Source organism: Acanthopagrus latus, chromosome 5, assembly GCF_904848185.1.
Source record: "Acanthopagrus latus isolate v.2019 chromosome 5, fAcaLat1.1, whole genome shotgun sequence".
In the NCBI taxonomy this organism is placed as follows: Eukaryota; Metazoa; Chordata; class Actinopteri; order Spariformes; family Sparidae; genus Acanthopagrus; species Acanthopagrus latus.
In genome coordinates this window covers 13,658,972-14,158,309 of record NC_051043.1, presented here as the reverse complement: position 1 = coordinate 14,158,309, position 499,338 = coordinate 13,658,972, and the positions used below count along the sequence as shown (strand labels likewise).

General features: G+C 40.8%; 21 protein-coding genes, 2 long non-coding RNA genes and 1 other non-coding gene across 37 annotated transcripts in view; 12 read left to right on the top strand and 12 right to left on the bottom strand.

Annotated features, from left to right (window-relative positions):
• Positions 1-658, top strand: part of slc2a8 (solute carrier family 2 member 8) — a 10,483-nt gene extending 9,825 nt beyond the window's left edge. Inside the window, exon 10 of the mRNA XM_037097487.1 lies at positions 1-658. This exon is cut by the window's left edge and continues 1,377 nt beyond it. The gene's annotated coding sequence lies outside the window, so the exon portion shown is untranslated.
• A 986-nt stretch (positions 659-1,644) lies between these two features.
• LOC119019159 lies at positions 1,645-2,604 on the bottom strand. The gene is made up of 2 exons (XR_005074950.1): positions 2,332-2,604; positions 1,645-1,844 (listed from the first exon to the last, which is right to left on the bottom strand). It is a non-coding gene; the product is annotated as an uncharacterized LOC119019159 (long non-coding RNA).
• LOC119019156 (protein HIRA) lies at positions 1,802-20,273 on the top strand. 2 transcript variants are annotated; one of them, XM_037097482.1, is made up of 25 exons: positions 1,802-2,038; positions 3,998-4,060; positions 4,172-4,282; positions 5,712-5,802; positions 6,024-6,118; positions 6,284-6,379; positions 6,720-6,880; positions 7,056-7,223; positions 7,317-7,430; positions 7,789-7,859; positions 8,762-8,867; positions 9,525-9,746; positions 10,257-10,342; positions 11,373-11,573; positions 11,721-11,864; positions 11,961-12,180; positions 13,425-13,535; positions 14,059-14,207; positions 14,364-14,525; positions 14,814-14,872; positions 15,264-15,369; positions 16,000-16,122; positions 16,211-16,374; positions 16,482-16,570; positions 17,711-20,273. In XM_037097482.1, the coding sequence occupies exons 1-25, from the start codon at positions 2,002-2,004 to the stop codon at positions 17,825-17,827; spliced, it is 3,066 nt and encodes a 1,021-aa protein (XP_036953377.1). In that variant the 5' UTR covers positions 1,802-2,001; the 3' UTR covers positions 17,828-20,273. The 2 variants fall into 2 exon arrangements, with proteins under 2 accessions (XP_036953377.1, XP_036953378.1); XM_037097483.1 differs by having other exon boundaries at positions 1,803-2,038; positions 11,964-12,180.
• Positions 20,274-21,946: 1,673 nt separating this feature from the next.
• Positions 21,947-33,009, top strand: LOC119019911 (interleukin-6 receptor subunit beta). 4 transcript variants are annotated; one of them, XM_037098882.1, is made up of 15 exons: positions 21,947-22,187; positions 22,757-22,861; positions 23,808-23,913; positions 24,133-24,263; positions 24,399-24,529; positions 24,964-25,132; positions 25,289-25,371; positions 25,991-26,213; positions 27,015-27,215; positions 27,743-27,841; positions 28,430-28,570; positions 28,752-28,907; positions 29,664-29,784; positions 30,012-30,093; positions 30,681-33,009. In XM_037098882.1, exons 1-15 carry the CDS (start codon positions 22,115-22,117, stop codon positions 31,251-31,253), a joined length of 2,394 nt encoding a protein of 797 aa, XP_036954777.1. In that variant the 5' UTR covers positions 21,947-22,114; the 3' UTR covers positions 31,254-33,009. The 4 variants fall into 4 exon arrangements, with proteins under 4 accessions (XP_036954777.1, XP_036954778.1, XP_036954776.1 ...); XM_037098883.1 differs by having other exon boundaries at positions 24,130-24,263; positions 28,758-28,907; XM_037098881.1 differs by having other exon boundaries at positions 24,130-24,263.
• nudt12 (nudix (nucleoside diphosphate linked moiety X)-type motif 12) lies at positions 32,572-38,413 on the bottom strand. Of its 2 annotated transcripts, none has more exons than XM_037098885.1 (8): positions 38,346-38,413; positions 36,397-36,611; positions 35,625-35,928; positions 35,232-35,508; positions 34,952-35,119; positions 34,551-34,664; positions 34,270-34,469; positions 32,572-33,473 (listed from the first exon to the last, which is right to left on the bottom strand). In XM_037098885.1, the coding sequence occupies exons 2-8, from the start codon at positions 36,600-36,602 to the stop codon at positions 33,363-33,365; spliced, it is 1,380 nt and encodes a 459-aa protein (XP_036954780.1). In that variant the 5' UTR covers positions 36,603-36,611; positions 38,346-38,413; the 3' UTR covers positions 32,572-33,362. The 2 variants fall into 2 exon arrangements, with proteins under 2 accessions (XP_036954780.1, XP_036954781.1); XM_037098886.1 differs by lacking the exon at positions 38,346-38,413 and adding an exon at positions 37,424-37,537.
• Positions 38,414-38,879: 466 nt separating this feature from the next.
• LOC119020171 (solute carrier family 12 member 2-like) lies at positions 38,880-55,168 on the bottom strand. Its single transcript, XM_037099338.1, has 26 exons — positions 54,221-55,168; positions 52,067-52,189; positions 51,784-51,859; positions 51,277-51,372; positions 50,745-50,884; positions 50,537-50,647; positions 49,395-49,503; positions 49,156-49,283; positions 48,431-48,515; positions 47,853-48,001; positions 44,988-45,095; positions 44,732-44,855; positions 44,543-44,644; positions 44,114-44,269; positions 43,820-43,919; positions 43,218-43,329; positions 42,943-43,083; positions 42,656-42,762; positions 42,311-42,390; positions 42,089-42,229; positions 41,760-41,873; positions 41,146-41,257; positions 40,923-41,009; positions 40,584-40,719; positions 40,412-40,479; positions 38,880-39,540 (listed from the first exon to the last, which is right to left on the bottom strand). Exons 1-26 carry the CDS (start codon positions 54,692-54,694, stop codon positions 39,405-39,407), a joined length of 3,315 nt encoding a protein of 1,104 aa, XP_036955233.1. The 5' UTR covers positions 54,695-55,168; the 3' UTR covers positions 38,880-39,404.
• A 5,034-nt stretch (positions 55,169-60,202) lies between these two features.
• On the bottom strand, positions 60,203-74,025 carry LOC119018884 (GRAM domain-containing protein 2B). Of its 3 annotated transcripts, none has more exons than XM_037096889.1 (14): positions 73,761-74,025; positions 68,997-69,113; positions 68,365-68,452; positions 67,875-67,944; positions 67,492-67,595; positions 66,173-66,268; positions 65,801-65,872; positions 65,296-65,385; positions 64,547-64,658; positions 63,874-64,020; positions 63,436-63,511; positions 63,231-63,335; positions 62,613-62,694; positions 60,203-61,301 (listed from the first exon to the last, which is right to left on the bottom strand). In XM_037096889.1, the coding sequence occupies exons 1-14, from the start codon at positions 73,859-73,861 to the stop codon at positions 61,260-61,262; spliced, it is 1,302 nt and encodes a 433-aa protein (XP_036952784.1). In that variant the 5' UTR covers positions 73,862-74,025; the 3' UTR covers positions 60,203-61,259. The 3 variants fall into 3 exon arrangements, with proteins under 3 accessions (XP_036952784.1, XP_036952785.1, XP_036952786.1); XM_037096890.1 differs by lacking the exon at positions 73,761-74,025 and adding an exon at positions 69,988-70,201; XM_037096891.1 differs by lacking the exon at positions 65,296-65,385.
• Positions 74,026-76,018: 1,993 nt separating this feature from the next.
• Positions 76,019-124,528, top strand: znf608 (zinc finger protein 608). Of its 2 annotated transcripts, XM_037099463.1 has the most exons (9): positions 76,019-78,252; positions 99,468-99,738; positions 109,947-110,034; positions 113,509-115,975; positions 117,009-117,486; positions 118,158-118,327; positions 120,524-120,671; positions 121,303-121,359; positions 122,895-124,528. In XM_037099463.1, the coding sequence occupies exons 1-9, from the start codon at positions 77,281-77,283 to the stop codon at positions 122,912-122,914; spliced, it is 4,671 nt and encodes a 1,556-aa protein (XP_036955358.1). In that variant the 5' UTR covers positions 76,019-77,280; the 3' UTR covers positions 122,915-124,528. The 2 variants fall into 2 exon arrangements, with proteins under 2 accessions (XP_036955358.1, XP_036955359.1); XM_037099464.1 differs by lacking the exons at positions 121,303-121,359; positions 122,895-124,528 and adding an exon at positions 121,069-121,290.
• Positions 124,529-127,501: 2,973 nt separating this feature from the next.
• On the top strand, positions 127,502-155,178 carry LOC119019983 (centrosomal protein of 120 kDa). 2 transcript variants are annotated; one of them, XM_037099002.1, is made up of 20 exons: positions 127,502-127,728; positions 128,805-128,961; positions 129,604-129,718; positions 129,918-130,062; positions 131,418-131,566; positions 132,658-132,855; positions 132,937-133,149; positions 133,316-133,550; positions 133,649-133,835; positions 134,396-134,545; positions 134,864-135,046; positions 135,128-135,224; positions 135,893-136,078; positions 136,560-136,649; positions 136,837-136,929; positions 137,518-137,712; positions 137,795-137,917; positions 138,325-138,423; positions 152,471-152,616; positions 152,817-155,178. In XM_037099002.1, exons 1-20 carry the CDS (start codon positions 127,680-127,682, stop codon positions 153,034-153,036), a joined length of 3,030 nt encoding a protein of 1,009 aa, XP_036954897.1. In that variant the 5' UTR covers positions 127,502-127,679; the 3' UTR covers positions 153,037-155,178. The 2 variants fall into 2 exon arrangements, with proteins under 2 accessions (XP_036954897.1, XP_036954896.1); XM_037099001.1 differs by having other exon boundaries at positions 133,646-133,835.
• Positions 155,179-155,735: 557 nt separating this feature from the next.
• On the bottom strand, positions 155,736-265,154 carry prdm6 (PR domain containing 6). Its single transcript, XM_037097627.1, has 13 exons — positions 265,021-265,154; positions 263,921-264,074; positions 250,221-250,963; positions 238,848-238,996; positions 238,297-238,455; positions 221,839-221,966; positions 189,247-189,371; positions 180,338-180,719; positions 169,772-169,948; positions 162,748-164,520; positions 158,798-158,878; positions 156,779-156,876; positions 155,736-156,454 (listed from the first exon to the last, which is right to left on the bottom strand). The coding sequence occupies exons 2-10, from the start codon at positions 263,971-263,973 to the stop codon at positions 164,406-164,408; spliced, it is 2,031 nt and encodes a 676-aa protein (XP_036953522.1). The 5' UTR covers positions 263,974-264,074; positions 265,021-265,154; the 3' UTR covers positions 155,736-156,454; positions 156,779-156,876; positions 158,798-158,878; positions 162,748-164,405.
• Positions 169,813-177,126, top strand: LOC119019231. The gene is made up of 3 exons (XR_005074962.1): positions 169,813-169,964; positions 173,011-173,088; positions 174,856-177,126. It is a non-coding gene; the product is annotated as an uncharacterized LOC119019231 (long non-coding RNA).
• LOC119019227 (outer spore wall assembly protein SHE10-like) lies at positions 196,092-211,069 on the top strand. The gene is made up of 2 exons (XM_037097626.1): positions 196,092-198,302; positions 210,375-211,069. Exon 1 carries the CDS (start codon positions 196,109-196,111, stop codon positions 198,290-198,292), a length of 2,184 nt encoding a protein of 727 aa, XP_036953521.1. The 5' UTR covers positions 196,092-196,108; the 3' UTR covers positions 198,293-198,302; positions 210,375-211,069.
• Positions 202,906-211,069, top strand: LOC119019226 (GTPase IMAP family member 8-like). The gene is made up of 3 exons (XM_037097625.1): positions 202,906-203,100; positions 205,456-205,578; positions 207,546-211,069. Exons 2-3 carry the CDS (start codon positions 205,539-205,541, stop codon positions 210,362-210,364), a joined length of 2,859 nt encoding a protein of 952 aa, XP_036953520.1. The 5' UTR covers positions 202,906-203,100; positions 205,456-205,538; the 3' UTR covers positions 210,365-211,069.
• On the top strand, positions 216,529-218,731 carry LOC119019229 (GTPase IMAP family member 7-like). Its single transcript, XM_037097628.1, has one exon. The coding sequence runs from the start codon at positions 216,625-216,627 to the stop codon at positions 218,179-218,181; it is 1,557 nt and encodes a 518-aa protein (XP_036953523.1). The 5' UTR covers positions 216,529-216,624; the 3' UTR covers positions 218,182-218,731.
• Positions 261,323-267,442, top strand: LOC119019230 (peptidyl-prolyl cis-trans isomerase C). The gene is made up of 6 exons (XM_037097629.1): positions 261,323-261,571; positions 262,606-262,719; positions 263,197-263,290; positions 263,651-263,718; positions 263,924-264,040; positions 265,047-267,442. The coding sequence occupies exons 1-6, from the start codon at positions 261,467-261,469 to the stop codon at positions 265,173-265,175; spliced, it is 627 nt and encodes a 208-aa protein (XP_036953524.1). The 5' UTR covers positions 261,323-261,466; the 3' UTR covers positions 265,176-267,442.
• Positions 267,443-320,398: 52,956 nt separating this feature from the next.
• On the bottom strand, positions 320,399-343,834 carry snx2 (sorting nexin 2). Of its 2 annotated transcripts, XM_037097480.1 has the most exons (16): positions 343,537-343,834; positions 337,266-337,365; positions 336,745-336,905; positions 336,425-336,491; positions 335,432-335,475; positions 333,994-334,135; positions 333,731-333,809; positions 332,749-332,824; positions 330,329-330,442; positions 329,846-329,939; positions 329,491-329,696; positions 328,970-329,113; positions 325,125-325,136; positions 324,104-324,184; positions 323,819-323,890; positions 320,399-323,147 (listed from the first exon to the last, which is right to left on the bottom strand). In XM_037097480.1, exons 1-16 carry the CDS (start codon positions 343,633-343,635, stop codon positions 323,097-323,099), a joined length of 1,542 nt encoding a protein of 513 aa, XP_036953375.1. In that variant the 5' UTR covers positions 343,636-343,834; the 3' UTR covers positions 320,399-323,096. The 2 variants fall into 2 exon arrangements, with proteins under 2 accessions (XP_036953375.1, XP_036953376.1); XM_037097481.1 differs by lacking the exon at positions 325,125-325,136 and having other exon boundaries at positions 343,537-343,830.
• A 155-nt stretch (positions 343,835-343,989) lies between these two features.
• rnf214 (ring finger protein 214) lies at positions 343,990-348,855 on the top strand. Of its 2 annotated transcripts, none has more exons than XM_037097477.1 (7): positions 343,990-344,033; positions 345,081-345,202; positions 346,341-346,570; positions 346,655-346,788; positions 347,246-347,474; positions 347,569-347,778; positions 347,897-348,855. In XM_037097477.1, the coding sequence occupies exons 1-7, from the start codon at positions 344,005-344,007 to the stop codon at positions 348,710-348,712; spliced, it is 1,770 nt and encodes a 589-aa protein (XP_036953372.1). In that variant the 5' UTR covers positions 343,990-344,004; the 3' UTR covers positions 348,713-348,855. The 2 variants fall into 2 exon arrangements, with proteins under 2 accessions (XP_036953372.1, XP_036953373.1); XM_037097478.1 differs by lacking the exon at positions 343,990-344,033 and adding an exon at positions 344,768-344,913.
• Positions 348,856-357,706: 8,851 nt separating this feature from the next.
• On the bottom strand, positions 357,707-376,870 carry LOC119019644 (synuclein, alpha interacting protein). Its single transcript, XM_037098428.1, has 12 exons — positions 376,732-376,870; positions 370,847-370,933; positions 370,198-370,270; positions 369,385-369,950; positions 368,876-369,044; positions 368,505-368,782; positions 368,142-368,321; positions 367,154-367,267; positions 365,910-366,035; positions 364,820-364,989; positions 364,463-364,552; positions 357,707-362,930 (listed from the first exon to the last, which is right to left on the bottom strand). Exons 2-12 carry the CDS (start codon positions 370,901-370,903, stop codon positions 361,928-361,930), a joined length of 2,826 nt encoding a protein of 941 aa, XP_036954323.1. The 5' UTR covers positions 370,904-370,933; positions 376,732-376,870; the 3' UTR covers positions 357,707-361,927.
• Positions 376,871-378,543: 1,673 nt separating this feature from the next.
• trnaa-ugc lies at positions 378,544-378,615 on the top strand. The gene has a single exon. It is a non-coding gene; the product is annotated as a tRNA-Ala (tRNA).
• Positions 378,616-379,796: 1,181 nt separating this feature from the next.
• LOC119019235 (scavenger receptor cysteine-rich type 1 protein M130-like) lies at positions 379,797-395,106 on the bottom strand. The gene is made up of 15 exons (XM_037097638.1): positions 395,040-395,106; positions 393,749-393,781; positions 392,991-393,275; positions 392,542-392,856; positions 392,182-392,466; positions 390,105-390,419; positions 389,745-390,029; positions 386,709-387,023; positions 386,349-386,633; positions 383,917-384,231; positions 383,557-383,841; positions 380,901-381,224; positions 380,409-380,491; positions 380,108-380,280; positions 379,797-380,015 (listed from the first exon to the last, which is right to left on the bottom strand). Exons 1-14 carry the CDS (start codon positions 395,080-395,082, stop codon positions 380,113-380,115), a joined length of 3,336 nt encoding a protein of 1,111 aa, XP_036953533.1. The 5' UTR covers positions 395,083-395,106; the 3' UTR covers positions 379,797-380,015; positions 380,108-380,112.
• A 2,661-nt stretch (positions 395,107-397,767) lies between these two features.
• On the bottom strand, positions 397,768-402,335 carry LOC119019237 (protein-lysine 6-oxidase). 2 transcript variants are annotated; one of them, XM_037097643.1, is made up of 8 exons: positions 402,297-402,309; positions 401,696-402,212; positions 400,191-400,299; positions 399,534-399,665; positions 399,296-399,452; positions 399,011-399,106; positions 398,749-398,864; positions 397,768-398,237 (listed from the first exon to the last, which is right to left on the bottom strand). In XM_037097643.1, exons 2-8 carry the CDS (start codon positions 402,192-402,194, stop codon positions 398,231-398,233), a joined length of 1,116 nt encoding a protein of 371 aa, XP_036953538.1. In that variant the 5' UTR covers positions 402,195-402,212; positions 402,297-402,309; the 3' UTR covers positions 397,768-398,230. The 2 variants fall into 2 exon arrangements, with proteins under 2 accessions (XP_036953538.1, XP_036953537.1); XM_037097642.1 differs by having other exon boundaries at positions 401,696-402,335.
• A 12,594-nt stretch (positions 402,336-414,929) lies between these two features.
• On the bottom strand, positions 414,930-439,279 carry ddr2l (discoidin domain receptor family, member 2, like). 2 transcript variants are annotated; one of them, XM_037097640.1, is made up of 19 exons: positions 438,898-439,279; positions 426,168-426,266; positions 425,450-425,552; positions 425,142-425,217; positions 424,346-424,498; positions 423,477-423,624; positions 422,233-422,338; positions 421,960-422,152; positions 421,621-421,867; positions 421,431-421,520; positions 421,198-421,337; positions 420,140-420,251; positions 419,835-419,951; positions 418,451-418,695; positions 418,052-418,179; positions 417,489-417,686; positions 417,066-417,300; positions 415,568-415,717; positions 414,930-415,064 (listed from the first exon to the last, which is right to left on the bottom strand). In XM_037097640.1, the coding sequence occupies exons 2-19, from the start codon at positions 426,226-426,228 to the stop codon at positions 414,930-414,932; spliced, it is 2,637 nt and encodes an 878-aa protein (XP_036953535.1). In that variant the 5' UTR covers positions 426,229-426,266; positions 438,898-439,279. The 2 variants fall into 2 exon arrangements, with proteins under 2 accessions (XP_036953535.1, XP_036953536.1); XM_037097641.1 differs by having other exon boundaries at positions 421,960-422,149; positions 438,898-439,277.
• Positions 439,280-456,001: 16,722 nt separating this feature from the next.
• On the bottom strand, positions 456,002-457,224 carry ier3 (immediate early response 3). The gene has a single exon (XM_037096862.1). The coding sequence runs from the start codon at positions 457,123-457,125 to the stop codon at positions 456,538-456,540; it is 588 nt and encodes a 195-aa protein (XP_036952757.1). The 5' UTR covers positions 457,126-457,224; the 3' UTR covers positions 456,002-456,537.
• Positions 457,225-488,532: 31,308 nt separating this feature from the next.
• LOC119020103 (RING finger protein 223) lies at positions 488,533-493,600 on the bottom strand. Its single transcript, XM_037099211.1, has 3 exons — positions 493,299-493,600; positions 491,157-492,069; positions 488,533-490,586 (listed from the first exon to the last, which is right to left on the bottom strand). Exons 2-3 carry the CDS (start codon positions 491,906-491,908, stop codon positions 490,361-490,363), a joined length of 978 nt encoding a protein of 325 aa, XP_036955106.1. The 5' UTR covers positions 491,909-492,069; positions 493,299-493,600; the 3' UTR covers positions 488,533-490,360.
• Between the last annotated feature and the right edge of the window lie 5,738 nt (positions 493,601-499,338).

Sequence of the window (499,338 nt, the reverse complement as noted above, 5' to 3'; positions counted from 1 at the left end):
CAAAGTCGTGTTTAGTTACTTTACTAGTTAAGAATAATATCTGGTGTCCTGGTGTTCCTCCTTGAACTCTAAATGTCTCTGAAAGAATTATGAAGGTTTTTTGTACTGATGTTTTGGGAAGTGAGTCTGCTGTTTACAATGACTGTGCTGACTGTTAATCTGACTGTGCGGTTTGTATCGTTTGAGAAATGAAGTGAAACTTAAACCGATTCCATGATGCAAAACTTGTTTAACATTTATCATAAAAAGAAACTGGCAACTGTAAATTCTCATAAAGAAATAAGTGTTTTTGTAAGTTTTTTTCAATAATTTTCTCTTGGGATGCTCTAAATGAAATGTTGAACATATTCCACATGACTTATATACAGTTGGGATTGGGATGATATTTGATTTCAGACTGATTTTTTTTTTTTTTTTTTTTTTTACAGTTTATAATGATTTTACATTTTTCTCTTTTAAAGATAATTCTTCTCTATATGAATAAAGACCTGTTTTGGTGTTGGTTTGCTATGAGCTCAGTGAAGGTATGAAATAAATAAATTATTCCACTCTATAAACCATTTCTCTACTGGCTGTATGTTTGCATAGAGTGTATAATTATACACTCAATTTTTAGTTTTAACAGGATCAAATGAAGCTTTTTGTCACAGTGTGATTATCCCAGTGTGATTGAGTTTTGTGTTCTTCAGTAATGATTTAAGGATCATCAGCTTTATGGAGTTATGAATTCCAGCCTCCGTTTTTCAAATGTTAATATGTGATTATGGACAAGGCAGAAAGTCATGCAGATACTGAATTCTGGCAGGATGATATGTTTATCTAAACTGAATGTATTTCTAAATGAAATTATTTGTAAACAATTCAACTTCAATTCCAGGCATTCAATGTTTGTTTTTTTATGGTGCCATAAAAAACACAATTGGTTGAGAATATATTGAAATGACAAATCACAAAATATTTCTGAGGCTGAGAATAAAAAGTGTTCATCTGTAAGAAGAAACATTTGATTTTATTCATTGAAAACTAAGTTACCATATCTCAAGGGCTGCGATAGAATGCATAATGTATTTTTGTTAATATGACACAGGTTCCTAGCAGGCATTTGAAACATTTTTTTTTGTTACAATTTAAGTATTAAAAATTAAATGGGCTGTATTTTATTTTATTTATCAATCTTTTTATGAATTCAACCTCTCATAAATCACAGTTTTATTTGGTATTCATTTGAACATGTACCTGTTTCTGCAACTGAACAAAGAAAACAATGTTTTCAAAATACTTTGGTCTCCCAAAATATTGCGACACATTTTATTTGACTTTTGATTCATTTTCGTGCACACACATATATGCACCAGCACCCATATCCCAATATCACTAACTAATTCTGAATAGTGTATTCTGGTCAGTACAGGATAAAACAAAAATGAAAACCACGAAAAATTAGTATACATGTCAATGAAGTCAACATGAAACATTCTATACTTTGTGGGTGACTGTTTAAATTCAGAGTTTGCGCACTGAAACTTATACGGCTTTTCAAAATAAAATCCGCATCAGTAAAAGTTTAAACCGATGTGAGAGACTTGACTTTGTTTTGTCTCAGTTTTGAAAGATTTAAGTAGAAAATAAAACATAATTCATTAAAACATTTTTCTTAGTATTTTATTTGACTATATCTTCAAAAGTATACAAAGTTCATCCCCCCACCGGAACTATTGTGACAACTGCACTCCACGCTTTTCCGGTCCGCGGTCAAAACTAACGGAAACACTTCCTGAACTGCCTGGTGTCACCTCGCCTGTCGTCCGGGGGCCGCCTGTCTGCCGCTGAGACTGGGGATGCTGCTGCAGAGATGGAGTTGAATCACAAAAACAACAAAGTGTCGGTCGGAGTTTGAGACAAAGGGAGGGGGTTAGCGTTAGTTCTCCAACTGAACTGATCGCCGGATGGATTATTTGTTCGAAATAAGATAGAAGGAAATTTAAAAAATCAGGTCGAAAAATGAAGCTGCTGAAGCCGAGCTGGGTGAGCCACAACGGTAAGCTTGTGCAGGAATCTGTTGGACCAAGTTGGGCTTTTGTTGTCGGAGGGGGGTGAATTGATAAGGAGGCATGATGGTGGTGGTCGACACTTGAGTGACTTGTTCGTGACTTGATAGTCAGTCACACACCAGACTTAATTCAACAGTTGAACACATACAGCGTGTGTTTTTGTCATTATCAGTATCTCTCCTCACTGTTCCAAATGTATTAATGTTTGCTAACCGTAGCTAGCTAGCTAGCTTGTTAGCCCCCCGGCTAGCTTAGATTCCCTGACGCTAGCTGACTTTACCTGCCAATTGACCCATGTCGAAGTTGCTGTCTCAAAGTGACTTCTTGTTTCATGTTTTTGAGGTCCCAAACGGCATTTTGGTAGAGACAACTTATTTTAATGACAGTGAACACGTTCAATATGGAGCTAAAAGAAAGTATGTGTTGGTGAAATGTCCAAGCTGTCAGTTTGGAAAGTTAACCGTTGGGGAGATGGCCTGAATTTAGGGTGCAGCTAACGCCTGTTGTCATTACAGTTGGGTAATTGACAAGATAAGTCGTTTAGTCTGCGAAGCATCTTGGAATTTTGCAAATGTCTATCACAACGTGCCAGAAAACCAAAGTAGCAAGGGATATGTTCACAGGCATGTTTACCTGAACTAACGGTGGCAAGGTTTAGAGTCATCTGAGTCAAAGACGGACAGAGAGTCCAGCAGAGGTTTGGTGTTTCTTGTTGTAATGCTTTTAGTGCTTATGTTTTTTGACGCTCAAAATAATCATGAACCAAGTGTTATCTTCCAGTCTGCCCAAGTGAAAATGTGTTATTCAAACATGTAGGAAACTAGTAGACATATAACATTGTTGTTGATGGACGGTAAAAGACAAAAAATGAAAACCGAAATAACAAATGCACTATGTAATTTTAGAGAAGAAATTTTAATTAATCAGAAGAGAAGGTCTTCATTGACTGTCTTTTTTAAATGACTCAATAAGCCAAATAAACAAACCCTTTGTTTTCAATAAACCAACTGACCTTAAAGGAGAGTACAATTCATACTGTGTTACTTGGACCCTGCCACCTTTCTAGCTTCAAACAGTGCTCTGACAACCTCATCCCTCTCAGAACAGCTTGTTTATACATTTATGGAAAAAAACATATTTCTGAGTTTGTAATACAACCTCATCAAATATTGTAAATGTTAAAATACTGAGTTTTGATTTATTTGCCAAAATAACCTAATGCCCCTTAAAGTAATGAGACATGCTTATAACAGTTTTCTAAGCCTCCAGAGTGACATCTTCAGAAGTGTTTTGTGTTTAGAAGTGTTTTTACCAAAATTCAAAGATATTCAGATTATGATGATAAAAAACAAAAATGTAAAAAATCCTCACATTTTAGGAGCTGGAATCAATATGTTTTTGCTTGTTAAATCAACTACTAATTTTATGCACTGAAAACATGTGGAGAGACACACAAGCAAACATCAAGGGGTACTTCTATAAGTAAATAAAAGTTATATAAAAGCTGGTTTGATTTTTTGTTTTTGTTTCTTAATATCACTGAATTCAGCTGCATACAGACAGAGTCAAGGGGATGAAATATTTTATTTTAATGATCCCAGAGGATTTCATCAGGTCCTATACAGAAAAATCCTAGAATTAATGTTGAACTAATCTACAAACACAGCCAACACTTTGAGGTCACTGGCATGCTCTGACTTGGCTGTGGAAAATCACAGAAAGGTTAAGGAATTTTCCATCAGGTCAAGAGTCTGAAGCCTGACGTAGAAACACTAAGGTCACTGTGACTTTCCTGCATTGTATTAATGTGTGTCCCATGTCATGTTTTTACCATGAACAACAATGTTATTCCTTCCATTCTCAGTTATTATTCATTATCTATCTACAACATCAATCTACAGTTTGATTCGAAAAACATGATTAAATGTTTCTCATGTGTTTCACAGGCAAACCCATATTTTCAGTTGACATCCACCCTGATGGGACAAAATTTGCAACTGGTGGCCAAGGTAAGACCCGTACCATTGTTTACATCCTCCTTAGGGTTTTTTTGCGGGGGTTTATTGAAATACTGTGCATTTTCCTTAAATGTTGTACTTGAATTGGGCTTTTGATTTCAGGAGAGGACTCTGGCAAGGTGATGATATGGAACATGGCACCAGTACTCAGAGAGGAGGATGAGAAGAATGAGAATATTCCCAAAATGCTTTGCCAGATGGACAATCACCTAGGTAACCAGCCTCATCTGTAGTCATTTTAATGTTGATTCATATAAGTGTGTTGAATCCAGGAATGTTTGGTTAAATTGTATATTTTTTGGTGAATGTAACCACGTAGGCAACTGTTCCATCAGCAGTACTGGCGGTCTGGAGAGTTATTTCCTCTCACGCGAGCACAGACCGTACAAGCTAGTTGGCTGTATTTTTTTAAGTGCGTTCAACTGCAGCTTATTGGACGAGGCACAAGAAATGGTCTGGTATGTTTTGGCTCTTAGTTAGACTTCACATCAGGTGTGGCATGTGAGTAGCATATAGCACTACTGAAGTATCCATGTGTCCAATCTTCACTGGGTCCGACCCCTGTTATGGCATTACTCTTTATAACCAGAAGTTGCAGACTGGTTGATATCAGAAAATGAATGGAACATCCATGAGATGCATGCAAGAAGAAAACAGCATTATTTTATTGATGAATCATTTAATTTCTGCTCCCCACAGTAGCTCTATATGCCTGCAAAGAGAGCTCATTGTGGGGGCCTTAATATTTTTTACATTTACAATATTTATGTTTATGGTTATTTTTCCCATAACTATAAACAAGCTGTTTCTCTGAGGAAAATGAGGTCCCTGGAACAGTGTTTGAAGCTAGAAAGGTGGCAGGGTTTGCCAAGTAAAACAGTTTGAAAATGTGTTAAGGTCAGTTTTTCTATTCAGTTTATTCAGCCATGAAACCATTTTTTTTTAATATTATTATTCAGTCCGCTCAGTCATGACAAAGAGGCGAGTTTGTGGAGCTTAAAAATCACTTGGAAGGCTGCCGGTGTTTATTGAGACAAGCTTTTAAAAAATAACATGTTATATTTCTTATTTTCATCCTCCTGTTGACATCACTAGTCCCTGGTACTGACTGATTCTGTCCTTCCAAATATGACAGCCAACTCATGATGTTTCCTTAGGTTTCAAATCCTGCTTAAATCACACTTGACTTCTTTTTTTCAGTGAACAATGTGGCAGATACATACTGCTTCTCTATTTTCTATAAATCCTGCTCCTGCATATGCATCAGTGTTTGTACTTCTTCTGTGAATAGTAACAGGAGTTAAAGGTCGGAGAAGTCAGATTCTGATGAAATAGTCACTGGTTTGAATCTTTTTCCTCATTTATATTCCCCACTGGCGACGGCCGCTGTGCACATAATAGTGCTCCCTAGACAAACAGATTAAAATAACCTCCTCTGTCCTACACTACCTCTGACGAAAAACACAAGCTGCTGCAGTGTGAAAGGACTGAGTAACCGTGCCAGCAGTCATTTTAATAATAAAAACATTTTGCACTGCAGGTACCATTAATGCCCACTATATCTGACAGCCTTATCAGCACAAAGCCATGCAAGGTGTATTTATAAGAAGAGTCAGCAGGCCTGTTTGTCTTTTTTCTGCAGCATGTGTGAACTGTGTGCGTTGGTCCAACAATGGGCTGTACCTGGCATCAGGAGGAGATGACAAGCTGGTCATGGTGTGGAAGAGAGCTGCGTATGTACACACAAATACACACACACACGATGTGCAAGTACACGTGATGGTTTTTTTAGAAGGTGAAACTACATTTTTAAGCCAACTTCTTGATTATTTTCAACCACAGAATGTGTTCTAAATTTAATTGAAATGTTCGAGGTTTGTGCTGTTTGTGTGTTCAACAGTCACAGCTGGTGATTGTTTGTTTGACTTTGACCACGTGTGTGTTTTCTCTGTAGGTTCATTGGTCCGAGCACAGTGTTCGGGTCAAGCAGTAAGCTGGCCAATGTGGAGCAGTGGAGGTGTGTCACTATCCTGAGGAACCACACAGGAGGTAGGACATACACAGAGAACGTATTGGACCAAATTAATAAGACAAGGACTGAGTCATAGACAGAAACACTCCATAGCAGTTCTAGGCGACAGAAACTGCAGTGGGAACCTTTAACTAGTGAAACATCTCTAAAGCTGTGTGTATGTGTGTGTGTTACATTTGTAGATGTGATGGACGTGGCGTGGTCTCCTCATGATGTGTGGCTGGCCTCCTGCAGCGTGGACAACACTATCGTCATCTGGAATGCTCGCAAATTTCCTGGTAGGAGAAACACAAGTCAGAGCGTCCCCTGCCTGTAGCACCACAGCTGGAAAATAGATAGATGGATGGGTTGCTGAATGGAAGTTTGAATAATTCCAAACTTGCCGTTTCCAGAACTAAAAATGAAATGAAATGTGTTATTTGCAATAATTATCATTTTGCACAGTTCTACTTGACCTTGTGTCATTTCATTAACCAGAAGCAGAATTTAAAAGATACTTTGCAGAAGTGCTACATTATTAAAGGAATAGTTAAACATTTGATGAGATCAACTTTATTTATTATATTTGCCTCTTGTCAACTCGTCATCCATGTCTTTGTCTTCTTTGTGTCTCACCAGAAATGGTGACGTGTCTGCGAGGACACACTGGGCTGGTCAAAGGTCTAACGTGGGATCCAGTGGGGAAGTACATCGCCTCCCAGGCCGATGATCACAGCCTCAAAGTGTGGAGGACAGTGGACTGGCAGATGGAGGCTAACATCACAAAACCGTTCAGCGAGGTACAAAATTGCTGTCAGCTGTGTGAAGATGCTTTGGAGACATCTGGATTGGTTATGTGTTTTAGCTTTTTCTTTTATAGGTCACATCTGTTCCTGCACCTGCCAGTTCTGTCACATGCACTGTTTCACCAATAAAGGTTTTATTCATTTTCTTTCTTCTCTCCCTGCTTCTTAGTGTGGCGGGACGACCCACGTCCTCCGTCTGTCTTGGTCTCCTGACGGTCAGTACCTGGTATCAGCCCATGCCATGAACAACTCTGGTCCCACCGCTCAGATCGTGGAGAGAGACGGCTGGAAGACTAATATGGACTTTGTAGGCCACCGTAAAGCTGTCACTGTGGTGGTGAGGAAGTTTTAACCACACGTTCAGTCTTTAAATGAACCCTTCACCCAAAATGTGTCTGTGTACTGATGGATCTGGTTTATTTCTCTGTAGAAATTCAACCCAAAGATTTTTAAGAAGAAACAGAAGAACGGCAGCTCTCCAAAACCCAGCTGTCCATATTGCTGCTGCGCTGTTGGCAGCAAAGACCGATCGCTCTCCGTCTGGGTCAGTTCTCACTTTGACAGTGAATCGAAAATAGTGAAATATATGAGTTAGTACCAGTGATGCAGGTTCCTGAGTGAAGTTTCAGATTTCCCACTTCACTTTATTTGTGTGTGGTGTTTGCATTTGATCCTTCTGTTGACTGAGAGCAGCTGCCTCAGAGATAATCCATCTCAGTAAATACAACGATTGCCTCATTGTCTTTACCTCATTTTTGTTAAATATTTGTGGAGACAAAATAAAAAACATTGCCTTAAAATAAATGCTCAGTAGAAAAGTTTCTAACCCCATTTTCATAAATGTTTAGTGAGGATAAACATATGAGGTCTTGAGAATACTAACATCTGTTTCCTCTCCTCAGCTGACCTCTCTGAAACGCCCTCTGGTGGTCATCCATGATCTGTTTGATAAATCAATCATGGACATTTCATGGTAAGTTTTTGAGTGTGATGCTTGCCACACAAGTACATTTGGCCATGTTCAGACTGTCAGCACCACATCTGATTTTTGGCATATCCTGATGGAAGTCTGGACAGCAAATAAACACATGAAATTTGTATATTTACAAATTGAATCCAAACCAGATTTGAGGATGGTTTGACATGCGATTCAAAGTGGATTCCTACAAAAGTGTTTGGGTCCGGTTGCTCATTGCAGATTTCAGAGTGTCTTTTGTGTCATTTGCAACGCAACACACAACAACAACGTCCAAGCACATCAGCAGCAGAACAGAATCCATGCGGTCACTAACAGAGCGGGTCAACATTCTTTGGACAGTCAGACTGAAATTAATTGTCTGCTCCACAGCTTGATGGTGTGATTGTTTGAAGAGTGAGTTAATGGATGAATGATTTCGTATGCTTCCCTGTTGGAAGCATACATAGTGACTGATGCCTACACCATTACCATAGCAACCTATGCAGATAGGCTGATGATGTCTGGACCCAAGAATACGATATGATCAGTTGCTAATGAATGTGTAGATGGTATGTCTAAGAGTCTGATTTGACAAACAAATCTCTGATTTGCCTGCAGTCTGAACTTAGCCTTAGTGTCTCTCTCCCCTAGCTTGCTGACCTGTCACAAAGTCAAACACTGAGGTGACATCACCCACATAAAGTTGACCTTAGAGATTCATAGAAAGTTTTACCAATATAACCATTTTCATGGTGTAATTAAATCAGAATAGAAAGACATCTGCCTGACCCTGGTATCCTGTCTGCCAGAATTATAAATGTTTATTTTTTATAATAAAAATCTTTGGAAAAATGCCTTTTGGCTTCATTTTTCATTCACTCTGTACACATCACTGTACACTCTGCTGTCTTTGTCAGGACCCTGACAGGTCTGGGGATGTTGGTGTGTTCGATGGACGGCACTGTGGCCTACCTGGACTTCTCTCTGGATGAACTGGGAGACCCGCTGAATGAGGAGGAGAAGGTAAGACGCACCTCATGAAATCCCTTTATGTTCTGATCCTCTGACTGTGTGTTTGTTTGCAGCACAACAGAAAATTATTATTTACCCCATGAAGCAAAACAAATGACTGCCAAACTAAAATCAGATTATGTTTGCACTCTTGTTTTAGCAACATTAATCTCAAAACTTTCTCCTCTTACACTATAACCCAACCAGTATGGTATGTGTCAACTTTGCCACATTGGTTAAAATGAATGTTCTTCCAGAAAAAGTCAGTTTGACTTCTAAGAGCTTGGTGTTGCCTAAATGACTCTTGTCTTTGAGGAGAACTTCATTGCATTTTGCTAGTTATCAGAACAAACCATGAGACACCAACATTAGACAAATATTCAGCTTATTTATCTAGTTAGGAGTTTATTTTGCTTTAAAGCTGAGAAAAGAACAAGCAAAGTCTGGATTAAGACTTGAAACCAGCTCTTTTTTAATTGTTCTCGACTGATATGGCCACTAATGAGAAAATGCAAGACAACACTGCTGGATGTCAAGTATAAGGTATAAGGTTTTTTTTGGTACCTCAGACTTTGCTTTCTTTCTGTTTGGACGTGTTCCTTTCTTCCATCACTCCTTTATGAGCTCTATGAACCCAAATGAAACTTCTCCTCTCTGTCCGTCGTACAGAACAGCATCCATCAGAACATCTACGGTAAGAGTCTGGCTATAACCAGCACCGAGGCTCAGCTGTCCACCACCATCATCGAGAACCCCGAGATGCTCAAATATCAGCAGGAGCGACAGAACTCGGCCCAGGCCAACTCTGGACCGGGCAGTGCTGGGCCCGAATCCTCAGCCCCAAAACTCAACAGTGTGATGAACGGAGAGTCTCTGGAGGATATCAGGAAGGTGGGAGACTGAAATACGACATCCAACACGCAGCACAAAGTGTTGAACAGCTGTTGTTTAGGTTCAGGATAAATATTGAGTTGTGATGGATAATGAATAATGATAATGCATAATGAATCTGCATTTTGTCAATCAGTGTGTGTGTATGTGGGAAATTTTGTTTTTAAATGCACATATTTGCATTTTAAAATCAGTTAATGTGCTCAGACAAAAAAAAATACAGACTGACTGTTCTGGCTTAAAAGTTTAAAACAATTATAGCAAGTCGTACAACTTAGTTTTAGAATCTACATAGATACATATTGAAATTTAAACTGTTGATTGATATGTTGACAATAGCAACTTACAATATATGTTCTAAATGGAATTGATTTGAAAATTAGTTTTAGAACTACAAGTCAACATAGGAGAGCAAATGATGCATAGCAGCTTGGAAACAGCTCAAAAATGACGTTTTCTACTTTTTCAGAGCTTAAATTTCTTGGCTGTTTTTATTTTGTCATCTTGCAGAACCTTCTGAAGAAGCAGGTGGAGACGAGAACCGCAGATGGCAGAAGACGAATCACGCCACTCTGTATCGCTCAGCTGGACACTGGGTAAGAAAACATGGAATAGTCTGATTTTCACTGGCGGACAGATTCATTGCCTTCATTTACAAGATAACTGACAGCAAAGAAAGCTTACAAACTAGGTTCAGGTTACAAAGGTAGAGCTTTGAATATTGTTCATTTTTTCTAAAATCAAAGTGCATTTGTTTGTGTGGAAACAAGACAGTAAGTAACAACATAGATTAGTATAATACTGATATAAAAGATTGATTAGTTTATTTTAACTTAAATAATCTTAGGTATTCCCTGTAAAGAAAAGATAAGTTGTTTTATCCCTCATGCAGCTTGTTTTTTCAGGCAGAACGAGGTTGTCATTTAATTCAGTGTTACAGTATTAATTGTTGTTGCATAATAATCCTTTGTGCCGTTGACTGAAATTTGTTTGAAAGGGAAAGAATACACTTACACAAAACGTAAAATCCCACAAGAGAGACCTAGCCGCACCACTAAAAACAGATAAAAAGTCAAACCTCTCCACTGGAAAAAGGCAACAGTATAACAGGTCCGATATTCCCTCAATGACAATTAGACCAGATCCAAAATGTGGCCTCAACAGATAGAGAGAGAACACCAGCAGTGGCAGCAGCATGATGCACCACCAATTAGTGAGCAGCTGAGGTGGAAAGCAGCAGCAATACATCATTTTCCCTGGACCTAACAGTTCACTTTGATTCAAAAAACACATTTTCCTCTTGATGATGATGATGACGATGATGATGATGATTATGATGATGCACGACATAATCAGAGCTGACACAGATTGGATCTACTGCAGTATTGGACATTTTGACACACAGACCCCAAGACTGGATCCTACCGGATTCGATTAGACTCAAAATTATTTTGATCTCTGCCAGACTTGGGTTGCACAGTGAGTCTCTGCTAGTTACTGTGAGGATTGGTGAAGACCTGTGGTTGAGACACACTGACCCCCAGCTCATTAGTAGCTTTAGAATTAAGAGCAGCACAAGTATAATTGTAGAAACATTAACAGATCACTGTCTGTCTTTCTCTGCAGGGATTTCTCGCCAGCTCTGTTCAACAGTGCTCCCATCCTGCCCTCTGGCTCCTCCATGTCCAACCAGCTCTCCTCTCAGCTCAGCTCTGACTCCAGCCCTGGACCGGCCTCTTCTCTGGGGCTCAGACCCACCCACGACCCTATGCTCACCTCGCCTCCACCCAACAGCGCCGTCAAGGGCCTGGAGGACAACAAGGATGGGTACTAGCTGATATCAAGCTTATAATTATCTATTATACCCTCACTGTTTTCTTTTTCTATGATTTTCTATGTCATTCTGTCTGTGCATTTTTACCTCTCCTCAGTCTCTCCCTGTCTTTCTTATCATCTGGTGTCCTTATGTTTCAGTGTGAAACCGTGTCTACTGCTCACATCAGCCTCCAAAATCGAACCAATGAAAGCTTTGGACTCTAGGTTCACAGAGAGGTCAAAGGCTACACCAGGGGTCACAGCCGCCATCTCCTCCATTGCTGGACTCATGCCTCTGGACAGGTGATTGACTCAGTATAAGTGAAGTTGTTAAGGAGTCTGAGGTGAACCCTAAAAGAGAACAAACTGTCCATAAAACCAACTTCTCTGTTGGTCCAGCAGGCCAAAAGACGGCATCTCTGCCCTGAAAGATGTAAAATCGAAAGAAGACACAAGTAGCGACAGCGAAGACAAGATGGCTGCCATCAACAAAAACCTGTCCTTTAGCAAGCGGAAACCCGATCTGCTGATGGACGGAGGAGAGGTGGTGGAGAAGAGGAAGAAGGGACGGCCCAGGAAAGACAAGATGGCTGCTCCCATTGCCCAACCCTTCACTCAGGTAAACAAATGGAGGGAAAAGATGAATAGAGGTCCTAATGATATATTATTAGGGGTGTCACGATTCTTCAAATTGTCAATTTGATTAGATTTTCGATTTTAAGGTCACAATTCGATTTGATTCTCAAACTTTTTTCTTTTACCACAGATGGCTATTCCATTTTTAGATTAGTCTCATTAAGGATTGTTGGATTATACCATGTCAATTTATTTTTTTATTTTTTTATTCTTATTGTAGTTTATTTTATTCTTATCATGGTGTCATGAGGGACATAATCTTCATTATTCGTTTGCAGTGTACCACATTAAGGCATCGTGTGTCAAATTTAAATAATTCATTAACAGTGTTAATGTAACATTAACTTGTTTCACCAGTCAATTGGAAACTAACTGTAAACAAAAGAATAGAAGTCACAGACGGTACCTGCCACTTAGTGACTCCTTTGTTCCTGCAGTGTGCTCTCTACACAGCAGATGTTATTCAAGTTTACAACAAAAAATCAAATATGTCACAGCCAAAATAGACTACTGTGATTAAAATGAATGGGAAGATCAAAGTCGACTGTTGTAGATACTGTATACAAAATGTATTTCATGCAGCCAAAACTCTGAGAGGAATCGATACAGTGACAGGGTTGCAAAAAGTGGGTTCCTTTTATTGCTGGGCTGACTGAGCAATTATACCTTTAGATGTTGACACAATTTCTTAGTGATGATCTGGACCACCGCCAAAATGTCAAGATGTTCTTTGCTTCATTCCCTCTTTCCTTAAAATCATGTAACTTCCAATAATCATTTCAATGTTTGTGTGTGTGTGCTGTTTTCTCATTGTTCACCGTGTGTGTGTGTGTGTGTGTGTGTGTGTGTGTGTTTTGGCACAGGGGTGCCATGGCTAAATCCTTGTTTTCCACCTTTGATTTCGAAGGTTGAGATAATTGGAAATCAATATCTGACTCACAATCAAAGAACGTGACACCCCTACATCTATTGAAAAACAGATATTATTATTATTATTTTTATTATTGTTATTATTAACTGTGTACGTAAAGAAAAGTCAGTCAAAGCCTTTTAACAGTTGAATAGATTTTAAATATATCTGGTTTAAAACATTGTGTGTTCGGTTGTGTTTTAAACAGCATTTAAGACATTGACTTTAAATTAAATGGCTGTATTAGTTGTATTAAAAAGGTGTAGAAAAGCTCCATTGATGCAGAAAGTGATAAAAGTCCATCTTCTTCCTGTCAGATAACTCCTCCAGCAGAGCGGGAGCCCAGCAGGGTAGCAGCTCCTCCTGCTGCTGCTGTAGCTGCTCTCAAGCTACCAACACCAAGTATAAAGAAGGCCTTCAGTCTGCAGGTAACACACTCTAAGAGAATATTAGATTTAAAAAACATTATACATTATATATCATACATTATATCTTGGAGCCAAATATGCTTTAGACAGTCTCTGTGATCTCCTTTCCGCAAATATTGTGTCCTGTCCTTTGAGTTATTCAGTTTGCAAATATGATACGCCATCAATATTGCACAGCAGTTTGATTAATAATGTTTTTAATACACTATTCTGCTTTTTATCCCCCCCTGTTGGTGTACAACAGAAAATGAAAAAGAGAGCCAAATGTAACCGATTCCTTTCATGATAGTTCTTCATTGTCTCGTTCTACACATAATTGCAGAGGTTCATATCTAGTTTCCCAGGTCTCACTGATACTTTTATGTTCCTGCCTAGTCTCTCCTGCTCAGTGCTTTCAAACTAAGGAGAGTAACACAGATCATACAGTGATTTCATTTTGGCCTTATTATTGTTATAATATCATTTAGGACAAAACTGTTTTCTTACATACATGATAAGCTATAAATAGAAAATGTGTGTGTAGGTTAGCATGGAGCCGTCAGTGTTCCTGGAGGTGGAGAACGAGGTGACGGTGGTTGCAGGTTCAAGGCTCAGCCAGCTGCGATGCTCCAGAGACGGACGAGACTGGAACACACTGCTGCCCAGCTCAGTGGTCACTGCTGCAGGGAGCAGGTAGGAGGATCTGCTGGCATCTCCTGTGCTGTGACTAAAATTGATGGAGCTTGTCCTAATGCTCAGTTACACTTTTTTTTTTTCATATTATACATTTATATTAATAAACAGATCACAAACACTAAATCACTTCCTCCTGATCTTCCTCCCGCTCAGTGACGTCCTCGCCGTCGCCTGTCAGGACAGGATGTTGTCTGTTTTCTCTTCCTGTGGGAGGCGACTCCTTCCGGCCATCCAGCTGGCCACACCTGTGTCAGCTCTGCACTGCTCCGCCCACTTCGTCATGGTTCTGACTGCTGGAGCAACGCTGTCCGTATGGTCAGTGGTCATATATTCTGTTGTCATGTGAAATGTCATGTGGTGGATTTTGTTAGACTTGATCTGTAGTAAATAGCGAGGTTTCCAGTGTTGCTGATCGTGTTAGATATTTTATAAAAATAGTGGTATAAATGCAGATGCATTATTTATTTATTTATGCTGATATATTGTTCAGGGTGTTACATATTTGTTTTCTTCTGTACTGGTTGATAGAAAAAAAACAGTCAAGGGTTTTCACACCGAGCTATACAAAGACAATAATGACTTATCTTATCTGTCTGTGTGCAGGGACGTTCAGAAACAGAAGGCTCTGGTGAAGAACGAGTCTCTGCTTACAATTTTATCTGGTGAGACACTGCAGCATGATCCAGCACATAACTCCCTCTGAAGTGATGTATTGTTGTGTTTTCATGTCTGTTCAACATGCATCACATACACTTTATTTTTTATTTTGATAAGAGCTGTAAGTAGTTTTATTTTTTAACTCTGCACAGGACCAGGTTAGCTGATTTCCTTCGCTTTCATTCTATATGCTAAGCTCCATCTCAATCCATTCCTAAAATGTTAAATTATCCTTTTAAAAGTACTTTAACACATCATAATGCATAAAAGAGCTTAGTTGAAGGCCAAGATACTATTTGTTTTGAATCACACTATATTGATGCAGGTAGCTATTTTAGTAGGTTTAGTAGGTCTCATGTAATTTTCCCTAAAAATTCATTTTATTTGTGTCTGTAGGTGCTGACATCACAGTGTCTCAGTCTCTGCTGACTCAGCAGGGCGTTCCAGTCATTGGACTGTCCAATGGGAAGTCTTATTGTTTCAGCTCGTCACTGGAGACATGGTGAGTTTGGGTGTCATGGTTTGATGTTACTTCCAGTTTTAAGGTCACGATTCGATTCCTTTTCTCGATTCAATCTTTTTTTCAGCACTGACAGTTATGCCTTTGTCAGACTACTGAGTATTGATTCTTGAAGATTAACAGATCATTGGTTTTATGCCCTAAACTGTCATTTACATTTTCAAATGTTTCAAAATTGATTGGGCTTTTGTTTTTCATAATTTAAACTGAATGCTCATTTCACTGATGATGAGTTTGGTTGAAGTATTCTAATACCATTAAAGGTGCACTATGTGTCCAAAAGTTAATATTCACAATATTGATGAGGTAATAATACAAACTCGGAATGGTTATTTGATGTATTTCCATATAAATGCGCTGTTCTCGAGGGGGATGATTCAAATGTAAACACAGTAGAACAGAATGAAAATGTGTTTTCCTTTGATGAAAGTTTGTTTAGTCAGTCATGAAAAGGAATTAATGAGGATTTTTCTTTTCTCCTAAAATTTCTTCCCCAAAACTACACAGTGCACCTTGAAGTATTACATTGATTAATACTACAGTGGATGTGTGATTAAAATACACACCACTAAACAATTTCCAGTATAAACAGTTATACTGTTTCTTTCTCAGGACTCTGATAGCAGATAATGGAGACTCTCTAGTCCAGTGTGCTGACTTCAGGAGCTGCCTACCTACCCACGATGCACCTGTGTCTTCAGGACCACTTGCTGTCATGCAGGGCCGAAACCTCAAGTACGACAGTAATATTTAATTATCTTACCACCAGCGTGTGTTACTGCAGATAAAGAGGGAGATTAAATAATGTCTTTGGTTCCTGCAGTGCTGGTCGGCTGGCATCCCGCCTCTCGTCCACCCCCCATCACCTGCAGCAGAGCATGACACTGGCCTTCCTGGAGAACCAGCAGGCGGCTGCTCTGACTCTGCAGTCGGCGCAGGAGTATCGCTACTGGCTGCTCATCTACGCACGTTTCCTTGTCAACGAAGGTAACAAACTCTCTAATGACTTCACCTTTTCTTCAGATAGATGGGAGAAAAAAATGATGTTAGTAGCTTGTTGCTTAGACTTAAGCGCGTGTGTGTGTTTCCTCCAGGCTCAGAGTATCGCCTCAGAGAACTGTGTAAAGAGCTGCTGGGTCCCGTCCACAAATCAGCAGCTACAGCCTGGGAGCCCACCACTCTGGTACGACGATCAACTCTCTGCTTGTTGAATTAGTTTCATCTTCACTTCAACCTTTTCTAAATGTTTTCACAATTTTTGCCTTCCAAACTTAAAAGTCAATGACCTCTTCATGCTCCTGTCAAAAGCTGCTTCCTCTCCGATGACCATAATCTCACTTTGGTCCACAGTGATTACTGCTACCAAAGTTAATGGTTATCCTTGGTTAAACCTCATGTCCTTATGCTCATGCAGTTATCTGACAACTGATATATATTTGTTTATGTCTCTAATCAGGGGGACAGCAAGCTCTTTTTTGGGGCCCGACCTGCATCCTTTTAATTAGCTATCTGTTGAGTATGAGTAGTTGTATTGTCTAAAATATTGATTGAATATGAATATGACACACAAAAATAAGATACCAGTCTGTCACCCCTAATTCTCTCAAGTGACTTGAGGTCCTGATTGAGAGGTTTATCAGCTGCAGTTATTGAATGACATGAGTGTCATCAACTTGTTGATCTAGAGAAGAGGTAACGCTCTGTAGGAACCAAAAAACAGTCTACTCAGTTTTATACTGCAGTTTTACAGAGTGCAGTTTCCTCCCTCATGAAAGTCTTAGTCTTCTATACCTACCTGCTCAGTGATAGGATGGGAGGGATGTCACCAGCCAATAACCGGTGCATCCTTAATTTTTACACACTTGAGTTTTCACTTGCATACAATGTGCAGCAAAATGATTAGTGTTAATAACTGATCAATTATATTGTCTATAAAACAGAAAATAGTGGCAGAGAATATCACAAGTTCCCAAATACCTACATGACCTATTTTTCCGTGTTCCTTTTCCTTTCCTTCCTTATTTTGTCTGACAACAGTCCAAACCTGAGAGAGCTTTAATTTACAGTGAAGTAAATCAGATAAACACCGTCAGAGAGGCTGAAAGCAATTATTTAGCACTGTGCTTATCTTCATTCTTAACACCTGCTGCAAGAAATGCTGACTCATATTAGGCCATCTTCATCTCTGTCTCTGCCATTATTTTCAAATGTGTTAAATCTCACTTGTTTGTACTATGTAGTCCTGTTTTGTTTTGTTTTGCAAATGAGTGAGCCAAAGCTAGCTCTGGCAGCTAACTGTTGTCATTGTTTCCGGTGTTTTCAGGGGCTACGTAAGCGGGAGTTGCTGCGGGAGGTTTTGCCCGTCATTGGAGAAAACCTTCGATTCCAGAGACTGTTCACCGAATACCAGGACCAGCTGGAGCTGCTGCGCAACAAATAACACACGCTGCTACACACACACAGACTGGCACAGACACATACTTGGATTCATCATGAAACCAGTCAGATTCGTCCCGGCTCGGTCCGGGTGAACTCTGACTGTTTTCCTCATCTTGGGAAGCTGGAAATGCTGTTCTGGCTGGAGAAACACATCCTGGGTGTTTTGTAAGAACTTAAATAACAGCCGGTCCACAGCTTTTCAAGTGTTTGGATTTTTCAGTGCTGTCACTCACTGGGGAGAAGTGGGTGCTTAAATCTTTTTTTAATCACGATTTCAGTTTGAACTCTCGTCTTTTGTCTTTTTTTCCTGCTAAACGTGTTTTTTCTAACCTATGCACCTCTCTCCTGCACTCCTAATCATGAACTTTATAAGATTAACTTAAGAGAGGCAGTGATGGAAAGGTTGCAAGTTTTATTCTTGCCACGTGCAGCATCATCAGCTGTGTGTCCTGTTGAATTGCATGTGTTTCCCTCCTCAGAGAGAAAGAAGAGGTGAGACACTTATAAAAGAAAAATATAAATCAGAGAGGATGTAAAGGAGCAATATGCTTGTACCAAAGTGATGCCTTCACACGTAGAAATAACCACAAGCCTAAATCTGCAAGGTGAAGGAGATGTAGGGCGTCCAGACAAAGGTTCAACCAGGTTTTTAAAGGCTCATGATGATATTTCTTAACTGAATCTGCCAGCGGGAGAAGTTTTGACAATGTTGGTCTTTAAAAGTGACAACGCTAATACCAAAATGTGAGGTCGCAGTGGAAAAAATGAATACATTTAGATCATCACTGGAAATGTAATTTATGTACTTAAAGTACAGGGATGGACCTCTGGGAAATGGAGTCAGAAGGGATCTGCGAAAAAAAGGAGTTTTGTCACTTTACAGCTGATTCTAACCCCCCGGAGACGTTCACAGGCAAGTTGAAGAGCACTTAAAGCAGGTCAGACGTGAGAACATAAAGAGAAGCACAGCAGCCACATTTGTATTTTGACTGAATGCAAACAAAGGGAAGTCATGAACACAATGTCAAAATAATAAAGTAACAATTAAGTTAGATTATCAGGTTGTAGCTACACGAGTCAAGATGTGTGGATAAGCCGCATCTTGATCCTCAACTACTGACGACATCGATACAAGCCGTCGATCATAGACATCATCTTGAAATCATGTCACTAATTGTTCAACACAGTGAATATGTTTTTTTTTACTGTAATTTCATCAGCACCTCTAAAATCAAGATAATCAAATATTTTGAAGCTGTTCTGTCAACCACGGATTTATCGTGTGCTTACAAAATCTGTGATGTGTTGGATGAAGGATTTTAGTACCAAACTCAGTCTTCAGGCAGGTCTCATCCTCTCTCATGACATCTCAGATTATATTATATTTACTGAAAACCTTTAGCGTAGTCTCCGGCCTGTCTGCAAGAAAACACCCAAAAGTGCAAGAAGACAATTCTTTTCATTTTACTTTTCATTTCATCTTCTGACCTGCAGGTTTTTGAACTTTTTACCACCGTAACATCCAAATAGATAAAGTGTAAATATCAGTAGCTGCTCAAGAAATAACGTGCTGATGTCATCCTTCCTGGGCTCCAGTGTCTTGTACTTTGTATTTTCAAATCTCCAAGGTATATCAGTAAATAATTATGTGTGTCAAACGGGCCTCCAAGTAATCAAGACAAAAGGTTTTCTCTTCACAAACACTATCAACTTCGCTCACAACATCCGGTGCAGCTTTTTTACTCAATAAGTCCAACAGTAATAGTTTCTCAATCACACAGGTGATTCTTGGTTTGTCTTACTGTTCTTGAAATCATGTGAACATTTAATCAGACCGGGCAGAGGTCAGAGAGGCCCAGTGGAGACATGTTATATATATTATTTGGTCTGTTTCACTTCTTGTGTCTTTTGTAAATAACCAGAGTCTCTTTGCTGAAAAGTACATTTATCGCCGCAAAACCACTGCAAAGACATCTGTTCTTCTGGACTGAGACGGGAAAAGTACTTTTTTTGTGTGTGTGTCTGACATCCATAAACTTGACATTTTAACAGGTTTCAAAGGTTGTGAAACCCAACAACACCTCAATTTCAAGAGAAAAGTACTTGTGTTTAGCCTTTTTGTCTATAGCAGCAGTAATGCACTCCTCTGCCAATTCAGTGTGTGTATATAAATGGAGAGCATGAGCTTTGGAAGCTTGTTTACTGCTGTAATTCACTGCACAGTGTGAATAGCAGCACTGAGGCAGAATGAATCCTTTCTTTACTAATCTGTACAGCATTTCTTTCTTTTTTTTGTTTGTTCTTTTGCTGTTAGTCATTTTTAAATGTTTGTACAAGGCAAAAGTTTTGTTTCCATTTTCTATAAGAAAAAGAAAAAAATGAGCGGAGACAAGCTGAAATTTTGCTTTTGGAGAAAGAAAGTGAAAAATAAACAAATGAGGAACCATTGGGTTTTGGTAATTTCCTGCCTGGTATTTCTTCATGCTGCATTTTTGTGACATTGCAGTTTGTGGTTTAAAGCCTTCATCAAGAGAAAATTATCAAAGAAGAACAATTAATGCTTCATGCTCTTTCTAGTAAGTGTTAGTAAATATGTAGTAAGGCCCTTGTAAACTGCCTATTAACATTAATAGGACTACTTCCACAATAATATCATAAATGTTTTGTTAGTTATAAGACATTTATAAACATAACAATCTTAACAGTTTATAGCCAGCTCAAAAACATTGAGTTTGTTATTATTGTTTAACGAATGTTTGTTTACAACATTACTTATTTTTATTATGTGACATTACAGGGGTGGCGGACGAGCCAAATTTTTGACTGTGGTACTTCTGACCTTACAAGCCAGGTTTGAAGAGGATTGTTCAAGGCAAGGAATGCCAGAAGTCCCACTAAGCAACATGCTTAAAGAGAAAAAACACTATTGTAAATTGTTATATTTTTGTTTGTGGACTTGATTGAACTGAGAGTTTGTGTGAGACAGTGCACACAATCTTCATTATTGAAAATGAGCCTGTGGTCTTAGTACTGTAGGAGTCCATGTCTGTCATTATCATTTTGGTGTGTGACATTTACAGTAAATCTGGCTGAGCAGAGGTATCTGCTCAGCTGTGTGTGTGTGTGTGTGTGTGTGTGTGTGTGTGTGTGTGTGTGTGTGTGTGTGTTAAAAAATGTGGCTCTTAGTCCCTGACTGGTTGGCCAACCCTGACCTAGTAACACTTACTATAAGGACCTTAAAGGTGCAGTATGAAAGAATTGGCATCTTATCAAATTCATACTCAAAACAAAAATGGGGCAGCATATGACTGCTAACTGCTGCTTACTGTAGCTACCTTTAGCCAGTTAGCTCAGTTAGCCATGCAGCTAGCGGTCTGGAATCAAATGTCTGGGGGACTGTTGTTATATGGTTTACAGGACGTCATATGGCTAGCACTGGGGCTTTGGACCAAGACAGGCTGGGACTAGCTGATTAGCACGCTAACTTCAGATTGACGTCATAATGTTATAACTATTATTTCTTTACATTCTGTTAATAATTTTTGTTACTTTAATGTTTTCTAGCAAAGTTCCTACATGTTGCACCTTCAATGTAAAACATTTCAGAAGAACAGTTGACCTAGCAATCAGACGTGATGTTACTTGTGCACCTCAAAGATGATCTTTGTGTTGCAAAAATCACATTGTATAAAAGGGGAACTAAATATGATATAGTGTTGATAACCACAAGAGTGACACTGTGAGGCTCCTTACTAGAGCTCTGCAGAAGACTTGAGCCTGCTCCATACCTGTGTTTGTATGAAGTTATTCTGCTTGTTAGATTCACACACTGATCACAGTGTTGAATATCATCTTGCCACACATGCTTGAATGGACAGAGATGACTAGCACAGTCCAATAGAGAAATGCCAACATTTCCAAGCTATGTCCTGAGGGTAGGACCATGTTTCTGAATCAGAAGCGTCTGTCCACTGTATGGCATCAGGCTCAAGCAGGTTCATTTTGTGACAAGCCGTGTAAAAGGAAATTAAAACTGAACACCCACTTGATGTGTTGATGGGTGTTACTTAGACGGATGAAGCAATTTCCTGATTCAGTGTGCAGGGAGTTCACGCTGAGAGTTTCCTCGGTATGAACGCATCAGAGATAATTCTCTAGATTTTCTCTGTAGAGGTTTTTAAAAGTGTCTTGTTGATGTAGATGGCAAAAGGGTGGGTGTGGGAAATGGATGGATGTTTTTGGATGTTCAGACTGATCTTATGAGCATATTGTCATTTTCACCAGTAAGATGGACATCCTGTCTCCTAAACTGCACATAGCTACCTGGACAGTGATGAACCTCCTCTGTGTGTTTTCGCATGGTGAGTTGGACTAAACTCTATCTTCTTAAAGCTACATATTGCATTTTGTTGTTTTTAATTATTATTTTAAAAACTGCACTATGTAGTTGAGGAAGAAGAAGAGAAAGAGTTTATGTCTAAACAAACTTAACAACCGAACTCTTCATTTTCATGACTGAGTAAAAAATAATAAGTAATAATGTTTTACTTTGTTAATATGTGGTGGACCCTGCCACCTTTCTAGCTTCAAACAGTGTTCCAGGGACCTTATTTTTCTCTTGGGACCGTTTGTTTATATATAATATGTATATATAGATATATAGATATATATAATATATATTTATGTATAATCCATAATTCAGTATGTCATTACATCAAAACTGTAATGTAATTCTTATATTCTGTTTATAATTATTGTCAGTTTTTGCATATTTGGACCTTTAATGTTTGAGGTCCTATCTCTTATGGCTGTCCCTTGTCACAGGATTAATGGCAACCAAGTGTTTCTCCCTTCTAAGATATGTTTGAATTTAATTTGTTCTGGTGTCATTCACTGACTGTCACTCTTATTTTCTGTGTTTGAGTTTCAGAGGTGACGGTGAGGCAGTCTGATCTGAAGCCTTGTGAAATGGACAAGCGAGTGTGTGTCACTGACGTGAGAGACTGTGGCCCTCGACGTCCTTCATCTACACCAAGTGAGAACACACGTGCACAGCAGTCGAATATCTTGATTCTTGGTTGTTCACATTGTTTTTGTTTATATCTTGTTTTTCACAGTTTCCTCCGCTAGACCTGGGTTCGAACCTTACCAAAAAAAGTTGTTGCATGATTAGTAGATGATTTGTTTCACATTCTTTAACAGGTAACGTGTCATGAATTCCACTGAACTCATAGATTCGAGAATATTAGAGATCCATGACAAAAGTTATAGAACAGCGGGATTCAGAGAAAAAGTTGCAATAACAAATCCATGGCACTCCTTTAGCATCATGAACGGTACCATGGATTTGTCAAAATACAGATCAGTTAGGCTACTGATATTTCACAGCTGTTGTCGGGCCATAGATTCAGAAATAACAAGTTCATTAGGATAAACACTACAAACAGGAAACGAGCCATTAGGCGGGAAACGCACCGGGAAGGGGGAGGACCTAATGAAGGTGATGCAGTGCAGGTGTGGAGGGGAAGAACTCAGGTAACAGGGCTGGGCTCATTAAACAGATACACGACAGGTGTGGAGGGTAAACCAGGCTGGAGAGGAGCGCAAGAGAAAAAACACACATACAATGAACAAAATGACAAGAGTATGATATTTTCCTCCTGCTCTGTATCCATGTGATGAATTATGTACATTTTAAAGGCCATAATCATATTGAATCAAGTTTGTCACCCACAACATCTGAAATGTTGTGGATGAGTTTGCACAGGGATAATAGGTCACCTTTGTTTTTGTTTCATTATTGCAGTACATTAAAAAAAAAAAAAAAAAAAAAAAAAAAAAAAATATATATATATATATTACATACAACTTTGATGAATCATGGTGTCAAAAATGTAACGTCATACAAGAGTACTGAGTTTAAAAGAAAACTTGTGAATGCCTTGTGTTGTTAAAACTGAACCCCCTTTGTTTTCCTGCAGGGCCCATGAACATGTCCTGCTTCTACCACATGTCACCCAGCTCCATGACGTGTGAGTGGACTGAAGAGTCAAACACAGAGTCAGAAGTCTCGCTCACCTTCAAACGGTAAACACTGGCGGCTTATAACTGAATTAATTGTTATAGTTATACTGTGGCTGTTGGTTCTGTGTATGGAGCCATATGTTCTATACTCGAGCTTTAACTAAATGTTCATATTTCATCTTCAGTAAAAACATAGACAAGCCATCCCCTGTTGCTTTTTTCATGGAGTGAAAACTGTAAAGATTTAGTGACTTTGCTTTTGTAAAAAACATTCTCTAGCAGGAATAGAATCTCATCATGTCAAAGAATCTTCAACCCGGCAGCTCAACTCAACGTCATCGCCAGGGTAAAAGACTACTTGACAAGCAGAGACATCTGGTCTCAACCTCATACTGTTGTTCTTCGTAATGCGAGTAAGCGGCCCTGACATGTGATCACTATCACTAACCAATAAAGAGTGCTGTCAATTTTCTACCTCTGCTATTCCCAATGTGGAATGTATAACAAAGTATTTAAAAAAGTGGTTAAATTCTCTTTTGTTTCCTCAGTCAGACCCTCTAAGCCTGTATTAACTGTACTTGGCTCCACTGCCGACTCTGTTGATGTGTCTTGGATAAGCAGAAGTGAAGGCAGCTGTCGACTTCGCCACAGAGTTAACCACACTCACACATGGACCCAGGCTAGTATCATACAAACACTGTTGTTGATTCTTCAGAATATTTTACAGTCTTACATTACCTGGAGGATTGCCCTGTCCTGTGCAACTCTATAACCAATGAGGTTGTACCTCATGCTCCAAGCATGTTAATTTTAAATTTTTTCACATTTTTGTGCCATAGGCTAAATTAAACTTAAACTCACAGGCATCAGCTAGTCCCCAGATGTAATAAGTCCCCACAATGTGAATGTGTGATCGTGTCTTAGTCCCCACAATGCTATTAATACAAGAACATACAAATTAACATATCGAAAAAACACATGTCTTAAGTCACCTTTTCCCACTTCTCTGAACCGTTTAACAGTTCAGTCACAGAGCGAAGTTATAAAAGTGTGGCTAAATTTCATGTTAACATGTTAATGAATGTGAATATGAATGTTTTCTTATTTTTCCAGGTTCCAGATTCTGTACCTGCACATCAACATCAAATACTGACTTACCGGATCAAAGATCTCCTGCCCTTCACCGTCTACAGAGCAGCTGTGGCCTGCAGACAGGAGTCCAGCATCCGGAGCGAATGGAGCAGTTGGAGCCCTGACATCACTGCAGAGACGCTAGACAGAGGTAATGGTTAACTTTCAAATGGAGATGAAATTATAGGCTGCGGAGTGAATTTACAAGAACATTTTTAAATATTCAAATTCTTTAAAAGCATGTCTGACACTACAATAGAGTAAACCATTGACATTAAAGTTTACATTTTGTGCTCTATTTTGCCAGTCCCCTCCAGGCCACCAGAGGTGTGTTACAGAGTGGAGAAAACCAACACTGGTGGATCTCTCCACCTTCATCTCATGTGGAAGGTACACTGGACATGCTTGTATAAAATTCTTTCTCTCTCTCTCTCTCTCTCTCTCTCTCTCTCTGTCTCTCTGTCTTTCTTTGTCTCTCTCTCTCTCTCTTATTGCGAAAAGTGTACTGTCATTGAAATATGTCAAAGTATTTCCTGAGAAACAGAAACAGAATTGTCTTAATAACTCAACAGTTTTTCCTTTATGTCTTGTCCCATATAGCAGTCCAGGAAATTACCCTTAAATCCAGCCCAGTGTCAGAATCAAAGGTGCTTCATATTCTTGGCATCAGTGTCAATTTCAAACTAAAACAAGAATGAAAACTAAATACAGTGAATATTTTAAAACAAAAATAAAAATTTACATTTTTCGTCAAATTTAAACTAAATGATAGTATGAAAGACGGACAACACAACGGATGTTTGATTGAATACAAAGTCTGAAGGACCTGCAAATAGCCAGTTTTTGGAAGATGGTTCAGCTCTTTTTACCTAGCCTTACATCTTACTCACACAAGACTTTTGTGTCTAAAGACTGAAGCTGAATTAAAATATGGTGCTAGTCTAAAACGTCAAACTTATGTCTCCAAATGAAAGAAAACTGATTGTGTTAATGTCCTGTCTCCCTGCAGGACCTTGAAAACCGCGATGCTGGAGATCATATCCTCGGATACCAGGTGAGCTACAAGCCAGCAAGCGAGCAGAAGCTGCAGGACAGTTTTGTTCAAAATGTCACAGGGGTGACGGCACTCCTGGTGGTGGAGGAGGGTAACTGCAGTGTCACAGTTAAAGCCTTAAACACAGCTGGCTACGGACCTGCCACACATCTCAGCATTGACACTCAAAGACAGAACGGTGAGTGGGACTCTGATTATGACATGTAATTAATCATTTTCATGATAGTGTTGTGGTGATGAGTTGAGGTGCACCAAGAAGCAAGAGGATTTCCAAGTTGCTGGCCTCTGTTGGTCACTTTTGGGGCCATTGAACAGACATACTATACAGAAATCAGTGATCGGGGACACAACCTCTGTAATCAATTGGACAAGTCATACCTAAACAACTCTTTAGTTGGAAATGTGTCCCCACACAGTGCTATTTGTTAACTTTCCTGACTTCTTTCATGATGTTCAACTTTTAAACTGATCACTGTCACATTTAAAGCTTGTGCTCTCCATGTGCATTATCCTGTGTGTGTATGTATGTGTGTTTGTGATTTTGTGATTGTGTCTTCTCAAGCACAGAAGGAAGTGACAGTGAGAGAAGTGACCTGATGTTAAGATAAGGATTATTGCGAAAGACAGCACTTCTCCATAGTCTTTAACTTGTAAAAACATCAACAGAAATTCAACGGCTGAATGGCGCTTTTTTCACACGATGAGAGATTTGGCATGAGATGGCATTGGATAACAGGCTGCTGCTGCCTAACCGAATGATTATACTGCTTAATATTGACATTGGCAAAGGCTCTTAGTCCCTGTGACTCTGCAAAATGATGAGCATATTGAGATAAGGAGTATCTACAAAACAAGAGATTTGAAGATTGGCAGCAAATAATGTCTTGTTGGTGTGCTGGTGTTCAGCCTGATTGTGTTGACAAAGACACAGGTCACTTTGTCTCTTTTAATCACTCAGAGTTGTTGTTGTTTTCTTCAGCTCTCCCCTCGGTCAGGAAATTGTGGGTTTCCAGCTCGTTCCCTGCCATGAACGACCTTTTGGTCCAATGGGAGAGCCCCACAGCTCCTCCCTCTGTCCCGTCCGTCAGTCATTTTGCTGTTGAGTGGTGCCCCAAGCCTCGCCCGTCCTCCTGCCGCTTGACTACAGTGGATAGCGTCCTCACCTCCACTGTTATACAAGGTGTGACAAACAACACCCCATTTGTTTATTTATTCAATTTGTTTGTCCATTTGGAGAAATATCCAACTACACCAGAAAATAAATGTGTCTTAAATTTAGGTTATGCATGTTTTTAAACAAAACAACAAATTACCAAGCCTTTTTTTAAATAAATAAAAAATGAAACCATGCATCTGTGAGCAATATTGTTGTTTTGAATCTTTTTTATCAAATAAATTAACAATAACAAAAAACAGTGTTCTCCTTTAACTGCATGGATTCTATATACATCTCAAAATAGAATGCCTGATTGTGCACATCAAATGAAAGAGTATATGGTTTCCTCTGATTTCCTCTGTAATCTAACACCACTGAGATAACGATCTGCTGCAGGAAAGGCATGTGAGGGTTTTCTTGTCATGACCGTTTGCTAAACTGCTGTAAGAAGCAAAACACTTCATGCAGCTGCTTATGTGACCAGATAAGTTAGACAGGCCTGGTTCCCTCAGTCAACAGGTTTACTGGCAGTGTATGTTGTTTCTTTGCAGATGTTGACCCTGATGAGTCTTACCTGATCAGTGTGTTCCCTGTCTACAACCAGCAGTGTGGATCTCCTCAGTCACTGCCTGCCAGTCTGCAGCAGGGAGGTAAATAGGAGACATGAACCACATCATGATTGCATGTGGGCAGAATCGGTGAAATTGTCTCCACCTTTTTTAAACAAGGTAGTAAAACATAAAAGGACTGGGCTCAAGAGTCAACAGTCTGCTGGATGAATATGGCTTGCCGAGGATTCTTGGTGTCAGCAAAATGTTCCTTATGCTAAGATTGTGAATGTACATTTTGATCACATGACATTTGCTCTTTGAGTGATGAAACTAGAGAGAAAACATTTAAAAGAATTTCTAAAAGATGTTGTTTCCAAGCACACAGATAAAACTAGGGATAGACCAGTTGTCAGCCTGACTGATTATTGGAGTAGATATTCAGCATTTTTCCAATTATCGGTATCTGTATTTTTTGTGTCCGACTGTGGATAAGAGAATTTACTTTAAAAATGCACTACTTCAGCTTTAAACAGCCCTTTTGGGATTAGACTCAGAGCTTAGATTATATTTACTGGGGCGTGATTAAAATGAATTTAGACTGTTATGTGTTAATAATGGGTACCACCACATGCTGTAGTTTATTATGCACATAATTTGATTTACAATAGATTTGGGGTGTTTTCACAGCTCTGATGGAGGTGGTCAACATGAAGGTGGTGGGCATGACCAAAACGACAGTGACAGTCGCGTGGGCATGGCAAAATAATTCTGGACCAGTCAGAGTGAACAGATACAGAGTGATGCTGAGGAAAGACTCAGAAAGACAAAGTAAGTTCTCAAATCTGTGAAATCCCACTAAAGTTTCTTGATATTCTTGATTTTTTGTCATATAAAGGTAATAACAGTGACGATAATGATAATAATGACAAATGCATATGTGTATACATTTTCCTCACTGCTGGACCTTCACTATCTGACTGTGAATCTTTTTTTTAACGTCCGTCTGTAGACACAGAGGATGTTCTCTCCTTTCCGCCTCTGTTTTTGTGGCCCGACCAAATGCACAACCACACTTTCCTCAACCTGAACCCCAGCACTGAGTATTCTCTTCTCCTAATGGCTGATAATGTTTCCAGAATCATCATCCCTGTGAGAAAATACTTTAGTGAGTATAACTGGGTCCTCTAAAGAATATTCTCTCTAGTCTTAATCAACAAGCAAGGTTGTCATTTATAATCCCAGTTGGGAAACCACTGTAATATGGGATGTCTGAGAAGTTAGTTTTGTTTGGTTTTGGCTTTGTTTTCTTGCTTTCTGATAGCTTTTTGTTTCTAAGGTGGAGTCATGAAAATGAAAATTATGTCTGGCATCTAGCATCACAAACAAAAAACGCAGCATGTCTATCTATCTTGTGACAACTAGAATTTTAGTGGAAATCATGCAAAAATCGGCTTTTCAACAGTGTAAAGAAATGGCAGTTTTGTGTTACAGAGATATCTACAGAAGTTAGCATGCTAAGTAGCTAGCCGCACCATCCCTGTCCAGTGCTCTTGTGATAGCAGTGTGAACACTAAAACTCCCCTTGCCGCCAAGCTTCCCATTAAAACCACTAGCTGCATGGCAAACTGAGCTAAGTAACTAAGGGCAGCTACATTTAACAGCAGTAAGAGGTTACTTTGGTGATACGCTAGCTCGTATTTTGAGTATATATTTGACAGTTGGACAATTTTTGTATACTTCCCCTTTTAAGAAAATGCATGAAAATTGTCAAAACACAGCTGTAAGGGCTGTAAGTTCCAAGTCTATCACTGATTCACTATGTCTACAATGTGATTTCAAGTAGAGAATAAAGAAGCATTTTCACCCAGTGATCCATTTGATCATGGATTTAAAATAAATCCTAAATGTGAATGTTTTTCAGTTTCAGATGAGGTCATGGGAGGCAGCAGAGGAGTGACTGTGGCAACAGTCGTGGCCACAGTCACTCCTCTGCTGCTGCTGGCCATTACTGTGTTCATCATCTCCATCCTGTCCAGGACTGTGTGAGTAAACACACGTATGACCACATTTGATGGCTCCAATATATAACGAATGCTTCTACTGTTTTTTGTAGTAACTGGTAATTGGTTGGATCCTGTGGGATACAGCAGCCATTAATTTACCACATATTAAGTACTATGTTGTCTCTGTCATTTGGTTTGCTGTTTAAATAACTTGTAAAAGATAGAATAATATAGAAAAAATCTTCTGTCAAACCATTACTTCGTAGGTACAAGTCGTACTTCTTCCCACCCATCTCCAGCCCATGGGGCAGTACAACGGGCCAGTGGCTGATGGATCCAAACCACCAGGTGATTTCTTTTTTACAGGAGGGTTTGGTTTGCTTAACACTGGGGTATCATTGTCGTTTGGCTCTTGTATTTACAGCTCAAGTATTCTGCTAGATTTACAGCCCAATAACACTACTAGGGCACATAACAGTCATGTTTCCCTGTGCAGTTTTGCTCCTTTGAGAATTTTTTTTCTGGAAAATAGACAGATTCACAAAGAACACTTTACAAAAAAGTGCTTGTAAAGGAAAAATCATCAAAACGAGGTCATTTTATAAATGTATCAACTCTAAATAGTCTAATCTGAATGGCAGATGTACAAATTGGATTATTGCATAGGCCATTTTGACTGCATGAACTTTAAGTCATTATAAAATGTATTGAACTCACTTTTTCATTAATTTAGAATTGTGAATCATGCACTTCTCTACAAACCCTTTCAAAAATGGCTTATTTTTAAAGCTGTATCGTTTGGTAAATCAGATGAAGAAAAATCAACTGCCAAGCAAAATATAGCATCTTTGCAAACTTTGAGATCTAAACTCTTCTTTGCATTTATTAAAGAGTTTGTCCACATTGAAATCCATCCAATTGTTCCCTTTTAACAGAAAACATTAGTGAAAAACATCCTGAACATAGAGGACTTCCAGCTGACGGATCAAAGTGTCGTCATGGTTGGTCCAAAATCTCAGCACTCAGACGAGGACGAACATGAAGACACCTCACTGCTGTCGATCAGTCATCTCATCAGCAAGCTGGCTACCCTCCAACTGGGCACAGAGTACATTTCTGTTCCTCCCGTAGCCACAGAGCACCAACTGGTTTCTGTCCAGTCCTGTCATCCTGACTACGCAGTGCAATGTCAAGCAGCAGACATTCCTCTGCTGCATCAGGCACAGGAAGCTAACCGCTGCTTTCTTCAGAAAGAGGAAGAGAGCCAACAGGACAACTTTTCTGAGACATCACGTCAGAAAAAAACTGCTGTAAAACTATGTTTTTGTGAATTCACGGCTGATGCAAACAGTTACAGTGTTTATCAGAAGGCCTGTGAGGCAGAGTACATGATCAACTCTTCCTTTCTCTGGAAAAGGGATGTTGAAACAGTGAGTGGACAGACGGACTATATGATCTGTGAGACTGACTACAAAGCAAATTGTTGCTTTACGGTGGATGATGGATAGAAGTTACAACCACCAGCTAACTTTAACTCTGGGTCAATAACACAGATGGAAAAATAAGAGTAAATGTGGTGGTGACTCCTGGTGGCTGTAATGTCCATTACACAGCAGAAAACAAAGATCACACTTGGTGACACTTGCAGAAAAACACTTCGTCGCTGTATGTTGGCCATTTTCGGGAAACATGGATGAAGGATTAGCGGGTGTTCAGACTGAAATCAGCAATGCAAGCCCTTCAGTGGTGGGGTAGTGGTTTGAAATACTGACACAACTGCATAATGTCATAAAGTACTATTTTATCTTTTGTCATGTTGTGAACAGAAATACATCTTCTGAATGAACTTGCATGAATCTGACCAATGGTTGTGCCAAGTGTGTAGAGCTTGGCATTATGGTCATTGCCATCTTGTTTTGTTTTTCTGGAGCCAGAAGTGACTATATTTGGATGAGAGGATGGAGCTATCGGTAATATTTTTGATTATATTCAACCGAGAACTCAAGACGCGCCGTTGTTGAGACTTGTCATTCACAAGGTAGCCAAGCCAAACACACAACCTGCCTTGTTGTCTGTTTTTCTCTAAATGAGATCACAAGTTACTAAATGAACATCATGTTGTGTTGAAGAAGATCTGAAACTACCAATTGAAACCATAAACTCATGATGAAACTGTTTACTGAGGTAACAAATCAAGTGACAAGTACGGCCATTTTCTCATAAGCTTATATGCAATCATTGTATATTGAATCCCCCCCCCCACTGGTCATTAGAAATAAAGCAGGTTTAGGGCTGTTAGTGTGTCAACTTAGACTCTGAAAGCTTTTTCAGACCACATAGGGAAAGGAAAACATTGTGTGCGAAATGGGACATTACAGTCTGCACTAGAATGTCACCACAATATTAATTTCCTCATCTGGTATTCTTTTACTCACCAAGGATCAAGGAGCAAAATTACAAAACTACACTAACAGGCTAATAAATGCCATGTTAACATCTATTGCCAGTGTCACACTGGTTATTTTTTCCATGAAATATTTAGCATTTTACCACATAACTGTTTGCATATTTGCATGGTTATATAATTTGAATGCTAGCTTAACAGAATGGCAGTCTAAACATGTAAAATGCTACCATAGTGTAGTTGTCTGGCCACTTCTGTAGCATTCATTCTATCCCCTCACATACTGTATTTTAGCTGCTGACTATCAAACATAAGGCCAAAAATGCAAAATAGTAGTAGTAGTAGTATCTAATGGTTAGCATGTTTATGCTGTAACCATGCATAGATTTAAAACAGTAACATGTTGGACACAGACAATCAGAATTGGTTAGCTTTTTATTATTTCCAGTTCATTTACATTTAGATCAAATTTGCCCATCAATTATTAGTGTCAGTGATCGGCCATTTTGCTGTGTCAACCTTGACCTCTTATAACATTGTGCAGGAGAATATCAGGGGAGAATCAACATTTTTCAGATCAATCAATCAATAAATCAATAATCTGAGCTTTTGAATATGTACATTTTTAAATTGAATGTACATACTTAGACATTAAAATTTGTAATTAGTTTTTAATTATTTGTATTCAAATCGTGTTTCAACATTTTGTCTGTTTCATTATGCTTTTAAGTATTTGTGGTGTTTATGATTTATCCAACTGTGTGTGTCTGTGTGGCTGCTCCATCTGGCTCACTGTACTGTTTCTGAATTAAATCTGTGTCTGGCACAGCTGCGTGACCCAAATAAAGGTGAAAGCTGTCCGCATTTGTCTGGTATTTTACCTAACGCAGCACCTTCACCATTTCCTTATGACCTGTGAACTGGTGCCTTTTATTTGATCCACTGTCATACTGCACATGTGCGGTTTCATGCCTGAGATGTGACTTGACACAGAGGAGTGTACTCTGTCTGTACCCTACTTCCTTGCTTTTGTATAGGTGAAAAGGCTGTATCTCTCTACATGCAGGCAGTGCATGTAAATGATATGGAGTCAGTCAACAGTAACTACAAACATATTACAGCACTGTGGCATGCAAATCCTGAAGAATCTGGTGACTCCCTCAACTAACAGCTGGTTTGCCATCTGACCCTCTGCAGGTCTGCCTGAGCTGGCTTAGAGGTTAGAGTTCATGCCGATCCAGTGTTTGATCAGCTGGTGGGCGATGGTCTGTCGGGGGGGGAACGTAAAGGCTGGATGCGGTCCTTTGAGTAATGACTCAATCACCTAAACAAAAAAACAAAAACAAAGAAATGACAACAAAAAAAATAAAAGTTGGATTTTTGTTTTTAAAGAACACCAATGAGACTGTGACCCCACTAAAAACTAGCACATAAAAATCTCCACACCCACACAATCTCATTTTTCATTCTCTGTTAAGCAGGCTAACATTGTGCTTTTTCAAAAGCTCAGTTTTTCCTCATCCAAACGTAAACATGAGTGTTTTTATAAAGCTCCATGTTCAGGTGTGAAAATCAGAAGAATGCGAATAATGAATGTTTCCATCAAGTGGCTTGAAGTGAATAAACCTGGCTACCCACTGTGAAGTTTTGGGTTTATACAGGCTACAGTAGAGGCTATGTTACCAATGGCAGTAATAAACAGAGTAGGAGGTGGAGTGGTTTCTAACTGGAAGCAAAACCTAAAACAAAAACAATAACCCTAAAGAGAAGAAATGGAAGCATCCAGGAAGACGAGGCAATTGGAAACAGCTTATAGTAGTCATGTGAGTTTTACGTTCATTACATAAGAAGTGAATAAGAAATCTTTTTTGCAAAACTGAAGATGTAGCAAAATACGCAGAAACATGTTAATGAACCACAGCTATAGATTACAACTCAACCATCTCCATGACAACCTGAGCCAACACCTTCCACTGATGAAGGCCATGAGATATGGCTGAAAGCTTGTGCTGTGAAATTTTCAAAGTCAGTCATGATCCTTCTAATCCAAACCATTATTCTAGCAGTTAAAAGTAGCAGTATTGGTCATCATTGGTAGTTGTGCTGTTTTACGTTTGTACCTGTTGCCGCTGGAACCACCGGGCTTCCTCAATCTCGTTCTCATCCACTTTGATGTCGGTCGATATCGCGACAGCAAGGCAACCAATCATGAGGTTGGACGGCATCGGCCAGGGCTGACAGGAGACGTACTGAACAGGACCAACCTTCACACCGCTCTCCTCCTCCACCTCCCTCCTCACCGCATCCTCCAGCGTCTCCCCTGTGGGGACACAAAGGGGGAGAAGAGGTCACTTTCTTCTTTTTCCATATTTTCATCACAGTGTGGAGAGACGTTAGTTACCTGGCTCTACGAATCCAGCCAGGCACGAGAACATGCGAGCTGGAAAGATCTTCTTCCTTCCCAGTAAACACTGGTTTCCATCAGGATGGATCACTAACATGATGACCACTGGGTCTAAACACACAAAGGATAGCAGGAGAAGGTTATTTATTACCACAGACTTTAATGACTTTCAGTCACAACCGTTTCAGCAGCTGTTTCATTCTCCTTGTTGAAGTTGACCTAATGACCTTTCTTAAATTACATATTGTACATTCTGTACCTATACTATATTATTCTTATGAGGAAGATTTCCTTTCAAGAGCACTTAAGATGGTTTTAAGATTTAGGGCTGAAACATGGGGTTTTTTTTTTAGCATTTAGCCAGGGCAGTTAGGTGAGGTGGGAGTGCAGCGTCATACCGACTCGTGGATAGCAGGTGTTGTGAACCCCCTTCAGACTCCTGCAATCGGAGTTCAGGCAGCTCCTCTTGTATCCTCCCTCCTCCAGCTGGGTGCTGCTGCCGCAGGTCGGGCAGAAGCTGTAGCGGCTGTGCCAGGCCAACACCGATCGAGCCTGAGCAACAACTCCTGCGGGGTGAAGAGAGGGAACACTTAGCTGACTTTAGAATATCCAATTAAATATGGGAGACATGAAAAAATCTGTTATTTCAGTCAAGAAAAATCAATGTATACTCCTCACCAGCCTCTTCCTCACTGAACGTCAGCAGGTCTCTGTTAGGTGTCTTTGGAAAGGAGCAGTTCTTTTCTCTGCAGCGTTTAAGAAGTTCAGCAGCATCTTCATCTGTGCTGATGGCAAACCAAACAGGGGGCTCCTGGACACCCTCCTCCATCTGAGAGGAGGAGGAAGAGGAGGGTCTCTCTCTCTTCTCCACTCCCAGGAAGACAAGCACAGTCGTGGGTTTCTGGAGAAGGTCCTTCATCGCCTCGTATCTGAACCGACACAGCTTGGTCTCAACCTGTCCGAGTTGGAATCACAACCGTTAGATAACAATGTTACTGTTGGCTGCAGGACGGCAACACCTCTAACCCCTGAAATCAAAAACATCAGCAACATTTGCATTCAAATGCCTACCCCTGTATTTTCGTCCACCTGGGAGCTGCTGACCATGGGGCTGAGGTTGGAGAACAGGAGGTAGACAGTATCTGGGTGGTTCTGTTTGGCCTCCAACCAAAGCTTGTCTGTCCTCTTCCCGCTCAGCCGGTCCAGCGTCTCTCTGCTGAAGTAGTTCTCGTGCTGGTGGAGGTCAGAGTCGGGCAGGACTCGTTGGCAGCCGTCGTCTGTGCGGCCCAGCAGGTTACAGATGTGTCTGTGGCCCCAGAACTTGGCGATATCGTAGGCGGTCTGTGATGAACTATTCACTGAGAACTTGTCACAGCTTGAAGATTGAAAACAGAGATTAGAGACGTGCTGAGTCAATCTATCCAAGGGTATAACAAGTGATTGCCTGCTTTTTATTTATACACTCTTACTTTAAACTAGCAAATAAGTGTTTACCAATAATATTGGTCAAACCAAAGATTTAGATATGTGGCCTGAAAAAACTTTTTTAATTGTGCAATAACCCTAAAAAATGCGTAGTTTTAATGAGAAAGAAAAAAACACCATACAACCACATAAATAAACTGTAAAATAAAGTGATATGTTGGTACAAACAGCTTTTTGAAGTCAAGAGCTTTCTTCGGAGTTCTTCTGCCCCCCCAAAAAATCTACAAATGCAACTTTAAAGTAAAAAAACAAAAACAAAAGCCTCTTCTTTTCACTGACACAAAACATTTTCTTGTCATCTTTAGACTTAAAATTACATTTTCAATATGCAGAATTTTTTCATCTCAGCTCTCTGTACCCATGCGACAGCAGCACCTCCACCACATTGTAGTGTCCGTTGCGAGCAGCGAGCATCAGCGCCGTCCAGCCGCTGTCTCCCTTCCGGTTGATGAGCGACGGGGTGTTGGACAGCAGCGTGGACACCTGGGTCAGGTCTCCTCTGGCAGCCGCATCCAGAAACCTCTCCACCACCTCCCCCATGGCGCTCAGATGGAGGCTCGTCATTCTGGCTGCCTGGATAGCAAAAAATGAAGGTCGTATAAATGTTTAATCAGGATTCACGAGCAAAACGGGAGGAAAAGTATGATTAGGAAGGAGCATTTTCATATGATACAAGAGTTCCAATACGTTTGTGGGAATTATATTCAGACTTTTTTTGGGGGGGGGGGGGTTAAGTTTGACCACATGACCACAGTGGAGGAATTTAACTAAATACATCTACTCATTAGCTGCACTTGAGTAGAGCTTTGAGGTACTTATAACTTACTAAAGTATATCCATTTCATGCAAATATATACTTCTACTGCACAACATTTTGGAGGGAAAATACTGTTCCTTGTACTCCACTAAATTTGTCTAACAGCTTTAGTTACTGGTAACTTCAGCTTACAGTTTTCAATACCCTGAAATGAATGTTCCACATAAGCTGAAGGAAGAAGTCTTCCTTCATGGGTCAAGCAAAAGTCTCCTAATTCACAAGCAAAATACATTAATTTTTTTTTTTTATTATAGGAGTGTTTTCACAGCATGGAATTAGTACTTTATCGGGGTAGACTGATTATAGATCCTGGACGATTATTGGGGCCAACATTCAGCATTTTCCAATTATCGGAATCTGTGATTTTTCTGTCAGACTGCAGCTAAAATAAACTTTTTTTTAAAAAATGTGCTGCATTGGCTATGATGCAGAATCCTCTCAGAAAATGTCCCGCCAGCAACACAACCTCATCGGTCCCACGTCACAATTAATGGCCTGTAAACACTAAATAATATCAATCTGCAAAGTAACGAGTAACAAAACACAAATAAATGTATAGAGGAAGTACCTCAGAATTGAACTTGAGTAAATTCCATCACCGGTTGTTTGACATCTTGCCACAAGGAGTTTAATTTGAATGAATATCGGTTCCAATCATTGGCTTTCGGTCTGCTTGATTTCTAGTAATCCTGAAAAAAGCAATATCAGTTGACCCCTAGTACTTTTACTCAGGTACTGACTATTTCTAAAATCCTGGCTATGGACATGAATGCAGTGATTTTTTATTTATTTTTTTAATTTATTTATTTTTTATTTGAGAAGTCGAGTGTGTGTACTTCTAAAATCTATCTGAACACACCTTTGTTTGATTAACCACTGACGACATAATTCCTGCCATACAGCCACTGACTCTTTCAAACTCTTAAGGAACACATCTGCCCGTCAAGTCAAACCTGACCAACTCTTACTATCCTCTTATTTATGACTAATTACACACTTTGTTAGCTGCCTATAGCTGTATTCTCCCGTCGGTGGGAGGGTCCCGAATTCTTCTGACTGGCGCACACTGCTGTCAGTCAGTCTTGGGTAAACTTGTGATTTCTCACTGTTACAAAACGCAGCTTAGCTTTAAACACGTTGTTGTAAAATACGTGTGCTTTGGTTTAAACATCACCACAGCGAGTTACTGAAGTCGTACAGCTTTACGGTGTCATTCTCCACTGTAGCGTAATGTACTACTGTACTGTGTACTATTATGTGTACTGTACACACGGCAGGTGAAGCAGGTTAACTGTTATGTATGTAACGTTATGTATGTATCTGTCAGTGACTGACACCAGCGTGTATCAGCTGACATTAAACTGACTTGTAAAGAGGTTTCAACTCTCCTGCAGCAGCTCTCTGCTCACAACTACGTCACATTTTATTCGTAATTAAGATTACATCTCAACATTTGACAGTTTCAAGTAGAAATGTTACAAAAGCCTCACCTTTCCTTCTGCTCCGAGCGGCTTCCTTCTTCTTCTTCTTCTTCTTCTTTTAGATTTGATTGGCGGCTGGCATCCAGTTTATAGGTGCATTGCCGCCACCTACCGAACTGGAGTGTGGTACATTAGGTGACAGAGAAAAACAAAACAAAAACCCCTTAAACTCTTTCCATTAACCCTGTTTCCCTCAAGTACTTACTCACATACCTCCTAATGCTTTCTGATCTTTGCAATATGTTCACTACTGTACAGTTTAATTTTCCTCCTTGCAGCTCTCTCTCTTCTCTCTCAAATCCCTTGCATTCCATAAGAACATGCTGCACAGATTCAGGTTGGTGTATATGTGTATATATATATATATATATATATATATATATATATATATATATATATATATATATATATATATATATAACCAACCTGAATCTGTCTCTCCAGTTTGATACCACTTTATCTCAAACGTTTTGTGATCCAGAGAATCTAAAATGATTCACAGTAAAAATGAACAAACTAGAAACAGAGAGAAACGTTGTTTAGTTAATGTTTTTAATAAAATAATGTACAAAATAATGTTACCACATATACAGTGTCTTGCTGCCGATAAACCCATTGGAAAAAAAAAAACACTATTTCATAATCACACAGCACTTGAATACCAACAAACTTACTGAAATCCTGATTTTATCATTCTGAATAAATACATTGGATGAAATGAGTTAATGTTCACTGTAGTTACTCTCATTCACATGTAACACACGGGAGCCATAGAACATACAGCCTGTTATCGTAGAATCTAAAACAAAAGGGCCATGTAAATGTTGACTGGGTTGATTAATTTGTTAACGAGAATTGACAGAAATGTACTAAAATTATGACAAATGGAAACACAAAATTAGACTTAAACACTTTTTCTTTTCACAGCAGGAGAGTTTCAGGTCTGTGACTCTAAACTTTGAAGCATGATGATGTTTGTGTTGTTGTGCAGCTGTAGGCAGAGTAATACTGTAGTAAATGGAGATGGGTACCAACACACGCCATGCACTGTGTGTGTGTGTGTGCGTGTTAGGAGTAGAAGGTGAGAACACTCTGGTGGTTTCCTCGGACCAGCAGCAGAGGCGGGACGTCTTTGGTCAGAGTTTCCAGCCAGCACATGTAGAGGGCGCTGGACACCGTGCCCTTCCTGGCCAAAGGCATACTCCTACAGACAGACGGACAGAAGCTTTGTGAGGACAGTGAGGAGGGACTGAGAATCACAGCTGCAGTTTATTCATTATTATTCATCCTGTATTTTAGAAACGTGGATATACCACTGGAAGGACTCAGATTCAGATCCACTATGTTTATATTTTACATTTCACAGAGAAATATATACTTATGATAAATAGATACTTTTCAGTATACTACATTTCTCTGACAGCTTTAGTGACCTGTTACCTTTCAGATTAAAAACATATTAAGTTCTTATTAATTTAATGCTTTTGAAAAATTAAACTAGAATATTTTATACAAGTACAGCTGAATATTCATTAACAGACAATGAAAAATGAGCAACTATGTTAACACTTTACAATACCCATGATGCAATTATCCTGAAATAATATTAAATTAAAAAAAAAAAAAATAACAGCCTCAAATCATTTTTGATGACGCAGTGTCTTGCATTAGGATGAGTGGTGTCTAAGTCACAGCCACACAGCGTTACACTCAAGATACACGTTTTCAACACACAACATTGTTCTAACCTGATGAATTCTGTTTGCAGTTAAGGCCTAAATTGTCTCTGATTTATATTTATGAGAGTGGTATTGCTCTCAGAAACTGTGGGAGGCGCAAAATCGCACAAAATTCCAGTTTCTACAAAATGTTGCCTTCAGGTTACTGAAACTGTATTTAAAAGTTATTTTCATGAACCTGGACCTGCTGGACCATCGATTGTACTGATTGTAAAGCCAACTGAGGCAATATGATTGTGATTTTGGGCTGTATAAATAAGATGGATTTGATAATGAGATGAAGATGAACTCTGACACTGATGATGAAGAAGAGAAACAGAAATGATAAGTTCTTACATGACGATGAGTTTTGCTGCGTTGGAGTGTTCCTTCAGCAGCTCGTTCAGTCGGATCTGACGGTTGGTCTGAAAGTCACGTATACAGTGTGTTCAAATTAACTTGTTCTTGTTAAACAGCTTTAAAGCTTCACTGGTCAGAGTTGATTTGTGTGCCGTGTGTGTGGGTGGACCTTGGCCTTGTAGAGCTCCAGCTCGTTGTCCGTGATCCTCCAGGGTTCTTGAGCCTTCAGCCTCTCTGCAACTTCCTGCTCCATGTCGTCTTCCTTCAGCCTGTACGGCTCGATCAGCTCCTTAAAAGTCAGCTTACTGCGAAACCACACAATATATTTTAAAAGCCATCAAAACCATCTTTTTCTTTTCACTTGCTATGTTTTTCTAAATGTTCAACGTTGATGTGTTCATTTGATATGGCTCATTTACAATATCATGTCGACGCACTGATTAAAGATAAATCACGATACAGTTCACAAAGCTTTGGGAATGGAGGCAGACTCCATCAGAAGTCGTACTTGTGTTTCTTGGGTTTGGTGTTGATGTCTCCGAGGACGTGGATGTCAGAGAAGTCGATCCTGAACCTGCTGAGCAGCGTGGCCATCCTAACGGGACACACAGACCAGAGTGAAAACGCGGTGTGCAGCGCTATGCAAGTTAGTTCAGATAAAGAACAGAATCAGTGTTTTGTTTTTTTTTTACTGAGGCTTCTTGATGAAGAAATCAGATTTGTGGACTCACGCTCGGCGGTCGTGGTCGATGCGGTTGATCTTCCCGCCAATGAAGACGCGGATCCTGCAGTCGCCCCACTTGCTCCTGTTGGTCAGCAGGAAGGGAATCAGCAGAGTCAGACCTGCAGACACAAACACACACTTTACTGAGGGAAGTTAATAGTTTGAATCCTTCTTCTGTTTTTGTTGGTGTAGCCTGCTGTCCTCACACCCTGCATATCTCAAAATCAAACATGTACTGAACAGTAACTACGTACATGAAGTCAAGTACTGTATAAAGTATATACTATACACATTATAAACAAGAATGGCGGTCAGTAGAGTGCATACCTCCGACGGGGCAAACATACTGGATAGCAAAATTGTTAGGGCCCAGATCTGGCCCACAGCAGTTACGTTATACAGCCCACATACCATGTGGAATAGATTGGATGAGGGTGTCTGGTAACATTTTGCTATCTTGCGCCCCTTATATGTAGGCAATTCAAAATAATACAAGGAGAAATCCTAGATTTCCTGAAAGCTGTCAGCCTGATGAAGTATTCATTTTTAAGCTGGTCCACAGAGTCGAACTCTGGTGCGCAGCAAGTCTCTGTCTTCACTGTGATAGACGGAGAAACCGACCTCCATCATCAAACAGCCACCAGACGTCGATGGTTCCTTTGCCCTGTTTCTTCTTAAACTGCTGGCTGGTCTCCAACAGACGCTGGTCAGTCAGACTCAGAGGAGACTTGGTCTCTGTAGCAGATGATATAACACGACATGATATGACACAAGGTGAGGTCAAAGACACATGTTGACATCCAGAAATGCACTTGATCCCTGATTTCCCCTGAGTCAGATAAGAAGGTGGACTTCTCTCCAGGACAGAAACAGATCAAAGTCCAAATCTGCCTGACACAGTCAGCTTTATTGTGCCCATGCTGGCCTGTCTCTCAATGACTGAACTTTACCTCTCACAATGAGCGGGCTGCTCTGGTTGCTGGTGGTCTTGGAAGGACAAGAATCAGAGTCCGAGTCTTTCGGCAGAATAACAGAAACCACCACCTCCTTGCTGCCAATGGGTGGCTTCTCGTGAGAGGACAGCAGCTCATCTATGGGGACAAACAAGGATATGGATACGGTCCGCGGGACAGATGGATAGAAAGCAGATGAACAGGAAAAGACAGGGTTACCTTGTCCCTGGATGTGAGAGATGTCCAGTCCATCCTGCAGTCGAAGGATCACCACTCCAAACTGCAGGTCAAAGGCGTCGCTGGAAAAAACAGATCAGACCAATGAACTCAGACTTCACTGTCCTTAACCAGAACTCTGCTGTTCAATTTTAAAGTTTTGTTCTCCTTTACTTTACACTTAATGCACTTCTTGATATCTTTGTGTGCTGTTGTTTGACACGTAAAAACAAATGAACAGGCGAGGATAATTGTATGTACATGTAGACCTTTTACTTAATAAGGTATAAGTCACATTTTCAAATTATTACACAATAAGCTCTTTTTAGAAGACGCATCAATCCTTACTGTATAGTGTTGATGTAAATCTCCACGTCTCTCATGTCTCCATCACTCCAGTTGTTCTTGAAACCCATGACCAACGTGTTTGGCTTCAGACGACCCAAGCCAACAGCCTGAACATCAGAGAACAGAGATGTAGCAAACCTCTGACAATGTATCTGTAGCTCAGTTATTTGAGACATTAACGAGGGAGGTTTGGTATAAAATAAAGTCAGAGGGGGGTGGTTAGACAAGTAGATGTTAACAAGACATTCAAAATGATAATAGGGTTAGGGTTAGGTGGGTGTTTGTACCTGCAGGAGGAACTGTGTCCCGTGCCTCAGGTTGTCAGAGAAAACAGTGGTGTAAAAGGCCTTGATGCGTTTTTTATTGAGCCAGCGTTGACAGCGGGCGTGATCGTGCGACAACTCCTTAAAGTTCGGCCGTCGGGTCACCTGAACAGAGGAGAGACAAAGGACAAGCTCCAGATGATTGTGATCTCAGAAAGAAAGTCTGCAATCGAAATACTACGGTGATCTGATTGATGGTCAAAGTGTGATGTTTTGTAAAGCAGTCTGTCTGTACGCACTGTCCTGATGTGACCGCAGACCATGAGGCCGACGTTCTTGGTGAAAGAATGAACCAGTTGAAGCAGAGCGGGACGAGAGTTTGGATATCCAGTCAGCACCAAACACTGGGGCCTGTAAACATAGAATCCCAAAAGTTAGTCACATCCATTCCTGTAGAATGAGGTAAAACTAGCCTACACTGTCTATCCACCACGTATCCAAAGTAAATCGAAAGCTGCTCTTAAACTATTTTGAGTACAAAATGTTAAACTATGACGACAATTTGAATCATATTCGACACTTTTAATGAGTGACTTTTAATGCCTGAATACATTTTTGCTAACAGAGACCTGGATCAACAAGACAATATTTGTCGAGATGTTACTGACACCTGACAGAGTGATTGTATCTTGAAGAGCTTCTCAATTGAAACACAAGCGTCTTCTTTTGCAGATTTTGCAATGACATGTCCACTTGAACTCAGCAGTTATGTATGTGGTATTTTTTATAATAAACAGTTGTCGGATTTAAGAGGGATTTTGAACATAAAACTGCTGTATTTTAGCTTTGTTTCTGATGGAAACCTCAAAATCAAAAGCCCAGATCTAATCCTCGAGCTGACCTGAAGTTCTTAATGTGGTCCTCGACTCCAGTGAGGTTCAGACAGTGAGTCAGAGCCTGGTTGTAGATCAGAGCCTGAGTGGACGAACCCCAGTTCACATCTACAAGAAACAGAGCAGTGAAATGAGACAATGGGGTTAAGAGTCTATAAAGTGGAACAAACACAACAGCGGTGTTGTTTTGTATTGACTTCAACAGTGAAGTCAGTAACAAAGTTGGAAACTGACTGAACTCAGTCATCAGTTTTCATGTTAGCAGAAGGAAACGATCAAATGTGAGATCGTCGTGTTCTCACCGGGTTTCTTGTAGCTGACGTAGATGTAGAGAGCGAGGACGATGAGCAGAGTGACCAGAGCTGCCCACCAGTTGATGACAAACATCACCACGCAGCACAGGATCGCCCCAGCAAGAGACACCCACATGTTGTAGTACTTGAAGCTGGGGCGCCACCCTGTGGTGAGAGACGAGGATGAGACGAACAGAGCCATGCTAGCAGTACAACAACTAGTGTTATACAAAATGATTACAAACCCTTTGTTTAGTAGAAACAACATTTAAGGTAACATTTTTACCTTGTTTTGTTTAGACTTTTTTCTTTTTTCTTTTTTTTTTTTTACATATACACTGTCACCTGAAACCACATTTCTTTTCACCACTGGACTTATCCTTATCTCAAATACATGTCATCATACTCTGTCATCAGAGTTCAGTTCGCAGACTTTACCTGGAGAGTTGGCCAGCGAGGCGTGGAAGACGGAGAAGTTGATGAGAGCATACGAGGCCAGGAAGAAGTTGGAGATGATGGGGGCGATGATGTTCAACTCGGCTAACAGACAGCAAGAGGGAGGGTCAGTAATCAAGAAAAGCGGGAAAAGGTCTGTGCTCGGATGGAGAACGACATGCGTCAGCTTACCAATGAGGATGAAGGCGAGGCCGATGCAGAAGGTCAGGACGTAACCACGCAGAGGCTCATTGTTCTTCCCATAACCCTTCGCAAACACACCCAGCCCTGGATAGATGTTGTCCTTACACAGAGCCTGGAATCACACCAGCTTTTATTCCTTCAGTCATTTTATATTATATCATATGCCTAAGTTTGTTAAGGCATATAATATCAATCAATGAGGATCTTTCAAATGATACAAAACAAAATGTGTGTGATTTCTGACCTGGAAGACTTTGGGTGCACTGACCAGCGAGGCCAGAGCTGAGGACAGAGTGGCTGAAAAGATCCCTGCAGAGATCAGAGGACCGAAGCCCGACACCAGACTCATCACCTGGACAACACACACACACGCACGCATGCACACGCACACGCACACACACACACACACACACACACACACACACACACACACACACACACACACACACACACACACACACACACCTTTAGGTTCACACTGACCAAGTACAATACATTCAGGTAAGACTATTAGCTGAATTGTGTTGTGCCAACTAAGACATTATGTGATTTTGGTTGTGTGTGTAGGTGTGAAGGTCATTTTGATGCACGGCAGCAGGTCGAGCAGCTCAGCCTTATGTAGCCACACAAATATCTTATCAAGGATGCAGGAACAAAAACATCAAGTTCAAGTCTACCAAAATTCTGTTTGTTTCCTGGTACATTCAGAAATTGTGTGCAGTTAATAGTGTTGTTTTCTAATCCTATTCAAGATAAGCTGTGGCTTTATCAGAGTGGGACGGCAGTTGTCAGATTTTCAAAGTCATTGTGTCTGCAGCAGGTTTGACTCAGTCCACTGAGCTACGATGATCTTTGGAGTGAAAAACTGCCCAGTGAAGAAACTTAAGACACAATTGAATAAAAATCAAAAACAAAGCATGAAGTCTTGTTTGTTCCAAAACAAGCTGAACATGAAAATCATCGCCTAAATAATATCTGTACTGCTGAATGAATGGAAGGACGGAACATTATCAATACCTACCGACATTATGTGACTTCTGTCAGCATGTAAGAGGATGAGAAACACACAGAGGCGTTTATTCACGCCTGCTCTGCCGTTTGGACAGATTGTAGTGACAAACACGTTCTAGTGCGAAACATTAAACAAACAATCATAATAAATGATAAAGAACAAGTGATTCTGTCTTAAGCAACAGACCAGACTGTGCACCATGTCAGCGATATCAGTGTCAGTAAGCTGTGTGTGTGTGTGTGTGTGTGTGCGTGTGTGTGTGTGTGTGTGTGTGTGTGTGTAGGTGGATATTGTCAATGCTCTCATTCAGCTCTGGCTCCAACCAGCGAGAACCTTGTGACTCAAAACAACAGTCACTATTATCATGGCTGCACTTTGTTTGGGAACAGCTCCGTCACACACACACACGCGTGCAGGCAGGCACAAATACACACAGACACACACAGACACACACCACACATACTGTACACACACGCGTGCACAGTGCAGGCTTCTATGACCACATGCAGAGAGACAGGATCACAGCAGCAGTCTGATGCGATTCACATTTGTGTTAAACGACCACAATGGAATGTGAGGTTGTTTCTGGGCTTAACTCTTTCGTCACTTTTCCATTTTTGTCTTTGACGCAGAAATACACAGCCAGTTAGAAGATGTGCAGTATTTTGGCAAAATGAAATATCCTTTGACAGTAAGGAAAATATGTTTGGTCCCACAAAGTAACTTTCAAAAATAACTTTCAAAAGGAACGTCGAAAGCGTGAAAGAATGACACAAAACATTCTTAATACTGCCTAAACAGCATAAATAGCTAACACACACACACACACATAGCCGCCAAACATTGTCTATGTGAATTTACATTGAGTGACGGGCAATGCAGCACAAGCTACCTTCACACCTCTACAGAAGATGCTGTTTATGTAAACTGACCAAATTTGTTAACCCGGGGGGGCGAATGTGATGAAATTCCAGTTCTTCTGAACTTTTGTTGACGTTGGGGAAACAAGACGGCGTCGTGTCATGACACTGCTTCGTAGCCAACGTGTGGGCTTCCTTAGAAAACAATAGCTGTGGGTGTTTTGATGCACGTCACAGTCTGTCCGCGTGTTGGCCTTTATGTAACACAAATTCCTGAACTTGTCTGAGTTCTTGAAAGCATTAGTTAAATACACATTGCTTATAACTTATAATTTTGCAAATTGTTCTGCTGAAAGTGTCAAGATCCATATCGACGGCTATTAGGGAATCCTGATGGCTTCGTAGTGAAGACACAAACCTTGTGTTGAAATATAAACCACAGTTAATTTACTGTTAACTCTCTCCTGTCCACTACGAAAGGAAAGGCAAAAATACCTCCAAAATACTGCTACCTGTCATTTTACATCAATCTGTTGTAGTATTTATTTTAAAAAATATTCAATCATGTCAGTATTGTGCAAGCAAACTTGGGATGTTAGTCCTTGGCATTGCAGATTTCTTTAGCAATGCTGACAGGCCATTGGTTCCACAAAGTCAATTAGTTCAGGAAGTCAGAACATCATTTTTAAGATTAAAAGACACGTCCGGTTTAGTAAAAGTAATTTGGAGAAGAACTGAGGGCCAAGTTTTAATTTACTCCCAAGTCTGTCACATGAACTCAAATTTGTGACCAAATCCAACTCCTTAGATCATATTGACCTAATCTGAAAACACTGAGTTACTGTCAAGTAACTTATAGGGGATCAATTTCAAATGTGTTTAATATAATTGTTGTTGGGTAACTGTTGCAGCAAGGCCGTTGATACGAAAATAGTTTGATTCAATTATTGCACAACCTGGAGAAATGACTTACTGGATTAAAGCACCCATCATGCCCTTGGTTGTATACTAAGACCATGGTGGGCTGTTTGGGTATGACATTGACATTTGCTCTGGCATCAGTGTCAATCTAAATCAATCATATCTTTTTGCTCAATAAATGACTTAAAGGGACAATTTACCCCAAATTAGAAACTACATTTAGTTTTGAGATTTGGACTTTTTTTTTTTTGTTGTTGTTGTTTTTGGAAAATTCATCCCTGAGCTGAGTGTGCGTGATCGTGAGCTGCAGTGTTACCTGGAAGTTGTTCATCAGCCCGAACTGACAGCCGCCCTCCTTGCAGATAGAGAAATCATAACCCAGCGTGCAGGCGGCGTCGGTACAGTTCACTGTGTCGCTCACAGTGTCATTGTGGTCCCCTGTGGCATCCCTGACGACGCAGGAGCCTGCAGGAGGAGAGAAGCAACGCAAACACTTATTTGACTGAGACAGTCAGTGACAAGGTTCCCTCCTCTACTTCTACCTGTTTGAGAATTTGGCATGCTTTTACACCTGGCATTAACATGCATTTTCTCAATTCCATTTATAATGAAAATAGTATATGAATATATATATATATATATATATATATATATATATATATATATATATATATATATATATATATATATATATATATATATATATATATATATAATATTTTATATATTTATATATAAAATAGGATCAAAGACAGCCAAAACAGTAAAAGTGTCTTCTAATCTATCTTTTTAATATGATGATATTTAGCTCCAACAGCATTCATTAAAGGTGTCAGACAAAATATAATCATACAATTCCCTGCAAGTTGGTGTTAAACTCATGTGAAACATTACCGGCAGAGATGGCAACAAACACATAGGTGATTCCTGTGATGAGGATGGCCAGTAGAGTGCCTTTAGGGATCGCTGACTGGGGGTCCTAAACATGGGAACAGAATGAGATTCAGGTTTATTGCCTGCTCAACTCAAAGAGGAAATTTACCTCACGTGGTATAAACTGAAGCTAAAAGCATTGTTCTTCCGGTTATAGTCATAATAATTTGTTTTGAACATTTATATAAACAGATGCAACACAATGTGCCTTGCAACATATATAAAAAATAAAGAATATGTACAAAGTTTTAAGTGAAGTGCTCAACTCTGCAGAAAGACTGTTCCAGAGTCAGGGGTGGTGAGAACCAAAAGCAGCATCACTTTAGACTTCAGTCTAGTGGCGAGTAGCAGTGATCTGTTAGGAACCTTAACTGTAGACTACAAATTTGACCAGATGTTGTCCAGCGCAAGGCTATCAAAGGCAATAAAAAGGCATCAATTGTCTCATCATCAGATGAAGCACAGATATAGAGTTGTGTGTCATCTGCATATTGATGGAAACAGATGCCATGTTTGCAGGCAATAGGACCTAACTAACCAAAGTCCATAACTATGGAAGAGCGCCCAATCCAAAGTTTGCTGAAACCTTTGTATTTCTGCACATCTGAGTTCATCCAACACAATTCACTACTGAATACCACTATAGCAAAATGATAATATTAGAATGTGTAAAATGTGAAACGCACAGTGAGGTCTCCAGAGATGTTAGCTCCAGCCAGGATCCCAGTAGCTGCTGGGAAAAAGATGGCAAACACTGAGAAGAACGTCTCATCATCTCTGAAGTCTGGACCCAGGTTCTCTATGAAAATGGCAGCTGGAAGGCAAAAGAGCAGACAAAAATATAGGCAAGACTACGAAATACTGCAAATGTTATGTGACAGACACCTTTGAAGTTTGGTCAAACGGCGAGAGAGCACAGACTGACTGTTGTATCCGAAGAATCCTTTAGGTTCTTTGCTTTCTGTTGGCATGAAGCTTCCTATGAAGTAGTTAGCGATGGCTGCCAGCAGGATCACCAGGAGGACAATCTGAGCCTAAGGGACAGGGACAAAGTAAGAAATATGGAAGGGGGTTTAAATTACACTAGCAATGCAAACAATCTGATGCCATCTTAGTTCAGCCGTTGACACGCATTTGTTTGGTAATTATGGCTTAAAGCCCGATTCCAGTATATTTTTTTGTCATTTTCTAACAATCTAAAAATTTTTTGACAATACCTCAATCATCCTCCAAGCTTGTGCAGGTGCCCTAAGAAGATGATTTAATAAGCTGTAGAAACATTGGCAGTCCTTAAATGTGAGCCATATTGGCTCAAGAGTACATGGTGTTAAAAGAGTGGAGTGGTTCCGTTAAGTAATGGGGCAGTGCATGGCAAGTGTGTGGTGAGAAATAGTGACAGTGGCTGCAGTCAGAGCAGAGGGGAAGCTTAGCAGTGATGTCGTCTAACGGTGGCAGACAATATACAGTTCAGGATACATACATTTGCCCATGAATAATCTCTCCAGCTCCTTGATACCCAAGAAGAACTTATATTAAAGTGACAGTAATCACTCCATGCTGATATTGTTGATCTCTCTAGAACAGGAGTCTGATTATAATGGTAATGGATTAGGTCTGACTATAAACCACACAACATTCTTGACTTGAAGAAGAATGTTAATTGTTTAACATTGTTTAGGCTGATGAGGACATCATTAGTTTTATAGGCATTTGGTCACAAACCAAAGAACTGACTAATTAAAATTTGGACTCGGTGATGGTGCTACACGGAAGGTTTGAAGTGATTTCCTGACAATCCATACAATAGCTGTCATGATTTTTCAGTTAAAACAACTTATGGGAACCTTATGGTGATGTTAGACAAAAGTCCGGTTATCACCAACATAACTAGGATTCATCCTCTGGGGACCATGAGTGCATGTGCATGTAGCAGCTGTTAGCAACTGCAATGTTACCTGCATGACCTCAACAACTTTCTATGAGCATGATTTGTCAGTATGTTAGATATCAGCAGAGGATTCTTGATTGTCCACTGTTTTCAGCGACAATGCAGATTCACATTCCTACCTTGGCTTCCCACTCCATCCCAGCCACAGAGATTCCCAGCAGCAGGATGATGGTCAGAGTCCCGACGATACGAATGTCATTTAGCTCATCAGTCATCAGAGCATCAACATCCTGCGACAAACAACCACAGATGGAACAAGAATCAGTGCTCAGTGCTCAGTAGACAGACAGATGTATGTTTGAATGGTTATACCAAAGTATTTCTCACATTAAGCATCTCGACGACTGTCTCCGCGAAGCCTACGACATACATGGCCACAGCCACGGCGTTGGCAAATGCAAAGATGAGACCGATAGAGCCTCCGAACTCCGGCCCCAGGCTCCTGGAGATCAAGTAGTAAGCTCCTCCTGGATAGCAAGAATACACAGTATTAATTATTGTTTCACCACTTACTACTGGTTTGCTTTTGGCATTGAGTTTATTTCTCAGGAACACCGAGTAGAAGGGCTGTAATCTGCTTTAATCTGAAATAAACTGGAAAAGAAATGACTGTCTCACTGGAATCATAGGCACAACTTTTCTCAGAACTGTTTTATTGAGCCTTGGTGCAACGGGAGCAATCATTGTTACGTCACATATGAGGTTCCCAATAGGACAATTGTGACTATTGCACTTGAACAACTAAATTTCACTGAGGTCAGCTGTTAAGATATCTGTATTTCAAGAAAAGGGTGATATACTAACATAACATAAAATAACAAATTTCAAAACAAAGGCTTCTGTGGAGTTGCTGTCTCACCTCCTCGTACGAAGCCATTGGTTGTTATAGCAGAGGTGGACAGACCAGTGATGGTGGTCACCACAGTGGCCATCAGAATGATCGCAATGGTCAGTCCTACAACATGGAACAGAAAGAAAGGAACAAAAACAAACAGTTACAGAGATAAACACAAACTGTACTCTAATACCAGGGATTAGTGGATTTGTTGCAGACTATTTTAGCAGTGGATTGATCCACATTTGGTGCATTTTCGAATGCTGAACGACCCAGAATTGTTTTTGGACAAAAGTGGAGCGCTATGGCATGGAGGAATAAGACTTTTCAGGCTTTAATAAAAACACAATACTTGTTAGCATATAATAAAGTGATTGTTTGTTTGAGTATGCATGCAAGTACTCTGACATGTAATTGATTTATTTACTGAGAAAAGCTTCTCTCTGATTGGTTGGTCCCCTAGCAGAGAGCCCCCTCAAGGAGACTGAGCTCACATTTCTCTGACATCAAACTTGATTTATTTGTACCAACCAATTCCAGCCTGTCCGACAATCCAGGACATTCTGATGAAGAGCATCACACCCCAGATATTCAGCATACAGCGGATCTGCCACACACAAACACACACACAAACACACATGGTTAATCTTGTGAGGACTGGCATGTATCAGCAGATGGTAGGTGAGTCCCATAAAAAATAGAATGTGATCCTCTCTCCGATTAAGAACATTTATCTGATCCAATCATCACATCGCATTAAACATCACATGGAACATGAGTGCTGCTTTAACTTCTCTCTCCCTGTAACACTAACCAAGACTCCTTTGACCCAACCAAACTTGACAGTTCCTCCTTTGCCCTCCTTTGCCGCCAACGCTGCTGCCTCCTCAGCTGCTGAGGGCTCGTCTCCATTGGCCAGACCGTCCTCAAATGGCTCCTGACAACCATCAGACAAAGATATGGACAGGTGAAATACAAAATGAACGTAACAGAGCGAAACAAAGAGTTGAATCATTTTGTTGATCAATGGAAAATCAGCATGACGTAGTTTGAACGTCAATTTCGTTTCATTGAAAGTCACAAAGATATGTTGGTGTTGAAGGATGCATTTATCATTGTGACTTCATTATAAACCCTGTTAGATATAATATACATTTTTTAATGAATACTTTTTGTATTTTTTCATGATGGCTCTGTTAGCTCATGATGAGTGTTTGAAATTTTTACACTTTTTGTTTGAATCTGCTCACATCCATTTTAGGTGAACGGTGGAGACTGGATGCTCTTTTTATATACAATCCCCAAATGTTTCAACATGATCATGGACACATTATGCTTATTTGGGAGAGAGGTGCTCCCATTGGTGCGGTGGATCTTTTACATTCACAAGATCATACATAAAAACTGAAGGAAAGGAAAAAAGTAAAGTTTAAGTTGTGGTGTTAAGCAAATTTCAGCATTGGAGAGGCTGAAACTGAAGGTCTATTGAAAGAAGGTGATGGACAAAAAAGAGATGATGGAGACATTTCCCTTCAACTCAGACCACCTGAACTCCCGACAACAACCCTGATAATTAATGGGTTTAACAAAAGACTCACACCTCAACTTAACTGAAGTGGTTGAAGTGTCCCTATACCCATGTAAATGTGTTGGACTGTATGAAATGTGTGCAACATTGCTGTTATCTGACAATTCATTTTCTTGGTTGTGCTGAAAATGTCAGTCTGCACATTGTATTATTTCACCTTCGAAATTATTGTAACGAGAGCTCAAATGTCATCCAGCGTCCTGCTGTCAGAATAGTTGAACTGTCCACTATCAGTGTACAATGTACGTCTATGTTACAGCTACCTAGTTGTATGAGAGGAGTGGGAGCGTGGCAGGGGATGCCTGTAGGGTCATGAGAGGCAGCATTGTGTGTGTGTGTGTGTGTGTGTGTGTGTGTGTGTGTGTGTGTGTGTGTGTGTGTGTGTGTGTGTGTGTGTGTGTGTGTGTGTGTGTGTCGGGGTCATGCCTCCAGTGATGTCACTGAGCCCACTCAGGGTCTGTTCAGGATTTTTTGTCTGCTTACTGAGATAAACTGACTGTGTGTCAGGTGGACGAGGAGGAAAGCAAACTACATGCCACATTTCAAACCTCACCTATGGTGACGTCAGGAAAACAGGAAGTTATGCTGCTGGTTGATTCTTTAAATGTGGGTTCATTAGATCACAAATGAAAAATGAGGAAATCAGTAGAATTTTAAGGACAAAATACTACATCCCTCTCACAAGTATATTTCTGACTGTGTTTGAATTCTGCTCTGTGACATTTTCAAACTTAAAGGGTCACTATGTAGTTTTAGGGAATAACGATTAATCAAAAGACAAAGATCTTCATCGACCTGTTTTTTTTTATGCCTAAAAAAACTGTATTTGTTTAGATGACTGAATAAACTTAATAAACAAGATGACCTTAAAGGATGACACAATTTCATCATGTGTTCATTTGTTTATATGTGGCGGACCCTGCAACCTTTCTAGCTTCAAACAGTGTTCTGCAGACCTTATTTTCCTCTGAGAACAGCAAGTTTGTATTTGTATCATTGCCTCATTAATATTGTCTCATCAATTTTGTAAATAATAAATGTATTCTCCCAAACTAGATAGTGCCCCTTTAACCACAAAACAAATAGTTTACCTCTTCATAGGAACTCATGTTACATATAATATATGTTACATATAATATTAATATATAATAATATATATTTAAATGTGTTTACATACATTTTGTTGATTGAACTCACCAATACTCACTCTAATAATAAAACTCAAGTTAACTTTTGAAAGCAGGACTGTTCCCACTCTTTCTTTCTTGTGAGACTCTAATACCCATAATATTCCAATAGTGTTGCTTTTCCTGTGACATCTGAAGTTATTTAAAGTGAAGAACATAAAGAAAACAGTGTTTGCTTTTTTTTGTCGTTTACTTTGTCGAGTTCATCGTGCAGCTCCGACAGGGACGGTCTGCTCAGCTTCTCCCCGAAAGGCGCAGCAGTCTGCCGGTAGAAGTCGATGTTGGGCACAGCGTCTATGGTGTTGTGTCCGAAGGTCCTCATGTAGTAGGTGTTGGAGTGGGAGTCAGAGATGTGCGTGTGTCCCGTGCCTGTTGAATGCAGGCTGACCGAGTCGCTCCTCGCCGTGTCCGGCTCGTGGGACACATCGGGAGGGAGTCCGATGTCCATCGCGCTGCCCAGCGCGCCCGGATCCATGAACCCCACCACCCTGAACCGCCCTTTGGAGTCTTCAGGTGGCTTGGATCCATCGGTGGAGGCCGGGGCAGGTGCAGGAGCCGGAGCCGGGACTGGTGCGGGGGCTGCGGGTGATCCTTCGGTCACTACATCCACCTGGAAGCGGCTCTGAGAGGAGTCGCCGCTCCTCAAGGACGGCTTCTGTCCAGACATATCCGCCCGGATGGACGATAAAACCCGTCCAAAGAGTCACGAATGCGCAGAGAGACAAACTGCTACCGTGAAATAAACACCTGCTCCAAAACCACGAGGAGGTCCAGGCAGCAGCGCCGCAGCATTTAGTACCAAGCAGTCAGAGCGGGAGACACAACCGCAGAGACACAGAGAAAGGAGTACAAAAACCCACCGGAGTCCAGATTTAACATTTAGATGCAAAAGTTACACACAAACAGTCATTTACTCCTCTGCTGTCCTACTGCAAACTCTGGCTACTGTACGTCCCAGGATGCACTCGAAAGACCTGCGCGTAATGTGCGTAAAGGACACCAGCCCTCTCCCTAACACACTCTTTCTCTCTTTCCGTCTGTCTATCTTTGTCGTTCTCCCTCTCCATCCGTCCATCCATCCACGAGTTGGCGAGCGTATCGCCCCTCAGATGGTGACTCAAACGGTTTATTGTCATCCTTCTTTTTCGCTCCCTCCTCCTCTCTCTCTTTGGACTCTCGAGACATCCCAGCATGTCGGGAACGCGGCGGAGAGGAGCAGGAAGGAGAAGTAATGATGGATCGGTGTCCATTACGCACCAAACTTTGGCACGCGTCCTGGCGCATCTATGTCGCGAGAAAGGGAGAGGAAGGAGACAGAGAGGACGCGTGAAACGACGAGAGAGTGACAGAGATTTAACTCCATAAAGTTTACTGGAACAGAGTATACTGACTGACAGCAGAACTGTCCTGGGACCAAAAATAATTCAGAAAGCTGCAGAAATATCACAAAACACTAACTCCTGCCATAAACCATCAGCAAAATTAAACCCAAAGTCTTGGGTGCGTGTGTGTGTGTGTGTGTGTGTGTGTGTGTGTGTGTGTGTGTGTGTGTGTGTGTATGGTGGCATAAAACAAAGAGATTTGTCATCGCTGCTGGTAACACACTGAGACATTCACACAGAGGCCTAGACTCGCACGCATGGCAAAGTGTGTGTGTGTGCGTGTGTGTCATTAGCATAAGGAACAACAGCTGCTTTCTTTGTCAAAGCGCTTGATGCTGAAGCCAAACACTGGACAATAAATGCAGGGACAGAATGACAGGAACCAGTTTAACTTAAAAGTGGGGATTGTTTCCATCGGTGTCACTGGATTACAGTTATATTACTGGGATACTTAAAACAAAGATGAATCCTAAGTGTGCCACTTGAGTAATTACGAACTTCAGTAGTTTTAAGTAGTTATTTGGTGAATTTTGAATACAAATGTGTATTTATTCAAAGGGGTAATATCTAGTTTTGAAGAAATTCAAACTCAGAATTGTAATATTTACAATATTAATGAGGTTATAACTTTCCATCACTGTTCTCAGAGGGAAAATAAGCTCCCCAGAACACTGTTTGAAGCTAGAAAGGTGGCAGAGTCCACTACAGAGTAACACAGCATGAAACTTTGGCGTCATTTAAGGTCAGTTTATTCAGTTTAGTCAGTTATAAAAAACAAAGAAAGTTTGTCGAGGCAGGAAAAAAAAATAACAGTAAAAGAAGATCCTTTTCTTTTGATCAAAATGTCTTCCCTAAAACTACACAGTGCACCTTAAACACATTTGTATTTAAATGATTAGCTTAAACAAACACACAATCATAAATAATACAGTAATTCAATTCAAACAAAATAATTAAAAATGCTTTTAAATGGTTATTTTTCATAACATGCTTCTTCTGGCACACTTAGGTGACATGGACATACAATTCAACACAATTTCAATTGAGTCAATCATTTTATAATATTTTTTCTCCAGTTTCCAATGTGTTTTTTGAACACACTAGGAGGACATTCTTAACTTCGCTTGGCTGCAGCAAATTAGTTAGGTACTCATGTCTCTGTTAAGACTAAAGCAAGAACACCGAAGCAGCTCTTGGGACCATTAAGTTGTCGATCAGATTCTGCAGTGACACAAGATTTCACACTTGATCCTCTGATACAACAGGTGCTCTGTCTGTGGTGCTGAAGCCCCTGTGATGGGTTACATTGGTAGACACCACTCCCTGTGGTGAACATGAGAACTACAGGACCAAATTGTGAGCGTTTTGCCTTGTTTTTGAGATACTGTAAGCAAAAAGGACTATATCAGCTAATGATAAGTTACTAGAGAACCAGCGGGGACATGATACATGCAAACATAATTAGGTAAGTATTTATCTGGAAATCATAGAGATTAACTATGAACTATCTGCTGAGTGGCAACAAGTAGTGACAGCTCATTATTTACTAATTACTTGATAATCAGTTACCCCGTCCCGCCCACACACACACACACAGAATATGATGTGAATATAATGACTAAAATATCTTTGACAATACTGCTGTTTCTGATTTGTTACTGAGAAATTGATAGTGAACTCCTGCTTCTTGTCATAAACACAAAGTGACGAGGGACTTCTTAGTAACTACTCGGTATGGTGTAACACGTCAAGGTTAACAAAATGTGTAAATAATGATGAAGTTATTAGTAATTACAGAGTGTATCTGGTAACTACTCAGTGTTATGTTCCACTAAATAAAGATGCATAAAAAGAGTAACTAATGATTAAGTACTTATGACTTGTCATTCATTTATGCCCCTCAGCAGCTGGTTTTTATAGTTTATGAGGAACAACTCATGCAAAGTGTTTATAATTAATGGGAGTAATTCATCTTTTGCAAATGGATATAAGGACCAAATTCTTACCTTTACTGTATCTGCATAAGCAAAATTAAATGCACAACAATGATGAAAACCTCAGGAAGGTGTATTAGTATTTGTGTGATATGTATTCATGGTTGGTAGAGCTGCCTGGTTGTCACCACAGAGCTGTTGTACCTGGTGAGAAGTGGAGAGAAAAAAAAATGTTAATTTTATTCATGACTGATTTGATATCACAACATTCAATAAGTCATCAGAAAAGTTGATTAAAGCAATGCAAACTTGATTTTTCTAGCATTCTGCGTTCAGGTTATGTCAGGAAATAAACAACCTGAAGGCAGAATGCACAAAAAATCAAGTTTGCAGTTTACATTCCTTTAAATAACTTTTAACGACACCATCAATCGGTCAGCTGCGTCACCTGGAGAAGTGGGAGGAGTGATGAGCGGTCAGACCTGTCTGATGGAGAAGAGCAGAAGAAGAAGAAGGAGAAGAGGAGGAGGAGGATGATGATGAAGAGGTGGAGCAGTGGGTGGTATCCTGATTGTGGCAGAGACGCTCCCGACCACAAAAACACAGAGACTCCTCAAGAGGAACCACAGGGATCCCTGCCAGAGCTGCGTTCTGACACACACAAACACACACACACACACACACACACACACACACACACACACACACACACACACACACACACACAAAATGAATCAGTTTTCAGTTTTCAGTGAGGTGTGTTTGTTTCCCTCCCCTGGCATCTACCTTCTTCAGGATCCTCTGGTTCTTCATGTCCTGTTTCCACGGCATCACATACAGTTTGGGGATCATGGGGTGTCGTGCTGAAAACGTTGGAATGTGGGAGCTGGATCGCCTCGAGGTCAATATCAGACTGAAGTTAGACAAGGTCACACAATGTTGGCTTCTTTACGTCCATCACTTGAAGCCTCTTGAAAACTCTTATTGTGTCCTTAAGTAAATTTCAGATTTCTTGGATGTCAGATTTTGTTTCTTAGCTGCAAATGTTTCACTGTTGTACTGGTGGTGAGGTAGCCAAAAAATAAAGCACATTGGAAAACAGCTATGAGGATGTGCGTATTGAGATTGCACTGCTGTGTTATAGTAATCAACCATTTTGTATTTAGCTAAAGGTCAAATTTTCATTTTTTCCTCTGTTGAGCCACTGAAGTCTCCAGGTTTAAGAAAATCAGTAAACAGATAAAAACAACAAACCGCTGAGTTGTTTAAACTGGAATCAAAATGTTCACACCACATGAATAAATGTTTAATGTGGTTTGGCAGTTCACTTCTAAGTGTAAAAATCAGAGTATTACTCACTCATGTTGGTGTGAGCTCCCTGCAACAGCTGCCATGTTTGTTGACTGTCAGGGTCGCCTTAGAAACCTCCCAGTGCATGGTGGGTAGTGGGTAGGATTACAAGAAGACACTTTGGGAATCAGCAAGTGAAGTGGAACTGACTGGGGTCTCATTTTGTTCTTCTTTTAATTTTCTTAGATTGGCTGTTTCATTGTCTTCTTCAAACTCTCAGCAACAAATCAACTTCTTGAGGGGCTATTCACTTACTACACGTCTTTTGTGTTGCATTTCAGTACATGTGTACAACAAAAAATGGAGCATATAAGTTGAAGTTGAAGTGCCTTCTAATGCGATGTGAAGCACTATGGAGGTGAACAGATTCAAAGACAGGGTCACCTCTTACATCTGCAGCTTTAGTGTCATGTTAATGTTAGAGCTCATTTCTGTAACAGCTACAACCAAAATCTGTCTTGTTGACATTTATTATGTCATATAACAAATGTCATATAACAATTTTCATGTGACATAAATCAACAAATCTAATGAAAAATAATGTTAAATAAGCAGTTACAACAAAACACAGCAAAGAACAAATAGTCAGCTCAGCTGCACATCTAAAGCAAGAGAGCCAAGTCCTTAAAGCTAGCTAGAGATAGCCACTGCTAGCCTTGACTCCCTAACTGTTATAGGAATTTGTAATATGTCAATTTTGGTTAATTTACATCTTTGCACTTTAATTTGTTATCCCACATCAGTGAGGTCGAAGATAAATCCAACAGATAAAGAGAGCAAAGTTAGTCTTGCTTAAAAAGCTTAGCAACTGTCAGATCAGTTTATGACTCTAGTTTGTTGTGATTGAGCCTCTTGTTTTGTGTTTGTTGATATCAGTTCTCTGTTTTTCCAAACCTTTATGTCAGTTCATTTTTTTCTCTACTTCAACTTCAGTAAAAAGGAGTAAAGCTCCTGCCTTTGTGGGGCGGGGTTTAATTTTTCCACAAGGTAGCAAAGTATTGACCCAGCCTATGCTGCTGTTGATTGGCTAGTACTCACTTCCTTCATTGATCAGCTTGGTTATGCTTAGATATGAGAAGTAAGATCGGTTAAGGTAAAAAGATCAGGCCAATCAGGTCATGCCATTAACTCCCTAGCCTGAATTTGTTCCCCAAATTGCACCTCTGTTTGAGAATGAAAATATGTATGATGTAATATTTTTCATAAAAGTGATTAAAAGAGTCTTTGGGGAATAAAAATATCCTACCATCCTATGGAAACCAAGAGCTTTAAAATGAACTTATGGGCTTCTCAAACATCATGGGTTAATTATGGTTTGATCTATTGACCTGAATCAATTCTTACATCATAGGCACAAACTGGGGCTAAGTAACTCCCATATGACCTACATAGCATAAAGTAAATGGTTGTAACTGTTACACAGCAATAAGTAAAATATAACCTGGGGTGGCAGCATTTCAACACAGAATGTGGCAAACATCTAACAAAGAGGAAAAAAAAGCAGAGATATAACAGCAAAAATAAAACTTTATTTTAAAATAGAACTCTATTCCCCAACAGAGGAAGTCATTGCATTTTTGTGAAGACCTTGTAATTATAATTTCTAATATTTACACATCACAGTCATCAGAATGTCTGTAACAGTCAGTCGTACAAGTCTCAGCTGGATAGTTAGTTAATCAGAAGTAGCTTTGTGAAGTTAACACATGGGACAGCTGCATGTCAAGTAGATGCATCAGTACATACAGTTAATTTAACCATCGGGAACAAAAAACAGTGTGTCATTTTTAAAGCCACTATGTGAGATCACCGGGTTGTTAAGTCCCTGCAGTGGGAAAAAGGCCCCACTCCTTTATGCATTTCTGGTCCACATTGGAAATGACAGTACGTAAAACTCTTCGGCAGCACGATGTAAACATGAGGAAAACCCACTCAAGGGGTGTGCGTCAACACTATCAGTAAAAGCAACTCCAGCCAAGTCCCTGTGGGCTGAAGTCCAGCAGTGGTTTTCAGGCCAAAATGTCATCATGTAAACACATTTCTGTGTTTGCTATTTCAGTTGACCGAGAACATCAGCGCTGAGAACTTAACCTTAACCTAAAAAACATCTAATCTTTCACTGCTTTATACGTAAATGCAGCAGCTGTAGTATTGTAATATTCACAACATTAGATTTAAAATTCTACCAGGATGTTTAAATCCTGTTCCGCTGATGAAACGTTAATCACAGGTTGGTTTGTAATTACAGCTGATAGAGCCACTCTTGTCTATACTGACCTCCAGTTGTTTAACTCTCACCTCGCTGTGATGTAGAACTCTATCGTGTCAGAACACAGTGACCTCGCTGTTGGGTGTGGTTACAGGTGAGATTTTCCAGAGTGAAACACTGCTCTTTAATCTCGCGTTAAGTTTCTTTCAACAGTATTTACTGCATCATCATTTCCCAGGTTTTCATGCCAGTCCAATACGTCTCAATATTGTCCGGTTCTAACATCCACTATAATAAACTATATATTTACAGCTTATTTACAGAACTTCCCAGATAATATACTGGTTTCCAGCACGTTCAGCTAGCTTCGTCCAGCAGTCTCTGCAGGTTCTTCTGTACCTGGAACAACAGACAGTGTGTGTTGTAATGCACATGTTGTATTCTAATTGTTTAATCTGAACATAAACAAAAGTTATATAATATAATATAATATAATATAATATAATATAATATAATATAATATAATATAATATAATATAATATAATATAATATAATATAATATAATAATAATTTCAGGGCTGTTAGCTGCTGCAACAGATTTGTTTTGCTGTGATCATAGGTTAATTTAGCTCAATATCTTGAGAAAACCGGAGGCTAACTTCTAAAGATTCATGATGCTAATCATGGACATTCTCGACTTCTGTCATACTTTCTGTTCATGTTCATAGAGAAGATATATATACGTGTTAATTAGTGAGATTCAGGTATGTTGGTAAGTGAATTGTTCTAACTTTGCTTCCAGCCATCATGCTAAGCTAAGCTAACCACACCCTGACACAGACACAGGATTGATATCAATCTTATCATCCTCATTAAATGTTGAACTTTTCCTTAAGTTTCCTGTTCATGGTGACATAAAGTGTCATTTTCTTAAGCTTTCTGTGTTCATTGTTTGCTTCGTCTTACACTTGATTAGCTAACTTGAGCTCCATCCTCCCTGTTGTTATTTGTCTCGGCCCCCTGAGGTTTTATTTCTCCCCAGCTGCTTGTTTTTCTATCAAGCTCCTATTTTTCATATAGAAAATAACACATTTGCAACCAGATCCAGTGAAAACAGCCTCAATTACAATCTGATGCACTTTTGACTCTTGATACATTTTTGCTGATGAGACTGTCGCCTGCTGCTCTGTGTCGGGATAAGAATGTCAGCCTGAAATGTTAATGTTACCCAGACGCACCAAGCAAAGACTGATGGATGAGAGACAAGATCTTCTTACAGATGACGTCCACACCACTCTATGAACAGATCACTGACTATAAATGTTTGATTAATGGCAACAAGCCTCTGGTTACACTTCGCTCTCTGGAAACTGGCGAGGTGAAAAACATCCCTAACACAAGTTTACCTGCTGTCTGCTTTGCAATAATTGAGATTATGAAGTTGAAAAAAAAGAGCCCTTTTTCTTGACCGTTTGATCATATGAATAATGTGATTTTGTCAGCGGAACACTGGATGGGAATTGTCAATTGGCTGAAAAGACTATTTGTTCAAGAAATCCCGAAAAAAAAAAAAAAAGCCCTGGCAGCTGTTTGTTTTTCAAAATGTCACTGATAAACCACCAAGGTTTCTTGGAATTTAGGGATGTAATGGGTAGAAATTTTTCTTGTGTCTTAAATGTAACATGGAAGTCACAGACAGACAGACTGACCTTCTCCAGCTTCATCAGGTTGATAGTCAGCAGTTCAGAGAAAAGCTCTGTGTTCACATCACTCCCCTGCAGGAAGTCACTGCTGGGAAAATCAAACAACAGAGGACAAAGTTTGAATATCTCAAGAAAAGACAGACATGTCTGTAAACAACCTGGATCAAAATAATGTAGATCATAGTCATGTAATCTTGTATTTTGCAGTCCCTATCATCCACGTTATATCTACTGTTCCTCAAAGTACCACTTCCCTAGAAAACATCAGAGCTGTGTGACCTTGGAGATTAAACACAAAGTGTGTGGCCGTACTGTGAGCATTAATACATCTATCTCTAATAACTAGTAGATTCATGTAGAGAGCTGAAGAGAAAGCAGAATTTCACAGATTCTCTCCCTGACAAAAGAAAACTACATTCAAATTCCCGCTGACGTTTGAGATCTCACAAATAACAACTGAATTCAGCCTCGGAACAGAGCTGTCCTTACTGTGGCTCGCTTCACATGCCGAGAAAAAGATAGTCATTTTCTTAAAAAAGTATAAAACCTTGAATAATGATGTTTATCGAGCTCTTTCACATTGTTTTTGAGCGTTTTTCCGCTGAACAAGCTGAGTGAACTTACTCCTGGTGGGTTAACTCGCTGATGGAGCCGAGTGTCGTCAGTCTCTGCTCCAATGAGACGATCTTAAAGGCCAGGTAACAGGAGGACAGGACCAGGACACACACCCTGAGAAAATGACAAAATGAATGAATGGGTGGATGGATGGATGGATGAATGAATGAATGAATGAATGAATGAATGAATGAATGAATGGCTGTAAACTCACAGAAACATGTAGACAAACAGCACAGTGTTGAGAGAAAATGGTTTCACAGTTCTGCTGTCGGTCACCAACTCTGAGCCTGGAAACAGATTAAATAATCAGTTTGTTAAACTGACATACATCCATCTATTGATTTAAGGTTAAAATGAACTTTCCTTGTCTTTTTTGACTTGTGAAACACATATAATATACAAATAGTGACATCAAGTCCATTTAGGCAGGAAAATTAATAAAGTAATAAACTACGAACATGACATGTGACCTGCACTGTAAGATCAGGATATATGGGACAGTTTGGAGTGTTTCCGGATTAAAATAAACTTCTTTGGTCTGTGGTCTGTAGTTTGCAGGTTAAATCTGGAGGGTTACAGACTTGATCAAAACCTCTCAGCTCCTTCAGACTGTCTCTCGCTAACACAGCAGACCGGACCGTATCCGTACCAGTGTGGTGTGTGTCGTGCTGCTTGTTGTCCGAGCTCTGCTGGCTCTGATGCTGGTTCTTCACTTTGTGCTGATGGTCCGCATGTTCAAGAGGAGCTGAGCTGTCTGTTTGCTTCACCACATCCAGAAACGGAGGAACAGGGAACTCTGCAGGATGGAGGAGGCAATAAGTGGGAATGGGAAGAATCTGAGCCCTTTTCAATCTGACTTTGAGCAGATATGTTTGATTCTGCTGAAATGTCCTTGAGCGAGACACTTGTTTTACTATTGCCATCTAGTGGCGCCCTGAGTTTGGCTCGGCCCTGGGAAACCAACAAGGGAACTACAAGTGGCAGGTTGTAAATGAACTCCAGTGGAGATTAAGACACATCTTTCCCCCCCTTGCTGTGGTTTGTGTCCAGCTGCTTCACTTCCTCTACACTTGTTTTCTCTTGAGCTTCTCTCAGGCAGTGTAATGAATAGTCCTCCATACCTAGCTGACCATGTCCCTGTTTCCACTAATGAAATTCCAACTGCTTAACATTTTCAGATTTGTTAATTTAGTAAAAGCTGATTGGAGTTTTGAGATGCGCTTGAAACGCTTGAGATAAATCTCATGAGCTGTATCCGAAAAAATATGAACCATTGGTAATTATTATTAGCTACTCTGGTGATGATTGGTTGGTCATGATACCTGCAATCTTCTCGTAGTCCTGGGTCTGGGAGTCAGAGCTGCTGCTCTCCTCCATCTCCTGCCTCCTCTGCCTCACTGCTCCATCAAGATCGCCGAAATCACCTGGAAAACTCTTCACAGACGCACAGACATCATGTCACTTTTTTTGATTGACTGCCTAAAATCCAGTTTTTACATCCTGTTACATGTTTGTTAGGTGTAAGGATAAGCTTATAAAAACAAAATCACAAGTCAGAAGCATGTGTGAAGTTCAATGATGATGCAGTCTCATGTTTGAAAAGTCTGGGCTGATGCCAAATGAGACAACCTTCAAAAGGGATTTTTTTTTTTTTTGGGTGCATAAAACAGAATACAAAAGCTTAAATGAAAGTATAACAATTCACACATATTATCAGTTTGTAAACTTTTAGAAAGCTACCACTTTTTGCCTCATCTGTGTTATCTGCCAGCTGAACTGGTTCTTTCTGCACATATTTTAGTATTTTAACATACATTTCTCCAACTTCTGCTCCCACAAGGCTTTGCCATTGATATATCTCATGAGTTTGGGTAAAAAAAACCCCAAAAAAACCTATATACAATACATCAGGTTGACTGGGAGGATGTCCAAACTTACTTATTTTGTTATACAGGCAATACAAAAATTGATGTGACTGGCTGAGGTGTGCATATTATCAGTAGTACATCCATCATGTGACACAGTGTTGTGTTGTTTAAGGGATTTTGGGGAGGTTGTTTTTCTGACCTACCAGAGGAAAACGAGGCGGCAGAGGTGACCTCTGACCTCTGAAGCTGTTATCTGCTGAGGAGGGGATTGGACTGCTGCATGGACTTTTCTCCTGTACGCCAACATACCACATACAGCTAAGATACAGCACATTTCACAGCTCGAAACGTTTTCAGAGCTTTAATCTAGAGATAGCCGGCTATTGTGAACAGTGCCTCCAAGTTTCTGCTTTTGTAAGAACCCTCATTAATAATTAGTCCACATATGTTGACATAATGGCAACACAATATTGTTTAATAAAGATTTGAAACTTTGAGTTTTAACAACCTTAATGCTACAAAAATAACATTTCTGGATTTAAGGGGTTACAACCCATAGCCTAAAAACATATTAACATTATTCAACATCATTGTCACGTATCCCTGACTTAAGTTGGCCACGTTTGATTAAAGACAAATGAAATTTGCATTCAGGTTTTCTATTGGTTTTCATGTGTATCCAAAAAAAAAAAGAAAACTCTGTCCTACCTCCAGATGAAGACAGACGGACATCAAGATCTTGTAGGTGTTGTCTCTGGACAGGAACGACACGAACATGTACTGCAACACAAAACACAACTGTCTCACTGTCAAGTTTACAGGTTGTTTTGGTGTGTGCCAAATATTTGGAGCTGATAGGGTTTACTGGGTGCTAGGGCTCTAAAGTGACTCAGGAACTGACTATAGTTGTACAAAGATGAGCCCTCGCATGTTTGTCATGTTATTATGTTGGACGAAACAGCTCTGAACCAAATCATTCAGGTGATGGCTTTGATTTTAAAGGAGGAAATGCTGACAGTGTATAGAGCCAAGTAGCCATGTGTGAGCTATGAAATTGTGATGAAGCAGAGTCCTTCTCACCCTGTCGTTTGCGGTGGCGATCACCAGAGCATTTGGCACCAGGATGGCAGTTTTGGTCTTCTTGATGTGAGTGACGGACATCACCGGGATGGCAATCTGGGATGAACGACAAACCACCAGAATGATATAAAATTGATTTCTCAGAGCCAAAGTAAAATGAATTCAAACTGATGGCACTGGCATCAGAGAAGCCTGATATCCGAGAAGACTTCCGGACACAGCAGCTCACCCCACCTCAAAACGTCACTGACTTTTGACCTTGCTCTGTGGAACTTCTGCGTTGTGCTGCAAGTTAGCGGACTCCGTGCCTGACCTGATGTTAGCTACTGTTGCTCTCTGTTTGCGGAGCAGAGAGAGGCACTGAGACAAGGCACGTGAGAACTTGCATAAAATTACATCCTTCAGAGTGTCACGGTAAATCTGACCTGAGTCCTTCACAAAGAAACCACAGTCCAGCGGCTGCGACTACGTAACAAATCATCCACAGGCCTGTATCAGCAACCGAGGGAGACGGGGAAGGTCTCATTTTTCATGTCATGTTAATAAAACGCTCACATATGGCCAATAAAAAAGTGATAAGTACGTGTAAATTGCACAAAATTGTTGTAGAGAGCCCTTTAAAAGAATGACCCTGCTGCCTGAGTAGAAAACAGAGTACAGTACAGTCTATGTGTCATTTTCTTTAGTCATCATTAGACATGAGTTGATGCATGACTCCTCCTAGGACACTAAAGCATCAGCATGTTAGTGTTAAGCATGGAAAATAAAGCAGCTTGACAGTTTGTTCCACAAGTAAGCAGTAGGTCCATAATCTGCTGGCAAATTACTCTTAAGATATTTATCAAAGAACATCACAGAAGGTTTTTTCTTTTCTGTAAAGTCTGATATCCTTGGTCCTACAGTCCCTGAAGGGAGAACAAGATCCCTCACTGATAAGGAGTTAAAAAAAATGTCTTGTACGTTTTTCACCTCACTGACCTCCTCTGTGTCATGTTTACATGTCCTTGAGTGACGAGTAGATGATCTACAAAATGTGTTCTGATAGAAAAAAATGGTGTGTCTTGTCATCTGTGCTCTCCGCTGACAGTTTTCCTTTAATAATTCAGGCCAACATCTCTCGTCAAATCAAACCTGCCGCTGTCAGCGCATCACTATTCACCACAAAGCTGCGATAACACTCAGCCCTCGCACATCATCAGAAAACGCATTCAATCTGTTGCACTGAAGCCTGTGTTCCATCCTGTGTTCAACAGAGATGTCGCAGCTCGATACTCCCAGCGACACACACTAAAAGTACACCATGCCCCACTTTGCGATACCTTTGTGTCTTTGCCAAACACCTTGGAGTGGAAGCAGATCCAGTGGTCAGATACGAACATTCGGCCCTGGTAGAGGATGTCTTTCTGCAGAGCGCAGGTGTAACCTGACAAACAGGTAAAGAGCATCAGGTTGCTGAGGGAAAACTGCAAAACACTTCTTTTTTGAAAGTGTTAGGGGAAAAAAACAGAAAAGACAAACACGGCATTGGGATCCAAGAAAGATCGTGTTATGTTTTATTCATAGTGAACCTGCAGCCATGTGTGTCCTGTTTTAAGACTTCAGAAAACGTGAACGTGTTTAACGTATCAGATGCACAACTATTATCTAGTCCCTCATTCAGTATTTAAGGTGGTGAGGATAGTTGTGATCATTAAAGACTTACTCTGTCTGAGCTGCTCCTCTTTGCTGATTTCCTTAAATATTTTATGGTACTGGCAGTTGCTCTTAGAAAGCTGAAACACAGCACGCAGACACACAGACACACACACGCACGGTCACACTGACTGCTCAGTGATGCTTGTATATGCATGGAAAACCCACTGAAACACACAATGTGACTATTGATTATAATTGAGAAGCTGTAAAAGTGACTCAGACTTGACAAAGGTTGAGGTTTTGAATGTCCCATTTCTTTTTACGTTTTGGAAGGGTTTTGAATGTTTTCACATATATATCATTGACATCAAATCTGTCACGTCACTATCAGTTACTGTGAAATAAAGGCTCAATTGATGACTGGTACAAAAGGCCAGTCAGCAGAAATAACATCTGATACCATTCAGCTGGAAAAACAGCTGCCTGATCGACCTCAAGCTGTAATGTTTATAGGTGTAATAAAATACATATCGGAGTTTACTTTATTGAATGCTCACCTGGCTGTAGTGAGACTTCTTCCTCTCTAACTTGGGGTCTGATTCTGTCTGGACCTGTGTCAGCAGGGAGTTGTCAAAGGTCTTTGATCTGCAGGCAGAAAAATCAATAAACTTTACAACACAACTAATATAACATCAAACTGATTACACCTTACATGACAGCATATACACACACATCTGCCGTTACAAGGCTGTATAAGTAGACGTGACAACCAGGGCTAGCTGGTTAGCATGCTAACTTCAGTAGAAATCTCTGCATCACGGCAAGTAGACGTCTTTGTCATTACATCAACACTGTTGTTTCTTCACAATCTGCTGAAATGCAATTCATGTTTTGAATGTTTGAAATGAAAAATGTGGCCATAGCGCTACTTTAAATCTCTGCATTTAGTTCTGAAATAAAGGACCAGTCGTTGTCCAGTCAGCTTTTATTTTTTTAGAGATTGTTTTGCCCCTTTGGCAGACGATGTAGCGTCACGAACATGAGGCTTGTAGGAAATACAATACAATTTAAACATCATCACATTGTGCAGTCCACATATATTGTACTTCATAACAATACATTCAAGCAGAAAAAATGTGTCAATTGCCGTTTTAAGAAAATGTAAAAAGCAGGTAACACTGTAGTTTACCTGACTAATGCTGGTTTCCTCCTGCCTGATTGCTCCTGTTGCTCTGGATCGGCCTGCAGAGACTCACTGACCATCCTCTCATATCTCAGACGCTCCTCCATGTTTTCTAGGTCTGAACTGCAGAGCAGAAAGAAAACAGTCAGACATGAGGCAGAATTATTCAAAATATGTGTTTTAGCTGAAACAGAAATAGTGAGTGATTGGAGAAGGGATGCACAGTGCATGGAGGGAAACATCAGGATCCATAGCATCTTAATTATCACTGAGGTAAGTGAACCGTTGCAGCAGGAATGTATTTAATTAAGGTTTAGTGTGGGTTTAAATCCACTTAATTATTTCAGAAAAATAAGAGTGATAACTAAACTGAATATTGCTAACAACATGGTGTTTTACAGTAACATTAACCATCTGTGACTGTACAGAGACATACAGTTATGATAAATATAGATATTAGAGTCTGACTCACAATTAATCTTTGACACAGATACATATACAGATATATGAGGCCAACATAAGAATCAGCTGATGTTTTTTTCACCTGAACATATACTTGGATGAAAAGAATAGCAGGTTTTTTAAGTCATGACCAAAACATGTATTGAGTCAAAACTTCCTTACTCAAAATAATCTTTTCTCTGCTCTCTGGAGGACAGACTATTTAAGGGGGACTCCACTTCTTTATGACCTTAAATATATCTCTGAATAATAAATGTCGAAGATATGTTTAAGGTCAACAGACTGTACACAAAGATAAGGACTAATATTATCTTTTTTAATCAAATGGCCTGTAGGCTGAACTAGCAGTTGGGGTCGTTGTAACAACCAGGTATTTCCATTATTAACTGGAACTCGTTCTTTCAGCACTGACAATCATATCATAACATCTACGAACAGTACTATTACTACCATTACAACAACAACTCATGCCATCAGCATATTGCTTTAAATGTAAAACACTCCTCTTTGAGTTGGTTTACAGTCAAAAACTCACTGATAATCCCTGTCCCCATGCTTTGCAGTTCCTCTGTTTCCCTTCCTGGCATCTTCCTGCGAGGTCTGCTGGTTCACACATTGTTCTATCATCATGTTAAGCAAGTTTTTACTGGCAAAAATACTTGTCTGTCTCTCTGTTTTCCGCCACCAGAACTGAGAGGCAGGGTGAGCTGACCCTGCAGCCTGATCCTCTGTTACTTCACCTGCCTGTGGGAGTGTCTGCTGGGCCTCCTGGTCTTGCGTGTCACAGCCAATCAGATGGCAGGACAGGGTGCAGTGTGTTTCTGTGTGTGTAAGGCTGTGCGTGTGTGTATGAACATTTAAACCTTTGATCAGTGACACAGCTTTGTTTGGAGAGTTTCATTTTGCTCTCTTTGACGTTCCAGTACACTTTAAATTCGTGTCTTATTCATTCCTGTTCTACTCACATAAAACCTTGGCAGGTAGAAAGAAGTTAACACGATGTTTTCCCATGTGGCCCATTCTAGCTCAGGTTACATGGGAACAAAACTTTCTTCTCCTTTTTTTTTCTTCTGTTTTTACCTCTTGTGGCTGCACAAACAGGTTGTAATCTGATCAGCTTCCTTTTGCTCATACAAGCTGTATCATTTATTTCATTATATACATTCCGTTCAGTGAACTAACTTAGCATGAAACTGTGAGTTTTTGTTGTCAACAGGCAAGCAGAGCAGTCAGTGCCACATGCCTCCTGGTGGTTGTTGGTGATGGTGATTGCTGATTACAGTGAAATGAAATGAAAATCCTCACAAGAGCCGTCATTATTCACTCTGGAGCAAAGAGGCCAAATAACACACACACACACTGAAAAGAATGAGAATAATGCCCCCAAGCTATGCAGAATTGAATTCTCCCCGCAGATATTTAGTTCCTGTGTAAATGAAGCTTGAATACGGATATATGATCCATCTAGTATACTGCTCCTGTGTGTGTGTGTGTGTTTGTGTGTCTGTAATCTGAGCTGACTGATATCGGCTCTGGGCCACTGGGCCACAATGACAGACAACAAACATCTTATGAAGTTCCTCGATCAGTTTTTGTGTGTCATTCTTTTGTCTTCTCTCTCTCTATTTCAGCATTCCCAGAATCAACCAGTTTATGTTGCGTGCACAAGCACAAGCACCCACCCACACACACACACACACACACACACACACACACACACGCACGCACACCCACCCACCCACACACACACACACACACTACTGGTCCTGCACGCTTTATTTGGCATTATGGCCATCACCATATTATTTTTACGAACCAGAAGTGACAATATTTGGTTGCAAGGGTGGAGCTGGGGAGCATACTGATAGAACCTGTGGTTGCAACTTGTCAATTATAAGATAGCCATGCACTTTAACATACCCTTCTTTACGGTCTAGTTCAGTCTAACGGGATCATAATTTACGAAATGAACATCATGCTCAATTTAAGAAGACTTGAAACAGATAATTGAGACCATAAACTCATTTGGAATCTGAGGTACTAAATGAAATGAGAAGTAGGGTCATTTTCTCATAAGCTTACATACAATCTGACTTAATTTTGAAACCTGTGGGGATGCCCCCTGCTGGTCATTAGAGATAATCAGTTCAGCTTAAGATTCACTTCTCAGCCTATGGCGCGCCGTTTATATTCTATAAAGTCAACGGTTTTAAATGTGGAGCCACAGACAGATAGTTGTTAACATAGCTTAGCATAAAGACTGAGAGCACAGTTGGACAAAGTGAAAAAATACACCTACTGTACCAACACGTCTATAGCTCACTGACTAACAGTCTTTTGTATCTTTAACAGATTGTAAAAACCCAGAGAACAGTGACTGTCTGTCATCATGGTGAGGTTCATTTTAAGATGAATGTTTGCGATTGTCTAACAAAAATCTAATTCTAACGTCAACCTTTAGACCAAGACTGAACCCTTGAACCATCCTTTAAAGAAGTGGGTGAGAGAAATCAGTGTTATTGGCTGCCAGATTTGTTCCAGTATTTGTTGTGTTCTTGTGTCAATTTCCCTCATGACTGACACACACACACACACACACACACACACACACACACACACACACACACACACACACACACACACACACACTAGCACACATGCACTTTGAAATACAAACAGGGTTGATCTGTTTGCCAAATCTTTTTCCCATCAGTCGTCCGTGGTTGTATTTTCAACATTGCTGATTCATCTTTTTTCTCATTTCCTACAATACTTTGTGATGAGTACTGTAGTGTCGTTCTATATGTATTGCAGGTATTGTCACTGTGTTCTTTATATGTTTCTTTATTTCTTATCTATTTCAAATAAATGATGTATTACACATTTCTTTGAAATACAATAAGTTCTATTTAATGCTACAACAGGCAGTGCCAGACAATTACTTTCAACCTGCTCTGGAAAATGTGAAATGTCATGCATTTTAGTTGCTTGGACTCATTCCATTTAAGATGTTGTGACATGAATGATCATTCCTGCAGACTGAGTCTTCTGCACACATGTTGTGGTGTGTAAACAGAGACCAGATGCCCTTTGAAACACAAACACAAACTGTATGAACTGCAGCTCGGGATGTAAATAAAGATTTAGGCTCTATTTTAACCATTTCCAAAAGATTCTTCCCCAATGTTGGAAACAGAAATTCAGTCCAGAAATGTGGAGTGTTTGTGTGTGAAACAGAGAGTGCATATCTATATAAGCTGGGAGGTGGGGGAATCAAGAACATTTTTTATCTACAAAATGGGAGCCTGAGGGGAAAAAGTTTGGGAACCACTGTCCTATAAATTATGAATGTGTCTCTTTAATGGCAGCAGAACAGGCAGCAGGAGCTGCAAGAGAGGCTCAGGTCAAACTGGGTTTACTAGACACTTTTGAGGCTGACTCACTCTAGAAGAAGTGTAATCTGTAGGATGACAGATAGATATATGTGTGAAAAAAATGTCCTCAAGGGATGTCACATGTGTCTGTGTCCGCTGGGTCTGAAGACTTAGAGTTTGAAAATGAATAAAATCTGGGGCTGTGAATGAAGTCAGCTCACCTTACCTCTGTAGCTCGCTCATCATCTCTGCTGCAGGCTCTGGGTGATGTTAGCCACTACTAGCATAGCATACCCCAATCGCTGACCCAAACTGTTGCACTGTTGGTTATGTAGGCGCCATATTTTGTCTAGAAAAATGCATGTGATGAAATCCCCGTTCCCATCAAATTTGCTCTTGTTCTTAAACCGGATTTGTTAAAGATTCTGGTGTTAACAAGCGGACTGGCCAGTGTTTCCACTGGTGTTGAGCCGAACCATTTTACTACCCTGGTTTTCACTTCAGGGCAAGTAAAACATATTTTTTGGTGGTTCAAGCTGGGAGCCAACCTGGTTCTGACCAGTTACATACAGGTGCTCGAAATGGCGAACAGGAACTGGACCGGTTCCATGTTGTTGGCGAAAGGGTGAAAGAGACAATATCTCTGGTTTCTGCTGCATCAATTTTAGTGCATTTCTGTGGCGTCCAAGGCTACAAACAACACATTCAACACTCAGATTCACCCTACTGTTTCTATTCAAAGAGAACAAATGCTGTTGGGAATAGATTTCTAGGCATCAATTCTGGGGCCAATCTCACTTTTTCAATGTTTGAATGACTCTAACTAAAGACAACAGTTCCAGTGAGGGAAACACTGACCCACTGAACATCAAAGCTAGAGATTCAGTTTGTAAGAGTTTTTGCAGATAACAATTTGATCAAAAGCTTATCTTACCGGTGATAATGATGTCCAGCTGTGTTGAACGCGTTACAGTGAGATTTGGACATTGTGTTCTTCCTTTTCAATTGCAACGAGTTGTCTGCGCTGTAGGTCATTGCAGCGGCAGGATCAATGGCTGACACCTTGGATAGCTTCTCTGAAGCGTATCTGCACAGTTCACTGCGACATGTGGTGGATTGCGATTTGAATGAATCCACCTTCTACCTCACTGATTTTCCAGTCTGTCCATGTTGCGTTGCTTGGGACTATTTACCCTGTACTTGTACCTCACTTTTTTCTCCCCACTATATACTGGTGAAGTAAAAAGTGACACGCCTCCAAAACCCCAGCAATATAAACACGATATTACTGTGTGTGACTGTGTACAGTGGCTGTGTTTGCTTGGTCTGATGACATTACAGTGTCCAACAGCCATTCACTGTAGACATTTCACTCTTCCTCCTGCTGCCCCAAATCTCTTATCAGTGGCTCTGGTCAATGACAGACGAGTTCGGTGTGTGTTTGCACTTTCACGGCGAGACATTTTGTTACATTTTAGAAGGGGCTGCACGGATACGTGTCATATGAACATTTGCACAATATGTGTCGTATCGCCTTAACATTACACGTATGTGAGCTGACATTCCGAACAAGAGGAGGAAGGAATGGCGGTAACAGACAAGAGGAGATGTTCCAACATCCCTAAGCATGAAACCACTGGATGCTTTTAACAAGACGTAGGGACATTTTACAGCCATAACTGAGCTAAAACAGGTACGTATCACATGCTGCACACCATATTGACATCTGTGCAAAAATGTGCCATCTCACGTTACGTGTTATATAACCTGACTTCACATCAGTCAGAGTTGACGTTATGGAGTTGACGTTAACGGAGAAACTGATGACAAGGCTTTCAAATTGGTGACTGCAGTTAGAGACTGCTTTTTGAAATTTGTAAACAGGAAATCTGTAAACAGGGTATCTTTAATAAGCCAATGTTTTTTTTCTGCCTTAACCTAACCAGAGACTGAGCCCAGCCTTGTGACAAGAGAGAAATAGAAAATGACCTAAAGCTGCAACACAAAGAAACATAAAGCCGTAACTTATCGAGATTTTGCTGAAACATACTTAGCTTACATTGATTCTAGTGGTTTCATTTGCCTAAACCTAACAAGACCATAAGCACAACGTTACATTATCTCAACATGAAATTAGGAAAAGAAACCAGATATTACTTCATAAAGACATAAAGTTTTAATGTCTGTGTGAAAGATGTAAATTGCCACATTATTTTCTGCCTTTGACAGAGTTATGTGTCCTTCGGGAGAGAATATAAACAAGGTCCAAGCCAAAAAAGGTTCTGAGTATTGGCACAAAATACCAGCTCCCAGACTTAAAATATTGATATATCCGCCTCTGCCTTCACAGACTCACAATGGATTTCATTTCCATCCTGTCAAGAGCGTCTCTAAAACCAAAACCTTCCAATAAATTCTGCATCTAATTCTTTGAACAACAACTTTCCTCACAGTAACACTGCTCACAGCTAAATACTTACCATCTAATTTCATTTTAATTTGCCCAGTGTCTCCGGGATGATTAAAGGATTCTGTCATCAAATGTCTTTACACACTCCTGTGGGCTGCTGTTGTATTTATTGCATTACTCTAAATTGTCATTCGTCTACATTTACTCCCCTTGTCCCTTTAAGAGACTCTGATAATGAGTTTCCGTCTGTGTTGACTGTTAGGGTTTGCAAAACATTATTTCTCCACTGCAGCCACACGGCCACAGAGAGAGACTTTGAATATTTCTTCATTACACCAACAGCAGGAAGCTAATGTGAAAATAATCATTTAAACACGTTCTATTCATTCCTTTTTGTTCCGCCTTTTTATTCTTTAATCGGTCCGTCTGAGGTGGTTTCTAGTTTTCTACACTGTGAAGATTGGAGCACATGAATCCTTTAAAACGAATCCTGGTATATAAAACATTATGTCTTCTAAAAAGGATGTTAAGAAAAGATATGTCATGTAAAGAAAACTGACCTTTTCATTCAGCTGAGCTTTCTCTAGTGAATTACTGTAACCTTCAGTAGGCTGTTGTTGTATAATTGTATTATTTATATGGACGTGTGTGTATATGTCTGTTTATTTTCATCTCCTCTGATTCTCAGTTTTTTCTTTTATGATCCTAAATTAATAAAACATATATATAATCTTATATATGTTATTAACATTTACATTCTGTATTCTGTATATAGTCTTTTCTTTATTACCAATATTATCATTATTTTATTGTGTATTTTTCTATTTTGTCTTTGGTCCTGCTATTCATTTCTTAAAATCTATCACTACACTGCTGCTGTGGCAGGTGACGGATAAGTAAAGTTAAACTGATCTTATCTTTGAACTGCTTTTGTACTAAATAATGTTATACAGATCGAATTTTACATGCAAACTCATCTTTTGAGTCATACCAATAATTATTTTGCTCTTTACAACTATTCAAAGCTGACATGAAATAATTTACACAAAGTGTAAATAAAGTTTGTTGACCTTGTTGATCATGTATCTGACTGTTATTTATCTGCTTTGAAGAACTTAGCACTTTTAATTGTTATATTATAGGCATTTTTTACTTCTGACAATCCAAATTTGTAAATATACACTTTGCTTGTGTTGTTTGACAGTAAATTAAAAAAGAGAGTATGTTTAAGTTGTTGTTTAGCAATAGAAGAAAAAATAACATGCCTTGAGCAGGACAGTATTCTGTATATTAGAGTTTATCTGACTAATATCTTTTATCTTTCCACTGGAGACGACTACTGTCTACTGTCTACTGTCCCACTAACAGGTACACAGGTGTTACAGTGGCCCCTGTCACCAATCAGTGAAATTTTAAAGATCCAGGCAGGAGCAGCTGATGAGATGCATCAGGCCTTTAAATCTGGTGGGCATCATCAGCTACACCTGAGCTGATGTTTAAACAATAGAGGAGAGGCCGCAGCGCCCCCCTGTGGCCCCTCAGTGTCCCCTCCTGAGAAAGGAATCACATTCTTCTTTCTTGCAAAATACAGTCAAGACATTATTCAGGGTGAAAGAAAACAAAACACTGTTTTCACTCCGCAGAGTATTATACATGCAGAGAAACACGTTATGTTATATTAGACTAAACGTGCCAATTTTGCAATGTCTCTGTGATATGATATGATTTTTTTTGTATAGGCTAGTTTATTTTTAGTGTTTCATTTAAATAATTAACATAATGGTGTATGAGTTACTTTTTTTTTTTTTTCTACAAATGGGACGTGTGGGCTACATAATATGATACCTACAAACATCTGTCTGAAACTCCCCGCTGTCATTCAGCCTGGTGTAGTTTGTGATGGAGCAGGCCTGCTCCAGCAGCCTATAACAGACCTGCATGTGTCCACCTATAGCTCGGTGCTGTGTGCCCACTGCGGCGGGCTGACAATGACTTGAATGCTGATTATTGTGAAGATCGACAAAGGACACGAGGAAAGGAGGAGATGAACCGCTTCCTGAGAGCTGGGGAGAATGGAGGGCTGCTGACGGACTGCAGGGAGCTGTCACCCAACCACACCGCCTCCTCCTCCTCCACCACCTCCACCTCTTCCTCCTCCTCCTCCACCGCCTCCTCCATCTCCATCACCTCCTCCTCCTCCTCCTCCTCCTCCTCCAGCGCCGCTGGCTCAGCCGACAGACACGCGGCCCTGCCCTCGCTCCAGACGCGGGGACCTGTCGGCGGTGGCGGCGGCAGCGGCGGGTCGGAGCCGAGGAGATCCGCGCTGAAACGCAGCCGAGCCGGCCGGGAGGGACGAGACGAACCGGAGGCGGCGGATCGCGCAGCGGCTGCCGCGGCTGCGGTGCGCGGCGGCGGCGAGTTGTGCGTCGGGCTCGGTAAGCAGCAGCAGCAGCAGCAGCAGAGTAGGGAGGCTCAAGGACGCAGCGTCGGTGGAGACGGTCTGGAGATGATTTCAGCGGTCAGCAGAGACGCGGACGGCTGCGGCAACAACAACGGCGTCTCCGAAGTGACCACGGCCTCTCCTGCGAGCTGCGCCAAAGGAAAGGAGGAGAGGAAGGGGAAGAATGTGATCCGGGGCTGGAAGAGGGAGAGGGACAGGGAGAGGGACAGGGAGAGGGACGCCGCCGCTCCTCCCGCTCCTCCGGTCCGGACGAGGAAGGAGAAGCCCGCCGATGGCTCGTCTCCTCCTCCCTCCGTCTTCCTCCCGTCGTCCGCCCTGCCCGAGCATCATCTGTGCCGCGACGGCCCCGGACACTGCCACTGCGCCGCGCCGGACTCCAGGATCACGGGAGATACCAGCAACGTAAACAATAACAATAATTGTGGGAGTAGCGGCGGCGGCGCTGCCAACAAAACCGCGCTGGAGTGTGGAGTTAAGAGCGGCGGCGGCGCTATTGTTGTCAGGCGGCAGCATGACGACACGCCGGCGGCCAAGAAACACAGGGGAGCCGAGAAGGTAAGCGGCTTTTTATTGTCTGGAGGCCAATAATAATAATATAATAATTAAAAAAAAAACACAGTGACATAAAACAACCCCCCGAAAAAACAACACAAACAAACTACTGCTTCACACCTGCAGCTGCTTCACCCTCCAGTGTGGTTCTGTCACGGAAACATTAAAAAGGGAAAAAAAGAAGAAGAGGGAAATGAAATATTTTTGGTATTCAGAGCACACACACAGGGAGCCAGATGCAGGTGTGAAGGCCACAAAGAAGCCCGTGCAGCAGCAGACACACAGCAGGGATGTTTAAATGGATGGATGGAGGGATGGAGGGATGGATGACCGCCTGCCTGCCACATGATATCTGTTTCCTATTGTTGTTGTCCAGCTGGTGTCATTGTTCCCAGTCTCACTGTCTGTCTGCTGATATTTTGCCATGCTGATGTACAGAGATGAGATTTTTTATTTTATGTGTGTGTGTGTGTGTGTGTGTGTGTGTGTGTGTGTGTGTGTGTGTCTTTTTTTTCTTTTGGAGGGGAGATGAAGAGAAGAGCAGGAGGAGGAGGAGGAGGAGGAGGAGGAGGAGGAGGGAGGCAGCAGTAGCAGCAGCAGTGTGTCCTCCATCTCCATCCTCCTCTTCTTCCTTTTGGTACCATTTAATCCAGTCCTCCTTGTTTTTTTGCTGGTGACTATTTACACATTGCAGTCACTCAACAAAGGTGAGAGGGGGATGAGAGCAAACCTCTTTCTTCATCCTGTTAAAAAAAAAAAAAAAAAAAAAAAAAAAGAAGAAGAAGAAGAGAAAATGTTGTGGCATATTCACAGGCTTTGTTTGCTCAACACCCATTGTGTCAAAATGAATCAGGTGCTGGAGCCAAAATCTTTGCGAGTAAGACATAAATACAGCGGGGCTGACAGGTTGGACCGCTGAGCTGTAGCGAGCCGCTCCGAGGTCCATTTTCTAGTCGTTTAAGTGCAGAACAGGGGATGTGGCCAATTGTGAAATTATTTTTTTTTTTGGGGGGGGGGGGCTTAAATAAGTTATCCGCAGGAGAGACAAAGATGGAGGAAGATGGAGGGATGGGTGGAGAGGTGAAGTGGGGGAAAGAGATGTTTGATAGAGAGGGAGGAATTGGACGTGACAGCAGAGGACACGGGCTGAAAGAGTCTGACAGACACAGGAGGGGGAAAAAAAAGAAGCAGGCAGATGGAGGATGTCTAGAAGGAGTTCTCTCTTTTTTTTTCTTTTTTCTTTTTTTCGGGTGGATGCAGGATTAGACGAGGCAGGAAAAGCCGAAGCGTCCTCCCTGCTGCTGGCAGATGCTGCTGACAGGAGGAACGCTGGCCTGCCCCGGCTGCTTTGTTTATTTGTTGATCTGAAGGATTCCCATTCGGCGGCGAAACACACACTCCCACACACACACACATATACTCACCCTGAGCTCTTCGGTGACTGTAATTCATTCCCTGTCAGCAGTAATCTGGGCTCCACTGTGGAGTTTTAGAGTCCCGTGATGGTTGTAGTGGAGCTCCGGAAGCTTTTACACCCTCTAAAACAATAACAAACTGAGATTTATTTTGACATTCAAATGTATTTGAAGGATTTAAAGATGAGTGCCTGAACGTTTGGCACGCACAGTGTTGACAGTGGGATGCGTACCTGCATCTGTAGCGCTGGTTTTAAACCTGACTATTCAGACATCTTCGTTTTTTTTCCATTGTGCATTGAAAAAAACGTCAAGACCTTGGACTTTTCATAAATTACTGTGGTCTCCTTTTTCCTGCATAACATGGAGGAGACCATCAGCAAGAAGATTGGCTATTTCTACACATCTATTATATTATTCTTGATGCCCTTCACTGGGTCAGATTCCATGAATTAAAAAAAAATATTTGCAATAGAGTGCTGAGTGAATAAATAGACTCCTTTTCACGACAGACATTTTGACTTGTCAAAGCAGGAAAACCTCAGGGGAAATTTGTAACATTAGCGAAGGCTGCACTGCGTTTGACTGAGCTAGTTCCTATTCATGTACTCTCATTGACTGGAACATTATACAGATTGGATCCAATGATAATGTTGTTTGGCACACCAGTGCTTCTCCGTTCTTTGACAAGTTAGAATGTCTGCCATTAAAAGGGTCCACTGAGGGGCCTCACAACCTGAGGTGCAGCACATCGCCGGTTTTATGACAGAAATGGCTAGATCTTTTTTGCATGTGAGTGACATATTACGACTTTTGCAACAAAACCACTCGGTGAGGTTGAGGCAAAGATCGTACTTTGTTTTAGAGTAACTTTGTTCAGTCACGTCTCTTGCATAACTTACATTACGTAATGCTCACACGTCGACTCACTATACTTATGTAACGTAACTTAAAAACAAAGTCTTGACTCCTGGTCAAACATGGAACCCAAACTGCAGTGTCTGGGGGTACAGTGTAGTGTATGACCCATCCAGACACCCTGACTCCCCTCTGACTTTGCTCTTTCTCACTCTGGAGCCCTGCTGCACCGGAGGGCCGCTTGAAGAAGTGAGGTCCACTGACCAGGCTGCTGTATTTGACGCCTTGGGAGTGCGAACGGGCTGTTAGATTTCAAGATATCTTGAATAGGACAGACCATCTTCCCCAGATGAATACTAGCAGAAATCTTTTTATTCAGACACATAAAACAGACCTACAGTTACATCAGCTCCCTGGCAGGAGTGCCTTGTGCTCATATGAGTAATAATCTTTGTCTGTCAGGGTGATGTTGTTATGGCATGGTTAAACATCGTTCGGAGGATGTCTGCTGGATGTTTGGCTTGGCAAATGAAATCATCAGAGCTTGCGAATGAGTACGTAGCATGAAACTGAGCGGATGAAATGCTGAGCGGCGCCTCGGGCTGGTACGTTTGCTTCTGCTGCCGTGCATCATTAGAAGTCTTAGACGGCTTATTTGCAAGTGCTGATTACTTCATTTGCTAATTGAAAACGTGATAAAATGTGATTTTGTGATAGCCACCATTTATAATCTTAAGATTTAGCTCAGCACACCAGTTTCTTTTGTTTTGAGCTGGGTGGTTGAGTCGGACAAATTGTCCTTTGGACCAGGAGTCAGTGTTGGTGTCTTTTATCCATGACCGGCATCAACAAACTGTGAAAAGCACTGACAAACATCCAGTTTTGCTTGGCGGCTTGTTGGACCAAAACGCTCCAGTATCAAAAAGAAGAAGCATTAAATTCATGATAAATACAATTAAACATAATAAATAACAAGACAAAGACACTGATGATGGACCTCAAATGGGCTCTGTGGAACTTCCGTGTTGTGTTGGAAGGCAGTCGTTAGTTTAAGTCAGCGAACTCTGGTTCTAAACTAATGTTAGCTCTCTGCATCCTTTGGACTGTCGTGGTGAATCTGACCTGAGTCAAGTAATCCAAAGGCTTGTATGGGCGACTGACAGAGACGGGGATGGTCTTTGTTTGCACAGCACGTTACAATCCGCTCACATACGGCCAATAAAGAGTGAATAATACACGTAAATCACTATAAATTGTTACACAGAGCCCCTTTAATGTATTGCATCCCGTTCCTAACGTTGTTAGTTTCACCAAAAAGAGCAAAGGTTTGCAGAGGTTTGTTGTGAACAGGAGAGGCTGAAATTATACTTGCTTTGCCTTTTAAGTGAACTGGGTGATCGGTGATTGACAGTTCTCCCCTCCGCCCCAGACATTAACACATGGATCCTTCCTTAAACCTGATTGGTTGAACGCACCGCTCGCTACGCTGTCATCATGGTCTTTGCTTGTGAATTTAAAGCAGCTAAAAGTACGACGGCCCCGAAAACATCACATTTCTTTCTCATTCCTTAAATCCAATCCAGACCCCAGTCCACCTGCTCAGACACGTTCATATCGGCACCCATCTTCCCTCCGCGCTGTAGTTCGGCTCTTTCCAAATACTGTAAATATCTCATTTCGCACCTCAGTGTGACGCCGGATGTGCTTGATTATTCCTGAATCAAACACTTTAATTGCTGTTTCCATTTTTATGGTTTTAATGCTGTCGAAAGATTGAACTGAATCAACTCAAAATCTCGAGAAGACTGTGAGATTTTATGATGCATTTAATTTAAATTGAATCAGAATTGGATTAAGTAGTTACACCCCTGCTGACGGGAACAACTGTGGCAATACTGACTGGAATAGCTGCAGAAAGCCTAGATATATGAATTCACGAGGCTTAGAAATGACATTCTGTTTAAAGAAGATTACTACTCATAACCATATATTAAAGATGATATATTATATTAGAGAAGGCAGAGATCCTTTCTGTGCTTGGTTTAAACCCGATACCTTACAGTGTGTCTACACAGGAGGCGTTTAAGCCCCATCCTTTCAGTCTGTCTCATGTGCGTCTGATGGAGCGGATCCACTTCTATTATAATCGATACTGCTGTCTATAGAGGCTGTGTCATGGCTCACGTTTCACTTGTGCCAAACACACATGAACCCAAAGTGTGTTATTACGTGTCGAGTCTAGTTTTCTTCCATTTCACATGCATAATTGTGGAAATTGTGTGGTGGTGGCAGATTGTGGTTGACATAATACTTTGCTTAAACCGACTGTATGAAAGACTCACTGTACTATTGTAGGGGCTTGTTAGAGCCGTGTGACCATACAGTTGTTCTTTGAGCTTATCAGCATGCTGTTAACCTAAATACTTACTTTTCCCTTGTGACATGCCACGCCCCTTTTGAGTGAAAACAGCCCCTCTAACTTGACTGGCGGTAAATGCAAATTCAATTTAATAGCATAAGATAAGAATACCTTATGGACTTTTAGCGATTAGAATCCCAAATCTGATGGCCAGACGGGCAAGCAGTGTCACGTTGTATTTGATCTGCGATCGGCGACATTATGGAGAAATGGTTGTTGAAAGTCTTTTCAGTCCCAGCCTCCATCAAAGTGGATGATCCTGGAACACACATCCACCTTATTGAATATCCAGGTAATTTTGCTGTCATCTATCATCTTTTCTGCCATTAGGACACTTTATTTTGCTGTTTTATAATCTGTCCAATGCGACTTGATTGTAAAATGATTATATCGCTGAGGCGAAGCAGAGCCACTGTCTCTGTTTTGACAGCCGTTTGTGCTTAATAACACGGCCGTTTACTATGAGCTGAGACAAGGTCAAAACAGGTCGGTTTTAGCTGCACTTCCAATGTTTCTATATGCCGATTACAAGGTTCATTATTCGCAGGTAGGTCAGCTCAGTTTATGTGTCTTGTTAACATTAAAAGACCCTCTCTGCCTGGTGGTCCGTGGTGTGGACTCTTCTGGTTAACTGAACTCTATTCTAAACGCTGGTGTTTTATGGTCACAGTACAAACTGTAGTTACAATTAAAATGTTTTGCATGTTTAAGATCTTAGTTTATTGTGTTAGCATGCTAACATTTGCTAATAAGCTCTGGACACAAAGTACAGCAGATGGAAATGTTATTTGTTTTAAAGGCATATATACCAAAAATGGACTTGTTACTTTTAAGGATACCAATCAAATTACACTTGTACCCTTGGTTACCAATTCACAATAAATTGAACATTGCCGAATGTACCTCACAGTGAAGCCAGCGCTGGGCTTGTTAATGCAGATTAAACCCCTTTATGAATCTGGTCGGAGAGGTTGTCGGTGGAGATAACTGAACATTTTCCACTGGCTTGATTTTTATAGCATTAGCCAAAACTCAGCTCTTGGCTGTGCCCAAGATTTCTTACCAACATGCAGTTCAGTACACTAAAAAAGTATGCAAGACTTTCTTTCACTGTGTCTGAAACCTTTGTATTATACCAAAAGGATCTGAACTGTATGTCAGTTATTTACTGGTAAACTATGTTATGCAAGCACCGTAATAGTGGCGACAACATAACAACATAACAGACAATGCTGGTGCCACTGCTTGTACCCTGGATATGGCTGAAGAGACACTGCAGCAGTTTGTTATACCGATATTGGCATCATATGTTTTACAACTGATATTACATTTTTGTTATAACATGGAGAGTAAAGTACTAAAAAAAGATACCCAACCCTCAAAGTATATGTCAAATTAAGATTTTAACTTAATGATGTCGCCGGATGAAAAATCAGAGGGGTTATCGTCTGGGAACCATGAATGTCTGAATCAACATTTTTGGCAATCCATTCTGCAGTTGCTGAGATATTTCAGTCTGGAAGAAATTGGAGGACTGACAGACCAAAATAGCCATTTCTGGAGCCGTTCTGCTGTCATGGCCAAAACTACACACATAAAGCATCACATGTAAAAAAAAAAAAAAAAAAAAAAAAATCCTAAAAAAAATGGCTGAAATAATCAAGCTCCCATTTAAAATCAAATCCAGCTGTGTTGACAGAAATAAAAGTGGTTCTGCTGCTGCCGAAGCTCCCGCTGTCATCTGCATGACAATAAGATGCACTTGAGTTTGTCTGTGAATGACAGCGGCTGCTCTGCTCTCACTTTCTGTCTGTCAGTGTGGATCCCTGCAGGCTGGATCAAGCTGAGACAACAAACACACTCTGCTCCTGTTGGATTTTATTGGTTTATCTTGAATTCTGCAGTTTTATGTTAACAGTCCTGTCGATGTCCGGTTATTCCTCATGACGGGGTTTTATTTTCTTGTATGGTGACATCACATCCTGTTTACTGTAACCACGGGGCTGAGATGCGAAGCCGCCGTCCCATTTCCAGGTGTGCTTTAACAGGTTTGCAGAAGCTCGGTTTCCAATGGCGACGTTGACAGTGTTTGGTTTATTCGGGGAGAGTTGTGATCAGGGTGTGATGTTGCATGTAAACAGCTGATCCCGAGAGAGCGAGCAGGCAGGCATCAGGATGGAGGGCGATCTGGGGAGGTGCCTTCAAGGAAACACACAAGAAGGCTTGTGAATATAAAGTGTCACAGCAGCAGTCCAGATGTTGTGATTCATCTCACCAGAATCTCACAGTTAAATCAGATTCATCACAGAGGAAATGTTCTTTAATTTTGTATATTCAGCCTAACTACTATTATTGCATGGACCAATAAATCTGGATTTGAGTGAATGAAGCCAAATGCAGTACAGGTCATTATAAAGCTATGAGGCTATATAATATTATTTATGCCCCCACTTTGTCCAATGGAAAAAAACAAAAACAATACAGGAACACTGTTAAATATGTTTTATTGGTGTGATACTATTGCAAATTGTTCTCGTTTTCACTAGCAAAGCTAAGAAAAAAAAAAAAATTCTGTGACTGACAACTGGGTCCTGGATACCATTTTACTAATCAGGACCTATGTCAGTAGTGTAAAGTAGCTATATAGACTTACTCAAGGACTGTAGCCGATGAAAAAGTTTAGTGTGTTGAATATAGGTGGATTTATTGACAGGTAGTTTATAGTTGCCCAAAACTAAGGATTGTTCAGATCTTTCAAAAGGATACTAAACTAACTGTAACCGTAATAACCGAGTCACAATAGAACCAATGTGCTTTATCTGATCAAACTGTTAAATTCAGTGGTAAAAAAAAAAAAAAAACTTATAGTGATTATATCCAAAAGGGCACATTTGTGTTTGTGCCTAATGGAGACAAACCATTGTGTCTTCTTTGTAACGAGGTGGTGGCACTGCCAAAGGCAAACAGTTTGCAGCAGCGCTTTGACACCAGACAGGGAGCCAAGATTGCTAACGTTAACCACCAAGGAAAGCAACAATTACAGGCAGCCTGCGCCCCCGACACAATACGTTCGCAAGTGTTAACAGCAAAAAGGTGACGAGGCTTGTGTTGAGAGAACTGGTTTGCACATGTTTTGATGATAACTTTACAGTTGTGTTATTGGGATAAATGACATGATAAATCGGCTCTAATGTAAGGATGGATACAAGATAAAGACTTTATTAATGTGACTGCTTTACCTTCAGATGGAGCCTTATTAGAATGTTTTCAGGTGCTACTTTCAACACGGATTTTAATTTTGTCACCTCGAGTATTTTGCTCTGAAACCATCAGCCTGTAAATGATGCAACTGTAGAGCAGCTGTGCAGGTTTAATGCACCTCGCTCATGTTCACATCATTACACTTGCGATGTGTTAATGATGCTAAAGAGAAAAAAAGAAATGTCTTAATGATGCCTCTCAACTCAACATATATTATTACAGTGTGACAAAAGCAAAAATGTTGTGAAAAGAAAATGGGTTTTGTGTGCTTCACACATTCTTTATTTTAATGTCATTAAATGTTATTAGCACCAACTTTTATGTTTATTAGTAGTTGTGTTATTTTATCAACTTCTACTGACAGGAGTTAAATAGAGGACCATACTATTTATTTAGCACATTATCATCAGACAAAGGTCACCGGTGCTCAGCAGGATTCAAACCCACGTCGCATCCAACCTGCACCTGAGGCTGATAATCATCGGCACTTTGATGTTGTTTTCAAAGAATATTGGCTGAAGCGAGCCGCAGTCAGACAGCTCGGCCAGACAGTTATCTGAGAGCCAGACAGTCGGATGTCTTTTCCAAAAACACTGAACACGTTTTTTTCTAAAGACACAAAATGTCTGACGCATAACTCGGGATGTTGAATTCCAAACACGGACAAACCACCGGGGATCTGACTCACGTCCCCTGAGCTGTCGCATCTGACATGTGCGGAGACTTAGAAACATTTACAGCTGTTAAACTGTGAGTCATGTCCGCAATTTTTTTTTTTTTTTTTTTTTTACAGGGAGTGAGAATTGATTTTAAAGGGTCTGTACCTCTCTGAGCAAAAGACAATGACAAATCTCTACATCCAGAGGGGTCAGACTTGACAAAAGCTGGGTTTAGACAGACAACACTGAAAGAAAAATGGTAGCTGCCATTCATTGCAGGGTTAGCGTGTACGGCCACTTTTTGCTGCATTTCAATGTGTTGTCATCCAATCAGAAAGCTTTCAAGTAGGGGCTTCCTGTGTACAGAGGCTTTGTTCTCGCTGCAGCGGCCCCGGGTTCGATTCCCGGTCTGGGACCCTTTGCTGCGTGTCACTCCCCCTCTCTCTCAACCTGTTTCCTGTCATTTCTCAAACTGTTCTGTCAATAAAGCCAAAAAATGAGAGAAAGCTTCCAAGTAGAATACTTGATGATGTGGCGCTTACAGTGATGTGATATTTACAGTGTTATACCAACAATCATTATCTGATTCTTTGCTACAATACATTTACAACCTTAAACTTACAATATAGTCAGTCGGAAGACATTGCTTCTGTATCCAACATTTTATGATGGGTATTTCATCAGATGTGCAGAAGCAGCATCAGATTACACACTGCAGTGAGAGGCATCTTTTTGCAGTCCGACTCACAAATGGGCAGAGAGGTGTGCTCAGGGTCACGCTCATCCATTATTCACTGTTTTCCATCCTTGAAGACACATTTCTGATGTTTGAGTTCGTTGGGAAATGCGTTTTGTTCCCCTTCATTTTGTTCTTCATGCTGGAGAGGAAAATCATCAATTTAAAGCTTAGTAAAAAATGAGGCTTTAATTTCTGTGCCACAGTACAGAGGGAGGCTGGTGAGAGAGTTTCGCTTTGGTCTCTTCTGTCGTCTCCACTCGGCTGTGATTGGCAGGAGATTATTGGTTGAAAACATGGAAATCAGACAGGAAGAGGGCAAAAAGTAGCCCCCCTGGTGAATTTGAGAGAAAAATCTGAAGCTTCAGAAGTTTTTCAAAATGAGTGGGTGACCTTGAAAGTCCTTTCTTTCTTTAACACCTAGCTTCATCAGTATGCCTTGGCACATCTCACCATCCCGAGGAAAACTTTTTGATGGAGATATGCAGGTGTAAAAGAAAGTGATTGTTATTCTTCTAGTCCTGAACAAATTCAGGTTTTACCCACAATACATGGTGATTTTTATTCACACAACCTTTGGAGTTGGTGAGAATGTCTGGTGTCAAGGTGATCGTGACAAACCCAACCCAGTTGTACGTTCCGGCAAAGCAATAGATAAGTTACAACTTACAACAATTCTTATGGTTCAATTTAAAAAAATGTTTCTCTTGTCACAACATCGCTCTGCACGTTCTGGTTAGATGTATGCACAGAAACCACTTGGTTAGGGTTGGGGAAACATCACGTTTTGGCTTCAGAATATCTTTTTTAGTTGCCTCCACAAACACGCTGGAAAGTGTCCTGAGGTCTCCTAGAAATATCCAGTGGTGTCATATTAACAGATGTTGGAACACTGTTTTCCCTCGTCAAATCTATCCAGTTGAAAGTTGAATTCATTTTCCTCTGGAAAGTTTCCTCTGTCCTGTCGAGTTTATTACTACAGCTTTTAGTTTTGCCGCTCAAATGTGCCACAGTATTTGTTACAGTGACAAAGCTGGTTGCATAGAAAAGTTTAAGATACTAGAAAGCTGCTAATTTTAGCAGAATGAATGCACCTTTTAATCCTGGGTACATCTGTATATTTGAATAATGCAACCTTTAAATAACAGGAAGAAAAAAAAACTGAGTTACTAGAAAAGGTTCACAACACAATCCAGTTCCACAATAAGTCTATGATCGATCATCAGCATCATCAGAGCAAGGCGATAGAGACTAAAATGCCAATATTTGCTCAATACATTTACACTTTTTATTACTGTAACTCCAGAGATATGTTGTGTCATTTCCATTTGACTTGATAATTAAACAGAAGCTTATATACAAGAGAGGAGGAACAAGTGTGAACGGCTCTATTGACAGTAATTTTTTTTTTTTTTCCATCATTCCCTACTCGAGGCCTAGAAGTGTGTTTTCAGAGCATTACAACAGCTCATGTGGAGGCTGCTGGCCTGAGAGTCCATTAGGTATCAAAGTATCAATGCCAACCAGTGTGAAAGGGCTTCATGGTACGACGGTACGCCCACGTGCTCCGCTCTGCAGGCTGGCAGGTTTTTTATCTGCATTCATTCAGCGCAGCCTCCTCTGCTGAAGGAAACACTGAGATAAAGGAAATATATCATAATATTACCGCCCAGTTTCCGTCATTACCCTCGAAGAATCAGCCCGTATCTTCTTCTTTCTTGCCTTTCATATTTTATTTAACTGCAGATTTCCTGACATAGTGTTCCTCTTTACACACAGGGGGGCTGTAGCTCTTCTGCTCGGGGAGCGAGAGTCTCATCTAAAATCCGACTGAGGATTCTTTCATCTGGATCAATCAGTACAGTGGAAAATGAATATGGATTGAATTATTGGGAAAATTTAGTCCAAGTTGAAATAAGTTTTTTCAAAGTTTTACATTGTAAAATAGCTGTAGAGGATTTTGTGTGTACATTTTTTTTGTCTCCGGTTTCTTTGGATTCTCTTCTCATCCCTGTCTGTTAAGGGTGTAGTTTCACCACATGAAGTGCGAAACGTTGAAATATTGTATCCCTGCCCACTTTATCCAATCAGGACAGAGAGCTCCATGTAGACGTGGTCCTGTGGTCCTGATTTGCATCTGTGTCTTGCGATTGTCGATGCTCGTTCATGTGGTGACGTAGAGAAGAGGGAGGGGACTGCTAACTGCAAAACAGGAAGTTAGCTAAAACAATGACGCCTACAGCAGCTTTGAATAGTTTCTAAGTCAACATTGCACTGAAGTATTAATTATCAACATTTCGTAATATTTTATTGAATGGGTATTGCTAGATAAAGTTATCTGGGAGGCATGATGTTTCCTCCAGAATGATTTTGCTTTTGCAAATTAGTTGTGTGTAAACATAATTTATTAGAAACAGGGTTAGCCGTCCACATCTGGGAGCTAATGGTCACATCTGGGGTTATGGCGTTATTGGAATATTTTTTAAAAGATTATAGGCTGCAGGCATTTGCTATACTTCCTTGTACCGTTGTAGCACTTCTTTGGCAGGTTGTGGGCCCGTCAGCTCTGCCATCTTGAAGGTTTTAAGATTTCCCCACAGTAACCTGATTGAGTCTCTTGTATATTAGAACGGTCTCTGGCATTACATCAGCCGCCAGATTGAAAGCCTGTGATGTCTGTCTCAGTTCAGACGCTTTATAATTATATCATCATGAAAGCACTGCTTGCAAACACTGCAACTCTGGGAGATTAATTTATGCGGAATTGGGCTAACATGATTATTGTTAATAGCTGATTGTGCAGCGGTGGTGTTGTCGAAGGGAAGAAAAGCGGTTGTTAGTTTTCCAATGTTTTGCAGCAGCAGGAGTTATTATGGCAGTGAGTAATGTCATGCCATTAGAGCTTGTCATTCAGTCGGAAGGTAAGTGGTGTCTGTGAGTGTGCGTGTGTTTGTGTGTGTGTGTGTGTGTGTGCGTGTGTGCGTGCGTGTGTGTGTGTGTGTGTGTGTGTTTTTGTGTGCGCATGAGGGGAGGGAGTGAAAAGAGAGAGCAGAGAGATGAGAGAGGCTGGAGACAGATAATGGGAAAAAAAAGATGGCTACCATTCGCAAAAAAAAACAACAAAAAAAACACACACAAAAAAACACACAAACACACACTCCGTAAAAACCACGGATTGTCGGCACATTCACACCACACACCACACACACACACACACACACACACACACACACACACACACACACACACACACACACACACAATGCCTCCTCTTTCAGCAGCCTGACAATAAAGACAGGGATGATTTCTGTCTGGGAAAAAAAAAAAAAAAAAAACTGTCAGTGTGGCTGCTCACTGGGGGATTTAATAGGAGAGGAGGAGGAAGGGGAGAGGAGGAGGACATGAGGACAACAAGGGGGGAAAGGGAAGGGGAGGACAGGGAAGAAAAAAGGGAGGAAAATGATGAAGACGGTAAAGGAATGGAGAGAGGACGTGGAAGAGGAAGGGAGGACGAGAAATAAGAAATGAGAAAGAAATGAAGAGTGCATTGAAGGGGGTGACAAGGAAAGGGCGATGAGAGGCAAGATGGGGAAAAGGTGGGGTAGGGAGAGCAGGAGAGGCAAAATAAGGACAAGAGGTAAAGACAAGAAACAGGAAGAAGAGGAGAGGAGGAAATAGAAGGTGAGCGTGAGGCAACAAACACAGAAGGAGAGAAGGGGAGAGAGAGAGCGAGAGAGAGAGAATGGAAGCAGGGATGGTAGGAAAGAGAAGAGGAGATAAACGCAGTTCAGGCAGCATTTCCTCTTCAAACGTGTCGACAAAATTCAGTTTCACAGCTTCTACAAACACTCCATCATTAACAGCACCGGATGAGGGGGTGGATAGATGGACGGACGGATGAATAAATGAAAAGATGGACAGATAATTGGATCGGTGGATTGAGTAAAATTCCTTTTTTTTTTAACACATACAACACGATCCTTCTGTAGTCTGATGCGCGTGAAAACGCGATTGAAGATTTTTTTTTTCAAAATAAGCGAAAAAAAAGCCCAGAGATAAGGAATGTCTCTTTGTTTAATTATAGATTTTAGAGGCAGAATTAATGGAAAAACTCAGCTGGCTCCCCTGACGCCTCCCCACCCACCCCCCTCCCCTCTCCTGATTAATTTGGGTAAATCCAGCTCTGTATGCGAGTTGGTACAGCTGTTTGTGTCTCAGCCTCAACACAAAGCTGCAGCCCGTCGGAGAAAACATTGAAGTCGAGGCTGCCTTAGCTCAAACTGTGGCAGATCTGTTTTTCTCTTGACCGATGCCTCCTCTGACGTTTTGATGCTGAAGTGAATTTAGGGCCGGAAATCGAAAAAGGTGCTTATGGTAAATGTTATCAGCTGAAGCAATACATTCGTCAGAACGTGTGCTCGATCGATCCCACTGCTCTCTCTCCAACACCAGCGCTGCCGAAGACGCGTACCTCGATGTCATCAGCGTTGAGTAAGGCGATTCTTAGATTTCTTTTTTGTCTCCGCCTCCGGATGTGCAGCCGCTCAAGAATGAAACGTGTTTCCTACCTTGATGTCATTGCATGTTATTCAAACTAGCTATTTCAACAGGGTAAAGGGCGCCCCGAAATATGGGTGCAGAGAGTTTTATGGGCGATGAAAAATGTTATGGTATTCTGAGTAGAACCAACACAAAAGTCTCCTTCATCTCCTTCCACCTGAGGATGTCTAGACCGAGAGGATTCACTGTTTTCTTGACGAAAATGTGACAGAAATGTTCACACAACCACTGGAAATGGTAGAAACTCAGGACTGATAGCAGATGTTTTATTTTTTGTTGTTTTTTGTTGCTCCTTTTATTTGGCTGGTTGGCCTGTCGAATTTGATGTCAGCGTGTTGCATGGATGATAAGGAACTGTGACGTATCATCAAGCCTCATTTAAAGCTGACTGACTAGTGAGAGTGGTACAAGGTTGGATGCTCGTAAGTGTTTTTTCATGTGTTTCGTGAAACTTTACAGCAGCGCAAGCTCAGACAGGGGGGTTCTCTTCCATGATATTGGCCTGTATGTGCGTTTGTGTTGCTGCTTAGTCGAAATGTACGTATCAGACACAAAGGAAACAGTAAAGCTATGTGTGGGGGAGGAAATGGTCAAGACGCAGGAGTTGATCTGCTTGTCAGCATCCAAGGGCAGCTTCTTGTCTCTATCAAGAGAATGAGTTTTGCTGAAATGACTGCCAGCTGTCACTGGTAGATTTTATTCGCTTTAGCTAGCTAATAAAAGCCTCTTGGCTGATAGAAAGCACAAGTGAATTTGAAACTTTTAGATGTCTGCTTCAGAAGGTATTTGTAATAAGAACTCAGCCTTCGAATGAAATTGGCCATTGTCCACCGGACGACAGCCACGGCCTCCTGATGTCCCGACGGGAAGACGGGCGAGACAGAATGTTGCATGGCAAGAGGTTTTGTCTTCATAATTGCTAATCTGGCACTGTGGCCATAATAACAGAAAATAAACGGGTTATGTAGTCACAGTGTTTGCTTCATGCTTCATGTTCAAGGATTGTTGACCAGATGATGGTAAGCTGAGATGCCACAGCTCCACAAAAGACATAAATCTGGTTATTTGACCACAAGGGCTTGTGGGTAAATCAGGCATGTTTGTAATAAAAGCAGGACAGAGATAAGTGAGCAGTGTCTCTGGAGAGCAGAGATCACACCTACAAGGTTGACACTGGAAGAGAATATTTGTGGATTTCAAGTCATCCTGGGTAACAATACAAAGCAGAGCCTCTAACTATCGGCTAACACTTAATGTTACTGTCCTGTTTTTCTAACGTCACTTGTGACACCATTCAAGATCTTGATTGATATTCTGAACCTTTGCCTCGGAGGTAGCGCTAAATCCAGGTAGCTACTGTGGGTAATGAGCAAATAAGCCAGGTTAATTTAGAATAATTTCGTGATCTTTGGATAACAGTGTGTTTTCCATCTGGTTATAGTTTTATCACCTTGTGGTCATGACAGAACAATCTGCCTTTCTCAGTATATTGGCATGAACGTCTTACTCTCATGAAAAACAAAAGGAAGATTTGTTAAGGGATAACGATGTTTGCTTTTCAGACATTACTGCATCGATGCTGTGAGAAAATTACTGTTTGTTTTCTTAAGATGTTGCCCATTATAACAATATAATTTGTTATCCAAAGAAAATATGATTCTTAACTATCTGTAATGAGCTATTATCGTGAGACAACAGAGAGAAATATTGCAGCTTTTCTGCTGTTTCTTCGTATTACTGTTATCTTGCGGAGTGCCTTTCTTATTTTGTTTTCGGAGCATCACATCTGTGATTTTTTTTTCCAGCTAGAAATATGAAATGCTAAAACATCTCGTCTTTGGTGATTCTCTAACTGACTCTGTGAGAAAGGATGGGGGTGGATTTTGTCTCAAAGCAAGTGAGGAAGACAGACTCAGTGTTTGTGCACGGCTCCAGGGTCCATGCATATTTTAGTGTTATTTGGGTCTTTGTGTACTTCGTTCTCCTGTGTGGTTTAGTTAAAGCAGTAATACTCGATTTTCTCTATTCTTCAGAAGTGCTCACAAAACCAGATATTGGAGACTCGGGGAAGGAATACAACAGCTGAAATCGATGATCGCAGAAGCTCGAGGCGGGAATGGTGATGCAGAGTTTTAATCAGCATCCGTTCCTGAGAGGAGAGAACGATGAGCTGAGAAAAAGACACAGCCAGTTGCGCACGGATTCACCAGATGGAGTTCTCATAATCAAACAACAAAGTCAATCGTTGCGAAATTACTCAAGAGCATTTTACGGTCTGGTTGAAGTCAGTCATTCATGCCCCCCTCCAATATTTATTTTTTAATCACTTCGGTAATCATCAACCAACCCAGTGTCAATCTAAACAGTATAACAGACCCTCCGGTCAACTGTACCACCGCCTGCCTTCTGTTTTCAAGTTAACTAAAATAACTTGAAGATAACTAAAAATACTACATCCACTGCTGTTTTCAAAATCAAAGCACCAAACTTACTTGGTTAGGTTTGGAAAAGATCATGGTTCTACTGAAAAAACTAGTTTGTCCTGAAAGTCTTTTGAATAATCTACCAGCCGTTTCCGACCTCCTCCTGATTCAGACTTTCTGGCACTTTAAATGGTGTTCGTACACTGTTCTTGTCATTCTCGCCCCCTGCTGGTGCTGTACCCTCATACACACATGTACTTTCTAGTGGATTAGTGGGTCCATTACACTTTTTTGAGAGCCTCATGAGGTCGGAGAACATTTCACTTTGTCAAGTGCTTTGTTTAATTACCAGAACCTCAGCAGCTTCTTCCCTTCTTCCATGCTAGGCTAAATTACCCAAGTTGATATATAGCTTTATTTGTCATCAGTTCATCAAACTACCAGACTGAAAACATTAGATTGTCATTGCATGCTAACATTAGCATTAAGCTTAAAGCATCACTTAAGTACATGACTTGCTAGCGTGGCAGTCAAGTCTGGTGCAACACAAATCAGTAGTTTCACTTAATGTTGCATCATTTGACATCGTTAGGCCTGTTTCTTTAATGCTGAAGCTCCCCGCAGTTCTATTTACTTGCTGTAATTTTTCTGTGCATATTGTAGGATTTTTTTAATTAAGAAACGGCGTGAGAAAGGATGATTTGTTTGAAGCATTAAACACACGGGGGAGTCTGCTTGTGTTTTTTTTATTGTTGTTTTGCTGTGTGACTCCGCGTCCTGGCTGACTATAGCCGCTGTGTAAATTGCCATGAAGCGTTGTTGTTCTGGGCGTCTGAGGGAGAGAAAAGGCGTTAGCGGCAGAACAGAAATCACTGGGGATCGTGATTCTTCTTTTATAGTTAATTTGCTTTGTGATTTGGTAGAAGAAGTCCTGGGTGGTCTTCGTCAGCAGCTGTGTGGGAGTTAACAGACGCTTTCACGAAGCACGGGGGGATCATCTCTCTTCTGTTTTATGACTATTTTGCGCAATAAATTTGCATTGTTTATCAAGGTTTTAACATTGATGCGTCGAAACAAAGCCCCTCATAATACCTGGAGTAGAGACACTGTCATCTCGGGACACAGAAGAATAGAAAACTAAACCCTGAATCTTGAAGTGTTGGTGAGTTCCCTCTCCCACGCTGGTACCAGACGAGGGAAAAGTGATTGTTTCACAAGTCGTAAGCAAATGCTTGCAACTTTATAGGGACACAGGGAAGGACCACAGCAAATATTTTCACATGAACGTTCATTTTTATTTGTTCCCTTAATTTAACTGACACTAACTGAGACTCTCGCACGTTGCATTGACAAACAGCAGTACAGCAGATCAATAAGATAATCACTGAGAAAATGTCAGTGAAACATTAATGAAAGAATCTTGTCCCGATCAATTTTATCTCGCTCCGATTTTGTTGATAGCCTGTCCACGCTGCTGGAGATGCACTTGTGACTTTGGCCTCTGTAGAAGGAGAGCAGCAGATTGATTTTTTTTTTTAAAGAAAAGAGCAGTGCACCTTGGAGTCTTACTGAGAAGTGAGAAAAAAGAAGTCGTCATTTGAGATAGACCTGTGCGAGTAAGTGATTGATCTTCATAATAACACAACAGAAGCACAACTCCTTTATATGGGACACCAAACGCCGCAAAAAGAGCACTGTGCTGGACTTGACAAAGCGCTGCTGTTTTCTGGAGTATTTAGAGATTCGGCTCTGTGAGAAAACGTTTTTTTTTTTTTCTTCTTCTTCTTTTCATTTTTTTTCAAACTGGGAAATCACTCAAGAATATTGTACAGTGAGTTATCTGTCAAGCCTGTAATCTTTATTGAGTCATAACGGCGAGAGAAATCCTTCATCGCTGATTGCTGCTGCTCTCTCAGCAGAATTATTTCCCAGAGCTGTTGTAATTGGGACCATAATAAGTGGTGAAGATAAGAGTAAGGCTCTTATAGGCACCAATGACTTACTATTTCATTACGTGTAACCATGGTGATGACAGCGGTTAAGATCACTCACGCACTTTGAAAAATGAAAAATGATATTCTTGGTTTTATGAAACAGACACCAGAAACAGTAGAAACATGATGGGACACAGGTCTCTCTGTGTATCTGCTAGAGGTCTTCACGGACTTCAGTTTGGATCGGATCTAATTATCTTCGGTTGTGTTCTGACAGGATCTGACTGCCTGTGGTTCCCTTTTGGAAGACTTCTACCTCAAGTGTACAAGAAAGCCAATCATCGATCACTGAAGTGTGTGTACGGCTTCAAATCCTATCAGCGATAATGTCTACTACACATGACAAGACAAGATGAAAAAACAAAAAAGCAAAGTGTTTTTAATAAGATGGTGAGAGGACACACAGTCATTTGAAAGATAACATGTCTTTCCCTAATTACATCCCTGAAAATGACCAAAGTTTGATGTATCAGTTTATTTATATTAACAAAAGAACCCAACATCACTCGAGTAACGTTGTCTCTGTACCTACCAACACCTCATATAACACAGATCATTTTTAAATACAATCGTTTTTTGTTTGGAGGTAGCTCTGCTTCAGTTTTTAGAAACTTAATATTCTCCTGCAGCTTCCTTCGCCCACTGCGGCGGTCCAATTGTTTGGCTTTCAAAAACAAGAAAAACTGTGTAAACGTGGACCAGACTGGAATCGTTTGTCTAAGTCAGGCTTTTCGTAGCCTCCGGGACATTTTGCAGCTCTTTAAAAAGTTTGATTGTGTTGTTGCCTACTGCTTATAAAATACCAGACAGTCACTGTAAGAGTTTAAGCAGCTTGCAGATTGTCTTCGGGATGTTTTGGCAGTGAGTCAAATGTTTATTTGGATCAGAAATATGGCTTTAAAGTTGCACTGTGTTACCTATAAAAGGAGAAATGACACATTTTCCTCACTCAAATGAGAGCTCAACAGAATGCACTGCGGCTCTGTTGCACTGTTGCACACATTCTAATGTGGGAATTTGCTGATGCAGCCTTACCTCGTCTGTTATGAGCATGGCTAATGTTAGGGAACACATGGATGTAAATATACTGGAGACTAATGACCCTTAATCAGTCAGGTCACTGCCAAATACATGCGTTGTTAAGTTATAACATTCATCATGGACAGAGGGAGCATTTAAAATGTGTTCTTGGAGATCTCCTGTAGAGTGTTTCACAGAGTAGGTGCCATTTCCTGTATTCTGGTTCTGTTTAACAGGTGGATTGACACTTTTATCTGGATAAACTAGCATGAGAAAGATTATGAGTACCGGTACAGTTTTATCACAGATTTGAATATATTAAAAAGCTTAAAGTACAGAAATATATTTCATGGCTAATTTTATAATAGCTTCATGGCCCTGGCCCCCTGATATATAAACTAGCAAAAGATTTAGAATCCAACACATCGAGCCAAAAGAAAATTAATTAAACATGTAAATTGATGCGACGATTATCTAGTCAGTGTTGGTGCTTTTGCCGCTCTTTATTGAATGAATTTCATAACCCGGCACAATTATCAGGGGCCCAGTTTTATCAACTAATGTAATGGTGGCACTGCAGTAACCACTGGAAGATTTAGAGATGATAAAAAAGATTAAAAGCTAGAGCTCACCTCTGCTTTATACCCCTCACCCCGTTCTGTTTATATAACTTGTTCACGCAGCCCTTTCTCTCTTTCCCTTTCAGTCTTGTTTGCCATCATACTCTCTTATCTTCCAACCTCATACACCCTCACAGTGCCCCGTAACTGTAACCAAAGACAGAGAATTCCTTAAAAATCACACAGGCTGACTTCAAAGATTTATTCCAGTATTTGTCCTAGAAAACTTATTTTGTTTACTGCATGAACAAACCTCTATGGGTCATATTTTGCCAAAAGAGATTCGGGAAGCTCGGACTCTAACAAAAAAAGCTGCTGAATGAGATGAGTTTGTTTTTGAAAAGCTGTCTGCCCCTCCCTAATAATCAGTCTGCTTTTTCCAAAAAGAGCTGGCGGGTAAACTGCTCAGTGAAAAACTGACAAAGGACAAAAAAGTGAGAATGACACTCAGGTTGTTGTTTGCTCTTTATAGTCTTGTTAACGTTTCAGATGACAAAAACAATCTGCATATCGCTGAACCTCTTTTGGAGACGCTGAACCTCACATGAGACTTCAACAGCGCGCAAAATCTAATTTGTCATGTCAAGAGAGAAACCGTTATTGTTGCTATAGTCACACTGGATGAGCTCCAGTAATGTTGCCTTATTATACTGTTGCCTTATTATACTGTTGCAGATTTTTTGCCAAGTCGTTCTGTGCAGAAGTGGCAGCTAATTATAATGTGTAGCTCCTGTATATAAGTGTTGTAAGAAAACAGTTTCTCATCCCAGAAACTCGAGCGAGGGTGAAGTTTTCTGCCTCATATAGATGAATTTTAATCGACAGGGTGAAAAAAGAGGTTGTTCTCAGTCTGGATGTAGTTGAGAGATGATTAGCTGCCACTCAATATTAGGAAGTTGGTAAGTGCACACTGCGGATAGAATAATGAATGGTGTGACATTTGGAGAAAATGCCTCCTCTTCTAAAGTGTCCTTCCATTATGCAGCGTTCAAATAATCAGATGCCAGTCAGACTCAGAAATATTAGAACTACATTAATGATCTTTTTACTTCTGTATTTTTCTACCTTTTCTATATATCTCTCCTCTTCCCTTTTCTCTGGAGGTATGAATTTCATTCAGTCTGATGAAATATAGCTGAATGTGCTGAAAGATTGATATGGAGAATAAAGTCAAATTGAAGTGAAGTCACATATTACTATGGGTGACTGTTTCTTTCTCTGATTTCTAATGAATCCTCTTCTTTTCCCTCCAGGTGGACCCCATGTTCACGGTGCCAGCTCCCCCTGCTCCAGGCCACCCCGGGGCACCCGGGTCCTCTCTGCCCTTGGCCCCTACCTTCTCCCCCCCAGCCCTGCCCACCTCTAACCCCAAGCAGCTGGTGGTGAGGACGAGGTCTATAGGCACCAACACCCAGGATGGAGGCGTCTCAGGGGCACTGGAGGGCGACTCGGCCTGTCTGGGACCCTGCCAGCCCGGGACCAGCGTCAATCTGGAGGGCATCGTCTGGCATGAGACTGAGGAAGGTGAGGCGTGTTGTGTTATACTGTTGAACTCTACGAGCGCAGCTTTAAAGTGTTGGTTGTGCCAAATGATATGAGTAAGCTATATTTTCTATGGTATCAGCAATACTTAAAGATTTCTGCAGGCCCTCAATACAGTGAAGGGAATTAACGTTTTTCTTTCATGGATATTCTTATTAGAATTACAGTTTAAACATATTGCTGTGGAGTACTTCAGATGTCTTTTTTTAAAGTTTTAATATGACAAGCAAACCCTGCCTGTCCCCCACTGTCACTTGTCACTGAAAAACATACATTCTAAGAGTGTTTATCCATCCTCAAAACAGTCACTGGCTTCCATCCATTCAGTTGCTTTGGTAAAATAACTTTGCAAAAGTTGTGATCACAGTAAATTCATTCCGATGAAGCCTTGAAATGTTAAGCCCAATGGTGACTGAATCTGCCACGCTTGGTTGCCAAACTGACTCAACTTCAGGCCAATTTTCGGTGCCGACATTGGCCCAAAAACCGGCCCAACTGCTTTAAGAGGATCGTGTCTTCAGTCCAAATCAGCCAAAATCCACAACTGCAGTCTGCAACAGGCACGCCTTGGCTGACTACCCTCATCTTCGATTTTTCAAAAAATCCTTTTAATGGCAGATATCTGACAAAAATGATGCTCACTGTGAAGAATGAAAGTGGATTTTAAGGAGAATCTTTAAGTTTTCCTATCTTTTTATTGCGTTTTTTATTTTGTTATTTTTTTGGTGTTTTATAACTTTGTTATTAAAGGTTTCATGTACATACAGTTGAAGGGCTCAGTGGACCAATGACCCCCATCTAGCCACAAAAACTGAAATTTGAAAACGTAACAGTGCCAGCTGCTGAGATCGCTTTGTAATTTGTAACCAATGGCCAAAAGAATGCAACAGTACTGTTAATGTCCTTAAAACTGTCAGTGCGGTGATTCAGTTTCACCTTGTGTGTGCTCTAGTTTGTTCACTGTTGAATAAGCCGCGATACAAACATAGTGAAAGTAATGAAAAGTAGCTGAACACGAGCGTCTGAGTGCCTCCAGAGACGCAGTGTGTGATCTGTGATGTGACGATGTGGAAAGTCTCATGAGTCAAACGTGGGTAAATAAAATACTTTTGTCTCGCCTGAGTGAAAGCCAAGATGGTGGAAATGCATGAGCAGCTTTCCTGATCCGTAAGCTCCACTTGACTTTGACAAAAGGCTTTTTTTTTTTTTTTTGCCTTGACGTGTCGAAAAGCTCAGACTGACTTCCCCTTCAGTGCGCTCTGTCAGGCACGGCGCTTTTTAAATTTCCATTGTTTTCACATTTGAGGATGAGTGGTCGTCCTGCCCATTCAAGCCATGACTCTGAACAGACTGAGACGCTGACAATCACAACAGATGAAACTATTTTTTACCCAAAAGCACTTGAGCCAAGAGGTGTGAAAATTCAGCAAGCAAATGCTTTGTTTTGGTCCTCCCCATTAAAACTAAAGACAGCCTTGTTTGCAGGAGAGGCTGTAATTGGAGAATCTTTATTTAGAAGCTGTGGAGGGACAACATCCAAAATATAAGACAGCTCCGGGTAAACAATCTGTCTCTGGAATCAAAGCTGAGTAAATGTTTCTATCTCCTCGGAAGTGGCTCTTCAGGTTGACTGGATTGTTTTGAGTTTCCAAAGTGAGGTTGACTGTCCTCTGTTAGCAGAACAGCAGCGCCAGTTGTCAGACGGAATAACTTCAACTGCTGCTGCTTTTCTTTAACGCCTGAAACTCTTAATCAGAAGATGGAGTTGGTGCAGTGAATCCTTCTCCAGCGGTTCTTTGGCTCCTAGCTGACGACTTTGACTCGAGTTGATGAAGGGAGAGGTTTTGCTCTTTTGTTTTCAGGTGACCTGTTGAGCATCCTTTTGTGGACATTCAAGTAATGACTCCTGAGGAAGTTCTGCGCAACATTACAGTATTCCTACACCTCTGCGGTCAGGATCTGGTGCTGTTGGTGTCGGCAATCTGACAGATTTAGATTGTGATAGAATGTAGCTCTTCTTTGGGTAGCGTTGTAAATAACGCGATGGGAGTTACAGCTAGCAATGAGCAGCTAGTGCCAAAAAAGAGCCATCATTTAAGTTGCAACATGTAAAATATGAGTTTAAGATGTTCTAAAGCACATTTATGTATTGTATTTCAAAGACATTATTTCTATATAGAAGTCTAAGCACCCTGTAAATCACTGTGGTACTGTATTCCCTTTCCTCAAAGTGACCTCTGACCTCTGTGTTATGGATGGTCTATTTATAGTAAATCACTGGTGAAGATTTTGAGGCGGTGCTGTCGGTGAAGTCACAGAGTTTTGTTTCTGATTTTCAAAAACTGATGCAGTTTTGACGAGCGTTGTCACTCGTCAAGGTGAAGTGGAGACACCTTTAATTTGTAAAACAGCTGCTCTCATTCTGTATCCCTCTTAATGTAGTTGACTGCATTTCATAAGTGTTTTAAAGACCCTGTCAAGTATTTATGTTGTCACCGTTGTTGTCGATGTGTATTTTACAAAGAGAAATTTCACTATAATACTCAATATCTTGTGTACTTTTGATTTGCCTGAGTGACAGTCAATAATACATCCTCTCCTTCAGTCTCTGAAGTGAGTGAAAAGCAGACAGAGGATACAACGTCTCTTGCAACTTCTCTTGTTGGTTTTCTGTTCACAGTGACCTATTCTCTCTCCCTAAACTGAACCAAGTAGTTACTGAATTTGAGCCTTATTGCCAAACATTAGCCATTATGCTCCTTTCATGTATTTTGTTACTGGAGGACAAAAATAGTATTATATCTCCTTTCAGTTGAGCCTTTACAGGCAGCCATTTGATTTCAGTATTACCTCATTGTAGAGAAAATGTAGATGTAGAAAGCTGAATTTTCCTTCAAAGTTTTGCCCCTGAAAAGATTCTTCCAGTTTCGCCAAATAAAATTGGGCGTCTTTACAGCTAGTGTGGGTTTGTAAAACATATGCCATGAGGAAAAGTAGATGGTTTGTATCTTCATCATTCCAGGCGCTTTGTCCTTTCCAGACAAATAACTAAACTGTAGTTTATTTTTAAACACGGGCTGGATATCCTCATGAATAAAGTTTTGGCGCCGGGCTACATACGATCACGAGTCCAACACAAGAAGAAATGAAGAACCAGAAACCCGTCCAACACTACAAAATGATACCATGGGAGTACCGGGCGGTGGATCAGACAATCCGATGATTCACCCGCCGATTTCAACGCCACTGCACTTTGATAGGCCGTTAACGAGGACAGTGCTCAGCACTGCGGCTTCTCAGCGGAGGTGTAATACCTTACTGCAGGCTGCTAATGAATAAATCCCATCTCTTGGTGCCCATCTCACTCTGCCAGCCTCAGGGCCTCTGAAGTGGAGTGTTGAGTTTGGCGGAGAGGCGTTTGTTTCCCAGCCCAGTATTAATTAACTGGAGCTACTCTCTCTGCTCGGGCAAAACTAAAACAGGAGAAGAAGGAGAAAAAACAAACACAACCCTCGGGAATATATCCGAAACCAGAGAGTGCTCCTAAACAGGCCGGAGAGTTGGAGAGGAGGAAACACAGACAGTAAATAATACATCTTCTGCTTCAGACTATGAAGTGAGTGAAAATCAGACAGTGGGTAAAACTTCTCCAGACAGGCCACAGATGCAGCCAGTGCAATGAAAACATGGGAATGAAACTGTGTTACAGTGTTTTATTGCAGACTTAAATATTTTAACCTGATTTAAACAAGTTTTACAACCCCCCCCCCCCCCCAAATATTCAAGAAAAACACCAATTATGAGAAACCAGAGTGCTTAACCTCCTCCACTGCTGCTCAATTCTCCAATTTCAATTATTTAAAAAACTGTGGTGCAGAGCAATTCGTCAGTCATCAGGAAATGGGAATGATTCACAGCATTCGCACTGCATATCTACAGGAAATTAATTTTCGAGATGTAATAATTTTGACATTTTTTCAACACAGACAACCAAACAGGGACAGTCATCAGGTTTAGCACCTGGAAAATGTATTTTTTATTTACACATTTCTCTGTTTGAAAAGCAGTTAATGAAATGACAAATTACAGCCTGTATTCCCCCATCATTGCCTTTAATCCCGACTTCAAATGATTTGGGGTTAAGAGAGTGGAAGGCTGCTGGCTTTGGAAAAATATCAATATAAAAAAAAAAATCACAAAAACACAGTTGCATTACTGCCCACATATCAATATATTTATTATGTAATCTTTTTTAATGATATTGCTTATTGTACGAGAGACAAACGAGCAGAAGGTCATGAGAAAATTGTGTAAATGTTCATAAACACTTGAATATGGGTTCCCTTGAAAAAATCTCTGCCCTCATGCCAAAGACGAGATTCTGGGGACGACCTATGAACTTTCTGCCGAAATTCACTCGAACGCGTTCCCATGTTTGTGAAATTTTCTGCTAAGAGACAAACAAACAAGCAGCGCCGAACACATCGGCTCCTCGGCGGGGGGAATAAATGAAACAGAAAACATCAAAGCATCATCGTTCCAGGTCTGCGTGGGCAAACTACAAGCAGCAGCTTCAGTGGAGTGAGACAGAGTAACAGGATACACAAGATAAACCTGGACTTATACATGTACTGTCGGCACAAATGCAGATATACACTGGATTATGATATCGAACATCCAAACATACGGTGCGTGTTCGGTTGAATATAGGGTGAATCTGAAGAACACGGAGAAAGATGGAGGGATGAGGGAGGGATAAAGATGATAAAATGGTTTCAGTGTGAACAGGCTGATTGGTGGGTAGATGGATGGGAGAGGAATAGGGAGAGACAAGTGGGGAGACAGAGGCAACAGAGGTCTATATTTCTAAACCAGGAGGGCGACGGAGAGATGGAGAGGAATGTAAAGATGGAGGCAGATAGAAAGGATGAAGAGGGATGACTGCAATAGACAATGTCAGAGTCAAAGAGGGAGCGAGAGAGAGAAAGAGAAAGAGAACGAGAGAACAACGGGGACAGTCAGAGACAAAAGAGAGTTTTATTTTTTTCCTTCTTGTGTTGTTCGTCTTGAGGAGTAATCCCTGCTGCTCTGGGGACTATTGCTCAGGAAGGCGGAGGGATAACCGAAGCCCCCTCCTCGTGATGGCGGAGGGATACGAGGGGGAAGATGCCAGTTGCATGTTAATTAGGCAGAATACTAATTGGAAAGACGGAAAGGCAAAGAAGGAGAAAACGAGACCACCATTTCAGCTTCAGACCCCCCCCCTTCCTCCCCCTCTCTGCAGGAGACCTGAGTCTGATGAGCGCTAATCAGATGGTGATTGGCTCGACTCTTAGCGGAGCTCCGCAGACTGTCTGACTTCAAGATGCTCTTTCTGCCTGTCTGTCCGACTGCCTGTCTGACTCGATGCCAGAGATAAATTGATTACAAGCATTGTAAATAATGACTGTTGAAATCAGTCGCTGATTTGTGTTATTTGCTCTTAAAGTGCAATTACCATTATTTATTCACTTTCTGATGGAGAGTTAGATGTAAAGATCGACTCTACTCTCATATCCTTGTGGGAAAAATAAGGCTACAGCCAACAGCCTATTAGCATAGCTTAGCATAAAGGGGGAAACAGCTAGCCTGGCTTTGAACAAAGGTAACAGGCAGCGTTTTTAAAGGTCACAAATTAACAAGTTACACGTCATTAGTTATATCTTTACCCTCCAAAAAGTATAAACATACGAATTAACGGTTTTATGGGAGCTTGCCGGCTTTGAGCAGTTGCCAGGCAACCAGTGCAGACCGCTCGCAGCTTCGTCTCGATGATTCCCTCATAGGTCTGTGGTACCCCCCGATCCAATCCCCTCCATTTATGACTCCTTTCTCAAGCACATAACCACCTTATTCATAAAGACAGGAGGAGTAAACATGCTCTATAGCCACTCTGTAGCTGTCGTACCCATAATGCTCGTCAGAGTCCATTTTCTGTTAACATGTAAAGGAAATGATGTCAGTTTGCCAAAAAGATTACTGTGGTATGAACATCAACAGTTATCATCCCTGAACACTTGCTCTTTTACAGTATTTAAAAGGTGCAATATGTAAGAATTCGGCACCACTCAAATTCATGCTCATGGCATCAGAGTCACTGTGGTTCAGGGGTAGAGCCAGCGTCTTGTTATTGGAAGGTCGCTGGTTTGATTTCCCTGGTCTGCATTTCAAGGTGGTCAAGGCTAAGGTGTCCTTGGGCAAGATACTGAATCCCAAACTGCTCCTGATGTGCTGGTCGGCACCTTGCATGGCAGCCACCGCCATCAGAGTTTGAATGCATGTATGAATTACTGTAAGCTGATTTGGACAAAAGTGTCTGCTAATTGTCCCAAATGAATGCAAATATGAAACCATGATCTTTCTGTCTCTCTTTCTTTTATTTCTTTCTTTTTTAATTTCTTTCAGCCAGACTACCCAGTCTGGAAAAAACATTATCTACTCACAGTGAGAACAGAATCATTAAAAGTATTCGTATTATTTATTTATTTTTATTCTGGCAACACTTGCTTGGGGTTGCTTAAGGCAAAGATCATGATCTCAGTTTAACAAAGAAAAAGTCTGCAGTGACTTGAGACAAGACACCACGATCTTTTTCTAACCTTTACTGAAATGCTTTTGTTGCCTGAGCCTTACCACAGATGGACGTACAGCCACCGCCACTCTGTGTCTTCGCTCGAAAAACGTTTTCCCCCTCACAAAATCCATTCACTGATAGTGATTGGACAATGTAATCTGGAAAACACTAACTCACGGGAGCCGTGGTGGTGTAGATTTGCCTTGAATGTCCCGAGATCGTAGCTCAAAGCAGCAGCAGAAAATAGGAGTGTGAAAATACTGGCAGAGCAGAGGGGAAGATGGACTTAAATAGTCAAACAAATTGAAACAGTCTGCTGGATTGGTAATGCAATGCGGCATCCATTTGTGACATCTATTTCTTTGATTTGAGCCACAGAACGGGCTGTTGAGTTCAGAAAATTCAGAGCAAAATTAGAAAGGCACTCAAAGACATTCCGTTTACATTTTTTCATGAAAATAATTTAAATGCTAGGCGCAGTAGGTGAAGCGACAGAAGAGGCAGAATAGGTAAGCGAGGCAGGAAGGAAAAGAGAGAACATTTTCTTCTTCACAGTGATAACAAACAAACCCTGAAGTCACTAGTACTCAAATTCAGGGACAGTAGGTTCCAGCTTATCGCATCCATTTTAAAAGTGTTTCTTTTTATGCAGACTATAAACCAAGAATCAGGCAGGCACTTTTTAACAAAGTTTTGAAATTACAAACAGGGTTTGAAGGATTTTGAATGTCATACGAGTTGTGAAGAGCGTTGTATTGGCATGAACACCCACATCCGTGACAGTGAGATGAAAACCGATGAACTATCGAGTGTTTTGGCATCTTCCCACGAAGAGACGCGAGTCACGCTGGCTAAAAATAGAAATGCTGTCACATTTCAAGGCCGGTGAGGCTTCAGGGGACTTGTGAGTGGAGAGGAAAACCTCCACTGCTGGCTTCAGACCCCGAGCTGGGACGAAGTGCGCGCATTACTGAATCACAGCACGGTCACTAAAATGAACTCCAAAAAACAAGATGCAAAACCAATACATATCTAATGCAATATGAAAAGAAGGACTATGATTTATAAATTGACCTATTTGATTCATGGCATCCTTCACCAGGGGAACGAACCGCAAAGATCATCTGTAATATGCGACAGGACCACTTAAAAAAATCTGGATCTAGTGAATCTGAATGTTTTATTTGATATTGTATTAAGCTTGATTGAAATTAAGTGCCATTCTAGTTTTTTTTTTAGGTTTGTACTGTTGATGCTGGCTTATTTAGCTTTGCTCTGCTTTTTGCTTCCCTTTTGTTGCCTGCCTTTGTTTTACATTTATAATGGGCTACAGCGTCAGATCACTAAAGCTAGCTTTTCATTTTTCTACCTTTGTGTTTTGCATTTGGGTCCTTTTTGTAAACACAGTAACAGTCACAGGGCACGTCGTTCTGCATTGAGTGCTCTGACTTCTCAAGCTTTAAGTACATTTTCCTGACTGTACCTACATACTTTAAAAAATACTAAAATAACATTTTCAGTGCAAGACTTTTACTTGTCACAATAATATTACAGTGTGGTATCAGTGCTTTTACTTAGATTTTATTATTATTATAAGGCTTAGTTGCATGATCCAAACTGTTTCGGGTACCACCTTAGCTGACTGAACTTAAATTAATTTTGAAGAGCATCAAGACTAACTACATGACATTCCCCAGACCGAATGGTTGCGGTTGATCCCCAGTGAATTTCTGTATTTTGTCTTCAAGCTTTGTGGGTGTTGTTTACTACCTTTGCCTGTGTCAGTTTGTCTGTTTTTTGGTTTGTCAGCCGGATTAAAAAAAAAACTACTGAATGAATTTTGATGAAACTTGGGTTGAGTCTCGTCCCAGTATAGACCCCGTTAGCTTTTGGTGTGGATCCAGGATTTTTTTCCACACTTTCTTCGATGAATGAAAGCATTCAGGCGAATCTACAGCAGGTGGTGAAATTAGATCAGAGAGGGACCAAACAGACCTGAAAACAGCGAGATCCAAACCTGAACAGACCCTGAAGACATGGGACTCAATCCCAAACACACTGAGTGTGTCCACAAACACACTGGTTATACTGGTTTTGATAGTATTCAGCATTTGATGTTTGGCAATTGGACACGAAAACCCTGATTTTGTATCTTTCTATGTGTTACTAAGATTCTGATTTCTGATCAGTTGTTGGTGTGGGTGTGTTTTCTGACTCCTCAGCATCCAGCCACTGTCATTTCAGTACATCAGTAGTTGAGAATTAAGGATGAGCCAGTTTCTGATGTCGCAATAACATACAGGGTTTCATGCTGTTCATTATTCAATCCCAACTGTCGACTCAGTTTTAGTGCCACTTGTGCAGATGGCAGACATCGAGCTAAAACCTAGACAAGATATTTAAATGTTGCAGCATCCCAGTTTCCCATGAAAAATGTCCCCTTAAGTTTACACATATATCATCATGGCTTCAATGAATGAAGTCATACAGAATATAAATGTCAGGTTGTCGTATGTCGAAAATACATTTTATCAAACCACAAAGCCACTTTAGTGCAGATTTTAGTGCCTTGTGATGAAAAGCAAAAATCTCCCTGATCACCATCCACCTCTTGTTAAAGTGAGCGCCACACTTGGCAGCGTTTCCCGGCTCACATTTGTCTGCGAGAGTGTTTTGTGACGGTGGCGGCCATCAGACTTAATTGAAGAGCAAGAAGTCGTGTGTTGCAGTCAAACCTCATTTTAATGCTGTAATGCATCCAAAATTTGATTTGCTTGGCTTTGCCGCTGGCGCATCACAAAAACAGAGGTTAATGGTTTTCAAATGTCAGTCCGAGAGAGAAAGAAGAAAAGGAAGAGGGAGACATTTATTTCAGACGGCTGAAGGGTCGTCAATCCTTAGATTAGAGCTCACACGTCAAGGACTGAGTTTTCCTTCCTTTACCAAAAACCTGACAGGAACGGAAGACTGTGTTTTCCTCCTCAGATGCTGCCAACTAATATCAGTTTGAGGACAACACAGGCTGCAACTAACAATCTGAACCATTTTGAAGACTATTTCAGCCTGTTAAAACTGTGAACTCCGTCCTTCAGGTGGCCACAGTTCTTTCTGTCTGAACCGTTAACTGCCTCCGTCGTCTGAGCATCAGACTGATATTCTTTTTCTTCTAAGGTGCTTCTTTGATTTTTGCACATTTGTCTTTCACGAGTGTTTCATTAGTTCCTTCATTAGACAGAAATGAGAACAAAGCCACGAGAATGTCTGCAGAGGTAAAACGGGAGGTGATACATGCAAGAAAGGAAGTGCTGCTCTAAAAGTAAAAAAAAAAAAAGGCAAACGAAGGCTGGAAAGCTCTTTTCAGAGAGGCAGATGTGATATACCACACCTGTTTCATCGTTGAGTCTTTGTTTTTATTATATTGATATAAAACAGCATTTTTAATTGTGCTTGTATGCAACTGTTAGTGTCAATTTTATCTTTGAAGGCTGTTCCAATCCAACACAAACCGACCATCGTATCTGTGAATCCTAAACCCTGTGTTACTGACCGCTCTGTCTCTGTGCTGTGTCACTGACAGGTGTACTGGTGGTGAACGTGACGTGGAGGAAGAGAACCTACGTGGGAACTCTGTTAGACTGCACCAAACACGACTGGGCTCCTCCAAGGTAATACTACACTCTAAAAAGCCGTTTTCATGTCCTTACTCTACACCAAAGAAGACAAATTATATTATAAAACATATTAGATGTTTTGTCGCATTCCCAAATATCCACAAATGTCTCTCAGCTCACTGCTGAGACTTAAGATGAGAAGTGTTTAGATGAGCTATAAATAAAATGGTGAGCTTGGAGGTTCGGTTGTAAAAATCACAGTGTACTTTTATGTCATAATGTGTGACTTTTGAAAGACAACATTCTCCCCCTAACTTATACAAAGTGGACTTCAAAAGCAAGACAATGCACAGTTTGTCACCTCAATGGGCTTTTGCTGCTGAAATGGTTCTAAGTCTGGTATGACTTATGGTGGCTAACTTTAAACATGTTTTGCTGTATTTTTTGCAACAGTGGCAGGCATTCATCTCTATTTAAATTCCATACTATCCAAGCAAAGGGGCAAATCAAACAGTTGCGTTTGCTGGAAAAACTGTTTTGCATCCCAGCTTCGGGTGGGGTTCGACATCAGTGAACTTTGACCGGCAAAGTTGCAGCCACAACCAATAACAAAGACGTGTGTGTTTGACCCTTATAATGAACTACAAATCAGAAAACGGGCTGCAACGGCCAATGTTTTGGGCCTTTCTGTGTAGCCAGCAGATATCTGGATACCAGATAAGCAGGTCCTCTTCTGTGTGGCCGTCACTATTCACCATCAAATTAGAAACCTGAGACAGAAGAATGGAGTGAGAGATTCCATTTTGGGGAATCTCTATAAAGAAATTGGGGCTCTTTTAGCTGCGTGCTACCAAAGTCTGCTCACACATGGTTAGTCAGTACCATTCAGGCTAAAAACAGAAATCAGACCGTCTCTGATACCAACATCTTGTCCATTGCCCCCTCTCTTTAACGAGATTGCTGAGTCAGCACACTGATGAGATGACTCTTTGTTGCTTGAGCATTTTTGACCACCCCCCCATGCATGTTTCATGGAAAACTGTAGTCTTTCATGTAAAACATTTCTCCAGTCGTCTGAGTTCTTTAAACATTAATTTATGAAGATGGGTTTGTCAATGGACTCGTGTGGTTGTAGCTCCAAAATTGCTGTTAGCATTGTTAGCTGTTTCTCCGTGTTGGGTACAAATTAATGTCATGTTGGTCGCAAACAAAATATTGTTAATCGCTAACCATGCTTCTGACTTATGTTTCAGAGTCACTTTAAAGCCAGCTAATCTTAATTGGAAACAAATGGTCATGGTAAAATATTTATGCAGAAACTACTGGTTCCCATTTGGTGGCATTGTGACATTGATCAATCATTTGTTGCCATTTGCAGCCACTGACTGTTGATTTGAATCCTACAAACAGGACACCATTTTGCTCAAGTTTGATGGTGACTGGCTCCTCACATTGCCCCAGGGCAACAAAGGATTACAAAAATAGGACACTGTTCTATTTTTTTGGCCACAAGCGACAAACTAGATGACGAGTTGATGCTTTACAGTGTTTTCAGATGTCTGTGTGCACAACAACTGTCTTTATATAAAATGATATCTGAAATCAATTCTTATTCTAATTGTTAACACATATTAAGGGGAAGCCTCAAATAATCTCTGCTTGGTGTATTTCCCTCTTTGATCTGTCATGTGTAATGATTTTATTGTTATTCTTATTGGCTTTTATTAGCTGCTGATGGTTGATTTGATTAACTGAAAAGAGCACTTATTTTTTTTCAAGTGCTTTAATGCTGCTAAAATGATTACAAAAAGGATAAATTGGCTCTGGGGCTGTCAGCTGTTGTTCTTATGATGAGCTTTAACAAAAACACTCTCCACAGTGCATCCCAACTGTTTTACAAATGGAGAGTGGTTTTTGTAATTGCTGAGTGGTAAATGTGACAGTCCCTCCTCGCAGGGCTGAAACCTCTCAATTATTGCTCCGGTATGTAAATTGTTGTTGTCATGGCAATTACAGCTTAATCTCAGAAACCAGGGACTAAATTGCTTTTTTTATTTGGACTCTTGTCACTGCGGACGTCTGTGACTGAATGCTGTTTTATTATATTCAGTTCAGTGGGAGAAAATGCTTTCTTTTCAATGATTCATCATCTGTCTTTGAATGAACCTGTAAACGAACAATAAAAGATGCAATGATTAAATTAAAAGCTCAAAATGTAACAAACAAGTCTGAGATTTTTTGAAATAAAACCAACTAGGTGCGTCACCTTGAAGGAAAATACATCAAATTTCAGTTAGACAGGCAGCTTCGGTGACACATCAGGGACACACTGATGTAAAAAAGCAATTACAAACATCATAGGCAATGTGAGATATCATCGTTTTAAAATCACAGAGGGGGACAAGAAAGTCTCGTCTCAACGTGCTTTGCAGTCTTTTTCATTAATAAGGTGATTAACACCCAAAACAGTCTTTCCAAGGTCAGAATTTATTCATTGAGTATTTAACACCAACCAGTCCTGTGGACATGGTGTCATAATTAATGCATTAACAGGCTAGCAAAAACGCAAGATCCGTGGTTCCAGAAAATAAAGCCGTAACGTGCAGCTAAAGATGAAGCAATGCATTTTTCCATCCAAGCAGACAGGTTTTTGATATAAATAACAACATGTGAGTGCGGAAAATCTCCACTGTTAAGATGCAAGGCAGTCTAGTAAACAGCATCAAAAGACTTCAAAGTAGAAGGTACGTTATGTGAATACAAAATGCCTCGAAATCAAATACAGAGATAACTGTGGATTGTACAGGTTTTTTATGTTATCGAAAGAGAAGCAGGCTTTGTACAGAAAAAAATCAATTTTGTATCCTTGACGTTTTGGTAAAGTGGTCCACATGAGCCCTGAATGATAATCTGTTATCTTGCAAGGTTTTTCTCTGATGGCACAAGAGTTCAATTTGGGTGAAGATATGAACCTGCTCCTCCTCGGGTTAAAACCTTTCAAGAACAGCAGAATCAACAAAAACAGCTCAGTGGCTTGATGTGTTTTTCAGTTTATGATTTAGGACATGAATTCAACAACTACTACACCACACAATACAATGTAAAATGATACAGTGTAAAATTATGTAAAACAGAAATATGAAATATGATGTGATTCATCAAAATGCAATGCAGAAAGTCTCATATATTGTAAATCTTTGATGCAGTAAGGTAACAAAATTAGTATTTGAAGGTCCACTTTGATGTACAGTACATTTTGATATATATCAACCAGCCAAACTACATTAGAAGTTGCTATGAATGTTGTTCTGTAAGTTTCTTTCTTCCTGAACTGCAGCGATGTTATATTAATAGAAAAGTCACTTCATTTCGCATCAGGTGTGAAGCATACTCTGGCACAGTACAAAACAATCAAAGCTAAAGTGAAAACACTCACTGTCTCATATCTGAAGTGTTTCCAGACTGCAAGTATATGATTATTAAGAGGAGTTTTCTTCTAAATCCACTTGTTTCTCCCTCTCCATTAAGGTTTTGTGAGTCACCCTCCAGTGATCCTGAGTTGCCAGGTGGGCGTGGCCGGGGAAAACGGATGCGAATGGCCATGGCTGAGCGGCCCTGCATTGAGCCGACACCTGCTGCCAAAGTCAGGGGTTTATCACAGCACAGGAGCCGTGGAGGAGGTGTGGCTGGAACCACTGCACCCATCCACAGCAAGGGACGGAGAGGAAGCCTGAACCTCATCAACAGCAACTGCCGAGCACCGCCTTCTTTCTTCACTGTTGAGGAGGTGAAACCTGCAAACAGTACGTCCTCTCTCTCGTCTGGGAAGCGAAAGAACAAACCGCCAGCTGACCTGGACCTCAGCCTGGTCTCCTCTGATGACATCAAAAACGGGAATGGGAAGAGGATCCGAGCCAAATCCCGCAGCGCCCCATCCACACCGCAAGGCAAATCTGATCCATCGTTCATGGACCCCGGAGGAGGTTGTGCCTCCTCACCACCTCCCCCACCCATCCTCATTGACTGCCCACACCCCAACTGCACTAAACGCTACAAGCACATCAATGGCCTGCGCTACCACCAGACCCATGCACACCTCGAGGTTGAGGAGCAGAGGAAGCCTGAGCTCGAGCCCATGAAGGATGCAGAGAGTGAGGAACGAATATCAGACTGTGAGGACACCATCAGCAACATGACATATGACCTCTCAGAGACTAACAGCACTAATACCAACAGCTCCTCAAAGAAACCTGCTCCTCTATATAAGGTGACCACGGTGGGGTCGCCTAAGAACAGAAGGTTACTCCTCAGCACTGACCACACACCCACTGCTAACTCCAAGACCAGAAGAACCTCACTGCTGAAAGATGGGCTCATTGATGACCTTAGCAATCTGCCCATCATATCCAACATGACCGTGGTTCTGGAGAACTGCATGGTACCAGACAGAAACTCCACGGTAGAGATGCCCAAGCTGGAAGCAGAGGGTTTGATTGACAAAAAGGGAGGCGCATGTGACAAAGGCAAGAAGGCCAACGGGAAAGTTGAGAAGCTATCCAAGTCACGAACCAATCGGCCGATTGCTCCGGCCCCTGCCCCACCCAAGCTGATCGCCATACCCAACACAGCGTATCCAACAGGCACAGCAGATACTGCCACCTCACAGCAGCCCACACCAATGGCAGCTGTAGGACTCACCAGTAAAAACCTTCCTCTGAAACCCATCAAACCAAAGCTGAGTATCGTTGTGGAACCGAGCCTTGTCAAAGCCACCTTGGTTAATTGCAGCAAAGAGACCAGAAAGAAAGAGAAACGGAGGCTGAAGGACAAACATAGCAAAGATGCACCGACCAGGACGCCTAACGGGGACAGCAGTGGACTCAAAATGGAAGATGGTGGTGGTGGTGGTTCTAAAATGGGTGTTAAGGAAATTTCTGGGAGCCTTCTGAAGGAGCACCTTAGTAAGCAAGATGTGATGAATGGGCTTACGGAAAGCCAGGAGAGTAGGATGGCCAGTATCCGAGCTGAGGCTGATAAGGTCTACACCTTCACTGACAACGCCCCCAGTCCCTCAATTGGTGGTTCATCGCGGCTTGACCCTAGTGGCGGTTGCCTGGCAGCAGCAGACAGCAACAGCAAAAACAACAGCCCCGCCTACTCTGACATCTCAGATGCCGGGGACGATGGGGGATCTTCTGAATGTCGCTCAGATGGAATCAGATCCAAGTCTAGCTCCTCAACCTCATCAGAGGTGAGCTGTAACAGCAACCATGGTAACCCTGGTAAAACCCCACCCACAGCATCTGCCCCTTCATCAAAAGACCCCCAGTCTCCATACTACCACAGCTACGAGCCCTACTATCTGCAAGGTTACATGCAATCGGACAGGCAAAACAACAGCAGCGTTGCTTTCCACAAAAGCTCTGCTCTTGATGGCAAAGGGAAAGAAAGAAAGGAAGAAGTAAAGGAGGATGACAAAGGCTCCTCCCATGAGTTCTTAGATTCAAAGAAAGGCGATGGGCCACCTCAATCTCAGCTTCAGCTGGCTATGAGTCAGACCCAGACTGCTTTGGCCCAGTCATTGTACTATGGCCAGTACTCCAGAGGACTGTACATGGACCAGAAACTGTTACTGGCTTCCAAATGTTGCGACCAGACGCACAGTGCCAAGCAGAGGGGCGAGAGGGGACAGGGGGTGAGAGACAGTGAGGAAGACAAACATATTGTCGGGGCTTCAGTCGGTGGACCCATGCTAAGTAAAGGTCCAGATGGTACTAAAGGTTGCTGTCCCAAACCCATCCTGTCCTACGTGGAGATGAGTGAGAGGGGAGAAAGGGGACTGGGCGTAAAGGCTGTGCACGGTGGCATGGTGGACCAGCACCAGGTCTCGATGAAAGACTGCGATGACATCAAGTCACCGTCCTCTTCCTCTTCTTCATCACTCCACAACCCAAACAGTCAGACAGATCTGGACTCAAATGTTTCCTTTTCCAGTGTAAGTTTCTCCCTCTGTCTATAATCTGCCGCCGCCGCTGATGGTGTTGTTGGTGTGCATTAATGACTGTTGTTGAGTGTCACAAAGAGATTAATCACACATTGTGTACAGCCAAACCAATAGGTGCTAATAACAAAGACCATGTGGCTTCTGTGGTGCTGTAGCTCTTCGTTGGCATAATACTGAAATTATTTTGGTATAAATCAAAATCATGTAGTTTGATTTGATGGATGCAGATGTTTTTAATGATAAGGGTAAGAATTAATGGGGTAAATGAATAATTCACTTTAGCTGTAAATGTACAAACGAACACATAAAGAAACAAAAGAAAACATTTCTGATACACAAGTGTTTGTTTTGATATGAGCTGCTTTTTCAGAAAGCTTGTACAGATCTTTAACCATGTCATCTCATGATGCAGTTAACTGCGTACTCTAGCCATGCTGGGTTATGTAAAAAGGGTGTATGATCTGAATGAAAGCTCTGTTTGGGTGGCTAGGTTGATTTTTCCCTCTAGTTTGGCCAAAATTCTGCAGTTGATCATGTGTGAGACATGTCTTGATTCGTGTCATTGAGAGGGATGCCACACTCGCCACATCCCACCTGTGAATGGCCGCCTGCTGTTGAAACGTCGTCATCCTTCATCAACATCACACCCAGAGCCAGTGATAGATGGTCTGTCTATGGTTCTGTTCACTCAACTACACAGTGTTTCCTCTATAGTCATTCAGCAGCGGTGGGCCACCGCAGCAAGAAATTCTCCAACCCTGCTAAAAAGAAAATGAAAGTCATAAATTATCCTTCTTTTCCTGCCAAAAAACACAAAAGAGACAAAATGCTTCAGGGTTAACATTAAGACCTATGAAATAGGTATTTCGTTTTAGCTCTATAACTGGCCAGATAAACAAAAACTGGGACAAAGACGTGGACCGAAGTTGAACTGACCCCAAAATGACTCCCACCCACCACTGTTAACAAAGACTTATAGGGGAAACACTGCATCTAGCACCAACACTTGTCCCCATCGATCTAGCCCTCAGACGGCCCGGCCTGGGCTCACTGCCTGGTTCACAGCAAATACTCAGAGCTACAGAGTCAACATGGCGAGGAGGCCGAGGAGGGTGAGGCAGACAGGGGAAAAGAATGGGCAACTACCGTGGAGCCTGCCGGGGCCAAGATGTCTTCAGGAGGAGGAGGTGTGGGAGAAAGAGGAGGAGGTGTGGGCGGAGATGCCAAAAAAGCCAGGCACCATGGATCCCACGACCTGCTGCCGAGCATCGATGCAGAGGAGTCAGACAGGCTGGATGGGCTAGATGATCAAGGCCAGGAGTCAATGGGAGGGTTGGCTGAGGAGTCCCAGAGTGCCCGGGCGGCGGTGTCTCCTCCCATGACCCCCCAGCAGCCCTACATCCAGTATCAGCACTCCTCTTACCCGCCATACCTAGCAATGTGTGAGAGCAGCGGAGGCTCCTATAGGGGGGTGTCCCCAACCCTGGTCCACAATTACCCAGGTAAGAGTCTGACTGAAACCATACCTTTCAACTGCCTTTCCTGCTAATAGTTCCCCTGCTCTGCCTTTAATTGGCATACCATGATATTCTTACTCAAACTAATCACTCCTCATGCATAAATCTCCCCAACCCAACTGATGAAGATAACCAACCAAAGGCAGAGTAGGGCATGTCTTAGCAAGCAATGCATTGGGATCCATGACTGTACGATACAGCTACAGTCAAAAGCCAGTTAGCATAGTTTTGCACAAAGACTGGCAATAGCTGAACTGATGTTACTAATCATTGATTTTTGTTCAAATCAACAAACAATAAGCTATAACATCCTAATTAGTAAGTTTTAGATTTGCTGGAAGGTGGATTTTGAATTGGCAGGATGAGTCGACCACCAACCTGATTCTTTAAGCCTTGTGGACAGGTGTAGGTTTCTTTGTAATCACCGTCAGTAGTTGACCCAACACCTGAAGGGCTGAATGTTGGGGAGCTGAAGATTAAGAGATTAACGCAGCTGAGATGTCGGTTGATGTTAAAGCACTGAAAGAAGTCAAAAGTCAAAAGCAGTCAATTCAGAAAAGGCCTCAAAAAGTAAGTTTCATTTTGTATGCCTAAAGTCATTGTGCATGTGTATTTATGTTTTCTTTGGCTGCTTTGTATCTGTTTGTGGCCACCAGGTTTCCACTACCCTCTGTACGGTAAGACGGCGGGCAGGGAGGAGTCGGAGGTGACTCCGCCCAGCAGAGGAGGAGTGGTGAGCAGCAAGCAGAGCAGCGGCGACTCCTCATCCTCAGCCATGGAGCTGCTGCAGCAGCAGAGCCATCAGTACCATGGAAAATCACCTGCTGTGAGACATCACTCACTTCACTGCCACATCCACCCTTCAGCTCACAGCGTCACACATCTTTGTAACACAGCACAGATCTGATGTCTCCTGATCAGATATCCCTGCTTGTAAATCTTATAGACTTAATGCTTGACACGTAACTGATGCAATTTCTCTCAATCATTTCTATTATAAATGATTTATTTGGTATAGAGCATACATCTCATACACTGCAAATTAATAATTAGAAGAGCTGGGAGGTGTTTCAGTACTTATTAGTCCAATTATAACCAAGAAGGCTTAACATCCCCAACATTTTATAAGACAGACCACATTGTGTTTAAGCTGTTAGAGTTCTGCTTCATTGTTTTTGTGGCCGTGGCTCAGGAGGTGGAGCAGGTCATCTGCTGATCACAGCATTGGCATTTCAATTCTGTCCGCAAGTCAAATGTCCTTGGGCAAGACATTTTCACTTTCATGTTGCTCTCCAGCCAATGTGGATGCACAAGCCAATACATTCCTAATTGCCAGTCCCAAGCCTGGATGTACGGGGGGGCTTACATCAGGAAGGGCATCCGGCGTCAAAAGCTTATCCCAAATCAAATATGCGGATCGTACAAATCAGATTTCCACACAGGGTCAGGCAGGATTCAGGCTGCAAGCAAAATGGAAACAGATGAGTGAAAAAGAAGGGTAGTTCTTTTTTAGGCAGTTATTGGTTTCAATTAATTTACTTAATACTTAATGAACTTAAAAGTTGTTTGAGATACATATTGAAACACTTTCTATACTTATTTCTTTTCAACGTCACAGTATGTTCTCAAGAGGCCTCTACTACATACATAGTCAAGATGTGTTTCTGTTTTCTGGCTTCAACAACCCCAACAATTACTGTCATGCCAAGCGGTCACACAGGCTATCAACCTGGTCATCAACCTGGGATTTCCAGAGAAGAATATTGTATATGAGAAAGCCACAATATGAGTCAAATGGTAGAAGACATATAATCCAGGCTAAAAACACAGTTGCAGCTGCCAAATGCAGGCAAGAGATTAATGACAGTGTAAATGCATGAATATTATTGCAGAAGCAACCACTCTGGCATCAAACAGAGCAAATTAAAATAAAAGATAAAAAAATATGACTGATAAGTAACACAGCTTTAGTCCTTCTATCAGTCTCTGTTATTGGGTGAAATTGCTATACATAAGTGCAATTAAAAGGATTTGACACCGCTTGCAGCCAAGAGGAGAAATGTAAGGAAGACAAGACAAGGGGGGGGGCACCCTACAGCTCTAACAACATGCACACCAAGCTTCACTGAATCTCATACAAATGAAAATGCCATTTTCCAGAAGATGGATCGGTCAGAAGGTGGTGCTTTTATATGAGATGATCTGTTATCTCAAACATTTTCTCCTCCTGAGCACGTTAGGTGTGCAGTATAAGTTCCCATGGCGATGTACCCTGGTAGGTGAACCCTGAAGTTAACCACAAATCCTGCTTCGTAGTGCAGGCCCCAAGTGTAGTAGTGCAGTACAAACAATACACTCACACACACTTGTCTGTGATACCACGCAGTGCTATGGTTGCAGGCATGGCAATTGCTGAGACCGAGTACCAATATCTCCTCTTCAACTTGAGTTTCATTGTGTGGCCGTCTGAAATAAAATATGTGAATATATTTTAAAAAAAAAAAGATTTTTATCATGATCCTTTAAGTTGTTCTGGGACTTAATACCAAAGTGTTGTCTCTGCTCTGGCTTGTACAGATTTGCATTCTGCTGGGGAACATTTGCAGTCACTTTGGCTACCAGAGCCAGAAAACACAAATTTAGGCAATAAGGATGACATCCAGACATCTTAATGGAACAAACATAATAAAACCACCACTTAAACTGACATAAGAAGATGCGAAGACAGCTGTTAAGAGCCAGCTTCCTCATGAAAGAAAAACATCTCGAGTTGGAAGCTGTAAAGCAAATTTAAAGTTTCAGTACTCACTTTAGGGTATCATCTTTTGCAGTATCACATGGACAGAAGTGGAACCACAGCTCATAAACAGTCCTCAGTGGTTCTTGCTATTTAGTAATAAAAATATGCACAAACCTACAACACGATGCTACCTCTTAAAATATCATCAAGTGAATGTCCTTTGTGGGGTCAGAGACTGTTTGGTAAAAAGTGTATATCCAGATGTGTGTTTTTTTTCTATAGCCTGGCGAGAAGGGTTCCCCTGAGGGAGAGAGAGAGACAGAGCGAGAGAGGAACCACGTGTCCTTCGCCCGACACCTCCACACACACCATCACACACACCTGGGTATGAGCTACAACCTGATGGCAGGGCAGTATGACATCTACCAAGGTACGACTACACACCAAGCCCAAAATGTATCAACCTGAAGCCGACTGACATCAACCATGAGTGATTGACCGTTTCAGCTCTGTAGATTCAGTTTGAGAAATTTAAATCTATAAAAAGAAACATCTATTATTATTTATCTATTATCTCTTTATATATTTTGTTAGCAAAGCTTAAAATTTGTTAAGTAACCAGGCAGGTGCTAATGATGTCAAATACACATAGTGTTGAAAAAGCTACAATATTTCCCTTTAAGATGTAGTTGAGTAATATATAGTAGCACAAAGTATATAGTACAAGTAGTATATATAGTATAAGTTCTTAGAAATTGTTCTTGTTATTCTTTTACTTTGTGCTACTGGTTCTCCTCTTTGAGAGTGTGTTTTTTTTCCATCTACAGTGAAAAAAACACATCCCTCAGCTTTTCATGAAGACCATTGAAATCAAAATGATCTGCCCAAGGCAGGCAAGGCTTCAGCTTTTTGTCAGCTTGCAGTTACAGTTCATCTGCTACTATCAATGTTTAGTTCAGGGTTGAATGAATGGCAGTTTTCAGGGCAATTTTCTGCTGCAATGTGATGTTTCACGGCTGATTTCTCACTCTCTCACTCTCTCACTGCTCTCTGATACATAGGGTTGAGCTCCAGGTCGCTGGTCTCCAGTCAGCAGGTGTCGGGACACTCCTCTACTGGTAAGTTTGTCTGTGCTAGCAATATTAAAGTTGTTATGTTAGGATAGTTTAGAGATTTAATCAGTGTGGTAAGTAGTGGTACTGTTCACACTGATTAATTTATCCCATGCTCCTGCCTGTTCTGGTCATGGTAATTTGAATATCTTGATTTCTGTTGTTATTCTTAATTTCTTCAGCTGTTAGAAACATACAATAAAGTGCATTCTTTAATGTCTCAGCTATTTTTTTAAAAAAAGACAGTAAATGCAGCTTTGTCATTTCATTTAAACATTCTACAAAGAATATTTAACTGGTTATGAAACTCAGATTGATCTCAGTCTCAGATTGATGCTGATGCCTTTATCATAGTTATTCTTAATGCCTGTCAGCAGTTTGGTTTCTGAAATTTCACATTATTTTTTTTATAGCATAGTGCTGTGGATGAGTTGACGGGTCTCACGGTCTGAGAAAAGAACCTTCTGTATAGTCTGGTGATATGGCAGCGAATACTTCTATGTCAATGGTGTCGATGGTGCTCGTACCGTTTTTATCCATAGGGCCTGCAGAATGCAATTCCTCAACTAAAGGCATTTCACTTACAGACTGCTAAAGTGGCGAGTGTCACCTTGTTGTGGTTTCTTGTTAATCTTTTACATGATTCGTGAGTTTTAGTGCAGAATATCTTTGTCAGCTCAGCTGTGCCTCAGTGCGGATTGCGGATTCAGAGATTTACCACCAAGCTCAACTATTATGAAGTGAACTGGCTCCTTTTTTCTTGCATAAAATACAAACTGGGAGCAGAAGAAGCTGGAGAACAGTCGCGTCTTGTGGTTCAATAAATCAGATATCTAAGCCCTCTCTACTGGGAGTAACAGCTCACCTCATCATCGACTCTCTGAGTCTCATGTCTTGTTGCCTAAATTGTCATCCAGCAGATAATCATCCACTTTGTAGTGTTTTCCATATATTTGTATCAGCCATGTATCACTGCATTTGGGTGAAAGTGTGAAATAATGCAGAGGGAACCTGCCAGGCAGTTAAACAGCATAATATGATGATTACCTCACTGGTGCAAAGACTGTAGTTATCTATAAATGGTAATTGCTGTGAAATAGAGGAGATTAACATGAGTGATGCTGACAGTGGGAACACACAGCAGCAGAGAGATGAAGTAGAATAGCTGCAGTTTCCAACAGAAGCCAGAAGCAGCAACATTTTTAAATGTTCACGCCTGATATCTGAAGATCACTCGTCAATTATTTTCTGATGTTTTTCTCTCACTATCACAGCTTAACTATGTTGTTATAGTTATATTAATGAATACATGGACTTGTTTTTGTTATCATTGTCTACCTGGGGAAAATAGCTGCTCTGTGGTCTGGTGGTACGGCAGCAGATACTTTTCTACTCACTTTATCTGAGGGCTCAAAGGCGCAGTGTGTAAGGACATCTAGTGGTCTTCTGTCTTTTGTTAGATTTCCTAAGCGATCAAAACCAATTGTCTGACCACAGTGTGTTTGACTGAAAGCCTACGTTTTGTCCTCTTGTCTCCACAGAGAGCGACGGGAAGAAGTAGGACCATGTGACCACGTCTCACATGAGGAACGGCAGATTTATCAGACATCAATTCCATGGTGTTGAATAAGCTTCGCCTCGCTGAGAGGCAGAGAACACAAAATTAAAAAAAACCTCTTTCATTTCTTACTAATGACAGCCACCTGTTTTATAACACGTCAACAAAGAGCAAACAGAGGGACAGAGAGCGGGATCGAGGACCTTTCTGAGGGAGGAACTATCTGTATAAAAAACCCAGATCACTGACTTTTGGAGCTTTCAGTTTTGCAGGATTTTGACAGAAGCGGGCGGCATGTATAAAAGGAAACAACTCAGCGCGCCGTGCACTCAGCCCAGCCGCAGCTTTATGAAATGCACATTTATCGTAGTGTATTATGACGATGATATGACTGAATGTACTGATGACGACTCACGTTATCCCAATAGTGTTGATGGTTTTTTTAAACTCCTGTTGGGAAGCAGCATTAGGAAGCTAAAAAATCTATTATTATCCTTATTATTCTCATTATGATTATTGAAGTTGTCCTCCTCCCTCCATAGTGCTGACGCTACATTTGTATTACTAACCTGTACTTGAGCGTAACCATGTTGATTGTATTGTCTTTATGTGAGAGTAAACCTTCACATCGACCTGCCCAGTGCCATGTAGGAACCCAGTGGTGTATATATTCTGTACAGATTCATGGCAGAGCACTAACATGCTTTATCGTACTCTATGTTGATCTCCATCAGCCATGCAGGGGAGCAGCGGGCAGAGTGGGAAAAACCAGCAGGAACAGAGCTGCTGTTTCTTTATTAACTGACTCAAGTTCATGTGCAGCAGTTTGTCCTTCGATGTAGTTTAGGTTGCACATTTCCAATTTGGTTAGAGCTGATGGTATGTGTGTCATTTAGAGAATGTTAGCCTCAGTTTGTGCCTCTAGAGCTTCTGGAGACTGTTCTCCCAAACATATTGATTCTATACGATCTACTGGCATGCTACTGCTACAGTGCTGGAAGCTGCTGTTTCTTTCCTGCCTGCTACCAGCAGTCCGTGATGGAGCAGTTGGCAAAACCGTCTCATCATGAGGTCCAATCTATAGCTGATCTGAAGCTTTCAGTTGTTTCACACCATCTTCCTCAGCAGATTATCCAGTTGGCATGGAATTGTGGATATTCAAATTTTCATCACTTCATGATTGCATCACAGTTGAAAGTTGATTTTTTGCAGTCTGTCTACAATTTCATGGCAGCTGAGTAATTGTATGATATGTTTGAAAGCTCCAAAATAGCTACTAAATGGACCGTATGGTCAGATTGTCATGCCAAATGAAAACAAAGTTTCCTAACATTAGCTAGTAGCTTATTTTCGACCAATCCTGACCTAGTTTTTGTGCCTAAACCTAACTATACCTTAACTATTGTGCTAACCATGATAACAGTCATCACTATACAGATGTACAAGCTGCTGTTTCTGTCAGCTTTGGTAGGCTACACAATTCAAATTTAGACCATTCCTTCTTTCTTGGTCCCAAACAAATATGGTAACGTACTGTCTATGTTTAGTTCAAGGAAGAAAGACTTACATTGTGTCAAAATTCAGTGTACACAAGAAAAAAAAACATAAAATAAAAGACTATTCAAGGATTTTTGAATATGACTACAACAACTGCAAGTAAACATGCTTCAATCAAAAGTACAACCTGGGGCTATAGAATAAATTGTTGTTAATGATGCTGGTGAGTGCGTGCTAAGCTAAAGGCGTTCTTTTTAAGACACACGTGCCAGTTCTACTTTGAGTCACAGCATTCTTAAGGGCAATTCCAGTTCACTGTGTATATGAATTTTTGCTCATTTTTTTCATACATTATTAACACTACAGTCGCCACTATACTCAAACTAAATGGAATTTGGTGTTTTGCTCAGGTACAATAGTGAATGTGTGACCAAAAAGAAGCATAATCTTTTGTCAATCAAAATTTTCATGCTTGCCATAGGATGTTAGACCTGTTTTTGTAGATTTATGTCTTCTAAGGAACTTACAAGTTGTATATCAAAGCATTTGCTTGCAGCGCCATATTAAACAGCAGTTTGAGAACATGCTAAATTCAGTTTAGCTTTGAGTATAGTGTAACTCAAGCTCTAGACTCAGCTGTACAAGGATTGAGTCATAAAATCAGTCAAGAAGATGTTTATTTCAGAATATTTATTTTGAATAATAACCAAGGGTTAAATAAAAATAGAATTAAACAAGATGACAGTCGGAAATCCAATACAGCGATGGAAAACAACATGGTGATGCAGGAATTCAGTAAATCACACTGGAATTGTCTGTTGAATAAGATGCCCACATTTTGAGGGATGCACCCTTGTGAGGGGTCCCACAATCCTTTGCTCTGCCCCTGCTCCCATGCCTCCTACAAGCTAACTAGCTCACCGCAGAGCCTCTGATAGACATATTTGTCAGCTTTAACAAATGGTGCCAAACCACTGCCACATCTCTACCGCAAAGACGTGTCAGCAACAGGTGTTGAACAGATTCTGGTGCATCATCCATCACACATCCAAGAGAACAATGTTGGGTCATGTCATGGTGGGTGTCTGTGATTGATACTGTATGTTTCCATTTCTGTCTTTTTCTCCCACTGAAACTCTGAAGCGCCTCCATCTGGCATTAACATAATTGTAGTATCCTGCTGATATTAGCACAAAACACAACATGTTCCACACAAACATGCCAAATTCATCTACTGCCAGTTGAATAGGGTAAGCAGTTTCTCTTAAGTTGCATAAATAGAGCTTTCTGTTGCATGATTAGAGAAATAACAGCTAAATAGTGAGCGGGATCATTGAGCAAAATCATAGGCTGTGTTCGAAGTCACTCCCTTGTTCACTCATTGACTTCTCTCTAATGGACACTCGCTTGTGATCGCAAGGTTGTTGGTTTAAGGCCCAGACAGATGACTAATAACGACTGGATAAAGTGAAAGGCAGCGCTTTTCCCACTGAGGGGCCCTCGAGCCACAAGGCTACGCCAGTGGAGCTGCTCAGTGGCCGCAGATCAGACTGTGGTTGTACTGAGCAGCTTCCGGGTGTGAATGTGTAACTGTGTGAATGTGATCAGACAGGCTCCGGAAAAAGAGAGTATCACTCCCTTTTGCACCATTATTGACAGCTGTTGAGACCCACATCTGTAATTTTCTCATTTATAGAGTGTACACTACTTTTTTGTTCCATAGTGTAATTTCTGATGGTACTATGTAGTGTACACATTAACACGCTCAGACTAGTAGATGGACTGATTTCGAACACAGGCTCAATGTTAACATTAGCCTCTGCTAGCTGCTGTACAAATCTGATAGAATAGCTAACCAGATTAATTTCACAGTCAGCTGATACTGTAGTTAGCTAGGTTGCTAACATTGTATGCTCAACCCAAACTAGCTGCCAGAAGGTGCACTCCATCAATTTAGACCATAGTGATTTCATCTTGTGTCATACTGACCTTAATTTAGAGCAGTGGTACCCAATGGTAAAACCATTTGGATTCGCCTGGTAGTCATAATTATGAGCTGTCAGGAATCCTGTTTGATATATACCTTTTGGCCAAAAGAGTAAGGAAAGTATTGATAAAAGTGGTGTCTTATTGTCTGCAAACCTTCAAAATACAGTTGGGTAGTAACACTAATGCAATGGATTCAGCTAATTCAGATGAGTCTTATGAAAATGAACTCTTACAAAATGTGACACAATAACTTAGGCTTGATTGTATTTTTAGGCTGTCATTGCAACATTGAGATCAAGCCAAAAATGATTAATGTTTACAAGTTCTTCCCATTCTGACAAAATAGCATGATGCAGTGTAATCCAATGTTCACATCACTTGGGGTGGAACTATTATTACTAAGTCAGAGAACTTCCAATGGCCCAACCTTGTCTATCAGTGGCTCCGCCTCACCTACACAACACCTTACCTGCATAGTATCAGTGATCATTCTATTACTTGAATATAGTGCTATGAACTCTGTTTACAAAATGCTGTCATCTTTTGGGAGACACAGTGTTGTCTTATAAAGGCTGCTTGGTATGTTCAGTTCATTCACCCGGTGTATCCAGTTAATAACACACTGAAATCGTATAAACATGAAACCTGCTGTTGCTTTTTTATACTGTATATGCCTTAATTCATATGTTTGGCAATCATGATTAAAGGATGTTTATATAAATTATTTTGTCTGTGCACTTTCCTCGTTATGACTGATGCCAAATACTGAAATGTTTGGCTTTTGCTACTGTACTTTAACCATCTTTCGTGTACAGTAAGAATAATATTCCTATATCGTTCCATTATGGAATTAATCATTTTTATTGACAGTGAACCAAAGGAGGAGTTTCTTAATTTATACATGTACATTTATGCATGTGCATGTTCAGGACATGGACCGTAGTGTATTTTATCATCCTATCAGGAATGGGCCATGTCGTATTCAAATTAAATTAAATTAAATCAAATAAACACGGCTCCTGCTGTTCCACCACCTCCCACCGGCAGAGGGCGCTGAGCTTTTAGAGTCTCCGTCATCACTTCCGCTTTTAAAACAAAATGGGTGGCGCCAAAGCTTGACAACAAAGCTGCTGCAACGGACAGCAACGTCAAACAAAATCTCGGCTGTGTGTTTACATTTCATTTTTATTTTTACAACTAAATTATGCGTTGAATAAACGTGGTGAAAGGAGTTTCCTTTTTAGAAAATAATTAGTTGAGACATTTCCAGTCAGATGTCATCATGGCTTCGAAGACGGACCAACTTCTCATCGTTGTGTCCATCCTGGAAGGTAAGTTAAGTTAAGCAGTTAAAGAAGGCGGATTATTACCCGTCTAACAGCACACCGTTAGCTTCTGAAGTAAACTATACTATTGCGTTACCAATATGACTCGAAAGTGAATGTTTTAACAGTTAACTGCAGGTACATGAGTGTCATTTGTAACGTATTAACACAGTTGTCTAATAAGCAACCTGTTGCTGCTGGTCATGCTAGGTCGGGCAGTTAAAACCACCCTGAGGTGGAATTAACTGTTGTCTGTCACAGGAAGACGTCCAGAGTCTTTATCTATTTCTGTCACAAAGAACACATACTCGAAGAGCACAGAGAAAGCTTTTGGAAGGTGCTATAGCTTACGTTAGTACAAGCAAGATCTGGCAATGGAACAGTTTCTTTCATTTGATAATGAAGCCACTTCACTACATGTGTACGGTATTTATTAAGCTAAACTGAGTTTAGCTTACTCTGTGCACTCATTTCATTTTAATGACATTTTAGCTCTGCTGATTCATTTGGTTCTTGGTTTTAGTTTAGATCTTAGCAATATTGTGTACATCAGTATTGTTAGACAGTTCGAATTTTGTGATACTGTAATAAAATGTATTGCTTTTCTCATCTTAAAGACAGTGTTATAATACAGTGATATTATCTAATTGTGCTCAGCTGTCATATCTGAGTGATATTTAGTTGTGTCAGTATTAATGTCAAACTCAGTTGGGAAATTATTTTTGAAACAGGCTCAGAGAAACAACAAAAACTTTGAGAATAGTGGTGCTCAGTGGAAAGGTATAGTAGACATTTACTAGATATACTGTACTTATTCAGTGTAAGTAGTCAGTTTGGCTTTCGCAAATTGAAAGTTGGTTGACCACCAGATTTATTACATACATATTGCTTACTCATTGAATGCAATTTGTAGGACTCCATACAGATATATGATTAAGTGGCTACTAGACAAAACAAATCTAGCACACACCTCCAAAACCTTTCTGTGTATGACTCATGACTGGTGGTCATTTATCTGCTTTGAGCCTGTCAGTAAAAAAATGTGTTCACCTGTTTTTTTAACCTGGCCTTCCTGTCTTCAGGTCGTCACTTCCCCAAGAGTCCCCAGCTGAGTCTGGTGGTTCAGGCAAGCTTTGACGGTGAGCAGCTGGCCACAGACCCAGTACAGCACAGAGATCAGCCACAGTTCAACACCGAGCTGGCCTGGGAGCTCGACCGCAGGACGCTGCACCAGCACAGGTCTGCAGCTCTTACATGTAGCCATCCCTATATGAATTTTTCGACAGTAACAACATAGGAATGAGAATTTCAGTGATGTTTGTGACAGTGCAGCTGTGTTGTTTACATGTCGATAAATTTGTATTTTATTTGTCAGATTTCCCATTAGATTTGGGTAGTGGCTGATTGTAGGGCTGGAACAAGCAATAATTTTCATAATTAGTTAATCTGATGTATTTATTCTCGATTAATTCATTATTCTACAAAACATCGATCAGCAAAGTAAAATACCCATCACAAACATCTCTGAGCCCAAGGAGACTTCATCAGATGTTTGTATTTGTCCAAACAATCACAAACATATGAAAACCAGAATATATCTATCTTACAGTCATGTGGAAAAAGCAGAAATGTCTCATATTTGAGAATCTTGAACAGTCAAGTATTTATGCTTTTATTTATGCTTAAAAAATTATCTGAATGATTAATATATAATCACTGATGAATTTTCTGTCATTCAACTCATCGATTATCAGCTAATTGTTGCAGCTCAGAATCCCACAAGGAATCTACTGTATTAATATTTTATGGCACCTTGTCTTTGTCTCTCCATCTCTTAAAATGTAACTTAACCGTATAATATTGCTGACTCTGTCCTCCCAGACTGCAGAGAACTCCCATCAAGCTTCAGTGTTTTGCTGTTGACTCTGTGAGTAAGAGGAAAGAGAATGTTGGTTATATCGTCCTGGACCTTCGATCTGTACAAGAAGTCAAACAGGTGAACCTCTTCCTTAAGTAATCACCGCAATCTGCCACCATGATACTACTATTAACTTATTTTCTGTCTGACTGGCTGACATGTTGCAGTCATTGAGATTAGCTTTATAATTACTGAAGTCAAGCTTTTGATCTCTGTAACCTGTAAAAACATAGTTTTTGTCCTGTTTGAATGATTTAAAGATGATTTTTGTTTTCAGGAGCCTCGATGGTATCCGCTGTTGAGCAGTAAATACACCAAACAGAGACCAGCACTCCTCCTGAGCATGGGGCTGGAGAATGACACCAAACCCTCTGAACCCTCTCCCGATAGGTTCAAAGCCAGAAAGGCCCCACCACGACAAGGTCAGCTGGTTCATCCATACTCCTTGCTTTGCGCTGTTTCTTGTATGTTACTTGTGCATGCAAAATAATCAGTTGCTATAATTTTAAGATTTTTTTCCTGAAGTCTCTGATACATGGCAGGAGTTTTATAATGTAGAGCAGAAGGTTCAAACTAGGACATCCAGGGACAAGAAAGAACATAAATGAGCAGCCTTTGAGCGAGGCACTGAGCCTCAGCTGTTCAGGGGTTGTATGATTGTGAATCGGTGTGATCCGGGAAAGTCAGTTATGGTCAGCAGTAATGTGTCTAGGCATGGGACAATATAATCATGTCATCTCAATATTATCATGTCCTGCATAATTGCAATTCTTATTGTACTGCATCACATATAGAACAGCCACCCTTTTTTCTTGGTGAAAAACATCAAAAAGAAGTTAATCTGTATGAGTAATTGATGCTTTACTGCTAAAGTGTCTAATCTATTAATCAATTAAGTTGATAAGTTTTGTTAATGTCCCACACTGTAGCATACAGAATGTGTTTTATATCAAAAACTGTGTGTACTCTGCTGTCTATGCCCCCTGTTAGAGTTAAAACCCTCAAAAATATCTGACATGTCAGACTTTTTCACTCCCTGCCGGTCTGCACTGCTACAGCTGTTACCCACCTGATTAAACATTTATGATGCTCATCATTTTTTCCAGTATAGACACAGGTTCACTTCAAGTTCAGCTCTAGTTGTTGTGCACAATCTGATAAGTACAACTGACAGTCTTATGATTGATTCAGGATCTTGATATCAATGTTAGAGAGCTTAAAAACTGATGATAAATCAGTAGATATTAATTACACCAACAGAAATACTCATTGAAATCAGCTTTGATAAGGGATCCTTACATTTGGTTGTTTAAGAATTGTAACCATGAAGTCAAAGAATGGCACATTTTACATTTGAAATATAAACCTGTCACTGCGCTCTTGTGGACAGTCTGTGTAGCTGAGACACTGTTTTAAAGCTCTGTCAAAAGTATCTTTTAGTTTCACTTAAACTTCTTCAATACTTACTAGATGACCTAGTCAAACCTCCGTCATAAGTTAAAACATATTGACCATGCTGAAGTGTTGCTCAAGCTCTGGGAAAAAGAACAATCGCTTTTCAATGTTTTAAAAGTTTGGACATTAATATTGGTTGTATTAGAGTTTGGTAAAATTAACGAAAAAGTTCGTTAGAAAAAGCGAGGTTTTCGGGGTTGACCTCCCCTGCTTGCCATGTTAGTTCTATTTGCATTAAATCTTTGTAGCTGTAAAAATGTACTGTCTGTTCTCCCTCTCTCTCTTTTTTAAACTCCTGTTTCCTGGTGCTCTTCTATTAAAGGTTCTCCTGCAGTGACTGACCTGCTCCCAGACAACCTGGAGGCCGTACTGATCTCAGAAAAGGGTTACCATCAAGTCGGACCCGCCGATCACTGCTGTGACATGTTCGTCCTGTCCGTCACTGTGGCCTTTGCTACCAAACTAGAACAGGTGATGACAGTGCTTGGCCTCTAACTTTCAGCCTGACCTGTTACTAGGCAGTGAAGTGTTTCTTCAGATAATGTCAGATAATTGCCACATCCAGAAATTAGACGATAGAGAAACTAATCTATTCTTGACTGGTAAATTGCTCACTTGTTCTCACTGGGACTATCATTGTTACGTTTTCCTCATTTTACACATAAAATAAACTCTGCTGACAACATCAGGCCTGTTGTTTAGGGCTGTTTTTATATGTAAAAACAAGACTAACTGAAGCTTAACAAAGAATAAAAAAATAAGACTAGTTCTGAGATGTTTTGAGATTCACAGATTAATGATAGTGTGACAGTGGAAGAACATTTAGGTGGTACCTACTGTTACAACATTATTGCCTAAACTCAACATGGACCGCCTGTGCCCTAGAGTGTCATAAGAAGACACTTAAGACACAGACTTCTTTCATTGCTACCAGATTAAACCAATTTCTCCTGTCACACCAACATGTTCTTTCTCATGGCAGATAGAATTGGAATAGAGGGAGAGAATAGAGTGTGCAGTGTTCAATAGAAAGGCCATAATTTTATAATGTGATCTGTAAAAGTAATCCTGTAAAGTCATCCATTTTATTGTTGTCCATTGGTTTATTTGACAGGCTAAACTGTTAATTTCAACATGTTCCATGAAAATCTAAATGAAAATCCACTTTTGTTGCTGTGAATGTATTGATATGGAATCTTCTCAGTTTTGATCAGACAACTCAAAAGATAAATCCAGATTTAATTAGAATAACCAAAGAATTACTTGGAAATTGTGATTGCCATTTTATCATTTTTAATCGATCATGCAGTCGTTGTGTTGAAAATGCAGCTGAGAAAAGTGCAACTTCTGTCCGCAGTTTTCATTATTTAACTTTCATAAAACCCAGAAAAAATAGTAATATAAATGTTAAATTGGTTACATAAAGCACATTTATCAGCACTTCCTGTTTTTGCTGGATGAGTCGAGAAAACCTCACATCTTGAGTCAGAATACCAATTAAGTTAACTGTTAGAACCAACAAATCAGCCAAATGTGTGATTTTCTATTATTTTTCCCCACAGTTGATCCCCAGCACTATGAAACTGTCAGCGGAGGGATCAGAGTTCTTCTTCTACTACTCTTTGCTGGGTAACGACATCACCAGCGAGCCTTTCCACAATCTGCTGAGCCCCGACTTTGAGCCAGAGCGCGCCTCTGTCCGCATCCGCAGCAGCAAACAGATCCTCCAGACCTTCCTGTCTCAGTCGCCAAGTTTACAGGTGAAAGTGATGAACACCTTATTCTGTTATCTGTTACTGCCTGTCCGTGTCTCACATTAATTTCTTGTGTGGTCTTTACAGATTCACCTGTGTTGTGGGAATCACTCTCTGGGAAGCACAGATGTTTCTCTCGCAGCTCTGTCAGCTGTTTCTATGGATCTGGAGAACAAGGCAGCAACAGTGGAGGGAGCATTTGTACTGCAACCTCCTAAACGCAACAAACAGACGCTGCCGGCTCTGCCCGCCGACCTACAGCCGACTGTAGGAGTGGCTGTTACCCTGAGGAAAGAGGAGGTCATACACTATGATGTTAACTTTTTACTCAGAACATGTATTTAAAGTGTTAAGTGTTAATTTGTCTGGTAGTTTACTTCTGTGTTTCCTATTCATTTTGCTCATTGTCATGACAAAACTCAAGTAAACTTAACATTTTTATTATTTTCTTCTGTCCTTTCTGCAGTCTTTAGGTACTAAAGAAGGATATGGAGCTCAGGCACAATTCTACCCTCCTCTTCCTACCCCTCCCTCTATTCCTCCGGTTGAACAGAGACCTCGAAGCTCCTCTCCAGTCCGAAAGCCTCCTGACTCTTCTCCTCCTGGGCCTCCTCTTCCTCCTCCCTCCTCTCATACAGAGAGCGAAGCAGAGAGTCTGCTGGAGGAGCTTCAACGTGGTACAGAGCAGGCAGGACTGGCAGGTGAGGCTGGAAATGCCACAAGTCATTTTGAAACAAGAGGTCAGAACTCAGACAACAGAGAGGAGCAACACTGACATTTTTTTTTGTATGTCTAGCAGCAGATTTGGAGGTTCCTGTGCAGCAGCCAGGTCTAACTGAAGCTACAGTAGAGGGTGGAGCGTCATCTGTCAGTGTCTCCGCTCCCAAAGTGTCCATCCCCTCCTCTGCCCATCACTTTTGCTTCTCTCTGGACCTCCGCAGCCTGGGAGGCCTCAGGCTGACACACTCCATTGCTGCTACACTTAGGTGAGCAACTTCATTTGTGTTTCGTCGAAGTAAAACTACAAGCAGTAACCGAATGTTTAATTAAAAAAAAAAGAAGAAAATTGAAGCCTAGAAATAATTTAGTCAAAGTTTGTCACATATATTTATCATGAAAAATCTGAATATTTTCTTCAATAGCTTTCAGGTCATGTGACCAATTGACTCAAAGTTGATGCTGAAATGTCTTTGTGTACTGGTTAAATCAGACATCTCTTTTAATTGGATTATTAGAGGTTTTTCAATTTAATTTGTCTTTGAAATGGGGGGCCAGTGCTTCAGTTTGTTGGCAATTCTGTGACTGCCAAGCACAAAGAGCCAAAAATCTTGGTCCGATTGCTTTAAGAGGCACATGTATGTGACCAGCATACAATTTCCCACAAGCTCATGTTTACATGATGTAGATGGAGTGAACATTGTGGAAAGGGGAGCCAAGTTGAAGACATGGTTTTCATAATACTTTGGAACTCTTCTCTATTCTGCTGCTGCCAGAGTTCACAACAATTATATCATTCATTCATGGTTGGTTGTTTGTTGTACTTCAGGTATGCGTATCAGTTCTTTGGCAGTCCAGCTCCCATCATGACCAACCCTCCAGTGGAGCTGCAGAGGAACATGGAGGTGTCTCTGCCTCAGTCTTACTGCGCCTTCGACTTTGCTGCTCTGCCACAACAACTACAGGACACCTTCTCTAGGTAGGAGCACACAAGCACAGAAAAATCAGTCAATGCAGATCATTCTCTTCTGATTAAAATGTCATCCCCAAAACTACACAGTTCTCTGTAAGGGTGGACACTAAAGCTATATTTTAAACCATTCAAACTGATTTGTGATGCTTTCATGATAATATCCTCTTTATTTTCTGCAAACTCACTTTCATCCAACAGGTGGTGCAAAAGGACTTTGTGTTGACACTGTTTTTGTCTCTGAATATTCAGTCCATGTGCAGGTTTTCATCCCTGCATTTTAATGCTGTGCGTTTGAACTCCATTGTGTTTATCTGTCTGTCGTAGAGTTCCTCTGGTGGTGGAGATTTGGCACAGAGACTCCACCAGCAAAGACCAGCTGGTAGGACGAGCCTCCATCCAGCTGTCTCATCTGCTAAGTGCCGAAAGAAGCAGATTAGTGGCATCAACAGGGGAGCAGAGCTGGAGACAGACTCACCAGGACCGGATCTCTGTGGTCAGAACACACCGGTAGGAAACATCACTGACTGGCGGACTGATCACATGGTGCTTGTAAAAAAAACGTTCAACAACTGTGTTTTCATCCGGCAGCCCGAGCGAAAAGGTGGCAGAGTTGAGCTATGTGGCAACACTGGAGGACCTGGGACTGGTTAAAGCTAGAGAAGTCATTGTCTCTGACTCTTCACAGGTGAGGCAGCTGGATGTGTCTTTGTGATAAAGAACTTTAAATGTTTTGGGCTCTTTATGAGGAGGGCACATGTGCTAATGCTAATTTGATGAATACATTTAATTAAATTTATTATTTAGCTTGTTATTTTATATCACCCATCTTAAGTATATTTAAAGAGACGAGAGACTTTTTGAAAAAAGTAAAGTGGTTGGTATTTATATTGTGTTTGTGCTGATACAGTACTGAAATAACTCTTCAACTCAGACTAACATTTCATCTGATCTATACATGAATATTAAATATATATATATAATATTAAAGGTTTATTTTTAGATTTATTTCAACTCCCCGTTAACCTTACTTATTATTTCTGCACTACTATATTTGTTGATATGTGGTTGTCTGGGTTTTATTATCTTTTATTTAACATTGTTATTTTTACTTTCATTTTTTATCTATTCAGTGCACTATGTACATCACTTTGGTCAGTGTGAACTGTTATAAATGTACTTTTATAAATACATTTTACTTACTGTTTTCCACCAAAAATCACATTCTCTGTAATTCGAGATTGGTCAGTATTAGATTCTACAAGTGTACTTAATAAAGTAGCCACTGATTGTGCAGACGTCTATAGAAAAATTACTATTAATGTTTTCCCTGTTTTTATCGTCACACACCATTAGAACGAACCTGTCGTCCCTGCACCGCTGCCCTCCCACCCTGCAGCACACAGACCTGCTGCACCAAGCCTGAACCCCACCCCGCTGGGCCCCACGGCTCCAACCGCCCCCAGAGAGACCTTGGAGTATCGCACGGCCCTGGAGCTGGAGATGTGGAAGGAGGAGCAGGAGGATCTGTTTGATGATCAGGTAAAGACAGGACAAAAAATTATTGTGAAAAATTAAGTGAATAATCAGACTGAATACAAAAAAATATATGATTAATGATAATGATTAAGTCATTCAGTGTAGTATGTACATGTAATATTACAGATATACAATGATGTAACTTTTTAAAAAAAACTTTATGAACTGTTAGACATGCCAATAGATTTTTTTAAACTTCTAAAACGGCACAAAATGCATTTCAGATGTAATGGGTATTTAATAGATATATTTCATAAACATCAGTCATTTCTTATGTAAAATATGATCTTACAACATTTATACAGAATGTATTTTTCATTTTGGAAAGCAGAAACTTTCACACATTGATTATTAACTGAAGTTTAATTTAACTTCACATAAACAGGTGTTTAACTATATCTGCACCCTTCATTTTTACTGTTCATGTTCTGCTCGATTAGATATAAACACAAATACCAGTATTAAAATACCCTTTTTGCTTCAGTTGAGGAAGAAGGAGCTGAGCCACATGCAGGCTCTTGCAGAGGAGTGGAAGAAGAGAGATCGAGAGAGAGAAGCTCTTGTCAAGAAGAAGGTGGAGTCCACAGCTTATTGCACAGACACACACAATGAATATTATTACATGATATACTGTATAGTGCAAAATGTAATATTCATACAGATTCATGGGACACTTGAATCTGAAAGCAATGAGTGGAAAAGCTTTTAAATAATGATTGCTAATGTTTTTCTTTTATCCCCAAATCTCTGCCTGCTTGTAGGAGGTGGAGTATAACGTGTTGGAGGAGCAGCTCCAGAAGACTTTGTCTGCTCTGGAGAAAAGAGAGAAACAGCTGGCTGAGGCCGAGCTAGAGGTCAGCAGACTCACCTCTGACACTGACATGATACACAGTGTTTATTAACGAATGTCATTCATACCGATCATTGGACAGTGTGTTCGTTAAATCTTACAGTTCAGTGGGACCTCAACACTTGATAAAGCCAAAGTGAAAATCCCAGCTGTGACATCTGTAGTAGTTGAATATTTATAACCACTAAATGTCTTGTTAATGTAATGTTTGATGCTAAAGTTAAGGGATTGATTTTAATTTTGACCCAAACGATATAAGAAATTTTCCCCTCCCCTCTATCTATAAAATGAAGGGCTGCATCTAATGACAATTTTTAATATTGACTAATCTGCTGATTATTTTCTGGATCAAGCTGTTTGTCATCTCTAAATATTTGAAAGAAAAATAAAGTCTGAAAAATCTAAATGTCCCATATTGGATTTCTGAAACTTAAATGTGTGTATTGAATATACATTCCCATAGATGTTTAAATCGGGACAATTTTATCAAACTACAACCAACTTTTCTGTACAAAATGCAGCCCAGTCAGCAAGTGCTTTAAATGTGTTATCCAGTGATTCTTTGTGACAGTGACTTTTTATGTGCATTCAGACTCAAAGACTGCAGAGAGAGCTGCGAGCAGAGCACGATCTGACCCAGAAGGAGCTGCGGACAGAACATGATCTGACCCAGAGGGAGCTGCAGGAGAGCAGCAGGAGGCTGCAGCAGGAGTGTGACCACCGGGTGGCGCTTGAGAGAGACAAAGTCCGACTGATGGAAGAGGAGAGAGCCCGGCTGCTGCAGCAGGTACAGAGAGGATTCCTGTTTGGTTAAACGCGAGTTTACATTAAGATTCTAACTTTCTCGTTTTAAATTTTCTGTTGTCCAGATTGTGGATGGGGAGTCTCGGTACAAGCAGTTAGAGAAAGAGTTCCAGCTCTACAGAGAACAACAGAACATCAGACCTGAGTTCAGACTGCAGTCAGAGATCAACCTACTAACTCTAGAGAAGGTAATCTACTGGTTTTACGCGACATTACTAAGAACGTTATTAGTACTTATTACATTGGACACCTAACTTGTGATCATAGTTACTGTAATATAGTTGAAGTGAGTATACCGTATACAGCCTTATTCAAAATCTTATTCGAGTAAAAATACAAGTAGGAGTCATTATTAGCATCAAAATGTCCTGAAAGTACCAAAGATAAAAGTAGTTATTATGCAGAATGGTTTATGTGCAATAAATTCTCCAAAATATGGATGACGTTGTTTTCAACACAATAATGCTGATTGTTCTAATCATTTTAGTCTAACTCAGTGCATAGATGATTACAAGCTCATAATCCCTTTGTCAGTCCAAAGATGCAGATCTCTTCTGATACTTCTGTCTATTCTGTCTATTCTATGATTATTAAGGTGGAGCTGGAGAGGAAGCTGGAGTCCACCACCAAGTCCAAGCTGCACTACAAGCAGCAGTGGGGGCGCACCTTAAAAGAGCTGGCCAGGTTCAAACAGGTACTGTTCACCTAAAGGGAGAGACATGCACGTAATGTCATTACTGTTTTGGTTGAAAACAATTGGTGAAGATTCAGAGATTGAAAATTAGTGTTTTATGAAGTTGTGTTTTTACAGCTTTTAAAATATCACAACTTAAAATGGCCTCTTCTTCACCCAGAATAAGTGGATCCAAGGACGCAATAGTTATCATGTTAAGCAGTATTGTTTTAGCCAATGGAAATTGTAAATTAGTTTTCAAAAACTAAACTGAATTTTTTTTCGATCAATCATCCAAAGAACCTCATTAAAACGAGACATCAGAATATCAGAGCCAATGCTGAAGCAACTAACTCTAATTTTTTCAAAAATATTCAGCTGTCAAATACAGAAAACAAAGAAAAGCAGCAAATATTTAAGAAGCTTGAACTAGTGAATTTGATCTGGTTATGAAAAAGGTTCAGACAACTTCACCTCAAGACAAGAAAACAAAGAAAACATAATAAAAAAACAAGATGTTTAAGACGAACTGTACCCCCGAATTAACAACATTATGGAAAGCCGAGCTCAGGCCTGACAGCAGTCATATTTCACAGCAGATAATTGTAGTTTTTCTGTGTTGGGACGTCTGGTGGTTTCGATGCAGGTTTTTAATCTGCTGCTGGAGACGAGCTGACAGTGTTAGGACATTTAACAGCTCTGTTTAAAGACAGAGTGAACAGAGGAAACTGAACTCAGCCCGGCCGTCATCCAACAGCTGACATCACACCGTGGCTGTGGGAGCGTCTTCAAATACACCAGTACACAAGTACCCTCACTGTATGTGATTGATGCGTGTAAGGGAAATGGAGGATGTGCAGACTTTTTTCTTCTTTCTTTAAGCATCAAATACACACTCGAAATTGTCCCCACATACAGTGATATTAGCAGCAAAGTTGTCATTGTGATGAGCAGTACCTTTCAGACTATTAAGTCTTTTGATGTTACAGTTAATGTTAAATTTGAGTTTAATTTCTGCATATATGCAATGCAATGCAGCATACTTGTTGCTGTAAATGTAGCTGATATTGTTAAATGGGCATATGCTATGATATGATACGCTCACAGGCCCCGGTATGGAATTAAAACAAAATAGTATCGTGGCAGACTTTGTGATATCGGCAGATATGGTGTCGTTGTCCAAAGACTCGATATAATATTGTTTCATTATGAAGCTTGCGATTTACATCCCTAGTACTCAGCAGGAAAATGATTGGAAATACTTTTTGTACATTATCCAACATGTCATTGTTCTCATCGATTGACATACACACACATACAGATAAACCTGTTCACTAGTGGAAAGCTTTTATATGAATAAGTTGGGAAAATGCGAAAATTGACGGTTAACATTTGCAGCACAGGACCGCATCGTTGTCCACTGCTGTGAAACACAGTGGACTGACTCAGGCCTATGGAAAAACCTCTCTGTGTGTGCGTTTGTTTTCTTATCGGTGCGTATCAGGCAACATATGGGACTTAAAGAGTGTGTGTGACTAAAGCCCCACTTAATGGTGTGTGTGTGTATATGTACACGTGTGTGTGAAAGAAGGAAAGAGAGAGAAAGAGAGGTGTGTTTTTACACCAGAGCCAAATATTTAGCTGAGATGAAGTAGACAATGAAATGTGTGAGAGCCATCAGTTCTGAACAGCACTCTCTCACACACTCATGCACACGCACACATGCACAGCACTAAGTGGGGCTTTAGTCAGCCTAAGACTAATGTAAACAGACACACACACACATAGACCTTATCTGACAAACTAATAACTGTTACTGACACTAACCAGCTGGAAAACTAGACGGACATTCTTCCTCTTTGTCTCTTTCTCTGTCTCCCTTTTCTTTCTGCATAATTAACTTCCCCTCATTCTGTTTTTTCTTTTACATTCCTCCTCTATCTCCCCCTCCAGTCACTTCTCTTATCTCCCTTTTTCTTTCAGTTTTCTTGATTGACATTTACTTTCTTTCTTCCTTTTAGTTTTTTATTGCTTTCCCTTCATCTAACTTTTCTTTCTTCCCTGTGTTTACCTTCCCTTATTCCCATCTTTTTCCTCTCTCTCTCTCTCTCTCTCTCTGTCTGTCTCTCTCTCTCTCTCTCTCTGTCTGTCTGTCTCTCTCTCTCTGTCTGTCTCTCTCTCTCTCCTTCTCACCCCTCCCATCCTTTCGTCCTCCCCTCTCTAAGTGCCACATCATTGTAAAGAAAACACAGTGTGATTTATGCAGCTCTAAGGGGTTCGGCGCTGAGTGTCACCCCCCGCCTATTAATCATCCCTGGGATTGTGTTGAGCAATAAGCTAGCCAGCCGCTAACTATTCAGATGTCACACTCTCGCTTTTTATAAAATATCAGGCCTGTGTTTACATGACCATCCGTCTTGGCGCTCTGCGGTTTTTAAAGCCGGCGCTTGTTTGGTTTTTCTCGGCCTCTCCTCGCCTATTTATTCTCTCCTCTCAGCGCCTCGCATGGCGTGCTGTTTAGCTCAAGTCGGATCATAAAAATTCTTGTCCAAGGAATAATGTGCTTTTCAACCCAGGAGGTGCGGGCGGCTGGAGAGGCAGAGCGAGAATTAATATCCAGACAGCACTGTGGTATTAGATCAGAGAGTTAGCTTCAGTCTTTTTATATTCAAAATATTGGGACAAGGAGCTTAAGTTGGTCTTTTCAAAGCAAAAATATTGGGACAAAGAGATTAAAGTTCTGAGGCGAGGAGCTAAATTTGGTGTTTTTAAAGCCCATGTGGAAGGTCAGGCAACTAAATTTGGCATTTTAAAAGCCAGTTTGGGAGAGACAACTAAACTTGGTCATTTTTATAGGCCATGAAGAAAGAAACAGTAATGCTGAAATATTAACATCTACAGTATAAATCTTGACCCAACAGTAACATCAGCCATTGGTACATGAGTCCAGTTTACCAGACCAGAAACCCCTGACATGACCTGAATCACCATTCAGCCCACACATGTCTATCCGTTGAGTATTATAGGGCATGGAAATGAAATGAGATCTGTGTCTTTCTGGATTGCTGCAAATCAGCCTGACACCTTAAATTAAAGTGTTAATGTTACAAATAATAGTTCATGATGATCACCTGGTCAGACCTCCATGATGACGTTTGTTTCAGTCAGTTTTTCAGCCTTTAGGTCAGTTCACAGAATTGTGTTGCAACTGTCCATTGGTGCCTTTTTTAATCAGTCAATGAGTCAGGATTTAAGACTTACCAAGTATAAACATATTTTTTTCTTTTATGATGGTTAAAGTTTTAATGGAATAAGCCAGACTTCTCTTATATCTTGATCAATGAATATGCTTGTTTCTGATAGGCTGACCATCTAATGCAGTTACGCAGTTGGTGGAGGAGATTGACTTCACTTTATGGTGTTTGTATTATAAGAAAACCTCTGTTTGTTTTCGCCATGAAATTGAAACAAATTGGTTAAATCAGTCTGCAGATGTTAAAAGAATTGCAAAAAATGTCCATTATTATTTTCCTTATAACTTGTTTTCTGTGACTAACTGTCATGTTGGTACTAATAACAAAAAAATGCGAAAGCCCCTCTTCAGAGTCTATGTTTTTCTGTTCTGGGCTACTGTACTGTAGTAACATGGCGGACTCTGCCAAAAACCTGGTAACAAAAACCCAACTAACGATTAATGTTACATCTCAATAAAGACAAACTTGAATTAAAGCTGCAAGCGGCGATGAATGGGCCCTCGCAGTCCACTCGCGTCGGGTGTGCCACGTATATGTATTCAGGGCAAGACCCTCTACATGTTTGAGCAGTTTGGAGTATATGGCAAATTGTGTGTGGAAGTTATACTGAGTTGATGGTTTTATGGTGAAGCATCAAAATGGAGCATGCCACCAGGTGTAACGTAGGTGAACATTTTTGACAAGTTTTGTCGACAAATGCTACTTGCAATGTTTGGCGCAAATCAGTGGGGAAGTCGTCACGTGGAGATATCCACCACTTTGTGTGTTGAGCAAAATGTACAGGACGTTGTTATTTAATAACTTGAGTATTGTTTGGAATATCAAAATTCTTGTCAGGAGAGTCCACAGATGCTGTGTGCAAAAGTTTGGCGCAAATCAGTGAAATCGCCTGGGAGGAGTACGGAAAAGTACGTTTGCGACGTTTCGCGGATTTGCGAAAAAAATGGTAGGCGGAAATGAGTATGGCCTATATGACGAGATTCAGCACAATTCAGTGAACGTGTGGATATAAGGTTTTTGAATGTGCAACAAAGTATATGTGAATTACAAGCCAAAAAGCACTTTCCTTGATTATAGTGCCACCTAGTGGTGGAAATTGGGGACAACAATAGATTATGAAATTTTGTGACATATATTCCAAGTTTGGTGAGTTTTTGGGCATTTTCAGGCAGTGAAAAATGCGATCATTCGGATGAAAAAGTGGTCATTTGAAAAACAATAGGGACCTCGCAGGTCAAGACCTGCTTGGGCCCTAATAAAAACACTGAGGAGTTTTGATGTTTTGTAAGGCAGTTGTGGTTAATGAGGTTGTATTGTACAGAATTAAATACAGGGGAAAAGAGAGCACTGGCTTTGGATCTAAATCAGGAAATATCAGATGGAAGCGGAAATAAACAAGTCAAAACAAACATTCAGTGTCAGATTCTGGTTTCTTATGGTTTTCTAGACTCGGCGACATAGGAACAGAAACATTTCACTATGATTTCAGTGGGTTCGATACCCAACCTTGCTGATCAGTGGGCCTGTCTGCACCACTTCACCTTCATCATATCTTGGTTTCAGTCAGGCAGAGCACCCACGCTGTCAAAGTTTGGGGGTCAGTTCCCTCTGGGGCCGTCTGGACTAAAACTGTCCTCTCTCATGATGCTGTGAGTCTGTTTGTATAAAACTGTCTGTCAAACAGCAGATGTAACATGTCGTCTGAGAGAAGTTCAGTATTACTGGTCTCAGTGGAGACTCCCAGATGGTTCCCACTGGCCATTCCTGGAATATTATGGAGCTCTAGTATAAGGGGTGTGTTTCAGACAGGGAGGTCAGGGAGGTCAATGCATTTTCTGGAGCAAATGCAGGATTTCATGGAATATCGCACTTAACATGAATAGAACAATTTTGCAGAGCTTTTTCAATGGTCATGGTTTTCAGAACGCAAAAACCTTTACATATTCTTACACAAAACATTGATTGGAGGATGCATTTTTCAATTTTAAACTACTCTTGAATGGCTGTTTGTGCTCAGACAGCATTTAGCATTTGAGATCGGCACCAAAAATTCCTTGAAACTCAGATGTTGCATTGCCTCTAAACATGTCAAACAATATCGAGTTATAATCAAAGAATAACTAATGAATATAACGGAGGGTTCTGTGGCTTTAAGCTTTATATATAGAGGTGTTTCGAACAGACCAGCAGCCTCTATCACAGACAAACAGACCACATTCTTAAACTCTGCTCCTGTGTGCTTTATCTCTCGCTTATCGCTCCAAAAACCCAACAGAGCAGCCTGAAAATACTGATCTTAACCTTTCCAGACACTGCATCCATACGATTAGTGCAGAAATGATACTGTTGCAGAGTTGTTTAACCCTGTGTGGGGCAAATCTAATCTTCCCAGAGCTGCATGCAGGGATTGGATGAGACGGGTTACTTCTAACATTATTTAGGTCACCGGGTACAGTACCTTTTTTTTTTTTTTTTTTTAATTTTTTTTTTACATGAACTTTAAGTTTAAGGCTTTGTTTACCTAAACTCGGCATTGGCAAGAATGTTAAACAGCAAATGACAGCATTCACAAAAAACGCTTGTAGTATTGAGCTAAATCTTACAGTCAGTTAATCGTCATATAAAAGCTCTATGCATGATCTTTTTGCGCTGTCATCCAAGATGCTTTTTCAGTTCTGAAGTGAACAAGTTCAAATTATTTTTAACGTTTTTTGTTTTCTGTTTTCTGTTTTTTTTTTCTTTCTTTTTGTATCATTGTAATCTGAAAATGTGTGGGTTTTAAATCTTTGGTTGGTCAAAATAGAACATATGAAGGCATCCCTTTAAATACCTTGACACAAATAATAATAAACAAGTGGCTGGCACAAGGATAATTTGGACATCGAACCAGTCCCTTAACTTTCTTTTTTCCTCCGAGTTATTTTAAAATTTTTTGCTTGACTCAAAATCAGAGCAGAGCTAAACTGCCCTTGAACCCTCTCAGATGTGAGGCCACCTCAGCTTCAGTCTGTTAGCTCTTTACAGAAAGCAGACATCTTATATTTCTTCATATTTTTCTGTGGTTTCAGCTGTTGCAGAAACACACTCATTTGTCTCTAATGGGAGTCCCAGTCGTCCTCTTTGTGTTTTATCCATCACATCCCCAAAAAACTCCCCCTGAACTCCCACAGGTGGCGAGCTGCTCAGAAAACTACATCTGAGCTGAGAAAAGTGTGTCCACATGTGAGCGATGGGATGAAAGTGTTTGTGTGAGACGTCCTCCCACTGCTGCTCCAACTGTTGACCTCTGAAAGTAGAGGCTCGTAATGGAGGGAAGACGGAGGGGAACCTCAGGGAGGAGAAGTCATTCTCTGGTCAGGCCCCCCTTCCCCTGACTGTCTCAAACCTCAAACCTTGCCTGGACTTCCTCTCAGAGCTCTCAGTCCCTCGGCAGCTCACAGCTTGTCTTGTTTACCATTCAGTGTTCAGTTTGAACTGGTGGACGTCATGTTCCGCTGCCTCTGTCTTGAGCTGCATGATACAGATATCATGTTTCTCCTGTGATCTCATGTATGTTGACAGCTTTCTCTACATTTTTTTTTTTATCTCTGCTCTTTTAAAAATATTTAAACAAGCACAGAACCTTCTTTCATGTGCTGTACAGGGCAGCTGTGATGAGGACATTATCCAATGAATGATTGTCAGCCAGCTTCATCATGATCCATGTTCATGTGGACTTAACTTGGCTGCTCCTGTCATACTGGGACTAACTCATAACCCATGACCTATGGACGAAATAACCAAGATAATAAGTTTGATAACTTGATTTTGCTTTGCAAGTTTATCCCAGTGGCCCCTTCGGTACCCATTTTATAGTAAGCATAACAGTCTGCATGTTACACCCGCAAACGTAATAACTGCCCACAAACGTAATAAACCACAAACGAAATACAAATCTGCAGCTTTGAATGTAATAATCCCGCAAATGTAATAAATTTCCCACAAACGTAACAAAATTTGCCTACTGCAAACGTAATACTGAATTTCCTGCAAATGTAATAACTATTACATTTGCAGGAAATTATTACATATGTGGGAAAGTGAAAATCTGTAAATGTAATAACTTCCCACAAATGTAATATGAGACAAAATAATGATCTTTGTGGTTGTTGTTGTTTATTTGTTTACTTATAAACCTGCCAATAGTGACTGAATGTTGACAAGCAACCCGCAGGTCAGGTGGGGCAGGTCAGAAAGTGACAGAGCAGTGTTCTAAGTTATTAATAACACACACACACACACACACACACACACACACACACACACACACACACACACACACACACACACACACACACACACACACAGGTCATGCTCATAATTTTAAGGGCTATGGCTAGCACTGCTGCCTCACAGCTAGAAGATCCCCGGTTCGCGTCCCGGTTAGGACGCCTGGGATCTTTCTGTGTGGAGTTTGCATGTTCTCCCTGTGCAGCGTAGGTTTTCACCGGGTACTCCGGCTTCCTCCCACAATCCAAAAACATACTGAGGTTAATTGATTATTCTAAATTGTCCGTAGGTGTGAATGAGAGTGTGCCTGGTTGTTTGTCTCTATGTGTAGCCCTGTGATAGACTGGCGACCTGTCCAGGGTGTCCCCTGCCTTCGCCCTAAGTCAGCTGGGATACGATCCAGCCCCCCCGCGACCCTGCAGAGGATTAAGCGGCGTACATATAATGTACAGATAATGGATGGATGGATGGATATCAAAAGCCAAAAACTTGAATAGATAGTCCATTCTTTGAAGTAGGCCTAATGAAAACATTTGTCAAGATTTAAGACTGGTCCATGTTCTTTTTGATAGTAACATGGACCAAGACTGTCTGAACACTGACAATTAAAGTCTTGCAAATAAATAATGACTGTAACTTAAATTAATCTACCATTGTGAATGCAGGAAAGTGAGCAGGCTCTAGGGGTGATTGCACTGTTCTTTTAAGGAGAAGTACTTTTGGTCAAGCAACTTTTTCCTATCGAGCGACAAATTCTTGGAACTCCACACCAAGTGCCTGATCTACCCACTATTGCTTCATTTTCTAAGCATCTTAAACTTTGGAAAATCAAACCTGTTGCCACTAATTGTGATCATTTTTAACTTGTCCACTGCTGCTGATTTGTTGTGTGTTATCATCTATTGTATATTATAATGTTTAATTTTTACATGTCCACATAGTTGGGTACTCACAAATTATAACTGTTAATGAATTATTGTAGTATGTAATAAGTCTGCAATTCTATCATCTTTTATTCTTAGGCAGTAGAGCAATGTGCAATTCAACAAGCACTTTATATTTCTGTTCTAGTTCTCTCTGTATTATAAAATTACCATTGTTGGTATTTAATTATTGTAAAATGTATTGAGAATTGTGCAATTAAAATAGCACTTTATATCTAGTGTGCAGTTGGGCAAGTTGCAATATAATACGCATTAAACACGTAACTTTGCATGAAAAAAATGCTACATCGACACGTTTGACAATCTAGCGGACTCAATTTTTAAGGTAGCGCAAAACCAGTGGTATTATATGAATCTTGAGATTTCAACGAATCCATTGACACCAAATACATCATGCTTGCTGACCGGGAAAGGAGTGAAAAGTTGTTGCTGTTTTACCGCGAAGTGACTACAGACCTTTATTTAAGCTGGCATGTGGTGCAGCTAATTATGTTGGAGTATCATGCTACATAAGAGGAAAAAAATACAAGAGGGACACTTTTGACAATATCGCGGACTGAGCTTTAAAACTACTGCGAAACCATCATATATCTTGAGATTTCAATGAATTCATCGATACAAAATACATCATGCTGACTTACCAGGAAAGGGGTGAAAAGTTCTGCCAAAGTTGTAGCCTGTCAGTGCGTCTTCTTTGTTCTGATTGGCAGAGTGGTGGTGCATACCCATTCATTCATTTATTTGCAGCAACAAATCATCAACAATTACATCACACTTAATTGAAAGGCCGTTTATATAAAATAATGTAACATAATGTAACATTGGGAATTTTTCTGTTACTTACGGTAGCCTACATGGCAATTCTCACTTTCCTGCATTCACAATGGTAGATTAATTTAAGTGACAGTCATTATTTATTTGCAAGACTTTAATTGTCAGTGTTCAGACAGTCTTGGTCCATGTTACTATCAAAAAGAACATGGACCAGTCTTAAATCTTGACAAATGTTTTCATTAGGCCTACTTCAAAGAATGGACTATCTATTCAAGTTTTTGGCTTTTGATATCCATCCATCCATCCATTATCTGTACATTATATGTACGCCGCTTAATCCTCTGCAGGGTCGCGGGGGGGCTGGAGCGTATCCCAGCTGACTTAGGGCGAAGGCAGGGGACACCCTGGACAGGTCGCCAGTCTATCACAGGGCTACACATAGAGACAAACAACCAGGCACACTCTCATTCACACCTACGGACAATTTAGAATAATCAATTAACCTCAGTATGTTTTTGGATTGTGGGAGGAAGCCGGAGTACCCGGTGAAAACCTACGCTGCACAGGGAGAACATGCAAACTCCACACAGAAAGATCCCAGGCGTCCTAACCGGGACGCGAACCGGGGATCTTCTAGCTGTGAGGCAGCAGTGCTAGCCACTGGGCCACTGTGCAGCCCCGGCCTTTGATATGCAGACATTAAATGGTTCAAACATTGGCTCTCATAAGCCACCAGCATAGGCTTGTAGCCATAGCCCTTAAAATTATGAGCATGACCTGTGTGTGTGTGTGTGTGTGTGTGTGTGTGTGTGTGTGTGTGTTATTAATAACTTAGAACACTGCTCTGTCACTTTCTGACCTGCCCCACCTGACCTGCGGGTTGCTTGTCAACATTCAGTCACTATTGGCAGGTTTATAAGTAAACAAATAAACAACAACAACCACAAAGATCATTATTTTGTCTCATATTACATTTGTGGGAAGTTATTACATTTACAGATTTTCACTTTCCCACATATGTAATAATTTCCTGCAAAAGTAATAGTTATTACATTTGCAGGAAATTCAGTATTACGTTTGCAGTAGGCAAATTTTGTTACGTTTGTGAGAAATTTATTACATTTGCGGGATTATTACATTCAAAGCTGCAGATTTGTATTACGTTTGTGGTTTATTACGTTTGTGGGCAGTTATTACGTTTGCGGGTGTAACACTGCATCCGTATTGAAGGCCCTGAACTTTTTTCCAGTTGTCCGCTGCATTTCCAAAGCTAAGCTGACTCAAAGGGTTAACAGGAGTCTCACTGTACATTTGTTATAAGTTGTATAAGTTATACTGTAGAGAATTGGAAAGACGCTGACCATGTATTTGAGGAGAACACAACTCTCCTGGATTTCTTACAGGAGGGAATCGGTAGCGGTTTCCTGATTTATTTATAAATGTATATGTAGAAATATATGAATAAATCATTTATTCTGATAAATAAAATCAGGAAACCGATATAGGACTGTACATCAACAAGCTAGACAGCTTTTTTTAAGTAATTCACTGCAGGATATTCAAGATTATACTGATCTCTAAAATCCACCACAATCGTCCGCTTATGTTTTGTATGGTCCCATCCAACTGTAGTACATATTTGAATCAATTTTCATTGGTCTATCTTGATAAACAGTTGGTGGCGCTAACTGCCTACTTGATGCCATTAAACCATGACAGAGGAAGCAACAAGATGGCTTGATTATGTAAGAGTCAATGAAAAAAAACACGAAAAACTATGTAAACAACCGAGTGGAAATATGATGTTGTTTGCTTCGTGTGTAAATATGAGGAAAGATAGATTCAGTGTTTATGTCTCTTCAACAAAAACTTTCGTAGAAATGTAAGTCACATGCTGTACGTCATTGTGTATGTCCGAAGTTTCTTTCCATTGCACCTTGTCACAATTCTTTTTTTTATCAGTACACTGATGTTTCCACTGCACCCAAGTGTAAATACATTATCAGATATATCAAGGTTTTTTTTTTTTTAATCTTGGTGTTAACATTCAGATTTAGAAAGGTGGATGGAAAGTCACCAGCTTTTTCTTCTCTCCGTTAGGGGCTGTTGGATCGGGTCTTATTATTCTCAGGTCTGTTTCATTTGGTCTGCTTTCTTCCACCCTGAAATGCAACATTTGATCCTTTTTTTTACTGTTATTTTACACCAAAGATGACAATCTCTTGTTGAGTTTGCACATTTTCGTTCTCTGCTGCTCACCATGATGGTGTCAGCTGTAGCTGCTGGGAGACCTGTGACGTAGTTGTACAATGTTTGCCGCAGGGTACTGAGTTTTACTACCTTTTTCTCTTTCACCCCTTCTTCCTCCTCTCCCCCCCGTCAAGGCCTCAGTATCACCTCGTCCTCTAATTGTTTCAGGACTCAGTCTCAGATTGTCCTTGGCAGCGGGCACCAGTGAAAATGTTTAGTGTGTTTGTTTTTCTAGTAATTAGCCTGAAAACGGCCTGTAATACAGACTGCTAATGGTCCACAGAGAGCTGAGCCTGTGTCAACACACTGTGTGTGTGCTTGTGTGCGTGTGTGTGTCTGTGTGTGTGTGTGTCTGTGTGTGTGTGTGTGTCTGTGTGTGTGTGTCTGTGTGTGTGAGAGAGAGAGAGAGATTGTGAGTGATGTGTTCATGAGAGACTGTGTGTGTTTTCATGTGTGTCTGTGAATGTGTGTCTTTCTGTTGGGAGGTGAGGTGATCAGGCGTGTGAAAATGGAAGCTTTCTGTGAGTGCGAATGTGTGTAAGTCGGGCAGCAATGTGAAAATGTTAGTTTTCCCATCCAGAATCAGCCGGCCGGTCGTTCTGCTCTATATCACCAAGACACACAGACAGATCCCAGCTTTTCAAATCACCTTCCCACTGCCTGCCGTCTGCTGGCTGGTATGTTTTCCATCGCTGTCCTGTTAACAAATCAGCTGAAGGCTGTTATTCAGTCAGTGCGTTCATCTAACACAGGATATTTAAGAATAATCAGAGAGAGATCCCTACATGTGTGTATGCTCTGCGAAAGGTGTTTTGACAGAAAAAAGGTTGGGGAGGATTTTTGCTGTTCAAAGACATCAAGAGTGATCAATCTGTCTTTCTATAAACGATCTAGCATGTCACTTTCTAGACCAACATCTAGCAGTCCCAATCAGTGACAGTACTTGATTTCATAAATAGTGTAATCACTTTTATCAGGAGCTGTAGACTTTCACAGCTGAGAAGCAGATTGTTCTGTCAGTTTGGGAAACTGTTATATGTTTGTATGATTCTACAATGATTAGTGGATTAATCACTTCAAGGAAAATGTGTCTGCAATCATTGAATCAGGTCACTTTTGCCTTCAGATTTCTCGAATTTTTGCTTTTCTTGGTAAATTGAATATATTTGAGTTTTGGACTGTTGCTCGCAAATAATACGTTACTTAATGATGTCATCTTGGGTTGTGGGATACTGTGATAGGCATTTTTGTATGGTTTCTCATGTCTTTTACACCAAAGGAATAAGAGCTGTCCACACCAAGAACTACAGCTGTAATGGTGCCAAGTATGCTGTGTGAACCATTTGTGTCAGCTTAGGAAAATGAATATTGATGACCTGGTACTGCTGTACGTTACACAGGAAAACAAAATGAAAACCAGAATATGGGTTCCCAAAATTATTCAAAGATGAGAGGTGAATCCCAATACTCTGTTAAAAGAGTTGTTCTCTCTTGAATGTTAACACCAGTCAACACCAGTTAATCTGTTGATCGTCAAGGAACATCATTAAGGAAAAAGTGAAGTTTGAAACCTCATAAGCGTCTCAGACCGTTTGGTGTAATGTCTTGGGTGAAAATAAGTTTAATAAGTTACGATACCCTGTAAATTCAGATGGATTTTGATTGGCTTTCAGTGTTTCTATCATTCATCAAATCACTCTGAAACTTCTCAATTACATCATTGTCATATCAGTTGTTGTGTGGACTCTCTCTAACAGTCAGAGGATGTATAATTTTCACAGTATTGTTTATTGTCCAGCTTGGATGGAGTAATAAGCACCTAGACATGAACTAAATGAGCCATACAAAGAATTCACAAAGTTTTCCTCAGAACATTGACAGAAGTCACTGAATTTCGATCATATGTTAACTTTAAGACTTTCCCAGCAGGTTGCTGGATGTAAACCTTTAAATTGTATCCAGTTTGATTTATATAGGATTAGTGTTTTTGTTTTCCCTCCTCAGACTGTTTCCTTGATTTATGAACGTCCAGCTGTAAGCCAGTAGACAGAGGCCAGATTGGTATTATGGGTAATTTTAGGAAATCTGGCTGATCTGAGCTGGAGGCTGGAGCAGCTGAGAGAAATACGACTTAAAGACATTTTTATGAAGTTTTCTTTCTGTTCTCATCGTGTTGGTGTTGGTCTTCGTGTGAATTCTTCAAGTCCTGCAGCATTTTTCTCAGGAAAGTTTTATGAAAATGTGAAACCAGACAAATTTATCACCAACCTCCACTCTGTGTAATGAGCAAAAACAGCTTTTTGGCATGGAAATGCACACATTTCAGCACCAGGGTCAGAGGTTTATTATTAAGTATTCTCTGTTCAGATTTGATCTGCAGGCCAGTGCAGCACGTCAAGACTCGAGTCAGGTCCAAGCTGTGGAATCCAAACAAGTTTAGAATCGTTGTGACGGTCCCAAAGTGACTGCGAGACAGCAAATTAAAATCTTGAAGTGTCACACAAGAACATCTGTAATGATCACTAAACTGTAAATTAGTCTGATCGTAACATCTTTAATTTACATGTATGCTTGCAGCGGGAGCAGGAAAATGCCATGACGCGTCTGAAGAAGCAGCAGGCGGAGCTTGAGGCCATGCGGCTGCGTTACCTAGCAACAGAGCAGAAGGAGATGGTCCAGCAGGACAGACAGGAGCTGGACGACATCAGGAACGAGCTCAACAGGTGATGATGATGTTGATGTCAGATCAAGTTTTCCCATAATGTTTACAGCTGAATTGATTTGTCAATTGATCAATAATTCTATCAAAAATAATATATATAAAAATCTGCCACCTTTTGGATGATACATTTTTTGATTATTGTATCTGTTTTTAAAGAATATGTTTCAGATAATTATGGAAACTTTTGACATTTTGTCTCAGATTAAAACAACAGGAGGAGGACAGGTTAGGCCCCACCCCGTCTCTCAGTGGCCCCGCCCCCCCTCACAGCGTGAATGAGAGCGCTGACGAACATCTGGCCCGTCTGTTAGAAGAGAGAGACACTCTGCTGAGGACTGGAGTTTACACCCACGACGACCGAATCATCGCTGAGCTCAACAGACAGATACAGGACGCCATGAGGGACAGAGGGAATCTCTGACAGCTGCTGGAACCGACCAATCAGAGACAGTCATACCTGAGACTGTGGGTAAACCAGCTGCACTCAGCAGACCTGTGAAGTGGTTAACAGGTTTGTTTCAGATTATCGTTCATCCACTCAGGCTGCATTTACACAAAAATGCCCAGTGCCAAGTTTTTATACAAGTTTGCATCTTCAGTGAAAAGTCACATCTGCACAATTTTCAGATTTTACACATGAACGTGGCTTAAAACATGTAACTTTAACTCATGTTAGCTAAATGTAAGCATGGACAGCACCATATTCACCAGACAAGTCATTGCCTTAAATTCAAGACACAATAAGTTCTCAAATGACTTCAGGTGGCCTGACACACAGGCCATGTCTGAGTATGAAATGCAGCCCCTGAGACTTTGTGTTTTATCAGCTCCGGTGAGTTTCTGTGAATGCTTAATGGAATACTTCAATCAGTCTGATGTCTGTGTTGGGTACATAGCTGAAGTCAGGTTAGCGTAGCTTAGCACAAGACCAGAATCGTGGTTGAGCTTTAGAGGTGTTGGTAGGTGTGTTTTTCATCATTTTCCCTCTGCTTAAAGTCCAGTCCAGAGAACTGGGGACAGAACTGTACAGATCTAAATGTTTAAAACTTTTCCAGTGTTAGAGTTCTGACTGCTGTTTGTTTATAGATTTCTATATTTATGTTTGAATGCTGAAGTAGTTTTTCGGATGCCATTTTGTTTCTTCTCCTCTCTTCGCTCAGCAAATCAGATGCTCATGTGTTTTGTATTAGTGTTGTTTTACGTTTGTGTTCCGTCATATGTTAATAACCCTCCGCCAACCTTTTTAACAACAACATAAATATTTTTAATACAAGACTCACATGCGACATGTTTGTTTGAAGTGTCAGGTGGTTGCATTCGGTCCTCCTGTCCTGTACTGTTCACCCTGAAATGAATCTTTTTTATTGTGACTCCAACTTCAGACTGTGAAACACTTTTGTACAAACCTAAAAAAGTTTGTTGCAAAATTCACCCAGTAGGAAGAGGAGCAATAATTTCAGCACACATGAACATGTCAGTTTTGTATTTAGGTGGAATGGAAAATGTGAACCTTTCCTTTAAAGGATCATACCACACTTTTTTGCATGTCAGAACCTTAAAGCTGCAAACTGCTGGATATTTTTATGATTACCAAACACTTTTTACCATGACCTTTAAGATTTTCTGTTTTTCAGGCAGAAGACAACTTCAGTTAATTTTGTGTGAGCACTCTCACCGGAGCTAAAGAATTAGTCAATTTATTAATTTGACGATTGTGAGAACATTAATCAACGATTGGTCGAAGCTTCTCCAATGTAAATGTTTCTCTGGTTTCTTTAACTTCTATAACAAATAACTGAAGAATTTAAGTTTTTGGGCTAAAGTCAGACAAAACAGTCTTACTGACATTTTAGAAGCCAAATGATTAATAAAGAAAGTAATTGGCAGATGAACCCACATTTGAATTAGTTTTCCAGGCAGCAGAAAACAAATAACTTTCACAAACAAGTCTAAAATAGACTAAATATTGACAGAATTATCTGAATTATTAGCTGAATTATCTCTTATGAGGAAGAAAAGAAATGACAATAGTGGTAATTAAACTGATATTTTATTTAATTTTTAAAATTACCCAAATCAATTTAAAATCATTACATGATCAAGAGATAATTAGCAGTTAAAAAATTGCAAAACCAGCGGTCTTTTCCTCTTTATATGATTGAGCATTAAAGGATTTCAGTTTGAAGCATTACTGAACCTGGAGTGACAGAACAGGAAATCAAATGTCTCCAGTCTTGGTGTGTTCATGTGTACAGTCTGTGGTGTATTTTTATTCTGATGAGAGGTTTTCATCTGACAGCAGGTGGCGCTGCAGCCTCAGAAAAACTCCTTTGACCTGTTACATTAATTTATTTTATTTCACCAGAGTCGAATCTGATTTATGTGTTTGTCTGCAATAAATTATTTTAAGATAAAATCTGTTGTGTAAATGTGTGTTTTGACTTTTTAATAAATAATTTTTAGTTTTATGATGTATTTCTGCTTTATTGAGGTGATTAAAGAGCAGAGAGCCACTGGAGAGATGTTGACACCGACTAACAAATAAAGATCAGTTATTTTCTAATACGTTGTTTTTTTTTTTCCTTTTCTTTCATTTCAACATTTTGTTCATACTGGCCTATTTTCACTCATTGTATTTATCAGTAAATACACACATCTGAGGTGAGTAAATATTGAACTAAATTGCTGCTTCAACAGATTAGAGAAGAAATTTTGTAGTTTTTTTTTTTCAGACCAATAATACTTAATTACTTACAATAATAATAATTTGCTGACTTTAAACAGACTTTTCACTAAACGCTGAATATTAACTTATTTAAATCAAAGCACAAAAAAAATAAATAAATAAAATCATTGAGAATCTTGACAATGTTTTTTCTTAGCAACATTAAATACCATCTCTGCTTTAGGCAGCCCCACTGATCTGATTGGTTAATGTGTTTTTTTTTTTGTTTTTTTTTTAAAAAGACTAAAAGTAATGAATGCATGTTAATGTGAAATGTCTAATGTTTGACACACTTATATCCACTTTTGAAATGTTGATGTCACTCAATGGGGGAGTAGTTGTATACGTTGTTGGTATATACTAACAAATCTTAAAGACAAACACATTTTTTTCACCTTTCTAAATGTCAAACCTATTTAGCCTTTTTGCTGATTCTGTATGTTATTATTAATTATTATATCGTTACTTAAAATACTTTGATTTAAAAATACTTAATTAAAATAAGACAAATATTACCATCCACATGTACTTAAAATATCATATGTAAACATACCCATTTAGTAGGACGTCCCCAGCAATTTTATTGTATATTATGACAACTGATGCCTGATCTTATTTTAAGTACTCTTTATTTTATTTTATGACAATGCTGAATTTTACAAGCTGATCATGTACATTTTTTTTACCTGTAGTTGTATGTAGTGGTTTGATGGATAAAGTACTGCAAGTACTTCAGATTGCACTCAAGTACAGTACTTGATTACATTCCAAAACTGCATATATGTTAAAAAAAGAAGGGAAAAAAATACAAAAAAAAGCAAAATGTGTGTAGTAAATAAAATATAACAAAAAAAAAAACAAAAAACTGCATGGATGGATGAGAGATTTTAAAAATAAAAGCACATCAAACAAAATGAAACACTAAACTTTGACTGAAAGTTGTGAGAGACGTGAGAGAACAGCGAGACCAGAACCAGCTGGAGGACGACCGCAGACAGACGACACGTGTTATCACATGCAGAGCAACATGTTAACGCACACGCTGCTGCATCTGTGTGTGTTGACATGTGGGCCCTCTGTGCTGACGGTGAACAGATGTTCCCAAGTCATCCATCTACTGAGCAGAGGAGGAGGAGGAGGGCGAAGAGGAGGGGAAGATAACGAGAAGAGAGACAGAAGGAGAAATGTGATGTTGGGGTTTAGCGTGAAATCCTCCTCGAATATCTTATCAACTGTGTGTGTTCTTATCTGGAATTCCTGCTTGTAAAACTTGTTGCGACTGATAACTGACTGAATCCTGCACACACACACACACACACACACACACACTTTAACACTCACTCAGTATTGCGTACAGAACAGGTTGGATTCATCAATTCAAGATTTCTGAAATAAATCTTTTCAAGAGAAGGTTTAAACCAAATCAAGCCAACCTTACCTCAAGATGCATTCAGCAGCAGTCGCTCTGGACCTTTTGATCCTATCAAATGATCTTCTGCTGTCAGGGAACTACACGTGTTCAAATCCACTTCTTTCCTGGAAAATCAGTTTTGATCAGTACAAACTGAAACCTGCTATGTCTTACACAACTGTTTTATTGACAAACATATTTAACTGAGAGAACGTTAAACCTCTTTGAATATAACAGGGAGATCAAATGTGTTCTGTTCTGTTTCTGTTCTCTTCAGAAATTCATCAGAATTCAGGACAGAAAAAAACAAAAACAAAACAACCTTCAGCGTGAACGTGGAGGAGCTGTGAATCAGAGCTGTTTGATCTGTCGTCGGTGCCGCGGGTTAAATAAAGTTCAGTTCAAATCTGTGCTGCCTTTCCTCACTGTTGATACAGTAAACACATAATCTGCGGGGCCGTCGCCATTTCCCACAATTCCTCTGTGAAACTCATCAGGCTGCTGAGAGCTTCACACCAACATTTCGTACATGGGAACACATGCTGTACATACATCTGTCACACAAACACAGTGACGGTGGAAAGTTCTCCGTTTTTTTTCTTTTTAAATTGATTTATACTTTGTGACGCATAAAAGTGAAAACACAGACGGTGTGACAGTGTTTGTTGTTCTTATATCATCACAGAAGAGAATCATACAGGAAAGAAATACTCAGATCTTTTACTTGGGTAAAAGTACACAAAGTAAAAGTACTCTGTTACAAGTAAAAGTGCTGCGCGTATCTGAGAGGTAAAGTACAGAAATATTATCAGTTAAATTTATAAAAGTATCAAATGCAAAATTATCTATTTTGTAATATTTTCTGTCATTGTGAGTGATTACTTGACTGATCAAATTATTACCATTGTGGAGGCAGACATGTAATAAATGTATTTATTTATTTATTATGTATTTAACTTGTGGCCAGGAGAGCAAGCGGACATATTTTCTCACAGAGAAACTTTCCCACTTTCCTCCTCCAATATGTTTCCAATTAAAAGTGAAAAAAAAAACAAAAAAAAACTACACAGCTTCATGTCTAATTGGTTTTGAAACTGCGACCTCTCGACTGCCTAATATTTTCTCCCCTGACAGGAAATTCCTCCAAAGGCAAACCATTACACTCATTACACACACACACACACACACACACACACACACACACACACACACACACACACACACACACACACACACACACACACACACACACACACACACACACAGCCAAGGCACTTCACTGATTGACTTCACCTGACTGAGACAGTTATTGTTAACAACCTATTTATCTCCATCATCTTCTTCTTCTCTTGTAGCTGCCACAGATGATCAGAACACTCTGACCTCCCAGCAGCCAGTTAAAGGATTTTCTTTATTTGTTTCTAATTCCACTCATTATTCATATTCCAGTCAGAAATATTGTATTTACTTTAATCTGATATCTACTAAAGTTAGTCAAGTTACATCCATTAAGTTAGTTTGGTTAAGTCTAGAACTTTAATATACAACAGGTTTTATGTTCAATATGAGAAAAATATGACAAGGAGCAGATTATCCTTTCGTTTGAAGCTGTAAACTAAGAGTAAGGAAATAGTAATGATTTTTGTTATTTCAGTATCTAAAGCTGCTATAATGGATATTCTTTGTTAAAGCAACATTATGTGCAAATTGAAGTTTTGATGCAATTTAGAGCAAAACCACTGTTGTAAATACAATCTTAGGTCTGTAACCGTTTGTCAGATGTAACGTAGGTGCTTAATACAAACAAAAGTCATCATATCATAACAATGTCATGTGTTAAAAAACTTTGAACGTTGAAGTAAACAAGAGAGAAACAAGAAAAAAAGGTCAGCTGTTTCTTAGTGAAAAAGTTTCAGAGTACCTGCTCGGCACCAAACAGAGAGTAGCTGGTGAACAAAGTGGAGCGTTCAGCAGCTCAAGAGACAGATTTTTTCCCCTTAAGAGCTGGTAGAGACCAAAACGGAGCTGTGAAAAAACTGGACTTACATTCACCAGGCCGACACAAACAGATGGAACGATGTTAAGTCCAGTCCAGGCGATGTGAAAGGTGATGATCGATGGTTGTTTCTGCTCCAAGTAGAATAAAAGTGAAAAAAAAAAAAAAAAATCAAACAAATACTGAAGATTTAATTGTATTCAATTCGGCTGATGTCCACACTTTAAAAAGGATGTACTGTTATGGTACTTTGGATTCAATGATACGCTGTCCTAACACTTAACAATTTACTGATGCTTTTTCACAATAGGATCATTTTTAAGGAGGTCAAACATTTTTGTAATCTGATTTTACATCCCTGCAGATGTCAAGGCCGTTGTCTACAACTATTATCAGCAGTTATTATCTTTTCCTCCCCACTTCAACCTGGTTTCCAAGTGACCAATTATTGTAATAACATAATGAGCTGTTACTAATGCATCTGCTTTTTGCTGTGTTTCCTTGCTATAAAATCTGGACCTGTCTTTCACGATGTGAATGTTTTATATTTAGGTTTCGAACAAGCCATTCCTGAGGTTTTCCTCCCGCTCCGCGCACATTTCTTTGATGTCTTTTTTCACTTCAACTTGTTCAAATAAATAAAACTCAAACTCAAAACAGTTTAAAACCCTTTTTCCTCCTCAGCCTCGTTTCTCAGTCAGCAGTTTCTCTCGGTTTGTTTTTCTTCTTTCGCACTAACCGCTTCTAATTAAAACTACCACTTCCATAATCTCATTACATGTAACCTAATCTGGACTCATTCAGACATTTACCAAGAAAAAAAAAAAGTAAAAGAAAAGGACACGAAACTTTTGGTCGTGTGATCATTTGCCCTGCCTCGGGCTTCGGATCCGGTTCCCACGGTGAAAAAACAGCTGTGATTGATGTTTGAAAGCTCTGACTCTGTTTGTTTTGGTGAATTTGTCGAATCCTCGCAGGAATAATCTCTGAAATCAGACTGGAAAGTGGAAAGTCCAGTTTGTGTTTGCAGAGTGACAGAGCTGAGGTCAAGGCGGTGGTGTGTGTGTGTGTGTGTGTGTGTGTTACAGATTATTAGCAGTAAGTTGAGGCAGCTGTTGATCGGCCACTAAACCTCCTGTGTGGCAATTCATATCGCTGCTGGGGCTCGAAACACATGGAAGTGATAACCTCAGGTGATCTGTGAGGGACAGGACAGAAGACACACCCCTTTTCTAGATGCCCCAATCACAGCCAAGCAAAAGCAACAACATAAACAAGCTCTCTTAAAGAAACTATCGTTGAAAAACTACAGAAAAATGACAGTTGCGCACAAACTTTAGAACAACAGAATCACAGAGAGCACCACTGATAAGAATCAAAACTGGACTTCAGCTTTATTTCCTGTGGAACAATGTCGTTTTGGTTTTTGATCTCATTTTGTCATTCATTTAAAAAAAATGGGGGGTGGGGGGGAGTCAGAGAAAATCATGCAAACAAGATCGAGTCAAACTGGATTCATAGAGTCTTCTGTTTGGCACGACAGTCATATTACAGAGGAAATGATTATCATCATCAGATGAGCTGAGCAAGTTTCAGTTTCTGTCCAGAAGAGGCTGATTTCATCGCAAGAAGATTTTCCAACCAGTAATACAATTATGGTTTTTTTAGAGACCTTTACTTCATGACGGGACACAAAGTTTAAGGTTCACTTTTCAGAATAGACAACATTAAGTTCATATACTCAGGCAAAGATTTTAAGTAAGCTTTTTAATACCTCAGTCAGTCTTCTTGTGCAGGGATTGCCTACATTTCCCAGAAAGACTTTGAACATCTCTGGAGAGAAAAGGCGTGAAGCTGCATCCTTTAAACATAACTGAGGCTGAAATTTAAAATGTTTCCTGCTGTCAAACTCCACAAACTCAACATGTCACCATCAGGTCGTCAGTAAGTAAAGGGTGTGTTTTTATTTTCACTAAATGGCAGCTGAAGGACTTTCTGTCAAGTTTTCTCTCAGTTTGCTCTCGAGGTCCGTCCTCTGTACCCTGACAGGTATGAACAGACAGTGAATTTGCTCAGGCCTCTGGCTCATATTCACATTTGTGTTCTTGTCATTGTTTCACCTCAGTCCCAATGATCCGTCATATAAAAACCCATAGTTGCTATTTTTCTATATACAGCATCGAATCAATCTGCATTCTGAACAAAGCGATGTCTCGCTCTGGATCACAACGGTTCCACTTTTAGTTACACAAGCACATCCATAAGAGATTGATGAGAATGTGTCACACCGCTCGGACATCAGGATTCATTATCACACCACGGACTTGATGAGAGGTTTAATCTAAAGGCAGAGACAAACCATCCAAAACACAGGAACATGTTTGAGAGTCCTTACACAACAATTCCATGGCTATGTCTCAAACACATATAAAGTCAACTGGCGACACATGAACTGTTTTTTAAAATAATTTTGAATTGTCTAATTTGGGTGAATGAAGTAATAGTTTTTCATTAGTTACTTTGATAATGGGGGACACCAAACAGGTGGTGATTACTAAATATTTTCTCATGTGAATGGCATTGGTACCTTCAAATTTCATCTGCCAAACATTACAGCAGAAAAAAAAAAGAAATACTTTGCGCATCTATTTCATGAGCCAGGTGTGCAGGAGCAGGAAGGGTGGACTTCCAGTATGAGACCATCGTTGTGCAAAACCTTTGGTGTAGTAGGTGTAATACTCGAAAAGTCGCATTTGCATTTTTGCAAGTTAGCTGGTGTGCTTGAGTTCATGCACACTTATAGAACTGCTTATAGTTTTATAAACAGTCCAACGAACAACAAAACAAGCAGCTTCTGAAGTGACCCGACTGAGTTAATGAGGGACCACTCACAGGCTGGAGGACCCTGCGCAGGCAGCCAATCACAAATGTCGAAAACAAACACTACAGAGAAAATAGGAAAAAGAAAAATCGTACTGACTGGTCTGGGGTGTGTTGGGTGCTGATAGGGACCCAAAAGTGGGCAAAGAGATGCAAACTGCTATTAAATCTAAATCTAAATCCAGCAGCCCTATATGATCCAGATTTTGTACTTATTTGATTTTGGCTAACATTTGGTACTTTGGAACGCAGCCGAGTTTGCCAGCACTCGACCGCAACTGGCCTGAATTTAATCTTCTTCTGTTCAACATGACCCCTAAATGTGACATGTTAAAAATGAAGGTTAGAATCAATTACAGCTTGCACATGTTTAAGTTATCATAACCAGCAGGAGGAGATGTGATCAGAGTTTCCATGTCTGCTGTTTGTATTTATAATATAGAAATCAGGACGGCTGGATTCTTGACCTCTACTCTGTGACGACGACTGAACGTGCAACTCAGCAACTCTTACAGACATCCGTGTGATAAAAGTGAAGGTGTTTCCTGCGGTCAAACATCCCTCTGAGTTTTCGTTTGGTCTGCAGATTTACATCCACCATGTTCAACACTCTGTTGGTCTTTGGGAAATTTCAGATTTTAGATGATTATTATTATTATTATTATTATTATTATTATTATTATTATTATTATTATTATTATTATTATTATTATTAAAGCTTTTCAACTGTCAGGCACAAAAACCTATTTGGTGTTCATGTAATAACTGTGCTTTCACTCCCCCCCCCCCCCCCACTCATTTTAATACAAAGTGTATCGTAAAGACACAAGACTATTTACACATTTGAGATTGCTTGTGAATGGATTTAGACTTGCATTGCGTAACAAATATACTCTATGAGACGAAATTTATGGCGCGAGAGATGAAAAGTATATTGAAAACCAGAAACATTTGCTCTTTGTGGATAATATTTGTGCCCTCAGATGATCAGATGTCACCTTTATATTCATCTGATTGTTATAAAAACTGAACAGATGGAACACAGCGTAAGAAATGTTTAAACCCTGAAAATACCAAGATGAGAAAAAAACGTGATGTGTCGACTTCATGTTTAACACACCTCTGTATGAGCTGCGGGGTTATTTCTATAAGAAATCATGTCCATAATCTCTTCAGTATTTCCCTTCTTTGTCCGCCATCTTTTCGTCTGCCAACATCGGAGCTGCAAAAATTAAATTATCAACAATTCAAAACAAAAGTGCCTGAAGCATGATATGAGCAAGAAGATAAATATAATTTGTTTCTTTTGTCCTTTGTTTTTCCTTTTCTTTTGTCATTTTTTTTTGTTTTTACAATACATACTCCTTGTCATTTTATTATGTTCATTTAATGATGTAAAACTCGAGCGTCGTCCTCAGGCGCTCGTGTTGATGCTCATTGTGCATTCTCTGTTGTCTGTTTGCTTTGGTTGCGCCCTCCTTTGGCATCGCTGTTGCAAAAAGGAAAAAAAAAAAAAAAGGAAACCGAGAAGTAAAGCTACAGACAGAACATCAGTCTGAATTTTTTGGTATTTCATTGTTTTTGTCCCGGTTTCAGGAAAGAGTTTTCTTTGGAGGGAAACCGAACAGGATTCCCAAAAGTCTCCAATAAATATCCTCGTCCAAAAAGAGTTTGTTTGCCCGACCCCTTCCTCACAAAGTTCTTCTTCTCTGCTGGGGAAAAAAAGAGCATCTTTGGTTTGGTTGAATCAGGATTCACTCCAGCAGGATGAATGTGGCTTTAATGTCAGAAGTCAGTCAGTCAAACAGTCAGACCGCGGTCACAGTAAAGCAGCTAAATCTGAAAACAGCCTTAAACAACAATTTTCAGGTTGTTTTTTGAACAATCTCCCTCCACACTAAATCGCCGGGACAACAAAATGGTAAAAACAATCCTCTGTACTACCACAGAAGAAGTTAAAGCTATTCTGCAGGTGATTATGTGTCTGTGGACTCATCATTGTCAGTGTGATGGCGTCACAACTGTGCCAGACGGCCTCATGAAAGGTGTGTAGTTGAGATCAAAATGACGGCGAGTGCTACGTGTAATAATGAAATAACAACTACTGAGCAGCTGGAACACGAACAAGTATATTAAAGTGATTTGATTCTGGCTCTTGAAAGCTGCCTGATTACTTGATGCTTGAGACAATTAAATTACTATTCCCTGATCACGAGGTCCAATGACAGTAACTCGACAGACTTCTGTTGTGCTGGTCCAAAGGCTCAGCTTGCGTCCTCGCGAACTCCAAAACAATGCACGTTACTAGGCATGACTTTTTGGTATCCTTTGTGAAGTTAATATCCACCATCATCCGCCGTCTGTAAGTTGTGAATTAATTAGTGATATCTGTGTCTACTGATCGAGGGCCTGTGAGCTCTGAAGTTTTACTATAGAGTCGTTTCATGCCAACTCACAAAATCCAGATTTTTTTCCCAGGTCAAATCATGATTTAAAAAAGCAAAAAAAAAAAGAAAAAAACATTCAGACTGATGGATGGTTGATGCTTGAGCAGCACTTACAGCAGCGTACAGCTTTTGATATAAACTCTCAGTAAAACATACAAGATTGAGCAGCATTTTCAGATTCCTCCCATCTGGATTTCTTTAGTTTTTCGAAATCTTCAAATATCAAAAATGGATGGAGGAGGGTGAAAAAAATGGAGGGAGTGAGATGCATTTTCAAATTTAAGCTGCCTTAATGTGGCTGTGGTGTCAGTTGGTAAACAGTCAGGGGGGGTTAATCCACCTCGATGGACTCGGTGCTCTCGTTTATCGGTTTACACTCGTTGGGGAGTCGCTGATGGCGGCTGAGCTGCGTCGCTTGCGTGAAGCTGCGGTCACAACGCTCGCACCTGTCACACACACAGAGAAAGAGAAAACACAGGAAACAGATAAGAGACAGTGATACGAGTCTGACACCAATAGAAGGTCAGAAAACACAACACTGTTATGGAGAAAGAGGACTTTAAAAGCACAGATGCACAGACACAACCCTCAGATCTGTCCACACACACACACACACACACACACACAGACACACACACACACCTCCCTGTTAACTCTAATATCCAGTGACAGTATAAAGTGTGTGTGAGGCCCAGTGGAGCAGAAAGCTGTAATTGTTGCCCTGATCTTTACAACCTGACCGACAAATTACACACACACACACACACACACACACACACACACACACACACAACCACATGCACACACACAAACTCTACCTGTCAATAATCTATCTAGTGGGCTGGGGAGGGTTTTCCCATCTCACAATCTCAAACACACACACACACACGCAAGAACAGACATGTCCGTGCCTGATAAAGCAGGGTCACTGTCACTTTCAATAGAAAGAGAGAAGAGAGGGAGCTTTTAGTCTGAGCTGGAGGGGGGTTATGGGGCAGTTAAATGTATATAAATGTGAGCGTGTGCTGGACGGAGGGTGTGCGTGTGTGTATGTGTGTGTGTGTGTGTGTGTGTGTGTGTGGAGGGGCTCTTCAAAGAGAAAGCTGTGTTGAGGTATTGGACTTAGCAGCCCTGAAACAAGACTAACATGCTGTTGGATAGATAGGAGGAGGGGGAGGGAGGGGAGTGTTAGATAAGGAAGAAGAGACATTTCTGTGTATTGAAGCTCGGCCCAGTGTGGACTGAACAATGGCGAGCAGAAGCTCTTTAATGCAAGCTTTTTACTCATTTAATCTCACAAACATAATGTCAGCTGTCAGCGTTCTGTAGGAAATGGACATGTCAACTTTTGTGTGAAGAAGCAGGTTTGACAGTTGAGACGTGATTTAGTTTTTACTTTCATTCTAAATACCAATTTGAAGTTTAAATTTGTCCAGCCAGAAAACTGAACATCTCACCTAATGCAACAATACAGCACTTTTAGGTGTTTGTAGTGTTATTTGGACAACAGTTACATAGGCTGTGTCATTCTATAGCTACATACACACAATACTTTGTTGTTCACTTTGGGGCATTATATTGCAGTGCATGAAAATTGTTGACAGTGATGACATACAATGGTTTACTTTAAAATCCTTAAAAATGTGTATATATATATATATATATATATATACACGTCCATGCAGCTCTATATGTTGTGTATGTGGATCATCTTCCGATGCCAAGAAGGGGTTGATAATACATTTCAACAACAATATCTTGGTTTTATATATTGGAGGGCACAGAAAAAAGAGACACTTAAAACAGATTTTTAAAACATTTGCTCCACAAACTTTTGGCTTTGCGAAAATCAGGATGACAGAAACTAATGATACAAATGAATGTTATTAAACATTTATGAACACATCTGATAAAATTGCTTGGTGTGTTTTTCAGCAGGCTGAGTATTGCTGCTTATAGTGAGTATATTTAAACGTGTGCACGAGGCATCTCGTAAACAGTGGTAATCATTACGGAAACACTTTTAGCAGGACGATCTTCCATTTGACTCCGTTTCATTTTGTGAATTTTCTTACAGCGCGAGAAAAACAAAACAGACCCCTGACTGAACTGGACTGCTCTGCCCAAAAGGTGCTCCACCTCGTCTGTAAATCTACAAAACCACAACAGCTACTGACATCAAAGCTCCTCTGAAGCGTCTCTGTCACAGCAACTAATCCACCAGGACAGACACGAGGACGGTTCTCCTGCGGAACAAAGAGCCGAGCTGAAACAAGGCCGCTGCAGTCCGCTGGCTATCGACCAGCCGGTGTCTCTCACAGGCCGCTTCCTTCTTCTCTCAGCGGGGAAAAATAACTTTGAGCACTCTGTCCTGACAACATGACAGAGGCAGCTTTAATCACTTTCCCTCAAGGATCAGTGAAGTCTCTCTTATCTTAATCTTTGTAATAAAAGGGGACAGAATGGGAAGTAAACAAGTACAGAGTGTGTTCAGTCACAGAGTGACAGCGCTGATGTTGAGGACATGTAGAAGAAGTTTCTGTTAGAATTTACTGTCTTCAGGAAGCGCCTCTGACAAACTCTGATCATATCTTACTACTTAATTCTACCCAGACTCTGATACTTGTAAGAGTGTATGTGATGAAACAGCAACTCATTCAATTTCCTTTGAGTGCATATTTTTGCTATTTAGATATCAGTTAAGTGAAATTGCTGCTTGCAGTGCTGGACCTAGTGAGAATCGACTCCCAACTCTGTGGCCACATACGACCTCTTTGAGCTGACAGTGTCTCAGGCGCTCAAGAAACTTTCAAATACAGCCTTCTTCTGAACCCAGTGTACATCACCCACTGGAATGAAACAGCAACAGATGGTGACAACATCTGAGCAGCTAAAGAGGGAGGGAGATTAATTTGTACCTTTGGATTCAAATGGATCTGGATCATCTAGATGGACAATCGTGAGGCTGTTTTGAAGCATTTTTGTATAAGGCACCCCATCTTGGAATACTTTACAAGACAAACTGAATTTGGACACCCTGCAGTCTTTCATGTCTCTCGGTGCTAATCAGGTGGACACAAACACTCCAATGAGATTCTTATGTTGCTCTATGTCTGCTGGATGTAGCCGTAGGGACTTGTTCGCGGGTTGTTAGCTCTTAAAGTATGTCTTCTTAAGATGATGATAAACAGTGATCAGCCTCAACACTGAAAGGATTTACTGAAGCTCCGACCCTGGTCTAGGTATAGACACAGTGCCTCTGGGGGTGTCTGGCACCATGGTATTAGCGGCACATTGGGTTGCATGGTGAGAGCATCTGTGGCTTGACAGTGTTTCCTGCAGGTAGGACACCGCAATCAGGGAGTGGTGTTGCCACGAGGCATGATATTGTGTTGGGGATCAGTCAGCCAACAAAGGACTGACATTTCACTTTCCTCTCCGACGCTGAGGTTAAGTAGAGCAGGAAGCCAAAAGTTTAAATTGTTGCAGTTTAAAGCAGTCTTGAACAAGCATGCAAGACAAAGTGCTTTAGGACAGCAGAGAAAACAGCAGCAGCAGTTTGACAGGCTCCACAGTCCAGCGACTATCAGTGCTGAAAAGCTGCCGACCACACAGAATCCCTGCCTCCGTCTCCTCAGCGGGAAAATAAAGTTGAGCGTTTTCCTCCTGACAAAGTGACAGTGGCAGCTTTAATCTATTTGCTGCACCGTCCAAAAGGAGATAACTCCCCGAGGCCATCGATCCGCTAAAGATTTCTGACGCCCGTCCGTGATTGTCTTTGTCCCGCTCTGCCTCCACCGAGACTCTGAAGTGCTGATGAAAAGGTTCGGGGTTTCCTCCGATTGCTTATTAAGAAAGCTGATTTGCTTTAACCGGATTTCTCGCCGGGCGCTTGTCGTTTCACTTTTTACATCGTGATCTCTTGTTCCTCCTCTCTCTTCCTCTCTCTCCTTTTCTCACTCATTCTTCTCGCCCTTTCCCCACGTCAATGACCAGTTCGGATTTCTCTGATTGCTTATTAAGAACATTAATTTGTTTCCCCCTAGCTTTCCCCTGACACTCGCCCTCTAGATTTCCCACAACTCAAATCGCTTATTTCGCTCTCTTCTCTTTCTTTAATATCTCTTACACTTTTGCCCTTTCCCCTCTGTCACCCCCCTACCCCCAACCTGAGTGCTGACCTCTGTGTCCACTGGGGGAATCTTTATTGTCCTCTGCTGCTGACAAGATGACAGCATGACAACAGCAGCTCCCAGAAACCCCTAATTGCAGTGTGGCCTGCCCTCTAATTACATCAGTCTTCACCGAGTAAAAAATGGAAATGAGCAGTCTCAGTGTGCAGAGATGTGTTACCAGGCCGCTAACTGCTGTGATCGAGCACCTTCTGTATTTACACTGAATGATATGCGGCGAAGCGCTCCTCCACAGCAGTTTACAACGAGCAAAACACAAGAACAAGCAGAGATTCTCCTCAGCGGCCAACATCACAGGAAGTTGTTCCTTATTCGTAAGGAAAACAAAGGTCAAAGGTCACAGCTGCCACGACAGCAGATGTAACAAAATATTCACACGTTACCAGAGGGATCATGAATAATGGAAGAGAGCTATAACAATTAATAAGGGCCAAGAAACCTCCCACCCCCCTTCCAAAAGCAAACTGGAACTATAATAACAAACAGAGGATATCAGATTTGTATTTAGTGCAAGACAAACAGGACTCACAACACGAGTACACTAGAAGTACTGAGGAAGAAAAAACTCAGAAAAAACCCTAAAAAACAAACAATCTTTTCAGCAGAAATGAAATTTGATGTGTGAAGGTAAGTTTTTTTTTTATTTCAAATTTTGTTTCTGTGTGCGGAAATGAGAACAAATTAAAACATTTTTCTTTCTTTGTAGGGCTAATTATTTAAATGTTTCTTTCTGTTATATAATCATTTTGATGAGGACATGGGGAAGTTGGCACGTCAGCCTCTTGTGGTCAACATGAATATTACAAAAAAAAAAACAACACTTAAATACAGCCTTAAAAAGAAAAAAAAAGTATCTTCTTTTTTATTAATGTTTTCACTGTTGCACACTAAAAAAAATCTTCATGAGAAAATTTAGTTTTCTCTTGAAAAAGAAATCACTTTAATTCACACATGAACATTTTCACGATGCAAGTCTTTTCATTAGTGCATGAAAAGATTGATTAGGGTTAACAAAAAAATGAAAAGCAATTCAATTTATCGTAATATACAGAACTTGCAATATAAATTCAAATTTTTAAATACTGTTTTTTCCATTATAACTACGTCTTCACGCTGCCTGTGACCCTTTGAATTGATCAGTCTGAGCTTTATCTGTTAATGTGGGAGTGATGCTGCATCTATCCGGCAGTAGAACCAAACTCAACAAGAACCCAAGAGCTTTTTTTTTTTTGTTGTTGGATAAAAAAATAAAATTCTGTTCTATGGTGTAGTTTACGGTGATGCTGTGTTGAATTTGGATGAATCAAATTGAATTTGGTTGTTTTCCTTCAAAAGGTGTTGCTAAGGTGTTGCCGGCAGGTGACAGCTCGGGTGTTGTAGCAATGAGAGTGTCAGCAGGTGGTTAAGAGGATGTCAGTAGGTGTTAGCTGGGTGTCGTACGTGAGTGAATCTAGCCAGGTGGGAGGGAGCAGAAGGGTGGGTGGGGGTACTCACTGTTACTTACTTGAACGGCTTCTCCCCGGTGTGCGTGCGAATGTGGTTGTTGAGTGTTGTGGCGCCAGCGAACGCACGGCCGCAGTATCCACATTTGAAGGGTCGGTCGCTCGAGTGTGTCACCACGTGGTTCCTCAAATCTGATGGCTGAGAAAAGGACTGGGAGCAGTGGCCGCACTGGTATGGTCTGAAGGGGGAGACAGGTGAGAATGTAAAGTGGGTGTGTGTGTGTGTGTGTGCAGGTTTATGCTCTTTCCAGGTCATGTGGTGGAGAGTTAAGTGTTGTGATCAAGGTTTTGGTGGAAGCCTCTTGAAGATGCTTCTGCTTTATTTTGTCCAGAAGTGCTTTGGTACAATTGTGCTACCAGGTTAACTGCACTTATTGTTATTGTATACTGTATTTCTGTTAGTGACAATAAAAAAAGGATTGTGGTCATCTTTTCCTGGAAGACTTAGCTAATGACGAGACACCTTTTCTGATAATCTGTGCACCATCAGGTCACTGAAGAAAATCTCTCTGTATCATAGCTTATAGTCTCTGACACATGACTGCACTATTGACGGTCTTATTCACACTTGGTATTATCATGTGGTAATGGCACGGTACAATGGTGCGACAAGAACATCTTGAGGAAAAAATATTATTTATTCATTCCCTGAATGCTGTAGTGATGAAACTTAATACATTTTCTTTACATTATCCTAAATTCTGTTGTTATCTATAATCATAGTATTATTCTCAGACTGCTGTTGCTCCGTTTCTCTGACTTTTTTCTGACCACTTTCATCAAGTTTTGCTCTTTTTTAAGTTGAAAATGCTCGTTGTTGTGCAGATTTTGAGGGAACTTGTGATTTAGTGCTGTATAAGTTTGTCTTCACAGACAAATATGAGATGCAAATGATTACATGAACACACAACATGCAAACATACACAGACAGAAGATGTGTGTCTGCAAACCAACACAGCTAATCACACAAATCAAACCTGTAAAACACACAGTGGGAGACAAACTTGCATGAAGACGCAGAAATATATAGAGAGGGATGAGGCATGTAACCATAATGTAAGGTCTGGAAATACAGATAGCCAACACACACACACACACACACACACACACACACACAGGGCAGCGGAGTTGGACACTGCTCCTGTAACCATGGCAGCATGACCCTCATCAACAATGCAGGCCGAGATCATGACTGGACCATCTATCACCGTGTGTGTCTGTGCTTCTGTGTGTGTGTGCAGTTAGAGAGTGAGATAGAGACAGTAACAGAACAAGAAAAGAAGATAAAGATAGATATAAAGAGATTGTGTGTGCTTTGTGTGTGTGTGTGTGTGTGTTGGGCCCGAATGTGAGCTCACAGTGATTCAGACTGGCAAAAAAAAAAAAAAAAAGGACACAAACAATAGCTGTGTGTCTGCTAATAGTGTCCTGCTTCCATACAGCAGCAGCAGATCTAATCTTACACTGTTTCTATTTATTTAGCCGAACACACAGTCTCCTGCTTCTATTATCTGGTTATTTTGTTTCAACTTACAGGACACTTCAGTGTGATCACACTCTTTGCTCATGTCTTGCAAACCCTCGCCGTTTTCCATCATTTTCCCCCGCCTCTAAACCTATTTACAGATATAAAAAGGGAGAAATCTAGGGTACATACTTTTTGTGCTGAGCTCAAATGTTTAGAGATTATTCTATTGTTTGCTATGACCACTTTCCAAAGTGAGCCTTTAGAGTAGGATGAGGACCATAAAGGTGGGTCCTTTAAAGGTCCAGGAAGCCAGTCTAAACACGGCTCTAATTCAAAGATGAGACAGTCCAGAGGTGAGCCTTATAGAAACCAAAACTGATGGTATGGGAGAAGTTCTCATAAGACATCTTCCCCAGATAGGAAGATCTGACAACAGTACACATGCAGTTAAATGCACAAATAAGTAGATGTAAAAAATAAATGATTACATAAATAAGAAAACCAAGACTACTTCTTAAAAATGTCATTTTTGTGGATTGCCATCATCATCGTCATCTCTATACTTTCCCTTATTTTAATACAGTTAAAGGTGCACTATGTAGTTTTGGGAAATCAGGAGCGATCTTCTTAGACTGTTTTGTTATGCCTAAACAAATTAAATTAACAAACTCTCTGCCACCTTTCTGGCTTCAAACATTGTTTTCGGGACTTCATTTTTCTATGAGAACAGCTTGTTTATTCAGTGATGGCATAAATCTCTGTTTTCTGGTTTTGTTTTAGTACATTGCACACATTTCAAAGAAAAAGACTGAGTTAATGAGTTTCATTCGACAAAAAATATTTCAGTTCCTAATATTACTTCTTTGTCCCAGAAGGATAAAGATTAATCCTTTGGCAGACAAAATAAAATAGTTGTTCATAATGTTTTATTCCCCTTTTTCCTATTTTTCTTCTGTATTTATACCACATGTGTTTTTCCCCATTGAAGCATTCAAACCTTACCGTCCTGCTGTGCACAGCTCTAATCATTTTATTCCACATGGCGTCGGTAGGAAGGTCTTTCTCTCTATATTACCTAAAGGGCATGTGCATCCCTCAGAGACACGCTGTATATGCACACAAACTGCACCTTGTTTATCAGCGTGCATCGCTGTGCTCTGTATTACCATGTTAGTTAAAATGTCTCTGCGGTGATGCAGCCAGGACGCAGTCACCGTGTGCTGCCTGTCGTCAGAAAATGAAGTGATTCTTATTCTGAAACCAATAAGACAAAACTCTGACATCAGTTCCTTACAAATAGGTAAACACCCCAGAACTAGAATGAAACAAATAGACCAACATCCTCACAGCTCCAATAAATCACAAACACCTACTGTACCCTGTGAGGATGCGGAGAGGACACACACACACACACACACACACACACTCACACACACACACACACACACACACACACACACACACGCCTGCATGCGCACGCACACACGGACACACTCACTGAGGAAAGTAATAAGAGTAAAATAGTGTAATATAAAATCGAAAAATTCTCACTTGCAGTTTTCCACATAAAAGGCGTCTCGCCGTGGGGGTCGCTTCATTTATCAGCCGGCTGGTCTATAAGTTCACGCCTCAGTGGGCCGCACCACTATTTATTAGGTGGGTTTTCTATGAAGAGCTGCATTGATTGTGAATAGTTTAAGTTGATGAATGTGTGGATATTATTTATTAAGGCAGCAGGCCGGGAGATTAATGCCCGGTTATTGTTTATTACAGTGGAGAGAGAAGGAGGAGGAGGAGGAGGAGGTGAAGCATAAACACCTCCATCGCACGCACACACGGACACACACACAGGTATGTATATCGGCAGCCAAATATTTGCACACACAAGCACATGCAAATATGTGAATGAGTCAAATCTGCACAATCACGCGCATGCATGAATTACCACACACACGGTCATTTGTACAGGAGCTCGACTTGAGCCTCACGTGTTCTGAACCGAGGACTGATTCACCGAACTTAGACCCAATTTCAAGGTTTAGTCCTATTTTCAAATGCAAAACAACAGATGTTACAACTTGAGGATTTAAAGGCCCTCTCCGCTTTGTATGAAACTGAGCAGCATCTCTCTCGGTGCCTGTTAGCCTCACAGTTATTCAGTCTGACGGTGTTACAGTCTGTTGACAGCACAGACAGCCACATATGCTCAGAGTCAACACAGCGATAGGCTTACAAAAACACAAACTAGATGCTCCGATCTGGTTCACAGATAAGCTAATAATACTTGGTTTGGACCGCCGATGAGAGTCGAATCGGCTGCGATGTTGTTCCCACTTTGCCTTGCCTCCCCGTGCGTGTGTGTGTGTGTGTGATCTATAAAATTAGTCTTTTTCAACACGTCTGTGAAATTCAGTTTGGGACAATAAACCTTGTGTCGCCTTTCAACGCAACATGTGGTAACAACAACAGAGCCAGTGTCAACGTGTCGCCGTGTCCGCACCTTTAACACACGAGCTGCTGAAAGAGGCGGGCTGTGTGTGTGTGTGTGTGTGTGTGTGTGTGTGTGTGTGTGTGAGAGAGAGTCGGACTGCATGCCAACCAGCTCCTCACTGCTCCAATTATTAAGACTACATGGGAATGAAGTTTCTTGGCACTCCTTTTCATTTCATCAGAGGGAGGTCAGAGGGCAAGAGTGGGGACAGCAGGGGGTGTAATCGTTGCAGAGTCTGAAACGGCGGCCCGCTGAGTGAAGGAGAGTAAGCTCCTGAAAAATACTCCACCAGGACGTCTGTGTCCAAATACTATAAAACGAAAAAGATAGGGCGGATAATTTTCACGTGACTTCATAATCAAATCCCCCTTCGAAGCTGAAGTTTATGTGGTGTCTATCTTAGCCCTCCAGCCACTGTCACTGTCGCCTGTTACCTTTCCTTTTTGTCGACCATTTTGAAACCTAACCTTTATGTTATGTATTTAACCACAATCACGACATTGCATCGAAGAAAATCTCTGTAGGAAAAAGGGACAAATCTCCAAGATGCTGCGATTTCAGTTATCTCACACAAATTGACCTGTTGGATTAACTTTGCAGAAACAACAGTCATTATCTCGATACTCGATACTCGATACTCGATACTCTCGATGCTCTCAATACTCGTGAAGTGATTTGACTTGTCTTGCCTTGTTTCAAGACACCGATATGTGTTTCTAGCTAAGGCTGACGCTGTTTTTTCTTTTAATCAACAGAACCGATACAGAAACCCCCCCAAAAAACAAGCATTATCTATGGCTGACATATCTTATATCAACCACAACCATGTAAAACCATAAAATACATTTTTCCTCTGTGGCTGTTTGGCTCTGTGATGAAATATGCAAGATCTCACTGAGATGAAGCTGAAACAGAAATTATAGGTCGAATGAAACATAGAAAAACAGAAACCAAAACCTCAGAGCATCACTGAATAACAGTGATGAACATCATAGACAAGCACATTGTCACATGGAGGTAAAAATGATTCTTATCAAGAAAACATTTTGAGCTTTCAAGTTGAATTCAGGCCTCTGTGATCAAGTGAATCTGTGTGTGTGTGTGTGTGTGTGTGTGTGTGTTTGCAGCAGGCAGTGATGCAAAGTGAAGTGTGTTGATTGACCCGTATGGAGTCGGCCTAATCCATATGGAGTTATATCTGCGCTGTGAGGACGACTCCTCTGTCCGCCTCGTATGAAGACATCATCCCCCCCGAGACCAGCAGCTATAAATCACTGCTCCCGCCTCGTCAATACACAATCGATGGCTCTCTGAACACACATGCATACACACACACACACACACACACACACACACACACACACACACACACGCTACGTATGTGAGTAGACATGCGCACGTCCGAGCACAAATGAAATCACTGGTAAACCCCCCATACAAACACATGAAAGCTCCTCCGGCTACTTCTCACTGTGTTGCTTCCACCACCATCCATCTCTCGTTCTGTTTCTCTTCGACTGTATTGACTGTCCTCTCATCATCCAGTTGAACTCGTCAAATCAGCCGAGAACAAAAAGCAAGCGAACAGCCGATACAGTGTCATCGCAGACAGCGCTGTGTTTTGCCTTCCGTGTAAACATTTTCATCAATTGGTGTATGCCAAGGAACACGGTACACTTTCAATCTGACTACTGCTCATCTTTGTTTTCTCGTTGCATCCACTGAGAGTGCATTGGGACCAGCTGGATTCAAGCTCTGCAGAGTTTGGTACTTTAGTCCGGCGTAATTTAACAAGAGTCCTGTGGCACCAAGTGAAGGAGCTGGGGTGCATTTCTCAGACTTCTAACAGCTGTAATCAGACCCAGCTGCAGTAAATTCAAACAAAAGACAACGGATGACATCTGATAGCCAGCGAGAAGCCGGTTTCTCATGTTTTAAAAATCAAGTGCCACAACATTCAAACTAAATAAATAGATTGAATAAAAGAAGAAAAAAAAAATCAAATCAAACAAAATCCACTGTGTTTAACAAAAGCAAGATAAAACACAAAAAAGTTATATTTACATGGCTACAGACCACCGTTGTTAAAATCCACTCGTATGCCGACACAGATGAGGTTTTTATCATAGTGGCAAACATGACGGATACAAATAGACTTTGAATGAATTTCTACAAGCCCGTCCATCACAGTGATGGATCATTATTAGGCACTCCTGCGGCTACACGCTGAAAAAAAGAATAAAGTAATTTCTCAACACATCTGTGTGTCCAGCAGGGACAACACACATCTGTGTTAGTGTTTAATGCAAATATGTCCTCACTGTTGGGTGATAAATCTCCTAAATGTCAACTGTTTAGCAACATAGAGAAACAGCCCTGTTTTAGCCTGACATGCAAACATTTTGAGTTAATTGTGTTATTGTGAATTTTCTCGGCTCACGGAGCCTTGAAGATTTGTGTTTTACTAAGCTCCACGTGAACACAGCTCCATCAGACGCTCCTGATACCTTCGATTACCTACAGTGCTCCTCTTACCTCAAAACTACCAGTGAGTTAAGTGGTTAACCAAGCAGAGAGAAACTCAACTAAAATCATTTAACAGTCCCTGAGAAAGACAAGTAGATGTCATTCACACTCCTTCTCTAGATTTGATGCGCTCTGTTAACGTGACAAACTTTTGCTCAATAAGTGACTTAATACATTTTCTGTCACTTAGAAGTCACTTTTTTTTTATGTACGTGACATCTATTATTTTATCAAATGGCAAAAAATGACTCTTTTCTTACAAGGAGCCAAACTGTACATTTGTGAATTAAGCTAAAAATAAAATACAAATAGCAGATCATCAGAGTGGATCACTGAGGGCTAACTGTCAAACTATGACTGTAGAGATACAATGATGAAAGTCAACGATGGTGTCATTACTGCTTTATCTGCACCAATAAACAGAATTCCACCACAGACTAAAAGTGATATTTTAATCGCAGTGGGGAATTAGAGTTGAATAGTTGTTAGAGAGTTTACTGTAAATGTTACTTTGCAGGTTATCCAGTCCTGAGTCTCAAAGGTTTAAGTGGGAAATGCTGATCTCAACGGTAAATGCACTAAAAATTGTTGGTTTTCTGAAGGATCCTCATGTCCGCAACATTTTTTGCTGTGATCGTGTTGTGTTTGTTGTGATTTTGTCATTGTGTTGAAAATGCACTTCATTTTTGATCCCAAATGTAACTTTTAATTGGGTCACTTTCTGTCAGACTCTGCTGTTATTTCATCACTAAAGCAGGGGCCCTCCTGTAGAATATTTTACTTTTACTGTTTCAAATAATGTTGCATTTCTCCCTGCCGGAAACCACTGTTCTGTCATCCTGCTGTACATGTTATTTGCATGCTACACTATGTAATCAAGGTCTTAATAGTCAATACAAATGTGCAAAATCTGCATCTGAATCAAAATCTCTTATTATTCTGTATGTTCTCCGTCTAAAAGCAACACTGAACATTACTTTTGAGACAGCTGAGTCATCGTGACGTGAAATTATTACCATGAAAAATGAAGGTTCATTGGGGAAAACCTCTTTCCTTGCCAATTATCTCAGCTCAGGGTTCTTCAAATTTTCCAGTGATGGAGTTAAAAATTAAACGTACCCCATTACTCATGTAGGATTACTGTCGCTCCTACCTGAGAAACAGAGAAAGTTACATGTTTAATGTATCACTGGAAAAAAACAAAAAAAAACACAGAGCCATGTGCTGAGGCCAAATCACTGACAAGGCATTGCTTGATGGTAAAAACACATGACAAAATGAACATTTAATTCCTATATAAAGCCAAGTCTGCGCTGATACACACTTTCAATCGGCTGTAAACTGTCCATCCTTTGATATACAAGTGTGATTATTTCCATATACACAACATGCTTGATTCATAAACAACATCAGCCACCAGAATGAGACCTGAATTGCGAGCAGTGGAGATCAAAGTGCTTAGCAGAAATAGCTCATTTTCAGAAAAGCACTAATGACTCTTCTAAACACCAGTGCCGTAAACACATCAGTCATAAATGCAGTTATTAATTTCATTCATTGCTGCGGTTTACACCGCGTTGCTTTTGTAGTACGCATGTCAGACCTGTAAGTAGAAACGCAGCACATTTCTGTTATGATTTTTTTTTCCTGATTCATCACTCATCGCTATCACCAAACTTAAACAGTATCCTGCATCCCCGACACCAGCTTGAAACTGAATCGAAAGCCCTTCCAAGGCCTCATTGACATAAACACACTGCTACTCTGATGATGGATTTTGTTGAAATGACACACAGGGGGAAAAAATGACACGGAAGACGAAAAAGTTCAGAAAATGAAACACTCAGCAGAAAAAAAACAAACCTGAAAGAGATTGAGCTGAGAGGAGTTGTGTGCCTTTTTTTTTAAAGCTGATATAAAGAGCTATCAGTCTTGAGCTCCAAATGTTCACATCAAGTAAAGATCAATAAATATGTATGAAGGGAGGGGGGGGGGGGGGGCGCGCAAAGAAATCAGGAAGGGAAAGAGAGAAAAGTAAACGGTGGAAACACCACACTCCCTGTACTGGTTTAATGTTGGACTGAAACCTTCATCTTCAATGATAATACAGATAAGATAATAAAAAAAATCAAATATAAAGGGTGGGTTAGTATAGTTTAAATGTTCATTGGTTTGGGTGTTCAACCACCTCAAAGACCCCTAAAGCCTCCTTAAAGGAGTAGTTCGGGTCTTTTGATATGGGGGTTGTATGAGGTACTACTAAAGGACTTCTGAAGTACAAGCTCCTCTCAATTTCCATCAAATTCACCTAAATTACCTGTAGAACTTCCTCAGTTACTGCCTGCGTCCTAATGGTGCACCCGAATGATCACAAAAACCACCTCAATGACTCCTCGGTGACTGGCACAACCTCCTAAAGAACGACTAGAACTCTACACAGGACTCCACGTCCCTCTCCAATGACCAGGAGAACATCCTGAACCACCACTAGGACCACCTATCGTACTCCTCAAGGAGAACACCTTATCATTTTAGATGACCTTAGGACCCTCTCAAGGGCCACCGGAACCACCTACAGCACCTCTAGGACCTCCTAATTCTGTTGCTTCTTTACAGGTGACACAAACTAAAATACAAAGAGTCTGAGATAAAGGAGCTTCTGACAGCTTCTGGTTTAGTGTCATGGGAGCCGTGGTTGTTGAATGCTTGCAAAACAATTGTGGGATGTGCCTCTTAAACAGGGTAATGAAGGAGATCCACATTGGGACCATACCAGGGCTGTAACCTAAACAATTAAAATCCGATGCTCTGAGTGACAATGTGAGGTTTGAATCGGAGGATCCTCGACTGATTATTTGAACCATCAACATTTAGATGGAAGCCCTACGAAATACGCGGGGGCAGGACTTCAGGGAGCGATGCCGGGATGGGCATACTGGTCTAAGTCCAGTCCACATGACATGAGGTACAGTGGGGCCTTGGAGCTCCAGGACTCAGGTCTGTTTGGCTTGTTCAGCTGAATTTTATCTACTCCTCCGTCCCATAAAACCTTCCTATTGACAGGCAGCTCCACATCGACCCTCCCTCCCTCCTCCATATCCAGCCCACATTTTTCTTCCCTATGAGTATTAGTTTATTGAATAAGTGGCATCTGTTTTCCTGGCCCCGTCACCGTAAGGCGAGGTATTTCTCACTGACGCACAGCACTGATTTATACGCCGCTCTGACTCTCCCCGCAAAAAATAAAGCTAAGCAAAAAATTTCCAATACATCCTCCGTCCACCCAACACACACACACACACACACACACACACACACACACACCACACGTCTCCTCTTCTTCCCTCCCTCCTCCGTCCATGCTGTATATAATTAAGTTGGCAGATGTTATACACACTCGAACACTTTTACACTCTCTTCACTCTTGTGCACAAACTCCCACTTTCTGTCACACACAAACGGCGTTATGAGTAGACGACCATGGTGATAAGTTGCAACTGAATGTCAGGTTCGCCGGCCTCTGCTGGAAAACTGAAACAACAGGTTTTAAAAACTCGACTGCTGTGTCACGCTCATTGTGATAATGTTTAATCCCAGTAAGCTTCCCTGGCTTTTGTCACAAGAAACAAACAGGTGTTGATGGCGTGTGAGTATTAATTTTTTTAATTAATGTGGATTGATCAGAAATGCTATATATTAATATATTTATCATTTATGAGAAAAACTATTCACAGAGCAGCCTCAGACTTGAGCTTCAGATGAAAGTTTTTGATCATGACAGGAATGAATTTCAGTCAGCTATCGTATGAAGATTTTTCAACACATTTTACTTGAATGACACTCAAACGCGTAAAAAGTTCCTTATCTGTACCGGATTCTCATTTCAGCCCAGTACTTGCTCAGTCTGGTTGTATGTACACGTTTCTACACAGTAAAAATCTTGATGTGATCATTATTTTGAAGCTCAAAAAATAGATGAATTGTTCATCAAATAGCTTGACCACCATGGTTTGGTACCCAAAACTGTGTGGGGCCCAAAAGTCAAATATAATGTATTATATTGAGATTTGAATGCTCTCTTACCTGTCTGGATTCTGCGGACAGACGTGCATCTGCAGCAGGATCCTCTGGGTGAAGGTTTTGAAGCACTGGCCACACTTCCACAGGTGCCAGTCGCTGAAATCACTGCTCAGCTGGCTGGTGGAGGTCGGGCTCGCCAGGACCCGCTGGTTCTTTGACCCCAAATGGCCGAAACTGGAGTCCGACTGAACATTAACCCCGACCTTGTCTAACAGGGAGAAACTCTTAGGGCAGGGGGAGTGGGGGAAGACCATGGAGCGCATGAGGGCAATAGAGGGGGTGGAAGATGAGGAAGATGATGAGGAGGAGGGTTTGCCATTCTTGCTGAAGGACTGTAGGGACTCCTGCCTGGTCATGGCTTCCACCACCGTGCCTGGGACATTTACTGAAGACAGAAAACAAAAAGAAGCAATGAGCTGTGTCATTTGAGTTTAGAGGATGCAAATAAAAAGTTTGACCAGCCAGAAGACAAAATAGGGCTGCAAGATTGATCAAGATAATCCAAATAAGGCAAACTGCCATATCCAATTCCCAAGAAGCTCCATTTGTTTTGATTCAATAAACGTTACATGTACAATTAAGTACTTCACCATTATTCAGTACCATTTATGGCGTTGCCAACAAGTATTCTTCTCCAGATTAAATAAAACTTGGTTTTAATAGTGTGTTTCACTGAAAATGCGAACTATGATGCCAAATTGTGAATCATATCGCAATATCTGTCAGAAATAATTGTAACAGGATTTTTTGACCATACCGTGCAGCCTTAAGACAACATTTTGCCTGTGTGCTGTGTTTGATGAATAAAAGTAATTCAGACTTTTTTTTTACGTGATGGAAACAAAAAAACAGCCACAGTGTCCTAAAAGGGGCCAGATCCGGCTGGCTAGCCCAGGGCAAACTGCGGCTCCTGGTTCCAGTGAATGGAATTATGGGTTCAGTTTGGCTGTTTGGAGTCTGTTCGTTAGTACAGTTACAGTGACATACAGCTCCTCTCTCCAACCACAGAAATGATTCTTGAACTACGACTCAGGACCCGAACTGGGCCACCAGCCTGTTTCTCATGGGTTACCACATGATGGCCCAACGAGCCTTCACTTAACTGGATAAACTGATTAGAACATTTATTGTAACGACTATCACTAATGATAATACAACTGTTAGTGATGCTACGTATCCTAACTCCCTCTGCACTTGTTCTGCAACAACAACAACAACAACAACAACAATAACAATAATAATAATAATAATAATAATAATAATAATAATAATAATAATAATAATAATAATAATAATAATAATAATGGTCTGACTTCTTGTGACTTGCAGTGATACAACAAGTACAACTACAAGTCAAGCGAGTGCCACTTTTACAAAGCCACAAATCTACTGCTGTTACCACTTCACTATAACTGGTACTGTTCCTACCATTACCACAACCAATATTAGAACTAGCAGAATATCAAGATTATTTTTTAAAATCTAAACTATCTGTTTAAGTTAAACCCAATTTTTATTTTGTTTTCATTATTGTTTCAATTATTGTGCGTTCATCCTTTATGTAAAGTATTCTATGTTGAGCTCAAAATCGTATGTATTCTTTGAGATAATTATTTTATTTCCCTGTTAATTCAGTTTTCAGAAGTGCTTTTTTACAAAGCAATACGACACAGAAGTCAGCATGATAAATGCATTAAGCAGATGAGATGAGCAGATATGGGATGCACAAGTGTTGCTGGTGAATAAAACTGGGGAGTAAAATAACATTAACAGAAAATAAAAACATTACATAGAAGTGTGTAAATTAGATTTGGGCTGAACCAGCTGATGCCAGCTGTCCTCACTTGACCCGGCGTTCAGCTGTGCTCGCTGCTGTGCGGTCTGACCAGCAGACAGATCTGGACTTCATAATCCGTCATTATGTTTGAAATGGCATCAAGAGTGCCTGTCTTACTTTAACTCACTGAAGAAGGTTCCACTTTTCAATCTGTAAAACTGGTTTGTTTGGAAAAACCTGGCATGTGGACTGGTGGGAAATCAAACATCAAACATGGACGCAGATGGGCTCTCTTCGAGGGCGTAGTCAAATGACTTATTTGGTCATTTAGGTAGCAATGTTTTTGGGGGTCAATTGTAACTTTTCTTCCTTCCATTTTCTTTCTTGTTATTAATTCTTCCACTTTTGTACCTTTTGGGACCATTTTCCATCTCTGTCACCCAAACTGTTCTCATTTTCTTATGTTTAAAAGCACACTCTACATTAATCCAAGAAGAACTGGTTGTCTTTTGTTTGCTCTAACACTCCCATGCTGCACCTCTGCAGTCAGGTCATCACCATTTTCCATCCGTCATCAGCTCACCTCTGCCATCAGGCCACCAGGCTCCATTGATCCTCTAATAACCTTATGAGGAGATAATTACACCATCTGTAAGTTGCCCGACGGCACTATTGATGCCTGCGTTACGCGCCGCTCGCCAACACTTAATTCATTTCGCAACAAACATCTCATATACAAAAAATGCACGTCGATACGGTTTGGGCTGCGCATGAAATGCATCATCAAAATGGGAGAATTATGCAGATGCCGTTTGCAACATTGCAGAGTCTGTGTTTTCTTTCTTTGTAAGGGGGTGCACTCTCGTCCACAGGGATCTGACGTGAATACAAACTGAGCACAGGCTCCAGTCTTGATGATGGAGCGGAGTGCAAAGTTTTAAATGTAACTTTTCAAGCCTGAAGGAAGCATATGCTTAAATACTGAGGAGAAGTGGGGAGGATTATCGCCCCGATCAGTCTTTCAGTTTCAGCCTGTTTTCAACACACTTCCTCCTCCTTTACTATGGCATACTGAGAACCACATGATGACCCCTCCCAGCCTCAATTTTGAGTTTGTATCCGTTTCTCTTTGTCATGCAGTTTGATGCTATGTGCATTTTGCATCAGCAGAAGGTCTAACCAGCTACTCATTTCATTTATGTTCTGGAGCATTTGTTGAGGGCTATTTCAGCGTCAGGTAAATCTAGATTTGGTGCACTTGAGAGGTCAGTGAAAATAAACTGCTGTCAATGTGCACGGTGATGACAACACATGTCAAAGAGCTGCAGAGTGGCTCACGGGTCTGTTCTTAATGGGGACAGACACAGAACTTGTTAGCAGGATTGCTGGTTTGGCTCTGCACGTGGGACAGCCTCATCGTTTACAGTTATACTTTAGTTAAGTATTGTTATATTGACATCGATAAAATGAAACTAAATGGGATAAAGTTTGACTCTACAGATTCTGTTTGTGGCTGCGCTCCCTCTAAGTGTCTCTCTGTCTTCCTCTCCTTACTGGTATAAAGTACTGTTTATATTATGTTGCCAAAGCGCTGTTAAAAATCAATAATGATAAGTTACCACAGATAATAAAGTCTCATGAAATCAATGGAGGCAATTATAATGATGGTAATAATAATATGTCAAATAAAGAAGAGATGTGCGTATGAAGTACAGTCTCGCTGCTTCACGTAAGCTCACTTCTCCTCCCACCTCTCCTCTATCTGTCCTTCGCACTTTCCATTGAGTCCTTTCCTCTCCTCTTTTCTTCTCTCTTCTTCTTACTTCTCTCTCACTCGCATCGTTTTCTCCTTTCGTGCTCTTCCTCCCCTCCACTTTATCTTACGTTCCTATAGAAACACTACTTATTGTACTACTCTGCTTTACCGCTGCTGCTACAGGAGAAGAAACACGTAATTAGAAGTAAAGAGAAGAAGAGACAAAAAATGGCAGAGTAAACAAAGGGAAAGAAAAGAAAAGGGAATGGAGAAGAGGAGGGGAAGGATGAGGACAAGAAGAGGAGGGATGTGAGGAGAAGAAAGACAGTGAGGAGTCCCCCTGAAGTGATTTTTTCCTCTTCTGTCAGCTCACATGTTGATGTTGTTAGGCGGCGGCCGGGCTGCGCAGCGTCAAGCCGACAGGCTGTGATTGGATGGAACGTGAATGAGTAAACAACCACAGGGTGTGTATGCTTTGACAGTGTGTGCATGTGAATGTGTGTGTGTGCGTGTTTTCATTTGTTGTGCGCGGGAGTGTGGTTTGGCTCTAATGTGTTCTTTGTTCGTCTTTAATGTGTGTTCATGTTCTCTACTAAGTCTGTTAATGGTTTGCTCGTGTATGTAAGTAAGTGTATAAGGGGTGTGTGTGCCTACTGCTGTTTGTTGTGTGTGTGCATTAGTGTCAAATAGTCTGACCTATTTTTTCATCAAATTTCTGTCTGAATCTAGCTACAATCATTTCCTCTTAATTCATTCAGACTTGAATGAACCTCCTTAGTTTCACCTTTTCTGTGTCTAAATCAGAACAAGGGAAATTGCAATAAGATTTGGTCCAATCATCTATTAAAGTTATAGCTGCAAGATGTAAACTTGTCCTAAATTTTTTCTTTCTGTTTTTAGAAGATTATCTTGATCTATAGTTTAATATCAAGGCATTCTCACATGGGATTACAAGACACCACCGTAATGCTGAAGGTATGTCATCTTCCCGTTTTACAAATATCAGCAAAAGAGAGAGAAAACATGAATTGTAATTCAAATAACAAAATGCTGTATCACCAAAAATAGAAAATAAAATAAAAAACACATTTGTCCACCCATCCACGCAATTTGCAGATTTAATTATTTGATTTGTCTTGGTAAATAAAGTTATTTCTAAACCCATGTCATTTAGATCAACAGAATTAAAAGCCCCGATGTTTCTTTCCCCCCAACAAAATCTCTAAATGTCACCAATAACAGCTCAAAGAGTTGCCTTTGTCTGTAAATCAGTGATTATAAGTAACATTGTTTGACCCTGTGACCCATGTCAGTACTCACTGCCAGGATGTTGATCATCTTCATTGTGCAAACAAAGTTGCCTGGTACGTCGCAATTCATACTGCGAATAGACAAACCAGTTGCGTCATTTTTCCTCCTGCAGCTTCAGATTTGTGACTATGTGGCTGCTGATTAAAATCTCTCAACTTTTACTGATTATAAACAGTCTGCTTCAGCTGCCTGAGTGCTGTTTGGCATGACACTGAACCACAGAGTGACCCAGTGGAGCTACATATTGACCATTATATCTACTGTATATGCAACCTTTTTCATATTTTACCTCTTGTATTTTAAATCGATACATGTCTTACATGTTAATGTGCGACTGTGCTCGACAGGCTCAGGCGTGATGTGTTTAATCCATTGCACTGAATCTAGTTCAAATTGAAATTTGAAAATTTCATACTACAATATTTAACTGGTTTCTCCTCAGTCTTTCAATTTCTCTCTCGGATGATGAGGCAAAGTCATTTTCTCACACACCCCTAATCCAACAATTATTTTTTTTGATCTTGTTTTTAATTGTCACAAAATAGTTTTACCTTCATGAAGCAGGTTTCAGAGTAGCATAATTAATTGACAGACTGTATAATCCATTTCCTTCACTCACATTTTGCATTTTGCAGCACCCACAAAGGGAGACACTCTATATACAGAGCTACAGTGAGCTGTGGCTGTGCTGGACAGTTCCCAGTCTGAATATGCTTCGTCGGCGCCTTCTGTACTAATAAAGGTCAAAATTTGAAATTTCCTGCTCCACTATGGGCACAAAGTCACAGTCCTGCTGTCTCCAGCGCAGAGTTTCGACATCGCACTCGTCCTTTGCGGGCACAATCAGCAGATAACAATGCCATGGAAAACCCAAATGCATTTAGTAGCAAAATGTCTTTAATTTAGAGCAGAGCTGCTGTCTTTCAGTTTGTACAAAAGAAGCGTAATCTAATTTCACTTCATTTGGATGTGAACAAACTTTTTTTTCACCGCAGGGCGGAACAAAAGCAAAGTCTCTGTCTTCCCTCTGCCACTGGTGTAGGTACCCAAAGTATCTGTGCGTCTGAATCTGTGCTTGTGGGACGAGATGGACGGAGACTGTTTACGTCTAGATAACCAACAATTTACTTCTAAAAATGACCAAGGACGTTTTGTCACTTTAAAGTCTTTGAGTTTCGGTAAGCTGAAGAACAGGACTTTAGTTTTGTCATCCATGTCAAACTGGTAGATCCCCGGATTCCTGATGCTGGTATGTTACACTCCCGTAGCATACCTATCACTATCTGGGAGAGGGACTGAGCTACCACACTCAGTCAGTCATAACGACACTGTGGCAGAGAGGTGTGTGTATCAGTGTATGCCATGCTGAAACCTGCAGCCTACTTGAGTTTTACCTCTCAACCAAGAGGCAACGGAACACGTTGCAAAACTTCATAGCTTTGGAGGACTACGGCACCTCATATTAGCTCCACTTGAACTTCATAATCAACTTTTTTGCTGCATCTAAACAGCTGAGGTTGATTGAATTGGGACGTTACTTTTAAATCAGGTCATGAACTGAAGTGGCGATCCAGACCTGTTAATGGAATGAGATGGAAGGTCAGAAGATCACTGCAGTTGTTTGGATTCATCCTCCCGGGGCCACGAATTGTCTTAATTAGATTTTGCGTCACTAAATTCGGTGATTGTCCAAATATTTGACTTTGATGTAACATGCTGCACAGATCAACAGACATGACCGTTGCTTCAGCTGCATAGCTAAGGCTGTTAAAAATGTTCTTTTCTTGTTTAAATTAGAAGAAAAAGGCTTTGTTAGGAACGCACTGGCAAAGCAGATGCTCATAAACATAGTAAAACTGTACAAATGTGTGTTTGTGTGTGTTTGTGTGCAGGAGCTGCCACAGTCCTGTCACAATGAACAATGTCATGTAAAAGAGTCGTTCCATCTGTAAAACAAACCAGTTTGTGGCCAAACGTCTCTAATTTGCAATCAGCACGATCTCATTTAACTGCGACTTTGTGAAAGACGAGCCCCTAATTCAATTCATTTCAATTTGGATTCCAAAGATTAAAACTCCTTCTTCATGTTTTGTTTTTTGCTCCATGATTGTGTAAGCCCCCCCCCCCCCCAAAAAAAAGAGCCAAAGTTTGTTGTTTTTCCCCCCCGTAGGGAGTTGGTCTGTCAAATCCACAGAAAAAACAGTTTGAATGGAAACGATATAAACAGGCTGACTGAGCAGAAAACTGGAGGATATGTAAACAAAAATAAATTAGTGACAGAGAAAGAGAGAGAGGATGGACAGAGAGAGGACAGAGAGGGGAGGACGGAGAGAGGAGGACACAGAAGGGACGAGACAAAGGCCAGGAGAGACAGAAGAGGAGAAAATGACCGATTTGAAGTGGGAGAGAGGAAATCTTCACCGGTAATCAACCATCCCAGTTTGTCAGAGACATTTGAACCAGCTGAAACTGAGAAAACATCAGCCCTGACAAGACTTTCATCAAAAGCCCTGCCTTTGAGTGTCACGTTTATCCTTAGCGAGGGCAAATACTAATGCTAACGATAGTTAAAGACATACACTTTACGGATAAATATTCAGATTTAGGTCTGATCAGTGGGAAAAGTGAGCAACAGAATCAAACTCGTATGGGTCACAACAAGGTTACTAGGTACTAGTTACTACTTGATTTAAATACGTTTTCAATCACACTGTTAGACTATGGCATCAGCAGGTCATTGGTTTTATGTCACGACAACCTGTCATTAGACATTTTAGGTGTATTTTACAACAGCTTGAGTTCATCCCTGTGGCTTATTACAGGTTAGACTGAGGTAAGTTGATAATATTCTCCAAAAATAAACACTTCTGAGTTAAACAAAAAATACTGCTTCTCCTCTTTGTATGCAGGCTACTAAGCTAACTGTAATGTCTTCGAATTGTTGTTCTTTGTTTTCTTTGGATACACACAATTGATCGACCAATTTTCAATTTAGAATTAAAAAGAACCATTTACTGAGAGGAAAACATGCTGTAAAGCGCAGTGAATGATTCCATATAAAGATTTGGGTTGGTGCTTCACTCTATGCCACAACGAAAAACAACCCATCTCTTTTCGCAGAACTGTTCATGAAACCTTTACTGTAGAAAAAACATAAACTGCTCTTTTCAGTCATTGTTTGAACAGTTTGGACAGGAGCCTTTCTTCATCTATCGCCAGAAAAGTAATACTTTTAATTCAAAATGAGTCATTTGATTTTGCGACATAGCCTGAATAATGTCAGACCAAACGAGAACCAGGTGGACTCGCGAATTAAAACATGAATGTCGCCAAACTGGAGTTAAGATGTTTTCATGAATCTGCAAAAATTAGTTGACATGGACCTGGATAAAAGATGGAGGTTCACAAATGTGATCTTGTCTGTTTGCAGTACACAAGGATGGAAAGTATCAATGGAAAATGCAGCTGGTGCGTCAAGGACAACAGGAAACATAGGGAGAGGGGCAGTGCCACGACAGCGGGCCACATTTTAGCAAACAAAAGACTTCTTCCAGTCTTGTTTTGACTGGCTCATGTGGTCAGACAAATAAATCGGAGAGGAAGCAAGTTTGGTAAAAAAAAAAAAAAAAGCAACAAAAAAAACCTGCGTTGTTTTTGCGGCGGGCCAAATGTTTTCCTAGAGTTTAAGAGTTTAAATACTGTCAGAAATAAAGTTAGAGTGACATCCAAAGAAAACTGCACTTTTGTCCTGCAGACAGACTGATTGCAGGGCCGAACATTGGCTTATGTTTCGGAGCTTTTAGGTGTTGCACTCACGTTAACATCTGAAACACTGAACAGATGACTTCAGCAGCGCTCGGTGTTTTGTTTTACCACGAGGCAACTGAGGTAACCTGAGGGTGACCAGATGGTTTGTTGTGTGACCAGAAAAATGAGGATTTGCCCTGGAGAAGCCATTTTTTTAACTGATCGAATATACAGGTAGATGTCCACCATAGAGGAGGAAAGGAAAGAGAGAAAGAACAAGAACAAGGAAGGAAGGAAGGAAGGAAGGAAGTGTTCTCTCACGGTTTTCGTCCTGAGCGATGCACTGCAGCGGGATGCCAAAGAAGGAAGTGTAGGAGTCGTTGTACCAGACCAGCAGCTCTGTTCCTCTGGGGATGTCCATACAGGCTCTGTAGAAGATACAGGACCTGCAATAACACACAGACACATTTCATTTGAAAACTGAAATACTGTTAATATATCATGGATATTTGATCGATGTCCAGGATCCTTAAAATCCAGAAAGTCCAAAGAAAACAAAATATTCTGAAGTCAGTTTAGAAGTGTTGAACAAACTGGCTGTCCGACACTATCGTCATCTTTGCGCTCTGCGTCTGACGGGGCAGAATCAGACCACCGACCAGCAGAACTGCAGACGGGATGCTGTGAGTTTTCAGTGACTCTGTCCAGGTCTGATTTTGGAACTGCCTCCCATCTGATAAGAGCTTGATTTCACATCTAACTGAGCCCAAATGATTTATGGGAAATATCTGGTGTCTCTCACTCTCCTCAGACCAGCTAATGACCGTCAAGTCCGCAGCCAGTGAGCTGACGGTTCCTGGGTCACAGCGCCGCTAAAACAACACCTCATCCACCCAAAAACATCATTCTAACAACATGAGCAACCGCATTTTCATATCCAGCCCAGACTATTTATAAAAAAAAGGAAAAAAAATTCCCACATGTTATTTTCTCCCACCGGTGTGGCAGGCCGTCAGACCGTAGCTGAGAGGTCACAGGTTCAGCTCCGGCACGACTCCCGTGTTTTCCTGCCAAAGTGCCTTCGAGCCAGAAAATGAATTACTCTTCGCAAACAGCTCGAGACAACCACTTAAACTGAAAAGAAATCATACTCTAATCCAAACCATAACTGCTTGTTAATGTCCAGATAATCCAAAGCACATTGAGTCTCCTCATGTGAGAAATGTTCGACTGATGAAGTTTGACTTCACTTCACTAAAACGCCTTTTGATGCCATCAGAAGCCTCATTTAACAATCAAACTGCAACTGGTAAAATACATCCAAAGCCAGAGTTTAACATCAAATATTAACCTGATCAATCAAGATATACACAAACACAAACAACCATGCTGGCCGCTTTTAGCATTTTAGCCACAACCTAAAAATCAAGTTGTATTCACGGTCCTGCTGACAATTTTCAAAGTCAGCCATTTATTTGCAGATAGATTTTCAGATTAGGTTATATTTCTGCAGATAGATAATCCATCATAGTCAGAATTTAGACAACTTTATTTTTCCTGTCAAAGTTTCTCTCGAGGGAAGAGGGAAGAATAAACAGTAAGAGAGAGAATTGGGGGAGGACAAATAACTAAAGGAGAAAAGACAAATACACAGAAACATTAAAGAAGACAAAAAGAGAAAGCCAAAGTGGGAGGAGGAGGAGGAGGTAGAGGTGGAGTGGGACGGGAAATGTCAGCATTGTGACATGATGGTTATCTAATGACGTACAGACACACCAAGTTAAAATATACTGATGAAGGAAATGAAAGAAAGATCAAGAAGAAAGTAAAAGAGGAAAACAGAGGTTGAGACATACAGATGGACTGAGAGGGAGAAGGGCACTATACATGACTTTCTGGAGGAGAATATCTAACAGTAGTCGCCGACAAGGAGAGGGAAAAGTAACAGAAACATGCCTCAGCCCGTCACAGTTTTGTTTGGTTGTTAGTCAGGATTATGGGTGTGCCGGTGCACCAGTTTTGACGTCTATGGAGGTTAAATACAATGACAGTGAAATAACATCAGGATTTTCCCTTACTGAAGCTATGCGGAGGACAGATGAGTCACTTTGTCTTCATGTGCCACTGAGCAGCTTTCAGAGAAATATGTCCAGGTATAACAACCTCCTTGGCTGAACTCAAATAGAGGTAGCATATCACCAGAGTAGCTTACTGCTGCCAGCTATGTGCCGATTATGACAGCAGCTACTACTTAGCTTGCTAGCTCAGTTAGCCATGTAACTAGCCAGTGGGTTGTTTTTGACTCCAATAGCACAGGACCATTTGACCCCTGGGAAAAAGAGTTTTTCCCACCAGGTGCTAACTGGTTTGCATGCTAATTTTAGAGGATAATCTACAACACGCACAATATGTAACATATGTCACAAAGATTAGCAAATTTAAACATACTGTTTTATTTATGTTTTACAAAGTTTTTCAACTTTTTGGGAATCTGTGTTGAAAAATGCTTTTTGCAACGAAGGGTGTATAGAATCCAAGGCAAACAGGGTGTGATGTAATGTTATGTTTCAGCGCTAAAAAGCAGGATTTCACATTCTCACACAATTGTGGAGTTGTGCTTTTTCAACAGTGATTGAGAGTACTGATAAAGATCAGAAACGTTTGGGGCGAGCATTAGTTCAGCCCAGTCGAACTGAGCCCGTTGAAGACCTGTGTGTATGTGTTTTATTAAACCTTTCCACACCAGGGGAGGGGTGGGGTGGTGCTGGACCCGTGTGAAAACACAGCCAGGAGGGACCAGGCTGTAAATCAAACATACCCAATAACCTCCCAGGATAAAAAGAGAGCGTGGGGTCCGCAAACATGCATCAGCTTGTATGCATTTAAAACAAATGAATGTGTTTAATACATACATGGCGCTACATTCAGGCGGGGCTGTGTTATAAATCAAACACATCCAACAGGCTCTCAGGTATGAAAAATAAAGACCCCCGCTGCCTTACAGCCTTGCGGCAAGTTTAAAATCCTTCCTCTGGCAGATCAGTGGGACACGGTATCGTCGGCCCTCTGATCTCCCCATTCTTTGTTTTCTTGCAAAGCAAAAATAGCTTTATTATCAGCTTTTAAATAACAGCATACAAACAGTGTGAGGTTATAAATCAAACAACTCACATACTTCACAAGGTGAGATAATGTGTCTACATGTTTATAAAAACAAAAAACCTTTCTGACAAAGTGTAACAAAGTCAATTTTAGTGTGGCCTGGCCATAGTCAGGGGTCATTTTGTGGAGTTTGTAGAGCCAGTGTAAAAAAAAAAAAAGTTTTACAGGCAATTAGACCATCCTCTAACAAGTCGGAGCTACAGAACCCAGGAGCAGCAAGTGATTTAAACTTTTTCACAAAGCTTTCAAAAGAGGAAGGAACACATCTGAAAGACCTCCAGTCCAGTTTCTCTGCTCTCCTGTGTTACAAACTCTTTCTCCAACTTAGCATTTTGGGCATAATCAAAACACTGGATATGGCCAAAGACTAATTTCTAACCAAGAGGAGAAGGGAATAAACCCGAATGCAGCTTAGTTACAGGGATGACGGAGTTTGAATAACTGTCACTTCTTTAGATGGAAAACTTGCTCTCTTGATGTCATTATCTGTCCTGATATGATAAAGGAAGCTGAAGTCCAGAAATCCAGTTCCTTCTTGTTGTTAAAGTCAGACTTATCCGCTGCATTTAAACTGAAGAGGAAATGACCTGAACGTCTTAGCAATGGGCTGTCTTTAAAATCATTTTCAAAAACATCCATCAAGCAGGAAACAGGATTCTGTTCCGATAACTCTTCTGCTGACGCATCCCGGTACGGACGAGTTTTACCAGTTTTTCCGAGCCTTGATGAGAAATCACATGAACTCACATACCATCTCAGATGAATATACAGGTTGGATTTGATTCCAATGGGAGGCTCTCGAGTTCATAGCAGGATACTGTTTCTGTCTCTGCAGGAGTCAAATTTCTCAGCTGAAAACGTAGCACAACAACAGGTGTTACCCAGCTGTTTTTCAAATTCAGAGCTTTTACTTTGTTCGTTTGAAGGTGTTCATGCGTAAACATATTAGAGATGAAGTTTTAGGCAAGATTGCTTCATTTCCACTTATCTGACCTCTGGTAACCCCATAGCAGCTGTGTGAAAGGTAGTCGATTTAATGAGCCATCTATCATCCAATTAACACAATTTGTGTTAAAGGTAAATACAAACAGAGTGTAGTCATTTGTAAATGAACTGCGCTAGCTGCTTTTTGGGAATCAAGGGTGTATAACTAGCTTCAACTGAACCCAGTGCCAGTGTTATTTGTTGTTGTCATACCTGTGCAATGACATCAATCAATGTATTTCTCGCCATTGTTTTTTCTTCTTTGCAGGCCCCACCCACTCATACTTATCATACCTACCTCTGTTAATAAGACAGATAGTTGAGCAGTCTTAGTTGAGTTGACATCCTTTCAGAGCTGGCTCTTGAATAATGCACTTTGTAACGTAGAGATGCAGTAAGATTAACATCTGGTGAGTAGATCAAACAGATAATAAATGCAACAAAGGAACTATGAGAAGTGCTTTCTTTCTTCATTTTGTAAAGTGGACTTTATATTTGATAATTAAAAACAAAAAATTGTTCTGTTTATAATTCAGTTATTTGTTTTGACTATGTTTACTGAAACAGTTATTTATGCCTGTATCCAAAGTCGAAAATATGTTATACCAAAGTTAATGTCGCATAATTAAAGGGCTTTATTTTACCTTGCCTAAAATTACCTTACGTATATATATGTGTGTGTGTGTGTGTGTGTGTGTGTGTGTGTGTGTGTGTGTGTGTGTATGTATGTATGTATATGTATATAAGGTAAGTATTCAGATGTGTTAAACTTAAACTGCTTGATTTCAACTCTGTGTAATATAAACTGTTAGTCCAATATACTTCTCATGTATAACCTAACCTATATAACCTGTATACCTTAAAACTACTACAATAGCCCACTACTTTTGGAATATGCTAACTGGGACAATCCTGGGACTAGGATGTTCCATTAATTCAGTGATTTCCTTCATCAGTGTCACCCCGCCTGTGGTGCTAAGATTATGAAAAATAATGAATAATTATGGATCATATACATTTAAAGAGCATTTGTGCCTTTGTGTTCACTTAAGTTTTTATTTTTTGCATGAGGCATTTGGGGGGCCACATGAAACCTTCAGGCATCCCCGCTTGAATTGAGGTATTTATTTGCCTTTGGTTTAAGTGTAGTTACTTGTTCCTTGTTTCTTGCAACTCAACAGGCACAAACCTCATCTTCATAACTTTTCAAAAACAAGATGGCGACATCAATATCCGGTAAGCCCAGCAATAATTCATATCATAGATATGGTCGGTCATTGGGGAGGAACACCTTACAAGAACAGAAATTAGGTTATTAACAAACAAAACATCTGTGTGTGTGCCAAACAGTATTTGGTTTGTAATGCTAAAAAGTGGGGAGAAATTTGACATAATGTCAATCTGACTTTGTGGCTTTCAATGAACTGAACATTATTCTGGGTTTTGAAGACTCCCCTGTATTACAAGATGTATATTTCTGCATTTAAACAATGTAGGCTAAATGTAGGCTGAATATATATATATATATATATATATATATATATATATATATATATATATATATATAGTAAATAGCAGAGCTGTACATCAACAGAACAGTTTTGTGGCCTGTGTTGCAAAAGGCTGTAAAAGCATCAAGTCCATTGTTGTTTGAGACTACTCATATTCTGAGTTTAAAAGTTATTTTTCTTGGCCTTTCAAACTAATATATTACTTGAAAAAATATTATCATTTATGCATATACACTGTAGAATGGACAGAGAGAGAAAGACTTCGTTGAGATATAAAAAACCTCAAATATGAAAAAAAGATTGAGTCATTTCTGAGCTGCATTTCTATGAACACATCTGTTGTCTCACTGTCTCATGATAGACTACAACCATCCAGTAGAATATTGTTGAGCAGGGATTACTTCACACACAAACAAGCACACAAACACTCAGCTCACAAAACAAATGCCTTTGTCTCACATATTCAGTGCTGCTCTGAATTACATGTCTGCTTCAGCCAATTCTTTCAAACAGATTTTTGCACAATATGGAACCAAAAGAACCAATCAAGAAAATGGTCAGTGTAGTAAGGTTCATTTTGAATAGTCCTCTATCAGTAGGAAACTCAGCAGTGGGATCAGCTCTCTGAAAGAATTAGCCTTTGTCATAGAAACCTGATCTGTTTTTCTTCTCTTAACAGTGCCTGTTCATTATCTAGACAGAACATGATGCCATAATACTACATACATTCAGCAATAATTATTTTCAGCAGTGACACAATATTGTGTTACATGATATTATGATATATTTGAAACAAGGGAAACTCATAGTGTTGTAATTAAAGAATTACAATCAATTCAGCTGCTCCACAGAGCAAACCCCATCCAGACACCTTTTTTCGGGAAACAAGCTTTGATAAACCCAGTCAGTGACAATGAGTCCAGATTTCGGATGTATCCAAAATGTATCCAAGCCAAACTATTGCATAATCTCAAGCATAACAGATAAAAAGATTTTTTTCTTATTTGAGACAAATAGCACAGTATCATCTGCATGTAAAGAAATCATGACATATTCAAACTTGTGAAAGTCGCTCAATCAACCAATTTTGGAGAGAGGGAGGAACCTTGGTGGGTTAATAGTACTCTTTACATTACAGGAAAAAAATCCTTTAAAGATGAGTTAAAGAAAGATCGAATTTTGAAAATATCTAATGATTTTGTTCTTACTTTTTTACAGCATCTGAACTCAGAGTTGTGATGTTTGGAAAGAATCAAAACGAAAAGACGACCCTAAGTAACTTAATCACTGGAAAAAAAGATAGTTCTCTTCACAAAATGTCCACACAGTGTGTGCATAACCGCTGCGATTGGAGGAAAAAACCCTTGACAGTAGTGAAAACAGCAGATGTCTTTGCTATGCATGAAGGTAGAGTGAGACATGAGATGAAGAAATGCGTCGCTCAGTGCCACCCAGGACCAAATGTCCTGTTGCTGTTAGTGAAGCCATCTGATTTCACTGAGAGGGACAGACAAAAATTCAAGTTTATGGTGAGCCTTTTTGGACAAGATGCTTTGAAACACTCAATGCTCATCTTAACACAAAATGATAGGGGAGAGAATTCCTCAGTGAAGCAACTTGCCCAAGACTGTGGACAAAGGCAGCAACGAATCTACTTGGATGAAAACCATTTTCCTGACCATGATCTTCAAGAATTAATTAAAAGAATGGAAGCAATAGTGAGTGAAAACAGGGGACAACATTTAAACTTTACTGAAGAGACTGATCCTGTGGTAGCACTTGAACATCCGCAACCTCCTCTAAACTCTGTACTGTCTGGGAGACATGGAGCCTGGAAGAATTCTGCAGCTAATTCTCCTCTAATCAAGGAACTCTCTGTGGAAAAGGACGGAGCAGTGGGAGGTAGAAGCTTCACAAAAGACGTATATCCTAAGACTCCAGCAGTTACAAGACATGCCTCTTTTTTAGATGCAGAGCATTCTGGACATCAGGTTCCAAAAACGATGCAGAGAAGAGCTTCTGTCAGGAGGATGCAGAGTAGAGAGTCTCCAAAGATGGGGCAGAGGCAAGATTTTTCACCATTGATGCCGAGTACAAAGTTCTCCAACATGGAGCAGAGTAGAGAATGTCTCAGGATGGTGCTGATAGGGAAGACTGGTTGTGGAAAGAGTGCCACTGCTAACACCATTTTGGGCAGAGAATGTTTCACTTCTAAAGTCTGTCAAGAGTCAGTGACCAGGCATTGCCAAAAAGAAAAGGGAGAAATTGACGGGCGATCTATCACCGTAGTTGACACCCCTGGCTTGTCTGACACAACTCTGTCCAATGATGAAGTTCTAAAGGAGCTTGTGAAATGCATCAACATGTTGGCTCCTGGACCCCATGTGTTCTTATTAGTGCTGCAGATTGGCCGCTTTACACAGGAGGAAAAAGACACTGTGGAGCTTATCAAGGAGACTTTCGGTAAGAAATCACAAGACTTCATCATTATTATTTTCACCAGAGGAGATGATCTTATAAAACAAACAATACAGAGTTACATAGGGGAAACAAAGGGCGACATTCACCGACTAACAACTGAATGTGGAGGAAGATACCAGGTCTTCAACAACAAAGATCAGGAGAATCGTTCTCAAGTCAGCGAGCTGTTGACGAAGATTGAGTCAATGGTGAAGAAAAATGGTGGAAGCTACTACACCTCAGAAATGTTCAGAGAGGCGGAGGCAGCAGTACAAAAACAAACAAAGAAGATCATGGAGGAGAAAGAACCAAAGATACAGATGGAGCAGAGGCAGCTTGAGCAAAAATATCAAGAAGAAATGCAAAAGAAGAAAGACAGAATGGCGGAAGTAATAAGTACATTTGATGGTGATGAGGGAGCCAAAACAGTTGAAGAAAAGGTGGCAAGCATAGAGAAGCAGCAGGAAATGACAAAGAGAGAAACAGAAAACAGAAAAGAGGAGGACAGAAAGAAGAAAAGGCAGGAGGAAATTAAACGACATGAGTGGGACTGTAAACTTGAATCTCTGGAAAAAGAACTTAAATGTGGAAGAGAAAGAAAGGCAAACGCTTACAGGATATTAATACAGAGTAGAGAAAACATGAGAAGAGAACGCGAGGCTTGGGAGCAGGAAAGAAGGGAATGGTGGGAAGAACGATATCGAGAAGAGGAACTGAGACGAGAGGAGGAGCAAACAAGACTGAAAAAGCTCAGAGAAGCTTATGACCAGGAACTGGAAATATATGAAAACAAAAGAAAAGAAGATACCAGACACAAAAAAGAGCAGGAGGAAAGAGAACTGAAAGTAGTAGAAGAAATCTACAAAAGGAAACTGGAGGAATTAAGAAGGAAACATGAAGAAGAGGCCAGAAAGGAAGCCGAGGAATGTTCTGAGTTCAGACACATATATAGCAACGATATTTCAGCTGAGGTGGAAAAGTACGAAAAGGAAATAGAGACTCTAAAGCAAGTGACACAAAAACACAAGGAACAGGTGATAGAACGGCTGTGCAGAACCAAAGCCTACCAGAAAGACTTTCATAAATTAAAGAAAAGACAAGAAAAAGAAATGAATGAGCTGAAATTGAGAAACTATGACAACAGAGTAAATCTGAGTGAAGACATGAATGAGCTGAAGACACAACATGAGCTGGAAATAGATCACTGGATACAGGAAAATGTGGGAAAAGCTAATTGTCCAATTCTATGAGATATTTCATTTATGGTACAGTTTCAGCTGTACTCGCTGAACTCGCTGGTCATTTCCTGCCTGGACTACTGCAGCTCCCTCTTGGCTGGACTCCTAGCCTCCTCGACTCATCCATTGCAGCATATCCAGAATGCTGCAGCACGCCGCCTTCAGATCTTCCCAAATTCTCCCATGTGACACCCTCCTCCATGACTTCCCCTGCCTTTGTATCGTGGCCCGCATCCGATTCAAGACGATGGTGCTGGCCTTCAAGGCTGTCAATGGAACTGCACCTGTCTACCTCCAAACACTGGTCAGACAACACGCCCCAGCAAGAGCACTTCGCTCATCTACGTCAACTGGCGGACTGGTACTACCATCGCTGAGAGGAAACAAAGCCTGCTCAGCAAAGTCACAACCATTCTCTGTTTTGGCACCTCAGTGGTGAAACAAGCTCCCGACCAGTGTCAGGACAGCGGAATTACTCTCCATCTTCCGCAAAAGACTCAAGACTCAAGACTCAAGACTCAAGACTCAAGCATTGTTGTGTTTAATGAGAAGTTTTATTTTCGGTACAGTTTCAGCTGTAAAACTGTAAAATACTGTTTTGATTTTCTTTTGTAAATATCTGTGAACAGCTACATTTATCATGTTATTCGTAGAGCTTGAGTTTCATTGATTAAAATAGCTGAAAGTGAGCTGAATGTTTTGCATTTTCATCAGAGTTGCAACTAACTAGCAGTCACCTGCACAGTGCCATCTAGATTTTATTTTCCTTTTTTTCACTCAATCGCTCCCATAGCCACAGTGGGATCAATGAAGTTTATCCTACCTAAGCTGTAAACTTCAGTGTGTTTGTGTAACAGACAGCAGCACTCTATAATTTCAACTAAAATGACTCAGTTTGCTCAAGCCACACAAAATCTTTCAACTGTTTTTGTTTTATAAGTTTATTTTGTCATTTACTAAATAACTTGCATATGTAACATAAAGTAAAGTTTCAGGCACTGCAAATATCTTCAGTCTCTCTCATTCTTTAGTTCAGTTGTAATTACAGGAGGTTAATACTGTATGTGTCATTCATCATCACATACTTACTCATTTAGAATGTTTCCCCTTCACACAGTTGTTCTTGTTTTCTTGTAAACATACTTGGTTATTTATAAAATGTGTGATTAAAGTGTGAGTTGTTACATTCTGGTGTGAGTTTTTTTTTTTTTTATCACATAGAGCTGATGCATGCAAATCGATAAGCATGATTAATTTGACAGAACAGTCTCTACAGTGATGGACAAAAGACAAGGACTGTATTTAACAGAAATCTTTAAAAATGTTATTTTTGGTCCCATATTATACTGTTTTTTTTTTAATCAATTCCCCACAGCTGTCAGAGGTCCAGCAACACTGTATTCGATATGCATTGCCCCAAACCCATCCGTGGTCCTGAATTTCAGTGCACCTGCACCTTGAAATGCAAATGATCTGTCAACGCCTACTTGGAGAGTCTTGTCTGCTACACGTCCCTCTCGGGGAGACGATGCCTTTATGCTAGCTTTAGCATGCGCTAATGTTATCGTGGATGTGTATCGCGATGGCTCTCGGAGATGCTTTTGTTCAACCTTACTAGTTTGACCCAGAATCGGACCCAGAAGGAGAGGCTCCTGAAGAAGTACAGACTCTACGGTGGCAGCGGGATGTTTCAGAATGGTTAGTGTGTCTGAATAATGTTAGTTTGTTCGTATGTGTTGTTACATTTACTACCATGTAGCTAATGGCTGACAGCTAGTGAAAGCTGTGTTTGTCTCCAACACAGTCTCTAAACTCTTGGACACTGTTCGCATCATCTCTGTCTCCAGTCTCCACATTTCCAGACTTTTTACTGTGACAACCAAGCTTCATTCTAATATTATTAGGGGCCAAGCCTGAGGGGCCAAGGGAACGCGTACGCAAGCATACGACCGTGCAAGGGAGAGCGGTGCAATTTGGAGGGTTGGTACAGACTCCTGTAAATATCTCAGACACAAAAAGCTACATATATCCACCAGCAGGGGGCACTATAACCTAGGTCAACGCTATAACTCCCACACCGTATGTCGCACATTGAAAAACCTTGTATCCCCAGATTCCCTGAATGGAGCTGAATCACTTTGCAATGGCCACGCCCACTTCCACCTAGAAAGTTTTTTTTCCACTAAATCGCAAAAACTGGAAAACCTACTTTTTCGAACTCCTCCTTGGGACTCTGTCTGATCTGTGTGAAACTTGGCACGTAGAGTCTTCAGTTGGACCTGATCTAAAGTTATCAAAAGAATTGCAAATTATTAATGAACAAATATCTGTAGCTAGCTATAAAAATGTAAACTGTTTGATATCTCGGTCAAACTAAATGCTATAAACACCAAATTTGAGTTCCTTGGCTGCCATGACACTGGGGAGAGATGAGCTGAATTTGGTGAATTTTGGCCTCTGGGGGTGCTAAAAGGATGGGAAGTTTATATCTCTTGAACGGCTACACCGATTTTTAAGAAATTTGGTCGGTATGATATAGGGCCAATCCTGAGGCCATATCTTGACGGTGGTCATTACAGCAAATACCACGGCTAAGACGTTGACCTGTGTCCTCACTTTTGCCCCAAGCCCGTCATGCTTCCATGAGGTCTGTGGTGTGCGGGGTCTGAGTCGCGTGGGGGGGGCTTGGCCCCCGTTTATAACTGCTTGCAGGTCTAGTTAACATTAAACTCGCTTCAAACGCCATTGCATAGCAGACCAAACTGGAGATAACTAGTTAGCCAATTTCCAGCTGACTTCACCATACTCGTAGGCAACTGTAAATACTATCAAAATGTGGCGACACTTACCTGTGGCTGAGGTGCAGTTGCTGGGTCCTGTATGGTTGGGACTGATCCTTTTACAAGGATCAGTGATGAGGCAAAGCCAGCTTTGTACTGACCCTTGTTACTGAAGCAGTCTGATGTGAACTGGTTAGCACACACAGACAAACTTGCACGAACCGTAGCCGGTATGTTGTCATTAAAAAAGGAAACGTGACCACTGTCTCTTCTGTTGTTCTGTAGCTGGGACAGAATATATGCACTTATGTTGATATTTACAATCAAAAACAGAGCAATTTGTGTGTCTAGCTCTGAGCATTGACATTGTGAAACACTGCTAGCTTACCGCCGGACACACTTAACGTCACCTAAGGGATGAATGCCCCCTTTCGGATATCTCCTATCACCGTGCAGAGGTGCCGGCCAATGAACATCTCTCCTTTCATTGCATAAAGAAAGGAACAGCCTGTAGGAGCGCCATTTTACCAGTGGGTGGGCTGCAGAGACCATGCAGAAATCATTTGTTTTCCTCATTCTGGGAGTTTGCAGGCTCAGGGAGGACCGGTTTATATATGTAGAGACCAGAGAAAATGTGTTTTTCTTAATATGGGACCTTTAAAATTAAAAGGTGACTGACTTTTCTGACAGATCACTACCAGCAGCACCAGTGTTGGCAGCTCATGTTTTCAGTTAATGTGTTTGTTTCATCATGTGCCTGCCTGCCTGATTTTGTCACCACAATAGCTTGCAGGATGCAGTCATGAAACTCTATAGGTGTGCAGGTGAGATCAAAATGAAGCTTGAGTTCAAATAGAAAGGAAGTTGCAAGATGTAAATTGGAACTGATGATGGTGGGTTATGAATGTCTCAGGATCTGAATTCAGAACTCAGAATTCTGCTGCTAATCACACAGACAATGAAAAACCTTCTGGAGGAAAGTTCTGTGGTCAGATTGACATATATGTAGTTGTTTGGCCACAATGACCAGCAATATGTTTGGGGGCGATAAGGTGAGGCCTTTCACCCCAAGAACACCATCATTGTCAATCATGATGGTGGTGCAGTCGGGTGTTTCTAACAATGATCCCAAACACACATCAAAAGTGGTAAAGGAATGGCTCAATCAGGAAGAAACTGTGTTGAAGAAACAAGACCATGCCACAAAGCTCACAAATGTTGTTGAACTTCACCATTTCTGTAAAAAAGGACTGGTTAACAACTCAGCCGGAGGACTACAAGAAGCATTGCAGATTTGGTCATTTTTTCAGAAGGGTTAGGGTTAGGGTTCAGATTTCAGGCAAATTTCATGAATGTTTCTTGTGACAATGCAGTATGTGTTCCACTCATTCTATAGCTTTACAAGTGTATGCAAACTTTTGACCATCACTGCATATCCTTCTACTTCAGGGGTCTGTGCTCTCTGGAGAGGCTCTGTCCAAATCCCTAGAACAAAAGCTTTTTTTTTCTTTTTGTATCAAAATATAGCGCACACATACCTAAATAGGTTAATGCTATGAATAATATACCCATCAAAAAAAGTATGCCCTTAGGGCTAGGCAATATGTAAATCAATTACTAAAATATTTTTGATAAAATACCTCAACCCTAAATCCAGGAAAAGACAGTGCTTATGCTTGCAAAATTCATATCAAGTTAATCACACAAGTTCCTTAGACTTGTTATTTCCTTTTTGCACCATTTTGGTTTCATAACAGGAAATGTATGTAGGTGTTGTGTGGTTTTAGCTTGACAACAGGAAACTGATGTCTACTTATGATAACATCATTATTATGCTTGATTCCCTATGAGAAGGACACAGATGTTTACTAAACTCAGTGTCTTTGCAAATAAAAAACTAATTTGAACACACAGGCTGCAGACTCTGCATTTTTCTGGGCAATCATTTTCCACAACATAAATTGGCATCACAACAGGATAGGATAGTCTGCTGCTGCGACTGGCCCTGGGTAAAACTGTGGCTGGCCAGGCATTTAAAAGGTAAGAGAAATGGTTATTATTGTGCCTTTAGCTAAAATCGATGCTGTACTTACTGTATTTCTCAAACCTATATATAATAACTAATGTTGAATCTACAATGCAAATGTTAAAACTAGAGAAGCATAAAAATTATATCAAAATATAATGCTAAATATACTTTGAACATTTCAATATAGTGCAGAGCAGCAAATATAAAGGTTGGGATTTGGTGTGTGTGTGTGTGTGTGTGTGTGTGTGTGTGTGTGTGTGTGTGTGTGTGTGTGTGTGTGCGTGCGTGCGTGTGTGTGTGTGTGTGTGTGTGTTGGGGGAAAACTGAATGACAGAGAGGATAGAAAGGCGACTCTGAAAAGGTCTAAAAACTCCAAATCAACAGTCGAGAAAAATAGCAAATTGGAATAGAAATAAGCAACACAACACATTGATTAAACAAGCTAAAAGATAGAGAATGCATTAATAAAGGAACAATTAAAATGAGAGAATAACCCTAAACCAACAAACATGAATAATAATCACTAGCAATAAACTATAAATAAAAAAAAAACTGGTGAAAGACACCAAGGTGATTTTAGCCACCTTGAAAGAAGGCACACCTAATAAAAAGAAAAATTAAATCTGTTTAAGTGTATGCTTTGTTTTGGCATTTTTTGCGCTTTACATTGCTGTCGGACAGACCTTTCTATTGGCACTACACTCCCTCACGCATACAATGTCCACATTCTTATGCACAAGAACAGCTATGCCTGCCACGCACTGCGTTACAAAACTGTCTGATGGCAAAGTAAAGCACCGAAAATGTCATGACATAGCATACACTTGAACAGATTCTTTATTTTTTTTATTTTTAGGTGTGTCTTCTTTTAAGGTGGCTAAAATAATCTTGCTGTCCTTAATCAGCTTTTCTGAATCATAGTTTATTACTGATAAACTATTATATATATATATATATATAAATATATTATATATTATATATTATATATTATATATTATATATTATATTATATATTATATATATTATATATATTATATATTATATTATTATTATATATATTATTATATATATATTATATATATATATAAAATATAGTGTATACATAACTTATATACTGTATATCATTTTAGTTGTGTCTTCTTTTAGGTGACTAAAATACATCTTGCTGTCGGTGCCATTTAGCAGCACATTGTTCTACTTCAATGTCAGTGCTATACATAGCTTCTAGGGATAAGTACCTCATATAACCCCAACTCAAAAGATCTAAACTATCTGACAAACTCCTGATAATGGATTTTGAGTAAAGACAAACACTTAAGACTGGAGCAATGCCTGAGTTTTTGGAGAAACCATACTATTCTTGATCAAAATATTCTAGTTTATTACTGAGATGTTCTTTAATTGTGTTGCACTAGTCTGTGCAGCTGACGTGCTGTTAACAAGGCATATAATTTATACAGTCAGATATTGGCCTACATGCCAGGACTGCAACCTGCTGGGTAAAAATGACATATTGTTTTATACAAAGAAATGAATTACATTATGTATTACATATGTTGAATTTAGAAGAGTAGACAAATTAAAATGTTTTAATCCACAGCATTCAACAAAGTTTCCCTTGACTCAAAAATTCACCGAACTCCGGGGCTGATTTGTCACAATCTTGAATTATTGACACACAAGAGCAACAGGTCAGAAATTTCAACCAAAGGAAGAAATAAAGAATACATTAAAAATGTCAGTTGCAAAGGCAAAATCAGATCCTTTAATACCCAGATAATATATGTTGATATAGATCCCATTTTAATACAAGGTGTGAATGCTGTTAGGTTTTCAAACCTGTGTATTGCCCAGCCCAGCAAAAGAGAAAGTGAAAGGTAGGCTCTGTGACGCAGTAAGAATTTCACTTGGTGAGTACACTGAACAGATAAACAAGAGCAAACAGAAAAATAAATAAACATAAAATCATAAAAGCTTGACTTTGACCACCACAAAAATGAGTGAAGTGAGTGTTCTGTCATAGAATCTGCCCATTCTATAATTATAGATAATTATAGTCCAAATGCTAAGTGTAAGAAGATTTTTTTTATTTATTTATTTTTTATTTCAAATTGCAAATATTCAGCAATTCTGAATCGATTCATAGAATTCAGTAAGTTTATTTATTCTATCAGTCGTGTGTTTCACAAAGAGAAAGAGAAAGATTGTCTCTATGGTGAAGTAAGAATATCCTCTGGTGACTACCCTCAACAGATAAACAAGGGCAAGCAAAACCAAAACAAAGACACAAACAAATACAAAAAAAGACATTTTATGAAATAATTAAGAGCTTATTTAAACCTTTACTTTTTTTTGGTAATTCTCAGGTGTGTGACACCATACCAGGCCAGGTAATGTTGTTGGAGTAACAAAACAACTGTGTATTGCTGACTCACACAGTAAATGCACGATGACAGCCCTGCACCGCAAGAAAACTGCAACAACCTCAGGTAAGTGCAGCATGTCAGACATCAAATTGTGGTTGTTTATATATTAAATATCTTAGAAAATGTACCTTTACTTCAGAAAATACGTGGGATTGTTGCATCAGCTGTGTTTTTTAATGGTCACATGGTTGCATTTTTGTTACCGCACTTTGATTTGTTGTACATGTGGTCATGGAGAATATGTGTACCAAGTTCCATTTCTTAAAGGCAAAAGATTTGCAAGAGAGTCATCATGTGTTGCTACTGTATTGCCCCCTAGGAATAGAATTGACATCACATTTTGCATTGCATTCATGCAAACTGAAACCTACTTTAAAGCATTAAGGTGGCATTTTATTATTGGCCAAGAGGTGGCGCTGCTACCGTGCATTGATATGTTGCTCACATACACAAAAAAAACTTGTACGCCAAGTTTCATTTTCTTAAAGGCAACAGATTCTCAGATACATCATGTTATATTGTTTCTGCTACACTCCATGGTGGCAGACTTGTACAACATTTTACATACTTGTGCAATGTGACTCTACGTCCCTTAATTGGTTTAAGTAAGCATGGTTGAATTACAGCCTGTAACATGCCACACCCTTTACATCGATTTAAAGAAATAGTTAAAAACACAAACAAACAAACAAACAAACAAACAAAAAAAAAATAGAGAAAAGTGAAACCGGACACAGAATTTGGGAAAGAATCTCTGTCTCAGTCTCATTTGTCTCAGTCTTTGTACTGAGGTCTTCGTACCCTGGTCACTGCTTGTAACCTACCTGGTTACTTTCATCTCTGACAGAAGAATGATAAACTGTACACTGGTGTAAAGAGTCTGTAACTGCATACACAAAGTACTGCCAAACTGTACTTGGCTGAAGTTGTCAAATTAAAACAGCAGTTAAACACTTCATGTTACTCTGGAAAGAAACTCTCAGTCCTGCTGTATTTAGCTCCACTGTAAGCTGTTAGCTATCATGCTGCGTGGCTCAAAACAACCGCCATCGTTTCATTCCCCCACTCAGGGATGACAGAAACTATACTCATTAAGAACAGACAATCCCAAATGATAAACTTAACTGACTACTTCTGATTATGCTGACTACAACAAAGTGTGTCCTCTAATGCTGTTACCATAGTTCACTCTCTCTCCACAGCAGTCTAGTTACAATCACAGGCCTAATGTTACAGAAAATTTGTCCCAGCTACCAGTCCATCTGTCCCCCTAATAATCCTCTACATACAGTGGTGCTCATAAGTTTACATACCCTGGCAAAATTTGCTTTGGTGAAGCCAACAATCATCAAACATTGTGTTTTCTCTTTTTAAATTTTAAAACTACCCATATGACCCTGATCAAAAGTTTACATAGCCTAGTTCTTAAAACTGAGTATTGCATAGAATATCAGTTGTGGATGAGGCACTTTGTTTTCTCAGATGGTAAATCTGCCCATTCTTCTTGGCAGAAAGCCTCCAGTTCATGTACATTACTGGGCTGTCTTGAATGAACTGTATGTATGAGATCTCTCCAAAGTGGCTTTATGATATTGAGGCCAGGAGACTGAGATGGCCACTCCAGAACCCTCACGTTTTTCTGCTATAGCCAATGACAGGTCAACTTGGCCTTGTGTTATGGATCATTGTCATGTTGGAACGCCCAAGTAAGTCCCATGCGCAGCTTCCGGGCGGATGAGTGCAAATTTTCCTCCAGTATTTTCTGATAACGATAACGATGTTTTTCTAATTTGAGTAAAATAGCACAGTATCGTCTGCATGTTAATACATATAATTCCAATCCAATCCAATTTCACACACCTTATCATGAAATTTTCGAACTTGGAAAAGTTGCTCTAACAACTAGTTAGTGAGGGGGAGGAACCTTGGTGGGTTAATTGTACTTTTTACATTAAAAGAAAAAACCTGTCTATAAGAAATGATCTCCTCGTCTGAAAATGTCTAATGCTTTTGTTCTTATTGTTTTACAGCATCTGAACTCAGAGTTGTGATCTTTGGAAAGAGTCAAAATGAACAGACGACACTGAGTGACTTCATTGCTGGTAAAAGAGATTGGAGGAAAAAACCCTTGACAGTAGTGAAAACAGCAAATGTCTTTGCTATGCATGAAGGTAGAGTGAGACATGAGATGAAGATGTGCGTCGCTCAGTGCCACCCAGGACCAAATGTCCTGTTGCTGTTAGTGAAGCCGTCTGATTTCACTGAGAGGGACAGACAAAAATTCAAGTTTATGGTGAGCCTTTTTGGACAAGATGCTCTGAAACACTCAATGCTCATCTTAACACAAAACGACAGGGGAGAGAATTCCTCAGTTATGCAACTTGCCCAAGACTGTGGACAGAGGCAGCAAAGAATCTACTTGGATGAAAACCATTTTCCTGACCATGATTTTCAAGAATTTATTCAAAAAATGGAAACAATAGTGAGTGAAAACAGGGGACAACATTTAAACTTTACTGAAGAGACTGATCCCGTGGTAGCACTTGAACGTCCGCAACCTCCTCTGAACTTGGTGCTGTGTGGGAGACATGGAGCCTGGAAGAATTCTGCAGCTAATTCTCTTCTTGGAGAAAGAAGATTTGGTTCACCTGCTGACACACCAGACTGTGATAAAAGTGAAGCACAGGTGTGTGGACAGCGGGTTTCACTGGTGAAGCTGCCAGCCTTGTATGGAAAACCTACAGAGGAAGCTATGAAGGAATCAGTCAAGTGTATCTCTCTATTTGATCCTGAGGGAGTCAATGCCTTTGTCCTGGTCCTACCTTTAGATCCCCCAAGTGAGGAAGACAAGAAAGAGTTAGAGACCATCCAGAACATTTTCAGCTCTAGAGTTGATGCTTTCACCATGATTCTTTTTACTGCAAACGCATATCCTAACTTTGCTGTGGTTGTGAGGTTTCTGCAGGAAAACAGAGACTTCCAGCAGCTCGTTCAGAGCTGTGGTGGACGGCATGTCGTGTTCAACATCAAGGACAAGCAGCAAGTCTCTGAGGTTTTACATACTGTTGAAAAGATGGGAACTGTGGGATGCAGAAGCTTCACAAAAGACATGTTTCCCAAGACTCTAGTAGTTACAAGACATGCCTCTATTTTAAACGCAGAAAGTTCTAATTATCACAGTCAACAGTTTCCAAAGACATTGCAGAGACAAGATTCTGTCATGATGATGCAGAGTAGCGAGTCCTCAAGCATAGAGCAGAGTAGAGAATGTCTCAGGATGGTGCTGATAGGGAAGACTGGTTGTGGAAAGAGTGCCACTGGAAACACCATTATGGGAAGAGAATGTTTCACTTCTAAAGTCTGTCAAAAGTCAGTGACCAGGCATTGCCAAAAAGAAGAAGGAGAGATTGATGGCCGGCCTGTTGTTGTGGTTGACTCCCCTGGCTTGTTCGACACAAATCTGTCAAGCAAACAAGTTCAACAGGAGCTTGTGAAATGCATCAACATGTTGGCTCCTGGACCCCATGTGTTCTTATTAGTGCTGCAGATTGGCCGCTTTACACAGGAGGAAAAAGTCACTGTGGAACTTATCAAGAAGTATTTTGGCAAGAAGTCAGAAGACTTCATCATTATTATTTTCACCAGAGGAGATGATCTTAAAAACCAAACAATACAGAGTTACATAGGGGAAGACACTGAGGGCTTTGTCCAAAAACTGACAACTGAATGTGGAGGAAGATACCAGGTCTTCAACAACAACGATCAGGAGAATCGTTCTCAAGTCGGCGAGCTGTTGACGAAGATTGAGTCAATGGTGAAGAAAAATGGTGGAAGCTACTACACCTCAGAAATGTTCAGAGAGGCGGAGGCAGCAGTACAAAAACAGAAAAAGAAGATCATGGAGGAGAAGAAACCAAAGATACAGATGGAGCAGAGGCAGCTTGAACAAAAACATCAAGAAGAAATGCAAAAGAAGAAAGACAGAATAGCAGAACTAATAACTGAAATTGATTGTGATGAGGGAGCCAAAACAGTTGAAGAAAAGGAGGCAAGCATAGAGAAGGAGCAGGAAATGAGAGAAATAGAAAACCGAAAAGAGGAGGAAAGAAAGAAGAAAAGGCAGGAGGAAATTAAACGACAAGAGTGGGAACATAACCTTGAATCTTTGGACAAAGAAATAAAACGTGGAACGGTAAAAAAGGCAACTGCTAACAGGATATTAATACAGAGTAGAGAAAACATGAAAAGAGAACGCGAGGCTTGGGAGCAGGAAAGAAGGGAATGGTGGGAAAAACGATATCAAGAAGAGGAACTGAGACGAGCAGAGGAGCAAACAAGACTGAAAAAGCTTAGAGAAGCTTATGACCAGGAACTGGAAATATACGAAAACAAAAGAAAAGAAGATGCCAGACTCAGAAAAGAGCAGGAGGAAAGAGAACTGAAAGAAGTAGAAGAAAGCCACAAAAGGAAACTGGAGGAATTAAGAAGGAAACATGAAGAAGAGGCCAGAAAGGAAGCCGAGGAATGTTCTGAGTTCAGACACACAGATATCAACAATGTTTCAGCCGACATGGAAAAGTACGAAAAGGAAATAGAGACTCTGAAGCAAGGGACACAAAAACAAAAGGAACAGGTGATAGAACGGCTGTGTAGAAGCAAAGCCTACCAGAAAGACTTTCATAAATTAAAGAAAAGACAAGAAAAAGAAATGAATGAGCTGAAATTGAGACACTTTGACAACAGAGTAAATCTGGGCGAAGACATGAATGAGCTAAAGAAACAACATGAGCTGGAAATAGATCACTGGATACAGGAAAATGTGGGAAAAGCTAATTGTCCAATTCTATGAGATATTTCATTCATGGTACAGTTTCAGCTGTAACATATGTTTTGGCATCCATAGTCGGCCATTATTGAGTTATTCAGCCACCATTTCTTTATCTAACCAATGTCAAACAAAGGTAACAATAAGATAATATGTATAGTCTTAAGTGCAACTGTCTGAACAGATACACTTGTCTATGTAGTGGGTGCATTTTACCACGTCATTTCTTATATAGGAACATGTGATAAAAGCCATAGATGACACTTATTGATACACTGATGCATTTAATGAGAAGTTTTATTTTTAGTACAGTTTCAGCTGTAAAACTGTAGAATAGTGTTTTGCTTTGTTTTTGTACATATCTGTGAACAGCTACATTTATCATGTTATTTGTAGAACTGAGGTTTAATTGATTATAATGGCAAATTAAGTTGAACTTCTTGCATTTTCATCAGAGCTGCAACTAACCAACTAGCAGCCACCTGCACAGTGCCATCTAGATTTTATTTTCCTTTTTTTCACTCAATCACTCCCACAGCGACAGTGGGATCAATGAAGTTTGTAAATATTTTTTATATTTTTCATTCTTTAGTTCAGTTATGCTTATGATTTCAGGAGGTTAATACTGTATATGTCATTCATCATCACATTTTATGCAAACCAGGGGGCCTTAATTCCTTGTAAACATAAACATTTCTAAAATGTGTGATTAAAGTGCTTGAGCTGTTACATTCTGGGATTTTTTTTCCCTCATAGAGCTGATGCATGATTTTTCTGCCTGATTTTGTCACCACGCTAGCATGCAAGATGTAGTCATGAAACTGAAACAGGTGAGATCAAAATGAAGCCAGAGTTAAAAGCTGGGTGTGACCTAAGTAGAGAGCCAAAAGTCATAAGGGGTGAAGACACACCAGTGTGTACCTAAATGTAGGATTTACTCAGGAGCTATTGGGTTGGAATGCACTAGATGGATAAACATGGGTATGCGTAATTGGTAATATGACAACATCATTTTCTAATTGATGATTGACGTTTTAAAGGATATTCAACATTTTATCAAATGACATAAAGAGGAATGAATAGTGATAAATACATGTGGCAAATTTCAGCTAATATCTTACGGTGAATGAAAGAATAGGTGTTAACGTGTGAATTGTTTGAATTTCTGTTTGTTCTGTCTCTGTTTGTGAAAGGTGCCATAGCTGCAGTTAGTTCTTAAGAACTTCTTATCAGTGTACCGTGTCAAACTTCATCATACTGGTTCATCTACTTATGTGTGGGCTGAAGTACATAAACATCCCACAGTGGTAAGGTTAAACTTGTTTCCTAAGGGCTCAAAATTCCCCATATCTCAATCCAATCAAACATGTGTGACTTGCCAGAGCTAGTATTGATGTGCACCATGTACTGTATTTGTGAGAGGGTGGCTAACGGAGCTAAAATGACTGAAAGTTTCTGTTCAGAAGAACACAAAGTGTTCAACAGTCAACTGCAGTCTGATGTGACAGAACAACAGGTTTACAGTAAATACTGACTGAAGTACTGGGGACTGTTTACATTCACATCAAGGCGGTGGTTGAAAAAAAAGTTAGCCTGGCACCTTGGTCTCAGTCTGAAGAATGTGCAGTCATGGGTCAGTCAGTCAGAGTTGTCAGACCAGTCACTCCAGTGCCCTGCATCCAAACCCAATAAAAAGGCTAAGTCCCTTGCAATAGAGTACTTTCATTCACGAGCTCTGAGGAAGGAGGAAAGACACAACAGGATTTCAACTGGTGAGTACTCAAAGTCAATTAAAAAAATGTCAAAAAATACAGAATAGAATCAATATTTATAGTATTAAAGGGCTTGATTGATAAACTGTATAAACCGGCAATAGGCAGGTGGTGCCCCAGCTGTTTAACATTTTTAAGGGTTGAGGCTCAGTGATCATGTTTGACCACATTGTAGTTACTGATGTATGCTCACTATACTTAAGGCGTTCTGAATTCTGAGAATGAAATGAGTATTAAAATAAAGCCATTTAAACTTATGTTTTAAAAGATTATACTTAAAATATGCTTGTATGGTTTATCATAACTTGTACTTTTGGCAACCAAAATAATAAACAAAATGTATATTATAAAATAATGCTACACATCAATTAAATTATAATTTAGTATACTTTCTACATCAATGCCCTTGCCAGGTCACAAAAAAAAAAAAATAAAAAAAAATAAAAAAAAACAGCCCATACATTCGAGCACCTGGCATAAAGAAAGAAAAACTAGTATTTCTATTGAATTGGTGCAACAAATGTATTTACACAAGGACTGTTTTTTTGCTTGATGAGCCATAACCAGGGGTTAAACACATTTGAATATTTGATGTGATATTTATGTATTTCACTGTCAATGACAACTGTTCAACAATGCAATATTGAAGAGCTTCTAAAAATGTGCAATTAAATAATTGTTCAACTTAAGCACATTTATCAAAACAGACCATGATACGAATAAATTGCAAAGACAGGGTTTATTCCCTGTTTATAAATATACATCCACATAACGTAATATGACCAACTATACAATATAAATATAGCACGGCTGTACGTCAATTTAAAAGGTAGCAGATACAGGGCGAGTTACAGATAAACATGTCTTCCGCCTACATCCGGTCACTGTCGCACAACAGATTACAGCTATCAAGGAGAATAGCCATGCACTATCCCACCACCTCACACACAATCAAGCACACATACACTTATCCAGCACAAACAAATTGATCTGTCTCACATATAGTCATCAAGGCAAAGCTGTGTGGCATGTTTGATTTTTGCATAGAACCTGCAACATATAGGCCTACATATGTCCCACTGTAGACCAATTAACAGACTGATTAAAGTAAAGTCACAGAGCTGTGTCTCCCTCAGTGTGGCAGGTTAACTTGTTATTGACTGAGGCAGGGCTGTTTGGAGTCTAACAGAGGAGAGACACACATCAACATGGTTTTAATGAAAGAGTACCATAGTTATAGGCAGATTGTTAGCAATATATGATTGCCTAAAAAGTGTTCCAATGTTTGACTGATATGCTCAAGTTCTACAAATGCTTGAAAGTTAAAATGGTTAAGAAATGTACTTCGATTACCTGACCTGCAGAGGATTGGCAGAAACTTACCGCAAATTAAGATGCAACAAACAGAAACCAGTTGAAGTCTCCTGGAAATGTATTAAAGAAATTATCAGCTATTTATGAACTACTTGATTGTTGAAGAATATTTTTACGAAGTGATATTGGGGTTATTTTTGGGGTAATTTGAGAATTTTTTTTAAATACAATACTTAGTAATTACAACCTACTTAACCTATACAATTAAGTATGGCCAAAACCCTTTGCTTAGTCTGAGCAAACCAAAACTTACAAGGCTGAGAAGCATCCAAGTAGGGATGTCCACAGTGAAAAACCTTGAACAGGTTTAATTGCTTTATATGTGAGTATATAAGTTAATTTATATAGACAGACAGAAAGGCAAAAAATGTAAGTTAAAATATGCTTCCAGGCATAGTAGAGGGCGAGGAATTTAAAGAGGTAGTTCAATACCTTGCGGGGATATGTAATGCCAACAGCAGCCGCTGTGACTAAACACAAACACCTTTGCAAATAAGAATGATGAGCCAGAACTCAAGCTAGCCAGGGTACACAAGCTGATGATGGCTCTGACAAGCGATTGCTGGACAGCTCTTCCAAATGAGAGTTAACTTCACAGTCACCAGTAACCTTATTAGTGCCGACTGGGAGATGCAGTCCAGTGTGCTCCCTTCTCTAGTACTGCATAGCAACAAAACAAAGTGTGGAAATAGGTCCGGCAATAAGAGGCTAGTGTGCTACTCACTCAGTGTCTGTCCAACTGGCTCATGTCAGACAACCTCGCAGAGAAGCTAATAATACTGGAGATGATTACTTAACGGAGCAACAGACTGAAAGGATAGTGCTTTTAGTGTCATTTTTGGGTTTTCTATTCTTCAAGTTTCACAAATGTTATGAGTCCTATTACATAATTTAGGGAAAAGACATATGGTAACTTAAAAGTTTATGCCAAAAATAATTATGTTAAAAAAAACAAAAACAAAACTGGGATTGTTTGTGGAAAATAATTAATGCTAACTTACTTGAGTTTCTGTCATTGTGTTTCAGTCTTATTATACTCCTGTTTCTCCCCTTAGACCCCACAGACACAAACAGTTTCTCCAGCAGTACCCTGAGGCCTTTCCACCAAACTGATAATATGGCAAGATCAGTGAGTGCAGTGCATGGTGAGTTTAGTGGGTATTCAGACCAAACACAGACTGCAAGTCTTGCATTACAGATCCTAACTAACTAACTAACTAACTAACCAGCACCCCTCGTCCCAACCTCCCCTACGGTGGCTGGTAAAAACACACAAAAAATGGGAAATGTCCTCTTTAGAACCAGTGTTTTCTGGTGATGAGAACTGAGTTCTTGCCTACACATTCAAAGCCTTACATAGTAAGGCACCTGTGTATATTTCTGATTTGCCCCATCCTTATATCACCAGTAGATTACTGACCAGGGCTTACTACCTAACTATAAATTAGAACTCTCATATACATAGTATAATGTTTTACACTGTTAACAGTGTAATTGTAGCAGAAACACATAAAAGATCAACTTAACTGGTGATGATAATGATGTTTTTGTTTGTCTACAGCATCTGAAGTCAGGATTGTGATGCTTGGAAAGAGTCAAAAAGAAATGACAGCACTAAGTACCTTCATCACTGGGAAAAAGGAGGTTCCTTTTTTTAAAACATCCAAGCTATCTGTTGCCTGTGGAGAGTGGAAGAAAAGGCACATAAAAGTAGCGAAACCCCCAGACATCTTCAGTCTGCCTGTGGAAAAAGTAAGACACACAATGAAGACGTGTGTTGCTAGTTGCCTTCCTGGACCAAATATTCTACTGCTGTTAGTGAAGCCTTCTGATTTCACTGAAGAGGACAGACAGACACTGAAGGTCTTCTTGAAGATGTTTGGTGATGATGCTTGTCAATACTCAATGGTCATCCTTACACAACATGACAATATAAAGGAGAGAAATTCTGCAGTGGATCAAATCATCCGAGACTGCAGACAAAGGCAGTACAGACTAAACCTTGATAAAAAATATTGTCTGACTGATGATGATCGGCGATCACTAATAGAAAAGATGGAACACGTTCTAAGTGACAACAAAGGAAGATATCTGACCTGTACTGAAGGGGCTGATTCCATGACTGCATCTGAATGTGCAAAATCAAAACCTCTTCTCAACTTAGTTTTGTGTGGGAGCTTTGGAGTTGGGAAGACATCAGCATCTAATGCCATTCTGGGAGAGAGAAAGTTTGATGCACCTATCAACTCATCAGTGTGTGTTAAAAATCAGGGAGAGGTGTGTGGACGTCAGGTTTCCCTGGTGGAGCTGCCTGCCTTGTATGGAAAACCTCAGGAGGTAGTGATGGAGGAATCTCTCAAGAGTATCTCCCTCTGTGATCCTGAGGGAGTCCATGCCTTCATCCTGGTCCTACCTGTGGATCCTCCCACTGATAAAGACATGAAAGAGTTAGAGACCATCGAGAACACATTCAGCTCACAAGTTAATGACTTGACCATGATTCTGTTCACTGTGCAGTCAGATCCTGACTCTGCAGATGTTGTTAACTATGTAGAAAGCAACCAAGACATCCAGAAGCTCTGTCAAAGATGTGGTGGCCGATATGTTGTCTTCAACATCAAGGACAAGCAGCAAGTCTCTGAGGTTTTACATACTGTGGAAAAGATGAGAGCTGAGGGATGCAGAAGCTTCACAAAAGATATGTTTCCCAAACCTCCAGCAGATACGAGACACGTCTCTCTGTTAAAAGCAAAAGGTTCTAAATATCACATTCAAGAGTTTCCAACAGTGGGACAGAGAAGACAGTCTTTCATGATGATACAGAGTAGAGAATCTCCCAGGCAGGTGCAGAGTAAAGACTCTCCCAAGCAGGTGCAGAGAAGAGAATCTCCAAAACAGGTGCAGAGTAAAGACTCTCCCAAGCAGGTGCAGAGAAGAGAATCTCCCTGGCAGGTGCAGAGTAGAGAATCTCCAAAACAGGTGCAGAGTAAAGACTCTCCCAAGCAGGTGCAGAGAAGAGAATCTCCCTGGCAGGTGCAGAGTAGAGAATCTCAAAAACAGGTGCAGAGTAAAGACTCTCCAAGGCAGGTGCAAGGAAGAGAATCTCCCTGGCAGGTGCAGAGTAGAGAATGTCTCAGGATGGTGCTGATTGGGAAGACTGGCAGCGGGAAGAGTGCCACTGCAAACACTATTTTGGGCAAAGAATGCTTCAGCTCAGAAGCCAGCAGTAAGTCAGTGACCAGGCATTGCAAAAAGCAACAGGGAGAGATTGATGGCCGGCCTTTTGCTGTGGTTGACACCCCCGGCTTGTTCGACACAACTCTGACCAATGATGAAGTTCAACAGGAGCTTGTGAAATGCATCAACATGTTGGCTCCTGGACCCCATGTGTTCTTATTAGTGCTGCAGATCGGACGCTTTACACAAGAGGAAAAAGACACTGTGGAACTTATCAAGACGTTTTTTGGCACGAAATCAGAAGACTTCATTATTATTATATTCACCAGAGGAGATGATCTAAAAAATCTAACAATTGAACAATACATAGAAAAAGACACTGAGGACTACATCAACAAACTGACAACTGAATGTGGAGGAAGATACCAGGTCTTCAACAACAACGATCAGGAGAATCGTTCTCAAGTCAGCCAGCTGTTGACGAAGATTGAGTCAATGGTGAAGAAAAATGGTGGAAGCTACTACACCTCAGAAATGTTCAGAGAGGCGGAGGCAGCAATACAAAAGGAAATGGAGAGAATATGGAATGAGACGGAAGAAAAGATACAGAAACAGAGGGTGGACCTTGAAAGAAAACATGCAGCAAAAGTGCAAGAGAAGAAGCAAAAGATTGAACAAGAAAGAGCAGAGACAGACAAAGCACTCAAGGAAAAGGAGGAACGCATTAATAAAGAGCAGGAGAAAAGGACCAGGGCAGTGGTAAAAAGAGCAATAGAGCAAAGGGAGAGTAGAAGGCAAGAAGAAATTCAGCGACAGCAATGGGAGCAAAAAATTTCAATTTTTCAGAATAAATCTGGATCAGAAAAAAAGAGGAATGCTGACAGAAAGCCGATTCAAAGTAGAGATGAAAGACAAAGAGAACAAGAGGCTTGGGAGAGACAACAAAAAGAATGGTGGGAGAAAAGACATCAAGAAAATCTACAGAGACAAGAGGAGGAGCAAGCACGACTGGAAAAGCTCAGAGAAGAATACAGGCAAGAAAAAGAGGAATACGAACAAAGGAGAAAAGAGGAAGATCGAATGAGAAGGTTGCAGGAGCAAAAAGAATGGAAAGAATTGCAAGAACATTTTCAGAAGAAAGGGGAGGAAATGAGGAAGAAAGCTGAAGAGGAGGCCAGAAAACAAGCTGAAGAATTCAATGAGTTTAAACAGAGATACACCACTGACTTTGCAGGTCTGGTAGAAAAACATAACAAGGAAATTGAGGTCATGAAGCAAAAGCAACAAAAAAACAATGACTTCATGATACAGAAACTGTGCATGAACAGAGCCTATCAAAAAGATTATGATACGCTAAAAAAGAAACAAGAAGTAGAAATAAATTACCTCAAACAGAAAATTTCAACACAAAACAAAGAAATCAATGAACTCAAGACAACACATGAAGAAGAAATAAATGACTGGATACAGGAACATATGAAGAAAGCCACAGAACACAAGTCCTGTTGCATTTTATGAGATACTTTCTCACAACAGCAAGGTTTTCATTTGAACACTGGTAGATTTTTGTATTTACATAACCTGCCTTGTAAGTTTATCTTCAAAATCTTCTGAGAAAAATACTTTAATAGGCAGTGCTAGAACAGTTGCATGAGCTCATAGTTGATGATGAAACGAATTATACATTTCATTCTAGCTTTAGGAGGGGCCACAGTATGAAATGTAGATATAAGTAAGGGACCCACTGCGCGTCGGACGGTTGCCTCTACAAAGTTCATTAATTCCTGATTATGGACACCTCGAAGGGCATTATGCCGCTTATACCATGATCACTTGCCAAAGAAAAGAACCATTAATCCATTAATTTATATTTTCATGCATTTTAGTTTTCACAAGCCAAACCTTAATTTCCCTGGTAACACCTGAGGGTTTGACTAATACCTGGAACAATCATTACCCTCCCATAAGGTTCTTGTGCAACGGAAACGTTGTTCACTCCTCCAGTAAATAGGATGGACCTTAGATACGACTTGGCAACCGGAGATATTCTAGTCCACTCAGTGATGAGCCAGAAAGCAAACGCGATGCTAGCAAGATTCAAAGTCAATAACATTGTGTACGGTTGACAAACAGTAAATATAATTTGACAGTATGTTTAACAACAAGACTAACTAGCTAACCAGTCATGTCATTGTCCCCAAATCAATATCAAGATTTTCACGAACAAATGATCGGATTTCAGATTTTTTAATTATTACGCCAGGTAGCGCATTAATGTAGAATGGTGAACAGACAATTTGACTGGAACTACTTGTTAGTTGTCCTTTCATCAGGGATTAATGGACACAATGCAGCCAATCAGAATCGACTATTCCCCCTGACCATGGTGTGTATCCATTCTGATACTTATACACTTAACTGCTGAATCTGACAAAGAAGATGACAAGTTCCCTCCAGACAGACTTAAATAATTGGCTTGGTTGGTTGGCCGCTCCACTTGGTGGATTGGAAGGTACAACTCTCAACTGGTTCAACACGTACCTCACTGGCAGAAGACATTTTCTTAACCTCTGCACCTATTACTTTGGAAAACATGATAACCTTTTTGATATTCTGCAGGGTCATTTCTTGGCCCTTAATGGTTTTATGTGTATATGTTTCAACTTTGTAAAATGACTGGTGATCATTATGTGAATTAACATTCTTAGGCTGATGACACTCGTGTTCACCTGTAGTGCCAGATGACTCGGATGCACTGAATACTACTATAGACTGCCTTTCCAGTATAGAACTGGAAATTTCTCACTAAAATTAAATGAAAACAAAACAGAAATGTTCATAATTAGTACAAGTGAACAGAGACAAAAAAAGTCTGGCACTACAGAACAAAACTGAAGATGTCAATTCACACATAAGAAAGGTCACAAAACTTGTGTTTGTCGCCAAATGTGGTGGGAGTTGGACCACATGCTACACTGGAAGATGCAAAAATGAGGACACATGCTAAAAAAGTAAACTGAAAACATAAAATGGACACAGATGAACTTCAAGTCATCTTGTCTCAATGTTAAAGTCAAGCCTCAAGTCATCACAACAATGACTTTAGTCAACTTGAGCCCGCATCTCTGTTTGGGAAACACTCCCACCACATCTTAGACAAGCAACTTTGTTTAAAGGAACAGCTCAAGAGTTATATAATGATCTATCTTTTAATTAAATGTGTCTTTTTTAACATTACTGTTTTTATTTGATATTTCTTATTATATACACATTTTATGCTTAATCTTGATTTATATATTTTACCACTACCAACGTGTTGTTTATTACCCATATTATTCTATTTCATGTATTTTGATTTTATTTTGTTTTCGTAAAGAGCTCGGAATTGACAATGTATACCGTCAATATTCTACTTTATGTGTTTTGACAATTCTTTTCTTCCACAAAGCTCTTTGAACTGCACCTTATGTTTGAAAGGTGCTATAAAAATACAGTTTATTATCACAGTTTACTATCACTATTACTAATCACTCAAATTTTATCAACTGTATCAGGTTGTCTAATCAATGTCTAACAAATACAGTTGCTACTATGTTTGTGTGTTTCTGTGTTTCTTTGACATTTTATTTTAGAAGTTCAAATGTATCTATATACAATAAAGAACATTAAAGAAATATCCTCACATTTTTTCCCTTGTATGTGAAATAAGAAAGGAACAAGATGAAATAGAGCTGAAAGATCTACAAAATGCCCTTAACGAAAATCTGGCAGTAATCCAGTGAACATTTTGGCCAAACAAATGAATGAATCAAAAAAAAAAAAATACACAAAGGCCTTTATTAGCTGTAACGGAGAGGCATGATGTGGAAATTGAGGACCTGAAGCAGGGGCAACAAAAATACAATGACTTGATCAGTCAGCAACTGTGCAAACACAAACCATATAAGAGAGACTATGACAAACTGAAGAAGCAACAAGAAGAGGAGATGAACGGTCTCCAAACATGGACAATCTGAATGAAGAAATCGATACCCTAATGACAATACACGAGGAACAAATACCCAACTGGATACAAGAATATGTGAAGAAAGCCAGAAAAAAGAACTGTTTTATGTTATGAGGTGTTGGCCTCTTATTTATGTGTGTAAGTTTACATAAATGGGCACTAAATTCAAAATGTCAAACATTTACTGGTTCCAGCATCTTAAATGTAAAGATGCTTCTTGTTATTTGTGATAATAGATTTAGAGTCTTTGGGTTTTGGACTGTTGGTTGAACAAAAGAAGCTGAAGAAGAAAAAAAGAATTTGAAAATGTGAGTTTTGGCTCTGGGAGACTGTGATGATCTAATCTATGAAAACAATCTGCAAACGTATTCATGATGGAAATACTCGTTAGTTCATCTCAGCTGCTCAGTTCTTCCCGCAGTCATTCTTCATTGTATTTACTGATTAGTTCCTTTCTCTAATTGGACGTCCATTAGATGAAACAAAGTTATATCATGTCATTTAACTGTTCCAGGCTTTTGGCCAAATGTGTTTGGATGAGCTGTCATATAATCTCAGATCAGAGATATATAAATTATTAAGCCATAACTACGTGTCTATGCTTTGGCTGCAAAACTGTTAGGTTGTTCATTTTTAACACATAACCTGAATATCTGTGCACATTATAACATATATCTTACAACACATATTAACTGCATCTACAAAACCTTTATAAAGGAATGTATTTTTTTTCTTTTACATTAATACAGTTAGTTACATAATTCAACAGTATTCCCTATTTCACATGGCAATATGGTTTTCTTTTTTGTTCTTCAGTGATGCTTATAATTACAGAAAGCTGATTCTGTGTATTTTTTCATTTATTTTATTTCATGAAATATTTTTTAAATTTGCTATTTCACCATTTCACCATCTTGAAATGTATTATCTTGTTTCCTTACCTATGAAAATAAACTATACACAATTGATTCATTGTTTTACCTCTAAAAGCCTCATCCTCCTCTCAGTCAGCTGTGAGTGTGCGTGTGAGAGCATATTATGCAGTAATATGCAGTGCTTCCAGGGTATTTTCGGAATTACAGGATGACCTGTCACTCCTGATATACAGTACACGTATATTTACACACTGCTGTTATAAAAGTGGGCACTTTTAAATGACTTGCTCTTACCTGTACTGCACGACCATCATGTTCTGCTCCCCACAGTGTCTGGCACAGCGGATATACCTCATCCAGCTGGACTTACTGGGATCATTACCATCAATAAAGTGCTGTAATGTCCCCTCTGCGTCGTAGATCTGCAACACACAAATATACAGAGTCAGAACTGAAAGCAGCATAAAGACATGTGCATTACGATAAATTAACACTGACATGTCACAGTAGTATGGCACTTGACTTAACACAAAACTCATTATTGAAATAGTTGCAGATTAATTTTCTTCCAATAGACTAATGGAATAATCAACCAATGTTTCAGTTCTAGTCTACATGAAAAATAAAAAAACAAAACTGGATACCTTCTATAAACCGCTCAGGTTTCATCTCTCAAGGCATTTAAGAAATGTACATCATCAACTTTCTGCCAACTGTCCATGGAAGTCAGTAAACTTCTAACATTACACATGATATACTTTAAATTTTAGTTCATCCTAAATTGGCAACAACAGCTTCTTGCAGCTTAAGTTGTGTATCACTATGTTCAAACAATAAGAGATCCTATCTGATTGAATCCCTGTCTGATTCACCTGCTCAATGCAAGGCTTGTGCACCATGACTCACTAGGTGTATCTATCAGGACAGTCTGGCACCTCAGAAAATAAGGTAACAGTGACACAGATAGGCCCTTCAGGACATAACATCAAGTCAGTTAATATAACCGTCAAACTGTACTGTCCTTAAATGTTCAATTTTTTTATTATTATTGTTGTCTTATATACAGACTTACAGGTCATTTACTATAGTTTTTCTATAACAGATGGACTTCTACTAAAACAGCCTGATGTTACCAAGCAGTCTGTTTGAAATGGATGCTGATGAGCACTTAGCATGCAAGTCCAAATTAATTTTAAAGGTGTGTCCTTTACAGAGGTCGTATTATGATATTTTTCAGGTTCATACTTTTATTTGGGGGTAGAACAGTAAAACAAGTTTATATGCTTTAACTTTCACAGCCACAGCAGTAGCAAACTGTATGTCTGCTGACTCTGAATGGAGTGTATATATTTTATAATGAATATATAAAATTATGTATTTATGTAATGCTTGTTACATAGTGACTCACATAAGATACAGAAGTAAAGGCTCAACTCCAACCCGTGAACCTGCATTTCAGGCAGTGCAGAAGCCGTGTTTTCTGTGGGAGAGGGTAACTCCCTTTGGGACGGACTTTGGGCTTTTTCACTTTGCAGACCTTTGATATGCACAAAAATGCTACAAGCATAATATTACCTCTTTAATTTTTATATTTATTTTTCTAGTGACTTTTCATAGCAAAAGGGACAACAGATTTAAACTATCAACCCAGGCCAACTTTGACTTCTTTCTAGTTCTGTTTTTTTCTCTTAATCTTAAATTATTGTCACATCAAATAAAGTAATACATTCAAAGAATTCACTGTCACATTTTCCACACAGTTTAAGATAGAAAACTGGGGCAAAGATTTTTAAAGGACAGCGATATAGTGCCAATAAAAAGTAACGGAAGGTTTCAGAGAAATGTTACTTTTCAAGAGAGAATGGAGAAGAAAGAATATTTTTATGTCATGGAGCTGAAAATATACAACTTTATGTAAAAAAGATCATTTGTTCAAGGGTATTTATACCCATGGATTAGTTTAAGTGATCAACTGTAAAACTGTAGGTAGTATGGGCATACTTATGGGAAAGCAAAGTCAAAAATCTGTACATTTTAAGAGATCGATCACATAATTGTGTGATCATGTTTCGGGCTGAGGTCAGAGTTTTCTAAAGATGAACATTTGTCACAGAAAATGACTACAATTCATGCACTTGAAGCTTAAACAAAAAGAAATAACTCCAGTTGATTTGAAATGTTTGAAGTAAGCCTTGGCAACAAATCATTAGCCTCTTATCCGCAGTCAGGCTGAAGCTGTGATTATTACTCGCCTGCTGGGTGTTAAACGTTATACAAACCTGATTTACACCTGCTTAAAAGCCTTGCTGCGCCGTCTGCCAGCGTCTCAGCCATAAAAATAAGGTCTGAGGTCTAAAAATACGTTTTCAGAGTGACAGTGGAAGAGCATATAAAACAAGGAGCACGAAAATGAAGCATTACCTGAACACGAAAAGAAAGAAGCTTTTTTTTTTTTGACTGCTCTTGCAGTAACTTGCACTAGAACAGTGCTACCTGTCCATCCAATGCAAAATATCTCGACAGCACCGACTGGACAGCAATAATATTCTTCTGCAGATATTCATGGTCCTCAGAGGATGAATCATAATAATTCCTTGAGCAGGACATAAGTTTCACTTGAACACATGTAATATTAAAATTGAATGGTCAGCAATCAATTTCCCAAAGAATAAATCTTTTTTCTTTTCACCCCGTCCCCTCCAAGATAACTTGTGGAACATGTGAAACGGCCACTGGAGGAAGACACAAAAGTAAAAGCAGAGCTTAGAAAAAGAAACATAGGGGATCACATATAGACGTACATCTCTCAGATTCAAGGGGAATTACTTTGATTTACCATCAGACTTCTAACACTACTGAAAATGGATCCTACATTGACCACAATGCAACTCTTTCGCTTTTTCGTAGTAATAATTAGTAATAACTAATTGCGGGCACTCTACCATAAATTTTGTAGTCCCAATCACAAGCTGAGATTAGCTTGATGACGTCTCTTCCTTGAGCCTGACAAGACAAAGATCCTCCAGTGACACAGAAGACATCAAAAAACTGTTCTAACTGGCTGAGAACGACTCCTCCTGACCAGTGAATGTAAAAGTTCAGCAAAAAACATAATTTTTTGAGAGATACTTTAATAGTAAATTAACTTTTTTGAGTAGTAAATACAGTTATTGTAATACAGTAAAATCTGTTTTGGTACCAGCAGGTTTTTTGCTCTATCTGGAGTAAATTTAGTAAGGCAGACTATTGGTGGTCTGTGATATAAAGACTTGAACATGGATGGCGAGTGCAAAATCAACACAAAAATAAAAACAATTAAAACAGAGTAAATAAATCAACAGAAGAATTCACAGCTACAACGAGCAGTTAAAATGAGTCGATCTCCCTCAGCCTCTCTGTGTGTTCATTATTAATCCATCCCTCCATCCATCCGTGGTGATGCAGTGTGACTGTATTGAGGAGGCGTTGAGCGCGTTTATAAGGTGATGACCTGAGCCGATAGCCGGCCTCTCTGCTGTCCATACAGCCAACAAACAATCAATGCTGTAAATGACTGCGAGAATCAAAGGAAACAGCCTCATTTATTATTCCCTGCAAGTAAGCACTTTAATGTCTGTCGCTGTCTGTCTGTCTGTCTGTCTGTCATTGTCTGACTCTTCTTCCTTTATCTGAATTGTGTGCGTATCACATATTACATATTTTTCAGAGTAAGTAGATCTAAAAGACTTCACAGTTTGAGTAGATTTTAAAACTTCTGCTTCTCACATGTCTGTCCTCTTCAGGGAGGGAGAAAAACACAGGGCTGTTGGGAAATGTGGTCTTACTCTGGAAACACATGTCGACTAATTCTGTTGAACTTGCTGCCCCATGTTTACAGTAATTCTACCAATAATGCAGTGATAAAAAGTCTTACATGGGGGTGGGGTTCTCTTGTAGTTTGTGAGGGAAAATTTGAGAACTTGCGAGTGAGGACATTTAATCAGAGCTTTCTCTAAATGATGTTTTGAAAGAAAGCGTTGGTTTTAGGTTGGCTGAGGTCGGAGTTAAGTTTAGATTCATTTTAGGGGGAATGCAAAATGTTGCAGAGGGTCCTCATAAGTATAGCAGTACCAACATGTGTGTGGTGTGTTATGTTCCCTGCAGCCTGTAATGAAACTCTGCTGTTGTTTAAAGCTTTTGTTACTCGCAGCCATTTGTCACTGACGTCTGTTTAAACAAATCACAGTACGTTTAACAGCCTCCTGCGTCTTCCTGCTCCACTTTACTCTGAAGTGCCGGCGGGGTTTTTTTTGTTTTTTGTTTTTTTTTTCCCTAAAAAAGCAGAGTGGGAGCACCCAAAGGTGGCCTGGCACAGTTAAAAGCAATAGCATGCCAGGTTTTGTGGGGCAGTTGTTAAAAGCTGCCTGCTAGTTTTAGATAATTCAAGTCGTCGTTCTAATCTAAAGTGCTGTAGACATGTTACTTAGTTGAAATGGTGTGTCAGTATTATGTTCAGTCTACTGCAATCTGCCCAATTAGGAGTCTGATCTTAAGAGACACCTACAATATATATACATATAAAAGTTAATTTCCAAAGAAACTTTAAACTAGTAGGTTAAAGTCAATATAAACTTCAACTTCAACTTCAACTTCAAAGTTAATAAACAGTTGTATGATAGTACGTTAAAGTTATGGCTAGCATTTCCTGACCACTAGAGGGCAGTAAGTCAACTCGGGGAAGTAGACACAGAGGCGTTAAGGCCTATTGTTTTTAAGATATTGAAGATTCTTTCTTTCTTCAACCTAGTGCAGGACTTTCTGTGGTCAGGGTCTGGCAACAGAATCACTAAGGTAAACATCAGTGGAAGACTGTGGTTTAGACTAAATACTCATCAAGTAAACAGTTCCTGTTTCCTGCTTCATAGCATTCTTTTTAATATTTAGACCATCCTCTCTCGCTCATCTTTACAAAAGAGCTTGGATTGTGTGAACACAACCATAAAAGTCCTAACTCATAACCATCAATTCTAGGCTTTGTTTCATGTCCACATTCATACAACGAGCCTAGCCAAAAAATCACGGGACAATCTTTATGAAGACAAGTTATTTGCTCTCAATCACTCATTGATTAGGTGTAACATTTTTTTTTAAATGAACTTTTTTCCATTTATTGAAATATTAGAAAATTCTGCTTTTAAAGGGTCACAAGAAAGGGAGATTTCCATGTTTTTTTTGTTATCATAAAGCAGGTCAAGGTGCCGTTGAAATAGAACAATAAAAATAAAGTATCAAAAAACATGACCCCCATTCAGAAATCTTCACAACTGTCACACAATCTTTTACAACTTTGCAGCCACTGCCCTCAGCCAAGACCCCACACACAGCCGTTGTTACAAACATGGTGGACGCGGCCTACTCAGGCATGTAAGAACTGACCTATCAGAGCAGACTGTACTCGTTGGCAGCGGGGCCTTGAAGAAGCAGGCACTAAAATGTAGGGTTTAGTTAGAAGGTTAATAGAGGAGCTGCACTAATAATTACATAAATTCTGTGATTTTTGAACATTGATAAACATTTTGTAGTGGACACCCAAAGTTAAATGATGTACCTGGCAATTAGCATGATATAGGACCTTTAAATCATCTTGTAATTAATTTCTTTGCATTATATTAATCATCACCACAGGGGCTATATGAATATTCATCACTATTTTTCAGAAATGATTTAAAAATGCGTATTTAATGTAAACACATATTTTAATGGTCAGATCTTAAACATGTTAGTTTAACTATCTAAATCACAAATTAGTGTTTTTCAATTTTCTTTTATTTGCAGTCTTGATTTTGAGGTTTCAATTCAGTGAGGTTATATTCCTATAACCTGTGATATTATTTTGAATGTATTAACTATGATAAAATGTTGTATCACATGTTCATGAATAGAACCACCTGTGTGTGACCCTCTGCTGACTCTACAGTCAAACCTCTGAAGCTGCAGTGAACTGGAGGCTCTCAGACCAGCAGCTGGTTTCTAGCTTGATGCTGTTCTGTCAAAGACATTTTGGCTGCCTTTGTTTATCGAATCCATCGCTACAGAATTCCATCTGCAAGACAAACGGCCAAATATAACATGTTGTTTAGTTCAACAGCTAGAAAATGATGCAAACACTGCCAGGCTGTCGGCTTCAGTTCACAACTCCGGCTGTCATTTTTCCATCTGAGCACAACAATCGTGACAAAACTTGATTTTTTTGGTTACAACTATGGTTTCTTAAAGCGCAATAAATTATCCTTGTTTGACCCTCAGTTTGTCCGGGACAGATGACCCTTTCAGCGCCGCGTTGCTTTATATTCACACTCTGAGACCACACATCATACGAGCTGCTGCTGCTGCTGGGGGAGCTGAGGGCTCACGGCTTTGTTCGAAGGAACTTCAGACTTAAGTAATGTTTCTTTTTTAAGATTAATCTGCACTACTGCTGCAATTTACAAAATACAAAGTAATCTGCCAGTTGTTTTCTAAATGAATTGTAATTGTAAAATGTAAAGAAATGATTTGTGAAAAATCACAATTCCTGGAGCCAAGTGTGATATTCAATTTACACTGATGTAAAACTGAACTAAAGTTTTTGTTATTGTTGTAATTGTTAAAAATAAATGATTTAGGTGAATTTTTGAATAGCTGCCAGTTGTTTTCTGTCGACTGCTTGTTTCTGATCCAGTCTCAACCAATCTAAATTTCATTTTGAGCGGATCTTTTTCGATTCCCTTTAAATTGCACAAACTCTGCCAAAAATACAAATTGTGTCATTTCGGGCAATAAATAACATGATGCACAAGACATTTTTGGGTCACAGAGAAGTGTCAAAAACATGGTGCTTGTAAATTTATCCTACGCATCATTTGAACATCATTAATCATGAAAAGTGAATTTTATTTACATTTTAAGAAACTATAAAGGGACAGTAAGGGGATCGTTAAATATACTTATTCAAGATGCCCTTACATACTTTCCCTTTAATTGGAAACAAGCAACATGCAGCTGGAATCAGACTGCAGATGCTGCAGCTATTGAGAATAAGCTTTAATCACTCTATGGCCTCCGTGTTTTTAAGCGCTGAAGATTTGAATTCTTATAATTAACTACAAGTCTAATGAGGAAGTCACTTAATAACAGAATTTAATTTTTTACTTTGAGCTTTTTAGCGAAACTGATGTTGAAGACGCAGAGAGATGGAGAGTCTAATCTGTCCATCTCTGCCTCTTTAGATTTACAAGAACCAGAAGAGTGGATGCAAGAGGAGAGGATTAACTCACACAAGCACAGACCAAGCACATACACACACGCACACACGCACGCACACACACACACACACACGCACACACACACACACACGCACGCACGCGCGCGCACACACACACACACACACACTATAGTGATGGACTGTGTGTTTTTAAGAGGGTGGATTACAGCTCACTCTTTCAGTCATTGATCTCGGCTGTCCGTGTTTCACTTACAGCTCTGTCACTGTCCACACACACACACACACACACACACACACACACACACACACACACACACACACACACACACACACAATGAGGCTATCCACAAAACACAGATGTTCTTATAGTAACATTGTATACTGAAATCAAAAGTGAGTATTGTGAGTCAAAGGGGTACTCAGATACAATATCTAAAAATGTGTAAATATTAAAAAAAAAAGTCAAACAAAGTACACACAGCGCTTATCCTTGTTGCCTGGTCCCTTCAGACGTAGCTAAAAAATGTATTCTTTCTTTATAAAATACAGTAAATGTGAACCTTATGTGAAACAAACAAGAGATTACATAAAGTTTTATGCAAATTGATCTCTTCAGCTTTCCTCCAAACTGTCTCATTTCTCTCCCTGATCAGTCTCTGCTCATAACATTTCCACAAGAAAAAGAGGATAAACATGAAATAAAATAAAATTGGCATCAAGCTTTTAACAAACAGCAATTCTATGAACAAACATATTTTAACGTACACAAAAGGGAAAAGATGGTTTACTGCTTGATACACTGCCTTGACAGAAAAATAAAAAATGTCTTCAGTCTCCCTTGCAGAATAATCCTTTCATTCTCTCTGTGGGCTCAAAATGTTCCAAATTCTATTTTCAAGAAAATATGAGTAAACAGACTGGTTCCATTTTTCCATCTAGCTGTTTACTTTGTACTTACGTTGGACACGAGCAACAAACAGAGCCACGTTTCAGGCCCGCAGAGCGGTGTGTTTGATATTTAAAGGAACACATTTTGGCAAATGCACCAATGTTTTGATATGGGAAGTTTTGTACTGAACACACACTTTATTTCTGAGCGGTGGCTGTTGGTGAGCGATCTGCACAACTTCAACCAACGGCTGAAGAAAGTGTGGTGTGTGTGTGTGTGAGAGAGAGAGAGAGAGACAGAAAGTGTGTCGTAAATTTACTGACAGTGTTTTGACCTTTTGACCTTATTACAGAGTAAATCTTCTCCTTGTCTAGACCGAGAAGACACTACGGAGATACCCTGTGTGTGTGTGCGTGCGTGTGTGTTTGTGTGTGTGTGCGTGCGTGTATGTGTGTGTGTGCGTGTCACCAGACAGGAATGTGGTTCACTTATCAGCTAAAAACACTTAACTGCAGCTCTGAGGCAACACTGGCATGTAAATGGCTGCTTCGCCATCAGAGGACGATGTGTGTCTGATGGGTGTGTGTGTTAAACGTGTTTATCGCCGGCTGTGTGACGTTCGTGCGTGTCAGCGAGTCACTAATGCAGCTGTGAGTTATCATGTCTGAAGGTGTTACGACACACTTACGACACTCTCACTTAAGGACGCGCACACACACAGAGACAGACACACGCAGGAGTGCATCTGAAGCATTTTAACATCCAAACATTTCAGATCCGCCGTCAGCAGAGTTCAGCAGGTCGTTCTGAGCTTTCTCAAGAGGTTTTCTTTTTTTTTCAGTTTGGTAGCTGTCAAGTGATATCTGCAGTCAAGATTACTTGTTTTCAAATGTGAAGATTTTAGAGGAGACTCCAAAAAAAATCCCCAAAGACTTATTGCTTGGAAAAAAAAATCCTGAGAACAAGTAATAAGCAGATTAATGTTTATCTGGGACGTTCTTGTAACAATGTGGTCACTGTTAGCTATCAGCTCTATGTCAAAGCTCACCACACCACTCCAGCCAAATGTCAAGTCACCGTAACCGTTTGACTGTGTGTTGTAGTTTCACCATTTCTCTCGTCAGAGCAGGAGATGTTGGGACGCTCGGTAATCAATCAGCTGTATCTGCAGACAAGAACATCAGCACCAGAAAAAGCCCGGCTGTCAGTCTTCTTCTTCTTCTCTACAAAACACATCGTCCTGTTCTTCTTTCTTTTTCAGTCCAAATCCTGTAAAACTGTTCCTGAGAGCCAATCAATGCTCGCACACTTGTGTTCTACAGCTAATCAATGAAACTCCACTAATTCTATTGTTATCTGCCTCTTCATCGGCCCCATCCTCCTCCTCCTCCTCCTTATCTTACCATGTCTCCTCCTAACTCCCCCCTCCCCTACTCCTTCCTCCTTCACCTCTTCCTCCTTTTTTCTAATCTCAGTGTGTCCCATCTTCCCTCTGCAGGTGGTGGACAGAATAGTGTCTTCTGTGGAAAATTCTGAGGAAATCATTAGGAAATTGTGCTGTATTTCCCACTAATAATATGTTCATTATGCTGTTTTAATGTCTTCTCCATGCTGCCAGAGATACTGTTCTAACTGATGAATATTGCATCCTTGTGATCTACAAATACTACCCAAAGGTGGCTAAAACTTCAAAATTGTGTCACTGGTCCTCCAGAATGCACTGCTATTGCAATATTTCCTCCGGTTCGTTTGATAAAGTGTACAGTGGCCAGCTGTTTTGGGAAGTTATTGAACCTTTTTCAAAAAGGAGTCTATGAGTTGTTTTAAAAAAAATAGATTTTTGTCTTCTGAACCAATGGGTTTTGAGATGAGGGGCCACAGACCAGTAATCAGAAAGTAAGGCCAGATGGACTAACACATTGTTGGTTTCGGTCTCTTCATGGGAGTTGTTGTGAAAAAACATAGGTTAAAATCAGCCTTGTCTCTAAACAAACTCAGAATCAGCAGGACAAGTGCTTTAAACTGCGGAACTACAAAATGCACACCTAATTACAGACACATAGCACACATTTGCAATAGCTAACTCTCTAAAATGTGAATTTCAAATCTCTTTCAGCCATCCTCTTATGCTGTATGCACAATGCAAATCTCAAACTTAATCTTGTTTTCATTTTAATCTTTAACTTCTGTCTCAACATCCTAACGGAGAGAAATGCCTCTGCTCATACATACTCTCCAATCCATCGGATTCATAGCCGTTCATGGCCGACTTGGCAGGTCAGATGGAAAAAGAAAATAAGGTTAAATAAAAGCAAAATTAAGACGGATTGCTTCTCATTCATCTCGTCTTTGACACGCTGCTATTCAGTCTTTCAGATCTTTGCACTTTCCTCAAACACAACCTATCATTGAGGAGTCCATTTTTCAGCAGTAAGCCTCATAAACCCTACTGCCATTGCTGCCATCACTGCCGTCGCCGCCGGCATCATACCCAAGAGCAACAGTCTGGGCCTCCACACATCCAACGAGACCATCTGAAGCTGTGTTTTCAGTGAGCAGCGAGACGACCCATAAATCAGAGGGGTAATAATCGTTCAGAGAAATGGATAATATTTGGATAACCGACCCTGATTCACCTCAGCGTCAACAGCAGCCGGTCTGAAGGCAGAGCTGCTGCTTTCTCACACAACAAGGAGGAGCAGCGAGGAGCAGCAGAGCGTCACACACTAACACACTGAGGTAACACCACCCACAGGACTGACGCACCACCACCCACAAGACTGCTGTTAGGGCTGGACGATAAAACCATCCCAATAGGGGATCCACTGAAATTTATGTCAATAACAATCATAAGCTTTGGACATTTTTTTTACTCGATATGGATAAACCAAACAAACTATCACACAGAAGAAATAGATGCGACAACAGCCGGTCAGTCTGGTGCCTCTGTGCTCTCTGTGCCGCTGCCTGTTTGCACAAGGGCGGGGCTGTGCTCACACACACACAGTCAACAGCAGTGCAGCTTCAGAGCCGAGCCCACAGAGGAGCCCGATGAAACTGACTTCAGGATATATTTTAAGAGAGTCAACAAGGACAATGCTTATTACCCGTAAGTGCAACAAAAGGCAGACAGTGAGCAATTTGTACTATCTGTCTTCAATACTTCAGCTGTAATTGGCTCCGCCCTCTAAATACACACCTGGTTTGTTGGCAGACTCATTCAAAGGGTGTGATGCTAAAATGCTGAAAGTGAACTTGTATTTTCCTCTAAAGGTGAGGAAGTTGTTTTCAAAAAGTGACACAATGTCAACTAGAATGACATTCAGTAGAGTGCATACCTCAACCAAAGCCCAACATTAACCTATATTTCAATCTAACCTTATCCGATATCAACTTAAACTTATTTAAATCTTATTCAAATCTATTAGATCCAGATTTTTATTAGGATCCACATCAAGCTGTACTCACTCATAGACACCAGCAACCTAAATACGGCTGTTTTTCCATTAAGATGCATTACTCCCTGAGGAATTTACGAAAAGGTTGAAAAACACCTGATCTCGCAATGTTAAAGAACAGGAGAAAGGATATCTGTATCCATCCCTTTATCTGGATCAGTACCAAAAGTTAACTAGGTTTGTTCTGGGCTGAAACCCATTCGAGCTTTGCGGAAATCTGTTGAGTATGTTTTTAAAAACCTGCCAACAAACCAACCCACCACCAAACGAACACGGGTAAAAACATAGCTACTTTTTGAACGTCTGCTTGGTCAAGTGTATCAGAAACTTATGAGGACAAACATCCAAAGATGTTTCAAGGGTGTGACACGAAGAGAGCATGTAACGTTTGTACTGTAGCTCATCGCAGCGTGTGAAGCCCCTACAGCCATCGACACAGGAGAGGAAACAACCAGCGACTGTGTGTCAAAACACACTGATCAAACATGCTGCTGCATGCTATGAGGAGCCTACACACATGCATACACACACACACACACACACACACACACACACACACACACACACACACACACACACACACACACACACACACTCTGTGTTATTCTAACATGAAGGTCCTGATGGAAAACCCCAGTCTTTGTTCTCGAACCCCTGCGGTTACCATGCCTACAGGGTGATGTCACACAGAGAGGAGAAATGAACTGAGTTAACCTGACTCAGAGAGTGGGTTTAACCAAACAGGGCAGGGATGAGAGGTGGTTTATCGTGGCCACAGTCTGACCTTGACATGACCCTCACGTGATCTCCTGGGAGCCAAAATCATTTTTTAAACGCCCCAGAACAGGGTCTCCAGTTTGCTTTCTAGTCCATCTCGGTCTGAGGTTGGGTCCAACTATAGTTCTGATCGGTGCATAGTTTTGTTTGGACATGACAGGAGCTGAGAGGACGCTGACTGATGACGCGATCAACACAAGACACTCCCACAACGACTCAAATGACTAAAGTGAATGTGTCGTCAACATGCCAGAGATTAGTTTAGCAGGAATGTTGCATTTTGGAGCGGAGGCAGCCATGACGGCCCTGACAACGATCAGCGGTTATGGTCATGCGCGGTTGGGATCTTAAACCCACACAGAGCACCAGGACCGCCCACCAAATGACTATAATCTTCCACTTTGTGACAGCGGGTCCATCCAGTTACCCTAGACTGTGTTTTTCATGATGTTACTTGAAAAAATCGAACACTACAGTGTGGCTCCTGAATCTTGTCACATTAACAGCTCTGTATCGCTGTATCCATGAGCCTGTGAGTTCAGAAAACACTGTTTTGCTGCATCAGTGTGGTCGTCACTGCTTTCATTCAAAAATTCCATCGATAAAAAAACTCAAACGCCTCGCTGAAATCCAAACAAGAAACCGAAAACGTGTAATTTGACATAAAACCATTAGCGATTATGTAATCAACCGATGATGTCAATGGCGATCAGACCCTTTTAATAAAACCCAGAATACAGACAGTTATATAAACATTAAGTAATGACATCAGTCAAGAAAACATTACAGAGCCTTTACTGGACGCTGTGACCACAAACCACTGAAAACACAAAGTCAATGGGAATACTGTAGGGAATACAGTGGGAATACGATGATGGACAGACGGACAATGGACAGACCAACAGGCGAGCGAAGACGGGCAACAGTTAATCACTTACAAAAAACAGACTGAGAAAATAGATTTCTCTTTTTCAAGACATAATAAGCCAAGGTACCAACATGTGTCTTGGAATTTTCTGAATCCTCACGTGTCCCATCAACATCCCACACTAACACAATATCGCCCCTCAAACTGTGCAGCTCAAGTTTTCCTTGCTTTGCTGCTCTTAAGTTATGATGTTGGGGGCTGTTTTCACTGACTCTTGCGCTGACAGCTCGTCCGGTCTCAGATCTGTCCAAAAGAAAACCCCCGTAAAAACCCCAGAGGACGAGGTCAGAGCTGTGACTTCAGGACGTCTCTCGTGTTTTCACTGCACATTCTTTTCAATCAGGACGGGCCTCGAGGTTCGGACGGGGAGGTCAGGGGTTCGCGGAAAAAATGAGAATCTGTCCTCCGTTCCATCAAGTAGGATCAGATGAAAGTGGGAATATTTATTATGACTCAGTTAGTGAATTCGTCAGAGGTTGTGGTGTTCTACTGGAGTACAGTATTTCCATCATGCTGGCTGATGTTGTGTTTGAGATGATTTTGTGTTGTGCCGTAACCAATTGTCAAGTGGTAAGTGAGCATCTTCAATGTCATTTTCCAGTGAACACAGCAGGTGCAGTGGCAATTGCTGGGAGCACTTAACAAAGAAATTTAAGAATTTTCAATAACCTGTTCTCCACACCCGTTTGGTAATCACATGAATCAAGCACAGTGGACTGGAGAATATCCGAGCAACCTGATGTACCTGGATGGAGTCGCAGGGCGCACGCAACATGCTGTTTGGGCGGCCATGTTCTCCCCTTTACTTTCCTTCCCTTTTCTTTTATTCTTTCTTCAACTGATCTGAGAGTATAAAAATGTTCTTTAACTTTGGATACCTGAGCATATTTCCCTGTGAATTCTTGTTGTATTTAAGTGGAAAATTTGACATAAGCTCCAAAGATATTTAGTGCGCGCTGATATAAAACAGGATAAAGCAGCGACTCATCTCTACCACTGCCCATCAGACCACGTACATGGGGTTCAAAATTAAACAAATAAATAAATACTGATGTTAAAGTAATGTTTGTGTTCAGATCTTCATGTACCACAGTACAGAAACAGTACATGATAAACCTCCATGTCCAGTAGTTAAAGAATTATCCCTCCATAAACTCAGACTCAAACACTGAGCTTTGCCTCGGAGGAGATCAATTTGTCCAGCCGTAAAATACTGCAGCACCAGAAAATCCTCCACTGTTCCACTCAGACGTAACGGCAAGTGTCTTAATTAAAACTGGCCCTTCCTGGACACCATAGACAACATGACACAAGCTCTCTGATTGGCTATAGGACAAATATCTCTTCCTGTTTGGGGGGGCATCAATAAGCGAGTTTAACAACCAGTGAGTTTTAATAGGATCTGTGTGTAAAGCTTCTTCATCAATAGGCCTAATGACCGGTTTTAGCCCGGCAGCCGATAATCTGCCGATGGTTAGAGCCGGGTTATCAGATCAGCTTTACTCCAGGGCAGACGGTTTCAATGGCTGGTTTGGGAACCCAGAGGGGGTCCCAGCTCGACTACACTGGGTCCAAATACTACAAATAATATAAAATACATTAATGTGGGTGATTTACTTTTGAAAAACTACAGAAAACAGAAAAGTTAATTTTCTTTCTCTTTGTTATTCTGCGATTTTTACAGGATATCCATTTATTATTAGCATTTAGTAAGTATTTTTTAAGTTTTCAAACTCATAATCGTACATAGATTTTATTGTATATTGCATACTCTTCGAAAGAAAAATCTGTGTTAACAACAAGAAAATTGGTCAAGTTTCCTGAGCTACATGAAGTTTTAATCAGAGTTATCTTGAAGGAACATGGCAGGTCTTGAAATGACAGTGTTTAAATTGTTAATTAAATTTGAATGGCTGATTCACTTTATCATTTAAACATCAAACTTAAATATGCGCCTCAAAAAAAAAAAAAAAGAAAAGAAAAAACAACGATTCTCAAATACTAGCTAACTTCTGTCTGACAGAGACTTTGACAGTTGAAAATGATTGACGCTTATATAAGAAGCTGTCTGATCTGCACTGGAGAGCTATGTCAGGTAAAAGAATTAAAAACAGATTATCTGTGAATTCCGACTGTCTGTGAACGCAACTCTTTCATGTTCTCTGTTTGAAGCACAAATCCTGTCATGAAGAGCTCCTTGCTCCTGCGTGTGGTGTCTTGCACGCCCCACCCCAACCCCCCCTAACCTCTGACCTCTGCAGCCCCCCTCCACCCACCCTAACACATCACCGGCCCCTTCCCCTCCTGATGGCTCGCTGCGGTCAACAGCAGAGAGACTGATGTCCGGTCAACCGACGTCTGACTGACCGTTACCAGCGCGGCCACAGGGGACTAATCTATCTCTCTGTCCCCCAGCATCCTTCACCCTCCACCACCACCACCGCCACCACCTCTCTCTCTCTCTTTCTCTAATGCTAATGCAGCTGTTTATAACTGCCACATTGACTTTCTCCTGCCACTGTATGTAAATACAATCTGCTCTGATCAATAGACTGAGAGGTGACATGACACTGACCACAAGCACACACACACACACACGTTAACATAAACATGTACTATGTGCAACCAGAATCACGGAGCACAGCCGGTGCAGGGTTTCCTGCTGGTGATCAAGTTAAATCTAAAGGAAATTATAAAGGCATTCAGTGCCTTTATAATGTGACAGGACAGCTGGAGAGTATGACAGGAAGGGGGGGAGCAACATAATGGACAACATGCAGTAAAACACAGCGGGTCAGAAACCAAGTGAGCCATCAGAGCACCCCCAGTTAAAGTATGACAGAAGAACCAGTCGAGACAATATGGCCTGGAATCTTTATCATCATATGCTTTTTGTTTCTGTATTCCCAGAAGCATGTAACACTAATTTCTGATGAAATTATTGAGGGGTCTAGATTTACAACCTAATATTGAGAAATGGGTGGATGTATTAACCAATTAAAAAAAAGGTGTAAAATGTCTCCTGATAGACTGCAATCACATACACATGAATTGCATGCAAGCACTGAGTCTTGTTTGCTATATTTAATACTGAATTCAGTGCTTTTCAATACTTTTCAAGACCTGCAGTAATGACGCCACAAAATCAGCATCTCTACTTACTCGAGAGTTGAAAAAGGTAAAAAGAAGTGTTGAATGTAATGGTGGCAAAAGTACCGTAAATAAATAAATAGCAAGTTTGCTTGTTACTGTTTGAAAAGGTTAAAACTTTGTAGGAAAAAACAGTACAAATAAATGCTAATATTTATTTAAATAAACGTAATTTAATAGTTTCACAAAGTAAACAAACAAAGTCCTGCAGGGATTCAACTCATCCTACAAATGACCAATGCCGTGAGGATGCGTTAATTTGCGCACCACAGCACCCAAAGGTCTGCACTCTTCACACCCGTCTTACCTCCCACAAGTGTCTCGTGTTTCTCATGGTTCCAGAATGCAGCTTGTCCACCAGCAGAGGGACTCCCTGAAACGGGCCGATCCAGGTTCCTTGAGGGATCCTCTGCGCTGCACAGATCCCATAACCCAGACCAGGAACTGTACTGGTGCACAGACACACCTGCACACGCAACACAACACAGAGCAGAGGTTTTGATCTGTACAGTTTATGTCCATGCACTTGGCAGCTATACAGGACAGCAAAGTCAATATATGAACAGGATATAAGGTGAAGTGCATTTTGTATGGATTATAAAATATTGAATTAATTGTCAAAAAGGGGGTTTTGCAGTTGCTTAAAAACAATCAATGAAAAAAAAAAATAAGATAATGACAAAACAACTGCTGTGATTAATACAATAGTTTTGGTGAAAACATAACATTTCATTATTCACACTGTGAATATATACATGAAAAATGCACCACATAAATAAATAACAATAATAAAACCTCATAGAAACATTGTAAAATAGTCAGGCAGCCAAATGAACAGAGTCAGTCAGGAAGTCTCACCTCTCTGGGCAGGTCTCTGAGCCAATCGGGGACATCCGGCAGGGTGACAGGTGCTGCCGTGCTGCTGGTGCCGACGAGTCGCCGGAGAGAGTGAAGAGGGCCGTGCATCGGACACTCACCATTCCTGTTGTCGGCACACATGTCACAACCTACAGACAGACAGCGAGATCGGAAAGTTTACCTTTTACACTTCTATGAAACAATATATTTGTGCAGCATATGAGTTCAAAACATATATATATATATATATATATATATAATTTTTTTTTTTTTTTTTTGTTTATTTATTTATTTTTTTTCTGAAAATAGTATGCTATTTTGAATCCATAGAATGTTTTTAAAAATTGACATTCAGTGTGATTTTTCTGTTCTGTTTAAGGCCAATAGTTGTGGTAGGCCAGTGTTTTATTTAAATAACATTCTTTTGACATGTCTGCCTTTAATGCAGAAATTCCTTTGAATCAAGATAATCTGAAATAAAGAAAGTAGCATTGATCCTTAACTTTTGACATTTTTGAGACTTTACAGGACCTCCAGATGCCTGCAAATATATTAAAATGGCCATGAAATTGCAATGTAATTAAAATGATGAATGATATTAACACTGTTTGTTTGCCTTCTTTGGAGCTCTGCGTCCTGATCTGCAGCTCAGTATGGTGACGTGAACCCATTTTTTGTTTAATTTTTTTGGTGGTGCTTACAGATGATAGCGAGATTTAAATTATTATTTAAATCTTTACTGGACCAACATGTTGTTTGGTTGCATAAAATACCTTTTTCACAAAGTAAAAAATTGCATCTGAAGAGTAGAAAAAGAAGAAGAAGAGCATGTTTGAAACCGTCCTAAAGAAGAGGACAAAAAGAGGTGAAAAAAAAAGCTGCTCTCCACTTACTGTTTTTCCAGGTTAAATGTGGCGAGCAGCATATTGCTGGGAATTAGTGAGTGTCAACATTTACTCAGAGATGCAATTTGACAGTAATGGATGTTAATTGACTGTCGCAACATAATGAGAGATTATTATCTGGACATAAAACTCCCACAGAGCCACACAGAGCAGAGAGGCTGAGAGGAACAGGATGTTAATGTTGTTTCTTTTCTGTTTTCCCCCAAATTAAATATCCGCCATTTGAGAGAGTGACGGCTACTTTTACACCGTGATGGATAGAACTAAATTAAACCACATTAAACCGCATTATGGTCATTTATAAACCACAGAATGTAACACAGGTTCACGGTCGAGCAAATGGGAAAAATTCGACAGGCGGAATTCTCCTCAGTCCTGTTAAAGTGAAATAAACAAAAATGTCATTTTAATTTCGGTTCAGACTCAGACAACTCCTGGAAGCTGCTCACACTACTTCAACTATGGTCCTGAACTATGACAACACTGGGTTCAGTGGGTCCTGTAAGTCACCCTGTGGCACTTCCTGACCTGACAGTTGTGTTAAGAAAGGAAACTGGTCTAGATATTAATACTAAACCAACAATGTGAATTCTTGTTCAAAGGTTGAATTCAAAGGTAACTAAATACATTCACTCTAGTTCAGCACTTAAAGGGGCACTGCGTAGATTTGGAGAAGTCAAGACTTCATATGAGCAAATCAAAACAGGATGAAACTATGTTGTCCTCTAAGGTCAGTTTGTTTATTCAGTTTATTCAGTATGAAAACAAATACAGTTTATTTAGTTAAGTAATCAATACAGATATTTCTCATCTCCATAGCACCCCTTTAATATATATTTGTGAAATTTGTATGTTTTTTTCCCAAACTACTTTCTCATTCTAAATAATGTTCTCCTCATATACATCGTCAGTCATTTCTCTCACTGCTTTGGTTACCACTTGCTTTACAAATCAAGATTTCTACATATAAACTACACAAAGGGTTTATAAGATATCACAATGAAACCCAACAGTGTATAGAAGTACAGCTGAAAAGAGTAGGTGATTGATAAACTCAGTCGTTCAAAAGCAAATCTGCAATTGAACATTTGTGATCGTTTCATTTTTCATGTAAAAGATTTCTTTTTTTACTTTTTATCAGATCAATTAATGAAGAAAATAATGAGCAGATTAATGAAGCTAACCAATATTTGCAATCCTACAGTAAAATCCAATTAACAGTAAAATCCTGCTTTTACATTTTTACATTCATACATTCAACTTAACAATACAATATATTAGTACAACAATCACACAGTATTTCTTTCTGCAGGGTATTTTTACTTGTAATTCTTTAAGTACATTTCATATTTCAATGTTTTTACTTAAGTATTCTAGGCAGGATTTTCACTTGTGGTATTAGTACCTTTATTTGAGTAGATGATCTAAATAAATCCCTCATCACTGAAAAGTTACAATAACTGACTCTTTGCTAAAAGGATCTTGTCAGGGAGGACGTGGACATTTCTCTTACACAGAAAGTTCTCACTCTGCGTTCTCCACATTAATCAAGTCTGCATTAAAACCAACAGAGAGAACTCCTCCTGCTGTGCAGAACGGTGTCGGCTGCAGATGAGCTGTAATCGTCCGTCCACAGCGACGCGCTCAGATTATTTTCACAGCGCTCAGGCTTCACTGGAGAGTTCACAGTGCAGAGAGACGGAGGGGATGGTGAGATTCGAACTGTTGACGGTGACGTGAAAACTCAACCGGGGAGCCGCTGGTCTGCTGCTCAGTTAAGCTACGCGAGGTTTGATTCATGTGTTTGCAGCTCAGGACAGCAGTGAAGCTCCGAGCTGATCCACATTCACACAAACTGTGGAACCGATACACTTCATACTGCAGCTGCTACCAACTCCAACACATAAACACACAGGAGGCTCATATTTATGTTTTTCTTATTCTTTGATCAAATAGTTCCTGATTTAAACCACAATTTTGCAAAACTTAGAAGATTTTATTTAGAAAAGTTTTTTTTTTTTTGCACAGCTGCTTGTGTTTAGACAACATCAGACACGGGAGAACTTTAGACTCGAGGAAAAATTTTGTGGAAAAACATCTTTTTTGATATATTACACAAACACTGCTGAAAAAACTGAACTCAAGTAGATACAAATAAATATTACCAAGGAACATAATCGTAATTCTACTACTCAGACAGTGCTCTGCCACTTCTCTGCAGTTCAGTCACTACTACGCCGATCCAATAACATGCACTTTATTTTTCATATGATTTTGCAGATACACTAAAGAAATATAATCCATGTGTTTCGTATGTTGCACACAATATATTTTGCTTGAATCTAAAATACTTCTAAATTTATAAGCAATGTGCAGAAATTTCAGTTTCAATCCACATACATTTCAAGGAACTTACTTGATCAATCATTTTTTATTTCATTTATTTATTTATTTATTCATTTTTGTTTTAATCAAACAAACTAAATAAACAAACTGACCTTTGTTTCACTTTGTTTATATATAGTGGACCCCATCACCTTTCTAGCTTCAGACAGTGTTCTGAGGAACTTATTTTCCTCAGAGAACAGCTTATTTATTCAGTTATGGAAAAATGAAATATTTCTGGGTTTGTATTATGACTTCATTAATATCATTTGAAGTTTCAATTTCTTCTCCATAACTACATAATGCCCCTTTTAAGCTAATAAAAACTGATAATTCACACGTGAAATAGCATAAAAACCTCAAATGCCCGTATGTGACATTCATCATGTGGATGTGTGATAAATTTGCTTGTGCTTCTTGCAATGTTAAAAACTACTGAGCTGACTGCTAATACGTACAACACTCACATGGTTAAAGAATAACACGCTGTAGTAAAAGTGCCGTCTTTTACTCCCTAAACCTATCTTCTCGTCCCCCTCTCCGTTCTTCTCTTCCTCTCTTTCAGACTGATGAACTGGCTGTGAACTTGTTATGGCGTGCTCTCCTCGCCGCCCATCATTCAAACTCAGTATTCTGTTACATCCATCGCCAGTGTTTAGACAGCTCCGCTCTGCCTCTGATCTCTGTGCGCCGGACTCCGTTTCCAGTGAAAACGTCTGCGGTCACTTCGCACAAAATTAGGATTAATTTGGAACTGTCCTCATAAAAAAAGTTGACTTAGACATTTTTATCTCCTAAAAACACACCTGGATCGTCTGCCTCATAAACATATCAGTAACTTTAATTTTCATGTACTGGGACTTTGAGGCCCCACTTTCCATTTCCACATTTGAACGTATCTGACTCTAATCCAGAGCGATTAACTGCAAGAGTAAAATGCGGCTTGTGTCATTTCCTGACTTGCCGCCATCACATGCACCAAACAGTGAGAAGGTCGAAGCTCCGTAATGAACTCCTAGACTTCTCAACAAAACCATCACACTTCATGAGGACTATCGATGTTAATAGCTGCATTTGTTTCCAACACAGCTGCGAGTCCAGATGAGGACGGACCACACAGCGAGGCTGCACTCCTACTCTGCAAACCCACACTGAAGGAAAAAAAACCTCTACAGAGAATTTTAGCCTCTTTCAGCTGCAGGTTTTGGTTTCATGTTCAGTCTCGGCATATCCAACGAGCTCTCTTAACCCACTTTAAGCTACCTGCTCAGCACCAGACAACAGACGGACACAGTTAGACACAAGCTGCTGAGCAAAGTGGAGCATTTAGCAGCTCAAGAGACATTTTTCTCAGGAGGTGGAGGAGACCAAAACAGAGCTAAAAGAAGGGTCATTGTTGGACTTGCATTCATCAGGTGGACAGAAACGCAACTCCAATGGGAGATCATATTTCAATTTTATGTGTTTGTTGTTTTTCCCCCAGGTAGAAGGAAATGACTAAATGCAACTTGCAATGTCTAATTACCTCAAAACGAGCACTTCATCATAAAATATTTCTTGATTTACAGTCTGAAGCTTGGTTAGCTAACATTAGCCAGATGTAAAACTCGGCTTGAGCTTCTTGGAGCAGTATTTTGATGAAAAGGCTGCACGAGTTGAAAAAATGATCATATAAATTTGTCAGCTGTTTGAGATTTAGCTTAAAGGTGTAATGTGCCATCATGGATTTGTGCACTAATTCAATTATTTGTCTCATTATGATGATGCAGGTTTATTTTTCAAGCATTTCCTAGACCATCCAAAACTGGCATTTCTGTTTTAAGATAAATCAGAATCAGAATCAGAGATCAAGTAGGTTTTCACAGACAAGTGAACTTGCCTCTGTGTTTTGGTGCATAATGGTCAACTGAAGGTTGATTGACTAAAGACTGTTAAAGTTGTAGTTTGTAGTTTTTGTAGTTAGTTGTAGTGGAACTACATTTTAGTCAGAAGAGAAAAGACTCAACGTTATTCTTTGTTTATATCTGAAGAACCATTTTTAGTATTCACCTTTCTAGCTTCAGACAGTGTTCTGCAGACCTTAATATAGTCTGAGGACAGCTTGTTTATGCAAATGAATTGATATCAAATATATATGTCTGAGTTTGTGTTATTAACATGTCTGATTTTGAAACACTTTTCCAAAACAACATGGTGCTCCTTTAAAGACATAATGTGTAAGATTTCATTAAAAAATAGATACAAATGGTGAGTTGCGTGCTTACATAATCACAACAAAGTTCAAACCCACAGAAAACACAAGCTGATGCCAACTAACAGTGTGTTTCATTTGGTCGCCTGCCACTTAATCTTCCGAAAGAGAGTGAGTTAAGAAATCGGTGAACGAGACTAAAAGTAATATGAATCGAACTTGAACACGTTACCTCGTCTGAACATTTCTGCCTGAATCATGTAGATAGATTTTTTTTTTAGAACAGCAATAATGTTTAATGTTTAATTCTTAATGATGTTTAATAATGAAGACAACTACTCTCATGTCCCCATGCTAATTAAAACATTTTGTATTGTTGCGAATAAGAGACATGTGGCAGAAATTACATCTGGAGCATTTAACAGTACGAATAATAAGTGGAATCATATGTGCAACATGTGAAAACTTACATACAGGATACTCTGACAGCAGATAATATCCATTGCAGCCACCCTAGGAAGGTTCATTTGCCCAAAGCAATCAGTGTTTCGTATTCATTCGATTTGTTCCTTTGTCAGTCGACATGGGAGTGTTAGTGGTAGATAGGAGCAGTTAATGTCTGTCATGTTGGTTGCAGAAATATGGTAGTAAAAAGAGACATTATTAATCTGACGTAAAACAGCCTATGTAGCTGCGTGGATCACATTAACACTGGTCGCCATCTTTCTGGCTGTGGCAGAGGAAGATGACGTCCCTATTCTTAATCCTGCCTACAAAGATCTGCTTGAGAGCGGCAGGCATTTGCTGCAGTTTGTTTTACCCTCAAACTTCGGACTGAACAGGAAAACAACTCGTTCTGTCTATCAGCCCTGTGTCGCTGGTAAAAATGGAGTAAATTAAGAGAAAATGGTGATATAAACTCACGATACAGGGCAGGAGTCCCAGAGCATGCAGGATTCATAGATATTTACAGTTCTGGACTGTTGTCAGCGGCCCAATGTGTCTCTGCCTGTATGAAGAGTGATGAGCAGGGATTAATGTGGGACAGCCGTATGAACATGTCAAACATGGTCTCATTATCCCACATTAAACATGGACGTTTATGAGACGCACAGCGGCTGGAAACTAACAAACAGAGCTCTCTCTCCTCTTCTGTGTGTGTGTGTGTCTGGGTTCAGCCAACTTTATTAAATTACAATAAAACTGCCAGCTGACATTTGTTCCAGATATAATTTGTAAGAATTGATCCGCGTTTTTTTGGATCCAAGAGCACAATACATCCCAGCTGTCACATAGCTTCCACTCATATGTTTTGTTTTATAAGAACAGAATAAAATTTTGATTTGATATCAAAGTCCAGGAGATTTACATTTCTCCCCCGTTGCTGCTCAGTGACAGCAGATCTGATACTGGTCGGGAAATATATACGTCTCTGATCGAGTCTGAGCATTTTATTCCATTACAACCCATAACAGTGGATGCCAGTATGAACTGATTTAAACTTAATGTGTTTAACTTTTGAGAAAAATGACATTGATGCACTTTTATATTTCTGATGATACAAAGATATTAAACCAGCAGCTATGGAATATTATGATGGTATTTTTCTTTCTTTCAGGTTACTTTATTTAAGCTAGATTGCTGCTTGTGTCCACTATGTATCTCTATTTCAAGCCTCAGTTTCAGTTATTTTCATAGGCCTAGAAAATATTTGTGTAAATGTGTCAGAATTGACCAAAACCACATGACCGGTTGATGTTATCAGTCCTAAATTATTAGACAGCTCTTAAAATACACAGATTAAAATGAGACAATAACTAAACGCTGTTGTGTTCAACGCTGTTGCTCACTTCATCCAGCAACCAACACATTTTCAGCCACCAACCGAACTCTTTTCTTAGTATTCAAAGGATCTCTTTCACATGCAAACCTACAAGTTAGAGTTGAATTAACACAAGCAATACTACAGTATATAAGTGATGTGTGAGAGGGGCAAAGGTAAAAATGTCATCCAGTTGCATTGTGGGAAATGTAGGCTGCAGTGTTAAAGTCTATCACACACTACTCACCCAAGTTTATGGAGGTGAAAAATTATGTTAAAGTAAAATGACACCTTTTTTTAAAAAAATCTCCATAATATACACTTTATTTACTCTTTCATTTAACTGTTTGATTTAAATGATTCTCGTTACATTACGGTCCACAATGTTGTTTTGAAGCCGTCTCCAGCCCACAAGTCACCTGCATTGTATTTATGCAGTCTGAAGGCAAAAATTTGAATAAAATGGTGCAATTCTGCAGCAGAACAATAATGTTTGGATCTATATTCATCACATAAAATAGTCAAACTTTGAGATGTTTATTCCGAAAACAAAACAAAACAAAACAAAACAAAAAAAACCCTGGATTAATTATCACTTTAAAAACTGTCATGTGTTCCTGCAGCATTTAAATTCATCCTCAGGTCAATTATCTGCCCAAATTTGCAGGACAGTGAGTGAGCTCCACGTCACAATCTTTAATGAGACCGAGCCTAATATATACCTAAATGCGCGTGCATTTCTACTATTATTATCATTAATATTATTATTGAAATTATTAGTATTATTATTACTAATATTGTGTTGTCTTGTTATCATTATTATTGGTGTAATTAATAATCGAGGTCGACGGTGACACATGAGGGAGTGTGTGTGTGTGTGTGTGTGTGTGTGTGTGTGTGTGTGTTAGACTGCTTTATCTACACCCCCACCCACCTACACACACACACACACACACACACACACCCCAGAGACCTCAATACGGCCGTGTTGGGATGATAAATAGCGGGCCGGTGGCCGGTGGATCGATCCCCCTCCCCTCTCTCTCTCTCTCTCTCTCTCTCTCTCTCTCTCTCTCTCTCTCTCTCTCTCTCCCTCTCTCCCTCTCCACAAACACAAAACTATATACGGCAATTAATTCCTGCTTGTCCCTCCATCCCTCATCGGCCCTGCCGGCGCGTATCGACGCAGATTACTGCTGATGGTCCGTTTTATCACCGCGGAATATACAGCGAGGAGCGCCGCTCATACACACACACACACATGCACACGCACGCACGCATGCACGCACGCACACGTATCTACATACATACATACATATATAATCTCAGTGATGTTTAGGATCACTGCCATAACGCTTGAAACCAAAAACAGCGACGGTCACTTTATGAAAGTTGCGATGTCAGTTCGCGAAGCCCCGACCTTATATTAAAGTGTTATTATAGGAATATAACGGGAACATTATACACCGGTGACGGAACCGAAGCAGGACTAAAACACGACATTTAACAAACAGCAGGGACGGTGCGACGCAGTCAACCTGTAGGCCCAAATCTTTATGAACTATCACACGAATATAAAGACACTGCTGGCCTGTTTAAACCGCACTGAATTAAACAAATCCGAACAACGAAATTTAAGTTTAAAACAACCATTAAAGAAACAGAAATATTGCACAGAGAGCCACAGATATCAATGAGTTATCATAAATGTGCTATCACATCTATATTACAGGTTAATAAAAAGGACTGTTACGCACACACTGAACTGAGAATTTACTTCAGAAATACGCGAATATTTAAAACAAATCCAACTTAGAAAATAACCACAATTTATACCGATGATGCCCGAAAGAACGTTTTAAATATTAGATCAATCAGAACTCGTAAAATAGCAGCTGCACTCGATCCTAATGAGTACATAAGCCTCTGAGATCTCCTTTTCAGACAAAAAAAACAAACAAACTGTATTCATCATTTTATTATACCGATGCTCTGTGGAAGATAGAGCATAGACAGCGCTGCAATATAAATACATATCATCGGAGAAAAAATAAGGGGAAAAAGCGAATGAAATATATGAAAAAGTCAGAAATATTACAGGGATTGTCTCCGGAGGGGTCCTCTTTCTCTGATTATCCGCTTTGAACGGCCCACACTGACAGACACGAGACTTCACTTTGAGCGCCACGTGCTCAGCGGGACGCCGGTGTTAGTGGTGTCCTGACACCGAACACGCGGGCCGCTGCGCCCCTGCTCCGTGTGTGTGAGGGGACTTCGTTTGTGCGTAACGGGACACTCCGACGACACGGATCAAACGCACCTCTGCGCCCGATCGAGGAGATTTTGAACAAGACAGCGGTGTGCTCGTATGTGTGTGTGTGTGTGTGTGTGTGTGTGTGTGTGTGTGTGTGTGTGTGTGTGTGTGTGTGTGTGTGTGACTTTCACGCATGACGGTGCCCTGTCGATATCTGTCCACACACCCCACGGACACGTAGACACGCGCGCACGCGGACTGAGACATAAAAGTAATTAGTAAAAGAGTAAAAGTAAAAGGAATGAATTTGGTGAATTTATCTAAAATATAAAAAGTGTTTTTTACGATGTCGCTGCAGGTTTAGATATGGAAAATAAGGTGAAAATAATGCACAAGTTTAAGTTTATTTAAGTAGACGACGAGGAGGAGAGGATGAAAGAAGACAGGAGGACAAACACTCCGGTGTGTTTAACCGCCTCTGACGGGCCGTTTGATGTGTTTAACCGTCCTGAATTGGGGAAAACGCTCCTTAATGCAACGAATATGTAATTAATCGATCGCTTTGATTGGAAAGTAAGAGAGATTAATCATAAGTGGGAGAAAAAAGAAGGCAGACAGGTGCAAACCAGGATGCCTTTTTTCTATAAAAATCTGAATGAGGTCTGGTTAATATTAACTCTGAGCTGCAGGCCTGCTGCTGCGCTGTCGGAGGGTTTGGACCCCGGCCAGGCTGCTGACCTCTGACCTCTGACCCTCCAACACCGAACCCTCCCGCAGCCCCTACTGTCCACAGCAGCTGTCAAGCACACACTGTAACAACTGAAAAACATAAATCTACTTCCAAGAAAAATTGGTTTCATGAATAAAACCCTCAGAATAATCTCCAGCTGCTTATAAACTAAATTCTGATTACTAAATAAATCACAAATTGCGAATTTCAAAGTGCTTAGTACATCTTAAAGTGTTGGACATTTTCTGAACATTTTGATTTAACGTGGGAACAATGTATGTAAATTATTCATTTGTGTTTTACTTTATTTTACATCACTGATTTAAAGTCATTTTTAAAGACATTTTGAAAAGCACCAATAAAACTCACTGAAATACATATTGATTAATACCAACTAACTGAAATAAATATTGATTAGTATCAACTAACTGTATTTAAACATATTTAAAAATGCTAAACAAATGAATGAACACTTCTTTTTTTTTAGTTTGTGAGAATATATCAAACAAACACTCTGGAAAAAAATTAGGATTAGGATCTTGTAATATGATAAACGGTTAGAAGAGTTGAATAAAGCACTGAAGTAACTATTTAGCACTGAACACAGAGCAGAGGGATTAAAGAAATATCATGGAACTATGCAGCAGCAACAGTCAAATTATTGGCAAGTTACGACTGAGTGTCAGAACATTACACTCACCACCGAAATATACAACATAGTCACGTCTGAACGCTGCAGACACTCTGAATTTATACAGAATTATAGGAGTATTACAAAATGATTTTGGAGATTTAAACTGCAAAAAGGTCAAAATCAGGATAAAGTGCAAGTATTATATTGCACTAATGGGGTATGTGTAAACACACATGGGGCGTCCGGGCGGCCTGGTGGTGCAGATGACTGAAATACCTGCAGCTGCAGGAGTCCTTGTCATCCTCATTTTCCTCCCTTTCCCTGTCACCTCTCCACTTTCCAATTTCAAATAACGTGGCAAAACACACTCCAAGTGAACTCCAGTGGCAGTGACAAGTCTGTGTATAAGTGTGTGTAGCTGTGTGAGTGTGTGTGTGTGTGTGTGTACATACGGTTGTTGACCTCCCCGGTGTGGTTGCTCAGAGGGATGATCTCCATCCTCTGCTGTCCGTACAGGTAGTAGTCCAGCTCCTCCGACGTCAGCTTGAACCGGCCCGTCACACCTTTGCCGCCGTCCTCCAGCCCTCCGCCGATGCTGCTCTTCACGCTGGACGACACCACGCCGACCCCCCCACAGCTCTGCTCTTTCGCCTGATGGAGAAGCCCCATCGCTGGGTTGTGACCCTGCTGGTTCTCCGGGGGGGCCACCACCACCATGTCTCCCCCTCCTCCTCCTCCTCCTGGTCCTCCTCCTCCTCCTCCTCCAGGTCCTCCAGGCCCAGCACATACTGGGGCCAACGCCTGCCCGAAGAGTGCTATCTGCTGGGGGACAGGCAGCTGGGAGATCCCTGCCGAGGTGGTGATGGAGATGGACGAGGACGGGGTGAGAGCTGCTGCTGCTGCTGCTGCTGCTGCCGCCGCCGCCGCTGCTGAAGAAGATGCTGAAGAGGAGGATGTGGAAGAAGAAGAGGAGGTGCAGTGTGTGGAGGCCAGGAGGTGGCTGTGCAGCCGGGATGGGCGCAGGCTGTCCATGGGGATGGAGAGGCGGTCAGGTGGAGGCGGCGGTGGGGCCAGGGGAGTCTTAAGCTGCGCCTGAGGGAAGAGCTGCTGCCAGTGCTGCAGGTAGGACGGGTCCACCTTCAGGAAGGCCGAGCCGCTCGGGTCGCCCGGCTTCAGCATGGCTGCCCGCAGGCCGCTGGGTGGAGAGATCAGAGAGGGTGAGGCGTCAACCATCAACGTCGAAACACACACAGAGGTCAGAGCAGAGTGTACGGGAGACACAGAGGGTCAAATCTGTTCACTTGATTTCTGTTACAGGGAGTTAAACCTAAACACAAGATAAATCAACCTGTCACCTGTCAATCTGTTCTTTTTTTTCCATTAAGGTGTTTCCACTGAAGAAAGTTTTTTGTTGCTTTACCCTGAATCCCTGGTTTGTCTGTGTTTAAATTTACCTGAACACACACGGGACGTTTAACCTCCTCCAGCTAGTAAAGTCCACATTTTCCTCGATCTGATGATGTTACTTCAAATGTTCAATTTTTTTTTCAATTTTGGATTACATAAAAATCTAAATCTTTATGAATGATTTAAAACATGTCCAACTCTTAAATACATTCAAATGAAGGCGTAGAGTGGAGCTAAAAACAAAAAAATGTTCAACACTGAATATACACCAAAGCCCCAAAATAAAGCACATCCAGTTTTTAAAATCTTCATATTTAAAGTGGTAATTTGTCTTTTGGCCTGATTATTATCTTTTTTTTTTTAATCTTGTTGAATTTACATTTTACACATTAAACTGGGTCTGACTGCACCTGGTTTCCCCCGTCAGTCAGCTTGACTTCATATTTCAGGCTTCAAACTGGGCTTTCAATGTACATCTGCTTTACCAAATAAATACAAATAAGAGAGTGCGACGCTCATCAGCTGGCACTGAGCTCATGTTTCAGGTATTTTAAGATGATCCTTATCAGTTTATTCAGCTTTACTGTTTCAGTCTGCAGGATTTCACTGTTGTTTCATGAGAAAATACAGATGTTATTCTGCAAAACAAAAGTTGAACACCGACTTCTCAGCGTCCTTCTGTTAAAAAGAAATATTCAGATAGTTTGAGGATTTGATCAACGTGCTGTAAAAGATGAGTTTAACATCGACACAGGTTGCTTTTCTTCTGGATGAATTCATTCCGCAGTGAACCTGATTATGTCTTTAAAAGTACTAGATAAGGTACATTTTCAAGAATTTAAGGTATGGGAGTCCCAAACTCCAGCCATTAATGGAATATATTTTCAGAAAGCGTAACATCTCGTGCGTTTTCAGCCTCATCATCCGAAAACTTAAACTTACAAGAGTCTATTTAAAAACCTCGATGCGGTTTTATTCTGTTTTTCTTCGTCATCCTTTTAAAAAAGAGCAGTAAAGTCAACAAAAAGAGTGGTTATGCACTATTTCTCAGACAATAAATGTGTATAAAGTGTACAGCCAATAAAACATTCAGTGTAAACTGACTTCAGCCTGGCTGACCCTCCGCTTCAGCCCTGCTCTGCTCCGCTGTCTCGGTCACGGATGGATGTTTCAGCGCGGATTTTTACGCACGCCAAGCACAAAAAAACCCCGCGCCGAATAAAGGCAATAAAAACTGCCCGCGAACACTCAGGCACACTTCAGCTTAGTTTACGATGTAAACCAGGCGGTGAGTAAAAGTTTCATCAGAATTAACAGATAGGTCCGGTTAAGTCCAGCAAGATCGGCGGTCCGGCGAACTGTCCGTGGCCGACCAGAGGCAGCGGTCCGCCCGTAGAGACTCTTGGACGCTCCGCTGTGTCCTCCCAGAGTTTCCTGGGATGTTGCTTTCTTTCTTTGTTTTCTTTTCGTTTTTTTTTTCTTTTGTTAATGTGGAAGTTGAGGCTTACTGCTGTCAGAGTGTGTTACGCGGCTCCTTGTCGCTGATTTCCGGACAGCGGTGGAAGGTTTGTCCCTCCTCCAGGCTGCGGTGAACCATCGAGGGGAGTCAGGACAGTCCGCTGCGTCCTGCGCGTCTCCGGAGCCAAAACTACCGGAGTGGTTGCAGCGCGAGCCTCTCTCTCTCTCTCTCTCTCTCTCTCTCTCTCTCTCTCTCTCTCTCTCTCACTGCTCTCACCCCTCCCCTCTCTCTCTCCGTTATCTCCCGTTGTCTCTCTTTAATTCACGCGTATTATTCCTCCCTGTTTCTTTCTTCACACTCTCACACTTTCCTTTCTGCTCTGCTCTCTTTTCTCCATCCTCATCCCAAAACTCTCTCTCTCTCTCTCTCTCTCTCTCTCTCTCTCTCTCTCTCTCTCTCTCTCTCTCTCTCTCTCTCTCTCTCTCTCTCTCTCTCCATCACTCTCTTCTGGTTCTCCAGATTCAGCTAAGCTCAATTCAAATTATCTTTATTGACACTAATATGCACATATGGTTCAGAGCAACAGGCTCCATGCAAATCTGTGTGTGTCTGTCTGTCTGTCTGACTGTTGACTCATCTGCTGTTAGTTGCAAGTGAACACTGGGTCTGTCACTGTTATCTTTAGGTTTAGGCTCTAGTAAATATTTTTATTTTATTTTGAAAGTCTTTTTTTATGTATATATCACAGTAAAAACAATTCCTGCTCATATGAGACATAAACAAACTCTGAAATTGTGTTTGTAAAATGCACTGTACACTCAGTCTCCTTCGTAACGCCCTGATCGTAGCCTATTGCACGATTGTTTAGACTTTTGAGCTGGTCAACTCGTCAATCGAGACGTGGCAGATTATGTGTTGGAACCCCGACCAATCAGAGCTTGTGGACTTTCACAACCTGTAAGGAGGTGATGGGTAGGGTAGGTGAGGAATCACCACGGTATCGGCCTATTTTATGTTGTTGTATTGGTGTTGTTCCTCGAACATTGGGGACATTTTCAAACTGTAAAACCATATAGATCAAAAATGTTTAATGGAAAGAGTCACAACTGACATGTTTGTAGTTGGAGGTGTCCTGTCAACAGCTTAACATGTTTCTTTTATATTGATGGTCTATACAGAAAATGCCTTTTGGGCTGATGGGGATGTTTAAGCTGCAGTACCATGAGTGACCACCGGGCAAAATTGGAAGCAAAGCTGAGCAGCGCCCTCTTATCCAGGTCTATTATACTTTCATGGTGAAAAAGACTCCAGACTACTTAGTTAGCTACTGTAACGGTCAGTTCACAAGAATGATGTATAATACACCCATGATTAGCCACTTCATTTGCTTTGCTGTAAATAGGACAAGATAGCACAATTTATTGTCCCATCAACTCCTGTCAAAGCTGTAGGTTGACCATATCTCTATGGAGTAGTTTTTAAAATGTGTATTATCTGAGAGGCTCTATGAAACAATTTGTAGCAATTTTAATATATTGATATCAGTTTTTTATTGGCCATATGTGAGCGGATTATAACATGACGTGAAAAATTAGACATCTTCGTTTCCTTTACAAGCCTGTTTAATGCTGCTGGATCATGGATTTCTTTGTGACGGACTTTCGATGACAGGCCAGATCTTTGTTGTCAGTCCAAAGGATTTGACTTTACGCACATTCTCGAGCGCCATGTTTGGGTGCCAGTGTCTGCTTAGCTAAAAGGGAGCGACCATAGCTAACATAAGTTTAGAAATGGACTACACTAATTTAAACTTTTGACAGAGCCCCTTTAATCCTTCAGTTTTTCACATTCATTGTCCAAATCAACACATTTGGAGATGCATGTTGTACTGGACAGGAGCGGTATAAGAAATTGTAATCCAAAAAGTAACTTTCATACAAATGAATTGGAGTAAAAAGTAAAACACTTGTTCCAAGATGTAGTGGTGTAGGAATATAAAGGTAACAGACAATGGAAATATGGAAGTGAAATAAGTCTGTACCCAAGTACAGTTATTGAGTAACTGTACTTAGTTAATTTCCACCACTGTTCCAATGAAATGAAAAGATTTAGACATCTGTAACTTGCAGTAGTTGTGTTAGAGTAGAGTGGGTGTCAGCAGGAGTCTCTTCTTCTCTCTATTCATTCATCTTCCGAACACGTTTTGTCGGCGCTGCAGCTAACATTATCATGAAAACATAATAATTAGTGCTGGTCTTGTAGGTGGTCGTCCTACTGTCAGCTCACCTCAGTTTCTTTATCACCCTCTCACTTTAGTTCAGTGTGTGTGTGTGTGTGTGTGTGTGTGGTGTGTGCAGATAAGACAGATTACAACCAAGCTCATTGTGTTATGGGTCTGCCTTGTTATCCACGACCTCGAACTTTCCCACCCGTCTACAACTCATGCACGCACACACACGCACGCACGCACACACACGCACCCAAGCTCTTACAGACACATACACACACACACAAGGCATGTAAGGCATACAGTACATGTACATATATCAGTCATTGTAAGCTGTGGATAAGAACATCAGCTAGTATGCCTGAAAACATAAATGCATGTGTGTGTGTGTGTGTGTGTGTGTGCGTGTGTGTGTGTGTGCGTGTGTTGTTATGACTGGCGTTGCCCTGACAGGGCCCATTTGTCATCCTCGGGACCTCTGGTGGATTGATAACGAACAAAAACACAAACATAAGCGTCTGAAAATGAACTCTTGTCGGCTTAAAGCGACTTTTTCAGCGCAGAGGAATGTGGAGCAACAACAGGCCATCTGATTGGCTGAAGAACAAGTTCAGGGTCGACGGTAGCCATTGGGGAGTCACAGGGTTGGGAGTTCGAATCCCACCTTCTCCAGTTGGTAACTCATATTTTTTTCACCTAAAAGACTGTGAATTAGTTTAATGTTACTTTAAAATTTACTGTGAAGACATTTAAAAGGTATTTCCCACTTGCACTACATACTAGGCTGTTATATTTTTTGCCTACATTGTATATGTATATTGGGGTTTTTTTCTGCATATGCATCTATAACTTTACATCTTCCTTATATATTTTTCATGTCTTATGTCCATCCTTTAGTGTGACGTTGGAGCACGTGGAGTGAGCTAAAACTGCATATCATTGTGCAATCCTGTACTGTGCAACAACAGTAAAACAGAACTATGAAACAGTTTTTGACATTAAAGGAAGTGGAATGGGCCCTCGGTCCACTTATACGTCTTTAGTTCCTTTTTTAGCAAATTTTATGGTCCTCATAGCTGGTAGACATTCCTTCGTCGCTCTGGCATCACAAGACCTCACATCCAATCACTTCGCACTAGACGTCTGCATGGCTATAATCATATATGGTGAAAACAATATTAAAGACACTAGCTGACTGATTATAAATATTCTGACTCCGGCAGTTTATCACATGTTGAGGACAACCTGCATCTAAACTTTCAACCCAATTAGGAGACTTGAAATTGTTCTTGTTCACTGTCATGTTTGTTTGTTTGTTTGTTTTACTTTCTTTGATGAATTTAGACATTTCTATTATTGTGGAGAAAAAATGGGCAGCTGCATCGTATAGGATGACACATGACGGTGCTGTGCTTTCTGCAAATCTCTGCAAACTGTCAAGTGTCCCTGATTAACTTCAGTCTTTGATTTGGGCCATTAAACATCAAATTCTTTAGAAATCCTTGGAGTCTCAGAGAGTAAATATATTGATCATAAACTAACAGTCTCTCTGATTTTGACACATTAAGAAATGCATTCTTGATTATTCAGTCAGGACAAAGTGTTGGACCAACCATTCACTCACTGCCATTCCTAGAGCCATGTCTGTAGTACAGAACAGCTAAAATAATGGATGTGTTCCTTCACGCTGCTCTTGCACTCATGACAGTTACTGAATCTGTACATTAAATGAATGTTTCGGTCCCTGCTGACCATCTCTAGAGAATGACTTCTCAGTTAAAATGACAAGAATCAGAGGGTATTTTTCTGGGATGTACTGTATTCTAGCCTATACAACATATAGAGCTAAGAAATAAAAGAAGTAATCAGTTCATATGGTCTCAACAACAAAGACAGAAGCCAAGAAAGAACTGAAATTAAAGATAAAAGTTTCAATTAAAAAGTCAAATGTTCAAATATCCTCAAAAGGAAAGACTGCTTCTTCTTCTTTTATTTATCTATTTATTTATTTTTAGGGTATATAGGAACTCATTCAATTTCTAATTTGCAAAGCATTTATTTTACAATCTTTAAACATGTGATGCAGTTAAAGATAAGATGTCCTGGGATTGTACGTAGACGAGATCAGTGAACAGAGGTCATGAAGCATGAAAAAAATCATTCTGTCATCACCAGAAATTGAATACAGAAAGACGTCCATCTTCAAATGTGAATCGTTCGTGTTTGAGTCAAATGAATGATTTCAGACAACATTTTAACTTCCTCTTTACAAAAAGATACAAAAAAAGACTAGAGGAATAGAAAAGGGTTAAAGAATAAGTTCAAGTTTTTTTTATATTGACTTTGACCCACATTTGCTATTTATACAGAGGGTGAAACGTCTTCCTACTTGCATCGATGAGTGAATTTAAAATAAAATATTTAGCATTCGCTCAACAAATTCACATATTTGTATGACGTAAAATAAAATGAGACACTGATTGACTGTATTTTCATGTGGAGGTAGATTTTGATTAAACTGGTCTCATTTTTTATATTTAAAGTATTTACACACAATTCAAACAAGCAGGGGGAACAACCTTATGTAAATAGGTGGCTGAAAAATGGAATTAATTTGCTTTTTCTCACATACATCGCCTTAACTCCCCACAAATCTACAGCTTTGGTCTCTGCTGTTTGTTGCTGTTTTTTTTAACCGCTTTTTAAGTATTTGTATTTATGAGCCAGCTTGTTTTAAATGCACATAAACAATTATTTTCCCACCTCACCATCATCATAATAAGTCCATAATTACAGTTCTTCCCCGCATCGTGGCTGGGGATCCTCTGTTTGAGACTGAAAAGCATACAGAAAGGAAAGAAAAAAGGGGAAAAAAAGGCGAGCAGGAGGAGAATTAGGTGTTTTCATCCATTGATTAATGGCTTTCTAAAGCAAAGCACATCGGAGGAGCCGGCCGATCAATAAATTAACTGCCCAAATTCATCATTTTCTACAACAAAAGCTAATTATTTAGACGGCTGCAGGAAAAGAAAAAACACAATATTAACAAGAGTTCATTTAGCAAAGCAGTGTATTCCTGCATGTGAGACCACTGCAGAGCTGCTGTTTACGCTCACAAGAGCTTCATATTCAACATAAAGAGAAAGTTAAAATGAGATTATTAACACGATAAAGGCAGATGTTGATTGAAACTCAGCTGTGCAGGTTTGACTATTTATCTATGTTAGTGGCTCTAAAAATGTCCCGGGTTAGTGGGCACGTTACTTCACATTGAAATAGTCCCGCAACCATTGGACAGATTGTCGTGAAATTTTGATTCACACACACTCTTCATAAAGTTTCTCTCGCCGGGCCTAAGTACATCCTCACAGAGCTGCTAGCATGGTGGCAGACTAGACTGTGGCTCAGCTCACAGTTTTCTGTTCTAGCAATAACCAAGCCCAACCAAAACTCGACAGACGTTCTGTTGTTTTTTACATTCAAACCCGACTCACGACCGACGTTCATATAAGCTGAAGCATTACGTGACCCTGGTTACAGCTCGACTGTTTACCCTGGTTACTGACATTTACAGTGCAGATGTTCTACACGTATATATAACATTTCAAAAATCTATACATGTATTTTATATCTATGGTTACACAGCACTCAATACAGAACTGGAGCTACATCCGAGCAGAAACTGCTGCTGTCAACAAGTAACCCAAACCCAGACGTCATGTCTATTGTTTTGGCCAGTGATTTTATAAATGTTGGTCATGTATCTGTGCTCCGCTGCAGACTATTAAGTGCAACACAAAGTGGTCGTGTCGGAAGCGTTCTGTCATTTGATGCTGATGGTGCACAGACACACAGCAAAGCAGTGACGACGCAGCTGCCAAGAGGTGACGTTCCTTGGATGATCTCGTGCTTCACAATTTTTACGTCCGACATCGAAGCAGGAAGCGCTTTGTCCTTTTGTTGTGTCCGATCACAAACACCAGTTTCCTCGAGCCATGCGGCACGTGTCAAAAAGACATCATCACGGAAGTCTTACTCTATAGATCTGAATATTCTTTTTGATTTAAATAGCTGTTAAAACAGTGACGGCGCCTTTAAAAGGAAAATTGAAGGTTTAAAGGGTTCATTTCCACTATGTGCTAAATGAGGCCATGCTGGTTTAAGTCCATGAGGGGTTAGTTAGCACATAACTGATGGTAATTCAATTAAAAGCGTTGGCATGTCCCCTGTTAATTCACACACACACACACACACACACACACACACACACACACACACACACACACACACACACACACACACACACACAAATACATGCACAGCCCCCATATAACCTTGGTGTGTGAGCCTCTTGTATATATATATATATATATATATATATATATATATATATATATATATATATATATATATATAAACATACAGGTTTAAAGCAGTGTCACTTTCATTTACATAGCAGCATGTTGTTGCGGTCCTGCTTTGACATTCAATTAAAACGTTTACATTTCTGCTTAATTAATTCAGCGGATGGCGGGAAGAAAAGACGAATGGACGGGCCGCTTTGACAGGAGACCGATAACTGTGTGCGTGTGTGTGTATGTGTGTGTGTGTGTCCCGGCCGTGGCTTTAAGGTCACGGCGGGCTGACTATTATAATTCATCTCTATAGACATGTATTCAGCAGGGACTTATATTCTCTTTTTCAGCTTTATTTCCTGCAGCTGAAGCCGAGCCGAGCTGAGCTGAGGTGTTTTTAATGCAGTAAAGGGTTTTAAATGTGTAACACCCGTCTGTACGGACTTCATTATCCCTCCGTTTGTTGTTAAAAACTAACTGCTGCAGCTGATTATTGATCTGTGCATGCTGGAAAATGCATTTGTTTGTCAATCAGGACTAAGGAAAGATCCTTTTCCTGTTATTGAATATAGGACCAAAGCTGACATTTGTGATTTTAAATAATAGTTAGATATACAAATATATAAAACCTCCTAAGATATTACCTCAGTAATATTGTTAATATTAAAATTCTTCTCCAAAACTACAAAGAGCCCCTTTAATTCTAAAGGTAATTCCCTTAAAATTTCCTGGAAAGAAAAGTTGTTATCTGAAAATAGGGACAATACTACAATCAGAAAAAGTTTTGTTAGCAGTTGTTGACTTTCAAAGAAATCCAAAAATATAAAACCTGCACAAAATGTGACAACACAATCTAATATAATTAACTTATTGCTTGAATGAGCAATATATAAGAAAAATAAGAATGTTGACAATTTGAAATAATCTGTTTATCGAGTTGCAGAAATTTCTACTTCAGTTAGCGTGCTAACCTGTTAGCCCTGGCCCGTCCTGTCTGCTAAAACCACTCTGAGCTCCCAGTCCGGACCGCTAACTGTAGCTGCTGTTAGCTGATTAGCTAAGTTAGATGCTCAAGCAGACAGGGGGCACTGCTATTGATGCTTATGCAGATGCAGCTTGGCAAACACTTAATAATATATAAAACTATATATTCATTTAAACTGTTAAAACCTTTTTTTTTTTTTTTTTTTTAATCCAGCCCACTTTTAGCTTCAGCATCTTTTCATGGTAATAATAAAAGCTGCATGTTGTGCTTACTTCCTCTCTCTGCCAGTACCTGCTCCTCCAGGTGTTCTGCGGGCTGACAGGTGTGACATTCTGCTGGTTACTACAAATGATCAAACACACAGATGTTAGCGCTGCAACCAGCACAGGGTGTTAAAGGTCGACACAAACACCACCGGTAACCTTTATTTATCCAGAGCTGGTTTGACTTAGGCTGGAGACAAATCTGTTGTCCAGCAGGAACGTTTCTTATTTGGTCTCATGAGCCCCTCATACTTAGCATGAAACTCTTCGGAGGGTCTCAATCCATCCTTTTGTTTTGAGCACAAAGCCTCTGATATACAGGACACATCATTTACATGTTAAATATTCAAAGTTAATGAGATGTTTACTTTATTGGCTCTTCTCGTGCAGCCGTTTTTTTGTTCTTATTCTTTTCCTCTTCTCCCCCCTTGTTCTTTACTTCTCATCATCTCCGCTATGGAGGTTGTGTTTTCACCGGTGTCTATTTGTTTTTTTATTGGTTTGTGAGCAGGCTAACACAACACAGGAGTTGTTGAATCTTGGCGGAGGTACACACTCTATAGACTGCCATCCTAGTCTTTTTCTTTATTGCCCTTTTCATTCTCTCCTCTCCTGTCTTACCTTCTTACCATCCTACCTTCTGTTGTCTCCTTATTTCCTCTCCTTCCTCCTTGTCTCCTCCCCTATACTTATACTATTATCTACTTCTTACTTATCCTTTCTTTCTTTGATGTTACCCCTCCTCTTTCCCTCTTTTCCTCTCCTCTCCTTCTCTTCATCTTCCACTTCCTCTTCTCTACCTCTCCTGTCCTGTCATCGGTGGGCGGGGCTCTGACCCAGGTCCCGCCCATAGGGGGAGTGGTCTGCAGATGCAGCAGACTTGAGAGCGCTGTTTCCCGGCCAGCCTCCCAGCTGTGACTAGCTGTGATTTCTTCTTCTTCCTCTCCCCCCTCGCCGTATTTACTCCCAGCAGAGGCCTGCCGTCGCTCTTTCCGGGTGAAGATGGAGCTCCGGACGATCCTCCACGCTCTCCTCCTCCTCTCAGCCTCCTGTCTGCAGTCGGTGTACGGCGCGGCTCCACGTAGGGGACCGAAAGTCACCGAGAAGGTGGGTGATGAGATTTTGCCGCATTTATTTGCATGAATCCAAAACTGCGTCCCTTCTCTCCCATCGGCTTCTTGTGTGTGTGCGCGCGGACCGTAGATAATAACGGGCGCGCAGGACGGACACGCACGCGTGCGCACACAGAGAGTGAGCGGGACTGGACCGGAACATGGAAACAAGCACTTATCTTACTGAAGAATACACACACACACACACACACACACACACACACACACACACACACACACACACAGCTGTACACGTGTCCATCCAGATTAGACTTAATGCGCAGTGCAGTTTGCCTGCGGGCCCTGACCTCCATTCTCTATTAATGTAATGTACTATCCAGTCTTCACTGCCTCTTATGTTTAATTCATCACGTAGTTGATATGAAATTATATCCAGTGATTCAGCAGCAGCCTCAAGTCGTGTGTAATGAAACTCCAGTATGTCAACACCTGCTTTTATTGTGAAAAGGTGTAACTTAAAGGGGCACTATGTCGTTTTGGAGAAGAAATTTACACTCAGAATTTGAATTGTTACTATATTAATGATAAAAGTTATATGATAATACAAATCAGAAATGTTTATTTTTCCATGCCTGAATAAACAAGCTGTTCTCAGCAGAAAATAAGGTCCCCAGAACACTGTTTATAGCTAGAAATGTGGCAGGGTCCGCCAAATATAAACAAAGTAAAACAGTATGAAATTGTGTTGTTCTTTAAGGTCAGTTTGTCTGTTGAGTAATGAAGATCTCTCTCTTCTGAGTTAAATTCTTCCCCAAAACAAAGTGCTCGAAGGTTGAGTGCTTGAAACTGTAACTGCATTACTTTCACGAAAAATTGCTCCCTGACTAAAGAGTTGATAATCGAAGAGATGATAAAAAAAAAACATTACAAACAACACTACAAATTCGACATTTCTCTATATATATGTGAAGGAGTTTAAGTAGAAAAAACACTCAAAGGTTTTTGTCACCTCACACCTCTGACTGATTGACAGCCTCGCTCTCTCTCTCTCTCTCTTTCTGTGCCCAGGTGTTTTTTGACATCACAGTGGCGGGTCACGAGGTCGGGCGGATCGTCATCGGCCTTTTTGGGGAGGTCGTCCCGCTCACTGTCAGTAACTTTGTTTCCCTGGCAACCGGAGAGGTAGGCTGATGCTGTATACAAACACACCATCACCTCCAACAGCATGTAGCTCTGACGGCTGCCTCAAATCTCCCATCTCATTTATTTTATTTATATAAACTCCTTAACTCTGTAATTTATTGGGATATATAATATAATAGTTGAAAGTACTCTTTATCATTCTCAAAAAACTGAGTATTTATAAGGAAAGTTTACCCTAAATTTAACAATAAGACCTTCATATCTTTAGCCAGTGTTGTAGATGAGGTGTCATTTTATAAATGAAATATATCAAAATGAAATTGTATGTTTGACAGTTAAATTCAATGCATGATTATTACATTTATTCATTCACCGTATGCGGTCGACATTAATTTCTGCCAGAAAACAATCTCAATCTCAATCAATCAATCAATCAATCTCCTGTGTGCTCAGATATTCTGCTTGTCATCTAATTACAGTAAGTAAATACAGTAAGTGACCTGTGTGTCTCTGCAGAAAGGTTACGGCTACAAAGGGACAAAGTTCCACAGAGTCATCAAGGACTTCATGATCCAGGGAGGAGACTTCACAGTTGGAGATGGAACCGGAGGTGGGAATGAGACCCAACACGAAACTGCTAACAGCCTTTCTGCAGGCTTGTGAAGTAAATTCAGAGAGTGAAAAGCAAACTCCTCCTGCAAATCCACTTCTCTAAATCCCCCTCAATGTGTTCCAAAACCTCTTTTTTTCTACCTAAATACTCCTACATGCACACCTTCTGTTAATCACGCAGAGCTGTCAAGTGCAAAAGTCTGTGTTCAAAGGCCGTGCAGATCAGTTTTTACTTCACTCACACACCGAAGAGAGAATGTTTAGAAAGAAACTTAGAGATGTAAAAAAGCTTTGTATGACTTTCACAGGTTTTTTCACCACATTCATGGAAGTGACCACATTCCTTTTTTCTATGCAGGTCACAGCATCTATGGAACAACTTTTGCAGATGAGAACTTCAAACTGAAGCATTTAGGAGCAGGCTGGGTAAGCAAACACATGTCTGTATCTCCGTTTTTTGGCATAACACTCAGTGCAAAGGAATATGTGGAATGTGTGGAATGTTTTTTAGACTTCGCTTTAACTTTTTGGATGATCAGCTCGTTGACCAAATACCTTTGTATAAAAGCAGACAAAATTGGTGATGACACGGTGCATGAAATGGAGAATCGTGTGTGTGTGTTCATACCAGGTGAGTATGGCGAACGCTGGTCCTGACACCAATGGATCACAGTTCTTCATCCTGGCTACCAGAGCACCGTGGCTGGATGGGAAGCACGTGGTATTTGGCAAAGTCCTGGACGGGATGGTGGGTGGAACCTCAGACGCTTTCCATAAATCTGCTGCATGAATATATATCCTTGTTAAAGTTTGTTGCTACATGTGGTTTGATTTTGACCGTGGATTCATAGGACATAAATTATCGCACAAACAAACCCAACAGTTTATGTATTCAATCCAAACTACTGAGAAGAAAAAGGTATCCACATGAGGTCTGTCTGCTTCATTGTTCTGAAAGCAGTCCAGGAAGGGAAAGGTTAGGATGGAGGAGATAAATTAAGAGTTTATAAAAAATTTGGATACAAGATTTACTTGCATCATGAAGATTTTAGTCGGTTTCAAATTATAAATTTGAGTGACAATTTACATCTGAAAGCTCCACATTTTTTTTTTTTTCATCCAACATTTATTTCATCGCCATTCATTAACTACAGCCTTTTTGAAGTCTAATGGTGCATTCCAGTCAAACTCCGAGATCAGTATGTCCTAGCTGGAATATCCAACCACCGGCCTCTAAGCAATACAAGTGCATGACGCCTGGAAAGTTAATAAACAAAATATTCCATTCACTCAGCTAATACAAATACTGTTGTCTATAAATATGCCCATAACTGCCAGTAAAATAATAGAAAGAAACATTGTTTTCTTAGAATGCTGAACTTCCGACCTGCTGAGCATCCATCGATGACTAAAACAAATAGTTAGTTGAAAAATGGAGGTTTAACAGGAGGAAATATTCAAGCAGCCTGAAAGAAGAATTTTGGATTTTATATTCATTTAAACTTGTTAGTGATGTTGATCCTAAAGTTAAAGAGGAGCAAAACAAAGATTTTAAAGTGCATTCGATTAAAGTGTTTATACACAACAGGACATTGTACAAGGAGGATAACTCACTCAGGACCGTGCAGCTCTGGAGAGATAAACAGTGCTGCTTGTTACAAATAATCTCCTATAATAAACCTGCTGATAAGATGTGAATCTTGTCCTTCTGTACTGAGCGTATCTAACCTGTTTCTGTCCGTCTCCTCTGGCAGGCTGTGGTTCACACCATCGAGCTTCAGGACACCAACGACAGGAACCTGCCGTACACCGAGTGTGTGATCGTCAACAGCGGCAGGATCCCCGTCAAAGAGCCCTTCGTGGTGGAGGTGGAGGGCTGGTAAATGCCTCTGTTAGGAGCAAAGACAGGATGTGATTATTATGTGTTGGTGATCAATCAGAAGTCCAGTTTGCAGCCAAATTCACTTTCTCATATTATAACTTTTGCATGTTAACATGCTGACACTAACATGCCTGAAACTAGGGCTGGCTATTGTTTATAATTGATTTATAATGGGGCTGAAACAATATTTATATTTATTTGCCTTTATTTAAACTCACCGAGGATGATAGTGGTATTGATTTTACTATTGTTACAAAATCTTTATAATTTTGAATTTTAAGGAATATAAGCACTTTTTTTTCTTTTCTATAAAACATAAAAGTTTTATAGAAACATTTTGTCTTCACATAAGTCAAGTTGTACAACAACGTTGCCCGGAGTACAATACAGATGAAAAATTATGATTTCAGTCAGGAAACATTTGATCAAAGTGTAAACAAAAGTAATAATCTCAACAGGCATTCAAGGTCATCTTTAAATATTTTAATGTTTTCAGTAGTCAGTGCTGTAGACACCATTTGGTTGGTAAGAAACCCTACTGAGGTTCAATAACCAGCTTTATGAGCAAGCCAGCATGGAAATGAATCATTGTATCCTGAAAGTTAACATGTTCACAAGCTATGTTAGCATACCATTAGTTGTAAAATGACAGATAATGCTAACAAACACTAGTCAGCAACAGTCCTTCGACATCGAACAAGTGAACTTGACTTCTGATCGATTTCTGCTGCATGGAGATGAGAAAAACATCAAGAAAACAAAAGAAAAAGGGAAGAGAGGAAATATTTTTATTAAGTCATTAACAGATCATATCACCCAGTGATACAATTGCCTGTGAGGGGAGGGAAGATTTTTTATCATCTTTCTGAAAAATGACTCTGTGGCATATTTGAAACATCCACTTTAACAGTCACATTGTGTAATTCATCACAGATAGTAACGGGACACAGATGTGTCGCCATTTCATACTATTCTCTATGCTTAGGTGAAAACCTAATATCTCCAAAATGACCACTTTTGCAGCACTGAAATGTTTAAAACTAATTTCAGTAATGAAGAAACTTAACAGTCTGGACTCACAAACATAGAACTTTGTTGGTGCCGCTGTCACAAAGACAACTTTTATGGTATTAGCAACTACCAACAACAAAGGATAAACACACAAGTTTATCCACTCAGTAATCAACATGATTTTCTTGGGAGACTTCAAGCCCAGTGGCAGACATATGTGCAAAGGGAAAACAAAGTTTATATGAAACCAAGGAATATGAATTACTTATAAGGTAATACGATAAAGCAAAGGTTGATTCTTTGATCCATTTACGTGGTGTTGATTTGTGACATACTCCTTGTAGAAGTACCTCCTCTATACATAATAAAACTACCAAAACTACGGAGATATTAGGTTTCCAGCTCACAGTGACATTGTATTCACAGAGGCGTGGTGTCAGTTTGATATCCTGTGTTCAGTATTTATCAGGTTCACTGTGGTTCATGCTAACGGTTTTATACGTTAGCATAGTTGCATATTTAGTGGATGGTGCCGGTTAGCATCATTATAGCTTAACAATGAACTGTGACTCTAACATGACATATATCATGGAAACTTGCACTTGAACAACGATGTAGCTCCTCATTCAATCTCTTATTGCCAAATCATTCCTTATTTGCCAAATGTGCTCGCACTTTCTATGCATCAAATCAGTACTCCAGGATCTGTTCATAGACATATGCAAAAAAAAAACTGCGCAGCAAGTGTCATATGCCATTTTAGCACTTTCTAATGATTTGTTATCACTCCATCTCGGAAAATGAAAATTTGTGTTCACATCCTGATTACACCAAGTATAAGTATATTTTCCCTCTGATGCATTATGCAAAAACTACAGCACAAATTGCACAGGAGGAAAATGTTCTGTTAATAGTGTTGCTGCCCTCTCAACAATGATATCAAATGTTGTGCTTTATGTTGGGAGGTGTGTCGTTGCTGACTGTCATCGGGTCAGTGAACTCACCTGACTGTTAATATTTAATCTTTTGTCGCTGTTCTTTTAAATGTTGTGATTTCAGTCAACCCCAAACTGTCACGGTAGCATTATAGTTATAACTGATATTCCTCACTGAAGTCGATGCAGCGTTCAGAACCTCTTTAGTAGCAAACATATCAGAAGTTCTGTTTTCATGATTTGTAAAACAACAGCGGAACAAGAAGAGTGCCAACAAGTGTATTTTCTACAATAAACAATATGCTGTTGCTAAACAATCTCAGACAGTGTGCAGTTATTTTGGTTTCCTTGGATACGTCTCTGGCCTATTTCTTTTTTTTCCATCATCTACCAGTTGCTCAGTGCAACCCTCAGGTGATCCCTGTCAAATCAGCCAATGGCCACACCGTGTTACAGATAGATTAACCTAGATTTTATCCTGTCCTCTCGGTCTCCATAGTAATGCAGTTTAATGAGCGATTTCTGCAGCACATGATTTACAACCTTGATTCCAAAAAAAGTTTTTTAAAAAAGTACAATGTAATATGATACAAGGACAAGATATTCATGTTCAAACGTTACTTACAATCTTCTGTTGCTGTCATAAATCTCAAACTTAGCCTATTGCAAGCCTTTGGCCTTGTTTCACCTCATGAGAAGGACTGTTTATTTAGCAGGTTCTGATCAACTTGCTGGTCTGTCTCTCGGGGACCCAAAGCTTGATATAATGATTTTCAAACAGTGTGATCGCTTTGGGTAAGCCGGATTGTGCTTTGGATACAACTGATCGATTTCCATACACTGCCCCTCTAGAAACTACAAGCCTAACCATGATTTGGGACAAGAGATGGCCTTCTTTGCTTGAAATAACAGTTTCGCCTCTAAACTTTCATTCACTTTCTTAAACCACAGTATAAATGTGTATACATACGTATGGGTAGGTGACAATTTGAACTCCCCCCGTTCTCCCACATGTGTTTGAGTCTCCTTTTGTGTGAGTGTATTCAGGCAAACAGAGCAAAACAACTTTTTATTCTGTCTTCATGCTACCACCAACTAAACTGGACCTATTTGGCATCATAGTCAACATCTGGTAAGGAGTGCGAGAGGGGCAGAGTAAGTAAAACCTCTGTTCTATTCTATTCTATTCCCTGAGATCTCTGCACTCACCTACGTATACTGTGGTTAATACAGCTACATGTGTCTTTGTGGTATGAAAGAGTGATTTAATTGTGACTCATTAAGGCAACCTGAAATGGGATAGCAATCGCAACCAGGATACTACAGCAGGTGAACCACTTGTTGTGCAAAAGCTTTGTTTTTGGGTTGAGACAAATGGCCGCCCAGTGAAGATGTAGGGCCAAAACGGAGGGATAGATACCATACGCATCTCTAAATTCTACCAGCTTTAAGGTGAATATAGAATTTAATATATATGATTCACAATATTAAGCATAAAGTTAAGTTGTAGTCTAAGTGCAGCCACAAAGCATCCATTACTCACATTTAATGAGCTGTAAACAAGAACGTGAAGTGTATCTATGTCTGTAAAACACGAGAACAGAAGCTCTTCCTCCAAAAAATTTCCAGTGAAGATCAGAACCACAACCAAGCCGTGACTAAACCCCAGATGTGAAACCCGTCTGAAAACTCTTTTCATGCTCCGTTTCACAACTCGAACTTTGTCCTGAATAATGCAGAGACCCTCTTCCATCCCTCATTTGAACCAGCTGCGGGTCTGCAGGCCGCTGTTTGAGAAGCGCCGGCGTTAAACGGTGTAATTATCGTCGGTAAAAGGTGAAGCTGCAGAGGAAGGCCGAGAGCTGACAGCTGATCTCTCAGCGCTGACACAAAACTGCTGCTAATGAGAACTACAGCGGGTGATTTGTTTTCCCCTGTTCTACAACACACACACATACACACACACACACACAGATACAAACAGATAAACAGATACACTCACATGCGCACACACACACACACACACACACACACACACACACACACACACACACACACACACACAGGGGAGGAAAACATCTCTAAACACAAAGGTCAGAGCAGAGCAGAAATCTCTGGAGGAAGACAGGAAGTCGACAGAAAAAAAGTGAAATATATCACCGTTGTCCGCTCGACGCGCTTGCTCCTGTGAAAAGTCAGATCTCCACAAATTAAGAAAATAATCCGGATTTTTGCTTCCGAGTCCTGTTTCTTTCACAACAGCTACAGCAGGCCGAGGCTCTGGAGGAGTTTCAGAGTGGCCGTTTTGTAGTCCATCTCTGTCTTATCCGAGAAAAATGTTTGGGTGGACCATGGATTTTATGTTGATTTTGAATCTTTGAATTCCGGTCATTTTTTCTTAGCAACCCAGCAACCATCTTGCGGAAGCTAACGTGAATCCTCATAAATAAGGACAGACAGAGATGGTGGAGGGAGAATCAGAGACAGGAGAGATGCATGCAGCAAAATAATTGTGCTGGTCCATGCAGGTTTTTAAAGTGTCTGCCAACATTCAATATTATCCAAGCCAACAATACTAATTAATCAACACATAATCATTTAAATAAATCTACTGATGATGACAAAAATGCAGTTTTCATGTGTAAAATTATGTTTGTGTTGAATCAATAGTTTTCATTTTGTCTTTAAACAAACAGAACAAGTTTCAAAATGTTGTTAAAGAATGAACACTTCAGTGAGAGACAAAGAGGAATAACAAACAACTGATACAAACATTTCCTCATGCTATTATACTTCTAAGTGTTTGTTTTTGTGTTTTGTGTTGATATTTCACTGTGTTTCTTGTTTAATATTTCAAACGAATGTTGCAAAGTGAGTTTTCCTTCAAAGGTAAATAGAGTGAAGTGAAGCCATGAAGTGAAGAGCTCTTCACATTCTTTACAAGTGATATTGCAAACATGATGGAGTCTGGAGGAGAAACACAAGCGATGTCTTCAGTGATTCCTGATGAGAAGCTGAGGCACATCAGACTGAGCAGCACATGGTACATATAATTGGATATTTCAGAAGAGAAATTCAAACCTAGAATTTTAATCTTTACAATATTAATGAGGTAATGATACAACTGAACTGAGTAAACAAGCTGTTCTCAGAGGTAAATAAGGTCCCAGAACACAGTTTGAAGCTAGTGAGGTGGCGGGGTCAGCCACATATAAACAAAGATAAAAATATGTTGTCCTTTAAGGTCAGTTTGTTCATTCAGTCGTGAAAACAAAGAGTTTGTTTATTTAGTTTGTTTTTTTCATAAACAAAACCATATCTTTCCCCTCTGATTACAATTTCTTCCCCCAAACTACCAAGGTTACCTTAAAGATACACTTGAAACATCCAAACAAATCCATTCATTAAGTTGAAAAAGTGACATATATGTTGTCTGAAAAGCATTTAAATGAACACAAGGAAGATCCAAACTACATTACAATGTAATTGCCTCACCAAATAAATATAAATATACACATCATTTTTATCCTACAACTGATAGCGTTTAAAGCATGATGACACAAACTCTGAGAAGGAAATGTCATTTTCTAACCCTCTCTACAGCTTGAAAGCTCTCAGCTGAGGCTATATTTTCTGCCGCTTGTTTCGTTTTTTTTTCCACGGGACCACCTGGTGCGATGGACACGCAGACGGACAAACCACCACCTTAAACATCCACCACCTCTCCTCAGCACACTGCGGAGAAACCCCTCTCTGTTTGTCAGCCGATATAACAAGACTGTCTGAACCCGGCAAACCAGCAGAGAGCCCGAAGACGGAGGGCAGAGAGGGGTTCCGGGGGCCGAAAAGAGAGGAATAGAAAGCGATAGAGAGACACAGAGAGAAAGAGACAGAGAGGAGGAGGAGAGAGAGAGAGTGGTGGTAGGTTTTTAAATGGTCCGGAGGGATGCGTGTCGAGGAGGAGGAGGAGAAAGGGAGGCTCCCACAGCGACTGCTAGTTGTTATATTGGGGATCTGTTAGTGGATCAATGAAAAAAGAAAGAAAGAAAGAAAGAGAAAGAGGGAGAGAGAGAGGCTGTGTGGAAGGATGACAGGCCTCATTACCACCAAACCTCAGACAGTGATGCTTCTGTGTGTGTGTGTGTGTGTCTTACATGTACACTGTGTGTATTCCCATGCCAGCAGAAGCCTATTTACATGCATGAGTGTGTGTGCTCGTAAGATTGTCTATCCTTTCTCTCTTTCTGTATAACTCTGTGTGTGGTTGTGTGTGTGTGTGTGTGTGTGTGTGTGTGTGTGTGCCTGCTCCCTGCAGGCCTCTGTAAGAGAAGGATGATGGGACAGAGTTGTTTAAAGGTCAGCGGCAAACACATGATCAGACAGAGAGAGCAGCCCTGAGAACTAACAGCTAACCTGAGCACACAACCGCAAACTAAACTGACCACAACACAACTGACACACGACTCTTAGGCCACATTCAGTCTGATATTAATGGAGAATTCTGCTGTTTTGCTGCTGGGGTTGTGAGTAATTGTAACAATGTATGCACCATCATAAGAGACACGGTGCGAACATGCCGATGTTTCACAGGTAGAATGTTCACCATCTTTGTTTCACGTGTTAGCATGCTTACCTTTGCTAATCCAGCCATTAGCATGGCTAAAACTTTGTCACCGACTGTCATATGCACAATTTTTCAACAAAATATACAGCTCCAAGTTCCTCTTGCACTGTAAATGTGACCCCCAAGTGTCTTCTCAGGCTTCAGGTCTGCCAAAGTGTAAGTCTCAGAGTGGGACATAGTGCCGCACTAACTGAACATAGTCATTTTCAGATGTTCGTATTGGATGGCGCCTGGAAGGTTGAAAATCAATCCAAGAACTCTGGAAGGAAAACGGTCTCCAGTAAAACAATCTGCTGCAGTTTGAACTCAGATCTTTCAGCCTTTTGAAGCTGTTCTCCTTTCTGTAAAGCATACCTCAGCTCTGTGACTTTACATCAAGAGGTTTCTCAGAGCTATTTTGAGGAAAGTCGAGTCACAGTCCTGATGAGTAAAGTTCAACTGAAGCGTCAAATCTTTCAGGTCAAAGTGCTGATCATTAAAAAGCCATGAATGTTTTTTTTTAAAAATATAGCCAAGTTATTTTGTTGCAGAATCATGATAATTAAATATTCAATTAAATATCAAGATGTGAAAATGGCAATGACTGAGCACCTTCTTCCTCCTCAGGAAGAGGTGGTATTGGAAGGTGCCAAATCAGGGGAATGGGGCTGATGTTACACAAGTTCAAATCGGCATCCCTGGATGGCAGCCATCACTACTATGGACTTGGGCCATGTCTCAGAGGTACTGATTTACAATTTTTAATTACCTGAAGCAGAAATACAGCAAAAGTCATTTTAACTCTTTTAAATGAGTTGAAATGCACGTGCATGGACCAAGGGCAGCACACTTGTAACACATCATTTATCACCCACCCACCCCTTGTAAAGCTAAAAGCTTGTTAGTTTCTTCTCTACCAAACTTGGTCTAGCAGAAGAAATAAGTGCAACAGTTTTCTTTGTCTTTTCCTGCTATTAACTATTAAACATTCCACATACAACCATTAAAAGTGAGACCACAAGATGCAAGTATTTCAGTGATCCTAACCCAAATGGAAAGATGGGACACATCGCCTTTCAAACCTCCATCGTGCAACTCCAATGTGCCCATCAAACCACTTACATTCAGATTTAGTTGGCACCTATGTCATTTTTGCTAGTAGGCCAGAGGGCCTAAGGTTTACTACATCAGCCTGTTGCCACAAAAGCTCCAGATTTGTTTTGCACGGGGTTAGCCAAGAGAATAAAAATGTTTTGGTTTGGTGACGTATTTTCCTGTCACACCCTTGTCCAGGGTGCAGCGGGACACATTAGCATTTGCGTGTCCAGACCACCTCGGCAAGACTGAATTGAGTGATCGGATCACAATGTGTGTCCGTGATCCAACTGGCTAAAATGCATTTTGAAAGGAAGTGTAAACATAGTCCACAATCCAAAACCTAGTTCTAGCATCAATTAAGTAACTGAACTTAGAGTGGAGTTGGATGTAGCTACAGCAGTGACACCATCCCAGTGGCTGTGGATGTGAAACAGCTCTAAAAGATCTCTCCTCTCTTCTCCTCTCCTCTCCCCTCCCCTGACCGCCGTCACCATGTCGGCCATATTGACCCGATGGTGACGACGGGGAGTCTCGCGTTTCTCTCCAGCGACAATTATCACCTTCTTCTCCTTCCTTCCCTCCACCTCATCCTTCCTATCCTCTCTGTGTGCAATTAGAGAGAGGAATAATCATATTGACAGGGCTGACAGGTCAGGGCAGGAGAGCGGGAACATGAATAGTCACATGTGTCAAAGGAAGAGTGTCGGGGGGTGGGGGGGGGGGTCGGATATATCAGTGTGTCTTATTGTAGCTTTGATATTATGACAATGACACGCAGTCAATTCATGCTGTGAATCGCTGAGGCCACCAGGTCCAATAAATGCCCAGGAATTAGTCTGCTGACATTTCTACACAGACATATTGACATCTAACACAGTAGAACAGTACAGACGGAGACTCCGAGTAACTATACTGAATCATATATCGACAGACATGGAGACATTATACTGTATTTATATCATGGCTGTGGAAGATACTCATGCATGATTGGCAGGCAGGTGTCCAGTTCACAGATGAGCCCAAGGGAGTTTAGTGTAGCTTAGCGTAAGGACTGGAAGCAGGGGCAAGTTTGTAAAAAATAAAGACATCATGGACTATATCTGCACTACGTTATCTTGAAGCCTTTGGTTGTTTAGTCAGCTGCAAGACGAAATAAGTGACAAGGAGCTAGAAAACAAGTTAGTAAAGTGATTTGTCTGTTGAGTTGCTTAAATGACTGATGTTTCTGTTCTCCAGTGGTCCTATGAATTATGACTCTTGACTGTCAGTGGGTGGTCTGGATTGGGTGGCTGGATGGTTCAACAAAGCGTTGGACACTGTCCGCTGTCCGTATCCCCATATTCCTCCCCCGACCAACAGTCACACAGACACATGAAAAATCATAGTTTACTCAGAGCAAGAAAGATCTATTCAGCGAAACTCAATACAAACATGTAAAAACAAACATTGTGCAGATCGTCTTCCTCTCTCACCGGACTGAAAGGCTGTTGATCAGCAGTGTGCTGAGGCAGAGAGAGGTGACAAACAATTTCAAGCATTTTGAATAAAAAAAAGCAAAGATAACTGAAGCAAATTGTCGTTTTTTATGATTGCCTACCTGGAAACAAATCAGCCAATCACGTTGCTGCACGGGCGCAAGTGCACAGTTGAGATTCACAACAGTTGGAAATGATCTGGTGCAGCAGCAGACGGACTCCCAACAAGCAAAGTGGATGAAGATATCACGCTAAAGCACAGGATTAACAGGAAAGGTGCAGTTATTCAAACATTAGAAATTAAACTCTTACTTATTTTAAGTGCTCTGACGGGTTGACACATCATGGCATTCTGTCTTGAGATGTAGGCTAAATTGAGTTTTGAAGGCATTTTAAACCTCATTTTGGAGGCAATTTTTTTTTTTTTTTAACTTTTTGAGCCATTTTTTATCAGATCTGACTGGTGAATCCACACATGAAGTTTTCTATGTCTGGGTGACTGCTGAAAGTGAAGTTAGGGCTGTCTCACCATTCGGTTAGAAAGGGGTCTGGTCTCCTCAGCCACAAATAACTGCCAAGATAGCTGCTGCGAAGCGAGACTTGCCAACAAGGACTTCAGTATCTTCTCCACATACACATCTACATATACATATCTCTGTTGCTTTAGCATTTAAAGAATAAAGGATCATTTTCTAGATGTGTTGCAATGCAATTTTGAGTTCAATGAACAATTTTAACAAGTTTTTCTGTTAAAAGCTCTACCAGCTGTCATTGCATTACAAACTTTTAACATTTCTTTTATTACAGTGTTTCTCACATTTGGGTTCATTACAGTAAAACAAATTTCTTCTTAAATATATGCATTAATCCTCCAGCACATGTTCCTCTATTTACACTTGTTTCTTTTTTTTTTTATATATATATATATTCTTGCATTGAACCCAGATTCCCCTTGCTGTACGCATTTCACCAATTGTCCAGTAATGTTTCTCCCATCTGTATGCATCCCTGCATTAAAAGTCTAATTTCAACTCCACGCGCAAACACATATTAAAGGCCATTTTCCGCCTCTGTTTCTGTTTTAACTAAATGCATTTCACCATTAGAGGCTAATTTTCTGACCACCTCTCTCCCATCTATATGCATTGGTGCGCTGAAGCCTAATTTTTCTACTTTCTCTGCGCCTCCTCTCCTCTCGGGCTCCATCAGTCCGGAGGAGCCGTCCGGGGAAATCGTTAGCGCTCCTTCTCTTTAAATTGGGGAGGTGGACGGCAGGTGAACATCGCATTGATCGCCCTCTCAAGGCCTCTTTCTCTCCTCTCCCCTTCATCCCTCTCTCTCCTTCTCTCTCTCTCGCATCCCTCACCACCAATTGTCTGGCCTTTACTCCCCCCTCCTCCCTCCCTCACATCACCGCCAATTGCCGGCCATTTTTCCCCCTCTATCTCTTCCTTCTTCTTTTCTCCGGATGCTAGCGGAGGTCACAAATTTACAAGAGGGAGTGGAGTGGTGGGGGGGTGTTGCTGTCTATCTGTCTAACAACCACCATCAGGGGGCGGAAAACAGAGATATGGGGGCGGGGGGGCGGGGGGGGTTGCACAAGGGCTGGGGCAGCAGGGGGTTATGGGACAGGGATGGTGGGTGGCGTGGGAGGGGGGTCGGAGTAAACATAGTGATGATTTCCCCTGAGTTTCGTTCATCCGGACCGATGAGGAGGAAGAGAGACACAGAGAGAAAAGGGGGAGAGAGAGAGAGAGAGAGAGCAGCTGCTGTCCTGTCACCGCAACCATAACCACGGTGACACCTCCTCCTCCTTCTCCTCTTCCTCCTCCTCCTCACAACCAGAGAGAAAAGGGAGAGGGATGTTGCGAGAAAATCGAAATGCTGACACACACACACACACACACACACACACACACAAAACACCCTCGGCGGGCCCCTCGGACACCTCTCATCGTCCAATTAGAGTCCTAGCTTAGAGGAGAGAGATTCTTGTCTTGGTCATTATTTTTTCAAAAGTACCTATTTGTTTTAGTTTTTCAGAGTTTTTTTACTTTTCCAGTTTTGCCCTAATGGCTGTGTGAAATGTTCTTTCATTTATCAACTTACTTGCTTATGACTTTTTAAATGGTCCTCAAAACAAAGCAAAGGCGAGGACTCTTGCAGTCACACTGGCAGCTCTGTGAGTGTCATACTCATTGTACAGAAAACCAAACTGAAGACACACCAAAGTGCTGGATAAATTCAAACCTGATGAGACCTGATGATAACTCTGGATAAAAATCCATCGAAGTGTTTTGTACTTTGAAATGAAGAAAAAAAAAATAATGAACTTATCAAGGCAGTCTGTCCAACAGTTGGACACTAGTTGGATTCAGTAGGATTTATACTTTGGGGATCATTGAAGTCCATACAAAAGACTCCAGCAGCTTATTTGTTGACCATTCTCAGATCACATGGAAGCCACAAACAACAGTTACGTTTTTATCATCTCTTACTTCAAACTCATCATCGGTGACTGAACGATGTTCAAGCACTGCTTGACAGAGACGGATGGAATGATATTAACAAGCCGGCGCCCTTAACTTCAACACACATCATAGCATTGCGTGATCACCCAGGTGTTGTTTTCACGTTGCAGCCGAGCCAAGCCAGAAGTGATAAATAACCCTGACTACTGCAGAGTGGCATCACAGTGCTGCCAAGCAACGGTCAAATCTCTAGCTCTTGAAGCTAACGTTTGCCAGAATACAACTGTTGACAAAAACTTAAAAACTCACCTCCAGTTGCTGCAGGGGAATAGAAAAGTCCCCCTCTCTGATTTTTTTTTCTCCCACTGCAGTGAATACTTAGCAAGTGGTTGCAGCATGCTAATCTCCATTTTGTTTATGTCTGCTTCCCCATGAGCTCACATGAGAAGCATAAGGCGGTGCATTGCTCTGTCTGGGACTATAACCTGTAGAGTGCCATTTTTTTAAAATGTTGTAGTGTGTGCATGTTCAAGACGAGTTAAGTTTGTTTGTGTCCTCAGCAACACAGCTGCCAAGTTTGAAGCAGATTAGATGAACGGTTCTCAAGATATATGAACAACCAACAGACAGGCACACAGATAGAGATTCCTGCTATTCAAAAAAAAAAAATCACTTAAAAATCTATTTTCTAAACTGTCTTTGGGCCTACATGTTTCTGGATCCATTGCTGGGATAACCCTGATGATTTCAAATGACGCCATCAGAGTTATGTTCACAGATTTGACCAAACTATTCCACAAGAAGAACCTTTTTGACAAGTAAGCTGATCTTAATGTGTAGTCACTGGATTGCTCCTTAGTTGTAGCAATAGTTGTAGCAGCAGTGAAGCTACACTGTCCCATCAAATGCAGGAAGAATAATAACTGCAGAGGCAGAAGAGTCAGTAATGGTTAAATTCATCAAAGTTATACCCCCGCCCTTACAGTAGTTACAGTAGTAATACCGATAGACATAAAAGGCATAAAGTAGCAATGATAGTAAATCAATGAAAGCATCATCTGTGGAAACAAACTAGCAGCCATAGTAGTATTAATAGTAGTAGTTACAGTTACAGTGTGTTAATCACATCAGTAGTTTCAGTTGTTAGTATCTATAGAAACTGTAAGAATGATTTTTAGTTAACTCTCCATTTTCTTTTCTCTTCGCTGTGCTCTCTTTATTCTCCCTCTCCTCCTCATCTGTCCTTTTTTCTCCCCCTTCTCTCTCCATCTCCCCCCCTTCTCTCTCTCTCTCTCTCTCTCTCTCCCTCTCTCTCTCTCTCTACTCTCCCTCTGAAACTAATTAGCAGTGAAGGCCAGAGCAGAGGGAGGAGCGAGGGAGGGAGACATGAAGAACGAGAGGAGAGGCTGAGAAGCCAGAGGAGGTGAGAAGGAGAAAAAAAGATACTAAAAGTGGAGAAAAGATCCATATTAGATGGTTAACCCTGCACTGTAAACAGCTACAGCAGAGAATAGGAACATTTTTCTATTTGTTCTTTGCTGGGTATTCATCCTGACAGCTACTCAGGTACTACTCGAACTTCATTCCGAGAAGAATTTCAGGAGCATTTCTGGACGTCTGTAACTTGTCAATCTAAAGGAACAGTTGCACTTCTTTCTTTTTTGCCTTTTTTTCCCTAACAAATAAAATAATATGTGTTTTCTATTTCTACGAATGTTGTTGACATTACTCTCTTTGTTTTGTAGGATATAGTGGCATGGAGAGGTGGGAGTTCATATTACAACCAAATGAATACCCCTCCACTCACTCTCCATTTCTAAGTCGCCATTAAAAAAGCAAAAGGCCCCCAGTAAGAGCCAGTGGTTTATCCATTAGTTTTTCTGTCAGCAAACAGCTGATCACTGTATGATCTTTTACAGTACGCAAAACAAGAAAAAAATAAATAGCAGGATGCTGAATACAAAATTAGGTTGAGAAAATGGATGCTAATAGTTTTATCGGTATAGTTTTCTCTCATGCTTGGCCATTTTTCTCCACATTCCAGCTAACAAGGAGTCTGGGAAACTTGTACATTTAAATTGTTATGTTACTGTTATGCCTCATGCTTCTGTTTAAGACATCACCTGCACACTATTTTCGAAACTTTTTTTTAACCTTTGCCGGGCTTGTGTCTGACAGGCAGCATGGTAAAGAGCAGTGTGGCCAAGATCCTTGGCCTCAGCTGGAAACTGAACTGGGAACACTGTGATAGCATGCAGCCGGTCAGCAGCAGGTCAGTCCTGTAGCATCCAGCTACAATAGAGTTGTGCACTATGAATGTTCTCTCTCACAGCTCAGTGCATAATCAGTGTAGTTGCATGTGTAGGCCAAAGTCTCAAAAAATTTGATTTGAAATACAAAATATTCCTCAGGTGGCCGTAACTGTAACACCGTGTTCACAGGCACAGATTGAGCCTAAAATCTATCATGTAATCTGATTGTGATATGTCACATATGAAGCAGAAATGTAAAATGCCTGCATTTCTATCTGGCAACTGGGCTGCACAGGAAAAAGGCTCTGAGTTTGAATCTTTGGGCTGGATGGAACTAACCCCCTGGCCTTTAGTCAGCACTTTATTTTGGCTTCATTCTTTTACCCTCTTGGAAAAAAGCCCTGCTTTTCTGCTACTTTAACATTACTGATGTTTAGAAATTACTGAGTGTGAATGAAAGAGAACATTTTGGGTGTGACATTTTCAGGGATGAATATCTGATGGTTTGTGAAACACAGTTTAAACACAGTAGAGAACCTAGAACCTCGACCTTATTGGGTCTAGAGAGAGAAAGTTTCATAAAGCTCCAAGTTACGGGGAGTTAGGATCCTTCGGTGGATAGTGTATTGAGTTGAGGTTCTGACAACCTGCCCACGGCCGGACAGTTGCCGAACAGATCCAGTGCGACGCTGACGCAGGACGGAAGACGCTGACGTGCTGCTTCAATGAGATAGATGTCTGTCTACTACTACAGACTAATCAAACGGGTGGACTAGATTTTTCTGCTATTAACATGGCAGAAAAACGATAAAAAGACTCAAGTTTTAATAAGTGGAACTGAACCTTTAACATCCTGGTGTTGATTAGAACCACTAACTCCCAGATGGATTGATTTTCTAGAATTTTTTTGATTGAACTCTTCATGTTGTCTCAGCTGTTTGTATCAGAGACGACACACGCTTGTTAAAACTGAAACCACCTACAGAGAGAGACAAGGGTTTTTTTAAGATGATGGAGCTCCCTCTCTCTCTCTCTCTCTCTCTCTTGCTCTCTCTCTCTCTCTCCCTCCCTCCCTCCCTCCTTCTCTCTCTCACAGTGGGATGGATGGATTTTTCGTCCTCCTCCATCTTTCTTATTGTTTTCACACACCAGTAGGACGAGATGCTCCACTGAATGGCCTTAACACCCCGCGGACACTTCGGTATGGGTGTGTGTGTGTGTGTGTGTGTGTGTGTGTGTGTGTGTGTGTGTGTGTGTGTGTGTGTGTGTGTGTGTGATCTTTACTTACAGCAGGAGGTCTGAAGATCAAACACACACACACACACACGCACACACACACACACACACACACACACACACACACACACAGACACGCACTTTAATGTACTCCACTTGATTGGCATGATTGTTAAACAGAGCATTGTGAACACACACACACACACACACACACACACACAGTGATAAATGCAGCGCTGGCAGCAGATCAATGCTGCCAAACTTTGGTTGAACAAACAGCGATCCATAAAGAGGACTAACACTCGTTTTTCTATCACTCCGTCTCTCTCTGTTTTTGTCTCTTTTAATAGTCACATTGTTGTCTTTCACTAACTCCATCCCTCAACACTTTCTACTTTTATTTCCAAACCTCCACCTCTTTTTTCTGACCTTTTATTGTTTTGGTTTGTTTTTTTTTAACGTTTTTATTTAAATTTCATTTAAAATGTTCTACAATCCCAATATCTATCCACTGCCGCTTCCGTCTATTTCTTTTCCTTTAACCCCACCTCTCTCATCTTTCTCCCTCTCTCCTCAAACTCTTATTCTCTTTTTTTTCAGTTCTTTCATGTCTGCTCTCCTTCTCTTTAAACTCTTCTGCCCGTCGCCTTTTTCTTGGGCCTGTCTCATCGTGTCTTCCAATGCTTACATCTCTTTCTTTAAACGGTTTCATTCCTCCTCCATTTGCACATCCATCCATCTCTTTTGTTCTTCAAACCAACTCCCTCCATTCTTTCCCCTCATTCTCTATTTTCTGCTTTGATGACTCTGTCTACCCTTGGAGTTGAAACCAGTGTGATGGAGCTTCAAAGGAGGCATGTTTGTCTTATCCTACACCTCCATCCTTCCATCTGTCCGCCCGTCCCACGGTCTTCTTCTCTTCCCTCGCTCATTTCTGGATATTTCTCACACAAGAAAAGGGATCACTCCTCTTCTGTCCCGCTTCTTTCTTCTCACCACTTCCCTTTTTCTTCATCTCTCTTTCTTCCACCTACTCCTTTCCTCTTTTCATCTTCCTCCCCCTCTTATTTTCTCCCACTTGTCACGCTCCCTTATATTCTTTCGTTCTGCCGTCATCTTTCTCTTTTCTTTTCCTCATCCCATCTTCCTCCCTGTTTTTCTTCTTTTTTTATCCTCATTTTTCTCCCATCCTTCTTTCCTCCTATCTTTTATCCTTTCCACTTTCCAGTCTCCTTCCACATTTCTCTTCTCCTCGCTGCCTCCCTGTTCTCATCCTTCTTTGCTTCTCTTCTTTCACTTCTGTGTCATCATGTCCTCATCCTTCCCTTTTGAGGTTTCTATCTTTCCCCTCCTCCTCTCCTGCCACTTTTTTGTCCTTCCTTCCTCTCATCGCTTCCTGTCCAATCATGGACATGGATCTCCTTTCTTTCTTTTCTTTTCTCTACTTTTTCTGTTCCTCCTCATCTTCCCTCTCTCTCCCCCTTTTCTCTTCTTCTCCTCCTTAATTTTCATTCCTCTCCTTTCTGGCTTTTTCTTCCATGTATTTTTTTTTTCTTTTCCTCAAAATGTTCTCCCTCCTCTTTTATTCTTCTCTCAACTTTTACTTCTCCTCCTTCCCCTGATTACCTCCTCCTCCTTTTCTTGACTCTTCCACTCATCTTCTTTTCCTCCCATTTTTCTTTCCGTCTTCTTCTCCCCTAATTTCTTCCCTCCCTTGGTTTCTCTTTCATCTCCCTCTCCCTTCCTCCTCCTCCCTCCCTCCCTCCCTCCCTCAGTCCGTCAGATATTGTTTAAAAAGCGGAGCTGCAGTTTGATGGTTAAAACGCTGGCAAATCGATACCTTCACACATGACAGAACGCCGGCGGACGACAGGACGCGGGGCGAGCGAGGCAGCAATGAATAGCGAGAGGGAGCGAGGGAGGAGGAGGGGAAAAAATAACAAGCTGACAACAAGGAGGCCCTTATTTCCACAAGCTGAGATGGATGGATAGCAGGGGGACGAGTGTGCGTGTTTCTATCTTTTCATCCTCCACCCTTTCCTCCCTCTCTTTTCAGTCTATTACTTCTTATCTTTTTTTTTTATTTTTGTTTCCCTCGTGTCACTCCCTTCCTTCTTCCTCTATGACCACCCATCTCTCACATTCTTTGCCTCCTCTTCATCACTGGTTTTGTCCCAATTGTCAGTTTGTACACCTCATATTTTAAGCCATGTCATGGTTCATGATTTTCACTCTGGACTCATCATGAATTAAAAACAAACAAACAAATAACTTAAAGAATACATTTTTTTTTCACCAGACAAATGTTTATGTAACATGTCAGCAGTCTAGGTTGTATTGACAAATTAATCACATAAATTAATCTAGGAACTCACAAAACAGCAACAGTTTTCAGTTTTGATCTTTTATGGTTTTTCTACCATAAAATGGTGTGTTATATGTTACAGCAACAGTGACTTGACCGATGTTGTGAGAGGATTCAGGCACTGAAAGACCAAAATTTAGCAGCTCTGGAGTTTGTACTCCAGCACCATTTAGGGAAACCGTGAACCAAATCGGTGCCAGCATTGTCTGAGGAAATATTTTCGTTCTGTGTTTATATACTGTAAAATGACTACTGACTATAGCTGGAGGGGAATAACCCTATATCAGTTCATGAACCCAGATTCTCTGGGCAAGAGTTCGGTGAGAGACTGACCTGAATTCAAGATGTTGCTCGCCATATCTGCGGTATAGAGAAGTAATCTGGCTGTTTGGGTGATTTGGGTAAAAACCCTTCCTTGAATAATGCAAATTGACAAGGATGATCAAACTTGTCAAACTTGCATGAGTAGTGCAAGGTAAAAACTCCCTTAAGCAGCCACCAGGGCTAATGGAAATCTGGACTGTTCAGAGATGAAGTAACAGATTAAAGTTTTATTCACGTTACATTTATCGTTGTTCTCCAGCTTCCTCACTATTTGTTACAGCGACAGGGGACCAAATAAAACAAAACAGTTCCCTTGATAACTTGTAGATTTCTCTGGATTTAACATTGTCGAAAATATTTGGAGTAATGTAAGTACACAGCTCAACAAAATATATAATAAAGGTTCATTTATTTTTAGACATTTTTGATGCAGAAATGTTATATACTATATCGTAAATATATAGATAAGTATACGTGTATAGATGTATAAATGCAAAGACAGGTATAACAATATCAGGGTGAAAGTAAGATAAAGAGCAAGAATATAAAAATTCACGTGAGGGGGGAAAGAAAAAGGAGTAGGAAAGAAGGAAAGAAAGGGTATGACGCTCTGATAGAGAACGGAGAAACAAATTGAGAAAGAGGAGAAGCCGTGGTGGAGGAAGAGACGGAGAGATGTAAAATAGAAAAAGGGAACGAGAGAGCGAGAAAGCTGATTAACCCTTTCTCCAGCCATTTGACAAATGAACAAAATCAACTGGGGCCACACCGCATCTATCACTGCTGATACACGCTCACACACACACACATACACACACACAAGCTCACAGGGGGGCCCAGAAATAACTAGTTTCTGCTAATAAACCCAACTAGCATGCCAGGACACATTACTCTGTCATAGGCCACACACACACGCATCCATCTTCTGTGGAGAGAGAGAGAGCGAGGGGGGGTGCGGGCGATCGAGCTTCACTACACAGGCAGGAGTGATGGGGACATTTGTTAGGGATGCGGCCCATTCAATAGCAGTCATAGACCACCGCCGTCACTTTAAAGCCTCATCCATCTCCACCACTCTGCCTTAATTTTTCAAAAAAAAAAAAAAAAAGCCTTTGTGAGGAAATATGACTTCCTGTTTTTATCGTTTCATCATTTGTAAAAAGGCTCGCCAGCAGCCAGCTGACTGGATGTTTCTCTGTATAAATCATAACGGCCACGAGGCGTCGATAACCCGCCGACATCGCAGAGTGGATCTGTACGGAGCGGGGAGGCCGATCACAGGTCAGGACTGGATGTGAAGAACAAATCCATCCTCCTTGTTAGCTGAAAGCAACTTCACTGCTGCTCTGATCCCAAACGTATATTCAATGTTCAGACCCAAAACAGTTCATACTGAATCAGAGTCACATATCACATATGTACAAACTCAGTATCCTCTTCTGCATCTCTTCTGCAGACTTACTTTTATCAAATTGCTTTATCTTAATTCAGTGTTTTATTACCATAATGGTTACTGTAACTATTTTTGTTCTTTTTATAATTATTTTAGTGTTTAAACTGTATTTTACATTTTACTTTTAACTTTTAATTTACTATTTTACTTTTAGATCAATTCACTTGCATTAACTGTTTTTATTGTAAAGCACTCTGTGACTTGTTTTTGAAAGGTACTACATATATAAAGTTATTAGTTGTTATGCAAGATTATTAAGTAAATAATAATAATGTAAACAGTTGTATGGTTTTTCAGTCAAAGTACAGAAGACAGCAAATTCAAGTCAAAGTAATATCCATATTCATTCTGTAGAGTTGTTTTTTATTGATAGTGGCGAAGTCCACCATTCCCACGCTGGATTGCACGAGATTCACAGGAAAGTACCGTGTTAGCAAATGTTTAACAATAAAGGAAATGCAACACATTTTTTAAACTTCAAACTTTTAAAGCGGAGCTGAAATTAAGATGACATCCACGGTCACATTGTAAACCAAAGAACAATACAAGCTAAAAAACAAAAATCAAATTCTTTATATTTTCATATCAAACCAGGTGTTGAGTGTGCTTATATCAGCTTGTATAACCAATAATATCATTTACTGTAAGTGGTGAGCATTTGGCACAGAGCGCAGACTTCATGCCAGAAAGATGCAGCTGGATCAGCTTGATTTCTGATTATTGTACAACAACACATTCATACATTGGTTTGGGTGAAACTGAATATTCCACCCAGATTTCATCAGGAAAATGCCTGAAGCCCAGGTCAATTTCCTGATGAAGAGATAGCTTTGCCTGTTGCTAAAGTAGCCGGGCTATGCCGTGTCAGGCCCAAACATGCACACCAAGACAAACTGCGGCCAGCTTGACGACAGTGTATCCGAGGTGGTTTAACATCAGCTGCTGTTAGACAGTATACCACTTGCTCGTTTAGTCATGCAACTAACGTTAGCACTCCTACTAGCTGACAAGGCATGGCGCGCCAGGAGCTAAACCCAACAAGAAAATTACTTTGGTACTTTATTCACTCTCTTGTCGAACTGACAGCCGGTGGGCTCAGGTGCTGTGTTTGGTCCAGCTTGAGTTTGACCAGCCCTTTGAACACTTGTCACTCTGCCTTCCTTGTTCTCAAGTGTTTTGGTGTGAAACACTGAATGTAAACAGGACTGCTAATTTGCAAGTAAACTTCATTGGCGAGCTTTAAAAGTTCATCCAGAAATAAAGATTCACTCATTATCTACTCACCCTTATGTGGGGAGTTTTGTTGTTCAGATAACATTTCTGGAGCTTGGAAACACCCTAAAGAATCATCAGTACAAACCCTTCCTGTGAAAGACAGAAAGATTCACTGATTGGTATAAAAATGTCAGGGTTCACACAAAACCAGGGAACGATCAGGTTAGCAGATTTTGATGCGCTATGGGAGAAAATATTTAACCTGCAGACGGGTTTGGCTTTTTTGTTGGTGGTCTGACCCTGACAATCACTTCTAAATAAAAACAAGTCCGGTCCTACAGCTTCTCTGGGGTTCAGAGGGTTTTGGTGGTTTTTCTGTTGGTTTGTGTAACAAGCTCTCGGACACATCCATCACTGCTCACAGTCACAGCACGACTAACGTTAGCAATCTGCGGCTAACACGCACTCACACCACAAGGTCAATTAGCTTGACCCGGCTAATTACCCAACCAGTCACCTGACACACACACACGCACACTTGAACATGTAGTAACAAATCATCTGTACAGGCTCACACAATTTAACAAGCACAAAGACATACATGCACACACACACACACACACAGAGGTCCATTAGCAGTACGTATGTTGGTCCAAATGAAGACCAATGGCCAGGCAGCTTTAATCTGCTGCTTTCAATGAGGAAACAGAGGAAATAAAACAAGACTAAATGATGATACAACTCTCCTTCAACTGGACTGTGTGTGTGTGTGTGTGTATGTGCGTGTGTGTCCTCGGGAAAAACACTGAGCAATGATGCTGACATTCAGTTTTGTGTTAATGACGCTAAAAGAGCCCAGATGGTATCAAGGGGAAGATTTTTCTGATAAACCATGCGAGAAATTTGATAATTCACCCTTGAATTGTCTCATGATTTAATACTGCTTGCTCTTGATTTTCTAAATCATGCCCTCATATAACAAAATAGCCTCTGTGGGTGGGTTACTTTCAGGTCAGCAGGCGTTTCAGCACTGAAGTTTCCTTAAATGACTGACTTCATTACCCTCAGTAACTTTATTTATATAGTATCTTTCAAGAGCAAAACATCACAGAGCGCTTTTACAGACACTAGAGCATAAATCTCAACCAACACCGAACAGTCCCCTTCAATTCAATCAAATCTATTTTCCACTCTGGATTTTATCTGGATCCACATCAAACTGTAGTCATGTGCAGCCACCTAAATACTTCAATTTTTTTTCATCCATTCATTATTCCCTGAAAATTTAACATAAATATATCAAGTGACCGAGACCCATCCTCCATCCAAGTTTCATGGAAAACAGCTCAGTAGTTTTTGTGTAAACCTGCTGAAACACCAACAAACCAAGCCCCAGTCCAAAGAGAGACAGTTTCTAGGTTTAGGAGTCGTGCCCTCAAGAACAGATTAGCGGACCATAGAGACCAGCTAGTAATAAAGCGCTGCAGAGAATCCCTGATACGTAGTTGCCGACTATGCAGAGCTCTGTGAGTAATCAAAACAACGCTGGACGGGATTCCGAATTTGTTTGGACCCAGAGAAGAGAAATCAAAATGAGTGTTGCATGCAGCCTTCTACTATGAAGCAAGCTCAACATACCCAAGAAATCCTACAATAAACTTCTGCAAATCAAACATCATGACCCTTCTTTGCACATCTGAAGTCAAGATTGGAAAATGTCAGGATGTATTTTGTGGAAGTGTGTCTGTTTTGTTGTGCTGTGGCCAAAGTAAGGATTGACGCTTTGTTTAACTGGAGGACAGAGACTAACCAAGAACTCAAAACATCATTAGAGATAAAGAGCTACACAGCATATTTTGTCTTTCACATCTCCATATTTCATCTTCAAGCCACCTGAGCACTGCCAAATTATTTTTTATAGTTTTTATAACATGTCATGTCATTGTCCATAGCTGCCTATCCCTTTCCAAGGGGTCACGGGGTGTTGTTGCTGGAGCCAATCCCAGCCTTGTCTCAGGGCGAGGGCAGGGTACTCCCTGGACAAGTCGCCAGCTCATCGCAGGGCCCTCACTGATGAGCAATGTGGGGTTCAGTATCTCGCTCAAGGACAATTCGACATGCAGCTCAGCCCTGCCCGGAGCTGGGATTTGATTTAACCAGCGACCTTCCAATCTCTAGTCGACCTGCTCTACCCGCTGAGCTACAGCCGCCCCTAGTTTTTATAACATGAGACTGGAAATTGTTTTTTTTTTTTTAAAAGTAAATTAAAGAGCAGTTCCCTGCAATGCAAAGTTAGATACAGTATAGCAGGCTGAGTAAAACCCAAATAATATAATACATGTTGATCCAAAATATTCGCAAGAGCATTTTTTACACACACACACACACACACACACACACACACACACACACACACACACACACACACACACACAATTCCCAGAAAGTGAAGGGAGTCCAGAGAAAGAGGAAGGGAATTATTTTTCTTTATTAAGTGAGCTGCTTTCCTTCGGGACGACAAACACAACACACATTAATCTAACCTGCTACTGCTGCATCTGTGTGTGTGTGTGTGTATGTGTGTGTGTGTACGACGGAGTCTCAGGAGTTTCGGCTGCTTTAGACACGGTGTATTGGCTCTCTGCTCAGCCCAAAGACTAATTACTCAGAGTGACGTGGCTACACACACACAAACACACAAACACACACACACACACACACACACACACACACACACAAACCCACACACACACACCTCAGCTACTCAACAGGTGTGTCAGACAGTGAAGTGTGGGAACATTACAGCTGAGAAAAGTAGGCAGGAATTAATTAAAGCGGGGACTGTGTGTGTGTTTTCAGTACGCGTACATGGTGGCACGTAATTGTGAGTTTAATCTTTGTGATTTTGTAGTCCAGCAGAGGGCGCGCTTAAAATTCATCATTAACCTCAGCGAGCTGAATCTGTGCCCCTAACGTCGCCCTGCTTTCATGGAGGATTTGTTGGTATAGCAAAACACTAAAGTGCCTATTTGACTATATTTTGGGTGTAACCCAATGCTAATAGAGTTAACGTATATGTTAGCGGTGGTGTCCCGCAGCCCTTTCGCTAAGAGCTCAGTGTGACAGCGTCTTTTTAGTTGTTATTCCCTTTCCTTTCCTTCACTGATCTGCTTTGCATTTTCTGTTACTATCTCAAAATAAAGGTCAGTGCCAAAGGGTTTCTTTTGTTTGCCTCTGAAGAACAAGTGAGAGCTGCTACTGACAGACTCTCATCCAGCCAGTTAATGTGTAGATTCAAAAATCCACTTAATTTTTTACTTTTTCATTCCAAATACTTAAGTCTACGCTGCTCTCCTCCCACCTATAAACGGTTCCTGATCAGAGCAGTCAGGCGTGACTTGGTATTTATTCCTCCAGCTCAACAACATCTCTTTCCTCCAGATCTCTCCGGTGCACAGCAGCTCTGTCCCTCCACTCCACCGGTTCCGTTCCATTGTCTTTCTGCTTATCCGTGAGGGTCGCGGGATGTTGCCACTTTTTTCCTCCTAAGGGGTTGCGGGGCTTACTGGGGCCAAATCCAGTTCACTCGATGGGTGTAGGCCAGGGTACACCCTGGACAAGTCGCCAGCTCATCACAGCACTCCACCGGTTTACTCCACAAAACATTAATTAAAGCCACATTCTAATATCTAACTTGGTGAATTAATGGGTTTATTTCAACCAAACCAGAGTTATAGATGGGAAAGACCATCCAAGATTTTGTTTTGTGAGTTTTGTTTTTTTATGCTAAGTTAAGTAGCTGAAGTGAATAGTGTTAAATTACCCTTTAACAGTCATGATTGGCTAAAACAAAAGTAAATATAGTTGTCTGTTATTCCTATTCCTATTATTGTGTGAGTACTTCATTGTATCGTTTTGCTGTGTGAGATATTTGATCGTGTTTTATCAGTGTGTGTTTACTTGTGTGTGCACTCTTGTGCACGAGAGTGTGTGTTGAACAAAGAGCTGTTGGCTTCAGTGACCCGGAATATCAATACTGGCCGAACATGTGGTTAATACTGCTGATCGATACACACACATGCACGCGTGCGCACACACACACACACACACACGCACAGACACACACACACACTTCCTCTTTTGTCCACATCTGTTCTCTCTGTTGAGTTCAGTCGGCCTTTCTCTTAATTTTTCTCTTCATCCCTTTGTTCACTCTCTACATCCCTTATTCCAATTATCACCCTTCATTTCTGTTTGTATCCCTTCTTTTCTTATTCTTCCCTCATTTTTTTTTTTACTTTCTCTCTCTATTTCATTGTTGTTGTTTTTTTCCCACTTTCATTTTCATTTTTCTCTCAGGCACCTCTCTTTAGTTGTTGCAAAAAAAAAAAATAATAAAAAGCAACTTTCAGCCCTGAAAGACTGGCATACACCCACTTTGTGTTTGTGTGTCCTGTATTACAGGGCCCTGCTCTCCAAAACTAGAGAAAGAGAAAGGGAAAAAAAAAGAAAAATACTTTTAAAAGTAGGAACGGCGAGAGAACAAAACAAGACTGGGTAGAAAGAGGGAAAGGTGAAATGAATAAAAGAGAGGAACAGAACAAGAGAGAAGAAGTTGGAGAAAATGAACCACAGCAGATAAAGTGGAGGGAACAAGACACACACACCTCTGCATGCACACTCACACACACACAAACACACACACACACGGGGCCAGCCAAAACCGTGTGAAACTGTGATGGATTTCAGTTATTAGCCAATCAGAAAGATGGATGGCGCTGCGCTCTGTCCAATCAACATCATCATCTAGATCCAGTTAGCAGATAGCGCCTCGCTGCTAATCAACTTATTAAAGTTCCTGATAATATCGCCGCAGAATAATCTCACACATGCACACACACACTGACTGAAGAGTCGATAAAATCACTTGAGGCGAGGCCGAGCGCGGAGGTAAGTAGTGACGCTGGAGGTCATTAATATTATTTAACACCTGCAGGCACGAACACTAATGAAGAAGAAAAACTGGACCGCCCACTTCCTGCTGCCTCGTCCTCCAGCTGCAGGGAGGGAAAGAGTGTGTGTTCAGATTTTTATTTTACTCCCTCACTCTGTGTGTGTGTCTGAGTGCGTTGCAGAAAAAGTAGATCATTAAAAGCAGCTTCAATGGAGAATTATTGTGTATTGTATTTATTTCACTGGAGAGTTTCAGTGTCTTGCAGTCAATCAGTTTCATCACCATGTTGAAAAAATGCCACCAAACTGACAAAATCGGAGCGATATTAGAGTCTCTGATGGAGCAAGCAATGGTTCAAAGATGATTTGGATTCATCTACGATTGATGTGAGGACCAACGTCATATGTTGTTGTGCAATTAGATCAGGTGACAAAAAGGCCGTCAGAAGGACATATATACCGATCGAGATGATTTAATTTTACTAAACAAGCTGGCTGGAGGATGGCGCCTGTTTAAAAATCTACTTCATAACTTTATTTAGTGATGTGGATGGAACTGGGTCATGTTTTATGGAGAAATGATTTGCTAGTTTTCCCTCTGCTGTCCTCCGGCTGCTGTGCCTGGATCAGCTCTGAACAGATAGCTTTACTCGTTGCTATAGTAACTGCTAACAAATGTGCGGCATCTAACAGAGGGCCGGTAAAAGTACTAAGGTGATTTATGGAGTTTATTGGTAGTCAGTTACCAGTAGCTTTGGGGCAGCTATGGCTCAAGGGTAGAGCCAGCTTCTTCTTATCGGAAGGTCGCTGGTTCAGTTGCCCTGGTATGCATGTCGAAGCGTCCTTGGGCAAGATATGAAATCCCAAACTGCTCCAGATGTGCTGCTTGGCACCTTGCATGGTAGCCACTGCCATCATTGTATGAATGTATGTATGAATTGCTGTAAGTCACTTTGGATGAAAGCGTCTGCTAAATGCCCTTAATGTAAATGTAAATGTAGCATTGCTGCTAAATGTTGTTAGCTGCCGTTAGCTCAGTAAGCAGACCCTGCTGACTGCCAGGAGCCAAACCTGGTGAGAAAGCCACCTCAGAATTGTACTCACTACGTCAAATTTACCTCAGTCTTCTCGGAGGATGTTCTGTTCTGTGCCAGTCCCGCCATGTTAACTGGGAGATGGCTGTCTGGTGTGAGTCAGCGCCCGCAACTCGGTGGTAAGTGGGGGTGGGAGTGTGACATACATTCCATGACCAGGTAGGAGAGCAAGCTTAATAAAATACGAAAGGACAACCAAAGCCAGCAGGTTTATTTCTTTGATGAACATGAATGTCAGGACCAAATTTCGTGGCAAACAATTCATGGACCTCTTAACCACTTTTTCTCTCAATATCAATGTTGTTGCCATTTTTTGCAATGGAGCAAACTTGTAGTATTGTGTGCTTCAGCTGTTTGCATTGGTTGTTTCTTGTATTCATTTCTTTTTTTTCTTTTTTTGTACTCTGTATATTGTATTCATTTCAAAGGAAAGTTTCACTGGCATTACATGTCCAATGTTTAACATGAGAGATTGTGTTTTCCTAGCACCGTTTTCATAGAGAATGTTTGCACTGTGTCTTATTTAGTCAATATTGATTTTGGTCGATGGTTTTTATGAGCCAAATCGTAATATCATCACTTTTAGACTTTAGACACACTTTCAATACATGGATCAAGTGATCAGAGGGTTTGCAATAATATTTAGGCCATGTAGGTGAACATAAACATAAACATAAATAATAGCTATGTAGGTTTGTCATTCACATATTGGTGAATTGTTGTGTCTGGTATTAACAGAATGTAATTCGGAGATGTTTCAGTTCACTATCTAAATAATGTTAATAGTTTATTGATTTATGGAGAGTTTTAATGTCTTGCACAAATAATTGTTGCGGAGGAGTTTCATCATTAGCCATGTGAAAAACAGAGAGTACCTTAAAGAGTAGTTGCACCGGAGGGGTCAGGGGTCGGAGGTCAGCCCGGGATCTCGTTTCATTCGACAGGGATAGATAGAAGAGACACTGCAGGGATCAAACCTGCAACCTTCCAGTTATGGAGCCACCTGAAGCACAGACAACAGCTCTCTTATTAAAAGCATATAGTGTATACTTTAGGTGAAAATTCAGATTACCCCAACACTGTCAATGATCTGTAACCTGGACAGATCAGCTGCACTTGAAGGTAAACAGGAAAAAGGAAAAAACAGCTTTTCTGCTCATTAAAGCAACCTCTAATTGAGTATCAATTACAGTTCAATGTGCTCCTGTTTGCTGCTTCTTCTGCTGGACATCCCAGCTGCAGGATGGGACGTTTGATCTGCCTAAGTGTTTTTCAAAGTCTGGATCGAACCTTGAAAGCTGACTGCAGGCAGAAAGGAGCCCTGGAAGTGTTTCTAGAGTGGTAGTAAACAGAGGTATGTGATGCAAATTATATGAGCACATACTGGCAAACCCAGGGCCCCAATCTACGTACGTCACCCAACCAATCCAAGATGAAGTGATGTGCATCGTCTTTGTTCAGCCTGATCTTTTGTGTCTGGCTGTTTTGGCTCTTCAAACACAAGTGCAGGACTGATTACATGAACCTGGATTGATTTATTCTGATTACTGTGCGTATTTGTCATGACCTAGAGGCCATATAAGTAGAGAGAGGAAACCACGATCATCCATCTCACAGAAATGCAAAACAGGACAAAAGAAACGGCCAAATTCTTAACAACAGCAGCTTTTAATGAGGATAATGCCGAGTTTAAAGGCCTATTTGCAACCAAAGGTAATTTGACAATGAGGCTGGCAGAAAGTTACTGACAGACTGGGTGCATAAGTGATCTGTAAATATTAATGTGTAATGTTTTGCAATCATAATAGTGTGATATTTGGACATTTGAAATAACCATTATATGTTTCAGTGCTGGTGACCAAGGCAAGATAAGGGATCAGGTTAAAGGGCACTACATAGTTTTGGAGAAGGAATTCAATCAAATTCTGATTGAACAGTGTGCACATACAAACACACACAGCATGTGGTCCAACTTGTGATGCAGAGGTTGTTGGTGTTTGAGCCGGGTTGGTGTTAAGGATATAAAGCTTAGGAGTGACGGCAGACTGACACTGACAGCCATCACAATGGGAAAATGACTGTCACATTACTGTCAGATACCTTAACCTGCCTCTGTGTGTGTGTGTGTGTGCGTGTGTGTGTGTGTGTGTGGGTGTCAGGCAGTGATGTGGGGGGGGTCAGGGTCATGGTGTGACCCCAGCGTTGGATCGATAGTGGGGCCATCAGAGCTGACAGATGGCAAACCTGAGCCTGACTCCAACAGAGAATTTCTACTACATCCTGCCACTGACAGTCAGCGAACGCACCGTTACGCCCCACCCACCTCCTGCACGGTACCTGTCGGACTGATGATCAGAGTGAGCAGGGAGTCATCAGCGACTGAGATTTATCCAGATGGTCTCAGAGTTCTGTTGCTCTTTCACCGAGTGCCAGGAGAGATTTTAAGTTGGTGAGAATTTTGTTTTGTTTTGTTTTTTTTTGTTTTTTTTTTTTTATGTGCTAAGAGGCTAAGCTAGTTGGTATAATACTATCAGTTGTCACCTCACCATCAATTCCTCTGCCTGATTGTGGAAAAGTTTTTTTTTTTTTTTTTCAGTCTGGGCCTAAGCTGTTTCAAAAGACATCTGAAGACAAATACAAGCAGAACCAACACTTCACACGGAGATATACAGCCCCTGACCAACACACACACGCACACAAAAAAAGGATGGAGTGTGCTGTGGTTGATATGTGAGGCTCATTAACACCATTGTCTCTATAAGGAATGGTGGATCCAACAACAACAACAGCAATAACGACAGCTACATCCATCCTGTGTGAGGATTTACACGCTCTCTGTTTGGACCTCTGCCTTATTTTTAACTTTTGCCCAGCTGCACAGCCTGCCAGCAGTTTAGCCTCCTAAACAAATGCTACTTTTTTGGTTGTTGGTATCTATTGAAAATGTTCCTGTCTGCATTGTTCAATTGTCCATATCATTCCCTGTGTGAGAGCACACGGCAAAAGACATGTAACCCTTTAAATAATGAGAGAACTATCTGAATGTGGATGTTTCTTGTATCTTGATAAGTAGGAGACAATAAGTATAATTAAGTATTTTTACTTACTGGGGTAGAGCGTTACTTGTACCTATCTTAAAGATGCACTATGTAACACAAACAAAGACAGAGTGTTTGATACAGACTGCGGGCCAGTTTAGTCCTAATTCTCTCCAATTGGAGAAGAAATCTGGTCACATTAGGTACCGCTGTTCCTCCTTGATCACCTGGTAATGTAAAGGGTTTACCGATCAAGTTTTAAACCTCCTGAACATGAAATCTAGATGTAGTTTGTACATTTATGTGATATCATTACTGAAAAACAGGTGGTTATCTTGAGTTTTCGTGGGGTGACACTAAAAAGAGCCAATTGCCAATTACAAGTCCAACTGTTCAAAAATGATGATCCCAAAAAAGTCACAGCATCTCTTTAAATATGACCCTTCAATTTTACTCCCACTCGACTACATTTTGTTGACATTAGTACAGTTTGTATTACTTATCCAACATGAATTAACATAGAAATATAAATCAGCTAATAAATGTAGACACATTATTATTGATTAAGCTACTCAACAGTCAGCCTGTTGTAATCAGAAAAAAAACACCCAGACGGCTCAACTGTGAAAACAGCTTATTACGACCCATATTTACATTCGTTGTTAGGCGGCAACCTCTAGTGGTTCTCGTAATAATTACGGGTGCAAAAGAGGAAATGAGAAGTGTAAAGAGTGAAAAGTCTGTGTGGGGAAGAGGTCGTGGATGGGTGGTCAGTTTAAACAAGCACAGGGCTTTCATTTGCGGGACCGCGCGTCCAGTGTGAAACGAAAAGTCAATTTAATAACATTGTTTTGGTACATCATATTAATATATCTTAATTTGTTTGTGTGCCCTCTGTACAATTGTAACTGAAGTTATTTTAACCCAAACCATGTTTTCTTGAACCCAGCCTAGTACTTTTCTTGTCTAAACCTAATCAAGTAACAAGTGTATGATTCAGGTCCTGTATCCCTTTTGCTGGTACGCTGCACGGTCATGTTCTTTTGGTGATAATGTACGTTGTTACAAAAGTTGCTGGCAATCTATTTAGTTTCAGTTGATGAACATTAAGTATATTTTGATGCTTTTGTACTCTTACTGAAGTTAACTTTTTATACATGACTGTATCCTGAAACAGAGTAATTCTACTCCAACACAGCAAGACTGTGTGGATTTGGATTTAATTCTCCTTTATTTCCCGTTGGGTTTGAGGGTCTGAGAGATATGGCTCTAGAAGTCATTATTTCTATCTGTGGTAACTATCCGAGTTAATATTTGAGCTCTGGCAACATGGTGACATCACTTAAGAGAAGTCTTATCTGAACCAATTTATTTGGAGGTCAAAGTGAAAGTGAGTGTAGCTTATGTGTTGGTAGTAATCCCACGCTGCAGAGGATAAATGTGAGCACAACTACAGGAAGCACAGCAGGCCGAAGTGGAAGCAGGAAGTGAACCATAAGCTGTGATGAATGTTTTAAGCGAACAGTTAAGGACCTAATTTTACTGTTCATCTCAGTTTTCTGAGATTTGTTTAAAACGGTCTGCTTTTTAGTGCTGTCACTGCATTTCCAGTGCTCAACTATCAACCTGGTGAGCATTATAGTATTATTATAGACAAAAATGATGAACAAAACTAATGAATCAGAATTGAGTTTGAACTTATTCGACGTAAAGTACATTTTGTCTGTTCGAGTACAGACACAAACATGACAACAGCCCCATTTTATTCAGTCAGTTACTCACAGAATAAACATTAATTAGCGACAGTCAATACATGATCTGCCAATACTTTTTTTTTATTACCTTAAAACAGAGCATTGAAGCTACTGCTGCTGAACACTGTGCACCTCCTGCATAGACCACTGTGTTTTGATTCGTAAAATCACTGACTTAAAAACCAAACTCTCTTTGTCCATAAAACAGCCAGTGGATTACAGAACAGACAGTAATGGTAATTCAATACATCGACCCACACTAGTATCCAACCATCAAACCTTCCTATCCACACAGTTAGAGCAGTGTGTGCTGGATGTCTCCCACCGGCTCCAGACCAGTCTAATGATAACCCTCGACATGCTCCACTGAGAGGTCAGGGGCCAGAGGTCAACATCACAAACAGGAGGAGGTGAGCGTATGTGTAAGTGTGGGCATTGGGGGAGAAGCAGCAAAGAAGTGGACATTGAAATAAAAGTAACTTCAAGCTGCAATATGTAAGAATTGGCGTCCTGCCAAATTCTTACTCAAAACAAAGAGGGGGCAGCACATCACCACAGTATCATTCCTAAATGCTACTAGCTTTAGCTACAATTAGCTACTTAGCTCAGTTAGCTGTGTCCTGTTGTCACATCAGCACGTTTTGGCTATGAGATATATCACTGCACATATTTAAGCCCAAGCATTTAATATCATATTATGAGATCATTTAACATTGAACTGTGGTTTAAGTGGTGAAGTTCACAGTCTGTCCTCACAGTGAGTCACGTGTAAACATGATGGAAATGCCGGTGGCTAAGAACTGAAAAATTGATAACACACAGGACTCATATGTCACTCATTAGAGCGCATACCTCTGCCAAGGCCCAGCAGTCCCGCTTTAATTCAATCAAGCCTAATCCAATATTTAATAAAACATATTTCAATCCACTAGAACCTGATTTGTATTTGAAGCCACGTCAAATTGTACTCACTCATAGATACCACTTTTTTTTAAAATTTATTTTATTTATTTTTTTCATCATGGTCCGGCGCTTTATTTCGAGACGCTAACGAAGATATTGAAAAACACCTTCTCTTACAATGTTAAAAAATATGAGAAAAGTGTTACGCAGTCATGTGTTCAAAGGATTAATTATGTTAAAATATTTGGATAATGTGCAAATTATTCTTGTTCTATTGCTGCTCACTAAAGATGTCCCCAAAATAAAGAGAACCAAAACTCCTACAGACTTTCATTTGAAATCTTCAACATTTCTTCCTTCTCTCACAGAATAATCTGTTTCTCCTCTCTTCAACTCCCTTGTCTCGCACCCTCATAAAAAATACTCCCTCCGTCTCCTCCATCTTTCCTCCCGCCCAGACTTTGCCGGCTCTAAAAATAATTCTGGGTTTCTGGCCTCCCCCTCTGCTCCTCCTCCATCCTTAACCTCGTCCTGGTCTGCAGCTGATCTTCCTCGGCCGGACCCTCAGGTACCGGGCTAACCGGACGCCGAGGCCGAGGCATGCATCACTGTCAGGCTAAATGTAGAATCAGCATTTCTGAGCCCGCCAAACCCCCGGCCGGGCCTAACCCTTACCTGGTCAGTCCAGGGGAGACGCTGCAGCCCCTGAAGGCTCCGCAGCGCCCCAGTATTGATTTCTTTCTTTTACGGCAGAAACAAAGAGACTTTCTCTGTTACATGATATATCATAATCACATCATTTGTAGCTTTGAGTCCGCAGATGTACGGGAAGCAGGCCAGTGTTAGAGAGAGAGACCTAGATAAAGAGGTTTGTCCTGTCTGGAGGTAAAAAAAAAAAAAAAACTAATTGCAGCGTCTGAATTCCTGCTCCATTTCTTTGAGAGTATATTATAGTCTTGATGTTTAAAATCGAGTTTCTTCCTCAGCTTCTGTCAAATGTAAAGTACAAACTTATTTGTGTGCAAGATATGTATTGTATTTTGAGAGAAAAATAATACTGGATATTGACTTGCTTCCTGTTTATTACACTTTGGTTTGTTTGTTTTTTAAATATGACATCAATGGTCAGACAGAAAGAGTGCATACCTCCGCCAAGGCCAAAAGGTCCTCGTTAGCCATGTATCATTTATCTAGGATCAGCATCAACTTGTACTCACTCAAAGACATCAGCCACGCAAATACTCCAGATTTTTTTCTCAGGATTCATGCTCTATTACCTGAGAAATCAACAGAAAATTAATTGAGTAGTAGTTTTTGCGCAGTCCTGTTGACAACCAACCAACAGACTGGGGTGAAAATATAACCTCTTTGGTGGAGGTAATGAACACACATTATCAACAGTGTGTGAAGAAAAAAAAGTTTAAGTCAGAGATGTCTATGTCTTGTGTTGTAGAGTTACAATATCTACTGAGGTTAGCATGCTAACCAGCAACTATCTGGAGCTAGCTGGTTAGCATGCTAACCAGCTAGCTCCAGTCCTAAACCAACTTGTACCTGCAACCGCAACTATCTAGAGCTAGCTGGTTAGCATGCTAACCAGCTAGCTCCAGTCCTAAACCAACTTGTACCTGCAAGAGATCATATTCTGATATGTCAGCTGGCAAATGGAAAAACAGCAATTTCACTCCTAAGTCTGATAAGTAAACCAGTAAACTATCTGCCATTTCTTCTCGTCCCCAGGGTCATAGTCCTCATCAGTAAATCACCTCTGTAACTGAATGGGCTGTGTGGTGGTGGGAGGCCAGTTGATTGAGCCCACATAATGTAAGCAGAAAAATTCAGTTTCATTCTCTACCTCAGATATTTTAAGTTGCCAAATGTTTTGGGTGTTTTAAGCCCTTTTGAAACTCTAAATTGACTTTTTGGACAAAGGCCAGCTGCACAACAACTTGTGAACACAGATGTGCTGGTTTGTTACGTTAACTGCTCAGAGACAAAATACACAAAATTCTATACAGAATCTTAAACTTCACCCTGAAAAGCATACCAGGAGAAACTCTCTCTCTCTCTCTCTCTCTCTCTCTCTCTCTCTCTCTCTCACACACACACACACACACACACACACACACACACACACACACACACACACACACACACACACAGCTGTGGTTGGGATGTCTTTTGGCCGGTGTGTCATGCTCAGGAATATGATGGATGGTTTCCAAACAAAAACCGAGTTTGAGGAGCGAGCAGCAGAGAGACTACCAGCAGATGATGGATGGATCGGTCAGCTGCATCGTCTCGCTACAGCACACAGTGCTCGCAACACAACACATCATACCACCCAAAAAATTAGAAAAAATTCAAGAGTTTTGGCAGGAAATACGCACACCCTCCTCACCCACCCACACTTAGATGACAAAATTACCTCACATGGACTTTATAAAATACACAAACTCTGAGTCCTGTGCAAGGTGTGTTTACTGTACAGCAGCAAGCGTGAAAATTTAATTTCCGTTCGGGGGACAGAATCTAAAAAAAACCCAAAGAAAGCACTAAAGCTGAGCTTTAACATCAGTGTTTGCAGTGAAATATATGAACTCCGGAGGGAGTCAGACCTCCTGCTGCTCTGCAAACTGAGGTTTAATGGAGGCTGAGAGGTTTTTACTGCCGCTGCAGTGCAGTCTGAGAGACATGGTGAGGGTTTGGTTTCTTAGAAAAATATTAATTTTAGTTGAAGGTACAGTGATTTTACACATAGTTACAATTTTACATTTATCAGTTAGAAATTATATTAGACATCTGAGCATAAAAGTTCATTAAAACATCTAAACTCAAGGTCCCCCTGCTGGCTTTCGTCATAAAAACTGAGCAAACTACATCGGCTGATGGCCTAAAGACAAAATAAAAATAAAATAAAAATAACTGTGAAGAAAATGATACATGTAGAAACTCGATATACATTTTAAATGGTTAAAAGAGTAATAAATTCACTCCCAGGTGACTTTATTTTAAGCATAAGCAAATAATTAAATAACTGATGTAATCAAGTAATCGCCCTGTGTCAAGAAAAATACAAGCATAACTAATACAACCACTATGACTAACACATAAGTAACTGAACATCTGAGTGGACAGGACACATTTTCCTTCATGTATCACATAAATCAGATATAGAGCTGGAATCCGACGGTAAGTTAACCTGACGAAAGCCTCGTTGTAATGACATGATCCTTCATTGATCTCTGCAGGGAAACCCTTCTGTTCTCTCCCCTCCCCCACAGAGGTCATGGTCATGGCTTCAGCTTTTGGTGTTTACTCAAAAACAAAAGAAAAAGAGAAGAAAAAAGAGGCTCTTGCATCTCACAACTGATGTCACTCATAACTGTTTGTAGGGCCGTCAGCAACAGGAATATGTGTGTTGCATCTAAACCTAATTGACTCCAAGTTGATTCAGTTTCACTCTTAGATCTGCCTTAGAGGACCACAAGAACCCAACCAGAATCACAGATCTGTTACACTTGTATGTTTCATACAAAGACCCTATGTTGAATACTAACATTTCTTGACTTTTTTTTTTTTTTTACCTCAAAATAACAGTGTCAAGATCAAGTGTCCTATAACAGAGTGAATGGTGTCTCTGTCTCAGCTCCCTATGACTTGTTCCTGCTCTACGTAACTTCGGTGAGAGAGTCAGATCACAGCGTTGCATATATGTTTACTTCAACATTAAAGTTTTCAACATATAACATTGTTATGACGTGATGCATTTTGTTTGTAGTTGGCTCCTACATTACATCTGACAGATTGCTACAGACATGGGATCAGTATTTACGATAGTGGCGTTGCACTTGGAAACTGTTGGAGGTGCCAAATCACAGGAAATGCAAAATTCTACATAATCTGGCTTTAATTTTATTTGGTTGGAAAATGGCTAACTTGGGGTGGATAAATTCTTTCCAAGAAGGCAAAAAATGTGACCATAGCAATAAAAAGTTAAAGTGTTAAGTGACTTTTTTGTTTACTTGTTTTGTTTTTTTCAACAACGTAAGCAATAATTATATTTCTACTATTTGATTACTATTTTCAACAACAAATCTACACTATGTCAGGTGCTGAAATAATCATTATTGAATCTTATGACAATTGTCACATCAACTTATACAAAGAAAATGCCTTTTCTTTCTTTTTTTTTTTTTTTTTTAGGTTAATAGGGTTGTGAAAAACATTAAGAGTCCTTTGCTTCTATGCCAAAGTGAGTGTGTGTGCGCCAAAATCAGAAATATCATTAGCAACACAGCCCAAAGCCAGCTGAACTCTGGGTAATTCCTGTCACAGAGCATCGGGGGAAAACACATTTGGTTGTTGAACAGAGCGACTCCGACTCACTTCATATAATCAATACGAGCAGATCCCAGAGCGCGGCTCCCTCAGTGGCTCCAGCATTTACATTTTGATTCAGGTCCTCCATGAGAAGAGGAGGAGGAGGGAGTCATCAGAAAAAAAGGTTAACTCTGCGGCCTTTTAACTCTCCTCCTCCTCCTCCGCCTCCTCCTCCATCCTGTCCTTCCTCCACAGGCTGGTCCTGGAGATGAAGGAGGGTTTGATCCTCCTTGCAGCCCGGCGGTGGCTGCGGGAAGCGTATCGAGATGCCACAGAGCATCAGAGCCAGTTTGCCAGCACCTTCTCCGACAAGTCTGAAGCACTTCTCCTGATCTACGGCCCGTTGATGGCTTGTCAATATATGGATCAACACCCCCTCCTCACTCTAATTCAGTGAAAAAATCTAGTTTTCCATTAGTCTCTGCCCCGCCAACGTTACCCCGAGCTTCTCCACCTGTAATTATTAAAGGCAGATTCCCTGAAAGCAATCAGCCTGCCGCCATTTGTATCTTTGAAATCTTAATAAGCCGAAGGCAGAGAGGGGAGGTGAGGGGGAGGATGATGGGGGAGATAAGTAGTAAGAGGAGGTGCAAGTGGACAGAATGAGAGGAGAGGAGAGGAGAGGAGAGGAGAGGAGAGGAGAGGAGAGGAGAGGAGAGGAGAGGAGAGGAGGCAAGGAAATAAGAAAAACAAAAGCATGATTTAGGGTGAAAGCAAGGAGGAAACAAGGTAAAAACAGAGGAGGGGAGGTGGTGAGGAGAGAGCATAAGTGGAGGGGGAGGAAGAGCTGATAACAGAGGAAAGGGAAAGAATAAAAAGGGGTGATGGGACGCGAAAGACAAAAGGAGGTGAGGCTGAAGAAGAAAAGATGAGAAAAGAGAGAAGGATGATTAGGAAGGACAGAAGCTGATGAGAGGAGATGGCAGGTGAAGAGGTCAAAAAAAAGTAAAGAAAGGATAAGAGGAAAAGAGGAGGAATGAGATGTTGTGAGGTGAGAGGAGAAAAGGTGAGAAAAAAAGGATGATCGAGGTAGGGAGATGAGAGGAGAAGAGCTTATAACAAGAAAGGAAAGAGAGAGAGGGAAAGAATGGGGAAGAGGAGATGAGGAAAGATGTAAAACATCTAGAAAGGAAAGAAAAAATATAGGGGAGATGAGAGGTGAGTATTAGATGATGAGATACTAAAGGGAAGGAGGAAAGGAGGAAGACTGAAGGGCCTCCAAAGAGATTAAGGAAAAGGAGAGGAGACAGGAAAAGTAATGATGAGAGGAAAGGAGGAGTGAGTAAAGAGGGTGAGAAGATGAGAAGTAGAAAGAAGAAGAGAGGAAAGGGTTAGAAAGGACATGACAGGTAACTTTAAATCTGTTAAGTCTGGAGAAGCAGTATGGACACACACTGATTTGAATTCAGACATATCAGGTTCAAATTTCCAAGCAGCCTCAGCTTATGGAGTTCCACCTGAAAACTCCCTCTACTCTGATTTATATGCTTAATATATAGAGCTTAACCCTAAAGCCACTTGTCTTTACCATGAACACCTGAGCATTAAATACAGATGTTTTTTTCAGGCTCACCAGGCATCTCAAACAGATGCTTAAGGGTACTTTCTACATCTGGTTTTAAACTCACTCCAATTTTGAAACCAATCCAGAGCAATATAACGCATTTAGTGCAACTGCTCCACCCGACATATAGACCAGCAATCCCCAAGAGGGGATGGAGGTCAGGCTTTCACCCAGGAGACCAGGGTTCGCGTCTCATGTGAAATCAAATGTCGGTATTGTTCCTACACCTAGCCAAGTGGTCTAGTGCCTCATCCTACTGCAATGTAAACTGATCCACGTGTTCCTATGACTTTCTGGCAGGAAGGCTTTTCATGTTGCACACAGACACTAAAGGTACATTATGGGACAGATATCCGAAGACCTGAAGTGGCTCCTTTCAAAAGTAAACCATCACTGGTTCATCTACGGGTTCCTGATACATGTCTTTACCTGTCCCTCAGACTGAGGCCAAACACCCTGCAAAGGAAGCTCATTTTGGCAGCCTGTATCAGCTATTTAATTCCTACAGTCACTAAAGTGTTTGAACGTAGAACTCTCAACCAGGCATGTCGTTAGACCTGGGCATTTGGGGCTATAGCCCCAGATGTTTTGGGAATAACCCCAGATCTCTGTACCTTAAAAAAAAAAAAAAAAAAAAAAATCAAATATAATTGTCTAATGATGAAAATAGCCCCAGAGGTTTTTATGTATCTTATTAAAGGCTATGATATCTTTAACGTAAACATCAGTCAGTCACTCTCAACCAAAAAGGGGCAATAGACCTTTTTCAAGTATTTAAATGGTTAACTTACCGCAGAACTAGAACTTACTGATTCTCATCCCAGCTGCTTCTGACTCATTTTTTTACCACCTCAGAGTGTGCCAGAGTTCAGAATCTGATGAAACAAACAGAGCAATATCATCCACAAACAGAAGAGATGCAACTCTGAAGCCACTGTACCAGACATTCCGGTATCCAGCTGCATATGGCCATGAAAATGAACTGGTGACAAAGAGGGGGGTCACGTGAAATTTGATGGAAGCATTGTGCAGGACAGTAACAGTAGCTGGGTGGCATATTTCTCATACTTCACTTCAAACAACTTTAAAAGTGGGCCAAGAGGAGGAAAGTACACCAAGCAAAACGTCCTCCCAGCATCCTATTTCCTCTGCCAGGTACAGTGTTCCTCCCTGAGAGTTTTATTTCCAGGAGGGATAAGGGGAAGGTAAGGTGTCATGTAACTGTGATATGTGTCTGAGTGCAGGCAAAGGGGGTCAGATAGAGGAGTTTCTGGACCACTGTTTCCAAAAGTTTCTGGTTGGATTTTAAGTTTGTTCTCAATATACAGATGTTTGAAAAGATCTAATTAACTATTTTCATCATCCTCTCAGAATCTCTCCAGAGAAATACAATTTTCTTAAAGATAAACAATGATTCCTCACACTTAATGACTGAATGATTGATTGCCAGTAACTCCCAAGACAACATATTACTGTCCCAACAACAATATGAAAACTGATACATTCAATAATTGGAGCGACAAGTGAACCAGACTGGACCTTTACCTTTACTGTCTAGTGAGTACACATCATAAAAAAGAACTCACTTTTGTCTTCCTTTGGGACTTGAGCAGCAGTCTCCTGAACAAACATCCTGTGCTTGTGCTGTACTTCGTCTTTCCTATGCAACATCAGATGATTTCCTCCTTTGCTCTGCTCATAATAAGTACAGCCACTAGAGGTCGCCACCTAACAATAAACGTAAATATGGATGATCGCTACTTGCACAAAAACCTATACAGCTGTTCATTTGGTGAGGTCTGGCTGATGTATTACTCACCAAAAGCTTAAATGTGTCCTCTTTTTTGGTGGATTTGTGGTCAAGATTGCCTCTCCATGTCGAGCGACTATATGAGTTTCCGGAATTCATGCCCTGAATGTTTCCACCTGAAATATATTAACACAGAAAAAACAGAAAAAGCAGACAAAAATGAAGAGGCTCTCGTACAAGAGGAGGGCCTCATGATTGACTGAAATGTGGTCGGTAATATGCGGTGGAACCGATTACAGCGCTATTAGGAAGACAGTAAACTTCCGCAGTTGTTACACTGGTCCAGAGGATGTACTGGACCTGTGTAAAAAATACTTCAGCCTCAACCTCAACATCAAGGGAGAGAGCAATTTAAAGAGTACAATGGTACCAGTGAAATATAAAACTTGAGCTAGGTCTTGGAGCACTTAAATGTCATGAAATCAAATATCCAGCGGGAGCATCTGAGGTGAGTTACTATGTCTCCTACCAGGACTATGAGGTCTTCTTTACTCGCTTTTTCCTCTTTTGCTCTTTTTACTTTTTTCCTAATTTGTGTTTCTCAGTTTTATCCCCCAGCAGACAGAGCTGAACTTTAGCTGTTTCACATTCTCATTCTGTCAGGATCGACTGACCAAACTTTCCAGAAAAGGTCTTTCACTTTCATCGTGTCTTTTGCCTCCGACTCTCCCTCTTTTCTCGGCGGAAAATTCTGACAAAGCACAGCCACTGTCAGTCCCAGCAGCACCAAACGTAAACGTGGCTGTCGAACATTCAAATCCCTTGTTGCAAATCTGCCCAACAATAACACCAGACAAGAACGCTGATATTGGACGAGTCAGATTATGTTCAGTGATGCAATGATGATCTAATGTTTTTACAGTTCTCGCTTTCTACAATATCTGCACATGGTGAGTATGGTTTGGTTTACATCCCCAGCCACTGCCCCAACCACCCGTATCCTTACGTTCTCCCTCATTATACAAACTCCCTGCATTGATATTTAATGTTGGCACTGGATCTATATCATGACCTGCAGATTTGTCCAAAAAAAGACCCATCTTTAAAGATTCTCTAAACCACATCTTATTTTGTTAATTTCTAAAGTTTAAATGCAAGACACGGGATGTCTCCTAGTGACAACTCCATTCCGGTTGTGACATCATTGATCATGCAGGTGCATTCAAGAGCTAAAATGAGATTTAAGATGGGCACAAAGAAACTTTTCCCCCTTAGCAGATGAAATAAAAATAAAACAAACACACACATTTTTGACTGAAAGGGTACTTTAAAGGGAATTATATTTTGGTGTGTAAATGAATTATACTTACCAAAAGTTTTCTAATTCATCCAGTAGAGTGGGCAGCTGCGACACGGCTGCAGTGGTTGCAGTGCAATCCTTGGGGGCAACTCCAACTGTCACAGTTACACTAAAAGTGCTTGTTTTTGCCACTCATAGGCGGAGGTTGTCATTATAAGTGTCTGACATGACAGCGATAGATCTTTTCATTAAAAAGTAAGATCTTTTTGTAATAACAAATAAAAGTCTCGCTCTGAAATGTCCCGAGAGGTGTGATCCTAAATTGACAAAGTTAAGTTACATATTATTGACTGATTCAGTTTCAGTAAAGAAAATCAACTGGATGATCACAAGATAAACACATTTTAAAAATACACACTCACGCTGGGTTGAGTGGCGTGGTTTGCCACTGACATGGAGACAATGAGCGGACACGATCCACTGTGGCGACCCATAATGAGGAGCAGCCAAAAGCAGAGCAAGATATTTAGCTCCGGTTCTAGTTTAATAGCATCACAGTTCTCACCTCAACAGTCAGCAATCAGAGAACGTATTCCTTTTTTTTCTGACTCTGCTGCTTCTCCATCTAGAAAGAAATGAACTTTACCAAGTGTCCTTTCACATCCTCATCTTGTCAAGACGGAGAGAGAAAACTTTGATGGAAAAGGTCTCTCCTTCTCTCTGTCGGCCTTCTGAGAAACGAGGCCTTCACCCCATTTATTGCTGAGCTGCGGCGTTTTCGAGCGCAGGGCCCTGACAGGAAAAGTGTCAGGCCAGTTTCTGACGTGAATTTGCATCCCTCGATGACGGGTGACAGCACTGAAAGGCCAGGAGAAAACCGGCGCATCGATCGGCTTGTGGAAACTATTCAAAGAAACAGATGAGCTGAAGGAGCAGAGAGGTTCTCATACCTCCCCTCCATCCCTCCATCCCTGCAAACCGCCACTTGCTTTAAAGAACAGAACTTCATTAAATTGTGCCACTCGGTGTTTGTATCACCGCGCGGAGGGGGGGTGGCGTGTGTGGGGGTTTGTTGAAGGATCAGAGCTTCGCCACAGAAGAGCTATTAACTCTGCTCCGCCATCAGTGCTGTTCTCCTGCATACGAAAGCAGCAGGTTGTCACGGTACATTCCCACGACGACACGACACCGGGAACACTGCCAGGTATTGAGGGAGTATACACACACACACACACACACACACACAGATGTATACATACAGTCAACAGCACATATGCATTATACGCACGAATACAAAACAAATACAGTAAAAAGCAAAGGCTTATACACGTTTGTATCTCTTACCTAAGGAAATACCACAGTATAAATGCAAGGTCGAATTGGAGCTCATTATTTTAGTTTAGTCTATAAATGTGTCATATTTTAGAGGCTAATCAGATGTTTTGTGTGTAAATTTTTGATCTTCAAAGCAATGTTGTAACTTAAGCTTCAAATACATTAGTGGTGTTAAAAGCACAATATATCCCCCTGAAACGCCACGGGGTAAAGCATACAATGGAAACTATATATATGCATGCTGATTAAAAATAAAATACATGAAAAAAAGACAAACAGTACTGAAGCGCACATATTTACACAGGCTGAAAACACACCCTGTCCAGTTTTTGTCCATGGTTTTGTCTGAATTGAAATAAACTGACAAGAAAAATTAGAAGGCATTGTTTTCAGGGATTTATTTGAAGGGTGTTTTTTTAATCTTATACTTGTATACTCTGCCACATATTTTACCTCAGAGTTGTCCTCCTATAAATTCACATGAAAGTAAGAGTCTAATGTATTGATTTAAATATTATATATTCATTTTCAGGTCAATTTTTTCAAGACCATGTAACATCTCGTCTTGCATCTTGCAGGCAGACAGGTGGGTGGTGAAGGTCGATTAACTAATCATTGACTGTAAAAACATTTTGATAATAAAGAAATCATTAAATTCATCTTTTTCATCATTTTTGGACTAATATTTTCAATATTAATCATGGTTACTAAAAAATATCATAAGAATTTATCAAATATTATTTGTAGTTGGAGCCCTTGCACACACACACACACACAAAAGTCCAGCTCACACATGTATCCAGTAAACAAAAATACATACAAATACACATACTAATGCAAACACACAAATCTACACTACCACAAGAAAAAAATTGTATTTCTCTGTAAATACTTTTAGATTTTCTTTGATGTGGTTATCTGACCGCTTAAGCTGCACAATTGCAGCTCATAAAATGGTTGTTCACACACACAGGGACACACACACACACACACACACACACGGACACAGAAGCCTGGTTGGTCTGACAGAGCCAGCTGTGCTCTCTCACTCTTCAATTAATTCTCTCTGCTGCTTTGACCTTTTCCTCCGACAGAAACAAAGAAACTGGAGGCTGCACTGCTTCACAAGTACACACACACACACACACACACACACACACACACACACACAAAGATGCAGAAACCCATTCACTCAAAAAAAAACAAAAAAAAACAAAAAAAAGAGAGTGCACACACGCTGTAAAACACCCACAAAACATAAACCGTGATTTCTAACATATTTGTTCATCAGGTTTGAGAATGATGTGTGTGTTTAGGTTAGTGGTTAACAACCTGCACGTATTTATTTCTTTGTATGTCTCTGAACATGCAGTTTGGTCTGTAGGCAGACATTTTTTGAAGAGGTCACAAGAATGATTGTTGTCGACAGTTGGTGTGTTGGTTTGGTCCAGAGTAAGACATCTCTGCATTTAGCTGAATCTTTGTTATGAAATGTCTTGCCCACATCCGTGCTGCCCGAAGAATGAATCCCTCAGATTTTACATTTGTAGGTCTACTAAATATAGAAAAATAAAGAACATGTGTAACAGTAAGAAAATATTTCAGATGGAGTCAGAAAATGCGTTGAAACACCTGCACACCACAGCTGGTTGTGGTTAATGATGTTGTTTCATTGAAATTATAAAGTTACTCATGTGGACTGTTGAAGAGATCCTGACCTGTAGTTTAAGGTTTACATCATAACAGCTGAATCTTATCTTTTAAATGGTGGTAGTCACAAGTAAGAGGAACCATTAAAATGTAATCAGCTGATTCCTTGCTTCATGTGAACTAATCAGCTAAATCTGTTTTTATAATGTGACTTCATTGGGGAGGTTTGTAAAAAGAAAAGTTGATTAAATAAATAAAAATTTAAAAAAAAATTGAAAACCCTGTCTTTTTTTTCCATGTGCAGCTTAACAGCAGATCTCGAGCTGAGGAGATTTGTGTTTTTGCTTGAGAAAACGGCCCAATTTGTCCTTAAGTCAGGTTGGAGTTTGTTACCTTCCAGGCTCACTGCCAGGTACAGCAACACATCAGGTTCTGCCTGTTAGATATAAAAAAGTATTCTCACTTTTATTGATCTCTGATTCCAAAGATGCCACTTAAAATTCAGAGTAAAAAACAATATTTTCAATGGCCAAACTACGTCAAGACACAGACTCTCAAAAACAAAGCCAGACATCTGTCTGCTCATTCATCCATCCGCACATTATTTGTCATCAATCAGTTATTAATTATGTGTCATTTCTAACCTCCAGTTAATGTGTTTAGCCCCGCATCAAAACAGAGGACTCCTGGGTTGTGTTGTCAAAATTATCTAGTCTAGTCTACCTGTCACAATCTTTAAAACTAAGACTGTAGAAACCAGCAAGAGCAAACAACATTTTAAAGGTATCCAACCGTGGAAAAAAAATTCCCAGCCCCATCCTTCAGAGCCACTCCTCCAAACACTTGACTACACCGACACCTCCTAGCCCTGCGGCTCTCAGTGGCCAGCTGGGAGAAGTGTATGTGGCTAGCTTGCTGCTTAGCTGTCTTAGCTTTTTAGTCTAATAAACACAGAGATTAACAACTATATTAAATGCCACAATCCCACGAACACAAGCCAAATGAACCGCTTATAAAATCAAAATGTATATTTAAAAAGAATCTAGAATAATTTACCAACTGAACGAACTGTGAGGAGCAGCTACACCGGGGCTGTGTTGCCATCTAGCGGTTTCAACATGCGCTGCGTAGTACAACGCTTCAAGATGTACGATTGTGCGATGCTCCGTTAGGATCGTGTGTGTGGTTACACGTATACGTACACGTACACAATAGACCAAAGACGACTGCACGTTATGTTAATACAGTATCAGCACATCCTGAGTTAAAGGGTCAATATGTTGTGTTCTCCTGCAGCACTTCTGTTCCCACTGAGGATCAACCTCCCACTCAGCACACCTTTAAAATTGTTCAGACTTAAACGATCTGTTTTTGTTGAGACTGTGACTTGACTTAAATTAACATTTCAAACACTGTGCTTTGTTTCCCGGATTTGCTGACAGGCAAATTAGAACTAAACTAGCCAAAGCTCATGGGAATCTCAAATATAGGAAGCCAAAGTGTTATCCTCATAGTGGCACTAGTTAAAAAATCAAGAGATCACCAAATTTATTTGGATGAATATTCTAGGGACGATGACTGTCCATAAAAAAACATAGAGACAATCCAACTAACACTTTAAGAAATATTTCCAAATGGACTAAAATGGACTGTCTGATATATTAATAAACAATCTGTGATATAATATATTGTAATGTAATAAAGTATGATTTTACTAACATACTTTATTACTTAATTGTCTTAAAAAGTATACTTTCATGTCATTGTGGTATCATCAGAAATAATGTATATATATATATATATATATATATATATATATATATATATATATATATATATATATATATATATATATATATATATACACACACATTATATGTATGTATATATATCTCCATAAAAAGCCACAGAAAACTTGCACATCATTTTTAAGAGTGCATCGTCTCAGCGAGTCAGTCAGCAGCTGTGCGGCGCTGTCACACTTCATCAAAGCTCCATCACCAATGATAATGTGACCTGGCCGACTCAGCACCGCCACTCCCTGCTGCCCAGAATATTGGCAAGTGTCAGATAGCCAATAGATTTATGTATGCAAATCAGCCCGATCGATACTGTCTGCCACGGCCCGAGATCTACAACCACACCACATCGCCTGGAATATTTCCTGTCAAATAAAATCCAGTGGCAAAGCAGAGGGAGGGGGAAAAAAAAACTTAATATGAAAGGAAAAATGATTTGGAGGAGGAGGAGAGGAAAAGTGAAGATATGATGAAGAAGGTTTGCTGTCAATGAGACGGCAGAAGGCCAATCATCAGAGAGAATAAATCAGTGCAGGGTTGTCATTGGAGGAGGGAATAGCGGTGAGAAACCAAGAGACACGAGAGGAGGTTTTACTCCGTCACAATCTACGTTAACTTGATACGTGTTCAATTATTTTTTTCTTTCACAAAATCAGTTTTTCATATTACAGAAGTGAGATCAGGTGTCTCAAGGTGCCAGACAACAACAATGACTGGATTCATAATATATATTTTTACACTGGAAGTAGAGAACGTTTTCTCACATTTGACACAAATCTTCCTAAATATGAATGTGACAGTGTTTTCATACAATGTTTTATTGTGTCGTACTGTTTCATGATATTTTCTATTTTTATGAATCAAAAATGTAGTCTTTTGGGTTTAGGTCAGATATAGGTTGAAGAAATTAGATATGTATGGAGGTGTATCTGACTGGAAGTGTCTGGCACTCTTTGCATGTTGAGGCTCAATATTAGAAAATATGCAAAATATTCCCTTTACAAAATAACTTTCTTTTATTTTGCTTGTCAAACTGTTATGTTTTAATGTTTTGTATGTCAAATGAGAGTGAAAATGCTGATATTATAACTATTGTAATTGTTATATAATATTCTAGACAATGTAATATTATATAGTAAGTATATATATAATATATATAGTATATAATAAGTCTATTTAAAGAACAATCTGTATTATAATTGATAAATAATATATCCTATAGTATAATTTTCAATTATTCCCTTCCGATGTATGATGTTATAACAAAACAATCTTGACAGACATTTAGAAATAAAAATTACAATCATTTTAAGATAACATCTCCAGTGTTGATTTAAATAGAACCACTCCTCCATCATCTTGTCCACTATCCAGGAAAAGGCCAAACTAAGCACAAGGAGAAGGGTCGGGTGGAGGAGAAGGGGCATGTTGGTCGCCTGTCGGCGTGGCTACAGCCGCCATGTCACCGCCTCCCCCGTGGGAACCGCCCGTCAAACGGAAAGGTTGTGCCACATCTGCATAATCATTACCACGGCGACAGAAAGTCATTCTGGGAAACAATCAATGTTGTTTTAAGGGATCTTAAAAAAACAAAAAGACAGAAAAAAAGGGTTGAAGTGTCTTAAAGAAGATCTAGTGTCTCGGCCAGACGAACGGCAGCGCTGGCAGTTTTAAGTGCAGAGGGCCTCTGAGGTTTTTAAAGACAAACACTTCGAACCTGTTTTTCAGTAAAACCCAAAGAGTGAATCAGTGGAGATCTCTGCCAACACACTGAGGAAATACTGCAGATGTTCAGATACCATTGTTGTGCCTGTTTTAGGCAACAATATCCATTCAGTGACAGTTAAAGATATCATGTTTTCAAAATTAATTATCAAGCTGCAAGTCTCCAAATGACATTCAGGAAAATACAAAATTCCTCTCATTATCACATGGTGTCATGTATTTGTTTTAATCAATCTTCTGGCAGCGATATCCTCAGCCTAGCCTTCACTTGATTTAAATGACCCAACATGTTAAAAAATAACCTTTAGCACAGGCGACACAACTAATCCAGCTTTCAGGCAAATGTTTGTGTCTTATGCTAACTGGTGACGCAGCTAAACATTGCTCTGTGTTCAGGCAGAAAGTGAAGTGATTTTGTGTTTCCTCACCTCTCGTCTGACCCAGTGGATGCAGACTGTTTGGGCTGTACAAGCCTGCCGTAGAGTAATGTAGCAATGACGTATATATTTTCAACCCGGTGGTCAGCAACTTCCTGGTTCCTGCAACAAAAACCCTCTGAAATTTTTTTAACTGGATTTCTGTAAATAAGCTGTAAATAAACTGTGTGACAAATGTCGAGATTCAGTTCCAGTCGGTCAGTTTGGCAGGAAGAATCGTTCATATCGTTTGTTCGTTCGTTCATTTGTTCATTCATTCACATTTCCGGTACAAGGTTGTTTAGCAGCGAATCAGTGAAACAGTTCTCAGCTCCTCATTCTCAAACAATCATGCTAACGGTCAACGTAACACTGTAGTTCGAGGCAAACACATAGCTGCAACTTCATGATTATGTGTACTTTTAGACAACACAATAGTGAATAATGTGTATATTCACCTTGACATTAATTGACATGTATTGAAGTTAAGCCAAGGGTGACTGACTGACTGAATGAGAATGGTGAGCTATGAACAAAATGAAATGTTTTCTTTTCATGGAAACGGTTGCTATGATTTCCGGTTTCTCATTGGTTAAAATTCGACGACAGTGTCCTAGGCTTAGCGTACGATTGGCTGGCTCTCAGTCCTCCTCACCACTCTGATAACTAAGCAGTGAACAACACAGCGACTAGTCTGTGAGAACGAAAGAACGAACAAGAGAGAAGTGAAACGTTGATGATGACGATGATGATGATGATGATGATGATGATGATGATGATGATAAGAAGCAAAGAAATGAATAGGAAACAGGAAGGAAAGGACAAAGAGACAAAGAAAAGGAGGTGAAAATAGAATGAGACATGAGGAGAGACAAAAGAAGACAAAAAGTGTAATAAGGAATGAGAGGTGGAGATGGATAAAGAAAAACAGGAGGGGTAAGAAGAGGAGGAGGAAGGGAGAGAAAAAGAAAGAGGAAGCAGAGGAGAAAAACAACAGATTTGTGACAAGGGAGGGGAGTTGAAAGAAGAGCAGAGGAGAGGAGTGAGAAGGAGACAAGAGGTAAAGGATGGTGATGAAGGAGCAAAGGAAACGAGTTAAAAGAAAGAGGAGAGGAGGAGGAGAGAGGAGAGGAGAGGAGAGAGAGGGTCCTCCTCTATCAGCAGATAAGGGGCAGAAATGGATGAATCCTATTGGCCGGTGAGCCTCTTCCAGCCTCTTATCTCCTCGCCTTTGTGAACTCAGGACACATTTCATAGAAATTTGCGAAATCAGGAAAGCCGGGTATCGTGTCATCTATCACTGGGCGACACCGGCCCATACATCCTCCCCGCTTCACAATAAAAGCCACAATTGACACTTTTTCTTTTTTTTTTTTTAGGTTTCTTAACAATTATTTGCTGCAGCAGCTACAAAAGCAGCTTTGGGTTTTCCCGTTTGTTGCTTTCAAGGTCAAACAAACTTGGGTTGGATTTAAAAGTTCCAGCCGGCTTTAGAGAGCCACGGAAGTTGTTCAAAAATCACCTGCAGCTGTCTGTAATGACACGCGCACGTTTTGACTTGGATTGCCTCTGATGCATCAAAAGGACAAAAGGAAGGTGTGGGAACAAGGGCGGAAAAACGTTCCCAAAACGAGTCCTGGCAATGGTCCTGAAGCAGCGCACTGCCAAACCATTTACATTTTACACACACAGATCAGAGACAGAAAAGCATTCATTTGCGCGGAAACATTACGTCAAGGGGAGAGCCGAGAGAAAGGTGAGTGGGAGGATAACTGGAGGTTCGCGGACCTTGGTCACATCCTCTTGCACTCTCACATCCTAGTCAGTTGTATTACCTATGTCTATGTTCTCGAGTGTTTTTTCTGCAGCTTGCTGTTTCAAGTAACGCTCCATAATGTCAAACACTCCATCCGCGAGTTACTGACGATGAGTTCTGGTTATTGCGATGATGAGTGGATGCCGTGCTAGTGGGGCTACCATGTTTGCTTCTGTGACGCTGTGCGTTGACAGTATTTTGTGCATCATTGGTTTTGACTGCAATACTCGGCCTCTCTAGTTTTCACTCTGATACTACTTTCTTTAGTTTCTCTGCCTGATGTGCGCCCGAATCTGTAAATCATAAATGGGGCCAGTTTGCAGGACCGGACTTTTCATTTCCCACTCGGGAGTGATGTAGTGGGCGGTCACTGTTAAGTGGCTCTCGGAAGCCATAAAGCTCCTTCCATCCGCCAAGTGGTGCTGTAGTAGATAATTCCTGAACAACTGCAGCTTTCGCTTGTTAATACAGGGCAGGCACAACGGACCGACTACATGCACACAGTACGTGAAGGCGTGTCGTAGTGGAGCTCCAGCACTTTGACTGTATACCTCAATCCTATATTTACTATAACAGAGTGTGATCACATTGCTTCTCTAGCACTGGATCTGAAGCTAAGTCCATTTTCCGCCTTGATCCACTTATCAACGCATTCGGGAGACGAATCATGACATAAACGACTTTGCATGTCTCCGCAGGTAAACCTGACTTCAGTTGAACGCTGTTGGCACACAGTTTTTGGCCAGTCCACTAATCTTTGTCCATTTTCTCCATTACTAACTGGGAAACCCTAATACCCCCAATGACAAAAAACAGTACATGAGGTCAGCTAACTGGGCTAAGCCAACTAGCATGTTATAGCTGATAGACAACAAGTGCTGGACTTTCAAAACTTTACAGATGGCAGAGTTTCACCAGTTTTCTTGCGGTTCTAAACTTGCTGCTCTGCACCTGCGAGATGAAGACGTAAAGTGACAATTTTTACAGTAACAGTTTGCTGAAGAGAGTAAGTAGACAGAGCTCAAGTCAACCTGTAAGTCTCTTTTTTTTTAATAAATAAGGCATTTCAATAGTAAATTATACAATAGAAAATTGGTAGTATGTGGCTCCAGGACTGAGAGTGAGCAGCAGTGCCACAGAGGGTCAGTGTGGTGGCATCCAAAGCCTGATATACCTTATCGCTCTGTGCCACAGAGCTGCATTGTTGTCCGAAAACTATTAAAAACACGTCAGTGGCCTACACCTATGTACACTGGTACCTCCTCTCTCTCTGTCTCTCACACACATGCACACATTGTAGTTTATGTTGATTAAATCCCCACTACACCGTCCTGCTGCCCCAGATACTCACCAGAGCACCAGATGTAGATTAATCCACGGCAGAAAATACCCTTCAACAAATGCATTATTTCCTCCTGTATTCTAAAAATCACTGTGTTCAGCTTTCACAGAAAAATAGTTGCACCTTTTTTACAAAAAATAGTGCACGCGTGTGCTTTGAGATTTACATTGTCAGGAGGAGGATAACTTAAGTATTATCTGTTAAAATTGTATTGAAGATACAGGAAACAGTCACTGCCATTATTTGAATTAAGCTATTTTCCACATTCTGTTTGTTTGCTTTTTTCTCGTAGTAGTTTCTTCTAAGCAGCAGGCAATTTTAGAGGGACGCCATCCCCTTTCTGAACCTGCTGTACCCGAGCCGAGAGGATCGGTGGCATCTGCTCACCTGAAGCGAATAAGCGAGCGATTTTAGGGGAGACATAATTACAGATACTGATTTTACTAGGGTTAAAGTTTGAGCCATCTCTCCTTTTAAAAAAATACCAAATCACAGACTGCAAGTCCACATCAATTTGACACACTTAGGTGAAAAACATTTGAAGTATTCATTCTTGGTCTGACTGCATTTAATTCAGTGTACAAATGAGCACTGACGTGACATGTTGCATGTTCCCACCAGCTTATCTACTTGTGAGGGTTTCGTGTGTGTGTGTGTGTGTGTGTGTGTAACCAGTGAAGTTTGAATTAAGTCTTGTCCGGCCTCTCAGATGTGTGCACGTGTGTGTGTGTGTGTGTGTGTGTGGCAGCCCTGTGCATGACAAACTGGTCCAATTTCAGGCGTGTCGCGGCAGCCGGCTGATATTTGTCTCACTGGCGTTGTTGTTGTTGTTGTTAGGGCCCTTCCTTCCTCATCCTCCTCTTTTTTAGTTTCCCCTCAGATTTGAATCGGTATGGGGGGCCGCGGTCTGTTCCCCCTCTGACAGCACAGAAATAATTACAGTACGGCCTTCCCCCCTCGCTGGCTGTTATATTAGCCCTCTTATCAGGCTGCTGAGGGGGGTAGTTGATCAACTAAGGTCACTGTATCCTGACCACAGCACAACAGCTACACCGCCATTTGGAGATATGATAAATAAAAGCCGGGGGTTACGCCGCAACAACACTGTTATCTGCTACCGACTGCTTTTTGTTTCATTCGCCTCTCTCCCTGCACCTCGTCTGTGCTTGTGTCTCCGGAGAGAGGAGGAGAAAGTTAAAGCAGCCGATGGAGAGAATATGGAAACCTGAGTGCAGCTTGGTAGACTTGGTGCAAACGATGAGCTGGAATAATAAATACCTCCGAGTGATTTTGAAGCTTAAAGCTCACGTGTTGGTGTTCTATTTATTTACCGACCACGCAGCTATACCGCGAGAAGGCTAGGAGGAGGTGGGGTGGCTGGCTGTGGTTGTAAATGCAGCTACATTATTCTAAAAACCGGGTCGGAGACAGCCGGGCTGGTGTAAGCCGAGATAATAGATGCACCTACATTATCCTGAAGTGGCGGGGAAATTGAGGGGTTAGGAGGGTGAGCAGAACAGATGTGCTTACATTATTCTAAAGCCAGATTGATAGCGACCGGGGTCGAGCCAGAGCGCGTGGAAATAAATACGTCTACATTATTCTGGAGTCATGTGAGAGCGAGAGGTTAGAGTGAGCGAGGAAAACAGATGCAGATACATTATTCTGGAGTCAGAGTGAAAATCTTAGAGGTGGAGGTGAGGCTGGAAAAAGTGGATGCACCATTACTCTTCAGTTTAAGTGATAGTGTGGGGTTAAGGACGCAGGTTTACCTACATTATTCTCAAGCTGAAAGAGACAGGGACACCGCAGCCACTGTGTGAGCTGTTTAATATAAAATGGTCTGTGTGTTTTGAAAGGGAAAAGACGAGGGGAGAATTTATAGGAGAGGGCACTGAGACCAGAGGGTGAATGGTAGCCTCATGCACACCCAGAGCTGTCACATTTTATTTAGAATTCATCTGAAAAAATCAAGTATTTGATTTTGATAGCCAAATGGTCTCCAAATTCACCAAAATAAGGAGATAAACCTCAACAGACCGTTTAATCAGACCATCATAATCATTTACGAAATGTATAGCCTGTCTTCATCAGAGGAAACAACCGTATAGGTCGGAAATAAAAGCAGCATAAACAAAATGTATTTACGTTTGTTGTTAGGTGGCGACCTCTAGTGGCTGTAGTGATTATTCCAGCTGCAAAGGAGGAAGTGAGGAGAAGTGGTATAACGAGTGAAAAGTCCTCACAGGGAGGAGGTCCGGGATGGATAGTCAGGTTAAACAAGAACAGGACTTTCATACCTTCTTCTTACCATCTTTTTCCATAATATCAATGTAAATTATCATTCATTTGTATTATTATTATTCTATTACTTTAAAAAAAAAAAAAAAAACTGCTTGGACTTGGGTCCTTGGGCAATGTCTACAAAAACGGGGGCTACGATCTCTCTCACACACACACACACACACACACACACACACACACACTAAATATTGCTCTGGCGTCTCTTAATGAAGTCAGATGTGAATTTGTTCATCTTCCACAGAAACCTGCAGCTAGGATATGACAGCTAGTCGATTCTGTGACAGCCACAATGCAAAGTAACGCACAGCCCACTTTCTGACAGCACTCTGCCTATATGCTCACTATGTGTGTGTGTGTGTATGTGTGTATGTGTGTGTGTGTGTGTGTGTGTGTGTGGTTTATGCAGAGCTGAAGTGAAGCCTCCTGACAGTCTGGGAGAATCTTGTTCGGTCTCAGCACTCTGATTATCACTTTGAGGTTCTGACAGACCGACTTGTTGGACAGAATAATGCAGCTGGATGCGACACACACGTCTCACACGGCACACAGAAGATTAAAGTGATGGAGGACAGGTGTCAGGACAGGTACGCAGCTAAGGATGGGCTACCTAGAGGTGAAACTGATTTTCTGCAATTACAGACGTGTAACAAGATCCAAGAGTGAACAATTGTTGGTAATGTTCGGTTTTGACATTACGGAGGTCAAACCGCTCAACAAGCGCCTCTGAGCAGCAGTGAGCGTTTAATACGAGCGGAGCCTCTGCAACGACACAAGTACCAAATATCAACTTGTTTTTATCTTGTGCACAGGACAAAGATTTGTGTCCACCAGAAGTATTTCAACAGCTTTTTCAACACTAATCATCTCATCAGATAACTTGTTTTGTATTTGATCTACAAAAATACGTGAATAATATCTGGTACCATGAGTTTTAATTTCAAGAATCTTGGAAAGAACATTTAAAGTGCTATCCACTGAGAACTGACAACAATTAATGTAAAATAACAATTGGACAGGATTCTTGACTGTAACTTGCTTAAATAATGAGTACGACACTGAAAGCAGATAATGTGTGATAATCATAATAGCTATGTTTGATATAGAATCTCATGAGACACATACTTAAAGGTGCACTATGTCCTGCTGGGGAGGAACCGTTAATCAAAAGATAAAGATATTTACTGAATCGTTTTTTTTTTTTTCTTTTTTCTGACTAACTAAATAAACAAGCTCTTCCTTGTCATGACTGAATAAACACACTTGCAGGACAACACAGTTGTCTATATGTGGTGGACCCTGCCATCTTTCTAGCTTCAAACACCTTATTTTGTCCTGTGAACAGCTTGTTTACTCAGTTATGGAAATTTGGTATTCTCCAAATCTACATAGTGCCACTTTAAAAAGTAATTACAAGTAACTGAAATTATAATACACATCTCTGAAGACCAGGTGTTAAATTCAAGTAGTAATAGTAATAATAATTGGAGTAATGATAATATTTATTTCAGATTATTTTTAGGCTTGCCTTTCAGATTAAACGTTTTAAAAATATGTTTTTCTTAATCTGAAGTAATCCTCTGCCTACATTTTTACCAGAAATTGAGTTAAAGTGACTGTGACCCCTGTTTGAAATAAAATTAAAACCCAGTTCAGCCATGGATGAGATACATTCCTTTATTGTAATTAAAGTTCTCAAACATCTGCTCTGCTGCGCTGCAGGAATGTCACATCAAAACCAAAAGAGTTTAAAAAATCTGCTCAGATAAAGCATTTCATCATCTGTGAAAATGGAAAAAAAAAAAATTAAATCAACCAAAATTGTCAACAATTGCACATCATTAAGCGCCAAACAAATGTAGTATAGAACATGGAATAAAATACAAAAGGTAGCAATCAACACAGTGTAATATGATTTAAGACTGATGAGTAGACGGCTTTAGGGCTAAAAAAAAGAAGATTCCAATTTTAATTTCCACTTTAACAAAAGATGAAAAATGTACGATTTGTAGCTTGTCTGATTCAAGATTCAAGAATTTGTTTTCTTTAATAATAAAGTGTGCTTTAAATTCAACAAAATAAAATCAAGAAAACTCTGTAGAATTTGCAGTTAAATATTTATGACTGCAGCCCTCACACTGATCAACAAGAAGAGAAACAGCCGGTAAAAGTAACCCTCACAGTCTGAAGCTGCTCTCTGGACGGACACACACTCTATCACCTGACGCTCACTTCCTCCACACCTGAAACTGCTCCCACACTCCTGACATTTTGGCTTCAGTCGGTTCCCGTCAACAGGAGATTCTTCAACTGCAAAACAGTCTGTTAGCACTGCAAACTGCCAAAATCTGAAAATGCTAAATATGCTAACATGCTGTTTGAATTCTTCATTTCCTGCTAAAGTTAATAAGCCAAAATTCAAGACATCAAATTTTCCTCTTTGAGGACTGCGGATAGAAGGAAGAATAACACTGAGGTTCTGTTCGCACCGCTTGACTGAGTTCTGGAAGCTGCTCTCTTCTGCTGACATAAAAGTGGTTCTAATATCAGACATGTTGCAGTTTACGTTTTCACATTTTGACCGCTTTTAACATATTTACAATACCTCCACAAAGGAAAGTTTTACATTCAGGATCATGTACATTAAAGTGAAAATGGGGATGGTGTGTTTGTTGAAGCTCTACATCTTAGGTTACATGACAAACAGAGTTTAATCGTATTAACTTTGGGTGTTTGTCAAGCTCTTTCAGTCAGAAGAGAGCTCTTCAAATCATAGAGGTGTGTGTCTTCTAGGTCTGGAAATGTTCATCATACAGCAGCAGTGAAAAGAACCATGAAGTGAGATTCTTCGTTATCCACTCTGTTGTCTCAAAGAGGGCAGAAACAAAAAAGAAAAAATGTTGCCTTCACTCACGATCATACAGCAACAAATATATTGGCTTTTGTTTTGAAAGGCGCGAGGAAACGGTGGAGGCGTTGAACAGGTGACAGGAAGAACAAGACACAAAATAGCAAAGGATGCAGTGAGTCGTCCTTTACCACTGACTCTGGATCAGTTTCACAGCTCACGTTCCAAACTCCAAAATTAAACCACACATATTCTGGCCAAAAAAGGGTTTGTTTTGGGAGATTTTAGTGCAGAAGAGTTCCCATTTTTACCTGCCACTCAGTTAGCATAACAACTGATAGTGCTCGATAAAGGGGGGAAAAAAAAAAATCATCTGATGAAATGTTGTTTACTGATCGTATTCAACAGCTAATAATCCTGCATCGAAAAACAGTTGAAAACTTGTTTTATTTCATTGGAAAAAGTCAAATGTTTCACAGCTGCATTAGAAGAGAAGTCCACAACAATTCCCAGAGAACCCTGCAGCAAGACATATCCAACAAACGTCCAATCAGAAAACACCAGATTCTGTTGCCAGGCGGGAAATGGTAGGGTGAAGTAAAGAGGTTTAGAATTTTCTGAATATGCAACAACTTGACAGCTTTTCTGACCTGTCTATAGAAACTGCCACAGAGGCTCATGGGTAATTAGGGTAGTATTAATAGTATTTAGGGACAATGTATGGAAACTTCAGTCAAGAGGTCAAGAATTAATAATATTTTCTTCATATGTCAAAATGGCTATAATGTAAAGTAACGTAAGCATTACGCTTAAATTTTAATTTGATCATTCAAAACTTTTCATTGTTTTCTCTCTAATTTTTATGGTGGGAATGTACTTCCACACATCCAAAAACCAAACTGGATTTCTGCCATTGTTGAGGATCACCAGGGTTTATCCTTGAAACTAGCTCAAATGCAAGTTTGCAGATTCACCCATCACCTCGTGTATGGTAAGGAAATAAATTAGTGAGGTGCCCCAGTTGTAAAACTTGACACCATATTAGTGGAGAGCCATCACATGGGTCATAGCTCATGATGCGTTCATGTCATATGGGATAATGAGCATGTGGTTTAAAAATAACACTCAGACTTCAGATTCTATTAAAAAAAAAAAAAAAAAAAATCCCACATGAGAGCTCAGATTTGGAGCAAACTGGTGTGAAAATCTGTAAATTCAACTGTGAAAGCAACAATCAGGAGAAGAAAAAGGTTCTGACAGAACATGAACGCAACACTGACTTCAGAAGAAAGGAAAAAGATGACTAAAAAAGATGGAGAGCTGTTTCATCTTTTTTTTTTCTTTTTTTTTTTTTTAATGCAGGAAAGTTACTCCGAACTGATGCGTGCCTCCCTTCTCTTCGTCACTCTGAGCATAAACAGGAGGATGAGGGTGAGGCGGGAGGACAGGTGCATTATGGGTAGAGTAGTTTGACCGGAACCAGTCAGGACTGTCTGTTGTGTATGTGTGGTTTCTATGAGATGGCCTTGGCTTCAGGTAAGAAGGCCTCCCAGTATTTTATCAGCTGTAGTAGAAAAAGAAAAAAAGACTCACTTTTCATTTGCTTGGCATACATTTTTTTAGTTTAAAGTTTTATATATAAACAAGCAAACACATAACGTGAATATGCACTGAACGTAGGGAAATATGTGGTTGGCTTATTAAAATGTAATTAATGTAGTAAATCAAATAGAATTTTTTTTCATGTTTGAAAATGTACAGTAACTGTCAAAATCAAAATTCCATTGACAATTTTTGTTTCAGTGTACTCTTATAATATAATAATATCATAATAGCATGCCATAATACAAATACAGTAAAATACAAATTAGAAGAATCATCTAGTGATGACCACAGGACTGTGGAAATATATCTCTCAGGTTGCTCACAAATTAAAACAAACACAGTACGCATTATGCCCTGTGTGTTATTTTGTATTATATACGAATAATTTATATGCTAATTTCATCTGAAAATTGAAAAAAATATGATTATTTTAATTATGAAAATGTATATTTTCATCTGATTTACATTTTTATTTTGGCATAAATCACATTTTTTGTGATTTTTGTGATTTGATTTTACAATAGTTTACATTAAATTATTCACTAATAATAATAATAATAATAATAATAATAATAATAATAATAATAATAATAACAATAATAACAATAATAATAATGTATTTGACTTTACCTGCTGTTGTGTCTGAACCAGTGACTCCAGATATTTGATAATGATCGTTTTAAAGTCCTTCACTCTCTCTTTCTGTTAAAAAAAAACAAAAGCGGAACAAAGGATGAATGCCCAACACATCGTTTCTTAATATACAGAGAATTTAAAGCTTTATCTCACATTAACAGAATAACTTTTATCTATCCACCCTTCTTATTCCCCTCTCTGTCTGTCCTTCCACCCATCCAGCCACCAACCCATCCATCCATTCATCTATCCATACATCTGTCCGTCAAATATTCTCACCTCAAACCTGCTGACTTCCTTGCGAATAGTTTTGGAGATTTGTTCAAAGTCTCTCTCGCCCTGCTGGACCTTCCCCTCCAGCTGCAAAACGCACACACGCACATACACACACACACACACACACACACACACACACACACACACACACACACACACATACACGAAAAGGTAGAAAACATTTATGATTTTGTTTACATCTGCATTTTGCTTTCCCACTTCAGGCGAGGAACCTTGGTAGCCCATTTGGATGAATTGAGGAATAAATTCTCAGCCTCCGATTTTTACAGATGTTGGACTTTTAAGTATCAGTTTAGCCAAATGGCAGCAACAGTGAAAAACACAAACTGTCCACAGTGTATGACTCTACTGATGACTGCCCGACTGATAGTGGATTTTCAAGGCTGATAACATTTTTTACAGCAGCGGTAAAAAGACTGTTGAAAATCTATTACATAGTTTGAAAGAACTGCTTTGACTTCTACCTATTTCCATGTCTGTCTGAACAGTGTCGATACGTGTGGTTTAGATGAAGTTTGTTAACTGAAGTTATTGTTACTTACTGAACTAACACATTAACCACTGGTTAAATGAGCTTTTAAAAGACTGAAATAATGATGGAATTGAATTAGATTAATTCACTGGTTATATGAGGTTTTCATGAATACAGACTAAAGAACTCTGCTCTATGAGCCACGTGGATGCAAATCAACACTTTGTTGAACTAGGTGATCTAAGCTGTCACATGAAAGGGTTTGTCTTCAGTTTCAAGCTGAAATTTGGGACCTAGAATGAAGACTTTAGCGCTTATGGTCAGAAAAACACATTCAGAATGTAGTTCCAAAAGGCAGATTTTGAGAGGATCCGACCTACTCTGACAAACCAATTCATGTGACCGTTTGACAGCAGGACAAACAAAAAAACAAACAAAAAACAATGGTGTGAAGCAGGCAGTCAAGCAGGTGGAGACAGAGCTGCAGACAGACAGACAGACACACAGACAGACAGACGGGGCAGGTCCTACCTCCTCAATCTCCTGGTTGCAGGAAGGCATGGCAGGGAAAATGCAACAAAATTTAAGAGGCAGGAAAAAATGTTCAGAGCTTCCAAAATCATAGAGGAAGATCCGGAGACATGAGCAAACAAAATCACCAACCAAAAGGAAAAAGTCCTCCCTGAGACACTCCAATACTGAAGATGAGACAAGCTGGTTTAAACCTGAGATAAAGTATTTTGATTTGTAAAGCCACAGGAGCTGAAAACAAAAAAACCTTTTGTGATAGAAATTGAAAAAGTGAAAAACTGTCAGACTGTAAAGTGGAAGAAGACAGTCTCACCTCCACCTCTCACGGGTTCTAAATATTAAGATCCTGTCAGACTGTGGTTAGCCTAGCTTAGCATAAAGACATGAAGCACTTAATTCAGCTCTGTTAGGATATTTTTTCTTTAACACAAGAACAAAAAACCTGAGCATTACAGTCCCAACTTCAGGAGTCAGACAGCAGCAGGTTTAGAGCAGCAGTGTAACTCCAGCTGTTGTTTCTGTTTGGTGCCCACAGGGGGCAGTGTGGTTTAATAATTTGACAGTCCCTACACACACCACTGTGCTGTCCTCACTGAGTTGTACAAGTCTCATCTGCTTTGTGCAGAACTATTTTTTTAAAGCTAATTATGACATTTGAATTTGCTGACTGCATATAACACTAAGAAAACTGAAGTCCTGCATCCAAATTTCACATGAGTTAAAAGGACAAAAGTATTGTAATAAAACTATATTTAAAGTTAAACTACACATGATGCAGAATGGCACATTTCATGATAATATATCTAATTTATTATTATATTTTAATTATTAATGAATAAATGTGTGCTGTGTAACTTGTGAATGGATTGAAATGGAAAATATTTGGTGGAATAGATGTATGAAATAGAACATAAACTGTACTTAAGTACACTGCTTGAGTAAATGTTACGCTCGACCAATACAGAGGATCATATTTTTTTCTGGCTGAAGCTCATTTATAAAAAAGCAAGGAAACGACAGAGGAAATAAAATAGAATATACATGTTTATGTACATGCAAGACTATATTTACAGTATATGTATGTGTGAATACTTGTTAAAAATGAATCTTATTAGAAAATGTATTCAATGTTCGCACCTTTGGTTTACATTTTTTTTCTAAATAACTTAGCGCGGACGATGACTCAAACATTTTTTGTTGTTATGAGGAGGATAACAGAAATGTTTGTCTGACAAAAGAAAAGGAAAGTTACATGACACCAACGTCAGCGAGGCAGCAGGAAATAAGTGAAACAATTTTAGCAGGAGGATGTTCCAAGATTTTACTCCCACAATTTTCAACAAAAAGAATCCTCTGTAGTTGAAGCGTTCATGTGCACAGAGTCGCTCTTTTCCTCCAAGATCATTGACTGTAAATGTATTTACGGTGTGAGGCGGTCTGATCTCTGGCATTAATCTGTTGTCTGCAGCAGCTGTTCACCAGGTTTTCCAGCAGCAGCGGCAGCAACGTGAAGTAAAACTCTTTTCTCTTTTTTTGACTTCAGAAAAAGCTGCTGTGTGTTTTCTGTTGGCTGTTGTCAAGGCGTGAACCAAAAACCCGACTCCTGACAGGCGGCAAAACTCATGTCGGCTCCAAATAAATGTTGGTTGTAACTCTACTGCGATCTGTCCTCGTCTGCAGCTTCTGACAGCCTCCCCCACCTCCCCTAAAACTCACCCGTCCTCCTCCCAGTACCCCACATCTGACAGCTACTCTGCTCTAATACCAGACCCCCAACCACGCCAACTGTGTGTGTGTGTGTGTGTGTGTGTGTGTTGTATCCTGACAGAGAGGATTTGTGTGGTGACAGCTTCAACAGATCCTCTAATAAAGTACTTTTCTGCTCTCTCCTGCTCTTGTTTGTCGTACTGACTTCATGTGTAGCCTGCAGACTGAGAGAAAAGATTTATACGCCAAAGGAAAAAAAAAAAAAGACAGAGAAACTTTTCACATGACTGAACTGTGGAGGTGCGTTTGTTTTAGCTGACTGGACACACCAACAGCCTCAGAGAGAGGAGAGTTATTTCTGGGGGCAATGTTTTACCCGATGAAGTGAAGAAGTAGATTTTGAACCATATTGGTCTATAAACATATATATTATCATACTCATTATATTGTTTACATTCACAAGTGAACTTATTATTTCACAAGAGTCCAAGGACTGAAAAATAACGTTCTTCATTACACGTCAAAGGAAAAACTTGAAACATCAAGATTTAAAGGGGCACCACATAGTTACTGAGAAAAAAATTAAACTCTGAAATGTAGTATTTACAATTTAATTAGGTAATAATTTCAAACAAAAATGTATCTTTTCCATAACTGAATAAACAAGCTGTTCTCAGAGGAAAATAAGGTCCCCAGAACAGAAAAGCTAGAAAAATGTCAGGGTCCGCCAAATGGAAACAAATTTAACCAGTCTGAAACTGTGTTGTCCCCAAAACTACAAAGTGCACCTTTAACGTGGGTGTGCGATACATTTGGGTGCTCACCCTCCAGACACGATAATTCTGCTGGAGAGATTTTTCTGTCAGCGTAATGAGTGTAACACCAATTTGACCTCTCTTTTAGTTCTGCTTTTGGCAAAACGATTCCCCAGGAAAATATCTGGCTTTTTAACCGCTAAACGCTTCACTATTACAACTCTTACACCAAGAGTAGCATTTATGTGGAGGTTCTTTAAACATGGGTAAACACGTTAAAAACAGGCATTTGACTCCCTTCCCACTGCCAGGAGACAAGTCTGTTTTTCTTTACAAATGCGCTGGAAAAACAGAGCAGTAGAAAGCAACGGATCCTAAGTTTCATCGCTTTATGTCCGGAAGCTTTGGAGACGGATGGAAAAGTATTAACAAGCCAGAGGAGCTTAAATTCACTGTGCACCATGACATGGCGTCTGACAAGGGGCGGAGAGTAGCGTGTAGACCCGGGTGTTGTATTTCCATCACAGCCAATCAGAATCAGGTATGAGCAGTGAAAGTCAATCAGAGTAGAGAATTTGTAGGTCAGACATTCATTCATCTGATAATTCTCTGCAGGCTCATCACTTCCAGAGACACCTTTCACACTGTCAAATTATTTTTCATTGTCGTTAAAGGCATCATTATTTGTAAAATAAATTCCCATTATAAACACTGGAAATAGACACATTTAAGCTGTATTTAGTCTGTAAATTAACAGTTGAGCGTGAATTCTGCACTTATTGTATCCTGAACTCTTCTTAAATCTTAACTTGAAGGGTCTTAAATTACAGCCTTTGCGACAGACTGTTATGTTGTTGTCGGTCTCTCTCTATGTATCGTTTTAAACACTGTACTTAACATGTGGTCACCGTGGTCTTGAGGTGAATGAATTGAATTTCTACCTGTTGCTTGCACTGTGTGTTGTATGTCTGTGTTCTGAAAATCTTAATTGGCATCATTCAATCCAACATTTCCATGTTTATTATACTTCTATCATGAACGTTACAGTTTTTATTTATTTTTTTCAGTGTGACTCTCATTTTTAAAAGTAACATGTTGTCATCATGTATACATGTTATGTATGTATGTATGTATTATTATGCCTGTCTGTGGCAGGTTATTTGGCTGCTTAGGTTTTGAAAATGAGTTTAAAATCTGATATAAATAAGACTGAACCAAAGACTTTGATGACTGCTCTGGTCTATGTTCATCCATTTATCTTTCTATCCCTCCCTCCCTCCTTGCCTCCGTCAGTCAGTCAGTCAGTCAGTCAGTCAGTCAGTCAGTCAGTCAGTCAGTCAGTCAGTCAGTCAGTCAGTCAGTCAGTCAGTCCGTCCGTCTCACCTCTTTGATCTCGTCTTTGGCCTGCTGCAGTTTGTCTGGTTTGTTGGTGAACTGCAGTTTGGCTTCAGCTTCTCGTTTCTTCTGCAGGAGCATCTGACTGTCCTGCCACTTCTGCCACGTCTTCATACGGTGGTCAAACACACCCTGCGCACAAACATACACACAACTGTTAAACACAAACCTCTGCAGGGGTTGTTAATAGTACAAACAAGCAAACGTCACAGAGGACTCTGAGTACCAGGATTGAAGAACACTAAAAACTGAATTCTACTCTAATTCTCTCTACCCTGTCACATCCCGTCTCCTTCCTACCTGGTTGCAGGTGTTTTGTGTCCAGCAGCTCAGGCTGCAGGTTGTATCAGTAATTCAGAGGAACACAGTCATAGTTATTACTGGTTTTAACTTCACTGTACCAAATAAAACCTAATTAATTCTACAGAGGGAGTCAGAGTCTAACAACACCAGGTTAAAGGCTCAGTACTAGGCTCAGAAGCAGAATCTACCAGCTGACCCGGTTGTACCTTGACGGCGGTGATGAGGCGGACGTAGTCGCCCAGCAGCTCGGAGAAGAGGTAGAAGTCTGCGTTGGCCTGGTCCTGGTGCAGCTGGTCGATCTTCTCCTCCACTTCGGCCAGCTGGGACAGAGCTCGGGACAGAGCCGTGTGGTCCTCGCTGTTCCCCAACATGGCCGCCGACTTGGCGAACTGCGCCGTGTTCACCGACAGCTCTGGAGAGGAGACGACAGGAGGAATTCAAGAGTCTGCTGCTAAAAAAAGGGGGTTGTAGCTCAAGTCACAGCTTGTGTTGAGCAACACATTCACAGACAATTACAACGGTACAGTGAAAACATCTACCTCAGAATGGAAGCCATCATACCTTTCCTGTGACAGACCAGAGACTCCACACTAGCGTGAAGTTTTCTCAGCTGAACATCCAGATTCTCAAAATGTTGCTGCTTCTCCTCAAACCACTGAGAAACACACACACACACACACACACACACAAACACAGAGGTATCAGAAGGGCTGTCAAATAATACGTAACCTTTTAACTGTTTCTTATTATTTCTAAGTTCATATTTCTCTTCTTGTTTCCTCTTCTATCTTCTCTACATCCTTATTTTCCTTTCTCCTTTCCTTCTTTTCTTACAAAGCCAGCTCTTGGCAGTGGCAGCATTTCCACTTCCTTAGTTATCATTTCCTTTCCACATTCTTACTCTGTGCCCATATTTCCCTTCAATCCTTCGGTATGAACGAGACCTTCTCTTTTCTCCTCTTCCCCCTCTTTTTCTTCCATGTATCCTTACTCTCAACCCCTTCATCTTCCCTTCACCCTCCTCTCTAACCCTCCCTCACTCACGGCGTCTGACTCGTTCATCTTTATGGTCATCTTGTTGACGGCGTCTGCAGCCTTGTTGACCATCCGGAGAAGTCCGGCGCTGCTCAGAGCCTGAGTGCTGACCGCCCGCGGCAACTGGACAACAAACAAACAAACAAACAAACAAACAAACAAACAGGATGAGTGATTAAAATGGGGAGCACACAGGCTTTGATATCCATTTTTTTAATTCTCTTTTTTATCTATAATATTCTTTCTTCTTTCATCTACTACTAACTGTTTTTTTTCTTCTTTTGATTTCATGTAAATTCATTTTCATAGTTTCCCTGCTCTTTAAATGTTTAATGTCACATCCTCATTATTGTTTTTGATTGGAAGTTTCTTTCTTTCGTCTCTCATTTGTTTGATCCATTTTTTTTTATCTCTTGGTTTTTTGTTCCTTTTTCTCTGTACTCGTTTCTTTGGGTTATTCCATCCCTTCGTTTCTGCCTATTTTGCTCTTAGTTTATCTCGTTTCGAATCTTAAATTTGCTTAAATTTTCACTTTCTTTTGTTGTCGGTTGTGTTCAGTTTCTCTTGCTTCTTTCTCTATTGTGCTGCATCTTTCCTTCCATCCCTAACGCCATCACAGCTGTGGCCTTTTCTCTCCCCACCTCTGATTGTAATGTCTCCCACGTTTTTGCTCCAATCAGATTTAATGTGGCCGCTTTATGTGCCAAGCAACTTTAACAGCCGCAAAAAACGACTCAGAACCCATCTTGTCACTCTGGAAACGCCTGGACGTCCATCTGAAAATAGGCTCATTTTTCTTCATTTTGGAAAAGTTTACTTTTCCCCGGACATACAGGGTTTTCCTCTGACGCCGGAGCAGATTTACCCCCCCGCCCCAATCTCATTTAACAGGAGCGGCAGCAGTCAGGGGACAGCTCGGTCCCCGGGGCCCTCACTGACGGTGGGACGAGGGTAAATGTGTGGAGGCGGGGGTTAAAAATAGCTTTCAATTGCAGCCTGGTCCCACCCCTGGCCCCCCTCCTCTGGTTGTGTTTCATTAAGCGGGCCGGACGGACCGACACGCTCGGTCAAGCGTCCGAGTGATTCATCTGTTAAATCGGTGACACGAGGCCATTTATTCTGGACTCAACAACTGCCGGCTCCTTTCCCAACATAATCCCACCAACGGTTAGGTGGGTGGCAGAGAAGGGTGATGAGGAGGAGGAGGAGGAGGAGGAGGAGAGGGCAGAGAGGGAAGAGAGGGGAGTTTGAACCAACAAGACGAAATGTTACAGAGGATTTAGTCGGAGTGGACAATAAAGCGAGGAAACAGAAAACGCCGCAGGCTCTTAAACCCTGGGGCAGTTTTTAGAGGCTTGGCTCGCAGGCATAGACCCGCTGGTTTGACCTTGTCGGGACATTTTTTGCTGCTTGTTGAGAAAAGAAGTGAAGAGATCAGAAAACTCAGGCAGAGTCTGAGGCGGTGGAGGGTTTTCTGCTTCTCTTAGGGATCAGTTATTTGTTTTTTGTCCCATTTGAGGCTGGGGCAATAACTGGTTATCAGTTATTGATCAGTTATTTGGCCAGTCAGTCTGTATGTCCAATACTTTGGTCCAGAGTGAGACATCTCAACACTACTGGTCAGATCACCAGGACATTATTGTGGTTATTAATGGTCCCCAGAGGACAGATCATTTTTGACACCCTGACCTTTCCACTAGTGCCACCCTGTGTCTTCAGTGAGTGGATCAGAACTGTGTTAAAAAAAATCTTTAAAGAGGCTACAACCTCTGACAAAAACCCTGCAAATATGTCCACTTATTTTTTATCTGTCTGCATAATGTAGAGATGGGTCATATACTTTGTGGCATTTCACAATTCAAATTGATTTTTTTCCCCCAAGCAAACAGCAGTAAAACTCAAACATGACTGAAGCAGTTGTGCATGAAAAATAAAATAACTGCACCACTAAGGAGCATATATCCCCCAACCCTAAAATGATGATGCTGGTTAGTAAACCTTAATTATAGCATCCATATATTTACAAATAGCTGCTCTCACTGTAAACTGCATTTCATAAACTATGCCACCTTTTGTTTGTAGTGTGAAAACATGTTCTTGTTGAGGTTACAAAGCTGAACTGCACTTTGCAGGTTTTCTTGATTTTCTGTGGTGAAGCACTGATGAAGATGAAGTTTCTAACTGGCCATGCAGACTGTAGTCACTTTTAAAGGCTGACTGGACTTTTAAAGTTTCTCATTGGCATTAAACAGGCACCCAGCTGTAAGAACTGCTCCTGAAACTAAATCACTCCTGTAGCAAGAAACAAGGAAGCACAGAGATCTGACTGTCTGTTAATAACAGGTTTGTTGAGGTTTGCTGTGTCCTGCTTGAACACATGATCAGATACATTCGTGTTCTTCGAGTAGAATGTGTAATTTTTCTTTTACCTCTGAGCTCTCTAGAAACTGCAGGACGTCAGGATCCTTCAGCAGGATGGGATGCTTCACTGTTCTCATCAGATACCTGAAACACAACAAAAACACTGATCAAAAATGGTGTCAGAAGTAACCTTCCTCAGAACTCAGAGGTTCTCAGCTCTAATTAGAGAATCCAACATTTTGTTGTCTTCTTAAACACACAGTACAATTGGAAAATAAAGCGTGTGGTGCAAAACCAAAATCAAGTCCAATCAGAAAAGATACAACTTTTTTTCAGGAATTGAAAGTTATCTGATATTTAACATTAATGAAAAGTTAAGGTTGAAAAAGAAAAAATAAAAGTGTGTGTGTGTGTGTGTGTGTGTGTGTGTGTGTGTGTGTGTGTGTATGTATGTGGGTGGGTGTGTGTCCATCAGCGTGGAGTTCTGCAGCTCTGAGCTCCATCAGCTGTCACTTGCTGACCTTCCTGTCAATCAAACACCATTAGTAAAGGGCAGCAGAATGTCAGCCCCGCCCACCTCTCCCCCACCTTCTCAGTATTCAACGCACACTCCTCCCCACATACACACGCAGATACATGAGCATGTGTTGTGATAATGATGTATCTAATATTTGTGCTTTGACCTTTTGGCCTGTAAAGTTCTTGTCAAGTTGGTCTTAACCATGACGCACAGATACACATGCATACATTGTGAGAGCACTTAAAAAAAAGAGCTTTTCAATATCTGAGAAATATTCTCAGACGTCAGAATGTCCTTGAATGCACCACAGAGGATGGATTTGAGAACTGCTCCTGCTCACAGTTATATCACTGTGACTAATGACATAACAGTGACAAAATAAATACATAAATACAAGGTAACTTCATGCTGATTGTGCTGGATTATTTGTCTGCACTAAACTGATGTAAAACACATGGGCTGGCTGGAAGGAGATCAATCTAAAACATGCTTGATTTGTTAAAATACAGACGAGTTTCTTTTTATCGTACCTCTCCAGTGCCGACCTCCTCTTCTCCACAAACTCGTTGGATGACTGGTCCTCTTTCCCCACCTTCACCTTGGTCATCCCTGCAGACGAGGAGAAGCTCATTAACAACCAGTACGAGGAGGACAGTCATGACTAACCATAACACAAGCATCTGTACAACATGTCATCACTGAGCCTACAGAGCAAATTCCAATTAGACTGTATCAACTCTGAGCATCATTTTCACATTCATGTTGTGAAGCGTGCGACTGTGATTTTACTTACCCACAATGCTTTTCTCTGGTGCTGGGGGGACGATATAGCCTATGTGCAGGTACTTCGAGGCCAGTTTACTGTGCAGACCCAGGAAATCACTGAAACGCCTTTTTACTGAAAACTCATCAGTCTTAAACAGAGACAAGGAGGTCTGGGAGAGAGAGATCGAAAGTGATACAGAGGGAGACATAAGAGAGCAGTAAATAAAACTGAGGTCATGGTCAGGTTTTGTATGAAGAGTAACAATGTCTGAATGTTCACACTGATGCTTGGGATCCTTAGGATGAAGTGTGAAGGATCCCAAGGATGTACGCAGAATTTATTTCTGACATCAATACAGACTGACCTTAATAATGCAGTACATGAGAATTAATTTGCAGATCATATTGTGCATTATTAATCTGAATCTGCAAGGTGACTACTAACCAACACTGTAAAGGAAATGTAGTGAAGTAGCAAGTACTATATGTCCCTCTGAAATGTAGTGGAGCAGAGGTAGAAAGTTGACAAAGTGTACAGTACAGTACTTAAGTAAATGTACCAAGTTGCTTTCCACCAGTCATTGTCTTCATCCCCAGTAGTTGTTCACATGCATGCTAATTGTAGGTGGCCTGCTGACTCTGGCTGTGCTTTGTGCTCTTCAGTTCTATTTTTATGTTGTTATTTATTCTTTCCTTGAATACAGCAGATGACACACAAGAAGGTATTAACAGAGTAGAGATGAATAAGTTGAATCATTTACTTAAAGGCAGCTGAATGCTAACAATAGCTAGCAAACCTTTGTTAGTATTCAACTCAGACCACAGCTCACTTGAATTGTGTCTGAAGGTGAAGAGCTGAGCCTGATGAAACGAAAGAGAGTCCTAAAAACAGCCGCTGTACTATTCTGATTTAGCTAAACACCGCTTTTTCTCTGGCGTCATTCTCAGGAGAGCTTGACCTGCTTTATTTAAGAACATTTAGAGTGTGTAGTTAACATTACAATCTAATGTGCCAGTTTTTTTTTGTTATTAACCGTGAAATGTTATGGTACAAGTTTTGATTTTCTTGCTTTAGTTTGACAGCCATGATGAATAGGATTGTTATCCACCTTACTCCTCGATCCCATGATACCTTGCACAAATTATGGGTGTGGCTTTTGTTGCATCCTGTCCATTAACCAGAGCCAGCGTTTTCTATGGTAACAGAACACTATTCCTTTTTCTTCAAGTGTCTGATACAGGGGAGCATTCATTCGCGAAGATCTAGGTTGCCAACTTTGGCGAGTGAATACTACTAACACCGTTATTATTGCTCAGCCCACTAAAGTGATGCCTCTAGAGCCGTCTGTGTGTGAGTTATTATGATACTTAGACATCACCCATAATCATCTCCCCACAGACTTTCAGCGAATGTCAGTAACGTCATGTGAGAGACACGAAAGTATACAGTTTGACATAAATCTCACCTTGGTTGTCACTTTGTAGGCCATGTACGCATTCATCCCATCACCTGGAACACACGCACACCACCAGCGTCATCATTACTGTACACCAAGCAGTAAAGTACACACTCATTATCATGTGTGTTTCTTCACTATTTTAACAGCATTCATACTCTTAACAGACTAATAATAGATAAACTCGTGCTTCAAACAGGAGCACACTCTGCTCGGATATCAAACTGGTTCAGCTGGTTAAATGTGTTTTCTTGCAGCAAATCCGCAGGTGTTTAAACAGTTTTGCTTACCGTCTTTGTGACCTTATCATGATTACATTAAGGGAGTGTCGAGTAAGCTGAGTAAAGAGTTACATGACCTACTGATTACAGTATGAAAGTCCAGTCCAGTTACCTCATATAATTACGGCTAATAACTCTCAGGTCAGACTTCATATTTCAAGCTCCAGGCCACTAAATAATCAGTGTTGTTCGACCTTGTCCAAAACTTTGCACTGTGGTCTGTAATGACGCATTTGAGCCTGCAGGGGGCGTTGGCAGGGCTGCAGTGCTTGCCTGTTGTTACATCAGTAAACCATTAGTACTGTAATAAAGTGTGATGACTAACAGTATGACTGAGCAGACCGCTGGCCTCTGTCACTGCCTGCTCTGCATTTTACTTCATCCCTTTCAGTTTCTGCTGATGGCAGCTTTGACGGAGAAAAGCTGATGTAAAATATCACCTCCAACATGCCTATTATATTCAGGGAGAGAGGACAAGAAGAGAAGGGGGGCTAATGGGTAACGTAGTCTTAGTTTTGGAGAATTAGAGGCACTGACTTGCTGGGAAATTATGAATATTCTGAAATTCAAGAAACTGCTTGTCGTTCTCGCTTGCTGCTGTAAACTATGAACTTCACTGGTATCAGTGGGATTTCTCTGATCGTAATTAATCTGAAATGGACCTCTCATCGTTACAGAATAATTCTAGGACTACAGGGGTGTGAAATCAGCGTCAACTCACCAACTTTCTCAGGGTCAGACACTGCTATGTGTATGTCGAATGAATCGCCGCCTTCCTCCTCCTCAATCTACAGAAAACAGGAATAAAACACTTCTAGAAAGGGTCTCTGCATGTTTTTTTTTCCACTTCCTCAGGATTACAGGCATCAGATACACAAGAAGGTGAAATATTTAAGGATGGCTTGAGATAAAATAAACTTTTAAAACAGAAGAACAAGGTGCCAGGGTAGAAGAACAAAATGAGCAAAATCTAAAACAACCAACATATTAAAAGATCAAACATAGATGTGTAGATATAACTTGGTGTGTGAGCGCAGTCACCTCGTCAAAAGAGGAGTGTGTGAACATGTCGTCGTGGGCGAGGCCGATGCGAGGGGTGATGACGGAGGTGGGAGGGGTGATGGGGGTGATGGCAGGTGACGGGCCGTCAGACAGTAGGACGTCTCGCTCTGGACTGTCCAATGAAACCTCCTCTGTGGCCTCTTTGACGGGACAAACAGAGAGAAAACACAGTGAGTGTGTTTGTGTGTGTGTGTGATACGGCTGATGTACTTCTGTTGATCTAGGGTTAATAAACAGATGTGATGCAGCTTTTCCTGCTACTCTTTCCCTCACAATTTGCACTGGGATGTAAACATTAGTTGTTGTGTCCGAGGCAGTTCTATAAATAGTTTTCTAATTAATAAAAAAAATAGGGTTACAATAACAATGCACAGCCAGCCCACCCACTCCCTGTTAAGCCCCCCCCATTCCAAGAATAGATACGGCTGTGGTGTGTGTGCGTGTGTGCGTGTGTGCGTGTGTGTGCGTGTGTGTGTGTGTGTGTGTGTGTATGTGTGTACCTGCGAACAGATCTTCTGGATCATCATCAAACAAGGAATCCTGCTTGGGTCCATTTGAGTTTGTGCTGATGTCTTCAGCAGGTAGACTGGCTGGTCCTGACTGCACACACAGACACACACACACACACAGTATCGAGAGTTAATTAAACACAAAACTTAATCGTCAATAGATTCCCCGCACTATTAGTTAGAATTAAACATTCAACAGTAGCTGAACATGCACATTGTTGTTCAATTATTGTGCTCATAGCGACCGAGCTGCATTATTACACCGTCCCAGAAAAACTATCCTAACTTTCAGTCTTTTACAGCAGCGGGGGAGCAAAGTGGAGGCAGAGAAGTGGCCACATCTGTACAGTAGCTGTGCAGACTCAACATATTCCACTGAAGAAGAAGGAAAATGCTTCTAGCAGCTTGTGTCATCCATCCTGCTGAACCGCAGGACTTCCTGCCTGCCAGTGAGGAAACAGCCAGCTGCTCCACCGACACTGGAGGTAAAACTGATCGATCAGCAGCATGTGACATCGCAACTCCTTCCAGGGAAGCAGACGCACACTCTCAGATCAGTAATGAGTGACTAACACTACATTAATGACATCAGAGGGAGTTACGTTTAATACTGAATTAGCAGCAGATTAAGTTTGAGCAGCTGTGTGAAACCAGCAACCATGAAGCACAGAGAGTCTGTGGGTTAAATCATACAGAGACTTCGTGTCTGAGTGATTAAAGGTGCTAAATACAACATGTTCGCCCTGATAGGACCTGTGGAGGGCACAATGGATGATGTGCCTTTCCAGAAATACTGGCCACAAATCCATCAATTTACTGATCACATTCATGCTTTAGTACTGGAAATTATGTAGAACATTGGCATTGTATTTGAATGGAAAGGGTGATGCACTGAGCAGCCAGCTGAAATATGCAACTGCTGCTACAGCACAGAACTAACAGATTAAAATATGTTGCCCGATTTGAGATATACGGAGAAAATTATTAGCAGTGGTAAATACACATTTCTTTAATTTAATGACAATCCCATAGGGCTGGGTAATATATTGATATTGAGCAGTTTTTGTGATAAGCAACTATATATCATCTTAGATTTTGGAGATCTTCATATTGCATCAGTGTTGTCTTTTCCTGGTTTTAAAAGTTGCACAATAAAAGTTGAATAACATTGCTGTAAAGGCCTCACTGCTCAGCCCTACAACCACATACATGGAGGATAAAATATGTGTAAATATCCAGGGCTGTAAAATCATGTTGCATTGTGTTATGAACCTCTGTTCGCTGTGTTTTCAGTAAGATTCAAGTCTCAGTTACTCAAACTGGACTTTCCCTGTCACCTCTCATGTGGCAACATGCCCTTATTGGCACAGCCACTTGTGTTTATTAACGCAGTGACACCGGACAGATTAAATGTCAACCCTGATGCAGGAACAGCTGAGAACCAAACATTTTATAACTCCTGCGATAACTTCTGCTGAGGTTCCCTTCAGCAAGGCACTAAACTTCCAGTTGGGATAGATAAATAAAAAAATTAAAAAAAACAAGAGAAAAGAACTAAAACAGAACGGACCCGACACTCTTAGAACAACTTAAGGAACTCATTCAGTAGAAGTTGACAGTTGGTGGATCATGTGCAGAGTGTCGCAACTTTATATTACACACATGCACACACACTTTATGGACCGGAGAGCTTTTACGAACGTTTTTTGCGAGTTACGACATCAAAGAACTGAATTTTAAATTGATTGTAAATGCTTGTGATGACTCACTGAAGGCTGACTGAAGCTCTTCACATCAGACCCTTCTGAGTTTGGTGCACTTACAATGTGGAAATGTAAATAGTCAACAATCAATATGAAAAAAAAAAAAAAAACATTTGTTAACAGCGGCATCACTTCAAATGCACAAAGAGAGTTTTGGGGTTAAATTAGCCCTCAGGTGGAGCCTCTGCACCTGAACTTTTTAGTGGGTTTTAGCAGCCAGCAGGTGGAAAACTGATTTAACCCTACACCTGCGGCTTCAAAAGCATACTCAAAGCCCTGTTGAGGAAGAGAGCGCTGGAGAGATTTTAGCTGAGTGGATAGAAAGAGCAGAGGATGGAGGAGGACAGTGTGGAGGAAGAGAAGAGGAAATGAGTGATGATTACAAGGAGCTTCCTACCACCTTACTCAGCAGACACACACAGAGGTCAAAGGAAATACCACACACACACACACACACACACACGCACACACACACACAGTCAGCTGGGCCTCCATTCAGTAACGTTCAAACCTCTAGCTGATCTAGATTCACCAAGAGTGGATCAATAAATACTCTGAACACATCATAGCTCTATTATCAACATTTAGGACACGCCGATTCTTTTAAATATCACATGACGAGCACTGTGAATGTTTTCCAGACCACTTAACATCAAACTGGGAAAAGCTTCAATAACCAATGAGTTCTGACTAAGAGTTCAACCAACCAGCCGCTCAGGACAGAGTCCAGGTCGGAAGTCAGACGGACACTGTTGTACCTGGAGCTGCTGGCATAGGCTGAACAATCCACAGGAAATGTGTGTGTGGGGAGGGAACATGAGGACACTACAGAGGAAGTTCATGTCAAAAAAAAAAAAAAAGGTGCACATGTAGTCGGGGCACCCTGGTGGCCAATTTGAATCACAAATCCTCACTTCCAGATCTAATTTATATCAGTCATGATGAACTAAAACTTGGAAAGATCTGTCAGTTCGGCAGCAGCACACACTCGAGCCTCCAAAGTGATCCTACCTCTCTGAAACAACTTCAGAGAGCTTATTTACTTGAAAGAAGAGCAGAGAATGATAATGAAGGCTTTCTCTGTGGAAAACATGTTTTCGTTCTTCCACCAGCTGGATTCGGTAAGGGCTTAGATACACCAAATTAACAATGAAGAGCTACCAACAACAAGGCTGACTGTTGACCTCATGTTACCTCAGCCACAAAGCTGCACTTGAACACACCACAAACTATAGCTGACAGCCAACTAGCTTGTATAGATATAGATATATATATATATATAGAAATGTTTTTTCACACCTCTCTTGCTAGTGTGCATGATAAACCACCAACTGAGTCTGCACTGGTCACAGCATAGACTCAGTTGACAGACAGAGATTCAGCCTCATATTCCTGCAAACTGAGACATTACAGGAGGAAACAGAAGGAGTCAGCGGTTGTTAAGCACGCCACTTAACCTCAGTCCACCTTAACATCCTTCATCTGTTTATTGGTCCTTGTGAAGCAGTGTGTTGGCCATGAATACACACCCAGTGTCATTCAGCTGCTCACAGGGGAAGTGGATGACTGACACACACACGCACGCACGCACACACACACACACACACACACACACACACACACACACAGGTCATTGACGAGTGCTGTTGTGACACTCAAGGAAGACAATCATCACCAGGAATGAAATCCATAGTGCTGACTTGACAAAAAGAGAAAACCAGCCCTGTGTGTGAGTGTGTGTGTGTGTGTGTGTGTGTGTGTGTGTGTGTGTGTGTGTGTGTGTGTGTGTGTGTGTGTGTGTGTGTGTGTGTGTGCGTGCCTGTGTGGGAGCCTGGCAAGCTTGTTTCTCACCTGAAGTTACGACATACTCAGAAAAAGAAAGTTTTCAAATAAGAAACTGTTTCAAACTGATGATCAAAGATATTTCAGCAGACAGAAGCCTCCGTCCTGTTTCGCTCTGTCTGCCTACTAAATTTTGTAAAGGGTCAGTTCACCTAAATGAAAGACAGCAAAGAACAAGTAAAAACATTTTACAGAAATGGATTCAAGCAAAAGCTGTTGCAGGAGAGTGACAATGAAGGAATGGTTCTCAACTGCTCTCACATCAGGGTCCACGTTTCAGACCAAAACTATCCCTGCATTAAAGAGTGCTGCACTGATGGATTAGGGTTCGTTCACATATGTTGCAACATGCACCAATGAGACAATGACCGTCCCGTTTGTGCAACTTAGAACCTTAATCACATGGCAAAACACTGCACAGATGTTTACAAGGCTATGAGACAGGATTTTAATGCTCTGGAAAGTTATAATTATTATTTCATATACATCCCCCTTCTACGTGATTGTCACGTAAACAGACAAAATAAGTATTTATCACTAGTGGTATCTAGCCATGCATAATATTTCTGGTTTAGATGCCACAATATTTATATCTGTAATTTGGTAAGCTGACACATACACACACACACATAGCACATAAACCCTGTGGCTGAGGTATTTTTCTGCAACTGTTCATTCGTATTCGGAAGCCAGACATAAATATGTTGGTAAAGGAGATTGACAACGTTTGAAATGACAAAGCCATCAAAGCTCAACTGAAAACAGTGTTTAACAAGGAAGCGTTGATATAAAGCAGAAACTGCTCAGGGGGTCCAAAGTCCTACTTCAGCCCTACAACTAGCATGGTTAGCTCATGAAAGCTAGCATGAGTGAAAATTAAAAATGACTGCAGTAGATATCACAACAGTTAAAAAATATACTGCACATGGTGCTCACACAGGGAAAATATTCAGTAACACCAATGATTTTTTCCACAAAAAAGTGGAACAGCATTTATGACAGTTTTTTGGTATTAAATCAATCAAATTCTGAACTGAAAAAGCCTCCCCTTTCATTTACCATTTGTAAACCAAAGCTGAACCACCATTTATATAATAGGTACACCTAAACATTTGGCACGGCATGTTAGAAGACACTTAGGAGATCAGAGTTAGAGAAGTAGTGTTATAACTTCATGGCTGGCAGCAGCAACAGGGATGCCCATGTACAAATATGTGACTGTGACACAGGAAGCCATGGCTCGCTTCTCATCTCCTTACAGAAGCCACTGTTCATTTCCTTTCAGCTATGAGGCAGAGTAGAAAGCGCTGACATCGGTCATTCGTGGGACAATCAGACGGATATTTTTCTGGAGGGAACTGACAAACTTGCTGTCAAATGTGACATCCGATCGAATCCGTGACAACACTTTCTAAATTTGATGGATTTCACTGCAATCCACAACTACAATTTCTATAAGGTCTTATCTGCATTTAGTAACTCTCAGTAAAATACATCTGGAAAGATATATATTTTTTTTTTAATTCAGCATTCCTCACACTGTTATTCACTATTACACTACATGCACACACAGAGGAAAGTAACAATCTGACCAGCATACTGCTTGTTGTTCGGCTCTCATCTGTATGTAACCGGTCTGCTACGGTGATAGATAAACAACAGGTGTTTTTCTGCCCTTGTCAAAGCAATGATGTAATTCATCTCTATTTTTGCATTACTAATTTCCTTTCTCTCTTTCTTTTTCCGCCTTCTCGTCGTAACTCGCGTTAGACTGGACTTCCCCATGTCTGTCCTGAATGTCCAGTAATATTGTCTTCCTGAGTTTGCCTTCACTTGTTTGTCAAAGTACTTTGTAAATGTACACTTTCAAACAGAAAGTTTATTATTTATCATTATAATGAAACATAGCGCTACAGTGCCAAGGACTCATCCTGCACTGACTACAGGCTGTAACTCAAATCCATTACAGCAAGCCTGCAAGGAGATCTACCTTTGTGAAGCGTCAGTGTTCGGTTTTATAAATGTGGGTAATTCAGCTCCATGGAAACTTATGACGCTGTAGGTCACTTTGTCGTTCAGTGAGTACATGATGGAATATAACTGTACTGCACTATTTTTGACCACCTTGTGTTATTGTGAGTATTTTCACTTGTAACAGTTTTAGAGTTGTCCTCACAACGGGCTTTAAATGAAACACAACACAACAAACAAGAAACTTTCATCCGCTGATCTGCACTTTCTGTCGTTCCACCGTGTTTTCCAGCCCGTCCTGAATGCATCACCCACACCTGTGTGACTGTCACCTGACGGCGAGCAAACACACCTATCTGGCGTCGCTGTCTGCGCAAGTATGACCCTCCTCGGCTCCTGTAACTGTCGCCTTGAAGGCCATCGATAGTGTTGTTATATGGAGCGTTTTCAGCGTCTCAGCGGCTCCTCTGCTCACTGATGACAGTGCACGGATGAATAAACTGGAGCTCCCACACGCACCAAACCCCATTCAAAAATCATCCGTTTTAAAGCCCTTATCCCTGCCTGCTCCCCCTTTCTCTAAGTTTCCATCTCCTGTCAGATAGAAGCATCACGCCCTGCCTTGCCTTGCCTGCCTGCCACAGCTCCCCTCGGCCTCCCTTTATCACCTCCTCCCTCTTCCTCACCTCCTGTGTGGCGGCCGGCTCCGGGAACAGGTCCTCCCCGTCCTCCAGCTCCTGGAAGTCGGTGCTCTCCGGTGGAGGGTCCCTGGCTGTGTCCGCCATGTTCGCGTCGTTCCCTGCGGTTGATGGTGATAGCAGCTAACAGCTAGCTAACAGACACACACATACACACCGACAAACAGAGAAAACAGTCGATTGACAGGGCGAGGGAGGGAGAGGAGGAGCGGGGAGTCAGGAGGTATTCCCAGCGCCGTCATGTGACTTACTGGACTGACTCCTGATGGGAGCCAGGGAGGAGGGGAAAAACGAAGAGGTCTCACTCTGTCGCTCTTTCGTGGTGGCGCTAGTTTGACTTATTCTAAAAACAGAAAAAAGATGACTGTCTCAACTTCTTTGTTTGGGAAATAACAAATCCACAAATCCATTAACGATCCCAACTTCAAAATGTTTCTCACTTGATGTGGACGACTAATGTTCATCCCTGGACCACATGTAATCAAGTACTGTATGACTATTTCAGTATTTTCATTTTAAGCTCTTCATTCATTTCAGAAGGAAATATTGTACTTTGTACTCCAATACATTTACTTGACAGCTAGAGTTACTAGTTACTTCATCGTGGTGTTAGGACCAAAACAGGTGATTAACTAATGTGTTTATTTATTATTTTTAAATGTTGTGTGCATTGTGTTAAATCAAACTTCAAAATGCACATCAAAGAGCCACTATTGCACCACTGGCTTATATTGTATGCAGGTGAAAGTAGTTCAGAGTCCGTTCAAAGTTCATTTGGCCTCAGGGTTTATTTTTTGCAAAAAGCAAGCTAGCAAACAAAGAATAAAGGAGTCCTGCATACCTCTCATGCTCCGGTATAAAATAAAAAATAAAACAGATAAAAAACAAAAAATAATATATGCCCATCCAGGTGCATCATGGTCCTGCATCTATCACCCCACAATGTTATCCAAATTCACAGAATAATAAAAAATAAAATAAAATAAAATAATAAGTAGACAAAGCTAAACAAGAAAATAATTAAACTAAGGAAATAACCAGCAAAATATATGCTATCATCATATTGAAATAAGCATACCATACTAAATTAAAACATCTAGAATGATTCAACATAGAATATAATTATAATGTCTTTTACTTGTGCAGTTATCCGTAGCTGAAATTTTCTTGAGTACTTAGATGTTTCCTATACTCGATAATGTTCAATAAAGTTTTTGATTACAAAAAAAGTTGCCCTAGACGATCTTTGTGCCGTTTCGGCGTTTCAGACGGACTCAATTTTTGTGACACACAATCTCTTCCGTGTAGTAAGCGAATCACAGCTGGCGGCAACTGTAAACTGGAGTTTATTATAGCTAACTAAACGTAGGTACACTTTTATCTAAAATTGCGATTTTAATGCTGACAGAGTCACTGCTGTCGTACCAGCGAGCTGTTTATCTGACACGCTGTGTGCTGACAGCTCGGACCGGTGTTCACACAACCCAGCCTAGCATGGTTTAGTTTCTTGTTTATGTTTGCACTTCCGTTAGCATGGACGCTAGCGGGGGAACAGCGAGCATCATGGCCTCAGAGGACGAGCACGGTGTCCAGTATGTAACCCAGGAGGAGGAAGAGGACCTGGAGCTGGCGCTAGCAAACATGACGGTGGAAGGTAACTGTGACGTGAACATGATGTCAGGGTTTGAAAACAGCGGATTTAAACAATACATCTGGTATGAGATCAAATCAGCCACGGAAGGAAGTTTGAGAGCTTTATTTTTCTGATTTTTGTATTATTACCCCATTAACATTGTAACTCACAAATATGAGTTTATTTTTCCTCTCCAACTAAATAGTGCCCCTGTAAATGTAAATAAGTAGCAGAAACAAAGCTAATAGTTACTCTACTTAAGTTGAATTGAACTTGGTGTATTTACATTTATGCAAAGTTAGAAATAATATAAAGTTGGCTTTATTATAACCAGTTACTGCTTATCTGCTTGTTTGTAAGTGCATTGATAAAAAAAAACAATAATCTAACATAGAGATATAATCAAAAATCAAAAATATGGAAAATAAATGCCCATGCTCACATCATACAAGGTCACTTAAAAATTCATGAAGTGCCATTATCCCAGGTAGTCAGTGGTTAAAACTAGGGGTCTACTGATATGGCTTCGTCAGGGGCGATACTGATTACCAGAAATCAAGGAAACTGAAAACTGACATGTCCTTTGCAACATTGGGCTACCACCTTCCTTGTGTTAGCAGGTGAGTCTGTGATGCTGCACTGTGACAGCAGACCCTCGTGTACAGCCAGCTGAAGTGCGTGAGATGCAGCACACGCTTGGTGCCTCCATATCATCTATTGTTTTTTTGTTTTGTTTTGTTTTTTCATATTCCTCATGTAAAATGACGTGGACCTGTTGCTTGTCTATTTCACACACGTTCAGCATCTAACAGGAAAATCACAGATACTTCTAATTAGAAAATGCTGAATATCAGTTGCAATAATAACCCAGGGCTGATTATCTGACTACCTATAGATCAAACAACATTTCCATTGTCTGCACCATCATGGAGGCATGAAAGATCAAATGATTTCTCCCGCCAGAGGGGGGGGGGGAACATACCTTGTGGGAGACAGTGTGTGACGAATCAGACAATAACATCATCATCTTGGTAACAAATTGAATTATGTGATGAATCCTGTTCTTGTCTCCAATCAGCCTTGGCAACATTATAATGTTTTCTTATTTAGTTCCCTCTTACTTCCTGGTTTTGTTTACTTTCCTTCTTCCCTTACCCAGACCTGCTGTGGAGGGTGCAGGCCGTGCAGACGGACAACATGACAGAAGAGTCGGGCATCAACACGGTCCCGGATTGGGAGAGAGAGCTGGCGGCCATGTTTGAGTACAGCTCCAGCCTGACAGAGCAGTACGACAGTCTGACAAGGAAGCAGGAGGATAAGGAGGTGGCGCACGAAAAAGACAAGCAACAACTGCAGAAGAAGAAGGAGGAGGCAACCCTCCAGCACAAGGTGAGACACACAAACTCTCTTTTAAATGTGCTGTGGTCCTAAACAGAGGTGTTTATCATTATCAAACTGTGTCTGTGTTTTCAGGCTCTTATGGGGAGACTGGAGTCTCTGCAAGATAAATTGCGGCTGAACAGCTCCAAGGCTACCAGGAAGAACTTCTTAGCCAAGAAACAGGAGATGACCTCAGAGAAGAACAGAGCGGAAGAGGACAAGAACAGGTAAAACAGGTGTTCTTATATTATCTTTTGAAGTTCAGCTGTGATTCTTCTGTAACCTTTAAAATATTTGGCTGCCGTTGTCCCAAAACTGTCAACAGTGGGGTTGACTGCAATTGAAACCAGCGTATATTTAGAACAAGTCATATTTACAGCCAGTATGAAGTCAGATAATTGTTCTGGATCAGCTGAAGAATAAATATATATCCACACCATTTCCACGAAATAGATCAAGCAACAAGTCTGTAAGCTAACATCACCTCTGTGTACTTGGCATTTTCTCACCTTCCCTTCACCTGTTGATCAATGAATTGATCATCCAATCATTGCAGCTATAAAAGTAAGTACACAAGTTTAGTGAGGGATTAAAGTAGAGAGAGGGAAGATAAAAATGCAAAATCTATAAACAAAAAACAGTCCACACCCTCACGGTTCTCCTCGTCTTTCCTCCTCCCTCCAGGCTGGCCAAGGAGCTGGAGGAGACTGAGGGGAAGCTAACGGCTCTCACGGAGGAGCAGAGCGAGGAGCAGCGGCGGTGGCAGGAGGAGCTGGACGAGCTGAGGCAGGAGATGGAGCGAGTGAGGAAGGAGGCGCAGGAGGCTGAGCTGGTGGCCTTACAGGATGAGATCGCCGCCGTGGAAAAGCAGAGGGACGTCGCCATGGCTCACATCGAGGCCTGGCTGAGAGAGGTACAGACATCAGAACAACAGGTCGTGGTTCAGTGACTGCAACCATGAGAATATAGATGGAAAAACTAAAGACATGTGTGATTACCTGTCCCAGGTGGAGCAGTACCTCAACGCCCTCAGGGTGGAGTTTCCGCAGCAGTACCATCAGGAGAGGCAGAAGTGGGAGAAGAAGGAAGGTGTGGTCCGGAAGAGCCAGGCTGAGCTCCAGAGCCGTTTCCAGGAGGTTCTGCAGCAGCTTCATCAAGGTCGTGAGTTACAGTCTCTCCCCAGGATCAATGTGCCGACTCTGCCGCAGGTCCCCATGGTAAGACCCCAAAAATATTGAATTTTAAAGCTTGAGGGAACCTCTTTGGAAGGAATGTCATGAATTTACTTGTTTAACTTCAGGTCATCTTTAACTATAAGCCTGTTTTCTCCCGCAGGCTGACCTGAGATTCGATCAGATCATGCAGTCTCTGGCCCCTCCTCGGTTCACGCACCCTCCTCCTGCACACCCAGGGAACCGACCCATCCATCCCCCGAGACACCCACACCTGATGTACCAGCAACAGTTCAATCCACAGTTCCGTCACCGCTACCACCACCCACCACCCCGCCGCTATTTGCCACCCCACCTCCCACCTGAGCACACACCTCCGTACGCACAGACTGTCCATGCGCCTCAACCTCAATTCCAGCCCCACGTCAGAGCTCCACTGAGGGTTACTCCACCTCCCAGTCTCTCCCCGTCCCCTCCTGTTCAGCCCATCCACCCTGTAGTTCCATCTCCGCCTCCCCCCGGCGCTGCTGCCACCACATCCGCCCCTGCCGGCAAACTGGACAAGGTTCTGGAGAAGCTCGGGGCTCGGTACCCACAATGCAACAGGGCTCAACTGATGTCGCTGCTCCAGCAGGTGAAGAGCTCGCGTGGCACCCTCGCAGGCATGTCCATGGAGGAAGTCATCGAGCAGGTCGGCTTCAAGCTGGCACAGAGCGAGAGGTCGGCCCCGGGGCCCATCAGCCGCCCCGTGCCCCCTGGCCCCATCCAGCGGCCAACGCCTCCCCCGCAGAGAGCGGCAGCAGCAGCAGGTGGAGGGCACACTTTCGGGGCCCGTAAACTCTGCCTGATGTGCCAGAACCATGTGGATCCAGAGAGCCGCCACCCACTGAGCTGCTCCCACACCATCCACAAAGACTGCATCAGAACGTGGCTGCAGTCCAGCAAGAACAACTCCTGTCCCTTCTGCCCGGCGAAGTGACGGAGAAGTTTCAGCCACGACTCTGTGCCATTCCAAAAGTTTCTTCCTCATGTTAAGCAATGAATGTCTTAGTTCGCAACAGATGTGGTTTTGCGATATTTTGTAAAATACAACCTGAAATAAAGGTCACTGAAGAAAAGTAATGCAGTTATTAAGGCTGGTGAATAAAACAAATGCACATATTAATCGTGTTATAGCAATTAAAGGCTAATGCTATCAAGAAGCTAGTTTAAACCAGGTAACATGTTAGTCAGGGCTAGATCTGGTTGGAAAACAAATTTGAAGATTAACAGTAAATATCAGGAAACAGGAGACTTCTTGGAAAATGTCATGCATTATACGTGTAAAACCAAATTTTACAACTAAGCAGACATCTTTAAAGTAAAACTCTCACCAAAATGCAACCTAGGCCTAGCCTTTTTTGTGAATGTGTTATGTGTCAAACCTTTGTGTAAAAGCATAATTACGACTAAAGAGACTCATACATTCACAAGAAAAGCCTAGGTTGCATTTTGGTTTCACTTTAATAAAAGACTGAAATAAAAAAAACAGTTTCTCTCTTATGAGCTAAATTAAGTCTGTAGCTGCTCACCCTTGCACGTAGAGTACAAAGTATACTTCACTATAAATACATACACACTAGTGTCACACCTCCAAACATTCAGACATCGAGCTCTGCCCATAAACACTGAAAGAAACAACCTATTGCCTTTTAAAGGTTCCCTCGCCAAGACAAACACACTCTCACATCCTCTCTCCCTGCGGACATCCCAGTCAGCCTTAATGGGAGCGCTGGGCGGTTGATGGGCGAGGTTAAAGGAGCCGTCGCTTCCCAATAAATATCAGAACACACACAGTGCGGAGAGCTGAAAATGTGTCTATCCACAGTTCAGTGTGTGTGTGTGTGTGTGTGCGTGAAATAATGGCAGTGTTTGTGGGCTGCTTCCTGTTTACTGCCTGAATGTCCATCTCTCCTCTAACAAACTCTCTCCCTCTCTCTCTCAGATTTAAAGGTTAGTCTCTCAGCCAGCTCTGACCGATTTTACAGGCAGCAGTGCCAATAAAAGCTGCTCGTCTCCCAGTAAAGCTGCTGTAATGAATGTAGAGCGCTGCAGAAAATAAAGACAAAACACTGCTGAGGGTGGAGGGGTTGTTGAATCAGAGAGGCTGTGAGGCTCTGCAGGAGGATTCAGTCTGGAGAGAGAGAGAGAGAGAGAGAGAAAGAGGGAGAGGATGGGTTTTCTCTCTAAGTGTAAAGCCTCAGGTCTCAATTTTGGGTTCGCTCAGATGATTAAATGGAGGGACTGGCATCAAGGCATAATTCCAGTGTTTTGCTATAAACTTAAAGCAGCTACAAGGTCATTTAATTCTGTTGATTCTGGCGCCCCCTGTGGACAAATGGCTTAACTTCCCTGCTATACATGGATCTTCCATGTTGTGGGGCCCATGTTGCATGCAAATTAGAGACTTCCACCATCCGAGTTAACTAACATCTGGCTAGTGTCCAGCTAACTTAAATACATATAAAATACGATTTAATTTAGCAGCTCTTCTAGACTCTCCATATTTTCCAAATTAGGATAGGGAAACGGGGCTTTTCACAGAGGGTTGTGGCACTCAAAAGAATCGGTTTCAAAGCTAGCCGCTCTTTCTAGGGGCTTTGTCCAGACTAGTAGCTCGATGCAACGAGTGTTTACAGAGCTAGCACAGGAAGTTTGGAATGGACGTGCCAGGGCTAGCTGTTTAGCATGCTTTGTAACAATGCATTAACATCATAAGGTCAAAATTGTGATTCCTTCAGATTGTTGATAATTTAATTTTTGCATATTTTCAACTGAAATTCTCCCATAGTGCCACTGCAAGCCTGTGACTTTAAATGCTAGCAATTTCCAGGCAGGCTGAGGTGTTAGTAGTTAGCCCACCAGCTACAGTAGTTAACAGCTGTGGGTAGGAACTGTGTGTCCCAATAAAGCTCCTAGTTCCCCATTTGCTGAACCACTGTCTGGTGTGATCACATGCCCTCAGAAGTGTTGGTGGGCTAGACATATTTCTAAGAAATGTAATACAGACTTTAAAAGTGTTTAAATCTAGTCTAATAGTTCCTGCGTTGATGTTGCTGTGTGACATTTTAAAATCCGCCATCAAAGAATAATAAAAAAAAAAAAACTTTGTGTCATGTTCAACACAACCAAACTGTCGAACATGTTGAACTATTACGTTACTGTGCAGTGAGCGCACGGGTACGGAAGCTGCTTTTACCTTTTACTACACTGCACTACAATTGACTGACCTTTAATGTGAGGTATTGACATAATAAGAGAAGTGAAAATAAGACCAATAGACTCCTCCTTCCTGTCTATTGAAAAGCTCTTTAATACCATTTAAACTGTACGTCCTAAATGATCTGATGTGTAAACTGCAGTTTGCAGTTGTACCTCCAGAGGTTCCTGTTAAAGATGGTCTGTATCGGTTTAAAACTACTTTTATCTCCTCTGCAGGCTCACTGTAGTGTCTTTTTTGTTTTGTTTTGTTTTGTTTTTTTTGTGGCTGCTGTTATAGATCCAGCAGGGAGCGTCTCCAGGGTTCGGGGTATTAGTGATGGTCTGCTGTGTCTCCAGTGGATCCTGTGACAGCTCTAATGTCGGTGTGATTTACAGACCGCTGGACAAACAAGCATCATTACCGCAGCCTGTAAACGTGGGCCTGACTGAGCGCTCCCAAAGTGGGGTCTGGGGACCCTCAGGGGCCCCTAAGAGGCTCCCGAGGGACCCCTCAGCGAAATGAGAGAGTTTTATTTGACTATTATTTCATTCAGGAGGAGATAACAGACTGAGGGAGAATGAGCGATCAGAGGTTTGAGTCGCCGCTGTCGTCTCTTCACGAAATCCTCTCGACTGCCAAACTTTTATGACACCAGGATCTGTGCTGTGATGCAGCGTGTCTAGTTAAAGGGTGAGTTCACCCTAAAACACTTTTGTAAGAAACCAGGGCCCATCTTTACTGCAAATTGATTAGTTCCTATCAGGTATTTTTTTTTAGCATAATTGTTTAATGTTTAAATTTACGACAAAAAGTTTGGATAAGTGTCAAATAGCTTTACATTCCACCATAAATTGCTTTTATGGAGTGTTTGGTTGTGTCTCTCATGCAGTGAACAATAAAATAAATTACCTGGTATCCCTACCCACTTTATCCAATCAGGACAGAGAGCTCCATAAAGAGGCGGTCCTAGAGGAGGGATGAGGCAGCTAACTGCAAAATGGACAGGAAGTTAGCTAAAATGACGTTTGAAGTTTTATGTATCAAGTTGTTTTTCCTCGATCCTCTTGCAGCAAACCTGCATGATTCTTTCTTTTGAGATACACAAAAATCTTTCAAAAAGGAGATCTCTATCTAAAACACATTGATGTTGAAGAAGTTTATGTCTTTAGGATTAAATTCTGAATAGAGATGACTTTTTTCATCAGCAGTCAACCTCAGGCTTTGACACTGAGACATCAGACATAGGTTCTTGCGACCTCTTGTGACCCATTTTCATAACAGTCTACTAATTTCAGCAGTTAGAAAGTTGGAAAATCAAGTGAATTTATTTTTTTTTTTGTTTGCTTTATTTGTTTTCAGTATGTGGAAAAATAAAAAGGAAATTTAGAACAGCTCATTCAGTCGTAGCATTTTCATGTGATGTGCTGTCAGATAAAACACCATATTTTTTAAGGTGCACTTGTTTTGTAAAAGAAAATCAAAACCAGAACGATAATATTTACTGTATTAATAAGGTCATACTAGAAACTCTAGCTTCTTAGAAGTGTTGCTTGTTTGTTTGTTTGTTTGTTTGTTTGTTTGTTTGTTTGTTTGTTTGCTTGTTTATTCAGTCCGCATTTGTCCAGTCAGGACATTTAATATGTTGATAGCTGTTGGATAATTAATAAATAAGAACATCTCACACACATCTTTTAAATTAAATACAGATTATTCACTGTTCGTGTTAAATTTAACTAGTTTAAAATGAGTCAAACTTAAACTTAATGATGTCAGAATACCAGCATCAGTGCACCGACACTGTTGAAATACTACCTGATAGTTATTGTGTGTTTTCTACACAAAACTCTCTGGTTGTCGGACTCAAAACTGTGTCTTGGTTCAGTCAGTGTCCCCTGAAGTTCTGTGTTGTTATTTCAGGTCTGTATGAGACAGAGAGAGAGAGAAAAGCAGCAGTTTATTAAAGACTGTGTCTTCAGAAAAAACCTCCTGCCTCCACAGAAACAGCCACTTTTAAGAAATTAGGCTGGAAAAAAAAAATCAATCATCTCTTTGAGTTTTAACGCTCGTGTATTTCTGACATTTTACAGAACATCATCAACAAGCGGCCCTGTCTCCGGGGTCATACTCCGTTTCTGCACTTACAAGGAAACTGAGCCCACTGTCAATTACAGAGGCAAATTAAAATAAGACACCAGTTTACTGCAGGTTATTCATGATGTGTGCTCTCAGTGTGTTTGTCCTCCGGGGACAAACAGTCTGAAGGCCAAACAAACACTTTAACAAGGTACCGCTGCTGTTTTCATGCTCAGAATCAACAAAATCGACTGCGTGACAGAGGAGTTAAATGCCAAACGGCTGCTAAAGAGCAGAACTGCTGCTGCTGCTGCTGCTGCTGGAGGCCCAGTTGTTTCTGCAGAAGCAGGTTAACAAACTGCAATGCTGCCCCCCGCTGACCCCACAGGGGAACTACAGACATCCCCAGATGTCTTTTATCTTACATCACTGGGATTTGTTTTATCTACTTTCTTCTGGTCCAGTAGACGTCTTACCTCGATCTGATTTTACAGTTGATTTTAATTTGCATCCCTGCGTGAAGCTCTTAGAAACCTGGGTAACGGGTAGTATATTATTATCGTAGAAGTTAATTTAAATATACCAGGGTGATCATTAGCAAAAAACTAATATGAATGAAAGAAAGAAAAGAGTTTGGTGAGTAAACATATATGACTGAAAAGTGAAAAAAGAGAATTTGAAGTGGCTGGTTCACACGATGAGAAAGAAGACAAAGGTTGTGAAAGTGGATATTAAAGTTCTAAAATGAAATGCATATTTATGTCTATAAACATTCAGTTTGTGAAAAGGTGAAAAACACAAACACACACACACACACACAATAGGCATATATATATATTTAACCAACAATATATTGATTTTACAGTCAAATATATATATATAGCACACTATAGAAAAAATGACAGTGAAGGGTTTGTATCTCATGTTCTCAGCTTGTCTTTGAACTCAGGTGTATTTCTGAGGTGGCCAACTGAATCTTTCACCTTTCCCCAGCTGACACGTTACTGGCAGTGTGTGTACTCCCAGTGTATGAAATAGAAACATTTGTTAACATTTTAATAAGGTACTGTAACCAGCAAATAAATCAAACTTTGATTTCAAAACTTTCTGAACATTTGTATGCAGTGAAGTTTCATGAGAAATGCTTGTAAATCTCAATTATATGTGCTGATGGTTAAACTAAAGAATGGCACAAGTAGAAACGCAGAGGATGGGTTAACTGTCACGTTGATGATGAACAGTTTTTTTGTTTTTTTTTTCTGTCTGCGAGTTCACAGAGCTGCATCAGCTTTAAGCATCAGTGTGATCAAATGACTAACAGATGTTAGTTTTCAGCTCTGAGTCCTCTGAGTATTGACGTTATCTGTTCAGCTGCCAATATCACGGCTGAATTATAAATAGTGTGTTCATAATGTAAACACTGAACTCTACTAACAGGCTGAACTGTCAGATTACAACTGGACAAAACACACAATCAAATACAGCAAAAACCTGTCACTCAGCTGTGCTGTCACTTTCTTCACACAATCATCAGTTGAGATGGTTTCTGAAATAGGAAACACAAACACAGTAAAAGCCACCAAATATAAACGCGAACAAACTTTTAAAGACGTGTAATCCAAATATAATCAGAAAAGGTGTAATAAATGGGAATTATCCTTTCAAGCAACTTGAGTTGGCAGCTCAGGTCGTATGCCCACCCGAAGCATCAGTACTGGACGATCTGGGAGTGAGAGTCAGCACCATCGGTCTCATTCCCGGATGTTCTAGGGCCGTCATGTTCAGATCCGCGCTGAAACTTCACCACAAATTCATGGTGGACGTGCGTTACATTAAAGCTGGAACATGCTTCTTCAGGCCAGTGGCGTGCGCACTTTTTGAAGGGCAGGGGCGAAAATACAGCGCGTAGAGACTGAAGAGGGCACTTTAGCATGCGTTTTGAGCTCCCAAGAGGGCAGTTGATCATGTTTTAACCAGCCAAGGGGGCAGTTTAGTGTGTTTTGCCAACCAAGAGGGCACTTTAGCATGCATTTTGGCTCCCAAGAGGGCACTTTGTTGACCGCCATGTTTCTACAGCAGTCTGTGACGAACGAACCAAACACTGGTTCCACAGTTCTCACATTTGGAGCGCCCACCTTGTGGGGTTACAGGAGGGGTGTTCAGTTGGCTGTGATCCGAATCTCAGGTTCACACGACACGTTGTTGAGATTGAATAGTTGTGTGTTGAGCTCCTCTCATCTATCATTACCCAGAATACCCTTCTCTGTATGGACGTGTGAAGACTTCAGTGTGGATCTTCTCAGGAGGATAATTCAAGCCTCAGCCTGGCAAAGTATCAGTCAGTAAAGGATTTTAAAAAAGCAAAAGTACTCCATCTGGACTATCAAATTTTGGCTCTACCAGCTGATTTCAGCTGGATCGAGTTTTTAAAGATATCTGCACAGACTGCACTCCAATCTTAGCTTTTGGCTCATGTGGAACTCCGCTGTTGATCCGTGACCTTACAGTGTTTTATGAAAGGTCAGTAGGACTCACACTGTGTGATGCCAACAGGTTTGCGTCCTTGGCAGAGAGGAGACAGTTGACGAATGAAGGATGCTGAGGAGATGTTCGGGTGTTTGAAGTTTTGGGTCATGATGAAGAACATCGGAGGGCGAGTTTGGCTCTCTGTAGGGAAACAAGCCAAAAGACTTGTTTCTCAAAGCGTGAGCGAGCTGTTGTCGTCTCGCTGAGGCCAAAATGCAAATGCTGAGTTTGATCTGCATGTAAATGATGCCTCGTGTCGGTCTGAAGGCCTCCGTGGAAGACGAATGGTGTTTATCAGCCGCTCTAGTTGACCAGGACGCCGTCTAATTACTTTTTTTTCTTAAAGGTTGTATTTATTAGTATCCATCATCGCTGTTGTTACATCAATTAATGCTGTTGACGGGCTGAGGAATTGTCACCCTCATCCCCCGCCGCCCCACCCTCACCTCCTCGCCCCCCCTCCATCCTTCACAGGCAGAAGAACCTCCTCTCCTCTCCTTGGCATTAAAGGCCTGTCATCCCAGCATGCCGCGGGGCCCCCGGCCCCAGCCCAGCGGTGTCAATTAAATTTGATTGACTGAGTAAAAGAAGCACACAAATAAGCCAAAACAACAGACACAAAAATCTATACATGACTCCTCCATCCCCACCACCACCCCTCCACCCTGGCTGTCAAATCAAGCGCTTGTCTCGTCCGTTTTCATGGCGTGTGCCGCGGACGTCCGCCGCAAGACAACCGTTGGTGTGAGTGTGTGTGCATCAGCACCGGGCAAACGCACCGCTCGTCCCACCTGCCCCGCTCGCCTCACCAGCCCCTTTAAACCCCCCCAACACACACACACCAAACACCCCCTGCATCCACACAGAGCGAACCAATTAGTGGCTCTGGAGCCTCGTCCACGCTGCAGAGCAGAGGCCCCTGGGTATCGACTCAAACTGTTGTCCAATAAATGAGGTCTAATTTATCAGTTTAACTTCACCCCCCCACCGCACCCCACCCCTCTGAAAGAGAAGACTGAAAGAGGAAGAGAGAGGGGGGGAAAGAAAACAAATAGCTCTTGTTTTTCGTTACATGAACTGGCGAGGAGAGTTTGGAAAATCCTGATAAATCCCGCGTTCTTCACATTTCATGTCCTCGTATCTCCCTGTGTTGTTTTGCTAATTGTGAGCTGGCGAGCTCATGTTTCATATTCGCGGCCATGATTGAGGGACACTATTAGAGCAAACCCCATTAGGCTCCGTGGGGAAGCAGCCGACCCTGCGTGGGAACCATCAAAGGCCAATTTGCTTCCCAAACACCATAAATCCTGCCCCGTTAAGTGACTGTTTTTGATGCCGCTGAGGCGCACGGAAATAAATATACGCTCCGTTATGTATTGTCCATTAAATTACCAGCGAGCACAATTCACACACGACATCCATCTCGATCAGAGGTGGTCAAAAGTGGGGTCCAGGGACCTGCAGAGGGCCTCAGTGTTGCGGGAGGTCTCAGTGAAAGTAAAGACAACTTCAGTCATTGCTGAAAGAAGCTGAAGTTTGAGAAACTTGGCTTTTAACGTCATTAGTCATTAATCAAGTATCTCATATCCGATGTTTTTTTACTTGATGGATCAGTTCTAGAATTTAACTCGAATCTGAGGAGAACATAAACCAACACTGAAACCACTTGTTTTTTTTTTTATGTTCCAAGAAGAAGAAGAAGTCACAACAAGACAATGCAGTCGACCTGCAATGGTTACAAAACATGGTGGATATATGGCATTTCTGTCTGTTTCCATACTTAAAGTGGGCTGGTATTTGAGTTATACGCTAAATAGGAACTTTTACATTTTAATCTTGCAAGTACCATGACTTTTTCACACCTACAGGCACTTCTCACAGGTTGCCGGTACAAACAGAACTTCAATTTGAAAGGTCCAATCATTTGAAACATTTGAAACAGACAGGACTAAATGGTTTAACAATGGCGTAGAAGGTTTAAGAGCCACAGCACTTGATGGTGCTCTTATGATTTAATTTAAACAACAAAAGGTAAAGTAGACAAGCGTGTGAAATTAAAAATCTTGATTGCAAGGCGCTTATTCAAAAGCTTCAGTTAAAAGAAAAAAAAAAAAGCAACCCAAAATAACAATGTTTGCTCAAGATAACATTTTATTTCAGTTTGTTTTCACAACAGCGTCAATAACAGGACAGAGGAGCAGCCGTCTGTCTCCACACACGCTGGTTAGTGTAAAAAAAAGAAAAGAAAAAAGAATTCAGATCAGGCATCTGCTCCAACATTCACAAATATTGCGTCTCTTTTGATTTTTGATTTTGCATTGAGAGTAAACATTGGAGTCGACGCAGCAACACTGTCAATCTGAAGAGTTCATTAAAAATACAACAAACAGGTCAAAGAGGTTCAGTTCAGTTCGTCTCGTCCGTAAAATGACGCCATGTTAACAATGCAAAGCTCCTTCACCTCGTCCCAAAGGAGCAGGTATGTTGAAGACACTTCAAATAAAATAAACTGCATTTCAAACACTGTTTTGGCAGCGAGCGAATGTTTGAGACAATGGAGACCGGTAAACTCCAGCAAACAAGAGTTGGGAAAAACTCTAAACCTCTTGGTTACTTTATTTTACGAGTCTGTAGTTTCCCCTAAATTAGGAACAAATTATATAGTTATTTCCAGGAAACTTTCGATGAGGGATAATGAGAAGTCAACAGACCTGTAAAATAAAGTAAGGCTAACTCTGGCTACTTGTTTGCTGCTCCCACACAGTGAAATTACACATTTTCCAAAGTGCTTATTGGAACAGCTGGGATTTGAGCTGATACCAGGTGATACCAACCCCCTACATTAGCTGGGTGTGCCGTACAGACGGAAGACAAAACAACCATGCCACTATGTTTTCTTTTCACTTTGAATTATTCAAAAGTATCAGTGGTTAAAGGAATAGTTCAAGGAATTGTGTCAGATTCATCTCCGTGCATCTAATTAAGAAACGACCTATATGGCCAAACATGTAGACAACTCTATCAACTACGACTGTGTATCTCTGACACTTTTTTGTCATGGCTAACCGTACGACCTCTATGATCACACTGTGAGAGTTGATCGATCAGTTACAGCACAGGTGCTCGCAGTGAACTGAAGCAAACACAATCGTGTTCATCAGCAGTTCCAGTAGTTTTACATCAGCAAGACAGACCTGTCCCCCATAGTGCTGAAAATGAGAAGGAAGAATGACTAGAGTGCCACTCTACTTTAAAGAATAACCAAGAAGGACAGAGATATGGAATGGTTGAAGATCATAATCTTTTCTGCAGAGTCCAGTTTTATTTCCACCAGAGCACAGACTGAAGACTCTGTAGCCACAACAATGAAATACTAGTTTACTAATAATATCCAAAAAAAGCTCATTATAGTTTATAACAGATCTGTTGACAGCAGCCATGTTTGGGAATCTGCTATTATTTATGCCAGAAACCCATCTGATAAAACCTTTATCACCAACATGAATACTTTTATCAAATAGTGTAGACTGGATGCAAAGAGATGAAACTGTTAATTACCTTCTCATCTGACCGATTTGTTGAAGACATTAAAACTCAGATGCCACTGCTTAAAAAAAAGACTTAAGACCCACAACAGCCAAGGAGTGTATAAACCTGAAGAAGGTAAACTGCAAAAAAAGGACTTTGTAAACCAAAAAGTAAACTGTACAATCTGAATCTCACTCATCCAAACTACAGGAATGTCAACAGACTAATGTGCAACAATGATCAGTTTGGATTAGAAAAGTCTGTATCAGAACTAAACACAACATCTGTATTAATGTAGACATGCATCAAAAACATGACAAATGTGATCTAGTTTCACCCAAAACTGCAAATTAGAGAGCCAAGGCTGGAAACTGTGTTGGACGCTGCTCACACGGCAAGCAGGGGGATGTTTGCTTTGTTAGTCGCAAGGTTAAAAGGAGTACCTGGACATTTTGTCTGATTTACCTCTAGTCTAGTTTCGAGTTTGATTGTGTAAAATAGATTATTTGGTCATCGTATGCCAACGCTTAGGGTTTGCGACTGGCCTGACTCTAAGTGTCAGTATTTGAAGTATCTAAACTGTGTGTTTTTTTTGTTTTTTTTAGGATAACAGTCAGCCAATCTTACAATGTGGACATATGGTGACAACCTCTGGCTAGATTTCCACAAAATTACATGTGGATATTCAGGACGGATGATTCGTAGTAAAAATTGGTGAACCCCTTGACCTTCTCTCTAGCACCACCCTCGGGACAAAATATTACATTTTCATTACCAATACCAGGGGGGAAAATGAAAGCATTGAAGAGATTTTAGACAAGATGTATGTTTCTAACCAGGCTCCCTAACCCTGGACAATTGTGAGGTGTCATGAACACTGTAGCCACTTGGGGGTGCTAGTGAGCCTTTAATGTCTGTACTCGCCACCAAAGATTCATGAAATTACTGATGCCAACAGGTTTTGAATTGTAGGGGAGAAAGGATCAAGCAACTGTTGAAACTTACTAGTTGATTGAACTAAATCTATAAAGCAGAATTTCCAGACCCAAAATGAAAAATGACGGTAAGTGTTTTTCAGGTCTGGTCCTGGTGGCCCCCCTTCCCCGCATGTTTGAGATGTTTCCATGCCACAACAATGTGCTACAGTTTTAGCATGGTAAAAGTAGGAGGTGGAGACAGATTAATGAAGTGTCTTAGGGGAGTTCATCTGTAATAAATACCATGAGTCACAGCAAACAGACATAAAGAAAATGTTTTGGCTGTTGATTTTGCTGTATTTCAATGGTTACGTTAATTCAGACAACTACTTATTGCCACACTGAAATTTGAATATTGTATAAGAGCACCAGAAAGCAGCCTTGATCTTCTAGTTTCAAGCTTTGAAACAGTGTGTCGAAGCTGTATAAAATCTCTGGAATTAAAAGTTTCAACAGCTGTTTCAACTTCTTTAAAGTTCATATCATAGCCTGCTCGTCAGCCGCTGTAGAAGGTGCATCCTCTAACCTCCTCGTCTCAAACACATCACACAACTAAAAGTCTACTTCATGCCAAAAAATACTGCATAGATAATAACCTTGGAAATACAAACAAAAATGTGTGGAATATGATGAAAACAAAAATTAAATACTACTATATATATACAGTGGTTTTAAAACTATTTGTGCTGGTGCACGTTAACCACGTGCGTGATTTTAACCACGTTTAAAACGTTTCAAATCATATAACTGTGTGCATAAACATAAATACTAATAATCATCTTTAGTGTAGTTCAGGGTACAGTAACAGAGTGGCAAAGGAACATAAATCTCAATCTCCAGTTAGAAAGATTAAGTTTTGACACTTGTTTGTTTTGATTCGTTTAGCAGACAAATGAACTCTGGGATGGTTCTGTCAAACAAAATCAAACCAAAATGTGACAAAACTAAAAATACATGAAAAGTGGTATTATGGTGATGTGAGGTCCCTGCAGGATGGCAGTTGCTACACAAACAAACTTCCTTTGGGTCTGTCAGTAAAAACATTTGCTTCAGTTTCATCAAACACAGGTTCTTCTCCTCTCAAATACATTTAAGCAGACAGACACAGAGATGAGACAGGTTCTGCTTTTGTCTTTCAGTCCTTCAACTGTATAAAACCATCAAAAGTCAAACATGTGAGGCAAAGAACATGAGAATCATTATCCTGAAAACTATAAAACATTTAGTATAACTCACAAAGAATAGATGTGTGATAAAATACTGTTGTTATCATTGGAACTGGTCCACTCACTGGATAAACAAGAATCTCTTTTTTGAGCGCGAAAGTTATACTTTTGACAAAATAATCACAGCCAACTCCAAAGTTTACTTTTAAATGACATACTCGATGACAAAGAAGCAAACTCCATCCACTGATGAAAAGGATGAATTACTGTGTAAAAGCCAAGCCAAAAGCTAATAAATGGACCAATGGACACCATAGTGTTCTAAAACACTGGGACGTTTATTTTTCTGAGTAATTTAGTATAAAAACAGGTATGTTTGTGGTGATAATCTGCTCTATGGATTATCAGTAAAAGAGTTAAATGTTATAACTTCTGTCTCTGTGCAATCTAAAACTCCTCTTTAACCATTTTACCTTTAAACACACACAGTCTCTTGTATTAAAACGGGGCAAACTGGCAGGATAGCTGGTCATAAAGACCCTGTCCAATGAGAAACAAAAAACTATTCCATATAACGTTACTCAGATCAGTGGCTATAAATTTCTCATGTTCTCTGCCTCTTGCTATTTGCTCTTTGTAGTGGTTCATTATGTGCTCTCTGCCCTTCAGTAGGCACTAGTTGGTTAAACGTTACTGGTTTTGCTCTTGCCTCTGGCTCCTCCTCCTGGGCTGGCTTTACTATCGGACTTCTTGCCAGTTGAATTCTGACAGTTGGACAGTTTAACAGCAGAGCCCGACTGACCACCACTGTTGTTGTTGTGGTTTGTGTTTCCACTCAGTGTCTCCATGATGGAGCGGAACGCCCCAAATGGCCTCTTGCTTTCAGAGCTTCCTGTTGGAGTCCTCTCCTTCCCTTGATGCCCCTTGGCCTGTTCTGCCTCCTGATTGGTGCTCTTGTGGACCTGCTCGTCGAAGGTGACCCTCAGTTTGAGGTTCTGAGATGTCTTCCTGCGAGACGAGGGTGACTTCAGTGCACTCTTGGGACTAGTTGCAACTTTCTGGCCATTAGCGGCATCATTGGAGTCGGTGGAAGCATCCGGTGTTTTACCGTCTACGGCATCGGGGTCGCTGGAGGTGGGGGAGGGGTTGTAACCAACGCTGTCTACAGACTTTGACCCGCTGAGAGAAAATGCCAGCTTCCTCTCAACAGTGGAGGAAGAGGAGGAAGAGGGGAGGTGCTTCCTCATTATCACATTAAGGTGGTTTGACACTGGCTCCTCCTCTGTGATTGGCAGGTGGGACGGCCTCTCAGGCCGAAGCGTGTTTGAGGTCGAGGGTACTTGATTTTTACCTTCCTCTGGTGGATAACCATCTGAATCCGATTCACTCAGAGAGCGCTGCATGATCTGTTTGAGTCTTGCTAGTTTGAGCTCTCTCCTCTCCATCAGTCCCACCCTGCGGGCCCCAGAGGCTCCTGCACCACAGGCGCCCTCCCTGCTCAGGCTACCTGCCGGAGGCAGCCTCTCTCTGGGACACAGGGTGTCCGACATGTCCTTCCCCAGCAGCTGCCGCAGCACAGAGTCTGGTCCCACCCCTCCCTGGCGAACCAGCCATTGACCATCACCCGGAGTCCCCTCGGCTGTCAGCATCATCTCAGGCCATGCCTCCACTGAAGGCTGATGGGAGCTGGAGTCCAGAGAGACAGAATGCATTCTTCAACAAGAGACCAACACCCTCACAGATGCTACTCCTACTGCTACAGTACATTGGTAATACTGATCTTATCTACAGTTCAAACTGTTCCAAAGTAATTATTATTGAATAATCATTTATTACTACAACAAAATAATCCCACCATACTTCTTGGCCCACTTTTTTTTCCACCTGATACAAGGCCACAATGGAGCACAACCTGCCAGCTGGTTCAGGTGCTGTATTCAAGTTGTCTCTTTTGCGCTGCTCTCCTGAAATCTTCTATAAACGCTGCGATCACTTCACTCTTACTGCTGCTGCCATAGCCACTGCTCATATCTGATGCTCTGAGCACAGCTTCTTCTTAGTGGAGTTACCATACCATCATCATTCAACTAACTCTGTATTCCTGGGTGGTGACAACTATCTCTGCGGTCACTATGTTGTTTACCTGAACTGACATTCTGGATTCTCCAAATGCTCAGTTTGATTAAAATTTTGATTCCATGGTCAGGGTTCGATTCGATTTTCGATTTTATTCAGGTTGCTGTGCCATTTTTAGACTAGACTTTTATACAATATAATATCTGACCTTTGTTTGCAATGTAATACACTACATTGCAGACCTGCCAGTCTTAAAGAATGTTTATGAGTACACGCCCCCAGCCAATATGTTTTGCATCATTAACTATGTATCAAATAGCCTGTCACAGCTGGACTTCCTGTTTTGATGTTATTGTCATTTTTAATGTTCATAAATTCAATTAGGCAAAAATAAGCCCAACTGTAAACAACCTGAACCTAGCCCAACCTAAATGCTGTTCTGTAATTATTTATTTATCTTGTGTTAATCAGCATCTAGCCTGTCTAAAATCTTCTAGATTTCAAGACATTTCACCACTTTTCTTTGCCTTTCTTCACCTTTTTTTGAGGCGGGTTCGCAATGGCACGCAAGCCTACAGTTTTGTCTGCAGCAGTAATGGATTCGGGGGAACGTTCTGATTAGCCTACTATTTGCAACACACACACAATGATCGATGACCAGAAACTTTGACGAGTGGTTAACAACACCGTCGAGTAAACTCAGTGTCTTAATTTTACCTTTTCAATGTTGTTTGCATTGGCAGTGACAGCAAGCGGCCGAAGAGGGATCAGTTATCCGGCCAGCCTGGCTTTTTTGTTGACAACACGAGCGTTGTCAACATAACTCACTGGAAACCCAAAATACTTCCACACCAACGACTTCAGTGATAGAGGAGGGGTTCAAGTTCTGTTGATGGGTTTTCTGCATCTGCAGTTGCCATGCTATTGTTTGACTGGCTGTAGCTAAGTTAGAGGAGGCTGACTCACAGCACTTCATCACGAGTGTGGTTTTTTTTGCTTGGCAAGCCGACCGGACGTGACATGGGGGCATGGCAGCACTGATGATTCCATTTTTTAATTCGAGGTTTGAGATTGTGACTTAATTTCGGTCGATTTTGATATAAAATCGAAATCATGACACCCTTATTGTGTGTGTGTGCTACCTGGGGGATCTGGAAGGTGTCCCCTCAGCTTTGTTGGGGTCCATCAGTCTCTGCAGTTGCTGCTGTAGAGTGATCCTGTCTGCAGCTTGTCTGCTCGACAAATAACACACACACACACACACACACACACACACACACACACACACACACACACAGCATGATTAACACTGAGACCCCTCAACCTGTATGCTCCATGTCATGTTCAGTGTAAACAACCTCTGGTACCACTGAGCTGTTGGATAACTTTGAACTCAGTTTTGACAAATAATATGTGCTCCCAAAATGTTAGCTACAAAACTGAGAAACCACAAAAAGCTATCAAACTTCAACATTTACAGTTAAAATATTGTAACTTACTCATTGAGCTGTTTGGTGAGTTTAACAACCTGTGAGGCCAACGACATGCAGGTTTCCACGACAACCAGGTATCGCGCGCAGGTTGTGTGTCCCTGCCGCTCAGCACTCTGGGATGGCCGCTCCCCCTGCTGGTTCTGGACGGTCACGTTAGAGCCGTACTCCACCAGAGTCTAGGGAGAGAGACACAGAGACTCAAACCATTACGTTCTGAGGCCTGGCTCTTTTTTCCAGATATGCTGATGTCAGGATTTAAATCAGAATATTATCATTTCCAGTAGCAGATATATTATCAGTGCTTTGGTCTAGGTAAATAATCTCGCCGCTGTAAGGATCAACCTGGACTGGCTGAGAAAAAGCAGCCATTTTATCTAAAACAGATCATCAACTTAATCAGTATTTTGATTGTCGGCCCGGCTCGCCAACAGGAAGCAGACAAGATTGATAACATCCACCTCTCCTTCAGCAGGGTGTGCCACCTTCCAGGGATAAAAAAACACTCAGCCTCCTCAGTAGGAAATTGAGCTTCATACTGTAAAACATATGTTATAACAAATCAGTGTTTTGTCATGCTAAGTAGGAGCAGTGTAACAGAAACAGGATGTTCCTGAAAAACACATGACGTTTGGATTGTCACACCAGCCTGGAGAAATACATGGTTTTAGAATACCAAAAACTAGGCTTTAATGTTGACTTTTACATTGTTAAATATTCAAATAACAATATTAGGCTTGGCTTTAAATAATTTTCTGTATCACAGCTACATCATCATTTGCGGGGCTCTATTAGTGCTCAAATAGTTAAAAAACTCAGGTGGCTGGAGTTCAGAACAGATTTCTTCACGTAACTTTTATTCTTCACCTTTCTGAGTACTTTTAATGGACTGTGATTTAAAATTACAAGACTGCTCGAGAATAAATGTGCTTCATTTTCCCATGAGGCCCTGCTTCCAGTCTGCTGACATACAGTGCTACCGAGGTATCAGCAAACGTTGAAGGGATGACGGAGGGGATGTCAAATGAAACAGACCGAAATACCAGCCACAGATGGCTGAGAGACAACAAAAGAATAGTTACTTTCCAGCAGTACACACCTGTATACAGGTCAGGTGTCCATACTGAGCTGCTACGTGGACAGCAGTGTTTCCATTCTGGTCGACTTCATCGAGAGAGATTGCCTGTTCCTGCATGAACTGAAGCAGCCACAACAAGACTTTCTCCTGGAGAGACAGACAGAGAGAGGGAGATGTTTTACCAAACCACCCACACACACCCCTTACATATTAGACACTATGAAAACACAACATGAGAACATGTAATGTAATAAAAGTCTTTATCACTGACAGATGAGCTTCTCTAAACTGAGAAGACAAGCATACCCCTTAAAACAAATCATTCTCTTTACATTAACATAATACAGTATTGACAGTTTAGGACCTGTTTGGACTTTACCGTCACACTTGCCTTATACACAATTTAGTTGCTAAATGATAAAACTGTAGAAATTAGCAAATACAGTTAAAGGTTGTGCTGAGGATGCTTCATTATTGTTTCTGTAATTAAAGACTTCCACCCTGTCTGGTATCTTTGTAAGACCACTCGCTGTGCTTGAACGTTCATGGTTGAGTTAATTTTTTTTATGGCCTGATGGGAGAAAATGATCCCTTGTTGCCCAGAGGGGTAAAGAAGAAACCTCAAGACTGACTTGACTGGACAATTTATGTGTTATCATCCTACATCATTGTTGCATGGATCCACAAAAAAAAAAGTATTTCTGATGAGAGATAGCAAGTCATTAGCAAGTTATGTGTTCATCTTTTCTGGTTTCACCAAGTGTTCAGTGTTTAAGAGATTTATTACTTAAAGAAATGGGACCATAATACAATATAACTTGTAGTTCCCTTTAACTTTCTGATATCTTGATATAAATCAAATTGTCATGGTTACAACATAGTCTTGAATAAGCACAGGCTAAAGACACACCAGCACAACTGCCTCGCACCAAACAGGCATATGTAGCAGAGCTCCTTTTGACCAAACTAAACAGGTTCGGTGTGAATGGTACCCACAGATTGGGACTGTTAGAGTCAGAGCTGTCTCCACTACTAGATAAACAGACGTCTGCTTTGCTAGCATTTCAAACTAGGAAACATCTTTCCATCATCTTCTAGTCTAACAAGGGTCGATATTAGATGATTGAGAATAGCGATGCGAAGAGATGTTTTTACTGTTTGATGCCCTGACTTGAGACAAGAAGTTGATAAAAACTGACACTAAATAATGGGATAATACCACATTTCATTTGCTGTCATTTTAGGTCTTTGTGTGTGTGTGTTACCTGTCCATAACGGGCAGCGTAATGGATCAGACTGGGATGTTCTCTGGTGCAGCTCAGCTCAGCGATGGCCTCCGTCTCACTCACCATCCACCTCACACACTCCAGATGACCGTTCTGTGACAAAACACACACACACACACACACACACACACACACACGCACACGCACACGCACACAGACACACACACACAGACACACACACAGAGTTAACCTTTTTCAGTAAGAACCAGGTGGTTGGAAAGCCGTCATCCCATTAATCTGAGTGAGTAAATCAGACGTCTGTTGATACAAAGCCAGTCAGGACTCAGCTGCCCAGCTTGTCTCTAGATAACATGCTTCCTGTCTGGCGGACAACCAAGAGCCTGGTTTCCACTGCAGGGCAGACAAAACAAAAGCTACTCAGTATGTATGGTGTTCACTTTCCTCAGCCTCATTCCTGAGGCTCATTTTGAACACCCTGCCGCTGCCAACAGAGCTGATGCAAAAGTTTACATCATTTTATCAAAAGCCTCAATCTGAATACTTTATGACCTCACTGACCAGCTGCCAACAGCCAATCAAATGTCTGATGGTCCTTGGTACAGATAACAGATGTATTATTTTTTTTTCTTGAGGACTAATATTTACAGCAGCAGAGGCAAAATGGAGGAAATCAAGCAGATTTTTAAAAGATTTTAAGCTGTGCTATTACAAAGGAAAAGTGCATAGATGATCACTGAAGCTGAGAAGTAGGGCAGCAACTATTTTCTACAAAAAGTCTTGCACTTGCTCATTTAAAACGAGACAATGGCTGCTTGATGTTTCTTCTATTTACAAGTATTCATAATAGATTACTCGAATAACAAAATGTTTTTAGTCCACACTGACAGCTTTCCACAAAGTTTCAGGAAGCACATAAACTTTAAAGTTTAAACTTTCTTAAAAATTTAAGAATTCAGTCACACACACACACACACACACACACACACACACACACACACACACACACCTTGACTCCCAGACCAGCAGGGGTGAGCTGTTGGTTGTTGCGTTCATTGAGGCTGTCTTCTCCCATCAGAGAGGTGAGATGTTGCAGACAGTCGGCATGACCCTGACAGGCCGAGATGTGCAGCAGGTTGTTCCCATCCTCATCTCTGATCAGCTCAAGGTTATCTGCAGCCAGGTGAGGCTACAGGAGGAGGTAGATAAGGAGGGGAAGAGTCAAGAAGCAAAAGAAGGAGGTGAGGAGAAGGAAGATACAAAGGATAAAGGGGAAAAGAAGAAGCATTAAGAGGAGGAGAAAGAAGTGGTGGATATAACAACAAATGTGGTTTGCAAATGTCCCTGAATGGTCAGGATTTCTCCCACTCACCAGCAAAGAGATCTGTCCCTCTCTGACGATGTTGATGATGTTCTGGTTTTTCTTGGTCTCCTCATCCACCTCTCCTCCTGCTCCTCCACCTCCAAATCCCCTTGACGCACTGCTGCCACCACCTCCTCCTCCTGATCCGGGAGCCCAGGACTTGGAGGCATCCTGCCTGCTTACACTACACCCTGGCATGGGGAACATCAGCACTGGGCCACTTGGAGGCTCCACGCCTGGCCTCTGAGTCTGGGAGTCTGGGTAGACCCGCGCAGACAGCAGCTTGTCTAGAATTCATCATTCCAACAATGACAGTTGTTTAGTCCACCAAGAAAAGGTCAAACAATTAAGAGGAAATTTGACAATATATGTAGGGGTACCTGCATCAGAGAAAGAGGAGAGAGAGGAGGAGCAGCTGAGGAGTCCGGAGGAGAGCAACTCTGACTGGTAGCCTCCTCCAGCTGGGGAGCGGTGGAGGTGGTGGAGGTCCGGATCCATGGACTTGGACTTCCTCAGGTCTGACCACTTCACCGGAGACAGGACACAATACTGCAGGAGACACATGAATTACAACAAACCAATTCAACAACATTCTATTTGATTATTTTATCATTAATACAGCTTATATCTATTACTGTTAAAGACATTAACTTGTGTACTTGATTTCATTAGTGTCATAAATAAATATGATTAAATGTTATAATGTAATGTAATACCTAAAATTTGCTAAAATATGACCTTTACTTTAAACTACAGGTTAAACAATTTACACGGGATGATTTCCACCTCATAATTCTATTAGGCCACCAACAGATTCACAAATATTATTGAAAAATATTACTGTTGTTGTACTATTGTTTATGAAGTTGTACAGTTTATCAGTGTGTACCGGAGTCTGTGAGCTGCTGCTGCCCAGGCTCAGAGGCTCGTTGTGGGGTAGAGCGGAGCTCTTTAGTCCTCCTCCCCGGTTCCTCTCCAGGGTGCCTCCGCCCAGGTTACTTCCTGTCACTGAGCGCTTGTCGTGCGGGACACGGGGCAGCGTGGACATCTGCTGACTGGACTTGATATAAGGCACGTCCAGAATCTCGTCCATGTCCAGATCGTAGTGCTCCAGCTCCCCGAACAGAACCTGGGGGTTGTTCCCTCCAACGACACCAACGCCACTACCCAGGCTCTTGCCCTTCCCTCCCGACCCGTCAGAGGATGTGGAGGGCTGAGTCGGTTTTTCAGTGCTGGGGTCATCCTTACTGCCCTCCCCCGGTTCCCCCAGCCCCAGCCCCTGACCCTGACCCTGGACTTTACCATCAGAGTCGGAGTCGGTGGTCTCTGGTTGGTGTTTGAGAGGGGAGACTCTCTTCACTGGCCGGAATTTACTGTGGACCTCAGCGAGCCCCGTTGGTTTGATTCCCCCGCCACTGTGGGAGGAAACGCCACGACTCCAGTTGATGGCTGGAGCTGCAGGAGGAGGAGACACAAGGAGATCAGTTGAGTTATTTGGTAAATGAAACTTGTTGAAGTTTACATGTATAAAAAGTAGGGAAGGATATCCAATTCTGTTTATATTATTCTGGTATAACTATGCATACCAACCAAACAAATTTGCACTGAGAGTGGACTCAGTAGAGGCGTCTCTGTAACACAGTTTTAGTTCCAACGAGAGTAAGAATTCCTACTCATCTATATGTCTATAACACTTAGTTACCTGGTCTCTCTTCTGCCTGGCCATCACTCCTCCTGGACAACTCTGGTATACTCTTCAGAGACGTCACGGAATACTGCATGATAAGAAACAAAGACACAAGGAATGAATGAGAAGTGTACACAGCAGTTCAGCAGCTGTGCAAAGCAGTTATATTTAGATATTAGTTAATTGCTGCAGCAGTTATGTTGCTGTAAGTACAGACAGATTGTGACATGAAGTAGTTCACTAGCTGTAGCTCACAGCTGTGCAATTAAATACTCAAACAGTTGCCGGTTTTATACACAGAGCTCAAACTGTTGCAGTCTCCGTGAATCTTACATGAAGGTGGTTGTAATGTGAAATTTATGTTCATTCTGTTTTAGAAAAACGTTGATCAAAATGAATCATATTGTGTTATACAGAGAAGTTTTCCTCACATATAGTCTGTCCTTGTTGATTTAAACAGGGTCAAATAAACATTAGAATTGTAACCATTATCACCGTCATGCAGAAGGGGTTTATTGCAGAACAACTGCACTGTAGTAGTTTTAAAGGGCCTTCTGTATAAACTGGAAACAGAACATATATGCGTTAGTTGTGTCAGTTAGGGAGGTGTAGTTGGCTGTTGTGGAGCAGCAAGCAGTTGCTGGCTTGTTTAAATTATACTGACCACTGAATCATCAGAGAAGTCGATCTCATCCAGGTCCAGGTATTCAGGAGCCTCCATTTTCACACCACATCATCAGCCACCAACCAGCTACAGATAGAAACACATGCCATACAATAGAATCAAACATTACGTAGCACTTTTTAAAATTGTGGGACGAACAACTGTTGAACCCAGGAGAAAATCAGTCATCACAGATCCTTTGGTGACCAATGAATCACTAAAATTAAATCACACAATTCCACTCTTTGTTCGCAGCTTCTATGTGGCAGCATGGTATCAATCAATATGATAAAGAAAAACACTTTTGGTTTTAAATGTTGCAGTGATATAATCAGTGGGAATAAAAGACAGGAAATGTCTGCAGGAAACCAAGAACAGTCCTGTTGAAAACTTCTGTGTTCTGTGTTTTCATTCATTTTCTAAGCGAGATGACAAACTGCTGCTCAGTGAATAAAGTGGATACTATGGAAATAACAAATCTAAATTCTATTTTAAGGGGGATTTGCACTCTTACTAACTAACAAAGGCCGCATGTGAGATGTGTCATTTGAAGAAATTCAAATCCCTTCCTGCCCAGTAATACTGTGGTTTAAAATGGTTTTAAGCCCAAACCGTCAACCGCACCAAATGCCTGAGCTGTTGTGATCAAAGGCGACAAACAGCGGGATAATCGGGACTAATCAGAAAGCAGCATGACTTGCAGCATGCACAAAGATTTCAAACCCGCAGCAAGAGAGCAACAACCGACCCTGCTGAAGGACACTTAACTCTGAAACAAAAATGTCACATAACACTGAGGGAATAACTGAGTAGTGGGTTTATAGTTTTTCAGGGGAACTGCAACAAAAAAAAAATCGCTATTCTTCAAAAATGAAACTTAATGGATTCATAGCAACTGTGGCTGTTTATGGTGTGTGTTGATGTTATAAAAAAAATTTTAAAAAAAGATATGTTTTTAAAAATCTCATTTAACCTTAGCGGTATCAGCTTGGCTGGTATTACTATTGAGTTAAGAGGACAAAGGATCCATTAAAAAAAAAACATCTAGATGTTTCTGCGAGTTGCATGCAAGTATTGGAGATGCTGACTGCGAAGTTGTATGCCTTCCCTTGAATATAACGGAACACAATGGCACTCGGTTTGTGGTGCTCAAGGTGCCAAATAAATGCATCACTACAATGCAAATACTCAGAAGCATGACCAGGCTACTCAAGATAATCCACAGACGTTGTTGTGAGCAGTTTCATGTGGTAACTCTTTCATTTCTGTCAAATCCTATCTACCAATTGTATGATGATGCAGAAGGAATTATGCATTTACTCACACAGGAGAGGCTTCATGTCAGCACCAGATGCTAAAATGAAAGGTCTCCTGCTGGGCTGATCGCTTATATATTTTAGATTGCTAGCCTCTTTCTGGATTATCTTGAGGGAGTGAGTGAGTCATGATTTCTGGAAAGAAACATTGAGTTTTCCAAATTTATTTTTTGGCACTTTGAGCATCACAAGCTAGCTGCCATCTAGTTCCGTCATATTCAAGAGATCTCTGCAACTCACACCATAAAAAAATCTAGATTAATAAATAGCACAACAGGTAAGAGGAAAAATATGCATTTTTATTTTTTCATTTTGGGAGAATGTCTATTTAATCTGCAACAATTTAACATAATTGCTTTCGTTATTTTAATCAAGCAAAAATTATTCTCACATGTAAGGTTTTGCTACTTTTCTTGGATGCAATTACAAACAGATCATCTTCGGGTTTTGAACAATTAGCCAGACAAAACAAATGATTTGGTAATTGTGTAAGCGCTACGAAGATCACAAGAACCTGTTCTAACTGCAACCGCTGCTGACTACAGTCCGGACAGATCGCTCACGTCATCAGGTGGCGTACCTACAACAAGATCCAGATGTGCTGAGGGTGATTTTTTTTTTTTTTTTTTAGTTACTGTTCTGTCCTTTTCTCTGGAACACACTGCATGTTGACCTGAGATCTGTCACAATCAAAACCACATGCAAAAGCAAAAGCATTACTACCTATAGTAAAATCCTTTTCTCTGTTGCACTAGGTGCAGAGCAACACTGCTATGTTATTGAAGGTCCTTGCTAAAAGCACAAATGTTCCCATGAATAATCAATCAAAAACGATCATGTTATTTAAACAGTGTCAAGAAGTGATTAAAATATCACTTGGTTTTGGCCAGAAGTGTAGGTGGTTGTATTTCAGACTGTACTGTAGGATGTTTCTGTTGTTTTCCAAAACCTCCTGTACATTAAATACATTCACTGGGGTTTCTTTATGGTTTGAAATAAATAAACTTCCATTCAAGGTCACCGGATGTTCTAAAAGCAGCAAACTTGTGGAGCTTTCATGTACGAGCTGAGTTGTTTTCAGACCGTGTGGGAGTGACCGCAGAACTAAACTGGTCAAAATAAAACCTCTGATTGCAGCTTTGAGAAACAGTCAAGCCTAACATCCTTGATAACAACAGTTTAGGCCTGAAACCCAACATCAAAAATAAGACAGAATCAAGAAAAGAAGGAGGACGTCGTCTGCTTTCTCTGTTTATGTGAACAGCTGACGAGCCCAAATCCTTCCAGGCAGCGAGACACAAAAACAATGAAGAGAGATGAAAAGTTGTTTTGGAGCAAAGTCAAGAAACAGGGACGGGAGTTTATTCAGGAGGAATCTGAAGGAGATTCAATTACTCTTTCGACACGGTCAAAGTGGATACATGTTTCTTCACGTTTCCCTCGGAGAAACTGCTGGTCGAGCCCTGTCAACAAAACCAAAAATCCACCTATCCACAACTCTCGGCCTGTCTGACTCACATGTTGTATCAACAGCACAACTACAACCCTAAAAAGGAATTATTGTGGTTGCAGCTTTCGGGAGCTATTTGTTGGCCAACAACAGCTGGGTGTAGTGACTGTACCAACATGTCATAACTCCTGAACTCACATTGGGGTTGCCAGGTTTTGTTTTCGTTGTCGTCTTAGCTCTGACCCGAGCTGACAGGATGGCCTACTGACTACCCTGTTAGCTAACAAGATTAAACCAGTGAATCAGACACACCCTGGACACACTGAAATTAAAACTCATATTGGTTTGTTATCAGTTTCTGAGTCAGGTGTATAACAAACCTAATCTCCACAACAATCAGTTGCTTTAAAGGAAAAAAGTCAGTCATTATCATCTACTCATACTCAGCTACTCATCTCCTGAAGCTCCGAGATCCCAGGTTGATTTGAGAAAACACCCTCAAAGCGAGGTCAAGTTCATGTACCAACTTCAGACGTGGTGCTTTGGGCTTTGCTGTGACAGTGAAGATTTAAGTTTAAAAAACAGGGTATACAGCGTCTTTGCAAATTAATCTGGAATCTCTGGGTTTCTGGAGACTTGGATTGGAGGGTTGGAGAAGCTGTATCAAGCTATTTTTTATATTTTGTTCCTTTGTTGTTTTACAATTTAAAACAATTCACCATCTACTGTAGTTGTTAAGGAGAAAGCTGCAAGGATGTATAGCTGTGAAGCTTCAGAAAGTGATATGGACTGATCCTTCGCTTCACTTAAAGTCTGTGGATCATCTGGAGAAAAAGGGAATGTTTCTGGAAAAGAGATGTTGATGTTGATTTATTTTTTTATTTTTTTTAAAAAGCTGTGAGCTGCACAAACTTTCCATTCACCTCCACAGCACTCTGGGGAAGACAAGAATCTCAGAGACTAATATCTGCTAACAATATAAATGCATTTCACTTAAGTGTCTGGTCAGCTTATTCACTGGTTCGCACTATTATGCTTTCTCAACCCCATGTGAGAGGTTAACAGCCCTGTCATTCTTTTTTTCTTTTTTACAATAATGATGCTTCCACTAAGTGAATTACAGTAAATTGCACTCGCCGTCTCCAGACTAATAACAGTGTGATGCTGTTTAAGACAGTCAGGTCTCAATAAAGCTGTGATTTAAGAATGTGTGTTCACACTGTTACAGTTAAAAGTAACCATCAAATTGATGCACAAGATAAATACTCTGGATCAAGTGCTGACTCAAACATGAATATGTTAACCCTCTCTGACTCATATTCTGACCTTTCTCTATAAACTCATTTTCACCATTAGCCAGTTAGACGGTGCAACTCAGACTGCATGGAGACCTGGTTACAGGCATTAAGACCAGCAGACTGGACGGTGGCGAGGGCAAATCTCATTAGTGTTGGTCACTCAGGGGTTACACAGTGCTGTGGGTTCACTCGCTGATTTCCCTGTCAGTTGGTGTTCTTTTAAATAATCAACATTTCCAAGTAAATCTGGCATTAAGAACTGAGTGGAAATGCCAAGTTTCTTTTGCAGCAGCACGGAGAGACCTTATGTTTGGCGAACTGTGCGTTGAACATCAGCTTGATTACTTAACACTTGATAAGGGTTGCTGCTGTACTGAATTCTACCACATTTGTGTTATTATAAGGAATATGTCTGGATCAACATACCCTGAGCTCCGCTTGATCATTGCTCTCCTCTGTTTTACTATCTCCTTCTATCTGTATTTCTGTCGAATGTGATGCCTCTTCGTTCTAATGTTTTCTGATTTACTGCTAATTATCGTGTGTGGCCTGCCCTCTTCCAGGTCACAACAGTGGAGGGGAGGTTGTGTGGCTCGGGTGCCACTTGGCGATTCCTCCGCCCACTCAGTTGTCTCCTGAATCCGCACACTTTGCATATATTAACTTGTGAAGCTGGAATCGAGGGTTTAAGGACAGATGATGTTGTTCTCTGTACAGACTGTAAAAGCCACGGAGGCACTGTGATTGGAACTCAGCCAAGTCAAATAAAACTGATTTGACTTGAATATGTCAAGCTCATAACAATAACAATTATGATGTTTTTATAGTGTAATACTGTGCACTGTCAACTAGTGAAATTTTGTTCTTGATCTAATGCTGTTGCAACCCAGCACTTGACTGGACATACACTAAGGCTATTTTAGTGTTTCACATATCTGAATTAGCATTTTTGAAAATATTTACGGTCCCCAAAGTGAATGTGACACATTTCATCTTAACTTTGATTGCATATCCATGCAGACGCATATATGCACCGATATCCCTGACTAACTTTGAGTAGTGTACAGGAAAAATATTCTTACATGTATCGTGACAGTCCTCCTGATTTCAAACAGATAACCACGCTCTTCCTTTGTATTCAGACAAACTGCTTTAAGATGACTCACTGAGCAAACAGTGACACTTTGAATAATCACTTTCAACTTATTTTATATATAATCAGCCTACATATCAGCCTATTTCCTCCAAGTCAGTGTCTCAAGGTGTTATTTTGCTGAAAATCCACTTATAACTTCTGTTGTAATGACACAAATGAGAGAAAAGGTTATAACTTGTGATGGAGCACTTACAGAAAAACACCCACATGCTAATGAAAGTAAAATAAAATTACATTTGACACCAGCATGTGTGATTCTTGCGTCATTTACCTGTCATTATAAAGCATACTTCTAGTAAAAAATAGATTATAATAGATAAGAAAAAGAGGCAAACAGGCTCACAGCAGCTGAAAAGCTGCGCAATTTCGGTTTTGCACATAAAAACAGTGAATGTGAATGAGTTCAAATGTGTTTTTTTCCTCCCCTTTCCTCTGACAGCTGATTTAATCCGCTGATACCTGCTCGTGTAGCAGCAGGAGGCTAATTAGCTAACGTTAAGCTAGCTCGCTAATCAGCATCCAGGGAAGCTAATGTGGAAGCTAGCTAACTGACTAGCCAGGCAGTTGGAAAATTAGGTCAAAATGGAAAGGCCAGGTAAAAACGACCCCGGCCCAGGAGACAGGGCTGTTTCTTCTGGTTAACGGACAGTTTTACGGTACGGTACCTTATGGAAGTCAGGCAGCCGAGGAGAAAGAGCTGTCTCGGGGAGAGGATACAGCTAGCTGAGCCGCTAGCTGGAACGATCCTTGGATCCAGCTGTTTTTTTCCCTTCTGTCGCCTCGGTGTCTTGAAAAGCACAAAGACTTTGACATATGGGCAGCACAGAGAGGAGAAAAAGTGACGAGGGCTCACTCCGAGCACATTTCGGAGCACCAAAGTAGTTAGAACGAAGGGAACAACCACACACTTTTTTCTTTATTTTTTATATATATAAAACGTTCACTGAAATGTGCTTTATGTGGGTAAAGCATTATGGTTTGTCTTTGTTGTATGTGTATGGAGAGTGTGGTAGATTATTGGATGACAGATGCAGCAGTGGGATAGACTTCAGTTTACTCAAGTAATGCACTGTACAACGCACAGTTTTGAGCTACTTAACTTGAGTATTTTCACATTATGCCACCCATACTGAACAACATTTTTCCAGTTTCTGTCTCCGTCTGATTGTCTGCTTTGTTTTGTTTTTTCTTTTCGTTTTAATTATTTTCTGTTTTTCTTTCCTCCGATTCATCGCTACAATAGACGATCTTCGAAGAGCGCAGCGACCCAGACAGAGGAAGTGGAGCCGTTACATCGGCCCGTTATCCTTAGAATAAAACCTACAATAAAACTTCTCTCATAAGGAGGGTTTGTTTCTCATCATGACATTCGCGTATGGTGAAATAAATGCACGGATGAGATCATTGTAATTCATGTCAAATTAAAATATGGTTGCCTAGTTCTTGAGAGGAGAAAGGAAAATGTGAAAATTGTATTTAAGATAATAAATAATTGATTATGATTCCCGTTTTCATCTCTTAAAGTGTGTTACAATATTGTTGTCAAACTTAATTGCGTCCATAACCCTTTGCAAAGCAAGATTTGAGTTATTAGTTTTACTGTTTGTATTAGTTCTAGCAGACCGAGTTATAGATCAGCCTTTTAGCAACTCACAACACAGTTATGGCTTGTTACCTTTACAAATAAAATTGTTGTGAGTGACGTAAACGATATGTTATTTATCTAAATGATATATAATTACATTCAGTGTCACGTGGCTCCAAAATAAAACATTTGACATCATAGGTCCAGTTACATAACTTATAGTCAGTCATGGAGAAAAACACAGAAGCTGCACCACAGACGGGTCTATAAATGTCCTCTGCGTTTCCATAATAACAGCCTCCGTACCCCTGCTGTAGTCCGCTGTAGTCCGGTGTGGTTTCACGTGGAGCAGCTCAGTCTCAACAGCGCCATCTAGTGGCAAACTCTGGACATTTCATCGGGAAAACTGGTGCACGTTTTCTGATTTCTACTTTTGAAAAACTGACCCTGCACCACAACCAAGAACCATTTAAGATCGTCAGTCAAATTTAAAATGTCAGATTTAGTCCAACTGTGATGCGGTTATTCATTTAAACCAGGAATATCCCAAAAATACGTATAATGTACTTACGTGCAGGGGCATGTAAGGGATGTGATCTACGGAGAGAAAAACACAGCGCTCAAGTATACTCGGCAACAGCTACTGTTAAGTCAGCGTGGACATCAACGTAAATCAGGTACTGTGATTTACCCCCATGTGTTTCTGGAGAACGGAGTGTAATGATACTCCTCAATACTGTACCGATGCAGATGGGCTGACCGTTTGACAGATATGAAGAACTTAAAGGGGTTATGCGGTCCTTCCAAAATTTTTAAACCACTGATGACTTAGTGATGAATTCACTGACTTGCTGATATTGTCTGAAATTGCTATTCCTGGCGAAAGCCGACAGGGGATGTAGCTCAGTGGTAGAGCGCATGCTTTGCATGTATGAGGCCCCGGGTTCAATCCCCGGCATCTCCAAATTCTTATGTTGATTGCAGCGATGTACTTCTAGCAGCAAGTGACCTCGTTATTAGTTAGTCCTTAAAAACACAAAAGACTGGAACCAAAAATGTAGAAAAGTCTCAGTCATCACAACAGTTACATTCCCAAGGTTTAATACAATATCTCATTGTTTATGCCTATATTTACATTCGTTTCAGGATTTATTCACATAATAAAAGGAGCACCATGTAGTTTTGGGAGTAAGACAAAGATCTACATTGACAGATTTTTTTCATGCCTTAACAAACTAAATAAACTCCCTTGGTTTTCATGACTGAATAAACAAGCTATTCAATTTAATACTGTTTTAATTTGTTTATATTTGGTGGACCCTGCCACATTTCTAGCTTCACAACAGTGTTCTGGGGACCTTATTTTCCACCGAGAACAGCTTGTTCATTCAGTTATGGAAAAAACTAAATATTTCTGCGTTCGTATTAGTACCTCATTCTCCAAAACTACATAGTGAACGTTTAACTTTATATTTTGATTAAAAAGTAATTGTTGTCCTTACAGGTACAGAGAGAGAGAGAGAGGAAGAACGGTTTGAGGAGGCGTTCTTGTACAGTGTTCCCTGTCTGTTTTTTTTTTTTTTTTTTTACATTAAAGCCTGTAATCCTATTCTAATATTACCACAAAGTATAAGGATTAACCTTAAAATTAGTATTAAATGTCGCAAAACATAATGAAAAGACTTCATTACAAAATCCAATAAATTCATATGAAATAAGCAAAATCCTTAATTCAAAAATAAGTTGTAAGAACTCTTGTTCACATTTGTATTATTCTGCTTGTTTTAAGCTAAACTTCAGCTAATTGTAGTCCTGCTGGCGAACCATGTACAGAACAAATATGACATTTTCAAGATATCTTGCTGACAACAAGCAATGATCCATGGCAACAAGCAGGGGATACTGGTCACCGTTTAGCTCAGTTGGTAGAGCGGGCGTCCCATGTGCAGGGACTTTGCCCTCACTACGGCGGCCCCGGGTTGCCGCGTGTCACTCCCCCTCTCTCTCATCCTGTTTCCTGTCATACCTTCAGCTGTACTATCAATAAAGCCGTTAAAAGACCAAAGAATATTTTTAAAAAGAGGGGAATATTGAAGGTAAAAAGTTCAAATGTCCGTATGATAATTAACGTAGTGTGAAAACAGCTGATTGTTAATATTGTACTTTATTTGTCAGGTATGCATGTCGAAGTATCTTTGGGCAAGATACTGAACCCCAAATTTACTCCTGATGTGCAGATGGCACCTTGCGTGGCGGCCTCTGCCATCAGTAAGGGCCCTGCGATGGGCTGGCGACTCATCCAGGGTGTACCCTGCCTTTGGCCAGAAAGATAACTGTGACTGGCTACAGTAACCCCTGCGACCCCTTGAAAAAAGGAGATAAAGAGGTTACATCCCTGCAACCCTCATGGATAAAGCCGTTGCTAATGAGATGAGAGAGATGAGTTTGTCAGGTACATTTCTTAATCATTCATTGCATTTGCATCAGCAGATTGAGCTCCTCGGAGGTCCGCCTCTGCTTTCAGAGCCTCCTCCTCTTCATCCAGCCCTCCTTCAGCTGCAGAGACACACAGGTCTAACTGATCCAGCTCAATAATCTCCTGTCTGCCTGGCTGCCACCCCCTCCTGACCTGAAGAGACATGACAACAAACAGAAATGACTTAGTGCATCAGTCCTCTCTTCACTTCAGTAAACACAGGCCAAGGGCTTCTGAGTGCTGCTCTCAGTCAGTCCTCCGAACAACAGATCTGTCATTACCTTAAAGTGCAAATGAAGGGCGGCGATCACCAGCAGCACAAACATAAACAGGAGGATGCCCACTCTGATGAGTACGAACGGATCTGATCAAACACATGGACACACAGTATCATGAGTCAGACAGCTCCCACTGAGCAGAAATTAGAATGACCTGAAATCTGCAGAAATCACTCCAATGTGGAGATGTCTGATTCACCCAGCTTTGCTAAGATGGCTGCCAAGAGGAATGACTTGTCTGAGAGGACTTTGGCTCTTCTGCTTTTGTGACTGGTCACATCAGAGTGTGACAACTCACTTGGTTCTCAGAGAGGCAAACCAAACATGGTCTGTTTCTATTATTTACTGTTGACATTTATATGCTTAAATGAAGGCTGTTTCTATATGACATGTAATACAGTGACAGTGGTCATTCAGAAAACATTTATGGAAACGGTGATCAGCTGAACGTCTCTTTCGAAGCTGCATGTAAACAGCTTTTCTGCTTCAGCTTACCTAAGACGGTGAGAGACAGCAGACGGCTCTCGGAGGAGAAGTTATAAGAAAAAACATCGACGTGATAAACGCAGCTGTAGCTTCCTTGGTGGGCAGGCTCTGCAGCCGAAAACAGGAAGTGGGCAGAGTGATTGACAGCCAGTTGGTTGGTGTAGTTGCGTGCTGTGTTGGAGGAGGTGAAGGTAAGCTGGAAGGAGCCTCCGGGGTACTGCGGCTGGATGGAGCATCTGATAGTGAAGGCGGAGCCCCTGAGCACCTGCTGCTGGGAGTCAGAGGCCCAATCCATCGAGGAGGAAACAGAGATTTGGGGCAGAATCAGCAGGTCTGTCAACATAAAGATGTGATGACAGGTCACGTTTTCCACCCTGTTCAACAAAATACATCTCTCAACAGATTTGGTCATAATTTGAGCCATTGAGTCTAATAAACAGTCGATGCTGCTGAAATAAGATTGAAAATGATTTATGGTATACTGTCTCAAGAGTGTTTGGTGCTGTTTTATTACAGAAAACTGTGCTGGATTAATAGTCATTTTTTAATTGATGTAATCCTGTTCCACGGGAGATCTGCTGGAACATTAGCTAATGTTAGCTATCATAGCTAACGTCATGGGTCGAACAAACTCATTTAAGCCATCGGGGTGCGGCCATGGGGAGTACTGGGGTCAGTGGGACCGTGGTGCTGTTCAGACCCCTGACATTGTTTTGATCTCCTAAAGATTTGAATCATAAAGTCTGTCCCAGAGTTCAAATGAGGAAATTGCCAGTATGTTCCTGACTTTCCCAGTAATAATAATGATTATCAGGGATAATCATTAATTGTGTTAAATAATAAGATCCAATTTATATTAGATTACCTCTGGGCATTACCCTTGAAGAGGGGGACAGCTAGCCAATTCACCAAATCAGTTTCAGAATAAGGTACTAAACTGTCAGTTTGTAATTGACTAATAATTAATTAGAGTGTGTGTGTGTGTGTGTACATATCAAAGAAACAATAGTAGTCCTCACATCATGTTCTCACTGATATCACATGTGGGTGTGACGTGGTGCCATCAACCAGAGATCAATGTCCTGTGCTTAGCCTTGCTATGCTGTGCTGCCTGCTATCTGGGCCAAGTTCAACGTTTCCAGTCTTCGAAGAAAAGCTGCTGGTGTTTGGTGTAGATGAGCCAAGCAAGAGAAGGTTGTAATTCGAATGTTGAACAATGTGGTTGTCTTATAAAAGACAGCGGGTGGAGGAAACTGGTCGCTCAAGCTTTGCATCGCCACTGCTGGTGCTAACTGATCTGACACATTAGCAGGACCTTGTGTCACTGCAGAGAGGAGAAGATCTTTAGGACTGCTGGAAATGTAGCTTGCAGCTCTCAGCAGCTGTTAGACCCGGACGCATCCAGAAGAACAGACAGTGAGGGCAGGCAGTTGTTGAGAAGAGAGAGAACAAAGGACGGCGCTGGAGTTTTGACTGTCTGGTCAGAGGAGGGTCTGTCATCCTGCCCAGTAGTAGCTCAAAGCTGAATTTGTACCTAGGTGTGAAAACTGGGGAATTCTGGGAAAGTTTCATTTTGAAATCCACAATAAACAACTTAATATGCAGGTCCCAAGAGGAGAGAGAAACATATTTAACATCCAGCACCAGGTGAAATCGTGGAAGCTGTTAGCTAGGTGTGACAGAAAGTGCTGGCAGAAATAAAAGAGAAGATTGTTATTGAAAAACCCATTAAAAAAAAAAAAACAACTAAAAATATCAAAATATGACAAATGTCATATCAATTGATGTCTGTGTTTGAAACTTTTATCAGGGCCTACTATTTGTTTCAGTGCCAATTCTATTTTTCAAGGGCAAGATTCACTGTTACTGTTCCGGCTCTATAGCATTCTGGCATCTGATGTCGATGCAGTTGTTTGCCAGAATGTAGTTGGTCCTGTGCCTCACCACCACCACAGGAAATCTTCCCTTCTACAGTAAGTAAGGTGATACCTTGAAACTGGGTGAGGTTCTGGAAACCTTCCCCTTTTGGGATGAACGTGGTGATGGCTCTGCTCCAAGTCAGTGGGATAGATTGGGTTTCCTAGGAGAGTCTGGTTGGTTTCCACAGTGGCTTCAGCATCATGGGACAGCTCTTATATTACCTGTACAGGTACGCTGTTTAGTCCAGACAGTGATGCAGAACATGCTTTCTTTCCTTCCTGCCTGATCTCTGTCCACGTAGGTGGTGTGATATCAAGAACAAAAACTGTTCAGAAAAAAGGGAAATCAGAATTTCAAAGTTGAAAATCGCACCCGCAGCAGTTGTCCAATGGAAAAAAAAGAAGCGCACAGCTAGCTTGCTGTTACCCTGCAGGGGTGTACACTTATCCTGTATACACAAAGTCAATTTTTTTTGAGAAGAAGAAGAAGAAGAAGAAGAAGAAGAAGAAGAAGAAGAAGAAGAAGAAGAAGAAGAAGAAGAAGAAGAAGAAGAAGAAGAAGAAGAAGAAGAAGAAGAAGAAGAAGAAGAAGAAGAAGAAGAAGAAGAAGAAGAAGAAGAAGAAGAAGAAGAAGCTCTCCATCTGACCTACAGCTGATATGGCAGCTGGAAACTCTGTGTGTGTGTGTTTGCCAACCTGGTTATATCACTATGTAATTATTCAGATGATATCACTGATGACCTTACCTGAACAGGTGAAACTCAGAACGAAGGGTGAGTAACCTGATGTGACACAGTCCCTCATAGCAGATCCAGACTGAAGACATTTAGACCAGATCCTCCACAGAAGTCTGGCTGAGGACTCCTCTCTCTGTCTGACAGAAACAGCAGAGCCACAGTCCAGCTCTCTACAGACAACAGCTGCTGTCTTCGGGTTCCAGTAAGTTTCACTCACTGTTCTCCACTCTCCCTGATGTTTCAGCTCCAGTGTTCCTGCACAGCGACTGTCTCCTCCCACCAACCTGACAGGTTCTGAACACAAACAAGAGAATAAAGTGAGTTTCAGAGGAACAGAAAGGAACTAAATCAAAGCTGCAGCTCTTCTACCTGAGCAGGTGAGTCCAACAGCTTTTCCAGGTGAGCAGGTGTTTCTAGTTGAGCCTGAGCTCCTACAGTCCAGGAGAGCAGACTCACAACCTCCACACTGGAACTCTTTGGTCCACATTGGAGCCTCCGCTTCTCCATAGAGCGCCCCCTGGAGGACGGAAGGAGCCCCACAGCCGAGCTCCCTACAGACCACCTCTGCATCCTGCTGGTCAAAGTCAGCTTCACACACTGAGGACCACAACTGGTTAGACTGGTCAGACTTCACCTCCAGTCTGCCTGAGCACAGACTAGTTCCATTCACCAGCCTGACAGAGTCTGCAGAGATAACAGAAGATGAAGCAGAGAGGAATGAAAGACGGCAGACACAAAATAAAAAGATGTCATCAAACAACAATTCAGTGATTCAAACTGGACTCAGAACAATTCTATTCAGTTCAAAAGTATGAAAATGTAAATAAAAAGGTGTCAGGGCATTTAAGTATAAGCGCAGCAATGGCATAGCTGTCAGTGCTGATTTTTTTTAAAAGGAAGGTTGAATTCAATCAGGACCTTAAAAGTCAAATTAAATTGTACATTGGATATATAATTGGATATATAATGTTCACGAAGGAGCAGAGAGGTGGAGTGGAGTTCGTGGAAAAGTTACTTTTGGACACGCCATGCCCCGAGACCCCACAGGGACAGGGAAGACATACCGCGGTCAACTGAATCAGATTTCTATGGTACAAAAAGCAATCCTACGCAAAGCTTCGGGAAAGACAGTGTTTTTCAATGGGAGATTAATATATTTTGATCAAGGCTGCCCCTAGCAGTCCTGCAGAAGTGCAAGGAATACTCTAAAGTGATGCGAGTGTTTACACAAGGAAAGATATGCTTCCAGACCCCGTTCCCCGCTAAACTGCAAGTGTTTCATGAAGATGGGATGCGGCTATATCAGAGAGCGGAGGAGGCGACTACAGACAAGAAGGATAAAGGACTACCTGTCAGTGTGATGACACTGAAGCAGAGCCTGGCTGAGCAGGCTTCCCCGGGAAACGGTGGGAGGACTGAGGCGGCGGGAGATGGGAGAGGGACGAGAGAAGAACATCTGGGAGAAACTACGAGTTTTCAGGAGACAGCTCTCACCCCCTCAAGAAGAGCTGTGAGCTCTGACTAACCTTATAAGTGTTGATGAGTTGAGCAAAATCTGAAGTAGACGATGTACTGATCTTGAGAAATGTACATTGTACACAGGGAAGCCCTTTCTGTGTAATAGACAGAGACTTTTTATTTTTTAAAAAACTCATGATATCAAGTCTCTACATAGGAGGGTTAACACTGGAGAAGGTTAGCTACTCAACACATGAAGGGACCTTTTCTCTAACGGAAGGGATTACACTAACTATTCTGCCCCCCCACTCCCTGTGTACAAGAAGAGACTATTTTATAAAATTTGGAAAAAAATAAAATAAAATAAATACCAGTGGATTGGGAAAACAGATCTAAATGACCAAGAACCTTTATACCTATCTGTAGATTTTAACCTGTGACAAAGAAAAATAATTGGAAATTAACCTCAGTTCTAATTTCTTTTTTTCAATTTGTTCTCTAAAGTAGGAATCATTAATTAGTCTTTACTTAGTGTTTAATGATAACAGAGAGGTCTCACCTCCCATTCTATGGGATACTCTGAAGGCTGTTTTAAGAAGGAAAATTATAGCAATATCTTCATACAAGAAGAAAATGAGGAAAAAAAACAGAGGAATTACAAAACAAGCTCAAGGAACTAGAAGGAAAAAACAAACTGAGTTTGTCTCAGGATATATTGAGGGAAATTAGAAAAATGAGGAATTAAATTGATAATTTGACAACACATGAAATCAAGAAAAAGTGGAACTAAGTCTATTAAAATATTAGCATGGAACCTAAAGAAAAGGATAACTGAAACCAAAATTCATAAAATTTGGGATCTGAGGATAAAAGTTATCAAGACTAAACTAAGTGAAATTCAAGTAGCTTTTTAAGTGTTTTGCAGAACTCTATATTTAAGAGTCCCAGGGGGGAACACAATTCCAATCGACACTTTCTTGAATTCCCTGGATTTACCCACTTTAAATGAGGAAGAATACAGAATGCTGACTGCTGACATAACTGAAGGCAAACCAACAGCTGCAACTGGAAGGCCTAAGTCACTAGGATCAGATAGTTATACAGCACAATGGTATAGAATTTAAGAATGAATTAACACCTGTTATACTCCCCACACTTAACTGGGCTTTAAAAAAGGCAAAAGCGCCTCCAAGTTGGAAAGAGGACATAATTTCAGCAATACCAAAAAAAGGCAAAAATAAAATGGAGTGTGTTTGGCTTCAAATTAAGGCAATAATGATAAGCATGGTTGCAGTGAAGGCATTTGATTTATGAAGATTATAATTATGAAGATGATGTCTTACTTAAACAGGTGAGATTCAGGATGAAGGGAAAGTCAGCTGACATTCCACAGTCCCTCAGAGCAGATCCAGACTGAACACAGTCAGACCCGATCCACCACACAGGTCTGGCTGAGGACTCCTCTCTCTCTCTTACAGAAACAGCAGAGCCACAGTCCAGCTCTCTACAGACAACAGCTGCTGTCTTCAGGCTCCAGTCAGAGTAACTCACTGGTCTCCACTCTCCCTGATGTTGCAGCTCCAGTGTTCCTGCACAGCGACTGTCTCCTCCCACCAACCTGACAGGTTCTGAACACAAACAAGAGAATAAAGTGAGTTTCAGAGGAACAGAAAGGAACTAAATCAAAGCTGCAGCTCTTCTACCTGAGCAGGTGAGTCCAACAGCTTTTCCAGGTGAGCAGGTGTTTCTAGTTGAGCCTGAGCTCCTACAGTCCAGGAGAGCAGACTCACGACCTCCACACTGGAACTCTTTGGTCCACACTGGAGCCTCCGCTTCTCCATAGAGCGCCCCCTGGAGGACGGAAGGAGCCCCACAGCCGAGCTCCCTACAGACCACCTCTGCATCCTGCTGGTCAAAGTCAGCTTCACACACTGAGGACCACAACTGGTTAGACTGGTCAGACTTCACCTCCAGTCTGCCTGAGCACAGACTAGTTCCATTCACCAGCCTGACAGAGTCTGCAGAGATAACAGAAGATGAAGCAGAGAGGAATGAAAGACGGCAGACTCAAAATAAAAAGATGTCATCAAACAACAATTCAGTGATTCAGACTTGACTCAGAACAATTCCAACATCTGTTCATCATTAACAACAAAAACCATCTTTATAACACCACACGCTACAGTAATGTTACATCACATTTACATGAAATTCACTGTTAACACTGTGTTCAAAATGGATATCAAAAAACACAACATCATCATCAGATATCTCTGTTCTGGTCCGTCTTCTCAGGTTCTCCACAATCTCTGCTCTCCACATAAACAAGTCAAACATTTTATTCTTTCATATTTTTCTGAAAAGTTCTGAGACCCAGAATAAAAATCTGTTCAGAGAATAGAAAATATAATTTTGGATTTTGAATGGAACATTGACTGATATGAGTCTTAAATTACAACAATACAATTTTAAAAAGTGAAATCCTCCCTGAATAAATATAGGTTAAAAATACTAAGGGCTGCACTAACAGACACTTATACTGTGTACAACAACTGACTGGTTTCTAAGGTAAGTCCAACAGTGTCGGAGATGTTTCAGAGATGAAACTGAATTTCTATCTTTTGTTGTTTTATTGTTGAATCACTGAAGGCTGATGTTTTTTGTTGAACTCTGGAATCTTTATTTTTGGTGAATATTATTTGAACTTTTCTAACCCTAACCTGCATAAAGTCAAGCTGTTGTTGTAAAATATCTTTTTAAAAAAGAATATGAAAATTGCAAAGACAATTGTCAGATCATTAAAGTCTACGTGTAACAATAGTCTGAGAACTTTTAACAATAAATTGAAAAAGTTTTTCTATCTACTTTTAACATTTTAAATCTTCATCAGTCTGGCTACAGATCTGCACACAACACTTTGACAGCAACAGCTAAAGTTGTCAGTGATGTTGCCATGGCCTTAGTCAGGCATGTCCAAACTATTCCACAAAGGGCCGTGTGGCTGCAGGTTTTTGTTCCAACCAGTCAAGAGCACACGGTTTGACCAATGAGCTTTCTGAAGACTGAGACCAGTTGATTAAATGAGTCAGGTCTGGTGTGCTCTTGACTGGTTGGAACAAAAACCTGCAGCCACACGGCCCTTTGTGGAATAGTTTGGACATGCCTGCCTTAGATAATAAACTAGTCTGTACTGCTATTTTTGTTGACCTCTCTAAGGCATTTGACACAGTGGACCACTCATTACTTTTAAAGTGCCTCGAAACCATTGGTTTTGATAGGAAATCCCTGAACTGGTTCAAAAACTCTCAGACAGATTTCAGGCCATGCTAGCTGATGGCTATCAGTCAGACCTTTTAAGTGTATTAAAAGGGGTTCCTCAAGGATCCATTTTAGACCCTATTTTATTTACCCTATATATTAATGATTTTAGTGTTGGAATTGCAAATAGTACAATTCATCTGTATGCCAATGACACTATCATTTATTCAATCGCTCTCTCTGCTGATGTAGCCATTCAAAACATACAGTCCGATGTTCATACAATAGAGCAAGCTCTGACTGACCTCAAATTACTAATTAACCCTAAAAACACAAAATACATGTTATTCACAAGATCGTCACCTTCCTCTCTTATAAACAGTAGTAACTCTACATTCAACGGGACTCACATTGAAAGGGTTTCCAATTACAAATATCTGGGCATCTGGATAGAAAAGCTGTTTTTTTAAATTCATATTTATGAACTAACTAAAAACTAAAGAGCAAATTATCATTGTTTTTTTTTCGTAACAGAGCTTGTTTTACTTTAACATGTAGAAAACAACTTGTTCAGGCCATTTTTTTACCTGGTCTATATTATGCTGATGTCATCTACATGCATGGTGCTCTCTCAAATTTGAAGCCCCTTGATGCATTCTATCATTCTGCACTTTGTTTTATTACAGGTGATGGGTTTAGAACTCATCACTGTGTTCTTTACGATGAAGTTAGATGGCCATCTTTATCTGTAAGGAGGGAACAACTGCATTATTTTTATCAGCAAGGCCCTACTGCATGTTTTACCTGATTATCTCACCAGTTTCATCTAAATTAAAACTTGTAATGTGCACACTCGTTCGCGAGAGTCCTTGATTTTAAACATTCCCAAAGTAAGGACCGAATTGGGGAAGACTGCTTTTCAGGTCTATGTCCCTCAGAGGTGGAACGACTTACAGCGTGCTCTTTAGCTAAATCATATTATTTCTTTAGATAGTTTCATGTGCCTATTGTCCAGTGTTCTGCAGTCTGTTTGTAATTTATGATCATATTGTGTATGTGTTTTCATGTATTTTGTACTCAGGGCATCACTGGAAAAGAGAGGTTGCTCTCAACTGACCTTCCCTGAACAAATAAAGGGTTCATTCATTCATTCATTCATTCATTCATAGCTGTCAGTGCTGATTTAAAAAAAAAAAAAAAAGAGTATAAATTTAAATCTTGACTTAAAACAATGAAAGTCAGTCTAATCTTGGATTTGGAAAAGAAAGTGATGAAGCTCCTATATAGTTGATGCTGCCAGCAGCTATGGGTTTGGTGCCTTGCTCAAGGGGAGATAAACTGGAACTTCTCCATCTGACCTAAAGGTGATATATGGCAGCTGGAGACTGTTACTCTACAGGTGTGTGTCTGTGTGTGTGACGACCTTAGTACTGTTACAACTGTGTAGATGAAGTCATAGATTATGTCGTTGATGGTCTTACCTGAACAGGTGAGATCCAACAGTTTGGAAGAGAAATCAGATATGACACAGTCCCTCAGAGCAGATCCAGACTGAACACAGTCAGACCCAATCCTCCTCACAGGTCTGTCTGAGGACTCCTCTCTCTCTCTTACAGAAACAGCAGAGCCACAGTCCAGCTCTCTACAGACAACAGCTGCTGTCTTCAGGCTCCAGTCAGAGTAACTCACTGGTCTCCACTCTCCCTGATGTTTCAGCTTCAGTGTTCCTGCACAGCGACTGTCTCCTCCCACCAACCTGACAGGTTCTGAACACAAACAAGAGAATAAAGTGAGTTTCAGAGGAGCAGAAAGGAACTAAATCAAAGCTGCAGCTCTTCTACCTGAGCAGGTGAGTCCAACAGCTTTTCCAGGTGAGCAGGTGTTTCTAGTTGAGCCTGAGCTCCTACAGTCCAGGAGAGCAGACTCACGACCTCCACACTGGAACTCTTTGGTCCACACTGGAGCCTCTGCTTCTCCATAGAGCGCCCCCTGGAGGACGGAAGGAGCCCCACAGCCGAGCTCCCTACAGACCACCTCTGCATCCTGCTGGTCAAAGTCAGCTTCACACACTGAGGACCACAACTGGTTAGACTGGTCAGACTTCACCTCCAGTCTGCCTGAGCACAGACTAGTTCCATTCACCAGCCTGACAGAGTCTGCAGAGATAACAGAAGATGAAGCAGAGAGGAATGAAAGACGGCAGACTCAAAATAAAAAGATGTCATCAAACAACAATTCAGTGAATCAGACTTGACTCAGAACAATTCCAACATCTGTTCATCATTAACAACAAAAACCATCTTTATAACACCACACGCTACAGTAATATTACATCACATTTACATGAAATTCACTGTTAACACTGTGTTCAAAATGGATATCAAAAAACACAACATCATCATCAGATATCTCTGTTCTGGTCCGTCTTCTCAGGTTCCCCACAATCTCTGCTCTCCACAAAAACAAGTCAAAAAGTTTAACTCTTTCTTATTTTTCTGAAAAGTTCTGAGACCCAGAATAAAAATCTGTTCAGAGAATAGAAAATATAATTTTGGATTTTGAATGGAACATTGACTGATATGAGTCTTAAATTATGACAATACAAATTTAAAATGGGAAATCCTCCCTGAATAAATAAAGATTGAAAAAATAAAAACAGCTGCGCTACCAGACACTTATCCTGTGTACAATCAAATCAAAGTTTTATTATCTCTTATTTTTCCTTAAAGTTCTAATAAATAAAAATTGAATAAAAATCTGTTCAGAATATAGGGGTGTAACAATGCTCAAGATTAGCCTTAAATTATGGCAAGTAAATTCTCATCGAGATCAAGAAAGACACTTCAGTCATCAAAGCTTGCTTATTATTAGCCTGCAACAATGGTGGCCTAAAGGTTGCCACCAGTGAGGTGCAGTTGAGCCCGACTGCTCCAGAGGAGCTGCTCAGTGTCAAACAGATCAGACTGCTGTTGTACTGGAAAACTTCCGGGTGTGAATGAAATCAGAGCATTCCTGAAAAAGAGAGCATCACTCTTGATAAACCCTGCCTTAATAAATAAAGACTGTTTTTTCTTTAAAAAAAAAAACACTTGCACTTTCAGACACATATAATGTGTACAAAAACTGACTGGTGCGGTGGCAAATCCAACAGCGTCAGAGATGTTTCAGAGATCCTGAATTGATTTCTTTGAGAAACGGGTTCAATTGTGAAGGAAAAACTTAACTGTGTTCATGCTGGACAGACTGGAGAAACTGAAGTTTGTAACAAACTAAAATTCTATCTTTTGTTGTTTACTGTTGAATCACTGAAGGCTGGCATTCCCTTTTTTTGGTTTGAATCTTGAATATTTGTATTTGGTACATATATTTTTTAAACTTTTCAAACCCTAACCTGAAGAAAGCCACCAGGATACAGTCAAGGTGTTGTTGTAATATGTCTTTTTAAAGAAGAATCTGAAAGTGTTAATGACAGTTGTTATGGCATAAAAGTCGAATCGTAACAATAGCATAGCTGTCAGTGCTGATTAAAAAAAAAAAAGAAGAGGAAAAAAAAGATTGATTTAAATTGAGACCTTAAAACCGAAAGTTACATCAAAACGTGGATTCGGTGAATCAAAACACTCCTGTAAGAAGAGGATTAAAACAAATCTAAAGGGTAAGAAGAATTTAAACATTACACACATACACACACATACATCAGTGGAGAGATGTCAGAGTGATGAAGCTCCAATATAGTTGACGCTGAGAGCAGTTATGGGTTTGGTGCCTTGCTCAAGGGGAGGTGAACTGAAACCTCTCCAACTGACCTACAGCTGATGGCAGCTGGAGACTATTTATTCTACAGGTGTGTGTGTGTGTTTGTTTGCCAACGTGGGTACATTACTGCTTATAATTAGAGGATGTTACTGATGGTCTTACCTAAACAGGTGAGAGCCAACAGGTAGAAAGAGACATCTGGCGTGACACAGTCCCTCAGAGCAGATCCAGACTGAAAGCAGGAAGGGAAGGTCTTCCACAAAGGCCTGGCTGTTTGCTTAATGCGCTTTCTTACAGAAACAGCAGAGCCACAGTCCAGCTCTCTACAGACAACAGCTGCTGTCTTCAGGTTCCAGTCAGAGTATCTCACTGGTCTCCACTCTCCCTGATGTTGCAGCTCCAGTGTTCCTGCACAGCGACTGTCTCCTCCCACCAACCTGACAGGTTCTGAACACAAACAAGAGAATAAAGTGAGTTTCAGAGGAACAGAAAGGAACTAAATCAAAGCTGCAGCTCTTCTACCTGAGCAGGTGAGTCCAACAGCTTTTCCAGGTGAGCAGGTGTTTCTAGTTGAGCCTGAGCTCCTACAGTCCAGGAGAGCAGACTCACGACCTCCACACTGGAACTCTTTGGTCCACACTGGAGCCTCTGCTTCTCCATAGAGCGCCCCCTGGAGGACGGAAGGAGCCCTACAGCCGAGCTCCCTACAGACCACCTCTGCATCCTGCTGGTCAAAGTCAGCTTCACACACTGAGGACCACAACTGATTAGACTGGTCAGACTTCACCTCCAGTCTGCCTGAGCACAGACTAGTTCCATTCACCAGCCTGACAGAGTCTGCAGAGATAACAGAAGATGAAGCAGAGAGGAATGAAAGACAGCGGACTCAAAATAAAAAGATGTCATAAAAAAAAAAAACATCATCATAAAAGTCTAAGCTTTGTCATAGGTGAGGCCACTGATGGACTTACCTGAACAGGTGAGAGTCAGGACGTTTTTAGAGTAACCTGTTCTCTCACAGGCCCTCACAGAAAACTCAGGTTGAACACAGGAAGAGCTGATCCACCATATGGGTCTTTTTGAGGACTCCTCTCTCTCTCTTACAGAAACAGCAGAGCCACAGTCCAGCTCTCTACAGACAACAGCTGCTGTCTTCAGGGTCCACTCAAAGTCATCCACTGGTTTCCACTCTCCCCCATCTTTCACCTCCAGTGTTCCTGAGCAGCGACTGTTTCCTCCCGCCAACCTGACAGGTTCTGAAACATAGATGAGGGAGTCATCAGTAAACTGCTTTTAAATTCCCCTGCGTTACAGTTCATTGACCTGGTTGAATATCAAACCCCACAGACAACGTACAAAGCCGAAAACAAACCACTACCAGGTAATATTCAGAAATGTATAGTATAATGTATTTATAGTGAGAAGGTACACGGGTTCAGGAATGGAAGTAAATTGATTATGATAAATTAATGAGTGGTGGAAAAGGGGAATGGGATTAAAAACGTGTATACTGCTTCTTAATCCTTTCGGGCATGTCAACGCTTGTTAATGCAATATACTTTGTAACATGCTTTTCATCTTGCTATGCTTATTTTTCGAACTAATTTAACTTTTTGTTTTCACGCGTCCAAAATAATGGAACTAAAATATGAAAGTAAAACCTGACTGCTGATCCTACAGTTGATCCTACTTTTGTGGTTGTTTGTTTCTCCTATATTTCTCTTCTTACCTGTTGAGCTGTGTTTTCCCTCAGTCTGGAGTCCTGAGGAGAAATCAGAAAATGAAAATCAGTATAAAGCAGCTTTTTGATTGGAGGACAGCTGTGGACTGAACCAACAACTCTCAGGTTGTTTTGTGAAAAATGTTCTTGAGTCTCAGAAGCATTTCATTGGAAGCCCTCTGGAGTCATTTTACCAGCTCACTGAAGGTGAGATGAACATTTGAACACACAAGTCGGCAGGCTGGTTCAGAAAGGGTTAAAGGAATAGTCTTAACATTATAAGAAGTATGCTCATTCAACTTCAGTTCATTTATGAATTGACATCATAAATGGAGTGTCGGTCCCTGTATTACCAGTCCGTTCAGCCTATATCCCAGTGTAACCAGTTCCCTCCACCTGTCTGTCCTTCAATCTACTCAGCCTGTTTGTCCCAGTATAATATATTGTACAATAACTGCACATACATTTTTAGGAGTTCATGTGGTTCGTGTCTCATGGTGGACTATTTGTATTGCTTTGTGGTAATCTGCATCTCTGCTGGTTGATAAACACACTGATAAACTTCTCTTTTTTAAAACAGATAACAGGAAGTGGTTCTGTTGCTAGGCTGAGCTGTTTTTATCAGATTCATGCTATCGCTTTGCCAAATAGAAAATAGTTCAAAGCGTAAACAGTAGTAAAAGTAAAATAATCTTGTTTTGCATTTTCATTCCTTAAGAGAAAGAACATACACCCCCATATTATTGTGCAACCTTGAATGCACCTTCTTAATATTTTTTTCCCCCTATGTGAATGTACAAACATCCTCACTGATGATCTTTATAGATATTGATGAGAATATCGTACATAAGGGGTCACGTCGAACAGTTTTGATGTTGACAGATACATTGCAAAATTAAGCTTCCTCACTAGGTGAGTTAATGTAGCCTTATACACAATGGACACTTAAGTACAATTAAAGACAACTAATTGTAATTTAGTAATTAAAATGTATGTATGTAATTTGTTAAGTTATATACCACTGTAAGTGATCTGTCAGATTAAATGAGTTTGTCTTATTTTTTGTCAAATCAGTTTTTTATATGAATATAATTCATGCAGTTAGATTGCTGTTAACAATTGAGTGTAACAATCCAGAGAGCTAACAGTTTTTGAAAGGCTATACAGCAACGAATACGCACTGAAGCTGAACATTTTGTTACTCAAGAACATGTTGTGGTGTGATGTGAATGTGGAGTGTGTTCAAAATCCAATACAAATCTCTGAATAAGAACACATCATCATTAAAGCAGAGTCCTACCTGAGCTCCACAGTAACAGCAGCAGCACCAGCAGGTGATCCATGACCAGGTGGATGTTCTATCTGCCCATCCGTCTGCTCTGATTATCGTATTTACTGTCCGCAAGGTACGTCTACATACAGGAAGAGGTGGTGCTTCACTGGAAAACATCTTATCTTGTCGTCTTTAGTTTTAAAATAATGTTTCAGGCTTTTCTCTCAAACTACGGTGTTGTTCAATGCACACATACTGAATGATGCGATTAATTATACTATACTCACATCCAGATGTAGGCTTTCTGCAATAATCTCCACCACAGACACTGACGACAAATGTTCCAACTTTGCTGAGGTGAGGGGACTTCAGCTTGGCACATAATTCTCATAGTTTTGTGAATAAACCCAGACATAATATACAGATGAACGCAAGTTTCCCTTTAAAATGAATTCTTCATTTGTTTTCCACTCTGAAGATTTAGTGTTTTATAATGAAACACAAGGAATAAAGGTTTGATATAAAAACCACAAGAACTAATAAGCAGCGATAAGTTCAATAAAAATACATCATCAGTGCAAATATAAAGTGTCAGACAACAATGATCTGTGTAATTTTCTTTTTTCTTGTCACATTTGGCTTGTTTAAAAACTCTTAATAACATTCCCAATTAGGCACACCTTTTTTTTTCAAAAGCTGATAATAGAAGTAGCCGACCATTTGTGTTTCGGTCCAGTTTAGGTTTAAGATATCAGAAAAGATATCACACTCCTGGAGTTAATTTCTCTGAACTGCATTTCTGGGAAACAGTATCACACTGAGCAAGTTTGATAAGAAGCTGTCAAACAATTTTGCAATGTGCTGTCTCCACTCAACTCAGAGCCCAGAAGCCACTTCACTTCCTGTTTGAACCTTTTAAATTTGGATTCTGCTCACAGCACAGAAACTGCCCTCCTCAAAGTCAGCAACGGCTTCCTCCTCCTCCATCACACACAGAAACAGCTGGACTCAAAAGTCGTACTATTATTATTATTATTATTATTATTATTATTATTATTATTATTATTATTATTATTATTATTATTATTGCCAATACATCTCATGAAAGATAACAAGTTTTGCCTTTTGTAGCGGGGTTCTACTTTGAACTCCTTGAAAATGAAAAAAGAAAAGAAAAAAAGATTGCGTTGTCGAAAAATACCTTTCAATTACACCAACCTCCACAATGCAGCAGTGTAAATATTTACAAAAGTGAAAATAACAAACAAATTCTTCAGTGATTCAGTAACTTCAAAGAAACAAAGCAAAAGCTGAGCAATACATTTAATCTCAGATGTCTCAGATGTTACCATCTCTGTAACCACCATAGCAAGACTGCTGTCAGCTACCAGGCCCAAAATGGCCCTCTTTAAACCAAAAGCTCCTCCCCTGGGCGTATCCAATTTCTGCTCCGTCACATCTTTGTAGTCACATGATGAACTTCCTTTATGTGTGTGTTAAACCTGGGATACACTGTGGCTTGCAATGAGTCAACACAGACCAACACTACCCACATTCAAGCAAACTTTATTAATTAAAGTGATAAGAAGCAGTAATGCAGGTTGATAACATGAGATGTGAGCTCGCTTATATACAGCTCTGCAGCTATGCGTGGTAACTGGTTGTCAAGTTCAAGTACATACACTGTGTACTCTGTATACACCGTCTATACAGCGTTCACCAACAGAATCACCTCCAGCAGGATTTCCACCAGCAGCTCATTCTGTGTCCCTCCGGCGAGTAATTTTTTGGTTCAACTCAGTTTGGAGACATGAAAATGGCACAGAGCGAAAACCACTTTTAGCACCAAAAATCTTCTCAACAGCACCAATAATGAACAGCAGGAAAGCAGAAAAATGCTGTAGTCAGTTTTCTCTGAAAATACCCAGAGAATGTTACTGTGCAATATCTCAAATAAAAAATGTAGAAGAAAACGTCAGTTATATCACATATTGTATAAAAGAAGTCTACAGAAGCCCAGGGAGAACATGCACGAGAATAACTCACAAAATGATTCTTCTGTCAGCACGAGAAAGTGGTTTTGTCAATAAAATAGGTATTTTTTTACCAAGAAAAAAAAGCTTGTTATGTCATCATCACAAAAAATATCTCCCCTTACCACAAGAAAAGTAGCAAAAAGAAACTATGAAACTATATAACTACTGTAATAAAAAGACCAGAACCTGTATAACTAACAATTTAGTCTTTACCCTAGCCCTCTCTGACTTTTTGTCATGTCTGTAATTCATTAAACACAAAACTGCTGATTTAAATCCCTCAAAATTACCTTCCACAAGATTTTACATGAAATGTAAAGATTAAATCTGCAAAGTAAATACAATGTGAGTAACCAGCAACTCTAGCTGTCAGATAAATGTAGAAATAAAAAAGTAGAACGTCTCTCTGTAGTGAGGTGGAGGAAAAGTGGAAAATCTCCCGAGGCCTAGGTGAAGAAATACTCAAGTAAAGCACCAGGATCTGGTTGCGCAACCTGTTTGTAAGTTCAAACTTTGCCTAGCCTTAGCTTAGTTATAAAGTGTTATAAAAGTGGAAATAAATTCAACATGTATTGCACCACACTACTACGTTACAACAGATTGCAAGTAATATGTTATGTTTAGTCCCCTAAAACTGCTGTATTGGAAGTTAAGTTACAGCTGGTACGGTTTGCACTGATGACCTCTAGGTGGACACTGCTCATTAATCAAGTCATTAATAAATAAACAAAGTTGTTACTAGATTTTTTATTTATTTATTTTTTTTTACTAGTGCAACCTCATGGCCTGAATCACTCATTTTAAACTAGTCCATAGTTATTAAGATCTTGAAAAGCACAACTAAGTAGGCCTAATGGATTTACAAACAACTTCTGCAACCCAATCCCAAAAATCTGAAATACCAGAAATGGAGTAAATGTACTGGCTGCCGGTGCATTCTTACCAACAAGAACACCTGTCTCAGTAATCTGACAAATGTATAAATTAACCAGCTCAGTTAATTAGTTTATACTTCCACTGGCAACAGGCTTCATGTTGACTTGAAATAACCCGGTTAGGATGTTTTATGACAGTTTCAATAATCCGTTTCTGTTTTAATCTGGTTATGACTAAATTATTTAAATCACATGAAACTTTAATCTTCAGTCCTCTTCTTTTCAAGCTCATATGGCATAGGTCATCTCAGTAGCTGCAAGAAAGAAAAGAACAAACAAAATTTTATTTATTTAAATTTTATTTAAAAAGTTATTTCAAGAATGAAACATTTTGCCAGGTCTTGCGTACACGTTGAACATCTCTATGTTGTATTGAAGGGGAAGAAAAAGGTATGAATCAGTTGCATTCTTCTGTCCCTGTTTACCCAGAAAATGAATGAATAAATAAACATCAGTTTATTGAGGTACAGACCCCTGAAGACAGTAAATGGATCTCTAACTTGATCTCTCTCGAACCTTTAGAGGGAGCCATGTCAAAAACCTTCCTCGAATGATCTATTTTAATTTGACGGTGTGGGGCGAAAGGGTTGAAAATCTAAAATTCTTGTGAAGATTTGTCCCTGAATTTGGTTTACCTCTGAAACATTGTCATTCAGTTCTAACAGCTCTTCACCTATTTCATCAGATGTGAAACGTGGCATGTGAAAAGTGGTCCCTCTTTAAGGGCTCAGATGAATAACTGGAGAAGAGGAAAGCATGTCTCACCCTGTCATGGTGCAGCCAGAGACGTGAGCGGCGGTGCCGGTGTACTGGACGTCACAACGAACGATGTTGTTGTTAAAGTTGGACTCTGGAACCTGCTGCCTGGGATTTACTGTCACCTGCCAGCAACACACAACATGTGAGTTCTTCTAGCAAGTAATGAGGAATACATAGAACAAAACCAGGCTTATACCCATGGGAAACACAACTCATCTCTACAAACACAAAGCTGATCAAAGCCAGGAGACTCCTGGAGCTTCCTGACCTTGAGGATGTATCTTCCAGGAGAGACGTCAGTGATGTCAATCCACTGACAGTCAATGTCAGCGTTGTAGGTGTCATAACAACCTGGACTCAAGCCCTGTACACACACACACACGCACAAACACACACGTATATAAATACTGCATCTACAATTTCCCTTACTTTTTTATGACATTTAACTTAGTATTAGGTTATTATAAGCCTCCAGAAAATGAATCAGGTGAATAAAATATTTTCATACCATATAAGTAGACTAATGTGTGTGTGTGTGTGTGTGTGTGTGTACCTGCGTGTGTGAGGTGCAGGCGAAGCGGCGGTAGTATCCCGGGTCACAGGAAGTGTCCTCCAGACAGAAGCTTGCCTTGTGACCCTCAGCCACCTGCCTCTGAGTCTGGCTGTCGAGCAGCTCGTACAGGCTGAACTCGTCCATGCTGTGGAAGTGACTGAACAACACCACAAAAAGACAGAACGTCCGTCATGCAAGTGTTAGGGCGCCAACGCTAGCTCGTACTGGTTATACCTACTTATGACAGCTGTGCCACTCCCAGGCGTATCGAGGTTTACTGGGCAGGAAGTCTGCTGTTCCCTGGTTCTTCACCCTCTGAGGGAACCTCAACAGGACTCTGGTGTCATAATCTTGAGAATAAGTGGAGGAACTGCAGGAGGAGAGGAGACAGTTTGCAGGTGGAATAGTTATTATACAGGGTTAGGGTCACTGCTTTAATGCTGCCTGTTTGATAAATATATTAAAGTTTCATCCTTGAAACTGAATTAAAGACACTCAATGTAAAAAAAAAACAACTGAAAGTGTATTCTTGATTTCTGCAATAGCTGTGCAGCTACAGTGTGGTACGAGTTAGGGAGAGGACAGTGATCATGGTATGGTTGACATTAGGCAGCAAGAACTTTCATGTTAATTGCGGATCTGTAATGGGAATCAAACTCAGGCCTCTTTCATCAACGTCAGACTTATGACGCAGAAAGCAGAAAAAAAAATTCTACATCTACACTTTTTTCTCAGTTGGTACTAGGCCTATACAACTTGGCAAACTCCTCACTGCTCTCCCTCCCTTGCCTGTTGATAAACATCTATAGTCCAGTGTTTGCCATCTTTGCCTGAAAAACAGAATGAATTCTCATTTCCAGTGTTGTGAGAGGAGAGCAGGTTGGTGTCATCTTACGAGGCGAGGCAGTTCTCCTCAGCAGCACAGCGGAGGTTGTACATGGGTAATCTCTGGATGTAGGAGGCGATCTGGATGTAGTACGGGTCAGGAACCAGATCAGGAAGACCTGCACACAGGTGAGGAATACACAGCAATTAAGGATCATATCTGAGATCTCTGGTCTCCGATTGGCTGTTCAAGCAAAGCGAGCAGACAACGACATGACTCAGTTTTGTTTGTTGGGTCCTCTGTTTTTCTTGGTTGGATTAGGAGAACACTGCCCCCTGTTGGTCTCAAAGGGGGCAACTTTGTACAGAAAACTTGGCAAAAAGTGTCTGTCCGTTTAACAAAGTACATTTACACAAAGCACTGTGCTGTTTTCAGACCCTTCCTGTCCAGAAAACCTTGTATCAAGTTTACTTAAACCAAGTAACATGTTTTGTTGCGTTCCTTTAAGAGCTGAGAAAATTCCTCTACTTCTTAGTGTCATCTCAGTTTCGTTTTAAATTTCTGTTCCCCTCCCGTTCTCTCATGCTCATCTCCAGCCTGATTTCCCCTCCACACCTGCACTGCATCTCCTTTGTTTTCCCAGGTCTGTGTCCACCTCACTCCCTCTGTACCTCATTCCCTCTTTAGTCTAGTCTCTATTTAAATCCAGTCTTTTGTTCAGTCCTTGCCTATTCCTATCATGATCCGTTGATATTCCTGCCTGCCATCTCCTGCATTTTGGGCCACCTTCTCTGCTCCAGCGTGACATTCAGGCTAAATAAACGATTTAAAACCATCTTGGGTTAGTTGGAAAATGTATCGACCCAAAGCCGGATACTTAAAGTTGACTTACTGAGATTTGTGATTCTGACAAGCCAGTAACAAAGCATATGATGATCTAATGGAATACAAGGCAAACAAGCCTTCTCAATCAAGTTCCATTCACTGCTTGTGACGTTGATTTGACCAAAAGTAACGTGTACTACAGGCAGGCATTTATGGAAGGTTTCTGAGAAAATCCTTCCCCTCCATGTATCTGTCCATCCTTATGACGTCACATTCCAATGGGTGTGGCCCACTTAAGTGTGGCCCCTGGTTTTACTCAAGCTCACTCAGTGCTCATTAAGACACCCTGAGAGCGCAGCTTTTTATTTGTGACATATCAAATTCAGTGGAAAACATATCTCACGGTAGATTTTTAACAGTGTCGGCTGTCCAGTGACCGTTCCTTTTAGCATTTAAAACGATCAAAATGAATGAACATTATTTCATTTTTTTTGAAGATGAAGCCTGAATTTAATGACAGGCATGTAAAAACATCTGTCTTCCACATGACAGAGATTACTAAGCTACAGGAATAATTAACCTATAAAAGCTGGCATTTACACACCAGACTTTTATGGCATTTTACAGTTTAATGGAGGATGAACTGTAAACGTTGTAGAATAAAAGAGTTTGATTGACTGAATGAATAACATTTCTAGAGGCTGAAAAGAAGCAAAAACAAGAGGAAGGAGCAGAAGTTAGTCTCGTACCGTTCTGGTGGTAGCTGGTGCCGTATCCGTGCCGGGGCTGAGCCCTGGGTCTGGGTCTGAAGTACGAGTTGTAGTAGTTGTAATAGGGATAATAGTTAGAAGCCTTGTACGGGTCGTAAGGATCATCTCCGACCATCATGTCTTCCCGTCGGACCGGGGCAGATTCTCCGTCGCCTCCGGCGGGACGCTGCTGCTGGCGCGTCATGGCGCGCAATTGCGCAGCGCTGCTGGCGGCGGGGACCCGAGGGGAGCCCCGGGACTCGGCGGGGGCCGTGTCGTTACCGCTGCTGACGACCACCACAGGGTTACTGCGGTCGGGTGATGCAGCTTGCCTCCTGCCGGACGGCCGGTATTGAGAGCCGCGGCTCAGGATGCTAAAAACCTGCCCGTTATGTTGCCATGTCAACCCCCGCCGGAGCGCATCACCTGCAGCCTCCTGAGTGTGCGCCCGCTCCACAAAAACGCACAGGAAACATAAATGTGCAAAAGACAGCAACATGGCGTCAAAGGTGAGTTCCTTCATGATAAGAAAAATAAATTATTAGGCTACGTTTTAAATAATCTGCAAGAAAGAAACTGTGGTCCCCCCCTTCTACCGCACACACTGCTGCCGATCTGAAGAGGTTCTCTTAAGTAATGAAGCTCAGCAGATACCACTGTGGAGAGAGAGAGAGAGAGAGAGAGAGAGAGAGAGAGAGAGAGAGAGAGAGAGAGAGAGAGAGAGAGAGAGATAGAGCAGAGAGAGAGAGAGAGAGTTACTTAATCTGCAGTTTGATGTGACTTTGACCCTTTCAGTATCAAAATAAAATGTGTGAATCAGAGGGATCATTTCTGTCCCATCTGGAGATTTCTTACTTTATTTTTCAGGCCTCACGTGAACAGTTTCCTGGGAGCACCCAGTGGCTGCTGCATTTAGCCACTTTGACTCAAAGAGGCAACTGTTTGAGAAGTTTTAACTTTAAATGTAAACAGGATGACATTTGGCACTTCAGCTGTCATTAAAGGAGTGAGAACCTGTTGCAAATGCAGAGTGATGGTGTAACTTTCCCTGAAACTAAACTCAGTGTGTTCACTATGACGGATTGTCTTTTTGACGAAAGTTTTATTCCTTTTACAGTGATTTGGTCCTTTAAGTAAAATAGTGCAGCTTGAGCTGCTTTTGAAAATCTTTAAAAAGTTCTGACCCATTGTGTTCTCTCCACAGAATGACGTGTAATTATGCTTTGGCCTCAAATTGTCTCAGGCTAATTATCTCTGTGGTCACAGCTTTTCTGTGATTTCACTCTGAAGACAGAGGACACTCGACTGTAAGTCAAAAGTACATTGACAGGGTCCACACTGGTTAAAAAAAAAAAGACCTCTTGTGCACTATTTTCCAGCTCTTTCTCTCAGAATTACTTCTATTGGCTTTAATTATTTTGTCAGGTTTCTGGTTTTATAACCTGTAGGCCTCTGCTGCTACTGTACATGTTCCGAGAGTACTGCAGAATCCCTTCAAGATGCTTTTGTTTGGTTTTATGGAAGAACTGACGCTCCCTCTTCCCGCTGAGCACTCAGGATGCTTTAAAAACGCTGCACTTACCAACTGAGAAGTTTCCTCCTCTAAGAATACTGTAAAAAAAAAAAAAAAAAAACAACCTGCCACCCACATGCTGTACAATACACACACACACAAATACAAACACACACACACACACACACACACACACACACACACACACACACACAGCTTCAATGCTTTCCCATTAAACTGATCCGTTTCAGAGTTACTTCACACAGGTTTTGCCAATATGCCACTTTAAATGATTTTCATTCATTCAAAGAGTTCACAGAAGCTCAGGTAGAATGTGTCAGTCATTAATTACAGTCAACAGTACACAACTTGTTTTCACCTTAGAATAACAACTTCAAAATGATTTTGATGGTAACAATGTCTCTGTCTCAGCCACTCCGCCCGTAACTGTAACTTCAGTGAGAGGGTCGGATCACAGCGTTACATACGTGTTTACTGCAAGATACAAGTTGTCAAGTTGTCAAATTCATCATGTCATGAAATGACATGATGAATTTTGTTTGTAGCTAGCACCTACATCATGTCTGACAGATTGTTACAGACTTGGGATTTGTATTCATGACAGTGGTGTTGCACACTGGCGGCACGTCTCACAAAATGATCATTTCCAAATAATGTTACTCTAATGGCAACGCAGGGAGAAATTGTCTTTTACCCACCAAAATGTAATATTCACCATCAAAAAATGACATGTCATTATAAAATAGTCACAAAAATTAAAACCTAAAGGTGGTATTTGTAAGAAACGATTTTTTAAATCTCATTCCAACCTTTGAAATTGTAGGACGGGTCGGGAGCCATCCCGAGAGAGAGACGTAAAAATTGAACAGCACCTTTAAAAGTATGAGAGGAAATTCAAAAAATACTCCTTTAGAGTACTTACAGATAAGTATTGAGCAACATCAACAGCCGTTCTGTAGATGGCATATCAGTGGTTGTTTCACAAACTAAGCTGCCACGACTCTTGTTGAGACATCTGTGGTCCCAGGAGAATGAACCCTGGTGACTTGATGGAGTTCATGATTCACTTCCTGCAAAACTAATGGCATTGCCATTGGCCTCAGCTGTAGCCTACTTTGGGTTCTGTGCTAATCATCTATCAAATGTTAGCATGCTACCGTGCTGAACGAAGATGGTGGACAGCATGTTAGCACTGTGATCATGAGGATGTTAACATTTTGACTCTAGCAGCTCAAGTACCAGTTTGCTTGAGCCTGACAGAGGCTAGCATAGCGGTAAGACTTTGAGATGCTGATCACATTTCAAATTCATGCTTTCTTGAAAAAAGTTTCAGTGTCAGTGTTGCTGATCTGGACTGACATCTATCTATAGCTGTCAGACTAAGACAAAATGTTGTAAAGGGCACTGGAAGGGCTTAAACACTGTAAGTTTGAACATTGTGAGTTTTAATGGCCGAGCTTGTTTACTGTTTGTTGTCCTTGTTGTCCTGTTGCCTAATGTACAGAACGCATACCTTGGCAAAGGTTGTTTCCACACTTCTGTAATGAACCTGTTCACTGTTCCCTGAAGGAAGAGCTAGAGCATCTGCTAACTCTTAGCTGCTTCATCCACTGTGATGACTGTTATTTCCTCTGCTCGTTCGTCACTGTTTGTCACGAAGTCAGGGGGCGAAAATGTATTTTTGTGTCTCAAAACTAGCCTTTCAGACGGTCATGTCATCTGACTTTGCATTTGTACAGAGAACTTGGAGACATTCTCACACAGCAACATGAGAGTTTCTCAATAGTAACATCTAGTGGTCATTGGGGAACTGCAGCTTAAGATGCTTAATTGGCTGATTGGCTGGTGCACTGTAATGAGTCTCACATGACTTAATTTAATTAAAAAATGTATTACTGTGTTGATTAGGCCTATATGAAAAAAGCTAACAGTACTAGGAATGTAAATATAGTACAGTTACAGTATGTGGTGTGCAGGATTTTGAGGATTTTATGGGCAGACATGAAATCAAATATTCATAATTAGGATTTCATTAAAATATAATCACATGCAGCATATAATTATTGTGATTTCTTTACTTTAGAATGAGCCCTTTGTCTTTGCAAAGACAGCTGGTTCTCCTTCAATGAGTCTGCCATCTTTCCACAGGAGCCCAAACCAAACCTGGAGAGGGCCTTCTGTGTTTTTTGTGGCTGCTATAGGGGAGAGTAAGACTAACAAAATCCTAAATCCCACTCGGGCTGGATGTTGTCTGGGATTTCACCTGGTTGTACCTGGGATGTATAGCAACAGAAACGGCAACGCTCCATTATTTCCTAAGTAGCGGTACGTAGCCACGCAGCTAGCTTGCAGCAGCAACACGTGTACGTAGTTGAACCAATTGCTTGATGTTAGGAAAAAGTGATCAGGCTGAACAAAAGCTCCTTTTTTATGACATTTGTGTAAAGATCAAAGGCAGGCTGACTTTATCGCAGCGCTCTGCACTTCCCTTTCAGGAGTACAAGGCAGTGGCAGCTGCTGTTTCCAATGAGAAGCAGGTGTCGGCCTGATCTGAGCCGTTTATACAGCTTCATAATGAGGGCTGGCCGCCTGGAGGGGCCTCCTACACACAAGACACATAAAGAGCCATGGAAACACCAGACACAATACTGCTAGCCTTCGTCATCAGCAACATCATCATCACGTTTAGTGTGTGCGTAGATGACAACAGAGGATACTTCACAATACGTCCATTACATATGAGACACAATGTGTGCGGCAGTATGAGTGAATGTATGTTAAGTGTTTGTTGAGTATACTGTAGAAAAAATCCCCGCAGGCTGGCCTATAAAAAGGTGTTAAAGACTTGATGCAGTGATGTTTTTGAACGTCACACCTGCGTTCAGAAAATTAGACACGTGAGGCACGTGATTGATCCTAAATCCAACCATGTGTTAAACTACAGTATGCCTGGTTAAAGAGGGTTAAAGCAGTCTTATTTACAAGTCAGTGAGGTAAGAATCCATCCATACATTTCAAACTGAGGACTGGTCCTTCAATCAGGCTCACAATTGAAATGTTGTTTAAGACACAGCATATAAATCAGACAGCTATGGTTGATTTTTTTGCCACTGATGGAGCAAGACTAGAAGTGTTTTCCTACTTCCAGTTATTGTGTTAATCACAGTTGGATCTGTCCATCTGTTTCAAACCAACATCCATCATTTAATGTGAATTATTTAGGCTAATTAGCCTCAACTGAGACTGACTGAGCTCTCAGTGAATTGCTTGTTGGATTTGTTGCACCTGTTAGGGCAAGAAAATATGACTACGTTATCATCATTATTAGTACATGTGCTCTGGTCATCTCATGTAGTTAATATTACAGCTCTACCCACCTTACAACTGAGAGTAGTGCTGCAGCACTTAATCAAATACTTGATTATGCAGGATGGGTCTCAAAGAGGAAGACTACATTATCTTTTGGTGAGGATCTGGATAAAAGGAGGGATCCAGCGCTAAGATCATTAGCAGATTTAAATATGTTCCAAATTTGATATTGATTAAGGTAGAGACGGAGGTATAGGCTCCACTGAGTGCCATTCTAGTTCAGTAGTTAGTCCATAAGATCCATTTTATACAAATCTGAGCACACAGGGTTGTACTTCTGTGAAAATTGCGCAGTTCCAGTCGAGTTCAGCTGCATGCAACCCTGCCCCTTTATCACTTATACATTCCTGCAGATCTGCCTGTAAAGCAGCTCTAACAGAAGCTAATAGAAGCCAGGCTTAATAAAAACACCATAAACCACAACAGAACCACCAGAGCCCACATCAGCTGGCTGACCCGTGTCGTCCAACCCAGAGGTCCCCAACAGCTAGAGGAGAGCTCAACACACTTTACATCAAACATCAGAGATATGGGGCTCGTATTTCTGTGCCTTTCTTCTGTACTTTCCACATGATCACCTAGAAATCGAAGTGTGTGTGCATTTGTTGTCAGTACTTGGGTCTGGTCCTCTTTTCTGTCCAGTTACGAGACATTAATCGCTACTTACCATCCAGTTCCTTTTTTCATTTTTGCTTAAATCTTTCACCAGCTTACCCTATTTGCTCTTGTGTGACCAGATGCTGTTGTGGTGATGGAGACCAGCTCACCCAAAATTTCCCTTTTTATAAAACTGTTTTTTTTCTACCTTGTGTTTGCTAAGGGTGGAGATACAAGGCCAGGGGCAGACACAGCACAGACCCCTCCAATATCCAGAAATTCCTAGTATTTAAAAGCAGTGAACTTTGGAGAAAATTAGAGTATATCCAAACTGTCACATTTGTCATGTTTCTAACTGCAACTCTAATTATGACATCATAAGACTTTACCCAGAGCTGTATAATATTTGTGATGCTTAACTTAAAAAGGTGGCTTTGTTCCTCTGTAATAATTGTGTAACAGATTAGGAAGGTAAGGAAAGGAAAGTTGATCATTAAAACCATCAGATCGAAAACAAATTTCAAATTTTTTTTTGCATGCTTTTAAGCCGTATTTCTTCCTTCTTTCTTTTTTGGTGCTCTTTTGTATTGTTAACTGCTGCAGTGGTCCAATTTCCCAGCATGGACCATTAAATGTTTAATCTACACGACTTGTTGAGCTTCAGTCACCCATAATTTCCCCCACTTACCCCTCAACATTTAAATTCCACAGTACTATTCTGAAATCTTACCTCAGAAGTTTATTTTTATGCACTATTTAGCTACTGATGAAAGATTGGGTTGTTAATTTTGCTTCATTAGTAACAGGATTATATCATGCTATGTCCTGCAGTGAGAACAAAGCTCTGTCAAATTTAGGAGTTTTAACTCTGCAGTGGCCATCTGTATTACGTATTCATTCATTTTTTATTATCTATCAACTGACATTGTATAAAACTTGCTTTTCTACCCAATATGACATTCTGTATCCAGCCTCCTTGTTAGGTGTTCCACAGGGCTCTGTTCTAGATCCCAACATATTCTTCCAATCTTGCTTTCATTCTTATAATACAGTATGTTTTGTGCAACATATCAGATTTAAATATCAGTATTGCATTTTATGTGTGTTCTGTGCTCTTGGTTTTCATTGGACATGTGATGGTAAAAGGTCTACAAAGGAAATGTGACTACAGTATAAGAAACAAAAGGGAGTCGTAGTTTTAAACATTTTCTACAACAGTGTTTCCCAAAGTTTGCATGACTTAAGGATGGGCCAAGGTACAGCAAGATTTCCCCAGTTTGGGATGTAATAAATTGTGGATTTTTAAATAGTTTCAGTTCGTAAACATTGCATTTATATGAACAGAATCTTTATATCTCTGTTTTCACATCCTTCATGTTGAATGAGCAGCAAACATCAAAATGATGCAGCACAATACAGCTCGGGGTTCCCTCATAGTACATTTCTGGTACATGGGTGTTGTACACAATCATCAGAGCTAACTGTCCGAACAAATTGTGCAAATCCCTCTAAGTGTAAACAGAGTTCAAAATGTCTGGAACGATTCAACCACAAGAACTGAACTTAGCCTGAAAGTGAACAGGCTTAGAAATGTTGGAATTCTTAGATTTATATCACTATATTTTTTTAAACCAAACGATCCCTGCAGTTAAAATTGGGGACATGAGAGATTATGGTTGTTGTTTTCTATTGTTACACAAATCTCTTTATGAGACACATTTGCATTTCTTAAATAAACAGCCAGAACAAATTATGCATGTAGGATGTCCATAAATACAATTGCATAAATACTGTATATCTAACTGTCTTATACATTCATGCCTTTGGAAAAATTCACACTGAATGGAAGCACTATCAAAAGGTCCTTGCATTTTTTCCCCCCACTTATTATTTTTTTTTTATCATTAATGGAAAAATCAGGAACATAATATTTCCAAAAACGACCAGCTCAGATGTTACTTAAGCTTTGCTCACTCCCTCTGAACGTGATTGTGGACGTGACAGAGTTCACACATGAGAGATAAAAATAATCCTCTTCTTGACCAAACCTCCTCACACATTTGGGAGCACAACAGGGAAAGGAGCAGCACCAACAATTACAGTCAGGTTGGGTTTGGCTGAGCCTGCTCTAGCATCAAACCACTGAAAAAACACTTATAAAAGCTGCTGTCACCTCGCCCAGTGTTGTGTAAACCTGTACACGTCTAATTCTTGTCCAAAACTAAACGTGTCGCTTATTTTTAGACCAACCAAGAGTCATTTATTCTTCATACCTGAACCTGAAGCGGCCGATAGCTTTGGCAACATCAATTTTAATTTTTTTTTTTTTTACCTCTAGCAAAACGAAACCTGGAGTTTTGTTTATCTCGTGTGATTTGCCTGTTGGCCCTAGACCTCTGTCGAGCCACCCTTATGAAAGCCGCAGTCACTGCGCCACATCTGCAAACAAACCTCTGCTTAAGGGTTCTTTCTCTCTCATATTTAGCTGTGCTTCCGCCAAGGACAATTACAGCAGACGTGGTTCTCACAGAGGAAGAGTAGCTCTGTCCTGCAAAAATTTTGTAACACCTTACCATTGTTATCCAGCTCTTACTGTACTTGAGAAAAGACAGAGATGATCCTTTGACCCAATCTGAACAAGTGGGGCCTGAAAAAGTAAATTCTTTCTGAGATATCTGCCATTGTTGCCACAATGATGGTATTTATTTATTGACTAAATATACAAATTCTTCATCTTCATGACTGAATAAATGAACTGACTGTAAATATAAAAATTCTGGGTTTGAATTTCCTCTCCAGAACTGCATAGTGCCTATTTAAAGTCTACAAAAGCTACTATAAGTTTAAATAATGGAGATCAATCACGAGGCCTTGAGGTGGGTTGGTTAGTAAGAGGATGGTTATACCTTTCTTTTTAACAAAGATCAAATGAGGGTTTATGTGAAAGGAATTGCTTATAATGGTGACTGTGAGCAACTCTGTGGTTCTACTTTAGCCTCTTTTAGCTAACAGTTAATTTTCTCTCTGGGTCAATCTCAGTGTTTCCAGCAACTAAAGATGTTTTCATGTCTCTGATAAACTCGCTGTGCCACTAGCTTAAACCTTGTCAGCAGACATACACAGTTAGAGTGAGTGGATTCTGACCACCATGCTAACGTGCTAATCTGTATTTTCCTATTGGCATGTTTTGGAGATTTTCTGCACCCTAGTGGCTCAAAAAAGAGACAGATTAATTCAGCTTTAATCAATGCAAAGGACAAATTGTATCCTTATATATAGGCTGTAAAGTTTTATCACCAGTGTCGTGGGTAGCAAAAACATTCCTACCCACCATGAACCATGTTGTTAAACTGGAACACACAAGCCATTGTTTATCCTGGAAAAGGAGGGAAAAAAAGTGTAATGCTGCCGAGGCCTTGAGAGTTCAATGTGATAAATGACTGATGCCTCAGTTTGAATCCCCAAAGAAGATATAAGCTGTTCCGAGTGCAGTGCAGCTTCAGTAGTTAACAGGGTTTCTCATTTCTATGGTACAAAATGTGGCCGAGGTTCTATGATTGGTGCAACCGACGGTTTTAACTGCTCGAGATGTTACTCATCTGATAATCTTACATACCTGAGGTGGAAGTTGTCTGCAGGATTCACAGTCTCTGCCGCCACCTGCTGATATCCAGCACAGGAACATTTAGTATCACTGGACACTTTGTCATTGCAATGATTTTTCCATCGAGACCAAAATGTAGTGAGCCGCTGTAATAGACTCCCATTCTGTGGTTTTGCCATCACAACAAAGATACAAATTGATTTTGAGTTCAGATTTTCACACAATTCACACCAAGAAGCTTAATAACACACGACGGGAAATAAAAAAGCAAACACAAACAAGGATGACACAACATACACCCTGACATCTATTGACATCTGTATCACACAATCCTTTGAGGGAGTTTCAAATCCAGAAGAAAAGAAAAGATGTTTGGTACAGACCCCAACAATTGTCACATTATCATGTTTTTTCAATGAAAATAAAAATTGTGATGATGAACCATAGTTGTTTTATTATTTATTCATTTATTTTTTACTTTTTTTTACTGATTTGCTTAAAATAAGACACATTCTCTACTCTTCTGTTTGGCAAATGTTTATTATGAGAAAAACAAACCAAGGCATGAGAGGGTACAGAATTGAAATTATTTGGGAACAAAAAAAATCCCTCCTCCCAATATATTAATATACACAGCTACTTGCCTATTTACAACACATGTGTGAAACAGGACATCTCTGTTAGAAATGTTTGAAACTGCTGAATTCCCGTTGGAATAAAAAAGGAAAAAAACCCAACACCTTCCCAGAAAAGGAATAATCAGAGGAATAGCTATTATAAATTCTGATAGATAATTATCAATAACAATTATCACACCTAATCTGCATTCACACACTGAGATATTATAGATCACTTATACTGTACACTATTAAGCTAAAGGACTAGATAGACTAGAGGTCTATCTCTCTAATGGAACCATTACAAAATACACAGGCTCACTGTAGCAAAGGACTCTGGGAGGTTGAGTTTAGTGGTTTCCTTACTTTTACATCCTTTTTCCTTACCCTTGTTTAATCACATAATTTGGCACATAGAGCCACTCCAGTTTACCACTTTAATCCCAACGAACTCCCAGTGCTCAAACGGAATGTCTTAACACAATCGAGACACACAAAACTCATTTTTTCTCAACACACACACACACACTCGTAGATGTGTTCATATACAGTACAAATAACAAAACGCTAACACTGAACAATGCACTCAAACTTAACATAATTGGTCGTTCTCGCTCTTTCCTGCGAAGGTGATGTTGAATTGTACTTACGCTGTTTTAGATTTTGAGAGATTTGCTCTGAAGAGGGGGAGAACTACTGCATGCACATGTACTGCATATATTGATTTAAGTGACTAATCCTTCTCGGTCTCTAGTGGCTCAGTCGCCCTTAGCTCAAAGTCTTCCATTCTAACACAGTAGTTATGCGACAAACAGCCCAAAATACAGATATTGTGTCTTGTCTCCACTGGTCAAAATTTTAACTTGGTCTAGCCTGATTGGCTGCTGTAGCATGTCTTATAAAGTATACCAGAATTATTGTAATCATAACTCATAACATGACATGATAATTATGCAGTTAGCCAAGCAGAGGGCTGGCCAGCATGGCCACAGTTTTTGGAATGTAGCCACACCTGGTTTAAACATCACATCTTTTATAAGTATGGTTCTTATAGCAACTGAAGAGGGTAGTTAGCTTACATCTATTTGGTGCAATATGTAAGATTTTAACATTCAAAAATGATCAACAGAATGTGAAGACATAACCGTTTTGACATTATGACATGAGGCTGTATGTTGTGTTGCAGATATACCTACTGAAGTTAGCACACTAAACAGCTCACCCTGGCTTGTCCTGGTCCAAAGCTCCTGTAGTAGTCGGATAAACTCCAACATTTCCCTGGTGTTCCAGGCTCCCAGTCACGAACACTAGCTGCGCGGCTAACCGAGCTAACTAGCTAACAGCAGCCACCCTTAGCAGCGCTTGTTCGTCACTCTGATGATATGCTGCCATCTACTTGTTGTGTGTATAAATTCTTAAATATTGCACCCATAAACCCATAATTGAATCTTTGTTTAGCCTCATGCCATTTAAGTATCCAGCAATTTACCATCAGTATTTGTGTTACAATGCAACAGTGTCTTTAGAACTAAACCAAACTTGTTATTTAACTATAAAGCAAGGAATCTCTGTCTGAATGTCTGTCCTTTGCATAGAGAACTGTATATCTTATCTACTTCACACTTGGCGGCTGAATTGGTGACAACCCAAGGTAGTGTAGTGTCGAGTGGGAAGCCACACAGACAACAAACTTCTAATGGGTGTGAAAATTAGATAATGATGATTAAATCATTGAATAAAACATTGAAATGTTAATGAGGCATTAATGAGATATTTATTTTGCGTAGATTAACTGATTCATCAATTAACTAATCTAAAAAAAGAATTATTAATCAATGAAAAATTATCATCATTATCATAGATGATGTCAAGAGAGGGGTGTTGGATATTCCTAATGAAGAGTCAGTTAATTTGAGTTTTAATGCATGCCTTTTGACATCACTACACATTCGGCGTCAACTGTGACGTAGATTGGATGAACAGTTCTCAAGAAAGCTACAAAAAGAAAAACCAGAGGTATGGCAATCAAACAGGCACATTTCCAACATTAGTAAGTAACTACAACACAACAACTTGCTAGCTTCAGTCAGCTAGCAGCACGGTTATTCACCTGAATCTCTGTCATAGTTTGAGTTTCTGCAAAGACCTCTTGTCTGGTAATTTTGGTAATCTGGTGTCCCTATCTTAATTTTAGGGGTTTGTCTTTTGTTTTAACTGCTGTGTTATTCTAGTAACTACTGACTTTACATTTTCAAATATTAACACTCTGTGGTTAGCTGGCTAATCTTTGGCGGGTTAGGGTTAGGGTTAGCAGCTGCATTGAGGCAGGACAGCGCTAATGGAGACAAATTATACACATCGACAGGTCTATTGGCTCCAACACCGACCTATACACACTTTATCTACAGACATTTAATCTCCAGCACTATCACAGACACAGGAAATAATACCTTGTTTAGATCTTTGAACTAGATACTTGGTTGATTACTGTCCCTGCTAGCAGTGTTGGCGTTCATGCCTCTGATGCCACTGATGCTAAAACGCACTTTGATGTTATATGTTTGATGTTAATGGTATATTGTAGCCAAGTCCATTCACACAGATGAGTTACATTTAATATAATCATGTCAATTTTTTAATCACTTATACATTTTATTTCACTTTGGCAACAAAAAAGGCACAACACATTTTTTTTTTTCCTTATTTGGTTTCAGTGTGCCTCCAATCGAGATTCTTTCCTTAATTACCCACAGTTACCCCACTGACTGATTCTCAGTCTGTGAACCACACAGGTTTCAACGCAGCCTCTTGGCACCATGATGTGAACCTCAGCTGAACAACATTCATATCCACGAAAAAGACCAAACAAAAAACAAATACTGTTGAACAAGAAAAAAAAAATAAAATAGAATAAAAATCTAAAAAATAAAAACTACACTACAATTTGACCCTAGCCCGAGCTCCAGTGTGGGTTAATATATGAACATGAATAACTGAGACACACAGACAGTGCTTTACAATAATAATAAAAACCACAGGGAAAGGAGAAACTACCAAGACTGAAGAGTCGGTCCAGTTTATGGCATCTTTAAAGGCCAACCTTTGCCACCATTACAACACGAAAAGAAGATGTCTACAGGTCGGAAAAGACGTTTTGATCAAAGGAGCTTTAAAGAAACGGATGAAACTGTGAAATCAGCAATGATAGAAAAAATTTAAAAGCTTAGAAATCCTTATTCACTAATGGCAAGGTTTGGATCTCACAAAAAGTTTCTCCTCTGAGTTGATCAGCCTTCACCTCTTCCATCTCCATCTTGTCTCTCAGAATAGAGCACTGCTGTTACCACAAAGCAAGCTGACCCTCAGCTCACAAGTCTGCCGGTTTCTTCATTCCCCCAGAGACCTAATCTTGTAACACAATTCCAGTCTTCTCACGTCCTCTTACAGGAGTCTAGAGATGGACAAACACCCCCTCCGAGGAAAGCCAGAGTAGTATGTCCTGGGAGCATCGGCTCACTGGTTGACGTGGGGCCTCAGGGCTTGGTAAAGTCCCTCAAAGGTGGGCCGGTCGGCTAGGTCGCGACTCCAGCAACGCATCATCAGCTCGAAGAGTGAAGGTGGGCAGAGTGGAGGGCCGTAAAGGAAGATCTAGGAGGGAAACACAGTTAAAGAGATCAGATAAAGAAACAGAGAAACCCCTAAAAATGAAACACGTAGTGCTGCCTGACTTATTATCTATGTTTATGATTTATCACCAGATCCATCCAATTTCTGTTTATAGTAACTTAAAAGCATGAAAAGGGTTAACTGCCCAGTACATCATCCAAAACATTCATTTGTGTAGACTACAACTCTTCTTCTGCTTTTCTTTTTGCTGTAGCTTGGCACAGGTCCCCCTTGTGGAGGACCTGTGCCCTGCTAAATGTTAACTGCTTATGCAATTTTGTTAGTGACAAAGCTACAAACTAATACAGTGCTACATGTCTAAAAAGTTCAAGTTCCACTTAACATGATTGACAAACATGAATAATTATTTAAACGATGCAAACTCTTGCAGGAATATGTACCAGTGTTTGCCTGAGGCTGGATGTAACAGTAAGCAGTAATTTTTCTAAACTCTGTCCTTCATGGATGCGTTTGATTCGTCTCACCTGTCTGCCCTGGTTCCTGAAGAACTCGCCAGTGTTCTCTATGACCTGTTCGTCGGACAGCAGACTGTAGGGCTGCTCCTTACACAGAGTGAAGATCTCCCAGAGGGTGACACCAAACGCCCAAACGTCACTGGCCGTGGTGAACTTACCCTAGTGAGGAGGCAGGGGTGATGTGAGTCAAATTATTACCTTTTATGTGAGAGCTTTTCACATTTTAGAATCCACAAGGACCACTGAGAAAATAAGTTTATAAACAACCTGTACAAGTTGTGGTAAGCAATGAAAACTTTTTATCCAGTCTCCATTGATCAGTACGTTTCCTCATCTGCGCGACTGACATGTGGTGCACCCAAAGGCTCAATCCTTGGCCCTCTTCCATATTAGTTGCTTTGCACTGTTATGCAGACAACATCCCGATATATTTTTCCTTCAAATTGACGTAAAATTGAAGTAAAATTTCTACATTGCAAGACTACCTAATAGCCAATAGCCAAGGACTGAATGTGAAAAAACTTATCCCAACATAACACTGACAAAACCCTCATCGTAGGCCCTGAGAGCATCTCAGCAACATATTGGTCCCTTAGCAGCAATGGTTACCAAGGCCAAAAAAATTTCTTTGACCAACATATGAATTTGGAGTGGCACATAAAGGAGGTGCTCAAATTCGGTTTCTTCCAGCTCAGACACATAGCCCAAATCTGCGCCATATTATCCTTTCCTTTCTTTAAGACCTGGAATCATGTGTTTGTCTCCTCCCATCTTGATTATTGTAATTCACTGTTCACCACCCTCAAGTCGCTCCTCTGTGTCTCCATAATGTGTGTCTCCACACCAGTGTTGGCAAATCTGCATTGGTTACCCAGAGAGGGCAGAATTCATTTTAAACTCCTTCTAATTACCTAGAGAGCACAACACCAGCCGGCTCCAATTTGATATTTTGGACCTGCTTTGTCGCTTGTTCATGGTGCCACCTGACGTCTAATGATGAAGTTCACTGAGCTTTTGCAGGTGTAACTTCAACCCTCTGGAAGTGTCTAAAACCTCTACCTCTCCCTCCAGATCAAGATAATTACCTTCCGTCAGTTAGCAGTTTTAAGAGGCTGTTAAAAACTCACCTGTTTTGTGAGCACTTTGCCCACTTATTTGTGTCCGCTCTCTGTTAAGTTTTTATGTTTTTTTTTTGCAGTTTTTTTAACTTCCTGTTTTAACCTAATCCTTAATGTTTGCATTACACAGCACCTTGTTACTCTGGTTTGGAGAGGCCCTTTATAAATAAAGTTGTTTATTATTTTTCATCCAACCCCACAGACTCTTAAGGTTAGGGTTAAATACTGACAAATATTGGTGTTGGTGGGTGTTAACATTAGAGTACCTCTCTGATAAACTTGTCCAGCTGGGATCTCATTCTAAATGGTACTCAGGGTTATGAGACAGACTGACACATCTACAAGCTAAGGTTTTGTCCTTATCTCATGCTATCTCCCCCCCCCCTCACCAGCAGGATGCTCTCCCAGGCCATCCATCGTATGGGCAGCACCGCCCGGCCCTGGATGCGGTAGTAGTCGCTGCTGTACAGGTTTCGGCTCATCCCAAAGTCGGCGATCTTGATAGTGAGGCGGCGGTCCAGCAGGCAGTTCCTGGTGGCCAGGTCGCGGTGCACGAAGTTCAGAGACGCCAGGTACTTCATCCCCGACGAGATCTGCACCGACATGTGGAGGAGGTCTGATAGACTGCAGAGAGGGAGAAGGCGGGGGGGGGAGAAGGAGGTGGGGAACAGAGAAAGAAGGAAGTGACAGTGGCTGGAGGTGAGGATTTTAAATTATTGCACGTCACCCCCTGCTGTTTGCATCAAAAATTACACTGGTTGGATTGAAAAGTGTGATTGAACATGTACAAACAGTGTGTATGGTATACTAACCTGACTGAAGGGATGTTGTTGGCATGCGTCAGTGTGCTCTCAATCTCCCGTTGAGACAGGAACATGTTCAGGTCTCCGTTCTCCATGTATTCGGTCACCATGCACAGCGGGTCGGACGACACGCACACACACAGCAACCGGATGATGTTGGGGTCGTTCAGACGAGACATGATCTTTATTTCCTTCAGGAAGTCGTTCCTGATGGACAGACAGGCGAAGGGAGAGGAGACATTTTTACTTGTAGCCAGACAAATTCACAGATGAGGTCTTGTTTTTTTCCCCCAAAGATGGACACTTTACCACAGCAGAGTTCCAGACTAATAGGATGACATTTCAACCATTTCCACCCTTTTTATGAGACACATACTGTAAGGTACAATAATATCAATAATTACACAGTAAACCATTTATGGAGCACTTTACAGGAAAGGAAAAACAATTCAGCTCAGTGGATAAAATGATTGCAGATGAAGAACAGCAAATAAAAAAGAAACCTGTAAAGAAACTACCTTGCTCATCGATTAGTATACAAGAAAACCCTGTCACACAGATGCGTTGTGTACCTGGCTTGGCTGGTGGCGTCGGCCCTCAGCTGTTTAACAGCCACCAGCACAGAACGGCCATCTCTGTCAGGGAGAGGTGACCCCTCCCCAAGGAATTCTGGGAGTCCCTCGGCCTCACACAGGTGGACCTGCAGAAGATGAGCGAGCATAATAAAAACCATGAACGCGAGCAGCCTCACCGTTTCTGAGACAAAAACCGCTTCCGACACCATCACCATCTGCAGACGGTATGGTTTATTGACGATGTCCTGATATTCTCCTCTAATTAATACAATCCAAGTCAGAGATTTAGAACTTGAAGCACCAGAACAACATATTTTAGAAACAATCAAGTACATTTTGGGACACCTATGAAGAGATTCAGTGCTCCCTCTGTGGCCCCGCCTTCTCCCCGCTCACCTCTCCGAACTGCCCCTCCCCCAGCTTCTCCCTGAAGATCAGATGTTGCCGCGGGAACTCTGCGGCGGAGATGTCCTTCCTGGTGAGGGAGTCCACGGTGAGGGCGGGGACAGCGTACATGTTGCTGCCGGTGACGCCCTGCAGCCGCACGATGTCCGTCTCGGCGTAGTGCGGCGCGTTGCTATGGAAACACTGGTGCGGGGTGCACTGGGTGACGTCAGGTTCGGCGTAGCCTCCTCCACACGCTGTCGGAGAGTGAAGGAAAGGTGTTTGCTACTTTAATTTTCTTGTACTACTTCTCTGTGACATCTCACTGAGAATGATAATATTGTTAACAGCTTTTTTAAGTTGCAGAAAACATGTTTAAAACAAAGTCGAGATTATCCGTGAGTGCAACATTTTTGTATCTTTCAATCAATATATCTTGAGACCAGAAGACGGTTCCTACCTTGGTTTGAAAATTTCAACAAAATTATCACTTTACGCTTAGAAAGCAAAAGGCTGCTTCCTGTGAAAAAACTGCCACATCATCTGTGTGTAAACCCAAATCTTAAGCCTGTGAGTCAAAATAACATGTAATCCAAGTAATGTGCACCTCTTTTCATTATCACAGAGGACAAATGAAGTCCCTGATGTCTTAAATTGCACCTGGAGAGACAAGGGCTGTATCTGATGGACGTTTAAACGTCTGAAGTCACACCTTTCAGCTCTTACCACGCAGCCAGCCTGACGTCATGTGACAGGAAGTCAGCAGGAGGAGGTCATAGAGAGGATTACCGAGGAGGAGAGCTGGAGGAAGAGGAGGAGGAAACGTGGACAGAGACAGAGGGCTGGGAGGTGAAAGAGATAAAAACTGCAGAATGAATGAGCATGCGCATTCAGCGTTTACAGCTTCATTGAGCAAATATGAAGGACAAAAAAAAAGGGAGTAAAGGAAAGAAAGATGGACAGATCGCGCAGTGTGTTCTGAAGGAAATTAAAGAAGTTAAACGTGGAGAAACATTCAGAAGATGTTAAGGACGAGCACAGTGGTGAAGGTGCCTGTTACAGACATGCCAGCAGGGGGCAGACTGCAGCAGTTTCATGTCTTTTTACCGGAGGCCTCTAGACTATCATGCCTGAACATGTCATCAAGGAGGATCTGGAGCGTATCTAAGCCATCTGATTTAGGTTTACTTCATTCAAGTTTCCTAAGATGAGGTAGATCTAACGTCCACAGATGTTCACTATCTTGTCGTGAACGTGATGACGTGCCTGTGAGTAGGGAGTTTTTAAGGGAAATTCTACTCTGTGTCAGCCTTATTCTTTCATTTCCTCCTCTGCTATGACTACTTTTAAGTACCGAAAAACAAAACAAAAAAAAATAGAGTTCCAGTATGTTTACCTGAGGCCTCGGCGCTCTGTGACAGCTCTGGCAGTTTGTTCCTCAGCACCGCCGGGTTCTGGTACTGTGGGTCCAACAGGAAAACTCTCTCATAGTGAGGGTCAGTGTTGGCCGGGCCTAAGGAAATAATCAAGTAATCAAGCAACATCAGGACATTCAGTAATCATCTAATTATGCTGTCAGCTACCCTTTATTGATTCATTTGCATGGGGAAAGCCAGATTTATGTATGAATGCGAGTCCATCCCACGATACTTAAGGCCATGTGTAGCCTTTTCTGGCCTGGCCCTATCTGTTGCTGTCTACCTGTAGGTGCGTGGCCAGAGCGGGGGGGCACAGGAGGGGTCTGGAGGATGATGGTGTCACTACAGGACGACAGCCGAACTGTCACCTCCTCATCGAGGATCCGACGGGGAGCCTGGAGGAGGAGAGAGGGAGAGGAAAACATTGTTATAATATTCATGATAATAAACTGTCTGTCCTTCAGTTATGGTCTTCATGAGACAACAAGGATTCACGGTTTATGTGTCATGAAGCCTTTGGATTTGTTGTCAGCTCTTTTTCTAACAATGATCTGTTTTCAGGATGTTCATGGAGTAATTGATGACCGTGGAGGGGAAATAGTTTCCAAGAACGGATGTTAATCTTAGAGTGTTTTCGAATAGTTCTCTCTCCCTCTGATACATTTGTTTTTTTCACGTGTAATCAACAACAAAGCAAAGATGCAGAATTTAATGATTTTTTTCCGCAAAAAGAAAAAAAACAATACCTACTTCCTATTCTTGTTCTTTCAGTCTCTCTTTGGTTTGTAATCAGGTGTGACTGGTTTACACTGAACAGCTGTTCAAATCTCCTTCTTTTGCGATGCTTAAAGATAATCCAAACAGTTTGAGATATGACGTGTCTTGAGGCTGCAGGAGACTTACTGGGAACTGAACTGTTTAATGTATTAGAGAAATGTGTTAGTCACTGAGAGTAAAACCACCTCTCTGTTGGGAGCTGCTGCGCTTTAATGTCCTTACTATCTGCATGTCTTGGTATTATATGATAAACATTTCTTTAACACTCCCAGTGTCCCCAGATCGGATCTGTATGTTCAGATACTGCCTGTAGGTGTCAGCAAACTGAGATATCTTTTAATCCTACACATACAATAAGGACTTTAGCCAGTTATCAGTTGACACATACGGAGTTTCTCTCCTTACGCTAATCCTGTTTCATTTTTTTTGGGTATTGCAACTTATTCATCGTGTCTTGAACACTCCTGGGAACAGAAATGAACAATAACAAAAGAGAATTCATTAATGAACAAAAAATGCAATAAAATAAAATAAAGATCTCTTTATCTATAGTTTACTGCTCACCTTCTCCAGCACCTTGCAGACATACTGGCACCAGAGGATGAGGAAGATGATGATGACCAACAGCAGGATGATGGTCACCAGGCAGCCAATCAGAATGGGCGTGTTCCCGTCATCTGGCGGGTCACTGGTTGATGGATTGGCTGTCGGGGGGGACAGGACAGACGTTAGAGATTTTTACTTAGGTAATGTCTTCCAGTGGCACATTTTTGAAAAGGTAAGCTCAAAGGTCATACCTGTCTTTGGTGTGGTTAGCATGGTGCTCTCCTCAGTGACTGGAGGGGTGGTCGACCCCAGGGTCACTGGGGTTGGGAGTATGGTGTCCTCTGTGGCACACATAAAGCAAAGTCATTTTATTTTTCTGTTGTGTGAAACTCGTGTGAGCGCATGTTTGTGTGTGTGTGTGTGTGTGTGTGCTTTTGTTACCTGACTGAAAGGAGATCTCACTGAACATCATCCAGATGTCTGCAAAGTAAAAGCGACAGCGGATGGATTTGGCCGTGCGGCGATTAAGCGGCACAGTGACGTAGCGGGCGCTCGGGTTTCTGTCGTCCAGCACCGTCTTGAAGGCCACGGGCTCGACCTCCCAGCCAGCAATGAGGCGGGGCTTAAACCAACAGGAGACGGAGGAAAAGATCTTCACGCCACGGGAGAACATGTTGTTACTGTGAACCTGGACATAGGGAGAGAGGAGACATTTCTTTGTAAGATTCAAATGGGATAAGATCAAATGTGACAGTACACAAATGGAACAGAGATGCAGACCTTCATGGAGGTGAAGTTTCTCCGCCTGTCGAACACAAACTCCATCTCCACGTATCCCTGAGTTCCCAGCGAGTCGTTCCTCCAGCCCAGGTAGTCGTAGCCGGGCCACACGTGGTACTGACGCGTCTGCAGGAAGTCGTCCAGGCCGATCACGCCGTCCGTCAGCTGACCCATCCCCCCGAACAGCCTCCTACTGGACGAGCCAGCTGTCAGTCACAGACCAGGGAAACGGCAAAAAAACACACTGATGTGTGATGAGTGTGCGAGACTTGCCTTCTCTCGTGTGCTCCATCGTATGTGGAGTCATTGAAGCTGGCGATGGGATAACCGGGCGGATTCATGGGCTGACCCTCTGGAGCGCTGTAGGAGATCAGACCGTCTGCAGGGGGGGAAAGGACGGGTTTAAAAAAAAGAGTATTCCTAGTTTTATTGCTCCACAGCAAGCTTCCTTTCACAAGGATCATTACTGTCACCATAGTAAAGGCCCAACCACAGCATAATTTAGTGAGGCTGAATGAATCTCAACCTCGACTCACACCCTCACCAGTAAATCGGGCTGCTGGTGGAACAAAGAAAAGCATTCATCCTCCTGGGGAACAGGTAAGTATCATGGAGATCCAGCTAGGCCTGTCACGATAACACCTTTTGCTGGATGATAAATTGTCCCACAAATTACTGCGATAAACGATAATATTGTCATTCTGAGACCATTTTTCATCTAATACAATGATACATAATAATGCAACTACACCATTTCAAAGATACATAAACTTTTATTTCTAAAGAATAGTTAACATTGGAATTGGTGTGAGGAAAACATTTTAAATATCCAAAATAAATAAACAAAACAACCAGAAACAATAAATAAAAAAGGACTCTCAGTCTCTGTTAGCAAAAGTTGCACTTAAATTACACACAACCAAAAACAATAAGCCTAACCCTTTAGTATGTCGTCTTCACACTGTACAGTTGAGGAATTGCCGTTTCTGACACCTATGTTCTCCCAGGCAATTTGTACTGGCTTTTAAATGTTTGCAGCATTTGTCGAAATGCCGGCTTTTCATCGGTATTAAAGGGCTGCATCTCTTTAGCGATGTAGCGAACGACACTGTCTGTGAGCGCGCACCATTTTGCACTGTCCTGTTTGTATTTTGTTTGTCGACTAAACGTCCCACTGATTGTGGCCTGTCGGGAAGAAGGAGACGGCCCTTCCATAACTTTGGCTCCATCGAAGCAACAATCTGCCTCTCGTTCAGGAAGAGCCGGGGATCGAAGCACCGACCCTGTGATTGGTGCAACCCGCTCCACCCCCCCAAACATCACATAACTCCTTTGATGTTGTTCTATTGAGATAAAACTTCTGTAATGCTTGCCTGATGTTAAACTCTCTCAGGAGGAGTAAACATTTCTGAGAAGCGATTAAAGTCCAAATCCATCGAATCAACAACCTCTAATGTCAGCAGAGTTAGAGAACACATGCGCATTTTACAGTGTGGCTTTGTGTTTGTGTGTCCTACCCTCCCACGGACAGCCGTACAGCTCCACTCTCATGCAGACGGTGGTCGACACTCTGGTGACGGGGATCAGCCGGATATAGCGGGTGATGATCGGAGGGTGGAGGTCGTTGATGACTGAGGCGTAGGCGTTCTTGTTTCCCTCCATCACCTGGATGCAAATATATCATGAGGAACAGCAAGATGATCAGTTTTCCCAGAAGGAGAAAACAGTTCTCTACAGCGTCTTCCTCAGAAACAGAAACATGTACCCAGTACGTACGAGTGTGTGGCCCAGAACAGTTTGTTAACATGGACAGTAAGCTGGAGCAGTAGAGTAATACGGACTGAACTGTGTCTGTGTAGTAGCTGAAGGTGCTGAACACCACGATTCATTAATTGTGGACCAGTTACAATTAGTATCAGAAATTTAACCCCAATCTATGAACAGTGCAGTGTTCGCATGGAGTAGTTTTGTTGGGCTACCAGCTGCAGGAATCAATCTGTCTTCGGTGGATGTTTTCTGGAGTATCTTAAAATGAAAAAAAAATAATCTTGTTTCTGCCTCAGACAAAAACACGACCTGGTGTTTAAACTGTGTCTGAATGGTGTTGCTTACTTCGAAGGCCCAACAGGAAGCTGGTGTGTAAATGTCATTTCCTGGGATTTCAGCGTGAATGACCAGAAGCAGCTCACAGTGATTTTCTTTTCTTTTCCTCCCTCTTTCTCCGTCTATCACTCCGTCACATGTTTCCGCTCCAGATTTTCCTCTATTCTGCTGCTCAGACTGTCTTCCTGTCTCAAATTTTCCCTCAATTTCCCATCTCACAGACCCAGGCTTGACCCTACAGTTCTTTGTCTCCCCTCTGCAGCGAAATATTTGGGTCACTCACCGCGTTTCCCAGCCGGTTCCTCCAGGACTTCCACAGCAAGCCGTCTCTGCTGTAGTTGAGGCGGTAAGCCCGGGCGAACTCGTTCCCAGAGTTCCTGGCGTATCGCCCCTGAGTCCCGACTACCGTGAGGAAGGTCAGCCTACCCAGATCCACCTGAAAGACACATCAGCGATTCCGGTTATTTATTGCTTTATATTGTGCAGTTGGCCAATTTACCAAGGTGCTGCATGCTTTCATGTCTCCACTACACACTAACTAAATGAGTGAAGTCACGTTTTGCCCCGCGTTGTTGGCAGTTGCTACTCTGAGGAAAAGGGAAAGTGATGTGGCAAGTCTGTCATGACGTGCTTCTGTCTCTACAAATGTTTAAATCGACATTTACTCTGAAAGATTCAACTTGGTGGCACACAAACTCCACAGGTAGCAGCACACATCACATAAAATGTGTCTATGTCAGTGCACATTTACATTTTATGTGTATGAAGTTCTCTGATGAGCGAAAAACTGATCCATCACCAGCAAAATCATACTTCTTCTACCGTTGAACTCCCATGATAAGAATATAAGTATATCTATAAAAGCTTACATTAAACTCTAGCAGTTCACCTTCCTGAACTCCACTGTGAACTCAAACTTAACACCTGATTTTAGTGCTCAGTCAAATATGACTGGACTTGCTGTAGATCTTTGAGGACTTCTTGTCTTCTAGATATCCTGAGGATCCTCACAGGCACTGAATCTGTGTCACTGTAAATTTGGAATGACGTGACATTGAAAGCACTGAGCGAACACAAACCTGCAGGTACTGACTGTCCGAAGGCTCCAGCTGTCCCTCAGGACACCAGGCGCCGTCTCCTTCCTCACGATTCAACCTGCAGTCACACACACGCAGAATTCAGATTGTCTGCTGACCCTGGAAATGTTGATCACAAGCTCATATCCGCAGTTTAGTGGTGCATTTTATATCATGACTTCACGCTGAAGCATCTTTTACAAATCAGCTCAGAATTTCTTTTCTTTCTTATATGTTTTTAAAAGCAAAACACAAAAAAAGAACAAACAAATAGGTCATTCAGATCCCATCAATCAATCACACACACTGACCTGGCGTATTGTGGTCCAGTCGTCTCGTACCAGTGGCTGGATGCTGTGATGTCATCGTCTTTAATCCGTCCATCCTCCATGCCCAAGGCATAGCGACAGTGTGCTGAAAACACACACACAGAACACCAGTTTCACTCTGTGTGTGTGTGTGTTTGTTCCACTTCAAACTCCGTGGGCACCAATGTTATTTATACAATGACAATGAAGACATTCATTATGCCTTTGCTCATTCAAAACGCCTTTACGAGGGTTCAGAGTTTATTTATGAGGTTACACACATCTAAGGACTGGGGGCCAGATAATGAATTACGTCAAAGCGGGTCCTTTCGTGTATAGAGTTACCAATAGGTGTGTGCAGCCCACTTGCCAGGCCGCTTAATGGTTCTGCAAACCACTGATATGTTCACATCTGTATGAGTTTCTACCGTACGTCACATAACGTTCACATTATTTCTATGAGATGACTTTCATATCAGGAGGTGGAGGGGTCCACAGATATGGGTTTTTCAGGGCTCATACCAAAACTGATTATTAGTAATCAAGGCCGATATTCATTTGCAGTAAAAATTTACCTCTTTGTGTCAGAATTTCGACAAACCAGCGACAAAATAATCCAATATCGAACCAACAACTCAAGCACTGCTCTTAAGTACAATTTTGAGGTACTTTACTTGAATATTTCCTTTTTTTTTCCCTGTGTGTGTGTGTGTGTACGTACCGGGGTCGATCTGTCCAACGGCTGCTGTGGCTTGAAGGATCAGCAGCAGGAAGAGGTGCATGATGGTCCAGCGATCACACCAACACACACGCTACATCTCTGAGAGAGAGAGAGAGAGAGATGAAAGAGAGGATGACTGAGTTAATCATAACTCATGAGCTTGTCTGTGGCTGTTGATTGTTGTTGTACCAGCTCTGAACATAGTAACAGCAACCAGCAACAAAGCTGTTGAGAAAGATCTCTGTGATCATGATCCAGCCAGAGCAGATGGGAGGATGTTGTCTCACAGTGTATGAACTTTTGAAGTTTCATTCATTTGGATGTCAGAACGCACAATATGATTCTATAGAGAGAAAATAAATAAGTAAGCTGACAAAAATGTGCAGTGTAATGTACAAAGACAATCGAGGCTGAATAATAAACAACAGACGCTTTAGACTGAATTATGTCCAGGCCACTTAACAAATGAAAACAAGCTGCGTTCAAATCAATATCAGATTTTCACACGTTGTTTCCGTCACTTTAAGGGTCATACTGATCACCTGGTAACACATCTTCAAGGGTCTGACAGCCATCAGGCACAAGTCATTTTGCTTTGTATGTACCGAATCATCACCTGCTCTGGTCGTCCTCAGCTAATGAGCAATTGCATCCTCTAGAATTTTTGTGTAACCGAGTTTTGTTTTTAACATCCTCCAGAAAGCAGAAACAAGTATTTAAGCTTCTACCTTTACTTTATTGTATTTTGTTCTTAGTTCATTTATTACTCATCCATTTTTGTGTCTACATGTTACTGTAGGTTTCAGTATGTGTGCGGGGCGAGCTGGTCAAATAAAATGCCTCTGGAGGGATTAATAAAGTTGTCCGATTCTGAATCTGAGCTACAGTCTGTTCACCCCCTGAGAAAGATGTGGTGAGCAAAAATGGATGATTTAATATTTAACAGCTGTAACAAATGAGTTTTCCCCTCCTCTCTAAACCCACGTGGAGCATGAAGTGCAAACTGCAATCCTGTTGTCTTCCTCTGATACTGTCCACCCTGTGGAGCTGTGACCCCTTTGGCGGTCCAACTGGTCTGTTGTCAAAGCCTCGCTTCACCGAAGGACGCAAACTTTGAAACCGGAACCATTCAGAGACATTTCCCTGATCATCTCAGAACGAGCCTGACCAACACAGACAGAGATAACTGCATCCTCCTCCGTACAAAATCCTTTAGAATTACAACATTTGTTGTTTCCACTGTCGGAAGTGGACTATCTGTAAAACTGTCGCTGTTTGACACAAGTACGGTGGGATGGATGAACAAGGATTGGTCTGAATGACTCCCAACTTCATTTACAATAGGACTGAGTGTGTGTCTGTGTGTGTTTGTGTGTATGGGTGTGCGCGTGTGAGTGATTTCACAATGTTGCTGTTGGAGCGAAGCAGTTTATAAATACTGGACACACACAGCAGCCCACTCAAAGATGTTATGCAACACTGAAAAACACACACACACACACACACACACACACACACACACACACACACACACACACACACACAATAGAGAAGTCTCTACTCTCAGTCAAAGTATTTAACAGATATAGACCTCATAGTCAAAAGTCTGTCCTCTTGCGCATAGTTTCATTCACTCTAGAGTTCGTCTGCCGTCGAGTGTCGATTTCAAAATGACGGACATCGACCCACAGGAGGAAACAGCTGGTCGAGAGAGAGAGGGGGAGAACATGGGAGAAGGAGAGAACAGCAAGAGAAGACCCCGACACCGACCGCAGAGGGACAGCAGGGTGAGGCTGAGGACGGACGCCGAGGGACGCAAGAGAGCAAACACAAAGAGAGGAGGAGGAGGGAGATAACGTCGAGGAGGGAGAGGAAAGAGAGGGAGGAGAGAGGTGGCCGGGAGAACAATAAACGGAAGGGTAAAGCAGAGTGAGACATACAGAGCTCAAAGAGCGATTCGACCGCGGGCTGAAGAGCAGGGTTGCGCTGCTTTCTCCGCTCTGGGTTTTCACCTCTGACAATGCGGTTTGTCACAGCCATAAATGCGCGCCGGTGCACGAGTGACCACACCCCAACGGTGATGTCACCAGATCCTGGAGTCCACCTTTACATCACTGTGAGGAGGGCAAAGTTCAACAGCTGGCGGATGATCTCATCTGAAATCAAGTTCACATTTGTAAAACTCTCAGCGTTAGTTTCCTTTTGTTTCCTCATAGGTAAGAAAAAGTGTTAATGCTCATCTATGTGTTGAAGATTCTGACACGCTGAAGGGTGTCCGCCAAACATCTTATTTAAGGTCAGTTTGTTTGTTCAGTTTAATCAGTTATTCAGTTGAGAAGAGTTTGTTTATTCAGTTTGTTTAGACGTAAATAAATCAGTCACTGAAGATCATTCTCTTCTCTTCTTCTTAAAGAGACTACATAGTGCACCTTTAAAGGATAAGTATGTCCTAAAATGAAAATTCAGTGATTACGCACTAAACTAAGCAAACTAAACTTTACTACTGAAAAATAAAAAAACAATGTCTTGCTGTAAAGCTCCATAAATGTTTCTATGAAACTTCCCATGACTTCCTGTGGGAACGGGGTGGGAAATAAAGTAGTGGAGCAGAAAAATAAAGTAATACCTCAAAATTGTATTTATGTACAGTGAGATATATACCTACTTCCCACCTGGGAACGACTACCACTGGGATCGGACAACACATATTTTGTCTTTTGAAAATGTTTCGCCTTTTTTTTCACTGTGTCGTTCAAGGAGTCCCAAACTCTTGCAGTGACATCAGTAAGAAACACGATGGATCCCAGCCTCCCATCAGAGTCCTTTTCATGATCGACATGATTTACAGAGGTGAATAGTACACAGGACTTCACTATTCCACCTGACAGCACCAAAACATTGTTCATCTTTCTCCTCTCCTTGTTTACAGCCCGAGAGTGCTCCGGGCTTGGCAAAGAAACTCTGGCACCTCAGTGACGCACTATGCTGACGTACTCAATACTGATTTTAATTCCCTTCACTCCAGGTCCGTCGGGGAGGCTGAGCATCTCGTAAACATGATCAACCTTATGAAAGATTAAGCTCAGGGAGACTTAAGCAGAGGTGCACAAACATCAGCAGCGGTGGAGCGCGGGGCCGAAATCATTCTCTGGAGCGAGAGAAGTTTGTGTCCCGCTTGACTTTGAACAGAGAGCAGAGTTGAAGACCGGACAGATCACTGAGTCGCAGTAGCCTAACCTCCACTTGGGAACAAATCAATCCGATCGGACTGTCCGCTGTGACAGAAGGCTACAGAAGCAGCGAAAACAAGCCGCTGCAGCTCTCCGATTACAACACATTATTCACATTGTTCCCATAGAGTCGGTTCCACAGGGATCCTCGCAGCTGGGAGCAGGCTGAGCACAGAGCGGCACTGGCTCTGTAAGAACCTGCCAGCTCTGTATAAAACAGTTCAGCTCTTGAATCAATCTTTCTTTTTACTGACGTAGATTCCACTTCAGGAAGTGAATTCATTCACATCAGGCGAGCTGCACCAGCGCACAGCGGTTCACTTTTTTTTTTCTATTTCTCTGGCAAAGACTGGGAGACAGAGAGAGAGAGAGAATGAGAGAGAATGAGAGAGAGAGAGAGAGAGCTTTATGTAATGTGTTGGCTGCAGCTCAGATTCCTGCACTGTTGCTCATCTCTACAGCAAAATCACATGACCGGAGAGAGAGAGAGAGAGAGAGAGAGAGAGAGAGAGAGACGGAGAGGGGGAAAAAAACATGGAGAGAGAGACGAACACAGTAAAAGCAATCAAGAGAGAAAGAATGAGGGAGACAGAAAAGATAGAGAAAGAAAAGTCCTCTTTACCTAGAGGGACTTTTGAACTGTCAAAACAACTTTGGAGTATTTTTTTCCCTTAAAGCAGCATGAAAACAGAGTTTCAGAGCATTACTTAACAATATCTCATGGACAAAATATGCACGACACTTTGAGCTCCTCTCTGAGGGTTATAATACACATGCTTTTCACTCAACTTTATTATCTTACTGTATGTCTGCATGCTGGCAACCTTGTGTATTTTCATGCATTTCTGCACAGCAGTGAATGTGTGCATCCTCAGTCCCTGTGCAGTGTATACTTTATAGTCAATCAGGTACGTCACAGGCATCAACACGACCGGAGGCTCCATTTCCTTCTTTTTACGTGCGTAGACACGCTGAATGCTGCCACAACAGTACCGAACAACGGAGCATCTGTTCTATGTAGCCATTAAAAATCAGACAAACTTTGAGATTAAGTGTAACCTTGGTACTGTGAACCAACGTCGGCTCTGGACTCAATTATAAAACAGTTGAAGCTGAAATGAACAAGACACAAGCAAAGTGAAGTATGATCTCCTGACTATTACTGAATGTTTTTCGCTGCCTCGGATTTCCTCGCCTTTGTCTTCTCCCTCTATATCTCCTACTCCCTTCCTCCCTCCTCATCTCCTCCCCTCTGTCCTCCTTTTCCTCTCACTCTGTCCCTCCTCCCTCCTCCTTTATCTCCTCCTCCCTCAGTCAGAACAAACTGGAGCCAAAAGCCTCAACATTCCTAACATTCAACGCAACCCAGAGCTCTCGCTCTCTCTCGCTCTCGGTGTGTCTATGTCTCTCACTCACAAAAACACACAGGAATCCACATGCTTTTCTCCAAGTCTCTCTCCCGCTTACTGTTACACACATGAAAATGCATCTCTCTCTCTATCTCTCTCTATCTCTCTCTCTCTCTCTCTCTCTCTCTCGCCCCTCTCTCTCTGGTTGAGGGGTGAATGAGACTGAGTTCACTGAGAACAAAACAGAACAGCAGAGGACACAATGGAGTGCAAATATACATCTTTTTTTTTTACTTCATATCATTTCAAGCTATATTATAGGTCCCAATTTTTACAAAAATACAAATGTATCAGGCTGCATTTTGGAAAGATGATCTGAAATCGAGCCAGTATCGGCCAAAAAAAACACAATGAGCGCACATTCCAGGTGGATAGTAGCATGAATGCTGTGGAACTATAGTCAAGTTTGAATGGCTGTGTTAACCTTCCACAGATTATACAAAGCTGTGCAGTGTTTGGGCAGATCGTACAGTTATCTGGTGTCAATGCAACACTGAACTATAAGATACATATAGAATTTCCTCTATTTGCTCAGGATGTACAGTAGATGTCCTGTGCCATCTGTATCTAAAGCAGGCTTACACTCCAAAATCATAAGAAATGTGAGTTAGCAGCAAATAAAAAAGAAAAAATAATTCTTAATATTATTACGCTATGACAATTACACAGACCCAGAGACAGACAACCGGAAAACTCAAGCGCCTCTGAGTGCTCCCTGGACACGATGCCACTGTAACTCTTAAAGCACCAGCAGGGTAGTATATATATATATATATATATATATATATATATATATATATATATATATATATATATATATATATATATATATATATATATATATATATATATATAAATATAAAGAACTAGTTGGTTAAAATACGTTTTGCTTTAAGTGAACTGAGGGGGCGCTGGAGGAGGTATGCACTCTACTTATACTTACAGCTGTTTTCAGTCTGAAGAAAGACTTTCTGTAGCTGCAGCGCTGTCTGTCTGATTATGCAACACAATAAACAATGAAAAACACCCTGAGAGCTGAGAAGAGGCCTCATCTACCCCTCTGCACACACACACACACACACACACGCACACGCACACGCACACACACACACACACACACACACACACACACACACACACACACACAAAGCTCAGCTGGGTCCAGATGCCTGTAATGACACACTGCAAGACAGTAAAGACTACCAGCTGGCAATCAACAGGAAACAACAGAAACTGTTGTAATAACATTCTAATATTTAGCATATTTTTCACAATAACAAGATAATTGTTTAAATGTGCTATTTGTAGAACAAAAAAAGTTGATTTTCAGTTTCATTCCCAACTCATTAAAAACTGATGGCCCATCCTGCAGTCCCTAAGCGTAAGTTATGACGAGTTGGGGGTGAGACTCAAAAATCAATTCAATTCATTCTTGCAAACAGCACCTTTAATGTGAATGTATCTTAAGACTCCTCCCAACACTTCCAGATCCACTGAAACCCACCGAATGTGATGAAAAAACGGCCATCTGTGCACCATAAGACTCTGACTTTCAGGTGCCATCAGCAACAAAACTAGGCACAACATGATGCCCAGTCCATCACAGTGTTTGTTCACAAAGTGTGTTGAAGCGTTCTGGTCATTTCTACAGGCTGAGTGACACAAACTCATTCTACATGAACAACTGTGTTTTTTAAGTACCCTGCCTGGTTTCTTTTTCGGTCAGCTGATTGTTTCAGAATGTTCCGGCTTCCGCTGCTGCAGCAGGCTGCGTAAAAGTACACGTGCACATCAGCGAAATGCCCAAAATGTAAATGTAACCTGAGAGCAGGTGATGGTTAAGAGGTCTGAGCTGGAGCAGAGCAGCAGATGGTTTAAAAAGAGCTGCTGGTATCTGAAGAATGCGAGGAGCGCTTGATTTAACATGCAAAGCTGCAAACTGACACTGCTGCAGCCGAGGTGAACGCGATCAAACGCACTTGGAAAACCAGAATTTAGGATTTGCAGAGGATGTTGAATTTGTGTCACTGAAGAATTTGACCTGAATTTTGAGTGTTTCTTCTGAACCTCTGACACCTCTAGTGAACCCGTCAGTAGATCAATCATCCGACGTCCACTCTTATAGTGGAATCCGATGAACGTTTTTGATTTTTAAAAACTTGTTTCGTCTTTCCAGTAACGACTCTGACGTGGAACGTGTCACTCGAGACTGTGCTGCTCGACTCAGAATACGAGCCCTGAAGACATGAGTGTCTCTCACGCACAGGTATGCAGGGTATCATAAGTCTGTCAGCGGTGGGCGGAGGGAGCAGAGGAGCTGATCTGTCTCTGGATTCTCCATAAGGAGCCTCAAATCACTGTGCTGACTCAAAGAGAAGCTGCACGGCGCTGAACTACCATTTGTTTACATGCCAAACAACATGTAAATCTTTAGATTTGATGAGTTCCGTCCACTTCTAACATGACAGTTCAGAAGGACGGCAAGACCAGATTACTGATTTGGCTGGGTTTTCAAAATCTGTCCATCCATGAACTGTTGACTACAATCTGGCTCCACGTGCAACACAATGAAACTGGCTCGATTTCTTAACAAATTGCATTTAAAATAAACCACATTTAATGTGATGTGTAACAAACAACCCAGTGAATCCTCATGCCAACCAAGGAGCCAAATTCCCACTGCAAACTGACAAATGTGCCCTTTTCATTCTGCTTGTAGATTAATGACAGTGATGTCTGTTTAATGTTTACAACATAAAAGCAGCTAAGCCTCGGTGGGACAATAGTGTCTAGTTGCGTAACTTAATCACTGCATGAAAACAATCGAGTGCAAGAGAAGTTTGTCTAACTAGTGGAAACATTTCCCGCACCGGTTTTCATTTGTCCAGCGTGAGTCACGGTACCCCATCAGGATCAGCTGATGCCAGGACGTCCGACTCAGGGGGAAAAACAACAGACACCATCAACTTGGGTATGGAGAGATGGACTATATTCATGTATTCATGGTTAGACATCTGTAAGAAGAATAATCTGACTCTTCCTCTATGACCGTTTACAGCAGCCTTAAAATTTTCAGCTGCCTGCGTGTAACGAGATATGGTGACAGGTTAGAGGTCCCGTTCTACTGAAAGAGAGATTTCCTTGCCTGTTTTTGGTTATGAAGCAGCTCTAGGTGCTAAATAAATACTGTGAAGAGTATCAAAACGCCCAGTCCACAAAGAAACACACACAGCCCTGTTTTCATGAAAAATGTGCCTACAAACGAACCTAACTTCCATGAGTTTACGATGTCACAACACTTGTCTGCTCAGGCCTGTGACAGCTGAGCAATCAGAGTAGGCTGGGCTTTTCAGGAGGGGGGTGGGCCTTAAAGAGACAGGACCTAAAATGGAGCATTGAACAGAGGTGCTGCAGCAAAGGGAAAAATATGTTTTTTGGGGGAAAAATAGTCTTTTTTGAACATTAAAGCTTGTGAATATTTTCTAGTAGACAGCCGAAATAAAGTTATTAAGCCGCAATGGAGCATAAAATAAGACCTTGAAATCTCAGAGTTGATCGCCCCCGCAGTAAATGTACCAAGGAAGTTATCTTGGTTCTCTCTCGGACATTTTAACTACTCATAATTGGAAATGATTCAATAAAAGTTCCTCCTAATAAAATCGGATCATGTTCCTCTGCATCGCCTGCCCTCATAGGCAGCCATATTCAGTGTTGTTCTTCTCAGTTTCATGCGCCTCGAACGGATCGTTCGTGTGGTTTTTTTAATGGTTTAATGAGCCGCTGGCCTCGGCTCGGCAGATGGAAACTCGACACACACTCACTCATTTACACTCATCTGTAATCCGCTGCTTCCACTCGAACCACAGCTACTATCTGCACACACTTCACCAGGAGCCATTTTGACTGTTTCCTCTAAGTGTTTGTGTTTCACAGTGTGGCTCAAGTGGTGCTTGTATACAAAAAAGAAGGCCTCATGAGAGCATCGTAACTCAGATCAGAGTCCGATAAGAGGGTCAGAGACTTTATTTGATGACTCAATGACCTGAGGTTAAAAGTCTTTGGAGACGTTTATCTTAAGGTATGAAGGACTAAACTGGAAGGAGGTCGTGTTTTCATGTTTTCCTGCAGCTGCTGCCGCTAACATGCAAGACACTATCCCCTCAAGTAGATCCATCTTTGGCGAAAAGCTCACAGACGGATCACTTTATTGACTCCAGGTTGAGCTGGAGAGATTTGAGAAGCTATCTGGATGTGATGTCGAATAGATATCGGGATGGAATGAATCATCTTTTTTTATTGGACAGGCGGAGCGCTCACTGGTGCTGAGATTCCCAAACAGTGTTGGGACGTCATCTTGTTAACTTTGAGCGTTCAAAGCCCGTCTCAGAGTTCACTGAGGGCACAGCACGATCACCACATCCAGCCCGACGGCGCACAAAGGTTTACAATCAGCCCATGTTATAATCAGTTTGAACCAGTTATTGCCTTGATGCCCCATCTTATTACTGCTTCGACAGAGATTCATTGTAATGAGAACTTTCAATGAGACTTTGCCTTTATCTTTGACAAATGTGGAATAAAAATCATTATCAATCTACAGGCGATCGTTCTCAGACTATTGAACATTATGATGTCTTTCATGAGCTTTTCACATGCACATGAACCTATTTAACACACTGAAGGGAAGGGAACCAAACGTAAAAAAAAAAAAAAAGCAGAACAGGTCTCCTCTCAAAGTTCTGTTAGTGCTGGTATTGTTTGAAAGCACTGAGGTGCAGCAGGCCTGTGTTTTAAATTACAAGTCAATTCGTACGATTCAGAGAGCGAGCTCCCTTCAGAGGCTTTTTTTTCACCCTCAAGAAACATGAACAAGGAAAAACCTGCTGTGGTTCACCTCAGTGGAGGCTTGATGGTCAGAGACAAACGCAGACTGAGGTGAAACTGTGTCTTTTTTGTTTCAAACAGAACAAAACAGACATCATGTGAGTTCGGGAAGAAATATAAACCTGACAGCAGCAGCAGGAGACTACTGGACCTGGTTACATGCTGGCTGTTCCTCTCCCAGTCACAGGACTGTACACACACACACACACACACACACACACAGTCCTGCACTTCTACAGATCATACAGTGCACCGCTCATATGCCGTGGGTGCCCCCTTACACCCGAACGACCCACTGACAGAGCGAAGAAAAGGCTGCTAAACCTAAGCTGTCCAAATGATTCCTGTCTGACTGAGTGGCAGCAGGATGAAACCGTATATCTTCCACTGCTTTGTTTCTGGTTTGATTTGTGAGTGAACAGAGCTGTGAGCTCTCACAGTCTGAGCCAAACACTGAACTGCTGCTGTGGTGAAATCACTTGGAGCCCCTTTGTAGCTTCAGGCTGCTCTCACTGCCTGTTCAAGAGACAATAAATCAGCTCTGCACTGCTTCGTATCACGAACACAGGGCTGTTAAATATACCTGCAGGGGGCTGGTACGATCAGTCGTCAGTGACTGAGATTACTGGCAGTCAGAACACATTTTTTTTTGCTCGATTATTTTCCCAATAAACTATTTAATCCACTCGGTGCCAAAAAGGTGCTCGCGAGAAGTTCCCAGAGTGCAAAACTAGATCGTCAAACGACTCAAGAACTACTAATTTTGAGTTTGCTGCTGACAAAAGCGATAACTGATGAAAATCCTCCCACTGGAGAAGCTGCAACCAGAGAGCGTTTGGGATCAAGAAACAACATCAATGATTAATCAAAAATCAGAGACGCTGTCCATCAATTTTTAAATGTTTGATGTCTAAGCCAGCGTGGACAAGAAGTCTGCTGTCAAAAGAATCAGAACAGCTACTGAGCTTGAAGGACAACACATCTCCATGACAACAGAGAAAGTCCATCAGCTGATGAAGACTGTTTAATAAAAGTGTTGAAACTGAGGGAAATGTATTCACTGGAATCATTTTCTGCTGTAAATCAAGTGATTTTTTTTTTTTTTACATTAAGTTACATTATTCACTTCTGTGGCTCTTTATCCCGTATCAACATCCCAGGGACTAGAAACATGTTTTCTTAAAATGATATTCAATCAGCAGTTTTGGAGAAAGAGAGCTGATTGCTGAGTCTCACACCAAAGTCGTAATATCGACACTCTGGGATGGCGGGTGTTGATATCTGACGACCTGCGAGTGAGCCACAAAAATCAACTATTTCACATACTGTGCTCTTAAATGTCCCAAAAGGCCTCTATGAACTGAGGCGGGTACATGAAAAGACACGAGACTGGGAGAAGAAGGATTTACGTAGGAAGAAGTGATGGTGTTCAAGGGGTTGAAACTCTGCTGTCAGTCGCCAGTTTGTCTTTGTAAGCTGAGCTGACCGAGCGCCGAGCATGAAAATAACACAAATGCGATCCCTGATACACCTCAGAGGAGGTCGACAGGTCAGCAACACACACACACACACACACACACACACTTCATGTCAATATTTTTGACAACACTACACAGCAGGTTTTACACCCATCACCTTCCTTCTTTCACCTTTAAGCAGACCAACCAACTTCATAACCTTCATTATCATCATTCATTTGCACTACTAATGTTCACAGTATTACGAGGCACAATTAATAATCAATCGAAGTTAGAGGTAGAGTGGTCCTGTTTTTCTGTGTTGTCTGTAGTTTATGATAATGTGGCCTTTAACTGAATACATTTATTTTATCTGCCTCTATGAACATGTATTATAGGGCTACAATTAAAGATTGCTGTCATTATCGCTCAACCTTGTTGTTGATGAGTTTATTCGATTGACTTCTCACTACTAATTGTTGTAAGTTGCAGCATTATTGCTCTTTTTTTTTTTTTATTACTTTTTATTACTTTTTTTAATGGTTACAATCTCTTTCTCCACGTCCCTAAACTTGTATTCTGAAGGTAAGTTATTTGACAAAAAAAGAGACAGCACGCACAGAACAGATAGTCAAAGATGGATTTGATTGCTGGCATTTTTTCAGCTTATGTAGATATCACAGTAATACTGCTACCATGAATTCGCTTGGCTAAAATAATCACATCATTAAAAAAATTACACTGTGACAGCCCTGCTACCATCATCAACATCATCCAATGTGTCGTGCCATCAGATCAACAGTCCTAAACCCCAAAATATTTGATTTATTTTAATTAAAGGTGAGAAACACATGGCATTTTTGCTTGAAATGACCTAAACAACCAACGTTTATTACAGTAACAAGTCTAATTGCTGCAGCTCTACATGTTTTAAGTTGACGCCATGATGCTTCAGTGTGTCTAGGTCATGTACAACAACATCATGTAATACATTTATATTTGACAATGTTCCTGTTGTGACCCTAGTGAGTCTGTGATGGCCCACAGTGAGTGTCGAGCATCTGATCTGCATTACATTTTATATCATTAGCAATTAAACTATTATCTTGAGTTTCACATGGATATTTATTCATTTCTCTGGCACTTTTAAAGTGACTATAAAACCATTTTATCACGGCTATAGACGAGAACTACACACCTACAGGCCTGTTCATATAATACAAATATTCCTACAGTAACCTGCAGCACATCAGTGGTTCTCCATTGTAAGTTTAAGACGGCTGGATTGTAATTTATGGCATTTGGTCTAGTAATTTGCAACCTCTCATTACATTTCAGTGACAACACTCTCTCACAATCTCGCAATCTGTCCTTCAAAGGGACCTACAGTGTGCTCATCCTGTGATATCCCTACATGTGATTTCTGATCTGATGCTGCATTTTGATGTTTTTCTGCAAGCTTATTTGGGTGACTTAAACTGTGTGTATGTGATATTTTTAGAGTCGCTGGTGTGATTCCTGTAACCAGTGCACTGTGACTGGTCTGTCTCTCCAGCAGATAACAAAGATCTCAGCTATCATATCTGCTGTAGGCCTCAGTGTGCAGCAGCAGCAGCAGCAGCAGCAGGACTCCTCTCAGCTCTGTTGTCATGCACTCAAAGTTTCCAGACGGTCTGAACTCACTCTCCTGCTTCCCTCGCTGACTCTTATATAACACAGGGGGGGGGACACAAACCCGTCAGCTGATTACCTGTCCGCGGGTTCCCTTCAGCAGCAGCGAGCTTTTCTCCGGTTTGATCCGTTTTCTTTTTTTTTTGTCGGGGTTCAGTCCGGCAGGTCGGGAGGTTGTTTTTTTTTTTTTTTTTTTTTTTTTCCGACGGAAGAGCTCACACGATCATGGTGGAGAAAACTAACGAGGGACTCGTTCTCTCTCCTGGTTCACTGCCCGCCGCCTTTTTTCTTCTTGTCTTCCTTCTTCTTCCTCCTCTTCTTCTCTTTCTTCTACCCTTCCTTCAACAGTGTGTTGGTAGGAGATCTGCACACTCCAGAGAGAGAGGGGAACAAAAAAAAAGAGAGAGAGAGAAGAAGTTGCTGTGTATTTACATCACATCCCGTTTCCGAAGAGGAGGAGGAGGAGAAGGAGGAAGGAGGAGGAGGAGGAGGGCGGCTCGTGCCCCGAGTGCCTGACACCTGAGAACTTTAGGGAAACCCGCAGCAGAGCCCTACGAAGGGAACTACAGAGGGAACACTTTTTCACAAAGGATCCACCTCTTCCATTCCCATACTAATACTTTTGTGCTACTTTTTACTTCTACTGCAAATACTACTCTACTATACTATACTAATTCTACTCAGATTCATAACCCCACAATCAAAAGTCTAAATATATCTTGAAGTAGATTAAAATACCCAGCAGAGAAATTAAAGGATAACTTCACCCAAAAAATGAAAACTCAGTCATTAACCACTGAGCATCACACCGATGGAGAGCTTCTTAGTCTGCAAAACACGCCCAGAGCTTCACAGCAAAACACCATTGCAGCGCTCTGCGAGACAAGTCAAGCATATAGGGACTTGTTTTAGACTGAATGGTAAGTCACGAAATAAAACGAGAGAGACTCTTGATTTGTACATTTCACGGTGCATTATATGGGGATGGCAAAATGTTAATCAGAAGAGAAAGATCTCCAGAGACTGGTTTATTTATCCCTAAACAAGCTAATATGTGAATGAATCGACTCTCTTTGTTTTCACGACTAAACAAACAAACTGACAATTTCATACTGTTTCACTTTGTTTACATGTGGTGGACCCTGCCATCATCCTAGCTTCAAACAGCATCCTGGGGACCTTATTTTCCTCTGAGAACAGCTTGGTTATTCAGTTGTGGAAAAAATACATATTTCTGAGTTTGTATTATTACCTCATATTCCTGAGTAGTCTCCAAAAAATAGTGCCCTTTAAAAGGACCTTTAATATATTGTTCAGCTGACTGTGGAGTTAATTAATGGATAGATTAAAGGTTTTATTAATGGATATATGTGCCCATATTCTACAATGTACCTTCTACTTACTAACATACCAAGATTGCTCTAAATAGTGTAAAAGCTGTCCATAACTTAAAAGACAGCTTTCATGTTTGAACTCAGCTTTAAAGGGTTTAATGAATAATGAAATAACTTAAACTACATCAGTGAGTGAAACATTAAAGGAAGTGTTGACATTTTAAAGTTTTCACGCTGATGATAATGACACTAACAGTGCAGAGAGGATATACATAAGAAGGAGCAGCTTCGTCGTTCATGGCTTTCATTCTTTTCTTTAGTAAAAAAGTTATTTTGTAGTTTCAGGAATTGCGTGTGTGCGTGTGTTGTACAGCAGGGGGCAGCAGAGTGTCATCACAAAACCTTTCAGAGCAGCAGAAACTCAAACTGTGACCTATCAGCAGCGAGGTAAGGTGATGGAGGTGAGGAGTTTTCAGAGGTGGAACAACAGTTTAATGTTTTACTGTTGAAGTCAAAGTAGTAATATACCAATTTAGAAATATTTCTTTTTACAAGTAAAACGTCACTCAGTTATTTTTTATCATATAGTATTGATTACAGAGGAAATACATACTTTTATATATCTGTAGAATATAGAGTGCTATAGTCCATCCAAGCAGATGTTTTCTCTTATATTACCATGTTACCTGACCTTCTCACACTTCTTTTGATCGTTTTTGTCCTTTTGCCTTTCTGAGCATTGACAAATTATTTTAATAAAACCATCTTAGAAATGCGCTGAATGCTAACACAAGGCAAAATGTTCGGCAAACCTTAGTTTAACTTTAGTTTAATCCCTACAAATATGGTTTGTAAGAATATCATGTAAATATGTAATCAGTAAGTCAAATTAATAAATGATGTAATGAAGCACAATATTTGCCTGTGAAATGTAGTGTAGTAAATGTATAAAGTAAAACGGAAATTGCACTTTAGTAGCACATGCGCTTAGTTACTTTCCACTGCTGAGTGCTTCACTTTCTTGTCTATCATCTCTTTAATCACTTCCCTCATCTGAGGAGCGAAAACATCACATTGTACAGAATGCTTTTTTATTTTCTCTTTTTGAATCTTCTTTTTTTGGAAACCTTTTTCCTTCCCCCCCAAAAAATAATAATTAACAAAAAGATCAAATCATCCAGCAGGGAGAGCTATTTCTCTTTTTTTCATTCTTTTCCTTCAAACCAAAGTTTCATCACCGACGTATGACATCACTTCCTCTCTGCGGTTTCCCCTCATTCATCCATGGGTCCCCCTACTGTGCATGTGTGCGCGTGCGCTTGATGACGCAAGAGCCCTCTGTACTGTGTACACCACAACAAAGGCTATTAGAGGGGATCCACACACACACGCTTACACAAACACTGTTTCAATAACACAGCAACGTCACAACTTGAGTGTAAAGATGTTGGAAAATAACTGTCATGAACAGTTTGGTTCCCCCACAGATTCAGGACACAGAATACACACTCACCGTATCATATGACGTATATAAGTATGGTAAGTGTATACATGTACATGTATGTGGTGTAAACAAGTAAGACGACTTACACTAATAAGTCAAGGATAAAAAGAAAACAACAACTGGTGACTGTTATACTGGTTCAGCTGATAAGTGACTTTTGGCCCTCAGTGATTTTTTTTTTTTTTTTTGTTTTTTACCAAAACATTATTTCTTTTTTTTCTTTAAGTTACAACTACTGAAGTCACAGAAGATTCTTTAACCAGTTGGCAAGAAGCGTCTTCAGTGATGCTACGTAGCACTTCTGTCAGGGTTTACTTTACCACAACAGTGCTTTGAGCTAAATGCTAGAGTTTTCAACCTGAGCAGTCAAAGGACCATGACAGTCATAGCAATTCATCCTGTGGGGAACATGAATGTCTTTTCCTCATTTAATAGTAATGCATCCAACAAAATAGGACAAAATGTCAATGTTATGGTGGTCCTGGACGGACACTCAGAGGATCACTGATGTATAATATTTGTCGCACTTGCGTGATAATTTCTCCCTCTGTATGATTACAGTCAATACTCCTGTTTTAAATCATCCTGTTTATATGATGAATCATGACATGATCGGGATGGCAAAATCCTACGTGTCACGTATTGATCATGCTTGGTGTAGGCTCTGTTGTTGATCTTGAGCCAAGTAATGTATTCAATTAACTAAGCTTTATAACTTATGGTCTGAGCTGTTTTCATGCAGGACATGTACAGGTGTCCAGTTGTGCTGTCTTGTAATTTAATTTTGGTGACTATAAATGGTTTGTCTACTTTTAAAAAAAAAACAAACAAAAAAAAAAACAAATACTGAAAGAAAATGGATGTGGTTAGATTCGTAGCCATGTGCTGTAATGCAAATTTATTCTTGTTGTAATGACTCTTGTTTGATAATTGATATAAATGATAAACATTATAATCCTTGTACATCAGTTATCCATCATTGGATATTTTTTTGGACCCTTTGACCTTTGCCCAGATAAAGGATCATGGACTGTGGTAGTCATAAAGAGGAAGTGATGTCATCGCTAAAGGCTGTGTCACGGTGAATGCCCACTTTACATCACGGTTAAGTTCGTTCAGCTGATACAACATCTTGACCTCTGAGTAGCCACTGTTACAACACTGACTCATAATAAAATTAAAGTTTGAAACATTTCCACTTCTTCTGCCCCTTTCCTTAAACAACATATATATGTATATATGTGTATATGTATGTGTGTGTGTGTGTGTATATATATATATATAGCTTTAAGTCAATGCAACAAGTTAGCAATAAAATAAAATGAAATACAGTAAAAAATCACTGCATTTACAGGCTCGAACCCAGTCTGACACTGATTGTTTACCACAGCTCTTACCTAAAGTAGATATGATTTACTGGTATTATAAAATAACGCACAACCAACACCCAAAATAATAATAACAATAATAATTATTATAATGATAATAATAAATCCAACAGAGTCCCCTCTTTTTAACACTAAATCACAGCTGACATGTGTGTGTGTGTGTGTGTGTGTGTGTGTGTGTGCGTGTGTGTGTGCGTGCGTGTGTGTGTGTGTGTGTGTGTGTGTGTGTGCGTGCGTGTCTCTGTGTTTAGCGGAAGTTCACTTGTAAAAAACATGCAATCAGCAATTTCAACAGCAGCAGAGGAAATTCACTAGAAATGTAGAAAGATGCACATTACAACATGGATTCAGCTGGTGAATTATTTGAAATACCTCGGTACAATATGTATGTAGCTGAGTATGTCGGTTTGGTTGTGGTTCACTTTGTTCTGTATTGTTTTACCTATATTTCAATTGTGGTTTGAAATTTGGCTTTACACAAGAAACGGAAATGTTTTCATGTTTCACACACAAAAAACACACGAGAGAGGAAAAACTTTCCGTATTTGTCTGAAAGCAGTTTCTTTCTTTTACTGTCACATTTTCAAGCAGCATTACATTACACATTTGTTTTTGTTCATTAGACTGCTGCTTCCACTACATCTCAGAGAGAATAAATATTGTACTTTCTCAAGCCACCCAGCAGTATGTGACGTCTTTTCCAGCTGCTGGAAAAATGATGAACACATGAATACATGAATAATTATAACCCAATTATAGAAGATATATTATTCTGAATTAGGCCATTCCGCAGAATGAGTAGCTTTACTTTTACTTATATTTTGATGCTAATACTACGCAAGAGAGAATTTGGTACCTTTTGTTTCTGAAGGAAAAGGTCTCAGTATTTCCCTCCTGCACTGCTTGTGTCTGCCAGAGTTAACCCCTAGTGTGTCCTGGAGATCAGGTTTAACCTACAAAGGTTTACTGATTGATGATGTTTGCTCACAGTGTCCTGTTTAGTTGAAGTTGAACCTCAAGAAAAAAATGTGTGAACCTGCTTCCAACTGTGAGACTGAACAGGATGGATGAGCTGGTATTATTAGCCGAACTTGAAAACATGCTTTGCCACAAGCTCTGCAGACATCATGACTTACTTTGACCTTTAAAAAGCTTCATTAGAGGAGCAGGTTATTCCTTGAAGGGATGTGTGAACTGAACTTAACTAAATAATATCACCGACAGTAAGAGCAACATTAAAGAGAGACAGTCCAGGAGGAGACAGACGCTCCTGCAGGGTGTCCACAGAGAGCAGACAAAGTCAAACAGCTGATAACGAACCAGACCAGCTTCGTCTCACCGTCTAAACATTCCTCTTAACTTGCCCAAATGTGGCTGTGAGAGCAGTGCCTTCCTCCACAGGGTGCTATCATCTGCGTCATCGCTCTCTCATTTCATCATGGGTTTACACTCCGCACCACTTAAAGGTCTGCAGTCAGCCTCGCATCAGTCAGGACGTCCGCAGATAAGACAGTTTCACACTTTCACCCATAACTTTTGTGCAAACAGTGTGAAAAAAACCATTATCAAATTATCACTTTAATTCTAGTTAAGTGGCAGTAAAAGAAGTAGTGAAGAAGGCCCGTCATACAATAAAACATACACACTGGCTCATGATTTATTATTGTGTTCACTTTCATGTTGCTGCTGGTAAAGGTGGAGATACATTTAGCTGCTTAACATATAATAATAAAACTTAAATATCATCCTAAAATTATATTTGGAATTAGCTGATCATATTTTGTACTAGGAATGTGCTACATTTAGTCCAATCAAAAGTTCTTGTGCCATCTGGAAGAAGATACAGAGGTACCCACTGCTGCACCAACAGACTACAGGGCAGCTTCTTTCCTCAGGTTGTGAGGCTCCTGGAGTCGTCTTCAACACACCGTGAACAATATGTTCATATTTTCTTTCTTGTATAGAACAATAAGATCTCAGCGTGCGTTTGTTGTGTCGTAAAACAAACCCTTAAACCTCAAATTTCAGTTTGTAAGTTCTATAAAAAGACAAAACATTTCAATGAGTCAAAATGTATGATTGGAGGACTCTGCGATCATCTGACTGATTTAAAAAAGCTGCTGCGAACTGGACAAAGATGAGAGAATCCTGACGGACCTGATGGACCGTCGGATTATTTAACAGATGGATGTCCTCCAGCTGGAGTCTGACCCAGTTCATGTCCCCATTTCTGTTCTTCACACAAAGACACAATTCATTCAGGGCAGAAACTAATGTTCTTTCAAAAGGCACAAAAAAAAAATAAAAATCAAGTTCCAGCTTTTCTTTTCTATCAATCTCTATCTTACTAAGTTCCAAAAGAAACTTTTCACAGTCTGAGTCAGCAGTGCGCTGATTTTTGGAAAGACACATGAATTCAGGACTCATCTCTGTTTTTCCCAGATTCACCCTTTGCTTAAAAAAAAAAAAAACAAAAAAAATCTACAGTTAGTGTGTTTAAAAATAGCTTTTGAGTCATCATGGAGCCTCCAGTTCAAGGTCATAAATCTGCGCGGAGGAGGAAAACACGTTTATTTCTGGGTTATCAGGAGCGAGAAACTCCACGCCACGGTCGTCACCCTTTGATGCCTCTGTGTGTTCCGCAATATGATTCATTCAAAGTAAACAAAAAGGGGAATGGAGGAGGACTGGAGGTCAGAGGGATGTTAGTCTGGACACATTCCAGCTGGCAGCACTCACGCACGTTCATTCAGCCAGTCTGACATGAGCTGGACAAAGACGATGCCAAAAAGATGTGCAACATGAAAATAGACAAACAAACACCAATGTGGACATCAATGACAGATAAACTAAAAACTATCCCGGTTGAAACTTCTGTATGAAATCAGTCCAGTATGAATCTGTACTTTAGACCCGCGGACGGCAGCGCTGCTCCGCCATGCTTCCAATCATGCCCAGTGGCCGCTCACTGTATTCTAGCTAATATTCTCCCCATAGAGCACCATTATGAACGAGATGTCTGTAAAACTGTTAACAGGACAACTCAAACAAGGTCAAACATGACTTGACCTTTTAGGTATTCATGATTCACTGAGGTTCATTATATTCAATTTTTTTTTACTCAGGACAGGAAAAGCTATTTCAAAACTGGTGAGATCATCACAATGTAAGATCTATTGGCCAAGCGAGAACTCAGCAGCAGGAACCTTACTGCACATGCTCAGGTGGCCATTTCATCACTCGATCCGTGTCGTCTCGGACAGCTACAGGTACGGCGGCACCACTTGGACCAAACCACAGAAACTGCAGTAAAACCAGAAACAGCACATGTGATGCTCGGAGTGATTAGTAGGGAGTACAAATACTTCTCTCTGCTCTTAAGTACATTTGTCCAGGTATCTGTACTTGAGTACTGTATGTATGTTCCTGACAACTTTATACCTCTACTTTTTACATTTTAAGACAAATATCATTTTCAATACAGGCTACATTTTCAATACAGGTTAGTTCAATGCCTGTGGGGGGAATATCAATCTTTTGTCAGGCTTTGCATGCCGCTTTCCCAGCATCACATGACTGAGTTCAACACGTGCAGACCTAGCGAGACAAAATGACGTAAAAGATGTAACAAGATGGAAACAGACAGAGGGGCAACGTTGCAGACGCCGACGACGCAGCAAGACGTTCCCCACCCATGGCCGTATTTAAGGGAACTGTTACTAAGAAATTATACTCTCTTACTTTGAGTACATTCAGAGCCTGTACTTTCTTATTTTAACTTGAGTAAATAAGTTGAATCAGTCTTTTTTACATGAGTATCTTTACTTCTGCTTGAGAAGAAGAAGAATTTGTGTACTTTTCTCTTAAAAAATGACATCTGCATTGGATGATTCGACACTAAGTGCCAGCGCCAATGCTTAATGCAACACCAAGAAGTAGAGACTTTGCGTAAGGATGTGATTGACACTTGTTGCTCTTTAGAATGAGTACAAACTGCTCGTCTGAATAGGAATTGTGAGAATTAATTAACCGGCTCAGCGTCGGATGTGTCTCACCCCTTTGTTCATTCATGTCCCAGTTTCACATTTCAACATTTCACAGATGCCGCGCCTCTGACGTTCAATGTCTGATGAGCTTCCACCTGTCTGTTCTCTGATTTAAGCATATATTTGTATGGATTTAGTCTAATTTTGAAGTTAGAGGTCATTTCAAAAATTCATTTAGGGGGATAAAAAACAGATTTATCTTGAATTACCTGTTAAATAAGCGTTTTTTTTCTAGAATTGTTGTGATTTGAAACTTCTGAACAACTACTTCCTTTTATTGTCGCCCTGTATTTTTCCACCCGGCCGCGCTCTCGCCTCATGTGAAAAAGATTTGACACATTTACAGGCTCATGAAATCCTAAATCTCTGTCTGATTGTTCAGCATGTGAGTTCACTTTGCTTGACATGTCTCGTCATCTGTGCAGCTCTGTGCCAACATTCCTGTCGTCCCTCTGAAGGCTTGTCTCCACAGTGCTAGAAGAGGGGGAACTGCTTAAATGATACTAGGAAGCGTTAATCTTCATGATTTACAGAAAGTCAGCTTTTGCTCCTTGCTCAATCAGGATGCGGAGGAGGTAATTCTGCTTTAGACAATTAAAATACTTCAAATTTAACCACGAAGTATGCGGTTGTAGTTTTAGGACAACCATTCTTTACAAAAAACTCTAATATCTGTTTAACTGACTGAATTAGCAAAATTAAATTGATAATTTAATAATAACCTAATAATCTGCAATATAACTACAACAACAACATCATAATGATAATCATCGCAATTATCTCAATTAGTGTTCCAAAATATTGAGCTCAAACAAACAACCAGCGTGTTTTTCATACATTTCTTAGCTCTCAAAACTTGCAGTCCATTTGGAAGAACATTTGAGGATTTTAACTTTAAAATGAGACCAAACAGATGATGAGTCAGTCTTTTATGGGAAGATCCTCTTTCATCACATCAGATAAAATTTTCTTCCTAAGTATGTAGAGAGCGTGTCTGTGGGCTGCACTTACAAAGAGATAAAGAGAATGTGTAAGAGAGAGTGCTTCTGTGTGGGTTTAATCTCTCTCCTCTCTAGAATGATACTGTAACGACCAGGGGCTTGGGGGAAACCCTGGCACAGCACGTAAACCAAACTCCCCTCTTCCCCTCTTCCAACCCCCCAAAACCACCAGCAGTGACACATTTTTAGAAACATGTCTAGTACACAGATGAGAGAGAGGAGAGCCCACAGGAAATGGGAAGAGCCGGCATTTAAACTAAATCAGCTCTCTGGACAACTTACACTCACTCAACAAACCAAACACACTCACCAAAACACATTAAAGCAAATACAGTAGAAGTTTATGAGACCTCTGGGGTCATGACAGGGACACTGATGGAGTAAAGTAGATGCCTGGCTCCAGACAACAGTCACCATTACTGGACATAAACACTGGACAGTGGTGGTCACCTCCCTGGATCGCTGCTGCAGTCAGGGTGATAAACAGGAGGGATGATGATCGACGTTTTAATCCCAAAAATCAAGCAGCCATCTGAGCTGAGAAAGGCATGAATTCATTTTAAAAAATCAACAAATGTGCCTCCAGATTTGTGCTACCCATCATCTTTTCAGTTGCTGATGAATTAGGAAGCAGTGAAATGACAACAATTTGTCAGGTTACCCACATTCATCTGACTTAAGATCTGAAACACAGATTTACATTATCACAGCGTTCAAGTTTCCACTTTGAGTGTAATGTTGGAGGAAAATGGCCGCCATGCAAATAAGGTATGTGGTCTTAGGTTTTGTAAAATTTACAATAAAAAAGGTAACATTGTGGCAGAAAAAAATATAATTATTAAATTCATAGGATTCTCTATGCAGCACGAGAACACAAAATACATTTGTAATGTCAGTCTGGCAAGTTTTCATCAGGACATTTGTTCCATTGCTTCATTACAAGCAGGGCAAAAATAAACTACATTATTGAAAAAATCAAAAGCAAAGTCACATTCCAACACCTTTCACTGCTGGTGAAACAAAGCCGCTGTAAACCCATGAACGCACAAGGCGATGCTGCTTCTTCTTTTGTTAACTCAGAAATGGCACAGTCACACAGTGTTCCAGTGTTGGTATGTGTGGCATGTTACAGGTCGTGTCAGAGGTATGATGGTGGCGTTTCTGTTTGAACAGAGGTGATCTTCCTTCCTGCTGGGCCAATCCGGTTTGAAGCGCCGTTGTTGAGGAAGTGGGAGGTGTGGGAAAGATCTCAGATTAGTAACAGTAAAAGGTATCGGATGTATGACTTTGCACCTGAAGGCAGCTCCACCCGGCCAGGCCTCTGGGTGTTTCCCACCGTGCAAATACTTCAAATACTTTTCTAATTCCTGGGTTTCTATAGATCTGAGGCAAAATGGGCTCTTGGTATTAAACTAACTCATCAAAGGATTTTCATGTTACTCACCGATCGGACATAAAGAATAACTGCCGCGGATATCAGCCCACATGAACGTGTCCTTACAACTGAAGGAATGTAGCTCACATTCTACACAAAACCACAGATTTGCATCTTACTGTGTGCTGCTCTAAGAGGAACATTTCTATCTGGCAATACTGCAAATTTCTTTTTTCATCAAACAATAAAGCCTCATATTTAGAAAAGTCCAAATACATTCACTCTCCAAGTACGCCTGTAATGTTGCTCTGTTTGTTTCATTCAGTGCGATGGCACAACACCAAACACACCCTCTCTTCGGTCTCTGTTTTCTCTTTGTCTTCTGTTGATGTTTTCATGAAAGCTGTTCATTCGTTTCTGAAATGGGTTCAGTAAACAGTTTTTTGGCTCCTTTTATTTTATTTTTTTTTTTAACTTTCCAAGAACTTCCCTCCGTGACAGTCAAATGCTGCGGGTGTTGTGAAAGCTGTTTCATAAACGGAAGCATGATTAAGTGCCGTCATGTTATCCAGCTGAGGCATTACAAGGTGATACGATGGATTTTTCTGCTCCACTGAGGAATGTTTTTTTTGATGGCTCTGGTTCCTCAAAAAAAATCATGACTTGGTCTTTTCCCTGCTTCCTGTCTGACGCAGCCGGGGAATCTCCCATCGAATGCCTTTGCTTTCTTCCTCTTCCCCCCGCTTTGCCCTCCCACTTCTACTTCTCCACTCTGCAATATCAGCTCTACCAAATCCCTCCCTCACTCTGATTTCTGGTTTGAGCTGGAAGCTTCCTGCCAGAGATGACTCACTGTGTCGGTATGCAGAGAGAGAAAAGGAAGGGGAGGAGAAATGGAGGAGGTGCGGGAAGAAAGAATTGTCAGTTTTTTCCTCTTCAGCCCCGATCATTTGTCCTCTGGACTGTCTAAGAAAAAAAAACGAAACAAAAAAAACAACTCTTCACCTATATTCTCAGCGCTGTTTCATTTTCTCCTCTTCGTTCATCTTTAAGTTCATAAGTATCAGAACTAAGTAGAAAGCAAGCTGTGCTCATGATGACAATCATGATTTCTAAAATGATGTTTAAACAGAAACACCTCATTGAGATAAAATATATCTCTTCTTTTTAAATTATACTGGTCACATTAGGCAAAAACAACAAGGGACATTTTGGGCTTACAACGAAGCACGTACAGAATCACAAGACTGGTATTAAACTATGACTAAACATAAAATAATATTTAAACAATAACTTTATGATGTAAATTGGATGGATGCATAGAAAAAACAGATGAGACAGCAGAGATTCATAAAATCTGCCTTGAGGTAAAGTGATGTTAGTGTGGATTTATAATATTTCTGTCCGCTCGGTCCTATAAACTGTCCGAGCTCGCCTTGTTGTTCATCAGTATAAACCCAAACATCACGGGACTGCAGGAGAACACGGTGTGATAACAGACAGACAGACGAGCCGCCGGAGCATGAAGAGCCTCGCCGACTCGTCACATGAGCCTCAGCTACTGAGGCAGAGGCCCTGAAATGAAACCTCTGCAGCTGAACAGGTGAGCGTGCAGTCTGTGATGGAGGTCTGCTGTTCCACCCAGCCCAGGTGTGAGAGCATGCACTGTGCTTGAGCTTGACTGTTTTGTCTGAAAGACTTTCGGTATACTTCGCAAATAAAGATGTAGATTTAAGATGAATCATTACAGATAAAGCGATATTTGTTTTCTTTTGCGCCCTTCTATTTCCTGGAACGCTTTTGGAGAGCATGACCTTGAATTTACACCAGAAGCTGCCTTGAAAGGTCGGCGATCGTATTGCATGACCCGCTGTAGCTCCTGAGCGACAGCAGCTACAGAAAAGCTCACACAAAAGACCATTAATTGTCTGATTCCTCTGCATCTACCTTGACCTCTAGGAGTCCAGAGTCCAACTGCATCCGCCTGTGTTTACAAGTGAATTAATATAGCTGAAGTGGGTTTGGAGTGACTATACTTGTTGTGTATAAAGAGAAGTCACGCAAGGCAGCTGAGTGGAGTGTTTCCGCTGAGGTTTCTAGTGCTCATTAGTGTGTGTGTGTGTGTGTGTGTGGGTGGAGAACAACCACAGCTTCCGACCGGCAGGTGGGTGGTGAGGTCACCTCTTGCTTCCATTTCACGCTGATATACAAACATCCAGGGTTTTCTTCAAATGGAAAAAAAAAAAAATGTTTAACATGGGTCGTACCGTCACTGCAGATGTTTCTACTGTTTATTATACATCCATTATTGTAATGCTGCCAATAGGAGCGTGTGTTTGTGAGTGTGTGCTGAGGTGCAAATACTGAGATGTTGTTGAGCGGCGCATGTTATCATGTGTGGTAGAGCCTCCGCTGATAACAGCCTGTTAGTCATATGGTGCGCAGTCAATGAAACAACATGAAGAACCACAACAACAATAGTAGCAGGTCACAATGATAACACACAGCTGAAAACATTGGGATGACACTATAGATTCATAAATATTACACACAGTCCTTCCATGTGATCTCATACCAGCGGGCTATGGTGATTTTTAAAGTTGGGCAACTGCTCTCAGCACATCATTCAGTCCTACACTCTGCGTTGCTCACTGTTCACATCACAGCTGATCATTTTGTGGCTGATACTGAAGTTCCGATTGAATTTGAATCAGCTGTTTCCCCCAACATTTTCAGGTGTTTGCTGATCCGCTGGCTTACAAATCCTGCTGCGGTTGTGTAACTCATACCAACATCAGCTCCACATTGATTGAAAGCCAACAAGGTCTTCTCAAGAATGAACTTACAGCTGATAAAATGCAGCGTTACGATTCAATCCGTTGTGTTTTCACTGCAATAATTCAGACCATTCAGACCAAGCTCCTCACCCACCTTGACGTCCACCAGCTGAGTTGCCAGAACAAAAAATTTAGCTGTTTACATTTCTACAAACCACTGATTAATTCAAATGTGTGTTGTGTCATGTTAAGTTTACATGATTGTTGCCTGACTATTTCATGTCTGGAGGCGAAGGGGATGGAGGGTGGAGTACAGGCGAGATGGCCGGCAAGCTGCTGCAGTACAAGTCTGTGTTTCAACATTTGTAAGTTCAAAGCCACTGAATATTTTCAAGACGAACTCAGGACAATTTCCAGCTGTCTTTGTGGCCAAAAAAAACCCTATGTTTGATGGGAAGCTGGGTCATCCTCAGCTGTGTTTGTGGTGAACAAAACAGCTATTTCAAGCCAAAACACAAGGTTTTTCTAACCCTTACCAAGAGTTGATTGTGCCTAAACCTAACCAGACGTTACGCATAGCATTGTGACAAGAGAAAAGTAGAAAACTGAAATATCAAGTTCGAACTTTTCTGTGGTTTTACAGAAAAGTATTTTGTCAAAGTACTAGATCAGATCTCCTTTGTGATGTCAGGAGTTCAAAACCTGAAACCAGACTGTGTTATAAGTCAGTGTGTTATCAGTGTGGTTGGCTGTTCAGACATTAACTTTTATGTAAATAGTTTGGGGTGTAAGCTTGTCTGACCTTGGCTGGACGTACCCACAAACCATTGGATGTCGTTCAACGCAAATTAAAAGGGGGGCCAAATCATTTCATTCAGGAAACTGAAAAAGAGCAAAGACACGTAGACATGTAGACAAACATAGCGCTATTTAACACATTTGATCTAATCTTGTTTATGTGAGCTAAAAACAGAAGGAGAACGACGAGATTTAAGGTGTTTTTCCACTGCAGTCTGGCTGAGCGAAACCAGATGAGATAATAAGGCTCAGGCAAGTTCAGACTGGACTGATTAAATCTCTGTTTCTTGCTATTGAGTAATAACCTGAACACAGAGCCGCATGTGAAGGGCGGAAGAGTTGCTGCTGACTTAAATGCTGGTTAAGATTAATGACTTTATGTTTACGCAAGGAACTTTTTCTCCATTAATCGGGTGATTTTTTTTGTGTTTTTTGTGTAAACCTTCTGTTGAAGACCTACTTTTTTATTTTCTATACATAAACTGCTGTAGTGCACTTTTACTTCCGTGCAAAATATGTGAAGAAATATTTTTGGCCACGCAGCATTACTGGCTGAGAAATTAAGAGGATGTAGTTTCAGTAAATTCTGGTTTTGTTCCTCTGAGCTCCTTCCAGGAAACAGCTGAACAACTCCAACATTTTACTGCACAAAAAGGTTTTTACCAACACTCTTTATTAGACAAGATCAACTTTTTTTCCAGCTTTTAACTGGAGGTTTTAGCTGGGTTTGGTAAGACTAATAAAAATCAGGAAAAGCAAGCTAAATCTTCAAGTATCCAACTTAAAAAAAAAATTACCACCCATCCCTTGTGAGTCACTGCAAAAACACATGAAGCAACACTGCCTGATTACACAGACACTTACTGATCCGTAGCTCTTACTGGCCAGCTAGACGATGTGTTAGCTTCTAGTTCTCTATATTCAGCAAACTATTTTATTTTTTTGTTTGCTTTTTGAGTCTAATAGATACATAAATAATATACAGCTCTGTTTAATGTAGCAATCACATAAACACAAAGAACATAGCCATCATAAATGTACCTTAATTTGAAGAGGCTCCCTAACATTAGCTTGTCTTAGGGACTGTCTGCTTGGTGCTAACAGTGTAAGCTTGTCTTAGGTGCTGTTTGCTTTGTGCTAACGGCATTAGCTTGTCGTGGGGGCTGTGTGCTTTGTTCTAACAGGGTAAGCTTCACTCAGGGGTTGTGTTCTTAGTGCTACCTTAACAATAACATTGAATTTCCCTCTGGGTAACACCCATATCATTTCATCCTACAGGCGGATGCTGGATGTGACATCTAAGATGTAAAAGTAAGAGACAAAAAGGGGAAATTAAAAAAAAATACACTCTGCCTAGCATGATTTATGCGTGTAACCACCTGACACACACTCAGATTTCATGCCTGGTCTAATTATAATTCATGCTTATTGTAATTAAATTCTGTGCTGTTTCCTTAGTCAAACAAAGCAGTAAACCTTGTAAGCTTGTCTTAGGTGCTGTTTGCTTTGTGCTAACAGCATTAGCTTGTCGTAGGGGTTGTGTGCTTTGTTTTAACAGGGTAAGCTTCACTCAGGGGTTGTGTTCTTAGTGCTACCGAATTTGAAAATTTCAAACAGGATTTTGGTGTTAAACCTTCAGTTTCCTTTAACAGAACAAGGATTTGAACATACATGGAAGAGGCTTAAACACAAATGTGAAATATCTGCCCTAGTGTTTGTGTCTGTCACGTAAAAGCAGACCTGCGTCACATATGACAGAATGAAATCAGATATGAACATTTTTTTTACACTTTCTCAGCCCCCCCACCCCATGTTTGACATACCTGTCACATTACCTGCCAAAGGGTACACATAATGATGTGCACATGGCAACCTCCAACATCAACATCAACACGTCTTCCCCAGAAGCCCCGAGGCGATGGTTGACCTCAGTCAGCGAACATGACATCATCGCAGCTCGGCACGTCTTTCTATCTCCATGAGCTATGCAAATGAAATGAGTTACTTTACATTAATCATTAGAATAACAGTGCAGTCTGCAAGGTTCTCAGACACTAGGACATTGTTACTCATCACTGTGTGAAGATGTGATGTAACCTGGACTCGCAGCAGCTCCACACTGACGTGCTCGTGACTCAGATGCCTGCCCATTTTATGGTTCGACAGTAAAAAAATGAAAGGTGAAAAAAATAAATATAAATGAAAGGGAGTCTGCTGGAGACAGGTTTCCTTTATCTACAGTAGCTAAGTATTAGCTCTACATGCAGTAGCAGCAGTATTACTTCATGTGAGAACAGATTCAGGAGCTCAGCTGCAGGGATTCGCTCCCATTTAGACACAATATAAGAGAGGTCCAACACTGACGGTGGGTAATGAGGTCTTGTTCCAGTTCATCATCAGCAGGCCAGTTTTGTCTCCTCATGTTGTAATGTCATTTAAAAGCACCTGAGTTTATATGAAGTTATTTGTAATCTTCCTTCTAAACCAATCTTGCTTCAACGTCTCCTTGCAGTTGAAAAGATTTTGTGTTTACAAAGCTCAGTAACAAGCCACCTCTGGAAAATGTGCATTTGCAGGAAGTGTAAAACCAGTTTCTGTGGTGCTTTTTGCTGATTAATATTCCATGAAGAATATAAAAAACATTTAACCCCAGAGAATTTAAAAGAATGAAGCCTCAGGCAAAATATGATTATTTAAAGTGTTGCATAATTTTGCAAAGCAAGATTTTTTGGATACCATTTGATTTAAAAATAGGGTTTGTAGTCTTTTTTATTATTATTCATATTCTATTAATACTTACAAACTATGCAGCTGTCTTGATTATACGTCTGCAAGAGACTAATCTAACTACACTAAACTATAATCTGATAAATGAAACATTTTCTTGGTGGAAGGAATATATTCAGAAAAACAGTCAAGAACATTTTGTGCACTTCAGTGAAAAGGCAGGAAACAGGAACTTTGTTTAGACATTTTTTTATTAAAATTATTATTAAATAAATAGCAAATAACAGAATAAATAACTAAATAAGACATGTAGACAACAAACAGTGTCCGTTTCAGCTCGGTGGCCTACAGGAGTGACAGTTTTCCATGACATAAACTTGTAAAACATACAGTTTGCCAGCAGGCCTCTTTGTGCAGTTAGAGTCTATGTGTAAATTACACAGAAATTAGTTCAAGTTTTCAAGAGTTCAAGTTTCAGTTTTTTTTGTTTTGCTTTTTGTAAGTGTTCACAGTTCTCTTCTTTCTTTCTTTCTTTCTTTCTTTCTTTCTTTCTTTCTTTCTTCCTCGTGTCCCTCTGCAGACTGTGTCCTCCTCCACTCTCAGGGGGACCTCTGGCAGGGACAAGCCGACGCGTGGAGCCTGGCTCCTGGCTATGCGGGACGCACCGCTGCTCTCCAGGTACTACTCAGGATCAACTCCATCTCGGCATCATTTTCGATCCAAGAAGCCCAGACTCGGGCGGTTTACAGTAAAACCAGTCCTGGCAGACTTAGTTGTCGCTGCCCAGTCTGTGGTAGACCAGCAGAGCCACCATGTAGCTCTTCCCGGCGCTCTGCTCGAACCCGCTGGTCTCCGTCTCCTCGCTGGGCTGGGCGCAGGGGGCGCTCGGGATGATCTGTTCGCTGGACGAGCTGCCGTCCTCGCAGCTGCTCGGGAAGGCTGACGGGAGCTCGGAGTCGGAGCTGAGCTCCAGGCGCTGGAGCGCCCGCTCCTCCTCAGACTGGAAGGTGAAACCATGGTAGTCGCTGACCGGGCTGTCTGAGCTGCCCAGCGGCGTCTCGGCGCAGGGCTCCTCGGTCCAGATCTGCCAGAGGACCACCAGGCACAGGATGACCAGCCAGCGCTTGGCTTGGCTCTTCTCCGGTGGCGGAAGGTGCATGCGGACTTTTGCGGGGTACATAACCCGAGTGCAGCGCTTCTTCGGCCGGATGGGCACGTAGGAGCGCACGGCGGTGGCCTGAGCCGGAACCCGCTCGAAGGTGAAGACCTCGGGCTCCGTGCTGCGGGTCGCCATCCTGGAGAAGGCGAATCTCTCCCGCTGGAGAGTCAGGGTCGTGCTGTTTGAGCGTGAGTACATTTTCCTTGTGTTTCGCTTGGCTTTCTCTCTCGGGGATCTCTGAAAGTCAAATATGCCTACAACAGCGGAGAGCTCACAATTTATATGTTTCCTAGCTCAGGTTGTGCTTTTAGAAACGCCCATACAAGAGGCCACTCCCTGAGGTTTGGCTCAGCGCACCTTATTGCTCAAATTGGAAAATAACATTGAATTTACATATGGCCTCTGTTGTGGCCGCGGCTCAGATTCCAGAGGGACTGTGAGAGGCTGAATCATCAGGGTTTGGTTGAATAATCACACTTAAGTATGTGGCAATATACGATGGAGGAATGTGATCTAAAAAGTATATTTCAGGGAGAAAAACGTCATCATTGATATAATCCACATTATTAAAATGTACAATTCAATCGTGAAAATATGCCAAATATGATTATGGATCTTAATCAGCCCACACACATTATTATTATTATTATTATTTATTTATTTATTTATTTTTTTTTATGTCACACATATTTGTTGTAAAAGTGTAACCTCCACTTCATATTCACATGATATTCAGGAGCACCAGTCGCTCAGAGGACCTTTAAGGCTTCAGTTGACTGTAAACACTAAAGAAAGCACTTTGAGTACGTCTCCAGTCACATGTAAGCGCTGGAAACGTCCTTCAGATCATCTACACCTCTTTTTTTTTCTTTTTCTTTTTCTTTTTTTTTTTTTACAGTTTACTAAGTAAAAAGCAAGACTTAACAAGAAGTGAATCCTTAACAATTTCCCTCTGGGTCCCTCTATCATTTCATCCTTAGATTTGGTAAAATGTTGATTTCAAGGAAAGACAAACACAAAAACAGCCAGTAATACAGAAGTATCGGTCTATTTAGAGTGAATGACTATGAGCGTATTGTGTTTTGCGGCACATCTTCCCTCGGCCCACTTCTGTAAACTCATCCGCCAGTGCCGCATATACATTTTTAAACAATAAAAAGGTGGCAGAGAAATAACTTTAAAAAAAACAAAAAAAAAAAACAATACCAAGCAAATCTTCACACATTTATTGTCAATTGCAAATTTTCACCAGCACAGTTGAAAACGTTTACTATGTAATACTGGAGAAATTACAAGTTAAATAGTCCAGTGTGCCTTCTTTTCCAGGCTTTTGTGAAAGTTGAAGTTAGCAAACTAAAACGCATTAGACAATTAGACTTATATGGACTTCCTTTTTTTAAAAGAAAAAAAAATCCCAATCCTCGAGGGCTACATCTGTTTGATGACTATTTGAGTTGATTCTAAAAGTATCTCTACTTGCCTTAAAATGTACACTATATGGGAGATTTCCGCTGGTTTCACAACATGTGATTATTCTGTCACCCTATGAGCTGTGTGGTCACACTGGCTGGTGAAATATTGACTACTGGGGCAGTCCAAATTCAAAGAGGAAGACACTGCTTTTACCCTTCACAATTTTGCAAAATCACTCACAGATCCGATGTGTTGACATGCCATTTCAACCCAGTTGCAGCTGCACAGTGCATTCAAGGCTTATAGCAGTTCACGTCGATGCACGTGACAAGATTTCCTTGCAAATATTTGGCCTCCAGTAAACATAACGGAACTTTCAGAATTAAATGAATGAACGCCCTCTTAGGCTCAGGTAAATATGTAGCCAGGTAAATTAGCAGGAAAGACGGTGTAGCTGATGAGATAGAAATCTATAAAAAACTGCAAATGAAGGGAAGTTTTAATGACTGTCGACAAAGAGCAGAGAGTTCATGTATTTAGCAGTAATATGACAAACTGAGGAGTCTTGTCGAGCACAGCAGCTTGCACAGCATCCTAGGAGTTAAAACGTCCACATTACCTCCAAATGCCTTCAAATTCAGGTTGTCGAAAGGAGAAATAACCATCTCCTCGGCTTTTAGTTGTTTTTTTCCTCAATATTGATTTCTCATCCATAACTGTAAATTGCTAAAATCTGTTTCTGCCTTGCAGTTCCCTGGAAGCTCTGCAGACTCTGCTACAACTTGTCGAGTTTCACTTTACCACTTAACCAGTTTTTCACAGCGCTGCCAGATCATGTTTCGACATATCCCGACCCAGCATGTCCCACAGCTGACATTATTGTAGGTCACCACCTCTCAGAAACACTTTCATCAGATCGTTCTAGTGAAAGCTTAAACATCAGCCCCACGTAAGAGATGTGTGTTGCTTTTTTTTGTGTCAGACAAGTAAAGTGATACTGGGCTGAGTCAAGTGCGAAGGATGAACAGTGCATAGTTGGTGCGTTTAAGTGAAACATGCATCAATGCATACATATGTACATGTTCGCTGTCAGTGATACAGTATAAGCGGTGAAGACAGTGGAGCGTTCAGCAGCTAAAGAGCCAGATTTCTTTTTCTCAGGGGAAAGTTGAGTTGTAAAAGAGAGTGAATACGGATTTGGTCCCATTCAGCCTCAGTATTTGATCTGCTTCACTCAAGGGAAGAGGGCTTTTTCTCTCACTCCTCTCTAGAGTTGAGCAGCCAAAACCTTGACTAAACTGCAAGACCTACTTTACTGTTTGTTCCTGTCTTTTGAACACCTTCACCTCACATTGTAAAAACAGCTTGTCTTATCATTTTAATCATCATTTTAAGCTAAAACATTAGGTTTTCTCACACACTTTGGGCCCTGTACATACACTGTAATGTGTGATCTGAGAAAAAAAAAAAAGAATCAGAAATAGGGGTCCATGAATTTCTACAGAAACCTTCGTGATGATGTGTTGGCACTTCACAGTGACTGCTGTCACTTTTCTCCACTACATTATCAGCTCAATAACTAAAAAACACACTAGGAATCCCCTCCTCCTCCTCCCACTCACTCAGTACAGTTGGGCACATTGACAGTGCCGCTTCATGTTGGATGCGTGCCTGTGTACGTGACCTGAAACAATCAGGCTCTAAAAAAATAAAAAATAAACAGCCGATGACTGGTGAGTTGTTTTTTCACAGGAATAGAATGATGAATGAGGAAGACGTGAATACATTTTGATTACATCAGTCACAGGCAGCTTTGTTTCGCTGGCAGCAGCATCATATTTATCTCTCTTCCTTCTCTTCTCTCGTGGTGGTATTTCCCCTTTGATGAAATATTTTGTGGGCACTTCCATAGAAGTTGACATGCTGACCAGCTAGCCTCTAGACCGTTTGTACCTCAAATGACTGGTCCGATAGTACACAACAACAGAGCTCCCCTGGTGTCAGATTCAGTTAATATTACTACTAGCTGCACTGTTAACTGAACCTACAAACAACAGCAGCTACTGTTCGCAGCAGTTACCCTTCATGCAGCCGTTGCTGAAACTCACTTCAGAGTGCAAATGAAAAGCCCTAATCAATCACTGTGTCCTATTTCAAGGAGCAAGATGTTGCCACATAGCTTTGCCCCATGAAGCTGCTTTGACTTCCTGCTTGCAGCTGGAAAATGTAACCACATCCAGCTTTTTCATCCACAGTTGTGTTAAGGCCTTGTTGTCTCTGGTGGAGGCCAGAAAGTGTGGCCTTTCTAAAGGATGGGCTGTTTCATTCTGATGATGCGTTTCCGCGTGTTTTCTATCAGTGTCAGTCCCAATAAAGACCTTCGAAGGGAAACTTAATGTGTTGATGTTGTGCATGTTTAAAATACCTAGGACATATTTCTGTTCCTTTTGTTTCACTGTGACTGTCAGCAGAAAGAATCGCAAGCATCCGAAGCTGCTGCAGGACAGGGAGGCCATGAGCATGACATCACACACGCACACACACACACACACACACACAATATAAAATGTATGCTACGCACACCCTGCGGTGGGAACCTTGACTGAGCATCTGGGTGGCCTGAGGAGAGTGAGGCCGGAAAATGTGTCACAACCATTCACACTTTTCTCTCGGCAGGGTGTGAGATTCCTGACCTGGTATATTGATTTGCGCACGCAGACACACACACACCCCCCCCACACACACACACACAAGCGTACACACAGTGTACTGTACCAGTGTTTCCATATATGGCAGGCAGTGAGGCAAGCCATCATTATGGGTAAAACTGAATGCAATGTTCGATGATACACAAATGATTAGGTGGGCAAAGGTCAGGTCCAACCCACTGTCCCAGATTCCCAGTGCTCTACCAATTAGACATAATCCTCAAAGTGTCATCATAACTCCAAGTTGATGATCAAGCTTAGCACTCAGTTAACATTTCTTTGTCATTATACAAAGATATCTTAATATAATGGACCACAGGCCAAAGAAATGACAAAGTCAATTCCAGACACTAAATTCTGGGCTGGACCTTCTGAAAATACCTAAATTGAACCTGATTGCTAGATCTAAATTGATGATTGCGTGCTGTCATGGGCAACGTGTTCTCCCTCAAAAACAGCAGCTTCGTCAGTGGCCTCAAGCTTCAAACTATGAAACTCTGCTTTCTAGTGTAAGTTTTGCACGAGATGTGCTAATTCAGCAATAAAACTTACTATACAAAGTCTTGTTACACTTTCATAATGAAGTTTGTTGTCGCACAGCTACCATATTATTATTTTCAGTATGTTATTCATGTGGTCAAATGGTCAAGGTTCGGTTAGGTTCAGGCACCAGATGTACTTAGTTTGGTTCAGGGAAACCTATGGACGGCTCCTCATTTCAGACATGGTTCTAGTGTTCATCATTTATTGCCAATAAACCTAAATGTGTTGCAATCCAGACCCACTGCCAGTCCAACCCTTTTGTTGTGCTCTACATACCAGTTTGTGCCTGTACATGTGAACATATTAAACTCATTTAATTCTAAATTGTTGTCTCTGTTTTCTGCATTCAAATGCTTCCCTCTTGCCTTCTTTGTGACCAAACTTTTTTAGTCTCTTTTGCAAAAGTATCCCTAAACTGAAAAACACAATCAGAATTGTAACTACTGCTGAGTTGGATCAGCTGTATGCAAACATACGTACATAGAAACATTAACTCTTTATTTTATCTATTTTCATCTGATAAGTTGCTTATATCCTGAATGTGGTTGTTTAGCTGTTTAAAATTGATTTAAAAGTGCTTTATTTGTTGTCCTGGTATATATATATATATATATATATCTATATATATATATATATATATATATATATATATATATATATATATATATATATATATATATATATATATTCAAGTGAATGAAGAGCTCTTGTTTTGTTAGTACACGACAAGTTTACACAAATCTGAGTGAGAGTCAGATTGTGCAATAACCTGGACGCTGGCGGAACCAGTCGTGTCGGAGATAAATGTGTTTCTCAGGAATCAGACAGTAACGTAAACTGTGGCATGACCTTTAAAAGTTTCAACTGCCTCTGTTCCAGGAGTAGATGTCATCTTTCTATTCTTTATCTTGAGATTCTGCAGGGAGATTTCATAACAGAAGGGTGTCTGTCCTGAGCAGCAGCCAGATAAATCCACCCATGGAGTCCAGACACTGCCGGCAGTGGCTGATTTCTCCGCTCAGACCAAAAAGCAGAGTGATGATGGGACACTGGAATGGACACGCAACGCAGCAGCATGAATCATAAATGATATCTAGCAGCAGCGTGATAGGCTAAGACTGTAGGTGTGCTGCAGTGCTATTGGATAGATGTGACCGGCTGATGTGAACAGCCGATTATCAATGACAACCCCGGCTGATGACAGCAGGAAATTATAAATGAGCCTGCATGAGGGGAGTGAAAGACAGGATGGAATGAGAAATGAACTGAAGGCCTAAGCATGCAGAGGAGTAGCCTCCCAGGTCTGAAAATGGCCATGTGTGTCATCTTTGTATCAGCTGTCCAATGTGTTTCGACATTAAGAAGTGAGGAGTTGTGCATGAGTGTGACACACTCACAACTCAAAAAACAACTCAAGAAATAATCAAAAGCTTCAGGCAACTTTGGTGTAGAGCTAACATGGGTCCCAAAATGTTCTAGAAATCTCCCCAACCTCCAGCCCAGGTTCTGCAGTCTTTTTCCAATCTGACAGTAAGCCGAGGCGAGACCTCTCTTACAACAACAGCAGTTTTCTTGTCCGTAAGAGCCCTCCCCAGTGTTATTTTTAAGACGTTATTCTACTTTCTCTGCATGTGTTTCATTTCCGTCAGACGCAGTGAGCTCACAGCTCCGTCTGCCGTCTGTCATTCAGAACTTCCACAGCGTTTACGTTCTAATCCGGCTCTGTCGGCTTTTTTCCACTTTTACTGTAAAAGATTAAATAACTTCCAGTTGAGCGAGCGCTGTGGGTTTTTTTTTTTCTTCCTCCCTCTCTCTCTCTCTTTTAAACGACTGAGTTTAGATTGAGTCAGCTTTCTAATGTTGACCACATTGGTCGGTTTGAACGTGTAATTTCTCTCCCTGTGTTTTCTTTTACACTAAGTGTTTCTGATCCTTCAGACGACCGAGGAGTCATGGATGATTTCAGTCAGCAGACACGGGCACTCGCGCGCACACACATTGTCTGGTCACTCTCCCTGAACACACAGCCGTCAGTTCATTATGGTGACCATGTGATGTGGGTCACTATTGTCCAGTAAATTTGATCAAAGACACTTTTGATGGGCCGTGCTGGCTCGTCGCTGGCTTGTTGCCATGTGAACGGGCCTACGTGCAGAGCAGGGCAGCGTCCGGCAGGCTACAAGCGAGGTGACGACCCCCCTTTCACTGTGGCTCTGCCCACGCAAAGACCCCTCCCAAAACCAGGTCACATGTTTGTCTCTGTTGCTGCCATTCATAACATTTGAGTTCATTAATTTTGTAACTTGTAAGCATGTTTATGTTGTTCTAAGGACAGAGAGTGATGTACAGACAACAAAAACATCCGAGGGTAACATGTAATGTTGTCCTGCATACAAAAGCTTTAATTATTCACTTGTACGGAAAGTCTTGTTTCTATCTTTGTTTGATTAAATAAAGGTTGAGAGCTTAAAGGATGAAATAGATCTGAGATTTGAAATATACTTTAATGTCATTATAATCCACGTGGGGCTTCTTCTGAATCTAGACCACTACATCCGACAGAACAATCCCAATACCACCATTTCTTTAACAGCTTTAACAGTGTGTAATGTGTTTGAAAGTCTTAAAAAATAATAACTTGGCAACTATTTCGATGATTACTATGTTAAGGAGGGTCTTATGAGCAAAAAAGAATAGGTCAAAACTGAAAATGAAAAGCAGACGCACTGTCAAGCTTCCATTCCAAGATGCAGCACTTGAACTCAATCTTATGATATATATCAATTATGTTGCCATGCAGCAACGCCCGTGTTTGTATTCCTGAATTGGAAAAATCTCTGTAACAGGACACTGATTCTATCCTTTGAAAATAACTGAGTGAAACTCTTCCTAGGGATTAGAGGTACATTTGCATGAATTGTTTAGCGTGTTGGGAATTTAATTTCCTCCTTTTGAAATTCAATTTTGTCCTGATTTTTATGTCACAAAACTCTTGACAAAATATGGTATATATATATATATATATATATATATATATATATATATATATATATATATATATATATATATATATGAAATCCTGGAGAACCATTTCTAAATATTATGTAACCCCACGTCTTTTTATAAAGTTTCAATAAAGCTTTCACAATCATAGTGAATTAACAGAAACCTTCTTTGAAATATTAAAACCTTTATTTTGTTTTGTTTGATGTGTTTAAGTCACTTGAAGCTTCTCTGTCCTTAGAGTTTCTGTTAAAGTGTTACACTTGGAAAACAGATGTTTCTGGTCTTTTGCCCCACAAAGCTTTCTGTGCTTTTTCGTCATTTTCCATCTTGGTCTGATTGGACGAGCAGACCTGAGAGGGGGGAGGGGACTGGTGGGAAACCTCCTGACCAATCCCAGCTGTCTCTGGACTCGGGAGAGTTGAAGTTTTCACAGAGAGCCGCAACAGAAACGTGATGCTCCTCACTCTCTGCAAACTAAACAGATAACTTCCTGGGTCTGAGTAACTCCGAGCCAACGTCAGCAACACCATGCCTGACCTGATGTCCACGGTTCATCTCACATAGGAAAACACAGATGGGAGATTTGAAGTCATGCTGCTGTGTCACTGGCTTGTTTTTTTTCTCTCTTCCTGTAACCGCTGGACTCAGACTGACAGCTGGAAAATCCCAGAGGTCGCTGAGATTGAGGAAGTTTGACCGCTTGATCACACTTTCAGATGTTGATGTAGGTGTTATCGTCATAAACATCTTACTCAGGACATGAGGACCCAACAGACGGAAGAGTGACTTGCAATTTTTTGGAACTTGAGCTCTCAAATTTAAATATTGAGATGATTTCTAACCCAGTCACAATCGACTCATGCATTATGTGAATTCTGACTAACTGTGATGCACGAGGCAAGACATGGGAAATTTTAATGATACAACATATTGCATTACTAGAGAACTTAATGAGCTTCAGGGTGAGATATAGAGCAACAGCTAACTGAATATGACTATAATAACAATCTATAGTAACTATATGAATAATAAAGACTCACTTACTTAATTAAAATAATTACTTCTGAAATCCAGTGATAGAAATCTCCTTTGTTAATTACAAATTATTTTGTGTTAATCATACACCACTCTGAAACATAAACTGGATCGTGGATATAAGGACCCCTCAGAGGGCAATCATTAAAATCTCAAACCATTCCTTGAACAAAAAAAGTCACCAGTGCAGTGATGCAACAGGCAGAGTAATTATGTCTTTGTGTCTATAAAACTCTACACTCATTCATTATTAAATCATACTGTTAACTATCAACTGCCTTTAGCAACTATGAGCACCAAGATTACTTGTGTAATTGACAAAACAAGTTAAATAGAGTTTCCAGTAAAAAGGGTGTGATTAAAATGGATGAACTTTCACTATGATTATGTATGTGAACTCTTCGCAACCTCTGCAGATGATCGCGTCTTTTGATCACTGTGTCGCAGTTTTAACTCACACAGATGCAACTTCATCTCGGTTTTCTATAACAAATCAAGAAAAGATTTTTCAAATGAAAAAAGCTCTAAATGTGTTTTGCTTTCAGTCATATAAATTAGCCTCCATTAGACATCAACTAATGTCAACATTCAACCACATTTGGACAGATGCTTACTGTTTATTAAGATTGTTTTTTTTTTGACGTGATACGGTAAGTAAAGTTATAAATTAATTCAGAAATATCAGCACACAACTTGGAGACATGGATGCACAGGATGTAATCAAACAGTAATGTAAGCTAGAAGGTTGTTGAATGTTAACATCAGTTATTGAGTTGTGAAATGTGTTTTACCTTGACATATGGCAGAATTTGCCTCCAGATTTTCACAATCCATCATCTTTTCAGTTGTTGGTCTGTTTTGAAGCTGTAAAATGACAACAGTTTGTCAGATTATCTACATTTATACAACTGGCAACCTGACATTATCCCATCATTCAAGTATTCCACCCTAGGTGTGATGTTGGAGGAAAATGGTGTGTGATTAAGGTCTTATGGGGCAATTTGTCAGGGTGGTTTTGCTGCCTGTTCAGAAGCCTGAAATTTTGTCATGCATGCTGCTTCCAGTCTGTAGTCTCTGAGTTAAAGAGGCCAAACAAAAAAAAAGAAAAAAAAAAGAGAAAGATGTTATATAACTAGAAAATCTTTTCTGAAGAAGAGGTATCCTGTGTGAAAGATTTAACCACAAATTAGTTTAGGGCTGACAATAGGTTTCGATAAGAACGGTTTCATAAACTGAAGCCAAATCAGGCTTTAGGCCAACGGTTACCAGTCCCAGTACAGTGAGGGCATACTGCTATCATTGTTTTTGGCTCCGATGGATAAAGGAAACCTGTTCATCAGATTCTCATGAATTGTTTAAAGAGCTTATCGGTAGCATCGGAATGTCCTCGGGTGTGGTTTGTTGAATTGCCATTTAATTATCATTAATGTGAAAGTGCTGATTGACAGTTGAACTTTCAACATGCATATACCTTGGAATTAAAAATTAGGATCAACCCGACTCTGTTGGATTAGCTTGAGTCAGGTCTCTGAAGGTTAAGTGGAACAACCTGAAACCTGAACTTCTAACAGTTTGACCTGATCCTGTGTCACATTAGTTTCTCAAACTCAACACAAATAGATTTTAATTTCTATATCAAGGAATATACCAATTATTTTGCAAGTTTTAGCTTCTTAACTACAAACAGCACTTATTGCAAATCTGCAAGTAACATTTTTTTCCATTTAGGCCTTTTGGTTCCAATGAAGAGGATTTGATTCTACAGCATGATATTTTAGACGTGTGTGGCAAGGTGTTGTTCCATCTTTGTGCCAGCTGTGCGTTTCAACTTGACAGTGCGTATGAGTGCTAAGCTCAGAAAATGAATCGTTCTCCAACCTTAGTGTGGAACAACTTTACTCGTCTGAAAAGAACCCCAGCCTCCAACTATTAGACACTATGGGACATTATGACCAACGTCACTGTTGGACACTAATTCTCGTGTGGCTTAATGGAAAAGACCAAAAGAATGAAATTTGTTGGAATATTCAGGTATCTGCATTGTTTTGACCCTGTTCTGCACCCTTTTCTTTAAAGGTGTAATATGTAAGAATTTAAGTCTTTTAAATAACTAAGTGAAATCACCAGCAGATTATGAAGAAGTTTGAGTTTCATGTCATGTTAATCTATGTATTGTGTTGCAGAGATACTACTTAAGTTAGCATGCCAAGCTCCCAGTCCGTACTGCTAAGTGATGCTATTTGCAGCTGCCGTTAGCTAGTTAGCACAGTTAGCTGTGCAGCTATCCGTTTCTCTGGTGGTATGCTGCCCCAAATTGGTTGCAGTATGAATTCAAGAGGTGGCTAATTCTTACTTAAGTAACTAAGATACCGAACGTAGGATTTCTAGTTGTAATGGAGTGTCTTCTACAGTGTTACAGTATGTTACTTTTTGGCGAATAAATGATCTGTGTCCTTGCTCCACTACTATATTTTTAAGCGCCTGTGATGACCCTTTGCTCTCAGTTAGATCTTCCAGGGTACACAACATCCAATGAGCATGAACACAATACTGAGAAAACTATTTATTAATGTTGAAGAGGTAGAAGGGGTTACATTTGCTAAAAGTAGGCTGAGGCTTGGCAGATGTGCTGGATATAGACATGATACAGAACATGTGACATTAAGACGACTTTAGAGGTGCCAGTTGGCAGGTTTCCCGTGAGATAATGAAAATATCCAGGATATGTGATACCAGATTACAGGTGCTGCAATGACGCGTTAAAATGTTACTGCGACATTCACATAACCGACAATTTTCATTCGAATCTTCAGTTTAGATCTGTTTTGTTGGAAAGGAAATGCAACACATATGGCAGTGTATTTTCTGAATAGATACTATTTTCAGGAAAATTTGACAACTCTCCTCTTGTATTAAAAGGTTTTTGGTTGTAGTTCTTAAAATATATATAGATTTTTTTTTTCCATGTTTTGCAACATTCGGAAATTCTTCACTTAAACATGCATTGAAACTGAGCAACTCCGTGGGAACCAGATTGACACAAACACACAGGCTGAAGAACTAACACATACACATGCACACACCTGCCTACACACCTGCGGTGAGTATTTGTCACTGCCAAATTTTTATTTCACCACTGCTGTGAATCACAACACACTTTTAAACTAGCATACACAGCCTACATACACACACACGCACACACACACGCACACTCTTGAGCTCCCAGATAGAAACTGACTGTCACTCTCATCAAACTGTCATCCAGCTCTGCAGTGACGCGATGTCTACTTCCTCAATCCGCGTAAACTTTAGTCACTTCAGGAGTGACTCTGACACGGTGACCCAATCTGTCACAACGCCTCAACTGTCAAATGTGTGTGTCTGTTTGTTGATCTATATAAGGCTCTCTTCAGCAGAGTCATCGCCACCGCGAGGATTATAAACTCTTGATGACCTCAGCTTTTAAAAGACATTGCATTAAAATAGTATTCCTTTGTTTGCTAATCCTACAAACAAATCCATAATTCTAATTATCGGTGCCCTACAGATCTACCGCTGGTTACTGCTATGGGTGCTTACCACATTGTTTCTGCGTTTCCCTCACTTGCATCTCTTCCCCTGCATCTTAGACCTGCCCACTGAAGAAACCACGGAAGGAAAGAGGACCGAGGAAATCTGTTTTTAGACAAATAAGATAACCTCTCCTCTGCAGCGTCTTGTGAAGCAGTGTCCATCTCTGCTGACGGCTGCGGCTGATCACAGCTGGATCAGCTGTTAGACACACACAGCTTTTGATTCTTTATGTGAAAGCTTTTCATATATTTAGGCTGAATGCTCTATTTCTTTCTCATCAAAACACTGTGGTTATGCTCTGGCTAGGTTCAGGCACAAACACCATTTGGCTATGACCTGTAAAAACATAATGGTTTGGTTTAAAATACCTGTTTTACAAGGTCTCCTTAAAAACGCCTGCCAGGAACATCTATTCATGGAAAAATGTTTTATAGAGGGAATTCAATGAGACCTCTTTGCCAAAAGGTGTTAGCATAGTTAAGATGATGGTGAGAAGTACACAGTGGTGGCAGTGAGTACTGCAGGTCTCATGGGTCTGCACTGCACTTTGGGGACCGTCACAGAAACATTGGGAATTTTCTCAGAGAAGCAGAAACATACTTTCAGTATTAATTTGTGTTTTCATTAGTCAGGCATCAGGCGCTTCCTCAGCTGATCTGCCCTTAAGGATTCCTGTTAACAATCTCCACCACAGACAGCATGCCCACATGTTTAGCTGCAGAGGTTTCCTTTTAGGGTCTTTGCCTCAGTAGCTGAGGCTCATGTGATGAGGTGATGTGGCTTTTCATGCTCTGATGATCTGTTCTGTTGCAGTAAAAAGTCTGTCTGCCTGTCATCACACTGTCTTCTCCTGCAGTGACGTGATGTTTGGGCTCCCACTAAGGAACAACAAGGTGAGCTCAGATGCACAATGTTTATAGGAGCAAACAGACAGAGCGCACTGACATCATGCCGCCTAAAGGCAGACTGTATGAATCTCTGCTGTCTCTTTTCTGCTCATCAGCCCGACTCACGTATTACTTTAATAAATCGTAGTTTCGTAGTGGTTTAAGATATTTATTTTCTACTGGTGGGTTGTGGGTTGTGGGTTGAAGATGCAATCTTGGCCAGGTCTCCCCTGAAAATCACTGATCTCAACGGGACTAAGGACCCAAACACCTCAGTATGGCAACTTCCAGTCAAGAACATGTAGCAAAAGTTGCAAATGATACATACGATGTCAGCCCTCGGTCTTTTGGTTGTAGCCAAAAGTAAGGAGAAACCGCAATAACTTGTAACGTTGCTCTGTCTTTGACCCACCACAACCACATTTGAGATGTCGGTAGTGAGAACGGGCTGCTACACCTGTGACAACTGAACCTGCAGATATCTATCTACACAGCATGACACGACACACTCCCACTTCTGGTCAACACAGAAAGTTAAAAATCAAAGTAATGGAACGGGAGCCCTTACTTGTTGGTGAAATGCTGAATGCAAATGACTAACAGTGCAGTAAAACCAATGGACATTTTGAATCACGTGTACATAAATGTACATGTATGATATACAATATGCATTTTTCTGTTTCCTAACTAATTAGTCTGTTTTCTTTTCCGCATTAACAAACTGTTTTACTGTAAGGATCAATAGTCTCATCTTTATAAATGAAACTGATTAAAACAAGAAAACTACATCAGTCCTGCACACACTCTCGTACACTGAGGCATGTACAGACACTTGCACCTCCTCACACAGTGATACCAGTCAGCCAGTCCAACAGTCTGTATTTGTTTTGGCAGACCGCATAGGCTGAGCGAGGGATTACCTCGCCTCTGAGTCACTGCCTCCGCTCAGCGACCCCTCTGCTCAAAGTTAACACCCCCACACACACACACACACACACACACAGATGCATAGTTTCCCAAACTCCCTCAGGATATAACATGACAGAGGTTGCGTGGTTGGGTTTCAGAGCAGAAAGCAGGCTGAAAGCAGGTTGAACCAGACTGATCAGGTTGTTGTCTGATTATGATTGTACTGCACACCAGTGGTGGAAGACGTACTCGCATCCTGGGCCTTAAAAAAAAAAAAGAAAAGAAAAAGGAGAAATAGCACAATGGAAAACTATCCCACTACAGGTAAACTGAATGACTAAAACTAAAATTGACTTCAGTGAAGTAAGTAAGTTTTATCAGCAAAATGTACCTTTTGTGAAATGTGAATTGTGAAAAAAATGGGTACTTTTGGTGATATATAATTTAAGGTGTTATATTACTGTACTTTACACTACTGGATTATTATCATGGTGAGTTAGCACTTTGTGTTAAAGCCACTCAGGGGTCAATTTTAGTGACTCCAAACAGTCCTAACTTCAGCTACTTATACTTAGAATGATAATCGGTATAAGTAAAGTATGTTGTAGCTCTAGCAGTTGATTATATAGATACGATTAGATTAGAAAATTGTCCTCTTTAATGACATGGAGTAGAAGTGTAAGTGGCATCAGACAGAAACAATCAAGCACCCCAAGTCAAAGCACCCCGAAATTGTACGTAAGGACAGTACCTCCACCTCTGCACAAATACACAAAATACACTCAGTGAGCTATTTATTAGATTCACAATTTACAGTTTAAAAATAATACATACATTTGAACAATCAGTCATATTTGCTGTGTCAGATTCTGGTTTTATATTCAGTCTTTTACAGAGAGAAAGCAGGTCGTTGTTGGTGTATCGGCTAAACTTGTGGATGTGATTTTTAAGGGTTTTTAGATTCCCCTCCAGGGAAAAACTTCACTCAGATTTCAGAATGGTCTCCTGTCAGATATCAGATGAACTGATGAAGGATCATGTATACAGGGAAAAAGTCTCCATCCAACCACATAACACTGCTGTCAAGTCTGTTCCCTGTAAAGCTCACATGGATGGATTTTGTTTTTAAGAAGGAGCCATCTCAACCTGCAGATCCTCGACTGAAGTCGTCTTCACTGTCTGCCTGCAGCCTCTTCTTTTGTGCTTCCCTCCAAGTGTATTCTTGTGCGTTTCTTTTTAGGACACAAGATGGAGTGACTGGAAGTGGTTGCCTCTCCGTCACGACACCACACATTCCAGCTGAGTTTCTGAAGCTCCAGCCACCGTCTGGACCCTCCAGGATTCCTCCCCCATCCAAGCCTGCGCCGTGCCCAGGCTCCCCTCGCCCTCCTGGAGCTGAGACGCTGCAAGCTCTGGACACTGACTCTGGACCTCTGCAAGTTAACAAACAAAAAGTTACTTTTTAAACTGAACATTGGACTGTAAAAGAACAACAGATATTAGGTTTAACATCTAATTCCAAGAGGGTGTCCAACCCAACTCCACAGACACTCTTTTATATATGTTGTACTATTATTTGTTTCAGCATCAGTTTTGCACATGCAAGGCTTTGTGGTCAAGTTAGTAGTAATACATATGCAACATCCAGATAGACTTAAAATAATAAACACATTTGACATGTTAGGAGTGAAAACAGACTGCTGCACTCATGACAATCAAATCTGTAGATATCTAGACACAACATGACACATTCTGACTCACAATGCACACAAGAAGTTGTGATATTTTCAAGACATTTTCAGAAGACTACAACTAAAATTAAACCAAAACCAGTTGCCCAAATTACCCTTGATTACAATATATGTACATGTATAGTGTAAAATATGCATTTAGCTAACTACCTAGGATAAAATCATCAAAACCTGAATAGTAATGGTGGTCCACATCCCTGCTACCATTACATTTGCACAAAAACTAAATCATCAAGCGGGCTTTGTATCGTGCTGTGAGAGATCAGGTGTGAGTTGTTACGAAGACGTACCTGTGCAGGTGTGCGTCTCCTCAGTGTAGATCTGCAGGAAGACAAGTGCAGAGAGGAGCAGCAGCCAGCGGCGGGCCTGATCCGGGGCTTCTCTCAGCAGGGGTCTCCTGCTCTGAGACGCGGGGTACAGGACACGGCGGAGGCGGCGACCTCGGTTGGGAGAGGGAAGCCGTGAGGAAGGTGAGGAACAGGAGGAAGGGGTGAAGGCGCTGCTTGCCTCCAAAGGCCCCAGGGCCACAGGGAGCGGTCTGCAGGAGGACGAAGGCATGGTCGATGTCTGATGATCTTCTTGTACTGTATCTGTCTGCTACTGAGCCTCCAGTGATTTTTCTCTCCGACTTCACTCTTCTTCTCCTCTCTGAAAATCAATTCTGCTCTCCAGATTCTCCAGATTGCCCACACAGTACACAAGCCCCTATTTTCTACTATTTGACTTGGTGTCCTCTTCTTCTGTTCCCCTCCTTTGACTTTACCAATCTAGTGTCTAAATTCAGGATGCACACTGTTATATATTTGCAGAGTAGGTGTTGTCAGCTTGCCTTTGGGCAGGTAGAACCCACCCACCGCTGGAATTATCCTTGTTTTGAGTTGAAATTATTTTTAGATACACGCAAGCTCCTTCTGCCCCACAGAAGACTTCTCCACCTCCCTCTCTTGCATCATGTTTCACTTCTGCAGGGAGATCCCTGCTACGGCTGCACGGCAGGCTGCAGTCAGGGGGTGAAGATTTCTGAATATGTTTTTGCATCACTGTCTTTATCATTTTACTTATTAATAATAATAATAATAATAATAATAATAATAATACAATGCAAAGAAATGAAGCTGAAGCTGCTCTGTTTAGTACAAGAAATGAGTCAAGAATACATGTGTGTGAGGAAAGAATAAGGGACCATGTCCACATAGCATCTGGTTGTGTGCTCAGGTGTTAAAAACTCATCAGTGAGCCACACTGTTCCACGCAGCTTGTAGCATAAAAGGAAATAGTTAGAATTATGATATGGTTAACACAGCAAGACTTGTGAAGTAGTATTATAACAACTTTTTAGAAGAATCTCACTTCCTTCCAGTCCTATCTTTACTTCCTCCTCTCCCTGTCCCCTCTCTCCTCTTGCTTCCTCTCCTCACCTCGCCTCTCCTCTCCTTGCGTGTGGACTTCAGCTTTGTTTTTCCTCGTCTCTCCTCAGGCTTCGACCACAGACATTATCACTGAAACTTTAGGAATGTTTTGGAGTTGCTTTGATCGCCTGCCTGCATCTCTCTCTGCACGCAACACACACAGACACGCGCCGTCGCATGCAACATACCGTATGTTACCGATGTATATGATGCACAGTGAGGGGGCAACATGGAATCTCAGAGATCGATACAGAGCTTTATTCATGAGCAGCTGCAGAATTTGCATTGGTTTCTTATGAGGAGGGGGAAGATGCCGAAACTCTTGTGTTAAATTAAGAAAAAAATTAAAAGATTCACAAACAGCCTTTGCCAGGCTAATTGTCTCACCTTTTCTCTTTGTAGCCTTTGGAGCACACTGCTGATCATTATGTAGAAAACTTTGAGGGGCTCTATGTAACAATTTGTAGCAATTAACATGTAATATTAGTTTTCATTGGCCATATATGCGAGTGGATTGTCACAAGACATGAAAAATCTGACTTTCCCCGTCTCTCTTGGTTGCCTATACAAGCCTGTGGACAATCTGATGTGACTTTATGCATGTTCTCGAGTGCCTTGTCCAAGTGCCTCTCTCTTAGCTTCATCTAAAAAAACTTAACTTAAACTTATTTCATCATTTAACTAACTCCTGTCACTGTGGACCAAAACAGATATCAGGAACTTGTAAATGAGTATATACAAATGCCAGGAACGTGAGGTGTTCCAAACCACAAGGACCAGACTTCAAGGCTCCTGAGGATAACTGGAAGACTAAAACATTCATTCAGTGTTTTCCGCTGCCACATGTCACGTGAGAGAGGGGAAGAAGAAGACAGTGGTGACCACAGAGAAGAGAAAATAATGACAGTGTCACACGATTGGAGACAAAATGAGTGTTGGATGGTGTCCATGATGTGCTGTACCAAGTGTAAAAACAAATGCAGCTGATTGAATTGTGGTCCGACTCCACGCTTCATTACATCCTGATTCTCATGTATCTCTGCATCTTGATCCCCTCTCAGTTCAACCGCTGTGAGTTCACAGAGTCCAAGCCCTCAGAGTTGATCTGACTGTGACTCAGTGAGGGAGTGTCAGAGGTTCAGGCCCTGGCTAAAGGGAACACATTCTTCACTCAATGTTGTCTTTATCCCTGAGCCTATTTTTAATACGGTTTAATTAGGCTCATGTATTCAGTCTGTCCCCTCCCAAGCTTGATTAATGAGCAGCCATAAAAGCGAGCAAGGCATAAACCTCCATTAAAACCAGTGAGGGTGAATTTCATCCACAAAGGTCTGTCCATTTTTAGATTCATACTTCTATTTTGGGTGTTTACACACTTCAACGGTCAAGAAACACATTATTTTACTCATACTGTCCATTGCAGCACCTGTATTCATCCTCTGTTTTAGTACCTTTCTCTTTAACGCCCCTTCAACTGAAAAGCCCAGTCTGCTCTCTGATAGGTCATCTTTCACATGTCTGAGCAGGATCTGTGCATTTCTTTCTTGAGCATTTTGATCCTTTCACATTTTTGTACACCACCTTAACCTCATTTATAATCCAAAAAAGATAGTCATGTCATGTCAAATGCAGTGTCAATGTGCTTACATGCTCTTAATTACAGTGCTCACTGGCTGGTGTTTGCATTTTCACCAACCTTGTTTAGCGTACAGCTACGACTGCTGCTGTGTCATTAGTTTTGCATGAATTTGGTCACACACCAAAGTACCAAACAAATTCAAGGTTTGACCCGATGATGGTGCTGGATGAAAAGTCAGAGGATCACTAAAATTATTACAGTCTATCCTGACTGGAACTCGTCCAGGAATCCAGCGGATAGACTGACAGACATTGCCATCCAGAATCATGTCGTGATCATGACTAATCTAAGTCACCATCATTGTGCTTAATTGAAATACAAGTTCACTGACGTCACAAACATGAGAGAACACCTCTAACTCACCCAGCTGATCCCAGAAACGTCATCTGCTCTCCAGGAGAGTTGATTCGTGTATCAATAAGCTCATTCACACATTCATTTTGTCAAATCATCTAAATGAATGGCTTTCATAGATATTGTTGGACAAAGGGCAGCAGCCTCTGTCTGTCTGTTGGGAGCTTTATTTTTAACACAATGTGCTATTCACACACTCAGATCCTCTTCTGACACAACTCAAAGCTGTTGTACGTCAGGGTATTATTATTCTGTTTTCAGAAAGGTCACTCTTTTGTTCACACAACATGCCTCGGGAAACCTTATAGCCTCCAGGTAAAGTTTGACATCGGTATGTTGCTACGTCTGGAGCGGACGCACTGCTGTGACAAACCATTGGTTGGTGGTTGTTCCGACCAAAAATAACCTGTTGTTGGAAAAACACACAAAGCATCCGGTGTTAATAGACGTGTGTTGCTCTAGGCACAGGTAAAAAAAAAAAAAAAAAGTCCAGCGAGTGTACAGGAATTTCCATTTCCATACAAGAAGTTCATAGCCACGCATTTTTCCATACGCCTCGCAGTCTGACCCAGGAGGTAGAGTTACGCTGAGGTCACGCTCAGTGTCACAGGGCTCTGTGTGTGTCCTTAGTGGAAGGGAGGATCAGTTGTGGCGGCAGCTGGGCCGATAAGGTGTGCTGCCTCCCAGACAACCAAGGTCATATTCCTGTTCTGCTTGCATCTAACCGTCACTATATCAGTGCGACAGTATTTCGTAGCAGGTATGATATATTTGGGGTTCAGCCAAGGCTTTATATGGATATTCTACTTTAGACCATGAAGTGGTCTTCAGAAGTGGCGTGGCAAACGCAGTGTTACTACATGTACTGTTGAGCAAGTATTGTCAAATGCCATTCTCAGTGGTCCATATCACAGGAATTTACAACTATTCCTGTTATTCAAACCTTCAGATGAGAATTAGCTGGGTCCTGACCAAGATGCTTAGGGGGAAACCACATGCATGAATTCAGACTTGGTCTTTATGTTTACAAGTGACCACAACCCTACACATTTTAGACAGTGGACATGAAGGTCCCTTGATTTCAATCATGTCAAACATCACATCCCTTTCTCTGTAGTTATTAACACCCAGAGACATCCTCAACATAACACATTTAGTAAGGAAAAAGGGCAGAGGTCTACAGAGAGCACCACACTCATCTAGCTCTGGTGTTACACTACTCCTTTTTGCTGGGAATATAAATCAAAGGTGGCAGTTTCTTAAATATTGCACCTTTACCTATATCTAGACTGAAATAACATGGAAAACACTGTAATATAGTAATATAAGTGCCTTGAGTATAATGAGTTCTTTATAGAACCAAATTGGCTGAATGAGAATAAACAGGATCATTTTATCTTGCTTTTAAATTTTGCCTGAATAATTATGTTGTGCACATTTGTTTACGCAACCCATTTCCTACAGCCAGTGTCAAGGACTAGGCAAAAGTCTTTATTTATTTGTTGTCTGGACCAACCTGCATCAACACAGTAATATTCTCTACGATTTCTGTGTTTATGAGACCACATTGCTGCGGTGGGTGATTTTACAGCCACTGATATGTTGAATGTCTCAGGTTTTTGTCATGCTCATTCATTATGTTAGTGTAGAGCACAGCGCAGTACAGTTTACCCCTGAAGGACAGCTGAGAAACCCTCAGAATCCAGAAGAAATCTACCCTTGGAAAGCCCCCAGTTATATCCAGGCGTCTCACTTCCTGACTTTTAAGAAATCAGTTTACTGGAGAAAAAAAAAAATTAAATTTTTTCCTAGAATGCTGCTCGTTCTTGCATGTGGTTTGCGGGGGAAATATCGGGAAGAATTACTGTCCCGCGGCGTTAATTTGATGTATTGATTCCTGAGAAATCAGGAAATCATTGGGTAAGATGGGATATGATTGAGACCTGTTGCAATGGAGAGAAAGTCATTCCTGAGGTGACGGATATCGGAGTCAGAGTGAAACACAAAGGCATGAATAGACGGCAGTGAACAGCTTCACCTTCATGGACAGTTCTGTTTTAACGAAGATGTTTTGAGGCTTTTCTCAGGTCATCATCCATCACTGTTCTGGCAAACGATCCATTCCCCTGTTGCCAAATTGTTAGGTTTCTCACCGTCTTCGATGTTTAAGATGCTGCAGTAGCTGCTGTCTGTTGTTTGCACTGGCATGGTAACAGAATACCGATGTGCTGGTTCATACCTGCTGAGAGGAAAAGGCTCGGCCCTCCTGGCTGCACGAGACAAACGCTGGGGGCACGTTACGGCTTGAAAATCACAGTTTTTACCGCTTAATAATACAGATAAGTGCTTCCCTGAGCTGTGATCACTGTGCTGGAAGAATTTGCCTTCATCATGGAGATTTTGTCCTAAAGGAGGAGTTTAAAGGAAAATTCCCGTTTGACTCAACCTGAGTTATTGTTTTAGATCCGGTACTATGAGGGTCTATATAATATTCACAATTTTATTTTCATTAGTGTATTGTTACCTGAAACAAAGAATAATCTCTTCTTTACCTTCAATATTTAGAGATTTAATATCTATAGAGGGAGCGCGTCCTCTTCCAGGGAGTCTGCTGACAAATCAAGCACTGCATCTAGAGAGGAACTTTGCCTTTTTCCTTTCTCAGTGGGCACCATAGCGGAGGATGAGACAAGGGGTGATCAGCTGGTTGCAATTCGCAATCACACCACAAGATGCCAGTAAATCTGTCACATTGGACCTTTAAACCAGCTCTTCTTGTAAGGCAATTCAAAAAAGCATGAACATAATGATTATGTGCTCCCTGACATATGAAACACGGGTCACTCCCTCCCTCAAATATACATTCAATTAAAGCTTTATAAAGCAGATCGATTGTAAGTTCATCCCAGTTTGAACGGTCCTATTTGTAAGAAAAGGAGATTTTTGGTTCTCATTCCCAACTTGTCAAATGATAATGCTAAATGTATTATTTGCTGTATGATATATATATATTATAGCCGAGTGACATGGTCCAAAACTGATATTTTTAAAGAAAGATGAGTTAAACAAACATGTACAGAGCTAGATTCAGTGCGTCCACATAAAAAAAACACAAGACTTGACCATTGCGTATGCACTAATGAAGTGTTCGGTCCATTCGTTCCACATGTCATTGACTTCTGTTTGGCCATGATTTTTCTTAGTCTGTCTACCAGAAGCCGCTCAGGTGCTGTGGTCCAGTCTGCTCTCAGTACTGTCAGTGTCAAACAAGGTGGAATACTGTCCGTTGTGAGTAAGTCATCTTGTTGCATCTTCTCCTGCAATGCAAACTCCTAATAATCACATCACAGGATGGAAACAAGCAAGCCTTTGTTTTCTAAATATATGTTTCCTTAAAACCGGTTCGGTGGGTCTTGACGACTACGATGTTAAACAGGGATTAATTCTATATGTGTTCACAATAACATCTAATCTGGAGCCTTATGATGATAATTATAGCTGGAGGTGGAACTTTTATGTTGGGTTGGGCCTAAAGAGGCTGTTTGTCTTCATGACATGACAACTGATAAATGATCGCCACTGTCTTCAGCAGAGAGTTGTGGAAATGTCAGTAAAAGGTCATTAGTTCCTCATCATCTAATCTCCCGTACAGCCTCAAACCAGAAATTGATGTAGTCCACTAACGAGTACTGTGTACCTATTAGAGCCTGACATATCACATGCCTCTGTGCCACAGAGCTCTGTTGTTTTCAGTACTATTAAAAACACATCAATAAGTCACCTGTTGCTTTGGGTGACGTGTTATTTCATTACCATGAACACAGACACTGGAGTTCAGTTTGGCTCTGTCACTGACTTAATGTAACTAAAAACATTTACTCAAGTTTGAACATTGATACAATTTCGAATACTTACATCTTTTGTGATATTTATTCTTCCACTCTAAATTCTGGTGGCAAATACTGCACTTTTACTCCACTACACATTTTTGATCATTTAAGTTATAGTTACCTTGCAGGTTGCTTGCTGCATTAGAGCCACAGTAGTGCATTTTTCAAAATTATTGAATTGATTGATTCTGAATCAGAAAAATGCTGAATATCAGAAAGAAGTTAATCTCTCAGCCCTCAGTAAACATTATATACATGTACGTGTAAACTATGTTAAATGTTTCTTTTACTTGTTGATACCAAAGTAATTTGATTACCAGACAGTTACTTTTAACACTTAGGTAATTTGTATCATATATGTCCTATCACGTTAGGACTTGTACTTGTAAATGTGGATTACCTAAAATCCTGGTGCACCCGTATTACAATTTTACCAACAGGAGCTTCAAATTCCCAGGAAATTACTGTGCTTGCTAAAAATAAAATGTTATATTCATGAGGTGTTTTTAAAGATTTGCATATTCAACCAGAGAGAACCAGAGGGCTTGGAGCTGAGAGCCAGAGACAGGGATGTCAAGAAGTATTGCAAGTTGTACCAACATGTTGTTGGTTTTGCAATTTGTTGACAATAAGAATCGTACAGAATAACAGTAGCCTCAAAAGCCATCCTCAGACTTTGGTTAGCTGCTGTAAAAACTACAACAGCATATAATTGACCATATTTGTGTCTCTGTGATTTCACCAGCCAGGCAACAGCAGAGACCAACAGGAGGGGGAGCTGATGTTTGAAGCTATTTGACAGATATGTATCTACATGTGTAATTAGAGACTGCCTTGACTACTGGGAAACAAACAGCTGACTTGTTTACATTCAGGCTGTTCCCTGTTCTCTTCTTCACTGTTCTGTCTGGTCAGGTCATGCACCGCTTTTAGGTTCTGTTGATCTGTTGCTGCTGCACCCAGAGCACAGAGCTGTGCCAGTGATGTTTGGATTGAAGATATGAAATCAAAGGTCTTGTGAGAACAAGAACAAATGCAGTGCCCCTGAGACAGTTCTGTAATCACCGGGATCCCTAAAGATGTGTTTTTCTCTTATGCTTCTCGCCTTCAGTGAAGTTCATGTCTTGCCCTACTTTTTACCATATATTTCCAATGCTGTTGTTGTCTGATGTATATTTTACATTTGAATACTGGAACAGAAGTTATGATATCATCAATAACAAATATCTACAGCACAGTCATGGCTGTAAGTTTTAATAATGTGATCATATATTCATATTTTGGAATAAGACTCAATGTCGTCAGGCTGATGTATGTAATGAAGGTGAGGCTAATTATTTTGGATTTTGCTTTCCAATGTGGGTTTTCATTCTATGTTGCTTTCACTCACTCTACTGTTGTTTGTGTATTCATATTTTCTTCTGTTCAACACCTTAAGAGTGAACATTCATCATGTTGAAGAAGAATAAAAAGATTTTGTGTCAACAGCAGGAACTGGAAACACAAATTCATCTGGTCGTTGCATGAAAATTCAAATGAATGGTGTGTGATTGTTTCTGCATGTTTGATTCATCTCAGGATTATAGTTTCGGTTTTGGGAATTTATTTTTGCGAAGCTCATCTTCCTCCTCGACCTCCACACCCTCACTTTCCAGCACAAACTGCCTCGTCTTTCAACCCATGTCTCTTGCTCTCTAATCCTTCCCTGTGGAGGGGAACATATTCCTCTCACTTTTCGTGCAAAGAGCACATTATTTGTATTTTAAAGGCTTCACCCTCCCAGGCTAAACTCTGTTGGGTGCATGCAGAGGACTTAAATACAGCCAAGGAAACAGGTAGTAAGGCACAAACAGCTGAGGTACAGTTAACTAGCCTCAGGCTGAATATTTGTTGGGGGTGGAGGTAGCGTGCAGGACGCCACACAGGTTATGACAATGTGCAGAGGAGAAACCTCAGCTATGAAAATGACTTACTGTACCTGAAGGTATCCTTCACACACCGCTACGTGCATGGCTCGGTGAACTCAGGTTCAACTCACAGTCAGGTCGATTACCAAACGTTCCACTTTTACTTTTATCATTATGTTCATTGCTTGCTTTAATCTTTTATTCTTTAATTATATTCATTTCATTGCAATTGGTGTGCGTTAGTGTCTAAACCTGTTTTTATACCATGTTTTTTCCAATCCCTTGTAATGCACTTGGAATTGCATTTTGTTTCTTTGAAAGGTGCTATAGAAATCAAGTTTGTTTGATTGATTCATTCAAAAGGTTTGGATTATGAAAAGGTGTTTGTTGAAAAAAATATCTAAATATACTGCAAAGTATTGTGGTTATTACGGTGAATAGCAGGCATTTGATACTGATGCCTCTTCATGACCCATATAAGCAAACAAGACCACCAGCTGGAAGAATGTCTATTTCTACATAATCATTCTTAATACCTGCTATATTTTATTGCTGAGTGCTGATGAAGGAAGCTGCTCTGTCGTCTGGTGCTACGGCCGTGACAACTAACTTCTAATGTAACATTTAGTGTTGGCCCTTCAACCAAGCTATGTCTTCCTGCTAGCTGTATGCTTACCTGCAACTTGTATGAATGGTACTACAACAAAGTTGACTTTGCTCAACACCAGTGATAATGTTTGATACCTTCTGCCATTGTCGTGGTCAAGACTGCCTGAAATCAAGACCAAGAAGAGGCCAAGTATAGACCAGTGCAACACACCGTGTGTGTGTGGGGGGGGAGACTAAACACAACACTTAGAGACACAGCTTGACTGAGGGAGCACCTCTGTCTGTGTGTACAGGTATAAATAGAGTTGTGGGTTGCGTGAGTGTGCGAGGGAAAGTCAGCAATGCTGTGACTAAAGAAGCCTCAGGCAATACAAGCATCTGCAAACTGATCTTAAATCCTCACCTTCTCACAACCTCAGGGTTCTGCCAAAGGTTCAGGATGTTTGCAGCAACACAGTGCGCGATAACACACTTAAACTCTCAAAGCTAAATGACCTAATTTACAGCGCAACTCGCAACTGTGCACAGAAAACATACATTCCTGTCTGGTACTTCCAAAAGCTGTATGGTGCACTGAGCGGGGAAACAGAGGAAAGCTCAGTATTACATTTAATTTAGATACTAAAACCGTAACTGCCAAGGTGCGTTTGCAGAGGTGGATGAACAGCCGCAGTGACAAGCAAGAGGCATGATAATGCAGGGCATCAGGGTGAGGCAGCTGATGAAGATGATCACATAAACATTGACTGGGGAGCAGAGGCTTCCTGACGACATAAGCAGCCTTTTCTTGTGATGTCATGCAGGGCGAGCACGCTATGGTGATGTTGAGGATGGTCCATATGTTCTCCTTGAATGCTCTGAAGAGAACTGAGGAGCAGCTAAAAACCCGAGCCGAAGACGCTCAGCCAGGCGACGGCTCCGGCCAAGAAAGCACCCCGGCCTATATCTACGTCACAAAGTTGCACAGCAAGATAAGGCAGGTGACTGTGGCCAGAGCTTTCACACCCCCCAAACCTGTAGGCAGCATTCCCTGGCAATAGTTTTCATTTCAATATATGCGTCTGTAGAGTTTTTCAGAAAACAGCCCAGAAACAAGGAATGAATACACTATGGAATACACTACCGTGTGTTGCATGAACTTAGCTTTAATGTTTGGTAATCAGACACTGGGGCAGCCACCAGGTTGTGTTCCCTCCCTGGATTCCCACTTCTGCTCTGAGCCACTTCTCATCACCACTGACTGTAAAAACACACACTGACTTTACTGTGAAAATGACTGAATCTGAACGGATGGACTGGTCAGCGCAGTGAGACTGGACTACACTGTGTGTGTGTGTGTGTGTGTGTGTGTGTGTGTGTGTGTGTCAACTGGATATTCCAGGCAGGCTTAAACTTCCTGTTTCACCAAAAAATCAACAATGACTACAACATTGCTGACTGCTGTTACTGTATCAGACACATTCCCACACACACGTACACCATTGTGGATTTTACCTCATTTTCTGCAGAAAACCTTCGTTATGCGCTCCGGTCATAGTTACATGTGGTGACAATAAGCAGCAGATCATCAGTGTTCTTCCTGCAAAAAGGAGGCAGCAGAACAGACTTCATGTGAAACGACTTCATCTCAGCGTCTGTGGCTCATAAAGCACCTCCTCAAGAGCCAAATGTCACATGACTGGTCGTCTGTTACTGTAAAACTATGACCGTAACAGATTACTGTTTCTGTCTGTGTAAGAATTCTGACAGTTGTTTCCAGGTTCTGGAGGCTGGTTGTGACTAAACCAGCTGAAAGGATCCAGATGGTTTTGGTGGAGACATTACTTTTGGATATTTCAAATGTAATTTTTTTTGGTGGGGGGGCTCTTTGAATACCATGAGCTGAGTACCATCTTGTTCCATTATATTGGAGAGACAGCAGACATCTCTTTATGGCCAAAACTTGGCAACTCACACCCAAAACATCTAGTTACATAAACAGCACTACAGACAAGAAGCAACATGTTTGTTTTTTATTTTTTAAAAAGAGTGAAATTTTGTATCCAAAGTAACAAAAATGTACTTGGAAACAAGGCTATAATAACATATGTGGCTTATTATTAAAGGCCCCATTAAATACATATTTTCCTCCATGAACACACACTCTCCAGAATTTCTGCTGATCTGATCTAAATCTGAACAGGAGGTCTTGAGGAAAGCAGTTTTCTAATCGGCGAATATTTGATCAGACCATTTCATATCAGACTGATATAGACAACATGTCGGAGCTGCATCAAGTAAAGCAGTTTGTTTAGTTTCAGTCTAGAGCCCACACAGTGGAGGGAATCCTGGGAAACTGGCAAAGCATCATTAGATAATGTGGATGTTCCCTGCTGCCTCAACAACAAGCCTTCTATCACACAAACAAAGTGTGTGTGTGTGTGTGTGTGTGTGTGTGTGTGTGTGTGTGTGTGTGTGTGTGTGTGTGTTGGACAGATACACGATATTGTTCTGAATGAGGTCGCTGAACTACAGAAACCCTCCTCTGTCCTCTCTTTCCCCCACTGACCAGATAGTCGTCTCTTCTCAGGGTGCTCAAGCTCCCTGTCTCTTTAAAATATGTTTTGTTTTTTTTGTTTTTTTTTATAACAAACAGCAACAACTTCATGCATTTTACAAACCAGAGATCATCTTGTGATGAAATCACATCAACATGTTCACAATCCAACCCATAACTATTCAGTTCTCATGGATGACTACATCAGTCGTCAAACTCGGCCTTAATTGTTTTTTATCTCCACTACACAGCTGTAAAGCTCTCTGACTGCGTCTTGCTGCTCGGTTGTTTTGATACTATCACACTGACAAAAACTGTACACAGACAACAATTCATGCTGCAAGAGGTGTCTCCAGGACCCCATGTTACCATGATGATACTCACTCACACACACACACACACACACACACACACACACACACAGTCACAAGGTGAATATAATATTGATGCTACTGCAACTGGTAAAAAAAAGATTCAGTACATTACTTGAACAATTAAATGTTTTATTTTGGTAAAGGAAAAGTGAAGAGTCGTCTCTGGTGTCAAAGTCTGATGCTTTCTGGACCCATTTATCCATCCCAACCCTAAACCAACTGTGGATATCTTTGGAGGACAATCACACGTTGGCACTAAATCTCCTCCCTGTGCAGGGAAAGTGATGCTGTGCTGACAAGTTCTGAGGTGTCAGTGTCTTGCCCCTCTGACCGCACCCTTATGTGATGCTTGTCTCAAGGTGGGGGATGTTTCCTTGTATATTCAGGACCACCTGAAGTCAATCTGCCTTTTTTGTTCCATCTCTGAAGATGGCAATCAAGTCACGTGAGAGACTGAAAGCTTTTCTCTGAGACTTCAAGATAAATCTGCGCGCACTGAACTCTTTCAACAGGTGGGATTCAAGCAGCTTTTCATATGGTCGGTCTCCATGGAAATCGGCTTGTGTAAGTGTTCACGGTGTTGTTAGGGTGTGTCCTCTGCCATCATACACAAAGGCATCTATTAACACACCCAGGTACACACATGGATGCACACCCACACTGTGTCATAAAGGAAACATCACACTCAGTGTGAAAAAGCTCTGAGAAGACTTCCTCTGAGGATTATTGTATCAACTTTCCAATCTGTTTTATCTGGAACTACTTTTCACCAGAGTAAAAAAAGAAAAAAAAAACTGGACAATGTTTCTGGGAAGACACACATTCACATTTTACCACTTGGAGCAAAGGCTTCAGGTGTGAAAATCACAACACCCTGTGCATAAAACCAGATCAGATCAGGATTCTGCAGGACGATTCACTCCACATGATGAGAAAATGTAAGAAAACTGTTAAATGCTATGTGAGGGATAACAACACATCAATCAGGAGACACTTTAAACGATAAAGTATTCATGTGCGCAGCAAGAATGAGAAATGTGAATGGTCTGATCAGACATTCGCCGATTAGAAAACTGCTTTCCTCAAGACCTCCAGATCAGATTTAGATCAGATCAGCAGAAATTCTGAAGATTGTATGTTCATGGAGGAAGATATGTCTTTAGTGGGGCCTTTAATAAAAAGCCACATGTTATTATAGCTTTGTTTACTGTACCGCACTGTAGGGGGGCAATGGGTGGTGTAGGACGCCCCCTGACGGAGGGGTGATAGACACTGGTAGTGATGGGATGAAAAGAATGGCAGAAATCTGGATGGATGTGAAGAGAAGTGGGCCTCTGTAAGCTCAGACCTGCAGTGGAAGGAAGGTCACGACGATTCTCACGGTCAATTGAACTAAAAGGCAGTAGAGAAGAGAAATAATTTGGCAGCAACGATATGATTGGCTTCAGGAGACTGTGGCATAATCTGGTTGGTTAAACGGAAAGAGTGAACACCCATTGTCCGTTGATGATCATGAAGGAAGTGGAAGAGAGAGGAATGTTAAGCAACGTAATGACTGGCTGAACTAAGTGTTGTGTGTGATCAACCAAGAATAAACACTATGATCTTAAACAAAAATGGTAGCTGTGTGAAAGGGCTGCAATTGTGTTGGATAATTATCCCTGGTGATGAAAAATAAATACTTATATAGGCAGGTCAGTAAATAAGTAAGTAAGGTAGACTTGCAGGCACCTGTTTGAAAGTTTGAGGCTGTGGATAGTTTTCCCATTTAGTGTGTGTGCTGGAGGACTAGTGGAGAAACAAACCAATGTCCACTAAGCTTTAATGGTTGTTCCAGGCAGCTTGTCTCAGAGAAAAGTACTTGAAAGGATTCCTGTACAGTCAGTTTAAAGAATTGCACAGCTTGTTTGTCCAATACTTTGGTTCATGACCAAATGCTGACAAAAACTCGTGATGTTCCCATCAGCCTCAGCTGTACTTTGTGTTTTGCGGAGATTAGCAAATGATTGCATGCTAATGCTAAACTAGGCTGGAGACACTGCTGCATTTAAGATCGACCTGACTGATTCCAAGTCTGGTTACTTTTGACTGCTTTTTAAAGTCATAAACAAAACAGACAAGGCACATATATTTCTGACCATGTTGTATCCATATGCTGTATGTTGTATTCCAACACTTGATTAAATTGTTATTATGTAGGTTTTATTATGTGACTTGTTTAATTCCTTCTAATCCCTTTACTGTACTTTCCCCAACACACACACCCCTCATGTTTCTATACATACTTCAATTGCTGGTGCTACAGCTCCACCTGCTGGGGGCTTACAGGTGCAACAAGCAGTAAAGAGGAGTGTGGAGGGTTGTATAAATTGAACAAAACTAGAGACAAAATCTGACATGTCATACGAATACATGTTCCCCCAAAATGAAAGGTATGATCACACGTGTTTTGAATAACATGTGTTTCCGCTAGTCAGATGTTACTGATCCAAGTCCTCTGCTCTGGGATAACATGCTTTGTAGTACAGGTCCAACTGGAGCCTTTACTCCTCACTCATACCTCTCTTCAGCTGCTTTCTGTTCCTGAATGAAAGGGATGGATGGCTTTACATGCTGTGCAGGTTGTAAGATCATCAGCTCCGTAAACAAAATTTACCTGACACTGTGGCATTAAACGTCCTACAGGCCCATTCTCCACCAGCAGAGGGAGGCTTTAGTACACTGAACACCTCAGTAAAACAACTAGAGGCGTCTGTTCGGCGTGCAGTCGTGTACCCTCTCAGCACCAGTAGTGTGTTGTAAAGTCATGATTGTTTGAAAATCTTAAATCTTTTTCGATTCAAGTTCTTCAGAGTACACTTTCTCTAGAACTCTGCTGGTCACTGGATTAAAAAGTTACATTTTTGGAAAAAAAAAAAACAAATGATAATTGCATTTTATATTGTATACATAATATAGACAGTTTTAGATACTGTAGCAGTGTGGATACATTTAATTTTTTAAATAATTTTATAGATACATGTCCCCTTTCAGTTCAAAACTTAGTGAGAAAAGACAAAATGTATAATTCAAAAAAAGGAATTTATTCAAGTTCAACATGAAGCAAACATGGTGATAGAGCTAGCTTCGCTAAAACAGTTTTATAAATATATAAAATTATTTATTTTACATTGCACAGTAAAACAGGTCAGAGCCTAAAAACAGTAAACAGTTTCAGAAACAAGGAAGACAAACATTGGATTAAAATATTTTCTCAGTTTTAGTCAGAGATCACATATTTGTTACAAAAGGCAAATCATCTTCTTAAAATATATTATACTGGATGAACTTCGGGCATCACCATGAAGGTAGCTTCTGCTTTCAGGTCCTGTTTGATTTGCAAGTCAAAGTATTTTGGGGGGGAAGTTTTGCTAGAGGGCAATTCATGATTGTTTGAGGTAAAGTGCATCACCGACAGTTATAACATGATCAAGCGTCTCTCTGAACAGGATTCAGCTGGATTCAAACACACAGTCCTGTACTCAATACCAGTGAAGCACTCTGGGACTGTTCCAACTATCGGAGGCTCCTGCAGTCTCTTACAGACGAGCTGGCAGGCTGAACGCACTTAGAATCACATACTGAGCCCAAGCTTATTTCAGGAACTTGATTGAGGAGTTGTGTTTTTTTGTCCAGGTTTTGATCAGTTGTGTGGGTAAAAAGTTTCATGTTTCAGCATCTGTAATAATCCATTGACCTACTGCAGCTGTGGCTCAGGTCATTTGCATGGCTCCTGTTTACAGCATCTGATTAGACCCAGGGGCAACAGACTTACGTAAACCGCGGGCAGTTTTGAAAAACAACGTTAAGTGCTTTAAGCTGCCAGAGCAAGTTATAACAGGAGAATGAGAAAAAGGCGCCATCTTGTGACAGGTTTATGCAATCGTATGTTTAAACGGAAACCACAGGCTGGTCACAAGCCTTAGTTCAATATTATGTTTAAGTGACAAAATGTTTTGATGGAGGCTTGATTCTCAAAGTGAAAGAAGAGAGTACTTCAAAAGCTCTGCAGCTGGAGGGGAGCCATCAGACACTTTGCCCTGTGGTTTATACAAGTCAGTTGTTGGATGGTATTCTTCAAGGTGGCACTTTTTTCCCCCTTTATTGCAAACAACCTTCAGATAAGCCATCTTGTATAACTGGAGTTTCAAGACATACATTTTTTCCCCAAAACTGAGGCAAATAACTGAAACATTTGGCAAAGTGTTAAGAGGCTTATTATGTTCCAGCGCTTCCCCACATCTGCCTTTACCTGACTGCCATTTTGTGACTTGAACCAATGAAAATGAGCAGGAAGTTCTGCTGTTAAGTATTTTTGAAAACGGTAAGTTAATCATTTAAAGCTTTTGGCCCAAGTACTGTAAAGCAGTAGAGCGCAGCTCCTCGGCATCCTAAATACTACTACTGCAGCCGTTACATGATTGTCATTTTGTACCTGTGAGCAATGTACATGAAAAGTACAATCTTTTCAGACATATGCATGATTATCTGAAACTTTTGGCACAAGATAAAAGCAGATTCAATCCCACCGCATCTCATTTTCAGAGCTACTTTCTCAGCTAAGGTGTGAGTCTCAATCCCCTTTGATTCCCACAGTGTTAAATTTAAGAGCTCATCCTCCATGTCCTGGCTTTAGTTGCCTCTCGTTGCACAACAGCTTGGAACGATGGGTTTTATTGCACATCTGGATCTGTTTCCATCTTTTCACCGCAGCGGTGAAACAGATGTCACTCATTAACTACATTCAGATATAAAATTCCCTCGAGATTGTGGAATTTTACAGTTTTGTCTTTTTCCATCACAGGAAAAAAAAGCAGGAAGAAGACTTGATGTGATGTAATGTGAAGTTACTCACTCCTTGCTGGTGACGATGAAAATGATGATGCCAGTCAGCAGCACCATCATCATCACCACAGACGTCAGGAGGAAGGCTCGGCACATCGGCCGGCCTGTCAGTCTGAACAGAGCTCCGCCTGCCTCACTGCCATCCTCGGAAGACGGGCTGGGCAGCCCCACATCCAGAGATCTCACAGACGCCAGCGACCTCCGAGTCCAACGACGACGATTTTCAGTTGACCTTAACGAGAAACAGAACGTTAATGACCAAACAGAGCAGCGTATTCTGTGATGGTTCTATTGAAATCCTTCCGTTCAGAAGAAAAAATAGGTTAGTAAAATGAGCTCTGGTGGAACTTGATCTGTAACTATTACAATATTTTTTTTTGGCCAAACAAATGTCCTGCAATAAACCAAACTTCTGACCTGTGAAAAATCTAACTCCAATCCAATAACATTTTCCTGATTTAGGTATTTCTTCCCATGTACAGCAATCACGTAATGACACTGTAAAAAGTACGCACCATAGTGGTGTAATGGTGCTGATATAACTGATGGGCAGAGCTCAGTTACTTCAGAGAGAATCAGAAAGTGAGGAAGGTAGTTGGCAAATGTGTTTAAACGGAATGCGAATACAACTTTAAAAACACAGCATCTTGTCCATGAACACTTCAGCCTACCTGAGTCACCAGCAATGAAGGTTACTTTAACAAAGAAGACAACTCCCATGATCCCACACTGCTTACGTAACAAATTGTGCATTTAAAGGCTCAACAGAAGACTGAATTCTGTCTCCAGATAGGTTTCTTACCTTTTGACCTGAAGCTTCCCTTTGTTGCGGAGGAAGCGGATGCTGTAGACCCTCTGCATGGCGGCCGGCAGGTAGGACAGCACGCCCGAGTCTGTGGCCAGTCTTGGGAGCCCGAGGGTGGGTAGGGGCGTGAGGCCGCGGCAAAGCGGACACTGGATTGCACTGGGCTCAGCCGACTTGATGTTAATGCGTGCCAGGCACTCCAGGCAGAATGTGTGCTTGCAATTCAGCATCTTGGGACAGCGGAAGATGTTGTTGAACTGGCTGAAGCAGATGGCGCACTCCAGGTCCGGGCAGCTGTCCTCGGAACACTGAGACTGGAGAGGAGACGGGCCGAGGTCTGGGGAGGGGATGATTACCGACAACTGGTAGGAGGGGGGTGTGGAGGGGGCAGGGTAGGGGTTCACTGTTGATGGAGTTGGGGAGGTCGATCGGAATGGAGCTAGCCAGGACTGAGGCCTGGATCCCAGGCTGAGGCCTGACTCCGAGCCTGGAAGCGGTATGCTGGAGTAGTCTGGTGATGGGAGCAGGTTGTGACCTCCATCTTGGTCTGATGACGCCTGATGTGGGGAGTTATGGCTCAAAACTGTCAGGTAGCTATGATCTGTCTGGATGAGAGGAGGAGACTGTAAGGTGGCTGACAAAGGTGGATTCTGGGAATCATCAGATGGGTCCGGAGGTGAATATGGAGCTGCAGCAGTGATGTCATCGTATGGGCGAGAGTCCAAGTTTGTGCTGCTGTAGGGATTCATGACTGCAGGGCAGACGTACGGAGGAGTGATTAAGAAGAGGAGGGTGAAGCTGCGAGGAGACAAACGGATGGAGGACGTAGAGCCTTCAGCAGTCAGCAGGATCACGGGGCATCAGATATGGAGGATGAAGGAACGATGAAGATGCTCCTTGTACAGCTTGTCTTAAAATCAGAAAGCAAATCCAAACATGAAGACAATGCACTGCAAACAGGATTCAATTTATATATAATCGTTAAATGACCAGAAGTATGTGGACACAGCTCAGTTTATCCTCATTTCATGTAGGCCATTCAGCTCCAGTGAAATTCAACATGTTATACAGCAGTTGTTTCCAGCAGTCTGGAAACTTTAAAACGTCATCCAATATGCCCATTAATTAATACTGAATAGACGCCAAGACTCTCTATGAAACCAAACTTGGGTTTCTTTGAAGTTTGTCTCACAGGACAGAAAGTACCTACCTCCACTTATGGAAAACAGTCGATTCTAATACATTAGTCCGTTAGACTTAACTAGAGACCTCCCCCCTGGCTGGTGCTAGTTTAAGTAAACACTGGATAGTGGTCTGTGTCTGAATGAGCAACTGTACAACACAACTGGGCTCTTGTTCCAGTCTAGAGGGTGTCAAGAGATTATTTGCATTGTGCGGTACACTTTTCTTTAATGGAAATAAAATGCAAAGCAGGCTGGCCTTGTGTTTCTGACGCTGACAAACATACAGCAGGGATCACCTCTACTCTTACCACAACCAGGAATGCAGAAGTTTTGCTGTATCATGGAGGAAGAGACCATCTTCCAAAAAGGTCAACAAATTAAAACAAATGTGCAATCTGTCATTCTGCATTACACTGACACATATAATTGAGCATTTCAAGGTGTGTAAAATTAAAGAAGAAACCAAAAGCTGGGATGGATGGACAGATGCACAGCACAACAGGTCATTAGGATTTTTCATTATATTTACTTCCTGCGTCAATTTTGTTTGGGCCCATAAACTGTGAAAAGGAAAAAAATGCCAAAGAACTCAAATGAGTGGGATTCAATCATTATCTGGTTCAGACAATTTTCTTTTAGCGTAATATAGCTCTGGTTTTTAAGACAGAAACTCGTGTTTTCAGGAGACACGTGCAAACAGATAACCTATGATGGACAGAAGCACCAAATGAATCCATTGTGGGGGTAACTCCACTATAAATTGCATTTTCGTCAAGGTTATTAAAAGCTTTGTTGGCAATCATCCACACCGAATTTCCCCCCAGACCCACATCATTTGTAAAATATCTCAAGTTTGTTCGTATGTCCAACGAGAGTGGCCTCAGTACGTAGTCAGGAAATAAAAGTAAGATTTCAGAATGAAGTCTGGCACGCGAGCAGAAAGCCCGGCCCTCACCTTGTCTTGTTTGGTTTTTTTTGTTTTTTTTTTGTTACAGCCGCCGCTGGTCGACGTCCCGCGTCCTTCCACACCACACCATCATCATGTCGGTCACTGGCACGGACTCCCTCGGAGCTCGGGTCAGACCGAGCCAAAATGGTGTGTTTGTCTTTCAGAGCCCAGCTTCTCTCTTTCCCTCCGCGACAGTGACTCGTCATTTGAATAGCTGAATAAACGAGGAAACGGAGCAGTCAAATCACCTGCTGGCATCGCGCGCTCCGGGCCGTATTTGAAGGCCAGCACACCTGAAGACAGTGACGTTGATTAACGAGGAGACACTCATCTACACAGCAGGCACCACGGATCATGTATTTCTCTGTGTTTGTTACAGTATTCTTTCTGCTTTAATTAACAAAACACCACTTTAGCTGTGAAATGGCAGTTACAGCCTCATTCAATAGCCTCAAGTAATAAAGGGGGGGTTTAAAGGGTCACTCCACCAATTCCCCACACTGAGTGTTGACAGGTCTTGGGGAGTATTTCAAAACTGGTGTAAAGCCTTTTGGAGCTACAGAGGAGAATGTGATTATGATAAAATGTCTCCAGTGATGTTGCTCAGTGGCCAAGTTGCACTCTGGGTGATGTAGGAGTCAAGTTTTGAAAAGGAGGAATAATGTGCAGAGTAAAAAATGAGGCGATATCTCTGGTTATGCTGTATCAATTTGATCTTTTGTTTTTAAGCTGTCCTTAATGAGTCCAACACTGTGATTGGAGTGCAATGAAGGCCGCCGCTGCTGTTTGACAAACATTTATTCTGCTTTTTTCACATGTGCAGTAGTACGCGTTGTCCCTTAAAAAAAACTCTTAACCTTAGAAATTATGTCACTCCTCTATTAATATAATGTCGCTGCAGTTCAGGAAGATAAAACTTACAGCACAACTGTCATAGCAACTCCTGGTTTATATATACACTATATTACCAAAAGTATTCGCTCACCCATTCAAATGATCAGAATCAGGTGTTCTAATCACTTGGCCTGGCCCCAGGTGTATAAATTCAAGCACTCAGGCATGCAGACTGTGAAACAAGACATTTGTGAAAGAATGGGCCGCTCTCAGGAGCTCAGTGAATTCCAGCGTGGAACTGTCATAGGATGCCACTTGTGCAACAAATCCAGTCGTGAAATTTCCTCGCTCCTAAATATTCCACAGTCAACTGTCAGCTCTATTATAACAAAATGGAAGCGTTTGGGAACAACAGCAACTCAGCCACGAAGTGGTAGGCCACGTAAAGTGACGGAGAGGGGTCAGCGGATGCTGAAGCGCATAGTGCAAAGAGGTCGCCGACTTTCTGCACAGTCAATTGCTAGAGAGCTACAAACTTCATGTGACCTTCAGATTAGCCCAAGTACAGTACGCAGAGAGCTTCATGGAATGGGTTTCCATGGCCGAGCAGCTGCAGCCAAGCCACACATCACCAAGTGCAATGCAAGGCGTCGGATGCAATGGTGTAAAGCACGCCGTCACTGGCCTCTAGAGCAGTGGAGACGCGTTCTCTGGAGTGATGAATCACGCTTTTCCATCTGGCAATCTGATGGACGAGTCTGGGTTTGGAGGTTGCCAGGAGAACGGTACATTTCAGATTGCATTGTGCCAACTGTGAAATTTGGTGGAGGAGGAATTATGGTATGGGGTTGTTTTTCAGGAGCTGGGCTTGGCCCCTTAGTTCCAGTGAAAGGAACATTGAATGCTTCAGGATACCAAAACATTTTGGACAATTCCATGCTCCCAACCTTGTGGGAACAGTTTGGAGCGGGCCCCTTCCTCTTCCAACATGACTGTGCACCAGTGCACAAAGCAAGGTCCATAAAGACGTGGATGACAGAGTCTGGTGTGGATGAACTTGACTGGCCTGCACAGAGTCCTGACCTGAACCCGATAGAACACCTTTGGGATGAATTAGAGCGGAGACTGAGAGCCAGGCCTTCTCGACCAACATCAGTGTGTGACCTCACCAATGCGCTTTTGGAAGAATGGTCAAAAATTCCTATAAACACTCTCCTCAACCTTGTGGACAGTCTTCCCAGAAGAGTTGAAGCTGTAATAGCTGCAAAAGGTGGACCGACATCATATTGAATTCTATGAGTTAGGAATGGGATGGCACTTCAGTTCATAGAATGAGTAAAGGCAGGTGAGCGAATACTTTTGGTAATACAGTGTATATCAAAATGCACTGTTCATCAAAGTGGACCTCCAGATATTAATGTTGTATTTAGGATCAGTGCTATAAATGTATTTCATCATTTAGCTGAATTGATAATATTGTTGTGGATATTGATGGCATGAAATGAATAGCCAGGGATGACGGCTTACCTGCCGTTTTGCTGTTGTTTTATCTGAGGGCATGCTTAAAAACTGCATATTTCTCTCCTCTTTATATAATCTCTGTAAAATTCAGGAGAGCAGAAATCTTTACACATTGTGAATATTAAAGTACATTCTTGAATATGATTTTTCTTTATCTGCAAATCATTTAAGCAAGATATGTAGGCTAAAGTTTGAAATCCCATCAGTGGTTGATTTATTATATGATTTTATTATCCTCTTCTAAACATATGTCAGTCTTGTAGATGTGAGATGTCCATGTCTCTGTCACGTTAGAAGCAAATGAATAAGTTATGTTTTGTAGGGGTGGGCAAATCGATCCAAAAATATTTATATTACCAATACTACATATTCCTTTTGTATATCAATACAAGCATCAATTGGATCGATATAAAGGGACAATTTAAGCTTGACTTTTCTACATTGTGATCATTTATTTACCCGTTTCATCAGACATGACTGGAGTCGGTAGGTATAGGAAGAGCCATGCGACCAATAGAAAAGTATTTTAATGCGCATTTGCTAAACTGAACCAGATCATATCCTTTCTTTGCTGTACTCGTCTGTATTTTGTCCACCTCAGTCTGCCACAGAGTTGTTCTCTACAGTGTGAGCATTTCACATCATGTGCAGGTGAAATTGTAAGTGAGGGAAAAAAGCATTAAAACAATTGGGCTGAACCACTGCCAGTGTGAGTGAGTGTGAGTTTTTTCTACCTGGGTTCACTTTGTAAGAGCTATTGCAGTAGTAGTGTTTGTAATTCTATGCTATCATTTTGGTAAAAGTCCAGTGGAAACAGAAAGCTCTCAGGCTGCCTACATACACACACACACACCACACTACATCACACTGACACCGCCCAGTGTTACACTAGTCATTAGGTAAACACAGAATAAGTGGTATTAACTCTCAATATGAATTTGGATGTCCAGTGTTCCCAAATTAGAATGGATTATGGGTCAAGTTATTAAAGAACTGGACAACTCCAGCAGACAGTATGGGCCTAAGTTGATCTATGATAGATATTTGCCATTTGGAGTTTGCAAGTACTGAGTCTTACAAGTCGGGCCCCCAAACCCTGGTGTATAACTTTGGGTTAAACATTAACTGATTAACGCCTCTGTACAGTATCCTCCCCTCTCTGCTTTGATAATGATCGGGGTTAGTGCAGGGTTTTTTGCAGTGTACGAAGCAGCAAAGAGGATCTCAACTGGTGAGTAGACACAACTGAATTATATTTTCAAACTAACAAATTCATATAAAACAATGTGTAGGCTATTTGGAAGAAAGAGAACGTTGTTGTAAAAGTAAAAATGTCTTGTCTCTAATCCTCAGGTGTGTGCTGACTATTCAGGACCGCTGATTAACTGCCGTGTTGTTACTACGGTAACTGCATGGGATGAGTTGACAGGATTATCTTTTTCTTGCAATGTACTTTCAAAAACCCATGATGGACGACCCAGACATGATAAATAAAGGAAGTGTTCTCTTTGCATAATTCTGAAGACATTTTCCAAACTGGTCAAACAATATGGCTGAAAGTTATAATTTTCAGCACCCCCATGTGAGAGGCTCCCATCTGTATATAAAATTTACTTTATGCTTCTATTAAACCTCAGATCTTTGAAAAAAACTGACTAAAATACAGGGACTTTCGAAGTCTCTCTTTCTCTCACACACATACACACACTTCAGAAACAGTCTGAGATCATTCACCTCTAGGTGGCACTACAGTACAGATAAAATTCTACTGAAAAAGCTGGCAAAGCTCTTTCAGCACAGACGTTTTCTAATGAAACAGCACTATTTACCAAACTATGATAACATCAGTCCATAAAAGCAACTGCAGCAGGAACATGTGGATGAGAGCCTTCAAAAACTCTTCTAACACCAAAACAATCCACCGGAAACGTTCACATTCACATTCACATTCCATAGTGTGCATGTTAAAACCATTAGTGATCATCAGATTTTGCTGGTTACAGTGAAAAGGCTCAACTGTTTCAATGATCAAGAGTAGTCTCTATACAAAACCCACAACATAAATGAATTCAGAGCAATACACACAATGAACAGGTCGATGTCTTTAGGTATCTGGGCACTGACATCGACCACTCCCTGTCCTAGACACAACATGCAGACAGTGTCCACAAAAAGGCTCTACAGCGCAGTTTTAACATCTCCCTTGGAATTCTAATGATGGCATAGCGGTGGCTCATTGAATCAGTCCTCACATTTAACATTGCATCCTGGTACAACTTTCACACTGAAAAAAGCAAGAAAGATGGTCTTATGGTCACACTTGCATTAAATGGAATATGAAACATTCACATTCAGTGGGAAAGCAAATCTGCACCTTGGCTTTGTCTGGACTTCGACATTGGTGAAATAGTTTTCTCAGCGAAGTTGCAGCCACAACCAATAGCAAAGATCTTCATGTGGCTGACCCCTCAGACGGACAACAAACCAGCAAACTGAGCATGCTTTCACATATGTGCGACTGTCCCATAACAATTTCATCAGTAAATGATGGCATTTAGACATACACTCAAATTTCATTTATTTAATGATTAAGGAGTTTTCAAGTTTGGGGGATTTTTCTCCTACAGTCTGGTCTGGGACAATAATGTCAGGCATGTCATTTTTCCTCTGACTTTCTGACCTCAGTCATGTATAATCGTGTATTTCTTTGACTATGTCTGTCCACTGTTGGCTTTTCTAATTCAGTGTTTTTTTTTCAGGTGAATGACTACACCATGATTCTGTTCACTGCGGAGTCAGATCCTAACTCTCCAGATGTTGTCAACTACATACATCAGAACCAAGACATTAAGAAGCTCTGTCAAAGATTTGGAGGAAGATATGTTGTTCTCAACATCAAGGACAAGCAGCAGATTCCAGAGCTGTTGGATACTGTAGAAAACATGGGAGGTGAAGGAGCCAAATGCTTTACAAAGGACATAACACACAAATTACAAATATCACAGTATGTTTTTTATATATAACAACCAAATCAACATCAATACATACGTGTATTTGTACTTTTTTTTGTATCTTGTGGAAATTAGCTTTTTTTTTATTGATTTATTTTTTTACCATTATTAGTGGGGAATGTAACCTTGCTGTATTCATCCATTCACCTGATTATGTAAAGAAAACCTAATGGTAATCAAACACAGAGTGATTCTGATGATGCATGATGTTTTGAATGTAACTTGTTAACAACAAGATGATGTCAATCAGATCTTGGTGTGCGCTGGAACTTTTTTTGGCCCACTGTAGTTAACCCTGGACCAACTAGCATCCAGAGGAGTGGCACTGCTGTGCTCGGGGTATCTTCAGTTCTTTAGATAACCCAAATATGAGGACACATCTACTGATGACAATAATGTGAGATCTAATCAAAAAATTAACTTTAGTACAGAAGGTAAACTTAATCAAAAAGGAATATTGATTGTGCAGATAAAGAATTATAAATGAAACACATTTGAGTAAATCCAGTGAACTGATCTATTGCAGCAGTAGTAGCATTTGCACTTCTATGCTGTCATTTTGGTAAAAGTCAAATGGAAACAGAAAGCTTTGAGGCTGCATACACACACACCACACTACATTACACTGACACTGTGAGCCGCTGTATTTATTGGTAAACACAAAACAAGTGATATTAACT

Coding starts and splice junctions, on each gene's coding strand:
- LOC119019156 (XM_037097482.1), top strand. CDS start 2,002: ATGAAGCTGCTGAAGCCGAGCTGGGTGAGCCACAACG. Junction 14,208..14,363: donor GTCACTGCTGCAGGGAGCAG/GTAGGAGGATCT, acceptor CCTCCCGCTCAG/TGACGTCCTCGCCGTCGCCT. Junction 14,873..15,263: donor TCTGCTTACAATTTTATCTG/GTGAGACACTGC, acceptor TTGTGTCTGTAG/GTGCTGACATCACAGTGTCT.
- prdm6 (XM_037097627.1), bottom strand. CDS start 263,973: ATGAAGAACTGTGATCCATTGGTGTCAGGACCAGCGTTCGCCATACTC. Junction 238,456..238,847: donor TCAGAGACCTGCCCAGAGAG/GTGAGACTTCCT, acceptor TTGCGTGTGCAG/GTGTGTCTGTGCACCAGTAC. Junction 180,720..189,246: donor CATCGCTCAGGACGAAAACC/GTGAGAGAACAC, acceptor TTCTGTCTTCAG/TAAATGTCCCAGGCACGGTG.
- LOC119019983 (XM_037099001.1), top strand. CDS start 127,680: ATGGCTTCGAAGACGGACCAACTTCTCATCGTTGTGTCCATCCTGGAA. Junction 134,546..134,863: donor CTACAGGACACCTTCTCTAG/GTAGGAGCACAC, acceptor TGTCTGTCGTAG/AGTTCCTCTGGTGGTGGAGA. Junction 136,930..137,517: donor TGGCTGAGGCCGAGCTAGAG/GTCAGCAGACTC, acceptor ATGTGCATTCAG/ACTCAAAGACTGCAGAGAGA.
- LOC119019230 (XM_037097629.1), top strand. CDS start 261,467: ATGGAGCTCCGGACGATCCTCCACGCTCTCCTCCTCCTCTCAGCCTCC. Junction 263,719..263,923: donor AGCATTTAGGAGCAGGCTGG/GTAAGCAAACAC, acceptor TGTTCATACCAG/GTGAGTATGGCGAACGCTGG. Junction 264,041..265,046: donor GCAAAGTCCTGGACGGGATG/GTGGGTGGAACC, acceptor CTCCTCTGGCAG/GCTGTGGTTCACACCATCGA.
- LOC119019229 (XM_037097628.1), top strand. CDS start 216,625: ATGGTGCTGATTGGGAAGACTGGCAGCGGGAAGAGTGCCACTGCAAAC.
- LOC119019235 (XM_037097638.1), bottom strand. CDS start 395,082: ATGGATCACCTGCTGGTGCTGCTGCTGTTACTGTGGAGCTCAG. Junction 392,467..392,541: donor TGTTGGACTCACCTGCTCAG/GTAGAAGAGCTG, acceptor GTTTGTGTTCAG/AACCTGTCAGGTTGGTGGGA. Junction 390,030..390,104: donor TGTTGGACTCACCTGCTCAG/GTAGAAGAGCTG, acceptor GTTTGTGTTCAG/AACCTGTCAGGTTGGTGGGA.
- LOC119019237 (XM_037097642.1), bottom strand. CDS start 402,218: ATGAAGGAACTCACCTTTGACGCCATGTTGCTGTCTTTTGCACATTTA. Junction 400,300..401,695: donor CACCAGCTACCACCAGAACG/GTACGAGACTAA, acceptor ACCTGTGTGCAG/GTCTTCCTGATCTGGTTCCT. Junction 398,865..399,010: donor CTGGAAGATACATCCTCAAG/GTCAGGAAGCTC, acceptor TGTTGCTGGCAG/GTGACAGTAAATCCCAGGCA.
- LOC119020103 (XM_037099211.1), bottom strand. CDS start 491,908: ATGAATCCCTACAGCAGCACAAACTTGGACTCTCGCCCATACGATGAC. Junction 490,587..491,156: donor GGGAAGCTTCAGGTCAAAAG/GTAAGAAACCTA, acceptor TTTCTCGTTAAG/GTCAACTGAAAATCGTCGTC.
- snx2 (XM_037097480.1), bottom strand. CDS start 343,635: ATGGCGGACACAGCCAGGGACCCTCCACCGGAGAGCACCGACTTCCAG. Junction 336,906..337,265: donor TCCAGAAGATCTGTTCGCAG/GTACACACATAC, acceptor GTCCCGTCAAAG/AGGCCACAGAGGAGGTTTCA. Junction 330,443..332,748: donor AGTTTCTAGAGAGCTCAGAG/GTAAAAGAAAAA, acceptor TTTGTTGTCCAG/TTGCCGCGGGCGGTCAGCAC.
- LOC119018884 (XM_037096889.1), bottom strand. CDS start 73,861: ATGACCTACAGCGCAGACAACTCGTTGCAATTGAAAAGGAAGAACACA. Junction 69,114..73,760: donor GCTGGACATCATTATCACCG/GTAAGATAAGCT, acceptor TCTGCTCTGCAG/TTCAGACCTAGAAAACATGG. Junction 66,269..67,491: donor TGTTTGGCAAAGACACAAAG/GTATCGCAAAGT, acceptor CGTTCATCCCAG/ATTGCCATCCCGGTGATGTC.
- rnf214 (XM_037097477.1), top strand. CDS start 344,005: ATGTTCATCCCTGGACCACATGTAATCAA. Junction 345,203..346,340: donor AGCAAACATGACGGTGGAAG/GTAACTGTGACG, acceptor TCCCTTACCCAG/ACCTGCTGTGGAGGGTGCAG. Junction 346,789..347,245: donor GCGGAAGAGGACAAGAACAG/GTAAAACAGGTG, acceptor TCCTCCCTCCAG/GCTGGCCAAGGAGCTGGAGG.
- LOC119019226 (XM_037097625.1), top strand. CDS start 205,539: ATGACAGCCCTGCACCGCAAGAAAACTGCAACAACCTCAG. Junction 205,579..207,545: donor GAAAACTGCAACAACCTCAG/GTAAGTGCAGCA, acceptor ATTGTTTTACAG/CATCTGAACTCAGAGTTGTG.
- ddr2l (XM_037097640.1), bottom strand. CDS start 426,228: ATGCACCTCTTCCTGCTGCTGATCCTTCAAGCCACAGCAGCCGTTGGA. Junction 423,625..424,345: donor GGAACCGGCTGGGAAACGCG/GTGAGTGACCCA, acceptor ATTTGCATCCAG/GTGATGGAGGGAAACAAGAA. Junction 421,868..421,959: donor GAAACTTCACCTCCATGAAG/GTCTGCATCTCT, acceptor CCCTATGTCCAG/GTTCACAGTAACAACATGTT.
- LOC119019227 (XM_037097626.1), top strand. CDS start 196,109: ATGGTGAGCCTTTTTGGACAAGATGCTTTGAAACACTCAATGCTCATC.
- znf608 (XM_037099463.1), top strand. CDS start 77,281: ATGAACCGCTTCCTGAGAGCTGGGGAGAATGGAGGGCTGCTGACGGAC. Junction 117,487..118,157: donor CCTGGTCCACAATTACCCAG/GTAAGAGTCTGA, acceptor TGTGGCCACCAG/GTTTCCACTACCCTCTGTAC. Junction 120,672..121,302: donor GCAGTATGACATCTACCAAG/GTACGACTACAC, acceptor TCTGATACATAG/GGTTGAGCTCCAGGTCGCTG.
- LOC119019911 (XM_037098881.1), top strand. CDS start 22,115: ATGGACATCCTGTCTCCTAAACTGCACATAGCTACCTGGACAGTGATG. Junction 25,133..25,288: donor TGCAGAGACGCTAGACAGAG/GTAATGGTTAAC, acceptor CTATTTTGCCAG/TCCCCTCCAGGCCACCAGAG. Junction 30,094..30,680: donor TGATGGATCCAAACCACCAG/GTGATTTCTTTT, acceptor CCCTTTTAACAG/AAAACATTAGTGAAAAACAT.
- LOC119020171 (XM_037099338.1), bottom strand. CDS start 54,694: ATGTCTGGACAGAAGCCGTCCTTGAGGAGCGGCGACTCCTCTCAGAGC. Junction 52,190..54,220: donor TGCACGATGAACTCGACAAA/GTAAACGACAAA, acceptor GATGGTTGTCAG/GAGCCATTTGAGGACGGTCT. Junction 48,516..49,155: donor ACATCTCTGGAGACCTCACT/GTGCGTTTCACA, acceptor TCCCATGTTTAG/GACCCCCAGTCAGCGATCCC.
- nudt12 (XM_037098885.1), bottom strand. CDS start 36,602: ATGACGAGCCTCCATCTGAGCGCCATGGGGGAGGTGGTGGAGAGGTTT. Junction 35,120..35,231: donor GTTCAGTGAGGAAGAGGCTG/GTGAGGAGTATA, acceptor TTCACCCCGCAG/GAGTTGTTGCTCAGGCTCGA. Junction 34,665..34,951: donor CACCTGCTATCCACGAGTCG/GTATGACGCTGC, acceptor TTGTGTGTTTAG/ACCCAGTGGTCATCATGTTA.
- ier3 (XM_037096862.1), bottom strand. CDS start 457,125: ATGTACTCACGCTCAAACAGCACGACCCTGACTCTCCAGCGGGAGAGA.
- LOC119019644 (XM_037098428.1), bottom strand. CDS start 370,903: ATGGAGGCTCCTGAATACCTGGACCTGGATGAGATCGACTTCTCTGAT. Junction 369,045..369,384: donor GCAGCAGCTCACAGACTCCG/GTACACACTGAT, acceptor TGTCTCCTGCAG/TATTGTGTCCTGTCTCCGGT. Junction 368,322..368,504: donor AGGGACAGATCTCTTTGCTG/GTGAGTGGGAGA, acceptor CTCCTCCTGTAG/CCTCACCTGGCTGCAGATAA.